Consider the following 471,195-nt stretch of genomic DNA (forward strand, 5'->3'; position numbering starts at 1 on the left):
AAAGAAACATGGCCAGAGCAGAAAGACTTGCAGGCTCTGTGTTTATTTAACTTTAGTAAGTCTTACAAGAAGCTCTTCAACAAGCTTCATGTATTTAGAGAGCTTGTTGCAAACAAAAGTACAATAATCTGTTTTCTAAGTCTCCAGGGAATAGAAACAAAACAAACAAAAAGCAGCTCTCTTTATAATGAGAAGTTTCAGTTTGAATTTTTTAACAGTGAGACTTACAAAGCACTTGGAAGATTTCTTCTTTGACACAGTTTTGTGCTAATGGCCTGACCTCAGCTGGATCAATACCTTTGATGCAGGAATCAGTGCATCCTGCCGAAAGCAAATCCTCATAAATTTCATGCACCAAAGGACTGGAAGTGGGATCTCATTGGGAATCTCAGCAGCAGTGAGCTCCAGACTGGCTCTGTCTCAAGTCTGGCAGTACCACTGAGTTTCAGCACAAAATCTCAGTGTGGGTTACTCTGGGCTTTGCTTGTGTCATCAGTCTCTCCCCCTCTTGCTGCCTGAACTGTTCAAAGAAAGTTGTTTGCATGGAAGTGAGAATGGCAACGCATTTTTTAATTTCCATAGGGTGGCAGAAAAATAAAAAGCTTATTGATGAATGCTGAGATCTTTATTAAACATAAGAAATCAATGGCTTGGATATCACATTTATTTAAACGCCATTGTCTCTTGGTTTGTGGGCAGAACACTCTGGGGAGTCAAAACCCACTCATTGTACAGCTTAGAGTGATCTTCATTAGATATGCTACTTAGGCTTTCATTGCAGTTTAATGTGCTGAAGGATATGGCAGTTGTCCATGATAGATTGCTTTGTTTCTCCTGTAGTACCATTGCCCAGGTGGAGGGACTGAATGTGGTTCCTCTGGCAGTGAGGAATCATTTGAATTCAGTGATTTCTAAACCTGTGGATCCTCTGCATTCCTGTCAGATCTGAGCCTCTTGCACTGACTCAGATGAGGCTGCAGAGCCAGAGGAAGACAGAAGGGCAGGTGGTGTTGGTGGTCTTTAAAAGAACTGGAAAACTGATTGGTGTCAAATTCCACATAAGGAGAATTTAGGAGCAGCCTTTCATTTATGAGCTTGGAAATCTGCTGCTGACTCCCAACAGGCATGAGGAGAACAGCAACTGCTTTTTCATTTTTGTTTTGCCAACTCAGAGACTCCATCACTGGTCACAAGAGCCCTGATCATGAAATTTAGTAACCTTTGACTTTTTAAGTACTGTTCATAGTCATTAAAAACTAAAATGCTGAATATCATTTAAAGGCAAATTGAGGGAGAAATAAGTAAATGCTGGGATCTAATATTTTAGATTTATAGTAGCCATAGATTGTAAACATATACTTTAAAGACAGAAAGAGCCTTTGTAAATTTGACTTTGCATAAAACAAGGCAAGTGTTATACAGTCATACCTTCAGGTGAGTGAGACTGTGGGGTTTTCAGATTTCGGGGGATAGAGAATCTGCCATATCCTGAGGTGAACTCTCCAGCATTAAAAATATGCAGCTTATCTGTAGTCAGAACTTGTCCAGCTCGAGCTACCAGCCTGTGAAGTGTTATGTACTTGTATGTTAAACTAAAAAGCCCTCTGCCCTTATGTATAATATTTCCCCAAATTTCTACTTGGAGCTCTTTCCCCTCACTGCTTTTACATTTCATTACTGCTCTGCTGCAAGAGTTCCAAGTTTTCCAGTGAAAGTCTTGTGGGGTTCCAGGGGACAATGCTCACCTAGGCCAGGCTATTTGCAGTGCAACACAGGGTAAGGGGAAATGCATGCACAACTCCCATCAACCCTGAATGACACAACTCCCATCAACCCTGAATGACAGGTTTAACAATTCCTCCTCTCCCTCCTCCCCCCAGCCCCAGAGTATGGATTATATCCATGTCTCTTCACCAGGGGCCTATATCCTAGCTGTTTACTGTTCTCTGATATTAACACTTGAAGTTTTAATGAGCACAAGCAAAGGAGGATGCTTAGAAACAATACATAAAGTACAACAAATACAGGATAAGCAGTCTGAGATTAGATTTTAATGCCATCTTAATGACAACACCGGGATCTACTCATTGCTCTGCATAACTATTTCATTAACACAGATGCCAGAATACTGCAAAGAATATGAACTACTGGGTTTTCCACTTTGGGAAGTGGGATTTTGGAAGCAATCAGGACAAAGGGAAAGGAAGGGGCAACAGAAAGCAAGGTGTCAGGACATATCTCAGTAACATATTCAATCTGCTCAAACAGCTTGAAGGCATGGTCAAAGTGCCCTCATTTGCATTAGTTTCACAGAATTTCTCTTGTTCCCAACAGACTAGAGAATTATAATGGCAATATTGCCACTGTTTTTTAAAGATTTTTGGTTTTACTCACCTTTTAGCTCCATTCACTCCCAGCTATGACAGGTTACCTGACTCTACCCTTTCAGACTTGCTTATTTTCTCAGACTGCATGATTGTCTGCAACATTTCTTGAGATAATTCTGTGCAACTATAAATACAAAAAAAATATTACAGTTGTCCCTGGATGAGTTTTTAAAAGCTGTATACCATTGTATCTGTATTATTAACAGATACAATCAGGCTTCACAAATTATGTTTGTGGGTTTTGGAGAGAGGATTAGTTAAACAAAATGTGTGAATCCTGACTAGCTAAAACCAAAGGTGAAAGCTTTGAACTGCTGTGCAGTCCCCAAGAAGCTGAAGTCAGCTTGCCTTTAAGAAATCACCAACCAAGATGCAGAAGGGAAAGGTAGTCAAAATTGGAAATGGAACCTCAAGCCCTGTGCAATGTAGAAGAAAAACAGCAACATGGAATCTGAAGGGCTTGACATGGGACATGAGAAGTTTGTCCCTCCTAGCAACTGTGTAAGATGATACTCTGGAAGGAATTTGTGTGTTAGACTCAATTCTCTAAAAATACCACAGTTACTAGAATTTAATTCTCACACATCTCCAAAACCAGGGGGATAACCTTGTCTTTACTTGGGCCCCACTGCTCATACTGCCTTTAACCTTATGTTCTATACCATGCAACGTTTAGGAAGGCCCAGTGCCTGCACTTATTTTTGTGAATGCATCATTTTTGTGAATGCAAGCTACCCCTGCACTTATTTTATTGAATGGGGTGATAGAAATGGGGAAGTAGCAGAAATAGTGGGGAAATAAGACCTGTATGAGTGTGGAGAATGCATCAATGACAGGAGCAAGAGTGAGACCACAGTCATTCAACACCTTCAATGTTGCCACCTTGATACAGCCTTTGCCTGAGTTGGCATCAGCTTCAGGAGCCACTTCACACACTGTCCTAAATCTCCTCTGAAAAAAACCCTGAATGGCAAAAGCCTTGAAGTTCATTCTCCTGCTCTTTCATCTCCAGTTCTCCATGCTGCCACAGAAAGAACCAACTGAGCAAGGCACTGCAGTCCCTTTTCTCCTTTCTTTCCCATGTCACATGTCTTAGAAATCATCAGCTGCAGGAAAATCAAATGACCTGGTGTGATGCAATTGTGTGCCTGTGACTGCCATGCACTCATTTATCTGTGTGTGATAGCCCACTGATAAAATGAATATGGTTACCATGACACCGAAAAGTCACAGCTGGTTTGAAAAATTCACAGAGGTCAGGGGCAGAGCGATGTAAAAATCACTTTGTGTTAAGCATATCTGGAGTTGTCCTTCTGTCACCCCGAAAAATTTCAGCATTGATTCAGATCTCCTTGTGCTGATCTTTGCTATAAGGAGAAGAAGATGACAGGACACTGAACAAGAGAATTAATGGCCTGTGTATCAATCTCTCTGCCTTTCTCCCTTTTTCTCTGAATGCTGTAAGAACATGCTCAGCTCTCACCAGACCTGACTCAGCCCTTCCTTCCAGGAAAGACACAAAACTGCATCTTTCTTTGTGTTGGCCAAAGGAGACCTAGGAAACAAAGGAGACAGAGGGCAAAGGAAAGGATTTATAAGGGAATGAGAGGTTTTTGATGATGAGAAAATAATGAAACATAAATGTCAGAGGGAGTAGCCACAGAGAAAACACCCACGAAGAGCAAAGTTAAAGAGAGGTGGGAGGAAAACGTTGATGATAAGGGGGAAGAGAGAGCAAAATGAAGCAGAAAGGAGTCTCAGCAAATTTCCATAATGTAACACTGATGAAGCCCTTCATGATTATGACAGGGATTCTCAGAATGTTCCCTTGCAGGAAGTTTGCATACTCATTCTTTAATAGCTCTGAACACTTTCCCAGACTCAGTGAAAGTGGAAACTTTTTCTGCCAGTGCTGGGTGCTCTAAATCTGGGCTAACCCTGTGCATCACCAAGCTCCAAGGAGCTGTGTCTCTGAGGTCTGCTCTGGATGGGCTGGCACATCAAACCCATGTCCATGCTGCCTCCAGAGAGTGTGAGAGCCCTGCCTGTACTGTGCAGAGCCAGCTGATGCTGCTCTTCAGGAGGAATACACTATGTCCTGCCAAAGGAAGGGAGACATTGTCTGCACAATATCTTGTGGGACATGGATAAAGGTTGTTGAGGTGATTCAACCTGTGTGTTTCATGCAAAACACATTTCATTTTCAGGGAAAATGATGAGATTCTGGGCTACCTGAAGCAAAACCAAATTCACAAGTCAGTATGACCTTAAAAGCTTCCAGAAATCTCAGCTTGCACTTACTTCCAGTCCAGACTCAAGCCCCAATCCAGTGTGCAAACAAAGAGTACAGATTATTGCTATTTACATACCACTTGTTTACCTGACTCTACCCTTTCAGACTTGCTTATTTTCTCAGACTGCATGATTGTCTGCAACATTTCTTGAGATAATTCTGTGCAACTATAAATACAAAAAAATATTACAGTTGTCCCTGGATGAGTTTTTAAAAGGTGTATACCATTGTTCAGTGCTTGTTAGGGGAAAAAAAAAAAAAGACTGCCAGAGAAATCACCTTACAGCAGAGAGGAAGCTTTTGAGCTCCACAGAATGATTTCACTAGTCCTTTCTGTCTGAAACACATTTTGCTTGTGCGGATGATTTGCACAGGATAAATCCATCACAGTCACTTCAAGAAGACTGACACCAGTGGTTTAGTCTTTCCAAATCCTACGAAGTGATGAGAAATAGTCTCTGATCCCTTCAGGGCCTCTGCTGCAGACTTCAGGGGGAGGACTCTCCAGTGGATTCCCCTCAAAATTGCATGAGCAGTAGTTGTAGCCCCAGTCCAGGTTCACCAGCTCCCCAAAGGCTGCTGGAAGAGACCGTAGATGGTTGTTTCCCAACCAAAGTGTGTGCAGATTCCTTAGAAGGCAGACATCCTCAGGAAGGCTCTCCAGTGAGTTAAAGAGCAATAGCAACGTTTCCAGTTTCTCCAGATGCCGAATGCTGGAGGGGATGGTATCTATTTTGTTGTCACTCACGTCCAGAAAGGTGAGGCTCCTCAGCTGGCAGAGGGTTTCAGGCAACTCAGTGAGGCTGTTGTTGGCAAGGTGGAGGCTCTGCAGCCTTTGGAGTGCCCCCATCTCTGCAGGCAGCGAGCTCAGGCTGTTGTTGCTCAGAGTGAGCCTCTCCAAGCGGCTCAAAGTGCCAATTTCAGCAGGGATTTTCTTCAAGTTGTTGGAGTCCACATAGAGGCAGGTGAGGTTCCTCAGATGGCCGATCTCCTGGGGAAGCAGCTCCATCCTGTACCTCAGGCAGCTCTCTCGTTCCGGGCTCATCTCCAGCACCTGCAGCTGCTCCAAGCCAAAGACCTGTGTGGGAACTGACAGCAGCTCTCTGCCAGAGATCTTGAGTTTCTTTTTCCCTTCATATTTTGGATCGTGCTCTGTGAGGTACCTCCAGAGTGGATCAGGACCTGGACATGCACATCTGGGAGAGGTGACTGCATCCATATCCCACCAGAACAGTGGCTGGTTGCACAGAGACTGTCAGTCACAATTACCTGCATGCTCCACAGGAAACCTCTGAGGTTTTTGGTGGATCAAGGTTCTCTCTCAGCTTTGTGCTCTGCTGGGCACGTTACCAACACACAGAGTGTTTGAGTTGCTTGGATACATCCCACTGAGTAAACATTTGGTATTCTCACAAGATCAGGTGTTTTCCCTCCTGCTCTGTAGAGCACACAAACCCAGCTCCTGGGCTGTGATGTGGCCTCTCACAGCTGCAACCAGTGAGCAGTGGTCAGACAGGGAAAACTGCCTCTGCTTTTCAGCAGGTGTGTTCAAATCTCTGCTTGTGTGTAGCTCTCTCCTTCTGGAAGCATCAAGGGTGCCTTTGCCTGAAGAATTCATATTGCCTGGATTGCAATGGAAGCAGCAAGGCAGAGTAGGTAAGGCACATGGTAAATGGGACAAGAATGTGGTAAATGGGACAAGGAGAAGACAGAGTAACAGTTGGTGGCCTGGGAACTGGGAGCCATGAACATATCTTATCCTCAGGTCAGTTTGTGCCTTTGACATTCAGCAAATACAATAAAGGATCAGTTTTGAAATCTGGAGGTCCTCCTCCCTCCTGCTAAGTGTGTAAACCCCTACACCATGGAGATACCATTTTTTCTTGTGTTGCACTTGCTCTGGCATATTTAAAAGCAAATTTTTATTCCTTGCTGTCAAAGGTTTTGTAGATGTGTAAAATGCCAGGTTTATCCCAAGCCACTCAGCACAGCATGTGATGTTGTGAGCAAGGCATTCTTCTGGAAGGAGAAAATTGTGGGTTTGAAGCCTCAGGCTGAGAAAACCAACCTCTTTTATTTCATCCTCTAATCCTTAAGCCTTTCACCTAAAAAACTGCTTAAGACAGCCATTTCAAATGCTTCTTAAGGAGAGAGATCTCCTTGAGATGGAGACCCACAGGCCATTAGAGGTAGAAGACAATGTGTTAGAGGTGTAGTCTAAGCAGGTCTACTAGGTGAGGTCTTGTGAAGGTCAGGTCTTGAACATCAGCTTTGCTTTCCCAGCCTCCTCAATTCTGATTATCTCGGGCCAGGATGTTCCTGAATTTGCTGGAACCTGTGTTCCAGCACCAGGGGAGTGTGTGGCTGCACAGCTGAGTGAATGGTAGTAGCTGTCTGTTCAGACAATGCTGGCAACAGGATTTGGGGATTCTTGTTCAGCTCTCTCTCTTACTTTCTAGATTCTAATGCTTTTTAATTGGTTTTCACCCTGAAATACACATTTTAAGGCCTGGCATATACCAGCTATCACGCTTGACTTGGATTCAGAGTACAAATACCATAATAATTTTGAAATCAAGCAATGGATTTCTTCAAGATAAATTTCTAGCATCTGTAAGAGAAAACTGTATCACTTTGCCTGTGAGGCTGCTTAGCCATGTTAGGCTCCTGGGGTAGAATCACAGAATTCTTTGGGTTGGAAGGGACCTTAAATACAATCTAGTTCCAACCCTTTTGCCATGGGTAGGGATGCCATCCACTAGACCAGGTTGCTCAGGTTCCCATCCAGCCTGGCCTTGAAACTTTCCAGAGATGGATTTTACATGAAAAAAATTCAGCAGAACTTGAGAGAGTCTAATAATTTTTCATAAGCATGAATGGGTACAATAACTTAGAAATATCTGTATATCAGACACAAATGCAGCAGCCAAGGAAAAGTGAGACTTTCACTTGCAGAAGGCTGTTTTCCAACAGACCTCACAAATAACTGTAAAAATAAGATGAACTCCCATCAAAAAGGTGCTGAAGAAGTTTTTGCACTGACAATAATCTCAGACTTGGGTGAAAACCATCCCCCACATTGCTAAGGGGAAAAATGTGTCTCTAAGAACACATTGTCAAATACATCTGTCCTGTGAAATAAACCAAATTGCTGTATGTGCTGCCTTCTGTTTGAACATGCTTTTCTCTTCAAATCCAAACCCAAGTCTTTCAGACAGCATGTCATGCAGAGACAAAGGTATTGTCAGAAAGAAGTTTCTGAGGGTTTTGGCATTATTCTCTTGCTGCATTTTTTCAAACGTGGAGTTTGACCCCATGCTTTCCTTTATAAAGGTGGCAGGTTCTTCTCTTCTCCTTGCAGGACATCCATCTTCCTGATGCTGATAAGAATGTAGGGAGTATGATTAATGTTCCTAATTGTCCCCTTATGCTTTCTACATGAAACTCATGTCACAAAATGTAAAGTACCAAGAAAGAGCCTGCATTTTCAACACATAATCCCCTAGAGACCCAACAGGATGGTCTCATTCTCAGTTCAGACAAACTTCAACAATGTTGCCAGCATTAATATTGTGAAGCCAAGCCCTGCAAGGTAGTCAGACGTTAACTCTTACAACAAAAACCTGCTTTGCAAAGCAACTACCAAAAAGCAGTCTCCTCTTCATCACATCTTCGTGCTTTTCTAAGCAGTTGTTCCCATTTCACAAGTCAGACGACAAGGATCTACCATATATGTGACTTCCAGGTTTAAACCAAATCAATGAAATTAAACAGGCTTTTTCTTGGGTCAACTTCACCATTTACAAAGGTATTGAAAGAAAAATCCAAACCCTGGTGGAACCATATTGCCCTAAAGGCCTCAGCTACCCAATTTGGTTCATAGGAGGCAACTGGGTGGCTGATGAAGAGATTCTTCCTCAGCAGTTCTGCAGAAGCAGCAGCAAGAAGGACTCCTGGTGGTTTCTGGTGGATGCTCACCCCTGCATGGGGCTGCAGACTGGGGCAGGAGCCTGCCTTCAACTCCAGACTGGCTTCATCCTTATGTTGCTCTTCCTGCCATGCCATGGAGAAGCCACCTTAACCCTCCTCAGCATGGGGCTCCAGCTCACAGAGGCTGAAAGTAGATTTATTTTCAGTCTGTCTTGTAACTGTTGAGTTAGTACAGTAATTTTAAGGAAGTTTTCATTGCCCAAGGACAGTCCAAGTTCCTATCATAACCTTGCCCCTCTCCCTGTGAGTAGCCTGGCTGCTGGTCACGGAGCAGCTGACCTGCCATCACCTGTGACATGAATATCCCCACACCAGCTCAGGGGGAATGTAAGTTACTGAGGGTGGAAGATAAAGACAGCTCCTAAAAGATCTCTTTTCCATGGAGATGTAGTTAATGTAGGTAACTCCATTCTCATCCCACGGCCACTGGAGCTGACGGGGCTGGCTAGCCGCTCCCGGAGTGACCGGTGGAGACTACAAATCCCACCACTCCCAGGTCCTCTGCGAGAACCCCTGGGTAGTGGCTCCGTCTGCGGCGTGGTGACGCAGGCGAGAGCAGGACAGCGAAGGAAGGAAGGAGTGGACACGCGTGTGGATGCCAAGGCGCTTTATTGACCCAGGCAGGGCCAGTAACGGTGTCAGGGAAAAACCATTAGGGAGGCACTGATAAAGGGGAAGGGTGTAACGGAAGGAGACACCAGGGACCAATGAACGAAGCCCAGGGGAGGAGCGAGGGACACAACTGAACCAATAGGAATGGCCCAGGGGAGGGAAAAGGCTCAGGGGACAAATCATATGTTAGGTAAGGGAAGATTGATGTAGAAATTTCTCGAAAGGAAAGGGGGTTGGTTACATTGAGGGACAGGTAACTGGTGGAAGGAATGAACCATTACGAGGGAGAACATGGGAGGAACTGAGGGTCAAACCAAATTCTTAACTTATAAAAAATAACCAACTTTACAATAAACCCATATAAAACACACGATGCTACAGGTAACACAGCTCTGAGTGCTGCAGTTCTTTAGGATAAGCTGAATGGATCTCCAGGTTCTACAGCTCTCATTGGAGCCACCAAAATGCAGGTCAAACCACAGCTTGACTTAAAGTCAAGGAGCTGGACTTTGATGATCCTTGTGGGTCCCTTCCAACTATGGATATTCTATAGTTCTATGTTCTGTGACTCTGAATCTCACCGTGAGAGACTGAGCATGGCATTGAGGGACCCAAACACAGACATTTTTCATTATTTGATGTGCTCTCCCCTGGGGTCACCCACTGAAGCTTTGGAAAGGCTCCCCTAGGTCCCACATCATACCTGCCAGTCCCTGTCAGTGTCTCTGGCCCCATGTATTGTGCATGGTGACACCCAGCCATTCCTAGGCACCAGTCCTACAGAAGCTGTCAAATGCAATCTTTAACAGGGCAGAGCTTGGCCAGTTTCCACATTAAAGGGCTGAATAAACAGAAGACTCTATTTTTGGGGGCTTTTTTTAAATATAATTTTTAAACTTTTTTTTTTTAATAGTTGCTCAGAATGTAAAATCTGTGTTCATCTCCTAACCAGTTCTGTGGCCAGAGCACAGAGTTTGGGCCTAGCTGACACAGTGTTTTTCTTGTCTCTATGGAAAGAAAAAAAAGCCCACAGGCATTTAATACAGCTTCCAAAAAGCAGCTAATTCAAAACTGTTTAGAAATTGTTAAATAATTTAACACAAAAAAATATTTTCCCCAATGATCCTGTTGCTTTGTTCTGTCTCTGTAATTTGTTTATTTGACAGGCAAAAATTGAATGAAATAATGGTTTGTTTGCTATAATTACTGTAATTTACAAATGATTTAAAAATAGGAAAAAAAAAAAGAGCAACTGACAGTGGTGCCATAAATCCCATGTGTTCCTTTTAAAAATCTGAATAATATATTGTCTTGCTCTCTAATGCAATTTTAGCAGTATATTGCCACAGGGCCAAAACAAAATCCAACCGAAAAATCAGTCTATTCCCAGGTTTAAACCTCAGACTCAGTGAACAGAATGGTGATTTACCACACACTTGGTTGCAGACACAGGAACACTGAGATGCCAAAGCCACAACTTTCCCTTACTCAGGGTTGCTTAGGAGAGAGCCACCAGCACTGTCCCTGTCCTACCTGCCACCTCCTGGCTGTGTGTTCACCTGGCACAGTTCTGGACAGACAATGCACACACTGTCACCTGCTCAGGCATAGAGGCACCTGCATTTTCTGGAGAGAAGCTTCTGACCATGCCCAGGGCTGTACTTGTAGGTTTACTGGATTCCCAGATGGCAGATCTACTTTGGAAAGTAATCTCAGGCCACCTTTACAAAGACTGAAAATACACACAAACAGACTGAAGCAAAAACTGTGGTAGTTTTTGAAATCCTCCAAATACATCCTCATTTCTTACCTCTTATTGCAGGTGTCCTTTTAGGCACATTCTTGTAGGGCTTGCTTCTCTAAGAGGTGGCAGCTACAGAAACCTCCCTTTGATGACTAAAATCTGGGTGAGTACAAACATGGGTCTTGATCAGGGTCTGAAGCTCATGTACTCTGCTCACTAACGACAGATTCTGCCTGGTAAATGTCATTTAACTGGCTGGAGAGAAAACAAGGTTTAAGAAAAAGCAGGGAAATGGCACCCACTGAATTCAGGGCACAGAGACAGTCTGGGGTGTCTCTGGGAACAGACTGAGCAGATAGCCATATGCTAGGGAATATGCTGAAGCAAAGGGAATTAGGCTGTGTCCCCTTTTACGGGTGGAAAATGCTCAGAGATGTAGTCTGTGTCTAGCTCATGCAGATTTTTCAATTGCTATTAAAGATGCAAGTGTTTCCCTTGTGTTCCAAATACAGACTCTTGGAAGTGGCTCCCACAGATGTTCAAATTAAACAGGTTATCAAAAAAACCCTTTCATCTCCTTCAACTGGATGCCACTGCATTGTCTCACCTACTGTGGATTGCACTAGATGACCCTTAGAGTTCCCTTCCAAGCCAAATTATGCTATGATTCTATGACCTCACAGGAGTTAAAGACCCTGAAATTTGTTTAACAGAACATCATTATGTAGGTTCCCTTCTCATGGTGCATTAGAATATACTGAATTCTATGACATGCATGGCACATCAGACACACATGATGAGAGCCTGTAGAAACGAAGGGGTCACCATCATGACAGGAATTAAATGTCACATTTGCATGGCACAATTAACATGTTTGACCTCCATAACACTTGTTCATTACCACCACATTTACCCAAAACAATGTCTCTTCCCATGTTAGGAGGTGCTCTCAAATAGGGACCCTTTTCTGCCTCACCACTGGAGGGAGGAAATCTCAGCCTGGACTAAGAAGAAGGCTTCTGTCAAACATGTGATCAGTATGTTTGCTTAATACTAAAATCCAGCAAGCTAACCCAAGATGCAGTACAGTAACAGATATACCATTGAGAGTTACTTAAAAGTGGTAAGCTTTTACTTCATGGTATTTTCACTTTAATTGGTCTTTCCACAGCAAGAAACACAGTAAAATCAAATCAAAGAGTTTATTTGCATAGGAAATAGCAAAAATAGCACCATTAAGAGCTACACAGTAAAGACTTTGTTTAACCCTGGCATTTGTACTTGTTATTTAATTTCATTTTTCAGTAAAGCAGAGGCAAATTTTATCTGCTACTGGGTGAGAAAAGACTCCAAGACTGGCAAAAGCTTATCTCAGCGCTTTAGCCTCAGGGTATGATTCTGGGCTGGTTATCAACAGCTGTGGCTTCTGCTTTGGCTGGCCAGTTTGGAAGCACCATGCCATATGGAGAATGTGTTAGCAGGGCAAGGTGCCTGTTTTCTGTCTCCAGAAGAGCAGACCAGATTCCCAAACACATTCAGCACTTAGTGCCTGTGTCAGGTCCATTACTCCCATCTCTCACTACAAACTGCTTTGTGCAGAAGAGGTTTGAAAACGCAGCTGCTTTGCTGGCTGGCACATATCTGAGGCCTGATCACTTCTCAGATCTGCACTTGGTGGGTGGGCATGGCTTGGTCAGAGGGTTAAGCTCACCTATTGTGAAGGTCTTTTCAGACTCCATCCCCTTTTTACTTTGTCTTTGCACTCTCAGGTTGATTTTGGCAATTAGCTGATAGGGAGAAATGGCCACTGTCTGGCTTGTTGCTTTCACCATCAAACACAATTTCCCCCATGTTTATGAACATTTCTTTGCTCTGATCCTTTCATCAAAGATCAGCATCCTCCTAGACCAGGCAGCCAGCACTATGCACCAGCCCTCTAAGTAACAAAACTTGCCAAGTTATTGTTATAATGGATCAACCAAAACAGTGAATTGGGTCACAGTTGGCTTCCTGAGTTTTTAATACCAGGGGGATTTCTATGCTGCTCTGGCTGATTTTTGGGTGAAGCAGTGGTAGGGAGCTGTGCATGTGCTGACATTGCACAGGGGATTTGGCATCCTTGACCTGACAGAGGATAACCTTGTAAATGCATCTCCCTGACAGAGGTAAGTAAGCTCCACTTCTTGGAAAAAAACTCTCCAGTACAGAGAGGTTGAGATCTTCTGTGCATCCCTTCAGGCCTTTACTATGAAATCCCACATGACTCCATGAAAAAGTAGCTCGTATAGCATATTGATTCATTTATCAGCAGAAGAATATTAAATTTAACAGGGAACTTCTGGAAAGCACACACTAGCTGTTCAAAATTGTCCACTGGGAGTTGGATATACTGGAGACACCTTTTCCAGCTTTGGTATGACTTTATCTTCCTCCCTGCCATGTGGATGGCAAATAGCACCAACAATCCTGTGCCTATGTGTCACAGTTAATGCTCTAGGCTGCAGGATTTCATTTGAGCTGAAAGGGTGAGGGATAAAGCTTTGGAAAAAATTAATCAGATAACAGATAAAAAATTTGGCATTGGAATGGTTTTGCATAAACAGTCAGACAACACATTGCTATTATACGCTTTTCAAAAGAGGAAAAAACCCACTTATTTTTAGCAATTTAATATGCCCTGATGTTAGAGAAAACAAACAAAAAAATAAGTTCACATATCACATCAAAGATAATAATAATAATAATAATTATAATTCATAAAAATAATCTGACCGACCGGCAGCATTTGTTGGCTTTAGAAGGCCTCCCGCGAAAGAAACGCAGCTGAAGACATTGGAGAGCTCTTGGCAGGTGTGAGGAATTCAAGTTTTCAAAACAAGTCTGGGGGTGCTCTCTGCACACTATGGCCCTTTGACATTGGAGGGCCGGGCAGCCAGGCTTGCATAGTAAGCGCACTGAGAGGGGTCACACTGTCCATTGGCTCCCGGGGGCCCCTGGGGACCTGCCAGACCTGGCACACCAGCTTCACCTTGAGGGCCAGGAGGTCCTGGCATCCCATCTTTGGCATAACCAGGCTCCCCTGGGAGGCCTGAAAGAGAAACAAAATGCTCTGGTGAGTGGCACCAGAGTGACACGCCCAGCGTGCAGTACTCAGCAGTGGAACATCACAGGAGATGGCTTTGCTGCCAAACTGGGATGCAGACAGCAGCTTCCATAGGTTTGGATTTGGCTAGGATGTATCTCAAGGATACAACCAGAGTGTCTCCTCTGAAATAAAGATTTCCACTCCCTATGGCAACCTTGGGATGCTCAGCTCCAATATGGCTGCTCTTCTACCTCCATGCTGAAGTTATGGAGATGCGCAAGACAACTAACGACATACAGTTCTCACAGAGAGGAGGTGAGAATGGGAAAGTGGAGGCAAGAGCCAGCCTGATTTGATAATTCACTGGTGCAGAGCATAGTGGGCACATTGTTATTTGAAGGCAATGCAAGGCCAGTCTGCCAGATGCAGACAATGGGGTCATGAGGGCTTCCCATAGTTCCTTTCCCAAGAAAGCAGTGAAGGCAAAAGTTATCAATGGTGCCTAATTTCAGACTGCAGACAAACTGTATTTGCTGCTGCTTTGTCAGTAATAGTAAAGCAGAAGCTGTATCCCCAAGGCACAGGTGTTCAATATGACCTTTCATAATATCTGAAGCTGCCTGAACCTCTGGGTTCAGCTTGGTCACAGGAAGACTCTGCCAAGGACAGAGAAAACACTTCACAGTGCATTTAATAATTAAAGCTTCACTTTGGATTTGACCCAAAGGTCAGTTAACTTAGCTGTGACTGAGATAGTTCATGGTACTCATTCATCAGGCTGAGGAAATAAAAGTGGCCAGATGTGATGTTAATGATACAGTTCTTCCCTTTGCGCCACATCCTACAGAAATCGTGTCTGTTGTTTTTATGTCATCCTGATAATCTCTCCAGTATAGCAGAGACCTATGTCCTGGCAGTGGTTCTAAGTGATGTGTTTTGTGAGGTGTTCTGAATAACACACCTGGAATTCCTGGGGGACCCATTTCCCCTCGCTGACCAATGCCAGTGTCTCCTTTCTCCCCCTTTGCTCCTCTTTCTCCTGTAGAGAGGGAAAGAAAAAATATGAACTGATGAGCATGGTTTACAGAACTAAGCACTAGTATAGGTCTTCCATCCACATTGAAGCCAATATATTTGATAAAAACAGTTCCTAATTATGGCCAATCCTCTGAAAGAGGACATTAAGTGGGAATGAAGACTTGCCCTACTCTAATTCTGGCCAGAGGTGCAACACACCAGCAATTGCTGGTCATATTCAACACCTCTGGTTCAACAGAGGTAGCTTCCAACACCTGCATTTTGAGGACAATTTATAAACTGCTAAAAGGAAAGGTTTAATTTATAAATTACTAAAAAGAAAGACCAAAGTCCAGTGGACACATACTTTTATTGGACTGCTCCAACACACCATGTTTCACTTACCTTTGGGACCAATTGGTCCAGGTGGCCCTTCAGACCCAGTCTGCCCAGGCCGGCCAGGCTCCCCAGGAGGGCCAGTTCTTCCTGGGAGTCCTTCCTTCCCAGGGGGACCAGGAGGTCCTGGTCTGCCATGGGATGCTTTTACCTGTGCAGGCTGTATCTGAGCCAGGATGTAGGGTAACTTTACTGTGAAGAGAGGGAAATGGGTTAGACTAGAAGGACTATGCTCCAAGAAATGGAGAGGCAGAACCAGGGGCCCAGTAAAGTCCCAAGTACTGTCACAGATCAATTTTCCAGGGCCACCTCTTTTCTGTCCCCCCATAATCCATGATTGTGACTCCCTGATCCTCTCTAAATTGTTTAAATCTCATTTCTTGGTAGCTTTGAATTTCTCCTAAATTCCATACTTTATGATAAACCTTTCTCTCATCCTCTGCTCCTTGTCCTCCAAGTGTCTGAAATGTCTCTTCCCTTTAGTTGTGCAGATGGTGGATCCCTGTTAAACTGGGACCACTGCTGCTCTGAAAAGGAGAGTCTTTTCCTACTGCTTCTGTGATGCCGAGATGCTACATGGCTGGTCTGTAGGGAGAAAGCTTTTCTTGTTCCCAGCTGTTCCAGACAGGCACACACTGCCTGCCACCTCAGTGCTAAGACCCTGAACAATCATGCTGGTTTTGGCTGGGGTGGAGTTGATTTTCTTCATGGTGGCTGGTATGGGGCTCTGTTTTGGATTTGTGTTGATAATACAGAGATCTTTTTGTTATTGCTGAGCAGGGCCCACACAGAGCCAAGGCCTTTTCTGCTTTTTGTATGGCCATGCTGGGGAGGAAATTTGGGGTGTTGGGAAGAGACACAGCCAGAACAGGTGACCCAAACTGACCAGAGGGATATTCCAGACCATGTGACATCATGCTCAGTGTACTAAGTGAGGGAAGGAAGCAGGGACATTTGCAGTGATGGTGTTTTTGTTCCCAAGTAACCATTACCTGTGATGGGGCCCTGCTCTCCTGGAGATGGCAGAACACCTGCCTGCCCATGGGAAGGAGGGAGTTAATTTTTGCTTCTGGGTGCAGCTTTTGCTGTACCTATTAAACTGTCTTTATCTTAACCAATGAGTTTTCCAGCTTATACTCTTCTGATTCTCTCCCTGATCCTGCTGGTGGGGGAGAGAGTGAGCAGTGTGTGGGCCTTGGCTGCTGGCTGGGGTTACACCATGACAGCAACCTTGAGAGCTCATAAAACACTCAGCATCACATAAACATTCTACAGAACAGAGGGAGAAGAGTGTTCTATCTTCTTTTCATTGATCTTAAATGCTTTCAGACTGGTGTGGATATTGAGGACTGAGTGTGTAAATAAAATCTGTGAAATGATCACCCTGTTTACCTGTGATCTTTACTACAGAACAAAATGCCTGCAGCTGTGTGTCAGCTGCATCAAGAGCTGTATGAGGACTACAGCTCTGCATCTCACTGTCAATAGGGTCAGTAGTGGTCTGCAATTCTCATACTTTGAGAGAAACAGCAGTCCATATCTCCTCCAGCCCCTCTTCCTATACTGATGAGTATCATAAGTCATAGGCAAAAATCATGAACATTTCTTCTCCAGCTGGCCCCTCAAAAGAAAGTTTATGATCTACTCTGATTACTTTCTGTGCTATTGCTGGGAAAATCAAAGCCTGGGGAACTGTAAAACACATATCATATCACACATCTTCCAAGCAGGCTTGCTGCAATTCTATCTTCCTTAAGCAGGAGAGGTTCAGGTACCAGCACAGCTCTGGAAAGCATATTTCATACTCTCAGATCCATCTTCTGGCTTCCTGGTACTGATTACTTACCATCTAGCTGCTTGGATAATTCCTCTTGGATAAGTCTCCTCAAAGTCTCTAGAGATGGGGGCTCTCCCTAAAAAGTCAGAATCACAGTGATGAGACTAGATAACCACAGTAAAGGGATCAGATAGTTATAGGACAAGGGGGAACAGTTTTAAACTAAAAGAGGAAAGATTTTGATTAGATGTTAGAAAGAAATTCTCTTCTGTGAGGGTGGCAGGGCACTGGAATGGGTTGCCCTGAGAACCTGCAGATGCCCCATCCCTGGAAGTGTTAAAGCAAGCTGGGTGGGCTTTGGAGCAACCTCACCTAGTCAGTGGCATCCCTGCCTATGCTGGGTGGGCAGTTGGAAGTAGATGATCTTTAAGGTCCCTTCAACCCAAAACACTCTGTGGTTCTGTGATGTGCAAACTCAGACCTTCACAAAGGGCTCAGCAGGTGCCATGTCATCACCCACAGCACACACAGGGACGCATGGTCTGCCTAAAAGAGGAATATAAAGGGACTCAAAACAATCACAGAATCAACTGGGCTGGAAAAGACCTCTGACATCATGAAGTCCTTGACTGAACACCACCATGTCAAGTAAACCATGGCACTGACACATCCAGTCTTTTCTTAAATGTCTCCAGGGACAGTGACTCCACCACTTCCGAGGGCAGCCCATTCCAGTATCTAATTATCCTTTCTGTGAAGAAATTCTTTGTAGTGTCCAAAATAAACCTCCCTGACACATTTTGAGATTATGTCCTCTTGTCCTACCACTAGCTGTGTGGGAGAAGAGACCAAACCCCATGTGGATAGATCCTCCACCTAGGCAGTTATAGAGCTTCCTATAAAATCTCCCCTGAGCCTCCCTTTCTCCAAGCTGAACGACACCAGCACCATCAGTCTTCACAGGAGTTGGGCTCCAAATTTTTCACCATCTCTGCTCCCTTTTCTGGAACTACTCCAAAATCTCAATGTCCTTCCTGGATTTAGGGGCCCAGAACTTGACACAGAATATAATGTGGCCTCCCCAGTGCCCAGCACAGAGGGACAATCACCACCCTTGTCCTGCTGGCCACACTAGTGCAGACACAGAAGACCAGGAGGCCACCCTGCTCCTTGCCCACCTGGACGTATGCCAACTCACATTTGCCTGATGTTGGTAAGCAACCACAGGGACTTTTCCACTGGGCCCCTTTCCAGCTACTCTGCTCCCAGCCTGGAGCACTGTAGGTCCTTGTTGGGACTCTGAACAGGACAGGGCACAGAGGACACTGCTAGTGACCAAATGCCAACTCGTTGCAGCTCCATTCCCAGCCATTGTCTGGACACAGCCATCCTGACAGTTAAGACAGCCAAGATTGCCCCTGCCCATGCTCTGGGCTGACGGCTTTTCCAGGACTGTGCTGTGGGAGAGGGAGTCAAAAGCTTTTCTCAAGCCCAAGGACGCTCCATCGACCGCTTTTCCCTCAGCCCTGAGGAGGGTCACTTGCTCCTCAAAGGACATCATGTTTCACAGGCAGGACCTGCCTTTCCTAAACCCACAGTGGCTGGGCCTGATCCCTCAGCTGCCCTCTCTGGGCCCTGTAGTCCCCCTCACGATGATCTGCGCCAGAACCCTGCTGGGCCCTGAGGTCAGGCTGACAGGCCTGCAGTTCCCTGCATCCTCCCTGCAGCCCTTATGAGCATGGGTGTCACACAGCCACTTCCAGCCATGTGGGGGACATCGTTACTGTCCAGGACTGACATTAAAGGATGGAGAGCAGCTTAGTAAGCCCTTCTGCCTGATCCCTGAGCACCCTTGGGGGACTCCCAGCCAGCTCCACTGACTTGTCAGTGTCTCAGTGGCTCTGCAGATCACTAATGATTTCCTCTAGGACTGCAGGGGGTCTGCTCTGCTCCTGGTCACTGTCTGGCAGCTCAGGGGACTGCTTGTTCTCTGGAGAATGGATCGCCTGTTGAAGACTGAGGCAAAGAAGACCTTCAGTAGCTCAGCCTTTTCCTCACCCTTCATAACCATATGCCCACCGCATATTCAATAAAGAATGAAGATTTTCCCTGGCTCACCTCCTTTGTTGCTAATCTTTGTAAATGAACACTTTTTAATTGTTTTTTACAGTAGTGGCGAGGTGAAGTGCTAATGATTGTTGCCTTCCTGATTTGTCTTTCTACATGAGGTGGGAGCTAAGGGGTGGGACACCTGGTGGGCTGGGTGGGAAAAGCAGATTGGCAGAGCAAAGGGCATCTTTGGGGATGTTTAGGAGAGGAACACACAAGGTGGGAAAAGGGAGAGCAGCAGGTCATTGGGAGAGGAAGTAGTATAGGAAAAGTCAAGGGGCAAAGGCCTAAAGAAGGCCTTTGTGACCAAGGACGCCATGTCTCTCCATGACAAGGGGTGGCCGTGCCCACCAGGCCTTTGTGACCTGCAGTTGCATCGTGCCCAGAGGCCATTGTGACACAGGCCCATGCCATGACCTGGAGGGCTCTTGTAGGGCCAAAGCCCTCGTGTTGTCACTCTCAGGAGAGAAGCTCTCTGAGGAGGCAGCAGTTCTCTCACGAGGTAGCAGCTCCTTAGAAGGAAGCAGCGCTCCTGGGTGATCTTGGCCAGTGTTGATCATAGCACTGCCAAGATGTCCAAAAGACACGACATGAACCCAAGCAGCCAGTCCCGTGAGCGGCAGCGGCTGCTGTCCAAGCGACAACAGGTGAGGGACGGGAATGGAGGGAAAGGCTGCAGTGGGACCTGGGGGAGGGCTGGGAGCAGAGAGCGGCAGGCAGGATGGGCTCCAGGCCTTGCTCTGGGGAGGAGCCGGTGCCAGGATGGCCTGGGTGAGGGAATGGCCCAGAGACAGCGAGTGCAGCTGGGAACCCAGCCGGGCCTGGCAGCCATGGTCAGTATCTGCCCTGCGGCCAAGGCCAGGCTTGCTGGAATGAGGCAGGACAGCGTGCCCATACAGCCACCTCGATCAGACGCCTTCCCCTGCTTCCCACAGGTGCCCCAGAGGCCGCCGCGGGAAGCAGCAGAGGTCACATTAGTGACTGTCACGCCCCTCCACCGTGACAGACTCATCCCTAGACAGGACATTTCATGGAGACCCACAGGACATGGAATACAGGAGGACAGCCTGGAGGGTGGGCACTCACGGCCCCTCAGTGGCACAGTCACACGGCCAGCAAGGTTGTCCGTGACAGACTTGCCGCCTCTCCATGGCCCTCCATTGATGGTGACACCTCCATGGCAGCTCAGCCCTCAGCTGTCAAGAGCAGCCTCGGCACGGATCAAGCTGCCCCCTCTGCCAGCAGCCCCAGCAGCCTCTGGGTCTTCTCCCAGAGGCAGAGCACAGTCTGCAGGCCACGTAGCCAGCAGCCACCGAGACCTAGTGCCACCTTCTCCATGGGGCACTAGGGCTGCTTACGGGGCCCAGGAAACACCTTCCCTGGACAGCTCAGCTGAAAGGCTCTGGCGAGGGTCAGCAGCAAGGCAGGGCCATCGCCTGCCACCCCTGCGATGGGCAGGTGGCACGCTGCTCCAAGCAGGGACCCAGCCTGCCTGGAAGCACATGGAGCACAGCGAGAAAGAGGGGCTCACTGAGGTGCAGGAAGAGCACGGTGGCAACACCAACGGAGAGCCATTTACAGGCTTTGCCCCGTGCCTGTTTGGAGAAAGGTTCACCAAGTCCCCCTGCACTCAGAAGCAGTCAAGTCTCTGCCAAGAGGAAGATGCAGGGACCCAGGTGATGCACAGAGCTCCCGGCTTCAACAAAGACTCTAATGCAGACAGTGAAAATTCCTCTGTGCTCCTGTCTCCTGCCTGGTTGCCAGAGCAGCAGTCTGTCTCTGACAACTCACAGGGCTGGGAAACTCCTCCAAAAGAGCCAGAGGACAAGTGGCAGGAAGAAGAACTCCCAGAAAGAAAGGCTTCTGGAGACAGGGACAGTAACTCACAGGGTGCATCGCTTCCCCCTCTCAATAAGGAAGAGTCAGAGGCAGCAACTTCTGACCTGGACAAAGATCCCTCAGACAAGGGGCACAGCAAGCTCTTCCCTATGTCAGAAGCTGAGGAAACCTCATGCTTCTCAGCTTCTCCCTCATCTGGAAGCTCCTGTGAGGAGAGGGGAACTCGTCAGCTGCCAGAGCGAACAACACATGGCAAGCTGATATGCACGGGGCCGGAAGAGGATTCTGATCATCTCCTGAAAATTGAGGCAGAGGAGCTGGAGAAGTTGGAGGACGAGGTCCTTGCTTCCCTGGATGCAGAAAGCCCCTGGGTCCAGCACAGCCTTTGCAGCTGGTCCAAAGACTGTAAAGGAGAGACTGAAAACTACGCACAGCTCGTGCCTCCTGACCTGTTTGAAGAGCTGTGGTCTCTCTTCAACAACGGGGATGCATCATCCAGGGACACTCAGCTAGACCAGCTGCTGGCAAAGTGGGAGGAAGAAGAGCTCCCTGACAGACAGAGTGCAGGAGAGGGGGACAGTGAGCCAGAGAGCGAGTTGTCCCTCCCACTGCAAGAGGAGGGAGCAGAGCCAGCAGCTTCTCCCCTGGACAGGGATCCCTGTGAGGAGGGGCACAGTGAGCCTTTCCCCATGGCACTGCCAGAAGACTCAGAGATGTCTGCAGTTTGTGCCTCACCTGCTGATACCGTGGAGGAGGTCAATGCTGCAGGCATGGAGGCTGGCTGTGCCCAGGCCACCTCTCCCCAGGAAAAGCCCTGTGGGGCTGGTGTGCTGCCTGGGGTTTCCCCAGTGCTTTCCCAGCCCCTGGTACACCAGGTCCCTGCTTCCACTGCTGGCATAGCCACAGTCCCGCAGCCCCTGGCCCCACGGCCATGGCGCTCCATGGCCAAGACGGCCTGGCGGGCTCTGCGCCGCCTCTTCTCCCTCAGTTGCCTCAGGGGACAGCCGGAGGAGTGAGCCCAGGACCACCACCGGGATGCTCACCAAAGATGACTGCTCACCCTCAGGCGACAAGTTGCCAAAGGTAGGTCCTGCTACCCGCCCTAATCCCTAACCCCCAAGCCAGCAGCAATGCAGCAGAAAGATTGAAGTGATCTGGTTGAGGAAGGATGAAAGCCCTGGCCTGTAGAATCCCACAGAAGCTGACTCCAGGCCCAGTCTGCATTGAGGGCTGCATCCCTCAGGCTGCATTAGGAGCTGAGAAACGCTCCTTGGGCCTCAGCATTGAAGGCAAAGGAAGGCAAGCCTGTCTTCCTTTCACATTAAAAATAGGAAAATGCCTCCCTGGATACCCCCAGTATGGAATGGAGAATGATACCCCGCAAGATGGAATGGAATGGATATCCCCAGGATGGATTGGTGTTGACCCAGAACACCAGCACCTCCAAAAAACCACTTGGACCTCAAGCACAGAGTAGCCCAGTATGAGGAAGGACTGACAGGACTCTGCTGGAGCCAAGTGGCTTGGATTGTCTTCTGTTCAAACTCTCCTTCACTCCAAGTTTTCCCCTTCTTTTTGTCTCACCCTCCTCTTTCCCATCCCTCTCTATCTCTGTATGCCACATTCATAGTTAAATAAAATCCCCATTGTTCACTTAGGTAGATGGTCTCCTTGGCACTTAATTCAGGCAGAGGCATCTCTCACTAATCGCATCTTAACCGTGGCACACATCTGCACACAGCACTCGAAGTGTGGCCTCCCCAGTGCCCAGCACAGAGGCACAATCACCTCCCTGGTCCTGTTGGCCACAGTAGCGGTGATACAGAATGCCAGGAGACCACTGTGCTTCGTGCCCACCTTTGCAAGCAGTGGCGGACGGTCAGCCTCTGTTGGCCAGCACCTCGAGGGCCTTTCCTGCTGGGCAGCTTTGCAGCCACTCTGCCCCCTGCCTGGAGCACTTTAGGGGCTTGTGGGAACATGAGGGCAGCACCCAGACCTCATTCTTCTTGACCCTTATTCTGCTGGCCTCACACCATCAATCCTGCTTGTCCCCTGCAGTGCCTTCCTACGCTCCAACACATCGACACTGCCACCCACCTTGGAGTCCTCACAAATTTACTACTGAGGGTACCCTCAATGTCCTTGTCCACATCTGCAGGACACTGGACAGGACTGGGCCCAGGGGACACCACTGGTGACTGGATGCCAACTCAATGCTGCACCATTCCCCACCACTCTCTAGACTCAGCCATCCTGCCCAAGCCCTGGGCTGACAGCTTTTTCAGGACCTTGCTGTGGGAGATGGAGTCAAGGGCTTTGCTCAAGTCCAGAGAGACTCCATGCACCACTTTACGCTCAGCTCCGAGGCGGGTAACTTGGTCTTCAAAGGACATCACGTGGCTCAGGCAAGACCTGGCTTTCCTAAGCTCACTCTGGCTGGGCCTGATCCCTTGGCTGTCCTCTATGGGCCGTGTGATGTCCCTCATGATGATCAGCACTATAATCATGCTGGGCCTCAAGGTAAGGCTGACACACCTGCAGTTCCCAGCATCCGCCCTGTGGACCTTTTTGGGCATATGAGGCCCATTGCCACCTCCAGCCATGTGGGACCTCCCCAACAGTCCAGGACTGATAATAATGGATATAGAGCAGTTTAGTGAGCTCTTTTGCCTGATCCCTGAGCATTCTGGGGTGACTCCCAGCCAGCTCCACTGACTTGTCAGTGTCTCAGTGGCTCTGCAGATCACTAATGATTTCCTCTAGGACTGCAGGGGGTCTGCTCTGCTCCTGGTCACTGTCTGGCAGCTCAGGGGACTGCTTGTTCTCTGGAGAATGGATCTGCCTGTTGAAGACTGAGGCAAAGAAGACCTTCAGTAGCTCAGCCTTTTCCTCACCCTTCATAACCATATGCCCACTGCATATCCAATAAAGAAAGAGGATTTTCCTTGACCCTCCTTTGTTGTTAATCTTTGTAAATGAACACTTTTTAATTGTTTTTTACAGTAGTGGCGAGGTGAAGTGCTAATGATTGTTGCCTTCCTGATTTGTCTTTCTACATGAGGTGGGAGCTAAGGGGTGGGACACCTGGTGGGCTGGGTGGGAAAAGCAGATTGGCAGAGCAAAGGGCATCTTTGGGGATGTTTAGGAGAGGAACACACAAGGTGGGAAAAGGGAGAGCAGCAGGTCATTGGGAGAGGAAGTAGTATAGGAAAAGTCAAGGGGCAAAGGCCTAAAGAAGGCCTTTGTGACCAAGGACGCCATGTCTCTCCATGACAAGGGGTGGCCGTGCCCACCAGGCCTTTGTGACCTGCAGTTGCATCGTGCCCAGAGGCCATTGTGACACAGGCCCATGCCATGACCTGGAGGGCTCTTGTAGGGCCAAACCCCTTGTGTTGTCACTCTCAGGAGAGAAGCTCTCTGAGGAGGTAGCAGTTCTCTCACGAGGTAGCAGCTCCTTAGAAGGAAGCAGCTCTCCCGGGTGATCTTGGCCAGTGTTCATCAGAGCACTGCCAAGATGTCCAAGAGACATGACATGAACCCACGCAGCCAGTCCCGTGAGCGGCAGCCACTGCTGTCCAAGCGACAACAGGTGAGGGACGGGAATGGAGGGAAAAGCTGCAGTGGGACCTGGGGGAGGGCTGGGAGCAGAGAGCGGCAGGCAGGACGGGCTCCAGGCCTTGCTCTGGGGAGGAGCCGGTGCCAGGATGGCCTGGGTGAGGGAATGGCCCAGAGACAGCGAGTGCAGCTGGGAACCCAGCCTGGGCCTGGCTGCCATGGTCAGCACCTGCCTTGGGGCCAGTGCTGGGCTCACCAACATGAGGGGGGACAGTGTGCCCACAAAGCCGCCTCCATCTCATGCCTTCCCCTGCTTCCCACAGGTGCCCCAGAGGCCGCCGCAGGCAACGGCGGAGGTCACATGGGTGACTGTCACATCCCTCCACGGGAACAAACTGCTCCCTAGACAGGACACCCAATGGAGACCAAGAAGACTTGGATCTCAGGAGGAGAGCCTGGAGGGAGGGCACTCACTGCCCCTCAGTGGCACAGTCACATGGCCAGCAAGGTTGTCCGTGTCAGACTTGCCGCCTCTCCATGGCCCTCCATTGATGGTGACACCTCCATGGCAGCTCAGCCCTCAGCTGTCAAGAGCAGCCTCGGCACGGATCAAGCTGCCCCCTCTGCCAGCAGCCCCAGCAGCCTCTGGGTCTTCTCCCAGAGGCAGAGCACAGTCTGCAGGCCACGTAGCCAGCAGCCACCGAGACCTAGTGCCACCTTCTCCATGGGGCACTAGGGCTGCTTATGGGGCCAGGGAAACACCTTCCCTGGACAGCTCAGCTGAAAGGCTCTGGCGAGGGTCAGCAGCACGGCAGGGCCATCGCCTGCCACCCCTGCGATGGGCAGGTGGCACGCTGCTCCAAGCAGGGACCCAGCCTGCCTGGAAGCACATGGAGCACAGCGAGACAGAGGAGCTCACTGAGGTGCAGGAAGAGCACGGTGGCAACACCAACGGAGAGCCATTTACAGGCTTTGCCCCGTGCCTGTTTGGAGAAAGGTTCACCAAGTCCCCCTGCACTCAGAAGCAGTCAAGTCTCTGCCAAGAGGAAGATGCAGGGACCCAGGTGATGCACAGAGCTCCCGGCTTCAACAAAGACTCTAATGCAGACAGTGAAAATTCCTCTGTGCTCCTGTCTCCTGCCTGGTTGCCAGAGCAGCAGTCTGTCTCTGACAACTCACAGGGCTGGGAAACTCCTCCAAAAGAGCCAGAGGACAAGTGGCAGGAAGAAGAACTCCCAGAAAGAAAGGCTTCTGGAGACAGGGACAGTAACTCACAGGGTGCATCGCTTCCCCCTCTCAATAAGGAAGAGTCAGAGGCAGCAACTTCTGACCTGGACAAAGATCCCTCAGACAAGGGGCACAGCAAGCTTTTCCCCATGTCAGAGGCTAAGGAAACCTCACGCTTCTCAGCTTCTCCCTCATCTGGAAGCTCCTGTGAGGAGAGGGGAACTCGTCAGCTGCCAGAGCGAACAACACATGGCAAGCTGATATGCACGGGGCCAGAAGAGGATTCTGATCATCTCCTGAAAATTGAGGCAGAGGAGCTGGAGAAGTTGGAGGACGAGGTCCTTGCTTCCCTGGATGCAGAAAGCCCCTGGGTCCAGCACAGCCTTTGCAGCTGGTCCAAAGACTGTAAAGGAGAGACTGAAAACTACGCACAGCTCGTGCCTCCTGACCTGTTTGAAGAGCTGTGGTCTCTCTTCAACAACGAGGATGCATCATCCAGGGACACTCAGCTAGACCAGCTGCTGGCAAAGTGGGAGGAAGAAGAGCTCCCTGACAGACAGAGTGCAGGAGAGGGGGACAGTGAGCCAGAGAGCGAGTTGTCCCTCCCACTGCAAGAGGAGGGAGCAGAGCCAGCAGCTTCTCCCCTGGACAGGGATCCCTGTGAGGAGGGGCACAGTGAGCCTTTCCCCATGGCACTGCCAGAAGACTCAGAGATGTCTGCAGTTTGTGCCTCACCTGCTGATACCGTGGAGGAGGTCAATGCTGCAGGCATGGAGGCTGGCTGTGCCCAGGCCACCTCTCCCCAGGAAAAGCCCTGTGGGGCTGGTGTGCTGCCTGGGGTTTCCCCAGTGCTTTCCCAGCCCCTGGTACACCAGGTCCCTGCTTCCACTGCTGGCATAGCCACAGTCCCGCAGCCCCTGGCCCCACGGCCATGGCGCTCCATGGCCAAGATGGCCTGGCGGGCTCTGCGCCGCCTTTTCTCCCTCAGTTGCCTCAGGGGGCAGCCGGAGGAGTGAGCCCTGTGTCAGCACCAGGCAGATTCCCAAAGATGACTGCTCACCCTTAGGCGACAAGTTGTCAAAGGTATGTCCTGCTGCCAAACCTAATGCCTGAACTCCAAGCCAGCAGCAAGGCAGCCGGGTCAAGGAGAGCCGGTTGAAGAAAGATGAAAGCCCTGGCCTGTAGAATCCACAGAAGCTGACTCCAGGCCCAGTCTGCATTGAGGACTGCATCCCTCAGGCTGCATTAGGAGCTGAGAAATACTCCTTGGGCCTCAGCATTGAAGGCAAAGGAAGGCAAGCCCATCCTCCTTTCACATTATAAATAGGAAAATGCCTCCCTGGATACCTCCAATATGGAATGGAGAAAGGTGTTGACCCCGGAACACCAACACCTCTAAGAAAACAACTGGGAGCCCCAGAACAGAGTAGCCCAGCATGAGGGAGGACTGACAGGACACTGCTGGATCCAAGTGTCTCAGACTGTCTTCTGCTTCATCTCTCCCTTACCCTCTGTTTTCCCCTTCATTCCATCTCCCCCCTCTCCTTTTTCCTATCCCTCTGTATTTCTCTACCCCACATTAATTTTTAAATAAATCCCCATTGTTAACTTTGGTAGATGGTCTTATTGGCACCTTAATTGGAGGATCGGCATGTCTCCCCAATGGTGTCCTAACAGGGTCACACATCTGCACACCGCACTCGAGCTGTGGCCTCTCCTGTGCCCAGCACAGAGGGACAATCACCACCCTGGTCCTGCTGGCCACACAATGCTGACAGAGAAGGCCAGGAGACCACTGGCCTCCTTGCCCAACTGGACACAAGCTGGCTCACATTTGGCCACTGTCAGCCCCAGAGCCTTTCCTGCAGGCAGCCTTCCAGCTGCTCTGCCCCCAGCCTGGGACACTGCAGGGCCTTGTGGGGACATAAGGGCAGAACCCAGGCCTGGCTCTTCTTGAACCTCATTCCACTGGCCTTACACCATCCATCCAGCCTGTCTACATCCCCCTAACAGAGCTTTCCTACCCTTCAGATACTCCATCCACCTTGGAGTCATCACAAATTTACTACTGAGGGCACCCTTGATGCCCTTGCCCACATCAGCAGGACAAACACTGAACAGGACAGGACACAGGGGACACCCCTAGTGATGGGATGTCAACTCATTGCAGCTCCATTCCCCACCACTCTCTGGTCACAGCCATCCTGACAGTTCCTAAGCCAGCCAAGAGTGCCCCTGCCCAAGCCCTGGGCTGACAGCCTTTCCAGGAATGTGCTGTGGGGACAGAGTCAAATGGCATTCTCAGTTTCCAGCCTTCTGGCAAACCATGGGTCAATGGTTTAAGCAGGGAGCCTGGTCTGAGGGCACCAGTTGCAGCACTGTTCCCATCACCATCTTTAAGAAAATCTCCTTCCTATGCACTCATAGGAGAAGTTGTACAAGTTACATGAGGAATCATCTCTCCCCTACCAGATCACAGTGGAGATACTATGTTCTATTCCATCATGGCATGTTTCCTTGCAAAGAGTGCATGTGTCCCAAAGGTTCTAATGCTGGCTATCTGGACTTCCTGGAAACACTCATATTGGATGTATCCCCTGCCAACAGGCCTTATCTCAGGAAACAGAAGCCAGTTTATGCATATGATACCTATTCTTCCAAACCAGTAGAAGGTTTTGTCTGCTTTCAGGCTGTTGAAGGGAGACAGGGCAAGTGGCTGTCTGGCCTTGGCCCCCTACCCAGCTCCCAAGGCACAGTATCTTTCATCCTTTCTCTTAATTCTTTTGTGCTGCTGCTGTTGTACAGCTGTAATAGCTGTAAAAACTCAAAGTAATGTGAACTACAACTCTGGATGATGCAACTAAAAAAATTATGAAAGCATTTTTTATAGGTGGAAGAATTTTTTAGATTGTAAATAATAATAAAAAACAGGTTTTAGGGTTGCCAGGCTCTTGCCTTTGTAAGAACTCAAAAGAAAATTGCAGCTATGCTTAAACAATAAACCATTTTCAAGCAGAAAGATCAAGTATTTTTTTTTAGAAATCAGAAAGTGAGATGTTCCACTCAAAATATACTTTTCATTTTTTTGGCTAGAATAATTTTTTGCATTTCTGTCAGTTTTGAAAGTACTTCTGGTCAACCTAAAGACTGCATTCTTTTGTGCATCAACTGCTTGCAAAAGTGTTGCTTTTCCCTCGCCCTTACTCTTTTAACATAAAAGGATGCAGTTTGTGTTCTCTATGTTTATGAAAACCTAGTGAGCTCTTCTGAATCAGAAGTTATTCTTCATTAAAAAATGGTATCTTATTAAATAACTAAGTGACATTTCAATTTTAATCAATAGCATTGCTGATAAATACAGAATTGGTCCATTTACCGCCTCCTTCCTGACACAAATTTTGCATGAGAAAAAGATGTGTCACTGGTGACAAAAGAAACAATTTTATCATTAAGTACTAAGCATTTTTGATGGCTCTTAGTGTATATCCCACTAAGTAAACATAATTGCGGAGCATACTTTAAAGGCTTAAAAATTATCTTTTCAAGTTTTAACCCCATTAGTTAAATTAAGTTTCCATAATCATCACTTGATTTCAAACACAAAGAAATGCTTTGTCTAAAATTTAGTCAGTTTTTACATCAGAGATTATTCTCTGTTTATTCTCCTCAGAGATGATCTCCAATTCGTTCTCAGGATAGGAACAGTGGCTTCACTGCTGTTGGTAGTTTTTCTCATTCTGCAACATAAACCACCCTCAGGCATTCTCAGTAGTGAGACTGTTTCCCAGCAGGGGGAGGAAAAAAAAAAGAGGGAGAATATTAAACAAAAATAGTATTTCATGAATTCTGATGAGCTGACTACAGGACTTCCAGGAATAGAGCAGTGACCTTTCCATGGCTCAGCATTTTTTCTCTCGTAACAACCAGCAGCAGAAGAAGGTATTGGTCCTCTGTATGAACTGCTACACATTATTGCCCTCATAGAAAGAATCTTTTTTTACACTCCAGTGCCACGGCCAACATCACAGGACCGGATTTAGGCATTTAGGGGTAAAAGGTGTCAGCAACTGGCCACACTGACTATGAGTCTGGATTATTTAACTCCCCTGAAGTGCAAGTCAACACCCACATAAGCCTTTCCTAACTTCCATCCATGGAAGCGTCTGAGGCTGGGCTGGACACAGCTTGGAGCAACCTGGTCTAGTGGAAAATGTCCCCATCCATGGCAGGGGGGGTGGAACTGATGGTCTTCAAGGTTTCTTCTAACCCAAACCACTCTATGATTCCATGATTCCCTGATCCCTTACACAGCTCCCCTTTATGGGTATTAAGAGCTGAAAGCACTGCCTCCCCATTAAAACATGCTCCTGCTCCAGTTTCTGTCATCCTCAATGTACTCTGATGAAGCTGTGGCTGTTTTTAAGGGGGGCCCGGCTGAAGGGATTTAGAGAGTCCAGCCACCTTCAGTTACACCGGCACTCCCCTGGCACGAAGCCAGTGGCATGTGCCGACCGTGGGTGGGGCGAGAGGAAACAGTCACCGATATTGAAGCAACCACGCCGCAGGAGTGAAGAAAAGAGACGGCCCTCCTCTGCTGGGTGAATTAACTTGGTTTAATCCAGGGTAGGGGAAGTGCAGGGTGGCCACCCAAAGGTGGCGAGCGGAGGAGGAGCCCCGAGCCCCTCCGGGGACCGGGTTTTACAGGGAAGGGGTGGGTACACAAGAAACCAATCATAGAACGAAAATTTGCATACATTGAAGACTGATGGGTGGTGTGGATCAATGGGGATAGGTCAGGGGAGGAGCCCAGGCCTACCAGCCAATCACTCAACACCCTAGCTGGAAGATTCTGGAACTTGGGGCGGGGTGCCGGTGATTGGCAGAAGGCCTGGGGAGGGGATACAAGGACAAATAAGGGATAATGAGGGAAAATGAGGAGGGGAAAACCGTGATTGACATAACTGGGGGTTTGAGCCAGACCAACTTGCCAAGCTAGGAGAGGGGAGAACGGAACAAACCAAACACAAACCACAACACTCTGAGGCACTTTTCTGATCCCTGTGGCAGCAAAAGTACTGTACGAAGCTTTTTTCTGGCAACCTTACCCTTGGTCCTGGAAATCCTGGCTGCCCTGGAGGACCAGGAGGTCCAACTTGCCCAGTGTCTCCTGGAGGTCCGTGGGGACCCATCAGTCCTGGATGGCCCTTGTGGCCAGGTATCCCAGGATCACCTGGAGGACCCTTTTCTCCTCGAAGGCCTTTTTCACCTTTGATGCCAGGTTCTCCCTAAGTGAAGAGAAGGACATTACCACCACAAAATAAGAAGCAAACTTCTGATTTCCAAACACAGAGAAACACTCACAGCTGAGCTGGCAAAGTTGCTGAGTGCAACATCTGGTGCACTACAAATGAATCACAAATTGCTCTGATGGAGAATGATTAAAGAGACCTGGAAGACTGAGAAGCACTGGCTTCACTTTTGAATGACCTCTGCCCCCAGGCCCCAACTCAGAATACCTCTCTTTATTTCATCATAATGAAATAACTGGTAATGTTCTCCAACTTACCCTCTCTCCTTTGGAGCCAATTGCACCCTGTTTCCCTGGTGTGCCCTGCAAGAAAATAAAGGTAAGCATAAAAGAACCATCCATAATAAGAGTAAATAATGAAACATATGCCTTTGTAATGATTCCTGTGACCCCAGGAAAATTTATTTCCATGACAACCCCACAGTTTCCTGAGAGCTTTCTCTTTTGCTCTCAGTTATTAACAATTAAAGGAAAAATAAACCAAAACAAAACCCAAAAACCAAACAAACAAAAAACCCCAAACAAACAAAAAAACCAACAAAAACCCCCACCCCAACCACATGACAAGCAGGTTGAGGAGGGTGATTTTCTCCCTTCACTCCCCTTTGGTGAGACCCCACCTGGGATGCTGTGTCCAGCTGTGGTGCCAGAATATAAACAAGGCCATGAACCTGTTAGAGCAAGTTCAAATGAGACCACAAAGATGCCCAAAGGGCTGGAGCACCTCTCCTGTGCATTCAGGGTGAGAGAGCTGGGGTTGCTCAGCCTGAATGAGAGAAGGTTCTGCAGGAGCCTTCGAGTCCCTTTCAGTACTAAAAAGGGGTTTATAAGAAAAACAAACTTTTTTGTCAGGGACTGTAGTGATAGGACAAGAGGTAAATGGCTGCACAATCAGAAAGAGTGATATTTGATAAAAATTTTTCACTGTGAGGGTGGTGAGGCACTGGAACAGGTTGTCCAGAGAAGTTGTGAACGTCCCATCTCTAGAGTGGTTCAAAATCAGTTGAATGGGGTTCTGAGCAACCTGGTCTAGTGGAAGGTGTCTCTGCCCCTGGCAGGGTGGGTGGAAATAGATGATATTTAAGATCCCTTCCAACCCAAACCGTGCTATGAAAAAACCCCAATTTCTTGCAACCCCGGTAATACCCTTGATGATTTTTTCCCTGTGACACCAGTCTTATATTGAAACAACTGTGAATTTAACTTACCTCTTTTCCAGGAGGACCTTTCTCTCCTGGTTCTCCCTAAGACACACAGAAAGTGAATTTAGCATCACACTGGAGGAGCTGGAAGAATGGCTCTACTTAATACCCATAAGTGTTGCTTTGTGTTAACAACACAGCAGCAGATTTGCATGATTTATCCTTATCCTACTGCTACTGGCCATTCCTGGACAGACACATCCTGCTATTTGGAAAGCATTTTTTAGTGAATTTGCATCCCATGTAAACATAAATAACAGGTAGTAATTTCTAACAAACCAGCTGAGGGCAGATGTTTCACTGGAAGTGTGTTCCTGCTTTCAATACATTTTGTTCCTTTTTCTTACCAACAATTCCCAAAGCTTCACACACTTTATATGGTCTTGTTTAACTTAAGGAGCACCAGCATTATACCCATAAGTGTCTGAAGATGTAAGTGAAGTAAATTTTGTCAGTAGAAGTACCATCTTGTATTACACCAGCTGGAAAAACACATACAGAGGTTTAAGGAATTTTAAGCTTAAGTGCTCACCTGTCTTTCAGAACTATATTCAGTAATCTTAATTTGAATAAGTACCCTTGTGGAATTATTTATACATATCTATTTAAATATTTTTTTGCATTTATAATGTCATATTTAGACAATATAGTTTCCATTTTAGTATTTCAGTGGAAAAAAATCATTGCAGTCCTAAACTGGTAAAGCAAAATGAACATTAAACTAGTTGTTGCTGAAATTCTGGCCACTTTTCCATATCATGTACAGAAAAAATAATCTTTCTAAGTCTGTTTGCAGCCAACACACATTATCATATCTATAACATGGTATTTTCCCCTGAAAACATAATATCTTCACCTGTATCAGCATCCATACACGTCTCTATGAGGAATGGAACTAATCAGAGATGTGTGATCCAAATTAGGCTGCATTAAACTCACTTGAGTTTTCCTTAGGCTCACTTCAGTTTAAATGGCCACCACATTTGCTGCTTAAAATTAATTGTCCAGAGAAGTATTTCTTTCTTCTCTTTGCATCCAAAAGCTCCTTTTCAAGTTTTAAAATTAAATATTAAAAAATACAGAAGGAAAAAAAGAACCATCCTGGGGAAGATTCAGCTCTGCTAGAGACATACAAAATATTTTAAATTATACATTTTTGTCACAACAAATTTAGAAATAAAAAAATTACCTAGCGTTCACTTTTTCCATCCCTCTAGGGGAATTTAACATCTTTTGCTCACCTTGCAAAGAGACTGAATTCTGAGGCTGTGATAATGTCATGAGTATAGGTTTATTATTTATTATTTTAGATCACTTTGGCAGATATATGAATGTTTTAATTGCAATGTACCTCTGTTGCTGGCAACAAAGGAATTTCCCTCAGAATAGCAAATATCAGATATACCTGTATTATTATCAGCACTCACAATTTCCCTATTTAGCCCATCTAAGGTTTATGCAGAGGTGTAGTCTGAGAACTTAAATACCCCATACCTGTATTAAGAAGCCTATTGAAGCAGTCTGATCAATGCACACATTATCAGGGTTGACTGGCAGGTAGCAGCTCCATACATGAGATTATGGTTGCTCATCCATATGAAAAATGCTATTTTTGCAGTTCAGTTTCCTTTGGAAGTAAAATTATATGGTTTCTGGATTTGCTAGATATCCTCCTTATGCTTTTTTTTAAACCTAACTGAAGATGACCATGTCCCATCTTCCTGTCTAACCTTTAAAATCAGATAAAGAGAGGATCTAATCCATCCCCAGACATACTCACAGGTGGTCCTCGGGGTCCTATAAAGCCAGGGAGTCCTGGGCTGCCTGTTTCTCCTTTATTTCCTTTGGGACCCTTAGGACAGAAATGAGACAGACACTAGCAGACCTTTCCCCAACACCTCTTTCCCAGAGCATTCATGTACAGATACACTGGAACTGGGAAATTTCATTTTAGCAGCAGGACTCCCAAAACTGACAAGGAAGAAAAAAGTATTTTAAAAAAGCAGGTTGCAGGTATTGTGGTTGCCTTATCAATAAGCTATGCAGGGTCCCTGGGAGAAGATGAAAAGGGACAATTATGGCAGGGGCAGGAGGTGTGCTCCAGGGCTGTTGTGGTGTCACATGGTTTATAAGGGGGTGTTGAGAACTGTGATGGGGGATGACAGGGAAACATTGCAGGTGGTCATACTGCTCAAATCCAAGAATACAACCAACGGACAGCTACAGGGCTTCTCCTTTGCCTTTATTTCCAGGTTCAATTTCTGTCTCTTTCACTTATCTCTTGTGATATTCTGTCAAACTGTCCCTTTTTCCTTGCAGATCAGGGCAGTTGAAGTGACAGTTCATGATACAGAACTGTTTTATGCACACTTCTGATGTGGTTTTAACTCTTAGTTTAACCTTTACTTTCAGAACTTTGTCCCCTAATTTTGGTTCAGAACACAGCCCTTTTTCTTCTTAGAGTAAAACTCATGCAAAGTGAGCACCAATGAGCCTGTCAGGCACAAAGCACATGGATTTGGGGTGTGTAACTTGCCCTGAAGATTTCAGGGGCTGGATTGTGTTGTTGTGTGTGGGCTTAAGCATGAGCAAGTGTGAACTGTGATGGGCACTGTCAAACAGCAAATGTAAAAGGAAAAGGCTCCTGGCAGGTTTTACCTTGTGATTTCAAGTCAGCAATGGTGAAAGTAGAAAAAAAAAATCCTTATTGCCATGATAACCTTCCTCACCTTCCTTTTTTTCAAAATAGAAATATAAAATATTGGCTTGTCACACCACACTGTGAAGGAAATTAGTGCATTTCAAAATAAATGGATTTATGTACAGCACAAGGAGACACTTCCCATAATAACCTTTATGAAAAGGAGAGGATTCATTTTAATGACAGAGAATGATAATGATGAGATGACTGTCTGTTCTGCTGACCAACACTGTCTCATCATTTCCCCTTCCTCATCCATCTGACTTTATCCTTTTTCAATCTCTATGTTATTTTTGGACTCTAAATCCTCTGGAGCAAAGGCTGCTGTGGTGCTGTTTGTGCAGGAAGCTGCCTGTGAGTCCCTGGGTCACATCCTATAGGTACTGTATAACACTATGATGATTAAAATAATAATCCCCACTTGGCATTCACAAGGCATCCCAAAGCCACAGTGACCTGATAAAGACATAGAAAGTAAAAAAGCAGTGATAGGAATTGGGAACAGGGGTAGGTGTAACAAAAAGAAGAAAATAAGGAAAAGGAAAGAGCAAGGATCCACAGGGCAAGAAGCAATGGCAGCAGTCTCAGGAAGGTAAGAAGAGCTTATGTCAAGGACAAAAAGCCTGTGGCATTTGTTTTTTGATGCAGAAGGGCTCTCAGACTGCAGCACCCTGTCCCACCTTCCCACACAGAAAGGTGATGTCCAGTTCTGGTCCCTCAGTTTAGGAAGGATGTTGAGATGCTTGAGCACTTCCAGAGAAGGGTGACAAGGCTGGTGAGGGGCTTGGAACACAAATCCTGTTGAGGAATGACTGAGGGAGCTACGGGTGCTTAGCCTGGAGAAAAGGAGACTCAGAGGTGATTTTATCACCCTCTACAACTTCCTGAAAGGTGGTTCTAGTCTGAAACCAATTTCCTGAAAGGGGGTTGGTCTTTCTCCAGGCAGCAACTGACAGAAGAGAGGACACAGTCTCAAGCTGCTCCAAGGGAAATATAGGTTAAATATTAGGAAAAATTATTTTATGGAAGGAGTGATAAAGTACTGGAATTGTCTGCCCAGGGAGGGGTTGGAGTCACCATCCCTGGATGTGTAGACTGGATGTAGCACTCAGTGCCTTGGTTTAGTTGAGGTGTCAGAGCATGGGTTGGAGTCAATGATCTTGTAGATCTCTTCCAACCTGGTGATTCTGTGATTCTGTGGTGTTTGCTTCTCTGAGACATCCCTGCAGATGCTTGATCAGGGCACAAGTCTGTGGCGAGGCTGGGGTGGCTTTATGACTTTGCAAGGGTCACAAAGAATGAAGTCCTGCTGCAGCTTTTCACATTCCTCCTGCTCTGCCTTTGTTTTGCTGTTAATCCCACAGTCCAGCAAGCTGTACTGTCTCCATGGGCAAAGAGAGGGAAGAGCTCTGCATTGTGATAGATGCTACTGGGCACAAAGGAATGTTTGCATAGATTTGCTGAATTCTGGACAATTTTCAGCAGCAGAACAGAGGAAAAAAACAAAAAAAAAAAAACAACCAAACCACTGTCCTTCTTACAGCTTCTCATTTCCAAGCTGTTCTTCCTCACAGGATGGCCTCAGGGGAGTTTCATTATGCTTCCTGATCCTGGTTTACTGCCCGCTGTCTGCTCTTCCCTCAAGTGCCTGTGAGGATTTTTCTGCTGCCACTATTCCTCAATGGCAGCCTGCCAACTCCCTGAGGCCCTCTCCTTCCTTGTGACAACTCTCTGCTGGCTGCATGCTCTCTGCTTGGCAAAATTAAATCTACTGGTGAAGATGAGGCATGCCAATCTTTTTTCCATGCTAGGCAATCAATCATTTCCATTTGCTGTGAACACTTAACTTTCACTGGGAAAAGTGATGACCCAGCTAGCATCTCAATTTCAGGAATGTAGCCAAACACCCTTCAAAATTGTGGCCAGCTACTGATTTTCAGATCAGCCATCTTCAAACATAGAAACCTCAGGGATGGTAACCAGTTACACTAATCCACTCTACCTACACTTCATCAATCACCTCTCCTGGCTGCAGCAGTCTCCCTTTGTGTTACTTACTGGGATACCAGCTGGGCCAGGTTCTCCTGCAGAGCCAGGCACTCCATTTTTGCCCTGTGTCAAAAGAAAAAAGGTTAGTGATGTAATGCATGCTAAAACTAGAAATATTCAGCTATGCCTACGCCAGCAGGGATTTCTTTAGCATTGTTCAGTCTCCTCTCCTGACAGACTGTGAAGTATCTTATTTCCAACTGACCTCACAGCTTCTGCATCCCTGATTGCATGGCTGATCTCAGGAAAAAAATCAATACATGGACCCAAATCCACAGGCCTGAGGAGGACCAAACCAGCACTTCTCCTTTCCTGCACCCTTGTCCTTACCATATGCAGCATCCTTCTGGGTAGATGGAGCCACCTCCTCTGGCTGCTCCAGGTCACCACTGTTCAGATAAGACTCTTTTAAATCATCTCAGGCTTCCCCTTTTTTGGGGAATGGAGAGAAACACTTGTTCAAACATTTGATGGATACCTGACACCAGACAACTCAGAATGAGCGAAATGATCCTTTAAAAGGACCTGTTTCTCATTGTTCCTTGAGAAAGCAGCTGAGCTAATCATCCACAAACTTTGGTGAGATGAAGTTTTACACTCCTCTCAACTCAACACTCAGAGTCTTTCCCTTTACTGGAGTTGACCATAAAGACCAGCCCTTGTATTGTCAATATTCAAAATTATGCCTCACACTCCTTTTTGGATAATTAACAAAGAAAAGGAAGAACAAGAGAAACTGACACATTGCCCTCCAACATACAAGTATGAAAAGAAGAATGTGGCCTGAAGTTATGATAATTTCCATCTTCAAATATTTTTACTCACTGCTAGTGTTGTGCAGGGGCATGACATGATAGTGAGTGATGCCAGCAGCACAGGAGTAATGAGATCAATTATGAGGTAGACACAGGAGGTCTCCTTATGTTCTTGCAGTCTAATCTAAACCCCAACCCCCCCAGCTTGGAGGGACCTGCTGCTCCAACTCCTGGCATTTCTGAGTCAGCATTTTCCCCTCCTGATCATGCTGTGGAATCTGTTTCACTACCAGGTCTTCCAAGAAGGAAAGGAACTCACTCATTGCAACACACTTAAGATGTGCCTTGGTTCAGCAACAGAGATATCAAATCTGAATTGATAAGGATTAATTTCTAAGACAGAATTTTACACCCCGTGAAATTAATAAAAGTAATTTCTGAGCCATCCCAAATGAGACTTTTTGAAATGTCAACTAGCTTTCTGTTTCTCCACTGAAGCTGTAATAAAATAGTACAGGTGAATAGTATCACAACTGGACCCCACAAAACTCAGCCTGGGCACCCACAGTGAGTGTCTACCTTTGAAAACTGAGACCATGTGAGAAGTGAGTGGGATTCCAGAGGCAGGACTGAAATATGAGTATTTCTGACTCTGCATCCTGACAGAATCCATTGAATGGTTCTTCCCACTGAGTCAGCTACCATCAGTCCTTTGCACTCTTATAAGTCTTCATCAGTTTCTAGCAATATTATTCTTATTTGTCTTTCTGAAAGGCAAAGTGTTTCAATCAAAGATTGTCTGAATCCTCCTAAACTCTCTTCTTTCAAGCCAGAGTTCTGGACTGCAGAACATTCCTACCACACACAACATCCCATCCCTGGAAGTTTTCAAGGTCAGGCTGGATGGGGGTCTGAGCAAGCTGGTTTAGTGGGTGGCATCCCTTTCCAGGGCAAGGGGTTAGAACTACATTATCTTTAATGTTCCCTCCAATCCAAACCATTCTATGAACTATTATGGACCTCTAGAAATGGCTTGTCAGGAGAGAGAACTCACCGGCTGCCCTCGGAGTCCTCGAGGCCCCTGTGGTCCTATGGGACCAGGATCACCCTGAAAGGAAGAAAAGTATTCAGGTGATTGAGAAAGAGCTGACATGGAGGCAAGTAACAAACATTTTAAAATGTTCCTGATAAATTACACTGTTCACATATTAGGGAAAACAGGGTTAAAGGAATCTTACTGCCCCCTTTCAGTTATTTATGAGGAAGATCAACCCTTTGGATTTTAAACACCTACCACTAAATGCAACCTGATTACAAGCAGAAGCCATTTCTATCAGGTTATGATCAGATTATCTTAAAGATGCATTTCTTAGGGACAGAGATTATCTGAAATTTCTCAAGAATTGAGAATTTCTCAGGAATTGAGCCTATTCTCTTTCCAGGAAGGCTTCAGAGCTGCCTGCACCTCCTCTGAGTGGTTCCTTTTGGTCTGCCCTACATTTTGCTTTGTAGGGTACCATTTTCAGCACACCAGCTTCCAGTGACACAAAGGGGTGCAAATGAGAAGCCACTTCTCCAGGTCCCATGGCAGTGGCCCATCAGCGGCTCGGAACATTGCTCGGCAGCTGCTGCAGGATCCCACGTCAGCTGCTCCCTCCCAGGACTCTGTTATATGACTGCACTTGACACTAATCATGCTAGAGGGACTGTTTGTACCATCTTTCTTTTCCTCTGAGCAGCAGCAACTTATTCCATAGGTATTTCCCAGACTTCAGTGGAGCGACACAGTCAGTCAGGTGCAGCTGTGGCAGAGGAGGCGTGATTGAGCCTGGCCTGGTGGGACCTGCAGAGCAGAGCTCTGCTCAGAGATGGGTGCCAGAAGACAGGTCCATGGCTACCAAGCACAGCCTGGGTTTCACACAATGCTGCTTTCTCTGCTTATCCAAAGATATAGCTGACATTTTAGTGCCAGCAGCTGAGCAGTGACAAAGGCCCTCTAATTCTTTGTTTCCCCTAATGATCTTCGCACAAATCATACCCTGCAGTAATTCACCCTTTATTGGAGTTTCTGCAGCTGTTTCAGGTCAGGGTCACTGTGAATTAAAATTTTCATTTGTCAGGGAGAAGGAGATTCATTTCTGCTCAAAATGGTGCACTTACATCCTTCCCTGGTGGCCCCTCACGACCAGCAGGACCCATCACACCTGGCTCCCCCTGCAATTCAGCAAAAAGGGAAGAGATCAGCTCAAGGTCAAATTCAGACCAGTATCACCACTGTAAGTGGTATGGGGTTTCTGCAATGTGTGACTGAGCTCAGTGAAAATTTTTTTAAAGCCAGCAAGAGCCTCGTTCATCTTATATGACACGCAGCTTATAAAAATATCTCAGAAACATCTCCTGTAAGTGATGCACAAGGCAGTGCTCTGCTTTCCAGCAAATTATTTGCTACTGCTACTGCAGGCACTGAAAATCACCAACACATTCATGATACAGAAGTTATCATAATGAGGAAGAGATGAGGATCTCCAGCACTGGATTTTTCACACCAGCTTCTGAAAGCAGAGAATTTTATTTCCCTGTAAAAAAAGGCAGGATTAGGTGGAAGAATATTCAGTTTTGTATTCTCCCTTTTACACCAAGGAGCTCCAAACAGAGTGGAGAACAAATTTTCATGCAGGACTTGAGGTTTGGGTTTTATGACCCACAGGAAACTAAGCCAAAGGGACATTTCTGTTCACTTTTCTGTAAGTTTTGTACTTGAACTTATTTTACACTTCTTCAGCATTTGTGGAGGAGAGCTAGTGCTTGTCCAACAAGTGCAGTAGGGGTCCTCACTTTGCCAGCATTTTTACCACAAGGATGTGGCATGGAGGCATCCTTGAGACTTATTCACAAAGGAGTATCTGAAAGGGAGCATCAGAGGATTCAGCTCTACCAGCTGCCTCACCTTCCCTGGAATCAAAAGTTCAGCAGAGGGAATGAAGACAGCTGCTGTCATTTCTGTGCCATAGATGTGGCCCATAGTTGAAAACACTGTCATCAGCCACATGAAACACTGTCATCATTTTTATCTACTGCCTCAGAAAATGCAATTTCAATTCCCACAATCTTTCTCCAAAGGATTGTGCATGAGGTACCTGCTACTTACCCGGGGACCTGGGGGACCTGTATCTCCTCTCTGTCCTTTGAAACCCTACACAAGGGAATGAAATCAATAATTATCCATCACCCTGATGCAGGAAAGACTAAGAAAACTCTAGGTTGAATGTTCATTTAATAACCTTTCCAGTTTTGCCAAAAGTTACTAGGGACTGGTCAGCATGGAGCAGCTGTGTCCCAGGGAGCAATTAGGCAGGGCCACATCACAGGAAAAGTTTTCCATGGCTTCTTAAGCTGTAAAACCAAGGCTGTGCTCTGTGTATCCCTGGTGTGTCCAGCCCATACATTATTTAACCCTAAACTTTACTGTCCCCACCCTTTCAGAGGACCTGTAACAGAACACAAGGGCTACAGCTGTGACTTCTGGTGGAGGGGTGTCATGAGGTCACATGCTTTAATTTCTAGATAAGGGATTTACTCTTCTCCAATGTGAATGAATCAGAAATGTCTGTGTTCTATTGTTGTTGCTTATCTACATATTTTATTTAGTCACAATGCCAGGACTGGTTATATGTTTCCATCTGTAAAGAACCTCATGTGCCCAAGAAATGCCCCCTGACTGCAGTACAGGGGGCTGAGTGGGTGGAACCCTTCAGAGCAGCACCCACCGGCAATCCTCTGGCACCCTCCCGGCCTGGGAGCCCTTGTTCTCCAGGCTTTCCCTGTGGGAAACAATAATGCTCGTGTTAGAGAGAGCCCCAGGTCCATCCCACTGCTGCTGGAAACCTCCCACTCCCCTCCCTTAGACAGAACATCACTGAGAACTGTGAGTGCCCAGGGCTTGTCCGGCAGAGTCTGAGTTTGCAGGGAGAGCAGGAGCAGCAGGGACAGACCTTCCCAAACACACCTTGAGCTGCACTGTCACCTGCACTCTGAGCTACTGAGGCACCTCACACCTCGGGACTGGTGCATGGTTGCAGTGTCAGAGCTGCACCAATACCTAATCAGCACATGCAAAATCAGCATCTGCACACAGAAATGGGATGGTTGGTGCAAACACAAACTACCTGCAGCTTCTGTGACAAGCACTCCTCTACTTAGCAGTTGTCCTAATGCCTGGGAACTTGGCTGTTCCCAGAACCACCAAGTCCCATTTGGCAAGTCACAGAAAGAGGCTGGCAATGCATGATACTTGATGCACATTCTTCATGTAGCACACACAGTTGCAAGAAATTACATCCACTGCCAAATTTACTAACATTGCCTTTTAGTTGACAACTTCGTGGTTCAGCTTTTTTCCCTCAGCAAATGCAAGTAATAGACTAAGTAGAGAAATCAAATATAAACTCTAATTCTGGGCAACAGAACTGTCTCAGAGCAATCCAGCAAACAGCTTCTTTAAAGACTCCTCCTCTAAACTTTTTATGCCCCATAAACTTCTATCAAAAGGATGGATCACTAGGCTTAATGTTACAAGACAACCTTCTTTCTCTGCAGTGTTTAAGACAGCTGTAAAAGTGGAGTCACTAAGTTTTAGTGTATTTATGGTAGTTGTAAAAGTAAAAGAACACAGTTTCTTTTCAAGATTGCTCATGTGTCATGCCTATAAATCGCTCAAGACAATACAGTTCTTCTGGTGTTAAAAACAGATGTGCAAACAGGCTCCTTGTTCCCCCTAAGGAGTCCATAGATAGGCAGCTTCAAAAACAACAACTGGATGCAGCTTCTGATTGACTGAGCAAAACAGTTTTAAATTACATTACCGGCTCCCCCAGAGATCCTGGTTTGCCATCTTTGCCATCATTCCCAGCAATGCCCTGTTAAATGAAATGCAAAACAGAGTAAAATTGACAAGGATGATTGGTGGGGGTTTTGTCAGAGTGAGAAGTCTGCTCATCATGACATACTTATGTTTGCCTAAATCTCCAAAATCCTCCGTACTTCTATAGCTCAGTCATAAACGTCTCCCTGCTACACCCTGTAATGGCATAACCTCACCCCCCTTTCCAATATGGCAATATTTCCCTTTCCAACAAGATGAGCAGGCCAACAATCTTAAATCAGGATTCTAAAACCATAAATCATTATAATGCCATTATCTTCAGGTAGGCTACTTTACAGTAGAATTTTCTCTGCCTGTATCCTTATGACAGATTAAAAAAATCCCAAAATGTTGTACTGCTACATTTTCCAGAAGAGAGAAGTTTATGCCCAAAGTGCACTTGAACCTGAGTCAGTGCAAAGGAATAATTTTTACTGGATTCAGATAAAGTCAATGTCCCAGTCCCTGAATCCCTGTGCCCTTACACTGGAGTTATAGCTTGATTTCTGTGCTCTGTATAAGAGTATTTCTTCCAATGAGAAGACAGGCAATGAACAGTCCTGATTCACATTGTTATTAACACTTTGCTTTAAAGTGATCAAATGCAGATTCCAGAACAAAACAAAAACTGTCTTGGAACAAGGACATTGCATCAGCATGACAGACACTGCTACAGACCATGCATGGCTCTCAAAGCACCTCAGAAGTGTCACTTCTTTGTTTTACATACCTATGTGTGCATGAATAATTTAATGTACTGAATTAGAAGGAGCTTAATCACACTCACTGGAAGTCCAGGCAGCCCTGGTGGGCCCTGTGGACCTGGGGGACCATCTTTGCCCTGGAAAGAAAGAACAAACACTGAGGGTCAGGCAAGTTCCTCAGAGGCTTCTATCAGATGAAGATTTATCACATGTAGAGTCTGATGGGACAACTGTGAGAAGGTGGTCTTGTAGCCCATGTCACACAGTCTATGAGGTTTTCCTGAACTCCTTCTAGTTTAGAATGGATGGCTCTCTTTAAACATAAAAAAAAATCACTATTATCATTGAGTTCTTACAAACTGAGAAACCTCCAAAAAAATTAGGGTTTTTTTTTTCTGAGGCTTAATTATATTTAATATTTCATCGTTAAGTTTCTGGATGAGGTGCCCTGCCACGAAGCAGACGTGTATTTTATACCTTTTAAATGAATAGTTACCAGAAGTGCCTTGCTGACCTTCCCAAAAAATCCCCTTACTCCACAGGATTGGACAATATCACTCCAGGTCTTTCACAGTGTCACAACCTTATCATCAATTTGAAATGGAATTTCAGCCAGCCTGTTCATTTCATCTGACCTCTCTGAGAATGCTCTCTATTTCATAACAGCCATCAGAAGGACCATCACTGTTTACTTATGATGAAGATCAGGTTGTGAAATGGCTCTGCAAAAGGCACTTTGTCCCTTAGGAAACCTTGCTCTAGAAATCCATAATGGAATTACACAGTTTTAAACTGTTCCAACTCAATAGGGAGTATTCTTTAGGGAAGGTTCATCTTCAACTTTTCAAACTGAAATTAGCATCAATCAGATTATCTGTCTTTCCCAGGGGTTTCTGATGCATTGCCATAAAGTAGCATCTGAAAACCCTTAAAATGAAACAGCAATGCCAAAATTCTTCATGGGCTTCTCGAAAGTTATACCTGGTATTTTTGGTGGTGCCAGGAAATAGTGCCAGGCGCCAGCATGTCAGCAGTCTGCCTTTGACATCCTTTAACAGGTTGCTGGTTATATTTTGATAATCCCCACACAGAGTTCAGGTATTAGCTTTAGGTCATGAAGCATCCTAACAGATTTAGAAATCCTGTTCTGGAGGCTAAGAGACGTTAATAGCAAGGACAGGAAGACAAGAGGTACAAAAACCTCCACAGAGGTCCCAAGGGCTGGACTATCCTCTGGCTAACTGGGAATTTCATTTGGTGAGTAAAAAAAGTGCTATAACAGTAACCTGTGGTTATTTGTGGAGGTTCTACTTGCAGGCTGAATATTCTGGAGACCTTCCAAAGGATATTACATGGATGCCAGCTCAGCTTTACTTCACAGACCTAAACCCAAGTGAAGCCAGCAGTGAAGCACAGAGCTTAGAACTTACCATGTCTCCTGGGTTTCCTGCTGGTCCTATTGGTCCAGGTGCCCCATCTGATCCCTAAACAAAATAAAGCAGAAACAATGTGAATGATTAATGCATTTTATATGTTTGTCAACACATAGCTGGCAACTCTGGAGCTTTCTTTAATCACTCAGCTTAACATTCATTCCATTTCTTCATCCATCACTGAAAAGCAGTGCCAACCTCTGCACTCAATCAGCCTCCAAAGCCAGAAATAGTCAGATATTTGAGTTTGGTCTTGGCTTTTCCTCCTGAAAACAGGGGACAAATAGGAAAAAGCCAGTCATGACAAAAATAACTCTGAAGAACAGCAATTATGGGAGAACAGAAATTATGAAGCACACACTGTGGCAGGCAAACTCCAGGAGCCACAAGTCAATGCAGACAGAGGGAAAAGTCAGCAAAAGCTGAAGAACAAAACTGTATAGGGGACATGACATTTTGCTCTGTTTTGACAGGCTCAGTTTTACTTTTCCTTTCGCTGTGAGTCTGTTCAGGAGGTCTCATAGGACAATTTAAAGTGTTTTAATCCCACTGGTTCAGCTCTGTAGTTGTAGCAGTATTAGGTTAATAGAGACACAGCAAATGTGTCTGTTATTAACTTCTCCTAAAATAATGCTCATGGGAGCTCAAATCACCCACAAAGCAAGTTCATGTGCTGTCACAGCAGCAAAGCACCCAGCATCCTTTAGGCACTGATACCATATGAATATAGAATTTTAATCTAATCCCCCTTTCTGGTATGTCCTGTCATTTAGTCAGTGCAATGTGAATTCAGGTTGTGCTGATCCCCAGAAGGGATGAAGGTGGCACACCCTCAGCAAAGCAGAGCCAAACTGCACTGTAAGCAGCAATATGAGCTGTGATGACTCTGGGCAATGAAAGGTGGTTTGGAGAGAAAAGTCCTTGACTCAGAAAAAATCCCCAAACTTGAAGGGAGTAAAGCAGGAGAGCCAGCAGGAGAGCCAAGTGATCTCAGCCCTATCCTGCACTATCACCCATTTTTAAATACAAAGAAGCATAATTTTATTCATGGAGAGAGCAGAATCTAAGAATGAGGACTGTATGGGGAGGGACATGTAAAAGGCCTTTTAATTCAAAAGTAACTCACACAATATGAAAACTGGAGAAAATCCAGTCTCATACCACTGTGCAAAATTGAGAACTAAAATGCTCTCAGATCTGCTAGTTCTAGACTAACAACTTACCCCACATACAGGAAAGCACCTATACATGCACTAAATAGTCCCTATGGAAGAGTTTTAATCATCATCTTTGTGTTGTATAAAGAGAGCAACTGAAGCTTAGCAACAATTTACAGAATGAGTTGAAGCAATCAGTGGAAAGTGGCCAATGTATTAAATAGCAATTACCATGAGTGGGGAACTCTATCACACTCAGGGGATCATGAGAAACCCACTGGAAAATGCAAATTCACTGCACAGACAGATGGGAATGGTCCTTTCCACCCCATGGAGCTTGCAACACCCTTTATCAGCAAGAAACTACAGGAACATCTTTGCAACAGAGGAACTTACAGGTGGACCAGGGTTTCCAGGAGCCCCTGAGAAGCCAGGCATTCCAGGGTGGCCCTGTGGAATGAAATCAGAGACTTTCCTTATGCATTAGTCACATATCTACTTTTATAAAAGTTAACTGGTGATTATTATGAAGTAACACCAAATGTCAATTCACAGAGAGCTGGTTATAATAGAATAAAGGCTTTTTAAAGTGAAACCTTGGTTTTCAAAGCATGCATTTCCAAAAATAACATAGTTAAATTTCAGGTGTACTTCTTCCCATGCACATTTTAGTCTGTGCTAATGGCAGATGAGAGCAGATATTGTGGAACTGCACAAGACAGGAGGTCAGTTGGGAAACCAAGCCTGTTTAAAATGTCCTAAAAATGTCATTGAAGAGGTGCTGATTTGCACCTTGAACCAGTGACTCAGCTCTTGGCAAAATTAACTACGAAAGTTTACTCTAATTTAAACCATTCTCATCTTTCCTGTGGCCTCTCAGTCCCTCCTAAAAGAGGTCCTCCTTACATTCACCATCTAAGACAAAGAGAGACACCGGCTTTTCCACTCCATAGACACCTGAACTCCTGGAAATCATCTAGGGATTATCCAAGGAAATGAGTAAGGGTTAGGTAATGTAGAGAATGTAATGTATTCAGTCCAGAGGTGAGGAAACAGATGGTACTGGGAGGTTTTTATTGGAGATGAGGATGGAATCTGTAGAGCTATGGTTCACTCTTTGACAGAGCCCATTTGTGGTTTGTCAGTGATGAAGAGCTCCCATCTTCCTCCTGTGCCTCTGAGAACGATGCTCTTGTACAGGCATCACAGGAGTTACTGAGGAAGGACCAATCACAGTGACAGCACTGCTGGAAAGCACACTCTGTTTTTACCTGTTCACCTTTTTCTCCTACTTCCCCAGTCATGCCACGGTCTCCTTTAGCACCCTGGTAATAAAAAAAAGAGCCAATGAAAGTCAATGAGATTCAGTGTTGTGACAGCTTTTTGACCTCTCTCATAAAGCACTTGGACATTCAAGAATAAAACTCAAGAATCAGGACTGAGCCCTCCTTGCCCTCCTCTTAAATTCTTCTCCAGACTTTCACTACCACTGCTGGAGCCAGGAATATATGTGGAAAATGGCCTCTGAGCAGAGCCAGCATAGCTGGTTTTTAATGTTTTATTATCATAAGCATAAAGAGGAATTACACATCCTTAAAGACCAGGCAGGTTATTAGGCACTTCACTAAATCACATCTTGATAAAGAATCATCTGGCCCAACAAAGGTGCCCACACCCTTCAGGGACAACAGCAATAAAACCAGCATTTCTAAGATGCAGCCAGAAAATTCATGCTCAGAAAGTGCTCCCCTCTTTCTCTTTCTATTCTAGAGACACAGGCAGAGACAGAAAGCTCAAATGTGCATGTGTGCATTACCAGTGCTTGGTACATGAGACAAGACGCTGAAAATTACTGAGGTAAAGGTGAGCAAGGTGTGAACAATGCAGAGAGCAATAATGAATTGCTGGCCATGGAAATAATACACTGGTTTGCTACCTGAGAGCTAGGAGACAAAGGGGAGAAAGTTGCAATTTATTAATAAAAGAGCTCAAATTCATATGGCCAGAAGGAATGAAGCTGTTCATGAGCAAAGATCTGCAGTTCTACTGCTCTTCTTTCAGAGCGGGACCTAATAGCTTGGTAAGGACAATATACCACAGAGTCAAAAGTGCAGAGCAATTTGGGTCTTCCACTGCAAGGATCCTCCTAAGACATGCAGAAAAGAGTCACAAAGACTGACCTTGTGATTGCTCCTTCTCAGAGGTCTTCAAATACTTTTTTTTTTTAATAACTGTTTTTATTGAATTCAAGTTAGACTACTTATCAGTTACTTGATTTTAGTTTATGCACATGTATAGTTTGAAATTTATCCTGTTATTTCACCTGTCAATCCATTTTTCTGCCTAAATCTCTGCTTCCTTAAGAAATATAGGAAAGCAGCAGACGTGGTATGTCTCAGATTGCTTGGCATTTCTGCCAGTTATTGGCTTTATGGGTTACTAATTCTCTTGTAAATTTTATCCTGGAACATACTTTCATTTTGATCAACTCTGTGTTTACTTTCGAGATTGTGCTGCTCTCCCCACCACACTTTTAATTGCAAGATATGAAATTATTTCATGAAACTCTATTAGCTTGTCCTGCATTCTAACAAGTGCAAATACAAAGATGTTAAAATAGCAGGAGCTATTTTAGACAGTAAGTCAGTAGTGAAAGGATGCCTGGAGGAAACTGTGGCCGATCATTAAATCACCTTACCTCTCCCTCATTGATTTGTTTTGATTTATTTCACATTAGGCAGTTGTAAAGGTTTTAACTGTGGCCAGGCACTGGCATTGTGAGCAGACTGGAGGCAGCCCTCTTTATGAGAAATGCTTGAGATGTGACATTATTGAAATACTTCAAACAATGGAAGTTTTATGGTCACCTATGTCCTAGACCATGAAGTAGCACCATATAGCTAAAAGAAGTTTTTCTTGTATATTTCAGGAAATACTTGGAGTTGTTGGGTAAGACCACCAGGGCAGATGGTGTGTTTGGAGCCTAGCAGCCCATTGCAGCCTTAATTTAAGTGATTCCAGGACATCAGATTCAAAAAGGAGAGGTACAGGCATGGTGGCTACTGCTGAGGCTTTAATTTCTTTCTCACCTAATTTGAGTTGAAACTTACTCTCAAGTCTATCCATCAATGTAATGAAATTCAACACCAAGAATCAGGCCCTTTAGATGTGTCTGCCTGTCTGTGTGTGAATAAAAGGATGGCAGAAGACACTGCTAAAGTGAAACAATCCCTCGTGCCATGGGCAGGGACACCTTTCACTAAACCAAGCTGTTCAAAACTCCATCCAACTTAGCCTTTAACACTTCCAGAGATGGGGCATTCACAACTTCTTTGGGTAACCTGCTCCCAAAATAGTTAGTGTGACTAATTAGTCACAAATAAGCTTTCATCAGACAAGGGAAGAAAACCAACCAACCTTTGGGCCATCGAGCCCAGGTGGGCCTGGAGGACCTCTGGGACCAGCAATCCCCTGCAATGCACAAGAGGTACAGGTAAACACTAGTTTAGTTCATTGAATCCACAGGCCTCTAAAAAGGATTCACCAGGTTGTTGATGAAAAAAAAATTAATCATCTTACAGAGAAACCATTAACCATAGTAACAGAAAAACAAGGTCCCAGCAGATGCAGGCATGGTGACTCCCTCAGCTCTCTTACCGGTTTCCCATCCTGGCCATCTCTCCCTGGTGGTCCTCGGAGACCTCTATCCCCTTTGAAACCTGGGATGCCTGGCAGTCCTGGTGGGCCAGGAGGGCACTCACTGCACACATCCTGGGAGAGAACATGGGAAAACACATCAGCAATAGGCTGCAGGCACTTAGCAGACCCTGTGGACACCCACTATGAATGCAGCACTGTGGTGCTGGTATAATTCTTAAACCTTTGCTGTTTTACCTTAGGATTGGGGTGAATCTGGCTTAAAGAACCAATGAGGGCAATGTGAAGCAGAGTGAGGGTCAGCAGCTGAGCTCACACCTGCTCCCATGGGAAGTTTCCTATCAGTTCTAGGACCTGATTGGTCACCCAGGATCAGGAAACCAAGGAAAAGCTCTTCCTGATGGGGAGGTCAGGGAGACTAGAAAGACTATCAAGAAAAACATTGATTTGAATCTACAAGACCACTAGAAGTCTTTGTCTGCTGCAGGCTGAAAGATCTGTGTTACTGCTTAGAGGGCAGGTTTCTAGGGAAAAATCAGGTGCAACACAATGTCAGAAAGGGTTTCTGCAGGAGAAATTATTCAGCAGCCACCTTGGCTAAGGACAACTCATCCAAGGAAGTTTGTGAAGACCAAGTGAATGTCACAGTGTCCTGGCCAAATTTTATCAGGGAGAATCACTACCTCCCTCCTTCCAAACATCTTTGAAGCATGGTCTCAGCAGTCTTTACATTCCAGCTATCCTCAGGAAATTGAATCCATCTATGAAATTTCAATTTCAAAGGCAGACCCCCTTCTGTAAAGGGGGAATCCTGCCCATAAGAGCATAATACAAAACACATCATCAGGTGGAGAGTCAGGAGCCCCTGCTACAACACCCAGCTCTGTCAATAATCTGCTGCAAAACTGTGGGGTAAATTGTCCTTCTGAGTCTCAGTGCCTACATCCACATTTATCTACTTACAGTGTAAGTGCTTGAGAAACACCCATAACAGCAGAGCCCCAATTTCATCTGAGATTTCAAGGTGCTGCTTTCTGTACCAAGCATGGAGTGAAAAAATACCAAGCAGAAAAAATGCACAAATGTGTTCAACCATAATAGAAGCAAAGGAAGGAACATCAAAGTGACATCCTTTACCCAAGACTGAGTCTCTTGCTCTTGTCCAGATCAGAAGTCCCAAGCAACACTTTACAGTGAAACCTCCAGAACAATACTGGGGTCCACAAAACAAAGACAGCTCTTCAAAGAAGAGTAATTTCACAGCAGCAATCTTAAAAGGGCCCTTTGGTTAATGTTGTTGGTAAGAGAAGGTAATTTTTTAGTTTATTTCAATCAATAAGAAAAGATTTCTTGCCAGGTTTAAGACAGCTTAAAAAACTCACAACTCAACCCATGTAAATCTATAGAGATTTTTCAGTCAGCACCTATCAAAGACTGACTAATTTATCACAAAATTCTCTACATGGAGAGTAAAGGCAAACAGATTATCACTTTTGAATCACAAGTACTTCTGGGGTTAATTACCTGCATCCTTTTAGATTCACAATGCAAACTAAATTTGCATCCACAACATCACTGTTGAAGGTGTATGTGAAAAAATCCAGCATTTTATTAAAATGGTTTCCATTTTCTGGTTTAGATAATGTAAATTGATAATGCTTATCTCTCCTTGGAATGCATGCTTCAGAAAGAGCTGAGAAAGTCTTGGAGATGTTATAGAGAACTTTTTAGGTCATTTCACTGCTGGGGAAGGGATTTTCATCTCTACTGTGAGCTCGTGTCCCAATGCCAGTGCAAGCAGGAGACTTATGTCTTGAGCCTTGAAAGAGTGTTTAAAGACACCTTTTGCACTTGCAGTTCAGACACTTTCCCATCACAGAGTGTTAGGTCTGAATCAAACAGAGACATAAACTCCCACCCTCATTAAAGGCTGATTACCTTTACCAGGAGATTTATGTCCTCTGGAGTAAGCAGGGGTGGGGAACCCTGTGGAATGAGAAATTCATTACTTCAGGCAATTTTAAGAGGCATCAAGACATAAGAATTTTTCCTGAACATGTTCTTGGATTTTCAGTGGTTTTCCTTATCCTGTCTAGGATTCACTGGGCTGAACTTGTACTTCCCACCCTACCCTACCAATGCTTTTCATTGGAACCTGAGATGAGTTCTTGCTGGTACTGTACAGTGGTGCTAAGGAAGTGCCTTTAAAATTTTGGCTTTTATTTACATGCAGAATATCCAGTTGTTCTCATACCATTCCAAAGCCTTCACTAAACCTTTAGTGGGTTTTAGTCTTTTTTCTACTGTTCTACTGGGAAAAACAACAGTAGAAAAGCACCCAAGTGCACTTCTGAGGTGAGGTGTACAGGTGGAAACTGAGTTAAAAGGAAGATGTAATACAGAAGTGAAGTTACATACAGGTTTTCCAGGAGGTCCTCTTTCCCCTGGATTTCCAGGTACACCCTACAGATCAAGAAAAAGAAAAAAAATGTGAAATTATTACACAATAACCCCCTGGTTGCTCTTGCACTCTGCTGACTGATCTGGACTAGCACACATTTTACTTTCTTCTGCTGAGCAGCACTACTCCTTGCATGAGACAGACAGCAAACTCCTCCAAATATCTGCAACTTGAACATCCTCTCAAACCCTTGCTAAATTCATTTGAGTCACGCAGAGACTGGAATTGCTTTAGCTTGTCTTCTGGTGATAGGAAACACCATGAACTTTACTAGTGTGAAGGATGAAACTTTAAATCTCTGAAGGCACCTGTCAACAAGCAAAATCAATTTGTCTGTTTGGTTGGTTGGTTGGTTGGTTTTTTGTTTGTTGAGGTGTAGTGGTATCAGTTTTTTTGAGATGAAGGCACAGAAGTTACCAGCATTCTCAGAATTTTATGTCCAGAAAGGCAGGATTAGGAAAAGGGACAACCTTCACCCCTCAGCATGCATCTCTAACATGTCATTTACAAGGAATTAAGTTTGCTAAAAACAAAACAAAAACCATGTCTAAAAAATTTTGTAAAATCTTTGCATAAAGTAATGCTCACTTGGGAAACCAAATACTTTGAACAAGACAGTTGGCCACGGCTCAGATGGTGACAATAATCTGTACTGTGAGGATCCTTGCAGTTTTGAGGATACTTGGTGACATTTCCCCAAAACATTTTCTGCTGAATTCCTGTATCCACCTGGTCCATCACCCTGTGTCATCACTCAAGCAAGTGCATGTTCTATTCATACTGAGCACCTTAAAGAGTATACAAAATTTACCAAATACAAAAGCTGTCCTACCTGATCATTTTTGTTTCTAAAGGAACAGTTTCTACAGACCATCTAAAAAGATCTTATTTGTGTTCAGCTTTGTTGATTCGGCAGAAGTCCCACATGGGGTTTTCTCTGGGATGGTTCCAGATTTGCCACCCGGGATGTTCATAGAGTCATAGAAAGGTTTGGGTTGGAAGGGACCTTCAAGACCATCTAAATTCAAACCCCTGTCATGGGCATGGACACTTCTACTAGACCAGGTTGCTCTGAGCCCCATCCATCTTGACCTTGAACACTTCCAGGGATGGAGCATCCAAGGCTCCTCTGGGCAACCTGTGTGCCAGTGTTTCACCAACCTCACAGTAAAGAACTTCTTCCATATATCTATTTTGAACCTACTTTCTTCCAGTTTGAAGCCATTACCCCTTTTACTGCCACTCCCCTTGTGTGGCAAGAAAAAGATTGAAAGTGGAAGATCTAATGAGAAGGGAAAAACAGAGTTGTTTTCACTAAAGATAACCTTGCAGCTGGAGGATGCTAAGAATATGCAGTGTGGAAAATTTCACATGTTGTGTTTTCTTTGGGTTGTTTTCTGTCTGTCCTGAAAAATGGAAGTTTTATAGAAGACAACAGAATGCTGTAAAAAACTTAAAAGGCATTCCTCACAGGTTGGGGCCTCCCTGCTGGGAGAAGGAGAGATAAGGAGCTTTGAGGCTACCCTGAGCAATTTTTGCCCCTGCTAAGATGGAATAAACTTAGCAATGCATATGTCTCCATTCTGCCAGAGTGGTAATGGAATAAATCTATTCTTTACACTTCAGCTCTGGATTTTGGCTGTCTTGGTTACCTATAGTTCTCACACTTGGTCCAAAGTACTTCTCCATCTTTCTTCAAGGCTCCCTTCAGGTACTTGAAGACCACAAACAGGTCATCCTGAAGCCTTCACTTTTCCAGTGAAAAAATTCTCTCAACCCAATTCTCTCCTACTCCCAATTCTCTCCACCTTTCCTTGTAAGAGAGTTGCTCTATCCCTTCAGTTGCCTTGGTGGCCCCCTCTGGACTCTCTCTAACAGTTCCACATCCTTCCTGTGCTGTGGGACCCCAGAGCTGGACACAGCACTGCAGGTGGGGTCTCACCAGAGTGGAGTAGAGAGGCACAATCCCCTCCCTTCACCTCTTGGCCACACTGGTTTTGATACAGCCCAGGACTCGATTAGCTTTTTGGGCTGCATCAACATCTGGATGCTGATCAAAGTACAAGTAGTGGCTTTCAATCAGTCTAGGCTCAGCAGGATTTTCTCTTTGAGACTATCTAGTATTTCCATATGGAAAGTTCCTTTAAAATTTGGTCAAATGCTTAGCCAGGAAGGGCACTGGGTGTTCTTTCTGCCACCTTGTCTCAGGTTATTCAGTTTTGCCAATCAGTTCCTTGCATTATTTACACCAACAACCAGATGGGGACATGGGGATCAATGACTGAAGAGCACTGTGTGTCATGATACACCACAATTGTAGCTACAGGGCAAACTTGAATTTCATCCTTGAGTCTCACTTAGTACTTAAATCCTGTATGTCTTGCTAGAGGAGAGAAAAAATGGAAAAATATATCAATTATCTTTTTCTATGTCCACATTAAATGCTTCTGGATGAGCAACAACCCTTCAGTTACCTTGAGATTCTCAGAGACAAAAATTAAACACACACTGATACGGACCTAAAGTGGAGCTGAAGTAGTACTGAAGTTCATGGATGAACTCTTGTTTCCTGAGGAACTAAACCTTCTGCAGGTGAGAACAAAGAAAAGATAATGTCTGAAGAAGACGTTTAGCTCACATTTCTCCCCAGAAGTCCTTCTGGGGAATTGAGTAAATATAAGTGACCATTTTAGTCATTTATAGCTTTCCTTCTTCCACATAATTTCAAGGTGAATCTAGAGAACTGTGTATTGTTCCCAAAGTCCCTTCCCTTTCACAGATGCTGTCAGGTCATGCTTTTGGCATCTTCTACACTGTGTTCTCAGCCACCTCTGCAAATGGGAAGAAGGATGGCTAAATAACAATTACACAGATCTTATATTCCCAGACCTACTTTGTTCAGGAAGACTCACACAGAACTTGCTCTAAAAAGTGTGATGCAAAGCAAAAACTTGAGCCATGAGAATAATCCTGGATCAGAAAGCAAGACAGAAAAGACAGTTCAGAAATGTCTTTCATGCTGACTAGTAGCACAGCTATAAATATATGCCATAGGGCTCAGTGACAGCCTTCTGCTTTGGGATTTGAAATATGAACATGGCAGTAGTGGTGTAATCTGAGTATTTAAAGATCTTTTAAAAAAAGAATATAGGAAAAGACTTCTTAGTTATGTGAAAAGACACACAAGAAGAGAGTGAATAAAATGGAAATCCTCAGAAAGGATTAAGCACAGCTATCATGCCCACATGTCATTAGAGTGCCTTGAGACAAAAAGGGATGAACCCATTTTCTTGCACACTGTATGATGTGGAGCTGGTGATGTCTCCAAAAGGGTGGAAATGAGACAGGAAAAGAGATTAAGCTCTGTGCCATGGCTGACAAACCTGAAAAAAACCCTGAATCCCCAGGAAAACTTCCCAGAAAAATTGAAAGGTACAAGATTGCAAACAGAGAATGTCCATTGAAGAATGCTTTTGTGAGCCAAACTGAACAAACCAGATGTAGCTGATGGCACTTCAGCATGGTGCATTATCAGAGAACAGGCCAATGGAAGCAGAGTCAAAAGCAGAGGAAGTATTGCTGGTCTGTAGAGGCCTGGAGTTAGAAAAGGCTGACGAAACCAGACAAGCTGCAAACATAGAATTACAAAATATCCTGGGTTGTAAGGAACCCACAAAAAATTAAGTCCAGCTCCTGGTCTTGCACAGGACAATCCCAAGAATCACATCAGGTGCCTGAGAGCATTGTCCAAATGCTCCTTGAACTCTGTCAGTCTTGGTGCTGTGACCACTTGCCTGGGGATCCTGTTCCAGTGTCTGGCCACTATCTGGATGAAGAACCTTTTCCTAATATCCAACCTAAACTTCCCCTGATGCAGCTTCATATTGCTCAGAGCAGAATGAAAATGTTAGAATGAAGACATGGAAGTTAAAACTGCATCTGACAAGCTAATAGGGAGGGAACTGGAAAAGAGAAAGCCAGAAAATTCAGAGAAAAGGAAATGAGTCTGACCAAAAAACTGCATGGCACAGAAAATAAACGCTGCTAACACGATGTGGGAAAATGCACAGACCCAAATAGCAACCAGTGCTGGAAAACTCAAAAAGTTTGAACACTTTCAGGAGATTGCAGCCAAGAGTGGCTGGCACAAAGCAGAACATCCAATGAGTGGTAGAGCACACCAGTACAGGGAAAAGATGTCAGCCATGAGGAGGTGGGATGCACAGTATCCAGAATATCAGTCTGCAAAATCTGACACACAGGAATTTAAATGGGAACTGATGGAAACTGTGTTGCTGATAATGCTAAAAAACAATATTTAGCTTAGTTGGTTGGCAAATGGTGCTAATTATGCCAAGGATGTGGGTTTGATCCCCCCATGGCCCATTCACTCCAGACTTGGATTCGATGAGCCTTGTGGGTCCCTTCCAATTCAGAATACTCTGTGATTCTGAATTAAATACCTGTGCAGTTAATAGACAAAATCCTATGATGGGGAAAATGATGCTCAGGTCAGTGGTGCATGTGAAAATACTTAAAGAAAGTCTGTAAGGAAACATAAGTGTATAGGGGAAGTGTGTCAGTCACACAGGCATATGGTGGGATAGTTCTATTACAAGACTGAAAATTATACTTGAAATGCAATATCTTAAATCAGTTATATGTCACAGCAATAAACAGACAATAGGTGGGTTAATAAGTATACCGTGGTTTGGGGTGTAAGTACCCCAAACACCAAGGCTCCTTGGAACTGTCCTTCTAACAGGATGGGAAAATCAACCTCAGAACAGCAAACTCTGCTTCTCAAATCCATTGGCAGTAATTTATGCATCCACAAAGGTTTTGCAATTATGAAAGCAAACGCAGGGGGAAGATGAACTTCTCGGTAATGCTGGAACTTAGTTACCATAAATAATTAACCTAATTAAAAAGTGATTAATTCAGTGTTTATGTTTATTCAAATTATCATAATCAAAATACAGAAAGATCCTATTAAACAGGTGCCCCCACTGTTAATAGGAGGATAAGAAAATATCTCATTCAGATTGTTTCCTAATCTAAGGACACTAAATAGGTGTGTTGAACAGAAACATTTTATCTCCCAGCAGACAGGCAGGGGAGAACAGATGATTCCCACACCAAGAAGTGTAAGAGTGGCTGGCCAGAAAGTGTCTGCTCCTTTAGGGGTATCTGGTCAAGAACCTTTTGAATTCAACAAAGGAAGAGAAGAAGAAAGTCATAAATTAGAATATCAAGGACACAAACCTGACCAAAAAAAGATGGCAGTGATAGGAAGCAAACCTGGACACTCACACTAATTGATCAAGGCATGTGGAAATATGAGGAGGCTTACTGCAGCAAGGTTACCTCATCCAGGACCTTGTCAGCTGGGAAATTAAGGGAAAAGGAGGAAATCAGAAACTAAATTTTCCAAGACACGCAGACCTAAGAAGAAGCAGATCTTGTCACTGGCAGTAACTGATGGGCCATCAAAAACCACAGACTGCACTTGCTGGGAGAGCAATCTGGACCTTGCAAGTGATTGTAAAGTGGGGGATCATGAATTGGGCGGGATGAGGGACTGATAGAGCTGGGGAGATGCATGAGGGGCTGTGCAGGGGGAGAGAGAGGAACAAACAAACAGAGGGTAGACACAAAACGGTATAAAAGGGGCTGGTAAGCCAGAGCTGGCTGAGCATTTGTTTGGCTGAGCCCTGCACATGCCCACCGTGGCTTGTCCTGTCATTTTACACCTTCTAATAAACCATTTCATAGAATCATGGCATGGCTTGGGTTGAAAGGACCTGAAATACCATCTCATTCCAAGCCCCTGCCATGGGCAGGACACTTTCCACTGGACCAGGTTGCCCCAAGCCCCACCCAACATGGCCTTGAGCACTTCCAGGGATGGGACAGCCACAGCTTCTCTGGGCATTCTGCTCCAGTGCTTCACTACATGCACAGTTAAGAATTTCCTCCATACATCAAATTTAACCAGGCAGGAGGGACCTGCTCTGCAGCAGCTGGAGGAGACAGCACTGCATATAACATCACTGAATATGTAGACATCCTTTTTTAATTCTCAGACTAGGAGATTGGCCAACTTCCCCAACAGAAGGTACTACAGGCTACACTATTTTAATGCTTGATACAGGAATACTGACAGATTAAAATGTGATTTGGATTTTTTTTTTTCGAAAAGCAAGAGAAAGTGATTTTTTTAAGTGACTGAGGTCCTTAAAGTAGGCACAATGTGTAGTAGTTCTGTTATGGAAAAAAGTAGTCACATTATTAGGGAAAAAGAACCTTAAAAAAGCACACTTTTCAGGCTTTAAGAATTGGAGCTTTGGTTAATCAGAAAAAAAAAAGCAAATTTAAAGACAAGAATATTATATATATGGAAGAAGACAACATGTCCCAAATTTGTTGCAGAAAAAGATAATTTGTAGGGATTTATGGACACAATGAACTCTAGAGGACAAAAAAAATAGCAAGGCTTTTTCTAAGAGGAACAGAACAAGGCCAAAGCAGCACAATTGTATTGTTAACCTAGGCAAGTATCTTCAAAACCTAAATTTTAATAAAAAAGACACTGTCCTGAGAACTCTTGATATTAGATTGAGTAGCCAACAGATGTTTCAAAAGGTGACTTTGGGCTATCCCAAAAAATATGACACATGCTTTTAGGGGACCAGAAAGAATCCAGAAGGTAGTTATGTAAAAAAACCTCTATTTATTCACCAGTGGGAGAGAATTCTGGCCAAAGCTATTGCAAAAACAGCATTGACTCTTCATCTCCCTAAATGCAGTTGTAAATCTGATTTACTATATCAGAGAATGCAACTGATAGCAGGCATTTACACATGCATCTGATGAGTTTGCAATTGGAAAAATAATTCAGAGAGCAACTCGATGTATGTAAATGTGATTTAAAAGAATTTTCCAGTCTCAAAAAAAAACCATGGAATACATTTGCAAAGGCCACAGCAAAGTACAAGACACTGAGGCAAGTCATTCAGGCAATTGACACTGCATGGCTTGGGAGTTGCATGGCAAATTCATATTAGCAATTCAAATTGGAGCTTTCCTATCCAATGATATCCTGTTTGAACACAGCAGAGTACAAAAATGGACATGTTTCAGAGGATACAGGAACACTGCATTGGCACACAGGAGTGCAGAAGCAGAACAAAAAGTTCCTTATGCTAGTTAAATAAAGATAGAGATCAGGGAACTGCAAATGCATGATCTTGTCAAAATAGGTTATCCCTGCTGACACACCAAGAAATGTTGGAATGTGCCCTGTACCTCCAATTATACCTCCTGAAACACAGACAGAATGGTATAACAAGTGATCAGACAATACAGAAAGGTTCTAAAAGACATATTGATTGCAATTAAAGCAGTGAGTGTAATAGAGAATATGTTTTATAAGTAGCCTGAGGAATGTCTGTGTTTGGATTAATTTTCTTCAGGGAAAAGAAAAATGTAAAGACCTCAGTGCTGCATCTCAAAGAGTTGACCAGCCAATGCTGATCTGAGCAGAGCCAGAAAGAGACTCCAAAAAGCTGCCTCAGGTACTCTTCTTACACAGTTCAGCTCTAACAAACCCATCTATCCTATCTCCTGTTCAAAACATCTTCATTTCAAATTTCAAACATCTGAGGCAAGGGCATGAGATCTAGGGACAAGCTGCAGGACACAATCAATCCCAAATCTCTGGCTGCCCAGGGACACAAGGGACCATTTCAGCTATTATGGGCTCTGGAAGAAAACCCTGGCTCAATTCTTTGTCTTGTGACAAAGTATAGAGTCAGAGAATCTTTGAATGGTTTGGGTTGGAAAGGGTCATAAAGATCATCCAGTTCCAAACTTGTGCCATAGGCAGGGACACCTTCCACTATCCCAGGCTGCTCAGAGCCCCATCCAGCCTGGCCTGGAACACTTCCAGGGATGAGGGACGCACAACCCCTCTAGGAATAAGTAGGTGGGAAGAAAACAAGACCTTCTTTCCACAATAAAGGACCTCCTTTAGGCCACCTGATGGATGTCAGTAAAGCCACACCAGGGCTGGAAAGTGCTTGCTGTGGAGCTGGTGAGAGCTGGTACTCATTTCAGACACGACAGCATCACTGAGCAGCACTGAGAAGGAGAGTTCCAGGAGGTCACTTCCCCCTCTCCACAGTGTTCCCTTAAACCCAAAGATCAAGCCCTTCCAAATCTTCAGAGGCTCCTTCAGAGGACTGGTTTCCACATCACAGAGGAAAAAAAAAATTCTCCTCCTTCTGATGCAGCACTGAAGTGGAAGCAGGCAGAGAGAGGGGCCAGCTTTCCAGCTGGGAGTCTGCCACGTTCCTCTCTGCTCCTCAGTTCCATGACTCACCACTGAGACAGTGGGAGCACAATGCACCAAGAGGTTAAAATGTCCTCAAAAATGCACAATAGCAGCAGCAAAATGAACTCACAGAGAACTTAACAGCTGTGGCCCTGTTTTAACAGAAAGGGTACTTAGTGGATTCTAAGAAGTTCCTAGACAGCCTAACCACCATCCTTTTCCAGTGTGGGATCTTTCCCCAGTGTATGCTGCCAGGTCCCTTCTCCAGTGTCATTTTAAAGTGGTTCAGTGATGCACCCCACTTTCCTTGAAGCAATCCTCCTCATTCCAACTGTTTTCCTCTTTGACATCCTGAGTTGTAAGAGCTCCACTTCTGCAAATCATGTCCCTTGGACAATCCTAGTAACACTCAGAGACCGCAGTTGATTATCAGCACAAATTTTTAAGGAAATTAGATGCAAGCACTGACCAGCTTCTTGACCACTTACACTTTAATTTTACTTACATCCTGGCCAGGAGGCCCCTGTGGTCCAGGGATCCCAGGCACACCACGGGGACCCTGAGAGGGAGAGAACAGACAAACCCAGTAGTGTGAGCAGTATTTATGAGATGCTTCTTAGCTGAAGAGAAGAAATCCTTAACCTAATAGTAATTGGTGGAAAAAATTAACCAGCACCTACTAACTATGAGAGAGTTTAAGAAAAAATATAATTACAGTTCACACTGCACTATCCTGATATCAATAATTTCTGTGCCTCAAGGGACTTCATGTGCATCACTAAAGTCAAGCTTCCCATACATTGATTGGAGAGGTATTAATGACTCTTTACAGGAGGTGGGTTTTTGAACAGAGAGAAAATATGCCTGAGCACAGGACAGTAGAGGAGAAAAGAAGGTCCATTTCTGTCACTGTCATATTTTCTGAAAAATCCCCTTGCCCAGGATTCTTCTCCTGGGAAGCTGAGAAGCCTCAGAGAAAAAGGAAAAACAATAATTATCTCATTTTGCTTCTCCTGTGTTTTGCTGCTTTGGAATGTGGTTTGGAGATTGTTTATCCAACAAACAGCTGGTTGGTTGATTGGTTTCATGTGAATTGTTTTTACTTAATGACCAATCACTGTCTGGCTGTGGCAGTACTCTGAAGACATCATGAGTTTTTCATTAGTATCTTGTTAAGCCTTCTGTATCTATCCTTTCTCTATTCTTTAGTAGAGTTTTAGTATAGCACTCTTTAATATAATATAAGTACATAAAATAATAAATTAGCCTTTTAAGAACATGGAGTTAGATTCATTATTTCCTTCCTGCCACGGGGACTCTGAAAATAGCACACATCTTCTCAGTTCCAGGCTATCACTCTGCTAGGACTGGCTGTTGTGCTGGAAATTCAGGCCAGTGTCTACTGAGACCATGGTACACAGTTGTTTGTGCCACACCTTGATTGGGTTGCGTCCTTGAATGGATTGCATCCTTGAAAAACTGAATGTTGAGGGACTAAAGTGTGTTTGGTGAATACTGAAATCTGTAAAATTTAAGTAAGAAAAATGTTCTAAAATGGTTTCTTTTAAACCTTTGAGGCCTTGGCTATAAGAAATATGCCTTGAATTATGTGCCTTAAAATAATTTTTTGAAAGAAGGGTGAAGCAAGTCACTCATTATTTCTCTTTTAGGACTACTAGACACATAAGGAAACATTTCCACCAGGCCAAGGCTTTTGATCAACTCTTTCTCACAACTCAATATAGCAGACAAGTACCTGGTAATACACAGAAGTTCTGATGGATCAGCCACCCTATGACCATTCCTTGAGCAAAACCAAAGCAATTACATCTGCCCTCATGAAATGACTGGCAAAAAAGATAATTAGTATGGTTTCCCCCTCCCCAAAGAATTTGGGTATAGCTAGAAAGACATACTGTACCAGTGACCCTTTGTCTCCTGGGGGTCCTGCAGGGCCCTACAAACAGAAAAGACACAGCAATCAAAACACTTTAAATTCTCATTTAGCAGGGTGGGTGCTGCATTAAGGCATTATTCTCTGCTCTGGACTGTGTGCTGCACTCCTGAGTGTGGATGTGTGTGCACTGTGCCCATGGACAATCCATGCTCCTGGCTGGGTCTGGAGACACAGAACCACAGCATCCACACATCCCTGGGGCTGGGACAGGACAACTGCCCCAGGCTCTGAAGACCACCACATTCAGCCACCTCTTAGACAAGGAAAAACATCCCACAGGACTTCTGTGCTCTTTAATTTAGGTCAAAGTAGGGGGAGGGCAGTGGGCATGTGCATGCTGTTTGTTTGGGGATGCAACTTAAAATGTGCAGCTGAGTAGAGGGAGCCCCTGGCAGGTACCCACTTCTACAGGAACACCACAGAAGTGCTGCAGTGCCATATCCATCATGGGTGACTCAATCTGGTATTCCAAACACACCCAAAACAAGGCTTGAATAAATTGGCCACCACTATAACTCCTCTCTCCTTCTGCTTTCTGTTTCAGGCACAGTGTCTCCACGAAGAAGACACCTTAGTGCATGTTAAAGAAATGGCTTAATGCATAATTTAATTAATGCCCACAAGGCAAGACAGGGCAAAATTGAAATCTTTCTACTTATACTGTGCATCCGTGCATTAGGCAGCTTCAGCATACGCATGTGAATTCACTCCAGTTTTCCAAGCTGTCCCCTACTCTGTTGGAAGCACACACTCTGCTAATGCTCAAGTTTATGGCTCAGTGTTATGTAAATTGTAACTCAATACTTCAGCAGATAAGATAAAAAAAAAAATCCTCATCTATATATACTTTTTGTGCAAGGAGCAAAGCTGAGAGAGGTTAAGGGCAGAGGAGGAAACAGGGTGAGGATTCCAATTAAAAAGAATTGTTGGCTCTCAGCTCTGAAGCTGAAGTATTATAAACACAATTTTGTCACATTGCTGAAAAGAGTAGAGGCTGATGTCTTTAATTCAGTATGCAATATGCACTGAAGCAACTCCACTGATTTTATTCTGTTTTTTTTCTTTTTTTTTTTACTGTGGGATTCAGTCTTTGTACAGTCTGCTAGATTCAAGGTTGTACAGAGTTTTTTTTTTTCCAATTCCAGTCTTTGCACTGGAGCTGAGGTTATGATGAATCTATACTGGAAAAAAAACCCATCATAAAAGTGGTTTGGTTGTTGTTTTGTTGGGTTTTTTTTTTTCTTTTTTTAAAGAGGCATTTAGTAAAGCAAATTAAAGAAATAAAACATATCATTTGAGAACAGTGTGGTGTGTAGGTGGCTACACATCCTGACAGTGGGCAAATAATGAAGACACTGAAAAAACCAATCTTCTGGTGTGAGACAAGAGATGTCTGCATTTGGAGTCAAGTCCTTAGTCATTTGTGTTTAGGGAGATGAGGATGCTAAACCCCCAATGAAGAACAACTTTGTCATCCTGTGTACATCAGGATGCAGACATGAACTCATCTAGCCCTGGACTGAATCTAAAAATCTGTAATCAAAGACTATCCACTAGCTAGTGATTTTCAAACAAGCCAGATACTCATTTGTTACTTTAATTTTAATTTAATTAATGGCTAAACACTGAGAAGTGCAAGAACACCACTGTTCCTTAGATAAATCATAGATAAATCTATAGATCCTTAGATAAATCAAAGGACATCCAGGAAACCTGCAGTGATTGGTAACTCTGTGAGGACCATAAAAGCCATGATACAATCACAGTGTGAAACAGGACCAACCCTGTCTGTTCTAACTCAGAATTCAGCTTAGTAAAAGCAATGATTAAGTGGGCATACACCTCAGAAAACCAGATTTTTCAACTCATTACTCAGGAATATGACTTATCCCTTCAAGGCAAGTTCCTATACTAATTGGGACATTTATATCTAGATAGACAGAGCACTAATAACCAAACATTGATGATTGGTCCAGGATCATGGCATGCATGAGGTATTGCAAAAGAATGCAAGGGCTCAGATGTCCTCTTGCAATTACAGCCAGAAATAGCATTTGCTTCCTCCTAAACATATTTCACAAGCAAATTCAGTGCATAACTGGAGGTCTCTGAGCAGGACTACTGCCAGAGCACTGCCAAATCCCCCTCATTTCTAGAGGAGTTGTAGATGACAAGTATTGGAGTGATCAAAGCCCAGCAACAGGAAAATCCAAATTTTCTGAGCAGACTCCCATATAGACCATGTGACCAACTGATAGTCAGGAGGGCAGAGCTGGATAAAGTCAAACTTTCCAAACATTTGGGGGAAATTATGGGCAGGAGGCCCCTCTTGGAACACAGCAGTTTAAGCAATCTGATTTTGTATTTTGCTATTGGAGTGTCACTATGTCACTGATGTGGGCATGTGTGCCACACTCATCCCTTCCAACAGGGTTCATACAACAGCAAGGTTGTGTCTGTGCAGGAGACCAGAACTGCTCCCTTGGCACAGATCTCCTCTCACATCCACAGCAGTGTGCCAGGATGATGCACAAAATTCAGGAGTGACAGTCCTGACAAAATTCAGGAGTGACACCAATCAATGCCAGAGCACTTTTAGCCCTCATAGCAGACATGTGACACGTGAGCCACAAATGACAGCCTCTGAACTCTTCTGGAATCTGCACCTTCAGAAGGCAAAATGTCCCACAGGCTCTCAGCACAGCTGAGCACAGGCAATGCAGGTGGCAATGCCTGATTTTTCCACCTCATTGTATGCTGCAGCAGGACCTGCTACTTACAGGGGGTCCAGCCAGGCCAATTCCTGGCACTCCTCTGTCTCCTGGCTGTCCAGGGAGGCCAGGAGCTCCCCTCTCACCCTGAAATAAAGGAAAGAGTTAAAAGCTTTGTGCACTGATGAGAAAATGTGCTGAAATGCAAGCAGGTGGTACACCAGAATGTCACATGAGTACATCTGGTCCTGATCCTGCCCACAGAGGGACAGCATGTGGCAGCATGGGGACATGGCACAGTTGCTGTCTCATCATGCCATTAAAGTGTCCTTTTCTCCCACAGGGGCCCCAGCCCCGCTCTGCAGGCTCAGAGTGCTCCCATCACATCACATCACAGAACTGAGGGCAAACACAATCTTTGTGTGTGTGTTCATTTATTTTAGTGCACTGCATCAAATTTTAGGCATTTCACAGAACCACCAAGGTTGGAAGAGACCTTCAGGACCAGCTTGTCCCGACCACCAGCCCAGCAGCACCTCAGTCACCCCAAACCAAACCCCCAAGAGCCACATCCAGAACCAGGGATTTCAGCAGGGTAGCAGGGACTTTCCTGGGCTTGGGGAAGCACCAAGCACCACAAATCACTTTTCTCTCTCTGTGCTTCTGTGGTAAAAGGCTAAGGCACAAAAATTGCTGAACATAGATCATATATCAGAGGAAGACAGGATTAGGGAAGTTTTGCTGCATCTTAATATTCTCCTGTCCTTTACCAACATAGGCCTACTCACAGAAGTGTATGAAATTACTTTGGTAAAACAGAAGTCAACACTTCAACCACTCTCTCTCAAGCACTTTACTAGAAAAGGAGAGCCTTCCCTTCTAAAACACAGATTTTCAAAGTGAATAAACATGAATAGCACAGAAAACAGCTTGACATTGTTCAATGTACACTGCAGACAGAGGGCTAAGAAAGAATTCAGCAGTAAGGCTTTAATTTAACATCTGTTTTCTAGTTATAGGGAGAAATCAATAAGATTTTTATGGATTGCATTGCAGTTGGGAGATTTGGTCTCACGTTGGCAGTAGATTTATAACAATCAATCTTATTTATGCTATTTATTATGACATTTTTTCTAGCTATATAGAAGCATGATAGAAAAATTGTTACCTGTGGATTCTGCCCACTCAAAATTAAATCTGCAATATCTCCTATTTTTCCCTTTTCTTGCTTTCTTCTTAAGCTAATCTTTTACAACAAAGAAATAATACTGCAAGGCCACTGAGGAAAAATGCATTCTGATTAGTTCAAACACTCCACACATCCCTTATCAGTTATTTTATTCAAAAAGATAATTTTAATACAAAAATTTCAATAGTATTTTCCCCACATACAATTAAGACTTTTATCATCTTCTGTTGCTATTGAATAGGATACTTAATGAGATTTCTTTTAGTGTTTTTTTTCCTGACTTTTATATTAATTCCCAGTCTATTAGTGTATGTCTGTGTGGGTGTAGGTCTGTGTTCTGAAGTGTCAAAGATATATAGAAAAGACTACAATGCATTTGTACAAAATGCATCAAAACTAAAAAAAAAAAAATCATAGCAGTTTGGTTGTTTCAAAAATATGGGACATAGATGGATTGGGTCTCATACTCCTATAATCCTGCTTTTATCATTTACAGAATCTTTTTCAACACCAGATTCTTCTTCCAGTCCACATCAGAAAGTGGTCATTTTGAAGAGGACAATTTCTGAAATGTCTGATTAAATCTTCAAGCACAAAAATCAAAGATTTTTGCTGTTTTATTACTTTCTCTCTTTTCTGTGTGCTTAAAAGGGAATAAACATTACTTTCAGCAGAAGTTAGTATCATCAACTTCTTCAACTAGCCAGTCTGTGCCTCAATACAGGAGGGGAAACTAGGACTACCTGGTTCTACTGGAAAATAATTAATGTCCTCCTTGAAGAGAGGTGAAGGGAATGAGGGCTAGGGAAAAGTTCTCTTTGAGGGCTGACAGGTGGTCCTGAGAGCAGATCACCCCTGAGCCATGCAGAGTCTCCCTGGTTGTGTGGATTAAAGGGTCTCAGTCCCAGTTTCCCTGAAAAAGTGTGCACTGAGACCTCCACCTGTGATGAATTCTTATAGTGCTGGAAGGTACTTTAAATGTGGAAAGTGAACACAGCTAATTCATAGCTGAGTATTTACATCCACAGAGATGCTGGAATAATAAAGAAAGGAATCCTCTAGAAGGTAAGAAATGCATTTTTGAGTCAGAGCTTTGCAAACTCTATTTTCCAGTGGAAAACAGACTATGTTTGCACCATGTTCTTTTCCCCAGTTCAGGTGATTAAGATGGGCAGTCCATATGAAGTCCATCCTCACCTTATGTCCAAAGGGTCCTGGCAAGCCTGGTGGTCCTCTTTCCCCCTAAAGTGACAAAAGCAAACCAAGAAAACAGTCACCATCCAGCCAAACAAGAGCCTTTGCTATAGTCAAGGCAGCAATTCTCCCATCCCTGCCCTCCTGAGCTCACACTGTCCTGGCAATCTTTTACTGACAACATGTAACCAACTTAAACAATCTGCTAATTGGGCAAGAATTAAAAGCTTTTAGGGAACTTCCATCAAGCTAATAATTTTTGTACTAGTCACAAGGACAATCGCTACTCCTTGTGGAGGTCTCTGTTTTCAATGTAAATTTCAGAAATAAATCTTCAGTTCTCTCTGACTTTTTTTTTTTTATGCACAGGTGAGATCTGGAGCATATTCCACAGGCAGGCCTTCCATGGATTACGGTAAATCCATGCTCTCCTGCAAGAGTCATGGTTGCCTGTCTCACATTGAACTAGTCAAGCACAAAGCTTGCCAGCAGGACTTACCTTTTCTCCATCTCTACCCTTCCCAGGCAAACCTGGCTCTCCAGCACGCCCTGGCTCACCAGGTGGCCCAGGTAAACCCACTTTTCCTTCTTTTCCAGGATCACCCTTTAGAAGAGAAGCCATCAGAACTCATTAAAATACTAGACAATTACCACCTCAGATCTTTCACTGGAACTGAAAGGCATGGATATTTTCCTAGCTGTCTCATCTGGATTTCTTTTGGTATCATAGGAAAACCTCGTTAATGGGAATTCTTTTCCTTCAGTAATCTCAAGGCAGTTGTAATTTCCATTAAGGAAAGTAAAAGACTTCAAAATGTTTTGGAAACCAGCTATATGTGGTGGTGTGCTCTTTCCATGGAGCACACCCCAACCTGAACTCATCAAAACTGCTTATCCCTGCTGTGACACTGAGAAATGTTGGAATGTGTCCTGATCCCAACCTGACCTTTGCTTCCCATCACCCTGCCCAAGTGACACCCAGCAGCAGCAGCAGCAGTACTGGATGCCTCTGGTTGTGATGGCTGCTCCTGACTCACAGTGGGTTCTGGGGAGGCAGATAACAACCCTACAGGTGAGGGCTGGCTTGGGCAATGTGCTCTCCTAAACACAGTGCTCGTCAGTGCCTTCACAAATTTGGGAGCAAAATTTGTAGCCAGCATGAAAATATGAGCCAACCATCTTACCCCAAGAACAGGGCACAGCCCAGGGCCTGCAGCGGGCTGCATGCCCAGATCTCCCCTTGACCATGGATGCCTCTCAAGATAACCCCTCAAATTACCACCTTATCACATCAGATGCTCAGCAAACAAAATGGGAATAAATACACTGGAAACTCTGAATCCTTAGCTAAGTGATACAAAGGATTGGTTGCACAAATATAATGCTTTAGACAAAATATTGATCAAGTTTGGGACTAACTTTGGATGCAGCAGACACCTAAATTCCTCTCTGAGAAGGAGTTCAGAACACAAAGGGATCCTTTCTGAAGCTCATGACTCAATGGAAGGGTCTCCCTGACAGTTTTGTCTGTCCCTGTCCTCAATGCAGTAAATAATCAAGTGTACCTTGCATTGAATCTTGTTAAACTACTGTGGCATTTACCAATGAACTTTATTAACTTGGTGTCTTACATCAATAAAATATACTTTTCTTCTTTCTTGTGAGTGAAGTGCATCACTCTTTCTGCAACGCTGAATGAGAGAGTCCTGGGTCCTCACATAACCCTGAGGCAGAGCTCAGTAACTTGGAAGAAGATTTTATTGAAGGAGTTGGGATTCATTCCCTTTTAAGTCCCAAATGCATGGATATAGATAATCATGTTTCTGATTAATCATTCCTAATCCAGAAAACAAAGATCAGGACAAAGATCAGCATGCTGGGCACGCAGGGATGCATGACCAAACACAAGCCCCTGACTTCAGAAAGCTCATAAAAGGGGACAAAAAGCCAGTTTTTCTTCCAGCTTTGGATTTTCTGTCATAAATAGGAGTTTCTTAAAATACCAAATGCCTGCTCTTGTCAGGTAATGAAGACCATAATTGTGTAGCAGTGACTTTACCTTATCCAGTCATATATCAGTGGTTTATTAGGTAAATTATAAAGTTGCAACTGGGTAAAAACTTTACAGAACGTGTAATAGAGGAGCTCAGACAAGAGGAATTCATGAACCCATGTGTCTTAACCATCCATGAACCTATGAAATAATTTTCCAGTTCAGAGAGTATCTGTCCCTATAACTTAAAATGCTCAAGAAAAAAAAAGCAACAAACCCATCAAAGAACCAACTCACCTTTTCCCCTCTTTCTCCTGCCTTTCCTGGGAGTCCAGGGCCTCCAGGAACACCCTGGAGAGAAAAGAACTTTTAAGTTTTTTTGTAGGCAGTATTGGATTTTAAAAAAGGGGCAGACCTGTGGGTTCAGTATAGTTTATCTCAAGGATCAGTATCAGCTCAACATTTCCCAGGACAGAAAATCTGTAATCCAGAGACTACCACAGAAGGTGTATAACAGTTCCTTAAAGGAAGAATTTCTTTTACAATATAAAAAATAGCTGAACAGAAAAAGCAGAAACTGAGCTTGTACCAGATTTGTGCATTGTATCAGTAACTATTTCTTTTGTTTTGTGAAATTCTCAGTAGTCCCTAATACGCTACCAACAACCCCCAATCACCACCTCTGTATCAGAGAAGCCAAAAGCCTCCCAACACTGGGAAATGTAGCTGTGTTCATTTCTTCCTCTATTTCAGTTTTCAATCCTTTTAACATCTTGGCAGGTCTCAAAGGACTCTGTGTCAAAATATAGATGATTTAGAGCTCTAAATTAAGTACTATAACTTCCTAACCCACCAAAACACATCTTAGAATGGTACTCCATTTTAAGATGTGAAATCATGTCTTGGCACCATTAAGATTGGATTGACCTCAGAATGGATGTGATAATTATTTTCCTTTCTGCACCAGTAAAAATTATTTCCAACTATATTGGCTTTTATAGGTAATATATTGGTATTACTGGTGTAGAAGTTTGCTTAATGGAATATGAAATTGAAAAGTTCTTAATTTTCAATATCACCTTTCCTTATGAAATTAAATCACTACATTAATACAATTAAATCAAATGTATCTTAACAATTAGTTGAAGGGCAATTTAAGTTTTCTTGGATTGCCCAGGTAATAAACTCTGGTTCTAACAGTGCTATGGTCTAAGCCCTGTGCCTGAATACATCGTATCCTGAGGTCTAAATGCTGTTTTTCACCTACTCCAGTCTGTGCCCAGTGAAACCCCAGGAAACAGAAAGAAAATTACCATAGTGGAGCTGGGAGTAGAGTTAATCCAAAGGTTTTTTTAGCAAATATGAAAAATTTTGTCATGCAAAATTAATAGTGGTGATGAACCCCCAAGTAAGGGGACACTGCATTGATTTCAAGGGTTTTTAGGCTCAAATGCCTACATGTTTCCATAACAAAAGTGGGAGTTTACGATGTTATTTTTATACCAAGAAGTCTCGTTTACAAAAGGAGAGGACAAATGAAAAAAAGACAAAGAAAACAAAACCAAAGACACAATAAACATTAATTTTTTTCTCTTGAAGAGTTGGCAGCAAAAATTGCTTTTAACAATTTGGTGAGGAATGAAGCAGCTCCCTTCCTCCCCTTGATAAAATGAATATGAGAAGACAGTTAATGGATACACCATTCCCAGGTGCCTCCAGATCTTTCAATTCAGCCATAAGAAATAAGTTTAATGAAACACAGCCTTTTGAACTTCATAGTAATCCCCATGGAAGGGAAAACTAAGCACATTAAATAAAGAAATCAGGGCACAGATGGGAAAACAAATACACTGGTGCATACTTACCACATTTCCTGGCAAGCCTCTTGGACCTGGGGGCCCTGCTGGTCCACTCAAACCCTGTTTTAAGAAACATGAAGTGTGTGTGTGTGTGTGCATATCACAACTTGTATCACCATAGGAACAAGATGTTCTAAGTGAGATTGGATTTCATGTCAGACAAGGTGTTGTACATCAAGAAGGCAAAAAATAGCACATTTGTTGGAAACTTTTTAGTGTAAAGAGTAATGAAACAATACAAAATGGATGAAGGCTCTCTTTGGGAGCTTAAAGCTACCTTCTATGAAAAGAAACCCTAAATCTAGCTCAGATACAGGAAGGAAAGTCTGGGCCAGAAACATCAGAAGAACAGAGAAAAGAATGTTGATTTCTCATAAAAAAAAATGTAGGTCAACAAAATGTGCTTTGTTGACAATTCTACCTTTCTCTGCTGTGGGGAACAAAACCTGGAAACATTCTTTTGCACTAAACAGGTGAAATAGCCTAAACCATCCAGAGTGTAAAGTTTTGAATTGCAGGTCTTCATCTGTTTGGGAGATAAAGCTTTGTAGCATGAAAAAGCCCATGTGTGTCTCCAAAATTTCATGGGAGACATATATTCATTAGAGGACATATATTTGGGGATTTATGACCCAACAGAGATGTATGTCTGGGGTTATCAGGCTATATTTAGAGGTTTCATGGAATCATAGATTTGGGCTGGAAGGGACATTAAACATCATCTGGTTCCAAACCCTCTGTCATAAACAGGGACACCTCCCTCTAGACCAGCTGGTGCTGGGCAACCTGTGCCAGTGCTTCATCCCCTTCAAAGGAAACAACTTCCTCCTAATACTTATCTAAACCTACTCTCAGTTTGAAGCCATTCCTCCTTGTCCTATCACTCCATGCCCTTGCAGAAAGTCCCTCTCCAGCTCTGTTGTATTCCTTCTTTAGGCACTGAAAGGGGCTTTGAGACCTCCTTGGAGCCTTCTCTTCTCCAGGCTGAACAATCTCAATCCTCTCAGCCTCTGCTCATAGCAGAGGTTTAAAGGTTTCCTCATTTCTGTGTTATTTACAGTCACTGGTCTGTGAGCCAATAGAAATATGGAACAGCAGCAAGCTGTGAAATGATGGCAAGAAAAGAGAAGGTGCCTGCAAATATCTGCATTTACATATCATAAACATCCTCTGAGCCACCAGGTTCACAAAAAATAAAACCAAAGAATGGGTTTTTGTGGAAGTGGGATAGTTTTTGCCATCTCTCTTTTTTTTAATTTTTTTTTATTTTTTCCTCCTCTCCAAAATACTAAGGGGTCCTTCAACCAAGAGTGAAAGACTCCTGAAAATAGGCAGTTCAGGGTTTAGGGTCAAAGCACTCCTTAGAGACACTGCCTAAGCACAAGCCCAAGAAAGAAAACCATGAACACACAGGTAGAAGAAGAAATTTCAGTGCTCTATGATGCATGATTTGAATTTCTTATTCCTTCCTTCTCCTAATCAGTCATTCCCTTTCTCAATCATTATTTCAAACAGTTCTTCAGTGTTTCTTCCTTTTTGGCTTGCAGCTTTTATTCAGCTGCAAAGGTCTTATATGTTCCTACAATAATAAAACTGAACTGGAATCCTTTGTTGTTCCTAAGCACACAGACAAGAGCAGCACTCCCTACAACAAATGCCTCAAAAAAAGGGGTTTGGGATGAGTCTTCTGGATGAGCCAGTATTAAAACAAAAAACCAGCAGAATCAACAGTGAAGCCTAAAAGCACCCACGATGAAAAGCCAATTGCTGCTGCTCCTGAGCAGTGAGCTCCCTGCTCCAGCTGCCTGCCTGAGCTGGGCTGACATTGCAGTGCAGTCACACTCACAAAAGGGTGTTTTGTTAAGCAGGGAGAGATTTGAGCAGGAAAAGATGCACAACCTTGAGCTGGGCTGAATGGGGCATTGATCTGTTTGGTGCAGATGGTCCTGTTTGCCCACAAACAGCCTCTTCCAGCTATGGATGAGGATATGCTCTGTGATCAAGCAGCCTGGGACTGCAAATCCACAAGATGTTGATGTCAGTGTCCCTTCAGGCGTGTCACTGCCAGGGGAAAATGCTGCAAGGGAAGTTACTCACAGTCTCTCCAGGGGCTCCAGCCTCTCCTCGGGCTCCTTTCTCCCCCTTTGCACCCTGTGCAGAAAGGAGAGATACCAGCTGATTAGACATGGAATGAGACCTCCTGCCAGACAAAAAGGCTTCAAGATGCCTGAATGTGTACTAGGAATTGGTTTTGCTAACCAATTCACAGAGGAGTTAATGGCTGAGGAAACAGCTCCCAGTTCTGTATGCAGTAAGAAAGAGAACTATAAAAATAAAACCCTGAGACTTCAGAAGAGTTACTGATGACTGATCAGCTCAGATACTGTTTCTCAGCACAGGATGCTGAAACCTGCAGGTATTCATCTGGGTGATACTCCTTCCTATCCTCAGGCCTACCAACTACTTCATTTCCAGTGGAACTTTGATGGTCTCCCTTCACAGAAGACTCACCTGCAATTCTAAAATATAAACATCAGTCATCTAGAAATGGTAATAAGAGATCCCCTTGCAGAGGGTTTGTCCTAATCATACATATCAGAGAGCCCTTTCTGAAGAATTTTTGCAGGACAGTCTACTCACTGAACCGTCCCCCATTTAGCAGATGTTAGTTAAAAGTTGCATGGCATTACTGTGTTTTTTGTTGGGTTTTGGGGGTTTGGTTTTGCTTGGTTTGAGGTGGTTTTTTTATGTTTTTTTTTTTTGAATGCTCAGACTGCTGCTGACATGCTCAGAAACCTGTTTAAGGTGCTGAGGCCCAAGTATGGCTGATTATATAGGCTGGGCACAGCATATATGATGGCAGAGTGAACACCTACCCATGTTGAATGGAAACACCTCAGTGTTGATTGGAAATAGTTCTTGTGTGACACTACATTTACTGAAGATGGCTGAGACCATAGAACCATTTCACATGAACCATTGCTCATTCCAGGTGAGATGAGCTAGGGTTGAATCTGACTGCTCTGCAATGTTTTGGAAATGTGATTTATCTGCAAGACCTGTGATTTGGTAGCAGCAGTACAAGATGCCCTCTTGAAGGACCATGAAGCTGGAAGAAGTCTCTCAGACAATACTGACCATGCTACAGAGATAATGTATCTCTGAGCTGATTTTCCTCCTGCTGTCCTGCAGTCCAACAGAAGTAAAAACCTCTATAGAACAAAGAAATGGGCTGCTGGTGTGTACAGGAAGGATTATTTACAGTGATACAGACCTTGAGGGCACTCCTCTCTAGTCATGTCAAAGATTTTCTTCAAGGTCCCTCTTACCTGTACTCCTGCAGGTCCTGGCACACCTTGCTCACCTGGGACCCCAGGTAATCCCTGCAAAACAGAGGGAGACGTGAAGGAGCTCCTTCCACTGAGAGAAGTATGATTTTTACAGAGGATGTCACTGCACAGGGCTCTGTCTCTTCTAGGAGCTCCATCCAGAACAAGAAAGTCCAGAATACAAATGCGGTACCCAAATGCACAATTTAGCTGGGCCACATCACTTCAAAATCCCTTCATAAATCCTGCACATAAATTACTGCCAGCCAAGCTCTGCCTAGCAAATCCCATAGTCCTCTTTTCAGCTACTAAGGCCCAGAACTACAGATTAGGTGCCTAAACTCCAGTAGTCATGTAGCTTCCTCTACAGGCAGCACAAAGATAAGCACCACTGTGGCTATTTTTGATGAGAGAAGCATCACAGCTACAGGAGCATGTCCCACCCTCTCCCTCCAAAACTGACCACTCTCATGTCCTCTCTTTGCTGTACTTACAGGTTCTCCAGTCACTCCTCGATCTCCTTTGTCCCCTTTTGGTCCAGGTTCACCCTGATATAAAACAATAAGACAAAGAGAGAAATAAAAGCTATTTCCAGGGCTGGAAATCACACTAGTTCTGTTTAGTAAGTGGGCTCTTTCAATCAGTTACCCATTTCTGACACAAAGTAGCTTCTTCAAAGGACCTTGAGGTCAATGAGTCAAAACTGAATGCCACACTAAGATATGGAGATCACTGTCTAGACTCCTTGGCTCTGTTCCGATACTAACTGAAAAAATACCCAGCTTAAAAGGAGAACATTTTGCCCACAGGTGGAAGAGTAGCTAAGACTATACCCCAAATTAAAAAATAAATCTCTAACATTTTTAAAGGCCACATGATGTGACCAACAGCAAAAGCACCAGTGCCACTGCACTACCTCTCAGTAGGACCAGAGCCCTGATGTCATCCTACAGTGATCCCAGATACAGCTCCCTATTCCATCTATAAAAGAGAAGTGTTCAGTGATCATCTGGAGCATTTCCAGAGGTGAGCACTACACAGTTATTCCTGATCTCTAGTTCTATTAACATCTCCATACATCCATGCAGCTTCCTCTCCCTCCTGCAATGACAGTACATTTTTTCATGCACCACCATCAATGCCTAATAAGATTAATTTATTCCTGTTCTTCCTCCTTACAGTAAATTGAATATGCATTCAGACAGAAGTTCATCAGCTTTGTCCTGTGGTCTAGAGCAATAATCAATAAATCCATATGTCTGCTTTTTATAAATTGAAAAGGAAAGCACACAATTATGGAACTAGCTGGAATAAAGCAGGCACTACACTACACCAATACTCACTTTCGTATATTGTTATGAACTTATGCATTCAGGCAACAGCAATCATTACTAATTCATTATTTATCATACCAAGTGTTTCAATTATGCAATCAAGGAAGAGTAAGAACATCAGTGATTTAAGCTACACACACAAGCAAGGAATTGTGATCAGCCAAAATGCAGAGCCAGACAAATCAGCTTGAATTTTATTTACATCTGCTATTTGCCAATCATTTCTGCAACACCTAGGAATTCACAGTCCATTTTCAAATGATTCTCTAACAGATAAAATAAGTGTAGCTGCATAAATATTACTTATGCTTGTATTAATTATGCATTATGAATAAATATTATAATCTGTGGCAAATAATGGGAGGAATTTTACTCTACTAACAGCATCCTATTAGATCGACTTTTAACCAGGCAGTCCCTGATGCCATCTAGTGTCCTTCAGAAAAACACCAGGATCACCTAAAGCAGCTCAAGCGAAGGGGCTAAAGCTGCAAACCTGGATGTTTGTGCTTGGAAGCTGTTTTGTGTAATGACATTTCAAATTCTGAAACTCTTTTGAGAAAGCACAATGACAAAGCACAGACATGGGTCAGTACATTTGTAGGCAGGGATGGTGTTACTGAGTGGGAATAAGGATGTACATTACTGGGAAAACAAAATTGCAAAGTGAAGAAGTAACACAAGAGATAAATGGGGAAAGTTTTTAAGATTTTCCTTTCTTCCACTTTTTCCTTGATACTTGACTTGCACAGCAGTGCAAAATCTAACAGCCACAGACATGGGCAGAAGAAGGATTTCTTCCCAGATTCATACAATGGTTTGGGAAGAAAGGGACCTTAAAATCATCTCATTCCAACCCCTCTGCTATTGGAAAGGCACTTGAAGCCCCATCCAACACGGCTTTGAATGCTTCCAGGCATGAGGCACCCACAGGTTCTCTGGAAAACCTGTACCAGTGTCTCAGTATTCTCACAGTAAAGAACTACTTCCAAATACCTAATCTAAACCCACTCTCTGACAGTTTAAAAGCCTCTAATTATCTTTGTGGCCTTCTCTGGATTTACTCCACGAGAGCCAAGATGTCCTTGTTTTGGGGGCTCCAGAGCTGGATGCAGCACTCCAGGAGGGGTCTCACCAAAGCAGAGGGATAGAATCACCTCCCTTGACCTGCTGGCCACAGCTGCAGCCCAGGACACAACTGGCTTTTGTTAACACAACCCACCAGAAAACCTGCCTGCAAGTCCTTTCCAGTTCACCAAATCCATGACTCTGCCAAGGCTGTTACCACTGCCTGCTAGTGCTGCCCACTGGCAGCTGCTCTCAATCCATTGCCACCCACTTCTTACCTCCCCCTCAGTGCACAGAAAAGACAGAGTGACAGCTGCCAGCTGCCTCCAGCCTGGCCCAGAAGAGGACTCACAGCTCCCATGACCTGCTCTCAGCAGTGTCCTCCTGTAGTCTCAATTATGCCTCAGTAATTCCTGTGCTACTTAAAGGAAAGCAAGTGCAGTGGGGGTCCAGCTGTGCCTGGACACAGTGGGAGACAGAAGGAAAAGTAAGGAGCCACCTCTTTTTTTACTGCTTTTGCCTCTTTCCAGCCATTATACCTGACCACTACTGTGGTTCTCTCATCCCATCTCCAAGAATATTTCATGATCCTACCTGACTAGCCTAAATATATAGGAAATAGTCCCCTGGTACAATAAACACCCACTCAATGGGAAGCAGTGGCAAGGATTGGTTTTTGGAGAGCACACGAGCACCTGTCAGCATCCTGCTGGTCCTGCCACCTCTGTAACATTACCCATGTCACTCTCCTAAGGCTCATCACCTCCTTCTGACACTTTAATGTGTACACCTGTACATCCAACTGTTCTTACCTTCTCCTCCCTCACACTGCTACGTGTAGAGCTGTGGCAGGTGTCACCAGAGTCATCTTGCACAAGGAGAAATGCCAGCAAATGGAACAGCTGACACACTTCAAGCCTTTTATTTCTTACTGTCTTGCAGCTCATTTACCAGAGCAATGTACTCAAAGCAAAAGGAAAAACTCTTTCTCTGAGTGTAGCACTACAAAGACCACGTAAGATGTCATTGTTCTGCATGTTTCCTTAGAGTGTGTAAATATATATCTCTATATATATATAAGTATAACCTTTGAGCAAAGGGGAAGAGCAAGCCAAAGAAATCTTATCTCTTTCTCCACTACTGCTTCACATCCTCATTTCCTTCTTCAGCCTCTGAATAACCTGGTATATATGTTCTCTTTCTAATGGCACTCCTATAGCCTACCTCTGCCATCCATGAAACCTCCTGATCCATAACAAACATTCACAGATCATGTTATGTCATTTATTTCCCACTAGGTGCTACAAATGGGAACAAAATCTTCACTTTACACTGGGATTAAGAGGCTGGGATAGCACACAGCTCTGTCCCAGCCACAGTTGGTTTGCCTGCTGATCTTACCAGCACAGCTTTGGACTTCTCATAGCTGGTTACAGTGGTGAGGATGCCCAGAACCAGACTAAATCTGGGTTCTTTACTGAAAGCATTTAAATAACACAGAAAACAGTAAGGGGTGTGTCTACCAGATACAAGAGGGGATAAGCCAGAGGCCATATTTATTAGAGATGTTACTTACAGGAATCCTGGGGTGTGGGGTGAAGAAGGCTGGCTGGAACAGAAACCAGAGTGTTAAAACCATGACAGCCTATTTTCCTTAAATGCAATAGATTACACATACTCCTGTCATTACAGATTGCACATTCCATACATTCCATAAGGAGGTTTATAAAAGAGCAACCCACTGTAACATCTGGGTGTTTGGAAAGAAGCCCACAAATATCTTAAATCTCCCAGAATATTTGAAATATGAACGTAAAGTCAAGACTATCCTCTGTGTCCTACCATGATGAAAAAACAATCAGTCTTTAAACTTTATAGCAATTTTACTGCTAGCAATCTCCAGCTCACTTTTCCACTTAGAGCCATCTTCTGTATTATTAAATTTCCTGATACCATGAATAAGTGTGTTCTCCCTCTGCTTTGTACCATGTAATGAAATCTCAATGGGAATACATAGTCACTCTGAAGGAAAAGCCAGAAAAAGAAATTATAAAGTTTTGTAGAAAGAGACAGTATCTTTTCTCAAAGCTGATAAAATTTTGAAAAAAAAATAGACCTTGACGAAATGAAGACTTGACAAAAGCACTACCTACTTTTAACAGCTGAAACGGTGCCCTGGTTCCAGCCTAGACCAGTGGGAGGGAGCATGGCCAAGACATTATGTTATTCAATACCACCTCATGCCACTGCCAGGGGTGGAGGAAAGGGCTTCTTTCTCTCACTCTGGAGAAGGGAAGGATGTTCCTTTCTGTTGGAGCAAGGAAGGCAGATGGAGCAGTGGGATAATGCTGGTCCTGACCAGAGGGAGTGTTTTGGGTGGCATGGCTGCAGTCAGGTCAAGCTCCTCTCCCTCTATTGACCACTTTTGTTATTAATATTGTTTGTTTTGCTATTGTCTGTTTTCTTATCTTACAGTTGTTTCCATAAATTGTTCTTATCCCAACCCTCAATCTTTGCCCTTTGTGCCTCCAGTTCTCCTCTCTGGGCACATGTGGGTGGAAGAGGGGAGAAGTGGAAGTGAGTGACCAGAGGCTGGTTTTGGGGTCTTGGGGGATCAGGGGTGCTAAATTGGGGACTACCATTCCTAAACCATGACAAATAGAAATAATTTCTCCCTACAAACACAGGAAGCTTGAGCAGTGGCACACATTTCCATGTCCAGCCATGTTGTATTTGTTTGTGAGCTGCCTTTTCTGCCTTTACCAACACAGATTCATCTTTGGTGTTGTGACTGGGTCATTCTTGCCTGACACATGTGGAGTCTTTCTACACAAAGCACCATGAAGTGATCTGGCCTAGACTGAGGCCCAGCTAATGGCAGAGAATAAATTAAATCACCTTCTCTATTATGGGGATTTTTGAAGGAATTTTGAATGAGTTAGAGACAGGACCTCTGAGTTTTTAAACGATGCAATTTATTTTTATCCTCTACACAGGCAGGAAGGGTGAGTTCAGCTCACATTTTCATAACATGGTTCAGAAGGTCACAAGACCTCTAGTTACAAGACCTTTTAAAGATTTATTGACCAAGAAAACACTGCCAACAAGGATATTTATGTTTTTGACCCAATCCTTAAATATTTTGTCTTATGGACTCATGTTACAGTGTAAGCTTTCTTAGCCAATCACGTTATGACACACAAACCTGCAGGACTGCATTCTAAACTTCTTGTTTACCTTTGTAGCTACTTTTATCTTTTCTATATCTTAAACTTTCCTCTTCTTAACTCAACGTGTCTCTGCTTTAAACTATAAATCCACATTCTTGCTTCTATCACCTAAGTTTGGAAGCCTCTTCCAAGGTCTCAGACCAAATCCTATGTTTAACTCTAAGCTTTGGCTTTCAGGCCCAAAGTTCTGAGAATTCCCTGCATTTCACATTCTAACACTCCACTGCTGTGTCAAGGTCTTTAGGCACTCAATTTTCACCAACCAACAGATCTTGATTCAGATTTTCTCCATAACCTGTGAATGAGGCAGCTGTATCCAGCTGTGGTGAGCAGAACTGATGAGAGGATGTGTGCCATGTCTTGGAGGATCTGTGACTGGCATAAATCCTCTAGTTGCAATGATGGTGCTCATTCCAAGCTGCTTACTCAGGTTTTCTTAGAGGGAATTCAGAGGTTTGTGTATTTACATTCAGTGGGTGCTGATTTAATCACCAGTGAACTTGTAATTATACTCAGGCTCTTCAAACTAACTTTGCATCTTGATTTTGAAAACAATAAATTTATGTATTCTTGGTCTGTTTTTGCAAAGAGGCAGAGGAAAGTACAACCTCACCAAAAAAATAAAAAGACCAAATAAACCTTGATATTGCTTCTCTGAAACAAAAGGAGATAATCTCAGAGTAAATAGGTCCCAAAGTTTCTGCAGAGAAGAAACTTGAAAATTGTTTCTGAGGAATTTATGTGGAAGAATGATACCTTGAATATTGTTATAGCACCAAATATAATCTTACTTACTGTTCCAGGTAAGCCTGGGGGTCCAGGGGATCCTGTGTCACCCTGGAGGGAGGAAAAAAAGGTAACCAATAACATAAAAAGTTTCCCAAATAAAATTCAACATTATCATTTAGAGATGCAGCATTACCAGATGAGATACAACCCAACCCCCCAGCTCAGTAACACTTCTGGACTGAATTTTTGCTGTCCTTGCTTTGTTGCATGCAGGATTCTCATTCTGTTGTCTTCATCCCTCTATGATTTTATCATCAACCTGAATTCACAGGTTGATGAATTTCTAAAGTTGTCCCATCCAGTTTAGGATATGGAGTTTAATTTGCTTTTTACATTAAAGTTGACCAAAAGTCTTGATTGAACAACATATTTTAGCTAAACTTCTTTCATTGATTAAAAAAAAAATCTGTTTTTTATCAAATATTTAAGTTGCTAAATCCAGTTCCCCCCTAATTTTGAATTAAAACTATGCTGCAGCTGGAGGATCTCCTGAGCCCTGGCATTGACCTTCCTGTGTGGGCTGTGCTCCACGAACATCTGACCCCTGACACTTGAAAGCCAAGAACTACCAACAACACTTGTTAACCTCCTGGGTAAAGGAGGTTTAGGTGCCTTATTGGTGTCAGTGGATCAGCCATGAAAGAATTCCCACCTCCACAGGTGGTCAAAGTCACTGATAAACTGAGGACTGATGGAAGAATTCACATCCTGAATGCCACTGCCCCAGTAATGAGGGCAGTTTTTCTACTATACCCCCACAAGCATCTGCAAGTTCAGTGTTTCTTCTTCACCTTCATGTTCACAAGGGTTGAATGTAAATTTTGGTGGACATTTCCTTTGTCTACTTCTCTCACTTTCACTAAAATCAATGGTGTTGTGATGGCAGAAGCCCAAACTGTTCCTTAAATTATTGTTCTATCCTCCAGAGACAGGCACAGATAACTTTTTAGATTTTAGTTCTAGGGTCATTTATATTAGCCAGTTATAAAACTGAAAAAAAGAGAAAATTTTAACCAAATTTAAAAAAAAAAGTTTTCCTTGAATTAATGAAAAATTGTCCTTTATTTCATCAGATTTCATTGCTCAATAAATTATTGTCTCCATCCCACATATAGCTATTTCTGCTATGTAAAATTAGACTTTTAGTTGAACTGTAAAGTTCAGCTAAAAGTCTTCCAAATTTTCTAGTCTTCCTCAGCCTCCTCTATCACTTGTCTCTGCCCCTTTGTCTGTTCTCCTCTCTTGTCTAAGGAAAATCAGGGTCATTTCATGACTTACTTTTTCTCCTCTTTCACCTTTCATTGCTGGGAGACCGTCTCTTCCTTTTTCTCCCTATAAGAAGGGAAAGGAAATCAAGAAACATGCACATTTTGATTTTAATGCATCAGCCTCACTAAAACATTTTACACTCTCAGTTATCTATCTTCCAAGATGTAGAGCAAGCAATTAAAAATGTAGCATTTTGAAGATGGCTTCAAAAATCAACTATATTTTGAAAACCAATGAGTATCAATTGACTTCACAGAAAGTAAAGCACCAATCCTAAAATAATTTGCTTGTAGAAGATCCTACTGCCTGATGTAGTTATAAAAAGCAGAGGGTTTTTTTCTAATTGGAAAAGAGGCAGCAAAACAGCAGTTAAGACCCAGAATGAATATTCATATTACTGGTTTTGGTTTGGGTTGGAAGGTGCCTTAAAGATCATTTAGTTTCAAACCTTTGCCATTAATATATTCTGAATTCTGTGCTTTACAAGGCATAAAATGGAGCAAACTGCATGGAAAACCTCAGTTGATTTTAGATCCTTCTTGATCACATTCAAGCATGTCATCAGTTATCAGGATTACAGACCTCACTGACATGGCTAAATTTACTGTCAGGCCCTTGACCCAAATATTTCCTGGCATGAACACATCTCCACAGTTCTGCAGCTACCCAGAGGAAGCAGTAGACACCAGGACTTGGGCAGAAGTTAAGCCATCAGAAAATAATTCAGCCATCTGAAGCCTTTTCCAGGGCTCAGTGACGAGGTGAATTAGTAATTTTTTTGTTGTTATCAAGAATTTCAAATGTCCTTAAATCAGGCAAGTAATTCTGAAAAGGAGTTCTAAAGTACAATCTGACCTCTAGAGTTCTAACCTTCTCTATTGCCTCACAAGCAGCATGGCACAACTCTTCCCATTTGGGATAGATATTGTTCATTAGCACCTCTGTGTTAATTGGGAACAGTCACTAGGCAGGGAATACCTTCTTGGGTGCTTGGTAACCTTGCTGGTTGCCAATCAGCTGCTCACCACAGCCATCACACCAAGGCACAACATCATCTAGGGACACTCAAGTCCTCCTGATGCAAAATGGCCAAAAGAAGAACAATTTGTGGCTCAGAGTCACTCACCTGGTCTCCTTTTTCTCCTTTCAGTCCAGGTAAGCCCCTAGGACCAGGAAAACCTGCTTCACCCTGAAAATAAGACAAAGTGGGTGAAATCTGAATGCTGTAAGACAGACTCTGTCTGAGTTTTCTCATGAGATTGACTGTAGATGTAGTTTGCTGAGCGATAGTAAGATTAGTTTGATTATCAAATAATTTCTTTGTTTTTTTAAAACATTACTTAAAGCAGCAATTAAGACTTCTCTGTTTTTTTGCCTGTTAACTGATGTCACAAAATTTAGGATGTAGTTCCTTCATGCTGATCTGTAGCAGGACCAAACAAGCAAATGAAAGCAGAAAAAGAAATACAATCTGAATTTTATTTTCATCATAATGATCTGGTGTAGTCTGGATATGCAAAAACTGCAGTGTATTCATCTGAACAGTACAGATGTCACCTGATGAACAGATCTAGAATTATTTGAGTGCACTATTGCACATTTGGATTTACTTCTGTTTGAACACTATCTTTGAGTTTCTGCTTTATAATATTTGTTATTGAAGTAACTATGATTTCTGTGTCATGTGGTTTCTCCTAAATATATCAAGTACTCTCAAATTTAGCTCCCAGTTGACCCAGTTTGTAATATGAAAATAACCATGTGGTTTCCCATTTATAATTCTTTTCTATCTGAATTTATAGTGCAATACCACAAAGTAGATCAGTCATGGATAAGACCAAAATTCACAAAGTCTTGTACAAATACTGAACTAAGAAAAGGTAATCCCTGCTCTAAAGAGAGTATCTTAAGTATAGAGAGAACAAAAGATTATCATGGTAGAGGTGCAATGGGTCTGTAGATAAAATCAGGTGAGGAACAAGATACTGTAGCAACTAAGGATGACTAAGAACATTCAGGTGATGTTGGGAGAATTTTAAAGAAAGTGGCACTTGTTGGCAGATGGAGTGATGCTTTCTCAGAGCTACTGTGGGATCCTGGCTGTCATGGAATAATGGAATGGTTTGGGTTGGAAGGGACCCTAAAGATCTTCTAATTCCATGGGCAGGGACACTTTCCCCTCAACCAGGCTGCTCCAATCTGGCCTTGGACACTTCCAGGAAGGGAAATGACAATGAGATCCCAGCCAGTCCAGAGATTCAGAGAGTAATCAAAGCATCTAACATTGAAGGACACAGAGGAGAATTGAGAGGGAAAATAAAAACACAGTTTAAATTCGGCCTCTGAAATGGTCTTGAAGCAAAATATCATTGAGTTTGTAAGAGTTCAAGGACAGAAAGATAATACAAAACAGCCAATGTGGATTTCTTAAAAAATAATTGTATCAAACACATCCAGTTCCCTCCTTAGAGATGAAAACTAAGCAGACAAAAGAAAACATTTTCCTGATGTATCTTGACTTTAGTAAAATATCTGGCATAGGCCAAAATGATGTTCTGATCTGTAACCACAGAAATGTAGTGTAGAATGATACCTGGAGGGTGGTGTACAACTGAATGAAGAAACAGCATTCATATACCTGCTATTAGCAAACTACTGTCAAAATTCAGAGGATATATGAAGTGAAGTCCTCTCAGGGACAGCACTATTCAGCTTATGACAGGAAAGAGAACATTTATGAAACAGAGAACATCACATTGTAGAGAGAGGGACAAGTGCCTTGGAAGGTGGTGCTAAAATTCAAAACAGGCCTGTGTGGGGACAGTGATCAGGCTGGGGTCTGGCCCCTTGTGGCACTTGGATCAAGCCTGCCTGGAAACTTTAAGCCTGGTAGCTTGTTTACCCAGCTACAGTGAAATGACATCAAGGAAAGGCACAGAAACCACTCATCCCTTGGAGCCTGATGAAAACACTCCTGGGGAATCATTTGCCCATGCTGTGGTGATTTCCCCTTACCTGGAACACCAGGTAAGGATACTTTCCTGGGAACTGAGTGATACCTATCAGGCAGATAGTAAGGACCTTTGGAATAGCAGCAGTACAGTCCAGACTCACAGGGTGGGGTAATTGTTACTGAGTGCCTTATCCCAATAAACCTCAATTTGTGCCTCATACTTGTAGCCTTATTCCATCAATCACAGAATCATTAAGGTTCGAAAAGACTTCCAAAATCAACCATAAGTCTCACCCATGCAACTGTTGCACCTTCAATCACAGAGGCAAGTAACATGCACAGATCTTGTCATTGGCAAATGGCTTTGTTATCTCATGTGGTCACTTGCTATTGTTTTGACAGGTCAAGTTTGCTGTTAAGACTGTTTTTTCTGCTCACCTGCTCACCAGGTTGGCCACGGCTCCCTGGTTCACCCTGGAAAAACAAAAGCAAATCTATAACATTTTAAGGACCCTTTGGTAAGAACACTTCCTCATTAGCAAAATGTGGTCCCTACTGGTCCCTACTGGTCCATGTTGTTCTACCTACATTCCACAAGGCTCTGAAATTGCCTTTTTGATGGCTTGGGAACACAGCCTGCAGAGGGCCAAGGTTCAGGTTAGATCTCCCCACACACTTAGGCTTCAGAGAGGAGCATCAAACAAGGGTTGGTATTTTGGAACTCTATGAAAGTCAGTGAACCCCATCTGCTCATCCCCTTATGTCTCCAACTCCAGAGGAATCTTCTTCTCCTGTCTTCAGTATAAGACCTTCCAAAATCACACCTTGGTTGACTCAGTGGATACTCAGCAGACCATGAAGTACAATCCCTTACCTTAGGGCCAGCTTTTCCAGGAAAGCCTTCCTCACCCTTTTCCCCTCGTTCTCCCTGCAGGGAACACAAGAAGTCAATTCACAAACTCCTCTGGTGTTTGTGCAGCACATCTGCAGTCAATGGTGAGGAATATTTTAACTCAGTTCCTCAGGATCACCTTGAGGGTGTAAATGGAGCCATACAAGAATATACTTCCTGGAATATTTTTCCATTCCAGTGCCATTTGCAATCACATCTGCAGCACCCTACTGGAGAATTTCTGGAAAAACACAATCACTGTTGCATTAAAGATGTCCATAGTGAATTATCTGGGGAAAAAAAACACCTCCATTCAGTTTCTTCAAACTGTATGTGGTTAGAAAGTTAGAAAGTATTTTAAAAAACCATAAAATTTTGGGACTGGGGCCTTGGTCGCTGGATCCATTGTGTAAATACTTTAAAACTGATCTTCCAGTGTGGGTGGTGTCAGCTTGGATGGCAGAGGCTGCAGTAGCTGAAATGTGACTACATAGCTGGGAAATGCAGTAAGTACTACACAGATGTATGGATAAAATCCAAACTTTATTTAATATCAGAAATATGTTATGGACTGCAAATTCCTCACCTTTATTCACCAATAAATGGGAAGTGGGGACTCTGCTAGACCTGAGATCAAGTATCAGAAGCAAGAAAACCTCTGCCTATGCAATCCAAGGCAATAGATGGTTAAGAGCTGTTTTCTTTAATATAATAGTCTTTAATATAATCATCATCCCCAAAACCTAGTTTGGCCTTTGTAGTCAAAACATGGTACATTTCTTTGTCCCTTATTTGCAGGGGCATGAGAAGTCAAGTGTCTCCTTTCTCTACATTTACTATTTCCCTTCTCCCAGTGCACAGACAATGGAGGAGACAACTCCCCTTCCAAGCCATAATTTGGAAAAGCTTTCAAATGGGGCATAAGAAGCAGGGAATAATAAAGAACCAACTTTCTGCCACACAGACCTAGAGAAGGCTCAGGGGGATGGCATCTCTTCTTTCCAGCCCTTCAGGGAGTAAAGAAAGGAACATCTTTGGAGCCTGATACACTTCTTGTTCTTCTTCTTTGTGCCTTGGATATATGCCTTGACTTGCCAGGGTCACTGGATTTCCTGATTGACTGTTTCCAATGCCCAGCTGTGTTTTTCCTGCTTCCCTTGCTTGCTCACCCCAGTGATCTGCCTGGGTAAGCAGCTTAATCCCAGTGCCTGTGGTGTCACTTGCCTTTTGACCTGGAAGCCCTGGAAGCCCACTGAGTCCATCTTTGCCAGGCAGCCCCTAAACAAGAGGAAAACATAAGCTATAAGTGCCAATTCTTTAAATTGTGACCAGCAAACTCAGCATAAATATGCTCAGCTCATCTCTCCTGCCACCCACCTAAGTTTAAGAAAAGAAAAACTCCCTCATGCATTTTGGTTTTTGATTTTTTTTCCTACTTTGTCTCAAAAGACACAAAAATTCTCAAACTACGTATTTGCTCTGCCTTTTTTTCCAGTATCCCAGTTTTAATGAACGACCACTGGATGTCAGCATTGTTACAGAGAAACTCCAGTATAGAGCTTTTATGTACTGAGACTCTTTACATTTTTTTATGTACCTTACTTAAATTTTAGTTTAATTTCTCTAAGTCCCTATTACCTGTAGCTATATATATTTTTTCCTTTTACATCTGTTTCTCCTTTTAAATCTTGGTAATTTCTTATACAGGAGATAGACACCTAAAATTAAATTATATAGCACATAGTGACAGAGTGGTTCAGGAGATAAGAAGAAGATAAGAATTAAAATTACTTCCTGTAATGCATTTAAAATGGTGAGAAAAAAGTTTTCTTCCCTTTTCCAAGTGTCAGTCAATCCACACACACTGCAGACTATAGGTGGCAATTCTGTACAAAGTATTTAATTATTCCGTTTTTATGACTTAAGAACAACAGAAATTGCTACAGTCTGCTAAATCTGAGATTTTAATAATGAGTAATTTGGCCTGATTCAGGAAATTCCAGGTTTGGAGAAACAATATTGTGTCAAATGCAAAAGGAATTTTAAAAGGTATCATATAAAGAAAATATCATGATCCAATTGCATAGGAATAGTGGGGCTGCACCTGGTAAAATTCTTATTCACTAAAGGTATCTGAGATTAATTTCTGGATTAAAAGTGACAGTATTGGAGCCCATGTTAAAACCTCGTGTGCAGAAAAGATGTGGGGAAAAAAGCAGACTTCAGAATTACACTATCTGAAGTAAAGAACAACTTTGAGGTGAGGGAAACAGTTCCTCCACACTTACAGGTGGTCCAGGTGTTCCAGTTTTACCAGAAACTCCAATTTCTCCTGGCAGTCCCTGAGAAATGAAATCAGGAGAAAAAATTAATCATTATTTCTGTTCTCTGCAGGAATCTCATTCCAGATTGCTGCTTTCACTTGAAGTACATTTTTCCCTTCCACTGCAGTCAGGTCACTGCTGTGGGGAGCCCTGGAGACCCTGAATTATCCCCAGGAAGCACCAATGTGCTTCCAAGGCTCAGCAGGGAGAAGCTGTGCCCTAAGACCAGCTGTGGCTTTGCAGTAGAGAAAATGTAAGAGAAAACCCACATTGCCAGAGGCCTTAACTCTGTTCCCTCTGAAATCCATGACCTAAAATTTTCTCCAGCTGTTTTTTCTTCTCCTTGATATAAAACAAACCCCCCAGGCTTTCTTACCGGTGGTCCAGGCTGGTCCCGGGGGTCCAGCCGTGCCTGGGGGCCCTGCAGGTCCCTGCAAGAGAGGAAACAAATCCAATTTATCAAATTCTCTGGTAGTAGCTGAAAGCCTCAGGTCCTCCCCTGTGTAACAGGGGCCCTGTAGGAAACAGGCAAAATCACTGAGTTTTATTTGCTTAACTTCTACCCAAAAAATGCAAGATGCCAAAGCGAGGGGCCATGAACACATGCTGAACATTTTCTTCTGGGAAATGTTCACTGCTGTCATTGCTACAAGGGGAGCTCCATCCCACACTCCAGTACAAGAGAAGGAGGAGTGGAAGGCCATCAGGGGTAACCCACAACACAGAGCTTGACCAGTGGGATTCCTTCAAGCATCCAAACAAAGTTAACCTCGATTCATGTTGTTTCAAAGTGAATAATTTAACTGTGCAAAAAAAAAATTGCTGAAAGCAACAAATGAATGAACAGGCTTGTGGTTTGAGCTTGCTTTTTTTGGGAGGGTGGGGTTAAAAATATGAGTCCAAGAGAAATGCTGCAATGACTCAAGTGTCTTAAAACAAAATTTGCCACCATTTTGTTGCTTGACATCAACCTTGATTAACATATTCAGTTGGAAATATCTTAACATTCTTACTCATTTCCTTGCAGCAGCTGTTTCTCTTAGGAGAAATATTCTCTTAATAGCCACCTGGTTTAAAGAGGGATCTATTTTTATGCATCAAGCAAGTTGTTAGATTTGGCTTCCTATGAGAGATTTGTTTCCAGCCTTGAGAAATCATAATATGTTGCTTGACATACAAAGATGTTTGCTACTGCCAGCTTCCCCTATAGACCAGACAGGATTTCTCTTATGCTCAGAATGAAATGTGTTCATGTATTTTTTGGATCAGGACCTGAGCAAACAGCGTGAGAAACGGGCATGTGACTGACCTGAAATTTTATCCTGGATGCCTCTTTCTGTCTTTCTAACGTGACAATCTAACTAATTTTCAGTTTTCAGCATAAGGGGAGTTCTGTTGTGATTCTACTTAAAAAAAAAAAAAACCAACAAACCACTCCACCCAAAACTTGCGTAAAGATTTGAAACTGAGCAACTGATACAAGACAGAAATTGGCCAGACAGCATTTTCCCTGTCATCATTCAATATTAAGGTATTACAAGTCACAGATCAATATTAGCATTTATTTTTAATGAAAAATGTAGATAATGAGAAGAAAATGGTGTAAAAAAGTGAGGAGAAGGATCTATTTGAGGCATGGTTTGGCAGAGATGGCAGATAAGTGATCTTACAAAATACATTCACCAACTTCAGCCAGGAGCTAGGACAGTCTCTCACCAATAGATGGGGCAAAGAGACCACTAAAGGAAACTGCAGCTGCACTTGCCTCAAGAACTTGCAACTCAGAACAGACATGGAGTTATCCTGTCAACAGCACTCTCACTTGTAGAGTGCCTCAAATGTGAATGCAGCAGAACAACCCCAAAAAGATGTGCCTTCAGATGCACTGATGCTGATGATTTAACTCCTGGGGAGTCCTGCAGTTGGATCCTGCAGTTAAAGATTCTACACCCATCAGGAGACACCTGGTCAAGACAATCCTTCATTTAAAAAGGCTTCACCATTCAAGGAAAAAACTCAACAGTCCAAAAAAGCCCAGCACAAGAGAATATACTACACACAGACACAACTGTGTGCAGCCACAGCTGGATGGAGCAAACACACACCAAGGACATGGAAATTCTGCTTGGCCCTGCTCCACCTCCACAAGGCACTGCTGGGAGCTCTACAGAAGGTATGGCCTGCAAGAGGGGGCTTCCATGAGGAATGGGGGAGCACTGGGGAAAAAAGGTAAAACTTTAGAAAAACTACAAACTGATTCAGATTGGACTACGTGTAAATTTATCTTTGCAGACTTTCCTTAACAAATCCATCAGTTCCTTCCTAATAACTCAGTTTTGTTCTCTGTCAGTAAGTGAACTGTCTCTCACCAGGAAACACATCCTTCCTAGCTCTACACCAGGGAATTTTTATCAGGAGGTGAAAAACCCCAGTCAGGACCCAGCCTCAGCCCAAGCAATCCCAGGTATGTTGTGTTACCCTGCACAGTGAATTGGCAGGGGTCGATCTGATCTAAAAGCAAAGTCTTACTCTTTGCTTTTAGATCAGATCTGTCAGCAACCAGTATAATCCCTAAAATGTGAAGTGCTACATCCTCCTCATCCCAGCTCCTTCTCCCAGTAACTCTTGGTATTCTCACTATCCAAGACAATCTCTAATTACTCTCTAAAACTTTCTATATCCTAGACCACAATAACCTTATGCAACCGTAAGTCCTGAAATTGAATCCCACTGATCTGATCTTTTTCCTAAATTGCCACTAATAATTCAATTTCATTGTCCTCCAAGAGATAATTACTCAGGATATCATACCCAAACTGGTTTACAGGCAGCCTCACCATGTATTGTACCAACAAATGCTACACTCACTAATGGGAAGCTCTTCTGATAAAATCTTCTCTGAGGTGGACACAGAAAGAAACAGTTTTATGAAATGGCCAGCATTATCCCTTGGAGATGCACAGGGTGCTGGCAGCCTGCTCCAGCTGACTGCACACAGCAGTCATTGACTGTCCTACTGGGTTTCCTGCTTTCTGCAGCCTGGCTACAGCAAGTGATGGGATAAAGTGAAATAAAATGGCAGAAATACATCATAAATACACTTTATAGAGCACTCCCTTTTGCTACAGTGCAGAGAATTTCTGTTTCATTTGTATATCAACATGTCATATTGTAGCCCTTCTCCTGATTTCTGAGTATAATTCAGAGAAGTAATATTTTTTTAAATATTAGAATTCACCAAACTGACAGAATCTATTTATGTTTTAAAAAACCAAACATGATAAAACTACAGCAGCAGGACTGCGTGTAATGTTTACCCCAAAAAATCTCACACCATCTGTTTTCTTTGCTTCCATTTTTAAGTGAATCCAGATTAAAGCACCTGATTTACACAACCACCTTTTTCAAAGATTATTTGATGAATAATACAGATGAGAGTCCCTATCCCAAATCCAGAGCACAGTGTTGTCCTGTTAAAACCTTGAACCAGAAGAAAATAATCACAGGGTGTATTTTTTTTCCAACTGGTAAACACCCTGACATGTGGTTTGTAAGTGTCAAAGCAAGAAATGATACATGAAAACTTGATTTTAGAACAGATCAACACAAACTCACTTCGGAAAACAAATGCAAAACATGGAATTTTTTAATAAAATGTTTAGACCAGAATATTTCCAAACTACTGTTCTGAAACAAAAATATTTCAAATGTTCATTAAAACCTAAAATCTAAATATTGTGTAGAGACGTGCATGTTTCAGGATAGGATATCTTTAAAAACATTGTGGAGGGTGGATTTTTTTCAGGCTTGTGTTTTATCCAGCTTCATTCCTTAGACAATGAAATGCAGTGGCAGTGCTCAGAAAGAAATCTGACACTGTTCATACTGGAGACACAGCTGTATGTGTCCTCTAGAATCCACTCTCCAGTGCTCTCCTCTTCCAGTGTGTACCTTGCTGGAAGATGGGCTGGGAAAGGCAGGGATTTTAAGATTTAGGTTGTGGACTCCCTAAGGAGGCTCTGAGAAGGAAAAGAAACTTTTGTCTGTGACTCCATCAGTAGGCAGCTGGGCCTAAATCTCTTTTCCATGAAAGAAGGGATTATTAAGTCTTAAAGGGAGGTGAACAAATGACATTCCACAATGAAAACTGAAGTCTGATGGGTTTCCCAGACACCTGAAGGCAAAGCCTAAACAGACATATTTTCTGTGTATTATTCCATGGTGTTGTCTGGGTTCTCTTACACTATGACAAAGGTATAGATAAGCCCTTAACACATATTAAAACAGTTTCTGGTCTGGGCTGTTACTGCAGTGTAGCACTTCACAAACAAGAAAGGACACACAGGAGCATTCTGTCTGCTGCCAAAATGAGAGCAAAATGAGTAACTGAGGCACTGACAGCCTTTTCCCTTCCACTCTCTCTTCCTGGCTCCAAAGACATTCCCCAAAATTTCACCTCTCAGAAAGACCTCACAGACACCTCTTGCTGTTGCCTTTCTGCTGTCTTTCCTTTATTTATATTCCTTTCCCATCAGAAATGAAGCTGTTGCAGCCAGTTTTGTGGAGCAGCCCATGTGTCTCACTATGTCCTTTGCTACTCCAGACCTCCACTTGTCCTCCACAGCATCTGAGTGGATTCCAGGATCAGCTCCTCAAATCTGCTTTTCATTTCTCACCCAGCCACTTCTGCTGTGAATTGGAATTATACAATCAGAGAATCATTGTGGTTGGAAAAGACCTCTAAGACCCTCGACTCCAACCATCAACTCAGGGCTGCCACAGCCACTGCCAAACCACATTTCTAAGTCCCACTTCTTTTAAATAGCTCTAGGGACAGTGATTTTACCATTTCCCTGAGCAGCCTGATCCAGTGCTTGACCACCCTTTCACTGAAGAAAATTTTCCTTATATCCAATCTAAAATGGAAATTATTTCTGAGATGTTTTCTGTAATGCTGCATTAGAGCACCATGTTTTTCTCTCTGCTTAAATCCTGCCTTACAAATCAATACAAAGGTAAGAGAACTTATAAAAAAAAGCTGCTGCTGATGACACTAAAAATCAAAAGCCTGAAGAGCCAACAGATGTGAGCATTTGTCTACAATATATGTCCTGTAGTCAGCATCAGTGACAGTGCCATAATTCATACACGGATCCAGTCTCAGTCACTTCATCAAGTGGCATTGGAACTGGAGTACCAACATTAAATTTAAAATAAAAGTTCTGTCAACAACAAATTCTCCAAACTGTCTTTGCAGCTCTTTAAAAGTATGGAGTAAAGTTGACTTTGTACATAGCAGTCTTTCTAGGAGAGCTTCCTGCTTCCAGTGAAAGGCAGTGTTTGTTTAATTTAATCACTTAGTGTAAGCTATGGACATGATCTCTTTTGTCTACAGAGGAAGATTTATTTCCCCATGTGTTTGCTTGGAGTTGGTTTACTGAGTCAGAGCAGCAAATGAGAAAAAACTACTAAAAAATCTCCTTTAATGTCTTTTGTTTCAGCACTATTAGCAATCTTCACAGGTGAAGACTTTTTTGATTTATTTTATTTAAGGTATAGATCTTATTAAAGATTGCTCTGAGCAATATCTTCCAATTCTAAGCAGCAGTGGAAAAGTTTAAATTCAATCTGAGCTTTGCAGCTGGGGCGCACATCCTTTTCTTAGCTTTTGCAGTATTAACTTGCATTATAAAAAGGACATTAAGGACACTGTGTGTTTCAGAGGAGATCATTTATTTCCTGAATTACTTAAGAAAAGCAGGGCTTGAGCTCACACCCTACAGACAAGTCTATACTAATTAAATCACTGCCAGCCAGGACCATAAGAGGTACAGCTTGTACTGGTCTCCCTCTCAGGTCTGACTTACACCACCAAGTTATCTAGCAGAAGGCAAGCCTCAGTAACAGCCCAGAGGTATTGCAAGGCAGAGGTATGGCATTTTTATTTACATTTCAAAGACTTTTGATGTGTTTTGCTGCCTCACAGGTGGCCAGCAAGTACTCACTCAGCTCAGGGAGCCTCAACAGTGGCTCAGTGGCCCATTTGTAGGTGCCTGTTTGAAGAGACCTTCAGGATCCACTGATGATAATAATTGGATCTTCATCAACAGGAGCAGGCACCTGCATCCCCATTCTCAACCCAAAAAGTGCTTGTATTTGGAGCCAAACCCCAGCCTGGGTAGCTCAATGATACAGCTCAGAGTGCCTGAGACAATTATTTCAGCCTAAAGTTCTTTACAGAAATGCTCATTTTTCAGTCTGCATTTGAACATCCTACTGCAATAAAAGTTGGGCCTATGATTAAGGTTCCTGAGCACTAAAATAGTACAAATAAATAACAACAGAAACACATTATTAAGTTCAGGTGTCTGTGTCCTTGCTGCCAGAAAATTGCTCAAGTCCAGACAGGAAAAAATATCCAGAATTTCTATTCCATGGCTTAATGATGTTGCAAGATGCACCATTTATAAAGATGACTGGAAAATAAATACTCATTTTTAAAGGTGCTGATCAGAAAACATGAAACAAATAAGCAGATGGACAGGTTCACCACCACAGCTGATTTGGAAGGAAAAATAAATATTTAAAAATATTTTTATATTATAATTTGGTTTGAGTTGGTGTGTGCAAAGAGAGACAGAGCTACCCTATTGCCACAAAACATCCCCAGTCTAGAAGGGAATTTGCCTCCGAGAGGCTGCTCCAGGGTCTGACAAATAATCTCTTGAATGGTCCTTGAGACTTGGACTGACTCATCTCACCTGCAGTTCATCACTGGACCATGGAATCACAGAATATCCTGAGCTGGAAGGGACCCACAAGAGCAGCCCTTAAGTCAGTTCCCTTGCATAGCTGCCTGACCTGTGGCTTCTCAGTTGGACTGAGCATGACAGCAATGATTTTCCTTGGCAAATACCAATAACTTCAGAAGATCTTTCCTGTGTCTTTCAGCAACAATGAGCTCCTATATCAACCCCTTCCTCCTGTCCATACAGGTATCAATGTGGGGAATCAGGTCAGGAAACATAAATTTAAAATTGCAGAGGAAAAGGAGACTATTTTTGTGTTCTAATCTAGTTTATGTGCAGCCAACTCAAATCAGTTGTCCCTCAGCACCATGGGGACAGCACAGGAACAGCTGACATAGGCTTCCATACATAATTTGAATGAATGTCCATGTAACTACAGTATAAGAAAACCACTTTTCTTCCTGGGCATTTTTGGGGCATAGTCTAATTAAGAAAAAAAAATTAAAAAGAAAAGAAAATGCTGATAAAATGTTTTAAAAATCTAATGCCACAAAAAGTGCTGTTAAGCTGAATAGTTTTGTCAGAAAGTGAATGTAAGCATTTTCATTAAAGAGAAACATTGAAATCTGCAGCAATATGTCTAGAACAGAGTGCCACTGCAGGAATAGGAACAATATTTTACCTTTCATGCAGTTAGCTTGGAGGAACAGTCAATTTCAGTATCCCTTGATGGGGCAAGCATTTTGTGCAGTTTTAATTAACATAAAATTTGCTAACATTATTTAGCTTGTGCAAAAAGGAATCCTATTGTCAGCAATTTTCACAGATACATTTATAAAATTGCCAACACATGCATATATATCTTTAATTTGCAGGGAACTTGAGTTAAGTAAGTGTGACATTGTTTGGATGGATACTGTCAGGTATCTTAAAAAGAATACATAGATAAAAATCTTCCTCCAAAACGAAGGAAAATAAGAAAAAACAAAACAAAACTAAACTAAAAAACCCCCAACAACCAACCAAGGTAAGAAGAATAACACAACAAAAGAAGAGTGTTGGACTCAACAATTCAAGAATTCAAATGTTCTTATATGTTGTAGGAATAGGAAGGGATTCTTGGGGTGTCTGTGAAGGGTCACAAGTTGGATTTGATGATCCTTTTGAGTTCCTTCAAACTCAGAATATTCTATGATTCTAAAATCTTTAAAATCCATTAGAAACACTGTCTTCATTCTTGCAGGCTGCTGCTGAAATACTTGCATATTAGATACTGTACCAAAAGTAAAAAGTCTTAAAATATGAAAACCAGTATCAAATGGTGTTTTGCTGGGCACAGTTCCCTGCTGGACACAAGGGATTTAACCTGCATGGGGCCTCAAGGTCCTGGATTACTTCTCTGACATTCTTCACAGAAAGGTGATCAGCTCTTTACAGAACTCCCGTCACACAAACCACTTCTAGATCATTCCTCCTGCTTTCAAGGGCATAAATTGCCAGAGCAAATAAATGAGCAATCAGAATCTGCAGTCTAGCAGTGTGATTCCTCCCCCCTCAGGGAAATCCCCAGAGCCCTCCCTTGGAGACACCACAGAGTTCACCCCACCTGGGCAGACAGAAAGGACTTCCTCAGGACTCTTGCTTAACACTGACCCATCCCCATTCCTTTCCCCACATGTCCCAACTTCCCCTGGTCTCTCCTCTGTCTGCTCCCTCATTGGTTGTGGTACCCCTGGTGGCCAGCCCCCATTTTCCCCAAAAGCCAATGCCCTTTGCCCTGCCCTTTGTACCGCCCCCGTGCCCTCCCCTACTTAAGCTTGTGCAGAGCACGTGGTCTTGTGTTTTGGCCTTGGTTTCCTTTCAGTGTGCTGAAATAAATCTCTCTAGAACTGGCCATATAAAAGGCCCTTCTGCCTCTCTTTGCTGAGCTAGCCATGATGAGTGGTGTGTGTGGATTTGACTGCTTTCCCTGAGTGCTTACCCAAGCAGCCTTTCCAGAGGAGATGCTTATTGGGGAATAAGTAGCAGCAACCACCATCTAAGCCCCACTCTGCTAGAGCAGTTGCAGTACATCACCAACAGCTGTAGCAATAGAAGCTCATCATCCTTACCCAAACTTTAGCAATTATTGAAACACAATGCTAAAGCCAAAGTCCAGTTTGTTAATTTTCTATTGAAAGGGAACAAATTAAATGCTCAGTTTTATTCTGAGTGATCAGCTCAATGTGAGGTTGCACCTTTCCTGCTTTAGGACATTCCTGTGGAAATATTTCTTACTGCAGGGGTGACCCTACAAAGTGATTCAGGTCTGCTGAATTTGTCTCCAAAGTTAGCAAAAAACTGTGTCAGAGGTGTCAGTGTTATTAGGGCCAAACAGGCTGATCCATGGTGGAGCTGAATCCTCTTGGCAATTCTAAACATAAACCACTCTGTGTGGCCCTCATGATGCTATGGTGCTATTTGGAGCTCCAAGTTGCCAAAAGCTTTAAAAAGAAGGTGTTAAGGGGTCATTAACTTAAGACATCCCCCTTCCTCACTAAACACAAATCAGTGATTTTCCTCTGGCATGATGCTGCTTTAAGCACAAGCAATGGGGAAATCCCATACAACACAGCTGTGCTGCTTCCAAGATGCTGAAAAACTCTGGAAGGTAAATGAAATTGCTGTCAGACAAACAGACATCTCTCAATCTCAACAAGATAAATTATTTGCATCTTAAAAAGAGAAACATGAACTTCAAATACAGTATAAAGAGGAAGATCACACATGCTGCATTGTGTAGTTCCATGTCCTCTGTTGCCACCAAATCTGGTTTTACACATATTATAGGAAAAGGAAGAAATCATCACTTACCTGAGGGCCAATCAGACCATTGATTCCTGGGAATCCTGGTTCTCCCTTTTTACCCTGCATGTTCAACAGAGGAGCACATATTAGAGAGCAGACCAAAGACTGCTATTGATTTTCCAAAGTCTTTCACCACCAACCTGGTAAATCAATGTAATGTGGGTACACAAAACACAAAAACTAGAAACGAAGACAACAGACACCATTTGGAAATGAAGCCCCGGTTGTCTTTAACAATCCTGTATCTCCCAAATGGTGACAATGGCTGTAAAGTTGAGAGCTGTTCTCACACACATTGTGGCGTCTCCTACACTCTGCAATCCCATCTGGCTTCCCCCTACAGAGGGGTAAGGAAGTCATGATGCTGAGATGCAGCCAAGGGGGGTGTTAAGTGTAAACATGGGCTGAGAGGTAAAGCAGTGTCCCTCTGGTCCCTTGCACTACTTCTTGCATTAAGAAATAAAATAATTGAGAACTCTGGTGCATGGTTGAATAGAAAAGATCCACAATCTCTAAGCTGGGAAACAGGAATCCATGAGGCATTTCTAGGTAAAGGTGGCATTAGCAGCAAAGGGCAGAGCTCATGGACTCCTCTGCAAGTAAAAAATATCCCTTCAAAGGAACCAGAGAACTCCACTGGTGCAAGGCAAGAAGAAGCAAAGAGCTGGAGTACAGCCTGAGACAAGGTCACCTGTATGGATGCTGGGCCTCTGTGTCCCCACGGGTTTGATCTCAAATAATTCAAAAGGAAAAAAATCCAACATGAGAAAAATGAGGAAGAAAGGATGGAGTAAGCACTGGAGTTAAGGCAGAGATTGGATTTGTTTCTCAACCCAACAACTGACTTGCTATGTTACTTTAGGTAAGTCACATATTTTATAAAAACTATCTCTTCTTCCCTCATATGTAACTGACACTGAATCATAAATATTTCTAAGGCTGTTATTAATATAGTGGGAGGGTACAAGAGGAGTCATGTAAATATCTGAGAGACAGACTTTTTCCTCCTTCCTTTCTACTTCTCATCCAGACTGATTTTCGTTTTAGAAGGAAAATATAGTTTAAAAAGTTAAATGTCCCTGATAATGTGAAGGGTCAAATATAAAATTTTCCCTTTATTTTTCTTCATTGAAAGATGTGCAGAAACAGCATCTATTAACAGCATTTTTGCTGACTTAAAGAAAAATCTAAACCATCAAAAACAAAACAAGTTTTCATTATGTTTTCCTCAGCTGTGAGTGAGGTTTATTATCTGATGTGTCAGAATTGGTTACTTTAATTCTTTTTCTCATTAAAAAATCCCCAGCAACTCTCCACCCTAAAACAATGAAAATCAGCATTCATATACAGAAGAATTTAAGAAGAATATTAAAGGAGTGATTATAGGGTCCTCAGGTATCAGAAGAAATTTGTAATAATTTGCAGGACTCAAAATCAATAAAAACTTGAATTATATACTCCAGCACACCCACTATTCATAAATGTTCCTTCTATTTTTCCAACATCCATCATTTGTTTCCTTGTCAAAGCCAGCAAGATCTCATTTTTAATGTGAAGGACTCATGTCACCACATGATTTAACATATGTTTTCTAGTTAAAGAGGTTCATTTTGCCCACTGCCAAGGTGACCATGCAAATGGCACTGTTAAAATACTCATTTAAATAAATATGTAAGCTTATGAATAAAGCATACAGGATGTGGTGGGGGGGGCCAGACACAGGAGATGAGCCGCCTCCAGCTTCCTATCCATGTGGGAGCTCCATGCCAAGGTGGCTACTTCCAGATTTATAACACTGAGTCCAGAACAGAGAACTACAGAATCATGGAATTACAGAATGGGTCAGGTTGGAAGGCACCACAGCAGGTCATCTGGTGCAACCTCCCTGCTCAGGCAGGACCATCCCAGAGCACAGGCACAGGATTGTGTCCAGACAGTGCTGCAATATCTCCAGTGAGGGAGACTCCAATGCTCAGCCAGTTCACAGTAAAGAAGTTCTTCCTCAGTCAGGTGGAACTTCCTGGGCATCAGTTCCTGCCCGTTCCTCTTGTCCCATTGCTGGGCACCCGAGCAGAGCCTGGTCCCTGCTCTGACCCCTCCCTGCAGACACTGACAGACAGGGATGAGGTCCCCCCTCAGTCATCACCTCTCCAGGCTGAACAGGCCCAGCTGTCAGTTTTCCTCAGAAGAGAGATGCTGCAGTCTTCTCTGAGGCTTGGTCCCAGGAACAGAGGTGGATTTGGCACCAGGCACATAGGAAGCATCCTTAATTGTGTCCATCAAAACAGCACAGTGTTACTGAGGCCTTTATGTCCCACCAACCAACTGCTCTGTCTCCAGAAGAGATGCAAGAGGAGCTTTCTATTCTTTCTTTGGGTATAATGTTGAGAAGCTTCAGGTCTTTTTAAAACATTGAGAAATCTCTTAGAGCAACATATAATTAGAGAGACTGAGAGAGACTTCCTATTGTGAAGGGGACTTGTGGGCCACTCTGAGGTTAGCTGAAATCAGCTACAACAGATTTGCTCCAAAGCATTATAGTCTGTCTGTAAAGGACAGAAATACTTGCTGGGAGAAATTACACCTATGAGAGCAAAACTCAGTGAAATGTCACACTGCCTAATAATATGACAGAGAAACCCAGAAATTATGCTCTGTTACCTACAGTAGGAATCAGGTAAGATTGTCTATCTTTTGACATTATGAAATATATCCTATTTGCCTTTATCAGCAATTTGAACAAAAGCACAGTTAAAAATGTATGTTTTATTGGAAACTTGTGTATTTACCTCACTGACAATTACAGTTTCACTCTGGATTTAGTCTATGGCATCAATTCCTTCTCCTTTTTTTTTTTGTTAACTTGCTTACAGTTTGATCAGCATAACTGAGCTTTGCCAGGGCAGGCAAAGTCATCTGAACATTTCAAATACTCACAAATAAATGTGAACAGAACCATCCATCAAAACGATATCTTCTATACAGAAGACAGGAAATCAAGGAAAATGTCATTTCCACTCTGCTGGAGGGGAAATTCTGAAAGGTACCTCAGCCCAAGACTGTCTCCCATCTTGCTGTCCAATAGCCAGAACACACATATGTTTTCTTAGCATGTTTTTCTCTGAGGTTTGGCCCAGGAACACAGGTGGATTTGGTACAAAGTACGCAGAAAACATCTTTAGTTGTGAATGAATATGACTGCAAGCATAAATGCCAATTTTGTTTCCCCTGTAACCTGAATGGGATACTAGGATTACCAATTTTATCTGGTCTCTTTACCTCTGCAATACTAGAGAAACCAGAAGAAATCCAGCAATGTTAATCAATGTTTGAGCTCCCTGAAGGCTCCAGCCTTTTGCAGTCTCCATATGCATTACATAACACAGGTAAATTTTGAAGTGAGAGCATCTCCATAGCTTGAGGATAAAAATACCACCAGGGTTGGCCAGATCATGAGTGATTATTGGAGCAGTTATGGCAAAGTAAAGGGTTACAAGGACTTCTGGACATTGAGAGAGACTGCACCTTGAGGCTGGCTCCTTCCAAAAAGCCTACTTAATTTTCTAGGCAAACTTGTTCTCCTCTCTCCTGGATTATTTATCCATTTCACCTTGGAATTAACAGTCATCTCTCTCCATTCCTTGGATTCTGGGAGCCTAAGGTGGTTCAAATCCAGGGCAGTTCATACACAGAGAAGTAAGAGTTGAAATAGTGTTGACTTCCAAATTCAAATTGTGACTGGCCTGAACAGGAAAACTAGCAACAATCCACTCAGGTGAAAGATGGATCAAGAATGGAAAGTCAAATATCTGTATTTGTTCCACCATCAAAAACAGGAAGAACTCAGCAGGCCTCCACAGATTTGTTAACTGTTTATCTCCCAGGACAGCTGAGAGGGACAAACCTTTCCTGCATTGACAAGTGATGTGAACACTGCTCCTCTGGGTGGAGAGTGCACCCTGAGCCCAGGAGTTCCCAGTTTAAACTTTGATTATTATTTAATTATTATTAATATTACTTGTTATTATTACTTATCTCCCTGACTTACGTATATTGAGTCTTTAACATGGAGAAGTATATTCATTAAATGTTACTATATTACAAACATATTTTCCATTAATTTTCATAAGTTTATTCTTATTACCCCATGAGACTCCTGTATTATTTTTGTTTTGTACTGATTGTACTTTGAACTTGGACAGATTTTATCAGTGTAATTTTATAAAACTAAGCTGCAGTCCAGCATATCACACTCAAAATGGTCTAAACAGCTCCTACCTCATGACTGCTGCAGGACAAATGTTTTCTCTTGGCCTCTTTCTGAAATTTCAATCACTTGAATGAAATTGTAGCATTTAAAAAAGAGGCAAATTCTTGAAATCCAAATTACTGAGTACACTTAAGAGGAACCCTATGTTTAGTCTGTACTGGACACAGATCTGCATGTTTTCCAGGAGCATGTCATAAGCCTGCACCTTTTGTACCTATCAAGAAAAAAATTTGGTTTTATTTCAAACAGATATTTCAGTAGATCAGGTATCAAAGACTTAAGAGCAGAACCAAAGGACTTCAATTTTCTTCAATTTGACAGAAGAAAAAGAAGGACAGGAAGAGGGAAGAAAACCACAAAACCACCCTAAAAGTGAAAGCAGACTCTCAGAGTTCTTCTTTTTCAGGCAGTTTTAATAAAATCAGGACAGTATTGTCTGTCACTCAAAAGTCTTGCAGGTCACATGAGAATAGCAGAGCATTTTTCTTCACACAGTGTGCTCCTGATGTAAGGGTATCATTGTCAAAATGCAGACATCAGCTGCCAGGCACTTTTGACTAATAAAATGAACAACCCAGTTGCTTGGTTCAGGTTGGAATTGTTACCTCCTGCCCCCAGATGGGATCTGTGTAGGTCCACCAAGCCAAGTACTTTGATTCATCTCATGAATTCAGTCATTGAATAATGGCCTTTAATTAAAAAAATGTATCTATTCATCTAAGATGCTTGGTGACTAATAAAGACCCTTAGGAGAAGTCTAACTAGCTAGACACAACAGAGTCTAGGGAAAAATTCAAAGACAGAACAGATCAAATGACATCTGTAATCAAATGATCATTAACAGGAGCATTTTCTGGTCTGTTGCAAATCCTGATGGATCACTGTCCTTTACCCAGCTAATATGCTCTGTTAATCTTATTCAAGAAACCATGTTTCACAGCAGGCTTTAAAACCAGGATAATTCCTAACTCACCAACTTAGGGGCAAAGCACTGCAGAGTTATTTGCTAAAGTGATATTTTCTAATGTTTAGGAAATTACAAGAAAGCAAGTAAATGCCCTTTTCCACTGAGGCATTGACTAAAGGCTGCTTGCACTATCTTTAGGAAGATTCCTAAAGTTCATGCTTACAGGCTAAATTTAACAGCACACAATGCAATGGATGGTCTGTAGAAAACCTCTTAGCAAAGTATATATCTTTTTCCCTGTATTGTTGTTTGCTCATCCCCCTCCTATGCTCACAGGTTCTCACACAGGCTGACAACAGCCCTGGTGCTGACTCAAAACACTGCAGGCAAACCCCATGATCTCCTTTAAGGAGTGAAGTTATCATCAAGTCTCTGTGGCTACTTAAAGAAGTGACCCATTAAACAGCAGTACTGAGACCCAAGTGACTGCCTCCAAAAATGCTAAGCAGGTATCTCACTTCCACTCTTATTTGTCAACTCCCTTGAGGGCAAAGAGGCCCTGAAGAGAGACCTTGACAAATGGACTGGACAATCACCAGCTGTATGGTGGGCAGTCACCAATTGTGTGGTGATTGGTGTGAATCCATAGTTCCAGATCCTGCACCTGGGATGGGGCAACCCTGGATGTACAGACAGACTGGGGAATGAGGCTGGAAAGCAGCTGTGAGACAGGATCTGGGGGTCCTGGTCAGTGCGAAGTTGGAGTCAGCAGCGCTCTGGCAGCCAGGAGGGTCAACCCTGTCCTGGGGGCGTCAGGCACAGCATCACCAGCTGGGCAAGGGAAGGGATTGTCCTGCTTTGCTCTGCACTGGGACAGCCTCACCTTGAGTCCTGGGGGCAGTTTTGGGTGCCACAATATAAGAAACACATAAAGATATTAGAGAGTGTCTAGAGGAGGGCAACGAGAATTGCCTTATGAGTAGTGACTGAGGACACTTGGTCTGTTCAGCCTGGAGAAGAGGAGACTGAGGAGAGACCTCCTTGCACTTACAGCTTCTTTTTGAGGGGAAGAGGAGGGGCAGGTACAGATCTCTTCTCTCTGGTCACCAGTGACAGGACTTCAGGTAACTGCATGAAGCTGCATTGGGGGAGATTTAGGCTGGATATCAGGAAAAGGTTTTTCACACAGAATCTGGCTCCCCAGGGCAGTGATTACAGCACCAAGCCTGCCAGAGTTCAAGAAGCATTTCAACAATACTCTCAGGAAAATGGTGGGATTCTTGGGGATCCTTTGTGCAGGGCTGGGATTTGGACTCCATGATCCTGATCGGTGCCTTCCAACTCAGGATATTCTGATTCTGTGTTGTCTCATGAGATGTTCTTCACATGAACAGGCTCAAGCAAGGAAAAGCAGGTTCAAAGTATGATTGTAATAATATCAGGTCCACTATGAAATTGACCTTTAAGCAGTAGTTAAATATGTGAAGAAGTAATTCCATGTCAAAAAAAAAAATCCATGAGTTTTTCATGCATAGGAAAACTAAGCTCTTGGCAGAGAATGGTACACCAGCTACTATTTTTGGGGACCCTCTTTTTGAGTACAGACGAAACAGAACAGAAAATAATAAGTATTGCAAGAATCTTTACACTCATTTGACTTCTAGGACAACAGAACTTCTCTGAAATTTCAGACTGACCACATTAGTAGTGGTTCTGCGCACTCAGAGTCATTTCAAGCAACCCCTTAGCAGTAAAGAGCAGATAAAAGTACAGGAGAGCAGATAAAAGTACAGGAGAGCACATGGCAAGAAAGAACCTGCACTGCATTCAACCTGTCAACTCCAAGAGGTACTGAAAGTTGCTGGACAATGATAAGGAATATGGGAAAGGAACTGGGCCTCAGGATTCTTATATAAGTAGACAAGGATACGTAAGGTGGGTGAAAGTAGCAAACCTTATTGAACAAAGCTGTCCGGAGCCTCCAGAGACTCAGATTAAATAAAAGAAGCAACTCACCCTTTGACCTGGCAAACCAGGGACTCCAGGCTTGCCTTCCAGACCAGGCTCTCCCTTTAAAATTGAGAAGATTTAGAAAGTGAACAGAATAAGAAAAAACTAGTGAACTATATATGATTTCCTAGCTGTTTTGTGCTACCATTACTGCATGGCTACCTAGACAACTCTTACCTGATGATTATGTTGTCCTGTGAGCAGAAGAGAATGAGTAAACAAGATAAAGTGACAATGCCCTGATTAAATACAGAGCACACAACTATATTTAAATTACATAATTCAAACTAGATTTACCTAAGCAACACACCTTCACAATGCCATCAATTTTACAAAAGCCAATCAACAGTGAAACACAACAAGCAATTCAAAAGAGAGGAAACACAGAGTGTTTACAAATGAGGCAGCAGTGACAGTCTGAACTGAGACATCCTGCAGAGCTGGGTCATAAAATATAACTAGAATAGGCTGCAATTTAAGTCAGAAGTAAGAATGTTGGCATGTACAAACTGTTGTAAAATTGTGTTGAAATATAAACACACATACTCAATTCTTAGTTTTCATCCAGAAAGTATTTCAGCCATGACCTTGTGGCATAACACCAACCCTTTTGACAGCAACTACTCCCTGACCTTCATGACATGACAGCTCACAAATTATCAGTCAGTGCCTCTCTGAGACGTGCTGAATGCCCATACAGCTCTTCAGGACATTAGAAATAGAAAAATGATCAGGTTCTGCATGACAACAGCCTTAAGGCAAAGTCTGCCCATGTCCTGGTTGTCACTACCCTGTGGTCAGACAGGCCATCCACAGCATGACACCTCCTCTCAGCAATGAAGAAAACTGGAGGCTGTGGGCACTATTTAAATATTTTAGAGTCTGAATAATGTATAAGATTTTCATATGCCTCACTCCAGCCTGAGTTTCAGCTTCTGAAATTGCAAGTAGTGAGAGAAACAACTTACTGGAGGTCCAGGAAGTCCAGGGTGGCCTTGTGGTCCTCGTGGCCCAGGCTTTCCCTACAGGAATGTTTGAGGTTTTTTTAAAAGAAGTATTAAAGTATCTTTATGAAAATGTGCATGGGCACATTAGACACATTGTCTGTCTTTACAGGACCTATACCACCACTTCCCCCACAAGTCCTGAAGAACCAGTGCAGAGACCAGCTGTTTTTCTCCTTAATCTCTGGCTACTCAAATTATCAGCACTCTTTAGGCTGCAGACAGACTGATCCACCCACACTCAACAGGCACTTATCCATATCTGGTTCTCTGTTTTTCAAAGGTAGTGACTCTACTGAAGAGGCTGGGATATCCTGGATATTCCACTAAAACACTCTGGGTTGGGGTTTGGTAGTGGAGAAGAACAGTTTTTGCATAAGCAACTCCCACCAGCATTTCCCCCAAGCCTACAGAGCTCTGAAGGGCTTTAAAGTATCATTTACATGATGCATACAATTGTATTAAGTAACAGCTAAATGAAAATTACAGGTCCACCAACAAAAAAATCAAAATTTAAATATATATATATTTTATACATTGGACTAACAGACTGACACAATGGGTATTTCCCCCTATTTGAGTGCCCAGGTTCAGAGACAAACTAGGCAAAAAATCAAATACAGTTTAACATTAATGTTAATACATCCCTGTCCTTAGATAAATGCATAGCTGACTCTACAATTCATACTTCTCATTGATATAAGATTCATATCTGAAAATGATATTGCCCTTTTTCCTTTCTTCATTATTTTCTCCACTGTAAATAGGAAAATTTATTTCTCAATGTCCTGATAATGCTTCCATCCACCTTTCCTTTAAAGTACTATTTTACAGCAAAATCTAACCTAACAGGCAACAGAATTACATTAAAATTTCCTTGCAATGAAAGAAGAGATATTGAGTCTCTCTTACTTCCTCTCCTTTTAGGCCTTCAACATGCACCTGCAATAGAAATGCAGAGTCATAAATGATGGAAAGAGTAAATACAAGGCAGAAGGTGCCAGAGGTATCATGGGCCCCCACAGGGTATTTTTCTGCCCTTGCTGTTCCTTCAAGTTGCATGATAACTCCTACAGCTCCTCAAATCCTGTTGCAGGCTGGGAGATGCTTTCTATTTAAAGAGCTTAGACTAACCAAGGTTTTCTCTCACCTGTGAAGTGATTTGGGTGGCTGTATAAACAGTAAGAACTTAATTAATTTTCTCATTATATAAATAAGTTAGTAAATTCCCCAGATCTTGTTTTATTCTGAATCACAAAGATCTACTGAGTGCAGAAGAAATCACATAACAAGCAGACTGGCTTGGAATATGCCCCATCAGTTAAACTCATTTTCAGATGTTATACACATCTTTCAAAATTTCTTGGTAATTGCTGTCCCATCATTAATATCACATTTGAACAGGACAGCAAAATGTTCTTACCCAAATAGGCTGGTTTTTTTCATGGTTTTCTAATTCCTTTACTTTCTACCACATTCTGAGTAAGGGAATTGCCTGCTGACTTTCCCAGGATTACCAGGAAGCCTTTTTTTTTCTTTTTTTTAAGTTAAAGGGATACTCCCTAACTGCTTCTTTACCAGCCCATACTGAACTCAGTTCTAGACCTCTCCTCTGCATACTTAGTGGTAAATCTTTCTCCATTCACTCAGAGATAATCTCTTCATACAGACAATACCAGTCTCTGGATATCCTTACATCCCTGCCAGAGATGTCTCTGGCATCAGTGAAGGCAGAGGGATCCACAAAGGATGTTAATCTAGTTCTACAATAAAGATAAACCCCGTTCTTCTTTTTTCTGTTTCATTTTTTCATGAGTGTTTTCCTGATTTCAGCACATCAAGTCCTAGCTGTCTTAATGTCCCACCAGGACTTTTCCAAATACAAGCTAAGGAAAGATCATTCCCTCTCATCAGAAACTGCCTTTTTCTTCTCCTGCCCCAACTCTTACACTTAGTCCATATCAAAGACACTCAGCTACTCAATACTGAAAGTTCATTTGCTTTTGTAACTGGACCAGACTCTATGTACCAAAGGCCAGTTGGAATCAACAACTGTCAGAAACCACACAGTTTTGTCAGAGTATTGCTCTGTCTGATGCACTTGAGGCAATGCTTTCTTTCATTGCCTCAAGCCCTGGTCTTCACACTTCACAATCTCCCAGAATCGTGGCAGAGCATATCCTCATTGGAACCTGTCACATGCCTTCTTCAAAAATCTTCGCTTTTAAAAACTTCTTAAAAAAAAAAAGTATTTAAGAACATCTCAGTGAGATCCTCCCAACCTGCATTTCTACTTCTTATGCAGTAATGCTACAAAGTCTGGGAAAGCTAAAAAAAAAATTCTTACTGAAGTGCCAGGCAATCCTGGAAGTCCTGGTTCACCCTGCAGGGAAACAAGAAAGAAATGAAAAAACATACATAGAACACAACATGGCACAATACACAACAGTGCAAAATAAAAGCAACATCCTGAGCATATTTTCTAATGGTTATTGTACATTCTTATTTTCAATAACCATCTCATAATTAATAGATCTGGACATATGATCGCAATTAACTCTGTTTTCTCTGCTCTGCAGATGAACACATGCAGGAACTGGTTGTGGACTGTGTTACTGTGATGTTTTACATACATTTTAATGACATTCACTTACTTTAAATGAACGATGCATTGGATGCACAATAGCATTAGATTTGTGCTTCAAAAAATCTTGTGTTTGCTCTGTACACTTACCACACAAACAAACTGTTTGATGCTTAGATCCCTAAGACCCCCAAGGAGATGGATATTAAGGAGGTCAAAACACTTTTATTTGTTAGTAACTAAAATAACTGCAGAAAAAGTGAGAAATGGTACCATTTCCCTCTAGTCATTTTCTAGAGCAATTCACGCCATAGTGGTTGTGGGACACTGGGATGCTACACCCTCTTCCCATGATTTATTGCCATCTAGGCTATCAATTTGTTCCAGTTCATTTTTCTCCAGCAATGTCCACCATTTATTATGCTTCAAGATTGTGCATACAGAAAGTTTATCCTTTAATTTAGGCACAGACTGGTGTTACATTTATCACATAGCTTCCCTCCACACTCTATTTATTCATTACTCATGTAGGTCTCTGAATGACCCAGCATATATTTCATATATTTTCTCTTAAGTTCAATTACTCTTTGTTATTTATTCAGAGCATCATAGAGTGGTTTGGGTTGGAATGAATCTTAAAGATAGAATCTTTAAGATACTGAAACATTAAGGTTGAAAATATTTCCAAGGCCATTGAGCTTGACCTTTGACTGAACACCACCATGGCAGCAAGACCAGAGCACTGGGTGCCACATCCAGTTGTTCACAGAACACTTCCAGAGATGCTGACTCCACCACCTCCCTGGGCAGAACCTTGCAATGCCTGACAAACCTTTCAGTCAACAAATTCTTCCTGCTGTCCAACATGAATGTTCCTTGGCATAGCTTGAGGCAGTTTTCTCTTGTCCTGTCACTGGTTTTCTGGGAATAGAGACCAATCCCAACCTGGCTACAGCCACTTGCCAGGGAGTTGTAATGAGCAGTAAGGTCCCCCCTGAGTCTTCTTTTCCTCAGAATACACCCAGCTCCCACAGCAATTCTTCATAGGATTTATCCTTTAGACCCTTCATCAATTGCACTGCCCTTCTCTGGCAACGGTCTTGGCACCTCAACCCCTTTCTTTTCATGAGGTGCCCAGAACTGAATGAAGATTTCTACCCAGTGCCCAGCACAGAGGGACAGTCACTGCCTTGGTCCTGCTGGCCACAGAAGGCCAGAAGGCCGCTGGCCTCTTTGCCCACCTGGGCACATGCCAGCTCATGGTCAGCCTCTGTCAGCCAGCATCTCCAGGGCCTTTCCCACTGGGCAGATTTCCAGCCACTCTGCCCCAGCCTGGGGCACTGCAGGGGCTTGCTGCGACACAAAGGGAGGACCCAGGCCTGGCTCTTCTTGAACCTCATCTTGCTGGCCTCACACCATCCATCCAGCTTGTGAACATCCCCTCAACAGAGCCTTCCAAACCTCCAGTACATTGACATTCCCACTCAACTTGGTATTGTCACAAATTTACTACTGAAAGTATTCTTAGTGCCTTTGTTCACATCAGAAGTACAGACACTGAACAGGACTGGGCCCAGGGGACACCACTAGTGACCAAAAACCACCCGAATGTGGCACCATTCACAGCCACTCTCTGGGCCCAGCCATCCAAACAGTTCTTAACCCAAGCAAAGAGTGCCCCTGCCCAAGCCCTGGGCTGATGGCTTTTCCAGGACTCTGCTGTGGGAGATGGAGTCAAAGGCTTTGCTCAAGCCCAGAGAGACTCCATGCACAGCTTTTCCCTCAGGCCTGAGATAGGTCAGTTGCTCCTCAAAGGCCATCACGTTGCTCAGGCAGGACCTGCCTTTCCCAAACCCACACTGGCTGGGCCTGATCCCTCAGTCATCCTCTCTGGGCCCTGTGATCCCCCTCACAATGATCTGCTCCAGAACCTTGCCTTGGCTGGCAGCACTGGAGTTCCCCTCAAGGTCCCTGCAGTCCTTCTTAGGCATGGGTGTCACACTGGCACCTCCAGCCATGTGGGACCTCCCGACTGGCCAGGACTGACAATAAAGGATGGAGAGTGGCTTAGCGAGCTCTTCTGCCAACTCCATCAGCAAACATGGGTGACTCTGAGCCAATCCCATTGACTTGTCAGTGTCTCAGTGGCTCTTTAGGTCACTAATGACTTCCGACAGGATTACAGGGGCTCTCATCTCCTCCTCAACCCTGTCTGCTGGCTCAGGGAGCTGCTTGTCCTCTGAAGAATTGACCTGCCCGTAGAAGACTGAGGCATATTCCCACCCCACACCCAATAAAGAATGGAGATTTTCCTTGGCCCTATTTTGTTGTTAATTTTTGTAAACAAACACTTTTAATTGTCTTTTACAGTAGTGGCCAGATGAAATGCTAACAGAGCTTTTGCTTTCCTTATTATCTTTTGACATGAGGTGGAGGCCAAAGGGTGGAACATATGGTGGGCTGGGTGGGAAAAGCAGGGCACAGGGCTTCTTTGGGGATGTTTAAGAGAGAGAAACAAGCAAGTTAAGAGAGCAGTAAGTTAAGAGAGCAGCAGATCATTGGGGGAGGAAAAAGCATAGCCAAAGTAGAAGGGTAAAGGGCTAAACAAAACCTTTGTGACAAGGGGTGTCTACATGTCAACACCTCTTTCTACAATGGGTGTCCCCAGGACTCTTGGACAGGGGCATGTCCATGGAAATTACCAGGCCCCTGAGAAAAGGGGTGGACATACCCACCAGGCCTTGGTGACCCCCGGTTGTATTGTGCCCAGAGAGCTCTTGTAGGGCCAAACCCCTTGTGTTGGCACTCTCAGGAGAGCAGCTCTCGCAGGAGGCGGCAGCTCCTCAGGAGGAAGCTGCTCTCCCGGGTGATCCTGGCCAGTGTTCCTCAGAGCACTGCCAAGATGTCCAAGAGAAAGGAAGCGAATGCCCACTGCCAGTCCCGTGAGGGGCAGCCACTGCTGTCCAAGCGGTGACAGGTGAGGGACGGGAATGGAGGGAAAGGCTGCAGTGCGACCTGGGGTAGGGCTGGGGCAGAGAGCGGCAGCCAGACCTGGCTCCAGGCCTTGCTCTGGGGAGGAGCCGGTGCCAGGATGGCCTGGGTGAGGGAATGGCCCAGAGACAGCGAGCGCAGCTGGGAACCCAGCCCGGTCTGGCTGCCGTGGTCAGCACCTGCCTTGAGACAAGGGCCATGAAAGCATATGGAGGGACAGAGTGTCCACACAGCTGCCTCCATCAGATAGCTCCTCCTGCTTCCCACAGGTGACTCACAGGAAGCCACAAGCAGCTCTGCAGGTCACCTGGACAAACATTGCGTCCCTCCACGGGGACAAACTGCTCCCCAGACCAGTCACCTCAGGGAGCCTCCCAGGACATGAAATACAGGAGGGCAGTCTGGAGGGAGAGCACTCAGTGCCCCTCAGCAGCACAGTCACACGGCCACCAAGATTGTCCGTGTCAGACTTGCCGCCTCTCCATGGCCCTCCATTGATGGTGACACCTCCATGGCAGCTCAGCCCTCAGCTGCCAAGAGCAGCCTCGGCACGGATCAAGCTGCCCCCTCTGCCAGCAGCCCCAGCAGCCTCTGGGTCTTCTCCCAGAGGCAGAGCACAGTCTGCAGGCCACGTAGCCAGCAGCCACCGAGACCTAGTGCCACCTTCTCCATGGGGCACTAGGGCTGCTTATGGGGCCAGGGAAACACCTTCCCTGGACAGCTCAGCTGAAAGGCTCTGGCAAGGGTCAGCAGCAAGGCAGGGCCATCGCCTGCCACCCCTGCGATGGGCAGGTGGCACGCTGCTCCAAGCAGGGACCCAGCCTGCCTGGAAGCACATGGAGCACAGCAAGACAGAGGGGCTCACTGAGCTGCAGGAAAAGCACAGTGGCAAAACCTATGGGTACCCATTTAGAGGCCATGCCCCGTGTCTGTGTGAAGACAGGTACATCATGTCGACCCGGACCCAGAAGCGGTCAAGTGTCTGCCAAGAGGCAAATGCAGAGACCCAGGTGATGCCCAGTGCTCTTGGCTTGACCAAAGACGCCACAGAAGAGACAGGAAACTCCTCTGAGCTCCTGTCTCCTGCCCAGTTGGCAGAGCACCCGTCTGTCTCTGACAACTTGCAGCCCTGGGACAGTTTTCCCAGAGAGGAAAGAGCCAGAGGAAAAGTGGCAGGAGGAAGAACTCCCAGAAACAGAGGCTGCAGGAGACAGGGACAGCAATCCTGAGAGCACATCCCTTGCCCTCTTGAAAGAGGGAGAGGCAGGAGCTTCTGACCTGGATAAAGATCCCTGGGATGAGGGGCACAACAAGCTTTTGCCATCACCAGTGCCTGAGGAATGCTCAGACTTCTCAGCTTCTCCCTCATCTGGAAGCCCCTGTGAGGACAGGGAAACTCATCCGCTGCCTGAGCAAACTGCACGTGGCAAGCTGATGTGCACAGGGCCTGAGGATGCTTCAAAGCATCTTCTGAATATCAAGGCAGAGGAGCTGGAAAAGTTGGAGGAAGACATCCTCTCCTCCCTGGATGCAGAAAGCCCCTGGGTCCAGCACAGCCTTTGCAGCTGGACCAAAGACTGTACAGGAGAGACCGAAAAGTATGCACAGCTCGTGCCTCCCGACCTGTTTGAAGAGCTGTGGTCTCTCTTTAACAACGAGGATGCGCCGTCCAGGGACACTCGGCCAGACCAGCTGCTGGCAAAGTGGGAGGAAGAAGAGCTCCCTGACAGACAGAGTGCAGGAGAGGGGGACAGTGAGCCAGAGAGCGAGTTGTCCCTCCCACTGCAAGAGGAGGGAGCAGAGCCAGCAGCTTCTCCCCTGGACAGCGATCCCTGTGAGGAGGGGCACAGTGAGCCTCTTCCTACGGCACTGCCCAAGGACACAAATATGTCTGCGGTTTGTGTCGCGACTGCCGATCCTGCAGACGAGGCCGAGGCAGCAGGCATGGAGACTGGCTGTGCCCAGGCCGCCCCTCCCCAGGAAAAGCCCTGCGGGGATGAGCCGCCAGCAGGAGCTTGCCCGGCGCCTGCCCAGCCCCTCACACTCTTTGTTCCTGCTTGCCCCGCTGGCAGCGCAGCTGTCCCGCAGCCCCCGGCCCCACGGCCATGGCGCTCCATGGCCAAGAGGGCCCGGCGGGCTCTGCGCCGCCTTTTCTCCTTCAGCTGCCTCAGGGGGCAGCCAGAGGAGTGAGCCCGGGGCCAGCAGCAGGCGGATTCCCAGTGATGACTGCTCACCCTTAGGCAACCACTTGCCAAAGGTAGGTCCTGCTGCCAGCCCCAGCCCAGCATCCGCAAGAAAATAGCAAGGCAGCCGGGTCAGGGAGAGCCAGCTGAGAAAGATGGCAGCGGTGCCTGGTACAACCCAGATAGAAGTTGACTTTAGGCCCAATCTGCATTGGGGTGGTGCATCTCCAACCTTCTCCCAAGGCTGCATTCAGAGCTTAGAAATGCTCCTTGGGCCTCAGCATTGCAGGCAAAGGAAGGCATCCTCCTTTCACATGGCAAATAGGAAAATACCTCCCTGGATACCCACAAGGACTGGAGAAAGGTGTGAACCCTCCACAAGAACCAGAGAGACCCCAAGCACTGACAAGCACATGGTAAGGAAAGACTGAGGTGACATCGCTGGAACCAAGCATCTCGGACTGTCTTCTGCTTCATCTTTCTCCCAACCCTCCTTGCCCCCACTTCCCTTCTCACCCTCCTCTATTCCTTTCTATCTCTCTTCCTCCCATTTATTGTTAAATAAAATCCCTGCTGTGGACTTTGGTTGATAGATGGTCTCATTGGCTCCTTAATTTGGGCAGAGGGATCTCTCACTAATCTCCATCTCAACAGGGCCACAAATCTGCACACAGCATTTGAGGTATGGCCTCCCCAGTGCCCAGCACAGGGGGACAATCACCACCCTGGTCCTGCTGGCCACACCAGTGCTGAGACAGAAGGCCTGGAGACCACTGGCCTTCTTGCCCATTTAGGCACTTGCTGGCTTAAGTCCAGCTGCTGTCAACCAGCATTCCCAGAGTGTTTCCCACTGGGAGCTTTCCAGCCACTCTGCCACAGCCTGGGGCACTGCAGGACTTTGTTGTGGCCAAAGTTTACAACCTTGAACTTTGCTTTCTTGAACCTGATACCATTGGCCTTGGCCCATCAATCCAAAATATCTGGTTCCACCCCTGTGCCTCAAGCAGACATGCCACCCAGTAGATCAGTTTGCCCAGGGCCCCATCCAAACAGGCTTATTCCAAAAAGAGCTGATGTTATGTGAGAAGTAGTAAAGAGATACACACCAGCCACTCTGAAAATATCAGACCAAGGAGACAAACATCTTCTGGAAGTACCAGTTGCAGCTGGTTCAGAAATATGAATGAAGTGATCAAGACTGATCACTACTGCAGGAAGAAAATAGCGGGAACTGCTTCCAGTCTCTGCATTCTTGGATAAGGGTCACTGACTTAATCCAGAGGAGAAAAAGAGAAAGAAATCCAGAACTGGCCATGCCTTTCCACTTCTGCTGAAGAGCTGGGTCGGAAATACCAAAACCACAGCATCATCTCTGACAGAGAGGGAAACATTAGGCTGCCCTGAATATTTAACAACTCTGAAAAATAACAAGGTCAAAATTGCTGCTGAGAGAAGTGAATAATTATTTTGCAGGTAGGAGGCTCAGAGGCATTTTGTTGTCACTTTCTGAGTCATTTCCACATCTCCTGGGTGAGAAAAACAGTTTCTACACAAACATATTGACATTTCTACCCACATTTCTTAGATGAGGAAAATTCCTGACCCACACTACACTCTATTTCCTTCTATTCTCATTATCAGCATTAAACTAAGAGCAGAGGAGTCATAAACAGATATATTTTAACACTCACACCCATTTCAGACTGAAGCCATGTCAGAAAAGTGAAACATTTAAATATATATAAACTTCTGTTATATACAAACAAGATAAATATTAGTCCAACAGCCCTGATATTTCCAGCACTGAGGGCCCAAGGAAGAATTAACAAATGTGTTTCTAAATCCACTTTGTGCACCCCATCCCAACTTACCTTGTCTCCTTTGGTCCCACTAGCACCAGGAGGGCCAGGGCTGCCAGGAGGGCCCTATAAAGAGGTAAAATTGAGAGAAAAGTCTTTCTTTGTAAAGTGCAGGAGAAACAAGGCTGCAGATATTGGCAGCACAGTGATGTCCTATTGCACTGGGCAGGAACTAACAGAACATATGAGCCTGCTTTGACTCTGCAGCACAAAGAGGAAAGAGAATAACAATGGAGATGCCACAGCAGCCATAATAACACCAATCCAATTTCAGCTGGTTCAGAAGAATTGCAGTTCAGTGAGTATATCAGCATCAAACACAAAATTTAGTATAAAATTCAGGCATGAAGATTTACCCCCTTCTAAGTGTCTAGACATGAAAAACGAAGAAATGCTTCAGAAAACCCGATTTCTGTAACAGGGTTTCACTTGGACAAATTGTTCCTTTGAAGTACTAGACAAAAAGGATCCATTTTGACATCCCTCTGCATTTTCCTACTTCATCTACATTTGCTGCAAGTATAAACCAGTTCTTTATCCATCTGTAACACTGGAAAACATTTCCATCTTGCAAGGATAGTGATAAACACTAACTAGACACACACTCCTTGGTACAAGGCAAACTGCACCTGAGGAACAGAGCAGGATGCAGATGCTGCACCCTGGAGGTATCAGGCTCAAGGGTGGCAGTGATTAGCTGCATGGTTTTTGGCAAATCCCTTCTGTCCTCTGCTTCTTATTTTGTGCTTTGCTATTTAGCCCAGAAGGTCCTTGGAAGAAAAGGATGCTTCTCATTAGGTGTCATTCCCTGGGTAATGAAAACAGTCTTGTGGAATCTACAGATAGTGGTTTTAGACAAAGCAGTGTGTGTCTGATCAGCAGAAATGTACTGATCTTCTAGGCCATTTTCTGTTTTCTTTTTGTTTTAAAAATGTAAATAGTCCTAAGCCTTTTTTTTTATTGAAAACAAACCCAATATATTAAATCCAGTTCTTTTCCTTTCTTGTTGTGGGCTTAAAAAACCGAGTTTCTCTGAGTGCTTTCTTATGTATTTAATGAAAATTAAGACAAACATTCGGACTATCACGTTTAAAGGACTGGCATTTCCTGTGAGTGTAAGTTGCATTCTAGTTTAATTCTAAAAGCAAATAAACAAAAAAAGAAAAGTGTACCAAAGATCCTCAGAATAGGGACACGATTGGGTACTATCATGATTCAGCAACCACCCAGGATAAGTCTCAGTTTTAGGGTCAACTTCCACTCTTTCCAAAGAAACACTTCCAGTTTTTGAGTATTTGCCACATACCTGTTTCCCCTCCACACCTGGCTTTCCCGGGAATCCATCCAGGCCTCTGTCTCCCTGGAAAAAGAAGAGAAAGAACCATTCTAATTTAAATCTGTGCTGTTTAGGTCATTGCCCTGAAGGTGATGCCCATACTATCTGCTCCAAGAGTAATGAATAAGGAGAGAAATTCCAGCCAGTCCCATAGAGAAAATAGCTGAAATTCCTGCATCTGTACCATGAAAAGTTGCTGCAACCAGAAGCAGGTTTGTGCTAGCTTTCCATGTTGGCATCCTTCCTCTGCCTGCTGAGGTGGGTTTGTGTAAACTGGACAATGTGCTCCAGCAGAATGTCAGCCCAGAACAGCTCTTACAAAACTAATAAAGCAATCCAGCAATAGGTTGGTTTTACCCAGTAATGAAAAATCTTTCATTTTTCACCTTTCCTTTCTGTAACCTGGGGGAACAATTAATTTGTTCCTATATGTCTCCAGAGCTGGACAGTCCACAAAGGCCATATGCAATGGATTTCACCACTTTATTGTTTGAAGATATCAGTTTTTCCTCCTGAACCTAAAGCTGATTTTTTTTGCTGTAGTTCCAGACTAGTAAGTCTTTCCCTAACCCCCCACAGAGGAAACTGTTTCCTTCATCTTTGCAATGACCTGTTATGTATTTGAAGATTTACAAAACTCCCCTTTCAACTTTCTCTAGACTAAACAACCATAATACTTTCAACTTTTCTTCATGGGCATGTTTGTCAGTTCTCTGATCATTTTTATTGCTCCCCTTTGTGCAGTGTCCAATTTTTGCACCTCTTCATTGTAGCTAGGTGCATGAAACTCAATACACCTGAGGCTAACTTTGATCAGGAATATATTTTCATGTTTAATAGACTATTTTTCTGTTTAAATCACAGGACAATGTTTACTTTACACCAAACCCCCTTCCACAAGACAGCTCCTTGATCAGTTGCTCCCAATCCATAACTGCAATTTGTTGTCCTATGTGTATGAGACATCCTGCAGCTGTCCCTTCTCAATGCCATCTTCTGCTTTGGGGAATTGTGTTTACAGGATAATTTTGAATTCTGACCCTGATCTGTACTGTTCTTCCATATTCAAGTTCAACATCATATTTTATAAACAAAGTTCTTGATAGAGATAACTGGATCAATTACATACGTCTGCTGAACTTCAATTTTCTCCTACTGATTGTGGCCTTTGACCATTCAATCTCTTTAGTTTAAAAACTCCTAGAAACAGGGACTTGTACTCTCTAAAGTCCTTAAACCTCTGAAAAATGAAACACAGATTTTGTTTGGATCCTTCACACACAGCTGAATATAAACTATCAAACACACACACAGTGCCAATGTGAACATAAATGTGCATGTAAAAACAAATTCTACAAGCACAAGCAGTGACAGAAAACTAATAGTTTTATGCTGTTTTTTAGTGTTTTTCTGTATCTTAAATTCTGTTAGATCACTGTTATTACCTGCAAAACCACACTTAGGCCATTTGATTTAATTCGCTTCTTCTGTAAACTACATTGGTTTGCCCAGTCAGAAATGGATTTGCTAATCACTATTTATTTCTCCTCCTTAGAAAGTCAATCAATCTTCCAACATAAACGTTATTTCAAATTATGTATTCAAGGAATGAAATTAAAGATACCTGTATCCTCCAGAAAGCCGCTGAAAACCACTGTCAGACACCCAGATCCACTTGCTTTGGAGGTATAGTTTCCACATTAATGCTTTCCTTAGTACTGCCTGAACTACAAATATCCTGAATTTAAGACTTTCAGCAAGCAACAGCTTGGTATATTGCTGACAAAATGTGCAGTGTGTTCCCAGGAGAATTTTTAACATCAATACACTGCAGCAATGAGTACTTCACACACGCTGCTTTAGCTGCCAAAACAGAAAAGTGTCGATGCTCTTACTGCTACCAATGGGGGCTGGAAAAGGCAAATGTATTATTTATACAAGCAAATACAAAAAAAGCTATTTGAAAACACTCCAAACAATTGTGTTTTCTGCTGTTTCTTCAGAAAAATCTGTCATTATAAGTATTTTTTTATTATTTTCCCATTCTTTAAATAAGGCTACTCAGTGAAAGGCACTTTTCTCCCAATAGAAAGAGCAAACACATTAAAGTTTCATTCTCAAATTTTCACTTTAAGATTCCATTTCTTTCTTCTGTGTTCTACTGTTTTTTCTTCTTTTAACCAGTAGAACAAAATGGTGAAGATTCACAAGCAACTAGGGGAAATAACAATTCTGCCAAAACTTCAGTGCTGCTCTCTGACCTCTACCACTTAGAAAATTTAATGATTTGTTGGAAAAATGATTGTCCTGGAGTCTGTAGGGCCCTGGAAAGGCTGGAGGAGAAAAAAACCCACTGCAGAGGAATCTAGCAGCAGCAGACCAGTCCTGCTGCCTTCTTACACAATCCCTTCTCAATAAAACAGACAAGGTTTTGCAGGATGGACACAGGATTATCCAGCAAAAGCAATGCCCTTTGTCACACTGAACTGCTGGATGTGCCTAAATTAGAATGCCAAGCATCACATACAGATATGGCTCCTGTTAGCAGGGCAGTGCATCAGAATTACCTGTCTGGAGTCTGTCCTGGGTTCTACAATGGGCTCATTGACTGCAGAAAGGGCATGGGATAACCCTCATGTGGTGCAGTGCTTTTCCTAAAGTGCAGGTGCAACCTGTACTACTGGATTTGGGAACCTCACTCAACAATAAAACCTCAACATTTACATGTGAGGTCCCAGGATATGTGAGTAATGCAGCAAGATGGATGGGATACTTAGGGCTTTTTGGTAGTAAGGGAGAAGACTTGATAAAACAATATTCAGTGCATCAAGTAGTTTTCCCTCTGATATTATGACACCTTTTCTCTTCAGGCACAAAGAAGCACAGGTTGCGTAGGTGTCAGTATTGAGGTTACAGACTGAAGAGCAGACAAGAAAATATTTGGCCCACTGAATTTACACCCACTGTTTTCACAGTAGTACTGACTGGTAAAAGTTAAAGCACTGGCAGTGGGTGCACTGAGACCATCATTAAAACCTGGGAAAAAATTGAAGCACAATTGTTGTAGCAGAGATTTGGCTGCTTCAGGGAAGAAAAAAAAAAAAAAGGATGGGGGAGCACCTCTAATTGTGCAGATCCTTCTAATGAAACAAAACCTAATTCATTTATTAATTTCTTCCCCACTCTGATCTTCCTCTGCTTAGTCAGTTGCCTGCCCACACACAGCTCCAGCTTCCTCTCCCATCACAGTGATGTCAGAAAGATGGATTTTCTTCCAGGAGCCAAATATTCCAGCAGATTAGACAATGTTGCCTCTGGAAAAGCAGCAGAGGCACTGGCTAGACACAGGACACCTATGCAGTTCTGCAAAGGGCTGAAGGAAAAGCATGACAGAGATAAAGTACAGTCCAGCCATTTGCTCTAGCTGCAATAATGAGGATAGGTAATACAAAATATGATCACTTTATCATAAACAGCAGAAAGGATGTTGGTAAAGAGAAACACAATATCTCACACTAAGGGCCTACTGATAATTTTTCCCAGTAGGCAAAATTTGGTGTTAATTGCTGGGTTTCTCTCCAGAAGAAGATGGAGACTGAGAAATGGGAACAGAGCTATGCCAGCAAGATGATGACTCCCTCCTTTACACAAACACAGGCAAAGCTGCCAGACCCTCCCTGAGATAAGCCTGTGTCAGGACTGGCTTGAGTCATAAGCAAGACAGAACATTTTTGAGGGGCCCTGAGCACTGCCAGACAGGTCTACAGCAGAAGTGGGTGCACATCTGAGGTCTCTCTCAACACAATGAGCAAACTGAAATAACAAAGGCTTTGTGCCTGCCCAGCTCTCCTTTTAAATGCCTCTTCCAGGTATAATGAGCATTTGGTCTTTTCCTTGAGCCACAAAAATGGTTCAAATCCCAGAGTGACCTGTACTCTGTGAAACAGCTGTTCACAGTCAGGAGAGAACATGGAACTGGGAAGCAATTCCCTTTGGTTGAAGCCTTTGACATAATACAAATTACCTGGTACTTACTACTAGTGAGTTTATGGGGATGGGAGAAAAAAGAAACATAGGAAGTTCAATGATGTGTAAAACTGGAATGAGATGGGAAAATTCTAGATGCTGACATGGTCAGTGGCAGTCAGTGACCATACTCAACTCTCAGGTTGTGCACACAATGTGAAGATCCCTTCAGATCTCCACACTGGCAACCTCCACTCCTCTCCTCCTCACTCTCCTCCATCCCTAGCTACACACACACACTAAGTCCCTAAATGTGTTCTTAGTAGACAGCATAGATCCCAAAGACCCTCCTGCCCACCCATGGGAGGTAGGGAGCACTTGGAAGTGCAGTGCATGAGGAAACCCCATCCCTCTCTAGAGCTGCTGGCCTGGTAGTCCTCCTCAGCTAATGGGCAAAGGAAAAGCCTGGATTTTCCTACCATGCAGCAGAAATACCTTGTCTCCTCGTGTTCCCTTTTCTCCTCTTTCTCCTTGTAGACCCTAAAAATAAAAACAAACAAAGATTATAAAGCTAAATCCAAGTAGAGGCATAGTTACATCCTCTAATTAGTCACCATACCAGTGTGCACATCTGCACAATCAATTCAAGTGAACCTCAAGGACATTTTCTGTGTTGCCAGTCCTCAGAGTTGGCCACAGGCATGATCTAAGCAGACTCACAGAGCAGGGACTGCTTGTGAGCCCAAGAACATCTGTAATATTATATTGCCTGCAGACACACGACCCTCCTGCCAACAGCAGAGTGGAGGGACAGGGAACACACCACAGCTGCAGATGGTCTGGAAAACAACCAATGCTCTGCATTTTTCAAGTTTCTTGTAAACAATGAGAACTTTGGTAAAGGACAATACTAATGAGAAAACCTATCGCATAAACAAGCAAGTGGGTTTGGATGTGGTAGCCAGACAGACAGCAGGTAGCTTTGAGAACTGGCAAAGGTTAGATGCACTCTGTCCTGGGGGCCCAGCACATTTTTGTGCTGTGAATGCAATGCCAGTATTCCTCAGGACTGCATAATTCATCTCCTCCCAGCTACACCAGAAACATTGCTGGAGCTCAGTTTGGTGTGGCACTAGCACAGACAATTGACTCAATGGGCAGAAAAAGATTTCACCTTTCCTTAGCTCAGCAAATACCTTGTATTTTATCTTTATTGTAGAAACTGAGCAATCAGCTAATAGCTATAGAGAGACAAATATGCTCAGACAGTAGTGACCTCTCTAAAACTGCCAAAGCCTATAGTGCTTCTTGCTGTAATAATTTAATACTTCAGTTTACTTTATATTATAGTGGAGTCTTACCTTCAAGCTAATGAGAGCTCCATGTTTGGGTATATTTGGCCCTCGGGTTGATTTAGATAATCATCTAAATGGGCAGGGCTATTTTATACTAGAGCAGGTTGCTCACAGCCCAGTCCAAGCTGGCCTTGAATGTTTCCAAGAATGGGGCATCCACCATCTCACCAGGCAACCTGTTCCAGAGTCTCACCATCCTCGTAGCAAAAACCTGCTGCCTTGTATCCAATCTAAATCTCACCCCTTTTACTTTATAATCATTATCCCTTCTCCTATCAAAACAGGTCTTATTAAAAAGTTTAGCATCTTTTATATATTGAAAGGCCACATTAAGGTCTCCTCAGAGTCTTCTCCAGACTGAGAAACCTCAACTCTCAGCCTTATCTCACAGGAGAGGTGCTACAGCCTTCCTACCACTTCCATGGCCCTGTTCTGGACCTGCTCTCAGAGGTCCACAAATCTTTCCTGTGCTGGGACCCCAGTGATGGATGCAGCACTGCAGGTGAGGTCTCAGCAGAGCAGAGCAGAGGAGCAGAATCATTTCCCTCACCTGCTGCCCATGGTGCCTTTGGACTCTGAGTGCACACTGCCAGCTTATGTCCAGCTTTTCATCCACCAGCACCACAAGTACTACTTGGCAGGGCACCTCACAATCCTTTCATCCTCCAGCCTGTGGGAGATGACCCCCATCTGGGTCAGCAAATCTCAGAAAATCCAATCAGCCTTTCCAACATCAGCTTAAAGGCTGCTTACCAAGCTGGGACTACAAGAAAGAGCTTTGAAAATATGACTGGAAACTTGCTGAGAGGAGGTATTTTTTCTTGGTGTTCTGTTGAAGTTTTAAAGCACCATATAAATGGTGCATCATCACAGACCAAAGCAATTGCATTACAGTGGGAGCATCACAAAATCACCAGCTGTTATCTCAGTAATCAAGTCATTTCCGCTGACATCTCTCTACTGGCTACAGGTCTGTTCTCATTTAAAGAAGACAGAGAAACTCAGTGAAGTCAAGACAATTTTACCACTTGGACTTAGTGCAGATAAGTGGTCAGACAGACTATAGACTGCTTAATAATAAAAAATATGTATGGGCAGAACACACTAAAAAAGTAAAGAAAGTTTCTAGAGCATTAGAAATTGAACAAGAGCCGTGACTTACCGGTGCTCCTACGTAGCCTTTAATGCCTGGAGGACCCTGTTTTCCCTCAGATCCCTGGCAAGAAATTGAGATACAGTAAACCACCAGAAACTCTTTCATATAAAAGACCAAGAATAAAATTAGTTTGTCAGAAATGCAAGTTGGTCTTCCAGACTCACATTGAGGCTTCTTGGCTCTCTCAGTGCTAATACAGGAGTCATGTCTTTCCAGCTACTTACCCAAACTGACACTCCAGTATTTTCTTCTGTCCCCTCAGACATTAGCAAGTTTTATCCTTCTGCTTTCAGACTTTAACTACAAACTGTCCCATACAGGTTTCTCTAGAGGTTATTTCAGAAGGTTTAGCAATGTCAGCTGTTGCACCCAATACCTGTTGGGGACTCCTGAACATAGCATTAATGGAACAAAGCAAAGGTATACATTGCTGCAAAGTGACCACAGTCTTCAAAATATTATGTTTTGAAGAGTAAATGCAAAGAAACAGATCAGAACTAAATTTTCCAATGTTTTATGTTTACTGATAAGAAAAAATGCAAGAGGATCAGGTACATTTCATCAGTCTTTCAGCTGGTTGTGCACTGACTCACCCTGGAGAAGGTACACTGTAATGGAGAGTACTCACAGTTTGCCTTTATTTGTCTTACAATGCCTGAAAATTATCTGGATCCCCAGCTGAACAGGCTCAGCCCTCAGAACTGTGCCATGGAGACAGCCTGGGCCTGGTAAGCTGACCTAGAGAATTGGTTTGGCATCTTATATCACCTATTTGACTGATTATTTTCTTACTTACATCACTTCCCCTTCCCACCACTCTCATCTGTCTAACTCCTGTCTAACACTAACTGGGTGGCTGTAATGGATAAGGCTTCAAACAGATAGAGATATTATTACTAAATAATTTTATAATAATGACTAGATTTTGTATTAATAAAAGTTTTACATTAGATAATAAAATTAAAAATGCAAGACATGTATGCAATTAATTAGCAGCAGAAGTGAGGCTTTTTTTTCCCCAGTGCAGGTTAACAAGAATAGGGTTCAAGCACAAGCAAAGATGGCTCTGGGATCAGACCTCTGCAAGGTCAGGAAGCCTTGCAAGTCCTCTTATAGCAAGCATGCACCTAAATCTCTCCTTCAGCCTGCAGAGAAATACTGCTACCAAAGTCTAGGCAAAACCCCAAGAGAAACAGTCCTGCTCCAACTCATCCAAATTGCAGAAGTCTAACTCAGTCCTGTTACATAAAACGTGGTTGTAACACTCAGCAGAAGTTACAGAGAAACTGGGTTTGTCTGGATGAGATGTGCTGAACCCACTCAAGGCCTGTGCTGAGATCATGTCTGGTAAACCAGAGAAGCGTGAGACCTTCGACAGGTCGAGCAAGCAAGAAGGAAATTTGTCAAAATGAAACTCTTACCTAATACTTTTTATTTCAAAGGATTGATTTTTTTTTTCCCCTCTCCCTCTGCTTTTTCTATTAAGTGCAGATAACTGTCAGTTCAGATGGGAATGCTATAGCTATGTCTGTGCCACAGCAATGACAACCACAAAAAACCTCTTTATCCTTTTATTAGAGATACAGTGGGGAAAAATGAAGGAAAAGGTTGAATATTTGCGGCAGGATATTGCAGGCTAAAGGGTCTGATCTCAAAAATCCAAACTTTATTTCTCTGCCATAACATTGTACAGTGAACAATCTGAGATCTGACCCTTTTTCTCTGGACCCACTTATTCCATTTAAATTAACCTGTGAGGTCCCACATATTTATGTGGGAGTTTTCCCCACTGACCAGTGAATATTTCTTGCCATCTCAGATTACCATGACATCTGTAACCAGAAGCTCCAACACCTCAGCACAAGGCTGACTTTGATAACTCTTCTTTGTGTCCAGCTTGTAGCCAGCAAGATCATCCATCATTCTTGGGGAACAAAGAAATTTACCCTCCAAGTTTGATGAAAAAGAAAAAACTCACTCCAAACCCTACAGGTTTATGCTGAAGACACTGAGCTAGGAACAATCTCCCCCAGAGACATCACTGAGAAGCAAAACCAGTAAAACCAGGGATGATGTACCAAGGTCATTTCATTCCTGTAACCTGTACATGAACCCTGATGGGCTCAACGACCATTTCTGTAACTCTTTGGACTGAAATTCCATTACCAGAAGTCTGGAGGACTCTTATCTGTGCTACTGGAAGCTTCACACAATTAATGAGGTCTGTAAAAAGTACAAGACAATGTCTTAAAAGAAAGTGCTGGCAATTCCCACTGAAGCAAAAGGCTCCTCAGCCAAGGAGATAAACAAGGGGCTGAATTTCCTGGGGCACAGGTATCATTGCTGAACACACACTGGGCTTGTCTGGCTCAATGCTAATGAAGATGGATTGAGACAGGAAGGATCACAACCCAACCAACCAGACAAACTGCAACATTGCTCTCCACGGAGCCTGGGGTAGAGCCCAGAGCTGCTATATTGATGCCAAAAATAAGTGATCTGCCAAAAAACCTCTAAATAATCATTACACCAGTAATTGGAGATGTGACCTCTCTAATTGCCAACTCCACCCATCCTTATACACCTTGTTCCACATTGATGAGGTGCTCAGGCTTTACACTGAGGAGTAATGTGGATTCCTGTTTTAGATTTTAAAGCCCTGTCAGCAACTCAGGGTTATTTCTTAAAATAGCTCAGGCCAGAATCCAGCTCAAGGACACTGCTCACAGCCAATGCTTCATTGAGGTAAATGAAAGTCACTGTGAAAACACACAATAATTTTATATTTAGGCACTGTGAGAGGCTGGGGTTGGCCAAGCTCATGTCTTCCCTGGGAGCACCTGGCACTGTCCAGTCAGATGTCTTTAGGTCCAGCCCCACCAGCACCTGTCCTGCCCAGCCCATAGATCTGAACTCCTTCTATTCTGCATTGCCTCATTAATTGGCAGAACTGCATGTTCCTGAAGAACCTGGTGGGAAATATGGAGCAGGATCAAGTCCACTTTGAGGAAAATGTAAGTACCTCAGTTTAGCTTGGTTTGTAAAAGCTTTGCAAAGCAAATGTGAGGAAATTCATACCACATAGAGCATCATATAGCCTGCTGCTCTGTAACTCCACTACATGAGACATGGAGGACAGAGAGAAAATATGTATTTATTTACTTGATAGGAGAGATGCAGATAAAAAGCATTTGTGAGTGATAAATTCAGTTCATTTCATCCAAGATCCAAATCCTATTAAGTGCAAAATATTCAGTGTGCTGCCATTCGGCTCAGCCCAGCCCTGCTTTGCACGTGTCATTTATCCCCTGCTGAAGCCAATGTGGTTTCCACAGAGAACCCTGGGATGGCTGCCAAGTATTTCTGCTAATCTACAAACTCCTCATGAGTTCTGATACTCTCCTGATGGGACTTTGCAAAATCTATGCAAAATTACCTTTTGGTGACAGGGCTCTGCATAGCTGAGGAACACAGAGGACCTGTGTATGACCTGCTTCATCAAGTCCTCTCAGACAGAGCCAAGGGACAGTCAAGGCTACACCTAGAAAGGTGCTGAGGTACCAAACTCCTGTTTGAGGGTAATGGCATCAGTGAACTCAGTGTGAGATTTAAGTGACTAGAAATGGCTCTTTCAGAAAGATGAGATATTCAAAGGTCTTGGCTTCTACAGGAACAGAACTGAGTGAAGTTAATTTAGGCAGTCAAATAGTTGTCCTCGCAGCACCTTTTACAAGATGAACTGAACTTGCTGTGCATGGTACCCCCAAAAACACACTTGTCACCATCTACTTTTTGTGTTATAACAGCAAGGCTGAAACCACTTGAGGGTATTTATCCCCTCAATAACCAGGGAACAAGGCAAGGAGAGCTGAGACTTTGAAAGAAGGTTAGAGAATTGCTGCATCAAAATTTGCATTTCTGATGCCCAGCTAAGTCCCACCAGATCTGCATTCAGAAGCACCTTGTTTGAAGCAAACCCAGTGATATAAGCACTGGCTTAAGTTCTGTATCACTCAGGCACTGCTCACTGGTGCAAAACAGAAGCTCCCAAACTAGGCAGAAACATTAAGGATAGGATCTCTACATGTTCTATTTTTCAAGTCATAGAGTAGGAGTAATAATTCTCATCAGCATCTTAGTGAGAGTTGGAAAAGCTATAGAAGATACGACACAAGGTTTATGTGCCCCAAAACATGTTTTGTTCACCTTCTCCAGCTACACTGTTGATTGAAAAAAAGTTATTTCTTCTTCTTACACTCTTTGCATAATTGCTGATACCTTAGCAGGCCCCTTATGAAAATGGGCATTTTGAGTTTCTAAATTCACTAGTAAGAATATCAAATGTCATCAACAATGAGTAATTCAAGCCATCTAAACATAAAAAATCAGTTAAAGAAATATGCCTGTCCATGCAAAGAAGAAAGGAAAGCTTACCTTTGGACCTGGTGGCCCAGGCAGTCCAAAGGCCCCTGGATGTCCTCGTTCACCCTGCAAGTAACAGAAATATCACTGGTAAACACAAATCTTTTCTATAGAAAGGCTAAGATAGCTCAAAATAGTCAGTGCATGCAGTTAGAAATATTGACAGTCCTGAGTGCCATTATACAGAGAGCTGAAAGTTTACAATGTGTTTTCCTCAGAAAAATGAAAGCAGAAATAAAATGAAAACTGAAGCAGCTCTTTATCTACTCTCAAAACACAATCAAGTAGTAAAAAATGGATTCCCTAAGTTGTGAGCAGCTTGCACTGATTAAAGTGTGCAAAGATGGATTCCTTGGAGTCAGCAAAATGCATTTGTTCTTGATTTGTCACCTTGCAGTGTATAAACAAATCTTATAAGGAATTCTGTAAGTACAACACTGTTCAATCCCATGCCATGTGTGATGTGATGAAGTTGCATCAGTTCTGGAAGCAATATTGAAAAATTGTCACAGTTTTTCCAAAGTAGGGCAATCGTGGAACAAAGAAAAAACAGGATGTAAGGAAAAGTGTTTTTTTTGCTGTGTGTGTCTCCTTTTGTGTATACCTGCCTTCCAGAGAATCCTTTCCCAAGTTCCTTCAATTGCCACCAAGTGACTGCCATAAAGTGAATGACATGGTGAAGGTTCAACATTAGGTTGAAGACATTTCTAAGGGATGGTGATCAAGCAAGAGAAAAGATGTAAGGCTCTAAAACACACTTCTATGAGATACTGGAAAACATATTTATGGTTTTGTGTTTCAGCTGTGGTCCTCTCACAGGCAGTCTGTGGTACACTGCATCCTTCCTAGAACTAACCTTGCCCTCCTCCTCTTCTCTTAGTATTTATCAGTGCACAGAAGGACCCGAGGTATTTTCTTCTGTGACCAAGACTCCAGTTTCTCCTGCTGTGGAAAGCAGCATGGTCCCTTGCACCTTTGCTGACTCTGCTAGCCAAGGACTCCTTGCCAGCCATAAAAGAAGTGGCCAGGCTCTGCAGCTGCAGCTCTTTACCAGCAGGTCCCAAACCACAGGCTGCTCCCTCTCCCTCCTTAATGAATGACAACAGAGCTGCCCTGGAGCTTCCAGCCATGGTTTATCCATAGGACACCTGCCTTGGCTGCAGACATGTGAGGGAGAGTTTTGGGACTATTAACCTCCTGCCATTTATTTCTGCTGCTCCTAAAATGACCACACAAATCCCCCAGACGGGTTCCACTCCATGCAGGCTGATGCCCACTGCCTGCCTCACACTGAAAAGCAGGATTACATGGGAGGAACAAAAAGGCTTACAGCTTCTCCTTTTGCTCCATCCCTCCCAGGGGGGCCAGGTGAGCCCAGGGAACCCTGTAACAACAACAGAGTTATCATCAGCACAGCATTAACACCACTGCAAGTGCAGTGACACGAGCAGCACATCTAGAGAAGAATAAGAAATGAGGAGAAACATTTCAACACAAACATTCATTATTTACAGTTCCTGGAGGAGCTGCTGCTGACATTAACACACTAGGGATGATTGATGAGCTGCTAATGAGGAACTAGGCACTCTAGTCCACTTAACTCATTTAAGAATAAATTAATATAAAAGCTCTGGAGCTAATTAGACACATAACAACTGAGTCATCTTAATATTATCATATCATCTTATCTTAGCTTCTTTCTTCACCATTCCATTGTCTCAAAAATTGCATTATTATTTTTTTTTCCTCCTTGATTATACAGCATTCATCCCAAAGTTCAGAAGCCTCTAGGCAAAGCTATAATATACATAAGTAGTAAGCCTAAAAGCAAATGGAAAAGAAGCCTTGTTATACTCAAGCAGTCCTCAGGAATGACCCTGGCCACTGGGAAGAGAGTCCCAGAGCTGTGAATATGCAGAGGTGTAGAAAACAAAGAAACAGAATGCCAAATAACACCTAAATTCAAAATTTTACCATTTAAAAATCTTCCTATGCACCAGGATGAATGGAACTAAATATGCTGAGATTGGCAGCTCCCCAGCTAACAGGAACAGCAGCAAATGTGGAGAAAAAGCAAGTTTTCTGCCTGCAACTGGCAATTTAAAGAACAAATGGAGAGTGGAACAAACAACAGACAAGTTCAACACACAGTGAGGAACTGGCTTAGTGTTTTCACTTCTCGCACTGCAGCAGTTTTGTCTTAGGTGTGTTATAAAAAAAAAAGCTCAAGTGAGAAACAGACATGGGCACTGCAGGCTGTGATTGTACAGGGCTGGTTTGTTGTATGTTACTTGGAGAGGCATTTTGCCTGATCTGGAACATTTGCTGTTTTATAAGAGGTGGAAAAAGTTTAATTTCCTAAAATTCCTCCTGCAAATGAGAATTTGATTAAGGGATTTCCAACAAATGTGTCCAAAGTCAATACTAGTCAACAGAATTATTTCAGTACTGGATTTAATTTTTGGTTTTTTTAAAATGATGACACAGTAAGCGGCTAAAGGCCACCACAGTCCAGAAGTTATTTATGTTCAGTGCAAGTAAAGTCATAGTAATCTTTGGCCTTCTGTGTCTCATATTGAAGAGACTCTAGTGTTCCTGTGTGTATTAGCACTGAGCTCCTGTTCTATTACATTTAAGTATTTTGGAGTTTTACAAAGTTTAGTCAAAGCTCATGCCTTTGAGCTCTCCACACATTTGTCAAATGTGGCTGATCATCATCATAAAATTTAAAACTTAAAAACGTTTGGCTGCACTTTGATGAAAAACAGTACAACATTACAATATCCTGTTCTGAGCACCTTCCTTACACAAAATGAGACACAATATAATACAGAAGTAAAACAAAAGACTTAGAGTAGGGTCGGTTTTCATTAGACTTCCACAGCAGCTTATAAACTCTTAAACTTTTCAAAGTTTAATTAATAAAGACTTTGACTTACTTTTTCTCCTTTGTCCCCTTTCAGTCCAGGGAAGCCAGGAAAGCCTTCTTCACCCTACAACAGCAATGGAAGAAATACCCCATATCAAATGCCATATCATTCTGTGCTATATCTGTGTACTTTAGACAGTGCAGTTGTCATCTCTTGAGAACTGAGTCCAGCTTCTCACCCTCACTGTAACAATGCTCAGTCACCTGTCACTTGCCCATATTTGAACAGGTTCACTTTCAGTTTTCTATTCCAGTGCATTCCTTCCCTTCCTTTTTGCAATTACCATCCAGAACCAAAAGTTTTCTAAGAAAAAGATTAGAGACCTACCCTTGTTAAAAAAATAGGATTCGAAGCATTTCTTCCTTGAGAAACCCTCCTGTTGCCATATTCCAAGGCACAAGAACTTGAAGTTTGGCATGGACAACTTACTACAATGCCAAGTTCCCAATGCCATGGATTTTTTTTTTTTAATTGAAATAAATGGCATGGAAATTGACATGAAAAATTTTGGAAAAATTCAAATGTAGGATTTTTTTTCTTTCTATCTACTCTCATTAGGACAAAAGACTGGGAGCTTTTTCCCCATCTGCTTTTGTAAAAACTCACTAGCACAGAAGAATCCTTTTGCAAGAGCATTAAATTGGCTAAGAAGTTGATGCATATATTTATTTCCAAGTTGTCTGCATACACATAAGGACTACCTAAATATGTAGATAAATTCAAGCCAAATTCTACCACTAGCAATCTTATTTCTGACTTTTTTTCCATAAGTCTAGTCTAGCAGACTTAGATGGATGTACTCCTAGGGCAAGGTTCCCTATTTTGACAGTAGATAGTGTTAAAATCCAGCCTTATTTACATATAGGTGTATTTGGCACTTAAAGGTAAACAAAAGATAGTATCTGAAAAGTATCTGTCCTGTATATGCAAATTAAAGTCTTCATAATCACATTTCTTGCTAACTGAGCCTTCACAAAGCACTCCAGAATTTGCAATGCAGCTGGTGGTAAAAATCAGCTCTGCTCTATTGGAATGGCTCTCTAATGAGATAGAAAACCCATCAAATAGAAAACATGATTTTTGAGGAAATAATTTGCTCTGAGAGGTCAATATAACTTGAAGGAACTGTTGTTGCATGGCAAAGTGTGTCACACAGGTAGGAGAACAATTTGTGTCTTTCCTATGCAAAGTAAAAGGAGTTTGCATAAGGTCCACTTAATTAGCTTCTTCTCTTGCCTTTTTTTTTTTCCTGCCATGAAATAGCAAATGCTTGGCAAAGCTGAACAAATTAATCCTAGGAGCAGTCAATAAGTTTGAAGCATGGTGTTCACAGAAATATTAATGCAGGACAGGGGAGTATCCACCAGTTTTTCCTGTTTTTCTCCAAGGAGAAAATTGCACAGAACCCGGACCCTAGAGACAGGTTTAATGTCCCCTGGGGAAGCACCACTGGAAATGCTGCAGAGTGAGAAGAGCTCCTGCTTCTGTCCCTTCTGCTGACCTCCAGTAGAATCATTAAAGGTGGAAAAAACCTCCCAGGTTGAGTCCAGCCATTTACCCAGCATGACCAAGTCCACCACCAAACCACATCTGCATGTTTTTTCAACACTTCCAGGGACAGTGGTTCCTTAACTTCCCTGGGAAACCTGTTCCATTTGCTTGACCATTAAAAATTGCAAGCATTGTGTAAATATGGAAAAGAAAGAGCAGCGGCAGGGAGCACAGAGTAGTGGAAAAACTGCCAGGCAGACACTCTGCAAATGCTTTGGGATGAAACACATTGGGACAACAGGTAGGCTCTGGCAGTTGGCATTGAGCCCTGGGGAACAAAAGTCCATCACATTCTTTGCACAAAAGCCAAACCTGGTTGTGCCACTGAGAGGGGTTAAAATAGTCCTGTGTTCCCAGACTGGCTGCGCTCCCAGTTTCAACACAATGGGAATCAGGTGGTGACATGTAAACCACACGTAGCTGTTTATGCCATGCAATCCTATTGTCACCCATCTATTTTATGAATATCTGAAATTCAAAGGCCGTCCTTTTCTGGAGAAGCACCAGAACCACAATAGGAAGGTAATAAGGACTTGGGAATGAGAAGCACCCGGAAAAGAAGAGGCTACTGATAAAGAGAGGAACTGACTACAGCTTCTAAGGCATCTTCCCTTAGGTTTAGCCTGTATTTTCTGGAGTAGTTTTACACTTTAGATGGGGTGGCCTTCTGCTTTTCTGGTCAATAGTTTTGTGAAGAAAAACTTGAATGTGCAGGTAGTGGTACTTGTGGTATTTTGCAGTAACAAGTATGGCATTTGCAGTAACAAACAAGCTTGGCTTGTTCTTAAAATTGAAATACTTATGAGAATGAGTTCTTAAAAAATGAAATACTGCAAGCTCTGAGGATACAGCACTAGAAAAGTCACTCTAAAAACTCCACCCTTCATTCCTCAAAGAACTGATAACAATTCTGCAAGATAGAAAATTAAGAAGGCTTTCTGGGCCATACTGAAAACAAAAAGTTTAACCAGAATTCAGTAAAAAGGATAGAATTTTGAATTTCTTTGTATTTGCTTTTGAATGGAAGCATTCAGAGCCTCACAATGGATACAAAGCAAGGGGTAGCCACTGCTTCTCTTCTTCCAGAGACTCTCAGAACAGGGCTTACATGGGCACATGGTTTGTCCAGACTCAATGGACTGAAAGAAATGCTACATGATGAGGAACTTCAAAGCACAGGCAACTCTCAGCTGCTGCAGACAGAGTATTGGGTGATGAAGAATAAAAATACTCCTCTCAGTTTCAGCAAAAAAAAAAAAAAAAAAATAGGTGATCTGGGTAAGGACAGACATGCTCTGGTTCCATTGAGAGGTTCCTTTGTTAGTTTGAGTATATTAGCAGAATTATTCCATTTGTATATTTGAGGAAGGATGTCTGCCTGCTACACCACCATCCTGTGGATTTAGCAGACCATGCCAGCTCCAGGTTAGTGATCCCTTCACACTTACCATATGCACATGTACCTTGTTGTGGGTCATGCAAAAATTCACCTCACTTGGGTTACAGCGAGCCCCACTAGCCCACAGTTTATGGAATACCACATGTTTATGGTCAGTGACCAAATTATATCCACATTTGCCATGGTGTAACCCCAGCCAGCAGCCAAGCCCCAAACAGCTGCTCACTCACTCCCCCACCAGAGGGATCAGGGAGAGAATCAGAAGGGTAAAAGCTGGAAAACTTTTGGGTGGAGATAAAGACAATTTAATAGGGGAAAGCGAAAGCCAAGCACACAACCAAATCAAAACAAGGGGAAATTTCCCTGCTTCCCATGGGCAGGCAGGAGTTCTGCCATCTCCAGGAGAGCAGGGCCCCATCACAGCTGATGGTTTACTTGGGAAGACAGACACCATCACTGCAAATGTCCCCCCTTTCTCCTTCCTCCCCTCATTTTGTATGCTGAGCTTGATGTCACGTGGTCTGGAATATCCCTCTGGTCAGTTTGGGTCACCTGTTCTGGCTGTGTTTCTTCCCAACATCCCAAATTTCCTCCCCAGCATGGCCATACAAAAAGCAGAAAAGGCCTTGGCTCTGTGTGGGCCCTACTCAGCAATAACAAAAAGATCTCTGTATTATCAACACAAATCCAAAACAGAGCCCCATACCAGCCACCATGAAGAAAATTAACTCTACCACAGTCAAAAAGCTGTAAAAGATCCCATGTAGATCCTGCTATGTCTGAGTAGAGATAATGATGAAATTACAGAAAAATAACCTTAATTGCTAGATGATTTATTTCATCAGAGTGGGAGAAACTAGTGCAGAGTTTGCCATATCCAACCTCATATTTTTTTTTTCTGAAGAGACCTAAAACAGAGAAGGAAGGAATCTACAGGTATAAGGAGAAATGTAGGGATAGAACAATTTAGTATTACCTGATCCTAGAGAGACATAAAGCACATAAAGGAAAAATTCCTCAGTGATGTTTTTAAGCAATCCACTCAAATTTAAATGGTTTTCTTTCCTCCATTTGCAGCTCCTCAAGCAGCTGCCAAGTTTACAAATATTTCTTCTAACTGGAGAACAGCTGTGGCCTATAATCACATATTTTATTTGCAACTCTAGGTTGAGGCCTATGTTAATGAAAATAGAGCAAGCTAAACAAAAAAATAAAATGGGGAAAAGTTAGTCCAAAACACATGATTAGATTCTCATTTGCAGTCAAATTCAAATAAATCACTGGTCTCTTCCTTCAGCACACAGACCAGACAACAGAAGACAGATCATTCTAAGGTCAATTCCATACATTCTATTTATCTTCCAAACTGGTCTACATCTTACTTTTACATTAAAAAAGTGTCACTTTTCTAATGCTGGTATGAAATTAAAATTTCTAACCCTGTCACAAAATGTCAATGGAAGACCTGCAAAACATCTGCCAAGCAGAACCCCACACATGACACACTCAGCATGTTGGCAGCTGCACAAACTGGGGGGTCTAGAGCCAAAGTAGGAGAAAAAATATCAAGATTTGAAGATAAACAAAACAACTGGGCAAGATGAAATGGAAACAGAAGTAAAATTGAACTGTGGAATGGTGGCACTTCACCATTAACACCCCCCCTCTCTCCTTTGTTAATTAACTTCACAGCATCCCTGTGAAATGAGAAGGGGGTTACAGCAACTGCAATATTGCTGTCACCTCATGAGGGTGATCAGTCAGAGGTGCAACACTGGAGAGGACAGACAAAGGTCCAAGAGTCTGGGGCAAAGACAGAAACTCACTCGATTCCCTGTGACCCAGGTTAGTGCCTTAACCATAAATCTGTTATTTCTCCTGGCTCTTTGGCCTGCATCTACCTTGGCAGCTTGATGTTCATGAAGAATAAATGAGGAGATGATGGGTAGCTGTCCTACTGCTGATCCATGATTACACACTGAATTGTGAGCAGTGTTTGATGAGTCACATGAAGTGGGAGGACAGAAGAGATGTTGAGGGAGGTCTTCAGGTTCAAATGTCTTAGAACACTTCCAAGAGACCTCACAGTCTGGAAGAATGCAATATCTTTCTTTCCAGGGTTTCTCCATTCAAGGGAATCAACCAAGGACATAATAAATATTTTATTGAAATGTACTATAAATTTAGAGGTGGAGTGGTTTTGAGGGTTTTTTCTTAGAGAGGCAGGGCAAAGACCAGGGCTTCATTAAAAGCCAGGGATGATCTTCAGATCAACTGAGAGGCAGAGCTGCAGTGGATATATGTCACCTAGCTCAATTTTCAAAAGCTGCTGACCAGACAAGCAGCACAAATTGACTGCCATTCTCCAGTCCCCAGGTGCAGGATTGTATTTGCTGAATAACCCTAAAGCCCTGTTAATATCTTGGCAAATTTGACACCAAAGCTGGCCTGATCTTCTGCTTCCACATAAAATAAGACATTCATCTCAACTTGGACTTTGCTGAAGTGAAGAAGGAAGAAATTAAAGAAATCTTCTCTTCTGGGTCTTCATATTATATTCTGATTTAATAAACAGAATGGTAATGTGGACATGATACACAGGGGTCAGAGGAAGTCATAGGTTCTGCAGGACTATCAGGAAATCCAGCCCAGTGCAAACAACTGTCTAAATGATAACTATTTGTGGGTTTTATATTTCAAATGCATGAAGTATTTTATTTAATCCATTACATAGAATTCAATTGTCCCCAAAAGGTACTTTCCCAGGAGATATTTATTTACAAAAGCTCTCTAACCCCTTGAATCATTAATGTCATAACCCCCCCCACCCCTGAGACCAGAAGGGTTCTTCTGACCCTCCATTTTAGGACCATGGTTCTTCTGGAGAGAGCAGATGCCCCATTTTTCAGAGATTCCAACAGATATCTTTCTCTCAAGAAACCTAATGCTCCAGATTTTCATAAAAATAGACAAAGCAACAGCTGGGTTGTAGCTAATTTGACACATGGTCACCTATAAGCTTGGAACTGCAGGAGAAAAGATTCATCACAGCTCATTCATGTGGCACATGAGTCATTGTGTCAGTGTAGAGTTCAGAATAACACAGAAACATCCTAAAGACTTCAAAGTTGCCACTGGTGCCTGGAATCCTGTCCATCAGCTTCATATTATCTGCTTCCCTACCATGACACTGCTTCACTCCCTAAACAGGTGATTGCTGAGAGACTGGGGTGGTCAAACACCCCTGACAGCTCCTGAACTTCTGCTTCATCTCCAACCCAGGCTGAGCCAAGTGGTGAATATCACTAAGAAAAGCATCTCTGCAGCAGAGAGCACAGGGATGTACAAGAGGGAGCTCTTCTGTTTGAAATACTCCCATTCAACAATTGCTGAAATGTTCAAATTAAGAGACAGTCAAGATTTGGCAGAGCTATTTATGATTGAACATAATGAATAGGAGGTAAAATATAATTGGAAACAATCAGTACTATAATCCCACTGCACAGAGGAATAACCTGACAAATATACTGGGCTACAATGAGTTGGGTTTGCAGATGTAGGACTAATAGATCCCAAAAGTTCCTTTTTTCTTGTTTGCATGGTTGGGGCAAGAGGGTCTTCAATTAAAGACACATTTCCTAGAAACTTTAAAATATGAAAAACATAACTCTGCTCCAGAAACTTCTTTGCCTTGAAGCACAAGTTGATGCTCCTTACCAGCACCTGACATTACTCAAGACCAGACAAACAGCTTGCCAAGTACCAGAGGGAAGTGTTCACTGAAACAGAAAAATATTCCAGTCATGTATCATGGCATTGATAAATTAAAGTCCTTTCATCTATAAAAAGTAGACAGAAAATGGTTCTGGTCTTGTGGAGGATTTGACACATACTGGTTTATACTTTTTCTTGCAAGAATAATCTATAAAATCCATTTGCTCTGCTTCTGGGAAGTTTCTGATGCTTCGGATCTCCACGTATCCCTTAACAATTTCAGTATCTCCAAGAAGAGCTCATTAGGGCAGAGGAGTAATGTGTCAGAGCACTCCAAACTCTGGTGTTGATCTGCTCTTATCCATCTTCTGCTACTGATATTCCACATTCACCCCTTAGTCTATCTTCTGGTGCCTCCCTGAAATATGTACAAAGCTTTTCCTCAGGATTAACTGCATCATCTAGTCCATGATTCCTCTCCTCCTTGAAGAGTCCCTTCCTTTAAATCTCTCCCTGCTGAGTAAATTTGCTAAATCACTGATCATTCTTCTCACTGCTCTTTAGGAGCAACATCTCTCCACACCTCTCTTTAAATGTCACACCCAAACTGAAGAGAACCTTTGCCTGAAGTCTTATCACCACCTACTTATAACTTGCAGTGATGCACTGCTGTTCACTGCCAAACACACCTGAGGCTGCTCAGTCAAGTCTTTGCCAAAGCTATAAATCTCTTTGATCCAGTCAGACACAGGGTTTGGAACTAGATGATCTTTAAAGTCTCTTCCAACCCAAACTATTTTTTTTTTCCATTTTATGCTATTTCTTTATGAAGTGGTGCTGCTCCCTAGGTCTTTTTCATCTCAGAGGTTATGACAAAGGTCATGATCCTTCTTCCCATTTTACTTGGACACTGAGGTACAGGAAGGGGAAAAGCTCTGGTCAAGATCTTTTTGGAGCCAGTGACAAGGACAGAAAAAAACCCAGTCTGCAGAGACTCAAACCTACTCCCAACACCAAATGTATCAGATATCCTTGAAATAACAACCACTAAGGGTCCACACACTGCTTCAGCAGGAAAGCAAACTCTTGTCATGAAAAATCCTCCCATTTTCCTCATCTGGCACTTAGCACTATGAGTACATTTATTACTCAGCAGAATCTGAGACCCAAAACACCATCTTCATGTCAATGCCAGACAGAGAAGGGCTTGTGGGCTTTGGGAGACACAAAATCTCAAGGTAGTGCTTAAGAAAAAGGGTGAGAGATCCAGAACAGGAAATTAAAGGTGTCCAGAGTTGTACTTGGGCAAGTGAGGAACAGCATAAAATCCAGTGCTGCCCTGTCTCAGCTGCCCTTACCTGCCCCTTCAGGGAACCCAGGACCAAGGCTCCTGCACCTTCTCAGCCATCACAAAACCAGAGACAGCCCAGCAAGAGCTTTGGTCAGTGGAAAGGGGAAAACCCATCTGCTTAACTAGAGAGATTAACCAGCAGGGAGAAGGGCAGGGAATGCTTAGGGTACCTTTGATATACCAGTGATAACAACTTGCTTTGTGTGATTCAGCTCTCTGTGATTCATTGGGCTTAGAGCTGCACTTCAGAGGGTGTGCTCCAGACTGCTGGGAAAGCTGTTTTATTTCCCACCTAACAGGCAGATAATCCATACCTATCCACTACAATATCACTCTCAGGAGCATCCTCCACTCCAACAAGATTTATCAATTACAGAATCAAGACAATCTGGTTTTTCCCCACCCCCCCCATCCCAGTTTATTTTCAGAAGAAACATGGAGCTGGCAAATCTCTCTCACATGCTTCCTTTCCTCACTGCCAGTGGATCTTGGCAGAGAAATCCCCCAAAGAAACAAGTGTTGGAGACTTTGCAAACTTCTGGCTGCCAGTAGATGTCATTGCATACCAGCAATGTACCTGCCAGCCAGGGGGTAATGCTGAAAGGGAATGCATGTTTTCTAAGTTTATGTAAGGGGAAAAAAAAAGGAACAAAGTTACTAGCACTCTTACACTGCTGAGAATTAAGCTGTCACAATCACAATAAGTATGAGAGCTGACTTTGAGTTGTTTATTGCAATCTGCAGCTGTTATTCTGGGTCACAGAAACCCACAGAATTTATATAAAACCCTCTAATTATGGTTAAAAAGAACTCCATCAAACCATGGTTATTTAGCTCTGCAGAATGTGCTTTAACTACAGTTAAGGGGACACAAAAATACTCAGCATGCAAACCAAAATTGGCCATATACACAATAGGATTCAGAACATACTGAGGAAGGCAGATAGTAACTTTAGTAGAACTCATCTTTTAATATGAGGATTCTGAGAAGAAATCACAGATATGAAAAACTCCAGTGAACTGCATGACAGCCTTATGAAGCAGATGAGGTATTATTATACAGATGTTTAAGTGCTGGACAGAGAGGTTAAGTGCTCTTAACCAGCACTCAGTAGCTAAGAATAGTTCCTGAGCCAAAGAACTGTTTCAGCACCAAAAAAAAAAAAACAAACCAAAAAAAGCCCCAAAACATATATGTAAAAAATCCCTGCAGATTGTGCTTTCACTTTGCCTTACCAGGTCAGTTTTACTTGTGCTTTCACTTTGCCTTATCAGGTCAGTTTTATTCTGCAATAAAATAAGAAGACCTGAGCACTAAGAACATGAGAACTCAGCCCTGAGGAGGCAACATTTCCATAGCTGCTGTCTCCAGGGAACATCAGTGACAGAGCACTGGGGTTTTGTTTTGTCTTCAAATTTCAACTCAATATTATCTCTAAACTTGAAGATGTTTTCCCATTTTGTTACTGTCAAGAAGTGCTCACTGAAGGAGCCAGCATGGATGCTGATGTACCAAGGTTCCTGTAGCCTGCTTCTGCCTTAGCCTCTCTGGGGAAACCCTTCAGCTCTCCAGAACTGGGTAAACTGGGTGGCATTGGTGAGTTTGGGGACTTGGTGACACTACCTGAACACCACAGCAGCCCAGGCAAGGTCTGTAACCTCACTGGAGCATCTTCCCTGCACTGGGCTCACCGTTTCAGCAATGAAAAGGACACACATTTCTCTTGAAGTGCTAATCAGCTTTATTTGGAAGTTGCAGGAATAAGGACTATTTCTTGGTTCATGTAGGCTTAGGTCCCACATCATTTAACAGCTCAGACAACACATCCTGCTATTAGAAGTTCAAGCTAGTTGCTTCCCCTCCTTTGTACTGAAGCTGTTTTCAAGCTTTCACCTCTGGCCCTTGGATCTAAATTATCATTGCCAGCCTGAGCCTTACCTGCCAGAGTGAGCTTCACCTGCCAGTAAATCACACACACCATCCTGCTGGTCCTGAAATGCATCCCTTAAAAATACACAGATGAAAGCTCTCATTCTCCATTGAACCAGCCTGCAGCACTTTTTGCAGGCAGAATTGCACTCATTTTCTTGTGTCCCAGGTTGCTGGATGCTGGCCAGCCCTGATCTAAAGGCACAGTGCTCGTGCTAATTTGGTAAGTCCTGCTGACAGCACAGCACAGGGGTAAAAAAGCAACAGGGTTTTCAGGTCAGGCCTTTGGTATATTCAGCTGCCTCTGAGCAGACAGAGCACAGGGCTGTGTGTGGAGACACTGTATCTAACAGAGCAGATTTCCACAGCTTTTCCAGAAGCCCTAAAAATGGCAGTAACTCCAATTTAGAAGAGAAGGGAAGGGGAAGCAAAGCCTCTGTTAGAAGGATTTAGTGGACAAGATATACAGACCTGGAGGGAAAGAGGCTCTTCAGCTTAATTTTGGGGGAACAAAAACTAGCTGCTCTGCTCAAGGTCATTAGAGCCAAGCTCCAAGTCTGGATGTGCCCCAGTCTAGCCCAGAGCCTGAACTATCTGCCTGCTTTTCTTTTCTATGCTTGGCCTTGCAGTCACTGCATCTCTAATAAGCCAAGCCACTTCAGAGATTTTATTCTCCTTAGAAATACTATAATAGTCCTTCTGCGTTTTTATCAGAGTCATTAGCATGAAAAAAAAATTGCTAGGAGAATATAGACTTCATCTACTAAAGTTGTTTCTCATAGTCATTGCTGCCTGTGTGATTATTATCATGAAGGAAAGCAGATAAAGCATAAAAGGAAAGCCTGGATACTCTTAGAAACTCATTAGTGAGGGAAGTCCCAGTGCAAAACATAATGAAACCTTCATCCACCACCTCTGCAAAAGATGGGTGCTCATGCTTAGGGTTTTTTCCCCTGATTAATTGGTTTCCTGTGGAAAAAATCATGGTAGTGATCACTTGATCTACTTGTTTCATGACACCTTTTTCATGCTTTCTGCTCTTCTTCAACAGGTGTGAATAGTGTTGGTCCAAGCCCTGAACAAACTATGGAAATTTCTGTCCCCTTCTGGGCAACAAAGGTGTTAGGAATATTCAAGAGTTATACAAAAGTCTAAGAATAGCTATCAGCAGTCAGGACAAAGGTGCAGTGAGCTCCTGCCCATCTGCCTCAGTTCTCCTCAGGAGAGACTTCTCAAACCTTCTGTCCTGTCACCAATTACATTTTGCAGAGCTCCACTGACATCCTGAAGCAGAGAATGTCTTTGTACTCACTAGAGGTTTACAGATCTCTCTCTCTAATTAACTCATATGCACTGTTTCAAACAACATTTTAACCTCCAGAACAGTCTTCAAAGAGGTGTTTCAATACCTTCTGGATGAAAAGCAACTTCATTTTGTTCATTTTAAACTTGCTATCAGGTAGCTTGGTTTGCCTTCCCTTCAGTTTTACAACAGAAGAAAGGGTGAAAAATAATTTCCCACTAATATCTCCATACCACTCAAAGTTTGACAGATTTTTGTCTTATTCCCCCTAAAGTCATCACATTTCCAAGCACCTTCCTGCCTGCAGAACCTTTTCACTGCTCTTGGCCTTTGGGATGCTGGAAGGGTGTCTCAATGCCACTGCATAATGCTCAGTCCTTTGCAAGACAAAGGCAGAGGTTTCTGAGAGCCTCCCCGTTACATTTTGCATGGAGGCATTAGAAGGGCTGGCTCATGATGTGGATGGCTGTGCCCCAGGAATGCACACCTCATGCTCTACAGAACCTCCCTTGTCAGACATGAATTCTCTGACTTTGATCAAGCTACTGAAACCCCCTTTTGCGTGAATGGTCGTCAGAAATGCTCTCCAGCTGCTGCTGCTGCCCTCACTCCTCTCCTGCCCCTGCTCCTCTTGAATCAATAGGGATTTGAGATGTGAGTTATAACCCGTCCAGAATCAGCCCATCTGGTTTAGCAGATAGCCACTTGAATAACCTCCAGAATAAAGCTAAAGCATTCCCTTTCATGGTGATGAGTTTACAGAATTGGATATTTACCCACATATAATCATCAGTTCAACAACAGAAGCATTTGCAAAAGTGAATTAACACACAGTAAAGGGACACAGATTTATGAGCAGAAATATGACAGACTACATCTCATGTGAAAGGGATTAAGAACTCCAAGGGCTGAAAGATACCAGTCAATAATGGAAATTTAAGATCCAATACAGAGCAGAAATAGGTGAATCCCACCTGTCCAGGAAATCCACTTGAGAGTGGTTTATGAGGGCACCTGTAGATGCATTATGGTATTTTCTTTTTTTTAATATCTGTGCACAATAACTTGGCTGCATATGCATGTTTCTGTATCCAAAAAAAAAAAAAAAAAAACAAAAAACAAACATCTTCCATCATTCTGAGCTACTTAGGCCTGGCAGAACATGCCAGGCTGCTGCTTGAACCATGAGTTTCCTGGGTATAAAAGTTACACAAGTCCTCATGTCAACATGAATTAGGTTTTCAGCCACAGCTGCTATTATCTCGGGGTTTGCCACTAATGATGTGCTTGACATGTTATATATGCTAATACAAGCATCCTTTTGGCTTTAACTTGGTGATATAACCAAGGTGATGACCTGGAGAAGGAAGGCCAGTACCTCTCCTGTCCTTCTGAAAAAGCACAGTATTTTCCCTCTGACAAATGCCTCAGACCTCACATAAATGCCATACAAACAGCACTTGGCAACAGCATGGTCTGACAGGTGTTTGGCACTGGCACAGCTGGAGAGCAAGACTGTAATAAGGGGGTGATTTTAATCTTGTCATCTTGGTCTTTGCAAAGGTGAGACCACTTTGTTCCACCAACATTTAGGATGTGAGCCTCATCCTTTTAAAGGATCCCACAGTACATGCATGGCAACAACCACACAGACTGCAGCTGTTAGCAAAGTCCAGCATCTCTGATCCAGCTTTCCAGCACTGGCTCATAGCCACATAAATCAAGGAAACAAACCTGTCACAGCCAAAGTGAGAAAGAAACAAGAATTCCTGTTCGTGCAGCCATTGTGGAGCATCAGGCAAACAAAGGAAACACCTGAATCCTCTCCTTCCAGGTGTTCTCTCTGGGAAGGTTTTCATTTCATAGGTTATTCTACTTTGATGGTAACTGGCATTGCAGGCACTTGCAGCCCTGCTCCCTGTGGTTCTGGCTATTTCTTGGGCACTGGAACAGACTGTGCAGGGACGTGGTCAAGGCACCAAGCCTGTCAGAGCTCAAGAAGCATCTGGATTGTGCTCTTGTTACACAGTTTAGTTTAAGTAGTCCTGGATGGAGCAGGGAGTTGAATTAGATGATCCATATGGATTCCTTCCAACCTGAGATAGTCTATGATTTTATGATTCTATATCCTGAGGCTCTCTTTTTAATCGAGCCAGCAACATACAGCTGATAAATCTTTGCCCTGCGTCAGGAACAGCACTGACACTGAGCCACTGGGTGCACATGGGCCACAAACACCCTGGGTCCCATAAACCCTCCCTTAACAGACGAGAACAAGCTGCCTCAGCTGGCAGAGGTACCAAATAAACACAACAAGCTGACCATAAACTCAGCATCCTCCAAGCCTACACATTTCTTTGGGCACTTAATGCTGTTTGGCTACTCCAGCTGAAGAAACTCTGCACCTACTGTGACATCTCTCTACTTTTCCCCCTCCAGACCTGCAAACCTATTTGTCTATGCATGAAAATAATACAGATGGAATTATATTTTCTGACATTTTTCTGCAGAGTTTCAAAACATAAGAAAACAAGAACTTGTTTCAACTACAGCACAACTAATACCATAAACATTGTGTTTCCCACCACACTGCTGGCTCTCACCACCTGACAAACACGAGCTGGTTTCCAAAGGCTGAATCCTGAGTCTCAAAGGCTAAATAGTGTCTGTCAGTGGGAGGACTGCAGGAAAATGAATGCAGAGATGTGGTTTTTATGGCCCCCATGTTTCTAGCCTGGCTCAATAAAATTTCCTGCCATGAGAAACTGGCATTTCGATTGTAATTTCACATGATGAATTACCACTATATACAATCAATATATCATAACCATAGAAAGAGCAAATGAGAAGCTGCAATGGGCATAAATGCCATGTTCTCTCTAGTGCAGCATTCTCTCTTTCCAATCACAATCCAATATTTGGAATTCTCTGAGCAATTGAGTAGCCACAGATTCCCTGAAAAACATCTCAACAGATTCTTAATCTCACTTTCAATATGAACCTTGATTTCTTTCTTAATATGTTCGTCTCCTATCCTGTCAATATTTTTCCATTGTTCCTTGCAACTTGAAATTTCATTTTGATCATAAGGAAAACACCCTCAACCAGGTGTGACACAGAGCTACAGACAGAAAGAGCTAATTCTCTTCTGAAGTCTAGGCATCAGACTTTTTCTTTTTGATGCAGAATAGAAAGTTTGTACCCAAAATTGCATTGAAATCACCATCATTTTAAAATGCAAATCAATCCAGTCCTGCTACACGTTTCCCACTGTTGATCACCAATGAAAGAGTTTATCAAGATAGATAACACAGAAATTTTCAGTGGTTATTCCATATCCTCAGTTTTAACCTCCAAGTCTTATTACTCTGTCCTGCCTAATATTTGAAGTAAAAAAATATTTAGCTTTTTCATTCAGTTTATTAATGAAAAGATCCAATTGGAAGAAAGACTATGACAGACTTCTCATAAGCCACATTTAATCCTGCTGAAAAATTCAATAAACTCAAAATTATGCTTTGTTTCTGTTTTTCATCCTTCCAGCCAATTTCTTTTGTGCATTATCCTCCACGAACTCACTGCTGCTTATTCAAAGGGAAGATTATGATTTCAATTTGATCAGATTTTCCATGCTCAATGCACAAAGAAACTCAAAGAACACAAAGGGGAGAAAGCCATGAACACTCAAAAGCTTGTCTGCAGAAGGAGGCATAAAGGTTCCCTACAAAGATCCAACTGTGTCACATCTTTTGTATCCTATGCACTCCAAAAGCAACCTCTGAACTACAGCAGGCAACAGCAAGCAACTCATTTGTTGGACCAGTGAAGGATTAGATCTTACCTTTTCTCCTTTCTCTCCTATGCCATAGGCTTTGCCCTAGAAATGAAGAAAAAAAAAAAGAGAGGAAAATGTAAATTTGAGAACAAGGGTATCAAACAACACTACAGATACATATTTCATAGTTTCCTTGTTATGCATCCAAGATCTATCGCTCTTTATATATAGACATACAAGTCACTTCAAAACTACTATAGGGAAAGCAATTTTCTTTAGGCATAATAATTCAGTGACAAATTAAACTAAAAACTTATCCCAAATTCTCCTACTGCAGCCAGAAAAACATCTTATTTTTTATTCATGGAAGAGCATGATGTTACATTTCCAAAAGCAAAGTTGCCAACAACACTTACTGGAATGAATTTTGCATGGGGTTAAAGATTTTTTTGCCTAAAATCTCAGCCTGGCATTTGCATTAATTACAGCTGTGGGAGGCTGTATCTTGGTCATCTGAATGTAAAAAGTCAAGAGAGATTTGCATCTTCTTTGTGTTCAGTTGTCTCATATTGTCCCCCAGCAGACGTGCAGCTGTGGTAAGTGCATCCAAGCTACATATTTAATTAGAAGGTCAATATTAAGTCAGTTATCAGCTGTACCCAGGGATGAAACTTCCATCTGCCCCTCTCCAAGAGAGGCCAGTGAGTGCCAGAGAGATCAGGTTCCTCCTGGGATTCAGGTCCAGCAGAGGGAACAGCTTTGACCAGGGCACTCAACATTGTGAGCACCTTCTCACCATGAAGGAGAAAACAGCTACTCACATTTTCACCTCCTTTAGCAAGATCATTGGGCAATTCTTACTTACTGACTCTCCTTTTTCTCCTCGGAGTCCAGGAAGCCCTGGGATGCCTCTTTCTCCCTTGAAACAGAAAATGTGTTAATATCACATAGTTAATTCATTCCTTTCTTAGAAATAGAAGGAAAGTGATGCAACAAGGGTTTGACTGAAATAATGGACACTTTTGGTTTCACCAGTCTCTACAGCCAAGATTTCAGCTCCTGCCCTAAAGACTGGGTGTACCTAATTGCCTGTCTTGAAAACATTCTAGTTTTCAGATTGATTTTCTCTTTTATTTTTCGTATGAAAATACTGGTAGAAGCCTTTGGAGTGCACTGGCAGGGCAGAGAGTTTTCTCCTGGGAAGTACTTCAAATGCCCTTATTTTTTATTAAGAGAGGAAATATTTGCAAAGGTGTTTTGCAGAAGACCTTGAGGGTACATGCCAAAAATGTGCAAATAATAACCTGAAAATATTGTTAAGATTTTAGAGCTGCTTTTTTTTTTGTAATCCAAACCCCTTGTTTTCAGTCACACTAAATTTTCAGAATCAGCTAACCTTTCTTTTCCCTCCCACAAGTGTGCAGCACACACAGTCATTATTCCTGCTTGTTCCAATGGGAGAGAGGGAAAGTAACATAGAAAAGAGACAATTGGAAAGATACAAGTTATGATGGTTGGAAAAGTTATAACTGGAGAAAGACATACATAGGGAGGAAAAGAGAAAAATGGTCAATCAAAAACCAAGCAAAACTTTCTCTTCACTTTTCTCCTAAAAAGGACAGGAGTAAAGGGGATAAAGAATCAAAGAAGATCCAAAATTTCATAAATATTTATCAGATACAGAACTTAAAATGGTGCCAGACCCAGCGAGTGCAGAAAAAATACTTGTAAATCATTTTCACACAATGCTCTGCAGTCTCAACTACAGGAAGGAGACCAGTGGAGGATATATCCACTACTTGGACTAGTTTAAGGCTATGTGCTGTGCTGCCACCAGTTCCTTCAATCCCTCTAGCACCGGGAGCTGCTGGGGAGTAGAGGGCTCTGCCCACACACTCTGCCCAGATTCTCACCCAAAATGTACAAACCAGAAACGTGCTGTGCTGAGCACCCCATCTCTCACTTACAAATGCAATGTGCTCACCTATTTGTGCACTGTAACTTCAGTACAGACTTAAAATCAAGCTGGAAAATCTCAGACATGGAGCAGGACCCTCCAGTACCAGAACATCAATAAGTCTGATGGCCCCTGCTCTCCTCAAATCTCCCCACATGGACGACAGCAGCATTTAATTTTGTATCTCTATTGAATTTATCCTGATCTATGCCCCCTCAAAAAAAAGTGCTTAGCAGAACCAGGAACTGAAAACATTTGCTAGGATCATATTTTCTTTTCCCCAGGTAAAGAAATGCTTTTGAAAGCACAGGAAATATGAAAGTTTCTTTCTTTAACCTTTCTGCTTTGTGTTTTGCTGAAAGAAAGAAAACTCACAGAGCAAGTACCATACGTACAAAAACTATGTCATGGTCAATTAAGAAGGATGTGGAAAAATTCACAAAAATTTTTATGTGACCATCTCTTTTAAGTCACTTTCTAATTTGGAGGAAAAGATACATTCTGCTAGAGCTTGTCTAATAAACTGGACTTCACAAACTTCACAATGGAAGGTAAGACTTGTAATTCCTTTGTGGGTAAAAACACATCTCACAGAGCAAGGATTTTGTCTACACTTGGATCAATAGCAGTGCTGGAAGAGAGAAGCAGCCTGTTGATCTTCAGCCCAGTGCCCCAACCAGCCATCCTGGCTGCCTGCAAACAACACAGCCTGCAGAGGAACTGTGGAAGGAAAATAAATCAGACTGGGCTGTCATTAGCATCTAAAATTTATCAATAGGACCCAGCCTCAGACATATTAGCCAGTTCTGCCACAGCTATTTCCTGCCTAGCTATTTCCCAATACAATTCTTTACCATATCTCATTCCAAAACACATCAGCTGTGTCTCCATGCATTACCCTCACTTTGGCAGTGTGGGTCATTGAGGCAGAGATGTTTATCTCCCAGAAATATTTTCCACTTTTTTTGATAACTGCAAGCTCTCCTGTTTCTCCCAGCCTTTGGAAGCTTAGAGAAGATCAAGATCACATTATCCTCATCTTTCTCTAATACCAGGTGGTAATGTTGGCAAGCTGCAAATAAGCACTGAACTCCTTGCCAAGGGCAGGATTTTAGCCCAGGTAGCTCAGTAATGTTGCAAGGAGAGAGGAGGAGAGCTAAAATTCATTCTTGAACATAGAGCAAGAACTGTGACAAGCTGGTCCTTGGCAATAGCAATGTAAGAACTGCTGTCAAGAGTGGTATTTGTTACTGAATCTCAACATCTTTGCAAGATGGGAGATAAACATACAACTTGCCTTATTTAGCAGATAGAGAAGCTAAATAATTTGTCTCAAATCATCATATTTATAGTAAATTGTTGTCAGATCCTATATTTAAATGGCATCATCCCCAGGTCCTTGAGACTGTGATACAGTCCTGCCTTGTCTGTGTACAGGTCCCAAACCACTACAGCCAGGGAAAAGTGACTCCCATCTGCAGGAGTGGGGCAGTCCTTCTGGGGTCTGTTCCAGAAAACCTCTGATGCTGTGCTTGTAGACACACCACTCTGTATCCCACCAGTGTGTCCTGCACCCCAGTACTGACCCATGGGACACACTGAGGCACCCTCAGCAGCACACAGACCTTGGCAAGGCAGGGGAAGACAAAGGGATCTTGCTGCAGGGCCCTTTTATCATTATCACCATTGTCTTTTCTGCAACCTCCTCACAACAGGCATGGCTTTGCTGTTCCTTAAAATAGCCCATCACTATTTAAGCTGTCATGGATTAAAATAGAAAGCTCCTATATATACATATACATGGAGGCATAAGGAACTTTTGTCTGCACAGGCACATTTGAGCAGTAATGAGCCCATGTTCTTTCATTCCAGCCTCCAAAAGGCATATTCCTATCTTCAAAACTTCTCTCTGCAGACAGCAGACCAAGCTTTGCCAAAAGACAGCACATCTCTGAAGATGTTTGACCCTCCAAAACCCAGAGATTATTCCTTTCATAATAACTGAGTGACTTTTGATGGGATGCAACCCAGTTATTCACCCAACAGGTATAAATTCCATTTGCAGAAGCAATTCAGATGGAAATAGTTTTGAATATAACTTTCCCCCCAAACATCTTTTCACAGATAGTAAAACTGGGAACCACCAACACCACCAACTTTAACCTCTCCAGCCATGTTCTGACTCTCTGATTTCTTCCTGTACAAGTGCTCCCTCTAAGTCTATTGTCTCATGGCTCTCTCTGTAACTAGGCACAGAAGGAAAATGTGTTTATGCTGAATGCACACACGTGTATATCAGAGAGGCCTGCAGAACAGGCAGGGTAATACAAAGGCTGCACAGTGAAACTTGAAGCAGACATCACAACCACTCTCCTACCCTTTTATCCGGGAAGAAGAGTACTGAGGGAAGTGGCCTATATTTAACATCATGACTCAGGCAGTCTTGCTAAGGATAAAAGATTGAGACTGATCCTTTACCCCTAGTCTCAAGAAACTTTCTGAAGTGTGACTGGAAGGCTGCTACCTCAACATGCATGTGTATTACTGCTGAGAAAGGCACAGCAGGGCAGCAGCACCTCTGTTTCCAGGTGACCTGCCATGGAAGCTGTGCCTGACCTAGTTAATAACAGTAACTTGAAAAATGACAGTTTAGAAGATGCAAGAAAGGATTTTGCAACACATTTACTCTAAGAATCACGTAAAGCAGCAAAAGAGAAGCCTAAATGCAAGCGTAAATTAAAGATAAAAGATCACAAATAACTTCTGCAGTCCCAGGCTCATCCAAAACTGTCTGAACTTAATCATATACTAAATTGACTCTCATTTCTCACAATCTTCAAATCCTCAATTTACTCTGAAATTGTTTCACTGTTGCTGTTTTTATTAACCAAATGAACTAGCACAAATTACTGACCTTTTGACCTTTGGGACCTTCAAAGCCAAGTGGACCCCTCTCCCCCTAAGATAAAAAAGACACCATTAATCAAACTTATCTTCTCATTTTATATTCAAGCATGGGGCTTGATCCTAGGAGGACAGGAGGACTACAAAAATATTTTCAGGTTTAAGCAGAGAAGATAATAAAGCTGACATGCCCTCAGGAGCAATGACAATGAAGTTGGTTCCTCAGAGGTCCCGGTCAGAGCCAGAGAAAGCAAGAACATTGCTTTTAAAAGCCATGAGATTTTTTTCAGTGTGGCTACATTTACCTTCATAATCTATTTCATTTGAAGAAGGATACACATAACTGAGCTGGATAAGAATAATCACTTTATTTCAGTGTTGTTACCAGGACTACCAGCATGACCAGAATCACTGAATTAGGTAAAGAGAAAGCACCAGGGGAAACTTCCTTTACCTCTATAGACGTCCCAAATGAAACACACTCCTCTCAGGACTCACCTTTTGTCCAGGAGGACAAGAGCAGTTGAAAATCTTGAGATGTCCAACTTGCTCACTGCCAACAGTGGGTCTCACTTCCAGGGGAGGTGCTTCTGTCAGGACCGTGACCTGGCACTGCACCCAGACACCCAAGGTTAGGACAAAGCCTTTAATGCTGCAAAGTTTCCCCTTCCACCCACTTTAGACAAATCCCACAGGCACCACTGTGTAACACACAGCCAAATGTGTCCTCTTGAGGAATGAAATCCCACAAAAGCCATTCATCCAAGCAATAGGGGAAAATGAGGCAAAATGAACAATGAACCTCTTTAACCAAGACTGAGGGGAGAGGAGTGATAGGAGGGTGGAAGTTTCTAGTGAGAGTTGGGCACAGGAAAATAAACTGCAACTGGCACTGGTTTTATCTGTTTCCAAATAAAACCGGTGGGAAACATGTTGAATATTTCATGCTGCATTTCTGTTGTTCTATCATCACTTTGGGGCTTTGTTTCCCCTGACAGTTTGACAGGAAAAGAGAACTTGGAAACTTCAAATTCCTCATACTCATCCTTCTGCAGTTGCCCTCCTCTGGAGCTGCTACACTGCCAATTACACAGTGAGGTTTCAATCACCCTTATTAAACAAAAATTATAATCCCACACTGCCACATATTCCCTGGTTTATGTAATAGATTTCAGTGAAGAGTGTTCATGTGAGAATGAATAAATGACAAAAAGGAGCTTACTGGTCCAGAGGGAATGTCGCAGCAGGTCTCCAGCTCAGCGTGCCGGGAGTCGCAGTAAATCACCATCCTCTGGAGATCAAACTGGGAGACAAAGGGAGGCAGCACTCTCAGACACAGTGAATTATTAAAGACCCTGTGTCCTTTTGCTTGGACACAAACAGGGCAGGCAAACACAAACAAAAACCAGATGGTGCAAACTTCAGAGCGGTTCTATGGATCCTGTAGTCAATTTCTATCTCTCCCTATCAATAATAGACCAATACCTCAGCATGCTACAGGAGCTGAGATAATAGGACCCTGAAAATGCCTATTCAAATTCTGGTCCAGGTTTTCATGCAAATCCCAATGTTCTGGCCAAACTTCTGTCTGAGAAGACATATCCTGGCCATGTCTATCCTTCCTAGAATTTCATCTAGACACAAAGTCTATTTTCCTCCTGTTGTGCCTTGCATCTTCTGACCATTTATTCCTGTGTGAGAAATGCTATGAGCACATTTGATATGCACATTCCATCCATTTTGCACAGCCAAGAAAGATTATACAAGTCTGAAATACCAAACTATCACACATAAATTATACCAGGGTAACACTGCTGCTGGACAATCAGCCTGTGTGTCTTTACTTCGGTTCATTTGTACTAAGGGTCATTTAATATCTGAGGAATGGAGAATATATCACAAGTCTTTTCAGTTAACAAGTTTTCTTTTTTCCTCCATCTCTTTTTATCACCTGTGGAAACATTCATAATGCCAAGATCACATGAAGACTTTTCTGTGTAGGTCAGTACCCAGTTTGATGATATTTGTGTTCAATTTTGTCTTTGCTTCTAACTGTAGCACATTCTGTGACTAGACAAAAATATGAAATAAATTTCTCATTTTTAATCCTTATTTTGGAGATATAGTATCACATAAGAATACAGTAATTCCTGTGCATCATAAGGTGCCAATCTGTCTTAGCTATGTAACACTGGTAACATTTCAACAATGCTGCCTCAGGAAAAGGGTCAATTACAACATAACCCCCCTCATTCACAGGCTGCAAACCCAAAGCTGAACGTTCACCCAGCTCTAACCAGCGTGTGCATGTAGTATATGGTAGAGATAATTCATGCTATAGAAGTAGATATATATGTGTATAAAATATTGGAAAGATCCAAAGGTATGTTTCTGACCACTCTGGCTGGGAACAGAGTTCTATTCTTATTTTAACCAGTTCCCGGACAGTGGTAAGATAGTATCAGGTCTGTTGCCGTATGAATGGAATGGTCCCTGGCTGTTATGGGGAATTTCCTCTGGCTCCGACATTCAGGAGATAGCATCTGGACTTCCCCAGAATGGAATGTCTCGAGGAGCTCACAAGACATACACCTGGACATTACTTCATCATGGTACTCAGAAACCAGTACATGTGAATGCATCTTCTGCCTGGACACTCAGACATTTGTCTGCATCTCTGAGCTCGCCTTTGTCTGTTTCTACATCTGTATGGATTCAATATATACATGAGAAGGAACACAAAGAAATATGTGGTCATCCCTGCCCCAGGCAGAATAAACTGTATATAAGCTGGCCACTGGAAGCACTCGGGGTGTACCTCTGGGGAAACGCTGTCTCTCTGTCAGCTGGAATCCTAGGTCACCCAGCGCTGTTCCCAGGACTGACGCTGTCTTGGCTGTGGTAATTTTTCCTTGTTTTCAAACTTTCTATTTTTGTTATTGATCTAATAAATCTTTGTTAAATTTTTCATAAATTTGGCTACCGATTTGATCATTTATAACACGCAGTACTTACATCAATGGGGACGCTGTCATACAAGCGTTTGCCAATCACAGTCTTTCCTTGAATGTCAATGTTCTCCCTGTCCTCAATGGGCAGCACCTGCACCAGCTTGCAGTCTATGTACAGGGAGACAGCCTTGGCCTGGATGCTGAGGGCGATTTTGTGCCAGCCGCGGTCGAAGAGGTCGCTGACGCGCGCGTTCCGGAACACCACCCTGACGGCGTCCCTGGTGAGCCCCACGGCGTTGTACTCCAGAGCCTTGTTCTCCCCGTCCAGCCTGATCGACACCTGCAAGCAAACAGAGGGGGTCTGCTGAGCAGCAAAGCCTCCTCCTTCCTCCTGACTGCTTTCCATCAGCTCCCACAGCCCCAAGCCAGGGGTGGCACAGCTGCGGTGAGACAGCGAAGAGCAGAGGATGGAATTTTGTGGGGGATATGGAAAGGGAGCCTACACTTGTGCTGGTAAATAAGATGGGGCTCCACAGTCTTCGGGGCAGACCCATGACTAAAGGAATGTTGACGAAGTGACAAAACTATCTTTTGTCCCCTTAAAAAGGAAATAAGCTTAGAAGTTTCTCTCCCCGATTAAGTGAAAAGGTATCTCATAAGACCCAGGGGACTTCACCTCAAATTTAAGGATAGCTAATTGGACAAGAGCCAAAAAGTCCCACCTGGGCAATTTACTAGAAAAAGAAGAGAACAAAGAAACAAATTGCTTTTGTGAGGTGTTTTACCAGGGTTAGGAGGGCCTCTTGCACCTAAATCAGTTTTTCTCTGTAAAGAGTTTGTTATTTTGCCTTTTATTAAAATCTTTTTGTTTCCAGCACTGCCACAAAAGCCATCCTGCTGATTTTATGCCTTCTAAGGTAGCTGAGCTATCTTGGCTGTGAAATAGATCTCCAAGAGCTTATGAGACCTGGCTTGAAGAGTCTCCTATTTCAGACACCAGCTAAAGCCTCCTCCTGTGAGTACAACCCCTGGCATGGTTTCAGCCCAGGCCACCTTGCTGCCATGGCTGGGTGGTGGTGCAGATCATGGGCATCTCCCCAAAGGCATCTCCCAAAGCTGAACCTGGTTTGGATCCCTCTACCCCATGTTCTCCTCCACTGCTTCCAAGCAGGCTCTTTACTCCCATTACATGTCCCCAGTTGTCCCATGGGATATGGAAAAATATCTCATATGAAACTAGTCTGCTGAGCTATGGCACTGCTCACACTTTTATTTCAGGTGCTTTGAACAGAAGATACAGCCCATGCTCTGTACTGCAAGCTACAGAGCAGGCAAAAATAGGTTTTTGAAGTCATGCAACTTGGACTTAATTTACAAATTGGTGTCTTCTTTTACCAAAGTCAGGCAGTTACCAGCAGGCAGCAGGGAGTGGAGCGGGCAGAGCCAGGAATCGTGTGCCCACGAACTGCAGGGTCACCTTGGCACTGAGCTGTGAGTGATGTGAGCAGCCCAGGGTAGGCTGACTCCACATCTGACCCAACTTCTCCATGCAGCTGAGCTCTGTGCTGGCTGGGAATGCCAGTTTGGATCAATGTTGGCCCAGGAGTGTCTGCATCTGTGAGTTGTGCAGGGCTGCAAGGAAGCGGCCAAACCACGACCAACTCCACATGAAACGAGGCTCATGGGGCTCTAAGGCACTTCTGGCACCATAATTTAAGGCACTTTTGAAATTATTACTGGAAATATTGAGTGTTTTTCTCTCTTCACACCTAAGCAGTTAAAGTTTTTAACTTCCTGCAAGAAATGCCAAGTGATAATTCTCACTCTGCAGCACCTAGGAATGTATGTGGCACAGTAAATCACATTTTATTTCATGAAGCTTCAGCTGATAATAACATTCATATACACATTTTACCACTGTCTCAAACCCAGTTATCTACTTCTTCAAACTGCACCTATTCTTCACTGATAGTTCCCAAAATCCTTTTAAACACCCGTCCCAAGGCAGCAATACTGAATTCCAGAACTATGTGAGTCATGCTGACAGCCCACTTTAGAGTCCTGGGTAATGCCATCACCACTATATTTAGTGCAGAGCAGAAAAATGTACAGCCCATCCAAATCACTCCCTCCTCAAGCACCCTCAAAAACCTAAACTCTACCAAGCTGCTAAAAACTTGTTGTGTAGGGACAGACAGTCCTTTAATACATGATTATAATATTTTTTTCTGAGGACCTGAGAGTACTTGACAGAAAGTTATTAGATCAAATTGTGCAGCAGCCAGGACTCGGGGTTTTGGAACTATAACAGCTGTCACACTCACACCCAGAGCAGAAGCCCATAATGCATTTACAAGTCACCTAGAAGGCTGTGCAAAACCTGACATAACTCACTGCTCCGTAGTACATCCCTGTGACAACCTTTTTCCAAAAGGGCAAAATATTTTCCCTAAGCAGAACTATCTGAACAAAACAACTGAAAACTCAACAGTAGTTTCAAGAGCAAGGATGGTATTTTTTGTCCCCCTTTCCAACTAACACATTTATCTGCATCCTAATAACAACCAAGGCATATACAAACATTTATTTGGGGTTTGAATGAAAGGTAAAATATTTGCAGCAAAATCCACTGAAAAAGTAACAGGATTTTTACCAGTTCACAAGAAAAAGGAGTGGGAGGTTAAGGCAAGAAAACTAGCTCATGGCAAAAAAAAAAAAACAAAAAAGACTGTTCCTGCTGGCTGTAAAAGAGCCTCTTACCTGTGGTATGCCATACTTGTCAATAATCTGCCAGATATACCAGTCTTCCTTCCTGGAAGCCTTCCGGAATTTGAAGGTAGTTACAAAGGCATATTCATCAGGCAGGCCTTGTGGAAATACATCCCTGGCATGAGGAGGGGAAAGAGAGCAATGTATCAGGCTTAGCAGTGAAGAGCAGAACTTCTAAAACTCTCTCCATGTCCCAGCAATGCTTTCTATAAGTATCATTATAGTTCCTTAAAAATCTGCTTTATTTGGAAGCCTGAAGAGAGATGAACATGAGCTTGTGCCCTCCAGGTTCTGTCTTTATGGAGCCCTTTCATCATTCCAATAGTGAAGCTCTCAAATTGGCTAAAATATAATGGAAATCTGCAGTTGACTATCCATCATGTTAAAAAGGTTGTTTTTCACTTCATGCTTCTGTTCATGAAACCTGTAAATAACTCTGTTCTGTTCCAGATGCACTGGAGACCTGTGACTTCTGAGAATGGCCAGGAACACCCAAAACCCCTAAATGTACCAAATTATAGCAACAAATATTATAATGTCTGCCCAAAACAGGCACTACAGCTCATGTCTTTGTTCCTTAGCTGGCAGCCCCAGATAACAGAAGTTTCTCAAATCAAACATTGCAAACATATCAGGCAGAGATTTACTCAGTGTGACACCACAACCCCTGCACGTAAGCAAACACATCAAGTAAGCAAAAATCCAACACTGTTTTTCTCTACCCCATCATAAAACCTGTCATAACATGGGAATGCAGAAGGGATAACTAATCCAGTATCACCATTTTTTTATTACTAACCGTTACTGAATGCCTAAGAACAAGACTGAACACAAGAAAACATCTCTCTCATACCTCTGATCTTTGGAATCCAGGTGTATAATTCAGAGACAAATGCAATTTCTATATCAATAGCTTTTTATGGATTTATCTGATATAGACTTCTGCATCCTTCCCTTGAACTCAGGTAAATTTATTCACAACATCCTTTTGACAAGGAATCACCCACTGCTGCCCATTGCATAATGAGCCTCCTTCTCTTTGTTTAGGACCTAACTCAGTTCTTATCAGGGAAAAGACAATGAACCTATTCTTTTTCTATCTTTTATGCCATCCATGATTTTTCTAACTTTGCTTGTAATGCCTCTAAGCCATCTCTTTTCCCACCTGAAGAGTCACAGTTAACATTGTTCTTCATGCCCAAGCCAGCCTGCTCCTATGATCATTCTCAAATAAACCTTTACAAATATCAGGACATCTGAGCAGTCAGGCGTAAGCACTCAATACAAAACAAAACATAATGGCAGCAATTAATGAAGAGCAAACTATGAAACGTGGTCCTAATGAATAGTTAACATAATCCATCACTATGCAAAAACTGGCACAGTCCAAGGCACATAAAACTAGAAGCCTTTAATTGTATTAAAAGCAAAAAGTCCTCTAAATTTCCAGAATACTGTTTTGCAGTTGCAGCAAATGTTGAGATCCAGTCTTTCCTAATGCCAAAACACTCGATCATATTTTATTCTGTGCTTTGAATCTCCCATCTTTTCAGCCAAGTTATAAATTCAGAACACTCTGGTTTCATCCACTAATGTGACTTTTGCTGTATAAAGTGCCCCTGCAGGATATGCACCAGTATAAGTTGGTTTTCCCTCTTGGGAGACAAGAGACTCTGAATTCTTCCAACACAAAAGAAAACTGAACCAGGCTCCCACTAGCTCCCTTAAGAAGTCCTTCCTTTAGGAAAGCAGACAAGGCTGTCTCACTTCTTGGTACTGGTTTTTTAACCAGGGAGGTCCCAGTTGCCTGGAAGTTAGCAAGTCTACAAGAAGGGCCAGAAGGAGCACCTTGAAGTGAACAGAAGTAGGATCTGGAAGGAGGGTTGCCTTAAACTAGATATTAGGAAAAAATTCCTTACTGTAAAGCTGGTCAAGCACTGGAACCGTCTACTCAGGGAAGTGGTGGATTTGCCACCCCTGGAAACGTTCATAGAAAAGTGTGGATGTGGTATTTGGGGACATGGTTTAGTGCTGAACATGGAAGTGTAGCATAACAGTTGGACTCAGTGATCTTATAGGGCTTTTCCAGACTTAATTTTATGGTTCTGGACAGCTCTGAGCTGGGAACAGGAATATCATTATGCATGCTTAATTTCAAAAAGGGTTTTCAGATGTTTAATACCCAGAGAAATAACTGGGAGTTAGGTACCTAAACATCCCAGTGAGTCTGGCCATACCTCATCACACAAGGCTGACAAACAGCCCATCAGGTAGATTTAAACTGACAGAAAGCCATAATGACCCATTACCTGCCATCCTCAACTGATTTTTAAAGCTGCCGAGGAACCAGCTGCAAGTTCCCAACAGAGAAAGGTTTCATGCCAAAAGCAAATCTTAAGACACTCTCATTGCTTTGAAAATGTGATAAAAGCTGTTTCTGAAGTCATTGGTTCCTGTATCTTTTACAGAGCTGCATTGCTACATAAATAACAAAAAACTTTGTTTATCAAGTTTTAACTTATTTCCTCACTTGAAAATGATCTGCATCTAGAAGTTCAGCTTTACTTGGGGATCCAAGAGCAGGAGCATTCTGCTGTCCCCAGAAATGTTTTATGTTCTTCTTTCACACAAGGCTGAATTGAGCTGATGATCGATATTGTGGAACTTTGCTGGATGCCTGGTACCTACAGGGAGCATTCTGCCAGCTCCTTGGTCTACAATTCTGACAACAGGATAGATTGCAAAAAAGGCCCATATACAACTCCAAGACAAAAGAATCCCCCAGTGCTGCAGGTTAGTCCAAGAGTCAATTAACTCAACTACAAGGTCAGGCAAATCACAACTTTACAAGAAAAAAAAAATCAGTAAGAAGGCAGAAAGTTTTTTTAACCATTGCTGGTTTTTTCAATATACAGCAACCTTCTCACATGCTTTAATTTGCAATAAGAGCTTTCATCTGTGACAATAAGAATGAGATCCTACATCTAGAATAATACTATGGAAAAATTATATTATCAGTTCTCATTTCAGACAGTCAATGCAACAACATTTAATAAGGTTTTTGCATTTGGTGAGGAAGAGTGTAGTTAATGTACTTGAGCAATTTGACCAATTTTACAACAGCTAAGCCTGTTAACATGAAATGTAACCCATAAGATCAGCAAAACCAAGTTGGAGAAAGCCAGTTCATTTAAACATGCTTCACATCACCAGAGGCTATTAGTATGAAAGGAAGAGAAAAAAAAATACCAAGAAAAAAGAGAAGGAAAAGGAAAAGGAAAAGGAAAAGGAAAAGGAAAAGGAAAAGGAAAAGGAAAAGGAAAAGGAAAAGGAAAAGGAAAAGGAAAAGGAAAAGGAAAAGGAAAAGGAAAAGGAAAAGGAGAAGGCTATAGAAGGATGTGTCTCATACATCCTTGGCAGACATCTTTTTGACTTCTACTTAGAAATCTCAGTGATGGAATAGATACATCCTCTCTAGGTAATTTCTTCCTGTTTTTCTCTGTCCTACATGCTGTAAAAAAAAAGGAATCTGTCCTAAATCTCACTTGCTATCGTTTCATTTTCCCAAAACAACTTTTTCCCATAAGAAGCCATGTGAACAACTTGTTCTCCTCTGCATGCTGCAGTATTTTCTTTTTCTTAGCTCTCCCTACAGTCCTTTACTCACTACAAGACCAAAAAAGCCTTCAGTCATTCCACCTCCACCATGCTTTATCTCTTTACCCTGTTAGAAACAGGAGACAGTGAGGGACCTCTTGAGATCATCTCATCTAAAGAAGGTTTTTCTTGTGTTTAGATTTCATTGATTGAAATTGTTCCCATTCTTTCTTGTCCTGTCAATGAATATGACTAAGAAGATTCTGGCTGTGTCTCCTTTCCTTCCTCCCCATCAGATATTTATACACATGGGGATCCTCCCTCACTGAGTCTTCCCTTCTCTAAGCTGAACAAGGTTTTTTGTCTCTGCTCTTTTTAATATGCAATATTCGTTTGGGAAAAGTAAGAAAAAATGAAGCTTTTCAACAGGTTCCATGTTCAGTATGGGAGTTTTTGGTGGCTTTTTGTACAATTTCTTCTCTTGAAAGAGGACAAATGGTGAGACCAGGGCAGGAGCTCATGGAGAAACCTAAGGTAGCTGACTGAAGTCAAAGCTGACATCAGGAGACACAGAAAAACACACCAAGGTATCATGCCCTAAACAACACAAGACTCTGCATATATTGGTACAACACTGTGCCAATATAAAGAGCAAATAGATCATAACCAGAAGCTTGGCCAAGCATCAGGTAATTGTGTGAGGTGGTGGTCAAGTCAGGCAGAACCAGACCAGGCAAGAGAAACCTGAGGATGGACATGGCCAGCAGGAAAGCCCTGGAGTCACAGCTAGGAGATGCAGATCAAAAGGGTGAGCCAAAATCTTGGCATTAGGCAAGACACCAGTAATGAGAAACAAGTCTGAGCATCCAAAAGCAGAAGTCTGCAGCACAGTTTTGGCCAGAACATCCACTGAGAAGCCATGAACAAGCAGTAGGACAGCCTCAGTTACATGAGGAGTGGGAAAAAACACCAGCCAGATTCTGGGGCCAGTCTTCAGACAGCTTCAGAGCCCTGTGAGGCCCTCAGTGGTCAGGTTCTTGACTGAGGCCAAGCTCTGTCTGCTGGGTTTGTTTGCTCACAGACGATGCCTCACCACAAAGAGGAAGTAAGTTCATAGTTGTAGGTTACAGATCAGAAGATGAGTAGGCACATTTCCCAGACAGCTAATCTGGCACTTTGTAAAAGTCCTATTGCTTGTATAAAAGAATACAAATCCTTTAAGCAGATAATAAAGTGAATTACATATATTACTCAGTCAATGATTTTGTATCTAATTATGAGATGTTGCTATCAGTTGCTAAACATTGCTGGAGGTTATCTGTGAGCCACGACAGATGTTTTTGTTTGGTTTATTATTCCAGTTATCGGTTTTGAGCAGCTTTACAAGATTTCATTTTCTGTGAGCAATGACCCCATATGCAGCATCTCAGAGTCCTGGCATACAAATGCTGAAATGAACCAAATATGCAAACACCTTCCATGGTGTTATACCCATTTTGGTTCATTCCCAAACCACAGGAGTGTGAAAGTTACAATACATAAGGCTGAAAATATGAAAATCCTCCTCAAGTTCCATGTTTCAGAATAATTCAAAAGGAATTTTATTCACTTCTATCTACAAATTAGGGATGTTTTACTTCTAATTTTCCTGGGTGATAAAATATTCTGCTTATTTTAAGGGCAAAAGCAAAAACAAATGGGTGCAATCTGAGCAGATGGAAAGCCATCATAGCTGGTTGGTCTGGCTTCACTCCCTCAGTCTTTCTGAGAAAACAACAACAGAAACAGCAAACACCAAAAAAGTTCTTCAACCCTCACTTTGAAAAAGGAATTCAAATGGACAACTCTCTGTAATCTGTGCTTTCTGCAGTGGTTAATTAGATTCATCCTTAAAAGCATGCCCTTCTTCCCTGCTGGTTTTTGATGCCAAGTAGCCACTGCCTTTCAGCCTACCATGACCCTTTACCAAGCTTTGATTTCCCAGAGGTTCCCACAGAGAATGATCCCTTCAGTTGTTGGCTGCTTCTTAATTTTACCCCTCTACACTGCAGTTCTTGGATTTCTCACCATCACACTTGCTTCACAGATCTTCAAACTGTCATTCACTCCATTTCTACCTGTAGCATTGTGTGTTTTATATGGGTTTATTGTAAAGTTGGTTATTTTTTATAAGTTAAGAATTTGGTTTGACCCTCAGTTCCCCCCATGTTCTCCCTCATAATGGTTCATTCCTTCCACCAGTTACCTGTCAATCAATGTAACCAACCCCCTTTCATTTCTAGAAATTTCTACGTCAATAATCCCTTACCTAAGATATGATTTGTCCCCTGAGCCTTTTCCCTCCCCTGGGCCATTCCCATTGGTTCAGTTGTGTCCCTCGCTCCTCCCCTGAGCTTCGTTCATTGGTCCCTCGTGTCTCCTTCCGTTACACCCTTCCCCTTTATCAGTGCCTCCCTAATGGTTTTTCCCTGACACCGTTACTGGCCCTGCCTGGGTCAATGAAGTGCCTTGGCGTCCACACACGTGTCCACTCCTTCCTTCCTTCACTGTCCTGCTCTCGCCTGCGTCACCACGCCGCAGATGGAGCCACTACCCAGGGGTTCTCGCAGAGGACCTGGGAGTGGTGGGATTTGTAGTCTCCACCGGTCACTCCGGGAGCGGCTAGCCAGCCCCGTCAGCTCCAGTGGCCACGGGACGAGACTGCATCTACCAACTGAGTTATGGAAAATAAGGCTGGACACAACAGCAGTGGAGACTGAGCTGTGTGATATGAAGATTATCAGCCATACTTGACAGTTCCTGTTTATACTCCAAGAATTGCTCAATTTTTCATAGTATCACCCAGAACCCAGAGATCACAGTCAGACAAATGAAATAGGTTTCTTACCATCCAGGTGGAATAGGTTTATGGTTTATTTCCATCCACACTCAGACCAGTTATATAAATACACCAAACCTAAGATGTTTTTAGCTGGCTGTGTTGAATCAGATCACTGATCATGACTCTGTTTACCCTTAGACTTGATACCATTTATGGACTCTAGAGAAAACAGTTTTCCTCTCAGTAAATATTTTTTTTTAATTTGTATTAACATGGAGAAAGAAGGGGAGGAAAAAGAGCACATCCTTTTGGTTCCAGGATGAAAAAAAAAATTGTGAAATCAAGTAAATGTAATTCATAGGACAATCTCAAAAAGCTGAGAAAAAGAGCTAAAAACAAAATAAAAAATACCAGCCCTCATCCATAAGAAAGAAAAGAAGTATTATTGATTTTTTAAGCTGAAGTTCAAACCAGCACTGAGAAATTTACTGCAAAAATGTTAATGATGACAATTCAATCCATGGCTCATAGTTACACAGTGAAATTACGCACTCACTCTTTTCAAGGCTAATGCTAGCAGGGCTCAAGTGACAACCCAAAGAACCAACCATTTGGGATAAATTGTGACACAACTGGCAGCCTTAGGTCCTAAAAGCACTCCGAGGACTGACTCTGTATTGACACAGGATTAAAAACTACTCATTCTTCTACAAGGCCAGAATCCGTATTTGCTAACTGGTCACAGCATCTAGCAGCAAGTGGTCTCTTGTGTTTAGCACATTTCTATCTCAATGGGAGTGAAATATTCAATATTCCCTTCAGAAGCTATTTAGGTCGCCCTAAGTTCTTTGGTGAATATCTTGATACTGCTCCTCAGAATCACTGAGCTACACCAAACACAACTCATGTTCTGCCAGGATGGAGCCTGCAGTGACGGCTGCGACTCCTGACCACGCTGTGCATATTCTGTGCCAGCTGAACTGAAACAGCTGCTCCAAGCAGAAATGTATCTGTAGGTACCAGATAACTACTACTAAGTTAACCTAGAGAAACCAAATAATGTAAGGCAGAGGTTCAGATGGAAATAAAGTAAAAACCCAGAGTACTCACTCAGTTTTCTGAACAACAGGAAAGCTTCCAAGCCGTACATAAGCACTCTGAATCCCATCTTCTTTCATTCCAAAAATCTGCTTCACACTGAATGAATCCATCAGGTCAAATCCTATGTGTTAGAGAAATAGAAATAAAAGACATTAATCAATCCTATGTGTTACAGAAATAGAAATTAAAGACATTAATCAGGTAGTGGGACATGCCTCCAGTTGTACTTACATGGATCTCTTAGCCTACAAACAGCACTTCAGAAATGAGCCTTGTTCTTGTTGGGAAAAGCCAAACAAAATTCTGATATGATCTAATCCTCTCAACCCAAAAACTCAAAACCAAGCTTAAATTCAATCTGTCGCAAGCTTGAACAGAGTTTTCCAGAAATAAGTAGCTAATTTTTGCATTGCCACAACATCCTGAAGATGCTGCATAATTCATTAACTCCCATGCAGAAAAATGCAGAGGTGCAGACTGAAACATTTATTCATAGAATAAGAGAAAACACAGAATGTTTTGGGTGGGAAGGGACCTTGAAAGATCATCTTGTTCCAACCCCTCTGCTATGGGCAGGTGTGGGAGCTTGTCCTGGAGAGGATGGGCCGAGAGCTGACCACACTGCAGACAGTCAGTGTTCGATGTCCCAGTACCAACACCAACTCTTGGGAGACGTCACAATGGATAACATCATGAAGAACAAAGGATTCTGGGACTGACTGGGAGTGGCCATGCAGATCAATAGCCTGTGACTGGCCAGAAGGCTTCCAGAACATTCTGTGAGACTCTATATATCTGTCAACCCCACTTCGGGGTCTTCTGAAGCAGAATGTTTCAGAAAATTCTGAAATCTTATGTTTTGTTTTGCACCCTCGTTTGTGCCCCTTTGATTTATTTATTTAATAAATATCTTCAGTTTTGGCACTTCAGTGGCACCTGTCTCTCCTCTGTTGCTGCACCACGCGCCCACACCACTGTGGTGCTCCTGAGACCGGAGCGTTTCCCTGCACACCCCGTGGATCCCCAGGGGTGTTGTTCTGACCCATCCCTGGCTGCTCCACTGCTGGCCAGGTCAGAGATCACCAACAGGCAGGGACACCTTGCCCTAGATCAGGTTTCTGAAAGCTCCATCCAGCCTGGTCTTGAACACTTCCAGGAATGGGGCATCCATAGCTTCTCTGGGCAACTTGGCCTAGTGTCTCCCCACCCTCATTGTAAAAATTTAATTCTTTATCTCCAATCTAAATCTACCCTCTTTAAGTTTTAAAATGTTGCCCCTTGTCCCATCACTATGGACCTTGATAAAAGGTCTCTTTCTTTCTTGCAGGACCTTTTCATATATTGAAAGGCCATGAGAAAGTTCCCCTGGAGCCTTCACTTCTTCAGGCTGAACATCCCAACTTTCTCCAGTTTTTTTCACAGCAGAGGTGTTCCAGCCCTCTCATCTTTTTCATGGACCTCAACTGTGTATCTGCTCCAATGGTCCGAGCCTTAACTGAAAACTCCTTGTCCAAGAAACTTAACCACAAATGTTTTTCATATAATTTTAGTACAACTTAGTCCAATCAAATTATCATTATCATGAGCTATTAATCTTGGTGGAAGACAGTTGCCTAAAGCTTATGATTTTGTTCTAACAAGGTATTTTTAGCTCGATCTTAAGCTAAAGATTTAGCTTAATCTTAAGCTTAAAGCTTAACCCAAAAGTGAGTTTATGCAGCTCCAGCATCAACATGGTCCCAGGCACAAGAAACACGATTTTTTGACATGAACTCCCAGGTGCTAAACCCTGAGAGGGACAGTGGGGGTACAATGGTGCCACAAATGCATCCAGTTCTGGAGATGCAGAACTGTGTGGATGCAAACATCCTGCTTTAGCTCCAAACTGGCTCCACAGGGTGCAAATCCAAACTATCAGCCACTGCCAGAACCAAACACACTATGGAGTTAGAGGCAAAGGCGCTGTAAAAGGCAGGTTATGAGCAACTGAGCAGAGAATATATGTTTTAATTTTATTCAGGCTATTCCAACATTATCTCCCCCTCACACATGCACAATTGCACACATTAACTCCTGGTTTTGTAATTCCAGCACACAAACCTGGTGACATAAGTGTAGCTTATTTGGATAAATTGCCTTTAAACTATGGCAGTTCTTTCAACTTTGTTCAGTTAGCGAGCTCTTGAAACTTTTCTAGGATAGATAAACATTTTTATGTGATGAAATTGGGCCTGAAGATTCTTGGGTTTCTTAGTTGTCCTCCTCAACCTTTCTGGCTGAAAAGCACTGCAGAGCTTGAAAACAGCTTCAACAGGAAAAGGCACCAACCTAATGATATTTTTCTTCCTAATGATATTATCTTACTATTCTTATTATTCACATTTATATGAATAAATAGGTGCAAAAACCTGTCTGGGCCAGTACCTAGGCAAATCAAAGTAGCAAAAAGCAAATAAAATATAAAGCTTCCATCATTTTCTGTTTGTTTTTCTGAAGAAATTGCTTCTTCTGAGGACATATAATCTTAATTGTTTGCAAAGATAGAAATGGCTGTCTGGTGCCAAGTTGTGCCCTTTAGTATTACAGTAACTTTCCTTGCTGTCAACAGCTTTTCCTTTTTGTCCACTCTATTTTCAGCTATTACTGGGCACTTGGGAGGGCAAATAAAGCAGTTAAAGTGCTCCAGGGCCTCATGTCTGCACCTCATAATCACCTCTGCAGCAACTCCAGTGATACACCCCTCTGATAGACTGCAATCAGCCAGGATTGCAGCTGTAAATCAGGGAAAACAGGCCCCACCAGAACATGAGAGCTCCCTCCTGGCTGTCACAAACCACACCATGACTTGTCCATACACTCATTCCCCCACTCAGTACATATCCCTCATCCACACTGCCACAGGAGCTGAGGGAAATAATTGAGAGCTGCTGGCAGGGAGAGACCACTCTGACTGGGCAAGGAAATTGTTGACCATTCACAGGAGAGGAGCTGTGGATGGAGAAGGCTGAAATGCTGCCCAGGTGACATCCTAATGTCCACTCACCAGAGGCCCCAAGCTGTGAAATCCTGCTCATTTCACAGGTCTTGTAAAGCTCCCTTGCTAAAAATGCACAAGTGCAAGATACAGTGACAAGAAGCTCCTGCCAAGTTTTCCCATCATTAGCTCAGACCCAAAGCTGCTCTTGATCTCTCTGGCAACTCAAATGAACATTCACATCATGAGCAGCTCTGAAGCTGTGCACACTGGTATGCTTTTCCAGTGGAAACAAGCATCAGATTCACTCAATCTCTTCCTCTATTTTTCCTGAATTTCCTATCAAAATCCACTTTTAAAAGCCCAAATAATACCATGAAACATAAACCCGGCTATCAAAACTACTTTGCAAACAGAATTTGGTGTAATGAAAATAAGTCATGCTCTTACAACATAATTCCATTTACATTTAGGATTGGAAAAATCACGAAAGTAAATCATAATAGTGTTCTTTTCTTTTATTCAGACTATGGATTGGCAAATTAAAAATTGATTTCTCTATTTTTAATTAATTGATGAACAAGGATGGCTCTTTGAAAAATTAAATGTAGATCCAGGGAAAAGTTAAGTCCTTAGGTGTGTCAGAGGCCACACTCAAAAGCAAAGGGTTTTTAACTTTAATCACACTATTAATTTATTCTGTGCCGAATTTAAATATTGGCCAGTTGGTGAGATAACCTCCACTCTTGGATACTCTATTTACAACCAAAGCCCTTAAAGGTAAGGGACACTTTGGTTGCTGAAAGATTTCAATAGAATTACAGAAAATTTGTCATCAGGCCATACACTAAAAAATTAAGAACTCTGCCAAGAATGAGATGTATCTCAACTAATTTTAGCTGTCTGAAAAGGAGACATATGATGGATGGAGGTTTCCTTAGTTTCCTTGTGAGTCAGCAGAGAAATTTAAAAGTAATTAAGACAACTCATCTTGAAGACAGGCTGAATCCCCACCTGAAGTGCCTCCATTTTTCAGCAAAAGGGAGCTCAGACAGGATTTTTTACTGAAGTTGTCTCACATGCATTCTGCCTACAGGGAATGATATCCTCTTTGTACAGGGAGTAAAGCAGAGGTAAAGAGGACAGAAACTAACAAATCCCACATAACTTATATTCACATGGCTTTATTTGCCATCAGAATTGCATAAAGGTTGCAGATTTTTAAATTCAGCTTGATTAACCAGCTATGATTTTCAAAATCTCTTCTGAAGAACAAAGAAAGAAGCAAACCTAAAATATTATTATTTGAGCTGAGAAAGTACTCAAAGCAGATTACCCAAGTGGAACATACAAAGAAACACACATACCTTGGCAAACCTCCAAATGAATTTATGAATTAAGAGAACCTCTAAGATTGTTTCAGCTGAAGGACAAGCAAATATATTATTATCATCACTATTACAGCTACTAGCAGTATTACTACTGTTAGTACTAATATTACTACCATTATTACTGCCATTTTGTTTACTTTGTGTGCCTGGAAGCCCTTTGCATGGATTATGTTCCCTGGACTTTAGGAAAGGAATTGGGATTGTGAGGGAGACAGTATGGAAGTTTTATTTTTGACTTTTTTAGCCTTGAATTACAATATAAATGTAAAAAGTAAGCAATGCTGTGATCATTTCTGCAACACCTGACCAGAACATTTCACCTGGCAGTGTTTGCTCACTAACAGTGCAGTAAAAGTTGCTCAGTGAGATTTTTCCCCAAAGAGTTAAATGTGTCACACAGCATTTCTGTGCTGGAGTTACAGCAGAAATTGTCTGTTCTTTGGTTTTCCCACCACCAAGGAGGCACCACATTGTCAGTAGCATATGGAAAATGAAATGCCACATGTAACTTCCCAGTTCGCTCTGCAAGTGGATGGGAAAGAACAGACCTGCCTAAATTAGCAAGTGCAAAGATGCTGTTACCTCTTGCACATGCCCAAGCACAGGGTGAAAGGGTAGGGTTTTCCTGTTCTCAGCTGCTTTGATTTAAAAGGTGGCTTTTTGTATAGTAGAGCAGGTGTGGTTTCCCAAATGGCTCATAAACTGCTTAATCAGTAATGCCATAAACATGGCATTTAATAAATGCTCTTTGATCTTAAGCCTCTTAATTCATTAGAGCTTCTAAAACAATATGTGGCCACTGAAACCCTCTAACATGATTACATCTCCTGAAAGCCAGCAGACCCTAGTCCATCTTAAAATTAAAACAGTGAGCTGAAAGAGAAACTCAGATTTGTAACAGCATACTTGGCCTGAAAAGTAATTTCTTATGCACTGCTCTGCTGATCAAATCAGCTGAATGTCTCACTGCCTGAGAGTTATAACCCCTTACAGGAAGCAGCCTGTTTTCCAGAATCAGAAAACACACCCAGATCTTTCTGTTTCAGGGAGAAGATGGCAAAACTTGGCACTGGACAATTCATACATCATCTAACTGCAACATGCAGCCAGGTTCTCTTTAACAGGACAAATGTCCACAGTGTACCCAACACCTCAAAGCATGGCCAAAGGGTGATCCAACAGCTCTGTACTGAGTCTGTGATCCTACAATGTTTTTTCAAGATTTTTATTTGAAGGGGCTATGGTTGGTTGCCCTGAGTATGGGCTGTATTTCTGCTTGGCTCCATGAAGGATCTGATATGGGCAGCATGGTAAAAGCTGTTGTGCAGGTTGAGATTTTCTTGAGTCTCCTGTCTTCGTGGCAAAAACCCCACAAAAAACAGAAGAAGAGAGCAAAAAATATAAGTTTTATTAGCCAGAAAACACAGAAGTGAGCACCTTTGGAAAGGCTTCTCAGAGCAGGACAGAGTCATTGACTTCTTGTTTTGCCCAAAGCAGCTTTCTGAAAAAAAGTCTCTTGCTTTGTGTCCCCAAGGATCCCAAGATAACACTCACAGGGGGAACAACTGGGCTACTTCTAATTGTGAAAGTTTTTGGGGAGACAAGAGCCTGGAGAGGAATGTGGAAAGTGAGAAAGGGAGCAGGAAAGGCACTGGACATCACAGCCTCGAGTGTGGTGTCTGGAATGTATTTACTACGGTGGATTGCCAGCTATGAGCACTAATATCAAACAAAGCAGCTTTTACAGGAAATGCTCCATCCTCTGCTCTTGCTCAAACTCCCAGCTGAATTGTCAACCTTGTCAATGCATTGATGAAGTGTCACCAATGGCCACGATCAGGGGAGTTGTCATCACCTGCTGCTTCACTGACACTTCAGAAAACAGCAATCTGTACAGCCTGTGATAAAGTAGCTCATGCTGCTTTTACTGGAGGATGGTCAATGGCACTGAGCTTTATTCAGCGTGTGAATTCCTATGAAAAACAGTAACACCTGGGAGGCTTTCAGCACATACATGAACTTGTCAGACATCTTTTCACTCTTGAAAGTTAATTTTCACAGATTTCCTGTGCCCACGGGGAAGAGCCTGTATGCTCTCAGTGTTCAACTCGTCCAGTGTGGTCTGCAAGGTTATTGCCACTGTAAGGAGCCCTCGTTTCTGTTATCTTAATTAATTTCTGTGCTAATATATACTGTAAAAAAGGAGGGAAAATATGCTTTCATGCCATAAAATAAGGTTTAATGAGATGGGTCTAGCAATCAGTTATGTCAAGGCAGAGTGTAGAGGAGGTTTTTTTTTCCTCTTGTATCTAAACATTTGGCATCCTTGTCTTCCACAGTGCTCTATGCTGAAAGCAGCTATTTCTGGACAGCCAAGATGTGGTTCAGCTCAGAGCTGGAGTAGAAGAGTACAAATCCCAAAGGAGAGATTATTTACTTTATTCAGAATGTGTTGCTGTTATTGTTATAGTAGCCATTATCTGCTACAGCATTTTTGCTGTTCCTGACATTTCTTCCTCCACAGGAAAAGAAACCCTGTCAAGAGCTGACTGAGTACCACATTTTAAGATCTCACTGAAGTGTCCATCTCAAAGGATCTTTGACCACATCTAATCTAAGCCTACTTTCTTCCTGTTTGAAGCCATTTACACCTGTCTGATCACCACATGCATTTTTAAAATGTCTCTCCCCAGCTTTCCTCTCAGCCCCCTTTAAGTATTAAAGGTTGCAAGAATGTCTCCCTGTCCCTGGCCCTTCTCCTGGCTGAGCATCCCCAGATCTCTCAGCCTGTCTTCACAGAAGAGTTCTTCCAGCCCTCTGAGCATCTTTGTGGCCTCCTCTGGACTCTCTCCAACAGTTGCATGTCCTTCTTATGTTGGGTACCCCAGAGCTGGATGCAGCACTCCAGATGGGGTCTCACGAGGACAGAATCAAGGAGCAGAACCCCCTCCCTCACCCTGCTGCCCACAGGGCTTTGGATGCAGCCCAGGACACTTCAGGCTTTTTGGGCTGCAAGTGCTCATGGCTGAAACATGTCGAGCTTCTCATCCACCAGCACCCCCAAGTACTTCTCCTCAAGGGCTGCAATCAATACATTCTCTGCCTGGATTTGGTCTTGAGATTGCTCTGATTCACTTGTATTTGGCTTTGCTGAACTTCATGAGGTTCAGCCCCACCTCTCCAGCATCTCCTGGTCCCTCTGGATGCCATCCCTTCCTTCCAGTGTGTGGCTGCACTCACAGCTTGGTGTGCTCAGCAAACAAAGCTGAGGGTGACTCAATCCCATTGTCCATGTCCCTGAAAAAATGGCAAATGGTGTCAGCCCCAACACCAACTCCAAGGAACACCACTCACCACTGGTTTCCACTTGGACATCAAGCCATTGACCATGCCACTTTGAATGCCAGCCCATCCAATTCCACCTGCCCAATCCATGTCTCTCCAATTTAGAGACAAGCCTGTCATGCAGCACAGTATCAAAGGCATTGCACCAGAGCAGGTGCATGAGTCTTGCAGCTCACACTGCTCAGACCTGTGCCATTGCAAATGTTTGTAAAATTTTTTTTTCCAACTGTCTCTGGCTGTCAGAAGAAATTATTTCCAAAGGCTTACAAAGGATAAGAGTTCTGTCTTCTTGCCCTGTTTATTTCACTGTATTACACCTCTCCAGAAAAGATGGAAAAAGAAGCAGTTAATTTAAGCACTGGTGATTCATACCACATTCAGCTCTCCCAGAAGTTTGATTCATCATCATCAGTCAGCAGGGGTTCCCTGACTTACCCCCAAAACATTAAGGACTGCACCTCTGGAGGACCAGATCAGAGATTTATTGGCTGCCCACAAGCCCTGCATGAAGCACTGCATTGATGACGAAATGGGTTGAACAGGTCATTAAAAAAATTAGTTAGCTAAATTTTACAAGAAGCTTGCAAGGGAATTTTGGAACTATAAACTTTCCAGAGTCTATAGATTAAGGGTCTCAAGAGTGCTTTAAAGAGGTTCTTGCTATTAACCTTTTTCTCCACTGATGTTCCAGCTGGGATTCAAGCAGCACTTCTTGCTGACCCAACTTTCTTCTCACCAGATCCCCATATTCCAGCAGGGAGAGCAGCTAAGAGCTTAAGCTAATGATGAGGTTTTGCTGAAGCAGATGGAACAGGTCTTACCCCAGCATGAAAGAGATATCTTCCAGCAAGCCTAGTACCTTCTAGGTCATACTCAATAAGGCTTAAAACACATTTCAGATGGTCTCAGTTTTATAAAATTTATATATCAGATTTACCCCTGGTACATGATGCCACCACCCAGGCTGTTGGATTACTGATCCTGGTTTGCTTACTCTCCTTCCCAGCACTGGAAGACACAATTTCTACTTTTCCTTGGCCCCAGGAAAGGAACAAGCCACAAGAGTCCCATGCAGACCACAAAAAGGAGTTTGATCTCAGCTCGAGCAGCAATCACATTTGGGGTTATGAGAAGCAGAAACCTTATTTGAGGTGTACAATGGAGTTATACTTCAAAAAGGAACAATCTTCCAGAGGCAGTGAGGCAGGTGAACAGGCAGTCACTGAACTGAAATATGGGGTCACTCTTTCAAAAACATCAGTCTAAAGTTTCAGCCAAAACAGAGGGGAAAAATACAACACTTGGTATCTTTACACAAGGAAAAAAAGATAACACTTCAGGAAAGATAAAACAAATATAAACCAGTAAGAAAATTATGCCAAAGATAGGAGAGCGAATTAAAAAAAAAGAAGCAAGTAAGTAGATACACAGTCCTAGCCACCCCACCTTGTGTAAAGGCTGTTGTAATCTAACCCCCAGCCTGCTGTAAAAACAGGAAATAAATTCATGTATAATGTATACAGCAGCTGCCTCTGAGGCAGCACCTTTCAACACCTGATCCCATGTTAATAACACAACACTTTATGTGGTGCACTGTTCTGTTTATCTGCATCTGTCCCCTGCTTCTCTCTTACCCTTCTGCCTCTTCAGTTTTCAAACAGTTGCAAGTGGCATATTGAACAACACTGAAAGCTGGTTTTGACACTGAACTCTTTGGCTCATTACTGAAGGCTTTTGTTGTGTTGAAGTCATCTCCATTTTCTCAATAATGGACACTCGGCTTGGTGCCACAGGCCCTCTTTCAGCTCCTTCCTGCTCCAGTGATTTACAAGATTAAACAGGAGTTCATTACTCCTTTGATGTCCTTTGTGTGCCAGATAGGCTTGTACCAGCTGAATTACCTGAGACTATTTGTATTAGGTTCTGGTTTTAATTAGTTCCTCAATTTTGAAAGCCTCTTTTGAGTTCCTCAGGTGTCAAGGTGCTCTGTGTTCCTCCAGAAAACCATAAAATTGCACATCTGGAAAGTCATCCCTTGGGATAGCAGTGGGGAAGGCAGGACCTCAGTACAAGCAATTACTTTTTAATTTTAGTATTACTTTTAAGGTAAGAAAATACATTTAAGGAAAAGCATCTTACTAAGACCTGCTGGATTCTCCCTGTAATGCTGCCTGGGCTGTAGGAAAACTCAACCAATAAGCTGTTCATGAAAAAAAAATATTTCTATTCATTTTAGGTGTGATGAACAAGGAGTAACACGAAAGCAGGTAGGGACTACTCTTTAGGAGACTGTCATGGTTGCTAATGCCTGGTGACCAGTACAAAACAGATTAGACCTACCTCAAAACCTGTCCACTGCTGTCATCAGAGAGAATTCTCATCAGACAGACTAATTTAACACCAAGAATTAGAAGTTTTTTGTTCAGATTCTATATATTCCTTCTTTTTCTTCTATATAATAATATATTATCTTCTATATAATAAATAGATAAATATTATATAATATAATAAATAGAATAATATATATCTTCTATATAATAAATATATTCCTTCTAGATATTCCTTCTTCCCCTCATGTGTCCACAATAAACAGAAGGCTTGCACTGATCAAAAATCCATGGGATGGTTTCTGAAGGAGAACTAATATAAAATATTTGGACTGAAAAATATCTAAAAGTATATCACAGTTAGACAAGCTATTAGTCTTTTTATAGCCAAAGGATTAGTTGCTTCTTGGGCTACGAACAGTCAAAATTGAATTTATTTCCTTTTCATCAATCTCAAATGCACTGGAATAAGAAAACTACCTAGATTGTTTAACTTCTAGGAGAAAGCAAATCCTACCAATCAAAGAATCACTTTCATGTGCATTATTAACTCTTGCTAAACCTTCTTTGTGAATGCAGATGTCAGAATTTGTTACTGCTGGGACTCAGACTAGAGGAAGGCTTTCACAGGGACTGCTCTGCTGTTGCCAGTTTACTTCCCGCAGAAGCACATTTTAAAGTAAATTCAGCTTTCCATCTCCATGTTTTCTGACATTTTTGAGAAGCTCAGCCAGGCTACCTGCTCCAGGACAGACCTGATACTGTCAGGTTATTCACTGTGTCAGGAATCCATTGAGACCCATGGCCTTGTGTAACAGCTGACATCTCTGACCATATTAAGAAAAAAAATATCAATTTAAAACATGCTTTTTTTCTAATTCAAAGAAATCACCCCAGCTCTGTTGGTGTCACCCTAGTTGTGCATACTTTAGAGGATGCTCCAGTATTTCCAGGCTCCTAATCCAATGCACAATTTGGTGACTCCCTACTCCCTGTTGGGGTGACTGTGCATTTTCACTCACCAATTCTTCAGTTTCCTGTAGAAGGGAAATTCTTTGGCTGACCACAAATCCCAGAAAAACCAAGGTTCCCATGTTGGATAACTGGTGCGTCTGGACACTGGGCATGCACAGTTTACAGCCAGCCCACAGGCCTGCAGTGGCCATGCTTAGAAACCACAAATGATTTAATGGTAATTATTGGCCTGCTTGACCTGTTTTTTAGACTTACTGGATATTAAAATGCCTTTGAACACAAGTGAACCATTTGTCAACCTCTGAAAAACTTCAGAGACCTTTTAAGTGCAGTGATCTAGGCTATAGTGTTAAGATTAACTATTTCACAGTAGAATGGTAGAATCACAGCATTATTAAAGTTGAAAAGATCCCTAAGATCAAGCCCAACCATTGACCTAAGACTGCCAGGTTCATCACCAAGCCATGTCCCCAAGTGCCCCAACATCTAAATGTCTTTAGAATCCTTCCAGGGATGATGACTCCACCAGTTCCCTGGTCAGCCTGATCCAATGCTTGATCATCCTATCAGTGAAGATATTTTCCCTACTATCCAAACAAAACTTCCCCTGGCACAACTTGAGGCCATTTCCTCTGGTCTCTTATTACCTGGAGTGAGAGATTGAGCCCCCCAGCTCACTACACCCTCCTCTCAGGGAGCTGCAGAGAGCAATAAGGTCCCTCCTGAGCCTCCATCTCTCCAGGCCAAACACCCCCAGTTCCCTCAGCTGCTCTTCATAAGACTTGTACAGAGACTCCTAAAAAATGAGCCAACAGGATCTCAGTAAGGTCACCTGCACTCCTCATCTACCAGCCCAGAGGACAAAATCCACCTCACAGCATAAGTCCAGCCATTTTCTCCAGCTCACAGGAGACTCACGTAACTCCTGTGATTACAGGTCAGCTGTTCCTTTCCCTGTTTGCCTCTCAGGACTTACACTCACTATTGCCAGATGTCTGCATGTCAGGAACTCAGTTTCAAATTCAGCTCAGTCCAGTTTCACATTTTCTGGGGGACTTCTAGAGAAAATGTGGGGAGAGGAAAAAATAAGAAGCCCTGAGCCCTGTCCTATTAGCACTGCCTAGTGATGGGTCACAGTAAAACACGAGAGCAGAGTGACTAAAGTTTCATCCTTCTGCCCCATCTCTCACAAATGTCCCAGCTGCTTCCAGTCCTGCCTGTGTGTGCATAACCCCAGGGATGGAGAGGAGAGTGGTGGGGCCTGCACCAGCAGCCTGCTCCACCAGCACTGCACACGGGCAGTCTCTGCTGGTGACCGCTGTGTCTCTGCATCCTCTGTCCCAAGGCGGTGATCCCTCACAAATCTCTTCAGCTATTCATGGACTATTCACTGGCACCTTGGGGGCTTCCCAAGGAGACTGCCAAGTGCAAAGGGAGGGCGCAATGCCTGTCACACAGGCACCACAAATACACTTTTTTCCCCAGGAGGACATCGGTCAAATGCGCTCGTCCTGCAGGTCCAGCAGCCTGGACACTCCAGTTTTCTCATACTACCACGTGCTTTAGTGGGCAAATATAAATAGTCCCAGGGATATTGTAATTAGCTAGAGAGTCACTGGCATCTCTGGAATGTGAGCCCTGTGCTGCAAACCACAGGAGCTGGAGACACACTGACAGCTAAGCACAGCCACTGCAGTCTGTAATTGTAGGGGATCAGTTTTACAACCAGTGCCTTCCTTGTAAAATGCCCAAACACCCTTTAGAGAGTCACAGAAAAACACACAGGTCATAAATGTTTTGGAATTTTGGTCATTTTCACATGTAGGTTTTGGAGACAGGGAAGAGTTGGAGGCTGAGGTCAGTCTGTGGTACAACACATAATGCAGTTTCTGCTGCTGTTCACACACACAGCCCCTGTGGCTACCTAGGAGCTAAACTCAGGGCTTTCATGTTCCTCCCTTGCCCCATTAACACCGTCCAGTGTGGGATGTTTGATGCCATGTGGTGGTTGGAATTGTCCTCCCCAAGGGTTTATTTTTCTTAGCACTCTGAGAAAATCACTTCAGGCCTTTCTTTACTTCCATGGCAGAGTCCCCTGAAAGCAACAGCCAGTGTCTGTTGAGGAGTATTATCTCCTCTGGTAATGTTCAGGACTAGAGCTCAGCTCACTCTTAATTCTAGAGATCATCCAGATTTCTGCAACCAAATCCCATATCCAGCAGGTCTAGTCTAAAATACAAATAATTCAACTGTGAAGTCTTAAAACTTCAAGAAGTATAATTCATTTTAAATAACATTCATGTGTAGCTTTGATGCAATATTATGGCTCCTAAAAATACGCAAAGGTCACATCTGCAGGATGCAAAATATTATCATTGTGTTTTCCTGCTTGGTCAAAATCCTTTCTTTAATGCTGATGGAATGAAAATGACAATTCAGCATAATAAGAGGTATTGAATACAATAAAGGTGTGGAGGGGGGTGTTACTGAGTATTTTAGGGCAGATGAGTTAAACCCTCTTTTGTCTTTATTTCTCTTTAAAAAACCTATTCAAAATATAGTGCCCACAAGAATGTTGTAAGGACTTTGTTTAAACGATTATTAAGCATTAGTTTAAAATATCAGACTTCCTGGATGATAAAATGATATTCTAAGTAAATTCCTTCCTTTCTTTCAAAATTCCCTGCTGATTTCTAATGCATTCAGCAACATATTCAGTGTTATATTCTGAATTCACATGTTATGTACTGCTAAACAGATGCTACTTCACTTCACTGACAAAATTCTCTCAGTAGCAGAGTAAAGCTGCCTATATATTCTTGCTCATGCAACCCCATTTCACTGTAGCAGCCCTTCCTGAATGCTACAGCTGGAGATTTCTTATTTAAATGCTTTGAGACCAGAGGGTCAGAGAGTACAAACCTCTGCTCTGAAGGACTCAGGACTATCCATCACTGATTGCTTGTCTCCATCAGTGCTACTTCACCTCTTGTCCCAGTGCTTCATATCTCTGACAGCTTCAGCCTTCTTCTGATGTCTTGGATGTATGTCTTAAACAGCTGATAGTCATTTCCTATTGCTGCCTTTGTCCTTCAGCCTGAGTGGCTCCCTCCTCTCCCTCCTGCTGTTCTCCTGATTTATTAACAGAGAGCAACATTATCTCCCCTTTCCTCCTGCGCACTGCAAGATTAACCAAACCCAGGATTTTAATTGCCTCTCTCTGGCTCCTGAACACACTAAGAGCTCCTCAAGGCTGAATCCATCTTTCCTGAACTAAGGGAGGACGTCTGAGCAAACTTTTCTAGATGAGCAGTAACCAAAAGCCCTGTCCAGTCTCAGGAATTCTTCCCTTCTCTACCTTGTCCAGTAACAACCTTTGCATTTTCCCCAGCTCTACAGGACTGTGATGTACAAACAGCTGCTAAGACCCCATCAGTTCACACAGGAGGAGTTTATAGTCCTGATATTGATCCATACCTACCAAAACAGGCCTTTTAAATTGACCTTTTTAAGTTGGAAAAAAATCCTTGGGTTTTGGAGCCATTGATCCTGATCCATAGAGTGGAAACTCCTAGGGGAGATTAGACCTAAAACTGGACCCTGAAGGACTTCATCACTGCACACACTGACTCATTATTCACTTTCCTAGAAAGTTCATGATTGTCTCCCTGCCAGGCAGTTTTTGGCTCATTTTACATTTATTTATCTCTACCCTTTTCCACTTTAGCAGTGCCTTTCAATGCAGTACTCAACAAAAGCAGATAGATGAGATTTACTTAGTCCAGTTTGCCTAAAGAAAAGGAATCATCTGTCTTTTATATGAAAATACTAGTCTAGAGCTTTGGCTCTCCTCCAGATCACAATGGGGTTTTTTGATGCAGTTATTTGATTCTGCATGGAGCCACTTTCACTACCTCACTCCTATTCTCAGCCTCTGACTTAACAAAATGCCATGAATCTTCCACCTCAGCCACACCATTGTTTCCCTTTATCTCACAGAGTTCTTCCTTTTACAGCTCATTTTATGTTTTAGCTTCTATTTTTACTTCTGCTGATACAGAGTGACTCAATTCATCCACTTAAACGCAAACACAGAACTAAATGTAGCAGGTCATGATATAACTTGTATGCAGGTGTAGGGTAGGCAAGAATGGGCTGGAATTGGTGATGCCTTGTGTGAAACAATTGTCTGTGCCTTCTGCTGCTGCAGTTCACCCAATAAAAATATGAGAAAAAAAAATTTATAAATTATCAGAAAGATTTTGTCACTCAGTTCTGAGGTCTTGTCCCTCTCTGAGAGAGGAAAAGAATCTAAGAAGATTTTAAATATGTTTTCCCTATCCCCAAAATGAGATTTACTGCAACTTTTACTCCATGAGACTGAACTTTGTGTCCATCTATAAACAAATTTGTGCAAGATATAACTCTGAAATTCAGTGTTAGGAGCCTGTTGGGCAAGGATCAGTTCTGCTTCCTAGAAGAGCTCAAGGCACAGGTGTTAACTTGAAATCCTTGTACACATGAGGAGCTGGGTGGCAGAGTCTCGGGACTCTCACTGCTCAGAGTGACCCCAAGTTATGTTAGAAAGTCTCTTTTCCCAGCCCAGCGGTCGAAGAAGGAGTCAGAGCTCTTCAGTTCTCGTTCTCAAGGTTGTTTATTGTTCCTTATCTATAAAATTCTTTCTCTGGCCTGCCGGGGTCTGCTCAGCAGGTCAGACAGAGGCACTCTGGCTGCCTTTGGGGTGGTGTTACCTTTTATACCAAAAACTACTCGTACATTATTTACCATAACTTCCCAATACCTATCACCTATGGTAGACAGTGAGCTTCTACCCTAAACCAATCTAAAAGTGCCAACATCACAGCAGAAGATGGAGGCCAGGAAGAAGAAGGAGAAAGGCTGGACATGCCCAGATTCCTCCATCTTGCCCCTTGAACCCTCATTCTAAAAACCCCAAAAAATCTATTTTTCCACCCCATGACAAACTGATTATTATTCTACTTAGACTTTCGTGGCTTGCAGATCCTCATATAGGGTTGGTAACTTTTTCCATGGGTCATAATCGAAGTCACAGGTGTCTTGGGCTCTGTGCCAGGGTCTCTGAGCACCCTGGCAGGGGTCCTGGCAGTCCAGGACAGCCAGAGGGATGTCCTGAATTCCAGCAGCAGAGGAACAGCCTCCCCCTGAGTGCTGTCACCCACAGGCATCCCAGAGCTGAGCCTCCCTCCCAAGTGTGAGGGAGCAGAACTCAGGCTGTGCCTCAAAGCTGAGGGACAGTCCCCTTTGGGGTAGAACAAAAAAGCCTTTCAGAACAACACATCCTTTTGGAGTGGGAGCACAGCACAGTGGGCCAACTGAAATTTTCCAGTTTAGCTGGAAGAAGGTAATGTCTTTCTGTTGGAATCAGACCCAGGAGCCCAGAGTCTTCAGAAAAATGCTATGGAGTAAGTAAGGAGCACATAAGGAGTGGAACAGCACTTTGATTTATATGATCCATCTCCAGCAGCAAACAATCCTTAGCAGACCCAGACTATCTGTTCCATTTTTTTCCAAGGAAGAGGCACACATTTTCCTGATCATCAGTAACAAGATGAGAAATAGATAATTTTCCCACCATGTTGGAGCAGTCAGGAGCCTTCTACAGTCCTCTGTACTGGTGGTGAGGGACTGAAGTTGTCATCACTTTTAATTAAATGCTGTAACTAATCTGTTGTTAAGACACTGAATGCAATGGTAAACATTTACAGTAAACAGATATCCCTTAGGTAAAATAAATGACAGCCCTGAATGATCAGCCTGACCAGATGTTGCAAAAAATTAATTTCTGCTTATGGAATTCCCTGATATGGTGGGGAAAAAACAATCACTGTGATACTGACCAAACTGGAAGAGTGCCCAGAGGATCTGTGAAGTGTGCATCTTTATGGAAACTGAAAACTCAATTATACAAGGTCCTGAGACCTCTGATATGATTTTAAAATGGGCCAAATTTTAAAGAGATCCTATTTTGAGTGGAGTTTGAACTAGATGATTTCCATAGGATCCTTCCAACCTGAAGTAACATAGAGATCTAAGACCAAAGTGATCAGAATGTGATTCTTTTATGTTCTGAACATAAAAGAACATCTCAACATTCTGAATATTGACTTCTTTCCTAGGAGAGAAGATGAACTTGAAGATTATAGGAAAAAATACCTCCAAAATATTACAGAAGAGCCTAAGAGTCTATATATACATATATATATATACATATATATATATATATATATACACACATATGTAAAGATTACTGCATATATGCATGTACACCTCACTCTACCCAAAACTTTGGTGCCAGATCTGAACTGGGATTCCTGTCCTGTACATTGCTCAAGAAAAGATATGCTTTAGAAGTCAAGTAAAGCATAGAGTCCACTAGGTAGCACTTGAATCAAAATTCAGATGAATATGAACTGGAAATAGGAATCCACTTGTAGCTCCATTCTTCTGGAAAGAATCACATAGAAGGTGATCATCTGAGAAGGGGCACAATCCTCCTACTCATTCTGAGCAGCAGCTTCCACTGCAGATGGGTTCATTCAGACTGAGTTGCTCCAACGTTCACCAGCCCAGAGACAAAAGGACTTTCAGGTTAATGCAAGACCCAGCAACAGACAGCATTTCAATATAGGTGTTTGGGGATAATCTCCTTGGGTCTAATGGTCACAAAAGATGTTACCACCCAACATTATCACCGGCTCAGATGTAATCAGAATGCAGCCAAAATAAGCTGCCCACAGACAGCACAGTTGGAGCTGGTATTTTGTGCAGGCAGTGAAAATCCCCCAATGAAAAAATTCTGAATGAGTAGCAAAGCTTTCAAACACTGAGCATTTCTACCCATAATCAAGCTGCAGAAGAACCTTCAGCCTCCCACTGCAGTGACTTATGTCCTTAGGTCAGTCACAATTATTCCCAATGCAACCTTGATGGGCATCTTTTCTCTGCCAGCAGCTCAAGCAGTCTTGGGAGGCTAGAAAAGAGGCACAGCCCATACAAATATCTAACATTAAGTCCTTCAGCTGGCTGAAAATATATATCAGAGCTCACAGAAAAGCAGAGCTATCACCAGACTCCACTTCCCCTTGATCTCTCACCAGTGCTTCAGAAAATCTTTTATTTATATAAATGCACACATAAACCTTTCTCCACTGGTAACTACCACTGTGCTTGAATTTCCACAACAATCACAGATCAAATAAATGGACATTAAAACTCACTAAATGTGCAGTGGTGAGAAAAAAGTGATCTCCCAGACTTATTGCACTCCACTGAGCTCCACTGGCTTTTTAATTTGATGCCATATCAAAAGAAAGTTTGTGACAAATTTGGTGTTGGCTGTCAACAGATAACTCATTTGGAGCCTCACAGTTTCTAATATACTTTTCACCACTGAACACGTGTTGGAATGAGAAAATTCCATCTAGGAAAGGTGTAATGAATCAGAGCATCACACAAGAAATGTACAGTTGTGCTATTTCAGTTCCCAGAGGGACAGCAGAACGTGTTTCTGTTTACCTGGGATCTCATCAGTGCCCCCATTGGTGTGTTTGAATCGGTCTCCTTCCACGTGGACATTTGGACACAGGACATCTGAAAAGCAAAAGAACCAGGACAAAATTATCCCAAGGAAACACATCATTGTGGAAGCTGCAGAACTAACAAAGGCTGATCTGATCTTCTGGATTTTTTTCAGAACTTGCACGTGGCACCTCAGCAATAATCCCATCTCATCTGCACATCCTAAATACCCTTGTAGCCTAATTTCATGATGGACAAGAAACCCAGCACACTATGTCTGGTTTTCAGCCACTTTTTTCTGCCTGACCAGATAGGAAGACAGAATAGATGAACTGAACCTTTCCATCAGCTGGGACAACACTCTGGGTTTGTGTCTTTCTGTCTGTAAATCTGTATGAAAATCACTAAAAATCTTAAGAAAATACAGAATGTGCTTCCACTCCCAGCTTGGCTGGAAGGGAAGTTCTGAAAGGCCAGCTGACATTGGGGTGCTGCCCAAACTTTTCAGAAAGAACAGCTCCTACTCTGGAAAACCTCCCTTATTTTTTCAAGCAGAAATTGGAGTTAAATGACTAAAACTTTGCAGAGTATTCACCCCTACACACAGGTTTTAAAAAGTCAGGAAAATACCCAGCCTTTGTCAGCCATTTCTCATGCTCCCAAATAGTGTCAACACAATTGCAGATAAATGCTTCTACACAGAGAACTGTCTATGTATCCACTCCTTTTCTGCCAAATCTTTGAAATAACTTTTATTTATGCTTTCTTTTCCCAGATCAATAGGTTATTGCACACCTGTAAACAATGGGGGCAGGTAGCTCAAGGGATCATTTTAATGAGAAGAACTGGTGGAGATATCAGGTCTGTACATGTTCAATGTTATAATTATAACAAGAACAAAACAGCAACAATAGTAACAACAACAATAACAATAATTAATTTATGTCATTTTATGTATAACACTGGACTTATTACAGGCTCATAGAGATGATGTGAGGCCTGGAGCACCTCTCCTGTGAAAACAGGTGGAGAGAGCTTAGGTTTTTCAGCCTGGAGAAGGGAAAGTTCCAGGACGATTTTAGGAAGGATAGGACCTTCCACTAATTAAAAGGGGCTTTCAAAAAGTGTGGAAGGGACCTTTCACATGGGCAGATAGTGATAGGGACAATCTTTTATTACCTCTTAAAGAACTGTAGCCTCACTTTTGCCTGTATTTTACAAACGTCCTGTGCTCCTTTTGACTCCTCCCCTCCTGCCTGTATCTAAGGAATGAGCACAAACAACTGGCAAGGGAAAGAGGTTTATTGCAATGCTCACTTTCCAGCCACAGAGTAATTCACAGAGGCTCAAACTAGGTTGGTACTTTCCCATCCCAGTTATCAACACAGCTCTGTATGTCCAAAGGAGCAGAGTGCTGGACTGACAGCACATCCATCAGTCCCAAGGAGCCACCAGGTCTCCTTGCCACACCCAGGGCTGCATTGTTGGGAAGGCAAGACAAAGCTGCCCTCCTTCTGTTGGAGCCTTTCAATGAAACCCCAGACACAGGTGAACATTTTAGTGTCAGAGAGCATTTAAGCCCATTTTTTCTGCTACTGCCAGGCAAAACTCTGAGCAAACACTTGTGATGCCCAGAGGATTTGTAGTAATGAGCACCCACTGAAAACGGCAGAGACAGTAAAAAATCTGCACTGCAGCTAAGGCTCTGCTAATTTGTAAATCTTTACAGATTTACAGAAGAGAAAGTATAGCTGACTGATCTGAGCTTACAGTCTCTGCTCCTTGTTGCATCCTCTGCTTGCAGTTGCCTTTAAATATGTATTGTTTAAAACTTCTTTCTTGTCTGCTGCCTTATATAATATTCTGTAAATCATTTGCTTTATCCAAAACTTTTATCAGCAACGATTTTGCATTTATATCCAGGGGGTTCATGGAAATTTTTAATAGGACCAGAAGTGCTAAATATTCATTTACAGTTGCACCAGGAATGATGACTTTCCACTGACACCTGCTACATGAGATCAGTCAGCTTTTAATCCATTGTAGAGTGCTACTTTTTAATGCAAATGCAATTCAATACATAGTAACCATGCCTAAGAAAAAATGTACTTTATTAAAGAACAAATGTATTTTATCAAGGTAGTTACCATATCAACCAAACTGTAACTCTGCAGAAGAAAATTAGTTTTGTTAGTAATGACCTCTTTCTCATAAAATTATAATTCTTGAATAGGGATACATAATTATTCCTTCCCTGTAATACTTTATTCACTGGCTTCAATATCAAACATTCCTTTTTTGTGAGTGAGATCAGGAAAATTGCTCTATACCTATACATATGGACCATTTTTCAATTTCTAATAGCCTTACATTATCAACATTTCAAAGGCCCATAATTGGAGCAACTAGGAAGTTCAGTGTATGTAAATTTGCAGATGACACCAAACTGAGTGGTGCTGTGGACACACCTGAAGGATGGGACCATCCAGAGGGACCTGGACAAGCTCCAGAAGTGGCTCATGGAAATCTCATCAGGTTTAACAAGACCAGGTGCTGGTGCTGTGTTGTATTTGCAGGGACCCTTGTGGCAGGCAGAAATGATCAATCTGACTCCATGTTCTCAGAAGGCTAATTTATTACTTTATGATACTATATTATGTTAAAGAATGCTAAACAAAACTATACTAAACAATACAGAAAGGATACTTCCTCAATGCTAAAAAGCTAATAATGAAAACTTGTGACTCTCTCCAGAGTCCCAACACAGCCTGGCCCTGATTGGCCAAAGAGTGAAAACTCCTCACACCAGCATCCAATGAAACAATCACCTGTGGGTAAACAATCTCCAAACACATTCCACATAAGCAAAACAGAGGAGAAGCAAATGAGATAAGAATTGTTTTCCTTTTTCTCTGAGGCTTCTCAGCTTCCCAGGAGACAAATCCTGGGCAAAGGGATTTTTTCAGAGAACGTGAATGCCACAGTGCTGCACTTGGGCTGGGGCAATCCCTGGTATCCATCCAGGCTGGGGAGGGGAGGGACTGAGAGCAGCCCTGCCCAGGGGGACCTGGGGGTGCAGGTGGGTGAGAGGCTGGGCAGGAGCTGCCCATGGGCACTGGCAGCCCAGGAACCCCCCATGTCCTTGGTTTGTAAGGGCTTCTTGTTGAAGGAAGCATTTCTGAGTAATTTAACTGCAGATCCCCCCTTTTCTGTAAACAAATATGAGATGTGTTTGATGAGGAGGGACTTAAGCCTTAGAACCTTCCCTATGAAAAAAAAATCCCAAAGCTCTCAAATATTTTAAAAGCAAGAGACAATATGTCCTACAGAGCACATGTTCTGCAAAGAGACATGTCAGAAGAATGTGTTGGCTCAGGAACATTCACTAGCACTAAAATAACATTAAATAACCTAGTGCAATTAAAATGTAACAGTCAGGCTGCAAGTTTGGAAAAGTGATCTGATTGTTTGAGTTTCTTTGCCTCCAAGCCATTTCAAAAGAAATTCAAGGAAATTGGATAGAAAACAAAGGGGAAAAGAAAAGGGAAGGAAGGAAGTGGCGGAAGGAAGGAAGTGGCGGAAGGAAGGAAGTGGCGGAAGGAAGTGGCGGAAGGAAGTGGCGGAAGGAAGTGGCGGAAGGAAGGAAGGAAGGAAGGAAGGAAGTGGCGGAAGGAAGGAAGGAAGGAAGGAAGGAAGGAAGGAAGGAAGGAAGGAAGGAAGGAAGGAAGGAAGGAAGGAAGGAAGGAAGGAAGGAAGGAAGGAAGGAAGGAAGGAAGGAAGGAAGGAAGGAAGGAAGGAAGGAAGGAAGGAAGGAAGGAACACAAATCCCCATTGCCAGCTTTCCATCCTGTGTCCATAGGACTCTGCTGAAACAGTTTCTTACTTTTCATTTTAATTCTTTCAAGGATAAGCAAGCCCTCAGCTGCCAAGGGCTCCTCTGGGGACTGGTGTATAATGAATGCTGAACATGTGTAGCTGTCAAGTTCCACAAGAATAAAGTAGAGAGGTGAGAATGGAAACACAAGAAGGTTAAAGCAAACATTATTTATTATCATGTTTTGTTTTTTTTTTTTTCCTTTCCAGACTGAGAATTTCAGGATTCCAGAATCTCGGCAGCACTCAGTGCATCGGCAGAGATTCAGACACTGAATCTCCATCATTATTCCATTCCCACAAGAGAAATTCTCTAGTTTCTCTCAAAAGGTGTGATACTCCCAATCCAAATATTTGAATTGTCTCATCCCCTGACGCTGAAGTTTAGCCCCTTGTAATCCTGCCCATGAATAAGGCAATGCAGGGCAAATGCAGGCTTCCCTAAAAGTTGTCTCCCAAAACTTTACAGGCAGAAAACTTTACAGGCAGAAAAACTTTACAGGCAGACAGCCTGGTAAGAAAGAGGAATTTGTGTTGAGTGGGTGGGTTTCATATTCTTATGTAGATAGTATTGCAGTTTTTTTCTACGTTGAAATAATTTTCCCATTGAAGATTGCACTTGAAGGGAAAGGGGCCTGGTGAGAAAATTTTTTCCTAAAGTCAAGAATATTTCATGAAAGTAGCTTCTCAGAGGAGCTTTCCCAGAGCCCATTAGCTCTGTTCTTTAATTACTCAGGCAGTTCTCTGTGCAGCAGCTCCTCCAGCACATTTAATTCCCTGCAGTCAGTTGATGACTCCTATATATAGTACTACCTCTATTTGTTCTTTTCTTTTCTTTTACAGAACATCACACATAGACCATTTTATAGCTTCCAAATTTAAGGGTTTTTTTCCCCTCACTCTTTTAAAAATGCGTCTTTTGAAAGAGTGCCTCCACTCTCTGCCCATACTACTGAATATTTTTTGGCAAATGTTTGTTGTCAGATATTCTTTCCCTGCAAATAACGCAATCCATAAAGTGCTACCCACCATAGAAACAAATTTATAAGGAAAAACGTGGCATTTTTTTCAGCTACAGAGCCAGGCAGCCCTGACAGTGCAATGATACTGCAATAGTGTCTGTACTAACATTATAATTTGCAGCAAGGTGTAGGTACAACAGAGCATCACAGCAATTATATGATTACACCTTGCAGTTTAATGCCTTGTGCAACTCTCTTTCCTTTCTGAAGTCACACTGAATCTTCACACCATGGGGTTTGAAGTCCATCAGTGCCAGGAAAATCACTTGTTTGGGGCTGCTGAAGCCAAGGTTGATTCTGTCTTTTTTCCTTCAATGCCTACATTGATGCTGGATGAGGTTTCCATATTTGCTCTCACACAAAGGCTCTCTGTCACTACAGTGATAGAGCATCCTGGAATGCTTTGGGCTGGAAGGGACTTTAAATCCTCTGTCTCCAACCCCTCTGCCATGGGCAAGGACACCTTTCACTAGACCAAGTTTCATAGGGCCCCATCCAACCTGGCCTTGAACATTTCCAGGGATCCAGCATCCAGAGCTTTTCTAGCTAACATGTTCCAGTACCTCCCCACCCTCACAGTGAAGAATTTCTTCATGATATCTAATATAAACCTGCCCTCTTCCAATTTAAAACCATTACCTTTTTTTCTATCACTACAAACCCCTCCCAAAAATCCCTCTCCAGCTCTCTTGAAGAGCTCATGAATGCTGATGGTGAAGTGAAAAGGGAATAGTAAACCCTCCCCACAGCACAGCTTTCAGGTGGAGAAAACACAGCCACAGCCCACCCTACTCCACATAAATCTGTCACAGTTTTCCACTAAAACATTGTTCTGAAAATGCACCAATGCCCAGCTGAACTGCTCCCCAGGCTCCCCTGTCTGCTGAGAAAGTCTCAAGTGACTTCAGTGGGACTCTGGGGAACTGTGTCCACAGGGCTCCTTCCCCGTTTCCAGCACAGTAGCCAGAAAAAGTGAATTTCTGTGTGACCATCCATTCAGTGCTGGCACTGCTCAGCAGATGGTGTGTTCCATACAGAGGTAGCAAAATCACTGCAGGGTATTATGCCCCAGAGAGCTCCCATGCAACACTCATTTAAGGTCCTAGGCAAGAGGACAGTCTTCTTTGATAAGCTCTTTCTATAGAATGGAGAAGCAGAGCTTTTTCAAAGAGCAATTCAGAGCAGAAACACAATTTAGGTGCCCTGATGTAGCCCTGAAAAAGCCACTTTCTTCCCATTGTTTCTAGGGGAAATCTAGGAACACACAGTTCCCAAATTAGACATCTGTCAAAGGCACCAGAGTTACATCCATCCAATTAAAACAAGCATGGTTGGGTGCATTCCTGGGCACTGAGGCCAAGGCATGTTCAAGCCCATATCTCTGCTAGCAAATGGTCTTAGCCTCCAAAACAAGAGGGCTGCTGACCAGGAACACTCCCTGGCACGTTGGAAATACCCATCTGGAGCCCAGAAATGTTCCAGTGGAGTGTCAGCTTGCCTGGGGAGAAAAGTGCCAGACCCCAGGGCAGAGGATTGCATTCCACTGCCCTGGAATGCTTCTGGCCACATTTACTGTTACTAGTTCAAATATAGCCCATAAATGTAATCCTTTGCTAAGAGTTCTCTGATACAGATCAAAAGCAATGATGCTGAATTGATTTTATAGTCACAGGCCACCAATCCTGAAATGCATTCAGTGCAAATGGGAAAGTGGGGAGGGGGCTGCATGCACAGCAAAGCAATACTGGATCCTGTTTAAATAGGGAAGCAATGCAAGGAGTTCTGGCATTTGCAAAGTATTTGAAGTCCTTTTGAAGGTGAAAAAGTAAATTAAAAAAAAAAAGGTTAAATTCCTCTCCTAAAGTTTTCTTCCTGTCCTGTCTCACTTACACTGGAGCTTCATATCAGAGAGATGTGAAAAATACTGTTTTCCCCACAATGTGGCAGGCTGCACTGTGCATTTATACCATCTTCTCACCCTGGATCCAAGCATCTCTCTCTCCTCCTTTTGTTACTATCAATTGCCTTTTTTTTTTTCCTTTCTCTCTCTCCTATGCTCTGGATCTTGATTCCAAAAGAGAAAATGCTACTGGAGGTGCTCCCACCCCACCAGCACACAAGAAGTGACAACTGCACACCTCCACCAGCACAGGGAATCCTTTACAGCCCATCAGCCCCATCTCTAGGCTGACCCCATAATTCAACCATAAAGTCAGCTTCAGATCCTCTTTAAAATCTTCTAGAGAAGTTCCTGAATCTTGGTGAGGACTCATCTTTCCAAAGGATACCTGCACCGCAGGATGCTCAGAGAACCTCTCCCTCTCCAATGCACACACACAAATGCTAGAAACTCCTGGTATGACTGGCAGCAGAAGTATATTGTCAAGAGGACTGCTGCAATTAGCACCATTTAAGTGAGCAGCATACAGAATTAATTTGCACATGCTCCCACAGGGAATAAGTGGCACTCTGGGAGCTATGAAAATAGCATCAGGCCTTGGCACTTCCAAGCTAATTTGCTTGTGTCTGCCCCTAAACAAACACAGAGACTGTGTGCCAAGGAGCTTGTCAGCAAACAGCACAAGGTTTTGAGGAAAGCAATTAGCAGCTGCTCTCCATCCAGGCCAGGAGCTGATTGCTGCTCTGGGACACGAGTCCACCTCCTTCTCTCAATCTGGGAAAGAGGTGAAGCTTCACCATGCTGAGTGTCCTTGATTGGAGTGAGCCACAGGGCTTCTCCTGAGTGGCCTTGGCAGATGAATTGCCATGAGCATGTCTTCATGCTAATGACCCACCAAATATTTAACAGGATGACAGTTAAATTTTGGTGGAGCTGAAGTGGAGCACACCCTCCAGGAGCCAGCAGCCACAGCAGCAAGCCCTGCCCCAGTGGCTGCTCTGTTGGCACAGATGGAACGTGTCACTCCTGATGCAGCTGCTGGGCTCTTTGGCACAATTTTAGGTGTTTGCTGCCTGTACCTCAGAGGCTGGAGAGAACAGGGTGCTGCAAGGCTAAAAGGGTTTCCCGCTTGGCCTTGTGTCCCAGATGAAGACCAAAGATCAGAGGTACTGCTCACCTGGATGAGACAAAGCCACCCCACCTGCCAAAGTGATGATCCCAAGAGTGCAGAAAGAAGAGATCAGCACAAAGGGCCTCTCTAGGGGTGCAGGTGGGAATGAGCAGTCTGTGGATGGACCAGAAAGCACTCCAGGTAGATTGTCTCACCTGCCTACCATCTCACAGCCAAGCATAAAAAAATCCATCATTCTCGCTCCCCTTCTCACTCATTAAGGTTTAGAAAATAAAAGTTTTTATATTCTTGGATTTTGCACCATTTGACATGGATCAATTCCAATACCCACCTGTGTAATGAACAATAAGATTTCTGTGGTGTGTAAGAAAACCCAAGGTAAAACATCTGTGCTTTACACTCCTTTAAAAACTTAAAAAGATCAGTACCACACATGCAAATACTGGTTGTAGAAACAGGAGAAGCCTTTCACAAACTCAAGCAGGTCTCTCATGTTTTTCTCCTGTGCTGAGCAATATGGAAGCAAAATTCTGCCAGCAGCAAATTTCACAGCAGGGAGCTGGTAGCAGCAATAGCAAAAAATGCAAAATCTCTTACAGCAATGACTGATTTCAGGATGGACTCAAACATTGTAAAATGCTATCAACATATTAGAGGTGGGGGTTTTTATTTGGTTTTTAAATAGCAATTCTGTGTTAGTCCTGTAATTGAAACGACTGGGATGATTAAAAATAAACTCAGTGTGAAGCTCCGGTAGGTTGGTTCTCACTGAATAGGAACAATACAGAATTTCTGCTATAAAACCCCATCAATCTCACTTGCATTGGGCATTCACCAAAGGCACATTCCCCAGATGAGCCCAATGGAGCAGTGCAGCTACAGATCTGCTGAAGCCATCAGTTCCCACTGCTGGCTGGAGGGACAAGACAGTCTGTCCATTATCCTCCCATGTGCCACAACACGGAGACAAGAGCGTGGACTCTCCTCATCTGAGCACTGCCAGAAAGCTGAGATGCCAAGTCACAGTTTATAATTGATTTAAAAAAAAAAAAGCAAATCCTGGGCAGACCACAAATGTTATTTTATTTGTTAAATTTCTGTAAAAGCAATTACTTGTCCAGAATAATAATGAGAAATCCAGGTAAGGCATTCTGTTCCCTCACAGGAGTTCCAAAAGTGAATTAATTAGAAGCAACTTGTTTCAAAGCTCATGGCTTTTCAGCTGATCAATAAATATACACTAGCTGTTCTCAAATAACTTCCAAGAGAGAAATATAGCTCAAGGATGAGTTTAAGAGGGCTCTGACTGCCATTACTCTTCTGGTGTAATTACACAACTGCAAATTGAACAGTATCTTCTTCCATGTGGGTATTTCTGGGGACTACTCTAACTGTGGCTTTGGGACTCTGACCAGCTGCAGTATAAATATATCATAAGAGGAAAGCAAAGAAATTTCTGTATAAATAGAAGACATGACTCTGGCTAAGAGTTTGATTTTGTTTTGTAAAGAATTGTAGCATCGCCTTTGCAAAATGGAGAGGGTTCAAGAAAAGTAAGTGACTTTAGTTTCCTCTTAGAAGAAACCAGGTTAAAATCTGGCCTGAAGGATTATATGGATGCACCTCAGCAAACTCAGAATTTTTTCTGGTTGCTGTCCACATCTTGCTGAATTTGGCCTTTCCTGGGCCAGGGCATGAAACTGGCCACACAGAGGCATAAGGTAGTGGCAGGCATGCCAAGATCAGCCAGAGAAAGCAGTGGGACACCTCTGTGGTGGTACAGATCTTCAGATGAGATCCTTTAAGAGGAAGACATCCATCTGATAATCTTCATGGGGTTAAAACTTGGGGTCACCAATGGAAACAGGCTGAGGATGATTGATCATGTGGGAAAAAGGACTTGTCCAAGCTCAGATGCCACCTCAAGCTTCTGGGTCTCAGAGCTCCCTTCCTGCCTTCCAGGATGCTACAGAGTCCAGCAGGAAAAAGAAATTACTCAAAATGAGTGAAGGATGGCAGGAGCAGGCCCAGTGTTCACTTCTTTAATTCCAAAGGGTTTAAACAGACCATTGGTATCTGCAAAGGTCTTAACAGATTCAGAGACCTTTAGGAGCCTATCTGGGCTTTTCAGCTTTAAGACACACCTGAAAATAGCCAGGTTGAAAGCACTGGGTTCACTTCTGACTTAAATTTTGAAAGATAACTTCAGTTCTGTGTTGATTTTATCCAAACAGCTTGATTCACCTGCCAGTTCCAAACATTCCACCAGGCCCAAACTTTCTAAGGAGGTTTGCATAAGATCTGGGTGCTTCCTTCCCATGGGCACTTCATCAATCTCTCCTCAGAGGCCTAAGAGCAGCCAAAAGAAAAGCAACTTAACCAGAAGTGGTTTTGAGGGCATCTGCCCCTTCCACACTCTGCTAAACAAAGGATGTGATGAGTGGAGCCTGGAAAATAAGGATTTGTGAGCAATAAATAAAAGCAGGAACAACCTGGGCTGTGTTACTCAAGCCAGGTGCGCATAGTTCAAAGGCTGATTTCCCCTTTCTTTCCCCCAACAGAGTTTTCCCTGCTCAAAAATATCAACCACTCATTTTTAAGGAAGTCTAAGAGGATATTTTAGACAAGACAGTTGTGCAAGAATGGAAAAGGGAAAGAACCAACCCAAGCACAAAAAAGAAAGGAGTCGAGAGGGAGAAAGCACATGGGTAACAATCAGCATCTATGGCCCTGCCACCTCTGAGTACTAATATCTTCAATCCCCACTAAAATCTTATCTGTGCCAGGAAAAAACCCATTTATCAAGCCCTCTGCATTAATACAGGGCTGCCACACTGTGTAATACACCTGTGCTGTTGTTATTCACGTACCTGGAATCAAATTGTGCTGATGTTGTGCCAGTCTGCCAGCAGCACAGCCCAAGCCTCACCACAGGCATGGCAGGATGAGTTAATGCTGTAAAACTTTCAGCTGCACAGCCACAAAAGGTACATCCCAGTGTGAGAGAATATGTGTTTCCAGAGGACCTGCAAAGTCAGCCCAGTGGTACCTGTCCCCATTGTCCCTCTCCAGGGAGCTGAGCACACTGACTCTCCAAAGGGGAACATGGTTTGCATTGATTTTTTAAAACATATTAAGTAATTGATATTTTGAACCAAAACCAGAAGTTCTCCACTTCAAAAAAAAAAAAAAAAAACAAAAAAAAAACAACCCAAGTTTAAAATAAAGCATTTTAATAGCTTCAGGGATTTTTTTTCCCAATCCTTCTCCCATGATCAAAAACTCATCTAAATTGGTTTTGCCCAGAAGTTTTGATCTTGATGAATTAGTGTTTTCCCTATGACAGGCATTTAATTAAGAGATCCCAAATCAGTTCTGAGAGGTTTCTTTTCCTAAGAAACACAGTGTCTGCTGGCCCATGCACCTAGGGGTACATGGTGTGGGAGGGGGATAATTTTACCTGCTGTCAGCTAGGAATGAGAGATTTGGAATTGACATTTCAATCTGAAATGAAATGAAATGTTGCAGGCAGAAGTACAATGTATTAGCTCAAGAGCTCCTGATGAGTCCTGAAGGACAACATTCAGCATGGTGCTCATTGTGCATGCTCCTCTCCAGCCTGAGAAGGAAAGGGGTTTCAGAAAAAATCTTGTGGCCTCAGAAAAGGAGATTTGCTGTATTGTATCAGATGCCTCAGCAGCAGTTCAGCAAGCTTTCTGTAGTAAAACTGATCTTCACAAGGTGTTTTTGCAAGGTCACTAAACATTTTAAAGCACATCCAACAGGCTTGGGTTTTTTAATTTTTTTTTTATTTACACATCCCTAAATTTTTCCACAGATCTCTGAAACCTGCCTTTCAAATTTAGGCCAGAGACCAATTCATTTCTTTCCTCTTGGACTTTTTTTCCCCTCTAAGTGATGTTTTTCAGAGGATATACTGGGAATTGCTGCATCAGGTGGAGCTGCACAGATGGGAAGTGGAATTTCACACTCAGTTCTGCATCCTCAGTCTGCATCACTTGCTGTGGGAATCCACAAGCACAGCTACTGTGGGGTTTCACCTTTGTTCAGTGCTAAAGTGGAGATGCTCTCATTGCACCAAAGAGATACACAGGCACTGAGAACCAGCCAGACTCTACTTCTTTAATGTTTTTTTTAACCCTGTCCTATAGAAGAACTGAATCACAGAATCATTAATATTATTAAAGAACTCCAAGATCATTGACTCCAGCATTTTAACCACCACCTCCATTAAACCATATCACAGAGGCCACTCATCTTTTTTAAATTTCCAGGGATGGTGACTCCACCCCTTCCCTGGGAAGTCTGTTCCAATTCTTAAACAGTCAGTGGATGATGTTTTCCTAATATCCAACCTTTTTTCTCAGGTAATCCTCCCCCTTTCTGCATTGGCAAAAATGCAGATTATAACCTCTATAGCTGAGGCCTCAAAAAGTAATTCTTGGAGCTCTTTATCAGTTATTTCCCAGACTTTATAAGTGAGTGTGTTGGGCACAAAGCAAAATAAAAGCAGGGCCAGAGCTTGGCTGGGACATCCATGTGTCTCTGCACACAAAGAGAGACCAGCCAGGAGGGCTCACAAACACCCAGTAAAGGACAGGACAACCAGCTTTGGTTTTTTATCAGGGACAACTGGAGAAAATCAACCCTGCAGGGTCATTTCCAGGTGCCCATAAGATCCAGAGGCAATGGAGAAGGTCTGGGTGCATGCCACAGAGGAGTTAGACATCTGTGCAACTGCTGAGCAATCAGAGCTGTTATTTCACCTGGATCACAGATTCTGTCCCTCAAGAAAGATGGAAAAATGACATTTCAGCTTTACTTCCTGAGGAAGTTGCCTATTCAGCAAGGTGTGACTTGCAGTTATATGTTATCCATGCAGAGTGAGAACTGGTAGAGGAGCTAATGTTATCATAGGAACTGGGATCCTAAGGAAGCTCCCAGCTGCTTTTGCAGGTGGGATTCCTCCCCTCTTAAAAAGAAACTTGAGCCTCAAGTGAACGTGGTGAAGGCTTGTGCAAGTTTACCTGACCTGGCTCGCTGAGGTACTGACTGTGGGAGTGGATATTATAGGTGCTGACCTGAAGAAGAAATTGTTTCTAGGTGAGGATCATGGGAGAAAGAGTTTGTGTTTGCAGAACTGTGTCAGGGCAGATGCTGGGCTGGGACTTTCTGTGTGAAGGAAGGAACAGTGAAGTCTGCTGCAAGAAAATGGCTAGACACATTAAAGCTTTTCATTAGCACTTTCTGATAAGATTATAAATATTCTGTATAATTACCATTAGCTAGAGTGTCCAAAAGCCTGAAGTGGCAAGACTGCAAGTTCATTATAAAAATTATGCAGAACACACATGAGAGGGGAAAGCAGAAGATGGAAAAACAGAGCTGAGTAAGTTAATCCATTTTTTAAAAGAACCTTTTAATAACTCTAAAAAACGCTGCACAAGCCCCACTGTGGACCAGTTGGCCCCTTGCCACCTTCCTCTCCAGGGCAGTGGAAATGGGATCCATCAGCTCAGCAAATCCTGACGGTGAACAAAGGCCCCACTGCCAAGATCTGCTGGCACCGGTGCCATTCCCACGCATCGCCCCCATCCCCTCCAGGGAGCAGGGCTGCCTTGGACACCACCAGCCCCAGTGTCCCTGCCTGGCACCAGCACCCCAAGCTTTGTCCTTTTCCCCTCCCCGTTTCCCCCGGGGTCTTTGGGAGGCCTGGGCTGCCGGAGCCATCCAGGGGGGTCCCCTGCACACTGAGCCGACCTCATTGTGCTCTGCCCCAGTGAGCACAACTAATAACCACGGTTTGCCTGCTTTAATTGAGGCTCTGAATAACTGGGAGCAAGGACCCACCCCTCCAACAAAGGCAGAGCTCCCCTGACCACAGAGCCCAGCTGCCACTCACGCTGCTCTGCCTGGGATGCCACAAAAGCTGAGCTGTTCTGCATGGAAAGCAGCTACCACAAAACCCAGCCATGAGCAAATAGGGGGCCAGCATGAATTCCAGGAAAGTCCCCGTGGCAGAGAGCATGTCCAGCCCTCTGTGCCCCACGCTTGCTGAGCACCAGAAGCTTGGTGAAAATATTTTGCCCTGCAACAGGTTTTTCTAAGAGGCTGTGGAAGCCCAGAGGAATGACATACATGCTGGCGATGAAAATTACCATGAAGGGTGTTTTTCAGCTCAGAATACAAAACAGATTGGCTTTTCTGCAGGCACTGGTAAGAAAAATACTAATTAGTACAAAGTACGGTGATAGGCCAACTCTCTTGCTTAGTTGCTCATTCATTAAAGTGAAATTAATCTGGTTTTAGATCAATGTAAATGAGTGAGGAATGTAGCTGGGTGTTTTGTTTTGTGTACACCCATTTGCTGCTGTTGTTGATCACAAAGAAACAAAGCTAAAAGCACAGCACAGGACACCTCAAAGTCAGCTCTATCCCTAATGACCAAGACCTGCTATCAAACAAATGTGTCCTGTTACAGCTGCGAGCCCCCAAAACTCAGTATGAGGATGTGAAGCCATTCAGGTGAACAGAGATAAATCTGGATAAATCACACAGAAGTAAAAGCAGAAAACAGGAAAGGCAGCTGCCTCAAGTTCCCCATGTGGGGGGCTCAAGGACAGCCTTGGCTTGGTAAGCAGAGAAAAACCTTCACCTAATAGAAGAAATCTGGAGAGGAACTCTCTACAGGGGCAGGTAATGACAAGGCCAATGGGAAAAGGCTTCAAACTAAAAAGAGTAGATTTAGATTAGATATAAAGATTAGGAAGAAATCCTTTATAATAAAGGTGATGAGGCTTTAGTACAGACTGCCCAGAAAACCTGTGGCTGCCCCATCCCTGGAAGTGTTCAAGGCTGTGTGGGATGGGGCTTCGAGCAACTTGATCAAGTCAAAGGTGTCTCTAGCCCTGGCAGGGGGTTAGAACTAGATGATCTTATAATTTCCCTTCCAACCCAAACAATTCAGTGATTCTCTGACTCTGTGATTACATTCTTGGCTTTGGCTATGAGGTCAGACCTTTATTGCACTGAGCTCGTCATCCCAGCAACATCTCAGATGAGATTTCACAGGTCACTGTACCAAATCCCAAATTCACTGAGGAGAAAAACCAGTATGAAGAATGTGATTTGCCTAAGAACTACTTACAAACCTGATAGCTGTGCCACTACACAAAAACTGGCAACAGCATTTATGACTAGCTGAGGAAACTCCCACCCACCCCAAAATAGTGTAGTATGGACCAATGCTTCCCCATTCAAACATCCTGTCTGCTTCACAATGCTCAGCACTTCCATATCTCTATACAAACCAAACTCATTCTTTGGCCAGGAGGGCAGGAAGGCAGAGCCAAACTATTCTCCCTACTCCCATCCACCCAAAATTGGGATGCCACATTCCCACTGCCCATTAGGGAAAGGCTCCTGGCCTGGGACTCTGCTATTCCCTGAACCATGTCAGGTCATTGTTCAGAAAGAGCTCATTAGCACAGAGTGAACCCATCCCACCAAGTGTCCCATGGGCTGTGGTGGGACAGTGCCAGGGCCCAGGACTTTTACTGGCAGTGGTGTGGCTTGCAAGGGCCTGTGCTGACACAGGACATCCCTCTGGGTGGCATTTCTCCTGGCTGCACTGTGTGTGCACGTGAAGCATCAGGCTCTCCATCACTGCTGCTCAGCACAAGCATCCACAGAGGTAGATGGAGTGTTCAAAGGGGTTCCTTCCATCCCAGAGCTCACATGGAGATATCCAGAACCAGCAGATATTTGGCTGAGTTGCTCAAGTTTTGATTACAGAGTTGCTGGAGCATGTCCAGAGAAGTGCAGTGAAGCTGGGAAAGGGTCTGGAGCACGAGTCTGACAAAAAACAGCTGAGGGAGCTGGGGGTGTTCAGCCTGGAGAAAAGGAGGCTCAGGAAGATCTTTTCACTTTCTACAAATCCCTGAAAGGACGCTGTGGCCAGGTGGGGGTGGGCCTCTTCTCCCAAGTAACAAGCAAAGAGGACAAGAGGAAATGGGCTCAAGTTGCACCAGAGATTGGATATTTAGAACAATTTCTTCACTGAAGGGGTGGTCAAGCATTGGAACAGGCTGCCGAGGGAAATGGTGGAATCATCATCCCTGGAAGCACACAAAAAATGTGTAGATGTGGCACTGAGGGACAAGGCTTGGTGGTGGCTGTGGCAGTGATAGGTTAAGAGTTGAACTCAATGATCTCAGGAGGTCTTTTTTCACTTTGATAATTTTGTGATTCCATGATAACAAAGGAGACAAGAATGTACCAGTGGTCACTTGTAACACTGGTAGTTTCAGCTTCACAGATGTTGCCTTAAGCTGCCTTAAGCTCATAGTGGTGGCTGTTGTGGCCAGAATGATTTCCAGGTGACAGTGACTCCATCTTACAGAGGCCCACACAGGTGCATTTCTTTGGGAAGGACATACTTTTATACAGTGTTACAGAAAGAGAGAATTTTCACATGATATAAGAAGTAAGACAAGGAAACCCTGAGCCCTTTTAATAGTTAGACTTGATCCATCTTGGATCTGTTTCTTCCCAGCCATTCACAAGCCATCACATCATTAGCTTCTCAAAGAACTGACTGTCTCCATAATGATCCAAGGGCAGCTTCTCTTGAATTGCTCCCCACTGCCTCTCTGGGAAGCAGATGGGCTGGGGAGAGTGACACAGACCTGGTGCTCCTGCTGAGAAATTGAAAACTTGTTCCCTGCAGTGATCACCACCATCAGTGTCTGACCCCTTTCCCTGGAAAGTGTTGGATATGTGGTGTTGTTTTCTGTGCCCATAACTGACTCAGGATTAGTTACTGAGAAACAGCTTGGCAGCCTTCCAGGCCACCACACAAGAAAATCACTCTATTGCCTTATGGCCAGACAAAGTCTACAGTTTGTCTCTAATCACCTCCATTAGAGCACAGTTTGCCTTCTAATCAAAGGCCACATTTGCCATTTGATTTTTCTTCCCATCTTCCACCCATGCCAGGACCAAGATGCTGCAAACATTCCTATATATGTAGACACTTAGAGATTAAAATATCCTTCCTCCAAGGTCTGAAAGCTAAGTCTAATAGAGAGGTTCTGGTGGATTTTCTGCTAGGAGAAAGCACAAGGAAAATATATTGGTGATCTCTCAACAAATCTTGTTTTCCATCTGTCTGCCAGACTCACAAATTTTACATCTACAGAAAACTACAACCAGCGTCAAGGCCTCTTGCACACAACATCAGACATCTCATATTCCACAGCAATATCTGCTCTTTTGGAAAATAATCTTTCCTTTCTCAGAAGAAAATGCTGTTAAAGCTAGCAGTTTGAGGCTGAGATGAACAAGATTTCATCTCTTAAAAAGGCATCAGCCTGCATTTTAAAGAAGCCAGAGCACACTATTCCAGCCCCATAGGTGATCTTTTTTCAAGCATTAACTATGCTCAGTTAGAAAAAATGAATCTTACATGTCCCTTAAGAAGCAGCTTCTAGTTGCCACTTTTGTCTTGCTGATGGGATTCAGACAATCAGTGCAACAAATTTTAACACTCATGATGTGCCCTCTATTTCCATGTTTCCATACTTTCCAAAGGCAATATGAGTACTGATGGTCGAATCTCATCATATATTCTTCCACAGTTGGTTTGGGAGTTTTGATCATTACCAATGTCAGAATTTAATATGACATAAATTTTCTTAGTGCAGGGTTGTGTACAAGCCCAAATAAAAGAGTAATTTAAAGATAAGATTCAGTGTCACGGTTCTCTTGACATCTTGCACAAATACTGAGCAAGCCCAAGCTTCCATCACACATCTGCCCAGACAAAAATAAAGCTGCACATGTACATCCAATTCATTATTTGCATTAACCTCTTTATATATGTAGATAGGACATCAACCTGTGGGAGCAAGTCCAGAGGAAGCCACCAAGTTGATTAGAGGGATGAAACATCTCTCCTATGCAGAAAGGTGGAGAGAATTTGGATTCTTCAGAAGGTAAAGAGAAGGCTTTGGGGTGACCTGACTGCAGCCTTTCAACACCTGAGAGATGGAGAAAGACTTTTTACAAGAACCTGGAGGGACAGAACAAGGGGGAATGGCTTCAAACAAAAGACAGTAGGTTTAGGTTTGATGTAAGAAATATTTTTTTTTTTTTAATAAAGGTGGTGAAGCCCTGAGACGAGCTGACCAGAGAGGTTTTGGATGCCCCATCCCTCTCAGAGTTCAAGGCTGGGCTGGATGGAGCTCCAAGAACCTGATCCAGTGAAAGGTATCATTGTCCATGGCAGGAAGTTGGAAATAGATGATCTTTAATGTCCCTCCCAATCATTCTATATTTCTAGAATAAAATTCTAAATTTAATTGATATTGAGTTAATATTGCCATGGTGTACCTTACTAGAACCACACCTGAGCTGGCCCATTTTAACCCAGAGAGGATCCACCTCCCACAGCTGGAATCCATCACTTTATTTCCCACCTTCATTAAAAAGAGCTGCCATAACAGAATGAATGAATCCAGCAGGGGAGGTTAAATGCTGCTTGGCAGACTCACAGGGCAGTAAGCACTATGCTGTTTTCCTTGGTGAAAGTCAACATTAAACAATTCTTCATGCTATCACCCTAGCAGAGCTCCTCCTCACCTACAAACCCAGAAGTGTAGGGAGAATCAAACTTAGCATCCAGCCTGGAATTCCAGATGAAAGTGAAATGAAAAGCTCAGCCCAAGAGCAGGAAAACACACAGGCAATATTTTCTCTATACTGGCTTCAGCTGCTTTTTCATGGGTCCCACCAACCCTAGGAAAATCATCAACATGTCAAAATAAAAAAAAAAAAAAAACCAGCCCAAACCACCAAAAACCCAACAAAACTACATAAATTACTATATAAGTATAGATTCATTGCAGATCTATGTCCTTACTCTCCACTTTCCCATTCAAAACTATATAATTAAACATGTACTGATTTAATGAAAACTCAGTCTGTACTATTCTGAAATTAGGACATTTACCTCTCCCCATGGGAGCACAGATCCACCCAGTATGAATAGCATGTTTATCCACCCCTGTGGTTTCCATTCCCTAGATTTTATTTCCGTTAACTGAGAGAAAATCACTTCATTCACTTCCAATTATATATATGGATGTGTGTGCATACACATCCATAAAAAAAAAAAAAGTGGATGCTATAAAAATAACTGAGTCCAGAAGAGAAGAAAGTAAAAGATGCCTGTACTCCAAAAGAGGCTTATTCAAAGGATAGATTGTGTGACGCTTGAGTCCATGGGAGTTGTGGAGTCCCTCATCAGTGACCATTCTTCACCAGAAATCCACAATAAGTTGAGCAGCCAGCCCCTTCCACTTAGACTTGATCAACTCTGCTCAGTTTGAACCCACATCCAGCTGCAGGAGAAAAGTCACAAACCCCTGGGACAAAGCAGATGAAGCAGAGAGGGCCCTTGGTGCCTTCAGTCCCCTGTGTTCTGGTGATAGCAGGTTACTTGGGAGCTTATTCCATAATGAAGGGTGGTGGGGGAGGAGAAAACACAGACAAAACAACCTCTGTGGCTATGAACTTACTGACATCAATTTACTTCCTCCCCTTGGCATTTGTCCCTCTCACTCCACCACAGAGTTACGGGTAGAAAACACTTTTCCTGAAAAGCTGTTCCTCTCCTGTGCATTTTGTGGTGAAGGGGAGACAATTATTGAGCAGAAAAAAGGAAAGAACAGAAGATGAAAGGGTCAGCCTCGCACAATTACAGCCTCAGCCTGGCCCCACGCTGGAGGTGCCTGTCAGGGAGCAGTGAACACACATGAGCAGAAACATCATCCAGAGCCTTGCAGGGCCAGGCCAGGTCCGTCCTGAGAGCTGGGCTGTGCTGAGCACAGGAAAAAGGTGGAGGGACAACCCCAACCCTCTCCCCACAGGTAAAACCTCTGCATACAGCCAGCAGTGAGGAACCATCTGCTAAGAGTTGTTTCACATACCTTCCCTGCTGGAAGGACAAGAGGTTTTTTAGGACTAAGAGTTGGATCTCTGTGACTCAATGTGCATCTCCATTATACTTGAGTGCATCAAACCTCTCATGGAAAATCTTCAGAGTGCCCCACAAGGAAGGGATTTGCACCACGTGTAAATCCGTTCAGCCAAGGTTTATTTCTGAGGTCTTTTAGTGCCCTGCTGTGTAAGCTTAAGAAAACCTTTGGATTCACTAAAAATAACTCAGAATGTATGCAAATAGCTGTACAAAGTAGTGACAAGTCAGTCTAATACTTTCTCAGGTGTTTGGTTAATTAAACATTTATTATCTGGCACACTAGTAGTTTGTGGAAAATAATTAGCAGTGATATATTACTTAGCATAAATATGGAGGAGGGAAACTACTCTATGCTCAAAATAGAAATCAAATCAATGCTTTAGTTATAAGACAAACTAAGGAACATAAAAAAAAAAAAAAGAAACAGCCTTTTCTAGGATCTGAACAAAGAAGAATTTTCTTGACCCTGTGAGAGTGAGAGATATTTTTCAACATTTCAGTAGCACCTAACATTTTATGGTCAAGGCATGCGCCCACAGAAATCAAAGTAAAAAGCTGAGAGACTTTCTGTATTACAGGCCCCCTAGAACAAATAAAAATATCGACCTCCAAAGCCAAATTACTTATAATCAACTCAAAAATAGTTTGCAGAGGTGAATGTGGTGGGAGGGTGTAGCAACCCATCCACTAATTCCATTTATTTACAGTTCCTATTCTGTTTTCTTGTGCTGTCAGCAGGCACACAGGACAGTATTTTTAACTAAATAATAGTATGCAAAAGGATTTACGATGAAAAAAAGCATCCCACCCACTGGGATAAACTCCTAATTATAGATGATAAAAATCCTTGATTCTGAGCCAGTCATACATTAAAGAGATTCCTGTGTACCATCTTACACTGTGTGAAGCCACAGTGTCTTACAGCTTGTAAAGCTGTGAGCACGTAAATACTCAGCTGGTGATAAATAAATTATAAATATAATATTAGCCTAGGAAATTAATTCTTCAGGACGTTATTAAGGTCACTACAAGAACAGTTTATCAGGCAGGTAAATTAGACAGGCATCTGCTTCTATGCTTGCTAACAGAAATCACAACAGTCAGTGTAAATGATGTTGAATTTTGAAAGATTTGCAGCTCTGTAAATGTTACACTTGTCCTTAAACAACTTTGTCAAAAATCAACGTGCATGATTCACTATTCCAGCACAGAGCTCTGATAGCTTGGAGGAATAGTTAGCAGATACATCCCTGAATAAACTAACACAGTAAATTTTCCAGTACGTTTTATTTTGTGAGTATTATACACTCACAGTTCAAATAAGACTCATATCCTATTCATCACAAGCAAGGATAATGATGATTTCCTTCTATTTTAATACTCTCTTGCCCTTTTCACTAGAGCCATGAGCTCCAATAGATCCAGAGGTGTAGAAGAGGGATTATTTCTCTGCAGTGGGAGTGGTGGTTGAACATTGTCAATAAGCTTGACTAGGGAAGGAACATTATGGTCAACATCTGCCCTCTTGCAAAACTCCTGGGGCTGGACACTGCCAAAATATTTAGGGAAATATGGTGTCAGGAACTGAAAAAAAAAGGACATCCAGTTTCCTAGTCCAGACACCAAAGTGACCTTTCCAAAGTGCCTAATCAGTGTGCTGCACCAGAGAGCACTGAGACTGGGTTTCAGGAATCTGTGACTCAAAGACTGCTCTGGATCATTTTGGTCCCTGAGGGATTGTTAGTCCTGAGCACATCCCTTCTCTAACATGATCCTTATATGTTTTATGTTTATATACAAATCAAAATATTTGAGACAAGGCATGCTGTATTCCATCAGACAAGCCCTGCTTGACAATAACAAAAACATCTCTACATTTTCAATGCTGTGTTCAGTAGAAATATAAAACATATCTCCATACCAGCCACTGTGAAAAAAATTAATTCCATCCCAGCCAAAACCAGCACTCTACAGCTTGGTAGAGTTTTTGGTGCCATTTACATGGGCACTTCTGCAAAAGACACTCAGAGTGAATTCAATGGAAATTTGAATAAATCATAGAATCATAGAATGGTTTGGTTTGGAAGAGACCTAAATGATCATTCAGCTCCAAACCTCTCATGGGGAGGGACACCTTCTGCTACACCAAAGTCCTGGTTCATTGGAACTTGTTCCAGTGCCTCACCACCCTCAAAGTATTTCTTCCTACTATCCAATCTAGATTCAATCTCTTTTCTGTTTGTTTCTATCAGATAATAATCAGATAAGAAAGATTGTTTAATTACCTTAACCCATACTCAGAACTCCACTGGCTCAAAGTCAGCTTTTAAATGCCATTCATAGCAGGATGAATTTATCACAGCAGTTCTTCCACTGGGTTTGTTCACCAGGTCCTCCAAGTGAATTTTCAGCTTGTCTCTATGGGAAGACAACCAGGATGCACCAGCAACATGGGTTTGGTTTACATTCAAGCTGGTCTGAGCTGGCATCCTTCCCATTTTTGTTCCAGTAAAGCACAGTCTGGTTTAGGGTCTGACTTTGTTACAGTGAGAACTGGAAAGATCATTAAGCACGCGTGGATTCACGCTTCAATTAACAACAACAACAACAAAGCTATTAGCAACAAAGGTATCTTTCAATAATAGCAATTTAAAAAGCTGTCTCTGTTACTCTTAATTGTATTGCAGTCATTATTTGTTTTTTAAAGTATTATCTTGCTATAAATGAGTCAACAGACTGCAGCAGGCAATATCACAGCACAGTTAACTTCAAGGACCAATTTATCACAAGATTTAGGCAGAAGCCAAAGATGAGGGAGAGGGAACCATTCTTCTCACAGGAGTAGAACCTTAGGGATTAAATAAATTATGTTTGACCCTAAACATATGCTAATACTTGGTAACAGCTCTCTAAACTGACATTGTCTCCTTCAACTGCACAAACCCTGCAGCATCAGGGAGCTGGGTGAGAATTGCAGCACATCCACCTCAGCTTGCAACACTGGCCTGAATATCCATCAGTAATATAAATTCCAGCAGTCTGAATTTCCTTTACAGTCACAAGGAAACAAACGTTATTGTATTCCCAGAACGTGGCAGGGAAAGGTTCAACTCTTTTGCTGTTGGCTGTCAAAGTGAAGAATCCAATGAGAAAGTTACATGAGCTCTCTCAAAAGTGAGTGAAAAGAAAGAGGCACTCAGAGGTTGAATCATGTCACGTGTCTCAACAGTCATCCTCAAAGAGGATGAAACATTCTCTTGAGATGTCCACTCCTTTCCACTGACTATCAAAAGAGCATGGACAAATAATTTTCAGGCTACTGCAGTATGATGATATGAATCCTACCGAAGATACCTGAATATAAAGATACAAAAATGTTTAATTCTATTTATGGCTTTCAGTTGTGATCCAACCTCAATCTTCAGCTCAGGAACACCCTTTGATCCAACCTATTAGAGTAATTTGCCAGAAAGCTTTAGCACTAGTGACTAAAATTCTGCTGCACCATCCCACCTGTGTCTTGTTAGTGTTGCAGCCTCTGACAGAGGTGTTACATCTCCAGTGCCAAATCAGAGAGATTTTTACAGTAGATGTAGAACTAATATATAGATAATATGCTATCCATACTAATACATCCTATCCATCTTGCTGTAAAACCCTGGAGGAACAAAGCACAGTGATTCCTATGGCAGTGTAGCTGAATGAAGTCCCCCCCAGAGGTGGTGGATTGGGTTGATTGTGTATGGTCTGCAGTAAAAATGTCCTGTATTTCATCTTCTCTAGAGCTTTAACATGTTATAGCTTTATCTACCTCACTGTAAGAAAATACTGGTGCTTCAGGCTGAAAGGACACAGGTTTATTTTTCAGAGTTTATACATATAGAAACAAACATATGCCCTATGCACATAGGCAAACATATATGCATATATATGTGCGTTTTATATATAAATCCCTTTGTTTCCTAGAGTACAGATGAAGTTATAGCCAAACTGACTAATCCACAAGGAAATTAATGGAGTTTAGGAATCTGATGTCCCATGACCCTGCTGTTCAACAGACAAGGGCAGCAAGTGACAAAAAATCACCTTATCCAATTGAGCTACCTCACTTGAAAGGTACCTTCCTTACTTCTGGCTAGGGTTAGCAGCAGTACTCACAGTTCCCAAAGTATACAGCATGCCAAAAAGCATTTTATGCAGAACTTAGAACTATTCTTCAGCCTTTTAAAGTACATGAATACAGCAGAGCTTGCAACAATTTCTTAATTGCATTTTAAAGAACTTAATTAGCACTTTATCAAAAAAAGCAGTTCTCCAAGGTGTCAGAGCACTCCCACTGCTTTTGTTTTGCATCATAAACAAGCTAACTGATTTGAAAAGGAATTTGGTATTTGGCTATAACTTGTAGGGAACTTGATGGGATTGAATCACTAACCCTACAATTTACTAACAAAAATAGCCCACCGGTTAAACCACACTGCAGCTCTACCACTGAGCAAGAAATATTCTCAACAGACTGGCACATTAGAATTCAATTCTGTTTGTTGGCTTGGTTTATTTACAGAAAAAAGAAAAAAAAAATGAAATTCAGCAGCATTTACAAACTTCCACAGAAAAGATGCACCACTTCATATTGCCAAAGGATAGGAAAGGAAATCATTCTGTCATGTGGGTTTGAGCTCTAGTAATAACATGAATCTCTCTGTTGCAAGGTTTCAAGGTTTACAGGTATCACAGATCTGTTCAACCAATGTCTGGTCCCTGGAGGTGTTCAAGGCCAGGCTGGATGGAGTCCTGAGCAACCTGGTCTAGTGGGAGGTGTCCTTGTCCATGACAAGGGGATGGGAATGAGATGATCCCTTCCGACCCAGGCCATTCTGTGATTTTATTACCTACCTCAGCTTCAGAATAAGCCATTAAACCTTAAATGCCCAGCTTTGCTTTGATCACAGAAATAAATAATACAGGCTTCTAAACTCAGCTCAGCTGAACACAAAACTGGAAGCAATGGTTTCATCCCAGATCTTAAAAATAGGTGGTCCTGCCCATTTTGTTCCAGGTGTTAATGTGACAGTTTATCTAGCTCTGAACATGGTTTTGTGTTATAATTTGTCTCATAGTTCTGTTCTGCCTGTGAAATTGTTTCCAAAATAATTTCAATTATGAGGTGATGCACTTGATTCAACACCTTGAAAAGTCACAAATTTTCTGGTTAATCTATTTGAAGAGAAAGCTGAGTTTTTGTGCCAAACCTTTTCCCAGGTGACACAGGCAGCCCATTACCAGCAAACATTTCATCCTTCTATGAAACCCAGGACCTGCCATGGTACCTCCAAACTATCTCATTAGGCTGAATCACAGGATCTGCAGCTCCCATTGCACTTACTCCTCACAAGACTTTGAGGCTGGAATTTATGGAGCCAGGAGCAAAAGAAAAAACTCACCAGCCCTGAGAGCCCAAGCTCACCAATGCTATAATGGGTTTACAGAAATATTCATTTTATAAGAAGCTGGGGATTTCAGGAAACCCACTGGGATTTAGAAATATAAAATCCTATGACTTCATTACATTGCATGCTGTGATACAGATTCAACCTTTTCTATAATTTTCCATAAATTCTACCAGGTCCATCAGGAGAACTGGGAATAAATCTCCATGTCACCACCCCAGACTTTCCCTATCCTAAAAAGAACTGCATCCCCAAATCGAGGGAGAGCAGAGGAAATCTTTAATTTGCAGGTGCACCTAACCCCAGCAGGCAATGGTCTATTCCATTTATCTGTTGTGCTGGGAGTTACCATTAGATTTTGACGTGAATAGTCACATAAAGCATTCAAATTAACCCCAAAGCAGGCTTAGAACACTAAGACTTTAAATTACTGGTGTCCTTTCAGTGTGAGGTCAGTTTAAGGGTTGTAAACAAAGGAGGAAGAAAGGCCTGACTGTACAAATCTGCTGAAATTTAAAGGATTTAAGACTTGTGAAGGCCACATGCCAAGGGTTTTCTCCTCCTTGCTTTGTTTTTCTTGGACAGAAAAGCCTGTAACTAAACCTAAAGCCTCAGAGGTTTATAAGTGCCTTGCCCTTGTTTCCTGCTGAGCATCTGGCATCTTCAGAGGTTCTTTCTGCTGAGAATTCCTCACAGTCCCACCAGGAGAGACAGTGCTGCCCCAAGGATAAGCTGTGTCTTTTACCCCATCATTTGGGCTGCCCTGGAGCAGACAGGAAGCCTCCTCCTGACTGCAGCTGGAGAAGTATTGGGCTCCACAGCTGAATATTGAAAGTGCTGAGCACCCACAGCTCCTGCAAAACCAATGTGGGCTGCAGACAGGGTCGAAAAACAAGATACTTCCAGCACATAAGAATATGTTCCAGCCTTTTGCCTGTTCCTATTTCTGTATTTCTCCTTCACTTCTACATTATTTAGAAATGGCTTCCATAGTCACCACATTCTCCCTCTCCCACCCTTTTTTTTCCTCCAAGCAGCACACTACCTTTTCACAGGGCTGTGAGACCCATGCTTTTCCTGATTGTCTCAATATTTCTTTCCAAATCTGGGACTTACTTTAATCTGAGTCTTTGTCTTTACAATTATTTTTACTGTACATCAAACAGTGTTCAGAGATCTTTCTTGTCTGAAATGCAAGAAAACCTATTACAATTTAGGGGAGATGTTATCATCCAACAGATTTTGTGATTTCAGACAAGATGTTGTTGGCAGTCCAGAGATTCACTGTTTTACATAAAGTGATTGCCTGTGGTTTATAATGCTACTATTTGTCTGTAACTGCTAGAGAAAGAAGATAGAGATAAGAAAGGCAAGTGCAAAAGGTTTAATTGATCTCATTTTATTATATTCCTTTCTTCAGAGTCCCATATTAATATTCCAAGTGGTCTGTATGAAGTTTCAGGTATGGAACAGACTCCTTTTCTCACAAACTGCATCAAAGAAAAGAAGTAAAACCATTTTCTGTCACAGACTTATTTCTAAAACTCTGAATTTTGGATGACTTTTGGATTCATATCTTTTCTCCCTCAGCAAAAAGAAGAAATCAGGCCACAGATGCTGAAATGCCCTCATCACCTGAAGGCCATGTCTAAGACATTGCTTTTTCCAACGTACAAGGGAGTGCAAATAAATCAATAAATCACTCTCTGAAACTCTAACAGAGCTAACATCCATTCTGGAGGAGAAAAGCTACCCAAGTGCACAGAAATATCAAAGTGCTGCCTGGAGGCACTGACAGACAGGCTGTGTCTAAGTGAAGGCGGTGGCAGCTTGCTCATCCCTCCTACCAACAGCCCCCAGCAAGATGCTCCCAGCCAGACACAGCCTGTGTGAGGAGGAGAGCTCTGCCATCCCTCCCTGAACCAACAGGAGCTGAGGCAGCAGTAAAACAGCAACAATTGTGTGTACTGGAAAGCCTGGCTAAGGAAAATGGGACAGGATCCTGAAGAGATCCATCTGCAGTGGGATATTTCTCTTAGGCAAGATGTTTTCTCAAGGCAAGCAAGTTGTGCTGAAGCCTAGAAGTGGAGTTTGAATGGGAAAAACCCACCCAGAAATCCACTTTATGCACAGCATAAACCAGAGCACAGCAGCTCAGGTCTGCATTGGGAGCACATGAAGGATTTTTCTCAATTTTCTGAAGTCCTTAACTAAAGTTCATCAAGCTGATATGAGATAGCACTGCACCAAAGGACACAATCCAGGCCTTCTGCTCCTATTAGCTGCTCTCACCTTGTGCCAGTTCCTCCCCTGGGACAGCATGGTGAAATAAATCTGAGTAAAAACTAATCGGAAAGGAAACAAAAATATTCATTGGCTTCCTGCTGTAGTTCATGGTGAGGCCACATAAATGCATGTGTTGGCAGATGGGAGAAGGAAGTTAGGAAGAATAAAATTTTCTTTTCTAGAAGTGGGGCTGGTCATAAAACAGCACTGTTGTAAATCTCAGAATAAACCTATTCATTTCAGACTACCAAGCAAAATAAGAATTTATTTTGAATCATGTAACTGTTTAGGCTGGAAAAAACCCTTAAGAACATTTAAGAAAAACCCTAAAGAACCCTTGAGAGTCCAACCATTAACCCAGCACTGCCAGGTCCATCACTAAACCATGTCCCCAGGTGTTGCACCTACACATCTTTTAAATACCTCCAGAGATGGTGACTCCACCACTTCCCTGGAGAGCCTCTTCCACTGCTTGACAATCCTTTCAGTGAAGGAATTTTTCTTAACATCCAATCTAAACCTCCCCTGGTGAAATTTGAGGCCGTTTCCTCTTGTCCTCTTGCTTGTTACCAGGAAGAAGAGACAAATCCCCACTGGCTGTGATGCCTTGGAATGGCTACCTAGAACAGAGGCTAGACAGAGTTAGAAAATGAAGTAGATATTTATCAAAGGCCCTCAGTGGATACACCTTGGGCAGTGCAAAAGCCTCACAGAGACTCCACCCAAGATGGACAATGGTCACAAGGTTTTCAGACTGATATAAGTTTGATCTATAAGCATATCAGGGGTTAATTGTCCAGTTACAGCTTCAGGTAATGAAGTCTTATTCCCCCAGTTTGCTTCCTCCCAATTCACTTTTGTTTATGCTTTTTGGGGTCTGAGGCTGAGGCTGTCCTTGGCTGTCAGGCCAGGAGGGATTGTTTTGTCTGACCAAAATGTGAAGAGAGCTTACTACACTAATGCAGTACAGGATCTGAAAAATTTTAAAGCTAGAAACTTTAAAAGAAGTTAAAATTTTAAAGCTAGAAACTCTAAAAAAGAAACAGCTTGCTGTTCTTCTGTGAATATATCATCCTTTCAGGGAGTTGTAGAGAACAATAAGATTCCAACTCAGCTGCTTTCCTCCAGGCTAAACTTCCAGCTCCTTCAGCCCCCACTCAAAGGACTCATGATAAAGACCCTTCACCAGCTTTGATGCCCTTCTTTGGACATGCAACATTTAAATTATGTGGAGATTACACAGTGCCAGAACAGAGCTGTAGTTAGGATCTGGGAAAACAATCACTGCATGATCTGTGGAGAAAGTGAGGGGCAACCAGCAGCCACAGATCATCCACAGAGTTCAAAGCTGCCTGCCAGACACCAGCTCTGGAACCATTTCTCTCTGAGCTGGTGATGACTGGACCGAGTGGAAAATTAGATCTGAGAGTTTCAGACATTTCATTTGAAGATAAAAGGTTCTGTAAGAGAAAAAGAATATCTGAATATCTCTGCTGTGCTTCCAGGAGCCAAAAGATACCACACAGTCCCTCAACTAAATGGCAGAAGATCACCACTAAACAAACATTTTGTCTCCTGACATCCAGGAAAAGTCTCTTTTTTCCCTTTAGTTTCAAGTAAAGGAGAAATCAGTTGGAAATTCTGTCACAGACCTTTCATGCCTTCACAGAAAGCTGCAATTAGCCAGCAAACGTGGTGATGAAAGGTTGAGTGATCCCGTGGTCTGTACCATGAGTGATTGCTGGAAGATGGAGATGTTACAGAGCTTGAGAAAGGCACCAGGACAGCTGTGGGAGTGCAGCATCAAGAAGCAGCAGGACACATCAGAGGTGACATCATCTGGGTCACTGCCCAGATGCAGCTTTTTAAAAAGCAGCAGTTGTCTGCTGAGCTTTTAGCAGACTTCCAAAGCCACTAGATTTTCAAGTGATGGTCAAATTCTTAGTATCTGCACTTAATCTGGACATCTTCTTAAGCAGCAAAATGTGGAATATATCCTTAGGTATTGATATGTTCCAATATTTCAGTACTTTTGTGAGATTTGACTGTACTGATAAGTCTGTTAGGAAGTGTCAATCAAAATATGGCAATTCAGATGCCTACCCTTTGTCATGGTCTCTGTGCATGAGGTATTTTTAGCACTAAAGGCCAAAAAGAAACAGCTTGCTGTTCTTCTGTGAATATATCATGAACCTGGGCAAAGACAACCTCAAAAAAGGACATTTCTGAAGCTTTCAGACTATCCTTTTGATGGATGTTCAAGGTGTTGCTTTGAAGGCTGGAAGCCCTTCATCATCAGTAACAGAATAGGGGTAGCATATGTCTTATATTTTATGCACTTCATACACTACCCAAAGTCAACAAAGACGTGTAAAAATAGAAATATAAATGTTTTGAATCATCTGGACATGCGACTGCTTTTGATATCTTATCACAGACCTCACTAAATCAACAGAAATCAATGACAAACCATTGGTACCAACTCATTATTAGAAGGATTCAGCCTCATCTCCTTCTGTTTGAAAGTATCTGAGATTCATGTGATGACAGTCCTTTGGTCTAGTATATTTTTAAATATTCCATAGCTGCCTGTTGTTACCCCTATAACATATAAGCAGGAACTGTATTTAGGAAACATGCAGCATCTCTGGAATTTTTAGCAGAATGTATCTCTCCTGCTTTCCTGTGAAAGCATCACCCATTCTTGCCAGCCAACTATAGTCCAGAATGTAATGGAGATGTGTGGCAAAAATATCTCCCCCTGCCACAATGTCCTACTAAGCAGACATGGGGTTTCTTGGTTTTTTTTTTTGATTATGCTATGCTTACTGCCACAAGATCACATGAGAGCTAAATGCTATTAATGCCCTCAATGACATCTTCTTAGCAATAAATTCAGTCAAATATAGCAAGGTGGAAAGACAGAGTCTAGGCCAGATGTCCAGGGAGACCTGAGACAAGCAAATCTGAACAGCTGCTGGCATGAAATCCAGCATTTGCAACACTTCACAACCCTTCACATTTCAGTAGCAGTACCAGGGCTGGAGGACTCATCAGTGGTCAGTACAAAAAAATCTTCCTCCCATTTCCACCCTTTGATTCGTGTGTCTCCCTGGAGCTTACACAGGATTATGTCTATTAAAACCAGAGCCTGGCTGTGGCAATATATGCTTTTGTCTCAGGATGTGCACAAAATAAACAGCAGCTTGGCATGAGCCCTGCTCACATTTTCCACCCACCCCGTGGTTTTTATGTTCATGTCTTATGCAGAGCTGTCATTAAAACCACTCAAAGTTAACTGCAACAGCTATTAAAAGTTTGATCTTCTAAGCATGTAGAAGGCCCAGCCATCACAGTGAACTGCTTTCCTGTCCCTACTGCATTAGCATGGAATTTAAAAGTGGTACATGCACAAGAAATCACTTGGTCCTGTTCTCCATCTCCATTCTCTCATCCCCCAAAACATTTCTACCTCACACATGCAGGTAACAAAAAAAGTAACTGATCTCTAATAGAATATTTCTGCTGGAGGTGCTCTCATTACCTCATCCTCTGTTTCAGCAAGATTTTCATGGTTTTTTAGACCTGATCTAAACATCATGCCTCTTAAAAGCTTTCTGCATGCAAAGCAATAAACTAAATAAGTATAATAACACCGATTCTGCTAAAGAGCACCTTTTCTGTTTTAAATGCAGGAGGAAAAAAATCAGGGAAGACTCTGGGATTGTGTATTTAAGGGCAAAAGTTACAATGCAGGAGAAATTGCAGTCAGAGGTGAGAAGTGAGAAGTGGGACCATGAGAGAGGAGTAGCCCCAGTACAGAAGGAGGCTCAGGGGGGGCCCCAGGTGCCAGAGCAGATTCCCCTGCAGCCCCATCACAGCCCATGGAGAGGCAGCTGTGCCCCTGCAGCCCAGGGGGGGCCATGGGGAGCAGAGATCCCCCTGCAGCCCCTGCAGGAGCCCACACAGGAGCAGGGCGATGCCTGAAGGAGGCGGTGACCCAGCCCATGCTGGAGAAAACTCCTGGCAGGACCTGTGGACACATGGAGGGAGCAGCTGAGGAAGAGTGTGAGGAGTCCTCCCCCCAGGAGGAAGGAGCAGCAGAGATGTGCTGAACTGAGCACAGCCCCCATTTCTCACTGAGCTCACCAGTGCAGGTGGAAGCAAACACCTTGGGGAGTGACTGTCATCCAGGATGAAGGATGGTCCTTTGCAATCCAAGGAGAAGGGTTATGCTGGCCTGTGTGGACACAGGATGGTCTCAGAAAGCCATAGATAGATGGTTTTTCTCTGACAGGCAGGTAAAAGATTTCTTTGAGCAGGCAACAAATGATGTCCCAGGTACGAAGCAGAGTAAACACTTGCTTTGGAAAAGGAAAGTAACAGAATTGCAAAAGAAAATCACATTTTTGGTGTTCAGCGGCTGCAACAGGAGGTTGTTTGAGTTGGTCAAGTGTGCCAGTTGGAAGGGTTTACCATTTTCTACTAGAGCCCAGATGTGTGTATGATTACATAAGATTTTCACAGAAAAAAAACAAGCTCCTTCAGTCTGCATAGCTTACAGTTATTATTCCCCATGACTTCCATTTGTATTGGGATTACATCCTCCATTACCCATTTATGTTTAGGCTAAAAAAGCAGAACCATCTTGATATTGCTGGGTAATGTCAACTAGACTCTGCCTGCTTGCACTTGTCACTCTTTAAGAATTCTACATAAACCCAGAGCTTTTTTTCTTACAAAGGGAGGTTCCAGAAAGCAATAACAGATCTTCACAACATCAGCTACAAGGCCTGTTCACAGTAATCAGAACAAACACTGCAAAAAGCACCAAAACCAGGCAGCTTTCATGGAGTCACTAAGAACAAGAGAGGGAATTATCAGTGGTGGAAGATCAGGCTGTGTGATTGCTGCTCCTATTTAATTGCTGGGAGATAGCAGCCACAATGCCATTCCCATCCTCTTCACCAAGGAGCTGGAAAATAAAGGTCATTTATGCAGTACAAATACCCCACACTTTTCTCCATTAAAAGTCATTCAAAACATCACCAATGCTTATGCTGTTGGCAGCCAGAGCACTAGAGAACACCATTTGTCAGTAGAGTTGAGATGCTGAGAGGCAGAAAAGCATAAACATCCCCTTGCTTCCTTAAGGATCATCCCCAGCAGCGCCCAGAGCATTCTCTCCAAAGTACAGTGCTAGAAAATAGAGGGGAAAAAGGTCCTATGCAAAGTAAACCAAAATCTGGATATAAATAAGATGCCGCTATTCATATTCAGTAGTCCAAATTATTATAAAGTATTTGAACTATATCAGAGCAAAAAGTTAATTCATGATTTACTCTGGAAGCTGACCTATAGTTAGTACTGTCTTGCCAGAAAAACCCATCACATCTCCTCTAGTAAAACCATAGAATCACAACATCAGAGAATACTTTGGGTTGGAAGGGCCCTTAAAGATCACCTAATTCCAAATCCCTGCCATAAGCAGTACTCCACTAGATCAGGCTGCTCAAAGCTACAGCCAACCTGGCCTTGAACAGTGATCTCTTACTGAGTGGAACTGGGTAGAACACATGAAAATAAAGAAGTATAAGCATGAAAGAAAACAATCATACCTTTTCATATCTACATGAAATTAGCATATCTAATACTCATATCCATGAACTGAACCTATTCTAATTCTGCAGAAAGGAAAGCTCTACTTACTCTCACAGAGACGCCTCCTCAGCTTCCCCCGAATTTTATCGATGGCGTTGTAATCAGAGACATGAAACACGTGAGCAGACTTGGGCTCTGAAGCAATCTCATCAAGTTCCTCTTTTAAGGCTTCTCCAACACCCACAGCAAAAATCCTAATCCCAGCCTGATGGGCTGCAGTGGCTGGATCCAAGACAAAATCCTGGCTCCTTCCATCAGTCAAAAGGATGGCCACTTTTTTAACAGTTCGATCACTAAGTCTCCCACCAGCTTCTTTGGAAAAACTGTAGGTGGTGATGTACCTGAGAGCATCTCCAGTGTTGGTGTTACCCCCATAATACTGAATCTGTCGTGCAGCCTCTTTGATCTCCTCGCGGGTTTTGTACTTGCCCAGGTCGAACTCCGTGGTCGGCCGATCGCTGTACCGCACCACCCCCACTCGGGTCTTGTCTGGGCCAATCTCAAAGGTTTCCACCAAATTGGACACCCACTGACGAACTTTCTCAAAATCTTCTTTCCCAACGCTGGAGGAGGCGTCCAAGAGGAAGACAAGGTCGTAGTGAACACTCTTGCAACCTGCAGGAGAGGCAGAAACCATTGTTAAGGGGAGATGAATGCAGAGGACCAGACATACCAAACTTCCCTCGACACAGCTCCCTAGTGAGCAGTTTGGAGGAGGCAGCAAACCCTCTCCCTATCTAGCAGAGGAAGAGCAGATTCCCAGCCCTTCTTCCTTGTGATTCACCTCAGCAGTTTCAGGAAATCTACAGAGCAGCACAGACTTGGCTTTGAAATGCAAACCCTTTCCATTCCTCTGCTTCTAACTCCTTCTGCTCAATCCTTCAGCTACACCCCTGCATGAAGATATTTTTCTCTGACTTCATTGCAGTGCTTTTGCTCAGGCAGTGCTCTGAAATGACCTGGACAGATCAAAAGCCCTGTCCTGACCTTGCCTATGCCAATCCTGACCCTGAGTAATGAAACTTTCATTTCCCCTCTTGCATTAATGTTATGATTCATTTATGCTTAGCTAGAAGCAGTACTTTTGCCCAGCATGATATGTTGATGTAGCAGGTCTGTAACAAGATTATTTCAAATTTGAGGATTTCTGCCACTGTCTATTGACTAAAGGATGACTTACTGAATTTTAGAATGTGTCCCTCAATAACAAAGGGCAGCCTGCCTTGTAAGGGAAAAGTTCACTTAGCCCCACAACCATCCCTTTGCCTCCAGCCATGATATTTGCAATGTGAGGCCTGTATAATCCAAACCAAAAAGCTATTTTAATTGCAACTTGCTTGCCCTGTATCAATCCAGACTGGTTGCATATTTGTCAGACACTTGCCAAAAAAAAAGCAGATCTCTCAGGAGATGTTTCTTAGCTGTTTCTGGATACATGCAAGTTGGGAAACAGCAGGTCCATAAAAGTGCCACTGATGCCCAAGAGTTATCAATATAATGCCCCAACTGGACAAAATGTGTATAGAGATGCTTCTATTTATTTAAACCAGTTTTATAGACCACAGAGTTTTAAGACTGAAAGCTGCTCCACAAAGTCAGTTTGGTCACAGCTGCCAACCATTGCTTCTCCAGAAGTTCTTGTCTCACCTTGTCTCAAAAAGTGCAACTGCATGTTTGACCAGTGGTAAAGTTACACATTTCCTACTGAATTCTAGCATTTGAACCTACAGGAAGGTCACAGATTCTTCTCCCACACTCAGATTTTGACACAAATTAGCTCTGGATCTTTTTGCTCATCCCAAGGTTGTCACCCTGCCTGGAATGGAAGATTTCCACAACAGCCCACGGCTCTGGAAAGGAAGGAGTGAATAGCTCAGCTGCACAGAGAGGATTTGCCTTCAGAAAAGAGTAAAAGTGTTATAAAAGAGTAGGTCAGTGCTCAAGGCATTACATGATGACCATGAGAGTGATTGGATGTACACCTGGAGTGTGGCAGGTGGTGAGAAAGGAGCATCACCTGCTGCTGTGTTGACTTCTGTAGCAGAGCACATCCCAGCACATCCCAGCTGCTGCAGGACATGTAGGAACAACCTCTGCACATGGGACTGGGATCACATTGGGACCAGCCCATCCACAGGGGATCAACTTGTTGTTGTGGTTTAACCCCAGCTGGCAACTGAGCACCACACAGCCCCTCACTCACTGCCCTCAGCAGGACTGGGGGGAAGAGAATTGGAAAGGTGAAAGATGGAAAACTCATGGGTTGAGAGAAGAAAGTTGAAATGAAATAAATAAAATAAAATAAAAATTAAGTTGTAATGAAAAGCAAAATAACAAAGATATATAAATAAAACCCAAGAAAGAGGAGTGATGCGAATGAAAACAGTTGCTCACCACTGACTGAGTCACAGTCTCCAAGCAGGAGTCTCCAGCCAAGTGTCCCCCCAGAGTTTTATTTCTGAGCATGATATGGTTTGGGATATCCCTTTGGTCAGTTGGGGGCAGCTGTCCCAACTTTGTCCCCTCCCAATTTCTTGTGCTCTCCAGCCTCCTGGCTGGTGGGGGAAGGAATGAAAAAGGCTTTGGCTCAGTGTGAGCTCTGCTCAGCAGTAACAAAAACATCCCTGTGTCATCAACACTGTTTCCAGCACAAATCCAAAGCACAGTCCCTGAGCAGTTACTGTGGGGAAAATTAACTGTGTCCCAGCCAAAACCTGCATGTGGGACTGTGTTCTGTGATGGCACTTTGTGAGTGAGGGAGTGCTTGTCTCTAACTCCAGAGCAAGAAAAGTCTGTCTGGGAAAACTCTCTCAAAGGCAATCTGAGACTGCAGATGATGGTTTATACCATTTTATGTTATGGCATGCAAGTTACAGCTGTGAATATCAGCTGGGCTCTCAATTGTGGTTCTGCTTGATTTTTGGAGAATATAAAAGGTAAAAAAATTAACAGTAAAAGGTAAGAAAGAAGCTTACACTTCCCACCTTGCCTCCTTCCTAAATTCATTATTATATTAATCTATTGTGGCTGAAAGAATGTTAATTAGGTGAGACTAAGTAGAGATCAATACCCACAAGACCTTCCTGTTACTTATTTTAATGACTCTCAGCAGGTGAGACAAGAGCAATTTCAAAACAAACAGAACAGACAGAATGAATCCTGTCTGTGTTCAAGGGCAATGAGCCTTAAAACAAGGGGGAGTTAAGGTTTAAAAAGTGATGCCTATTCAAGGCAGTATTGCAGGGAGGCAAAACATGGTATTTCAGGATCATTTTTTTTTGCATTGGTGATTCTTTGCTTACAAACCTGGTGGCAGTGAGATGAAGTGCTGCAGAAATGCTTTTAGTAAATATTAATCTACATTTTCAGCACTTTAATGTCCACTGCTAGACAAAATTGACTGTTTTCCAAGATTGCCATAACAGTACTTTTTACTGGCAGAAACAATTCCATTCGTGTTAAGGGAATACGGGAGATAGCTCATAGAATGCAAAATTTCAGTTTTGTAATTGCAGAAATGCTCTCTGGGAGCATGATTCAAAGAGTTGTGCTCATCTACTCAGACACTGAACCAACTGTTTTGCAATATTTCCTTTAAAAATAGTTCACAAACAAGCCATAAGCCCAAAATTATTTAAAGTAAGCACAGAATGAACATATAAATGGCTTCACTATATTCTGCCTGTGACAGGTCCAGAAGCAGAAAAAAAAGTGAGATTTCACTTTGTTTGGTTACTAGGTATTTATTTCTGGTAAACTTCACCCAAAAAAACTATAGAGAGATCACATAAGAAAGCAGTAAAGCAGCTATTCCTTAAACTGAAAAAGGTCTAAAAAAGCCTTTCCTTTCTTCTAAATTATCCAAGCCCACAGAATAGCAGCTTTCCTAGAAAAAGAGACAGAAAATCTTCATCTCAAAATGCCTTTGGACTCTTATAAAAAAATTGTGTGGGTCTACAACCATTTTTAATTTGAGGTATGGCATCACTGATGTCAGATACATCTTGCTGCTACACAAAAACCAACGTGTCTTTATCAAGGATCCCTGTAAGAATAGTCCCTGAGCTACACCATCCTCTAATGCACTCAGTAGCATTTAGGAGAGAGTGTTCATGAGCCCAGGCCAAAAGCTGTGCCAGAGACCATGCTAATAACCAGACAGGAGAGAAACATAGAATCCTAGAGTCATTTAGGTTGGAAAAGACCTTTAAGATCATGAAGTTCAACCATTAGCCTGGCATTGTTAAGTCCATCCATGTCCCTAAGCACCACATCATCGTATCCCTCAAGTGTCTGGAATCAGAGGAGGATACGAACCGTGCCCTGGCCCTGTTTAGCTCACAGGAAAGTCCCAGCCAGGCAGATGATTCACCAGGTCTCATCTGACACTCACAGGAGGCAATGGAAGAAGTGATCACCTCCATGCCATGTGGGATAGATGGAGCACATCCAGAGCAAGCTGTGGTGAGCTGCTCCTCTTGCTGTGGGCAGCTGAGCTAAACTTTCTATGCCTGCAGCAGAACCAAAGACCCCAGGTAAATCACAGCCTTAACCCCTGAGCTTTCTCCATCCCTAAGACCTGTTTTACGTATTTCCAGCAGTAAATATCTTGGGTTGTTTATAGATTTCCTCCTAGAACTGATGGTTCCCACCATGGGAGAGCCCACCAGCTCGGGGGCGTGAGGCAGCGAGCGGAGCGCGTACCTGCTCTCTGTGTCGCGGCTCTCTCCCCGCTGAGCGCCAACGTGACAAGAACCAGGAGCTGGGGCACACGGCACCTTCCCACCATGGACGTATCCATATCTCCTCTCTCACATCAGCTCCTTTTTTCTCCAGGGTGCGAAGCTTGCTGGAAATCCAACCCGCAGCCTAGAAAGGGAAATAAAGAGCAAGTGTTATCTCACAGCAGCGCCAAGGGCAGTAATGATGCAAGGCATGAGAGCAACGTTCTGGAGAGTCGCCTCCTCTGCCTGTCATTTTACTTGAATAGACATAAACTGCTCAGACAAAGAGGCAGGAGTTCACCTACTTTTCAAAAGCCATACTCGTTCACTGGCTCTATTCACTGTGAAGCAGCTGAATGGAAACAGGAGAGAGATTACCAGATTATTATACTTTAATTGAGCCCACTGCCAACTACACAATCAGCGCACTGGAGTGGAAACCATTCCTGACCTGGCCCTCCCACGCATTCATCATTAGGAGATACACAACACAGAGCCCAGATACAAACCACTACAAATCACACACACAACCCGTTGCCACTTCACCCATCACTGCTTTCAGTTCTGGAGCCCCAAAACTGACAAATGCTAAAAATACACCACTGTTTTCATGCATGTATTTGTTGCCATTAGTCCTTCTCTGCAGGAGTAAACTCAGCAGTTTCAAAACATCTTTCCCTTTTTAGCTTAAAGATGTACAAAAGCTCAGGGTTATCTTCAATATAAGGGCTTTGGTTTGGGTTGACTTTGAGTGAAGTCACTGAAGTCAGAAAGTATTGTAAGAAGCCAGGCAAAGTGGCTGAGCTGTTAAAAGTTAAGTTGTGCTTTCTAACACTAGATCAACACTTTAAAAAAAAATCTGTTATTGGTCTTGTTTTATTATTTTTTATTATATCATAAAGTCATTGCAGTTTGATCTACTGTTTGCAGACCCAGAAGGTAGCAACCAGCTTCCACTCTGCAGCTCTCACTGCCTGAGGCATTATTTTCAAAAACTTTTCCCCATCTCCTCATTCTTTCTTTTCCTCTTTAAGGATTCTAATGATTTCTTTGTCCATTTTCTTGGGGAAGTTGTGCCTTCTCAGTCTTTTAACATGCACGTCTGCTTCTCACTGTTGATAGCTGGGTAGAAGTCATGAAGGGGACACTGTCTGATGTAGTTCATTGCTGCAGAGTCAATTATGCCTTCTAGGGTATTTCTTTTCAAAGCAATAAGGTTCTGTGGGAATCACAGACAGGAAGAATGGTGGCGTCAGCATTTGTTCAAAACCCGTTTTGATCAGTCAGATGTTGGGCCTATCTCTACCATGTATCTCAGCATGTTGCGCTGGTTTAGGAAATTAAAAAGGGGAAAAAACTTTATGAAGTTGTCAAGATGTTGCTATAAATCTTTATCCCCACAAAAAATACAGGCTCTTTCCAAAAGATAAAAAACCAGGTTATTTTCAGAAGTCTGTATCCTATGCAGACAAGGAGAAAAGCAATACATATAATAAACCATTCACTGTAAATAAAATTTGGAAGTATCTGCTAGCGGTGGAATATAAATACAAGAAAGATTAAAAAAAAAATCACATTTATTCATGTACCAACCCTAAATACAAAGGACACAATCAGGTGCTGTAGTTTGCACCTCAGCCAGACGATGTCCCTACCAGACAGTGAGGTGTTCAGGTTTGAGCCAGCTGGAAAAGGCTGCAGGGTAAAAAAGGCATGAAAATATCACTGTGCCCTACAGGAGTTAGAATTTCCTTCTAAATAAGAACGTTATTGAAATACCAATCAGGCAGCCGCCTGCAGAGGGATCAGGACAGGCATGACTTAAAATATCTGTGGGAGCCTTCAGCCCAAGGTTTCTGCTCCCCTGGATTTTTTTAGGAAACATTGTTTTTGGGTACAAGCGATGGGACAGCAGGTTTGTGGCAGCAGCAAGAGCTGGGAAACCAGATCTGCCAAGAGACATCCTGCACTTCCAGCGCCGAGCTCAAAATGTCCTTGCTCCGTATCTGGGCTTGCACGGCTGTGAAGTTTTATAAATACATTCTTAAAAACAGTCTTGGCCAGCTGCTAACCCACAACAGGCCAGGATAAAAGGAGCAGAGCACCAGCTGGTGTCAGTCAGCAGAACAACCCGGGCTCTGTGAGCAGCAGATGCAGCTCGGTGGATGGGGCTCACTGGGTGCGTGTGGGATTCCACCCCAGCAGAAGAACTTCCTCCATGGCCAGGCCTGAGGGCTCTGTCTCTAAGGGCTCATTCATCTCCCCTCCTTGCCAAAACACTCCAAGGACTCATTTCTGCATTTTGAGTGCTGCAAGGTGTCTCAGAGCAGCCATTTAGGCTAAAAATAGTGGGGAAGAAAAAGCCACAAATCAAATCAGAACATCTGCTTAAAATCTATAATCATAACTTGTGGTGGCTTTAATACACATTTATGGTTCAATATTATTCTTGCATTCAGGCCAAAATATATAATTTTATCCACTTTTATAGCACAAAGAATTGAACCAAGTCTCTTAACTTGCAACTACTTTATGTACAAATATACCAGTGACAGAAAATTGCCCCTTTCACATAAACAGGACCCATGTCATGGCAATGAAGTCTTCAGAGGTGTTATAAGAAAGGTTGGAAATAAAATATTTTTAGCTATGGGTTTTCCACACTTGTTTCTTTCCCACCTCAGTCAGTCACTTTGAGAGTGTGCCCAGTTTGAAATTGCAGCAGCTGATCACTATTTATTTCCCTTTCCAGGAGAAAAGGTCAAAAAGGAGCCAAAATTGAGACAGTTTAGTTTTCAGAGTGATCCAAGACTGAGAATTTCTCTATGTTTAACCCTATTTCCAAATGGCCAACATGGATTTTTTTTTAATTACTTTTATTTTTAGTTCAGCCTATCATGTGGGAATAATTTTGCTCAAAGAGGCCTAAGTCAACGTACATCATTTAAAAATATCTCCCATTTTCTTTTTATTTCACAAACATCACTGGGATTCCCTTGTGATGCATTAAGGGATATTGCAAAAACAACTGACAAATCCTATCACGTACAAGTTTATTACTGAACTGTGGACTCTGTGTCTGTCTTTTTAATAGTTTAATGGGAAAAAATGGAGTGAATACTTCTGGCTACATGCAAACATGATGTGGGAATGGCATCCTGGCTGGGAAGTTGGTGAATGTTAGAGTGAGCTCTCTACACTCGAAATACAAGCACAGCATAAAGCTATTCATACCATCTCACAGCTGAACAAACAATAGGCAAAAGATAGGTACGAGTTCCATATAACTTTCAGCTTCAGGATGGCTTTTTGGGGGGGTTAGTGTAGAGTTTTAGGTCAGTTGGAATCCATGGTAAGGTCTCTCTAGTTTTGAACAATAAGTAAATACTCTTTGTGGAATGCAGGGCAAAAAACATCAATTAAAAAAAAAAAAAAAGAGCCAAAGGGGAACTTGGATTTCTCATCTCAACACTGCAATTCAGGAGACAAGGATGAAAAATGTTTTTGTGCGAAATGAGAAGCAAAATTGTTTGTTTAGGAGTGGCATCTCAAAAAAAATAAAAGAAAAGACACAGAGTGGGGCAGACACAGGGAATGTGGCAGAGAAGAAAACTTCGTGGCACTTCTAGGAGAAGCAATTTGCAATGGCTCTGGATATACCCTATCTCAGCCTCTCCAGATACTGCTCTTCTGTCCTGGTTTGAGAGATGTTTTGCCACAAACAGCAAAACTCACGTGAGTTAGAGATGGAAAAACACAGAACACTTTCTCTGATCTCCTTCATTCTTCAGAGCAGTGATTCAGCCACAAATATTCATAAAACAAAACAAAATAAAGCTGGAGTCACAGTAAGATGAGCATTTCAGGAGTGTGATTTAATAAAACTTTTTCTACCTCATGTGAGCAAAAGTTCAAAGACCCTACAGGGACAGAACAAAGACCACTGAATCAAAGTTAAATGTTAAAAGTATGCCCAGTTATGTACTTTAGACTCCTCATTAAAATATTCGAGCTCTTGCTTGCATATTACTAAATTACACCATTGAATTGTTTGTCTTACTGTTAAATTCAAGGGGGGCTGATTCTATTATTGTGCTTGATTTCATCCATTCGTCTGCTGCCACTGAACATCACCATATGCCATATAAATGTTGTAACTATGCTGGCATTCATAATGTGATTTTAAATGTCTTTGGTATGCTCCTCTGAAGAAGAGGTTAGCTGGGGGTGAAAAAGACAGTGTCCAATTATACAGCTTTTCACACAGACACAAAAAAGAAAAACAAATATAAAACCCAGCACACTAATACATCTGACATCTTAGTAGAGTCAGCTTGTTGATTGTGCTTCTTCCAACTACTGAACTAAGCAATTTAATTATCTAAATTATTGCTGATATGAGCAGGAAGCCAACTGTATAAAAGAGAGATGGGACTTTCTTCCCTGCTGATCATCCCATGGGTCGTATATCTTTGTTCAATGATTTTTAAAGAAATTATCCGATGGCATTTCTGGAAGATCTGCATCTTCCCAGGCCTGATCCAAAGCCAACTGCAGTTAATGAAAAGAGGAACATTGATTTCAGTGGACATTGTTTAAAAACCCATGTGAATAATAGAGCAGAAAATTCTCTGCTAACACCAGAGCTATTCCTAAGGTACTTTGGTCAACTACAGCTGAGCCCAAGTCTGCTGAAATCAAGGAGGAGAGTGTCAGCAGACCCACAGTATGCTGGATGAAGCCATTCATGCACCCTGCTAGCAAAAAACTCTTCAACATCTGCTCTAAGTGCTGGTGAGGCTGCAGGTGGTGGGACATTTCTTCTCTTCATTTGCAATGATAGAATCACAGAATTGTTTGGGTTGGAAGGGAACTTCAGGATTATCTCATTCCAATCCCTGCCATGTCCAGAGACACCTTCCACTAGACCAGGATGCTCAGGGATCCATCCAGCCTGGCCTTGAACACCTCCAGGGATGGGGCAGCCACAGCTTCTCTGGGCTACATCTCATTTTAAGAGCAACTTCCATCCCAATCCCTAAAAAACTGATCAGATCCAGAGTGATGGTTAACATGAATGTGAGCCAAGGCAGTTTTTCAGCTTCATGGGAGATGAAATAGGGCAGTGGGAAGGATCAGCAGACCATTCCATCCCATCGATTTGTTTGCCTTTGCTGAACTCTATTACTGCCCTGAAGCACTTGGTGCTGGAACTGCCCAGGCCCATGAATGATTAATATTGCTGCAATTGGAAGTGTTTGATTGTGCGAGAAATAAAGTACATACTGATAATTTAGGAGGGGAAAAATAATACATGGCTGTTCCCTAAGTGATAGGTACCTGTCCAGGAGACACAACAAAACAGGAGTTGAGTGGAAAAAATCCTAAAAGGGAGCATAGCCAAGAGTCCTAGAGGGCCATGAAGCACACTCCAAGGATTAACTCAACATTGGCATTTCCTAATTTGCAGCCTGCGAAATGTTCCTTTAACCTTTGTGGTGCTGCACGTGCACACACACAAGGAACCCTGAGGCAAGGTCAGAATTAGAATACAGCTACTCTTGACTCCTTAACCTATGCTTGGATCAGGCATTCCACAAGTTGACCCCTCATAAATGCATTTACCACAGACGCTTTAAAACAAGCCCTTACTGGTTGTCTGCCAAATCCCTGCTATTCTAAAACATCCTCACTGCTAGAAGAGGACTTTGCAGGGTATTTTTGCCTGCTGCAGCCACGCAGTGCCTGCAGGCTGAAACCTTGAGGCAATATCCCAAGTATAACTTTTCAGAGTTTTGCCCAGAGGAAGTAACTCCGGATTTAAGTTGTACTCTTGCCTATCAAGCTTAGAAATCTGTCTACTGATTGTCCAAGAAACACCCAAGGTAATCTACAATCAAAATCTGTGACAGACTCTCTCTTTGGCTTTGGCATCATTGACCAGACTGTCAGGAAAATCTCCACTGCACCCTATGAATTAATGTGTTTATGGACCAGCCAAGTCCATAAAGGGTGACCCCTTCTCACTTCAGCTAACAAGGAGTTTGAATTTAAATAGAAATTCTAAATCTAAAAGGCTGGTTCTGTAAAAAACACAGATGCTCAAGCATCCTGGTAAGCCTTACTGAAATAGTTATCAAGGAAAAGACCCATGGGAAGTGTCTCAGAGACTGAAGGGATTAGAAGAGCTGATAAGAAGAGGCCGATAAGGGGAAGCTTTGCACATCTGATCTGGGAAAACAGTGCCTGAAAACAGAGTTTGCCCAAGAGCCAGGCACCAGCACCTGTAGCACTTGTACTGACAGTTTCTCTCACCATGTTTATTTACTCATTGGCAAAGGCAGGAAGAATGTCTTGAACTTGAAACTGAAGCATTGGACCAATACTTCAAGATGCTTTAAAGAAAATAAAGCAAAGTAGCTTCTCAGGGCTGCATTTTATTTGAATTTTTTTCAAATAAATTTTTCCCCTTAATTGTTACTTACTTTCCTCTGCAAAGCTGTAGCCTCTTTAGCATGGACCAGGGAGCTAGCAACAGAAAAGGATACTCAGAAGTTGATTGACTTGTCATAATCTCATTTTTACTATCCTCTTCTAGCCCCAAAAGATTCTCAAGTATATAATTCAAGTCACATAGATTGCAAGTCAATTACAAAACATGTCGGTCGATTTTCTGCCTCTGCAGTGGCTCATCTTTTGGGATGCAAATTTACTTGAATCTTCCGGATATTAACACAATATTATTAGATACATAAAAATTTAGGAATGCTCTTGGAAGAACACACTCCAAACTACATTACCAAGTAGCAGGTGCACAGCTCAACCACCCTAATAATGATTGTATTGCACAAGGCTAAGTTAGAAAACTTTGCCCATACTTTTTTGTCTTCTTTTAAACCTAGCACAATGCTGAAATGTCTCTCATGTTGTTGCTGAAGCAGGGTTTTCAGCACACAGACCTCCTGGAAAGGGAAAATCCTGAAGGTAATACAAAGCACACTGGCTGTTTGGGGTAGTAAATAACATAATTTCCAGAGCTTCATACATTTAAATTAACCTCCACATCTGTCTGTAGGGTGTCCAGATTAAAGAGGAGTGATACAAGCAAGACAAAGACCAAAATGATGTCCAGAAAAGTTATGGTAGGACCAGTTTGTGATGGAGTGGAAAATCCTGAGATTTTTCCTCAGTACTGCATGTTCAAACTCTTCTTAGTACAGTATGTATGGAGCATGTTGATTTTGTACAGGGTCACAGAACACCAGTCCTTTGGCCTAAGCCCTGTAAACCTGTACTGGCAAAGTCCTACAAATCCCATTTCCTCTCAAGCAGAGGCCAAACTGTTCCAACCTACATTAGCTACTAGGAAGAAGCCTTTAACACTGAGCCCCTGAAGGCTATTCAATATGAGAGTACTCCACTCTTACAGGGCCAATTTCCTGCTTTTTATATCCTCATGGAAGTTCTTACAGCTCTTGGAATGAAATTTAATATTTTCTTTTATAGTGCAGTCGAGGATTATGTCAGTAAAAAGACCCATATGTAATGGCTTTATATAGTTAGCAAGCAGAGCTGGAGCAAGGAATCAGGATGGGGTAACAGCCTAAATCTATTTGGAAAATAGACAACATACTTTCTAACAAAGAGGAGCCTGGTGAACGCATTTCCCAGAACTCTTAACTGGGGCAAGGAAGAATTGCTCTGCATTCCTTGCTCTCTGCCTTATGATAATGGCCTGGATAACCAGAATCCCTACAAACTCCAGAAATGAGCTCATGCCCATTGTCTGTCACTCTCAGGGTTATTAACAGGGCCATGCTAATTGGATGTGTACCACACGCTCACCTACCACTTCCCAACATTCCTGCTGAACTATCCAAATTACAGAAAATTTCCCAAATACAGGAATGTGAATGCCTTCTTCTTGACCACGTGGCTGAGTTCCGCTTCCATGTGTTCCAAAAAGATGATGAACATCTAATGTAATGAAAGTTTGTTCAGAAACAACAAGTGCATTTGATTAAGAGATTTAGTACTGCAGAGTCTTTCCATGGTCTAATTTGCATGGTCTTGACCATTGTAATGAAACCCAGAACTCTACTGTGAACACCAACACACCAGCAAAAGTGAAGGATCTGTAAATAAAGGCCATGAAAATAAGAGGTATCTGTCATTACTTGTGGAGATACAGATAGCAGGTTTGCATCTTCAGCCCTGAACCTTTCCCTCTCCATCCAGCACTCTCAGATTTTGTATCCACTGCCTGAAACTCACCCAAGCTGAGAATCTCCATGCTCTCCTTCACTGAGGACAAGTACAGCCCTTTCTATTTTAAAACACTGGAGTGAAAATGGACAATTGAACAGATATAGCAGCTTGCAAGAAACCCCTTCTCTCCAGGTATTCTAGAAACAGGCCAGTCTTTACCTCCTTGTTGCAGCAGGGCCCCAGGGTAGAAAGCAATTCACAGCTGACATTGCAATGAAGCATTTTGTGAACTGACCCCAAAAAAAGGTGGTACTGGAACTGATGTAGGATTGCCACTTAATTTTTCATAATTGTATAATTCAAATCATTTAAGGCAGGGGCAAATCTTGGAAGCCCTAACAGCAGAACCCTAAGGTTAGACACCTTACCAGCTTAGGTGTCTGCAGAGTGGGGAGGTTGAGTGGAGAATTTAAGACTGAAAATCTTGGCAGTAACTGACTCCTTTGTAACAATCTCTTTTTGGCTCTGACCTGAAGAGTTTCTCCCTCTTATGAAAGGAGCAGGGCTAAGAGGAGGCAGGAAGAATCATCTCCTCTGACCACAAAGTTCTGCATTGTGAATGTCTTCACCATCAATACAGATTGCTATAAAATGAGAGAAATAAGAAGCATGGCCTCAGTGCAGGACAGTTTTGAGTGAAGACAAGTTGGATCTTTGATGTCTCAGCCATCTCTACCCACCACTGTGGCCACCATCAGCATGGGACAGGCAGGTATGGGGAAAACAGGGCAGTCAAGCAGAAGCAGAATTTATCAAGTGTCAGAGATCCTAAGTCCAAGACTGAGATAAAAACCAGGCTTTACCCCTCTCAATTTCTGAATATGACACTCAGTAAATCACTGACTGTGAATTCTTCCATGATTTCACCGTGATCCCAGCAGAAGGAGACCTGCAGGAAAATTCTGCCTTGTCCCTTTTATTATCATTTCTGCGTCCAGGGCTGTGAGTAAGATGGAAAACTAAATAAGATGGGATGGATGAATGGATAAATAAGATGAATGGATTGGGAGCAGTCCTGCCAAAAGGGAATTGAGGGTGTTGGTGGATAAAAAGATGGACATTAGACGGCAATGTGCACTTGCAGCCCTATTCAACCATATCCTGGTCTGTATCAAAGCAGAGTGGCCAGCAGGCCAAGGAAGGTGATTCTGCTCCTCTGCTCCACTCTCATGAGACCCCACTTACAGCAAGACTGGAAGGACATTGACCTGTAAGAGCGAGTCCATAGGAGGCCACAAAGAGGATTAGAGGGATGGAGAACCTCTCCTGTGAGAAAAGGCTGAGATAATTGGAATTGTTCAGCCTGGAAAAGAGAAGGCTCTAGGAAGATATTATAGCACCTAAAGAGCTGAAGGGGGGCTTTTGTCAAGGATAATGTAGTGACAGAACAAGGGATAATGGCTTTAAGCTGAGAGAGGGCAGGTTTAGATTGGATATGAGGGAGAAATTCTTTACTTTGAAAGTGGTGAGGCACTGGTACAGGTTATGCAGAGAAGCTGTGGATATCCTATCTCTGGGAGTGTTCAAGGCCAGGCTGGAGGGGCTTGGAGCAACCTGGGATAGTGGAAGGTGTCCCTGCCCATGGTAAGGAGGTCAGGGCTAGGTGAGCTTGAAGGTCCCCTCCAACCCAAACCATTTTATGATTCTGTGAAAACAGAAGATGATCTGAAGACACTGAAGAGAAGTACAGCAAATAAGGGTCTGACAACAGTAAATTTAACAGGAAAAGATGTAGCTGGAGAAAACATGTAAGTCATCCCTAGTTTCTTAAAGGAAGGGCTCTCTTCACCACTGTCACTCACACTGAAAGGATAAGATACAAAAACTTGTGCTCTACAGCCCACACACAGCTCTTATGTCAGGCAGCTGACAGAGGCAAGAGGGAGCTTATCACTTAGGAGCTGATAAGAGATTTGCAGCTATCCCTGAAGCACAGCTGAGTCTGCCTGTTTGTGCTTATGGCCAGGGGTGTGACAGCATCACATCAATAACTCTGATGCTGGCTGGAAGGGTTTTGGGCCATTTCAGATCTCACCCTGTCCCATCCTCTCCACTCTGCTTCCTTTCTTGACATTCTTCTCACAAGTTTCAAAAACAGCAGTGGGAGAAAAGAAAGCAAAAAGGTAAAGGATGACAACAGAAAAAAAAGGAATTTTCAGATCACATGAATGAAACATTATAATTCCTAACATTATAATTTCTTCATATCTAAAATTTTCACAATTAACTGTAGAAGAAAGTGCCTCATACTGTCTCAAAAATTCCTGAAATTCCAAAAAATTACTTAATTTCCTTTTTCCCTACCTCTTCATATGCCATATCTTGAATTTTTATCTTAAAAGAAGAGAGAGCTATTGCATAGATAATATAGGTATCAAAGATTTTATTTGATAATTGGGGAGAAGATATTTTGAAATGGATAAGGACATAGAGTGTTTTCAGGAAAATAATAACAAAACAAAAATTCTAAAATTTGGTGGAGGAGAAAGGACATGGAAAAGTTGTAGAAATGGAAAAGAGATACCTACTTAGCCAGCAGTGCTAGAACTTAAAACAAATTAATTTTGTGCATTCCTGTACCATAAAGCTTAGTTTCAAATGGTCTCACACTATACTCTTTTTCTTAGGACATAGCAGAGCTCTGGCTGGGATTTATCTCAATTAAGTTTGGGCTGTAGGTATCTAACTAACATTTTATGTGGTTTTATACTAAGCTCCTTTCAAGTTCATGGAGAGAAAAAAAAAAAAAAAAAGAAAAAATCCATACCCAGATTGATTTTATCTCTTTCTCATGAGGAAAAGTAAAATAAATTAAGTACTCACAAGAAGTGATTATTTTCCCCAGACACAATGAAAGAAGCTTAGACAAAGAGCAAAGCTTTAGATATTGGTGTTCCAACAGATACCAATATTTCAGCAAATGTCTGTCTGGTCAAGGTGACATAAGAAATTCAGCCAAAAGCATCAACAGCTAAAGATGGCAAAGGTAATGATAGGAAACTTTATCAAGTTCAGATGCAGAGGAGGAATAGACTTTGCCTAATGGGGAACAGAAGATGCACAACTTGACTTCTAAACAGAAACCCCCCTTCCTGAATGATTGTCCAAGAAAATTATCCAAGAAAAGCAGTTTTGGGAAGAAGAACCAAAATGGAGCTAGGAAAAGCAATGTCTTTTTGAACTTTAGTAGTGGTTTCCACAGGGAGAGCTTAAGAAGATTCTGTGCAGAGTTTAGTCTTGTTTCAAGTGAATTATAACAGATATGGGAACCAAAACTACAGGGCACTTCTGGATTGCCTAAAATTGTTAAACTTCACTCTGAGTTTTCTCTGTCCATGAATGGGACTGGATACAACTAGCCCTGAGGCTCAACTGACCCAAATGCCAGCAGTGATGCTCTGCTCTCATTGACTGCAGGGAGGCTGAGGAGCCCTCACCAGAAAATAAAGTGTTCAAAAAGACCCTGAGCACTTTGGCTTTTCTACATCTGTTTTGGCATTAAACTTCCTGCTCCACTCAGGAGCAAGAAAGCACTTTGCTTTCTTTTCCTTTTGATGCCAAGGAAAATACCAAAGTACTAATACATTGCCATGGGCAGACATGCACATGAATTGACATCATATTCAGATAAGCAAATATTTTCAACACAATTGCTGTCTGAAGAGTAACTGTTTTAATCTATCTGTTGCCAAATAAACAACAAAAGAAATAAAAAAGATGAGATTGTGCTTGTTTTGCTGTTTTGTCTTTGTTAGCAAGACTGACAGCCTGTTCTTTAAGAGATAAAACAGGTGTTATAACTTGTTTTCCACAGATACATATGAGATCTAACTTGATGTGTGAAAGTTTGTCATATTCATGTCAATGTATTCAGAGACCAACATTTATTTATAGATTAGTACAGATGAAAGAGACAATAATGTGCAGTCTCACCTCCCAGCCAACATAAATCCAAAATGACTCCTAACAATCCCAGTATATCATCTCTACCTTGTTCAAAGTTGCAGTACTTTTCCTGATCTATAGAACTATTGGTTTTGATTTGAGACAGAACATTCCCTCACTAGGACTAGAAAGCTGCTTGTGTGCTCAACTACCATCACTTGATGCACTTGATCTCTAAAATGAATGCATTCCTCTTCTGTTTGCAGTGTCATGTTTTAATCTGACACCCTTCCCTGACTTCTGGGGCCCAGAACAAGTTGCTTGACTGATGGTTAATCATGAAATAATTTTAATTTTTTCTGTACTAAGGTAAATGTGAAAGGCCATAATGCTATTAGCTGTTTCTTGGCCTAAAAATAATCCCAAACAGAGAAATAAGTAAGAAACTAAATGACAGATTAACTGAGCTTCATCAACAATGTTTCGCTTGCACAATAAAGAGAAAAATAAAATAAAAATTTTCAAGCTCCTTGCCTTCTTCTGCTTTGAACAGAAACTGAAAACACAGCTGGTCCTTAACAGTGCCTGGTTAAATGGAGAAAAACTAAATACAAGATTATATTATTATATTATATTATTATCTTCAAACTGAGAAAAACTTTTGTACAACTACACAGCAAGTACATCAAGAAATTCTGCACAAAACCTTGCTGGTAGCCATAGCAACTGCATTCACTGCACTTTTACTGGGAAACACTTTTTAAAGCTAGGTAAGAAAGTGCATTTTTCAGCTGCTATCTTGTATCCAACTTCCAGGCTTTTTGATGCACTCCTGCTCCCCATTCAGCTTCCACACCCCCTCTTCCACTTGGCATGCACGGCATGTGGGTTGCTGGGGTTACTCCCAAATTCAGGGAAGGAATTTTCTTTCAAAAATTCAGCAGGCTTAAATCTAAACTGCTGAACTGTGGCTTTCATTTCCAGTGAAGTTCCATGCCAGCACAAATACTTACATCTCTCAGGCAAATCAGACATCCCAGAGAATTACACTGTGAGCAATAACTGCTATATACCCCAAAATACTACAACAGGGATGGGAAAGAAAATAATCTATAAGACCTCTAATTTGCTAGGCCTGGATAGATAAATTTTTACAGAGGCATGCAATGAGAGGACAAGGGGGTATGGCTTTAAGCTGAAGGAGGGTAGATTTAGATCAGACATTAGGAAGAAATTGTTCCCTGGGAGGGTGGTGAGGCCCTGGCTCAGGCTGCCCAGAGGAGCTGTGGCTGTCCCATCCCTGGAAGTGTTCCAGCTTGGATGGGGCTTTGACAATCTGATCTAGTGGAAGGTGTCCCTGCCTAGGGTAGGGGATTGCAAACAGAGGACCTTGAAGGTCTCTTCCAACCCAAACCACTCTGGTATTCTATGGTTTGCTGCATGGAAATTCTGGTCTTGCTGCATTTACTCACCAGCAAGTGCTGTAAAGCTACAGTAAAGCTACAAAACTTCAACATTACATGGGGTATGAAAGCTTTGGAGAGCCACTGTACTTAATGCATCTCACATAAATGATGTCTTTCCACAGCACAGCCTTCTGTGTAGGACTGGCCCCATACAGTTCAACAGACAGGTTTGACATTTATCTGTTGAAAGGGATTTCCCCACCTTTGAAATGTCTGTGTGAGACAGATGAGAGCACTGCTGGGTCCCTGTATTACAACCAACCCTCTGAGCAGAAGACTGGTGTGGGTTTAACTTTTCTCTTTGGTGCTCCCATCCACATGAACCATAGTTTTGACTCTCAAGTCTGAGAGAGAGCAGCTCTATCTCCTCACATTCGGCCTCCCCTTTGAGAAGGCAGAATTTTATTTCCCTCTGAGGTGTATGAAACAAAAGATTGAGAGCATAATGCAGGTCTTCAGTCTTTATATTGAACTTCCACATCTGAAGTCTTTGGAAAAATGTTTATTGCAGCAAATTGAAAAGCATATCCTGCCTCACACCCCCAAGTCTTCTCACTGACAATAGGTTGCTTCTTGGTGTTCCACACCACTGTGTTAGTTTGATGTATTGATTCATTTATTCACATGAAGCAGCTTGTCTACTTTGCCTGTAACTATACTATTTATGAAAAGTTCATCATGGAAAACAAAACAATGTGCACAAATAAATCCTTCATAGACCATTAGATTTTTTCCATAAGATTTGCTTTGGGATGCTATTTGTAAAAACCAGTCTATTACTTTTCTAAAGTATTCAGTTATATCCACAGGAATGCCACTGGATAAGCATAAGACCACAGTTTTCCCTGGTTTTGTGTATTTCATGAGTAAAGTCCTTGTAAGGTTCAAACTATTAAAAGACACAAATAATATTAAAATCTATAATAAAATTTTCAGCATTAAAACTTTTGATGTTCACCATAGGCCAGAATAGATTTGCAATTCAGGGCAACAGAAACACTATGTCACACATTGCTGTGATGTTATCACCGATGTTATTCAACTTTCCAATATATTAAAACATTATGATACCTGGAAAATATTCACAAGTTGTCATCTTGTTCCTAATAACAACCTAGGGGCAAAAGGATTTTTTCCCCACATACCAATGTGCAAGAGTGTCAGCTTTATGATTCCTGCCTATGAATTACACCAGGAGGACTGAGTTTCACTGGCAACAATTCAAACCCAGGAAAGTCAGGACAATGAAGTGACTTCAAAGGAACATGAGTTATTGGAAAGATCATGCAAGAGCAGGCTAAGTACTCAACCTTAACATGCTTCAGTTTCATCAGATTCCAAATTGCAGGAACCAATTATTTTTTTGTCGTGGCAAAGCTCTCATATCTCAGAGCCTGGCTCCATCCTGATATGCAGCTGCAACTCTATTAGTGTAAATCAGAAAGAAAAAATGATAACAAAACCAACAACTAAAAAAAAAAATATAAATAAAAGCAAACCCAAACCCTAAGGGACATACACAAGTGCAAAGTAGGAATAAAGCCACACAGACCCTGGTGCTGAGGCTGACCCACCTTTCAGCAGAGGACAAGCTCTTAAAATAAATGTTACCAAAGCACTGAAATCCATTCAACAGTTACTCTAGCATTGTTCTACTTAATGAGAGACTTCTCTTCAGCCACAAGTTATAAATAGGAGCATCGCCTCTGCATAGTGTGAATCTCACAGCAAAGGGAACATTTCCAGGGGAAATTCAGAGATTTAATCTAGGAATGGATTATATCATCCTGTTTCTGATTTTAGGAAAAGAATGAGAGGAGGGAAAATGACTTTTTTTTTCCTCTATATGTCTCTGAGGCACTTTCAGACCTACCTTATTCCTGATCTCTGTCCTGCAGCAGAGGATTGCCTTTGGGAATGCTTCTCCTGCAGGCTCCAGCCCTGCAAGTAAACAGGCAGGGACGGGCAGGATGTGGGCAGAACTTGGGAACTTCTCTACCCCTCCCAGGGACCAAAGTAGCCTCAGAGCCACCACAAATGCAGAAGAGAGGGATGGTAAGGAAGGGCTACCCCTCCCATGATTGCTGCCCTCAGCTCCTGCCTGCCCTGGGGGAACACATGGGCACAGCTTAACACCCTTTCCTGGGCTGGCAGAGCCTCCAGAGCCTGTCCTGGTGCCAGGGTCAGCACTCGTGGGCTGGGGTTCACTGGTGTTTGAAGATACTCATTTAATTCAGATGCTGCCTGGCACTCACAGGTCAGTGAGTGAGTTCTAGTCTGTGATTTCAAGTATTTCCTGATGAAATTGCCTAGCAAGGATATGGCCAGAAATGTTCCAGCTCACCTGGTTTGCCACAGAGAGCAGTCTGAGGGCATTTTTTTCCCCCACAATATTGTCATATACAATTTTTTTAAAAAAATTAAGTCATAATTTTAAATTTACAGGTTTTGACAATATTGAAAGCATGCAAAAGATATGCATTTTAAAAGTTATGAATTTTAAAAATTATGCATTTTTAATAGTTCAGGTATTTCATCTGAATGCACCACATGAGTGGAAGCCAACACAGACAATATTTTTCTTTAATATCACACCTGAGATATGTGATTTAGTCTTTACTGGCTCTGCTGATTTAGTAGCACAGCTCACAAAAGGATCAATGTTCAGGCAATCCCACTGGCCTCTCAGCACACCTCTTAGCAGATTAAAGTACTCCATAATTTTTTATTGGAAAGACAGAATCTGTCCCTAAATACAGACAACACAATAAGAACATCAATAAATTGGGAGTCCTTTTCCACTTAAGTCTGTAAAACTTCAAAGACACTGATGAAACCTTAAATCACAGAAAATAATTGCTAGTGACAGAATTCTTCTTAGGCTTCATGGATTTGTTCCCAGAAAGCATTAAGCCCATGGGAAAGATTAATTTTTTTTTTCCACTAGTTCCCATTCTGCTTGTAGATTGTTTAAAACAAATTCAAAAGAATTGATTTCTACTGTCTAAGAAAGCATCAGTGTGAATAAGGTCAGAGGCCTTTCCCCAAATTCAGGTGATAAAATGAAGGACCTTAGCAAGAGAATTTTTGAGCCTTAAATATAGAGTTGAATATAAAGTAGTGGGCAGCGGGATCAGTGCCTGCATTCTCCAGGGTTTTCAGAATTAATTCCATTATAATTTATGAATTATTTTATTTCAGAATTTATTTCATTGTAATTTAAAAATTATCTTATTTCAGAATTTATTTCCTTTATTGCACTATTCTGAGATGAGCTCAGCTGGCCAGAGCCTGCTGCTGACAGCACCAAGGTTGTGGGTTCCATTCCTGTACGGGCCATTCACTGAAGAGCTGGACTTGCTGATCCTTGTGGGTCCCTTCCAGCTCAGGTATTCTGTGACCACTGATGGAAGATGTGGGTTTTTACTCTCCTCCAGGTATCAGACTAATTTTTTTTTCATTTAATAAGAAATGGATATCATATTTCTTCTATCTCCTAGAAAATAATGGCACAAGCATTTGAAAATTTGCCCCTGATATCTAACCCTTTCCAAGCTCCTTCTGCAATTTTTAGCTTTTGACTCCCATTCTTTTCACTTTCTGTGATTTTGTGTTCCAGCGGATGAAATTCAGAGTGTTTTGTGATATAAGTTTGACTTCTCCAAGAAGGCCACAAGCTTGTCTTTTTTGATAAATCATAAGATAAAAAGTACCATCTCCTGTAAAAGAAAATATTTCACAAGTCCTAGCAGGTGTGAAAATTCTGCTTAGATGTGAATTAGGTGGTTTAGAAGAAAATTAACCCAATAACCATTCAAATTCTTGGGAAGAAGATTCTGCTCTTGACTGCAGGCAACAGACTTGAAGCAGCAGCAATCCCAGAAACATGAAATGCTGATCACTGACCCTCTTTAAAACCCTGCAGAACAGCAGGGACCTGGTGTAAAACCTACAAGACCCTCTCAGCCACTTGTCCACTGCTCAGGACCCTGGGTGCTGCTCTTGCCATTGTCTCATCTCCCAAGCGATGTGAGAAGCTATCAAGGTGGAGATTTTCATGAAAAAAAGAGATTTAGGCAATGAATAAAAAATGAAGGCAGGTGGTGAGACAAATAGGGTTATAACCAGACTCTTCACCTGTCACCTTTAAAATGGTATTTTTTTAGATAGGAATGGGGACTTGGGTGGATTTCTGATGAAGAAGCTGTGGATGGCCCATTCCTGGAAGTGTACAAGGACAGGCTGGATGGGGTTTGGAGCAATCTGGATAAATGGAATGTGTCCCTGGCCATGGCAGGAGGTGGGAACAAGATGATCTTTGAGGTTCCCTCCAACCCAAACCATTCTGTGATTTATATGATTTATTTTGTATAAAATTACGGTGACAGAGTTAGAATTAAGCTCAGTTCAGCTGTCCAAGCCTTGCATGAAAAGTCTGGCCTTCCTGTCCCACATCATCTCAGCTGGGACAGGAGCAAAGGGTGCCCTGATTGCCAGACTTGATCCTCGTGTGGAAAGATTTACCTTGTAATAAACAGGATTTCACTAATCCCATGGGCATACAGCATTAAGGGTCCCAGGGGCTAACAGCCTCCTCAAATCTCCCCTTCTTCCTGATGGTATTGAAGGAGAAAAACTCTCCTTTGAGCTTTGCAGCCATCCAATTCAGCATCATGTCACAGAACAGAGAAGGGATTTGCATTTATCATGTGATCTGAACAGGGCAAACAAGTTAGCCAAACAAGAAGAGCTAGTAATGAGGCAGAAAAGCTGTTTGCACAATGGCACAGATCCTCCCACCTAGGCATGAATCAAGAGTGTTCATAACACTGCTATTTAATTGAAAGACTCCATAGATAAAGGCCAATTTTTAATTGAGACACTCGAGTAGATAAAGGCCAAGTTGTTGCAGGCAGCATTGGACTGACAAAAGAAAAAATCCATGGTCTGTGGAGCTTCTTAATGACAACTGAGAATTAATAAACCTTGTCCTATTTGTAACAGGAATAAGTGAAATGATCATTTACACAAGTGTCTGTTTCACAGGAAATTGTTGCCTGCCATGTTCCAGCAGTTATATGGGTTTCAATGCAGGAGAAACACTGGCTTTGTGTCAGAATTGTCCTAAAGTTGCACTAAATCAACCCAAAGGCTGGTATTCCCCAAAACCAGGGTAATCCCTTCTCTTCCATGGGTCCTGCATGAGAGAAAGAGGTTTTTAAAAATAATGTGCAGTCCAACAGCCTCATGCTGCCTCTGTCACCTTTACACATGCCTGACACTGAGCTATGTGACATCACTGTCACATCACATATATCCTGAAAGATCCTAAAAACCTGATACCTGGGATAAAATAGTCACATCACCCCTCTGCAGCTATTCCATACCCTCCTGCTCACCCAAACTGCTTTTTTAATCAATGCAAAACTTTTCAATTTATTGACTGATATTGGGTCAGCAGCCATGGGCACTCCCAGTGCTGTGGGGAACCAGTCCTGCCAAGGCTCTGCTGTGCCTGACTGAAATTATGGGGCTTCATCTGACCAATACAGAGATTTACAGTGTAGTTGTCTAAATCTGAGTAAACCACCTGCCAGCCCTCTATAATCCATAAAGACAAACAGACACTTCTAGGGAGTAATTTATTTCAAACAGATCAGATGAATTGCCCCGGAAAAACTTCGTATTTTTTCCACCATTTTTAAGGCAGCAAGGGATGTCTGGCTGAAAGTGAGAATCAACAAAAGACACCTAAAACAAGGTGAGATGACCCAGCATGACATCTTGGGCAGGAAAAGCCCATCTCCACACACACAGCATCTCTGCTTGAGGCAGGTGGGTTAAATGCCACACAAAACAGCAGCACAGCCTTTTGTCCCATGTCATATGCATCCACGTCATGGGCCATTGCAATTATTTAAGGGAATTGAGCCCATGACATGATGCATCTGCAGCTCATTAATGAAGAGAAATACAAAGGAATCAAGTTAAGGGGAAAACAGACACTGGTTAAACCAGAATTATTCCTGCTTATTCTTGGAGGGATTTTTCTTGATCTGCTTTGTTTGGAGTTTGTGGGGGTTTTTTGTTTGTTTGTTTGTTTTGTTGTTGTTGCCTTTGGTTGTTTTTTTTTTTCCTTCTGAATCCTGAAGATCTACAAAACTGCCAGCAACTCTTTCCAGAGGGACAGACTTCCCACAACTCCCCAAAACTCAGTGCACCCTCTGTGGCTTCCTTGGCTGGGCAGGACCTGCCTTAGCAGGTTATTGCCTTCAAAAAATCTGTCTGGGAGAGACACAGGGAACAGAACCACTGACATGGAAATGAGGAGAAATTGAAGCAAGAGTAAATAGGTTTAGTTGTTTATCATCCCAGTGGCATCTGGTATAAGGGTACTTGATGCTTTATCTGTTTTCCTACATGTTATCAGTCTTAGCTCAGAAAACTGCCAAAGGAAACCAACAACTCTTTGACTTCCCTGTGTCACCACATCCAAAATTAGCAACTTAATTTTGTAGCCCACTCATAACTGCCACAGCCTGCCTGGGGTCATGGCCCATAGTCTGGGAACAGCTGCTAAGGGAAGTGAAAAGGATGCTAAGTGAAGAAAATATGGCAGTAGAAATATCTACTGAAAAGGAGAAAAAAAAATCAAAGGCAGCAATAAAAATAAATAAAGGCAGAACAGCAAATTTGAAAGAAGAAAAAAAGTAGTGAAATATATACAAATAGCTTGGGTACAAACTGATCAGAAAATTACTCAGTAAAAAAACCCAGGGGATGGCAAAGAAGATAATATAAGCCTGGTTGTAAACCATTTTAATTTCAGGAATCAATCATAAAAGTACTTATCCATATAATTAAGAAAAGCCTCCAGAAAGCATAAAAACCATTCTCAGAAACACTCTAGACATGGTACCATAACTAAACAGCAAAGCAGGACAAGGGAAATGGCCTTGGAACAACTCAAGGTGGTTTATGAAACATCAGACTTGAACAAGGATTGTCAACCCATCTGTTAGGAATGAGCAGCTCACTCCTGCCCCAGCCTCCCAGAACAGATTTATTATCTATGTTACAGCATTGTCCTTTACAAAAGGAATGGGTTTTTTCTTCTTCTTGCTGCAGGAACATGCCGTCACTGTCCATTGCAGAGCCACACCACCAGCTCCCATGTTCAGAGTGAGCATCCTCTGCAGCAGATCAGGGAAATGAGGCAGATCTGATCTCACACAGGAGCAGAGGAATTCCAGAAGGGCTACAGAAGGGCTGTGCCTTGCTGCCTCTTGGCCAGTGCTGAATTAATTTCCCAGTCAGAATTTAATACCACTGTGCCTGACCACCCTGTCTAGACCTAGTCAGTGGGGTTTGCTGCAGATTTTCTGGTATATTTTGCAAATATAAGCACTGAAAAACATTTTTTATCAAGCATTACAAAGGACTGAAAACCATGTGCTCCTTTCCTTGAAGATTCAATAAGGTATTTAAGTTAATGTGAAGAAAACCAGTCCTGCCACTGAAATGGATAAAGGTTTTCAGGAATACCCAGCACAAGAGGTGCTGTAAAACAGGTACCAGCTGTTGTTTCATTACTAAGAACTGCGTTGGCAATCAAGACAATCCACACAGATTATTTGTAGCCTTTATCTGCTGGTGAAATTGGAATCAGTGAAGTTCTGTCATACAAGAGGTAATTAGTTTTACACTTAGCATGGAGCCAACAGAAATCCCCCAGTACCTCGAAACTTTACAGCTCAAAGAAAATCTCTGCAATCAATATGCAAATATCATGTGGTAATCAATGTTAACCAGGTTGCTCTGGAAGGAAATACCTGGGTGCTGACAATTGGCAAATACTTCAACATGGTTAAGCACTGAAAAAATTGCACTTGGGCAATAAATAGTCAAACCACAAACAAGTGTTGGCTAGGGTAAGAACAAAGACCATCAGTCCAAAAATATTTTAATCTGTCAATGGTTTAAACTTGCCCTCAAATGGAAAGTGAAATAAGGCAGTTTTGACATCTCTTATTAAAGTCACTTAAGAATCAATATTCAGGACATAACAATAATCAAATCAAGTTGCTTAAACCAAACTCAAGGGATGCTTCTGTTCTGCAAAGAATCAAAGATTAATTTCTAAGGAACTGAATCAATGCAAAGTAAATAAGATTCTGATGAGCTGGAGAAGGATAACTTACATCTACTGCATAGTAGATGAGCTCTGTGATAACAGCACTCCCTGAGCACAGGAAATCTACACCACTGCATAATCAGGACTGACAGCACTTGCAAAACATGACCCATAACTCAGTTTCATTCATTCCTAATGAATAATCAAGGCTAACACAGCTTGGAGAAGCTTTGTGGCATGTGATCAGATCAGGTCCAGGTTTGGCACTTTTTGGCCAGCCCCACACACCCTGGAGAGGGATTTGTGACTCCTCAGTGGGCTCCCAGGAAAGGCTGTTTGCTTTTTTCTGTAGAGCAAGAGGTTGCAAGTGAGTGCCAGAGCTCACAGGTACCTGCCCAGTCTTTCCTGCTGAATTTCCTCCCTACCGGGAAAGAAATGGGAAGTTTTGAGAGAGAATTCATTCTGCCTTACAGAAAGAAGCCTTGTAAATCTAACAACCTTGTTAATGTACACAAAGATAGCAGGTATTTGCCATGAAAACCTCAATGCAATAAAGAATAGCAACTCAGCCCACTTTGATCTCCTAAACAACCATTTTTTGTTTAGGTTGCAGCTAGCAGCACAAGGAATCAAAAGATATTTCACTAATTGCATCACTTGATTTGTGAAGTTAATTGTCCACCAAACCACATACCTGTTGCATATCAACAATGGTTCTTAGAGAGAGGAGTGGTTTCTTTTTTTTCTCACTCCAGATTAAATCTCTAAGCTATAACATAAGTCCCTGGTAGGTGATGTACCCACCTACTGACAGTTTTCTCAGGGCAATAATAGTGTGTGCATGCTTTTTCTTTCCTAGGTGAAGTAGGAGCTATGCAATTGACCTTTTACTGATACTGAAAAAAAATATTATCAGCCCACTCCCACCCTTGTATTCAGACTAGAAAGGAATAAGCAACTTGTCCCACTAAGCAACTTGTCCCACAAGCAGAGCTATCCCTCCTGTTTCGTGGCTCACATTCACATGATAAATTTTTTCAGCCTAGTTGGTGGAGCTGGACATCAGGAGTAAAGCAGGGAGAAGAAATCAGGGCATGCTCCCCTACCCCAGTTCCTCTGCTGTGATTGCCAGCCCAGGGTTTGCAATTGCTGATCAGGACCCCCATGGCAATCTGCACCAACAAGGGCAAAGGAGATCACATAAAGGAACAGTCCTGAGACAGAAAACAAGAGCTGCAGGGGTCTTGGTGCTCCATTATTATCTCTTAATCCAAGACTTCTGAGGAGGCTGGTTTCTTCTCTCAGGTAACAGGGACAGGAAGGAAGAAATTGCCTCAATTGCACCAGGGGAGGTTTAGATTGGAGATTATGAAGGATTTCTTCACTGAAAGAGTTGTCAAGCATTGGAAGAGGCTGCCCAGAGAAGCTGTGGAGTCACCATCCCTGCAAGCATTTAAAATGCATGTGGTACTGGGGACAGGGTTTAGTGGTAGACATGACAGTGATGGGTTAATGGCTGGACTTGATGGTCTTAGGGGTTGTGGTGGTTTGACAAGAAATGTGTTTTTTGGGATGTTGTGTTTTTGGCCAATGGATATTCAGACTTTAATATTGGCATTTAACTTGGCCATTGGGACATGGACACGCTTCTGAGAACACGGGGTTAAAAGCAGAGCTCTCTCTTGGGAGGGTTCTCTTGGGTTTCCGGCGGGAAAGAGTTCGGGTCTCTCCCCTGGCCCAGCTGCTGGCTGGGCAGGGGGAGGGGAAAGCCATGTGGCCGGGAGAGGTAGGCCTGAGCCCGGGGGTGGAAGGGTGGAAGAGAGAGAGAGAGAGAGAGAGACACCGGGAGCCATGAGGCAGCCTCCCCTGAGAGACACAGAGAGAGAGAGAGAGAAAGAGCCGCTGCCTGGGACTGTAACCTTGAAGCTTGATAAACATGGGCCTGTGCCGGCAGCACGGCTGGGACGGAGAAGAGGGGGGGGTTCAGCCGGCCGCTTGTGAAAAAATGTGGGGGGGACAGGTGTCCCAAAAGAGAGATTGTGGGGACAGGTGTCCCAAAAGAGAGACTGTGCCTTTTTTTAGATCGGGACAGAGCATCCTTAAAAGACAACCCTAGAAGCAGCTCTGGTCCGTGTTCAGTGGTGAGAGCACTGGACATGAAAAAAAAGAAGTCACGATGGCAGATGTTCTCCAGGCAGTGCCACGAGTGACACAGAAACACACGAAGCTTCGACTGTGTTTCCAGAGGAAGCCCATGGCACAAGAAAGACTCCTCTCCTCTTGATGAACTGAAGATTGATTGTCTAAAAAGTAGTGCTAGACCGAGAGTTAGTGATTTGAAGAACCAAATGTATTGTGTTAGAAATTTAGTGGGAAGAAGAAGAAATGCACTTGTGAAGTTTTCATTTTCCCTGTATGTGTGTGTTCCTTTTTATCTGTAGTTGTAGAGTAGTTAATAAAGTTCTGGTTCTTTTTCCCTAAGTAAGAGCCTGCTTTGCTTATTCCTAATCACATCTCACAGCAGAAACCAGAGAGAAGGTATCTTCATGGAAGCACTGGCATTGTGCCAGTGTCCAACCGTGACAGGGGTCCTTTCCAAACTAAACAGTTCTATTATTCTCTGATTCTATACTTTTCAGAAAATCAACTCCAGCTAGTTTCTCTTCACCACTCAAATTCTAGAAATCACGCCAATTCTTTGAGAACATAATATTCAATTAAAAATAAATCAGGATGCTTTGAACTTATATAAACCTTCTGATTTGTCTGGGTTATTTTTAGGAACTTAAGGTTACAATTAATATAAAATCTCCTTTTAATATTGTCTCTTATTCACAGCTGGAAGAACTGACTGCTCACAGAATCAGTGACTTGCCAGAGGCTGTCAGTGTAACATCCTCAGTCTATGCTTCCTGACCACACATCAGTGGTCTGCAAGTTTAAAGTAAAAATCCTTGACTTCACCTGTAATTTACTGACCCCTGATGACATTTATTAGTCAAGAACATTAGGACTAAGATCTCCTCTCCACTGAAAAAACCCCAAAACCTAGCAGTATATTTTAAACAAAATTTGAAATCAAGAACTGTAAAATAAATGTTATGATTATTGACATAAGAGATTTCATACTTGCTTGCAAGGGAGAATGCAAGTCTAAGTGTACCTTGAAAAGATAATTTCAAGATTTAAGTCCTGCAAGTCTCCCAAAAGCACAACAGGAGATCCTTGCAGAAGTTTCTCTCTGCAGAAGACATTTCTCTGCTTGGCTCCACTCACAGAGCTGGGACAGCCACCTCAGCCAACCTTTGCTCCTGCCAGCTTCAGAAGCCTGATGTGATTTCCACTGAAGGGGATCACTAAACTTCCAGCAGCAACTGGAAGAAGCTTCTAGGAAAACACCAAATCAAATGAAGCATATGATGAAGAAAATTGCTAGAATGCATTTGTGTCCCAAAAGGACCAATTTCCAATATGCCCATTTTCCTGCTGTACCTACATATGCTACAAGAATTAAAAAAAAACCATTCCCAGTTCCTCAGTTACAGTTCAGTGATTTCTGTAGATGATCTCTCCCCCTTTCCTCACTCCCCAAATTTGAGTTCTCAAGTCCAAAACATCTTTTTAACAGTGGGTAGTGCCTAATACAAAGTGACCAGCACCCAGTCACCACCCAACATTCCTGTTTTGAGACTCACTCAGCCATGGAAAGACCTGCAGGAATCAGCCTTCTCTAAAGAGGCAGTTTTAAAGACAAAAATGCACCACTGAATTTCATTGCAATGGAAAAGAGGGTTGGGAAGCCTGGAAGGAGATATTTCAGTGTCATAGGAGACAATACATAATAAAGTTCATGTAAGAATGACTGGGGAATTTGGCATTGCCTGAAGAGCTGAAATAGCCCAGTACCACCTGTATCATCCAGGTGTGGCGGTACAGACAAAATGTTAATATAATGTAAGTTTTTCCTTAAAGGTTTTGCTCCTCATTGTGAGAAATGGGAAGAATTCAAAAATGGTCTTTAAACAGGAGGAATTGTTATCACCCAGCAGCGATTAATCAAACCAAGTATTAGAAAAAGCATTACAGACAGTATGACAAATTGAAATGTCCTTTGAAGCCAAGATAATTATGGAACAAATCTCAGGAATATATTTGAGCAAGAAAGTTATCACATGCTGGAAACAAAAGGGTTCTTTTAGTCCTACTATTTTCAGTATCATAATCTCCAGAATCAAAAGCTAGCTCTGGCATGTAGCAAAGATGTTTGCCTTAAAACTGTATGAAAAGCAAGAAGAGGTAAGAAAATACTTATGTGTATGTACAAGTGCTATAGACATGCTCAGCCACTCATTGTCTGGGTCTCTGAGCTCATAAAAGCCTTCTCACAGACCAAAAAAATTAACTAATCCTTCCACCTCATTCTTCCTCCGTTGGATCCCCACTGGGGAGGTTTCCTTCCACTGTAGTACCATGAGTCAGGGTAACATGAGTCAGAGAGATGCTTCCCCTGCAATGAGTCCTCCATCAGATGTGCTGTTCCAACCCAAAGGCTCATTCATGGCACAGGTCTCACTCACATTCAAGAGACAATCACTCAAAACAGAGAGAATATTATTTTCTGTTGAAACAAACAAGATTTGGCCCCAAACTGATCCCAGGAGAGAGAGGCACTGTCATCTGCTGGTTTAAAAGTCAAAAGACTTGGTTTCCTCCCTTTGCTCCACAGTGTGCTGAGAACTGCCTGTCTGCAAGCTACTTGGAGTAATTCTCCACAAAACCAGATGGCATTCATCATCTGGTGGGCTGCCCATTCCTAAGCTCAGAATTGGACTCTTCTCCATTTCACCAAGGAGGCCAAAACATCCAACACTGCCTCTTGCGAGAAGCAATAGAGCACAATGCACTCACTGAGGATGCACAGTGAATCTACAACACATACTCAGGAGTTTCTGTTGCAATAATATTCCATAAACACTTCATTGACATAAAATCTAACTTCATGTATTTGATATGGCTAACTGGAAGTTACTCAGAACCCTGCCCCAGCTGTCCAAACATTAGTATTTGTATATTCAGAATAGCAACATCTTAATGGAAAATACATATGATAGTTGGTAGGATTGAAAGCTTAGTTAAAACTACTAAATGCCTATTATTTAAGAAAAAAAAATAAGAAGTCATATAGCTTTTGAAGTGGCATAAACCTTGCAATTTTCTGCCTGACCTATTTGTCAACACTTCTCCCTATTATTTTATCAATTAGTATCTATACAAACTCCTCCAAAACAGATGTCTAAACAGTCATTCATCAAAGAGAAAAGGGAAATTCAGGCATGCACCTAAAGTAATTTTGGTTGCTAATTGAGCACATTGAGTAACACAGATACATTTTGCAGGTGCATCTTGCCAAGAATGATCCCACAAGTGTCCACACTGCACAGATGGGCTGTGTTATTTTAAGGTTTTAATCAAAATACATGCAAACAGGCGCAGCACCATGTGCATGCTAATGCTGTGAAGTGTCAGCAGTCACTACACTCTTTTAAGAACTCCAGCTATGTAAAAACTCAAAGAGAAGGAACTGATGAATTAGGCACTTTAGAGGAAGACTTAGAGGGTACAGCTAGAAGGTGAGCCACAGCACATTTCTAATAAATGTGGAGAAAACACCTTGTTAGCACAGCAATGTATTCCCACATACTGAGAAACTGCACCAACACAAAGACAGAACACAAAAAGGTGTAAGGTCATCAAACTCCCAAGGTATTTATGTTAGGAGAACCAACCATGAAAACAGTGATTACAGTGTAATCTTGACATCTGTCAAGCTCCTGTCAATGGCTTTCCTCAATGAAGGCATTACACATCCCTCAGCCACTGCTTTATCACCTGCAGTGAAGTTTTCTGCATCTGCTAGTCCCAATTTGAGGGCTCACCAGACCTGATTCGGGTGACCAACTCACCTAGCACACTCTGGTCTGAAAACTTTGTTAACTAAATGAGAAATAAATAAATCCAGCATAAGAATAATGGAACACAGTTCCTGCTATATTTCCTTTGTAAAAGACAGACTCTGCCCCTGCATGTTTGCGTGGTTAAAAAAAAAAAAAAAAAAAAAAAAAAAAAAAAGAAAAAAAAGTAGCCCTCTGAATTTGGTACTCCTCCCTGCTGAGGAGGGAAAAAATGAAAATAAAACGACATAGCAGAGTTTGAGTTCATTTGCAGTGCCCCGGGAGCCAGGTTTGCAAACCCAGCGATGTCCTCTTACCTGCACAGACACCGCACCACCCCAAGTGGCACCTGGAGCCCGGCTCCTGACCCGGGCGCGCCCTGCGGAGCTGTCAGCCTGGCGGGGATGGGCGGGCAGGGCAGCAGCGCACGGACAGACACACGGACACGCACAGACACACTCCCCCGGGCCCCCCTGCGCACACACGCACTCACAGGGACATGTCAGTGATGGGGACGGGCAAAACGCTGCATCCTCTGTGCGTGAGGAAGAGAAGAGAAAGAGAAGAGAAAGGGATGAGAAAGGGATGAGAAAGGGATGAGAAAGGGAAGAGAGGCAGCGGGGGCTGGCGGCAGCAGCGGGCGCGGAGCCGGGCCGGGCCGGGCCGGCGGCGATGCCGGAGAGGGGCCGGGCAGGGCGAGCGCGGGTTTAAGGAGCGAGGGGAGGGGAAGCGGGGGCGGGCAGGGCTGCGGGCCCCGCTGCGGGCCGGGGGCGGGGGGAGCCGGGGATGGGGCTGGGACTGACCGGCCCGGGGGTGTGGGCTGGGGGACACGGGGCTGGGAGCTGTGAGCGACGAGGGACAGGTTCGAGGGAAGAGCACTGGGAGTCCCGGCCCGAGGGGTACAGAAATGTGCTCCCCGAAGGGCAGAGAATCGGGGGAGACGAGTCCCCGCTGTGTCGGGAGCAAACGCCCTTTCTGTTTTAGCAAACAGGTGGTTTCTGCTTTTACCTCCTCCCTGAGCTCACTGTCTAAATAAGAAGCCCTCGGCTGGGTTATTTTTTGCTTGAATTTCGGCTCTGACTTGTGAGCTGGAGCCGCTCTTCCTTCACCCCTCCTCCCGACACGGCCCCGTCCCCTCTGTGCCGCTGCCTGCAGCTCCTGCCCCGGCACAGCCTTCACAGCTCCCATCGGGGCGGGTGTCCCCCAGACGGGACTGATGTCTGCCCCAAACCAAAGCTATCAAAGCATGCCCAAAGGACATACAAAGCATTTCATCATGCCCAAAGGACATACAAAGCATAAAAAAAATGCCTGTGCATTTTTTTTTTAGCATGGCTGTAAGCATCTTTTCTCAGGTTGCTCAGAAAAGTGCTGGGTGCCCCATCCTGGAAGTGCTCAAGACCAGGTTGGACAGGGCTTGGAGCCACCTGGGATAGTGGAAGGTGTCCCTGCCCATGGCAGGGGGGCTAGAACTGAATATCTTTAAGGTGCCTTCCAACCCAAACCATTCTGATTCTATCATAAGCACAGTTGCACCTAGAGCAGATCAGTGGGTCAGGATCTAGACCAGGTTATGAAGATGTTCCTGTCTCTGCTGTAATTTCCCAGAGCAGGCCTGAGGCCTTTGATGTCAGCAGGTTTGTGGCTGCTCAGATCCATGAAAACCCACACAGCTTTGGTGACAGGTGGCAGGTTTGATGGGGTTTTTCTGTCTGTCTACTACGTGATAGCAACAATTACAGAAAGTCGTTTCTCTTGTCTTACAGCTCACCCTCAAGCTGCAGGAGCACTGCAGATACCTGCCCACAAAGTTTTCTGCTTTGCAAAGAGAAATCATTGACTGAATTCAGCTTGCTAAACTTCAGAATTTGCTTGGAACATGCATTCAACATTATACATATATTTTAAGTTGAAATGTGCTTAAATGGAGCAGATTTCTACCCAGTCAGGTGGTTGGAAAGGCAGCTCTCCAGTGTCTTCTCTAACCCCTCTTGCCAGTGACATGTTCACTCAGCCCAGTCTCATCCCTGCTACTGCTGATGAGACAAAGTGTAATTTTATTATCTTTTGTATGTTAAGACCAACTCATGACCTTCCTTTGCATTTTTTAAGAGACCTGTTAATCTCTCTGTTCCTCCACTCCTTGGACAGAACACATTATTCAACTTCTATGTGGATATCAAAAGAACATCACCTTTGCTTTTCCCTTTCAGGTTTCCTTCAGGGATCTCTACCTCAATACAAGTTAGAGCCTGAGCCACCAAAGCACTTTGCTGTATTTACTGAACTGAGACTTGAGGTTTGTGTTCATTGTGTGGATGTTTAAAATTTCTTGACAGGTTTGCATTTTAGGCACAGGTGATTAGACAATCTGTTCAGAGGCATGAAAGAAAACATCCATGAGTGCAGGAAGGTAAGAGGTTTGTTGAGGACTCACAGCCTTGCTGACCTGTGCCCAGATTTTGGAGTGGTTGCATGGTTTATTCACATCTCTGCCATCAGAATCAGCTAAAATCATTGGTCTATGAAAAACAAATGAAGTATTTAATGCTGCATATGCATCTATAAATGTGAGAAGGAATCCTCTGTCTCCAACTGACCCCATTCCAGCCCTCACAAATGGCATCAGAAGGGTGGGCAGGCACTGGAACAGGCTGCCTGAGGACGTGGTGGAATCACCATTCCTGGAAGTGCTCACAAAACCTGTAGGTGTGGTGCATATGGACATGGTTTGGTGCATCTGGCAATGCTGAGTTAATGGTTTCACTCAGTTTTAGAGGTATTTTTCAACCCTAATGTTTCTATAGAAAGATAAAGGAGGGCAGGGGGTTGCTCAGCTCCAAAGTGAAGCAGCAAAGCAAAACTTTTCCCGTAACAGAGTGCTGTTTTTTATACTGGCTTTCTGCATCGCTTCTTCTTCAGGCTGCTTCACTATCCAACCCAGTATTTTATCAAATATTATCTTTACCTGATGTACAAATGTTAAGCCTATGCGGTGCTGATGGTTTTCTCCCTGAAGCTTCACCTTCCCAATAATATTTTTTCTCAAACAAGCATCTTCTCACTGTCACATTAGCTTCATCTGTTGTAAGAGATTAAATCAAGTGGTGTATGGCAGATGGGTGTTGTGTACAATGAAGAAAGCCTAATATCCTCCCTCAGTCTGTAGCAGTGGCCTGGTTTGTATTTAGATCTTGCAGTGGTTAGTATTTCATTTACTGCGCATAATAATCATCTCTCAACATTCTTACAGCAAGCTCAGTTGTTACTTCTCTTTAGAATGTACCAAGGTGATTAACAGAATCATTTCTCTTTGCAGATACTTTGTCTCCAATGATCTGGAAGAAGCATAAACATGTAGTGGCAATTCAAGCTGCTGTCTCATTAGGATTTCTGCTGGAAACTGAAATCAGCAGCTCAGAGGATTACGACAAATATTGATGCACAGATACATAACTCCATTTCCCCACATTTTTCAGTTCTTTCTGTTCTGATTGTGAGCCTTTGATTTCCATTTTCAGCCTGGGGTTAGGAATATAAAAGCTGGATGTACTGCATGGAGAAGAAGGTCTGTGTAGCCTGATATCTCATCCCCAGGAACAGATGCCTCAGCAGGTGTATAGGAAAACAGTAATCATTCCACAATGCTTCCTGAGAAGGGGGTCTCAGTCTGTGATTGTTGCACAGGGATTTCCTCACAAAGTCATGGTGTGTGACTTGAACTGCTCACAGTCCTTTATTCTTTGGTAAATTTACCAGATAAATGTTACTTACAAACGTTTTGTGGCAACATATCCTGCAGTAGTTCACTGCCAGGAATTATGCAGTCTGCAAATCACAGTGCCTTTGCTTCCTGTAACACCCAGTTCGATCACAGATATAACTGGCATTCCCTTCTGTCCAGTTAATGGTGTCTCAGGGCTCTGACAGGTTTCTTAGACAAATTCCCTGAAAATTCTGATGCTGTCAAGGCTCAGATCAGTAGCTGTGTGCTGGCAACTCATAAATTCTTAAGAAACAAGGATTTGCATCACTGGGGAATACTCTTATGCCTTTTTTATCTTTATATACATTCTCTTGTGCACATTGTGTGTTGTAGTCCCTAAAGGCTTACATTTCAAGGCATGAAGCAGATCCAAATGGTCTCTCTCAAGAAAAAGTCTACCTAGCAAAGAAATGTTCTCTTCCCTGCAGCGTAGAATTTTCTATGCCAAAACCCATTGAGAGCAATGAAAGGAAAAGACTAAATTCTGCAGAAGAATATATTTTATGTTATTGTGCTGCATGCCACACTTTAGTTTCTGTAGGTTTTATAGGACTCATGTATCATGACAGTATTCTGTTTTGGTCTTGTTCTTATCTTACTTTCTTGTTGTTAGTGAATTATAGGATTTGTAATTTCTAAATCCTGACATTGGATGAACATGGCATACAACTTTTCATCCAATGTTGCAAATTACAAAGTCATGAATTATGGAATCCTCATAGTGAAGAAAAGACTCATAAAGTTAATTTAAAAACAAATAAAATTTCTTCTAATCCTACAGTAAGTTTTGAAATAACATCTTCAAGAGTGAAGAGAAATGGCAACAAAAATGGAAAAATCTACCATGATCATGAGAAAAGCTTTCAGTATTTCCTTCCTACTCTTCAGAAAAACCAACTGATTCTTGAGCCACATATAGTTTGTGCCCAGCTATACCCAAACCCCATTTAATATAAAATGGTTGTAAGAACAATGATAACTCACACAAATAATCCTTATAAGTATTTCTTGTTTCTTGACTTATCTAAGGGTAGTCTCATAACTCTCCATCTCTCTAAAGCACAGTGTTTATGTTTATCCATCTCTCAGTCACCAACTTCTGATTATTTTTTCACATTTTATAATTTAAAAAAATATTTTTTAATAAAAATCACATTTAATAAAATATTAATCTTTGATTTTATAAGTTAATATGTAAACCACATAAAAACTGTAGTATTTCATAAGATCCCATCATCATCAACATTTGCTCAGGACAGAACTCAGTGCTGAACATCACCAATCCTTTGTTGTCTGCATTTCACCTTTAAACATGAGCAGAATTACTTTTTTCTCCCTCTTCTTGAGAATGTAATGCAGACTAAGTGAAAAGATACAGACTATACACTGTCTCTCTAGGTAATTTTACTTTTACATATATTGTCTATTTCTTTAGACCTAATATTGCATTGAAATCAAAGAGTTATTCTTTAATTAGAGACAAGCAGAACAGGTACAAGAATTAAAGAATCATAGAATAATGGAATCATAAGTTGGAAAAGCTCTTTAAGATGAAGTCCAACCATTAACCCAGCACTGCCGAGTTCACCACTAAACCACGTCCTCAAGTGCCACATCTACATGGCCTTAAGTGTCTCCAGGGATGTGACTCCAGCACTTCCCTGGCCAGTGTATTCCAATGCTTGTCACCCTTACCCTTGGTAAGTTTTCCAAATATTCCATCTAAATATCCCCCGGTACAACTTGATGCCATTTCCTCTGGTTCTGACAGTTTTGCCTGGGAAAAGAGAACCAGAAGAGGAAGAAGAAAAATATGTTTATTATTCTACAGTTAATGTGCCAATAAACATATTAAAAATTATATTTTTAAGGAGACAGTTAAGCAGTTTGATGACCCTGTGTCCTGGCCTTGAAGGTCAGACTGGATGGGGTTCTGAGCAGCCTGTCTGGTGGGAGATGTCCCTGTCCATGGCAGAATGCTGGATTGGATGATCATTGAGGTCCCTCACCATCCAAGCCATTCTAGGATTCCATGACCACAATTCTTGACATCACTCATGACCTTGCTACAGTACCTACAAGAGCAGAAATTTATTCTGATGGCTCAGTCAGCACTGTGACCCTTGTTTGTGCTGGAAGACCCTTTTCAAGCAGTTGGTCTGAAATGTTTCTTTCTCCAGCTGGGACTCTGATATGTCCTGCAACAGCTCCACACCAGTGAAATGTCTTCGTGTTCTGGGCATCCCTGCCTAATTCCAGAGCCACACTGGAGATCTTGCAACGGAGCTCACCCACAGCAGGACAGCAGTAAATCAGATATGGGAGCCTGTGCATGTCAGACACAAAGGAGACACATAAGAGTGAGTGCTGGGGATGTAAAACCTTTCACTGGGAACAGTTTAGATGAGGGGATAACTCAAAATACAAAGAAACTGGGCAGCCCATGCAAGTGATTATTGGAATTAGATACCAGGCTATTACATCACACCACAACAAGTGATAATCATCCATTTAATTTTTGCACTCCATAAAATGTTTCAGCTGATATTTTGTTAAATGGTTGGAGGCTGGTGCTGTTTATCCTCTCCACCAGTTTCCCATTCTTACACCACCCTTCTCTATCATTCTCTGTGAAGCCATTTTAAAAGCCCAGAAATATTTCTGAAACATTTTTCTCCATATACTTTCAATGCAAAATGATATTTTCAATGCAGAAATAACTTTCCACTGGGAATAATTTTGCATGTTGATAGCTCCTGGGTCTGTAAGTTATATTTTACATCCTGTTGAGAGGAAAAAAAAATCACATTTTATCCAAAGATAAAGTCAAATTTCTTCTCCTATGACTTCCAGAAAATAAAGTTCTGTAGATTTTTTATATACAGAAGACAAAAATAATGACCCAGGCTGAATATGGCTTATTCATGGCCTCAAGCCAAGATAAAAATAGAAGGAAAATTTTAAGGATTAAATTTGAGAGATGAAGAAGAAATTCGTAAACAGGAAAACTTATTTTAAATGGCAACTGACTGGTATTTTTTCTAGGTTTGAAATATTCCAATTAGTCTGGGAAGAAAGGTTAAAGGACATCAAGCTGGTGACGCGGTGAAAGGGAAATAATATATGAATTTATTACATGGATATCCATAACTCATGCACAGTATATTTACTAAGCAGAGCCTATTTTTTTCCTGTCCATTGGACTTCAAAATACAGAGAAAAGTCAGTGTCAGTGTTGATGGTAACATTTGCACCCAGCTGCTATGAACTTACAGATTGAGCAACATGGTCAAAAAACCCTATGACTATGAAATACATTTTTCAATTGAAAATATTGATGTATTTTTTTTGGTTCCTTTAAAGAAATACTAACACATTTGATGACATAATCTGAGAAAAGTATTGAGAAAAAAAAAAAAAGACATTTTGAAAGAAAAGAGGCAGAAAAACAGTCAAGGTTTGTCCTATCAGAAAGGAGGGATGAGTTGAGGTGAAAGCAGGGAGAAGAGCAATTCTGAAGATTTTTCTGTCCATATCAATGTACACAGCTGAGTGATCAACAGTTTGGTCTTCAGAACAATGTAAAATATGAACAGATGGAAAATTTTGGAGGAGAAAGAACAGAGTTCTGAAGGAGCACTTAAAGAAGGTTGAATTTCACAGAGTGAACACCTTAGGGCAGGATGGTAGGGTGCCTTGGCAGAGTGGCAAGCCAGAAGAATGATTTTACTGGTTGGTTTTGGAGACTGTGGGATACTCTATGTGATTCAGAAATTGGAAGAATATAAGAAGAGCTCTACAGAGTTAGACCAGTGTTGCACGTAGTCCCTAGTCCTGACTTCATTAATAGCTAATAGAACACTCCTAAAGAAAAACAGAATGAACCTACAGTAAAACTTTCCAGAATAATCTCCCTTGCTCCAGTAATTTTTATTTTTGTTCATTCCTAGATGAGAGGATGGTACTTAACAACCTTCAGTAGATTTCTTCCCCATGAAATTCACAATTCCTTTTTGAATTGAGACAAGCTGATCCTGCAGCAAGTTTCAAAGCTTTGACACATTGTGCAAAAAAACAACTTCTTCTACATATTTGGCACTTATTCATTTTAGTTGATGACCCTTAATACCCTTATTAGGCTAGAATGCAATCCTTCCTTGTTCTGACTCTCCATATCATCCATGAATTAATTAAGCCTTTATCACAATCCTCTTCAATCTCTGTTTCCTGCAGGACAATAGCACACTATTTTCTTGACCTTCATGTGAAAAGTTCCTCAAAATTCTGATTATCCCTGCCAGTCTTCTCTGTGCCTTTGCAAATTTCAGTTTATTCATCTTAAGGTTGGGAATTGTTTGGGAAGCAACAAAGGCAGGAGTTAGGATTTGCTCCTGCCACGATCTAAACATCTGGTGACTTAGTTCTTACTGCTTTGGTCTCAGTTCTTTCCTCATAATTGCAACATGCTCCTGTCTTTGCTACTGAGGATTTCATGGACTTTCCTACTGTAATCCCAACATCTTCTAACAACTGGGTCAAAATTTATCATTCTGTGTATGCATCTTATACTTATTGGTAAGGAATTTCATCTGCAGTTTTGTTTCCTCCTTTAGTGTCCTAAGGCTTTCTGTCTCTATGTACAGTTGGTTGATCTCTCTTCTAACATTAATTATTTACTACTGATGCCTAAAGAGGCTGCCTAGAACAGAGGCCAGGCAGTGTTAAAGGAATAAAGCAGGGATTTATTAAAAAGGCCTTTAAAGGACACACCTTGGGCAGTGCAAGAGCCTGTCCATGGTTCCACCCAAGATGGACTCAGGGTCACAAGTTTTCCCACTTTTATAAGTTTTGGTCCATTTACACATTGGGGTTAATTGTCTAATTACAGCTTCAGATTAATGAAGTCCTATCCTCCCAGTTTGCTCTCCTCAATTCTCTGTTGTTTATATTTTTTTGGGCCTGAAGCTGCAATGATGTCCTTGGTTCTGGGCCTGGAAAAGGATTGTTTTGTCTGACTAAGCTGTGAGGAGAACTTGCTAGCACTTTATATGAAGTTCAGAGTTATACACTAATGCAGTACAGAATCTGGAAAATATGAAAGCTAAAACTTAAGGCATCACTAGTGTTAGATAATTTTGCCTTGCTGTTATTCACTTTGTTTTCTAGGACAAGATCTGCTTGTACCCAACCCAGTGAGACTCCATAGGTGACTTCTGACCATGTGAAGCTCTGCACTGAGCATTGTAGGAAGCTCAAAGTAAGGTAGAAGGCTGCCACTTGCATTGGAGGGGGAACCTGAAAAACTGGCATAATTTTCCAGGAAAGTGGAATATATTAAAAAGACAATGTGCTTGTAAGGTTCCTGATGTCATTTGTTTTTCTGGGAAACCTTTGCATCTTCCCAATATAGAACTTTTCCCTGAAGTGCAGATGAAAAAGCAGAGGTGCTGTTCAAAGTAAAATACAAGTTCAGCAGGTAAATGATGAGATCTTGCTCCTTTGGCTGGTGTGATAAGCTGCACTCCCTCAGGGAGGTACCACTGAATCACAGAATTGCAAAGACCCTCAGGAGCATTGACCCAGCACTGCCAACTCCACCACTAAACCCCGTCCCTAAGTGACACATCCACAAGTCTTTTAAGTACCTCCATGGATGGTGACTCAACACCTTCCCTGAGCAGCTTGTTCCAAAGCTTAAGAACACTTGCTGGGAAGAGATTTCTCCTAATATCCAATCTAAACCTCCCCTGGCACAACATGAGGCCATTTCCTCTCAAACTCTTGCTTATTACTTGGGAGAAGAGACTGACCCCCACCTGTCTACATCCTCCTTTCAGGTATTGTAAAGGTAATGAGGTTCCCCCTGGGCCTCCTTTCCCAGGCTAAACAGCTCCACTTCCCTCAGCAGCTCCTCATCAGACTGATGAGGAGCAAAGTCTGATGCCTCACTGGAGCCCAGGTGAAAGGTGTAGTGAGATGAGATGTGGTGAGAATATTTCCTACATTGGTAAAGCCCTTGGGTCATTATCCATTGCTGCTTTTTCTTGCAGGAAGTGATGAAGCTGTAATGAGAAGTCTAAGAGCAAACATGAGAGACTTCAGAATCTTGGCCCAAAACAACACCCAGTGTTCCAAATGAAATTTCACAGGCTTTAATTGCAATGGAATAATTGACCTTCCTGCCCATTAGTATTTTCCAGAATGAGATTTTTCCTTTTCTGCTGTAGAATTCTGCTGCCTGTTGCTGGAAATCTACATCTGGGAGTTACCTGCAGTAAATCAGATATAACATGGACCCAGAAGAGCATGGAAAAGGAAGGCAGTTTTGTTAGGGACATGCACATCCCCACTGACGGTCACTACAAAAGAAAAGGTACAGTAAGAAAAGCCCAAGAAATTATGGAGGAGGATTAATAGCCAGACTATAGGAAAAAGAAGACAGCAGTGATTTTCTGGATTAGACACCAGTGTTTTGAATCACAGATAGGTGTATGAGGAGATTCATTCAATTGTCCTATGAAACAAAGATATAGAAATAATAAAATAAGGAAAGAAACCCAGCAGCATCAACATAAGGTGAAAAGCCTCACTACAAGAATTTCCTGTGGAAATTTCCCTTTCTCACTCAGTATTTTTAATGTGAAAATTTTAATTTTGAGGATTTTTGATAAATTTTATGTTGGGGCAAAACTTTGTTATGCAATTTGATCTTCTTTCTAGATTCTTCATGAAATTTGTACCCAGTTCTCTAAGCTAGCTCATGCACAGAATAACTGTCTGACCTTCAGGTTTTCCCAGTATACCCAGTCATGGCATGCCTGAAGGAAGGGACTGCACCTGGGGACTACCTGGGCAAGGCCAGACTCTTTTCTAGTAGCAACAAATGTGGAAAGCACCAGACACAACAATCAATCATGATCAGCAAGTGCAGGTAAGAAATGGGAAGGCACATTTGACCTTTTCCACATCTTTGCCCTCCCAAATGTCAGAGCAGTTAAAGAATTGCTCTTGTTTCATCAGACAGGGCATTAATCTCTGCCTGGTCTTTCCAGCTTGTTGTGTTCCTTTTAATGATATAACAGTTTTGTGGGTCTGGTGAAAAGCCCCATCACATTCTTCATGGGTTTTTTATAATTGTTTTCACTAGTGATGAAAGGAAATATGACAACGGAGCCAAAAACTGATTCAGTAATTTTGGTGAATTGTTCAGTACAGCTTCAAAGAATGGCTCCTCTGTAGGATCTAACTGATGGCATCAAAGGGGGCCTGAGACCTTCTCCTTCTTCTGTCAATGCTGGGAGCTCTTCTCCCAAATTGAAAATCCCATTTAGGTGTTACAGCTTGTGATGACTGTAAGAGGTCTCACCTTCCCCACACACCAAGCAAAATCTGGATAATGATGACTGCCCTCAGAAATTAATATTTTCTTAATATTTAGCTTTAAACTATTACTCATAAACCTATCACAACATGCCCCATTAAAATGTTTGTCCTAAAGAGCATTATTGAGTTGTTCCTCAGTATTCTTATTTCATATCCTCAAAAGCTTTTGCCAGCCTTGCTGCTTTTTTCACACTTCTCTAATTAGTCTATTTAAGTCTATTTTAGTAGGTGCACATAGTCATCCATTCATAAATAGACATAAAAAAATAGAAATAACTTATTCTCAACTTTTTTTCCCCCCTGGTGTTAGCTACACATTTACTAAAATTCACTCTCTTCCATCATTGAAGTCTTTAATGAAGACATATCAGTAACTGTGGATTCAGCATCTCCACTCAAACTGACTAATACTTTTGGGAGTGATTTTCCAATCTGTCATCCACCTGTCATCTTTTGCTCATTGTGTATATCTGAAAATGTCACATCAGGCCTTACCAAAAACCAATATAAGTCAGAAAGCACCATTATGTCACTTCCCCTGTTTCTGCTCATCCATTACTTCTTAAAGAAGGTGAATAAATTGTTTTAATGGGATGTCACAGACTTCTGGATCCCAAAATTTATCAGTCTGAGAACCTGATCAAGCTCCATGAGTGAGAATTATACCAGGCTTTTAAAAGAGGACATAATCTATCAGATTTAAAAGCATTAGCCAATCTCTCTCTCTCGTAGGATTAAAACACTTTTCCATTCCCACAGCATCCCACAGTGATTGCCTATGAGGTTAATGGGACCATCTTTATCAAAGATGACAACCATCAGACAGAAAATACCCCCCTGGAGGACCTATGGGTTTGTTTTTTCCTGAGGTGCAGATAGGATGTGAAAGAGAGCCTTCAAAATACTTTTTAGAGTACATTTTTCAATCTGCTTTCATGGGTTTGTTCACATTCCAAATAAAAATTCCTCGAGAGTTACTTGGAATACAGGCAGATATGTTTAATCCCTTCACCTCTTCACCTGGAGAGAGCATTACACTAAAAAAAAAAAAAAAAAAAAAAGACAAGTCTGGGTTGCACTGACAACAGGCACGTGGCAGAACAGCTGCTTTCATTTGCAAACTCAAAGTTGTTTATCCACAACTCCTAAACTTCAGCTTTTTACAACGCTCAGGGCTGTGTCCTGCTTTGGGCTCTGAATTACAAGAATAAAGTGGCTGAGCTGGGCATTATTCAGAGAGCTGGATGAATGCTCAGAAGTCAGGAAGACATAACCTAAGAAAACAGATTGAAAGGAATGGATTGTTTAGCCTAGCAAAGAGGAAATTGAGGGTGGACATGGCAGAAGTCCTGAAATATGTAGGAGTTGCTGAAAGGAGAATGGCAGTAGATTTTCCTGCATACCCATCTGGGTTAGGTCAACAAGCAGTGGGTTTCAGCTGTCTTTAGGGAGATAAACTGTCAGAGTAAAACCAGAAAGAAATAGTAATGAAATATTTATTCTTGAAAGTATAGGTTGAGGAGGGGTACGGGTTAGAATTTGAAAAAGCACTGCTAGAGCAGATTTGTATGGAGCAGAAACATGGAGTAGGTGGGAGTCTCTGAAAGTCCATTCAACCCTGTTTTCTGTGATCCACCCCACAGCTGTGGCTCCCTGGTTATAGCTTCATCCCTTTATTGACTGCAGTGGCAAACATCAAATTGTTTGTCAGCTTAGTTATTGCAGAGACAGCAGTGATGGCACCAGTGAGCTGGTTCTGGATGGGCTTCCAGGTACATCCTTTTGGATACTTGAACTCAGGGCCCTTTTTCTCCAGTTCACTTCAATAGTTGGGAAGAATTGGTAGCTATCTACTTTTCCATGCAGTGAGACTGAAAGATTTCAGGGCACATTTGTGTTTGAAGCAACCTGAGTCCAACAGCTTCCAGTTTTTGAAGGTTTGCTTTCTTTACTGTTGAGCACACTCACTTCAACTTAACTCAACTCATGTATTAAATGCTCAAGAACTATAAGATCATCTCACTTGACCATTCTTATTTAATCTTTCCTTCGCCTGCTGAGACAAATCAAATCTGTTTGTTGAGCTACACTCAGCCTTTTCCCTTTGGTTCTAGGGAAGGAGAACAGCACTTATATTTTAGCATGACCTAGAAAGAATTCATCCAGAATAAAATTGTGAAGAACATGAACTTGGTCTGTTCAGCCTCCAAAAGAGGAGACTGAGGGGAGACCCCATTGTAGTTACAACTTCCTCATGGAGGGAAGAGGAGGAGCAGACACTGATCTCTGCTCTCTGGTGACAGTGACAGGACCCGAGGGAATGGCCTGAAGTGGTGTCAGGGAAGGTTTAGGTTGGATATTTGGAAAAAGCTCTTCCCCCAGAGCATGGTTGGGCACTGGAACAGGCTCCCCAGAGAAGGGGTCACAGCCCAGAGCCTGACAGAGCTCCAGGAGTGTTTGGACAGTGCTCTCAGACTCATGGTGGGAATGGTGCCGTGCAGGGCCAGGAGTTGGACTCGATGATCCTGCAGATCCCTTTCTACTCAGCAGATCCCATGGTTCTGTGATTAGCAGTACCAGTCCTTAAAAAGGAGAGCTGAACCAGGAATGGAGTTTTAGTGGCTTTTCTTTAGGGGATTGTGAATCTTTTCATGTCAGCAATTTGCTTTGCTTTGTCATATTTGTCTTCCTTGAGCTCCACAGGGTTGTTTTCATTAACGAATCCAGAGTGGAAAGAGAGCTGCTGTATTAATCAATAGCTGAAGGAAATAAATCTCTGCTCTTTCCTGAAAATGTGCTGCTGCATGACGTGCTTTCCTTGAGAAAGTTTTATTCCTGACAGAAGCCAGCCATCTGCTGGAGTGCTGCTGCAATAACCTTTTCTAGGGCTGCAGGACACAGCCACTTGCTGATTTTGAAAAACTAAAAACCCCATTTTTTTTCTTCAGATTTCATGAAAAATAAGCAGCTTGGTTAAAAAATGAGAAGCTATGAAGAAATACCTTAAAAATAGACAATTAGGGAGATGCTAAATGCTGATGGAGGTGAAAACATCTATGATGAGGAAATGGAGCACAAAATGTTCAGCACAGATAGAGCATCTATCTGCATGCTGAAAACCTGAACAATGATACCAGAGGGATGAACAGATCTTCGAAGGAGAAGGACCCAATCATCCTGGAATGGAGCCCACCAAGAGGAGCCAGCCATGGACATTCTGCCCACAGAAAGCCCAGACACCTAAACAGCTTGTTTGCATAATGGGATGCAGGATTTAACATGGGAAGAGCATTTTAAGATTTTGTAAAATTTAGGATGTAAGACCTTTAAGAAGATTCTGTAAATGTGCAAACTTACTTATAGGATGATTAGGGGAAGAATTGAAAGTGGGGAAAGGGAGGTACTAAGTTGAACTGGGGAGAAAAAAGCCAGGAAATAAAGGAGAAAGGAGCTGGATATGTGTTACCATGTTACTGGTGAGTGGATAGTGCTAGATCACTACAATCTGTCCTACATCATCAGGAAATCCTATTTCCAGCCATCCTCTCTATTCCAAATTCAAGTCTCAGTCCCAGTGAGCTTCCAGGTGACTGGGATGAGAGATCTGGGTGCCAGCACCTGGAGAACACTGAGGTTCAGAGGCTGCTTATTGAGCAGGAGGGAGGTCACAGACCAGATGCTGGTGAGATCCACAGTGACAATGTGTGTTTCAATAGGAGCCTTCAGTTCTGGTCAGCTAGAGGGGAGGAGAGGATTGAGTCGTCTTTCTTCATGTTTCTGTGAGTGCTGGGTGTGTTTGTGGGGATGTTGACTGAAAAAAAAAATTCTCTTTTTGCATTGATTTGTGTGTCTGGGCATGTGTGGAGCCTGTCATGTCTGTGTGTCTGTGTCTCTAACTAAGACCAGCAGGGAAATTATCAAAATAAAAATCACCCAAACAACTTCACTGCATCTACTCAGTTTGCAAAAGTGACTGGAGGAGGAGGGAGGCAGGTGGAATAAACTGTTCCCACGTTTAGCCTGGAAAATAGGACTGTGTTATATCCTTGTCCTGATGGAATCTGTAGCTCCTGGTCCCATGCCTGTCTTTGCTACTTGCCACCACAGCCAGATGGAGAAGGGATCATGTCATCTCACCCCTGAACACTTTGCCCTTTGCCCTCACTCTGAGTTGATTTTTTAGTAACGGTGCAGGAAGTCATATCTTGGAAGCAAAAGGCTGAATATACTGCTTCAAGTATATTATATTGTATATAGATTCAAACATCCTGAGAGCATTAGCACATGGCAAAGCTGATTAACATCTTTCCCTGGGCAGAGAGGTGTATCCCCTAGCTAATGGGGCTGAAATAATAATGACTTGCTTAATAGCCTCTGGCAGTAACCTGCTGCAGCACTGCTTAGAAATGACAGCTTGATGATAGGACAAACTGGTTGATTTGCCAAGTGAATTACCTCTGGAAGTGCACCCAGACCTCAAACTGTGATTTTTAACTTAACACCAAAGTTTGTTTCCCACCCACACAACACTGGCTTGCTTACATTTTCATTACCTACCACTGACAGGTCTCTAAAATGAAAAAAAACATGAGCAGAGGAAACATGATGATGGAAAAGCATTAATTGAATTAGAGGCATGAAAATGCATGCTCACTATCAAGAGGAAAAACAAAAAAATCCTCCACACTCTTCCACACAAGGTGCAGTGGTGGACTTGGCAGGTCTGGGTTGATGTTTTGTTGGATTATCTTCAAGGTCTTTTCCTACCTAAATGGTTTTGTGATCCTGTGATTCTCTGACTACACCATGGATTTTCTCTGGAATTTGAGTATAGGGAAGAGTGTCAGGACTTCTCTCTGTGCATCCAGTACAATTGCTGTGGCCACTAGGACTTTTCAAAGATGGAAAAAGACACTCACAGCTAAAAAGTGGCATCTGGGAAGGCAGTAAATCCACAGCATGATCCCTTACCATCCATGTGGGCATCCTGGAACATGATGCTCTGGAGTGTACTGGATGTACCAGTTGCTATGAGTAGAAAAGCTGCCCATTTTTTAAAAGGTTGCAGAGTTCACAGGTTGGGCCAGTTGCTGCCAGGGTGGAGTTCTAACTGTCTGTTGTTGTAATCACCAGTTGTTTTGGTTAACTAGTTTTGGTTAACTACCTGTCCTGGATGGTTGGGGAATCCCCCTTTTGTGAGTGACACCCTGCTGCTTCCTGGAGGATGGCACCCGGATGGTGAAGAGGAGGAGACCTCGGAGTTAGCATGCAAATGACCTCAGAGCCAGCATGCAACAGGAGAAACCCCTCACCAAACCTAGACAAAATCCCTAAAACAATGAGTCAACACGAAATTGATGGATCAAAATGATGTTCAGACATGAGGAACAGAATCCAGTATCTGCTAAGACCCTTTTTACCCCTCACCCTAACCTCAAAGATGTTGGCTAGACAGAGGACCTCGAATGTCTAAACCAAAAAAGGGGGAATGTCCTGATGCTTTCCTGAGGTTGGAGGCCCCAGCTCTGCCTGGACAAAGCTGCACTTTTCCTTCTTTTTTTCTTCTGTGCTACTCCTGGAAACAGCGGCTGGCATGAGTGCGGACCCGTTGGTTTTTACCACCTGAGCTGATTTTTAATAAAGGCATTAAAAAGGAGAAGGCTCTCCTGCCCATATTTATTTCACCAGTGAGCCCAAGAGCTGCCCCATGGAGAGCCCCAAGGGGATCAGCTGTCCCAGGAAAGGGCCCAGCCCGGAGGAGGGAGGAGTGTCCCAGAGGGGCTGAGAGGGACTGACTGCAGCCCCGTCCCCACCCCTGTGCCCCATGGGGCAGGGGAGTTGGGAGTGAAGGGGAGAGGGGGGACTGGGAAAGTCCCTTGGGTGCAAAGAAGGTGTTGTTTGAATATTTGTGTCTTTCTTTCACTGTCAGAATCTATTTTAATGTTTTGGGTTTTTTTTCTCTTTCAAATCTATGTTGCCCTTGACAGTAATTGATAAAGGATTTTACTTTCCTTACCTCAATGGACAAAGTGGAAATACAAATATAAGGCGAAAAGCTCCTCCCAAACTTTAATTTTGCAGCAGATTAACAGCAGGAACACCACACTTCCTTCTCCACTAAGTAATTAATCATCAGCAACTACTTTTCAGTAATTTGTCCCCCATATTCTCATGTTAAGTCTGCACCTACATCTTAAAATATGGAGCCTGGATAAAGCAGCCACAAGCCAGATAAGTCAGCCAAGTCTCCTGAAGCTGGCATTGTGGAGAGGATGTAGCTCACACAACCCCAGTGAATTTCACCTAGGACATTCTGGGGTTTGCTCTTCAGGTGTTTTTAATGCCTCCATTCTGAGCTGAGGTGACTGTCCCATGCACTTGACTCATCTCTAGCATAAGGTGCAGTACTTTCAGAGTGAATCCCTGTCCAGGTGTCCATCAGGAGCTGGAGACGTGTGTAAGAGGCTACCTCAGAAATTCACTCAAGTCTGCTGATTGATTCCCATCAACTACAAAGCCACACAAAAATCTTGGTCACACCAAGGCCTCTTGTACTCTTTGCTCATCTCAACTTTATTGGACTTCTTGGATCTTTTTTTGCTGTGAAAACATGTCTGATGCTTGCATGCTGTTTTCTGTTCCTTACTGGTCCAGGAACACATAGAGGGCCTTTCCTAGCTCCTGTCCCTCTTTTCACCAAGAATTAGCAGGAAAAGAGATATAAGGAGTAAAAAGGCACTGTGTGTTTTGCACCTTTTACAGCTCATTCGGGTTTGCTTCTGGGTTTAGCTGGGGGCTCCAAACATCCTTTATTTTAACTGAGCTAATTCCAACTTCCACTGTTACAATAAATTTCAAGAGATGGAAGTGTCAGCAAGCTGCCTGGGTGGAAGACAATGTATTCAAGGAGCATAGTTAGAAGTATTCCCTGCTAATGATTTTTGAGCACTGCTCCTTTTATTGACGTTCCTGCTGCAATTGCCTGAAAGCATGTCACCCCCAGGGCCTCGGTGAATATTCAGAGGAAGCCATTATGTTTAAAATCGTGTCTCTACACACTGAAAATTAAGGCAACCTGTTGGCACAAACATCCTGAGAGCATTAGCACATGGATCTCAAAGGCAAACTCAGTGCCAGCTCGTTCCTGAAGTTGTAAGGCTGTTTTCCAAGGGTTTAGTGTGCCCCGGTTAACAGGAGCAATCAGAGCCCTGTTTGTTGTCTTCCAGCCCCAGCCTGATAACTAGAAATCTCAATTTACTATAGCAGGTTTTTCCCTTTGCTGAGCTCTTCTGGAAAGAGCCCTTTGGCTGCTCAAACTCAAACTCAAAGCCAGGCAGTACCAGCAGGATCACAGACTCCAGAGTGGGATCCTGCTCCCTCTGATTCACCCCAGAGAAGGGCATGGACAGAATCTGGTGCAGTCTTTCATTCATTATTAGTGGGCCTGACTCAGGCTCCTCCAGACTGGCATAAACTGAAAGATGGAGACTTTGGGATTTTTAAAACTTCTAGTTTTTACAATTTGAAGAGACAGGGGAAAGTTCACAGCAAGCACTAATATCAGTCTGAATGAAAACTGTCTCTGGAGCTCTTCTTGCGTTTGTGTTTCTGGTTCCTCCCTTTTCTCTTCCTCTCATCTGTCATGACTGTGTTGTCATTTCCTGTAATTCTCCACAAAATCTGTATGGCAATCCCTGAAAATGTAAAGGCAATGACAAAGAAAATCTAATGATCAGTAATAATAAAGTTTTGGTGTTTGTTTTTTTTTTTTTTCAAAAAAAGTGTGCTGTTTCAGGTCTTCACCTCTAAAAGCTTTCCTGAATCTTGTTTTCTTTTCACCCAGGACTGAATTATCCTGTTGTGACTGAAAGGAGAAAGAACTGCAAGCAAATACCCAGGCAGTGTCTTCAGGGGCATTTCTACACATCCAAGACATTTGGCTATTTCATAGTGCGCCCACCTGGTAAAGTCCTGACTGGGATCCGGTTATCTCTGGGCTGTCCTCTTCACACTTCCAGTGAGGGACCATGTCTGCCTCTAGAAGTCAAAGAATTATTCAAGAATTTACCTTTTTTTCCTCATCCCAGCAAGTGTTATCATGCTGTTCTATGAACCTCTAAGACTCTGTAGGGGTGGAAGGTGCTGCTTATGAAATATGTGCTATTCCTAAATTCGGTGATTGTGACATTGGTCTGTAACTTTTGCCCATGACTGATTTGGAAGGGATCTCACTATGCCACTTGTCTGTGTTTGTTGTGTCTGCCCATTACCTCTTTATTTTACATTGAGGCTAAAAAGTCTCTGGAGTGGAGACCATCTTTGTGTCCTGCTTTTTCACAGCCTAGGGGAAAGTGATAGAAACTGGTTTTGCATTACAAAAATGAAATCACCCACTGGGTTCCTGAGTTGCAAAAATATTGGAAGCAAAAGCAAAGGAATATGCAATCAAAAAGGTTTTCTTTCGGAAAAACCTACTGAACAAAGACATGGATATGAATCCCTAAAGCACATTTATTTCTTTATTAAATTTATTTGCATAAGAATGGTTCCCCTCATTACTAAGTTGCTACATTTTTTTTTCCTTTATACTCAATGTTTGAGAACATCTTTATGGATCAATGAAATCTCAGCTCCACTGATTGCATCATCCACTGTTCAAACACTGGTTTGAAGTTCCTGAGTCATTTTCTGATGTCAGTCTGAAGCAACTGAATTGAGTCAAATGACTGATATTCCATGTACAGCATTTAACTGGGAGCAAAGCCTAGTTCCCCTTCCACGATGGCATGGCCAGAGTTAAGTTTAAAATAAATGGCTTCTTTTGCCCTAATCTTGCCGTTTCAGTGGGATTCTTCTGAAACTGCTTTTGCCATCAGAATGTTATTTTATGTGTGCACAGCACTGCTGTTTCATTTCTCACTTTGCACACTAGCAAGCATTAGGTAACATTGAATCCCACCTATTTTACCAGAGAAGGGCAGTACTTTGGGAGCATCCTGCTCTCAAGTTTGTATAGGTACCAGAGTTCCCCTGGTGCTCCCACACTGATCCAGTTTGATGTTATGGAAAACATGACTTTTTCACCACAATTCACACTGGATTTAAGACCACAGTCAAGCAGAAGAATGAAGAGATCCAGGACAGAGCGTGGAGCAGCCAACACTGGACAGGCATTTCTAAAGCAAAGCCACCATAATTCTTCAGTCTCAGAAGTCTGAGGGTGGAGCCCAGGTATTTTAAGTATTTGTGTTGTGTCACTGTGACCCATGGCACTTGGATACAGTGGTTTGCTGCCTTTAGAGTATAATTTAGATACACTCCAGCATGACAGAAGCCAAGTCAGTGACCAGAATAAGCGTGTGCTTCCCTGTCCTTGTCTCCTTCATGCTGAATCAAACACCCCTGAAACAACTCACTAAATCAAGCCTGATGCAGATCCTGGTTGAATACTCATCTTTTGGCGGAATTTTCAGTGTTAAATTTACTGTTCCAGATCACTGTGCTGCTGTTTGAGAAGCAGTGCCAGCATAAGAGGCTGGTGGGGAGGTCTAAGCAGTGCAAAGAGCCGGGGCAGAATGCATTTATATTGAACAGCAGCAGGAGTTAAAATGCTGAACCCAATTCCTACATGAATTTCTCAAGATTCAGCTTCTGCTAAATTATTTATATCTTTTTTTCCTCCTTCTTCCTAAAGAACCTTTTACTAACTACATCTCAAACTTCTTGCCTGTCTCATGGAAGGTAAGTTCCCCAGAATTCAGATTAGTCCTCTGACACTTTTCTAGTAAGTGAAGATGCTCTTTGAAGCAGAGGACACAGAACATGAAATTCCATGTAAAGCTGGATACTGAATCCTGGAGACACCACCTCCTCAATGATCATCCTGTGCTGGAGATGGAAAAGTATTCAATCCCTTGTCCCAATCAGAAGTCTTCTACCTGTGCATCCAACAACAGTTTGTCATTGCAGCCATAGGAGAAAGTTGGGACCTGTAAATTCTTTTCAGTCTCATTAGTTCACATTTTTTAAATATCACCTAATCATTTGTTCCTTAAAAAATTGTTTTAAAGCATTTACTTGCATTAAAAGAGCTCAGTAAAAGAGTAGAGGAATAGAAAGTCATCCTGACACCTTCTCACAGACAATTGGAGGAGTTGTTCACCCTGGTTGAGCTGTCACTGTATTTCCACGGCAGGAAACTCAACCAGGTGGCCTCAAACACCCATTTAAGGAACCTTCTTCCATCACAGCTTAACAAAAGGCAGCAGCTTCTAGGGTGAGCCAGGCCAAGCCTAACTCAGCTGTGCTCTCCTGCCATCCCTCTTCTACTGAAAACTGCAAATCTCAGTAGCATTTTCTTTGGATATCCCATTAATGGTCTCTGGAGCACTTTCTGGCTGGGAGCTTGTTAGATGCCAACAAAACACATGGTATTTGCAGTTTCATATTCACAATTCAGTGGCTGCAGTGAGTCAGGGATTCAGTTGAGCTTATTAGTTAAATTATTATTTCTCCTCACTACCCAAACATCACAAGGAGGACATATCTCTCACATTTTTATTTTTTTCCTGGCTTAACATCTCATTTTAAGTCCAAGTTATGTGTTCAACTACTACAAAAATCCTTATTCACCTTGAATTATCTGGCCTGCATAGTCATGAGCCCTCATTCCCCAGGTATTCTCAGCATAGAAAATTGGCAGATAAAGGTGGTGGCAAGTCACAGGGTGACTGATTTGTATAAATACAGCTACTGCTGCTGTGACAAGCCAGGGCAGAGTTTCAATCCTGGCAATGTCTGAGTTCTCTTCAGCAAGAAACACTCAAGAACAAATTCCAAAAGAATTTGGGCTTGGGTTTTCTCTTACTAAGAGAACAATCAGGAAACAAACAATCCACAAAAGTTTCATGTTTTCTGATATTGTTGAGATGCAGAAGAATACTTAAATATTTTTCAAGCCCTCATCTGCTCTGTCTTTGGCTGTCTTCATCATGTACATAGCAGAAAGAATTAGAGGCAAATAAAAGCTCACTTCTTTTCTACACCAAAAGATCTTCATTCTTCTTATCTCTCACCAACACCAGCATGTTTTAAGGCTGAGTTCTGCTGGTTCTTCCCACCTTCTGTTTTTAGACATCCATGTATTTTTACCAACTCTTGAAGTTTTATGGCAAGTCTCACCATTGGGTTTTTTTAAGTCCCAGGTTCTAAGATCATTTGACCACCTTTAGCAAAAACAAATCGAGCAATCAAAGATATGGATGATCATTGAACATCCTAATTCTTGCTGTAAAAATAATATATAAAACAATTTTTATTGCATCCTAATCTTATTAATAATATTTACACCATGCTAGAATCTCCACCAAATTGTCATAATACCCGTCTGAAATCCCATGAAATAGGTTTTTCTCCCTAAAAAATTCTAAGGGGGACTACATTGAGACTGCATGTACTTGGTTTAGTCCATATTTCATATAAACCCAAAATTCAATCTTTAAAAGATGACTATGATCTTAAAAAGTGACCAAAGGTGAAAAGGTAAAAAAGACAATGCAAAAAATATAGTGGTGAGGTGTTCCTTTATTTACCAAGAAACTGTGAAACAACAAACAGAAGTCTGAAGAAACCAAAGGACAGCAGCATCAGATGCTGCCTTCTGAAGAATTCAATGAATATCTTGGCATGAGCTGTAGGACAAGGAAGAAGAATCAGTGCAAAGTGCATTTATTGTACCTTTTATGCACTACATGGCTTAGTTAGTAGCCCTGCAAGTGGACAACTGAAAAGATAGACCATATAATATAAGAAAAATTAGATTGAAGGACATTACAGATCATCCAGTCCTTGTGTGTGAATGAAGGATTAATTCATCTGAAAACATCCTTGGCAGGTGTTTGCCTAATGCATTATTAAAAATTTCAGTGACAGAGATTCCCATCTTGGTAAACAATATTCTTCAGTGTTTGTTGTCCTTAGAAGTTTTTCTCCTTTTCTGACTTGAATGTCTCTTGCTAAACTTACACTAATTATTTTTTGTTATGCCAACAGTACATATGAAGAACATCAATCTTCTCTTTCTGAAACAAACTCACCACAGCTGTGAATGCAAGGGGAGTATTCTAAGGAGCAAAAAGCCCCAGACACAGTATTTTCTAGGTTTCTGCTTTCCTCTTGATCCCTCCACCGAGTCCACATCCAGATTTTTTCTGCATGGTCCATGTGTCTTGAAAAGTTATACTCTGTGCTGGGCTCAGGATATCTGAGGCCCTTATAGTGTTGAGCAGAGTAGAAGGTGATTTTCACTGAGCCATTTGTTCAGGCATCTCAGAAATGACAGAGTTGTTCACCAGTATCACCTTATTTTTATTTGGTGGATTACTAATGGCTCCATGCCCCCTTCTGAGGACTTCTATCTAAGCACTCAGTCTAAAACATCTTCCTGGGTATCTGTGCTGTGACATTCAGTCATCATCCACCTGGATGATGTCTCCCAAGGCCATCCTTCGAATCGACTGCCTCCTCACAAGAGAGGCTTCATCCATTTCCCTTTGCTTTGCTCCTCGTTCCTTCTGCTTTTTGGACACATTTTCAATGAGCTTGCTGGCGTCGCTGAGGGTTTTCTGTGTCCTCTGACCTGCAGTTTTCTTTGTGCCTTCTCCCACACTTGGATCTATGGCCTTTAAGGGTTTGGCTTTCCCGGTGTCTTCCTGCTGCTCTTTTGTGTGTCTCAATCTGAATCGGCGCCGAGAAGCGTTTTGGCAGGGCTCAGGGATGCTCTCAGGGCTGTGGGGCTCTCCATGCATGTCAGACACCTGCAGAGTGGGAATTAATGGTTTACACAGTGTCTTGGGAGTCTCCTCAGCATCTGCCTGCTTAGTCAACTTAGGGGGCGTCTCTGAAGGCAGAATAATTTGGATTTCTCCAAGGGGTTTGCTGCTTTTAGGGGGTAGGGGATCATCTTTGTTCTCCAGAGCAGCCTTGTCATTCAGCTTTATCTTCTGGAGGTTTCCCAGCTCCCCCTGAGCCAGATTCTTGACCCGTTTCACATGGAGTTCATTCTGCATGGAGTTGATCACCATCAGCTTCTGGGCAGCCATTTGGGCTTCTCTCTGGAGGCTCATAATCTTTTGGAGCTGGGCTTCTTTTACTTCCACAGGGATCTCCAGAGGGGCCAACTTCACTGGTCTCTTCAGGGTCACGTTCTCTGTGCTACACAACTCATTTGCACGATGCAGGCTGGGAGACAAAGCTCCCTCCTTTTTCACCTTTTCTGGACACAATTTTTTCTCTCCCTGGCATAGCTTCTCTGAAATCCTTGGAGGTGGAGGCTGGAAACCAAGGTTCCTATGATCACTTCCTGGCTTCCCTCCTGCCAGGAGGAGAACTGGATTTTTCTCAGGCTGCAGGTTCACAATTGTGACTTCACTGACAGTGCAGTTATTCTTGGGCTTTTCTTCAGCCATTGGGGCACTCTGAAAGAAAACAAATAGATGTGGAGATCACTCTCCTACATTGTGTTAATCCCCAGTTAGGTTTTTATGCAATGTTTAGAAGTTTGAAAAGAGTGTGAAATTTGGTGTCTCTTGAAGTGTACTCCTGTTAACCTTAAATCCTCATCACTGTGCTCCTTAAACTGCCTTGCCCCAGGGTAATCCAAAATAAAGGGCAAATTTAGTCTCCATATCTAGAGAATAAGTTAACCTGGCAGCTGAGGGAGGAATCAGGGCTTGTCTCCTCCATGTCTGTCAAACATTTCCATCCCTCTTGCTACTCTGTCCCAGATATTGACTCCTTTCTAAGCAGCGAGCAGGCCCAGACTGTACACTGCACTCACTAATTTAAAGGAAATTTAGGTCCTCTACAAAGCATGGAAAATACCAAAGGATAAGTGTTAGTCTGGGGACACTGCTAGCTGAGGTTCAGACATGGGTCTGTCTCTTTTCTTCTGACATTCTGTGATCTGGACTTTTGCATATACCATGTACTTTATGTATATGGTATATAGATAAACTATTTATATATGTATATACATGTACTACATGTATATGCATGTACTTTAAAGGGTAGAGAAAGTTCTTTAATTTCCACCAAAATTCTGTCTACTTTCACAAGATACTTTTCCATAAAGAAGAGACCAACAAACTGATAATTACTTTACTCGTGTCAATGGAAAATACCCTGAAATTAAACAAGATGTCGTTCAGAATACTGTGGATATTGTTAAATTTCAAAACCAGTGTGTCTGGGGTATTAACTAAAGACACTGCTAAATGGCAGATGTAGCAAACCAGGAGTTATTTACTTGCCCTTGTTCAGAGAAATTTTATGGTATGGCTGGGAAATAATATAAGAATCAATAACCAGTGATCATGATTGTCAATAATATAAGAATCTCATGGTACACAAACATCTCTTTGCTGTTCAACTTTCTAGTTCTGCATGGGCAGTGACTGGCTCATGGGCAGCATCAGGAGATGGGGTCTGCTCTTGCTTCTGTCCAAACAAGGAAGTCCTCTTCCCTAAGGTAAGTTTTTCATTCCCACTCTGGTCTTTGCACACACTGTAGGCTTTATGGGAGAGACAAAAACAATATTCTTGGCTATATCTCAGTATCTCAGATTTCTAGCCCTTATTATCACAAAGATATGTTATTAAATTATAGTATTAACCTGGTTTTCCTCTGGCAAATAAAGAACATGAGCTCCTTTCATCTCATCTAATTAAGTCTGTTTTGCTAATTCCTGTTCACTGTTATTGGTGGGATTTTTTTTTTTTTTAAGTGCCCAAGCTTAGTATCATTGTAAATAAAAATGATACTCATCCTGCCCTTTCAGTTTCTTTCTTCTCGGGTCGGCTGTCTGTTCTCTGCCCCGAGATGCATGGGATGGTTCTGCGGCAGCCTGCACTCTGAAGAATGAGTCTGGACTCTTCACTTTTTCTGTCTTCAGGTTGTTTATTATTTCTTATCTACAAAATTTTCTTTCTGCCCAGCTGAGGTCCGCTCAGCAAGGCAGCCACAAGCACTCCGACTGCCCCCGAGGCAGTGTCGTCTTTTTATACTACAAACTATGTATATCATATTTACTTTTAATTCCCAATACCTATCACCTATGTTAGACAGTGCATTTCTACTCTAAACCAATCGCAAAGTGCCAACATCACTGCAGAAAATGGAGAACAAGAAAAAGAAAGAAGGACTAGGCACGCCCTGATTCCTCCATCTTGTCCCCATAACCCCTATACCAAAAATACTAAAATCTACATTTTCACCCGTGAACACCTTGTTATTACACCATTCAAACCTGTGTGGCTTTCACATCCCCATGCCAAGCTGGCAATTCGCTGGAAGGATCAAAATCAAGCCACCAGGTGTTCTGGGCAGCATGCCAGGGTCTCTGAGCCCCCCGACGGGGTTCTCGGCAACTCTGGACATCCAGAGGGATGTGCTGAGTTCCCACACTTTCTGTTTATATTAATATAATATAATAATATAATATATTCTGTTTATAATAATATAAAGTATTAATAATATTAATACTTAAGGCTGCCCATGGCTCTGTAAATGTGAAGTGAAATAAAATAAACATAAATAAGCCCTTGTACTGAAATGTAGGCATATAAAGCAATGGGGCATGAGAATGAAAGCTCTAATGCAAATGGAGTTATGGGAGTGGAAAGGAAGAAAAGCAAATAATGTAGTATCAATGCATTATCATTTTGGAAAAGACCTTAGTTAAAAAGTAAAAAACTTTAGTAAAAGACTTTTACTTGCCTTTAAAATTCTAGTACTTGTCCAAAACCCGGCCACCTAGCCAAGCCTATAGAACAACCTGCCTAGACAATGTATCTTTCTACCCAGGACCATTTTTTGTTCTCATGCTGGTTTCAGACAATAGTGACCAAGTGATTGGTTCATTCTCTGCTGCACTCTTCTGAGGACAATTCAGACATGTTAAGAAGGCTTGGAGAAATCTTAGACACTACCTAAATCTGATTGGAATCCTAATGTTAATGCACTTAAACCCCATCCAAGGCTAATGTGCAAGATAAGCCGCATCCTCTGTTCCCATGCACACATTACTCAGTACCTTCCAGAAATATTAATCTGCTATGTATATACTCCCACTTAAAATTTAATTAAATAATTGGCCCAATCTTGTGTAGGTAATTGCTCTGTGTCCAAAATTCCCTTTGCAGTCAATGAGAGACCCATGTAAAGAATGACTGCTTCAGGTCCTCTGGATCAAAATATTATGATAGTGATATTATCAAAGGGACCACCATCCTTTATTTAGAAACCACAACCTTCATGTAATTTAAACACTTTCCTTCCTGGTCTCATCTTGCTGATCCTTCTGATATAAACTGCGCAGTAATGGGATAGCAGAAATAGAAGTGTCACAGTACATTACCTCTATTTAACTAAATTTACAATATGCCCAGTGGCAAATTGGCATGGAGTGGTTTCAGATCCAGGAAACTTGGTGTCCCCTTTAAACAGGAATATGATGTCCCTCTAAAGCCATCTTAGTACCCAGACTTAGGTCTCTAGAGACAGGTGCTTCTACTACTTGTAACTCTTTTTTATTTCAGGAGCTGCTCATTGCAGGACAATAAATATTTGTTTATCATAGGCTAAAAGTGAGATTTGGAAGAGTCTTACAGAAATCTTGTACATCAGCTTAATGACTGGATGAAGAGAAGAGATTCAGCTGAGGTTCCTTTCCAGTGTTGGTCCTCACCTGTGATGTTCTACATCTGATGAAATCAGACAGACACAAAGCAGCCTCAGGCACCCTGAGGTGTCCTATTGGCAGGCGCCTGGCTAAAACGGGGAACCAAAGGGAGCCAAGCACATGGCATGAGTTTAGATAACCTGACAACCAGCTGGACTTCAGCCAGGAAGTCAATCTGTCAGCAGGGAAAAGAAGCAGGTTGTTGTGCTGTCACAAAGCTCTGCAGGGCTTCAGATCCAAACCACTATTTTATGCACGTCACTTCCCCATATGGCTCCAAAATACTTCACCATTGTTCAGACCTGTCATGGATATACCTGCCAGGAGGTGATATTTGGTTGGTAGTATGCATGTTTATAGACACATCATGATTGAAGGGAATCCTTTAAAAATCTGAAAGTGTTCAAGGTCAGGTTGGATGGAGCTTTGAGAAATCTGGTCTAGCAAAATTGTCCTTACTCATGGCAGGGGGGTTGGAATAATCTTATCTTGAAGGTCACTTGCAACCCAAACCATTCTATGAATCTATGTTTTATGATCTTTGCTTCCTTTAAAAATCCCCGTTTTCTTAGTCACCCTCACGAGGTTTCCTCTCCTTGCTCAATGAAACCAAATTTGTAGTGCATTTCATAAGAGATTAAAAAAAAGAAAGCAAGCACGTGCACAGACACACACACAGAACCACCACTCTAAATCCCAAACTCTTCCTACATAACAAAAAGCTTTAATCTCATTGCTATAGGATAATCTGTAGTGATAAGCAGATGTTACACAACTCTGATGCTTTTCCTTCCCATCATCACATATATCAACTGATTGCTGCAGTTCAAAGGGGAGGACAGAAATACCTAAGAAAAGAAGTTCACAGATCAAATCCTCCAGCTTATCTGGCTGAAAGCTTCTCCCAGAGTGGATTTTATTTTAGTTCAGTTCCAAAATAAACACCAAGCCTTCAGTGTGCTTTAATTCTCCATGTGATGCCTGAAGCTCTGCCACTGAAAACCCCTCTGGCATGTGGAGATCCATTACACATGCTGTCATTCATGAGGGGAGAGAAACAATTTAGTATAAACATCTAGGGATGAATGGCTTTGCTTCCACTGCAGATTGTGTATGTACAGTAAATAGCTTGGGTCATCATGAATGAACAATGAGGAAAACAGAGCCAGCACCTGAATAATTCCCAGAAAAGCCTTAAATATGCAGCCTTGCACTTTGTCAGATGGCATCATTATCACACCTGCAATGTCAGGGACTTAAATCATCATTTGCTGTGCTTGAAAAAATTAAGAATGTTATATTGTCTGTGAGCCAGTGAGTCTGAGGAGGTCAGAGGGTCCATTGGGCTGAGAAAGATAAAACATAACCATGCTCATAATCATCAGTACTGAGCACAGTGCTAACATCACACCTGGCTGTCTTGGATCCCAAAACAAACAGGTACCAAGGTGGACTGACTACAGGGACTTCATACAAATAAATTCTTGCTGTGTTTCCTCAGTACAGGATCCAGAGATAGAGTCTCATTCTGCCACAACTCCCTTTGCACCACTGGTATCTTAAAACAGCAGTGGCAGCAAGAGTTCCAAAACAGAGCAAAGAAAAGACATTTGAGTGCTCTGAAAACCAGCTCATTATCAGGGAACTGGTTTCAAATCCCTTTTCCACCACAAGCTGCTCATGATATGGAAGGGAAGATGTTTTTTCCCTCTGTGACTGTGTTTTTCATCTGTAAATGTGTACTGACTCCCTCCTCTGAACCATAGGGCACTAGAGAGTGTAAGCTACTCAGCAACAGGGGAAATGAAATTGCATTAGTTTCCAAAACAGGTTCAATTCCAGTAATTTTCAGAAAACAAGTGCTCTATAAAAGGTGGTACCTGTTGAATAATCAAAGCCTGAAAAAATATTTATGATTACTTGAAAATTATGTCAAGTACAAATTTTGCTTGTAGAGGAGTTGTTCTTACATTTTGGGTTTCATTTTCCAGGGGAGTGAAGGTGAAAACATTGTGAAACATGTTGTGAAAACATTTCAAAATTCATAATTCATAGTTCATAAAATTTGGCTGATCTTAAGAGTAATTACCCAATTTTATGCAATGTGGCACACTCTTATTCCTAATATTATTATTACTTTAATAGCTCCTCCCTGAATTCATGAGGAGACCAGTTTGAGTTCTAGGAAACCACAGCAGATTATCCCTTGCAGGCACACTCAATTTCCAAACCATGGAGTCTCCAGATTTCCCATATGCCTGAGCAACCTCAGTCTTGGGAAGCTTCTTATTGGGATTTGCAATATTGCAGGAAAGAAAGGGAGGTGCAGAACTCCAGTCCTAATGACAAGTAAGTAATGTAAGTAACGAAGTTTTCCAAATTCCACCTCTAAACAGGGACATTGTTCCTTATTTAGATCATGACAAAAATTTATAGAAAATAAGTAACTAATATTAGACTTCTAAATCCACATTTATGATATAAATAAATGACCTGTTTTTCAACAATAGCACTGGATTTGACTCCCTAAATTCAGCCAACTTATTTAAGGATCTAGACTGTAACTCAAAATTCCAGCTTCAGCCTCAAAAGTCTTAGTGCCACTTGTTGGGATAAGGACATTGATTTCCCAAGTTCTGAGCACCTCTGAATCCCTGCCCTCTCAACAAGACTGTGAGAAGTAAGGGCCTGTACTTGCAGCTGGACCACTGCTGACCAGGGGTGTGTGTCTGACATCACAGCACAAGGCTAAACTTTCTCACTGCTGTGGGGCAAGAGAGGCAGAGATGAAAAATGCAGTATTTCCTGCTAACTACCAGCTCCTGCTTATGTTAGATGCCCACAAAGATCACAGCACAAGCAGAACCTGCAGACAAAGAGATTGAGCTCTTCCCTTGCTGGTTTTTTCTTAATTTAGGGCTTGGCACTGTAAAATCCAGAGTGATGGAGCTATCTACCATGGTGGGAGCTCATGTCTAGGAATTAATGTGGTGCCCTGCCCTGTCCCACTGATAACAGAGGCCAGCACCTTGGAGTCAGGGAGAGCAGCTCAGCCATCACTCAATCTGCCTGTTCTCTGGGTGCCACTCATCCATTACACTCAGAAATACCCAGGGAGACAAGCACCTTTTCTCAGCTCTGCCAGGCAATATTTCATTCAGAACAGAAGAATGAGCATCCCTGTCTTCTGAAAAGGAGGTGTCAGCAGTGCCATTATTTTTCTTAAAATACATGGACTAGAAAATTCACTTCTTCAGAGACCCTCAAGCCCACATATCCCATCTCTCCACAGAACTGGGGGTTCATTTCTCCTGCCAGAATTGTTCCCTTTTTTATTTTTCTTTGGCCAATTAGGCCAGAAGTGAAAAAGTGACCTGACTGCATGGTCTGCTGGTAAGGGCAGCTTTGGATGCACCCTTTGTAAAGGACAATTTAATACAATTGGCTTCACTGCCAAAATCTTCTAGAATGTCCAGTTACAAGGCTAAAAGCTCCTCTCTCACTTTCTTACCCCTTGCTGCAACACGTTTTTTATCTCCACATCTCTAACAGAAGGACTTGAGGTGTTTCCAGCCCAGGATTGTCTCATGTTTTTGCTAGGACTTGCTCCCAATGGGTTGTTTCAGGTTTGGTTTCATCAGCACTGTGGATTCCCTATAGTAGGAAGGGATTTGGGGGGGGCATTTGGGAGCAATTTGAAGGCTGTGAACAATGGACAGGAGCCAGCTCTGCCCTCTCCAGCTGTTAGGATCCATTCTGAGGTGGGCGCCCCTCCACAGTGCTGGGTAGTGACCAGCTCACAGTCTCTGAAAACAGCCACCTCAGACAGCCCCTCAGACTGAGGGGTGGTGCATCTTCCAGAGATCCTGTCCCACTTCTGTGACTGTGTGGCTCCAGTGGCTAAAAGTAAAGGAGAGAAGCTCAGACCAGGGAGCCAGCAGTGCTCTGGAGCCTGCAAAGGAGACTCCAGCTCTTTAATGGCTGGGACAGGCCATTAAACCCTTTGTGATAATTTCCTTATCCACATTCTATGGCTATTACTCACTTCAGACTCTCACTCCTTAAATACATTTTTCACAAGTTCCTATTAAACTGTGGGTAGCATATAGTGTTATACCAGTGTTGATGTTAAAGCAGAATTACCTGCTAGTCCTGCTAATCCACTGATGCTTTGACAGCAGGGATCTTACAAATAGAGATTCTTCATGAAAAAATGATTAAATATGACCTGAAAGGCCACTGCTTTCCAATTCCCTGAAAACTCAGTTTCCTTGTTGAATGCTGTAGCATTTAAGACCAGAAGAATCAACGACAGCCCATCCTCTGATCCACTAATGACATGGATGTTGAAGGATTTTGATGTCACTTTTTTTATCCTCAAGCCTATTATCCATCTCTTCTGCCTTTCTCTCTTCAAACAGAGGCTGCTTTAGAGGGATTGCAGTGGGTGGGCAGGGAATGTAGGAACTGTTCTACTTTTTGTATGGACTTAGTCCACAGCAGAGACAAGTCACTGAATATCTCTGAGCCTCACAATCAAGGGATGTCCTTTAGATATTTTGTAGGAATTGGGAGTCTGTTAAATCTGCTGCACTGCTCGAGGAAATTGCTATAAATTCTTTCAACCTAAATTTACCTTTGGCTTCAGCAGGACAGGGTTTGGTGTATTCCACTCTGCCCAGTGGTCCTAAAGTGCTGCAGTGTTGTTCAGTTCCTGTGCTCTGATCTGGGAAGGGCCACATTTCAATGACATGTGGATCCCTGCACCATTTGGAGACTGCTGTAGGACGTTCCAGATGGTAGGCAGAATCCATTAATCTATGTCATGAGAATTTAATTCATATGAAGGTAATAAATTGTTTATGTATCAAATAGGCAGAACTAATACATAAGCATTCAGGGCTGAATCACACCAGGATACAGGCACACGCAGCTCACAGTGAACTCAGCCTTTTGGCTGTTACAACAAGAATCAATTGAACAGAATTATTAAGTGCAGATACTCTGTATTTGGGTAGAATATGCCAACACAATAGCTGCTGCACTGTTAAAACAACCCACCCCTCCCCACAGTAATTTTAACTCAATCTTAAGAAGCCAGCAGTGATTGAAGAGAGAAAAAACCATAATAATAGAGAGAGCATCGAACAGCCTGGGCTTGCTGCTGCATTTGCATTGACGTCAGAGCAAACAAGATTAAATGAAGGCAAGCACAGCTACAGAAATGTGACCTTAAACACAGCCTCAGAGTTGCAGATACTGCCAAAATCTTAGCTGTAACTCCACCTGGCTGGCTGATGTAGGCACAGAGATAAAGTCTGTGAGATCCCAGCAGCAGCTGGCACGGGGAGAGCTCTGCTCACCACAGAACTCGGGGCACGGTGCCACAGAGAGGAGCCAGGGTGGGGCAGAAAGGCTCTGCTGACACTGTCCTTCACAAGGAGCCATTGAGGCTGGCAGGATGCACAGCAGCCTCTCACTGCTGGGGGTGCTTCAGTCCAGGCCAGGATTAGGGCAAAGATGGAAAAAGGCTTGATCTCATTTTCCCTGTCACTCGTTCTCTTTCCCTCTGCCCACTGTAACCTTGACACTTTTGAGATCCAGTCTTGGAAAGCCAAAGCCACAGAGAGAAGCAGGCCACTGGGAACAATGGTTAATGGCACCTTCAAAAAGCTGAGAACAATTGCAACTAGAAGTTTGTTACCATAGGAGCAAAGCCCATTCAAGTCTACTCAATCCAAAAAAAAAGCACGATTATGTGGTGACACTGCCAAAATCTGAACCACTGTTCACTGAACAAAACCACAAAAAAATTATCCACAACCAATTAAAAAACCTCTCTGGTAAGAGAACATCCCTTCAAAACTCCTGAGCAGGGAGATCCCAACCTCCCCAGACACTATGGTTTAGAGTAAATGAAGGTATTTCCTTTGATTTAAAGGATGAGATTACCTGCTATGCATCACTTAAACCTCTCAAAACCAGGCTGACTTGGGGTCTGACTGCCTTAGCATTATTTCACTTTACATTAGCCACAAAAGAGATTCCATTTTGGATCTGTGGGGTAAAACACCTCTCTAAAGATTCAAATGGAATCAACCAGAACAGCAATTTCAGGCTGTTTCCCCACTTTGGAGAAGATAATCCAAACACAAAGATTAATCTTTTTTATGTCTCTGTATTGATGAATTGTTCTGGAGTTGTTCAAGCACACAGGGAGCTTTGGCAGACAAGTTATGTTGTAGGACCTTCCCCAATCAATTTGTCTCAGCTGAAGAAAACTGGAGATAGTTTATCTGTGAGCTACTGAGAATTAAATTCTTATTGTGTTTGCTCCTTAAGGTATCTACAGACAGCTGGACAATTTTGTGTCACCTGCAGCTTAGACTCCATAATAAAACCAGGTAGGTTCCCTGGTGGGGGTAGTGATGTAATAATTAAACTTAGCCTAATACAGCCTAAACTTAGCCTGCATTACACTCAGGGCTCCATCCAGATGCTCCTGTTATGGGCTAAGCAGAGTGCAATGAGCAGCTAAAAACCTTTTCAAAATTTTATCCCTGTGGTGTACAGAGTTCATGGGGGATTACTGCCTCTCTGGTCTTGTTCCAGGCACAACATTCAGAGAGTATTTTGGGGAAATGCAGGAGCTTTTGAGAGCCTCTTGGATCATATTTCAGGACCTTGCATCACTTTCTGATCCCAGCCTGAAGAAAAGGAGAGAGTTGTGTTATGTTGTTTGGTTTTTTTGTTTACCCATGCAGCTTTGTGGGTACAAATACCTCTGCAGAGATATTTGGCTTGGATAGTGGTGGGTTTGTAAAATCCAATAAATGTCTAATCTAATCAAAATTCACCAAGCAATTGTTCCTCATCCTTAGGAGCCCAGGGATCTAAGCTGAATTATGCTACCGAGCTTATTACTGAAGGTCACTGAAGACTCAATGGATCCTTCACTGCATTTCTTCTGTCCTCTCTTTGATGTGTCAAAGAGTTGTTGTTGCAAGAATTGCAACTGGTCCTGTTTTAGGACCAAAAATCTTAGAATATCCCATGCAGAATTTGCTGAGCCTGCCCACATGGATCACTGGTGCTGTCCTGGAGACACTTAATGTACCATTGAAAGGCATAGAGCAGCAGTTTTCATTTCTTCTGAATCATGAGGTGTGAGATCTTGGCACTTGTGACTTGTGCTTTTAAGCCTTTTCTAGTTCATCAGCCAAGAGTTGCTTTTTTAATTCAACACTTAGCAGCTGACTTTACTTAATTTGGAAACACAAACAGACCCTTTGCTTCACTCTTTAACACTTGGCCAAAAGACAATCAACTTTAAGACAAAAGCTGCTTTCAACTCCAGCACTGGCTTCCCCCTCTGTCTCCTGACTCACAAGGAACCATGTTATTGGAATAAGGAGCAGGTTATCCACCAAGCCTGGGAGCATCTGAATTTTTATCTGTTGGTGATGTTCCAATGACCTTGCCATGAACAGGACACCTTTACTTGCAGATGCCCCCATTAGTCCAAGTGTCATGTGGAAGGAAGCTCTATTAATTTAATTGTGGAATTTCTGAATTCAACTAGCCAGCTCCATAGGAATTTTGGTGACTGTACTCATCTCCCACTATTTTATTTCTTTTTCTCCTTCTTATTACCATTGCTTTGCACTCAGGAGTCAGGATGTAAAGGAAAACAGCTTTTTTCATGGAAGTCAAACACATCTCACTGCAGAAGACAAACAAATCCTGGAAAAATATCAGCTTTCCAGCACAATGCCAGGACTAAGGCAGCTGTGTGCTTCTCCGGGTAAGCTGCTGTCCCTCAAAGGCACAAGGACCTTCTCTGCTATGTGAGCTGGTCACAGAGACAATTTCAGCTCTCCTGGAGAGTACAATGTAAAGTTAGAGCTTTTCCAGTATGGTCCAGAACACCAATCCAGGTAATTATATTATCTATAGGTTTGAAGACCCTCCTAAAAATTTGGGGTTGTTCTGCCCTTGTGCTCAGAAATTAATCTCTCAGCAGAAATCTTTCTGTTCACTTTGGTGGGTTTTAGAAGTAAATCAGCAAGGATATCTTCAGTATTATCCAAAGTCAGGTGTCTGTGCTGTAACACAGAGCTGCACCCTGGGAAATCCTTCCAGATCCCAGCAGGCCTTGATTCTGCTCTCTTTTGTAATCAGTGATGGTACTGCCCTTGATTTCAACAGGGGCAGAATCAAGACAGGGATTGTTTCAAATCCAGCAGGACAATTCAACAAGTTGTATGTAGTCTTCACCCCATTTTATGTGTGGCTAAGGAAAACAGTTACCTCCCACAAATATTCCTCTTGGGCATTCCATATGTTCCTCAGCTGATGATCCAGTAAAGCTCACTCACTACATATGTGCAAACAGCCCATTCTTAAATGTGTAGAAAAGTGAATATGAAGCCAGTTCCTGTTCAAAATTCCATGCGAGGCCTCAAATTCAAGTGTTAGTTGAGTCTTGCTTCCTTCTGATTTTCTGAAAAAACACAGGGTTTTCCTCATCAGTAGAACTGTGCACTCATTAGTTTCCTTAGGATGAACATCTTTGGTCTGTTAAGAATATCTCTGTCTATACCAACAGTTTTATTTTCAGCTTCAAAATTCACCCAAACCAGCAGTGTCTCTCAAAGACTCAGATGCTTTCTCTTAGCACTGTTTAGCACCACATCTTGTTCCTTGCTTATGGACCTTGAGTCTCAGGTCTGCGGCTCTCCTTGCTTTGTCTTACCACAACTTCTGTTCCTGATCCCTGCAATTTACTTGAGAAGGAGGTAATTTCTCCCTATACGACTTGGAATGCTTTTGGGATTTGTTTTCTCTGATGAGAGGCACGGTGGGCACCACCTTAGCCATCAGGGTGGTGTGTCTTGGCACACCCACACATCTTTTGTGTGCCTCTATTGCTTATTCTAATTCAGCAGCCTACTGCCTTATCTAGTCAGAGTGCTTTGAAAGGCAAATTCTATCAGAGCATAATGGGAAGGAAGTTAAAGCTATTAAGAGCCAGATTCTTAGTGGGTCAGGGGGCAGAAGGGGAGCTCTCTAATCATCTCCAGATACATTTTCTTCCCTTTCTCATAGGCTTGAATAATAACTAAATATCAGCTCTCAATAGCTTTAGATTCTATTAGCACATTCAATCAGTAACTTAGAAAAGGAGACAAAAGCACAAATACATAGATCACACAATCATAAAATCACAGAATGGTTTGATGGGGAAGGGATCTTTCCATCCCCTGCCATGGGCAGGGACACTTTCCTCTAGGGCAGCTGTCAAGGCCCCATGTGAACAGGCATGGCAGGAGGAGTGGCTTTCCACTCCCCATCCCTGGGAACATCTTCAGGAGAAAGGGCTCCTCTGTCCTTCCTGGTAATTGTGTTTCTGGTAAAAAAGAATAGAGGCATGGAGAAGCCCAGAGTGAATCAGGAAGGGACAGAATTCCTGTGAAAAGGAAGCCTCACTTAAACAATATTGGTTTCCTGACATCGTCTTCTGATCAAGTAACAGAGAGTCCTCCTCCTGCTCTCTGTCTCTTTCATGGTCCTGCACTGCATCCCCTGGCTGAGCTCCTCACCTGAGAAACTCTACACCATAGTGACAGGGAGGCATTTTGCCATGGCTACTGTCATTAATTACCTTGATCATTTCCATCCTTAAACTTCAGGTCTGAATTATTACTCATTTCCCATCCTGCCCAGCCCACTACCCTGTCTAGACATCTCATTTGGCAGCTAGACCATATGAGTGCTGCTGCCTTGATTAAATAGTTGGTACAATGTGTATCTTATCACCCTCAGATAAGTCCCTGGTCAGGGTTGTTTTTAAGCATTTCCTTCCCAGCAACAGTTGAATGAAGGGTGAAGGTATTCAAGGGAAGGTTTTCAACATCATTCAAGGTGATCTTCAGCCATTTTAGAGCAATGAACAACACCTTGTGTAGTGGAGGTGTGTATAAACCGTATATTAAATGCAGGGATTTTAGTTCCTCTTGTCTAAACCAGACCAATGTTGAGCTTAAGCCACATCTCTTACTTGTTTTAAATAATTAAAAATCAAGCCCTCTTGGTGCCTTGCAGGACATTTGGTCCACACCATCATGAGAGATTAAAAAAGGAAAAAAAGAAGGAATTAGCAGATACCAGCTCGTAATCTCCAAATGCTCAGAGTCAGGAGCATAAGTAGACTTAACATCTCCTGATATAGTTCCCATATTGCAAGCAGACTAAATAAATATCTCTGTGGTCTTAAGGCTGACATCAAACCATCATCTCATAAAAAAAGATGCTGACTGAAAAGTGGGGGGAAGCTGTTCTTGTCTAATGGTCTTACTTCTGTCAGTTTGTGAGAAAACATTCCCAGAACACCACTGTCATTGGCTGTGTTGTGATAGCAGCACCACTACCAATCCACTTTGGATGACCCAAGGATTCAGATGTGCAGGTTTCATCTCACAGCACAGTCCTGAAGAGTTTCTTTATGCTCATGAGCTGTGGAAGGTTTGTGTAGTTCAGGCAGAGAACATGCCCTACACCCTCTGTCTCACACAAATTCCCCCTCAGCATTGTACCTCAGGCATGACTGAAGCCAGCTCTTTCCCCATTACTCCAATAAGCACCTGAAATGCTTTCCTCATTTGGAAAACCACCCAACAGGACCCAAGTTTACAAAGTCCCTATGTGTAATCACCTTTTTGTAGGATTTTCTTCCTTATCTGCATTTTCACGTTGCAGAAATAAGACCAATATTCACACCTGTGTCCCATCAATTTATTTGTTCAATTCACTGATCTTGGAGATCTCCTTAAGGAAATCAGGCAAATCAGGCCTAAACTTTTCCTGAATCCTTTCCCTGGCAGTGAAACCTGATGGTGATTATTATTAGCAGCTTGGCTTTAGAGTTGTCTATGTGTTGGGATAAGCTGGTGTATTTTAGTAGCAATTTTCTAATCTGTCAGAAGTTGCTGGACATCTCAAGACAAATACATTATGAAAAGCAAAAAGCATGCTTTACTTACAGAAAAATCCTAAGAAATGTAGTAAGAAAGGATACAGAACAGTCATAAATACATCTTTAAGATACATAGAGTTTAATAGCGCTCTCCTCAATTCTGCACCCATCCTAGAGACCTGAACAGGAAGATTAGACATTCATAGATTCATAGAATGGCTTGGAAAGGGCCTTAAAGATCATCTTCTTCCAATCCCCTGCCATGGGTAAAGACACTTTCCACCAGACCAGGTTGCTCAGAGCCTCATCCAGCCTAAACTTGAACATTGCCAGGGATAAGGGGAGTCCACAACCTGTGATCAACCTGTTCCTGCATCTCACCACCTTCACAGTAAAGAATTTCTCCTAATATCTAATCATCCTGACATCCAGGCTAGCTCTACCCTCCTTCAGCTTTGTTGGGATTCAATGAAGTTGAGGGGAAGTACCTTCCTTTCACAGCTACAGCCCTCTAAAGATTGCACCAATTGGTCCTTCAGGGAAAGATGCCAAAGGCTGAAAGATTATATTTCATAGTGGGAGACAGTCTGGGCAGATGAAGAAATCTGTAGAGCCTAAACATCCAGTTTCCAGCTGTGTGAAATTGTCACACTGTTCATAATAACCAGAAGGATTGAGATTGCAAATTTATCTGGCATTTTTTTTTGCCAGCATAATTTTCAATTTTTACATGCTCCAAAGATCACAGGTTCCTGTTCACAGCCCCTGTTAAATATCCTGAAATACATCTCTTCTAGAAAACTGTTCTGTTTTAGCCATTCTTTTAACTAGATGCTTCCAGGAGGAGGGATTTTCAGCCCATTTTTGCTGTACAGTTCATTGTTCCTAATCTCTCTGTTGCCATTGCTATAGCAATCAAGTGCCTGTGATATGCCCCAACTAGAAAATGTCTTTTTTATTTCATTAGCTCCCAAGTTGAATCCTATTACTTATTAATAACCTCATTCCACCCCTGCTCTGCATTGATCCCTCTTATCAGCACTGGCTCCTGCTGCCTTCTCAGCTTTCTTAGTGGAATGTTTTCAAAGGTAAAAATTTCCAGCCATCTCTCCAAGCAAGACTCCTGTGCAATCAATAAGAAGCTCATCACTTCCACACTCACCAGCCGCCCCGGCAGCTCCTGCTTTGCTCGTTGTTTTATCATTCCCAAAAGGGTCTCCTCCTCTCTCCTCCTCCTCTTCCTCCTGATGAGGTGGGTTTACTCAGCAGAGCTCAACCTGCTAGAGCAGGGAAGGAAGGGACCAGGTGCCTTGTTTGCTCAGGAGGACTGAAAGGCTTAGAAACCTTACAGAGAGATAAGTGGGGGATTAGGGTCAGCATTACTGCAGAAACCTAGGGACTGAACAGAGTCCAATGCCAAAAAAAGCACACCTGAATGTGTTGTATTCTACCCATTTCTTTAAAGAGAGGACTATTCTTACTTTTGGTACCCATCTTTAAAGAATCCCCCTCCTCAATCTATCCTTCTCCCATCAAGCACTTTTTTGATTCTGCTTGCTTCTCTTCCATGCCCTGCTTGTCCTTTATCAAGTCTTTGCTCTCTTTTTACAGGAAAATATGATCCCAAAATCCTCACAGCTTGCACACCCTGCAATTAAGGTGTTGATTCCTGACATAATGCATTTGAAGCATATGTGTTTCAATATCTAAATAGAAACTGTCTGATTTTCTGCAGAACCAGTAATGGGGTTCCTGGGTATGTTTGGGTTCTGAAATCCCAGTCATTTATGTTATATCCTAATTTCAGTGCATAATGGGGGGCCTAAGTCTGGGAAATCTGATAGCCTACAGTGAGGAATGTTGAGAGAAAGGTGCTTTAAGCCTTATCAAACCTTACTCACTCACTCACATTATGAACATTCAGTGCTTGGAGTAGAAGAACTTTTCTAAGCTCATGCTGAAAGTGCAGCAAGTTTTAACAGCCCTAATTCCATTGACAGCACCCCCAGCTCTGTGCCAAAAGGGAGCAAGGCAATGTGAGTGAGCAATGAAAGCCATGAGATCACCCAGCCTATGACACCTGGGAGATTACAATAATGCAGGCTAAATTAGTTAACAGAGATACACAGTGCATTTTAAATTCATTGTATGTGTTCATTGGGTAAGGGTCTCACTTGGAGGTGGACAGACTAAACTCCAGAGGAGTGGTTTTCACATTATAATGACCTAAGTTCATCTAAGGACACATTTTTTGCTGATTTATCCAACTTGCCTAAACCTTATGGTACATTGCCCAACACTAGTCTAGTGTCTAATTCAAGGCCTCTGTTCATGTTATCTCTTCACTTGTTTCAAAACCCTTCTGCAAGACCTTGCTCTTTGCCACTTATCAGACTCTGTATAGTATTTACTGTTCTCTATGATTCACCCTGCAAAATCTTTCCTAAATTATTCTTCCTTCACCCCCAGCAGTCCTTACAAAGCACCAGTTGAAGTCATGATGTGAATCCCTGCTGTTACTTGATAGCAGTGCTGCAGCAAGGGAGACACCTGAGTTTAGGCTGGTCCTTCCAAGTTAAACCAGCCACACTTTGCTGTATTTTTGGCTGTGTTTATTTGGTGCTGCTTAACTGCCCTTCAGTGTCACATATGCCCAGCTCTTCTGCATTGTCCTCTTCCCATGTCCTGCCACCTCCAGGCTTTGCTCTCCTATAGCATAGTCCCATTTCAAGGTCATCAGAATTACATGGATCTCCTGACAGCACCCAGATGCTTTGGTCTGTGCTGCCTCACACCTATGAGTGTTTTAAAAAGAAAAGCCTGATCTTCAGAATTTTTTAAATAGTTTTTTCCACTGATCCTCATTTGGAGAAGATGCAGATGTTTCCCATTTGGCCTCCATGTATCCACTGACAGATGCTCAGTTCTTATTTCCAGCCTCTCCTCAGATGCACTGATGAATGTCATGTTTGCAGCAGTCTTGTTTCCACTGTTTTTCTAAACCATGCTATTGTGGCAAGCAAACCTATTCACAATTGCTGTCAGCTAGTGGGTCCAGCCTTACAGTGGTTCCTGAGCCTATTTATTTTTGTTTCTGTCTTGAACAGCTACAGGAGCTGGGCTTTTATCCACACCAGCAGAAATAGATAAATTCAGTAACAAACATCCAGCAAGGAAACATGAGAACTTCAGAACCATTCTGGAATTTAATCAGGCTGAATATACACTAATAAATTAAATATGCTTGGATACATTTTTTTTCAAACTGAAGCCAGCTATTCAAAGTGCACCCTGCCAGGCCTGGATGGCTGATCACAGTGGGACTGTACCTGGAGAGAATTCAGTTATGCAGCCAAGGACAATGTCTGTTGTCACTAACACCACTGGGGACACCAGTGCCCTCTCTCTTCTGGTTTGAAGAGTCCATGATCTTAATCTGAGGAGACTTTATTGGTTTTGTAGGGGAGTGTTTAACAAGGAGATAAATAAATATCCAATGATTTCCCTATTTATTCTGAAAGGTCCATCATATTCCCTGCAAATAAATAGAGGATATATCATTCTTCCTGCTATGGTATCCACCTTCCTCATCCACCACTGGTTGGGAAGATTACTTTGCCATAGATATGGAGGCCAGTAGAACTGCAAGAATCTCTGAGTAGCAGCAGATGAGCCTTGACTTTTAGCAATTACCACAGTAAACCACATCACTCCAACAAATGTGGGACAGCACAGGCAGGATCATATTCCATAATATTCCTCAAATTACAACTCTGAAGAGTAACTTGCTTAAGTACATGTTCCTTCTGCCTGCACATCAGTCTGGGAAATTCAGGGTGAATGATACTTTTGTTCTCAGACATTTTAATCCAGGAATGAAAAATTCACAGCTGTACCAAATTCTAAAGTCCATTTTCAGGCAGTTCACACACCCTAAAACAAAGGGCAAAAACAGTTTCAGAGCCTGAATGTCCAGCTGTTGGCTGATGCAGGATCAGTGCATGCAACCCCCAACCTTCCTGTGGTCAAGCTGGCCACCAGGACTTCATGAAAGCTCCTGGGTCCCATCATGCTGGGCACAGTCTAAATACCACTGAACAGTCAACCACTGTCTAAACACCACTGAACTTTTACAACCCAAACAGAAAATGCAGCCTGGGAGAGGATGTGGAGGCAGCAGAGGGGAGATGATCCACACCAGTCTCAACAGGAGGTTAATTGCAGCCATTTGGGTAGCCCAGCCTTCCAGCCCCCTGGCTGGTGTGGGCTGTGTGTTTCTAACCCTTTGGACTCTGCTCCTTTCTTATCACAAAAGTATTTTTCTTTGCTTTTTTTTTCTTTGCTGCTTTTTTTTTTTTTTATTATTCTTTTATCCTGATTGAGCTGGATGGCACATGATAACCTTGGAAAATGCAATCCTGAGCCAGCCCTGTCTCCAACAAGGAGCTGTTGCTCCTGAAGGCTCTCAGGGCTTTGCTCTCCCAGGAGGACCAGAACGACTTCCCCAGCTATGTTTTAACAGATCCTTCCAGACAGTGATGTTTAATGCCTGTAAAGATTCAGCAGTCCCAGTGTCACTTTAAAAAAGCAACAAAACTGGGATATATGAGTTTTACAGAAATAAAAATCAGATCAAATGCTGCATTTTGCTGTTAACATTATGATTTGAGCTAAGCACAGCACTATGGAAACTAGCTGTTTAAGAAAATATGTTCTTTGCTAGAGGAGTTTTTACTTACTTTGCCAGGGTCCGTTCAACAGATAACAGTCCATAAGACAAGCTCTTCAACCCCTGTGAAAATGGGCTATTGATTTATATTTCCATTTAAAATTATGTACTTTTTCATCCCTGATGTGTTTTTCTGTTTTTGTCCAGAGTTCACTAACTCACACTGAACAGATGAGAGATATGTGCTTACACTTTGGCAGAGAATTGCTGAGATGGGGAGTTTTCAATAGCAAAAAGAAAGATGGAAACGCCTAAGCAGTTATTTTAATCAATTGTTCTTTCTAATGAGAGCAGCTCAGGGGGTGAAGTAAGCAATTCAACATTATGTATTAATGTTTAAAATCCTCCTAAATCAAAGCTTGGAACAGACTCTCTGGACTGGGAGTGAAACAAAAATAATTAAGATATGCCAATACATTTTCACCAAAACCTTTTGGGAACCTCAGCTGTTGTAGATTACCATGAATGTGTAGATTAACATGGATGTGTAAATTAAATTTATCTCTTTATTTTTTTAAACACAGGCTTAAAAGCATTGTGGAAATAGCAGTCATCATCTCTGGGTCAGTGCAGAGGGTTACTGAAGGATTTACCTTTTTACATGGGCACATAGTGATGGACAAGGGGGGAGGTTTAGATTAGGTATATGCTGGGTTGGGTCCTAAAAACAGGAGAGTTTTAGATTAAACATGTGCTGGTTTGGGTCCAGCCCAAGGTATTATGAAGAAATTCTTTCCTGTGAGGGTGATGAGGCTCTGGCACAGGTTGCCCAGGGAAGCTGAGGCTGCCCCATCCCTGGAAGTGTCCAAGGCCAGGAGCAGCCTGGGATAGTGGAAGGTTATATAATAACCCATGGCAGAAGGGCTGGAATGAGATGAACTTTAGGATCCTTTCCAACCCAAACCTGATCCTTTGGTTATGTGATTCTTGCTGACTCCTCTGAGCTGCTTCAGAACATCAGCAGTAAAACACTCCCTCAAGAGATAACCACACACTCCCTCTCTTGCTGATGCTTGTGTGGACACACACAGAGCAACAAGAGCTCAGGTATATTTCAGGTTCTCAAGCCAGTGCTCTGTCCTGGTTTTTCAGCTGCCTTTGAAAACTAAATTGACTCAGGCACAAGTGGGTGAAAGATTACATTGGGAAAAAAAAATTTTTGCAAGACAAGTTATAAAGCAAAAAAAAAAAACCAACACTTTTTCAAAAGAAACATTATAAACAATCTTGTTCTAAAGTATATGTGAGGAATTGCAAAAGACAAATTGCACTGAAAACTGAAATACAATGGAGATGGGGGTAATCAGCTTATGGGCTGCTTTTATACAATAGAGAAAACCATGCAATAATTTTCAGAGGCACCTTCAGATCTCACTGCCTTAGAACAACATCCTTATGTAAGCAGAGGCTCTTCAGAGCACACCTCTTCTGTTTTCTGCCTTCATTTGCACCTTTATAGACATCAGTGACAAATCCAGTCAGTCCTCTATTCTCATGAAAATGAGAAATAATTTCAGCTGCATCTGCAACACACTGCATGTTAAATTACAGATTTGTTACTGTCTGCACAAAAGAAGTCTAGGTGACCTCTTGCACCTATATACAATAATTATGTTAACAATTATGATATAGACACAAAGTCTCTTTTCAAGTCAGTTTTTTATGTGGGTTTGACTTCATGAACTCCTTGCACAAGGAAGGGGCACTTATTCTCCTCCTTTTTAAAAAATTTTGCTCCTGCCAAAATGTTGCTGCAGACAGAATTTGAGAACCTTGAAATCAGGTGTGAAGAGGAAAAGCAGAGGGCACTCTCCTTTGCTAAAGTTCACACTTTTATGGTAAATAATAAATTAGACAGGAAGGTGGCCAGAAATACCAACAGTGTCTGCACAGGTGAAGTTTTGCTGGCTAAGACTTCATACAATATATCCCTATTGCCCAGAACACATAGATCAGATTTAATCTCCCATTCAGTCTCTCTCCAGAACACTGCTTAACTCAAACATCTCCAGTGTGAGGCCCAGGGAACTGGAAAAGGAAGAACTAGAAAGAAAGAACCAGAATGCTCACTGGTATTTTTATAGATTGATGATGGACTTCTGAGCTGTCACACTCAGGTCTTGCTATGGGAAAGGAGGGAGCATACCTCCCAGGAACATGAATCCATTGTTAATCCAGTCAAAAATTTTATCATTTAAACCAAAACAAAACTCTTTGTTTTAATATTTGTGCTCATTCTTTCAATCCCTGTCTATCTCCTGTGGTTGACCCTTTCATCCTTACTCAGGAGGAGTGGGAGGTGGGTTGTGACATGTTGCCAGTACCCTGAGATGTCTGTCACAGACAGTATAATATCTGTGGTGGGGCTTCCTTCACCTTCTCCTTTGGGAGGTGTGGGATATTAATACTGATACTTTGCTCTTCCTCAGTTTTGGGTCTGCTGAGGTTTATTTATATAAGTTTTCTTAACACTTTTCTTTTCTAATTATGCTCATTATACAGCTTTTCTCTTTTTACTATCTCCAAAACTAGCCTTTACCTGAGCAACATAGGGCTGCATTTCTGCAGTGACCACTGACTGATCTTTAATATTTGTGCTTACAGTGTGGGATCTCTGTTATCATCCCATGCCTGTAATCTTTCACACCATGTTTTATTTCAAACTTACAGGCTGTTCAATTTGCACTGTAACTCTTTTTTATCACTGTCAGCTGAAGCTGATCTAAAACAGACATGCACCATAATTACCTGACTGGTAGACAATTACAATTGTTAAAAAACAAGGTTAAAATCCACTCAGCCTGAGCAAGACAAACTAGCCATCAGTCTGGACTGACTTTACTTTTGATAGTAAAGTGCAAAGCCTCTGCTTTAACTTGTATCAGCAGAAATCAGAATTACCAGGCTGCAAAGTCTTCCTGCTCTACATATGTCAAGACCTGTCACAGGAAACTCCAGAAGAAGACATTTCTTGGGATGCTGCCACTTGTAGGCTCCAGCCATCTGATAAGCCCTGGCAGTTCCCATCAGCTCATCTGTGGCACCAGAGCATCCCTGAATTCACACCAGGTGGCTGCTCCTTGGCTGCTCTCTTGCTGCTTAGCTCCAGAGCCAGGAGGAGCAGGAGCATTTTAAAATCTCCCCAATTTCCAAGTGTGTGTCTGCAGCCTTTAATCACCACAAAAGACCCTCTCTAACCTAATGGATTAATCAGAAGGTTGGTTTGCCAGAATTTTACCCCACTATGCCATGCTTTCTTTTGCTTTTAGTATTGATTTCAGCTTCCTGTGTAAGCACCTGTCTCTCATTGCAATACAATTCTGTGGTTGCATTTTGATATGTCAGTAAATCATAGAATAAAAAAATCATGGCATGGGTTGGGTTGGAAAGGGACCTCAAAGATCCTCTTGTTCCAGCCCTCTGCCATGGGCAGGGACACCTTCCACTATCCCAGTTGCTCCAAGCCCCACCCAATCTGGCCTTGAACACTTCAGGGACATCCACAGCTTCTCTGGGCACCCTGTTCCAGTGCCTCACCACCCTCACAGTGAAGAATTTCTTCCTTATCTCTAATCTGAACCTGCCTTCTTTCAGTTTAAACCATTCCCCCCTTTCCTGTCACTACATGCCCTTGCAAATTATGCCTTTCTTGTATTACAAACCTAATAAAAGAACACTTCACCTCATAATCCTCTTAACTAACTCTTCCTTCTGTGTGTTTCTGTCTCACTACAGTACTCCAGTCTTTGTGTGGGTGCAGGCTGCCATGAAGCAGACACTGACTTTTCAGCAGTTTCTTTCATTTCTATTCATAAATTTGAAAGTGTTACAGAGAGCAGCTCCCAAAGTCTTTGACCAAGAAACTTCTCACTGAACTGAAAGGTTAAACATCATGTACTTTGGCTCACTATCTGCATATGAATTCACAGAATCACAGAATCAAAGAATAAGCTGAGTTGGAAGGGACCCACTAGGATCATCAAGTCCAGACCTGCACAGGACAATCCCCAAGAGTCACATCATGTGCCCAGGAGCATTGTCCAAACACTTCTTGCACTCCAAAAATTAAATTTGGTTTCTTGGGCCTATTAAGTTCTTGGTAGTTTTCTTCTGTTTTTATAAGAGGAAAGTCGAGGTATAAAAAAAATCCTTAATTGAGACTTCCCGTGCCACAGATCAGACCACACAAACAAATAAGCAAATAATAAATCAAACCAAGCTTGTGATTTGGAAGTTTCCCCTGAACTTTTTGATGAGTGTATCCAGAATTACAGAATCACAGGAGCTCTAGAGACCATCAGATCCAACCTCCTTGCTCCAGGCAGGGTCAGCTGGAGCAGGCTGCTCAGGGCTGCATCCACATCCCTGCACTGTGACTCACAGCACAGCTCAGAGCTCCAGGACCCTGGGCAGGCTGCTGGGCAGTTTGGCCATGGAAATCCTTCCAAAAATCCTCCCATTCCTTGCATGCTTGATGGCAGTGTCATATTTAGTTTTATACATTCTTGTGTGGATACCTGCAGAATGTAGGAGAGCCAAGAGCTTTATGAATCCTCGTGTGCCTTCACTCATCCTTTGGTTGGGGCATGACCTTGCTGTTCCCTCTGCACAAGGACTGAGTGAGAGCCTGCTGAACCCAGAGCCTTGTGACAAAATGTCACTGATCCTCCTGTGCTGGGACTTCTGACCTGATACTGCACTTTGGTGCATAGCTCTGGATAACTTCCTCCCTACTCTAAAAGAATGCTGTGCTCTGCAGTCAAAATGCCTGCAGGACCCTCTGATGGCTGGTACAGTGTTTGTGATGCACTCAGGAGATGGGCTGCTGTCCCCAGGCTCTCATTCTCCTACAGTGCTGCTTTAACTGCTGTGGTGATGGCTCATTTTGGAGATGACAGTTTCCCCTTCAGTGGGGTCACTGAACCACACCCCATTCTGTGTTTTGAGAAAGTAAAAGGATGTAAAAATTTGGCCTTCTTCTGTTTGCCATATTACTGTGTTGGCTTTTGAAAATATTGCTTGCTGTTAATTATCCTTAATACTAATATTAAGATATCACACTCAAGCTAAGTAATTAGAGGAAGGAGAGTATCTATGTTGTTATTAACTAAACCAGATAACAAGCACAAGCAGATGCTCACTTGTTCCAGCTTTCTCCTGTTTTCTGCTATTTACCTGTCCAAGTGCTGCTTGGTGGCCTCCAAAGCACACTGGACTGAAGCTGAACCCTCGTCCTTTCCATCTGAGTGCCTTATCAATGCTCACACTGAGAGCACTCACAGGCACCCATCCTCCTCCAAATTTCCCACAGAGAAAGAAGATTCTGGGATTGTATGAGCTGACACAAAAAAACATCCCACTCCAAAGTCATTCTTGATGAGTGTGCAAACAGCAGTTAAATCACTGTGGGGATCCTTGGAGATTTATAACATGCCCTGTGTTTGACATCCAGATATTGTGCTCTTTCTTAGTACTGTCTCAAACACATCTTCTGTGCTGGCTCTTATCTGCTTGAGCTGTTTTCCTTATCTTTTGTGGAGGGTTGGACACCTACGAGATGCATCCATATCTGATCTTTGGTCAGATCTCAAACCACAGCTGCTCATCAACAGGCACAAACAAACTTCTCCGTGTTCTGGAGGTGAAAAGTGCATTTATTCTTATTAATTTTACTCTGGTCCTCAAAACCAAACATCCACCTTCTTCATCAATATTTTTCTACTCCACTAGAATGGATGGATTAACCTCCAGGTAAGCAGGGCACAGCTTCTCTGTGTCCATCTCAAAAGACCTGAGAAATCCCTATTGCAACATTCCTGGCAGTCTCAACACCTCCAGCAGGGCTGCTTTATGTTTCTAGAGCTTTACCTTTATGTGATTGTGTTTCTCACATGTTTTCTCCCTTGCCTGAGTCTAGCTTAAACTGGGTTTTGCTTATTTTTTCTCATCCAATTTACATTCTTGGCCAGACAACTTTTTTCCATCCCCTGTGCTTCCTTCAGCCTGAGCCTCTGCATTCATTCCTCAATACTTGTTGTTTTTCACATTGTTTAGACAAAGTGTCCAAGGTCTGATCCCTTACCAGCTCCATTCTGTTATCAGGACAACAGTAGACCAACAATTGATCCAGCTGTAGTTGAATATAAAGAGCTCTTGGCATCTCCATCATTTTTCCCTCTTGGCCTTGCCCTCTGCTTTTCTAATTCCAGCCAAATCTCTTCTGTCTCAGGAGATGCATAAAACTCCCTCCACAAACTTCTGCACTTTATATACAAAGAAATACACTCTATCCATCTTTGAAATTGAAATTACAGATGAAAATCACTATCCATTCCCATTGGACTAATACAGGATTGATTGTTCCACACAGAATATTATCTAATCTGACCAAAAAGAACACAAATGACAGGTGGCTTAAAGCTTTTCCTGGGAGACTGTGACATATCCTGATCAGTGTCTTTGTAAGGAGTTAGTGCTGATAATCAAATTCATGTTATCAGTTTTAAATTCAACCTGTTACTCTGAGTTGTTTTCTGTTTTACAATCTTAGTCAATTCATCATTATTATTGTTGCTGTTTACATAATGAAATAAGGAGAAGAAATTCTTGGCTCCAGTAGAATGTTTGCTGGTTTATATGTGTCTAATCAAAGTCTCTCTTGATCTGAAGAGTTTGTAATCTCCGTAGGATTTAAGATGAGGCTGCTGCAATGAGGACTCATAGTACAAGGACAGCAAATTCATATATGAACCAGGCTCAAAACCAGGCAAATTATCTTCCTGAAACCTGATGTGTATTGATTGATTATGAAAATATTTACAATATTTAAAAAAAATAATTCTATCCTTTTCCAGGGCCAAAACTGCTATCCTTTTGTGTTTACACCTAGACAGTCTCTGTCTCAAGAAGCCCATAGTGTAAATAATGGGATAAACAAAGATACAGAGATATCCCAGCCTCAAGTACAACTTTCCTCAGTATTACCCTTGAGTCTTTATGAAACAAATGAATCAGCCTTCAAATATCTTGATGAGGAATTCAATCTGGTGTCTAACAGAGTGATCCACATTGAAGCAAAACAATTGGGCAACTGTGGATTTTTAGAACTAGATGATCCTTGAGGTCCCCTCCAACCCAAACCCTTTTGTGGTTCTATGATTTCCAGTTATAACAATGTCTGATTAGAGAGAGTGATGCAAGGTCACTGTTTCTGTCTTTCTTGCATAAAGAGTGTCCATTCCCTGAAAACTCACCCTACACATATGCAATTTTATCAGCCTAAGCTCTTAGCTGGGCTGTCCCTGGATTTCAGTCCCATGGTAAGTGGGTGAAGGGCTTGACTCTTCCCCATCTTCCCAAAATGCTCCTGAGAAAACAATGGCATTGTTTTTCTGGGTATCCTTCTCCACCCCAAAATCTTCCTCAGATTCCTCAAGTTCTCATTTTGTCTGCTTAAATAGGTCCATCAAGTACTTGGAGCCTGTAAAATTACCTTTTCGCTGCCTATGGCTGCATAGATCTGCAGTGACAAAAGCAACTGCTTTCAGCACAAAACCACTATTTACTTATTCCTTTAAGGTACAAAGCATTCAGAACAAAGTATGACAACCACAGTCAGGCTAAGTGCAAGGGTATTAAGTTCACATTCATAAATTCACATCCTTTCATCCTTTAGAGGTAGAAATCCCACTCTGTCACCACACCTTTGTCTCCCTGACTTTCTGTGAGACAGGGAAACTGTCAGCTTTTTATGAACTCACATTAGCCTTACTTACCCAAGCTCCTCCCTGCTTTTCAAGCACTGTTAAAATCTTAGACCTCCTTTTATTTTTATGTCATTTTCAGCTTTGGAGGAGTAACACTTTCCAGGTGAATGGAGCCATCTAGGCTGGGGAGAATTTCTCCCTGTAATTCATGACCAGCTGCTGCTATGTAAAAGTCCCTAACTATGTACCTGAGCTGCTTCATCTGTGTGATGGATTTATCTTTCTTACTTGGTACAGTGCCTTTTATCCTTCAACCAGACTTGAGAAAAGGGAAAAAGGAAAAAAAAAACCAAACAAAAAAAACCCCATCTTCAATCAGATTATCAACTTGATTGAAATTAATGGTGCAGAGAAAGAAGAGCAGGTCACCATAGGTTAAATAATATTTGAGTAAGCGCAGTGCCTTCAAGCCAGGGGGGACTGATGAGCTGTGCTTCAGGGTGCTTCAGTAACTACCAAAAGGAATCACTGCATGATAAGAGATTGTCTTTCAGATCTTGTGGAGGAAAAGCAGCAGAAGAGAAAAAAACAGCAAACAGTGCTGTCATGGGAAGAAAGGTGAATCCAGATGAGTCAGCCTAACTTTGATTCTTGGAAAGAAAATAGACCAAATAATGAAACAGTTGATACATAGGTACCTCAAGGAAAGTGATAAAGAAACATCCAACATTGATTTGTCAAAAACAGATTGCTTCCACCTAGCCAAAGACAGGACAATGTTATTTAGTAAGGGGAAGCACAAATCTTTGACATTTCTCACAAATGTGCTCCACCATCATTGTTAAAGCTGTAAATTCTCCAGCTTCTCCCACTGCAGAAATGTAACTACATGACTTTCAGCAACTTCCTCTGGGTAGGCTGTAACTTTTTCATTTAGTTTAAATTTTAATGATTTTTTTTTTTTTTCGTTCTTTAACATTTGTAGCCTAATTTCCCAGGTTATTGCATCCCTGAGTTAATGTAATGGTGATTAAAGTACCGGTGCTGCTTCCTTGAGATGTACCTGTTTACCCAGTCTGTGGTGCCAAGGGAATGTTACAGCCTCAGCATTAAAAATAACTCTGAAACAGATGCATTTCTTGGAAGGAGAACATTTCCTTGTGCACAGGGAAAAAGCATGCACATATTCCTGGACAGAAAAACATCCAGAGGCAGCTCAAACCACACTTATCTCATGTGTGGACAATGGAGCTGAGCTCTGGGTACCCTGTGGAGAACCAACCAATATAGTGACAGAGCAAATGGGGCAATTTCTCATTGTCCATGGGGTTGTGCATATTTTTAGCACTCTTTACCTGTGGTCTGTAAACCAGATTGCTTTTTCGAGGCAGGGGAATCAAGGGCATCTCAAAGAGATGCAGATTTCAGTAAAGGCATGTCCTGAAGGCACCTGCATCAGCTAAATTAAGTGTAATCTCAGAAATCTAACTTGCACAGTAGCAGAAACACCTCCACAGGGCTCTATGGCTCCTTAGTCAACACAGTCGGGGGCTCTTGGCAAGAGATTCAGCTCACCCTACAGCAGACACCAGGGTTCAGCTCAGTTGTACCCAGAGACACAAAACAGAACCTAATGAAAATCCTGCCCGCAGGGACTGGTGTCCAGAGGTGAGGTGATATTCCCTGGGCACCTTCAGCAGTGCTGGATGCTTTCCTCAGGTACTCAATCCCTGCCATACCTCTGGAGTGGCTAAATTAAGACACCCTGCTGACAGGCAGACAGCTGTCTGTGGGCACAAAAAGGTAGAACTTCATCTGGGCTGAATTCCACCTTTGTTCACAGCTTCACTTTTGAATAAAATCAGGCACTTGCTGTTAATGCCAGCCTGGTGAGTCCCCTTAGGGAACTGTTGTGGAGCAGCCAGAGCATCTACACAGAAACAGATTCCACAGAGCCTGAATTCTGTACCCAAACCCTGTGACACTGCTGCAAACAAGGTACATGGCACTCAGGGACTTCTGATACACCATCATTTACCTAGGGCCCCTGGGGGAATTGCTCACTGAACCTGACAGGGTGGAGGCTCCAGCAAGAGATCTGTGTCTGGTGCTCAGCACTGCTCTGTGGGAATGAGTTTGACAATTTGGAGGGAGCCAGGAGCAGCAGGAGAGATTCAGGTGCTGAAAAATATGGATGATGAAGAAAGAATGAAATAGTTTGGTCTGTGGCTTTGTGTTAATCATTTTCAAGTGCCTAAAAGGTTGATATTGAGATAATTCTGATTCACTGTTCTCAGTGTCCATGGAGGGACAGAGAACCTGAATGGTTTTTAGCACAGCTAACAGTAAAGGGAAAACAGGCAACAATTTTTTTGACGTGAAGGACAGTGGACTTCTTTCACAACCTGCCCCAGAAGGCAGTAGATTAAAAGCTGAGAAGCATCTAAGATGTTATGAAAAATTCTGGTAGTAGTGACCAGATTTTAATTTTTCTGTTGAGTGGAAATAATTTTTCTCTAGAGGGAATTCTTCTCCATCCCTTCTCATTCTACTTATTTTATAAATGCATTTCAAGCCTAGTCTCTAATAATTTAATTTTGTTGAGTTAGACAGATGAGAACACAGAACTGAACAGGGAAATAGGGGTGCTCCTGTGTTTCATTTAAATTAAGAAAATCTTGTTTCCAGTTTAATGGTCTTTCATACAGACTCTATTATCCTTACCACAATTTAGTGAACTCTTGACAGCAGCTATAAACACCTCTAGTGAAGTTGTCTTACACATGGTAAGAGATCAAGGAAATGGATGGGCAGGAAAAAGAAGAGAAATAGACAGTGAAGCCTGTCAAAAAAAGAAGGAATTGGTGGAAGGAGAAGTGATATGGAGATGCAGAGTAAACAATGCAACACAAAAGATGGTAAAAAGAAGAAATTCCCTGTGGCAAAAGAAAGCAGAGAGAAAGGGAAGAAAACTGTATAGCAAGAAGGTCAGGGATGTTGCACTAGCACAATTCAGTGTATTTCCCTTGACAGGGAGGGAAACAGGAAGTTAGCACGATTTTTCCATTCAAAATAGGAATAATGTACCTGCACAGCCACTGCTTTATTGGGCAAGACAATGTCTGCAAGTGAAATGTTGTCACTGGTGCAAATGAGAGAGGAATGAGAGTGCAAATGAGGAGAGTGGGAGAGAGCATGGAAGGTTTAACCATCTGTCCTGGTTTAGGGCAAATTTGGGAGAAAACCTCCAAAAGGGGGTCCCTCCCGAAAGCAAACCCACACAGCCCCTGCCCCAAGCCAGTTTGGGTAGGATTCCTCGGAGAGAAGTGGAAAGAACCTGTTTATTTAACAGGCACAGCACCTCCAGCACACAGAATGAACAATTCCAGATGACAACACTCTTTCACCACTCTGAAAAATTCAGAAGGTCTCTCTGGGGGTGGTCGCTCTGTTCTCAGTCCCTCTGGTGTTGGGGCAGCTGCTGCAGCCACAAGGTGCAAACTCTCGGTGTTCCCAGGTCCCAGTCCGGAGCAGGCTCGAGTGGTTCCAAGAATGGGAAAGAAAAACAGTCCAGGGAAAATTTGCACTGCCTAGCTAAACTAACTAATGAGCAGGAGCAAAAAGCAAGAGCAAAGCAGGAGCAAGAGCAAAGCAAAAGCTGCCCTATGTACTGCCCCATCTGTGTCCCGCCAGCTGTGGGGGAGCGGCTGATAACTGATAACAAAACAAAACAAAACAAAACATTCACTCTTCAGAGCCAGTCTTGAAGGCACAGAACATAATATCCAGCATAAACAGAACACACCAATGGGGATACAAGCATCATAACGTCACCCTAGGACACCATCACATGGGGAAAGGAAGACAGAGGGGTGCCAGGAAGGCAGTGCAGGTGCCTGAGCTTGCTCCAAGGCCCTCGTGGGTCTCACTGAAGCACAGGACACCTGACTGCCCACAGTGTATGGTCCAGCACAAACCTGACACCAAACTCACACATTTGTGGCAAGAAAAGGTGTTTTTTTCCTCCTGTAACTGGTGAGGACACTCATTTCTGTCAGGCAGAAATTATTCATCTCAGCTCAGTGGCTTATATTCCAGCAAGCACTGCCTCTCTCCAGGGCAGGCATGATTGCAGGGTGCACCATTCCCATATGCTTTCCAGAAACATATCCATTTTTCCAGGAAATTATGATGCCTGAAAACACAGCCTGTACTGCTGCAGAGCGCAGCAGCAGCCAAAAGTCAGATTGAAAAGGTGACTGGATGAGAATGGTACCAGCACTGGGCTGTTATCTTCTGTATATTGAGATGTCATCAACAGGTCAGGTTTGCAACTCCCTCACACAGGCTACATCAAAAAATAAGGGGAAAAAAGAAAAAAAAAAAAAAGAAATAGAAAAAGGAGACACTATGACAAAGAAATCTCTAACTTGCCATTCAGAGATGAAGCCGTTGGTAGGGAGATGGAAGGTTGTGGTCACTCTGCTCTGCAAAAGTGTTGAGAAGAGAAGTATCAGTTCATGAAAAGTCTAACTCTATTAGAAACCATGCAGAAACACAAATTTTTTTCATTCTCAAACATTATCCTGCTGTGTGTGTATCCTGATCTCCCACTCATGGCAGTATTTCTGTATCAGGCATATGGATAGTACCAGATCATTCTCAATGACTCAGTATTTACGTGCAAAATGTCATGAACATCTGAGAGTGTTTTACACCTGGAATGCTATATTTGGCAGCACTGAGTGACTCAATTTTGCCAGCAATGTTAGCAACAGTGAAAAAATAATGGCAATTTTAATTACATTTTATAGATATTTTACAGCAAGAATTTTTATTTTGTCAAATAAAGACATCTGGAGTCTAAATATTTTACCTTCTCTGCTCCCACTGCTTTAACATGGCAGGGAAGGGATTCTATACATTGCTGTTCCCATATGTATTTGCTTTGCTATTCACAGAGACATCAGAAGTGTAACTCCAGTCAGAAACAACAGCAGCTCTGTACAGCACTCACAGGATCTGCAGATGGCAGGTGATGCTGCAGAGGTTTTTTTTGGGTGAGGCTAAGCTGTGCACAGGACAGGGAGGACTCCTCAACTGCATATGATCATTTTTACCTTCCACAGCCTCCAGTAACAAGGTACAACAAGAACAAGGCAAAAAAAAAAAAGGAAGCTATGATTTTGGGCTTTATTTAAACCATGATCTTTATGAAAGAAGAGCTCACAATTTTTCTCTCCATTGCTAAATATACTGAGTGCTATAAAAAAAAAAAGTCATTCCATGTGCTGGAGACTATCCATAAGGGACATTACTTTAAATGCTTTCTCTATTGTTGCAGCAAAGAAGCCATTAGATCCCACTGCAGAGCAGGGAGGGACACCACCTCCTCTCCTGAATTTATGATCTGGGAACTAATGCTCTGTCTAATAGAAATGGTTAGTGACTAATGAAGAAATAGAGAATGCAGACAAGCTTGGCTATTCATTGGGAAGTTCATCAATATGCATTTTCCCATAATGCTCAAAGATATTTCCCATAAGAAGGCAGGAATCAGGCTGTAAGATATGAAAGCATAAAGCAGATATCCCTACTCCATTTACCCTGAGTACTCACCATCACAAAATATCCCTGGACACTCCAGAAACCATAACTTATACTTTAAAGTCTGAACCTGGAATAAATATTTCATTATGCTCCTAAAAGTTCTAGCTTCAGTGAAACTGTACTTCAAAATCTGGGATACCAGATTTCACATGGGAAAAAAACCTTGCCTTTGGAGATGTGGATATATAGGTTCATTTGCTTTTTAGCCATGGATGTGGGAAGAAGTAGGTCTGCTTATACAGAATACTCCTTTGCAGCTTGTTATGAAATGGGAGACAGCTGATTTTAGCAATGTTCAACAAACTGTGCTAAAGGACTAAATAAATAAATTTTAAAAATACACTGTTCCCTTCATTCAATTAACTGAAATTGGGGGAAGAGACACACATGAATAGCAGAGCGACTAATTTACTCCCATTTGGCTGAGTCAAAGCCTCAGCAACATCCTGTGTGTCATTTACCTGGCTTGCTGTTGCTAGAAAGCCTTTGGCTAAACCCAAATTTTAGCTGAAAGGTTTCTAAAGCACATCAGGCCACGTAATGAACAGAATTTGAGTTGAGCAGGGATAAGTTAAAGTCTTTAATTTGTTCATCTTTCCCCCAGTTTAACTTTTCCTTTAGCAAAAACAGGTCAACCAAACCAGGAATAGGTGAACTAGGAGTCACATATCTAAAACCAAAAAACAACAACAACAACAACAAAAAAAAATAGTATAGAGCCTTAATTACCTGCCTGTACACTCAATTTCACCGTGTCCAGCTGCAGCATGGTTGCCCAGATAGTTTCCCAGCTTTGGAGACTATCCACCATCACACAGCTGAATCCAAATTTCCATCTGGAGGTTTTCACACACACACACACACACAGACAATGCAAAGGCCCCTTCTCCAGACTGAGCGTGAGGTGAAGGTCTTTATCTGTCAGAGGCTTTAGTTAACAGGTCACCAATTTCCTTTGCAACAACAACAAAAAAAGAATCTTCTGTTTGGATCTCATAGAAAGGGCGCTGAAGACCAACAAACCATCCCAGATTTGCAGGGCTAAACTGAACGTGGCCTTGGCAAAGACTTGAACACTGCCCATCCCTGTTTACCTGCTGCCATGATGTCCATCACAATTTTGACAGCCCTTTCCCAGTCAAAGCTGTGCTGAGTTTGGAGCTACCAGGATCAAGGAATACTTCCAACAGGCAATTTGGACCTGGCCACCCTGCTCACCCACAGAAGGAAAGCTCAGCCACTCACCAGAAAGGCAGAAATAGCCCTTGCCTAGTTCTACTTGCCGACAGAAATGGAGCTAAAGAGGATGACTGGTCTGACCAGATAGTTAGGGCAGTATGGCTTTTTTCCTCAGTCTGGTCAATGATAAACTAAAACTCTGTCTCTACTCCCATAGGAAGCTGTCAGGAGGCCTCTGGTGTTCCATGTTCCAAGCTTTGGTGTCTCAGCTTTGGTGTCTCAGCCAGCAGATCTTCCCCCACCATCCACTTCTCTTTCCAAGCCTTCTATCAGGGGAAGCATTAGCATTGCAGTGCCACACTCAGAATCAAAAATGAGGGCTCAGGGAGTGGAAAGAAGGAGGAAAATACTCTGATGTGACTGGACTGGATGTGAAACTGGTAAAGCAAAACCTAATCAATCTTCTGAAAGGTGTAGTTGAGGGTAGAGGTGGGGTTAGTGCCAGAGAAGAATAAATCTGTGTAATTTCTCATGCCTTGGCAAAATTCTCTCCAAAAGTGCTTGGGGGCTCCTTGCACAGACCCTGAGTGGTGCCAAGCAGGCAAAGACTGCTGTGGGGTTCAGGCTGCTCTGGGCTGTGTTTCTCCCAGCCATTCTCCAGAGGAAGGTTTCAAAGTCAAAGCAACCAGAGCATTGAAAAGTGCCATTAGTGCAGAAATATTCCTGGGTTTGTGAGCTGCTGCTCTGCACCTTCTAGAGACCCTTCCACTGCACACAGAGAAGCAGAGGGAACTTGGAGATGAACTTTGTGTGAAACCCCACACTCCAGACATTACAGCTGCTCAAAGGATCTGCTGCTGCTTTTAAATCTATTCAATAACCAGGGTAGCAGGGGAATCCATGAAAAAAGGAGGATTTTTATATATACAGATGAACTCTTCACTGCATGTGTCCTTAGCTCAAGTACCCCAGGTACATCAATATTTATCACTGGACATGCAATCCTGGGGCTCAATGAGCCCCTGAGCAGGATAAACCTGCAAGGCAGGAGCTTGTGCTGGATGCAGAAACTCTGTCAAAAGACCAGATCAGCCAAAAATGATGGAAATGCAATCAGCCTTGCTAAGATCCTCCCTGCTCTTCCACCACATTTACACTGGGCACAGTCTTGATTCAAGCCCATTATTTTCAAGCATCATTAAGAGTACAGTGAAGAGTGATAAATTATTATTTTAATGGGAATATAATGGCATAAAGACACTTTTGAAGTAATTAGATTCTCAGCCTTCAGAGTTTGGAGTGTCTTTTTCCCATCAAGCTCATGCAATGCTGACATTAGTGAGGCTTGGGATGTACCAAGGGGGATGGAGTACTGCCTGAAGAGATACTGGCAGAGAAGGGAGCAGCTCCCACAGAGGGAGGATTTTTGCTTGGTCACTGCATGAAAGGAATGGGATTGGCAGGAAGGGAGAGAAGGAGACAAAGTTTTGGTTATAGCGTTGGTTAAATGTGACTGACAGGCCCTAAAATTGCTCCTTGTTATTTGCACAGTTCCCTTTCCCTTTCCTGACACAAAAATCATGGGAATGGGTTTCTGAAGTGAGGTGCCCATGGCTTTAAACCCCATTTCCTGCCTAAAACAGAGATGCTTATGACATCCTGCTGAGCACAGGCTAGTTATAGGGACCTATGCTCTTGTGTGCCTCAGTTTACTAAAAGCAGTGGATGGGACCCTCTAAAATCTTTGCACATACAACTCAAACCCATTAAATCTAGAGGATTCCTGCACATGGAATGCTCTTCACACTCTCCAGCATCCAGAAATCGCAAGAACAACCTTGGGTTCTCCCAAAAGCCACAAAGGAAGGTGTGAGCACAGGGGAGAGTTACCCAATAAAACCCAGGCAAGCTGCTCACTCCAGTACCCCTCAGGCCCTGGAGAAAGGTGGTGCCTGGGTAGGCAGAAGCCAGGCTGCTTTGGGGTCAGCATGCACAAATATGATAAATAACCTGATGACCATGAGGCTCCAAGTTCAGGGTGCTGGTGTCACCAAGTGCTCCTGCTGAAGAACCTCTGCTTTTCCATGTTAAACAGGATTAGAGCATCAATCAGGTCAGGGATGGGAAAACATAAAACTCATTTCAGTAAATGGCTCCAGAGCAGATACCTTGTACAAAGATAGGAGATGTTCAGGTAGAAGGTGCTGTTATAGAAAAACAAAGTATTATTAAAAAGTCTAATTGTTAAGCTGTGGGGATTCAGGGCATCAAATTGAGTTCCTCCTGTCTCAGTCCAAATTATTGTAAACAGACCTCTGGATTTGACCAAGAATGTCTTCTGAGTTTTTAATCTTCTAAAAAATCAACTGCTTTTCTTGTTACACAGTGATTTATACAAGGATTATCTCCTCTCATTAGTCTCTCATGATGATTAAAGACTAAAGTAATGACCACTAACTCTGGGATTAAAGCTTAAATGTCACTGCCTGAAACCAAAGACAGCAAAAGGTGGCTGCAGGAACACTGGTGTGTCACTCTAATGAAGATGAGGGAGCAGCAGCCAGACAGTGATTAGGACATGATATGGGGAGAGTTCTGGGTGGAGACCAGAAGGGACCATGTGCCAATTAATTTAAAATTAGATTGAATTAGGCTTGAGCTGCAATCTCTTTTCTGTAAGTACAGCAACTGGTGGGCTGAGGAGAAACAGCTGACATTGCATTAGGACCAGAATTTTTCTAATGCAGAGTCCCTCAAGAACAGCTAATGCAGTTCACTTTTGATGAGATGTTTAATCAGAAGCAAAACCATTTGTGAGCCTAAATAAAGAGGTTTCCCCACTGTGTAGGCATAGTATGGCTACTTTGCACCCTTGCAGCCTTACAGATTGTATGAGCAATGAACTGCAAAACAATTCAACCTTCTTAAAAGCCTAGAAAGATGTTTGCCCAGGTGTCCCTCTGTCCTCAACAGAAAGAGAAGGGATTCAGAGTTTAGGATGAGCTTAATTGCCCTTTGAAGGTCTCTGTACCTTGCCACTGACTTCTCTCTTGGAAGTTCACTTAGGGTTTTAAATGGTTCTTGAACTTAATGGAAAAATGTCATGGTTGCTGCTTTCATAGAGATTCCACCTCTGATGCTAAAGGGAACCTCACAAAATTTAAAACTGTAACCATTTAATTCTTGGTAGTCACCTTTTAAGCTCTTGAAAGCAAAAGGAGATGGAGTTGGTGATGCTATGGTGGTCTGTGGAGAAGTAACAGGAGAGAGGTGTTTGCCACATAGCACTGGGTACTGCAAAAGAACCATCACATGTCCACAGTGCCCAGAGCCTGTCCAGGGCCCTACCAAATCCTTAGGGGTCAGCTCTGCCAGATTCCATGAGCTGAAGTCAGTCCCTGAACCATCTAGCTCAGTGTTACAGCAGCACCTGCAATGCCACCTCCTAGAAACCCTCTGGGACAGTCTGAGTTTTGCAAAACCTGGCACAGAGGGGTCCTGGTCCATAACTGAGGTTTTCACTTGCTGCAGTGGTGCAGAGATCTCCCAGGAATGTGGAAGTTTGCAGGCAGCCCCAACATGGGAAGAGACGAGAATCTTGACTCCATGTTTCAGAAAGCTGATTTATTATTTTATGATATATATATATATAATATTAAAACTATACTAAAAGAATAGAGGAAAGGATTTCATCAGAAGGCTAGCTAGAAAGAAAGGAATGATAATAAAATCTTGTGACTGACCAGAGAGTCTTGGACAGCTGGACTGTGATTGGCCATTAATTAGAAACAACCACATGAGACCAATCACAGATCCACCTGTTGCATTCCACAGCAGCAGATAATCAATGTTTACATTTTGTTTCTGAGGCCTCTCAGCTTCTCAGGAGAAAAAGTCCTAAGGAAAGGATTTTTCATAAAATGTGTCTGTGACACAGGGCTGCTTTGGAAAACATGATGTGGCAGAGAGTTTAACACATCTGTTGTCCTGAAGTACATGGGTAGATGCAAGGTCCATGGTGCAGAGGTTCTCCTCTTAAATAACACTTTCACCAGTGGGTACCACAATCTTTGCTGTGGATTTCACTCTCACCTTCCCACACAGAGAGGACCTTCCCAGTCTTGCTGCTTGGCCCTGCACTGGAGATGTTTCTTCATAAGGGAACCAAGGGGTTGGGATACAGTTTTTCTCTGGAAAAACCATCTTTTTCTGGACACATGCCCTTTGACCTATTTAATAAATACAACACAGCCCTGTGAGCTGGTACATTCAAAGTATTGCTTCCTCAGAGGGATCTGTATTAGCCAGAGCTATAACAACGTCTCTAGCAATGAAGGATGACAAATTAATTGTATTAACATTTTCAAAATGTCTGGAAGTGCCTGTTCAAGTAAATTAATATTTAGTATGATCTAGAAGAAGAGACAAATGTCAACACAGGCCAGGGCATTTTAGAGTCCCCCTCCTTCTTCACTGGCACTCATGATCTGCATTTGAGTGGTGAACACCCAGCTGGATTTGCTGGTGATGCTGAACACTGGAGATTTTCCTTTTGTATGGAATGGAATGGTTCCAATGACAGGGATAGGGAGAGGAAGATGTTAAAGGGAAACAGGATTTGATTTTTGTTGGGGTTGATTGTGGCTGATGGTTGGTTGGTTGGTTGGTTGGTTGGTTGGTTGGTTGGTTGGTTGATTGGTTTGTTGGGGGCATTTAATGCAGGAAACCAAAGTGAAACTTTGAGGGGAATGCAGCAGACAAGTTCAAGACAGTTGAATTTTGTATGGAAGGTACTGTGAGAGTTGGGGCTGGAAGAACTGGGAGGGGAACAAAAAACTGGAGACAAACATGTTCAACAGTGCAGGGAGAAGCGGCCAGAACAGGGATGAGCAAGAGCTGTGGGTACACACACAGCAAAGCAAACAGGTCTTTCTCTTTGCTCAGCTGTAACTCCCTGCACAGCCCTTGGCGGGAGGAGGACACATGATCAGCCTTCCATTTCACCTCTGCACACATCATTTGCAACATGACAGAAATGAATATTCCCCTATGGCTGGGGAAGTGAGTTTTTGATTGCTGGAGGGTGTTACATGAGTGCAAAGCTGGTTGCTGTGAGCTGTGTGTGTGTTTATTTTGTGGCTGACACACTTTCCCCAGGCAAGGCAAAGGAGAGGTGACTGGGTGAGATGTAGGACACAGAGCACAGCAGACATTTTCAAACCAGACCAATGCTGCCATACTTTGCTGACTGCTTGCACCCAGGACAGAGTGCCAGCTGCCCCTCAAGGGCACAGCACCCTCCTTTCCCTCCCACAGAAGAGCCTGGCTCCTGTAACTTGGTACTTCCCAGGAATCTTCCACCTGCCCAGGTGGCTGGAACATACACAGAAAAGAGGTTTTATGGAGAGTTGCTAAATCAGGGTGGGTGGTCAGAAGATTTGTATTCCCTGCTAGGAAATCTTTTCAGTGACTCCATAAAACAATTTGCAGAGCCATAGGGAATGACCCTCTCCCAGGGCTCTGCTCTCCAGGGTGGCATCAAAGGGTTTGGTGCATCAGATACTTCTTGTGGCCTAGAGCAGAACCTGTGGTGTCCAACAGGAAAAACATTTTGGGTAATTATATTATTTTGTATATAATTATGGTATTTTGTTTCATACTCTGGGAGCATCGAAGAGATTGAAACAGATCCCAGACACACTGTGCCCATGGAAAGGCTTCTCCATAGAGCATGAACTTATTCTGAATGTGAGGGCCCAGCTTCACCCTCCTGCTCTGCAGCACTTCTAGAGTTTTCTGAACCTGGTATTTCTGACTGGGGAAATCCTTCAATTTTTTTATTTTCTCCCCATCTCCCTGCCTCTGTGCATAGGGTGTCCCTCCCAGGGCTCAGCAGGGAGAGAGCTCTGACTAGCACTCAGCCTTTTGGGCTGCCAAAGGGCCTTTCAGCAGGGCAAAGAAAATGCATTTATGCAGATTTATATGGCATTAAGGACAGCTTTAGCTGCCTTTGCCATCTAGATCAGAAAGAGTGGAGAACCTTTGCAATGGAGAAGTGGTTTGGCAGCAGTTCAGGTCTGTGGGGATATGTAGAGGAAAGGGGAGGAACCAGACCAAGACTCTTCACCAAAAGGTAAAACTCTGAACCAATAACGTTCCCTCCCTCCTCCCAGTCAACACTTCCCTCCCCAAAGACATCACCTGACATTTTTCAGCTTCTTTTTCAACGTCTCAAATCAATTCCTAACTTCTGCTTGACCCTTAACAGGAATCTCAGAGGTTTTCAGACACAAGGCAGAGAGGTGGCTTTGGATAAAGACCTGATTCACAACAGCTCCTGCTGAACAGGCAAGTGGGCAGCAGTTAATGTTCTTTTCCAGTGAGCAACTGCACTGTGCTTTTGCTTCTGCCAAAAGGCTGCACTCTCCACTATTTGGAGATTTATAGCAGGGCTCAGATAAATGGAGATGAGTGCTTTTATTGTCTGTATGAAACCATGCAAATGCAGAGTGCAGGCTACAAGGTGATGGAAAAAGGCTTCATTTAACAAGGCAGAAGAGCCAGGAAGTAAACAAAATGTTTCAGGAAGTACATAAAATGTTGGCACTTTCCCTTGTAGATATGGTAATAGAGGGAAAGGACAATTTCCACCTGTGAATGAGGTTTCCAGAACTGACAGTAAAAGACCCCAGAGAAATGTAGTTGCAGAAGTTGCAGAAGTGAGTTTAATGAGCAGAAAAAAAACAGGAAGACTTTAAATAAAAAAACAGTGGGAAACCCCTGGAGCCCCTTTGACTGTGGTTAAAAGTCTCTGTTGAAGTTAGGTACCAAGGCTCATACCAAAAAAAGAGAAAAAAAAAAAAAAGAGAAACTCAAAACAGTCAGACTGAGGAATCAGACAATCCAATTAAATAAAGGTATTTCTGCCAATTCCCTGCATTACAGATCAAGAGATGGCAGATATTACCCAGGCTTTTTGAAAGATAAGATGGAACTCGCCCATGCAGGAAGGCCTGGGAACTGAAAATACTAATAAGCTCTGGCTTTTATCCAACACAAAATAAGTACCCCCAGGAACCACTGGAGGAATAAGGTCAATGAGGTGACTGATGCTTCCTTTGAAAATCAAGAGCACATTGTTTTGTAGCTGTAGACTGAGAACCCAAAAACAGGATTGCATTTTGAAGCAAGACTATGGAGGGAAAAGAACCTGAAGGTTTGTTTCTGGAAGCAAGATTCATTCAAGTCACCCAGTGACTTCAGCAGGACTGGTCATGTGAATAATCAGTACTCACATGCATGGGGGTAAACCCCTGGCTGGATAAAAAGCAGGTTAAAATTGCATTCCTTAGGGTGAAGAAATTGAGGTTAATTTAAATTAATCTAAAACAATTCTGTATCCAGTTATGGGGCAAAGATACATCTCTACTGGCAATTTCCCAAAAGTGTCATCAGCAGGGTAGTAGTTTAAGAGATTCATATATATTATCTTTAGACATAAATAAAGTGTTTAAGGATGGGATCACACCCTCCAGAGGCAAAAGCCAATAAGTAAATTGTCAGCTGAGTAAACACTCTAATGATTAACTCCTATTAATGGAGTTAGTTGTGAAGCTATTTGCAAAAATGCCCAGGATCCCTGAGTCTGGCACTTTTAAAGGTAACCCTTGGAGCCAAACACCAAACTGCTTCGCAAAGTAGGAAGATTTGGCTATAGAAAATAAAACTAAACTCAGGTATAATCCATATTTCCTCCTTAAAGCAGGATTGGGTGCACATAAGCTATTCCCACTTAGTATTTGTTCACACTGTTCCCATCTTTCCCAGTTTCTTATTATCCTTACTGTTACAAAACATTTTCATCATCCAAATTTTTCTGTGATTTAAGTCCTCTACCTCTTGCCCTATATAGCCTGGGAAGGGGAGTAGTATAATTCTGTTACTTTCTGCAGCAAGAGTAATTTCTGTTTTCAGACACTTTTCCTCAAAGATGAGAAAACCCAACCCAATTCCTTGGGTTTTGGGGGATTTTTTTGGGTAGTTGTTTTTTGGGTTTTTTTGTTTTTTTTTTTTTTTTTGCCACTGTTTCCAAAGGAAAAACATAACTTAGAGGAGTCTGGTCATTTCTATTATAAAATTTTTTTCAATATATATTTTTTTTTCAAAATCAGTGGTAAATGAAGAGCAGAAGGAATGGACTGGTCATCATCTTTGTGGCTTTATTCCCTTCCCCTCTCTAAGACGACTCCATGGGATTTGGCTCCTCTCTCATTTCCTGTCCTGCTGTCCTTCTGTGCTCACACACCAGTGCAACCACAGCTGTGGCCCATGGACTCACACCTGGGGAACCTCCAGCACTGCAGAGCTGCTGCTCCCCACATTTGCTGCCATTGGATCCCTCCTTGCTCAACCCTTAAAGCAAATTTCATCAATAATTTGGGCTTGGCTCAGCACTTGCCTCCTGGGCACCATCTGAGCTCCAGTGTTCCACCCCTTAGCAGCACAAAGCAGACAGGTGTTACTGGAGCACAGTCAAACCCTGTTCAACCATTTGCCATGAAGTGCTGACAGAATGAGACTGCTCACCACAAATGGCATTTTTCACAAGCATTTTTAAATGTTCAAAGCAAAAGGTGTTACATTGTTAAATGTAACAAACATAATGTTCGGCAATAAAGAAATTCAAGTTACTTCAGATTTTCCTTTATTCTGTTTCACCTATTTTGTCATTTTTTTCCCTCTCCTTTCTGCATGTTTCTAGCAGGAGATTTTAATCCACGGAGGTGAAAATCTGAAAATCTTCAGCTGAAAAAAAAAAAAGAGATTTCAATAAAACTAGAATCCTTTAAATTTCTGAAAAGGTAACAATGGTTTTGAAATATTACAAAGCTTCACAGCTAGTAGTCGTTATTTTATAAGCTAAGCATGTCTCTGAGCAAATTTACAACCACATTTACCTGTGTGATTTGCTGCTATGATGAGTTTAATAAAAAAATGAGTTTAATAAAAAAAAAACAGCCAAAGCAATGGAAATTCTAGTAAGAAAATACATAAGACCCTGTGTAGCCTTGCTGAAGTACTAATATTTTTAATTACCTTCACCTAGGCTGACTTGATTCATCATGATTAGCTCAGAAACAGGGCATGGTGTCATCAGTGATCCTTCAGGAGCAAGAGAACAAACAACACTGAATTTTTACAGACTCTGAGGACCAGGACCAATGTTTGCTTCAGTGTTGAGACTCTCAGGGCAGCCACACCATCCCTTGTGCTGCACCATGCACACAGTGACAGACTGTCCCATGACACTGGTGTGCAGAAGGTGTTTGGTCTCACAGCCCTGGGGTGGGACAGGGTGGCTCACCCAGACACCAGATGTTGAACAAAGCCCATCCCCCGTGCCTGGGGACAGGTTCTCACATCTGTTCTTGGATTTCTTCTCGGTGCAGCAATACTTAAACACCACAAATCATAGAGTGATAAAATCCTAGATTGCAAGGGACCTTAAAGGTCATCTTGTTCCAAGCCCCTTGCCATGGACAGGGACACCTTCCACTAGACCAGGGTGCTCAGAGCCCATCCAGCCTGATCTCAGAATGAGAACAAAGGTTCATTGGGCTAGAGAGTGTATGGGCACACGAGAAAAGATGGGAGTGCACCCCAAACAGGCAACAGGAACAATTAACCTCCATGTTTCATTACAGGGAAACATCCAACCCAGAGCAGCACAGGGATCTTGGAACTACTGCCACCATGAGCCTGGCCTTCTATGAGCATTCCATTTCCATCTCAGACCCAAAAACTGTCTGTCAGAGTTCATTTCCCCACCTCTCTGGGCTGCAGTTCCTAAGGGATTTGATCCTGCCCAGAGCAAAGAGCAGTGGGTCTCCAGGATGTCACAGACTTTTCTTTGATGAGATGTAGGCAGTTACAAGTGGGAACAGAGCCTGAGCACCATCAGACTGTTGTTGATTCCACTTTCTTTGTTGGGTCTGTGCTCACCAACCTGGCACTGTGGAGCAGAGACTTCTGACTAATTTGAGGAAGCATCATCAGGCACAATTTATCACCTTGGGGCGAGCATGGGTACAGCCAGCCTCCACAGTAGGGGTGTGCAGAGGAGGCACTGACATCAGGGAATTCATTTTCTCATATGAATTATTGGTATAAAGAGACTCCTACACTGCCAAGGACCTGAGATGAGAACCACAAGCACGATGACAGCTTCTCTGTTATTCCCCAAGGGTGCCATGTCTGCATGCCCAGCACTGACACTGCTGCTTCTGCAATGAAAGCACAACCCGAGACTGGCATTTGCCAGCAGCTGTCTTATATGGATATGCTTGGCTTGATCACTTGCACAGTCAGCCTAAGAATAGCTTCCTCTCTAACATCTGATTTCTCTTAAAGGATAAAAATAAAACAATCAGAGCCTGGATATAAAAGAGCAAACCGCTGAACACTGCACTGCATGCATCTATGTTTAATGAAGGAAAATTTCACTTTACAAGGGGCATGAGTTATTTGTGTCAACCATATCTGGCCTCAAGATCAGTATCTAAGCTGCCACTTCTTCTGCTCTGACAGCTAAATGACTTTTCATATTACAGAGCACTTCAGCGCTCCGATCATCCCAGGCAGTTCAGCATCCATCACGACCCCAGTGGGCTTGCAGCCTGTGACAAGCTCTCCTAGCCAGTGCACAGGAAGGATGCAGGGACCATCTTAGCCAGGATCATGTTGAAACAGCTTTTTGGAGGCAGGCACAGGTCTCAGGTCTCAGGGCACGTTTGTGCCACGTGCTTGACCTCAGTGGCCAACAACAGACCTTGGCTGGTGTTAGCTGTAGCTTGAGAGTCCTGGGGCCACAGCAGGCAGCCTGAGAAAGCTCCTTTGTTTAGACATACAAAGGTCATGATGTATCTGTTCAAGAGCACTGTGGATAGCCCAGTTTAGGCTTTCCAGTCCAAGTGCCAAGGTCCACTGGCACTTGACACAATTACTCACAACACTTAGCCCACATGAATTGAATGTAGGCTATAAATAGCACTTGGTCCCTCTCTTCTCCCCTCCCTATTTGCAATCTGAATTCTATAAGTACTTCTCCCATATTGAACCCTCGCAGGACATCTGCAGTACATCATACCACTTATAAAATAGATTTTGTTTTTCTCTTCAGAAACAAACAAACTAAAAAACTAAAAAAACAAACCAGTGGGAAATCAAATGTGATCACCATTTTTCCAAGGATAGTAAGGCTGGAGGATTCACAAAACAAGGAGGAAATGCTGAAATCAACATAAATTTTTATTGTTTGAGGTTTTTTTATGCCACAAGCAACAGACCTGTCTCTGCTGTGCCAGACCACCTGTCACCTTAGTAAGATATGTTTCCTGCTTCAAAAATAGAATACAGCCTGCTGAAGTCAGACACGAATTAGCATGTATGCTGAACAACATGATTAAAGTCAAACCTTCTACCAACTGCTGGGGGCTTTAGTGCAAAAATCTGAGCGTTCAGAGCAGGAGATATCAGTGCCAGGCTCCTGACAAAACCTGGTCCTGCCACTTTCTTCCTGGCAGCAGTGACACCAGGAAGGGCTGAGAGCCCTGAAGGACAGTCAGCAGAGCAGGTCAGCAGCCCTGCCTCAGTTCAGGCTGTAATGCTACAAGACAAGCTTGTGAATATATTGAATATACATGAAACTTATATTATAGGAGGGGGAATGTGATACTTGGAGATCTGATGATCAGAACCTGTCGTTGGCAGGATGAGGTCCTATCACCTCTGACACCTTGCAACCAAGCCACTTTTTGCCCCACCAAAGCACAAGAAAGCTTCTAATCAAAGCTTCTTATCTTACCAGCTCCTGGTCCTGAATCTCCTACACATTAGCCACCAAAAAAAAATAGAAATAAGCAAGACCTTCAAAGGTGGAAGAGGGGAATTGTTGTCATCTCCACTTGATTCCTGAGACACTGGACACCAATAAGAAATTTGACAGATGTCACATGAATTGTTTGTGTCAAAACTGGGACCTTGCTGAGCTCCTCCTGAGTGCCAGCCTGATCTCCTCAGCAAGGGTCTGGTTGTACCCCTTGAAATGAGTTTAGCTTGATTTTGGCTGGCAATTCTCTCCTGTTCTTCTCTTTCCCTCCTTTTAATTATATTTGATTTTTCTTCAGAAGAGAATTCTTTTCCACGGTCATATTTTTATGGGAACTTTAATGAGTCACTTGGCATGACATTAATCACTGAAGTTTTAAAGTGTCTTCAAATTGTATTTTCCTTCCTCTTGAATACCAGCCACACATTTTTGTTTACAGTGAAATGTTAGAAAAAAAAATCTTTCAGCCTATTTTCCTCAGTACTAATTGGGGGTTTATTATTGCTTCATTTGCTTACAATTGAATCAAACAAAACCCTCCATCCCTTTTTCATGGTGCTGCTAATTGTATTGAGTGGGTTATAATGATATTACTGTACGTACACAAATGAACATTTCTTAAATAAATAAATGAACATTAAAAGTATGTCTCCAAGGACAGATATTAACTAGTTGTCTGCATACTTTACTGAAAACCTTTTATATTTTCTCTCAAATAAATGTGCACAGCTCATTTCTGTATTCAGCTTAACACAGAAATCAGCCAAAAAAAAGGTATTACTGCTGTAAAGGTCCAAGAATGGCATTTTCCAGACAACCAAGGAAGATGGAATGACTATTTGCAATGGAATTCTATTGGGATTTTGGCACTTAATTTCCACAGATCACAGAAAACAGCACTGCAACTGACTTTACAACTGGCTGATCTGAACAGCCACAGACTTTACCTTATCAGTTCAACACTTCTCATTAGTTGTGAACTCAGGATTTATTTTGCAAAATTGCTATTTCAAACAGCCAGGGTTGCCAAAAGCTATTTATGGTATCTGGTGATGATTTGTGGAGCATGTTTTACAAGGTTCTTATCAATGTAGCTCCAAAACAGCATCTTGCTGCTTCATCTACATCAAGATGAATCATTGATGCTGATCTCTCAGACTCCTCTGTAGGGTATTGGAGGGGGACAGGGATGTGTGGGGAGGGTACATATTTCTTTTGATCTGTAAAATTTTTTGTTCAGCTGATGTGTTTTTAGAGACAATAATTTCTGCATATTCATGGTCTCATTTAATCCCTACCTAACTGTAACATTCTTACCTAGACTATATTACTGACATATTTAAAGCAGGAATATGATAAAGATCTCACCTCTTTATGGGTGAAAAATTGTGCCCATAGACATCTTTCCATTTGGTGCAGCACTTCTTGGAGAAAACCTATTTTTTATCTGTAAGTGCACTGCAGCTATTTCATGGACAATCAGTGCCACAGTCTGCCCTCATCTCTTCTCCTTTAAACTCCCAAGAATGCCAGGAACAGCAAGAAGAATACTTGAATTATACAAGAGTACACATTTAACAGAAGAAAAATTGGGATTATCCATCCTGGAGAAGAAAAGGTTTAGGGGAGATCTTATGGTATCCTAGCAGTGCCTAAAGGGGCCACAAGAGAGATTGAGAGGGATTTTTTATAAGGATAAGAGGGACTGGCTTTAAACAGAAAGATGGTAGATTTAGATTGGATATTAAGAAGTAATTCTTTATCCAGAGAGTGAATTCTTTATCCAGAGGCACTGGAACAGGTTTCACAGAGAAGATCTGGATGGCCCATCCCTGGAATTGTTCCAGGACAAGGTTGGATGGGACTTTGAGCAGCCTGGGATAGTGGAAAGTGTCCCTGCCCATGGCAGGGGGGTTGGAAGGAGAAGTTGTTGAAAGTCCATTCCAACACAAATCATTCTGTTTCTATGATTCTATGAAACCTGACACCTGAAGAAAAAAAATCATGAACAGGTAGGAGAAAATTAATTGGTAGTATGTATTTTCTGTTTTTCATTGTACAAGGATTAAAACCACCACTTGAAGTGGTGAAGCAATAGACTTAAAGCAAACCAGTGAAGGTACTTTTTCAGAAAGCTCATAACCAAATGACCAACTTATTGCCACAGGACAGAGCTCTACCTAAAATTGGGAAAATGTCCATGTGGGGTTTACAGATGTCTACAGGGGATAGATGAAGCTGCTGAGTACAGTGATCTGGATGAAGTCAGTCAGGTTATTGACTGCTACACACGAGGAGGGAAAGACTCCCTTGGCACTTGTTATGTTTGAAATATCCTTTCTCTGAACTTCCCTGGGGCCATGAACCAGGCAGCCCTTTGCTGTGGTGGTTCTTATGTGTGCTGTCATGTAGTCTTTATCTTTAAACACAATAGATGAAGGGCACTCTCTTGAAGCTTATTTAAATGCAGAGGTTTTAGGTCAGTAGCTATTTAATCCAGTCCTCCTGAGAGATTAAGTGTTGGGTTGGTTGAGTTTTTTTTTTTCTTTCTCTTTGAAAGATGTTGCATATTTGCAAAAATGCACCTTGAATATAAATGAAAAATATCATGTTAAATAAATTGCAAGAGGATTTGCTTCATTGAGCTTGTTGGTATTTTACTATGGAATTACTACTGGAGCAAATCTATCGGTGACACTTCATATTTCACTGGAACAGCAATCTAAATAAGATGCAATACAGTACGTTGAATTTTTATGTACTTACCTGTAGTTGGATAATAAAGCATGAATTATGACATGAGTGTACTTCTGTACTGTAGTTAATAGTCTATCATCTCAATTTTAATAACATGCTCCATAGAAAGATGCAGCCTGAGTGTTTTTAAAATGAAAGTATATTTAACCTAATGTTCATATATTAATCCCCTAAAAGCTTGTCACTAACTTATTACTAGCCTTCTTTCCTTGGGTACATATATAAATTATTGTTTAGTTATTGAAAGGGCTGCTCATCACAAGTGCAGTGCTGCAGGCGCTAAAGTTTCTTTTATACCTGCACAAAAACATTTATTTTAAAGCAATTATGTCCATTTACATTTCACAGCAGTGCAGAGAAGAAACATATTTGTGCTACATAAATAAATACATAAATATGAATAAAGACTGACATATGCTTTGGTTGTGGTTTTGTCCTATCTAACCACAGGCAACCAAATCATAGAATCATAGAATGGTTTGCGTTAAAAAAGAACCCTCAATATCATCTAATTCCAGCTTCCAATGGGGGCAAGAACAGCACCAACTTCACCAGGTGGCTCAAAGCCCCATCCAACTTGGAATTGAACTGAATTGCCCAGAGAAAGGGCCTTGTTGTCTCTATTGATTAAGAAGTGAAGACAGGAAAACAGGAGGAGCAGGTTTGAAACCTCTACACCCCCAAGGCTTTGCTTCTACCTGGATGCAGAATTTCCCCAAACCTGCCCTGGAAGGGACAGATAGATAGAACACCAGGCCTTACCTGAAGCAGCCGATGTCATCTTGAAAATTGCTCCAGGATCTGGGTGTTGCAGTCTCTGCTTCTGTTCACCAAAATGTTGTGTTTATTCCCAAGCATGAAGAATGAGTTGTATTAGTGATGCAGAAATGTCACAGAGGTATTTTTACTTTATACTGCTCCTGCCTACTCTGGTGGTAATAAATTCACCCAGCAGACAAAAACTGCACAGAAAGCTTTTTCACACTTTCCTTCAAATGAAGTGGAGCTGGAGCTGCACAAAGCCAAGGCACAGAGCTGGTGACACAGGTGCTGCTGGCAGGAGGTCCCAGGCACCAGCTGAGCAATTTTTGTCTTACTCTTTTGAAGAAAAGATGCTGCCTTGTTTGTTTTCACCTCCCTTCGCTAAGACTAAACTGTTTCATTTCCTAAGGCACCAAGACTCCCTGGCTCCTACTGACTTCAGCTGGAGCAACATCTGTGTCTCCCTTCTGGGGCTACAGAGTCACTTCACCAAGGTAGAAAACTAACTGCAGGCACATGAAGACAAAGAATCTTCCCTTAATCTCTTTTCCACCGAAAATATCAGGCCATAACTCCTTAGTGATCCTTCCTTGCTGTAACTGACACCAAGTTAACCTGGACATTAATCACATTAATATTTGTTCCCTTGGGTACACATCTCTAGGACAGGGCATTGATCATTCACTAAACCCTCTGGCCTGGCCAGAGGACCCCAGCACAATGGCCTGGTCACAGGCATTTGGTGTGACATGGATTTAATCACAGTGCACACACACGTCTTGCCGACGGGTCGTGCTTACACCGCTGCTGCTCCCAGGAATGGCACGGAGAAGGAGGGAAAGCACACCTGTGTCTGCTGGTCTGCAGGCAGAGCTGGGGCTCCCATCCTCTCCAGAGCACCAGGACATTCCCCCTTTTTTGGTTTGACATTCAAGGTCTGTGACAGTGGTCACAGGGGTTTTTAGGATGAGGGAAGAGACGGAGATCTGACTCTATATTTTAGAAGGCTTGATTTATTATTTTATGATATATATATATTACATTATAACTATACTAAAAGAATAGAGGGAAAAGTTTCATCTCAGAAGGTTAGCTAAGCTAAGAATAGAAAGGAATGAAAACAAAGGTCTGTGGCTCGGACATAGAGTCTAAGCTAACTGGGCTGAGATTGGTCATTAATTGTAAACATCTAAGATGGGCCAATCACAGATGCACTTGTTGCATTCCCCAGCAGCAGATGACCACTGTTTACATTTTGTTCTTAGAGCTTCTCAGGAAGAAAAATCCTAAAAAAAAGATTTTTCATGAGAAGATGGCTGCAAGAAAGTTCCTCTTCCTAGCTGATGTCTTTAGGTTAGGGTGAGACATAAAAAGGGTCTCAGCAGACACTGGATTCTGTTCCTCACACCTAGGCATCACTTCAATCTCTTAATTCCATGATGGCTCATTGTTTTAGGGGTTTTTGCTGCTAAATTTAGTGAGGGGTTTCCTCAATTGCATGCCAACCCCGATGTCCCCTCCTCCTCACAGTCCCGGGTGCCACCTTCCGGGAAGCAGCAGGGGAATACTCGGCAAAGGGGGATTTCTAACCATCAAGAACAGGTGATTAAGGGAAAACTATTAGCAACAGGGGATTACAACATGAAATTATTAACAACAAATAGTAAGAACTCCAACTTGGCAGCATTGCTTTAACTTGTGAACTCTGCAACCTTTTAAAAAACACGGACAACTTTTCTACTCACAACATTGATTTCCCTTGGAATGACTGTTTATACAGATATCAGGATCTGCTTGGAGACACTGTGGGTGGCTGGCACTGTGGGGAGCCAGCACTGCTGACCAGCTCCTTTTTCCTGTTGTTTGTAACTCTCAGCAGGAATCCCTGACCTTGTGAGCTCCAGGTGGCAGACACCTGCACACAGACATAGCTCCTCTCAAGTTCTTTGATCATACAGCAAATCCAGAATTGTTCCTCCCATGCTGCACTGCCAAGAGAGTGTGAGGTTCAATGTGATCTCATCAAGTCCTCTGCTAAATACTGCTCCCAGAAAAAATCACCACCTCCCCAAGAGCAAGCTGAAGATGCCGTTAGTGTAATCAAAGCTGCAGCCAGCAGCTCTCTGTGGCTCTGGCCCTTGTCACACTAAGCCACACAAAGCAGACAGATTAGGTGCTGTGTTTAAATACAAGGAGATAAATATGAATAAAGAAAATCATTAGTAGCCAAGGCAACTAATTGTGATGGAACTTTTTGTTCGTAACAAATACCGAAATAAGCTAAAGAAGTGAAGAGACCAAAAAAAAAAAAAAAACCCAACCAACCACCCAGCCACAAAGTACACTATTTAGTAAAAGCACTCCTTAATAGTACTCTGCCCCATCCCAGCTGCAGAATCTGGTACTTGCCCTTGTTGAACTTCATGTGTTTGGTGATTGCCTATCTCTCTGATTTGTCAAGGTTTCTCTATTAAACAGGAAAAAATTGCCCAAAAATTCTGGTTTTCATTTCTCTCGGAGGTCACCTATCTCATCCTTTTTCCTTCCTCTCGACAGATTGAAAACTCTGCTGCTGCCCAAGAAAGGGATCTGATATGAAATAGCAGGTGAGAAATGTGAATGCTTGAAGCAGCTTCATTTTTTTCACCTGCCTTAAAATGTCTGCTGCCAGACCCAGACACAATCACAGCTGAGAGTACAAGGCTTCCTCAAGAAAAAATAACACAGGGAACTATCACCTGCTTGCAAATATCTGAAAAGGGCTGTTTTCCAGTGGGGAAAAGGGGTAGGAACAGTTTAAAAGAAGACTGCTCCATCAATGATTATTGCCCTAAGACTTGGTTCTATCAGACCCCAACCCCAGCTTTCACTGACCTCTGCCTGCCTTCCCACATAATAATTCCTATTATTCCTGCACTCCTGCTCTGAACACGTATTCCTTCAAATTTGGTGTGGAGAGCTGTACACAGTGCATTCAGACAGTGTTTCACCACTGTTTTAAATCATAGGGTTTGCATCTGGCTATGGTGAATTAATTCCCTCTTCTGACTAATATGTCTTATTGTGTGTTTGCCTTTCCATGGCCACATCAAATTGTTGCCTTGCAGCCCAGCTTTACTAGTCAGAGCCTCTTCCCCCTCAACAGGCACTCTTACTGTCTAATTCTTTGCTTTCTTGCTCCTTCCTCTCCCTTTTTCTCCTTAAAATCCATACTGTAGCTAAAAATGCAGCTCCAAAGGTGAACCTGAAGCAAACCAGCCTCGCTAATAGCAAGTGCATTTCTATATTTAGCAGCAAACATTTCAGTTGTGCTGCTGCAGAGCCTTTTTTGAAGAGCTGCACCTTCAAAGAGGTTTTCACAGAGCCACTGAGCCAGAAAGTATTGAAGGGGTGTTGTCTACAACTCAGCATTGTCAAGCTTTTAATTCTTAAGCTTATAGCTGGAGGCAGAGCGCAGGGACATTTGCATGGTTATATCGGTTTCTTTTCTTCCTAGAAATTGAAAAGAAGGAACACAGGGTGAAAAATTAATGCCAGAGCTAAAAAAAAAACCAAAACCAGTACTTGCCTGTAATATCTCTCTCTCTTTCCTATATATATATTTTAAATAAGCACCCATACACATTTCATGTCCATTGCCAGGACTGGTAGCTTTTAACACCCTTTTGAGTCTTTTTTTCCCCAAATAGATGTGAATATCTATTTCCATCCTACCTATAGCAATATAACCACATCCAATGGCATTCTGCTTACTTTAAACTGCCCCTGACTCTTCTGCTGGTGAGACCAGACTTTATATTCACTCCTGACTGATCCCACTGAAAGTGCCACATAAGCCCAGCCAAACCCTCTCAGGAGAGGCTGTAGATGTTGGAAGATGTCTCCTTGACATATGCAGTGTACAAACAGGGTTTTAAACCCTGTCCTTCACAATTTATTGATTCTAATATGGTTTATTGATTTTTATCAGCATCCATGGGGTGTTCTTTGTGAGGATACCTTGTCTGATGTGAGTCCATGAAATTTTGGGCTCACTATTCTGCAGATACGAACAGTTCTAAACCAATGTTAAAAACATTAGATGGCCTCAGCACACTCCACATTGAATAAGATGGAGGAGGAAAGTGGAAATTAAAAATATTGTTAATTCTGGAGAAATTCATAGTGCAGAAGGTTTTAATTCTCAGGTGGTTTTAATGTAAATAAACATTTGTTTGCTGCCAATTTACCTAGCAGTTGTATGTGTCAGACACAAAGAGCATAAATTGACTATCTAAACCCTCTGAAACCTAAATAGTTTTATATTTACTAGTTAACAGCTAGTTAAAGAGAAAAAAGAAATTATATTTTCAAATAAACAGTCTCTGAGGTTTCTCATAAAGATAGGCATTTGCTTTTTAAGTATCACATATATTTTCTTTTTTCTAATTTTATTCCCCTATTTAGTATTTGCATCATTTTACTTCCCTTTCAAATGTCACCCCAAATGTGGGTGGATTTGAGCAGAATGCAGATAATTTTACATCTCCCATATCCCAGTGAAGAACCATCTTTGACCAAGTGGCCATCAATGTCAATGAGACCTTTGCCTGGGTAAGGATTTCACTGACATCCCAGATTTGTTTCACAGATGGCAAGGCACTCCACAGACTTTGCAGGCAAGCAGCAGTGCCTCTACAAAGCCAGGATTATTGGCTCAAACACCCCTTGCTCAAGGAAATGAGTGTTTCCCTGGGTCTAAGAGCTTTGAGAAGATTTCAGGGTTTTCTGAGCCATTTTAGCTTTTGCCATGGTTAAGGTGAGGAATATACCACTCATGATTGTTGAGAGGTCTTCCAGCAGGAGAAGGGTGTATTTGAGGGTCCTATGCCAGCAAACCAGCTCAGATATGTCAATATTCTGACCCATTTCCAGTTGCTTGTCACAGGTGATGGATCATTCCCGTTGCAATGGAGAGTGGGCCATGCCAGCAGAGTGATTTGCAGGGTGCCTGCTTTAGAGAAGTCCTGCTAGAACCCAGCTGCTTTTCATTTTCCTGTCCTGTTTTCACATATAAGTCAAAGGGTAGAGAAGGCAGGAGGAAATTTCCCTGTTGTCATATGCATCATTTGTGGCTCTTTCATCTTAAAACCTACACTTGACCCCTAAAACAAAGATACTCTTAAGCTTGATGAGCCAATGCTCTAAGCTGACCTGTGTTGTTCTGCAAAGATAGGAATTTGCTGGTATTTACAAATGCAGAAACATCTGCAGAAGTGGGTGGAAGGGAAGTGCTTTGGGTGCACAGATAATTATTGGGATTGTTACATGATAGATGAGGTTATTTTCTCAGTTCTGTGTACAAGTTCATAATGAGTCCAATCCCCTGAAGTGATGTGGCATCCAGTTGCTGCAAGTAAAATGAAAGACTGCTGCTGCCTGACTGTCAGACAGAAGATTCAATGGCCTTCTCACTCCATAGAGGGAAACAATAACTTTTTATACAATACTAATTTCTTTTTCCCTGCCCTGTAAAAGATAAGGATCATAACCAGCAAATTTCTCTTTACAAGATAAAGTAGGTGCTGGATAGGATTTAGGTGCCTGCACCACAGCCTCGTGATTCCAGTGTGTTCCTCTTCAAATCATTTCATAAACACTTCAATTACAAAGAGTGTTTCTTTTTCTTTATTTCAACACCTTTTTTTTTTTTTTGATGACAAATCTCATATATTTTAGAAAGTATTTTGAAAAGAATATAAAATATTTCAATTGATTTGGTACTCAATGGAAGGACACACTTCCACTGAGTGTGTCCATTGATATACAGTGTTCTTCAAATCCATTACAAATGAAGAGGGAAAAGTGAGAATTTTCTCCCTACCACAGATCAACATTTTGAGTTCATTGTCCTTGATTTTGTTAAAATGCTTTTTATCTCCTGTTACCTTACTTTTATGCTTGGAATGAGGCATTATTCCTGAAATTCAAGCAGGTAAAGTTATTGAGTGTGCCCAGTGGGAATGGAAAGCATAATAGGAAACTATAAAAGTAGAAAATCTGTTTATATGAGTTATGTCACAGCTCCCCCCATATCTTCCACCCCTTCTGGAGGACAGCACCAGCTCCAGATTATATCACACTGCTGAATGTACTTGAACCCACTCATGGTTATAGGGTGCTTTTTCTCCTCCATCTTGAGTTACTGATGTGTTGTGCTGGCATATTTCTGGCATATTCTATGTCTATGATTCCTTGGAATTTAAGAGGAGGATTGAGTCCTAGCATGTTGATAAAAATGTCCACCAGTTTCACAGAAAATTCAATTAAATTGACATCTGTTGCACCAAGTTTCACAATCAACTCCAGCTCCTCTAGAGTAGTTCCAGGTCAATAGTGCTGCTAGAAATTGCTTTAGAACACCAAAAAAACCCTGTTTCAGCAGAACTCCCACATGTTCTTGACTTAGAACCCATGCCCTCTCTTGCCACTTTTCCATTTAGTTACATAATGTTGATGAGGAGCCAGTTCCATGTCATAATGTTCTGGTTTAACCCCAGCTGGCAACTCAGCCCCTCACAGCTGCTCCCTCACTCCTCCACAGTGAGATGGAGGAGAGAATTGGGAGGGTAAAAGTGAGAAAACTCGTGGGCTGAGGTAAATACAGTTTAATAGGTAAAGGCCTCATGTACAAGCAAAGCAAAATAAGTAATTAATTCACCATTTCCCATGGGCAGGCAGGTGTTCAGCCATCCCCAGGAAAGCCAGGCTCCATCACAGGGACTGGGGAAGACAAATGTGGTCATTCTGAGCATCCCTCCTTCCCATTACCTTTGTCTTACTGAATACAGATTGCTGAGTGGTGGCTACCAATGTCTACCATGGGACTTGGAAATATTATCCATGCATTTTTTCACAGATATTACTGCAGTTCTTTGTCAAGGTTGTCCACAGTTATACCAGTCTTCAGCCTCTGGGAAGTATTTTCAGCATGCCTTGTAAATCAAAAGCATTTTCCAGTTATTTCCAGAGAGAAATCTTTCAGATTTGAAAACCCTTTGTAAGGTTCTTTCCATAAAAAAGATACACAACATCAATGTTTTATCCAATAGAATGGATCAGGGATCCTGGTGAAATTTTGGCTTAGCCAGGGTGTAATTTTCACTGAATCTTGGCTGTTTCACCTCTGTGAACAATGCAGAGAAACCCAAGGAGATAACTCATCTGTGGCTGTGGTTCAGATCTGCCTTCACACAAGGTAACAGATAAAAAGAGCAGGCTTATGTCACTTTCAGCCTTCTCTCTTATCTCTTTAAGATCCAGAAGAACAAGAGCTTCATGCTTTCTCCCATTGGTTGTAAATAATCCCCTGAAATTCAGCAGATCAGAGATATATTTGAAGGCTAAAGTCACTACACATTCAGGTAGAATGTCCTTGAATGTGCAGTTCCCAGATTATTTTGCATTAAGACTCCACCAGGACATCCATAAGTTGAAAATTGCTCCCCCCACTTGGGAAATGTGTGCTCAGGTTTAACTAAAGGCCACATATAAGAATTTTAGTTAGGTACACTGCTAAAATTTAAATTCCTGTCCTGCTTATATTCAGATATGAATAAATCATATATTTCTTAGAAAATAAATCCTACATGGGAGCACAATCTTCCCCCTTAAATCTATGAGCATCCTTTTAGATCAGAGGAAAATCTGCTACAGAAAAGTTTGCTTGAGCCTGCATGGCTCAAAATCTCTTACTTGGTATGCACCTCATGCACAGAATTTCCTTCTGCTGAGAAGTACACAGAAGCATAGGCTGTATCTGGTTTTAAATTGTTTGATAGCACTTGCATTGTTCAAAAAAAAGACTTTATGACATGTCCTTTTGCTCTGGTGATGATTTGTTGATCTCTCGTGTTTCATTGAGCTATTATTTGTGAAGTGTTTTGTGATGCATTGCATGAAAGCTGCAATCTAAGCAATTTTATGGGCTGAAGTGACAATTCAGGAATCAACAGGCTAGGATTAATGATGCTAATTATTCAAAACAATTGTTTCTTTCTTTAAGTACTTTGTTTAGAGGGAGGGGTAAATTGAAATAAGCGAGTGGATGTTGTGTGTAAGAGGTGTAAGCATTTCTGCTGATGGAAGATAAAAGAGGAAATCGAAGAAAATGAGAAATAGCTCCAAATAATATCTATTGGAATACAACTCCTATATGTCATGTAAATTACTCAATAAAATAGAACTGTGCAAGCTACAGAGCAAAACTAATAACACATCCAATAATCCATTTGCCAAATATGTAAAAAAGTGTTAAAATTGCATCCTTTATCACCTTCACCACTGACTCCAATCTGCAGCAGGTTTGCTGAAGTGGACTGTGCTACCCTAAGATTTCCAGATGGAGGAACTTGTCTGCTGAACCCAGCTCTGCTCAGAGCAATCTGTTGACAAAGCCCAGTGAAGAAAACATAGTTACTGGATGAAAAATATCCAAGAGGTCTCCTGTCTCTGGGACATGGACAGAATCTCTAGGACCAATATTACATTGTAATCCATAATTCTGGATAATCATTGTGTTTCCTCCTTCACAGCAACATGGTACATCCATGTTCAATAAAATCCAGAAATGCCATCATCAAGTGCCACAAATATAAGGTGAAATGCGGTTTATTTTTCTGCTTCTGTTTTGCTTTGGGGTAAAGGATGCTCCAGCCCTAATGTGCTGTTTTTTATCCTTGGTGGTAGGATTCCATTTCTATCAAATCACTTATTCCTTGAGATTATGGTTTTTAAAATTTTATTAATGATGGATTTAGTAGGTTGCTACCTAAAAGTGCAGGTTCTCTTATTTCCTACAAAAGAGTGCACAGCTAGCTACAGAAACCTAACAGAGCAAATGACTTCCAGTTACCACATGAGAAACTATTTACAAGATTAGGACTAAAGTAGGCAGCCACCAAGCAGCAGAGGAACCTCTTTTTACTGATCTACATGCTTTTCTCCCTGTGATTTCCCCAAACAATTTAGGTACTCACCAGCTTTATAACAGAGGAGCTCATGCACATTTCAGTACAGAAAGAAAGTGCACAAGAGAAAACTTTTTCACTGTGAGGGCAGTCAGAAAGGAAACAGGGACAGGCTGTCTGAATATGTTATGCAGTGTCCATCCCCAGAGGTACTCAGAACCAAATCAGACGCAGTTCTGGGCACCCTGCTCCACTTCAGCAGAGGAGTTGGAGGAGATCTCAAGAGGTCCTTCTTCATTTCAGCCATTCTGTAATTCTATGAAATATCACTTGAAGGATCTCAGTCTGCAGTGACCTGATATGAGTGGTGGGCTGTGGGGTGCCCAGGGTTCCACAGATCAGAGATTTATGTTACTGGATATTGTGATTTAACCTCAGTGGGCAGCTGAGCCCCACACAAACACAATCAGTGCTCTGCTCCATGCAATGGGGGAAAGAATTGGAATGGTAAAAGTGCAAGGACTGGTGGGTTGAGATAAATTCAAGCAAATACAACATACCCCAGAAGAATAATCCATATTTTTTAAACTTTTAGATAACCTGTATTTTGGATTCCAATGTCTGGCACTTTAATAGTAATCACCAGGGGACTTACCTTTTTTTCCTTCTTTTCATCCTGGAATGAGTTTTACATGTATTTTTTTCTTTACATGAGAAAACAAGGATAGATCCCACACTGAACTACAATCTACTTTCTTGTTCAAACTCCCCATTCCCCTGCAGTGGAGTTTTATCTGTGATGATCTTATTTTAGGCAGATAAATCTACTCTATATCAGGCTATAGGACATTAATATTTCAGAATCAAGTGCAAGTCCCCATTCCTGCTTGTGTTTACTTCACCTCACCAAGGTCCTCTGCAGAAGGAAATGTTTGCACAGAGATCCCAGCTGCACTGGCTGGTGTGTCATGTCCTGTACTGCCACCAGGATTAGTAGGTGGAGAAAACATGAAGCACTTTCTCTGTCAGACTGTAACTTTAGAAAGCCAAAAGCTGTGTAAGTGAAGTGCCTTCTCCTTGTGGTTTTATTTATTTCCTCTGTTAACCAGATTTGGGGAGACAGCTTGGGGAGGAAAGCACAAACTTTCTGTATTAGCCTACTTCACTCATACTTTTTCTCTCTCTTGCTTGTTCCCCAGGCAGTGCCTGATACCAAGAGATTTTTCTTTACTGGTAACTGCAACTAAGAACATAAACTTGCAAGAAATGTCAATCTTCTTTACATAAAGAAATGCCTTCAGCAAAGCTGTGTATGTTTCTATACAGTGGGACTTCCAGTTTCACCTGTTTACCCCCTGCTTCCCAAGCATGCATAAGAGTCTGTATTTCTGTGCTGTCATGAGAATGATTTCTTCACATTGTTCATTGGTGACTAAATCCTAGACAAAACTGAACAACTTGTGGAGATGACAAATCCAGTGAGAACACAAAGTGAAGCCCCTGTTTCCTTTCTGTAGGCTTCACATAGGAAAAGAAGATGCTGCTCCATAAAGTAATGAATCCAAAGCATGACCTCTGTGTCTATGATGTTCCCAGAAAGAAAATAAGAGTTGAGCTGAGGGACACACAAAGGTCTGACACCGGTGGTTAATTGCCTGCCCTGCTTTCCCCAGCAGCTGTGGGCTCTGCTTGGATAGCATTGCTGCCTTTTGGAAACCAGGGTAAGTCATAGCTTGTGGGTACAGGGCCATGGACCAAAGCATGACCTGGTTACTAATAAAATCAGGTAATTATTCCCTGATGCTTAGTGTGTATTCATTATAATGTGTATCTAATGCAAATTATCCCAATGATTTTAATTGTGTTCTCTCCTCCCTACGCACACTTAGCTCCCATTGACAGGGAGATGAGAACAGGCCCCCTCCTCTTTCACTCATTAGCAAGTGTTACAAGGATTATTCTGGTGGGGAAGGTTTCTGGTGCTCTGCAATGATGTGTCTGACTCATCCCCTATTGTAGCAAGTAGGGAAGGTTATTTTTGCAGTGTTAATATGGAAAAGCGTGTAGAAAATGTAATACTTCAAAGAGGTGCCTTCTGTGGGAAGTCATTGCTAATTAGGTGGTACGTGGGTGTCATCTGGGTCTCAGTAAACTATAGGTCATGCCAATATTTGAATTCTCTGAAGATTTTAGCATAATTAGGTGGAAATAATTAGCATTTCACCTTTCATTGGAAACTTGTGATTAACTGTTTACTAATCTTTTTAATGATTTTCAAATTTTAATTCATTTTCAAGAATTGCTAAGTTCCTTGCTGCTTTCAAAGCTGTTGGCCTAATGACAACCCGAGGGCATGTGGAAATCTTATTGGCTATCACAAAGGGTCTCCATCACTCTGATCCAGACAATTACTGTCATCATCTCTTTATGCTGAAATATCTTATGCTGAAATATCTTTATCCACCTGAGATCTGAACCATATTGTGCTAAGTTCTACATCTCAATACAGAAAGACAGGTGCCCTGTCTAACACTAGCAAAAATTGGAAAGGAGATCAGGAGTTTTAACTGTTTTGCAGAGAGTCACTTCCATGATAAAGCAGATTCAGGACTAGAGAACTGAAGGTATCAGACTGACAACACTGTTCCTCCCAGCCAGAAATGCAAAGACTATTTTAGTCTCTTCCCAGTGGGTTTTAGGGAGATTAATCCCAGGATGCCACGTGGCTTCTTTTGATGGAGATAGGCAGTCCACACAGACATGGGTAGTACAGCAGGAGATGGGTATGTGAGCAAACTGAACCAGATAACTTAGGTACTAATTACACCACAGTCATAACTCAATCCCCCTGGGGCTCTGGACTCATCTCATGCTAAACTCCTTGATGCTATTCAATCAAATGCTCTTTTAGCTATGTGCTCAGAGCCACAGTCCCACTTTTGATTGATACAAGTTTTACACATATTATGAGGCTTCTCAGTTCTTCCTATTGTTGGGTTGTGTGCAAGATGAACCAACCCCAGCAGAGCTGTCCTCTGAGGCTGCCACTCCCTCACAGAGTATCCAGTAGTAACCCTGTGCTTGTGTTATGGACATTGCTGTCTTGTGATCAGCCATGAAATGCAATTTTGGAATCAAAATTCCCCGAATTTTGCAGATTTATGCTTCCTGTGAGAGGAGTACAGAATCACAAAGTAGTTTTTTTGCCCTGCACCCAAATGGACAGAAGTTTAGCCTCCATGGACATCTGCCAAACCATGCAAGGGGTCCATCCATGATCCAGACAAGAGTCCAGGACTCACTGCTCTCTTTGATGGACCCTTGAATATCAATTCCATTAGAGCCACGGGACAAAGCCTCCTCACATTTAAAATGAGTTTTTATAACATAGATGAGAGTATCCTGATATATCCCAGGGTAAGGATCTGGAGCTCCTGAAGCTCCAAGGCATGGCTATTTTGCTGGGATTCATGCATTGTGAACCAATCTTATAGTCCTATTGCTTCCTAAAGCGACAGAGAGTTTTATTTTCTGATTTGATGTGTAAAGCTGACAGGCACACAGCAGGACCACCTGTCCCAAAGTAGGATGGGAATGTCATTCTGCAAGAACATGGTACTGCCCTGATCATGCTCTACCTACCATGGCTTTCCTATTCTCATCTGCAGCACAGAGAGTAAACCATCCTCAGGTGTCACATTTCTGTGAGAAACACAGCCTGGTTCCCAACAGCCTTTGATGAAGTGGCTCTAAGTAGGACAGAGCAAAGCCTCAGTATTTTTGATTCTTCACTGATGACTTCACTGCCTTTTGGGCTGACTGTGGGATGCCCTCTTTGGGGCACTCCAAGGCACTTTGCTGTGTGCTGTTTCAGCTGGTGCCAGCCAGCAGGACCAGACAAGCCCTGAGTGGCAGTGGGGGACCTGCAGCCATCTCCTGTTGGAGGCTCTCTGGAAGCACCAAGGACCATATGTTGTTGCTGGCAGGTGCAATCAGCAAGACTGGAGGCAGAATCTGGCAGTGCCCTGCCCTCCCTGCAGCACCACAGAATCTGGAGGAGTTGCCAGCCATTGACAGGCAGGAGGTTCGGCCCAGAGCCATCTGTCCACACTCACTTTCTGCTCCTGCTGTTGCTGCTGCCCAGCAAGCTCCCACAGGCCTGTGCTTGACCTCACAAAAAAAGCTGGTGCTGGGAGGGAAATGTGAAAAGAAGCTTGGAACCTTCAGTTTTCAAAAAGAGGTATGGATGTAGGAGAAAATTAAGGAGAAGAGGAAGAACAGCCTGACCACCTACCTTGCTGGAACAGAGATATGTGTCACCATATGTGCAGGCTGCAGGGCCTCAGGGGTGCTGTGCTTGGAAGAGAGGCGACATCGTCATCCAAAAAATTAATAATAGTGGTGCAGATAAAGATTGTGGTATAATTACTCATGTTAAAAGCTCAGCAGAGAGGCAAGTACTGAAAGTGACATGACAGGTTCTGCTGGCCTTCATGGTTTAGACATGATTTTGCCTAAAACACATCATTAGACTTCCCAGCAATGTGCATAAACACATGTGCACACTAGGGGCTGGGATAATGCTGAGGGAAGTTTGCAGGATATGCTGGGGGAGCAGCAGGCAGTTCCCATACACTAAATTTCCCTTTAAAATAAATGCATGGAGGCAAGGACCTGTCCCAGAAGCCTCAAACCCTGACTTTCATATCAGCTTGGCAAAGCAACTCCAAATAGTCAGATTTGAGAGAGGAGGAGTTTCAAAGGGATGAGGAAAAGTGAAAGATCAAAATTTACATGTGCTTCATGATAACATGACAAAGCAAATCAGCCCCAAACGCCAGAGAAGGAGCCGGTGACTGGAACCATTCCCAGAGGTGGTTGCAGCCCAGGCCAGCTCCATGGACCCATCTTATTTCTCTCTGCTCAATGTTTCTGTGTGTTTGTGAGGAGCCATATGGGAGCAGGAAGGGGACAGTGGGCTCAAACTGGCTGTAATTGTTGCCCAGGGACACTAGATGGAGAAACGCCTTTAGGGATAGAGGAGGTGAGGGGCTGTGTCACCATTCTTACAGGAAAAAAACACAGGGAGAAAAGTGCCCTCCACTCACCATTATTGATGCTGTTGGCTTTAAGTTTTGCTTAAAAGCTTTCTGTTTTCGGATCCCATTACAGCTCCATGCAGGCCATTAGTTAATTAAGTTATTCCACCAGAGTCTGTCAAAGCTTGGATCTGTTATTACTGCCAGCTCTCCCAGGTTTCCCCTCACCTCTCTCCCCTTCACCCCTCAACACTGTCAGATTGCAAAATAGAATAAAAAGCAAGATCCTGAGTAGATTAAAGAAGTTATTTTATCCTTGATGAGGCTGAGCCAACACATCTTCCCTGTGCTAAGTATATCAGATCACTATTTCCACACAACAGTGCAACACACAGTTTTCAAAAAACTTACAAAAAACATCATTATAAGCCCTTGCCTATCTTTTGTCCCCCACAAACATACTTCTGCCTCCCCATGACACACCTCCTAGGAGTAGGAGTTTACTCACAACAAGAAAAACCCTCAATATGGAGCAACCAAGCCATCTGTGCATTGTAGCAAGAAGGCACTGACATCCTCCAAGATATACAGAGGAAGAAACAAATTGGCAAAGCCAAGAATTTACTACCCCCACCTCTGTTTGCCCCACTTGATGTGCCAACGCCAATTGTTTTAGCTGGGAAACAATCTCCTATGGAACCCATAAATTCAGAGCTTGAGCTCTGGGGTGTCTCATAGTGTCTGAGCTGATAGAGCTCAGAGTAACTCCAAAAGTGGAAATGATGGACCTGTTGAACAGAGATTTTTAGCATAGTGTCCTGCTGGTGTGGATCCCAAGACCTTTATCATATCTGTGTTCTGCGCTGTGCTCTGTCACTGCACCAGCCTGGCTCTACACTTGATTTCTGTCCATCACACTGCCCAGCCCTGAATCTGTGTCTGATGGCCCTAATGAGCTACTTGTTGATGCTCTACACTGATTGTCCCAGTGACAGCCTGTTAATTAAAATCAAAGCGTGCAAGAGAATTCTGTTTATAAGTAGAATTCTGTTTATGAATAGGTATCTATATGTAAAACATGCAGATGGCACTGGGGGCCTCTGAAGACTCTCTGGATGCAGCCCTCAAAAGAAGGGACACAAAGTGCTCTGGTGCACTCGTTGCTGTGTGGAGAAGTGTGATGGGCTGGAGTTTCAAGGCCTGAATAAAGAAATCAGGACTGTTTATTATCATGTGATGCACTCAAACAATTGTTTCTGTGGAGAGTCATATGCAGAGGGTTCTGAATATCAAGTCAGTCTCAGAACAAGACCAAGTTACTTTGATCAAGCAGCAGCTGTTACTCCAGAGAAGAGTCAATGCAATGATAAATCTTGTACTTGACTCAATACAGGATTTGTACAGGCAAAATTTGACTCCTAGTGTCACTGGCTTGAGGGTCATCACAACATCTTCCCAACTCTGGAATAATCCATACAGTTACTCACCTTTCCCCTGCCAGCTGCAGATTTTACTGCTGATAAAACCATGCTGCTGTACTTTCCACATGCAGCAGGCTGTTTGCTCGTCAGCAGAAAGGGCATGGTACAGTCATGGACAGGTGATCCAGGTCTCATTTTACCCAGTGAAAAAGCAGAAGCCAAAGGCTGCTCAGCAAAGGGAAAAAGCAAACTGCTTTTGACAAGAGACAACATTCTGTATTTAGACTTCTTATCAGAACATGTAACAGTTTGGGAATTTGCTTCTTACATTTTCTAAGAGTGTATTTTTAGCCTCACTGACTAAGTTAGCTATCCTTTTTCCTTTCTTAATGTCTTCATGGCAAGCCATAGACAGCAAGGATGCAGGATAATCCAGAATTTTCCCCTTATCAGATGCAAGTCAAGGACTTCTTCATCAAACACCATCCAAGGTGTGGAGGTTTTATCAGTTAACTGGCCTTAGAAATTCATGAAACTAATAACTTGTGGCTGTAGAGCAGTTCTTCCCAAGGCAGAAAAATTACTCTGTGTGGGTGTGTTTGAGCAGGAGAAAGATGGGAATGTCAAGAGGCTAAGCAACAATTTTCTTGCTTTTCCTAGAGCCAAGAAGTCTTTTATTATCAAATATTAGGACTATGTCAAGTAGACTGAATTACAGACAGGTAAATGAAGAAGGTCTGAACTTAACTGAAAACATAGAGGAGGGAAGGAGATGAAAGTTGAACGTGGCAACAGGGACTTCAGCTGCATTAAAACTCAGTTCAGGATCCCATAGGGACCTAAAATTCCTCAAGAGTTGATCATGAAGTCAAGAGCAGCCATTGCTCCAGTCATAAATGATTAACTGAGATTGTGATACCTTGTGTTTAAAGAATTAGCAAAAAACAAACCAGTTTGGAAGTAATCCTTAAATAAAGCTCTTGCAGTGCTTGAGAACAGGCTCTTCTTATGTGAAACTACTGAGACTTATCATCATCTTTCTTGTAGGAAAAAGGGGGCAAAATGCAGAAGGTCATGTAGTCTTTCTTCTTGCCCTAAGACACCATATGGTCTGCCTAAAATAACATCAGACAGACTTGCAAGAGGAAAAAGCCTGAAAAGCAAATACTAAACCTCTGAAACCTGTAGGCTTAAAATTAAGCACTGCATTCACTCCACAGAGACCACATCTTAGAGCTGCCAGAGCTGGGTGGTATTCAGTGCCTGGACATAGCAAAGGCACTGTAACTTGTGATTGCAAGCAGAAGTTACACAGCACCTTTTGTGTGGCTGCCAGCTGAAATGGCAATGGTAAAAGCCTAGGAACCAGCCAGGACTGCCTCATCAAGGCATTTGTCCTTCAGCACTGGAAGAAAACATGTCTAGAAGGAGGCAGCTGGATGGAATTGAGCCCAAAGGACTGGACTTGTGGCAAGAGAAAGTAGAAGAACACCCAAGTTCTCCCACTCCAAAGAGACAGCAGCTTGTTCCCAGCAGTTTGGGAGCTATTTGGGACCATGGAGTATCCAAGCTGAATATTTTGTTTTTCTGTTTATTTGGCCCCATTTGCACTGCTTTGAGTGCAATCAGCCTCATGGCCCTGGGACAGCAATGAAGCTGCAGATGGGGTGAGACCCACCCACATGGCCACAGCAATGGTCACAGCAGGCTGGGCACATTCTGGGGAGTGGTTCCCTGAGGTCCTATATGAGAGTGGGCACAGACCCCGTGGATCATTTCTTCTGCCCCTCCACAGAAAGGCCAAGTGTATTTCTGCTCCTATAAGGTGGTGGTATGACTCATTCATCAGTGGATCAAAATGACAGACATGGCTGAGTAGGAAAAGACACAAGTTCCGTTTCTCACTCTGCCAGGAAAACAGTTCAGCCTCTTTTGCCTCTATTACTGTTTCCAGGTTTTTTCAGCTCCAAAAGTTGCTCTTCTGGAGCAGGATCTGTTTTTCAAGGCAGTGCCACTGCTGCAATCTGCTGCTCACCAGCTCTGAGCGTGTCCCCTTTCCTCCCTGAGGGCAACCACATCTCTCTCCCAGGACTTCCCCACCTTCCCCACCATCACCTTCCTGATGCCACCCTTCAACTGTGCTGGTACAGCACAGGGGGAGTTGTGGTGATGTTTGCAGGGGTCCCAGGACGAGGGAAGAGATGAGAATCTTGACTCCATGTTTCAGAAGGCTGATTTATTATTTCATGATATATATTATATTAAAAGAAAATGATATACTAAAACTATACTAAAAGAATAGAAGAAAGGATTTCATCAGAAGGCTAGCAAAGAAAGAAATGAATAATAAAATCTTGTGACTGCTCACAGCCTCGACACAGGAGGCTGTCATTGGTCATCAAGTAAAAACAATTCACACGCTGGGTAAACAATTCTCCAAATCACATTCCAAAGCAGCAAAACATGGAGAAGCTGAAGCTTCCCAGCTTCTCAGGAGAAAGATCCTGGCAAAAGGATTTTTCAGAAAATATGTCTGTGACAGGGAATGATGAAGCTGGGCTGTGCCAAAGCATCTCCTCCCCTTTCCTTTTGTTGTTACTTGGTCTTTGGCACATTTTCCCAGTGAAACCCCAGAAACAGCTGGGGCCATGGGGCACTGGTGGCCCAAATGGTCAGGTCCAGGAGGGGCAGAAGGAAGAGAGGTGGTTGGGGGGTTCTGCTGCATGGATGTAACCACACTCCCACTGTGTCTGCAGGGCCTGGTCCCAGGGCCAGGCTGCAATCTAATCTGGGACTTCTACTGATTAGTAACATGGAGTGATGGGCTGTGACAGATATTAAGCCCATGAGCACATTGATGCTCAGCATGCAAAGCCTCTCTCTGTGAGATGGGTTTTCTCAGGCCACTGTGAAAAGCCTGACTGATCTGAGAGTGCTCTGATGTCACCCCAGCCAGCCTGACCCCAAATGCTCGGAACAAGCACCAAGAGCCCTGTTTTGCATTGCCTGTAACATCCCAAAACAGTGTCTGACTTCTCAATTAGTCCGAGAGAGGACTGCAAACTTGAAATCCAAACTGATGGACTGTGAAATCCATATCACATTGTCACCCACAGCACACTTTCCCTGCTCTGCACTGAGCTAAAAATAGACTTTCATTATTAGCAAGCAGACAAAGGCAGCCTGGAAGATGTTCCATGCTGACACTACTCCTGGCTTATGGATTTTTTGTTTTCACCTTGGTATAAGAGTGAAGATGGGGACAAGCAGGGAGGGGCTGATCAACAGCAACAGTGCTGAAATCACTTCTTCCCCTAACCAAGATTATTTCTGGGCTTTGTTTGGGGTTTTGTTTGTGGTTTATTGTTTTGGTTTTTGTTTTTTTAACATCCTCTGCCCTGGAACCAAGAGGCTCAGAATACATTACCCAGTACTACAGAATGCATTACACCCACCTCCTCTCATAGGTCATCTCTTTAAGCTCCTGGAATATGACTATCAACTCCCAAATAATGCAGTCATTAAGCCCCTAATATTTTCTTTCTCCAAGTTTTTTTTTTTTTTTTTTTTTAAATAAGGAAGTTGATTTTTGCTTTAACCATTTCAATGTCTTACAGGAGCTATTAACTTGGAAAAAATGGAAGGGACTTGAATTTTCAGGGAGGAGGCAAACCCTGACATGTCTGTCTCTATCAGAGATTCCATCTTTGTGAGGAAAGAACCTGTATGTGCCTTTCTAAAAAAACCAAATCCACTGCAAAAGGGTCTGATCACAAACACTGGTGAGACACAGAATCTGTGACCCAGAGGCATAAACCTAAAGATTTGTGTTCTTTAACCACCATACATAGACACCCTTAGTGCACCTTTTTTCCAAGGTCCTTCCTTCTTTCAGAAAAACAAGGAATTTTCATTAGTAGCTGAAATGAGGAAGATGATTTGCTTTTCCTGCTCATTCATATTTTGAGTCTAAATACCAGCTCTGCCCTTCCCATGCCCCAGTCCCCTCTGACATGCAGCAGCTCAATTTCTGCTTGGTTCCCTGGCATTTTCAACAAGGTCAATTAAACAAGACATTGGCTGTCCATTATTTGTATAGTAGGAGTTTATGCCTGGACTAACAAAATGAAACAGCTTGGCAGAAGCTGCAGGAGGGTTTAGTTTTGGTTCACAGCAGGCTGAAGTTCTGAGATAACTGGTCGTGTTCATTTGCTCTGCAAGCTGCCCTTTTGTGTCTCAGCTTTCTTTGAAAATGAAGCAAACCCCCAAATGTCCATAACCCTTGCATGCTGTGCCTGTGAAGAAAATCTCACTCACAAGGCTGTGTGTGAGGGTGTTGTTCCACTAATTTTTCTTTCCCAGAGCAGAGAAGTTAGCATCTTCCTGATGCCCTTTTGAGCCCTGCTGGCCTTTTCTTCCCCATGGCAGTTTTCAACTCCACAGCTTCTGCTGAGCTGCTAAAATGGTTTGCAAGGCTTTGCTGGAAATTGGTTCTTTGGGCAATGGGAACAGAGGAATATGTTGAAGTCAGATCACTGTACTTTGTCTACCTGTATAAAATAATCAAGGTTTTAAAAGTTTTGGGTTCAGTGATTCAGTTTAATTTATGTCCTATAGTGGTAGCATTGTAAAGGGACAGGACACTGCAGCTTGGGAGCATGGACATGTAATTTTGACACTGAAGAAGCAGGGAAGAAAATGTTAGGCATTAGTAGAGCTACAGCCCTGAACAGGCTTGGAACATCAGCTTTGAGAGAAGTAACCTGTGCAGTCATTTTTAGGAAGTCCTGCCTGAGTGGGTAATGACTGTATAATCAAGAAAATTCTGATTCTTCCTGCCACAGAGATGTGGGGGCCACACATCTGTGGGTGACACCTTCTGTGGGGTGCCTCAGTGAGCAGTGCAGGGAAATGCAGCTAAGAATTGATTATACACTTATTCAAATGTTTCCCCACAAAATCTAAATTCAAGGACATAACAAACTCAGCAGTATACCATTGAAACCTGCACTTCATTTTTGCTTTTTTTTGTCATTTATTATTTGTGGTTTTTCTATGCTACTATTCCTGAATTTCCACAGGTGATGAAAACAAGTTTCCTAGTTTCTGAAGGTGTACAAAGCCATGACCAACCATAATAACTCTCATTTGTCTAACTCCTTTTAAGAAAAACTAAAGTCTAATTAAAGTTCATGTCATACAAAGACACTTGGAAACTCTATAGTGCACATTTGCTGTGTAATGAAATGAATATCAGGACAATCAGGAATATTAGCAGAATAACAGATGCTCCTGAGTCATAATAACAACTATAAAAAAGGGAAGATACTGGATGTTTTAAATCTATCAAGTGCTTTTGCTTTGTGTATTGACACAGATAATGAGTTCTACAGAAAGAAAGCTGCACTTGAAAGCCTTTAACACTAAAAGCTTAATTTAGTGTACAATGAATAATACAGGGAGCCCATTCATGGGTCGATCAGAACGGGATGAGAGAGCACCAAAGGAGCAGACAGATCATGTTAATAGGAAGCTTGAAACTTATTTAAAAATCTATACTGTAGTTAAAATTAGAACACAAATTGGAGCTTGGCATTCTGTTGCTCAGGAAATTGGTAATGGGATCCTAAAGCCTTGCACTTCTCTCTGTCTGGGCCTGGTTGGAGGAGGACAAAGGCGATGACAGCCACAATGTCGTTTACCACAGGGAGTCATTAAAGAAACTACTGACATAAAGAAATCAGCCTTTTCCAGCTCTTCACACTGTGGTGTGTGCTGTATTCCTCTATTAGTCCAAGTGTAGAAAAATATGGGTCAAAATATAGAAGCAGATGTTATTATCTTCATGGCTCTTTCAAGGATTGATGATAATTTTGACTTTTTCTTCAGGGGTGAATTCACAAATGCCATTCAGCCTTCTGTGGCCAGTGGTTTCATCTGGATCAGATACACCATTGAGTCTTCTGGGTTAAAGAGTTTTTGGCCAAGCACGATGGGGCCCAGTGTCTTTACCAATCAGAGATAAAGGTCAATGGGCAGGGTTCGTCTCTTTCCCAGAGGTAAATTATTCTTATCCCAAAGTCCATCCTTACAGTCAGGCAACATTTATCAGGACAGATCCTGAAAGCTAACATGAGAGAAGGAGAATAAAACTGATTTTTTTGGAGGGATGATGCCTTTGAGTTAGGGCAGAGCCACCATCAGGGGCAAACATCTCACTTCACTATTACATTTTTCATAATCTTGTACTGACACTCTGTGGCTCTTTCCAAGCCACCCCTTTCACTATATCTGAATCACAAGGAGTAGAAGCAGAAAGCAGGAAAAAGGTCTTTTAAAACCCAATATTTAGGAAAAAAATGCAGCGCACAGCTGTCTGAGTCACTGCAAAGGGACCAGAGCAGCTGGGTGACTTCCCCCTATAATCCAACACCCAGGAGAATGGTCCCACAGGGAGACCTCTGGAGAAGCAGACCAGCAGGTGGATTTACATCCTGGAGGAAAAGGTGCCTGGAGATTCCAGGAAACGCCCCTGGAGTTAATTTTGTAAATAAACCACAGTAAAGACATTACCAGTAATTCTTAGGATAATTGTTTCCCACAGTCACAGGAACAATGGAGAGTCGTTAAATCACTTTTTGTTATTTAAAAACATATAAAAAGTATTTTAAAAAATTTAAAATCTGTGTTCTGAGCAGTGCCTTACTCAAACATAATGATTTTAAAATATATAGGTTTAACTGGAGGAATAATCACAATTTTTTTGCCACTGTTTGATTGCATATTTTTTTTTTCCTATTAAAGTCTGACTTCCCTGGCTGACAATTTAATTATTAGGGTAATGTGATGGATAAAGGGCCTTGCTCTGTAGTGCCTCCCACTTGCTAAACATTTGCTTGCAATCACAGCTGCAAAAAATGCCACAGTTCCTCAAAGCAAAGATAATAATTTCCTTGCTGTCAGTGTCCCTAACACTTAACATATGAACTTTTAAAGAAAAAAGACCTTTTTTCTTTAAAAAAGAAGTCAGAGCTATATGGAGCTGCTACTGAAGGTACCAGCCTTGAGCTGCTCTTGAGTGGCCACACATAAAACCAACTTCTACTGCATGGGGATTATTTGAGGGGTTCAAGAAAAGCAAAAGCACTTCAAGAATTTTGATCAAAGGTCTACAGTGCCTACAAGTAGCATCTGTTCCCAATCAATTTTTTTAGACTGTTTGATCTTAAAAAAAAAAATTAAAATAATAAAGTCAGTAGATGTGAGGCTCCAGAATAACCACATAATCAATAGAGACAAAACTGCACAATCAATAGAGGCAGCAGCTGACTAGAAATGAAAAATCTTGAGCAGTAGGACAACAAACTTTACTGCAGATGTGGTATCACATGCTGTCATAAAAATTGCAAAACTTTGCAGAATGATCTTCTGATGCTGGGAGAGAAACTGAAAAATTAATTTCTGTGTCAATTAAAAAAAAAAAAAAAAAAAAGCTTGGTGGGTCTAGAAAAAACACCCAAAACAAACACCTTTGCTGCTTGTATTGCCAGTGCAACATGTGTGTTGCTGGTTATCCCATCTAAGAAAGGTAGAGAAGAATCTGAATTACTAAAGAAAAAGTCAAGAGAGGTGATCAAAGGTAGACAACAGCTCTGACCCATGACAGTCTTTAGCCTTGAAAAAAAGAGATTTGACTCAGCGTGGAGTCATTACACAAGAACTAGTGAGTACCAGATGAGATGGTCAGTCAGAAGATTTACACAAAGTGCTTGCTCACACAGTGCATAATTAAATCATGAAATTCATCACAATAAGATGCTCTGGAAGTTATAAATAGGTTCAAGAAGCAATTAGGCACTGTGTGGAAGAAAGGACTATCAGGGCCTGTTAAACTCAAAGCAGCATGGGAAAACCTCAAGCTCGAATCTGCCTGAAGGTGGAGGAAAATGCCACAGAAATAGGGCACTATCAGCCTATTCCTGCTTTATTTTGCTATTCTTTCATTAGGCATCTTCCATGACCATGGGTAGGTGCAGGTAATTGGGCTGAAAGGGTAATCTGAGGCAGAAGATTCTTCTTAACTCCAGTCCTGGAACCTCAAACACATCTGCACATGAGGTGTTACAAGAAGAATGTCCCATTTCAGTCCTCTTCAGTGGGATGAGCAAGAAAAGAATATGTTTACAGTGGGGACAGCAGGTTCTGGGAGAACAGGAAGGAAAGAAGGTTTTTATTTGGTGTCAAACATGTGCATTTCCCAGGAAGTTCAGATGTGGTGAAGGTTTGCTGCTGTCTCCCTGTGAGTATGAGGGAGAGTAGTGGAAGGAGATGCATCTTCTGTGGACGGTGAATACCTGGAGGAGAGCTTGTAGTGTCAATAAGGAGTATCAAGTGCCCAAATATTTACTGTGAGAACATGGTGTGTTCAAACTATCTGTAACATCCTTGAAATTAATCAGGAACATATCGAACAGTAAAGGAAATTGTAAAGAGACAAAGTGTTTTGGATTTGGTTCTGTCTAGTAGAGAGGAACTGGAAAGGAATCTGAAAAGGGGAGGTGAAAGGTGAAAGGGCTGTAAGTCACTATTCTAAGGAAAAAAATGAAAGTCAGAGAAAAAAGAGAAAAAAGGACTTCCAAAAAAAAAGATAAATTAAAAATAGCACATTTCACCAAGCCCAGGGAACTCATCCAAAGGGTCTCTTGGGAAGGTAATTTAAGGGATAAAGGAGGGCAGAAGAGCTGGCAGTTACAGTAAGAGAGTGTATTAAAGGCACAATAGCAGCCTATCTTGATACAGGGGAAGGACAGAGAGCACAGTGAGAAACCATTACAACTGCATCAGGAGTACTTTAAGGGCCCCAAAATAAACTAAGAAAAAGAAATAATGACACAAAAGGGAAAAAAGTCTATCATTAAGGACAAGAGATAAAAACCTCAGTGAGGGTTTGGGATTAAATGGGTTGCGGGTAGAAAGGATCATAAAGAGTAACACAAAAAAATCTTAAAAATACACTGAAAGTAGGAAAAACCACAGGAAATTACTGGTCCATTACTTTACAGGGAATGAGAATAAATAGTACATGATCCAAAGAAGACTGAAGAATTCAATGCTTTGCTGCAGACTATGTTAAAAAAATTATGAACAGCTACTTAAGCCAATTAATTTTAAAAAGATGATAAGAGGACAAAGCTCAAACAGAAAATTAGTAGGTCAAAGACCATGTAGATAAAATAGAGCTATTGAAATTCATAAGGTGTCATGTCATTCAAAGGATTTTCAAGGAGTTCACCAAAATAATCCGTGAACCATTTGCAATTACCCCTGAAGACTTGAGGAAGACACAAGAGAGGCCAGAGTACTGAAAGAGAGAAAGGAGAGAACCTAAAGGAGAACCCAAAACCATGAGGGTGACCCAGTCTGCCTCACCTTTATCCTTAGGCTGCCTCTGGAAGGAATCACTGAACCATCCACAGGCACTTTGGTAAAAAACAGTTGAGAGGAAACTGCCATGAGGGATTTGAAAATAATATCTCATGTCAGATCAGCCAGATTTCCTCCTTGACAAGGCAGCACAAGTGTGGGGTGAGAAGGCAGTGGTAGATTTGTTCTCAGCTGACTTCACTGAGGCTTTCTTACAGGCTCATGTAACATCCTACAAGCAGTTGAGAGGGAGATGGGACAGAGAAAATTTCTAAAATGTTTTTTCATCATTGTGAACATATTTACCCACACTCCAGGTGCTATTTTTTCTGCCCTGAGAATGTCAAATATTCAAAGTTTGTTTAGTCTGTCTGTCTTAGCTGCTTTGAGGACAGACAGCAGGACATGAAGGTGTCATGCATTAGCTGCTTCACAAAACCTGGCCTTTTCCCACTGATAAATGTAAGGCAGCTGAAGTTGCCTCACCCTTCTATTAAAAAAGAGATATTTATCATCTTTTGCCTTGGATGAGAACATATAACTTCTTTCTTTCCAATGACAGATCAGAAAATGCAAAAAACCACCCAACCTCCCTTGTGTGTTTAGGAACTGGCTATTGCCCTGGTGAAATTAATGAGTTGAGTCCAGTCATTAAACCTTTCTCTTTGATGAACCCTGTGCACAAGGGTGAAGTTGAGATTACAGGCATGTCTTGGATGCAGGTAAATGCAGCATTTCAACTGTAAATTGCAGCTTGCTATCAAACTCAGAGAGCATTACAAGGGCTCCTCTGGGGGTCTTTCATGCATGTGGCTCATTCAATACTACCTGTAATACTTTGGACGGTATTATAGAAAAGACACATAAAATTTGCTGATAAAGCCTAGCTGAGAGGTCTTGAAGGGACCCCAGAGGGCAGGATGACAAACAAAAATGGTCTTGGCATATTGAAGAATTGCTCTGATATAAACAAAATCAATAAATAGGTGTTCTGCTTAGGAAGGAGAATTCCAATGTAAAATAAGAAATAACTGGCACAGCAGCAATGCTGCAGAAAAGAAGTCAGGGTGAGAGCTGAGCACTAAATAGGACCCAACAATGTGCTGCTGTAGCAGAAAAGGCACATCTCATTCCTGACTGAATTGACATATGGAAGGCACAGGAGGTAATTAGGATTATTTTCCTTTATGTTGGTGGTGAGACCTCAGCTGGAGTGTTGTATCTAGGATTGGGCATCCCACTAAGATGTAGAAAGATTGGAGAGAGTCCAGAGGAAAATAGCAAGGAAAGCAAGTTTATAAATGGCCTGTGGGAAAACTGGTTTTCTTTTGTTTAGGAAATCATGATGTGAGTAATCAATGATAAAGAGATTTTAATCTATACCAAAGGTCTCCCAGCCCATATAAGGTTATGGAAGAGGCCTATCAAGGAAGACAAATTTGCAGGGTAAATGTTTCACATTAGACTGATAGATTGTGCTAATGAAGGGCAGCAGAAATCCCTCAGAAAATTTGGACAGTTCCTCCTACAGAGCTTTTAAAGAACAGGTTAGACAAATACATATCACTAATGACATAAAGATGTGATTAATCCTGACCTTTTTAGGAATAAATATCCTTCCAGCCCCCCTTCCCTGGGTGAAGAAAGGTCATTTCTTTCTCCCTTATGTCCAAAAACTCTGTTTCTGCACTTGGGAAGGAAGAAATGGAGAAATCAAAATGGAGAAACCAGGAAGACATCACCTGGCTGAACACAGTGAAAGCAGCTGTAACACATCCAAGGGATGGCTGAAGGCTGGACTCAGAGGGAACAGAGCTTCTCTGCAGCTCTGAATCAAGCAGTGGAGATCCAAGATATTAAAATCCAATTTGTCAGCATCTTCTGGCTTGCTCTGGACAGCTGAGCCCAGGGAAGACAGACCCCTCCTCACTCAGTATGCTTTGGATACTCCTCTAATCTTTTGAACACTGTATTGTATGTGGCCTTGAGAAATGGGTAATTTCTGCACCACACTCATCATTTATTCCTTGAATTCAAGTCTTGTCACCTTTTCCCTACCCTGTGGCTCAAAGAATTAGTAAAAATTGGAGCAGAGAAGGAAGTTTTCACACACAAAATTGTCAGAAAACAACACAAAACAAAAACCAACATTCAAGAGATATTATCTGAAAATGTCATCTTTACTCTGTAAGTAAAGAATTCATTATTTCTGAATGCCTACTAAACATTTTTTTAAGATTTTACCAACTCAACTGCTGCTCCTGTCAGATTCTTTCATTTCACATCCATCTCTCCCCAAATTATCTACTTAAGGAGCAAGTAAAACCCATTTCCTGCAGGTTTCATCTTGTCAGCAGAATGGCCTGATTTAAATCATGTGCATGAATGGCTACTGCAGTACTTTAAAGCTGTCCCAGCTACTTCCTCCCAAGAACAAACCAGAGGAAATGTTACCATATTATCTCTTTTCTAAAAAATGAGAGGGGGCTTTGGACTTGCCCTGCCTCCTCTTGTATCTTACCCCAGGCAAAGAATAGAATATGACAGAATAAAATTTATTTTTAAATGCTTTCCTTCCGTGAAAAACCAATCTTTCATTCTGGAGTATACTTAGAAAACTAAATGTCACAAAATAAAAGTATTCCTTGAAAAGACAGTTCCAAACAAATAAGCTTTGCTGAAATCAGCTTCCCTCAGACTTCTCAGATTTTGGGGCATGCTGGCTCACCCCTTGATAGAGTCAAACTTTAGGAAAAGATAAAACCAACTGTAGCATCTGATGTAGCTGCTCTCCTAGCAGCACATACTGTCTTTTGTTAACCTTGCATGGAAGAGAGGGGGAGTTTGATTTAGAGACTAATCTGGGGCTCCTGCCTTACACAAGTGCTTTGCATTGCCCTTACTGAATTAATTAACATTTGCTTTTACAGCTTCATGCCCTTTGCCATCACCTTGGTTGTTCAGCTGGAGCGCAAGATTGATCCCTGGATCCCCAGGACTCCTGCAGCTGAGGCTGGAGGTGTCCAGCAGTGGGGGAGTGCAACAGATCAGAAGATGGAAGATCTAATCTGGATGGTTGGACTTGATGATCTTGGACCTCTTTTCCAACCTTGCTGATCTATGATTCTATGATTGTTGCATTGGAACACCCATGGACGTGCCCAGGGGGTGCTCAAAAGGGATCATGTCTGCATGGACAATGAGGATTGGTGTATTATCCACTGCTCTAGGACCATTCAGGTTTAGCCCTGGGATGACCAGAGCTTTCATGGTCAACTCTTCTATAGTTCTGAAGAAAATGAAAATTATTTAATAGCAAGCTAACAAAAAACCAAACCAAACCAATTAACCTTGTTGGACCCTTCTGATTCAGGAGATTCCATGAACTAACTGAGATGAACATAGCAGACTTGCAAGCTACACTTGAGTGAAACAAAAGGCTTGGCCAGGGTAATGAGCTCTTCAGAAAACAAAACACAGTTCAAAACAGTGGCTGGCAAGAGTTGCAATCAACGTGAAGGAAATAGTTGCATTTCCCAGCCAACAAATCCCTTCAGTAAACACTGGCAAGAGCACAGTTTACTCAGAGCAACTGGATTCCAAAGAAACACTTGCTCAGGAGGAGTTGGGAATGTCAAATAAATCAGAGAGGAGCTGATTCACTTCTTATACATCACACCAGTGCAAAAACACTGCAGAAATTTGGAAAGCATTTCTAAACCAGAGATGAGAATATTAGGTGCATGAGAAAACTGAAATCAGATGTTCTGAAACAGAAAGAATCAAGTCTTAAATAATTAGCTCAGGACTTCATTTTCCTTCAAAGCAGGTTTTATATTAATAAATTAGGTTTAGCTGGAATTTAATACTATTAACTCATTGCCATGACAGTGTTTTGCAGTAGGATCCTTATTCTGCAAGGTTAACACGAGCAAAAAACCAAATAAGGCTAAAGCTTAACCTTCCTGAAGCAGCTGGACATCCCAGGGGAGGTAAGACTCACAAACATCCACAGCACAGAGCCAGCACAGCCCTGCCAGGCTGCAGATCTGAGCCAGCTCAGGCAGGTCTGGCTTCAGTGGTTTGCAGCCACAGCAGAGTTAATCCATGTCCTGGGTAATCCCCTCACATGTAATTAAGAATTGACCATATTCTGGAACTGCCTGAGAAAGGTCCACAACACCCTGCTCATAGCAAGCCTAATTCTGAAAATTCAACCACAGGGACATGAGAGTCCTCACTGCAAGGTGTTTCACTGGGGCCCAGAACATGAAAAGAGAAAAGAGGGGCAGCCACTATGCAAAGCCAGAAAATTCTTATTTGGGTGGGGTTAAACTGAGTAGCAGATAGGTCTGTAGAGTACTTTTAATTTGCTTTTATTCCTGTGTTCTGCATGAGGAATAACAAGTGTGACCATCAATGCTGTGTGCACTCTGCATGGCACTATCTAAAAGATAAATATGTATATATCTCTCAAACAGCTGTGAAACTTCAATAGGACATGATGAAGAAACTGCAATTAAAATTTAATATGGAATAAACCAGGTCAATAAGAGTGTGATTTTTTTGCTGCTGCATTTACCGTTCGATGGATTAAATTCTTACAGAAGAAATATTACAGTACTTATCCAATACTGGCTTAATTATATAGAGTCTTATATTCCCTGATCCTATATTTTGGACATCAATGCCTTTACTGAGCAAAGAATCACAGAAGATTCGGAGTTGGAAGGGCCCCACAATGATCACTGATCCTGACTCTTAAGTCAGCAGAATGGGTGAGTGGCCTAGACAGGGACTGAACCCACAACCCTTGGTGTTATTACCACCATATTCAAAGATAAAGAGTTCCAGAAATGAACAATGTTTTCTGGCATATCAACTTTCTGGACAGTCAGTTTGAGGTCTTGTAAAAAGGTTGTGAGTTTCCCCAGTGTATTGAGTCTGCGCACACCTGACAACAAATCAGGATTTCCCACTCCAGACATGGTTTCAACCGATAAAAATGAAGCACCAAAATTATTAGAATTTTAGAAATAATCAGGACCTAAAACAAACAGGCTTTAAAATCAGAAAGAGGAAAAACAAAATGCCTGGCAAACAAAGCTGAACTCAAGTATCATCTTTTTTCCAAGTGTGTGTCTGTGTGAAAGTTTCTTTTTGGACATGGGAAGCTTTTTTCTTGCTCTGATCTGATTCTCAGCACTTAGGAAAGCTGCCAGCAGCTGAGGAGCAGCCATGTTTCACATGCTTACCTTGAACTTCATTTGATAGTGCCCAAACCACTGTGTTTTTTGATTGGATTAGGAGGAGTGCACTGCAGCACTGCATCATTACCAGGATTTAGTTGACCTCTGGGAAAATGTGCTTCTGACGTCCCCATCAATCTGGCCCCGTGTTTTGTGGCTCAGGCAGGAGAGATGCTGAGGGAAGCTCCAACACAGCAGCCCAAGCCAAGCCTCTGTGCAGGATCTGTCCCCTGAGTGCAGAGAGCCCAGGCACTGACCTGCTTGCGTGACTTCTGCAGCCACTTGACTTTGCACAAGGTGAGAGCCCCAGCACGGGAGCGGGAGCTGAACCGGGAATAACGCGGCCAGGCAATGTGCTGAGAGGCACAGAAGGAGGATGGAGGAGGGAGAGGAGGCTGTTGGACTGTGAAGCTATTTGTCAAACATGTGAGAGAAGCCTTTTTTCTTTTTTTGTACATTTTTCCTCTTAGATTCTCAAACAGCCTCTATTTATCAACGTATGAAGGAGATTGATTATAAAAGAAATATCCAGTCCACAAGAAGATGAGGCTGAAGCCACTGCAGGCACTCAAAACATGCAAGGACACCTTGGGTTTCCACAGCCTACAGCTTTGATCTCACAATCCAGGACACCAGAAAGAGGTTCCAATCCCTGCCCCTTCCATGTAACCATGGAAGCTTTGGAGTTCTGCTTGAGAGAAACCCTGGATTACAATGGAGAGACAATCACAGAATGGTTTGGGTTGGAAGGGACCTTAAAGATCTCATTCCAACCCCCTGCCATGGGCAGGGACACCTTCCACTAGACCAGGTTGCTCCAAGTCCCATCCAAGCCTGGCCCTGAACACTTCCAAGAATGGAGTATCCACAGTTTCTCTGGGCAATCTGTGCCAGTGCCTCGCCACCCTCACAGAGAGTTAAAGAATCACTGGAAAAGCTGCTGTCCTTTTCCCATGGGTGTGCCTGTGCTGAATTCCCTCTCTGAATGTGGGCAAGGGGGTCATCTTAGCATTGGTGCTAAATCAAACCTTTGTCTATCAAGGATTTTGGTTGTGGCAGGAAAGGATTTTGGGCTGGATCTGCAGGTGGGTTTGGTTTGGTATTCTTTGTGCTTTTCAGTTTGATGCATTTGAGTAAGTGAGACAGGCAGGACAGCTTTGTTTCTATAACAATTTCATGGTTTGTCTTTAATATAGAAACAAATGGTTGTTATGGAATAGACTCACAATAGTGCAAGCAAACTTTGAAATTATTTTGTGAAACCCTCAGTTTACATAATTGACGTGCTATTTATGTATGTCATGAAAATACTTTACTTTTTAAACACTTTTTAAAAAGTTTGGCAGCAAACTTATGTTTTGGTCTGAGTTCACCACATGCCCCATTGATTGAGGAGGGATTGAGGAGTGAACTGAGCATTTGTCTGAGTCTATGTCTCAATGGCAGAAGGATTCTTGGGACAGACCTTTAGTTGGGATTGGTTTGGGTTCCTCTTTCAAGAGAACTTTCTTTTTTTCTTGCTGTGATCTTATTCTTTGCACTTGCTTTGCTGTCACAAGATTTTTGATTATTTAGGACAATTCCCAGGTTTCACAGGGAAGTGTGGCTCAGTGTGGCTGCAGTAAGGGAGCACAGATAGGGTAAAGGATTGTTTCAGTTTCTCATTTTCTGAGTGGTGCAGTGCCATGGGAAGGCCAGAGCTGTTCCTTTCTCTCCAGACCAAGACTTCAACTGTGTCACCCTCAGGACCTCCATAGGATGCACAACTCCAAAGAGCTCTAATGCAAATTTTCACAGGACTCCCAGTCACAGGATAGCTCAGGGCTCATACAGCCAACTTTGATCTGAAATTGGCTACAAACCAGAGCTTTTGCAGCTATTTTCATCGTCAGACAAAGAAGAAACATAGAGGAATTACCCCAACCCTTGTAATATTTATTTTGAAAATACACATAGTCAAATATTCCTTGAAGGTTACCCATAAAGGGTTAATTTATATCTTATCTTTTAATAAGCATTCTGAAATTAGCTTTTAAAAAGCCCAGCAGCCCAATATGTTGCCCACTCCATAGTTTTTCATAATTAAAAAGTGCTTCTTATCCAGGTGCTTGTGTCTGTAAGATGCTTATAGAAACAATTAATTATTTACTAAACCTTTAGCTGTTTATAATTAAAAATTCATAAGAAAGTGTGGCCATAAACAGACTAAGCTAGCAAATGCTTCAGTAGATGAAGAAAAAAGGACACTAAAAGCCTTTTACCTCAGGCAGTCTAAATGCCTTTTCAGCCACCAGGTCGTGGTGCAGAGCAGAAAAGTTCCTTTGTCCTACACCAGTGATGCTGCTTGACATGGAAGAGGGACACATGCCATATCTTTGACAGCACATTCTTAAGTGCATTAGATAAATTTGCATGCAGCAGTCAGCTCTGGATAATGTTTAAAGCTATTTCCAAAGCTTGTAACACAGCCATAATCCTGATACTGTCGTGTGCAAGAACTTTCTCTTGCAAAGCAACTTCCCATACTGACAGAGCACTCCCAGGTATCCTCATTTTTGCAGAGGGTGAAGTTGTTTCACTCTTCCCCCAGGACACCACTTAATCAACTGATTTTTGTAGCCCTCAGCATTACCACAGTGGGCTCTGGGTGATTTTGTTGGGTATCATGTATTCAAAGTCAACAAAAAGTAGCAAATGCATAAAATCACTGTGTTTTTTCTCTGAGAAAAGTATTCCTTTTATCCTAAAATGTGGGTTTTCCATCAACTCTTCTCTATCATAACGCAGAAGTAGCAAGCTACTGCTAAAGCTTTGCTGACTGCCTTTATCATCAAATCTGACTTTTTGTCACTGGCATTGTCTGAAAAAAGCATCCACACCACATGGGGCAGCCCTAAATGAATACAACAGTGGAAGGCTGATGAAAGCTTTGTAAGGCTGTTATGAGAAACAGAAAACAAAAATGTAGGAGGTATGTGCAAAGGCCTTTATTTAAAAAATAAAGGCAATCTTCTGAAAAATACTATTTTTCTACCTTGATCACCCGGCAAGAGGGATACAAATTCCAGTATGAACTCAGTTAATGACTTTTATAGGAAAAGTGCAGGTTTCTTTGTCTCATGTTCTTCAAAAGCTGCCAAATTAAAGCTGACCAGACAACAAACATCCAGCATCTCTCAGTTGCACCCAGGATAAAAAGAGGAAAGAAAGGCATAGGAATCTGACAGATATTGAAGTACTGGTAGTATGTACAAATAATCTTGATGTATCATCAGTCTTGACCATCATAAAATCATAGAATCATTAGGGTTGGGAAAGATCATCAAGTCCAACCCTTCACAAAACACCAGCACACCAACTAAACAACATTAAATGCCATGTCCAGCTGTTTCTTGAACACTTCTAGGAATGGTGACTCCACCATCACCCTGTTCCAATGTTTAACCCTTTCAGTGAAAAAAAAATCTTCCTGATATTGATCCTGAACCTCCTGCAAGGCACAGCTTGAGGCCATTTCCTCTGGTGCTGTCTGTCACTGCCTGCCTGGGTAAGAGATGGACCCCACCTTGCTACAAACTCCCTGCAGGGAGCTGTAGAGAGAGTAGGGTCCCCCTGAACCTCCTTTTCTCCAGGCTAAACACCCCCAGCTGCCTCAGTTCCTCCTCACAGGACTCTCCAGACCCTTCCCCAGCTCCATTGTCCTTCTCTGGGACTTGCTCCAGCACCTCCAGACCTTTCTTGCAGTGAGGGGGCCAGAACTGGACACAGCACTTGAGGTGTGGCCTCCCCTGTGCCAGCCCTGGTCCTGCTGGCCACACTGGTCCTGGCCACTGCCCTGGTCCTGCTGGCCACACTGCTGCTGACACAGAAGGCCAGGAGGCCACTGACCTCCTTGCCCACCTGTCAGAACCCAGGACACTCCTCTGGCTGCCCTGGAGGACTTGAGACCCTGGCAGGGGCTCAGAGGCCTTGGCACAGGAGTCAAAGACACCTGTGCCTTCAATTTTAACCCATGGAAACAATTGCCAACTTTGTGTGAGGAGTTCCAAGCCACAAGGGTTTGAATAGAATGTTAGTGAATTTATCATAGGGTGAAAATGTAGAATTTTGGGGGTTTTAGAATGGGGGTTCAAGAGGCAGGATGGAGGAATCTGGGCGTGTCCTGTCTTCTCTTCTTCTTCTTGTCCTCCATCTTCTGCTGTGATGGTGGCACTTTTGGATTGGTTTAGAGTAGAGACAGACTGTCTGATGTAGGTGATAGGTATTGGAAAATTATTGTAAATAAAGTAAATGTAGTTTTTAGTATAAAATGATAACACTGCCCTGAGGGCGGTCAGTGAGCCTCAACCCAACCTGCTGGACAGACCTTGGTGGGTCCGAAAGAGAAAATAAACAACCTTGAGAACCAGAGCCGAGGAATCCTGACTTCTTCTTCGAGCACAGAGCTGGGAAAAAAGACTTTTTAATACCTTGGGAGCCATTCCAACAACTCAGAAGGCGAGACCCACCTGGGCACAGGCTGCATCACGTTCAGCTGCCATCGCCCAGCACCCCCAGGGCCTTTTCTCAGCTGTGCCATCTGATAGATGCATTCTGTACCAATCTCTCCCTGACTCATGCTCCCAAAGAGCTGCCTTTTACAGCAGTAGTGATTTTACATCTGATTCTCCTCAAAATGTTATTCAATGGCTGCATGTTGATGTGAGTTTTACATGACCTTATTTAGGTGAGTAGCCTAAATGTGCAAACTTCCTTATTTGTTCTGCCCTTTAGTTCATCTTTTGCAAAGGTATTCACAGTTCTCCAGGCAATGTACCAAGGCACTGGGAGGTACAACTGGCACATGAAACTGATATTTAAAGCAGTATCACTCGGACTAACTTGTATCCTGCTATTTTGTTTCTTTTTTAAGCCCATATTCTTCATTTGTGAAAAAGAGTCCCCTAAACAGAAGTTGCTGATATTCCTGCAGGTGGCTTGAAAGTCTCTATGAATTATGTTCTCTCTCTCTTTTTCTTAGAAATTCTTCTTTAAGAATGAAAGTCACATTCTGTGACAGAAGGCAGCCCTTCCCACAGATATTTTTATTTTCTATGGATGAGTAAATTTGTGATTCAACCAAATTGTGCCCCAGGTGTAAATGAAGAAACTTGGCTCAAGAAAACTCTGTACTCATGTGGCTACATCTTCTTGAGTGTTAAAGGTCTGCTTCAAATGAAGGCTTTTCACCTTCTCTGGAGATGCCCTTCTCAGTGCTTTGTGTGGTTATTTGGGACAGAGCCATTTCATTTACTTCTGTTGACACTGCTCTGCTTTGCATAGCTGAATTAAGACTTAATGAGCAAGAGAAAATGGGAATTTCTCCATAATAAAGTAGTTTGGGCAATCACCTGGGATGCTGGACACTTTCTCCTAATTCCTGCTCCAATGAATAATTATTTATGTTAAAGTAGAATGGCTTCAATATGTGTAAATGAGAGAGTCACATCTTCATTACTGAGAGGCTGAAGTAGCTCCTGGTGAAGGTTGTAAAGAAAATGCAAGTGAGGCACATTCACAGCAGTTTGCCAGGAATCTGCAATAATCTGCCAGCTGTAGTTTGGCTGGATCTTCCTTTTATGCTTTTGTTTTGGACTTCAGTCCAAGAACTGTAACAACTACAGCAGGAGGACAACAGCCCAACTCTGTGCAAATCTTTAATAGCAGAAGTTTTTCTTTTTTAATGAATACTCACTCCATGCTTTACTCCTTCTCGTTTTCTTTGCTTTTAATGATATTGTTTTATTATGTATTTTGAAACAGTATTGTACAAGGACAGAATTGAGATTTTTTTTTCCATTTCTGCATATATGACTGTAACTTCCTTTGATAGGAAAGCCACTCCTAATTTATTTTCACTATTCTTCCTTTCAAGGGCTTCTCAGACACCTCTCCTGATTCAAAGTTTACCCTCCCTATCCTCCTATGCCTTCTGTTCCACAGCCCTTGATTAGTGCGCCATAAAGTTTTATTCTCCTTTCTCTTTGTGAAAACTGTAATCTTGACTCACACTTCACACTGTCCCAGCTCCTGGCCACATCCTTGCTAACAGTTTTAAATCAGTCTGGTCATTAATGATGACTAGTTCAACATAATAGATCACAACTCTCCTTAGATCTCTCTTTGGACACCCTGCCTTCTTTGAAGTTGGAAAATATTATTCCTTCTATTTTTGTTCCTGCATAAAATGCTTTAATATTGTGAACAGGCAGCACTGCTTTCCCAGGCAGCCAGCTTAGGCTCCACAGCTTCACCAGAACAAGCTGCACATCCTTCTTCTCTCTGCATTTCTTCTGCTATGACTCTGTGAAACCTTTTTTCAAATGATGAGCTATACTTTGCCCTGTTTCTTTTCAGACTCCCTTCTCATCTGACTCCAAAGCCCTCAGGACTGTCCAAGTACTTTCCAAAAGCTCTCTGTACCAACCTCATTCCCTCTCCTGCCATTTCTGCTCCTCCCTTTCACTGGGAATGACAATAAAACCAAATGGAAACTCACAGCTCTGTTGGTTTTTGAGAGTCAAATGTTTGCAGAAGAGCAGATGAGGCTCTCTCTGCAATCTGGTTCCCCATTCAAATTCAGGACTGTCTCTCTTTCCATGGCACTGAGCCGGCCTGCAGATGCTGCTGTTTATTCCTTATCTCCTTTGTGACTTTGGCACTCAGATTCCATGTTCTAGCAGTTTTGTGCCCCTTATTCAAGCAGCATTCTCACCTATATGAGCTAAAAATGATATTTCTTTCATGTACCTGAAAAACACTTGGCTTCCCCTGGCCCCAGTTTAAAAAAAACCTAATGCTAAAAGTTCTTCTTGAAATGTTAAAATTTTCAAGACTTTTTTTCATGTTCTTTTAACTTTGTTTAAGCTTGGGGTTTTGTTTGTTTGTTTGGGTTTTGGTTTTTGTTTGTTTGTTTTTGTTTGGTTTGTTTTTTAATTTTACTTCTGGACATGTTTATCATTCCCTTTAATACTTTTTATGTCTCTGAAGATGAAAAAGAATTCAGCCATTTTTTTTCAAAGTTCACCAGAAAAATACAGAAAAAAATCAGAAGATACAAACCCTAATTGTTTTTATTTTCCCTTATATTTTTATGCCATTTGACTACTTCAAGAAATGTATTTTTTACTTTTTTTTTCTATATCTCAAAGAGCAAAATACATAGACTGGACTACAGCCCCACAGTCCATGCTCTGCACACTAATCTTTCACTGTGGCCAGGTAAAGATTGGTAGGAATGATGGATGAGAGCAGCAATCTCTGTATGGAGACACAGAGTCCCCACTAAAACAGGACCTTGTCATGCATTCATTTTCTCCCCAGATGGAAACAATTTGGTCAACATTGATCCACTCTAGATTTGAACAGGTTCTTCTAGAAAAAAAAGGTGATGGAGCTTACAGGACATCCTCTCAGCTGTCTATCTTGGAAAAAATATTTGACTAGTTAGTTCCCTTTTTGAGCCAGCTGTTTGCTGAATTCCCTGTGGATCTGGCTGAGGAAGGTGGATTTAAGGACAGGCTGGAGCAACCCAAACGCCCCACACACAAATACATGGGGCTGTGCTTGTCTTCTTTCCACAGCCCTTGTCTCATGACATCTGCCAAAGAGAAAACCTTTCCTCAAGCATATCCTGATATGGTGAATGGACCAACATGGCTTTGTTTTTAGAGTGATTCCTTGCTCTTCTCATGTACAGAGCATAGGATTGAGTCAATACCAGGTACTTTGGTATTTCCTGCTGGTGTGGATACCTTACTCTGTGCATACATGTTGATTTTCCAGTGTTATCAGTGGACAGTGTAAACCCAGAGGATTTTGCATGATTATGCTGTAGGTCAGAAATCAGACATTGGAAAAAAACCCTTTTGTTTTCTTCTTTCTAAATCAGAGTTTTCCTCACTCTCTGTCCTAAGGGGAAAGAAGTATCCTGCACAGGGCTGACAGCTTGAAGTGACTGATGTGCAAATTATATGTCAGATGTTGTACTGTACTCAGTATTTTATTTATTTTTATACATGTTTTCATGTTCACATTCCCCATCCCAATACATGAGCATGTACCCATGACAATAAAACACCCAGAGTGCTACAAAAGCAAGCATTGAAAAATGACCAAACATCAGAAGTAAAGGTTTCTATGCAACCATAATTTCATACAAAATCACACAAATTAGTTGAAGTTGGAAGGTGAGAGGAACCTCTGGAGATCATCTAGTCCAATCAATCTGCTCAGAGTGGGGACAGGTAAAGCAGGTCACTCAAGGACAAGTCTAGTTGGGGGTTGAATATCTCCAGGGACAGAGACTTGACCACCTCTTTGTGCAAACTGTTTCTGTAGTCAACCACCTTCACAGTATAGAGTTTCATTCTTCTTTCCAGCTTCATTGGTTTTCCTCCCATCTCTATCTAGTTGTTCCTAAATTCTTGAATTCTGGTGGTTTTAGCAATTTTTGTCCATACCAATCTACTTACTTATTAGTGGTTTTTCCAGCATTCACAGCCACCATGCAGTTATTACATCAATATCATTAATGACACCATCAACATTGCCTGTCAAATATGCAGACTGTGGAGCAGATTAATAATGCTATTTTTGTTGAAAAAAAATTTAAGTTACCTTAATTCACTAAAAATTAATTTAAAATTGGATGCTCATTGCCCAAAGCAAGCTAGCATGAATTTCAATGTATTCTCATCTGCTTCAGACTGGCAGAGTGTAAGACAGTTCCTGAATATTATAATAAATCTGCTGGTGCCTCCCATTGTTTGCATTGTGGTTATTCTTTGTGTCCCAGCAGTGTCTGAAGGATCCAGTGACACCCCACATTAATATGCATGTTGAGCACTTACTACAGCATTAAAATATCTGAGTGTTGGTTTTTTTGTTAGATCTGAGCTGAATTATTGAAAACCTTTTGCATCAGCTCTGGCAATTCCTCCAGCACACACCTTTCTTCAGAAACAACACACAGCCAGCAGATGTCCAGGTGCACGTGTCCCTTATCTCAGAAAAGTTTTCTCTGTCTACTAAAACCTCACCTCCACAGTTGTGTTCAAGATGCTACTGCTGGAGTTTTCCTCCTGCTCTGTGACAAATATGTCACCTCCTTCCCTCCCTTCCCAGTAAGACGGACCTTGGAAGGATCTCTTCAGATTTCAGGTCCACAAAGCTCCTGCAGTAGGACACACACATCACCTAATCTGTTCTGGAATCTGTTCTGGAAATGGATCACCCTTCCTTTTCAAGCAAGTTACTTCTCCTTTCCATACAACCCACATTCATCTCCAGTATATCCAATTCCGAGAACATTTTTCAATGTGTGTATCAGTTCCTACTCTTTCTTGCTTCATTAGAGAAGTTTGACACTATCAATTTAATCACTACTGAAATCCAGAAGAAGGAAATAGACTTTCTTTTATCAAGAAGGCAATCATCAGGGGTTGGCATGCCTTAGGTGCAGATAAAGCCACTTGGCATTCATATTTTACACTGGCATCCTTGTCTAATTATTCTTTCCTTTGAATTTTAGAGTGTGATTAATCAGGTAAAGAGTTATTCTTCCATTAGCACTTTCATATTCCATTCATCAAAGCACCAAAATACAAACCCATGTAACATGTTGAAAATTTCCAGGAATAAAAGAAAGCAAATATTTCAAGATCAAGAGACTGATGCTTAGCTGATACTGAGAGCATACATGAGTGAAAGAAAAGATGAATAAATGTATGAATAAATGACTATGGTAAGATGTTTAGGTAAAGTGGTGAGAGAAATTACTTAACATTAAACTCATCAATTCTCTGCCTAACCAGCTCCTGCTATACAGGGTGACCAATTACAGTTATTTTCCAATTCTTAATAGATGATTAATTACATTTTAGTCTGGCTATGAAGTTATTATACCATTATAGACTCCTCTGGTATAACACAGTCATGCCATTTAACTGGCAAATGCAGCCTCAGGCTACAATTTCTAGTTGGGTTAGGTTTGGTAGACCTAAAATGTTACTGAAAAATAAGGTCATAGAGCAAATAAAACACTGAACTGTGGAAGACAGCATAACACTTCTCATTCTGATAGTTCTATTCCAGAAATTCCATGGCATGACAAATGATTTGAATAGGTGTGTCATATAAAGACTTACACATTACCCTTATAGATTTCATTATTTGAAATTACTCTTTTTATGAAACTTCCAGACCTGGTGGAGCAAAGAGTCCCATCAAGCATTACTGGGGCCAGATGGGAGGTGCTGCAGTTAGTCATTCACAAAATATATTAAGAACAAAAACACAACAGCTCTAATTATTATAAATGGATCATTAAATCCCTTTCAATTGCAATGTGAAATACAATCTCTGAATAGCAAGCATCTCCTGGAAAAAAGAATCACTTATCTGAAGCTAAAAAGAAAAGATCCATTCTGATATGAATGTGAGAATGTGATAGAAGGTGAAGTACATTTTCCCAGTGAATGCCAGTATTATTAAGACATTAATAGCTGTTAATGGGGGGAGGTCTGGGATGAGAGAAGTAATATTTATAGAAAAGTTTATCTGCAAAAATGAAAGACAGCCATGGATTGTCATATTTCAGAGGTAGATTTTACAGCAATAAAACTCTTGCAGGCAAGGATGAGCAAGGTGACCTTAGGGAAATTTCCAGTTATTTTCTGAAAGTCACTGCTTGGAGAGGAGGACTCCTCTTCCACACTCTCAAGGGAGCTGGTGGAGGCTCCTTCTGCAGCACACTTGAGAAGACATGACTGTGTATGTAAACAGCGGCCCTTTCAAACAACAAAGGAAAAACAGCACAAAAGGAAAACGAGCCCAAAGGGAGGAACTGAAGATTCAGAAAGCAGAAATAATTCCCCAAATGCTATAATAAACCTTTTATTTCAGCTATTCAGCTCCAAACTTCAAGCACTAGACTGAGACACATTACACAGGGGAAAGGCAGAGAATGTCTAGTGGAAGTGACAGCACATGCCAGATCTCCTGCTTTAGTGCAATTTATTCAACATTCCCACACTTAATGTGGACTGAGGAAGCAGTTATACAATGGTTCACATGAACTAATAGGGCCCTATTTCCCATAGGCCCTGCTGGTGAGCAAAAACCTTAACAACTTTAACAAATATAACACCATATTCCACATGGGACTCTGTTAATAACACCAACCATTGTCATTGCACCCAGTTAGTTCTCTGCAAGCTCTTCAAACCCTATAGCAATCTCTATTTCTACAATTATTGTGCTAATTTACATTTAAAAACTTTAGGAAATACACTACACTGTTGATGCCCAGTTTTCTCATAAGAAAACTACTGGGTAACTTGACACAATCCTAATCTCAAATCCAGATTGCTTTCTTCATTACTCACCTTTTATTCATCCTTCATTCACCCTTTCCTTTGAAATTTATTTAAGAACTTGGGGTTAGATCTTGCTCCTCTTATTCTTTTCTTCTTTATTGCAACTCTTCAGACACTTCATTCAAGACAAAGCAGGTGGCAAAAACACAGGACAAATGTGAGTGCAAGGCATGAAATCTCTGCTTCTCATTGTAAGAGCTTATAAAGAATGTAGGAAATTCAGCCATTCAAATCACTGCCAGGTATGCACAGGAGAGGAATAAAATTGCAAGGACTGGAAGAAATAGTGGGGAGATTTTGACATTTTCTGTCTGATTTCTGGAGAAAACAAGGCTAAAGTCATTGTGCTGTGTAAGTGAATACAAACACAAATCTGTGTCTCAATTGCCTGACTGTCTAGAAAGCCTTTGAATGAGACCCTACCTACTGATCATTGAAAACTGGCCTCACACTTACTAAAAATTAAGGAATACACTTCCCCTTCCTAATCCACTGGAAACTAGTCTTTATTGTTCATCTGCTCATGAAAAAAAAGTTAATTTGAAAAGTAATAAAGTTCCAGTGCCATCACATTGATGCGAGTGAGGTGGTGCTGGAAGATACACGGAAACCCCATTTAAGTAGAGAATGCTGTGCTTCAGCTAAGTTTAAATTTGCTCCTGATTGTCTTTGAGCAATGAATTCATACCTCAATGCCATGAAGGACATCAGAAAAAGTCAGGCTGCCAATTACTTCCAAGTGAATAATTTATTCAACAAATTTAGATACTTCCCTTTCATGAAGTGTTCCCTATGAATACAGAAGAACTCCATTTTAATTCTTTATGTAAAAAATTCTGCTGCATAATTTCTGCAAATAGTTTCTGATGTGAAAAATCAGGACACTCTTTCAACAGTCCAGTAATCACAGTGACCACATTTATCTCATGATCACCAGGTAACATTCCTCCTGTCTTTGTTGTATCCTTTGCTTGTTTTATTCCAAGATTGCAAAAAGCATCAATCTTCTCTTGTTTAACTTCATGCATGACTTAATACAATGGAGCTGAGCACTCTACATCTCACTGTAATATGAATAATAATTCAGGGTATGATCTCTTTTGTCAACACACATCAATCTCAGCTATTATACAGCTCCTCTAAGACAGGCAGCAAAGCACCTCATGGTATCCTAATAACATCCATTAGACACAGGAATTCTAAAATACCCACTTATTGCTGTGGAGGAAAGGGCCATGTATAAAATGATTACTTCAGGCATCCATTGTAATGCTTAACAAGAGCAGAATGTTTTCAACCATCTAAGTTAAGTCAGTGCAGGTCAACAGAGAGGATTAAACACCTCATAAGGGGAGTTCAGAGTCAGCTACAGCACTCATGTCCCTCCAGTGATGGTTTTGGGGCATTGCATGGCTGTTGGTGAATCATTCCCAACTGGGATGAGTTTTCAGAACCATTCATTACTCATTAAAAATACTCCCCCTTCCTCTCTGTAAGGTAAGAGAAGGTAAGAGAGATGAGGTGGGGGAAACAAAGAAATTGAAAAACCATCACAGGAAACCTCATAGTGAGCCAGAATAAAGGTGGAAATCCAATAGGAATTTTCACTTTCCTGCATGCATTCCTGTATATTTCACTGTGTTGGAAGGAAGGCTGGGTCAGGGATAATATTTGCAGATGGACTAGATGATCATTGTAGGTCCCTCACTTATGAGTAAAACAGTCTATTCTATTCTATTCTATTCTATTCTATTCTATTCTATTCTATTCTATTCTATTCTATTCTATTCTATTTTAATCTGTAAAGGCTCACACGTTATGGGAGGGGATAAAATGTGGTTTTGAAAGCAAACTCTAAGTAGCCAGTAAGAATTATAGAGCAGGACTCCACAGGAACATCCTCTGAACCATTCGCAGTGTCAGCCATGACTCGAAGCAAAGTCCCAATGCCAAGCTGAAAGAAGCTGTGGGAAGAAGGGTAGGGTTTTGTTAGGATCTGTAGGAAATTCTGGACAGAATGGAGCAAGCCCAACACCAAAACAGAATCAACCTGCAAGTACCATAGGGAAGTCCTCATCAGGAGATGGGACAAAGCAACAGACACAAAAAAGATGCAACTGGAGGTCATGAACCTTCAGTTTGAAATGCAACTGAAGACACAAAACCTCCCTTTCCTCAACAAGACACATCCCAGAAATTAAAAAAAAAAAATAGGTAGTAAGCAACAAACAAATCCAGATCCACCTAAGACCAGGCAGAAAAACTGACATTCAGACCCGAGTTAAATATGTTTGTGGTGCTTTGCAAATGCCAAAGTGCCTCTTAAGTGTCAATATTGAGTTAAAAGACACTTAGGAGACAAATGTGATCCTGTAACAAGGTGGTGATGTGCTTATTCCCCGAATGGTCTGCCAAAGCGAACACAAAAAGGGATGATCACAGCAGAAGTGAATTCAGCACTTTCTTTCTGCAGTAAATGTGTTCAACTCAGGTCCCACAGGTAGTTAGCAGTATTAATACTTCTGAAACTCCAGTAGTGCCTCTGGAAAGATATAAAAAATGACTCCTAAAGCACACTCCTTGGGCTTCCCATTGCATAAATATGGGGACCCATAATACATGTCCAAGGCCTGGAACTTCCTTCAAGATATTCCCAAATCAGGTCCTATCTCCAGCTCTCACAAAAAGTAGAGTGGTAAAATAAAATTATTTCTTGCCAGACAGAACACGTATAATTCTGTTTTCACCAGAAAATACCAGATGAAGGCTCCAAAAAAGAGCAATTTAGGTTTTGTAATTTGCTTTTCAACATGGAATATACCTCCCCTTTCCTCATTTCCTGCAGAAAGAGTCATTTTGCTAGTTGGTCCTGGCAGCTCCAGTCAGAACCACCTACATTGCTCTGCTCTATCCCACATAATTTTCATGAGCCATCAACAAAGTGCTGCTCCTCACTTTGTATTGGCAGAGAAGTGCTAATTACAGCCAGGCAGCCCAAACCTTCTGCTGCCAGGGTGGGGAGAAGAGCACACAGAGGTTTGGGGATTGCCTCAGAGAAGAGGGGGCAAATGTACTTCTGTCTTCCCTAGAGGAGGATTATTTGCAGTCAGCTCCAGCCCCTAAGGATGTCTTTCCTGCACTCCCTGCTTGTGGTCCTGCCAAGAGCTACACACACACAGAGGTAATGGCTGCAGGAGGCAGATCAGAGAGCCTGAAGGCATGGCTGTCCCTGTGCAGGAGCACATTGTGGCTATCCTGTCCCTCCTTGATGAAAAGCAAGTTTGGGAACGATCTGAGCCAACCTCAGCCCTCCCTCTTCCAAGCTTCCCATCCGTTCTCCCCTCAAGCTCTGCACTCAGCTTGGAGGCCACCCAAGGACAGGCAGATTGCATGAGTATGAAACCCAGCTCAAACTGATCTAAAGAGTTTGTTTCCCCAGGTGAACAAGAGCTCTACCACCAGCTAATGCTCTATTAGAGGCATTCACTACATGAAATGTTGTTATCACTTTGCATATAATAAATATTCAAGGCACATGCCTCTAAGGCACTAGGTTAAGGTGCTTAACATTTGAGCACACATCACTGAAAAAGCAGGTTGGTACTTTGGTACTAACTCATCTCTATTTTTAGTCTTAACACAGCTATAACATCCCCAGAAGCCTGACCATCCTGCTGTGATTAAATATCATACTTGTACAGTGAACTGCTGCCTAGATTTTAGAGCAGGTACATTTATTTTAAACCTCTGATCAACCTAGTGCACCCTTATTTTCATTCTAGGCTATTTAAATAGCAGTGCCATTCTGCTTCTTTTTCATATATAACCATGCAAAGAAAATGCTAATGGTGATTTACATTTTTATTGGAATTAGTGGAAAGACTTACATAGAATTAATTGGGAGTTTTCATTCCTGTCACATCATTGGAAGTTGTTGGACAATGAGGAAAAGTAAGTTTGAAGTCTTAAAATATAGTGAGAGGGCAAAGATAAGTCTTCTAAAGATTTAAGATCTGAAATAGCCAGACACATCAGCATTTCATTTGAGAGTTTACATTTGGAAACATGTTGTAAATCACATGTTAAGCATCATAACATACAGGACATCTCCACACACTCATGCCCCACCATGTTCTTGCTCCTCTCCAACCTCCACTAGGAAATCAAAAGTCTCCTATCAGCCCTGATCTCTTACATGCTGTGGGGTGCTTCAAGAAAGCTTGAAGCTTTGCTGTGACTCAGTTACTTTGAGAATAAAATTAATTTGCCCAAACACAACCTCCTGAGTCACTTTGGGTGCTGCTCCAGAATAGAGCAGCTCCTCAGCCAGTCAGATTTGGTACAACACAATTCCTGCCTGCAGCTACAGTCTGTTCATGCTCTCACCTCCCAGTGATTTAACCAAACCTGAATTCCAGCAAAGACAAAATGCAATGGATTAAGAGGATGCACAGAGTCAGCTACCACAGTTCCAAGGATTTGCAATAATCCATTATGCAGTCTGACCCTTTCCATCTCCCTAAAAACAATGGAGTGGTCCAGCCCAAATGACTCCATCTCCTCAGCTTCTGCACCAAATCTGGCCTCAACCACTCTCCAAAGTGGCACAAATCCTACAGGGAGGCAGGCTGTGAGAAAAATCTGTATGAGGCTGTGAGATTCATGGCTATCACCTCAGAGATTGTCTATGCAGTAAACTGGAGCTGGTGTTGCTTTCTGCCACCAACAGACTGAAAACTGAGCACACAGCTGGGGTGTATTACTGCAGTTTGTGACAGCCAAAAGCTTCTCCTTTTCCCTTCCATCTAGTCCTCCTGTGTGTGCCAGCCAACTTTTATGTCTCATCCATCGAGAAAGAAGTCAGAACCACGCACATGGCTCTGAGTGGGTACAACAATTTGCTTTGTACAACTGGCATGATTGCAGGTGAGATGTCTGAACACAGACTCCCTTTATGGATCAGTTATTACTGCTGGTTGCCCCAGGCACTGTCGAACCACAAGTATCTCCACCCAGCAGTGTTCCCAGGTGTCCAAGAAGGGCAATGGCATGTTGGTTTGTATCAGCACCAGTGGGACCAGCAGGACCAGTGATCACCCCTGGACTTTGAACTGGTGAGGCCACATCTTAAATCCTGAGTTCACTTCTGAGCCCCTCAGTTCAGGAAAGACTTGGAGGTGCTGGAGCCTGTCCAAAGAAGGGCAACAGCATTGGGAAGGATCCAGAGAGAATCTGAGAGTGCTGAGAGTGCTTAGCTTGGAGAAAGGGACACTCATGGGGGTTGTTAATGCTCTACAACCCCCTGAAATGAGGCTGTAGCCAGGTGGGTGTTGGCCTCTTCTCCCAAGTAACAAGTGATGGCCCAAGAGGAGTTGAGATCAAGTTGTAATAGGGGAGCTATTGATTGGATATCAGGAAAAATTTAATCCCTGCAAGTGTTGCCAAGCACTGGAAGAGGCTGCCCAGGGAGGTGGTTGAGTGGCCATCCCTGGAGCTATTTAGAAGGTATGTAAATGTGGCACTTATGGACATGGTTTAGTTGCTGGTTTGGTATTGCTGGGTTAGCAGCTGGACTTGATGTTCCTAAAGGTCTTTTCCAACCTAAGATTCTATGACTCTAGCTAGGTATTAATGAACACTGGACAAAGCTTTAGGAATACTTTAAGGACCAGACATACTTTTTTACAGTACTTCTACCTAATTTCTCTTTGCTCTAAACACTTAAAACACAATTCAGCCCCAGTGCTGGATGGAGGATGGCTTGTGTGATGGGAGTCCTCTGATTTTCTCATTCTGTTGCAGATGTTCAGGTCAAATATATAAGCCAGAATGCTAGGGGTATTTGGGAGGCCAAAAAAATCAAAAAAGGTAGCAAAACCCTCTGATTTTTCAGTTGCAAGATACCAATCACAGTAAAATACTGGCCCAGTAATACTGGCTTGGCAGAAGCTCTTCCCCTTGTGTGTCTGCATTATAAGCAAATGGTTGGTAATGATTTGTGTGCATGCAACACTTCTAAGTAATTAAAACAAACCTCTGTCTGCTGCAGAATGCAAATGTGCCAACAAACTAACCCAACCAAGCCAACTTTAGCCAGGCTCAGTAAATTCAATGCAGTGAATATTCCCTTGTAATGGCCAACTGCTAGGAAGCCAGCTGGACATGCACTTCTTTAAGGACAAGTAACTCTGGCTGAGATAGCCCTGTGTGTTACCTGCTGTAGTGTGAGTGCTTGAAACATGGGGCATGAGTTTTATATTGATTCTATCCATCAATTATTTCTTGTGAGGAAAATGGAAATAGTAACATGAGTGGACGTAGCAACAGTACTTTGTACATCTCTATTCAATTCCTTCATCTCTAAAATGACAAGATCACCAATTTTTCTTCACTAGAAGGAAGATTGATATAGGTGAGACATCCCTTGTGATGAAGTTTTGATTTTTAACCTTCTTGGTTAAAATCCACTCTTCAATGCGGGATTGTATCACTTCAGCTGAGACTACACAGAGTTTGTGACAAGGTGAGGGCAACTGTAGAAGCCAATGGTAGAAGTTTTATTTGCTGGCTTCTGACACCTGACACAAGAGACAAGCACTGCTATGAGCATCTGCCTTGGGAGAGGGCAACAGCTGATATCAGTATTCCAGCCTGGAGATATCAGTAGTTCTTCCATTGTAATGGTTTGCATAAGGTCAGTGTGGGAGGCAGGAATTTACAGGTGAAGCGTGTGACCTCTAGAGGAAGTGAAAAGACAAAGGGCAGGCAGGTGTGCACTTGTGTGACAGATATTTTCAAAGTAACTTTGAACTGACTTTTGGTCACAGCTAAGAAAAGAATTCTCCCAAACAAGTCCCTGCAGAAATTAAATAGAATTCTTTCATCTGCATGAAATGGCAGGAACAGTACAACATTTAATGATCTTTGTTAAGAATCACTGCTCCTTTACATAAGAAAGAAACATTTTCCAATTTTTTTGGTATTTGCTATTGATCTTGCCCCTTGTCTTTTTGCCCAGTTTGGCATGAATTTGAAATTGTTCATTCATGTGTCTCACAAGCTTTGATGTCTGTGTGGTTTGGAGGAAATTGCAAATCACTGTTGTAAGTGCACTTTCTGTAGTGCAGTAATTGCCTCTAATAGGGTAGGGGTGAAGGGCCTCAAGCCACCCCACCAGGTGGATGCCAGTGCCAGCAGGAGATTCCCAGAGACTGCAGAGGTCAACAGAAGGTCCCCTGAAGAGCAGCACAAAGGAATTCCAGCCCCTCCATCCAGTGAGCTGGCACAGGGAATACGAGAGGGGTTGGAGCTGTGCACAGCCTGGAGATCCCAGGGCTGGGATCTTACTGGCACCACAGGGACATGGTGGGATGGCTCCTGTGACAATGGAGTGTTAGGATGGAAGGATACAGGCTCTTTAGGAGGAAAAGGCAGGGGAGATGAGGAGGCAGTGTTGCCCTCTATGCCAATGACCTGCTGGGGACATGGACTTCACCTGGGGATGGATGAGGAGTTAACTGAGAGCCTACAGGTCAGGAGTAAAGGGAAGGCAGGGACAGGTGGCATTGTAGTGGGATCTGCCACAGACCACCCAAATAAGATCAAGTAGATGTAGGAGAAGCCTCATGTTCACAAGCCCTGGTCCTCATGGGGGACTTGAAAAACTCTGGTATCTGTTGGAGGGACAACACAGCAGGGCAAAAGAAGTGCAGGAGGTTCCTGGAGTGCATTGGAGGGGCTGGTGGGGAACCTGAAGCTCAAGGGCAGCCTTGACTGCAGTGACCATGAAATTGTGGAGTTCAAGACCCTTAGGGCAGCATGGAGGGTGAACAAGCTCACTGCCATGGACCTCTGGGGAGAAAACTTTCACCTCTTCAGGAATTTGCTTAGTAGAGTACCAGGAAATAATACCCTGGGAGGGAAGAGGAGCCCAAGAGTGCTCGTGAGCACTTAAGGATCACCTTGTCCAAACTTGGGAGAAACACATCCTGATGAAGAAGTCGGGCAAAAATGTCAGGACATAAGGATGGATCAACAAGGTACTCCTGAACAAACTTAAACACAAACAGGGAGGCTGCAGAGGGTGGAAGTGAATACAGGTAATCTGGGAAGAGTATTGGGAAACTTTCCAAGCAGCCAGGGATTAGGTTGGAAACAGTAATGCCCTCACAGAAATAATTCTGGCCAGAGATGTTCAGGGCTATAAGAATCATAGAATCATTGTAGAATGGTTTGGATTGGAAAGGACCTTACAAACCATCCAGTTCCAACCATCCTGCCATGGGCAGGGACACCTTCCACTAGACCAGGTTGCTCAAAGCCCCATCCTGCCTGGCCTTGAGCACTTCCAGGGATAAGGCATCCTCATCTTATTGGGCATCATTTTTCTGTGTCTCACCATGCTCACAGTAGGAATTTTTTCCTAATGTCCAATCTAAACCTATTCTCTTTCAATTTAAATCCATCACCCTTTGTTTCACCCCTATATGCCCATGTCAGAAGTCCCTTTGCATGCCTCTTGCAGGCAGCCTTCAAGTATCCCAGAGAAGTTGGAACTAGATGATCCTTAAGGTCTCTTCCAATGCAACCCATAATTCTATGAATGCACCAGAGGACAAATTGCAGAATTTTGAAGAATTCAACACCCAGATTAAGATAAGAAACAAGTGTGGGTTTATAGTAAATGTGGTAGAGGACAGGTAGTTGGTACAAAATTTAATTTCTTAATATATATATATAAGCCTTCATTTCTCCTCAGACCAAATTCATTGAAAATTAGGTAGCAACAGCTTTGTAACTTTAAGAAACATTGACAGAAAATTAGTAAAGAATTATTTTATAAACTTAGATAAAGTGTTCACCTTTCAACTCTTCCAACACACATCTTCAACAGGACTTCTCTGAGGCACACACTGTCATTATCAATTCAGTTTTATTGCCAAAGAAATCACTTGCAAATGTAATTTATATGTTGAATAAATATCAAGGTTATTATAAAACTACAGAAATTAGGTTAAACCACTGCCCTCGTTCTTCTCTCTGTAGAAGAATTTCTCACATCTCCCTCTATATCTCCCATTTATTCACACATTTTCCTTTAGATATGGCAAGATTGATTTCAACTAACTACAGCCATTGAAAATGTAGGCCTAGAAGATTGCCTTTTATGTTCTTGCTATTTTCAACAAAGAAGGACTTAGGAAAAGATAATTCTCTTTACAAGATAACTCACAGAATCACAGAATCACAGAATCACAGAATGGTTGGGGTTGAAAAAGACCTCAGAGATCACCTAGACCAACCCCCTTGTTAAGCAGGTTCCCCTTGAGCAGGTTTCACAGGATAAATACCCTGGTTTTATATGCTGCTGTTTTGGTGGAATGAATTGCCCTTTGAAAGTGCTGATTCCTCTGCCTTGTCTACAGGGTGAACATAAAAGACTCTCTTAAGCCATATATCTACCTCCTAAATGGGTAAATTAATTCCAGTCTCTGCCTTTCTCTCTATCCAGGTCCCAGTTCTATGTGCTGCTTGGCTTTTTCCGTCTTCCCTCCACCAATTATCTATCCACTCAGGAACTGATCTCCTGGGTAATCAGTTCCAGCCCTCAATCATCACAGGAAATCATGTCATATCACACTAGTCATGCATTTATCAAACTCCCTCTTAAAATTAGTTATGTAATCTGTACCTGCTACTCCAAGAGAACAGCTGATCTGCATTAATCTCCTTCCTCCAAGGCTGCTGCTAATTCCCTGCCTAACCATATTTACGATCAATTTATACTCCATTTGTCCTTTGGCTTCTATCTCTTCCTGGAATTTACCTGCTTGTAGATATTTATAAGCAATAATTACATCCCTTCCTAGCTTTCATTTTGCTAGTCGGAAGAAGGGATACTTTTAGACTTTTTTTAACGTAGTATCTCTATTCTTTCATCCTAGTAACCATATTCTAAATTTAACAACCCTCTTGAATAATTCTTGTGAGACATATAAATTGTATTCCAGGTCAGTTGCAATGGCACGAAAATTTCCCTCAGGATATGGAGAAATCCCACCTAAAACACCCCAGTGTGTTTTCCCCTGGCAGCCTGGCTCTGGTGGGTCACAATCCTTGTGAGTCAATTAAAGGTGTGAATCTTCCCTCCCTTTTGTTTTCTGCTGAGAAGAATTGGTTTTACAGCAGACCTTTAAAACTTCTAAACCTTTCTCCAGATTTCATCCTATGGCAGTTTTTCTAATCTTCATGAGAAGAAAATCCTTTTGTATTTTAGTCCAATACTTCTCTACCTTGATAATGAACCCTAGCTGTCTTGTCATCACCTCTGCTGATGTGATCTTATATTTTTTTTATCTTTGGTGAAAACAACAGATGCAATGAGCTGTAAGAATTAGTTTTGAATAGCTACAGAAATAATCTTCTTAATGTAATGATTCTCTTTTAATTATAAAGTATAAACTATAAATTTTAATTATAAATTATAAAGTTCTCAAATTCCACTGCAATAGTTCCCTAGACCTATTAGTTCCTTTGAAAATCTTTACTTCCCCTTCATAGTTTTGTATCCAGACTTCTCAAATGTCTCCCTGTGGTTCTCTTCTGGAAAGAATCTGGCCTTTGAGACTACCAGACCATGATCTACTTACTAGATAAATTCATAGAAATGTTTTTTGCAATATTTTAAGTTAACTATGAACTGAATTTTTAGGAGAAAACCTTAATGTGGAGCCTATTGCTACTTAGAAAAGGCATCTGGATTTTTTTATGTGCTATACTACAGAAAAAAAGTTCATATATATGACATAGGAGCTCTGACCTTCCCAGTGTGTGACAGAGCTCAATTCATTGAGTTGAGCAGATGTTTTTTGTTGACATTTTTTTTCTGTTCTGGTGACTGGAATAAGAGAGAATAAATAAATTTTTTGCTAGTCTTCGAAAACAAAATTGGATATGTATCTTTCACAGCCAAATAATAAGTTTGCTAACCTAGATCCAAAATCTTGCCCTCACACTTCACTCAGTTTCTCCAAAAGACTTTCTGAGCAAAAAGAACTACTTCACTATTCATACTCTTATTATTGCCTCCTTTTATCATCAATCAGTTGTCTCTAAAGTCCACTCATTTTTAATATCTCTTGAACAATTTAAATCTCCACATTTTCTTATTAATTTTAAATTATAAGGATTGAGACAATCCATTCATGTCTTTTCTACAGAAGAGCTTGTTTGCTTTCCTTTGCATTTGGGGCAGAGGCTGCTGAGTTCTTCCCCTCCAAACTAAATCATACAGGTAATCTACTTTTGGTAACAGCTTTATTCTAGCATTGTCCCAGCTGGCCTACAGAAAATAAAGTATCACAGAATCACAGGATAACTTGATTTGGGAAGGACCTCTGGAGGTCCCTAATCCAACCTCCTACTCAAAGGTGGTTAAGCTAGACCAGGCTGTTCGTGTCAAGTTTTGAATGACTTCAAGCATCTTTTACCTATCATGGCCATGTCCTGTGAGATGTCCTATTCAGTGGATCTCAAATAAAAGCATAGTAATTAGCTAAACAAACAAAGAATCAAAAGAAAAACCAAAATCCAAGGAAAAAAACACATTTGTAGAAATCTAGAGGATGCTGGGACAGAGAAGGTTCAGTCTAGCTGTCTATTTGCATATGAGGACTACAAATGTACTTATCACGCACATCACATTTATATGTACATAAAAATTACAAAAGGGAGATAATTGAGTGGTAACATGAGGGAGAAAAAAATTTGAATCACCTCTACTCTGCACCTAAAACAGATTTTGCAAAGTTAATTGAGTTAAAGCAGATATGCCGCAGAAAACCATTCCTAAATATGCATGCACCAGAATCATGAATCTCTCTCTCCCTTGTGCTGCATTAAGTATGGGATTTTTTATGATCTATCATTTTTTTAAGTCTTCATTTTACCTTTCATAAACATTACAAAATGTGTCTCATCAGAAAGCATTGCTTTTTATGGCAGCATTTCAAGCTCAGTAACTGAGGAGACTTTATTCTGCATCTGAACATGATTTCCATTTTTCTTTTAATGAACTATTTTTATAGTGCAAGTGCATAAACAAATAAGAAAGTGAGTGGGCAAGGATGCTTAAGGTGCTTTCATAGGAACAAAATTAATTAATATCCAGATTTCAAGAGAAGCAATTTGAAACCTGTGTAAATATTTTATTTGCAGACATTAAGAAGAAGCTATAGGGAAATTAGCAGGACCTTGATTCTGGAAAGGTAGTTTGGAGTCTATTACATCAGTTTGAAATCAAGCCTTCCATCAAATATTTCTTCCATGCAGCTGTTGAGGGGAAGTTCATCAAAGCAGGAAGAGAAACATGGCTATAGGATTCAAATCCAAAGATGAGGTTCAGTAAAGAGTTTTGGCTGATTCTTGGGAATTTTTAGAACCACAGAGTCTCTGAGTGATAGAGCTGGGACTTGAGTCTTACCCTTGCTTTAGACAGTCATAAAATCACCCAGTTTTACAATAACAGCAACCATAAAAAAAAAACCAAAAACAACCAAACCACCAAAACACTGAAACCCAGCTACAAAAAACTGCAAAAAAAGCTACAAAATCTGTCAGTTTAAAGCTGATGATCCCACATGCCCCTGTTCAGGATGCAGCAAGGGTGCCTTTCAAGCAAGTGTCTTGTCTTCCTCATGTGAGCAGACAGAAAGGAGGGCATCCACAGCTTCTCCCATCATTGTGGGAGAAATGACTGAGGCTGAGTCCTCCTGTGGCTCACAAAGCCTGCTGGGGCTTTCTCTGCATATCCCAAGAGGAGTGTTTGTTAACACATTTTTCTCCTTCAGCACCTAAAGAAGGGCTACAAATATGGTGAAGGGCCTTGAGGAGAAGCCTCATGAGGAATGGCTGAGGTCAGTGGGTCTGTTTAGCCTGGGGAAAAGGAGACTGAGGGGGGACCTTGTAGCAGTCAAGAGCTCTCTAGCAAAGAAAAGAGGAGGAGCAGCACCAATCACTTCCCTCTGGTAACCACAGACAGGAATCCAAGGAGGCCAATCCTGCCAATGAAGGTTTAGGTTGGATATTAGGGAAAGGTTCTTCCCCCAGAGGGTGGTTGGGCACTGGAACAGGCTCCCCAGGGCAGTGCTCACAAGCACCAAGCCTGACAGAGCTCAAGTGTTTGGAAAACACTCTCAGGAACATGATGAGAATGTTGGGGACTTTCCTGTGCAGGACTTGGATGATCCTTGTGGCTCCCTTCCAACTCAGAATATTCTATAACTCTCTAGTTCTATAATTTCTATAATTTCCCAAGAAACTAGTTTGAAAAGGAGACATTTTTTCCTTGTTAGCATCTGATTAAAATGTAATAAATTCCTCTCCCTTAGTAGGAAGGGTTCCTTTGAATAACTTCGAGTCCCATTTCTTTCATTATTCTTTGGTGAAGGAGCCTCATTTTTACTCAGAAGAGCAATTTTAACTGTTGTGGTCCTTAGCTTTTCTCTCCAAGCTTTGCTCATCATCCAGAACAGTCATTTCACTAAATTATCAGTTTCTGTTATACATAAGCTACTTCTACTTGGCATCAGAATAACTTTTTTTTCAGTAACTAAAAATTTTAACTGATCAAATGAAAACACTAAGACAATTATTTGAAAAGAATAACCAAAGATGCCAATAAAATCTGGGCTATAGCAATCAAATCATGATGTAAGTTGACTCCCAAGATATGACTGCATTAGTTTATATAGGAAGAAAATATTTTCAATATTAATTACTGGTGCCTTTTTAACAAACTTGGCAGTAAATCCAGGTTTTAACAATAACTAACTGCACAGTCATTAATTCTGGAACTTAAGCCAAATGTAGTCTTCCATACTGAGAACATCTGTGATTGCGTCCTTTGGAATTTGTTCCCTGTGCATCTTATATAAGTGCATCAGAAATATTCCAACTCTCATCCCTTTGTTTTATTTACAGGACATGAGAAAGCAGGCTTGGAAACCTATCAACTGAAGCTGAGAGGGAACAGTGAAGAGGAAAAAATAAATTTTAAAAATAGTTCTGATTAACTTGTTTCACTGAAAAAAAGGAATAGAAAAATAAAGAATAATCTTTGTAGTCTTCATTTGTACGTGAATAAAACAGAAGACGCAAACATTCAGAGAAAAAAGCTGCTAACAAGGATTTGCTAATTGTTGGATACTGAGGTTTATTGGAGTAATGAGAGTCTCCAAATTCTCTGCTCCTTGCAGTTGAAAGAGCCACTTCCCAAAATAGTGCTTCTTCCCAAAGCTACCCAAATCCTCTTCCACTTCCAAGAAACCACCCCCAGCTCACAGCTTCCTTGAACACAGCCCAGATCCTTGGTTATGTATGTCAGTACATACTGATTTATTTGGATATTTTCCTTCTGAAAAAGAAGAGCAACCTCTGCTTTCATGCTGGCTTACCTTGCCCTCATCACGCCTGGCTTAATGGTGAAGCAAAGGAATATTTTTAGCTACTGAGGAAATGAACAGTGAAAGAATATGCAGGATTTCCACACTATTCCTTCCTGAGTTAATGCCTAAGTGCTTCTCAGGAGCCTGCATAGATCAAGGTTTTCTACTTACACTTCTGCTTTTATATCTTGTATTTACTACAGTATATATAGTTATTGCCACCAAAAAAAAGTACAAGACATCAACTTCAAACGTCCCCCTTAAATGGTGCTGAGTGTGTACTTTACTTGCAGAAACCACAAAGTGGAACAAATAAAAAGAGCTGTTGTAAGACTTGCTAAAGAGGTTCAGGTACTTGCCATAATCATTTTGCAGATGGAGATAAGCCTGAAAGAACATTAAAGTTTCACAGCAGAGATGTGATGTGGAGTTGAGCATGTCAAAAAGGTTAAAAACATTTTGGGGTTTTTTGCTTATGTTTTTTGTGAGTAGGTTGTGAGATATATAAATCATTCATATTCTATTAAAATAGAGCCCTGATTCACTTCTGGAGTATTTCAACAGATTACCATACCAAAGCACATTTTCTGTCCAGCTTCCAGTCTTCAGCTATGTGTCTTCTGTACTCTGTATCATCCCCTTCAATACAATCTCTGCATCATTTTTGATACCTCAGCACTTCACAACTCTCATTTTCTGGCACTATAATCTCTTCCTTCTTTTCAAGGCAACTGTCAAAACATAATTCTTACCTTCTGAAATCCTTTTCCTATTTTTTTTTGTTGTAGAATTTCTGCACAAACTGCTTTTGGTTAAAAAAAAATTGCGAAAGCACTACATAAATGCAGTTCTTTTGATAATTGAATAAATTTAAATTTCTTCAAACAAGCATATGTTTGGTATCCCACATTATTGCCATTACAAAATTATTTTATCAAAAGCATCTGTGCAATTTATCGATTAAATTAAATGACTAAAAGATAATGAAAATTAACAAAACTCAATTACATAATTATGTAGGTCTTAAGAAAATTATAATTTCAAATAATAAACCCCCCCATATTTAGATAGATTTTGATTGGAATTAATAACTTTGAGAAGGTACCATTTAAAACAAATTCAGAGCATGATGTTGGGAATTGAGGAACCTGGTTCCAGTTCTGGTATTCTGTGAAAGTGTAGTTGGGGAAAATTTGAATCTGGTCAGGCTAATCTTTACTTTATTTTAAACCTACCATAAGTGAGAGACACCCATACGAGGTTTTTTTGATGTTGGGTTTTGTGTCTTCAAGCACACTCACTGGTAAAGATTATGCATCTCTGTGGTGTCAGGTATTGCAATAATGAAAAATGCTGGTATTGTCCAAGGGCATAATATGAATGCAGAGAGAAATCCAACCACATAAAATCTCTGTCATTATTTATACTGAACACCGAAGTTATTTCTATCTTGGGTCAGGCCTGCCTTTTTAAATATTTCACTGCGTACTTTTGACTAAGTAAAATATTCATGAATGTATTTCAGAATAATTGAATCTAATTTAGATTGTAACTTAGAGCTCTTCTATTCAACAGGTCTCCCTCTTCTCCTGCTTAGTTGTGAATTAAAGAACTGTTTCCCAATCTGAAAATGTTCCTGAATGTTAAACAGATTGCACTGAAGAAATTCTGCTCATTATTTTCCTATGAATGTGTCTCAGGCATCTGAGCAGGTTGCAAAGAACCAGAGCACGTGAGCTCACACATGTGATGAATAGTGATGATTTGAAAGGAACAGTTTGCAAACAGTGCACAGATTGAAAAGTTTTCATCAACGGTATTTAGCAAAAGGTTATAAATAACACAAATTTTCATGAAAGTCAGGAAACACATCTGAATTAAAATGGGATTTAAACACATGAAGCTTTCAGCTGGAATCTCATCTTTAAATGGTTGTAGCTTTAATATTGTGAGATCTCTGTGCTCTTTGTGGTGACTAAATATTATCATTTCATGCCAAAGGGTTAATTTCATTTTGTGTATAATACAGGGGAAGTGAGAGTGATTGTACAATGCAGGATATCCCAACATCTGGAATCAAACACCTCCTTTTCTAATGGAAAGCATATGGACCTCCTAAATGCCAACAGAACGAAAAAAGAGCGAAAGGCAGCGTGCATTACAGGTTTGTGTAGCCTGGATTTTCATAGAATCTTAGAATCATAGAGCCATTAAGGATGGAAAAGATCTCCAGCATCATCAAGCCCAAACCATGGCCCTAAGTTACACGTGCAGTCATTTTCAGGGTGAACTTCACACCTCTTCTATGAGCAGCTCATTCCAATGCTTGGTAACCTTCTCAATGAAAAAATTCTTCCTGATGTCCAACCTGAACCTCCCCTGGCACAGCCTGAGGACATTTCCTCTTGTCCTGTCACTGGTTGTCTGGAAGAAGAAGCCAAACTCCAAATGGCTACAACCTCCTGTCAGGGAGTACTAGAGGGTGATAAGGCTGAGTCTGCAAGCAGTGTCAGGAGCCAGCCATGATAACACTGCAACAGGCAGCAACTCTGGGCACACACAAGTCCCCTTTCCTTTTAGGGATTTCTTGAAACAGACCACTGAAGTTGAAAAACAGATGAGTGAAGGCAAACAGCAGCCTGAGATATCACAGGACATAAGTGGTGGTATCTCTTTCATGTTAAATTTTGTTGTGCTCTCCCAGGCCCAATGCTGAGGAGGCAGGATCAGGCCAATGAGCCAACTCCAGCATCGCAGACATCCAGGAAGCAATTAGGCACTGTGAAAAAGCTGCAACAAACAGCTGGTTTCAGCAGTTTTCCAACTTGACTTTCATTTCAAGGTGAAAGCAACGAGCTGGGCTCTGTCAGACCTGACTTCAGTTTAGTTTCACCGCCATGTGGGGACCGATGTTCCAACAGTAATGCTAGCAGTAAAACTGGTAGAACATTCAAGGCCTTCTAACATTGTCATAGTTTGTATCTGGAGCCCAAATTAATTCTTACCAAAAAGCTAATAAAAAAATACTCTGACTTTTTATTAGTCTTGGATAATATCAAAACAGACTGTAAATGTATACTATCAGTTGGGCAGACCTCAGATGGACGCACTTGACCCATTTAACCAAACAAGGTTTGGTACAGGCTCCAAAAGAGGTAAAGCCTGACCTACAACCAGGCTAATAACTCCAAGAAACACACAAAAGAACAGAGAGACCCAGAGAGCACTGATGTATATGAGCTTGGAACACTGATCCTGAGGTTAACTCATGAACAGCAGGTGCACCCCTCATTTATCAAGGAACAAAGATGGCTGTGAGTACAAGGAGTCTCATGGATAACTTTCCATTAGACCCAGTTTGCGTACAGCCCAAGCATTTTATTCCATAAATATGACAGCCTTCACAAAAGGCAGCAAACCAGCTCAAGAAATCTCAAGATTTTAATCAATGGATGGAATTTGCCTAAGGCAACAGGAGTCAGTGTCAAAGCTGGCATAAAAGCACATCTGTGGAAAAAATGTTTAGAACTTCTTTCAATAGAAATTTGCCATAGAAATTGTCAGAGAACTCAACAGGAACTTTGAATGGATTACCTCCTCTTCAGACTGGGACACAAATGGTACAACAACATTGCCATAAGGTTGCCTTAATTCATTCCACAGACTTTGTTGTGGTTGTTTCTCTGCACATGTGAGTATGTTTATTTGCCTCATATTTTTTATATTGTTGGCCTTGTGTTCTTGAGGCTTCAAATCATTATTTATGAGACATTTTTCAATTTAAAATTAAAACTTACAGAGCAAATTAAACACTGGATGAATACCTCCTGCTTCAGAAGGACCTTCAATAGATACATACGTATGTGTGCATTTCCAGGTGGTGGGAATTAACCTGGCCTCTGCTAAACTGGTTAATTTAAAATGCATAAAACATTCCAGAACCTCAGGAGAGAGCAATGTAATGAATGTGGTGTTATATGCTCAGTTTCATTCTTAATCAATATTTATTTGCTCTCTCTACCCTGACTTCTCTGACTAAAAAAACTTATAAAAATCTTTTTCCATTTCAAAGATGAATCTGAACCAATCTCCCACCTCAAATGAGAATCTCTTTCCTGCATCTACTTTCAAAGGTTTTTATGTCAGTGTCCTTCATTGCATAGAGGAAAGCAAGTGAAATGTCTGTTGGAGATATTCAAGTAAAATCAATTTAGCTCACACAGAGTGGCTGCAATAAAATAAATATTTGTTTGTGGTGTCAAAGAATCCATGAGGAATTGTGTGTCTAATTTTCTCACCATGCGTGTATCTGACCTTCTCCCTCTGAATTTGCACACTTCATACCACAATCATTTATTGTATGCATGAAAGCTTCTGATCTTTAACACCTGTCACATGCCTGGTCCTGTTTTCTCCTCTCCTCACCTGCTTGAGGCCCAATAACCTCCACCTCTACCTTTATACGTTTCTCATCCTTCAGGCTGAGAAGGTTGATATGACTGCAATCAGATTTTACAACTGGAGAAACTGCTTCATGTTCTGTCTGTGCATTTATGATGATTCCCATATTCCTAGAACAGTATGGCAAGGACTCTTATTTTTTCACATCATTGCCACAGATTTTAAGGTCCATAATTAAGCTCCTTCTGTGATAGTTTTGCATCAAGAGAAGAGCAGTTCTTATATGCCTGTCCCACATGGGTCATGGTATTTGGGGACTGAACCTCCAATTACTTTCTCCACCAAGATTTGCACAAGGCCTGATGTCTGCCAGCCTTGACTTTCATGCCCAAATGCCATCTATGGGTTTGGGCTTCATGCTTCCCCTGGGCTGAGTCCAGGCTTCAGACACATCAAGCTGGTAAAAATCACTAAGAAAAGAAGTTTAAGTGAGACCAAGACCACCTAAATCAGACCAGTGCCTTTACAGACATGTTGAGAGGATATCTCTTGTTTCTGAGCCAATGGCTGGGGATGACCTTAATACCCAGATTTTCCCTCTTCTCGAGTACACCAGGAACTTCCTAAACTGAGAAACTCAGAGCATAAGTCATGCTTCAAACAGGACACACGTTCAAAGAGATATGAGATTTTCCAAGCAGCAATTAAATAACCCTTTCAGTCCATAAGGAGAGACTTCCCTTATACTCTGCTTATATTACACTCCTCTCTTTTTACTGCTTATAGTTTCAGGATTGCAAAAAATATCTCTCTTATTCTGGAAAAGACTTCCATGGCAGAGTGAAATCTCAGACAGAAAACAATTTTCAGACATGTCTCCATTCAATGTTTTGTAGCATTCAGAAAAAAGTGGAACATTAACGTTTGTCACCATTATCAGAGCATTTATAGATTGGCCTTTCTGATAAGGCTGCCTAATGGTTACAGCCACCTTGTAATGAAGGTGTCAGCTGTTCCACTATGCAGGGCAGCCATAAACCCCTTTGAAGGCCTCTTGCTGGATGAGGAAGGACAGTTTGACAGACCTTCACTCCAGGTAAGCTCAGGTTTATAAAAGGAGAGGTCACCCAGAGTCCTCCAAAGAATGAAATGAAATTAAAGCTCTGGGATGCTGTCACTCTGAATTAACCAAATTGTCTCAAGCAAAATCACACCATGATGTGTATCATGGAGGGGAAAACAGAGACATTTCGACATAGAAATAAACTGCAGAACTTTTCCTTGTTTCATAGGTTTTGGTTTCAAGTTTTCCATCTTCTGTCCATTTTTAGAAGCTTAACAGAAAAAAGCTTCACAAAAAAGGGCATAATTCTCTCTCTAAAAGGTAAGGGGTTTTCCACTCTTAAAATATTAAATAGTTAACTGATGACTTAAAAAAAAGACTAATTTCTCCTATAGTAGCTGTTGTACAGCAATCCCTGGAAAAAGTTTGAAGTGCACCAAGAAAAAAAAATTAAAGAAAGGAAACTGAAAATACATACAATGAAAAAAATCAAATTACTTCTCTTATAGGAAAACTCTCCTTTACTCCTCTCACAGGCACAGCAATGCTTCAAAGAGAAGTCTATTGTATAATGAGTCACTTGCCAGCATCAGCAATCTCTCTCAAAGCAGGAAAAAAAAAAGTCAATCCTCTCTGGGATTTTCGGTCAAGAAACTTCTACTTTTCTTTTTAATGATTCCTAGGATTTCTTTGAAAATAAAGGAATGAAAGGGGGAAAAAAGTAAAAGAGGAGACAGGCAAACTCTTGTCTGATCCTCAGGGGTAGACTATCAGACTCAGCTCAGCCTGATACCTCCCTGCCAAGCCTTGGAGAGGATGCTGGCACCAACCTGTTTGCTTCTGGGTGCCTTCCCAAGCACATTCTGCCAGTTTTTCCCTTGAATTGGATTGCTTCCAAAGCCAGGTGAGATGGAGCCTGGAGACTGTCAGACACCTGTGAGCTGGAGCCCTTCTTCATGGGTTTTCTTTCTAGCTACTAAGGCTGGTTACATTCAGCTGCATTAACTCCTCTGTCTTGTTTGTTTTTTGATTATATCCAGAGTTCTTGGGTAATGTTCTACAATTTCAAGAAGGTGGGAAAAAGGAAAATTCTTTTCTCCCATCTAGGGCTCACAAATCTTCAGACAATATTTAAAATCCCAAGAATGCCAATTTTGACTGAATTTCTCACATGGTATTTGAAGGTCACAGCAATACCTTTCTCTACCCACGGTGTCTCCAAGCACCCCAAGAAAGAACAATCACCTCAGGTATTCAGGTATTCACACTGGAAGGATTATATAGGAGCCAAAGTCCTCAGAGGAACTGAAACTGCTGCTCCCTTCATTGCAAATCTGCATCTGCAGGAGATATTTTAAAAACATCCTTCCTGATCAGAGCTGCTCTTGCAAGTTGGTGTAATCCAAACTGGTGTTCCCAAACTAGAGTACAGGAACCTCACCCAGATCTTGTCTGTGTGCATCACCATCACTTTACAAGTGGAGAGGAGAGGCCCAACAGGTCTCTGAGTGAGAGATAACTCCCTCATTTCCTCTCCTTGCTTCAGGTGCACCAAACCTGCACTGCCCCACTACCCTCTACCACCATGGAATCAGTTTCTACAACCTGCTCTGACATTTTTTCCCCCAGGAAGATATCACTGATCATATTCCTCAACAGGAATTTCACTGCTGCTCAAACTAGTCCCAGGTGTTATTTTTATGACATAGAAGTAGTGTGGTAGAGGAAGAACAAAAAATTCTGAGCCATTGATAAGACAATTTTCACTTCCAAAGATGAAGCCTAGTGAGCAAACTGCAGTCACCAACAGGACAGCCTTTCCTCCAGATTTCTGAAAAGAGATGAGTATGACATATTGGAGTCTGCAGCTCCCTTCACAGCACTGTAAAACAAGCAATTTATTCTCTAACATCCTCTAACTTTAATTCCTTTAATAACTAAATTGCCAACAAAATTAAGTATGACAAGTCCATTTCCAATCCCTTTAATGATCCTCCTGTTTTGCCATCCACAGTTGCCTGCCTTTATCACTTTCTCTCTTGAGCCTTGGCTCTGACACCTACAAGCCTCAAAGGCTTTATTTATGTTAATTATCAAGGAAGTTTCCTTCTAAGTGAATAGCTGGATTATCTAATTCTCGTTTTAATGGCAGAGTCAGCTTTATACACTGTGATTTACTGTAAAAAAATATGATCCAAGAGAAAACTGGTCTTCTGAAGTGCATGAGCTGACAGCAGTGCCTCTCTGAGCTGGGTTTTTCAGTGCTGGCTGATGTCACACACTTGAAGCAGGTACTGCAGCTTTGCAGCCACCCATTAACTTTCTCCATTTTTCTCTGCAGTCCCAGCTCTCTTTGTGGCATTACTCATTTTTTATCTGCAGGGAGTAACTTAAGGATGCAGCTTGCCCCAGGGACATGATGCAAAATGCAGCTGATGTAGTTGTGTTTAGAACAAAGAAGAAAGAGAAAGGAGCTTGAAAAAGTCACTTTAAATTTTATTGAGGGGCATGTTACAGATTTAGCCAAGCTTGCCCCCCCCATGGCCCTGGGTGTTTCCTACATGATATTTGCATGTACTTCAGAGTACCTGCTGGAGGTAGAGGGAGGATCTGAAGAGTCAAAGGGGAGGCTCAGAGGTAGGTTAAAAGATGAAGGCACATATTAAAGGTCTCCACAAAGACTCTACATGCACAAATCCAGACACTGTAATTAAGCCAGCATGCAGTTACTCATCCATTAGTCACTCACTGGCTTCTCCAAATACATCATGGCTGAAAGTCTCTCCATTCCCCTTGAAAAGGAAACTATGCACTACTGATGTATGTTCAAGGTTTTTCTGCTGCCTTCTACAACTCAGCCATACCAAACAACTCAGCCCTATTTCTTAGGCAGGCCAGTGAAGGTAGAGGTCCTTATTTGTTTGGACCCATTTTTAAGACACGAGACCCATTGACTCTCTGTTGTATGTACAGCCCTGACATTTCCTTCTCATCCCTCCATGTCCCCCACACAGCCAGCTGGCCCTGAACAGCCCACTGAGTCATCTGTGGAAACATCAATTAACACCAACACCTGGAAGTTTTTAAAATGTTAAGAGCATTTTGAAGGTTGATGTACATGATAGCTTGTGTGCTCACCTTCCTCAACTTCCACCTCAGGACCAAAAACATCTTGATGGATTTTCAGCATTAGGACATGGTAGTCAGATTCTCTGGTAATGAACATTGGTCAGGTGTCCAGTACATTCATTCAGCTCTGCTTTCCTTTTCCAATGACACTTCCACAGACAGTGTCATTGCTTGTTTCCCTTGCTCCACTTGTATTCCAACAGATAAATCTGGAAATTTCCCTGAGGGAGGTGTCATTGGTGCACAGGAACAATGGGGGCCACAGTAAGTGCTTACCAGAAAATGGACACTGCAAGAATGCAGGATGTCTCCAGGAAATTCCAGCAGACATCTGCAATGCCTGTTTGGAATGGGTAGAAAAGTTAAAATATCAGAGATATGGTCTCACTGAACATTTCTTTCTTAACTAACATAGAACATTGACTTCATTCATAGCACCACCAAGCAACAGCAGAGATTCCAGCTTCTCCTAGTGGTACATCTCAGCACAAGCTGTGCTTTTCTGAGCCTCTCACAGAGAGGTCATTGCCAGTGGACAGAAAATGGGCATTAGTGATTCTGAACATTTTACCAGCCTCTCACAGAAGTGCTGCATAAGTCAAATAGTGACCTGTTTAGCTGTGCTGTGCCCCTGCATGAGAACAGCACCAACAAACCGGAACATCAGTGCTTGGAATAACAGAATAACTTTTTAATGATTTATGATTCGAGCTAGGAAACTAGCTAGCCAGATGGATCTGCAACTGAGCAAACCAAGGCTGACCTGAGGCTACAGAACCTGTGTCAGCACACTGCAGAGGTTTTGCTGGAGATTGTACTATTTCATTGCCGCAAAATCATCTGGTAAATTCTTAAGATTTTTTTTAAACTATTATCACTTAATCCAGACATACTCTGTTCACTTTCTTATCTGGTGCTGATATATCAGCTTTTGGAGTTCAAGACTTCTAATAACTTGCTGCAAGATATTAAGATTTATTAAGTTTTTTTTTGCTTTTGAGAACAGCAGGCAACAATTGCAATACTATGAGAGAGAGGTAGTAGACTAAAAATAATAATCATAGAATCCCAGAGTCACAGAATACATTGGAAAAAAACTTTATGAAGATTTAGTCCAACCATTATCCCAGCTCTGCCAATCCCACCACTAAATCATGCCCTTGAGATCCACACCTACACATCTTTTAAATACCTCCAGGAATGGTGACTGGGCAGCTGCTTCCAGTGGTTGACAACCCTTTCAAGGAAGGAGTTTTTCCTAATATCTAAATCTCTCCTGGCACAACTTGAGGCCAAGTCCTCTTTCCTTGAATGCGTGGGCTAAAGGGCTCATATCCTTCCTCACTTGTGTGTTCCCTGATAAATATAATTTTTTTATTTCTTATTGCAGCCTTGATGAATTTTATTTCAGCATTACTCTATTTACTTTTACTCTGCTTATAAATGTTACCATTTCGTGTCTAAGTAATGAAAATTTCAGATGAAAAAGTGTCACATGGCAAATCCAATACAACTGTCTGACTTTCTGGCCAAAGACCTTGCTTTACTCACAAATCCCATTCTACTTTACTGAATCTAAATGAAGACCCTTTAAATTACTATTCCCAAGCATTGGGTATTATAAGACCAGGCTTTTAGGTAAACAGATTCACTGGAAAACTTGCAATCATTTTTCTGGCAGATTCAGGGTGTGGAATCCCAGATATTCCTGTCTGGCAAACACTGGACCATGGTGGGTGCTCACATCTTCTTTGCTAGACACAGGCTAAGCTGTTTGGTTTCTGGTGGATTGCCACACATCACCAAAATTTTAAGAACTTCAGCACTTTCTCTTACTTCAGATATCCAATTTTCATCATGTAAACCTCTCCTACCATAAAGTCCTCACCAAGCAGAATTTTCTCCTCACTGCTTTCCATTCCCTAATGTCCATCTAGGCTGTCCTTATCAAGGTCAACTTTAATTAGTGACTGAAGATTGAGTACTTTCATTAATCATCTAAAAAAGGGAGCAAACATCATATTAATGCAGAGGATTGTTGATACTAGGTTGGAAGAGGTCACACCCAAGGGAGAGGAGAATTAATGCTAAGGAGAACAAAGAAATCATTTGTCTTCATGAAAAATATCCTTTTTTAACTCTTCTCCAGCCTTTTCTATCTACTTCATTTCTTATGCCTATCTACTTTATTTCTTAGGTTTATTTTCTAAATCAAAAAGTCTTGTTAGGCATAGGTCATGATTTACTTTTTATCCTGTAATACAATATTTATAATCCTAAACTCTAATCTGGATCCATTATGAGTTTTTTTGAGAACAGTGAAGCCACTGGCGTGGTACTTCATGTAACCAAGTAACCTCCCCTGAAGGAAGGTTAAAATGCAAATTAGTCTCATTTTACCCCATTTTTTATGCAGGTGCAAGGACAGACCAGGCCCATATGGAAAAATGGATTCAAACCATAATCGCAAGACAAGTTGAAAGCAAAGCTTTTAGGGTCCATCTTGGTTTCCCTTATAGAGAACTGTGGTGGTTTGACAGGAAATGTGTTTTTTGGGATGTTGTGTTTTTGGCCAATGGATATTCAGGCTTTAATATTGGCATTTAACCTGGCCATTGGGACATGGACACGCCTCTGAGAACACGGGGTTAAAAGCAGAGCTCTCCCCTGGGAGGGTTCTCTTGGGTTTCCAGCGGGAAAGAGTTCGGGTCTCTCCCCCGGCCCAGCTGCTGGCTGGGCAGGGGGAGGGGAAAGCCATGTGGCCGGGAGAGGTAGGCCTGAGCCCGGGGGTGGAAGGGTGGAAGAGAGAGAGAGAGAGACACCGGGAGCCATCGGGCAGCCCCCCCTGAGAGACACAGAGAGAGAGAGAGGAGAGAGAGAGAGCCGCTGCCTGGGACTGTAACCTTGAAACTGGATAAACATGGGCCTGCGCCGGCAGCACGGCTGGGACGGAGAAGAAGGGAGGGGTTCAGCCGGCCGCTTGTAGGAGCTTTTAACCCCTTTTTGGAGAATGAGAACTTTACAGAACATTGACCTTTCCTAGAAGATAGAGTGGAAGATGAGGAAGGAAATGGGCCAGTGTGAGAGAGGTCTGGGCGAGTGAGAGATAGTAGAAGAGTAGAGAAGAATCCTAGTGGGAAGAGATGATGGAGTAGCTTTTGCTGGACTCTTTTTGTATAGCCATGGACAGACCCATGTTCCTTGTGATACAGAGACTGCATTCTAGGGGGAGGCAATGGCCACAGAACCAAGAGGGTTCAGTGTTGGTGCCCCTCGGCCCCAGGGGGTGAAAAAATATGGGGGGGCCAGGTGTCCCAAAGGAGAGATTGTGGGGACAGGTGTCCCAAAGGAGAGACTGTGCCTTTTTTGGATCGGGACAGAGCATCCTTAAAAGACAACCCTAGAAGCAGTTCTGGTCCGTGTTCAGTGGTGAGAGCACTGGACATGGAAAGGAAGAAGTCACGACGGCAGATGTACTCCGGGCGGTGCCACGAGTGACACAGAAACACACGAGGCTTCAGCTGTGTTTCCAGGGGAAGCCCATGGTACAAGAAGGACTCCTCTCCTCTTGATGAACTGAGGATTGATTGTCTAAAAGGTGCTGCTGGACCGAGAGTTGGTGATTTTAGGAACAAATGTATTGTGTTGGAAATTTGGTGGGGGGAGGAGGAAATGCATTTGTGAGGTTTTCATTTTTCATTTTCCTTGTGTGTGTGTTCCTTTTTATCTGTAGTTGTAGAGTAGTTAATAAAATTCTGGTTCTTTTTTCCCTAAGTAGGAGCCTGCTTTGCTTATTCCTGGTCACATCTCACAGCAGAACCAGGGAGAAAGTATCTTCATGGGGGCACTGGCATTGTGCCAGTGTCTAACCATGACAAGAACTCATTAATAATATTTTAAACCAGATGTAACATTTTATCACATCTGTTTGTAGCTTTTCAAAAAGACCTTGCAGAGAAGAAGATACAAACTGGATAACAAAGAAGAATTGAGTCTAACATATTTCACATATCACCTGCAAATACAACGAGTGTCCCCCTGGAATGAAAAACTGCATGGAAAATACTGCTGCTGCTACGTTTATTCCTGCCTGTATTGCAATTTCAGCACCCAATTTCTGTGCAGACGATCATAACTATTTATATTGTATCAAGGCAAAGAGAAGCAAATAAATTACCTCTTCAGGGTTTTTTTAATGGTCTGCTTTGTACAGTTTCTCTTCAATTATGTTTTCCAGGTCTCAGTTGTGAGTCAATGGGTAAACACAAAGGTATCATATCAGGGTACAAGTGAGACAAAGGGGAAGCATTACCAGATAACTAATTGCTTGGTGAGTAGGAAATTCACTGTAAATGTGTATGAAGCTGCAATTTATTGCTGTAGCCAAGCTGATATTATGAAGATGCATCTTTTTCATACATTCCTTTGAGAGAAATTTATAAAAGACTGGTTTCCAAAAGACAAGAGAAAAGAAAGCCATGAGATCCTTGACACGTTGTGACTCATGGTTTTTATTTTGCAGCCAGGCCTTCCTTTTCCTTCTACCCTCCCCACAGCACAGCACATGCATTTCAAAGGGTTCTCAGGGACCTGAGAGGAACAGATATGATAACAACTACTAAATTTTAGCTTTATATTAATAAGATTGGAGATACGCAAGTTTGCCATTTGTCCATTCAAAAGACTCCTTTTCATGTTACAAGTAGACTATCTGTGTATTGCACTGCTCATTATTTCACAGATCCATCAAACAACCACAACAACCTTATGACTGATGCCGTACCACTTTTTCTCCCTGTCCATCCCTGCTTGGTGTAGTTAGAATTTCTTTCTGGAAGCAACATCCCTAAGCATTTCAGAGGAGACCCAGCATTTCCATGGCATCTTCAGAGATCTTCCCTTTCATGGTTAGCTTAGACTTCCCAGCAGCTCCTCCTGGGAATATTTCCATGTATCTTACTTCAGTAAAAGCTCTTGTGTAACCTGATAGTTTGAAAGACCTTTTCACTGATCACAGGTTCTCCTTGTTTATCCAATTTTCTGCTCAATACAATGGCTGGAGTGTGCTCTATCAGACTCACTGTAGTGAGGTGCCTAAAGATTTGTTGGGCCCTGCAGCACTCCCAGCTGGAGGGAAGTTTGGTTTGGAATGAAAGACAATTAGTGAAGAGAGTTCCACCCAGCTTTACCATAGGTGATCGGGTAAAGAAAACAAAAATGCCATTGCAAAATTGTTACTTATTTTTGTTTTACTTTTTCATCACTTAAAACTCATGGAGGGAATGTAGATCCTCATAATATTTACACAAAAATTAATTGGTAATTAATTAACAACCCCCAGCAGAGTGGCTCATGAGTTGTCTCGGAGAGGAACTGGGCAGACAGAATCTGTTCCATCACAAACTACTTAGACAGCAATACAGCTGAAAACCCTGAGATGCAGCAACCCTGAGGTTTTTTTCAGAATAATATCCCAAAAATCTATTGAGAGGACTTTCTTTCAATGCACAATTCCTAAACAAACACACTCCTTTTTTCCACACCATTCTTCTCAACTGTGAGAAGTTTGGAATAAGCATTTCCATATTTCCGTTTTGTTTTTTTTTTTTTTCCTTCCTGTTTGTGTTGGTTATTTTATTCCCATATGTCTTTGAAATGTCTTGGAACCTATGGTTATTCAATATATACTTTTGGCTGATGCCAGAAATGACACATCAGAGCATTCTGGAGGAAGTCCATGGCCGTGTGGTATCCTAATATCGACCTGAAAATGTGAAGGCCAAGTCTCATATGTGGCTCCAGAGGCATAAAGGAACATTGTAATGCTCCTCCTGCCTTTTGTAATAGCTTTTATAAGGTATAATACATTTAGGATTTGTAGCTAAAGGAGGCCTAGACATGATGTTTCAGTATTATTTTGAGCCAGATCCACAGAACCATCCTGCCAAAGTGGTTAAGCTTTTGCTGGAGTGAAAAGCAGAAAGGAATGTATATCACAAGCTCACATGGGACAAGATGAACGTCTAATATCAAGCTTGAAAGATTCATCTCAGGCTTCACATGATTTATGGGGAATTTTAATAGACACTATTATGGCCTTTTATTAGATACTTTTACTCGTAGAAACTTTGAAAACCCCTGTGCTTGAAGATGATAGTTTTCCAAATTGCTTGGTTTTGAGAATTTTCAGATACAACCAAGTCCTTAAAGCAAAAGCTAGTACTGTGAGAACTTTTAATTTGACACTATTGTCACTGCAGTTTAAAATTATAAACTCAGTGCAAATTAAAATAACATCCTCTATTTGCTAACTTGCACAGGATAAAAACCAAACAGGTTCCAGCATGAGTCTTCAGAGATTCTATTTTTTTCTGGATACTAAAAATCTTTATTCCTATTTACTTTTTTTATTTTTACTGGCAAGATTAAATACAAGTTTTGATGAGCAACTTGGCAGTACAGAGACCAAACACTTTTTGCTTTCCTGCCATAAAATAAGTTTGTGGTTCATTTCATGTTTGCTGTGTTTAGAAAGCACAACCTGTCAACTGAGGCACAGCCTTGGTGCAACCAGATCTCCAGAACAGGCACCTGCGCATACCATAGTCCAGATGGCAATAAATGGGTGTCAGTATTTCCTATTCTATCATTCTCACCTGTTTCAAACCCTAATGAAGGACTGATTTACACAAAAGTAGGAGAATATTACACCCAGTTACTGCTCTCATTGTCTTGTGTCTCTTGTCCTTTGGAAATCTTTGGATGCTCTAATGACAGAAGAAAATTACTTAGAATCAAGATATGCCAAAATGATAGAGAAGCAGAGTCCAGATACACAAATTATCTTTTTATTTTTAATTAGATCATGAATTGTTGTAAATCTTAAACAGAATTCCTATGTGGAATCATAAAATCACAGAATGGTTCAGGTTAAAAGGGACCTTAAAATTCATCTCATTCCAACCCCCTGCCATGGGCAGGGACACCTTTCCCTATCCCAGGCTGCTCCAAGCCCCATCCAACCTGGCCTTGAACACTTCCAGGGATGGAGCAGCCACAGCTTCTCTGGGCAGCCTGTGCCAGGGCCTCCCCACCCTCACAGGGAAGAATTTTGTCCTAATATCCAATCTAAACCTGCTCTCAGTTTGAACCCATTCCCCTTTGTCCTGTCACTCCATGCCCTTGTCAAAAGTCCCTCTCCACCCTTCAGGGGGGTCTCACCAGGGCAGAGCAGGGGGCAGAATTCCCTCCCTCACCTGCTGCCCATGGAGCTTTGGATGATGCCCAGGACATGGCTTGGATTTCTGGGCTGCAATAGCATGGCTTACTTTGCTGACTATGACCTCAGTCTTGAAAGTGATACATTTGGAGCATTTAAAAGAACTTTCTGGGTTCTTTACCCTCTCACATAACCACTTCTAGACCTTTAAGTGACAGGACATGGAACATCTTGTTTTAATTTTCCCATTTTTTGGCATCCTAATGGTCCTCTTCTACACTTTCTTCACTCAAGAGGGGATGTATTCAACAGAAAAGTTCTGGTGTGTAGAAATCACTTAGGTGTAGTTCCCAGTATTTAGGAAAATAGGCAAATTATAAAAGCATAATTGTCCTTTCTAGGCTGAAAAATTGAGAATGAAGAAGTTTGTGAACACCTGGTAAAATTCATAGTTGTGGCTGGTTTGGGGAGTTACAGTACTTTAATTACAATATTGGAATGAATGTTGTGCCTAATATTTCAAATATTCCTCTTCTCCAGCTGAGTTCTAATCTTTCTCACCTGTAATAATGGGTAGGAATTGAACATGTTCATGGATAATGAGATCTTTGATCATGCAGACAAACATTATAAACTAAAGTCTGTAGTTGGACAACGAAGCTAGGCTGAGACTCATAATTTAAGTACAGAAAGATTGGAATAACAATTGCAGAGGATTCTAAAGCCCTTAGAGCAAAATCACAGTGACCTGGAAACTGTACTATCTTCTTCTAACAGAGATAAATCCAGGGAGGTCCATAGGTGTGTACTCCACTACAGGTCAGGACACCTGAATATAATGGTTCCTTTGGATGTTTTTATCTTGGAGTCTGTGAGCCTGCAGTTGATCCTGTTCCTCATGATAAGGTATAAATGCAGAGGTTTAGCTCCTTGTGCACTACAGTGCATGATTCAATCAGAAATGCCACTTATGCTGCATGCAGCTGTGGTACTGGAAAAGGAGAAAACTCAGCATGTGAGATTAGAAGTATGGTAAAAGAAAGAGGAGATGTTCTCCACTACCAGGAAAATCAATAATTGGAATTTACTCTGAATCCTTCATTGGTTACTACATAACCTAAATCACTTTTTAAGAGCATAAATGTGAATGGGGAAAAATTAGTTTAGGACTCCTCTGGAAAGTGTTATTTTGTTCTGTTCTCCTGCCTTGGTAAATGGATCTGATTCCATTTTGCACTTGTATATTTGAAATCCTTTCTATCCTGAAGGATGAAGGCAATCTGAATTACTACTTAACAGAATTGCTACAAAAGTGGCATGAATTTCTCTTCCAGTGAGTATGGGAGACTGAAAAAATGAGCTGCCACTTATAGGAAGGATGTTACTTTATTTGAAATATAACTGATTAAAATTGGTTAAACTGTGATTTTATTACTTCTTTGTAGCAACCCTCTGAAGTGCTAAAATTCCTTTTCTCATCCAGTCTGATGAATCTATTGGAAGAGGAACTCCTAGGACAGAGACTCATACAGTTAATAACACTGATGTATCATGTTTGGAGGAACTTCTCATTTGTGCTCTTCTCCAGGCATTTCCAGACAGTTCTTACCAACATGGTCCCATAAAGGACACAAAAATTCAAATTGAAGGAAGTGTCACCTTCACCCCAGGTATTCAATCTCTCCAAAGAAAAATAATTCTATTATAACAATGCCAAGGAGGTTTCCACAATCAGACTGAATTCCCTTGAGGAAGGAGAACTAAATCTTTTCCCTAACAATTGCTTTGAAACCACCATGGCTGGAACATCCCTAAACAATGTACACTGCTCTCCTTTCCAACAGTGAAAACAAGATGAGCACCAAGCAACATCTAGCACATTGTGCACTGTGCCTGACCATTTTAAGGTCATGTAGAGATAGTGACTCATTAGAAGCTCACCTATTAGTCCTCTTTAGCTCTGTTTTTCAGCAAGTGCAAAGTCATTTACAGTGAGGAAAAAAAAATCTCATTAGTGACAACCACAGCAGGACAAGTGACCTATCCTTAGCCTTTTGTCCTTGTAAGCATAGGTGCCACAAAGAGCTTCCAACTGTTTTCAAAATATTTGTGAACAAGTAACTGTTCCAGAGTCTATTTTTGAAATCTTTGGCTCCTATGAAAAAAATTAGCTACATCCTGATTTCAGTGCCTTTGTAGCTGAGGCTAATGGTGTGTTATGAAATGAAGGTTATTGTCAGTTTTGGGGAACTTCCAGATTACAATCTCTCCAGTCAGTAAGGGTTATCAACAAGTTCCTTTCCAAACAGCATATCTTATGCTCTTTTGTTTCTGAATAGTTATAAAAGGCAGGAAGGAATTTTGTAGAATAAGAAAGATATCTCTATAAAATATTACTGGATAGCTGATGCGCAAATTATTAATATAAAAATTACAGTAATAGACATGTAAATCGTTTCAACTAGGATATGAATGATTGTCAGAAAGTAGGACAACATTACAGAAAACTTCCCATCATCAAAAAGAAGCTATTATAGGTAAAACAATATAGAATATTGTTTGGAATTACATTAAATTATACTGAAATCTTTAGATCACTTTCCTTTTACATTAAATTTATTTCTTACACATTCCAATAGGTAATTTTTGAAAGTACAGCTTTTCAGAAAAGAAGGTATTGCAAACTGAACAGTACTAAAATTTAAAAGGCGCAATATGTGCAGATATTTCATTTTAACTGGTGGCAGCTGTTTCACAAAGTGAAAGGCTGATCAAGCCTGTAATGGAAATAAAACAGTCATGTAATGCACCTCAGTACCATGGCAGGGAGAGGAGCAAAGCAAGAGACTCTGAGTAGGATGAGCCTCAAGTGGTCCCTGCTGTAAACAAAGATTTAACTAAGCTGTATGAAATGGGGAGCTACTCACTCCTCTCACCAAAGCAAGAATTAAGTGAACCAAAAATGTGCTTGAGTTTACAGAATTTATCAGGGTCCCCATTGTGCCAGCCTGCATCTAATCAGTCTATTTTTTTAGGACACTAACCTGCAGTTTCTGCTTTATTCATGACTTGTTTCGGGGATCAGGAAGGACCTGGCATGAGCAAACCATAGGAAACCTGTTCCTTCCACAACGAGGCAGTGCCTGAAGGGCACCATGTAACCTTCCTTTTTCCATTTTCTCTGACTCCAATGTGCAAAACAAAGTTAGCAAAGCTCCAGGTCAGAACCCATTCTGAATCTTCCCTACACAACATACAGTACAGATTAAACCTAAAAGTTTAGGTAGGGACCAGAACTGAAGACACTTGTAGCTTTTGTGTGCACCTGGATTCTGTTTCGTTCAAGCCCTAATTGAAACATTAATCACAGTTCATTGAATGTCTTTGAACTGATATTTGTCAAACATTCCAGTTCCCTGAATTTTCCACGTGTCATTGTTTAAAAATTTAAATTTCTTTTTCAACTGGTTGCCACAAAGAAAGATAAATGATTAGCCCTGGAGAAGGATCCCATGGTACACTGCATGCTGGGACTTTCAAGGCAAGTTTCTGCTCCAGGGATCATGGCAGACACAGTGAGCTGTAGTTATTGATGGCACGTCTCTGCCTCCCCTTATGTGTTCCCTCTACAGAGTTATCGACAGATACTTGGCATTCTCCATCCCCCAACCTCCTTGTTCTGTGCCAACAGAAAGGGCTTTCCACCCCCATAAAGATGATTGTCATGCTTGGCACCTGCTCCACACTGCCATGAACCAACCAGATTTACTCATTTTGAAATCTAATTAAATCTCTTACTGCCTTATTGGATGAATCATTTCATTTTTTAGTGACTTGTCCTAAGTTTCTTGCAGATCCTTCTAATCCAGAGAGAAAAATAAACCAACAAACAAAAAAGCATAGAAACCAAAGTACTGGCACTGAAGTTTTGGGCTCAATTTGAGCAAGTGTCTTGTAGTCTGACCTTGGGAACATTTTAAGAAGTCTGCCATTCCCTCAACCTTGTTCCTTGATCCAACAGTGAAGGTGATCCCAAATCCCTTTTCCATGACATTGAAGGTATGACTTAAAATCTGTCAAATTCATACAAATGTTCAATTTCACTTTTCATGCCTTGGGATTTGGCCCAAAGGCATTCTGGAACAACTAGATGAAGACCAACCAAGAAAAAAATCCTAAAGATGTAACATAGTTCCAGTATAATTCCCACTGAAGTCTCGCATCTGTTGAAGTTTTATTTTGTTGGTCTTTTGGTTTTGTTTTTTGGTTTTTTTTAGGTTTATTGGGGTTTTTTATATCCTGAGTTAGAAGGCACCCCACAAGATTCATCAGCTCCTTGCCCTGCACAGCACCATGCCCAAGAATCCCACCATGCACCTGAGAGCACTGAGCTCTGTCAGGATTGGTGCACTGACCAATCCTGGGGAACCTGTTCCAGTGCCTATCCACCCTCTTGGTGAAAAATATCTTCCTAATAACCAACCTAAACCTTCCTTGATGCTGCTTCTTGGCATTCCTTCATGTCCTGTCACAGGTCCCCAGAGAGAAGATGTCAGTGCTGCCCCTCTGCTTCCCTCGTGAGGAGGTTGCACCCACAATGAGGTCCCCCCTCAGACTTCTCTTTTCCAGGCTGAACAGCCCAAGAGATCTCAAGTGCTCCTCATTTGGCTTCTTTACCCTTCACCACAGTGCTGCTATGAGAAAAACATTGAATCAGACACCTGGGAACAGCCCACCTTGGAAGAGGCCACCTTTCCTTGTAATTTTCACATAGATGAGTTTTTGGAAATTGCCAACCATTTTGCCTTAGTTTTTCTTAGTTAACCATGTGCACAAAAAACCTATAGGCAGACTAATTCCATATCATCCAGAATTATTATGGAATTTGCATTTTCTACTTGTACTGAGTACTGGACTGATACCTCACTCCTCAAGACCAGGCCCTTTTCCTGTGAGGAGAAGCAAAATATCTGAAGTAAGTATTTCACTGACCTCCAAGGGGAATTTTCCAGAGGTACATTGCTTGCACTCTTCATGTCTGTGTGCATAAACTTGCAGATATGTTATAGCAAATCTGGGAGAAATTCTGCTTTCTTAGATGTTTAAGTACCTTGGATATTGAAGTTAGGCCTGTAAGAAAGCTTGTGACTTATGACTTAACCTTACTTAAATGCTGCTAGGTGTTGTTCTTTTGCTAAGTTGTTAAGTTCAACATAAGTTATAAGTTAAGTGCTGCTAAGTGTTGTACTTTTGTTAAGCACTGTTTGACTCTGAAGTCATAAGTTAAGAGTTATTAATTTGTTATAAGTTAGGTATAAGTTAAGTGCTGTTTCTTTGTTGAATTGTTAGGCTTAAGTTTAGCTAAAGTACTATTAAGTTTGGGTGCTGTAAAGCTTTTAGGATTTTATTTGGTTTTGTTGTTGCTTGTTTTTCCTTATTGTGCCTTAAGTGTCCTGTAAGTTGTTGAGTGAATCTTGTCAATGAACTTTGTTGTGCTCTCACTTAATATTAAATCTGGTTTTGCTCATACCCTTGCCAATGATTTTTTTAAGTGATCTCAAACGCTTGGTTGTAATACTCCCATTCCATACAGACCTCCATGGGTTTCCTGTGACCTCTCACCTCAAATCTTAACTACAAATACTTTCCAGCACCACTCTAAATTTCCCTATTTTTCACTTTTTTCTTTTTTCAATACCAGGTGTCTTCCCTTAAAGCAGTAAAGCATTATGGAGTAACATTTGTATAAAAGCCAAAAGTTTCTTTAAAGTTATGCCAAATTTTTGCGTTTTTTAGGATGGGGGTATTTTATGCCCAGAAGCTCATTATTTGAGGATGGATGTAGTTTAAAAGAGGTAAAGAGAGCCAGGCACACAGCAAATTTTAGCCTACTTTTGAGAGTAGACACCAGTACTGAATGCCAAGTTTTTGGACTAAATATGAACAGGATGAGACTTTTTAACCCAGCAAATTTCAATGAGGTATATTTCCTACCAAAGAATAAATACTTGCTGCACCTAATTGTCACTATAGGACACGAAAGAACACAAGCTCACACCACTGTTCTCAATGTGAAGAAAAAAGGGAAGTTTATTTTCTGACTCTAACATTTATAGTTTTCCAAAAGTGACAGAGGATTGGAGGGTGACAGTGACACCTCTCCAATGACACTGGTCAAACTAACAGTCTATCAATTCTCTCCTCCTCCATAAAGGAATGCAAAGCAATGAGTTATTTACAGAAAGTGTGTGAAAAAGTTCACTACAAGAATGTCAACATCAGAAGGCTTAGAAAATCTAAAAAACCATGGTGACACCTAATAGCTAAGTTAGTAATCATCTACTTTATCAAATTTTGAAGACTTTGGCTGAGCAGAGCATATTCAAATCATTTCATAGTAAGTAGTAGAACAAAAAGGAGTTTTTAGGTGTGGGTGGAAGTTTGGCCATTTGTATAGAGGGCTTATATTTGGTAGGGCTCATAGGCAAAAACCTGACAGAACTAGAAGAATTGGCAGAGGGAGAGTGGTCATGGGGGTGAGAAAGAGTTGGAGTCCAGCAAGGGGGGACTCGTAGGGAGGCAAAAAGTTCTGCAGAGCTTTGAAGAGTATGACAAGAAGGTTTGACATGCTGGACTGCTGATTCTGGAGGTGACAGCCATCCTCTGGTGAGCAGGGCTGTGTTGTAATTTCTCTTCATTTTCAGCAACAGTTGTCACAGTTCATCCCTACCACTGCAGTGCTATAAAAAGTTAAATATTGTTATTTAAACACAGAGGGAGGGAGGGAGGGAAGTCAGACAGGTTTAGAAATCCACTGTTATAAAACCAGAAGAAACAGTGCTGGAGAGAGAGCCTAGAGGGGAGATTGTTCCTACTGTACAAAAGGCTCCACCTGTGTCATCCCATCCCACCTGAATTCTTTCTCCTCAGCTGAAACAGAGCCATTATAGGGCTATATATAACCCCAGTGCCTGCATAAAAGGTTCATTTTGGTAATGCTGCACCATCATCCTCAGAGCTGTTTAACAGCACAGGGTATCAGTCAAATATAACACAGGAAAGGAGATGATTTGAGGATAATGCATGAAATAGATAATACAATTGCAAAGCTGTTGGGACTTAATTATGGGATGCAAGCAACCACTGCATCTGCACCACAGCCACCTGGGAACACAGTGAAATGAATTACTTTCCATGTGCACATCATATTGATGACTCTTTTCTATTGACACTCTTGATACTGGCAGCAAATTAGATTTTTCCCATTCCAGTACATGCTAACTGAAAGGTAATTTCAAGTCTGTGCATATTCACAGACTAAACTAAAATCTGGCAGCTTTGAACAAAAGGAAGGAGAGAAGAACAAAGCTTCTGGCTTTTTTTTAGATGCTGCTGGCTTCCTTGTGCAACAGACTGTTAAATCCTATTAGTAAAGTTTCCCCAGGAGTAGCTACAATAATTGAGGAATGTGGCACTCTTGATTGCTGCGATGCTTAAATATCCTAACATTTTGTTTGAGGACAATATTTTAACATTTTTGGATAAAATCAGTGGGAAGACAAACTGTACCACCCTTGGGGCCTCTGAAGCCACCGAGTCAGACCAAACCCTTGGATGCTTTTGTGGTCACAGAGCCTGATCAGACATCAGAGATGTCAACGGAAAATGTCACCTGACAGGCTTTCAACAAAGCTTCTCCACATTTCAGTTCTCTTGCTGTTTAACCTACTGGGAGACGGAAAGTCCCTGGCAGAGGAGCAAAGAAAATCTCTCCTCACTGGTGATTGCTTTTGTAAAATTGACATATGCCTGTGTTTTTTCCTTTAAGTTAAAAAATTAATCACAGAAGGAAACTTTTTATTCAGATCTTAACTTGTTTCAACCGACCTGAGCTCTTCTGTTTTAATTAAAAAAAAAACTTCAACATTTTTTTTAAATAGTGGTTTGGCTTTAGACAAAAGGAAAAAAAGAATCATCACTTCATCTCCAGGAAAAAAAGAAAAAAAAAAGGAAAACAGAACAAAAGTGATCCATTAAAAAAAAAATATTTCATACTGAAAAATTCAGTTCTTTTTCAGCACCAGAAAAATATAGCTCTAAACCAGGTTTTCATATGTGTTAAAGCTGAAGTCAACTCTCTGTTTATGAATTTCATTTCTCTAAGAAGGGAGATATTCATCAGGATTAAATAAGAGATGATACATAAAAATCGCTGTAGGCATAAAAACCCACTTCAGCATCATAGTGACATTAGCAACTACTCACTGAACTGGGGATATTGAAGCAGCTCTTAATTTTCCTGAACCTAAAAATTTTCATTGTATAAAAATGAACACAAAATAAAGGCAACAAGAAATTGAGCATTATTATTTTCCAATAGCTATTCATTCAAAAAAGCATAACATCTAATGGCATTGTGTTGCAAGAGCTGAACTAAATTGCTTAAAAAGATGTAGTGGTGCTTAGCAAGTCAAGTGTTTTTTGGTGGTCTATCATTTTGTACTAGTTTAGCTCAACCTTGCTAAATTTAGACAGCTGCCAAGACTCAGTTTGGCAGTGATATTACTGTGTTTGAAAAGTTCTTCCTTTACCTTAGGCCTTTAACTAAGTAACTATAACTCACTGATCATTTCTACCAATGTGGCAAGCTTAAAGATCAAGTATTTTCCAGTAATGCATATGAAGGGGGAAAAAATCAAATACTGATTAGTTGCAAATATAAAATAAAGAGTAGTCAGGCAAGGGCATAAGGAAGGAGAGAGAGAGCTGCTGTTCTGATCTATTAGAAGGAACCTATATAATTTACCTAAACTGTATTTCATGGAAATAGAGAATGGTTTGGACTGGAAGGAACCTTTAAAGATCATCTCATTCCAGTTACCCTGGCATGGGCAGGGACATTTCTCATTAAATCAAGAGGCTCAGAGCCCCATTCAATCTGGCTTTGACCACCTGCAGAGACAGGACATCCACAACTTCTCTGGGCAACCTGTGTCAGGGCCTCATCCACCTGATGGTAACAAAGTCTATCAAATATCACCTCTTTCAATATGTGTAAAATATCATAGAACAAACCCTATGGTATAATCTGAGTTAGAAGTGACCCACAATAATCATCAAGTCCAACTTCTGGCACCTCACAGGACACTCCAGGAATCCCAACATGTGCTGAGAGTTTTGTCCAAATGTTCTTTGAGCTCTGTCAGGCTTGGGGCTGTGACCATTCCCTGGAGAGCCTGATCAGGGCCCAACCACCCTCTGGGTGAAGAGCCTTTCTCTAATATCCAACCTAAACCTGCACTGACAGCACTGCAGGCCAATGAGTGTTTCCCCTCTGCAAAGTTAAACTCACCTTCTGTAGTGTATAGTTATAATCAAAATAACTTTTTGCAGACATTGTTTTCCTATGCATGCTTTCATAAATGTGTTTTTCAGTCTATGTTTTCAACTTTTCAGCATTTTTTCAGACACTTTTCCATACTTCATAGACACTATTAGTGTGTCTGAACCTCAGTGCACATTTTGGTTTTCTTCACAAAGTATATTACTGTTAGCCGTAATTAGTAAATTTTGTTTAGTCTTCCAGAAGATCCATCTACCTGGATATCTATACCCAAAATATACCAACACCTCTGAAGGCAAGCATGTTCAGGAAAGACCCATCAGAAGGCAAGTGAATATGTAATATCTCCATTATATATTATTTTTATGAATGATAGAAATTGCTCAAGGGGCAAGGTTTGAACTTGAGCAGAATCCCAAGCACAAAATGAGTTCCTAAGGAAATGTTTTCCTCCTAAGACAAAGAAGATCAAGACCTCAATCAATGAAAGCAATTTGGAATACTACAGCCTTGCTGTGGGTTTTTATCACAGCTGGGAGAGCTGAACAAGTGTGCTGAAACAGAGTGAATCTCTTCAAGGTGAATAAATATATGCACAGTCATAGAAGGACACCTTCCTTTCCTACAGTGTTACTGTGTAAATTATGTATTCCATCAGTACATATATCCTCAAATTTTACTGTAATAGCTGTCAGGGTTTGAGGTTTCTCAAGCTATCCAGAAAAAGATTTCCAAAGAGATCTGCAAAAATAGAAACGGTAATGAATCCTTCACCCCATATCGGATCAAGAGATGTCAGAGGTGTTCTCCTCACCTGAGAGTGTAGGCTGGGTCCCAATGAGACATTATTAGCCAGGGCAAGGGACAACTGAATCCCTCTGAATGTTGTGACAGTCCCTTTGTTTAAACAGGTATCATTCAAATGTGTCTTTGTAAAGTCTTCAGCATAGCCTGGAGATGTTGCTCATTTTTTTTTTGTGTAAGCCTCAGTTAAGTTTTGATACTAGAAGACTGTGATAGTGAGAAAGAAAAATATCTGCATTTTAACCTGACAGCCCTCTGCCTTATTACAACCCTCAGGAATTTCTGATCATTGCAACAGATCATATTCTGGTAGTTTTTTAACACTGATAAATGCTGATCAAAGACATGCTTCAGACAGTGAATGTCTAGTAAACAAAGGCAGACTTGAAATGTTCTCTAGAGCTCACAGGTTAGGACTTTTTATTTTAGAAGTACTATATGCTTCATTGCAGCCCTTCAATAAGATACACACACAAATAAATCAGGCAAATCAATCCCTAATGTGCTGGAATTATGCCAGCAATTAATCTGTTTAACTACTGGGGCTGAAAGAACGGTTGGGAAAATACAACCCTTTTCACCTGAAATAGCAGTGTTGTATCTTAAGTTCACAAGGCTCTAAGGGCTCTGTAAATATTATTTTGTACTATAGTCATGACAGCTGTAATTCTAGTCTCCATACGTGACCTCTTCCATGACATGGGATGATTCATTGTGCTTAAGTCCTCTTGATACTTTTGATCTGCAAAAAAAGAAAAAGCAAAGGGAGACAAGAGAAGAAGAGGCAACTGTGACTGTTAAACCTGGAGAAGAGAAGACTTCCTATTAATGTGTATAAATACCTGAAGGAAGGGTGCTAAAAGCAATTTAGCCAGGCCCAGTGTCAGACACAGGGACCATGGGCACAAATTGAAACAGAGGAAGTTCTCTCTGAACATTAGAATACGTGGTTCTTACTGTGACGGTGACCAAGCACTGGCACAAGATGCCCAGGCAGGCTGTGGAGTCTCCACCCTTGGAGATATCCAAAAGTTGATTGGACATTTGGCTTCTGGGCAACGCAATCCTGGGGCACCTGTTTGAGCTGTGGAGCTTGACCACATGATAGTCAAAGGCCCCTTCCAACATCAATGATTCTGTGAGAAAAGAGAGAATGGAAAAAAAAAGAGAGGGGGAGGGAGGGAAGGAGGGAGGAGAAGGAGAGAAGGAGGAGAAGGAGAAGGAGAAGGAGAAGGAGAAGGAGAAGGAGAAGGAGAAGGAGAAGGAGAAGGAGAAGGAGAAGGAGAAGGAGAAGGAGAAGGAGAAGGAGAAGGAGAAGGAGAAGGAGAAGGAGAAGGAGAAGGAGAAGGGCTGGTTTGTTAGGACACAATCAAGGACAAATGTTCAGTTGGTCTAAACCAATCAGAAGAACTTGTCTAATAGTACCTATTTATTTTCTCTTCAGCAAACACATTCCCTGTCACATCATGTGGGAGCTCCCACACAGTTCCACATTTCTCCTATTCTGATCAAGGATTTATCTCTCTTTGCTTATACAAGGCACTGACTGTCTTCAAGATACTAAGCAACCAAAGAGAACACAAATGATTAAATGGATCTGCTGAAGTAAAAAAAGAAATATTACATTTAGGAGCATGTGACCCTCCATTTCCTAGCAGTTAGAACACACGAACTACTAAAAACTCAGGCTAGTGCCTAGACCAGCTGATCTCTGTTCCCCATGTTCTCTCAGAAATTAGAGTGTATATCCTGCAAACTAGACATTCCTCACCTACCATTTAAAACCCTATTACTTTATTCTGATTTATACTTGATCAATAAAATAAAAAGTACATTAACAATGAAAAAACGCATACATGTCTATTAATTTCCTATTAACCCATAGCTGGTAGAAGGTACACCATACTGCAGCCTATTCCTAATGAAAAAATCATTAGGAATACAAGAGAAATATAGCAGAACACCTGATCATTAAACCATGATAATTACAAACTATTAATGCCATAATGACCCATCTTCCTTGGCATTAAAGAGTGATATGTTCATTCATCTATCCAAAGATATTATATTTAGAAGCTATGAAGGGTCAAGTGTTTCATATACATAGAAGCATTATTGGTTTGGGTGGATTTTTGGAATGTGAACTATGAAGTTAAAATATTTTCAATCTGTTTGTTCATATTCATTGCCTCCAACCTTCTTAATAGAGATGTTTGGCCAAGCATTGTTCTATTTATTTTCAAAAGTATTTTAGAACACAGAGAAAATTCCAATGAGCTAGAGTAAAATTCTTATGACCCAATATTTTAAAAGAAAAATGTGAGTAACAGTAATTGCAGCACTAAATTTTTGTCTGACATCTAGCCTTGGGGAGAAAAAAATGGCCTGAACAATATGTGAGTTGATTAATCAGGAATTTACATGGCAATATGTAAATCAGAGTTCCATCATAAAATCATAGTATAATCTGCGTTAGAAGGGACCCACGAGGGTCATCAAGTCCAGCCCCTGGGCCTGCACAGCACAGCCCCAAGAGTCACACCATGTGCCTGAGAGAGTTGTCCAAACTCTTCTTGAATTCTGCCAGGCTGGTGCTGTGACCACTGCCCTGGGGAGCCTGTTCAGTGCTCTACCCCTCTCTGGGGGAAGAACCTTATTCTAAGTGTGATAATAGATATTTTAAAATAATATAGTGTATTTTTTGTCCTAAGACAGCAGGCTTGGAGGAAAGACATTAATGTCAAAACAGTAGAAATCACTATGGTATTTGACTTTACACCAGAAACAACTTGTACAAGAACCAGGAGGATATGAAACGAATATGTAGATGTTGAACTTTTTACAACCCCGTTGACTGATAGTTTTTGACATGAAATTGCAAACAGAATGTATATTTAGTTGGGTTTCTAAGCAGAAAATACTGAAATGAGAGGTTACTGAGACACACAAAAATTGTGCTTTTATCAACTGTCAAGCTTCTTATGAAAGAACAAAGAATAATGCATTGGCCCCTTTCCTCTTAGAAATTAGTGACTTTTGAAAAAATCATGACTTTTGAGTGTAACATATTCAGAAATGATAATAGGACTGTTGGATACACAAATTTGAGGATTTCTGAGTGCATGAACAGAAAATACACAGGCTCTTGATTTGATAAAGTATCACAGCTGTAGGATTGCTCCTTCTAATTCAGGTCTCTACTCATCTGTTTCAGGGTGGTTACCAAAATTTTAGAAAGGTCACATGGGTAACTGCCCACCAGTTATCACATACAGATCTGAAAAGTGATTTAAAGATTCCTCTATCTTTCAGGTAATCACACAGAAAGATCCAACCTAGACTAAAAAGCTCAGACAAGAAATATGTCATGAACTGTCAACAGGTGAGGTACTTAACCATCACAACAACCTATGTACAGCTATGATGGATTTTCTATCCCTGGAAATTTTAAATAAATATTGAATGTTTTTTCTGAAAGCTCCATCAGAATTCAAGGAGAGTTAATGGTCTTGAAAAAGGAATCACTTAAAGCATGTCCTATGGCTTGATTTCTGCATTTTACTCTGGATAATTATTGTAGTTTCTTCTGGCTTTAAAAGCTGATACAGTAGGGAAAGAGCAAGATATTCCAGAGTTTCAACTAGGGTTTGAGGGCTAGAATTTAGCATTTTCCTATTTACTTGAGTGGATGACTTGGGTGTCCATGATGAGACAGTGACTCGTGAATTCTGTCATGGTTACTGGTTCCAGTGTGCTTAGATAGGGAGATCTATCACTGCTCAAGCTTATTTTACATTAGAAACCTGATGCTGAATTTTTTTGAAGGCTGGAAAGTAGAATCCTTACTTTCACAGAGAATCTTGACTACAACATGAAGCCATGGTCCTTCAGCTTCTCTTTGGAAGTTCTGAAAATGGTTGAGGGAAAGCTTAACCATCTGTTCGAGCTTTCTCTGTTACAGATATTGACGTTTGCTAAAGGCAGCTCTGCTTTTCCAAAACAGCTCCCTGCTGTCCAGTCATTACTGCTCCAAGCCAACTAAACCTTCTGAAACCTGCTTGTTTAACTCATCCTTACCATATAATCTGGATCTCTTTCCCAGGTAGCCACTTCTGGTTTCCACAAATATCCTCAGAGACCATGAGGAAAAAGTAATTGTATATTCTCTGCTACAAATATCCAGCTGTTTATCCAAACTCATTTCACACAGCTTCTACCTGCTTATCTTTACCATTGGAATGGCAAGGTCTTGGCTGTAAAGACAAATTAATCAATCAACCAATGCAGGATACGTTATTGTGAGGACCCTGATTTAATTCATAGACTTATAACATTGTTTAAGTTGGAGGGGATGTTAAAGATCATTTCATTCCAAGCCCTCTAACATGGGCAAGGACACCTCCCACTAAACCAGGTTGCTTTAAGCCTCATCCAGCCTGGCCTTGAACTCTTTCAGGGATGGAGTATCCACAGCTTCTGTGGGCAACCTATGCCAGTGTCTCACCACTCTCACAGGGAAGAATTTCTTCCTTATATCCAATCTAAGTCTATCCTCTTTCAGTTTAAAGCCACTCCCTCTTGTCCTATCATTACATTCCCTTGCCAAAAGTCTCTCCAGAAATCTTGTAGGCACCCTTTAAGTGCTGGCAGGCTCCAAAAAGGTCTCCCTGGAACCTTGTTTTCTCCAGACTGAACAACCCCAGCTCTCTCAGCCTGTCTTTGCAGGAGAAGTTCTCCAGCCCTCTGATAATCTTATGGCCTCCTCTGGACTCACTCCAGTAGTTCAATGTCATTCCTATGCTGAGGACCCAGGTGGAATCTCACCAGGACAGATTTTTGGGGGAGAATCAGTTCCCACAACCTGCTGGTCACCCTTCTTTTACTGCAGCCCAGGATTAAGTTGGTTTTTCAGGCTGCAAGTGCACATGGTTGTTTTGTTGTATTGCCAAGAGTCAGTAACTTAACAAAGTTCATGGAACTCACACTGTGAGAAATAATGCAGATCACATTAACATATCTTTTTTCCCTTAAATATTCATTTAAATAAAATTAATCCACTCTAAAGCCTAATTTTGACTCCGTCAGAGATCTTTTATTATGTTATTATGATCACATATAGCAGCATGAAACCAGTGATGTAAATCTATACATAACACATGTTAGTTAATGGCTTTCTAAGTGCATTGAAAACTCAGTCTGCTTCCAGAGGTTTATAGTGCCTCAACATTTACATCTATATCAAAGCATCCTTCCCACAAACAGTTTCATGATGACCAGTTTAGTCAAACTTTGCTGTACATCTCATCTACAGTGCTTAATGTATTCTAAAAAGCCAAGAATATGACAAACAGGAATTATTAAATATCACCAGCCTAGATGCAAAAAGAGCTTTACAGAGATTACTAAAACTACAAGAGTAATAAAGCCAAACCTCTCAACTCATGGGAAAATAATAATCCCTTTTATAACATTTCTGATATTTAGGGTTATTGGGGCTGGAGTTACTTTGTCTTAGTTATTGATTTCCAAGCCTTTGTGATTACTGCTCTTTAAACATTGCAGAGTCATACTGTGCTTTGCTGCAGACTCTAAACCAACAAGCAGCTGAAAGGCCACTGGAGTCCCAAAACCACAGCATTCCATGTGAGGTCTTTTTTCCATCTTCAACTGACACATGAAACTTCTGTTTGGCCCCCCTTTCTTTAGCAAAAGAAAAATTACATCCCACCTACCTTCCTCCTTCTCTCCCTCCCTCCAGCTTGCTATTCAGTGGTTAACAGCAGTCTTTGTAGACAATTATTTCTTCCTTTATTAATCAGTAGAAGCAGAGTGACTCACTCCACCAACAAACATGAAAGTCCTGCTAGGTCATCTGCCCTTCCCTCCACTGGAGCAAAAGGTATAAGCCCATGCTCAATTGGCCCAGTTCTTGATGCTCAAATCTCTCTCTCTCTCCTCTTTTTTTCAGACTAATAGGCAAGTTATCATAGAATTTTCTCCTTAACTGTTGATTTAGAAGCTCTCATTTTCACATCTAGAAATAGATAAATGAGCATTTCAGGGAATCATGATTTCAAGTAGATGAAAACCACCCTGGTGAAAGACCCTTCTGTATTGCAAGGGTAGTCTCAAAGACAGTTTTGGTCTGTCTTTTTAGCACAATGGGAGTCAGGCTCAGAAATCTAAAACTGTCATGACATCCATTAGGACCTGGTACTCACAAAGCCAGAGGCCCCAGCCTGGTGTGCACTGGGACCATGATGCCCATTTGGAGCAGGGAGCTGCACCAACATCCCACACACACAGAGACATGGAGAACATGACACAGAGAACAAAAGCTGCAGAATAGCATACAACACTTTTTCTTGTACAGAAAGCAAGAGTTTGCCATCTCCAAGGCCAGAATGCATGAAATTCCAGCTGTGCTGCACTCTTCATGTCAATTCTTCCCATCACCCTTCAAACTAGAGAAAAAGGAGATTTTTGTTTGTTCTCCTCCAAGAGCTATTCTCTTGATTAAGCAGCTCCTTCACCTCCCCTGAATGAGGCTGCCCTTGGACAGCAGGTAAGGGGAGGCTGATTTTACATGAAGCCTGTGACAGGGAGATCCTTGACCACAAAGGGGCATAGGAAGAGCATAATAATGATTATGATATTATCAGTGGTCATTACACATATAGAAGAGAGGAAACTGTGGTATATCTAATGTGGTAGAAAGAAAACTGAAGCCATTACAGATATCTTAATTTCTGCTCAGTATTTAGCAGAAGTCTTACCACGCTTCAGCCTCTCAGTCGGGAGAAATTACAATGCCCTATGAATAATAGATGAAGTGCTATTTTGATGATGTAAATTAGTATTAATGCAGAAGATTATTTTAATAGTGTGCATAAATGGAATTTTCAGTGCTGAAAGGAACCCTAATTAAATCTGATTCTTTCAACCATTCGCTGCTACGCCACTCAGCATTTTGGCAGGGGGGAGGCTGTTTGTTTTCTCTAACACTTATTTCTGTCTCCTCTTTAAATCACTTATTGTTATATTTAGTCACTACAATCAAAAAGTAAAATAAAACCCTAATGATGAAGTCAAACAAGAAGCCTTTAATAATGCAGAGCACGCCGTACCAGAAGGAAAACACGCCAGTACCTAGGGAGAGTCATACTGGGGACAGGCATGCTTTAATGCTAGGAAGCTGCAGAAACCAATTTCCATTCCTCTTGCTTGTTTGTAACAAAACTTTGGAATTTCATCAGCACAGAACAGCCAAGAGCTGTTCCTGCTGAAAGCCCAAGGGATTTTTCTGCCCTGACCTTCACTTTGCCCATTGCACACAACATATACAATGTGTACTGCTCAGTGATATACATTCACCATTACCACATAATTGGAACACTGCATTAGGTCTGGCTTGGGAAAAACAGGCAGTCAAATCACATCTTTCAAAGGTTTTTTGTCCCACAGGAATTTCCCATTCAGCAGGCATCTACCCAAAGCCCTGCTCACATAAGAGTGACTTCCCTATTTGGACAGACCTTCTGCAAGCTCAAGTGCTTCTAAATAATATTTTCTAATCCTTGTGCAGGAAAAGAATTATATCAATGAGATTACTGTACAACCTGTCACGTGCTATGCTAGTCTTTTGGGCAATATTTATGACCATGTATTGTGCTATAAAACATAATGAACAATGACAAAATATCAAAGGCATATTCATCTGAAGAATCATTATTTATATGTTTTATGACAGGGCTGTTCCATAATTTATTGTAAAGCTGCTTGGTGTTGTAAATACATTGTGCAATAGTTTCTAATATATGTTCACAATACGTTATTGCAGCACTGAGATTAAGATCAGGTGTTTATTACTGAGGCATTTTTAATCTGGTATAAATCATAAAGGAGAAGCCAGTAGTGACTCACCAGCTTGGTAGAAATTTGACTTAATGAAATACTTACATGAGAACAATAGCTGTTGTCAAACTGGAAGGCCATTGACAACAGACTGCAGAGCTTCTGCATTCAGGACACCATATGAGGCTTATTTCAAGTTCATTACATTTGCTTTTGTTCTGGTGATGTTGATGCAGATAAAAATGTCTGTTTACAGATAAAAATGGTTTTTTTAATCACTCCTCTGGATAAATAAAGCCATGAGGAGTTCAAGTTTTTGTTGTTCTCCTGCGGCCTTCAATGACATCTCTCTCAGGTAGGGAGAGAGGTTATCACCCCTGTATGTCCAGGCTTTCCTCCTCCATAGGTGCCACTGGCTCCTCAAACCTGTCAGCAGAGCAGATAGCATCAGTGCACCTCAACCAGGTTCTGAAGAACTGAGAGAACTACATAGAGGACATGGAAAAAAGCAGAGGGGAAAAACCCACTGTGATCAAGGCACAGGTATTTGTGCTGTACGTGTCTATCCTCCAGTCAAGTCCTACCTATTTCTCCTCCTGAATCACATTTTTCTACTAAAGAGAACATAATTTTGAAGTGTGCAGTCACCACTTCTGACTCCTCCAGATCCATCCCACCTTTTCAAGGATGCTCACAAAATTTGCCCCCCAACCTCTTGATGGCCAGCTCAGCTTGCTCTGGGAAGGCAGCACTGCTCACTTGCCACAGCACAGGTTTTTGGGGATTCCCCCCCACCATCCCCTTGATGGCATCTGACCATAGAACTAGACTAGGAAAATAAACAAATTAATTGAACAAGTGACACCTGGGTCGGACTTGGTGTAAACACAGCATAAAGTGTATTGCAGAAAAAAGGTTCCCTGAGCAAACCAGTTAAATCCACAAACCCCAGTGGGTTTAGGGAAATGTCAGTTCAGGTCCATCACCAATAAATCTGTTTCAACACTAATATCTGTGGTCACATTTCATTTTCTTCTATGACTTGTATTGTGTGACTGGGTTGTGCTTCCTCTGTGCTGTCCTTCAAGGGCCAAAACCAGGGTGAAATTTTTCAGTAAGATCTGCACCTTGCACAAAAATGGGAGGTTAAAATAATATGTGGCTAATAATTAACTCATCTAATCATAATTTGAAATTCCTCATAACACTATATTAAAAAAGACAGTGCAGTCATAGACCTAAAGGTTTATCATTGCCATCAGTGTCATAAAATTGCCCTCAGAGAAGCAATGATGAGAACTCCAGCATTGCAGATTCTCAGCCAACTTTCAGGGTTTGTAATGTGTCACTGCTACTTGTGTGCAGTCATTAAGGAGGTCATCTGACAAGACAGACTTCAATAATTTCATCATGGAAATTTAAGCTTCACTCAGATGTGTTGACCTGAAAGAGGCACTTAATCAAAAGGGATCTTTGCTCAGAAAGAGAAAGCTGAGGTTTTTCCACTAATGACTGGAAAAATATGGTTGTAGTGGCTGTGCATTTAATTGCACATCTGTTTGCAAGGTTATGATTTCCATTCCAGTTCACTGACATTTATTTTCAAGACACTTCCAATCAGATTAGAAATTCTGCATGTAAGTCTAGCAGCCACAAAACCAGGAAAGAGGTATGTTGTAGCTGAAGATAAAAAGTGACATCTTGAAATGCTCCTTAACATTTTCCAAATACTCTGAGCGCATCATCTTAGGAAAGTTTGCTTCTTCTCTGGCTTTCTTTTGAAATGTAGAGAATGTTTTTTTTTGAAGCTAGGCTAATTTTGAGTTTCATTTCTAAAGCAGTTACTCATGAACTAAATTGTGTCTGTTTTACTTTCACCTTGAATTTCACAATTAGGGTCTTTACATTTGGGTGTCCACTCAAAAATCAAAGCCAAAAAACCAGACACATATGGAGGACTACTGAGTCCTTTTTACTGCTCACCTGTCTCATCCAAGCAGTGGCAAATTTTTGGAAGAAAATTTGGCAAACTTGTCAGTGTTTTTTATTGCAGGATTGTGTGGAGAAGGTGGGCAGCTGTAATGCACACTATTAAAAGATAATTTTGAAAATGGAAGTAATGAAATCTGACAAGGATGAAATTTTCTGTCCTTAGGACAGCCTGTGGTACCAAAGGAGTGCTGTTAACCTTAGCAGGGAATTAGAGGCCCTGGAAAGGTAACTCTTTCCAGTGCTGTATCCTCATCACTCAGGCAAGAGAAAACCACCAGATGCTGCTATTGAAACAAGCTGAGGAATGAGCATTTTCATGTCTTCCATTTACCTTGTGAATAGGAAGAAAATGTTTCCTTCCAGTTTCTTTTGTTAGAGTTTTAACTAAAATTTCCATGGACATCATTCAAGTAAGTTCTGGGCTGTGTTGACAGCAGCTGCTGACTTGTCCAAGAGGAAGACAGCAAGCATGAGCCTTCCAACTTTTTCCAATTTCTCCTCAAATTTTCCTCTTACAGCTTCAATTTACATTGCTGTCATACTCCTAGAAATCTGAATACCATGCATAAAAGTCACAATATATATTTATAGTTTTCAGACAATAAGTTGCAAGGTGACCCTCTTCTACCAAGTCAACATCTTCATTACATTTCTTTTTGGAGAAGATTTCTGGGGGAAGGTTCCAGCTTCATGTTATATTCATAAACAAGAGTAGGACCAGCACCAGCCTCAGATCTGGGGGTAAAGCAGTTCTTCCACATTGGCTCGCCTCCTGGCTGAAGAACCTTCCTCTCAACACATTTTGATCTTCCAAAGAGCTCAGAATGATGCCAACTGCTTCCTTTTACTCATCACTCAAAGTGGCAGGGCAGAGGGCACAGATATCCAGTTTTTCCTCCCCTGACACCTGAATTGGAAATGCTTATTGTGTTTTTCTAGATCTCTTTCTTTGGCCTCCTTAGTGGACCTTCTGTCAAAAGAATGCTGAACAAGCCTCTGGAAAATCAAAAGGCAGGTATCCCGAAGTAGGCACACTGATGGATACTTCAGAAATTACTTGTCCTTAGCTGCCTGCATTTCTAAAATTCAAATAATGATTGTTACTTACCTTGAGGGCATACTGGGAAGATTAATTCATTAACTGTGTTCAGAAAGCAGAACCGTATCTTTTGGCTCCTAATTTAAATTCAGTAGCCAATGTTAAGTTCCTAAATCAATATGTAGAGATGTGAACAAAAAAGATTTGTCTTTCAAAGGAGTTTGTGTCCATTCATCTCTCAGCAAGAACTCTCCTACTCTCTCTACTTTTAATTGACTCAGTTGAGAATTGGGAACCAAACCTCTGACCATTATGATCTAAATTTGTGTTTTTCAGAGGAAAAATTCAGCCTAAATAATGTGGCTATTATACTCTCAACAGCAGCAGCTATCCATGATTAAAGTGTTATTCTCATTAACTTTATTATAAGCCTCTGCAATCAGAAGATGCTTCACTAATGGGAACTTTCTGAGACTGCCTCTACTCTGATTAAATGTCTTTTGTGCATATTTGCAAGTGCAAACATACATACATATTTATAAACATTTCAAATGTCCATGCCATGCTCTTACCACTGCAGAACCATGGAGTATTTTTATCTCTCATTAAAACAGACAGTATGTTGTCTTTTCCTTTCTTTTATTTCCTCCCTATTTAATGGATCATCTGACCACAGTATTTTCATATTATAGGAGGACTGGAGAGGATGTGGACCTACAGGTCAAATGCAGCTTTCCCCACTCCTCTTATCTTCTCATTTCTGTTTGCATGTCAGCTTCATTCCTTTCAACTTCCTCTGAAATGCCTGATGCATTGGGGTGATGGCATTGGTTTGAGCATGAGGACTAAATTGTTAAATATAAGATAATTACCATTCTTTAGGGTTTCTACCAGTTGTCTAGAGAGGTGATGAAAGAACTCCTTCCTTCTTAGAGTATAATTTGTCCCTTGGGATGTTTAGAAGAAGACTTTGCCTCTCTCTGAATCACTCCAGATTGCTGCAGACAGACATTGGTGATAAGTGATCTCAGAACCACAGAATCAATTAGGTTGGAAAAGATCTCTAAGATCAACAAGTCCAAACTTTGACTGAACCCCACCATGTCACTCGACCATGGCACTGAGTGCCACATCCAGTGATAGAAACTCCACCACCTCTCTGAGCAGCCTTTGACAACCCTTTCTGTGAAGAAATTCCTCCTGATGTCCAGCCCGAACCTCCCCAGGCCCAGCCTGAGGCCATTTCCTCTGGTCCTGTCACTGGTTCCCTGAGAGGAGACTGAGCCCAGCTCCTGTCAGGGAAGTGTAGAGAGCAATAAGGTCTCCCCTGAGCCTCCTTTTCTCCAGGCTGAGCCTCCCCAGCTCCCTCAGCTTCTCCTCATCAGACTTGTGCTCCAGCCCCTTCCCCAGCTCTGTTCCTTTCTCTGGACATGTTCCAGCACCTCAGTGTCCTTCCTGAATTGATGGGCCCAAAACTGGACACAGGATTGAAGGTGTGGCCTCCCCAGTGCCCAGCACAGAGGGACAGTCATTGCCCTGGTCCTGCTGGCCACACTGGTGCTGACACAGAAGGCCAGGAGGCCACTGACCTTCTTGCCCACCTGGGCACATGCTGGCTCATGTTCACAATGCCCCATGCATCAGAGTGGTAGAGAGTGCTGGAATGGGGTTTTTGCTTTTATCCATATAATTTTTCCATATATTTTTGCACTCCCTGCCCCCTATAACTACTGTAGGATGTCATGGCAAAGCCTTTGGTCTTCTTCGCATGCCATACTATAGCACAGGCAATTGATTTTTTATTATAAGTCTTATCACAGACTGTTGTAAATGCTTTATTGGCCTGTGAAGGCACATGGAATAAATTTTTATAGACTTTTCTGTGCTACACATTTACTATACACTTGTTAATAATTGTAAGGAAATGAACTTGTTGAACCAACTAATCCAGTCCAGCATTTGCATGCTCACTTTGATGTGAGCAGTTCTTTAATCAGCCAAACACTTCCAATGGATTTTTCAACTCTCCTGCAATTGATTTGTGTGCAAATACAACAATCTGGACAAGTCCAAGTGGTAGCCACTTGTTGAAGTGGTGAACTTGCAGTACAGTCTGCACTTAGCTAAGCCACTTGAGTCCAGCTGTGGAAACAATCCCATTTCAGGGAGCATTTAAACACACAGAATAATTGCTTGAGATGACTGGGATTATGATGGATTTGCAAGGATTTCCAAGACAAACAGGACACTGGGATAATGCAGTCAGGGCCTCCCATGTTTACAGCTAATGGAGCACCAAGGAACTGTGTGACCAAAACTTCTCTCAGATACATCAGAATGTAGGGAGCTCACTAAGCAACCAGGCAGAGATTTACTAGGTGGAAAAGGAAAAGCACTACCTTAGAAAGCATTCTACACTCCTGGCTGTGGTATAACTCTAGCTGACCATCTGAGTTGATGAATTTACAGTACAGATGGATCTGGCCCCACCCCATGGTCACTTCCAGCTGTGTTGGGGTTTTTTAGACTCATTCTGAAAGAAGATCTTTCAATTTCTATGGGTTCCATAATGCTAAAGCAGCTTGGAGGATGGTCTTATTTTTTCCCACTGTGTGATACCATGGCGAGTCTCTTAGTTTCTTTCAGCTCTATTTTTCTACACTATGAAATAGCACAAAACTCTACCCACCACCAAGCTGTGGTAAAATCAAAGCAGTTTGTAAGAGTAAAAGTCAGGTTTGTTTCTAAATACTCCCACACTTCATATATTGTGGAGGGGAAATGGAAATTATTATACCAGGCATTTTTCTTGGTTTCTGCTAAGATTTTTACACTGGTTTTAACCCTTTAAGGTACTAGGTTAATATTTGGGCAATGTCTGTCGAGTGGGAGGTTTGAATCCATAGCATTATTAGAATGAGCTGTAGCTCACTTTACCAGGAAACAGGAATTATTAATGAGCAGACAGGGCACAAGCCAGACTAACCTTTTCATACTCCTTTACTGCCAAAATGTTGCTCTTGGTAGCATCTTTCTCGTGCTCCTCTTTATTTCCTCTTGGATGGTCAACAGCAGAAGCCCAGAGTGCAAGTCAGGTGATAAGAAGATTTCTCAGCAGGGTCTGAAGTCAAAAAAGATCCAGAATCACTGGAGCCAAAGCTGCAAAGATCTGCCAAATCTGTGCTTAGCCTAGCTCTCCTACAGGAAATTATTACCTGCCCTTACACCCTGCTTTCCATCTGGCTTCCCTTTAGTTCCCTAAGAAAAAAAAAAATCAAAATTCTTCATTTATAAGGGTATAAGCGAGATGTTGATGGCACTTTGAGAATTATTCTGTATTAAGTAGTCCACACACCCCTCAACAAAGTAGCTGAGAGAAAAGATCTTGAAAGGCTTTGTATTAAATAAGTGAAGACAAGAGGAACACATTACACTAGACACTGATAAACAAACGAAGGCCATATCTGAACATATGTCTATAATCACTGTCAAATGATTAAAGAATGGCAATTTTTTCACTTTGGAAGAATGGATAAATAAGTGATGTTTAAAGCTTTAAACAGTAAGACCTGTGGTCTCACCTTTTATTGATTCAGGGGCTATTTATCTCCATGTATATTTCCTTGCAACTAAAAATGGTTCCTATTATATTCTATTCCTTTCAGAAAAAAAAAAAAAATCAAACATATCCTGCCTGGGAGGAAAGCCAAAATGTTGAAAAGATATGATGAATGAGTGGAGACATTAGCTGAAGCAGGAACACTGAACAAAAAATGCCAGGCATTGGCACGATACTGTTTTTATTGTCACTAGAGAATCTGAAGAATCTGCCACTGGTTAAAAGATCCTTTTTTTTTTTTTTAATTTAATACTTAATTCTGTATAACTGGATGCTGGCTATTTTTAATTAAATGTCTATCGCTGTCACACCAGTCCCCAGACAAATAGGCTGGAAACCACAAAAGATACAGGGGATGTTGTTGGTTGTTTCCTGAGATGCACAAGGGAGTTGCTCCATACTGGCTCCCAAAACAGGAAGCCAACATTTTCTTCTTCCCCATGCCAGCTGAAATCCTCAGTCAAGAAAGGAATGGAAACCTTTTCCTCACTGGACAATTTTCCTGGGTCACTGTTCCAGATTGCAAGGCAAGACATATTCTATTACCATCTGTATGGCAGTTGTCTTTTGTCAAGTGGGCAGTTTTTCCTTATCTCTTCCATAATCACTCCTCTCTCAGGGGAGACATCTGCTGATAACAGGCCTTTGAATGTCACTGCATGACTGATAAGGACTACAGCATCCCATTGTGAGATGCTCTGCCCAGAGGGAGGAGCCAAGCATTCCTACCTGGATATAATCTGGAGATTCTGGAACACCAGCTCGGCTTCTCCACTGGATTTCCCAGAGGAACAGCAGCTGACTCTCCTTCCACTGGATCTTCAGCGGAAGACTGCACCCTGTTCTACAGGATCCCTGCTCCAATAGAACCACACCTGACACTCCAGAAGAACTTCAGCCACATTTCCAATTGGACTGCTACCAACTCCCCATAGGGTGTCAGGTTGGGTTCTGACTCTGTCAGTGTTGTTCTAATGTACTGCATTGTTTATTTTATCCTTTTATTTTCTTCCCTATTAAAGAATTGTTATTTCCCGCTCCCATATTTTTTTGCCTGAGAGCCCCTTAATTTAAAATTTATGGTAATTTGGGGGGCGGGGGGAGAGGAGTTTACATTCTCCATTTCAGGGGAGGCTCCTGCCTTCCTTAGCAGACTCCTGTCTCTCCAAGCCAAGACAGTCACAAATCCCTTAGTCATTCAAAATTTGGCTCCAAAGCACAGCAACGTTTTTTGGTGATGTTTCCATAGAACTTCAGGGATTTTTTCAGTTCTGAAAACATTGTGTAATACCCCACCATGTCCTGGACATTCAGAGATGGTGTAGGTCCTGGGGGAGACTCACAACCCAATAGATACCAGGTGAGATGTGCCACAAAGTCTAAGATGGAGCTGAGTACTGAAGTTTAAGCAGTGGGCATTAAGTGAATTATGAGCAGAGTTTTGTCGCGATCCCTTCACGCTGCCCATTCCAAATCAAAAGCAGCTGCTTCCATCATATAGCAGTAAACAAAATTTGCTCTCTCCTGCTCACAGCAACCTTGATACAAATCTGTTGCCAGGAGAAGATGTGCAGCTGTGATGGTACAGTGCTACAGCAGGAAAATCAGTCTCCCAATAAATCCATTAAGATGCTCATAGATCCTGGATCTGACACACATGTGGCCACTTTGATGCCCAGCCAGGGTCAGCTGGACTCTCCCTGTACATCACTCCCTGGTATTAATAGCAAATATTTCCCATAAGAGCTGCCTGCCTGGAGCAGAGAATAAATTCCTGGCCACCTTTAATCTCAGAACTTCAGGTCTGAGCTTGGGTGATACCTGTTAATATCAAGGCTTCTGGAAGAACTCAGGTGGATCTGGAAGCACATAAATGTCTCAAGCTTGCTGGGTGCTCTTTCAGCAGCCTCTGTATCTCCTTGTCAACTACAACTGTACCTGGGTAGCCTGGGTACTTTTCCTTGCTCTGCCTTCCATCCCCACTCCTCTAAGGAGTCACTCATTGCTATAATTTCATTTATCCACTCTTTATGCAAATTAGAGATGTGTTTTGCAGAAGGGTGAATTTTCCCCCTTTTTTGAGGAGTGCTTTAACAGCACTGTGTTTAAACAGGTTTCCATAGGATGTCCCCCCAAAAAAGTGTGAGAAAGAAAAGCTAGTGAGACTAACTACAGGGTTTTTAAAGCATGCATCTCTGCTCAGAATGAAACAGATTATAGATTATAGCTAAAAACAGAGCTCTTCCTGAGCTTGTGCAGAGCTCAGGGCAGATCTGACTCATCTACAGCTCCTTCAAAAGATGTGGCAGCAGATCTATCTACTCAAAGTGTCCTATTCAATTAAAAGGGGATAAATCCCAGCATCAAGCAGATAAATTAATTTTCTATTGGTCTATATTTTGTTTCTATCAGCACTGTATCTGAAAAAAAACACCAGCAGCAGAACTTCTCTGAAGATCTAAACCAGTTATGGACAGAGCTCAACAAAAGCCAGAAAGAAAAAAAATGGAGAGGTTTTAAGACATGTGTCTCCTTTGGAAGCCCAGGAGCTGCTCCTGCATACCTGTGCAGGGTTATTAATAAGACCAAGATGTCCAGAGCCATTTTGGCCGATGCCTGAGCTGCAGAATCACCACCTGTCAGCTCTGTGACCAATGTGGCCCCTATAGCAGACTCAGCTCAGGCACACTTAGCTCACTGTCTGGGATGCATTTAGGCTCTTTGTTTTCTTTATGAGATGAGGATTTGCCAGCCCTAGTACTTCTATATACTGACAGCTTAACTGCTGATGTCAGATTTTGCTAAGAAATGAGCTAATTTATGATTGCATGAAATGTTTGTCAAAAAGACAAAACACTTGGATCTGTTGGCAGTATATAAAACTATAAATACTAGAGAACATAGTGACAGGAACCAACATTTATTAAAATTATGGCCTGTAATGTTTTCAATAACCTCTTTCATTTGATTATTATTATTATTATTTCACATTGGGAGGTTTCTAAAACTGTATGATCCAGGCAGGCAGATGCCTGCTATACAGGTGGGCAGCAAGTTCCAGCATGAAGGACTCAGAAAAGGGAACAAGTAGAGTTGGGAGAGAAGTCTGTGATCACACCTAGTCAGACTTCTCCACAGGAAAGTTCCACCACTCCTTCTGATGGAAGTGCTGCTCCTTTGCAGTGACTTTCTGATGTCTTTACTGCAGATTCTTGGATAGTAATCACATTTGAGTAACACTAGGAAAGTGAAGAGTAGGCTGATTTACTTCCTCCTGACCTTCTGAAGCCACTCTGCAGAACTGAGCCCTTCTGGGGTTTTGCCAAGGGTCACATATGCATTTGCCAGCCCAGGACAATTCCTGATCCATGAAGTCATAAGGGATCTTAGTGCACTGAACAAGGTAGGGACTCTTTATAACAAGCTGTTCTTGCTCACTGCCACCCTCCTCCTGCTTGTTTTGGATCCCAGATCTCTCCAAGAAACAGGATTCTCGTCCTCTGTGCTCTGTCCTTGCTATTTATGTCACTGATCAGGACTCTGATGGGCCCCTCCTCAGACTGCTACACAAGAGGGGCCTTGCTGTAGTGAATATCAGACCTAAAGGCCCTTAAATAAAGAGCAGAAAATGAATTAGAGGTCCAGAGAAGGCAAGTAATTTACTTGAGAGAAAATTATGGCTGAACTGGTGACAGATCTTAGGTGTCCCAACATAAAACTTAGTTCCATGTCCACTAATCCTGCCACTTAGTCTTTTTCTCCTTGACCTCACTGTCTACCATATTCATTCCTATATTCTTATATTCCCTTTCTACCTGGGCCTTTCTCTAGGGAAATTTCTAGGGAAATTTCCTGGACTTCATGCTCTTCTACCTTATTCTCTGCTTCTCTTAAGTGTTTTCCTGCTACTGGCCCTCAGTGAAAATAATATTTTGGATTTAATTTCCTCATGTTTTCATTAGAGTTTGCATGTCTCAAGCTGCTCTTGACCATTCTTGTCCAGAGTACAACCAAGGAAGGAACCACCACTGTGAGACTGGCAAAATTCCAGACAGACAGCATAGCAGTCACTCCACTGTCAATACCTGAGCCTTTCCACAGTATTTGCTCCAATTCTCTGTTTATCTTGATTTCAAATAGATTGTCCAATCATTCCTTTGAGGGGCTATAGCCTATTGCTCAGCACTAGACCATTGTCATCTCTTACAATTCTCTTTCCATGAAATATGCAACTCCAGCCAGGCTCCTCTCAAATCCCATTCATGGCAATGTCATGAAGATATTTTAATTACTGAGATTGTTATGAACTTGTGTATTGAAAAATGCTAACCTCTTCTGTTAATCTCTATATTAGCAAAAGCTTAGACAATTATTTCTTTTACACTAAAATTTTGAGGTGTAAAAGTGTCTGGGGAAAGCCTGCGTGGAAGATATATGTTTATTTTTTACATTTTTAATTGTTTGGCTCAATTCAGTTGCCCAAAAAGTGTGCAGTAGATTTAAGATGCCACTGATATCCAGGATTGCTGCACAGGTATGCCCCAGGCAGGATGGGTTAGGAACTCTGAAGTGGTCCTACATATCTTTCATCAGGCATGGTGGCCCCTTTCCTTCTGAGCCTAAAACAGGAGTGTAGCAGGGCACAATTTCAAGCTTAGCTTATCACATTTCCCAGGCTGTTATCTCCTGCATAGCTGGCAGGGAACAAACTGAATTCACTGAGACTCCTCTGCCCCTTGGATCCCCAGCTGCCCTTAACTTCTACTGCAGAAGAGGAGCAACAACTCAGCATCTTAAAACATCTTCTTTAATCCCTACAGCCAGCTGGGGTAGAGATCTGAGCAAGAAAAACCTGTCCTGACAGAATGTTTTCTAGGCTTGTCAGGAGAAATTCTGGCCATCACAGACCCTTTTCTGGCTTGTAGGGAGAAATTAGTAAGATAAATGGCCAGTGTAATGATGTGGTCCCTTAATCTTGAAAGCATGAGCAGTCAGGTATAGAAATTGCATTAGCATGAAACAGAGAGAGCTGCAGCAGTTAACCTCTTCCAGTCCATAGAGGGTCTCAGCAATCCTAAATATGTTCTCCTGTTGGGAATATTGTCATGAAAGGGCACTCTGAAGGCATCACAGAGTTTATAAGGGTTCCCAGAAACAGTCAGACCAGTCAGGTCCTCAGGGGTGTGTCAGTCACTCATGTTTTCAAAAGTATTCATGATGCTGAACATTTCTCAAGAGGTCTGAGTGTCTCTCTACACAAGGTGCTTTACCAGCAAACTTTCACTTTTCCTGAGGCTTTCACCTTAATACAGCAACAACCTTAGTCGTTCCATCTTACAGCACTGGGGAAATGGGGTTTTGCTGCCAACAGGAGAGCCAAAACTGAGCAATTCTGCTGGAGTAATGCAAATGCAATCATAAGGAAAGATATTGCCTAACAAGCAAAGAAAATTAATAGGTGTTTTTAATTACATGATAGATTTGTCATGATGTATCAGATTAGCCCTAGCTAAGGGCTGAAATTCCACCCTGTTGCTCATTCCTGCTCTGCCACTGCTGCCTTTGGCCCTTTCCAGAACTTGTTTTCCCCCAGCACCCCCAGACTGGCAGAGGTGGAACCACTGGATCATCTGTGTCTGACACAGGGCAGCCCTGAACTCTCCTCACAGAGACCCCCCTCAGCCCCAGAGCCAGAACCTGGGCTTGTGCAGCTGGTACACATGAAAAGAAAAACCTTAAAACAGAGCTAAGGCATTTCAAGTTTAAGGAGAACTCTGGTTGAGCTTAAAAATCAATTATAATAATATGATAGTAGCAGAACAAATTGAAGGAAAATTATGTAACTAAAGGAAATTTACATTTTGTGGCTCTTACAGGATACTGATACCTTCCTTGTTTAAATACAGGACTGTAGGGTAGGTTCAACTTCATCTCTTCAAACTGTGGTCTCTCAGAGATGAACTCCAGAAGTGCCTTGTTGAGTAGAAAAGGCAGTGGCAGAGCTCTGATCATCTTCAGTGGGTGAAGGTCAGGAAAAATCCATGAGAACTTTAGGCAAACACAAATAAGTGTAAGTTTTCTTCTTAACTGGGAAATGATCCTGCTGCCCTCCACTAACCCCACCCCAGTACCAGAGTATGGCAATGAGGGAAGGTAGGCAACCACTGCACAGCAAGTCCTTCTCCTTATGTGGACAAGGACCGTTTGAACCAAGCCACAGGGATCAGTCATAACCTCTCAGCTTGTTCCTCAGAGCAGCTGTGAGTCAGACCCTTAATTTGGTTTGCCCAATGTTTGGTTCCTGCTGTGTTGCTGGGGCTCAGCTGAGTCGGGTGCATGGCAAGTAGCTGAAGTAGTTCTCAAGTGGAGAAAAAGCAAGTTTAAAACACAGCAGAGTGAAGAACACACTTTTGACAGTCGATCTGTGGTCCTCCTTGTGCCTGGAAGCCCTGTTTGATGAGAGGTAATAGATTGGCAGAACACACTTTAATATCACAGTTAGACAAGCTGGGCGTCATCAAGAAAGATTCCAGATGCTGAAAGCAGAAGGAAGGAAAATGTAGCAATGAAGTAAATAGCCCAGCAATGTCTCCTTCCTCCCTCAGTCCTGACAACAAGGAAATTAGCTTTGAAGGCTTTCAATGCCACAATATGACTGAAACTCAAAAAAAACAACTCTCCTCTGAAATTTATCACAGTGCTTGCAAATTCCCCACCCTGGATAGGGCAGGCTTCATCTGCCTGCTCTTTTATCTGTCTCCCGTGCAACTGTGGATATAAATTCTGCTTAAAAAAAATAATAAGTGTTTTAGAACTTGTACTTCAGCCAAGATTCAATGTACTTTTCAACGTCAGCAAATTGGAAAATCTCAGTGCAAGTTGAAAGTTGAAATAAATGAGCTCTGAGATCTTTGCTTCAGTGGGAGGATTTGTTTTGTCTTTTCTTTTTCTTGGCTGCTTATATTTTTTTTCCTGAGATTTCTTGCTTCTTTCTTTACCATGTCATAAGCAAAAAAAACCAATACAACATTTGATGGTGTGGTCTGTTAAGGAAGATGGAGAAGAGGGCAAACTGACTGGCCAGGTAAAGGCCTCACAGATAGGCACTTTCTAGTGAAAAAAGTGGGAAAGATCCAGCTGCCTCTGAAGGTACCAGCTCCAAAGACTCATTTCTAGACACAGGAGCCTGGACTGGTTGCAGAGACTGCATTGTGAAGAGAAGGCATTAAATTGCAGCCCACAGGAAAAACAAATTACTCCCCCCACCCTCTGCACTGACCCTCTGTCTCCAGCCAAGACCTCCCAAAGGTTCATTCAGCCACTGTGAGATTCAGAATGGCAAATTCCATTTTGGTGGGTGGTTTAATAGTAGAAACCTTACACTTGGGGAAAGGCTCAGGGTGTCAACACAGGGAAAGGATTTTTCTGAAAAGGATCAATAAAAGCCACACATGAAAGCCAAGAACACACATACTAGGAGATGGGAAATGCCAGAGGCAGATTAATGCCTCTCATCTTCAGGATCTAAGTGTCTAAGTGCAATACTGACACAACCATCCTCCTTAAGATAGGAGCCACCTTTCAAAGAGGCTGCTGGAAGTACAAGGCTCAGCCTGGAATGCAGATGTGGAACCTCATGTATGAAACCTCTGGGAATGCAAGCCAAGGTGGATCCCAATGATTTTATTTCTCTGTGAGCCATTTTTTCTCAGTATGATCTTGTCCCATACTGTTCCCCTCTTATGAAAGGTGAAGAGCCCTGACTGGGGCAGCAGCCAGGTTTATGGAGTTAACCCCAGGCTGAGCAATGCCAAAATCTTATCAACTGTTCCAGCAATAAGAGGATGTTATTTTGAAACTGTGGGGGGAAACACACATGGAAAAACAAGCAATGGTAATGAATTTCAAAAAGTAATTTAGTGCTACTTATACTAGGGGAGCACAATCACTCAGACCGATGAACAGTCTAATTAAGAGTAATTTATGAATAATAATTCTATCTAAATAGCCTGTGTGCATTTGTGTGCGTACTTGTGCAAATAGTGAATCTGCCTTGGCTCTTGGTAATCCCATGAGTGCTTTGGCAAGGGGGCTAATGAACCATGAAGTACAGAGATCCAGTTGTCTGACAATGCTCCATAATAAGAACAGGAAACAAAGTGTAAAAAAAGGGATGGGATATGAATGCATTAAATGTTGCTTGTTTTTCTGCAACATATGAAACGTGTGAGCCTCCAATGATTGGAATTGTAGGTGGCAGCACCGGAGGTGTTTCAGATGCATTCTTTGATCAGTCGTGCTCCTGAAGCAGAGGAGATTTTGTCTTGCCTTAGTTTTAAGGATCACACACCAAATTCGTTGTCGCAAGATTATTAAAAATATTTTTATCTGTCATAGCAAAAGTTATGAATTCCCTGAGAGGAGAAATACAGAAAAACAAACCCCTCCTATGATCTGTTGTAAAGCAGTGGTTGCAGACCCAGCATCAAGTTTTTATATATTTTTGTCCCTGGCTCTTATCTCTTAAGCAAGTGTTTCTAAGGAGTATTAGATTTATAGTGGTGATAATGTGTAGAGCAATGCTTCTTGGAAAATTGCAGAAGGAAACAAAGGAAGAAAACATAGTGAGTTTCATTTTTTTTTCTTTGCAAGGAACACTCATTAAGAACTTTGCTGAGAGATTACAATGGTTTGGCTGGTGTATCTTTTTTTTTTTCCCCACTCAGATATAATATGTGCTCATATGAGAACATAAATAGCAGTAGAAATGAAGAGTTGCACATTTTTTACCGACTCTGGAGGAACCACTACTGCAGTGCTGAGTGCAGTTTTCTCATCTGCATTCTAGGATAACTAGAACAGGGGCTGACAGATATGACATGGAGAAACACCACAGGAGAACATCTAGGGTGGGCTTGGAAGTCAGGAGAGGCTTCTGTGGAGGTTACATGAAGACTCTTCTCACCTTCTTTTACCTCTGCTTCATATCAATATCTCCCACTTTCTTTCTCTATAGTAACTTGGGAACATCCACTTCCACTTTCTTCCACACAAGTAACTTGCACTCTCTGGCTGCTCCTGACCTTCTGTCCTTCAGTCATTTATCTTCTTGTGACTACGTGATTTGTTTATTTCCTTCCCAAAAAGATTTTCAGCCCAGCTTCTTACAAAATAGTCTCTGCTAACACACTCACAGCCACACTCAAGTTTCAGTGCAACATCCAGTAAGAATTCCTGTGTCCCTTCACTCCTCCTACAGCTGTCCGCCCTTTCTTCACTTCCCACCTTCAGAGCCATCAGATTACTTTTGCCAAGCTTGCTCAGCTGTACAGGGGTAAAAGAACATGGAAATAGGAAGAATATCTTACCTGACCATCACAGAGACATTCAGCCTCTCCCTTCCAGTGGGATGGGGGAGGGAATGGGAAGGGTGAAAGTAAGAAAATTCGTGGGTTGAGATAAAGACAGCTTGACAGACAAACACAAAAAAAATGTGTGCACAAGCAGAGCAAAATAAAGAATTTGTTCTCTAAGACCCATCAACAGGCAGATTTTTGAATTTCTGAATCACATAATATTCTGAGTTGGAAGGGGACACACAAGGATCCACAAGGATCATCCAATCCAACTCAATAGGGATCAAACCCACAACCTTGATGTTATGAGCAGCTGGCTCTGGCCAACTGAGCTCATCTCAGCCAGCTCTAGAAGAGCACAGCTTCATCTCACATCATGGTGACTCAGGAAGACAAATGTCATAACTCCAAACAACCCTTCCTTGCTCCTTCTTCTTTCCAGCTTTATATGCTGAGCATGATGCCCTACGGTATGGAATATTCCTTTGGACAATTCTTAAAATCATGGAATCATTCAGGTTGGGAAAGATCTTCAAGGTCATCAAGTCCAAACACCACCTCATCAACCAGAGCAGAGAATTGAGTGCTACATCCAGTCTTTCTTTACACACCTCCAGGGACAGTGACTTCACCGCCTCCCTGGGCAACCCATTCCAATGTTTGACCACCCTTCCAGTGAAAAACATTTTTCCTTTCAAATCTGAATCTCTTCTGGTGCAGTTTGAGGCCATCTCCTCATTCTCTCACTTGCTGCCTAGTAAAGAGCCCACCCTTGCCCCTTCCAGGTGGTTGTAGATAGTGAGAGTTGGGTTAATCTGTCCTGGAAGTTCCATATCTTGTACATCACTGTGTAACCTATACTCTTGTCATCACAAATCAAAAATGTGACACCAAACCAGATACTGTGGAGAAAACTAACTCCAAAACAGCACAGAGCAGAATAATGAGGTTTCAGCCTATCTTCCCAATTAAGTGTCACAGATGTTACATGGGTATGGAAGAGGAAGAAGCTTTGAGGGAGGTAAACAGGAAAAAAAAAGTGCAGTAAAAATGCAGAACCCACATAGACTTTGATCACCGAAGTCTCTACAATTTTCATTGAGACCAAGAGGAACCAGGTTCTTTACTTGTAACTTAATGCTTGAGAATCACTATGCTAAAGAAGAATCTACTAGCCTTTGTTTTCTTCAAAGATGTAATTAGGTAGCTTCTAAAGACCTTTTTTGGCGTTGTTTTCAATTATTTTGCCTGGGTTTACCTTTGTTTTTTTCAGTATCTAAGACTCAGGCAGCTCCATAAAGAGATACAGACAAATACAATAATAAATCTGACTTCTCTTCACTTAGTCCTCTATCTAGAGAGTTACTTTCTTGAATAAAATGAATCAAAACTTTTTTGGAAAACTGATTGGCTCTACCAAGTAATCATAATATGAGTAACTCAGATTTATTTCAAGCCACATTCTTCTTTACAGCTGCAGTAGAAGATGAGGAACAAGGAAAGGCAATATATAGATCTACCTGCTCACAGGCAGTAGCTCATGGTACTCAGCAGGAGCATCCAAAAATAGCCCACAGAATGGGGAAGATATAAATATATAGATATACAGATGCATAGATACATCTAAAGCTTCAGAAAAAAAAATATTCTGTTATTTCAAATAATGCATCTGGGAAGGGGGAAAAAAAGGATACACCTACATGATTTCTGTCTGGATTCAGACTTCTCAAAAGTAGAGAACAGATGAGTTCTGAAGTGTGCATTTTTAAGAGAAGTGAGAAATAGAAGTGGCATGATGAGATGATGTTATAGAAAGAGGCTTCAGTGGCTGGGTACCAGCTTGGAATTGTGTTGGATGAAGTGAGAGACAGCTCATTCCACACTGACCCCAAAACAGAACACACACAGGGAATGCTCAGTGTTAGCAGTGCCCTGGTGCTCTGCTTTCCCTAAAGGTTGGCTGGCATTAGTGGGATGATAAAGCAGTTTATAGAATGAAAATTCTTCTGGGGAAATATTGATCAAAAGCATCTGCTGTTCTCATTGCTTATTGCTGAAAATAGCTGCCTGCTTTGTAATCAAGCGAAGGAATTTGGTGGATACAGGATTGCATAAGGTCTACAAAAGGCATATTAAATGGGGGATAGGTACTCAGTATGATCTCCAAAAGAACCTAAAAAGAGAATTGTAAAGTATTAGGCACCCATCCTTCTTTGGTCCTTTTACAAGTGCTGTGTGGCAACCTTACTCATGTCTGCATGCAGAAATCCCTTAAAAAAAAAAAACCCAAGCTTTAATCACAATCTTTTAAATGACATTTGAACCTTGGATTTCAAGTTTGAAGCATGCAAATGAGTCATGAGCAGAATTTTCCCTTCATTTCTCAGCTCCCCTACAAACCTTCCCTTTCCCCATCTCAACATCTTCAGTGAGACACAGGCTGTACTTGCAGAGCAGAAAAAGGCACCTTTCATTTTCTGGAGGAAAGCAAGGAAAAGTGAGCCATGGAGGCAGGACAGGACGTGTTCACTGATCTTACACATTTTGACTGATCTCTTTGTCCCTTGTGTTTCTGCCTCAGCCTTCTCTCTTTGTCCTCAACTTCCACTGAAATCAACAGAAAGTCTTATAAGAGACTTTATAAAACTGTTATAAAACACCCTGTTATTTGCAAACAGCAAGCTTGGAACATTTAAACATTTTCCCTTAAATGTATGTTCTGATTGTGGAAAAAGCGGGGTCCTTAGGAAATTTCAGCAAAATTGCTTCTGCTGTTTGAAGGAATAACACAAAGGGAAGAAGCAGATATTAAGTATTTTAAAATAAATCTAGGGAAGTAAATCTTCCACTGTTTTCATGGCAATTCTCTAGCCAATTATTTCACTGTTTTCATGGCAATTCTCTAGCACCCTCATACTCACCTCCAAGCTTCACTTCCCAGCAGTGTCCTGTCCACTCTCCTTGTTCCTGGTGAGCTGCAGTTTCAGCAGAGTATTTTTCACAAAGTCTTTTGGTCCTTCTAGAACTTTCAGTCTAGCAAGGACACTCCACCCCAAGTTTTGAGCCAAATTTTTCCTGAGGTTGCTTCTTTTGGCTGGTAGGAACAATTATGGGACTGAAAATAGGTTGGCATCCAGGCAGCCAAGAGAAGCAGAAGGGCCCAGAACCCAGATAAGAGTGGAAATGTGATGAGGTGCCAGAGGACTGAAAGGAAGGAGAAGGGAAAAGCACTGGGATGAGCAAAGGATGTATTTCAGGCAGTGCCACAGTCCCCACAACAGCAAATACAATTCCCTGAGCCATAGATTGCCCTGGGATCCTGCAGCTTGCTGTCATAGTCCCACTGAAAATGGGACAGAAGGGAAAACATGCAGCCCACCCACCACATCATCACCAGCCCCTGCAGAACCCTCCCAGGAGGATGCAGGCTGGTTCTCTGCCATCCCACACAGCCAAAGGTGAATCTCTCTCTTCTCCTGTGAGACAGAGGGTAGGCTACTGCAAGAAATATGCCCTGAGGGCTTCTGGCAAATTACAAATGAAGTTTTCAGATTGACAAGCCTGTAAGAGACAGAGACACAATCTTGTGCTGGGAGAGAATGGCAATAAAAAGCAATCGTGCTTTTATACTGCTGAGCAGAGGCAGTAGGCATTTAAAAAAATGCTCAGCCAGCAAACTGAAACAGAAACAGCAAAACAACATTTTTTGTCAAATTTCAAACCACCTCAAGGAGTAAATTAACTAACTAACCAGTCCTGAGCTCCTCATCCCATCAGAAAAGGCAGTGTTGCCATATTTATTGTTTCACTAAGCTTCAAATGCTGGAATAGGGACCCTTAAAAGAAACCAGAGAACTTCAAGATGTGGTGGTTGTGAGTGTATTAGTTGTGTAGATGGGGAGTTTTTTGCCTGAGCTATTTTTAAAGACCATCAGAATTACTTATATATAGTTAGCACTGCTAGAAAAATTCTCTGTCCAGTATATTTCAGACATCAAGTCTAAAAAGGAAACTGAGCACCATGGAGAAAGTAATGAGTGCTATTTTGTACTCCACTCTGTATTTAAATCCAATATTTGATCCCACTTAGTTCAGTGACCAGTAAGAATAAAGATTTCTTAGTTACACTTTGAAATCTCAAGACCTGAGATGGATAAGTTATGACTGCACTCACCATGGAGAAGGGTAAAAAGAAGCCCTGAGGAACCACATTGCCAATGCCAGAATTGAGAATAAAGATTGATGTCCAAGTGTTCTGCCTGTGGGTGAAGCTCAGTAACTCTGCCTTCAATAAGCCAGAACTGGTGAACTCTTATTATCCCAAGAAGCACATGCTTGACCAAGTGCAGGTTTTGTGAAAGAGCATTATGTTAAGAACTAATATCACCAAGCAGTCAGAGCTACTGCAGGAAGAGCAAGTGTGTACCAAAGTCTTCCTCTCACCTTCTTTTGTGATCTGAATGAAGGTTTCTCCTTCCTTCCTTCAATCACATCAACTTAACATTCCTGCTTTTCTTACTTATGGATCATTACTATGACTACCAGCATAGAAAGAGATCTGGGGTATTTTTTAGTCAACACACAAAATTTAGTTCCTCAATTATTATGTTGATTTGGGCTAGGATAGAGTTAATTTTCTTCATAGTAGCTCATGTGGTGAAAATAGTGTCAATATTTATGATGAAAAAGATGTCAATAACACAGAGATATTTTAGCCAGGATAGTGGACAACAGCTGACCAAAGGAGTGTCCCACACCATTTGGCTTCATGCTCAGCAAGCAGCAGCAGACAAAAGAAGAATCTTAGAGCCATGGAATCACAGAATATGCTGAGCTGGAAGGAACACATCAGGATCATCAAGTCCAACTTCTGGCCCCATACAGGATAGCCCAGGGGTCACACCATGTGCCTGAGAGCATTGTCCAAACACTTCTCAAATTCTGTCAGGCTTGGGACTGGCACTTCTCTGGGGAGCTTGTTTCAGCGCCCAACCCTCTGGGTGAAAATTTTCCTGCCATCCAACATAAACTCCCCTGCCTCAGCTTCATGCTGGTCCCTCCAGTCTTGTCACTGGTCAAGAGGGTGAGGTAATCTGTCCCTGCCCCTCCACTTCCCCTTGGGAGGATGTTGAAGACCATAATGAGGACTCCCCTCAGCCTCCTCTTCTCCAGGCTGAACAGAGCAAGGAACCCCAACCAGTCCTCATATGGCTTCTCTTCCAGACCCTCCACCATCCTCATTGCTCTACTTTGGACACTTTCTAACAGTTTAATGTCTTTTTTATATTGTGGTGACCAAAATTGCACACAGGACTCAAGGTGAGGCCACACCAGTGCAGATGAAGGAAGTGAATTTGGCCATCAGGTTAAAATTTATAGGGGTTAGGGGATACTGACTAGCAGTCAGCATGCCCACACAGCCATCTTTCATGGTCATGTCAGTATAAATTCAGACAAAAAAATTTAAAAATGGTGTCACAATTTCTACCCATTTTCCTCATTCTAATTTAGAGAAACTGCTGCGGTGCTGGGGTGATGAGTTTGCCCGGCTCACGTTCAGCCCCGATCAGCGGCGAAGGGGCGCTTGAGGAGCCCGGAGCTCCTATCGCGCCTATGGGTCCCGAAGAGATCCACGATACGAGAGCGGAGGAGGGCGGCAAACGCAGGGAGGCGCAGGCAAGGAAAGGAGGACTCAGCCTTCAGGAAGGGTTGGCAGGTTTATTGGAGGAAGGTCGAAGGGGGAGAAAAAGCAGGGTGGAGGGAGAAGGACTGAGCACCGAACTGAGGGCAAGTGACAGCTTATAAGGGAAGGGGGAGGGCCAGGGAGGGGCAACACGACAGCAAATGAGGGTATGAAAAAACTGATACATAGTTTGATGAACGTATGAGGCTAACAAATCAGCAAAAAACTGGGGAGGGGTCCCTGCCCTTGCCCAATCACTTGACACCCTGGGGAGAAGGTTCTAGAAGAAAAGGCAGGGCTGCCAAGTGATGGACAAAGGCCAGGGGTGGGGACAACAAGACACATCTGATGGATAGGGGAGGGGAAACATGATAGACAAATAACGATAAGAAATTGGGGATTTCCAGGGAAAGAGGGGGAAACTATTCAGGATGAACCAGACCAAATCAAACAACGTTACATCACACACCACCACATCTCCCCCTTTCGCAAACAACAAAAAAAAAGGAAAGGGGGGACGGGGGGTCTAACTTATTATAAGTATCTGAGTTTATGTTCTCAAGGTTCGAATTCGCTGTCCTCATAGGACAGTTCTTGGTCTACAGGCTCCATACTGTCTCCTTCGTCAGGGTCCTCCCAAGAGTTTTCTTCTGGTGAGTTAGGGGGTGCTTGGAGTCGGAGGACTTCCGGAGAGGAGAGGGCTCGGTTAATAAAGTTTTTCAGTACTTTCCATAGTATTGAGGCAGCGAGCAACACAAATATAAGTGAAAAACATAAATAAACGATTGGCTTCAGGATGGCCACTACCCAGTTTGAAAACCCCCACCCGCGGAACATGTCCCCCAGCCAGTCGGTAGTTTGCGCTTTAATATTTTCAAGATGATTTTGCATGCGCTCAATGGAGACTCTCGCGTCTTCAGCCCTGGATGAGAGGTTGAGGCAGCAGAGACCTTCAAACTCCTCGCACTTGTGCTGGTGTAACAGGAGGAGGAAATCGATGGCGGCTCTGTTTTGGAGCGTGGCTTGCCTCGTGACTTTCTCATCATAAAGGAGGTCCGTTAGGGCGGCTGACGTAAGATTGGCCTGTTTTACAACCCAACACTCTAGGCGGCCCAATTCGCCTAGTGACTTAGCGATCGCTACCCAAGGGAGTAAAACTGTGAGGGCAGTCGCTTTTGTACGGTCCCAATGTTCAATCACAGAGTCGCAGCCTTCATCTAAATTCTTTAAATCTCTTTTGATACGTTTTGAATCGAAGGTCGAATTGAGGCTTGCGCTTTTATTTTGCCAATCAATAATATGGGTCAGGTTGGGTGTAAACAGGGACAGCCGGCCTAATGCACATGGTCCCCCGATAGGATTAGATGGGATTCCCGCCCAAGCTCGGTTTCCGCAAATTAAGAACAAACCATGGGGAAGGGTCACTGCTTTGTCATTCGGGGAGGTGGCTAGAGGGATTTTTTCAATGCGTTTGCACCATTGGTTCGGGAGATAGGAGGCATTGGAGGGGTTCAACAGGGTCAGAGTGCGTGAATACCGGAGTGAGGCAGAGGGGGGGTGTTGGGAACCCGGGGCTTCTCTAAAATATAGAGGATTACCGGGGCTGGGGATATATCGAAAAATGAGGCAAACTGGGGCAAGTGCAGAGCCGAGCAAATGGAGCTCTGGAGGGTTCACCTCAAGAGTAGGTTGTAAGCGGAGGTGGTCTCTCCAGGCGTTCCAAAAAGCAGTGGGGGATTTCGGGGTAGTTCTGAAGGAGTAAATATAATTGAAAGGGGAGGGAAGCTGGGAAGGGGGGAGCGGGATCCCCACGAGGCAAGACGCCATCGGGTCTTCTGCTGCCGCCGTGTTCAGGCAAAGGTGATCTTGCCCCAGGGCTTCCGCGAGGGTCCGCCAAACATTAGGTTTCGGCTGGGGGAGAGTCCATGCAGAGCAGCTGGTGGTGAGCGTGGCCCAAAGGAGGTAGGTGGCAACTAGGTGTGTCTGGGGCCGTGCCATACCTGAAAAACTAAAAAGAGGCAGTATCAGGGAAGGAGAACTGGGTTTTAAGAAACGTGAACTAAATATTCGAATGGTTCTGGCTCATCACTGAATAAAAAACAGATAGGCGGAAGAAGGGGGTCAAGGGGCTTTCTTCGGCGCCTCCAACTGGCGACACGGACTTGTTGCTCTTTCGCCCGGTGTTTCGCTTCCCTGGGCACAAAAGGCCGAACCCACTTTGAGGGCACCCACTTGGGACCAGAAGGAGTGAGGACGCAAGCGTACCCTCTCCCCCAGGTCACCAAGTCAAAGGGTCCTTGGGTCTGCCAAGTCTCCGGGTCCTTGATGAGGACCGGAGGCTTGGCTGTAGGTTGCAGCGCGTTGTGGCTCCCGAAGTGTCTAACCATGGGCGGGTTCAGGCTCTCAAAGGAACAGTTCAGAAAATTCAAAGTGAACATCGCCTTTGAGAGTCTGATGTGAGGGGGCTCTACCTTTGTGGTGGATTTCTGGTGTTCTAAAGTTTTCTTAAGGCTTTGGTGAGCCCTCTCTACCATGGCTTGGCCTGTCGGGGAATAGGGGATGCCTGTTCGATGTTCTATTCCCCATTGCTGCAGGAACTGGCGCAGTTCCCTGGACTTGTACGCAGGCCCATTATCAGTTTTGAGCAGCCTAGGGATGCCCAGAACAGCAAATGCCTGAAGTAGGTGTTTTTCGACATCTGCTGCTCTTTCCCCCGTGTGGGCGGAGGCGAATACCGCGCCGGAGAAAGTGTCTATCGAGACATGAACAAAGCTCAACCGGCCAAAGGAGGGAACATGAGTGACATCTGTTTGCCACACTTCACAGCTCGAAAGTCCTCTAGGATTTGCCCCCAGGCCCAATGATGGAAGCTGGTGGGACTGGCACTGGGGACATGTCGCCACGATAGCTTTGGCCTGTTCGCGCGTCAGATTGAACTGGCGAACAAGGCCAGGCGCGTTTTGGTGGAACAGCTGGTGGCTTAGTTTGGCCTGACCGAAGCGATCAGGGAGCGGGGCCACCTGAACAGGAGCGGCAAGGGCATCAGCGCGCCTGTTGCCCTCCGCAATGAACCCCGGCAAGTCGGTGTGCGACCTTACGTGCATTACGTAGAAGGGCTGCTCTCGGTGGGAGACTAAATTTACAATTTTGGAGAGTAGCTCGAAAAGACGAACATTCGAGACGTCCTGGAGGATTGCTCCCTCCGCTCTGGACACTACACCGGCTACATATGCCGAATCAGTTACCAAATTGAATGGCTCAGAGAACCTCTCAAAAGCCCGGACGACTGCATCTAACTCAGCCACTTGTGGCGATCCTTCCACCACAGTGATGTCTGCCTCCCACCGCTGAGTTTGAGGATCCCGCCAAGTCATCACTGACTTGTGGGATGCTCCAGATGCGTCAGTGAAAACGGTCAGGGCATCGAGGGGTCTCTTGCTCTGCACTGACTTGATGGTGAAAACAAATTCTTGATTAAACAATTTGTGGGCCGGCCGATCTATCGTAATCTGGCCCGTGTAGCTGTCCAAAGCTAGTTGTAAAAGTTCGTTCGTCTGAAGGACGTTCTCAAACATTGTTAATTTGAGGTGGCCCGTGCCAAATTTAATGGGAAGATGAATGCACGTCAAGTCCTCACCTGCCAGCTCCCTGATCCGTGATCTCGCTTTCCGGATCAGGTCAGCCACCAGCTCCAGTGGCGATGTCATTCTCTTGGACCTGTGGTGGCTCAGGAATACCCACTCTATGATCAAGAGAGGGTCCTTCGCCCCGCGGTCCTTGCTCTTCCCGATGACTCCGTCCCACTGGAAGAGCATGCCGTGAAGGTGTGGCAGTTTTCCCAAAACAATAAAACGGAATGGCAGGCCCGGTTGGTACCGGTGGGCCTGCCTGGCCGAGATTAAACTCTGAATTTTCTCCAGAGCGGTTTTGGCCTCCGGGGTGAGGGTCCTGGGAGAACTCAGCTCCTCTCCCCCCTTCAACAAATTGAAGAGAGGGGTTAGGTCTTCCGTGGGAATACCCAACCAAGGTCTCACCCAATTTAAAGAACTACACAGTTGGTGGGCATCTGCTAGGCTTCGGATATTGCTTTTTATTGCCAATTTTTGCGGAACAATGGTCCGCTTGGTAATTTCAAGGCCAAGGTACCGCCAGGGTGGCATCCTTTGAATCTTTTCCTGCGCCAGCTCAAACCCTGCAGCAACCAACGCAGTGGTTGTCAGGTCAAGCGCATGAGCCAACAGGTCGTCGTCTGGCGCACAAATCAAAATGTCATCCATATAATGATGGATGACGGCTGACTCCACAGCTGCACGGACAGGGGTCAGCAGGGAAGCGACGTACCATTGGCAGATCACCGGGCTGCACTTCAAGCCTTGTGGCAATACTGTCCAATGGTAGCGCTTGCCTGGGGCTTCACGGTTGATGGATGGAACCGTGAAGGCGAAGCGCGGCGCATCATCAGGGTGTAGAGGAATTTGGAAAAAACAATCTTTTATGTCAACAACTGCCAAATTCCAATCTTTAGGGAGCATCGCAGGGGACGGCATCCCTGGTTGGAGGGGTCCCATATCTTTAATAACTGCATTAATTTGACGGAGGTCATGCAGGAGTCGCCATTTGTCTTTGTTGGGCTTTTTGATGACAAAGATGGGAGAGTTCCAAGGCGACATGGACTCTACTAAATGCCCTTTCTGTAGTTGTTCCTGCACGAGCTCGTTGAGCGCCGCTAATTTTTGTTTGTTTAGCGGCCACTGCGCCACCTGTACTGGTTCATCCGAAAGCCAATCCAGCTTCCAGGTGGGGCGCTCAGCAGTGGTCGCTGCCCGAAAAACCTGGGGAGCCACTGGTAGGTCAATTCGGGCTCCCCACTGGGCCAAGAGATCCCTCCCCCACAGGGGTTCCGTATAATCTAAAACAAACGGACGAACCGAAGCCAATTGTCCGTCGGGCCCCGTAATTTGTACGATGCTCTTCGATTGTTTTGCCAATTGAAGGCCTCCTACACCTCTGATGTGGCCAGGGACGCTTTGCAATTCCCAACGCGACGGCCAATCCCGAGAGGGAATGACCGTGACGTCTGCCCCTGTGTCCAGCAAGCCGCGTAGTGCGACTTGCTCTCCCCCCTTTTTTAATTTACAAATAAGTTTGGGCTTTTCATGCCCAAGAGTTTGAGCCCAGGCTACTGTGGGTATGTCTGGAGCCTGGGTTGCCGATTGAAATTCCGGAGGTGATAAATCGGAAACAGCATACGGTGGTGACACGACAAAGAATTGGGCCATTATTTGCCCCTTCGGTAGGAAGAGCGGGGGGTGGACACAATGCAGCATGAGTGAGATTTGTTCCGAGCCAGCGGGAAGCAGGCTCGGGACAATACTCACTTCTGGTGGGGTCGCCTTTGTGTCGCCTAGGACGAGGAGACTGTGGCTTTGACGTTCCCAGTTTGTTAGACCCTCCGGGAGGACAGCAACGTGGTGGAAACCGGCGGAACGGAGATGTAATGGTTCCGCAAGCTGCAACCTACGGGAGGAAACACAGGATGAAAGAGCATGAGTATTAGTAGGTGGTGTTTGTGTCAGTCCGGCATGAAGGTCAAGTCCAGTTGGAGGCATTATCTCACTGTTCTCCCTCTTCTCCCGCCAGGACGGATGGTGTGAACAGGCCTCCGCATTTGTGTCCTGGCGCAGGGGGCCGCTGCGCTGTTTAATTAGTTTTTTTGAACAGTTTGCCCGTGGGTCCCCTGCACGGACTTTTTAAACTCATAAAATTGTTGTTTGAGGGGACATGCGGGCATCCAGTGCCCCAGCTTCCCACACAGATGGCACGGTGTGGCTGGAGGCTTGGGCACCGGGGCTGATGTTGGTGGCAGCGGCTGCGCAGTAGTGGGACAGACGTCGGTGGTAAATGGGGGCTCCTCGACGGCGGCGGCGGCAGGACGAAAAGGTGTCTTCAGGCGGGAGGCTGCGGCAGGTGGTGGTCCGGTACCTGATGGAACTAATACCTTTTTCCCACACACCAAAAGCATGTCCCGCAGGGTGGGAGCTGGCTCCAGAGGGAGGCTGTTGATTGCATCTTTGCAAGCCGAGTTGGCATTGAGGAATTCCATCTCTTTTAACAGCTCGGCTTGCAAGTGTTCTCCTTCAACCTGATAGTTAATGGACTTTCGGAGCCGCTCCACAAACTCGAGGAATGGTTCCTCGGCACCCTGCAGGACTTTGGCATATGGGACCTGGGGTGTGGCCGCTCGCAACCCCAAGAAAGCTTTCTCAGCCGCCCGGGCAGTTTGCTGCAGAACCTCTACGGGTATGGCTCTGACTTGGGCTGCTCCGTCACTCCAGTTCCCCGTCCCAAGCATATGGTCAATGGAAATGACATCCCCGTCTACACTCGTCCGGGAGTTCGGGGAATCCCATAGGGACGGGAGCACCTTCAAGGCTTCCTTTCTCCACGCTGCCTCCCAGAGCACTTGCTCGGTGGAATTGAGGAGGCAGCGGAAGACTCGGCGGAGGTCGGCAGGTGTAATGACCGACTCCGCCAGGACGGCCTGAAGGAGTCCCCGAAAATATTCGGAGTCCCTCCCGAACTCTTTCTGTGCTTTGCACAGCTCCTTCATGGACGAGTGAGAGAAGGGGACCCATTGAGCCAGGGTTGTCCCATCTCCCGCGGGATGAAAAACGACCGGGGCTGCTGATGGGACTGCAGACAGCTCCGGTCCCCGGCTCGGGACCCCCCCCCCCGCCAGCCCCCAGAGCGTGGGAACCGGAAGGGAGGGCGTGGGAACCGGGAGCGGGGGAGGGAGGGTCCCGGCGTGGGAACTGGAGGGAGGGTTCTGCAGCAAAGTTCCTCCCCTTGTGGGAGGGGCCACATGACGTCGTTGCGGAGGCGGGGGGTGGTGGGAGAGGAGGGGAAGGGGGAGGAGTTGCAGGGGGTGAAGGCGGGGGAGGAGGGGGAGGAGTTTCGGGAGCAGGGGGCGGAGGAGGAGGGGGAGGAGAAGGGGGAGGGGGAAGGGGAGGGGACGTGGGAGGAACCCGCGAGGGGGGAAGGGGAGGGATTTGGGGGGGGGCTCGGGAAGGAGTGGGGGAACTCTGGGAAGGAGAAGGGGGTTTTTTAGGATTGAACACGCGGTCCCCTCCATTTTGGGATGATTTGACGCCATCTTGGCGAGAGGACCGCGGAGAACTGAAACGAACCTTGGGTTTAACAACTGGGGTCGAGGGGGTGCGGAAAGAGGGAGCAGGAACAGTCTCCTCCGGAGGTTGGCCAGACCTTCGGAGGCTCGGGGACCGGGTCGCCCGCGAGGAACTTAGGGACGGGTGTCTCCCTGGCGCGGGGCTGTCGCGGGCTGCTCCCCGCAGGGACTCGGTTCGGGAAGGAGGGCGCAAGGAACGAAGGGCAGGTGCATGGGGACGGGGAGAACTGGGGTATAACTGGGGGTCCGCTGGCTGAGTCCGGGAAGAGGGTTTAACAGCGAGGGCAGAAATCAAAAGGGATATTAAACAAAAATGGCTCTGAAAGGATTTGCCGCCAGCTTGGATCTCTCTCTGAAGGCGGGATTGGACTCGCCTCAGGAATTTGGGATCCCGGACTGACTCGGCATTTAAATCGGGGTAGGTATGGGTCAGCCAGCGGACTAAACTTTTAACTTCCCTTTTATTAAACTTATAATTCCCACCCCCCAGGGTACCCACAACTTGGTAAAAAACCCCTTTCTGAGTGGCCGACAGTTTAGCACCCATATTTGCAGATGGAATACGCAGGGGTCAGCCACTCGCTCTACCGCTAGCAACAGGAAAATCAAAAGGAATCTAAAATAAAACTAAACGGGGTCCCCACTGACCCTGACCTCCCCCTCCCACTGGCCGAGGAGAGGACCGGGATGCCTATGCCAGGTTTTCCGTGAGGTCAGGTGGTGGGCTGTACAACACAGCCAAGAGACTCACCCGTCAGGGGGACGAACCAAGGCTGCTGCTAGCGGGAGCTGCCTGCGCCGAAGGCGGCCTCTTTAGGGTGCGCTGAGAGGGTGTCGCCTTCTTCTCTCCGGAGCACCGCACCTCCCGAAACGAGGGCGTGCTACACGGAGAGCGGTGAGTCGCCCAAAGGATTAGAGCAATCCAACCCGCGCGTCGCGGGACTCCTGCTCCGAGATGCAGTCCTCCGAACAGTGTTCAGGATCTGCAGACTGCCTCAGATGCAGGGGTCTTCACGCCACGCGTTGGGCGCCAAACTGCTGCGGTGCTGGGGTGATGAGTTTGCCCGGCTCACGTTCAGCCCCGATCAGCGGCGAAGGGGCGCTTGAGGAGCCCGGAGCTCCTATCGCGCCTATGGGTCCCGAAGAGATCCACGATACGAGAGCGGAGGAGGGCGGCAAACGCAGGGAGGCGCAGGCAAGGAAAGGAGGACTCAGCCTTCAGGAAGGGTTGGCAGGTTTATTGGAGGAAGGTCGAAGGGGGAGAAAAAGCAGGGTGGAGGGAGAAGGACTGAGCACCGAACTGAGGGCAAGTGACAGCTTATAAGGGAAGGGGGAGGGCCAGGGAGGGGCAACACGACAGCAAATGAGGGTATGAAAAAACTGATACATAGTTTGATGAACGTATGAGGCTAACAAATCAGCAAAAAACTGGGGAGGGGTCCCTGCCCTTGCCCAATCACTTGACACCCTGGGGAGAAGGTTCTAGAAGAAAAGGCAGGGCTGCCAAGTGATGGACAAAGGCCAGGGGTGGGGACAACAAGACACATCTGATGGATAGGGGAGGGGAAACATGATAGACAAATAACGATAAGAAATTGGGGATTTCCAGGGAAAGAGGGGGAAACTATTCAGGATGAACCAGACCAAATCAAACAACGTTACATCACACACCACCACAAGAAACTATTTTTGTCAGGACACAGAAGCTACCATCACTAATATGCAAGATCCCCAGGGTATCTTTTAGAGAAGAGTGACTGCAATCATCTGTATTTGGCATCCCTGGAGGCATAGAGTCCCACAAAAGTCAATTCCCAGCTCTCACTCTGTGTGATCATATTACTCATTAGAAGTTAACCAAAAAGGCAAGCCATGGGCCTAATGAGCCATGAATACTGTTCCAAGTTGTGTGGGAAGAACAGCCATGGGCAGATACTTCTCCTTTTGTTTACAAACTTCTTCCAGCTTATGTGCATTTTGCCTTATTAAAAAAAAAAAAAAAAAAAAAAGAAAGAAAACAAAAAAAAGCTCAAAAAAAAACAAAACCAAAAAATCCCCAAAAAAGAAAACAAAACATCAGCAAATTTGGTTTACTTTGTATGCATAGGGATGAGGAAAGCACTAGGACTCAGACATCTACCCTACTAGCAGTGCTGCTCACAAAGAAATTACTCTTTTCTCACAAGATTATGAGCTTGGCTTTTAATAACAGCTTTTATGAAGTGCTGGCCCCTCTTCCCACAGGAAAGGACCTCCATTCATGTAAACTTTCCTTCACAACAGCATGTGCTAGGAGTATTTGATTTCATCTCTTTTGCCTTTTCAGTTGAAGGCTGAGGATGTCAAGTCTTTGCTGTTGATTCTGTCAGCTGGGACTTGCTCTAAGTCAACTAATATGTGACTCACAACTGTGTGACAAAACTTCTCAGGAACACCAGTGCTGCCCTTCCAGCCTGCTTTGTTCAAGCAGATAGGCCTTTCTTGAAGACATTGGGAAGATGTGTTTTCTTCCTGTGCCTCCATGTACCCTAATTTAGACCAGACAAGGACTTGATCATGGCATTCTGCATCCAGTCTTTACAATTTGGTCACCTGGTTACCCCCTGCCTGAAGCACATTTTGTAACCAAGGAAGACACAGCTTCTCAACCCAAGTACAGGAAATACTCAAGAAGTGACTGCATATTAGCTCTGCTGAAGCTTTTGATTAGGTAATTCATGATCTTAGCAAAAAGACCCATCAGTGTGTTCTTGTCAAAGAGCTGCCAGTCCAAATCCTTGCTTTCATAGTCCTCTTGTATTATGCAGGCCTTGAAAGCTTTCTGTCATATCACAGCATTAGAATTCACAAGATCTTTCTAGATTTAAAAAATGTATTAGTACTAATCTCCCTCTTTCCCTTCCAGTCTCTCTCTTTCCCCTCACCTGTGCAGTTAGCCAGATGGTAACTAAGGCAACCTGGATTTGTAGTGGGATGTGCAGACCATAAAGTCTTTTATAACTCTCTAACTCATAATATTTCTGTAAGAATCTGTACATAAACAAACCAGAAGGATTAGTGCCATTCATGAATAATACAGCTATTCTCCATGAAACCTTTACTGGGTTAAATGGAATATCCAAATCTTCATCCAGATACAGACTTCACATCTCCCATCTCCAGAGACAGCTTTACTTCAGGTTTGATATTTTCACCTCATTCTGCCTTTAAACAATGAGTTAATCTCCAGCTAATTTATTTCCAAAATTCTATTTTATCATTGTCAAGCAAATATCTTTGGAGGAATCAATTCTGCTTGCTATAAAAATTACACCACATAAAACCTGGGATTTCATTCCATTGTTACCTATTATTAGACAAGACTTTCTGCAAGGGGTGGTTTGAAGTCTGATGTCTTGCACAGCACTAACACTAGAAGACAGAGGTGGGATCTGCAGGAGGTAGGGAAGTCATCCTTGCAGGGATTCATACAGTGGTGGATAATTTGAATAAATTGGCCTCACAAGCAGAAAAGTCATTCTCATGTCCTGAAGCAGTGGAGTATAAACACCCCAGGAATGCCACAAGGGCTGTGCCCAAAGCAAAGGAAGACAAATTCATGTCAGGAGTGCACTTGAGGCAAAAAAAAAATATTCATTCTGTTCTTCTCCTCCTCAATGCAGCTTTTTTGAGACCTGTTTCAATACATCTTATGGGCTACAACCAGAAGAGCTGAAACAAAGCACGTGGTTTCCATTATGCATCTGGACAGCATCAGCCTAGAACTAGAAACACTTGTCTTTTTTTTCAGATTGCAAAATGAAAAGACTCAAAAGAGGCAGAGAGCAGCTGGGAAAGGTTATTCAAGGTTGTCCAGCTTTGGAGAAGGAGGTTGTTTATGCAAAGCTAATCCAGTGTCGACCTGAAGTCAAGGCAGTCACTGAACTCAGCTCAGCAGAGTCTGCAGGTGACTGCACTCAGTAATGTGAGGGGCCCTAAATTCCTGCAGGGTCTCACACAGTCCAAGGATTCCTGGGTGCAGCAAAACTCAAATTCAACCCAAATCTCCAGAGCAGCCTCAGTCATTCTTCATCTGTCTGCTCCTGCCTCATGTTGCTCTCCCCCTGCTTTACAGTCACAAGGTCTTTATAGCCAAATACATTTGGTGTTGCCTTGTAGGGCTAAACATTGTTTCCTGTATAGACATTACAGATTTTGCATTTCCTTGCCCTGGAGAAAACTCCTTTGAGAGCTGAAAGATGTGTGCAGTGCCAGGGCATGTCTGTGTAGACAGACTTAGCCACAATTTATCTATCTGCTGCCCTTCCAGGCTGTTCCCAGGGTCACTGCTACCACAGGAGCTTGTAGAGCACCAAGGGTCATAGACTCAGAACCATAGAATGATTTGGGTTGGAAGGGACCTTAAGGATGACCTCATTCCAACTCCCTACCAGGGGCAGGAACACTTTCAACTAGATGAGGCTGCCTAGACAGACCCTCATCCAGCCTGGTCTTGCTTCTCAGTTATCAGAAATTCTCTACCAGGCACTGTATCATCCACCTGCTGACAGCAAGAGTCAGTGCAGGTCACCACCAGCACACTGAGCCTGTCTTCCAGATGTTTGACCACTGGACTAACAAAAGTGTGCCTGTGGATACCTGAATGATTCCCATTAATGAATGGGAACACCACTTTGCAGACAACACTGAAACAAAACCCCTGAAGCCTCCTGTTTTTTATGAATGAGACAATATCCTTTCCATTCAAAAAACCCTTGGCTGAATTTTGTTTGGAGACACCAGAGCTGGACCGAGCTCTGAACTCCATCGATGTCAGCAATGGTTTGATAACGAAGTCTGCAGCTGTGATGCTCTGTGAACCAGGGAAATAAAACTCCTGGGATCAGGCACAGAAATGAAGCTGAGGAGTTGCTTGAGAAGCAGAGCAGTCAGTAGTGTAATGACTTGAAAGCCTGGGGATCGTGCAAGCAACGATGTCTGTGCTACACACAAGGAATTCAATCCCTTCTCCCAAATAAGGGCCCTTGACAGACTGTACACTACATTATGGACAGAGAGATATTGTGCATCTGATGCTTTCTCTTTCATTGAAGCCCAGGATTATGAATGGTAAGTCATTTAGCCCACTTTAGATAAGCATCACTTTCAAATTGGATTATAATTTGCAGAGGCACAACATGTTCAGGGCAAAACCATGTCAGACACCAAGATAAGTACACCAGGAGGCTCTGCTGCATGGCAGCTTTGCAGGCAAAGAACCAGGGTACTGGGAACATTGCAGTAGCAGACAAACTGACAAAAGAGGCCCTTTTAAATTCAGCTTGAGACAAAGGTGAACTGTTAGACCTCCCAAGGCAATTGCCACAGAGAACTGGGGAAAGCTGTGCAACATGCAGCTCTTCATGGTTGCTCATGCTGCTTTAGCACACATATACATTATTAATGCTGCTATTTTTAAGTTTTATTTTCCCTTGCGCTGTGTGGAAAGCTGTGCCATTCTCCACCGTGCCAGTGACTGTCCTTTGAACATATTTTCATTTCCCATTTTCCCACATGAAGCATTTGCCTATGTCCAGGAGAACAAATAAAGTGAAGAGCTGCCAGCTCTGACTCAGAGGGGTGGGGGATGCCACAGGCAGCTTCCCACAGGAAGCAAAGGTGAACATTTCTCTCTGCAGGCGGTCTTGGGCATTCCTCACCAGCTTCACAGAAATTCTGGAATATTAATGAAAGAAATGCAGGTCTCCCTCCTGCCCCTGCTCCTCTCAGAGACGTCGATGAATGAGTCAGAGATGAGCTGCTACTGCTGCTGCGTCACCACGGTAATCACTGGGGAGAATCCCCCGGCACAGGGAGAAGCTTAAGCCATGGAGTTTCTCCTCACCAGAGTGCTGAGGCAGGCCAGGGTGACATTCAGCACTGGGCTCAGAAGCAATTCCCTGCCAGGATTAAGCTGCTTTGAAGAAGAGGTCTCCCCTTCCCCTGCAGGCCCTTCCTTGCCAAGCTTTGCATCCACAGCCTGATAAGAAAGGAGAGTTTTGACTGTGGCATTTAAGCCTCTGATGCCATTGAAAAGGAAGGGTGAAGGTGCACAGACTCACAACCCTGGTTCAGTTTTATGTCCAGCCAGATGTACAAACACAGGAAGATATTGGGAGATTTGGATTCAGTTATTGGCTCTGCCACAGCTTTGATTGACTTGGTTAAACCAATGGCATTCATTTCTTCTTAGAGTGAGAATCACAGAATCATTAAAATTTAAAAAGACCTTGTCAACTAAACCATGGCACTAAGTACCACATTCAATCATTTCTTGAACACCTGCAGGGTTGGTGACTTCACTGCCCTGGGAAGCCCATTCCAATGCTTGACAACTCTTTCCATAAAGAAATTCTTCCTGATGTCCAAAATGAAGCTCTCCTGGTGCAGCTTAAGGCCATGTTCTCTTGTCCTGTCACTAATTTTCTGGAAGAAGAAGCCAACACCACATGGCTACAACCTCATTTCAGATGGTTGTAGAGAGTGATAAGGCCTCTCCTGAGTCTCCTTTTCTCCAGGCTATGGAATGTGTTTACAGGGATCTGCATGACTCCCATTAATGGATGAGAGCACCATTATGCAGAAAATACTGAACAAAAACCCCTGTAATAGAGAAGCCTCCTGTTTTTATGAATGTGACAATATCCTTTCTATACAAAAAGCCCCCTGGCTGAATGCTGTTTGCAGAGACACCAGAGCTGGGTAGAGCTTTGAACTCTGAGATGTCGATGTCAGCAATGATTTGATGACAAAGACTGCAGCTGTGATGCTCTGTGAACCAGGGAAACAAAACTCTTGGGATCAGGCACAGAAACAAAGCTGTAGGAGATATTTCCCTGTATCCTTGCAAGCACTTTTTAACTATTGTTTAATCACCAACATACTGAAAACCACTGATCAGGTGTCACCTAAACCTAGGTGCCTTGGGAACATAAGTTTCCTCAAGAGACACGATCCAAAAAACCTCGTATTTGTCCATCAGCTTCAGCTGGTGAGCCATCCACAGAGCCAGGCCAAAGCAAGGCTATGGAATGGGTGCCTGAAACCAGATTTGTCCTGCTCACCTTATCAGTAGGTTTGAAGTCTGGTTATGGTATTATCTTTTTGAAAGTCTTATGGCACAGGAACACTGGTGAATGTTTAGGGCTTTTTGCAGATACGAAGGGGAGGAGAAAAAGAACATCATTGGCATCATCTGCATCTTTATAAACTCCGTGGAACAGGAGACTCCTGCTTCTGGTAGTCTGTTGTCTTGCATTCCTAAGAGGAAGTGCTCAAGGGCTCATTATCTGAATTTTTTATTATTATTAATATTTGAGCCAGAATTCTTCTCCTTGACCAGAGTCCTATTTCACTTTGGCACCTTCACTTGTCTATTGAATTTTTCAAGGATTCTCCATTTCTCTATTGATTTATGAGATGAGAGGGAGTGACAAGCCTGACTAATCACTGTGTATCTCAGCCTGTGACATCAAACTTTCAGAAAGGTCAAGGAGGCCGTGAGAGTCATGGTCCCCTAAGAATGATTCTGACACGGAGACTGAATTTATATTAGCCAACCCCACTTACAGCAGCTTGAATTCCTGCCTGTTTTGGTTTCTGGCCTTCTGGTCCACCAGCAAGCACAGAGTCCAGAAGCACAGATCCACTGTACTCAGTGTTTCTTCATATTGTTCCTGAATGAAAATACCTCCTGTTTCAGCTCATTGCCTAAAGTCAGTTTCTTCTACAGGGTCATCAGATTCCTGAAGTTTCCTGGGCCATCATAAGCAGAAAAGAAGGCACAAAAGGGTTTGCTGAGCCCAGTCTCCCACTCACTGCGAGGGAAATGCTAATCCTTAGCCTTAGGGTAGTGTGAGGGTTCATTAGCTCATGTTTACATAGTGCTAGGCATTAATTATTAAGTCAAGCTGCCATTGAAGGGAACAAAAGGCCTTGGCTTTCTGAATAATTGGGCAAGCATTTCTTGGAAGACTCCCACTGCCTCTTTGACAGATGCACAGTGTGACATGGCACGTGGGAAACTGCAACTGTGTTTTCCTTTAAGTCACATAACTAATTAAACTCATGAGATAGCTCAGGCTTCCCTGAGTAGTCTGGTGTTTTGGAAAGAATAGTGCAAAGCTTTGTGAACAGCTGAAACTCTGAATGTGAGGTTTGACTGATGAAGAGTAGAATAACATCACTAGGAAGCAAATAGTGAGTATTTTTCTTCCAGCATTTTTTTTGCGTGTCAAAAAGAGGAGACACAAAGAAATCAACATTTCCCTTTCATGAAAAAAACCCTACACAAAGTTAGGACTCCACTGAAGAATTTACTAAGCAATAGAAAAACCCAGCCCATTTCCAATAGAAAGTCAGTACCTTCACTCTGCAGCTCAGGAGAACATGGCTGCAGGTTTCAATTTGCTTCACAGATCCCTGGTAACTTCACTGGTGGATGGAACCTTCTCATGACCAAAAACACCTCATTAGTCTAAAATTTTCTGAGTACTCCCTAAGTAACAGAAACAACTGGGACTGTACCCTACCAGTAGCTACCATTACTGCCCAGTTCTGGGTTAATTTCCTTTACACTGAGAGCAACCAGTGTCAGGGGTCAGAAAAGATCCTGACCTGGTTGTTCTAAGCACGCACCATGCCTCAGCACAGGAGGTGACTCAGAATCCTGTAAAGGGCAGTGTTTTACAAAACAGGAGCATATTTCAACTTGGAAACACAAGGAGCTGCCAAGTAATTGCCTATATGGGCATTGTTTCTGCTCTGAAAATTTTAAGTGATCTTCAGAGACATATTCCACATCTTTGTGAACATGGCTATGGTCACAATTTTAATCACAAACTCTACTGCTTTGATGCAATTGCTTACAGCCCCAGCACCACCTATCCCACCAGGTGATCTATCTTCACACATCCCCCCTCCACCCTCTTCAACCACATTTTAAGGGCAACTCCACAGCAAAGCTCCAAAGTGACACCCTCAGAAACCCCTGCATGGATAAGCCACAGCCATCAAAGGGGGTGGGTATTCATCACCATCAAAGATGCTGCTGCTCAGTCAGTGCCATTTCTTTTACTCTTGCCAGGGCAGTTCTAGTGCTCAGGAGAATGTGGGAAATGTCTTTACTATGATTACTCCTTGTTGCTTTTACCACTAGCACTACTGGTTATGCTATATCACCTGTAGTAGTGGTAGTATTGGCAGTATTGGCAGTAGTAGTAACAATAGTAAAAGGAGCATTAACAGTAGTAAAAGAAGCATTATTTTTAGTAGGCAGAGCCATGACTTCAGCTTTTATCTGAAAAAAAAAAATCTCTTTAGGGATCTCAGTTGCATTGCACTGGCAAAAGTTCAGTCTGGGATGGGGGGCTTGCTGGTGATGCATCTCTGCTGGAAACTACTGTGGCATCCCTGGCTCATTTCTCACAGGTACCAGGACACTATCAAACAGCAAGAGCACTAAGTCAGAGCTAACCCAGCTACATCAGAGATGGAAAAACAAGATGCACTCCAACGAGTAAGGGAGGAGCACCAGGAGACCCTCATTTGAAGCGTGTAGGCTCTGCTCAGATTTACTGTCACCAGTTAACTGGTTCTGTAAGGCAACCACTTATGTGTAACTGATAGGTAGTAAAAAGAATTATTTGATGATTATCCCATTGCCTTTCCATTACTGGCCTGACCTGATAAGAAGCAGCTCCCCTATCCATCACAGCTGTGACTGTTCTGACTGAACTCATTTTTCAGACCACTATCAGTCAACCTCAGCTATTTTTACTCCTAGATTTATGGGGCAAATTCATCCCCCAAATTCAATTTTCTTTGATGAAAGCTTTTCAGAATTTTTCTTTTCATCCTTTCTCCATTGTCTGTGAGTTATGCTTTACCTTCTCTGTCCGGGGTGTAAGTCCCAGAAGGTTATCTGCACCTGCAGGGATATTGCATTCCCTTACTATATTTCTTTTTAACTACTGAACTTATTATTTTCAGAAATAATATTTTTCATTCAAATGTCACTGTAAGCTGCAGGAAGCCCTAAAACAAGGTAGCATCTATGTTTGTGTATGTAGGTGGGTTTTCCTCCTCCCCAGTAGACCTTGGACCAGCTGGTGATCTGTGAATTTCTGCAGAATTGAGGACATCAGTCAATTACATCCTGGAGGGTGCTCCCATTCACTTGCATTGCTGCTTCAATTATCCATTAATACTTGCAGCAGGCTTGGATACTCATATCTATGTTAGGCACTTTGCATCAGTTTAAATAGCAAGTGAAAAAATAACTTGCACAGAAAGGAAGGGAGTGCTTAGGGAAAATAAATTAAATTCCCCAATAACTCAAACCTACTCAGTCAGAAAGGTCCCATCCTCCCCACCCCTGGCAGCCCTGTGCAGGGATGTTGCTGCAAGCCCATTTACCAGAGCTGAGTTTTTCTCTTTGTGGAAAATTTATCCACCTACTAGTGCAAAAGCTGAATATTTATCTTGCAGAAGGGAAATAAACAAGGTAAAAATGCACAAGTCTGGGTGATGCACATGATACTCCTTGGACAGCCTGTATTGCACTTAAACTAGACCAAATCCCGTCTGGGTAAAAAATAATTTTGAGCCAGAAAACCCAGCCCTACCCATAAAATACTCACTGAGGGAGCAAAATCCAACATAGTCCAGAATTCTACACACCCAGACACCCAACATTTGGGTTTGGCTACGAGGTCTTGGTTTGAACTCCCCTGTGTTTACGGTGCTGCTTGAATTATTAACCTAAAGTGCTTTAATGATTTTGAGTGTTGCATTTTAATCCTCAGGCAGATCAACCTCAGCTGCTTCAGCAGTTTGACAAGCATTGAAGGTGAAACACCTCTCTAGACCTCTGCACTATATAATAAAGTGGGGAAACTGAGGAAGGATCTTATCCAGTGCTGCCAACCCTGGTATTCAATGGTTTGGGGCCTGTCCCAACTCCAGGGAACAAGCTGCTGAATATCCTCTGCTATTTGCATGGGTACAGGTGACTTGAAACAGGGACAGATCAGGAGGCCTTAGTCCCTGTAGAGACCTACAAAAATCATGTCAGACCTAGAATTTGTGACTGGGAAGTTCCCTGTCACCAAGGAATGCCTCTGTCCATGGAATCTGCAGCTGGGGTGGATGGAGACCCTCAGCTCAGCAGTACTGGGGTATGTGAGCATTGCCTGCACCCCAGGAGATCTGGCTCTGGCTTTTGTCTCCAGGACCAAAGGATCAGAGTTCCATGTGGTTTCAGGGGAAGCCTGTAAGGTAGAGATTTATCCCCTCAGTTGTAAATTTTAAACTGCTTTATTTAATCTAGCCTTTTTTTCCACAAAGGAGTAGCTTTTGTCATGATTTTAAACACCACAACTGCTTTTAAAGGAGCAAATCTCAAAAAATCCTGCAGAGAAATATTTCTCTACAGTGGCCAGATACTTCCTACTTCCATAGCAGATCTAAATTCTTTATGAAACTCATTCTCCAGCCCCGAGTGGTGGCAGAAGGCAGCAGTAGAGCCCCACCCCAAGCAGTCACTCATGACATTGTGTCATTATAACCGGCTGCTGTGCTGAAACACATTAATCCCCCCAAATCCTCCCTGCCCAATAAGATGTGGCCACAAGATAGACTCGATTTAAAACATTTTCAAAGGTTACATATGTTATGCTGATTCCCCTCCTCCACATGGCAGCAATTTGGTGGGAAAAGCAGCGGCTTTGAAAGCAGCTGGTGGCTGTGGGATGTGGGGAGAAGAGCAGGAACTGTTTTGCTAGAGGGCACAGGTGAGTGTTAATTGATACCACATAAAGATAAAGGCTTTTCAGTGATGGATCCAGCCCTTGCACAAAGGGCCCTCTCCCCTTCCCCCCTCTCCTTCCATCCCAGCAGGGCAGAGTGTTGTTCTTCTATTATTTCTAGAGTCCCACATTGTTGTTATTAGATTTCTAAAGTCCATACCTCTTTGGCATATTCTCATGGCTGCAGCTCTTCACTGACTCCTTCTTCTGCATGCTGTTCTTTCTCAGGTCAGGGCTCCTCCAAGGCTCTCCCTGACTGGCTAACCCACCCCCTTTTATCTCAGTCATCTTCATTGGTCACAGCTGCAGCCCATCAAGGGCAACTGGGACCTCCAGGGCAAAGCCTCTATACAGATATTTAAATACATTTCCTCTACTATATTTCCCCCTTTTCTTTTACACAAGTTAACAGTTGTACAGATATTAAATTACAACACTCACATTTCTCCATGACTCACAGGCCATGTACAACCCACATATTCTCTCATAACTCACAGGCCATGTACAACTCACATAGCTCCTTGCTCAAAGGCCATACTCTTTCACAGCTCCTTGACCCAAAGGCTGTTCTGTTGCAGCTCTTGGCTGCCACGGCTCTCGGCTGTCTTATCTTCTGTTAACTATCACATCGGGGTCACCAATTGTTGTTCTTCTATTATTTCTAGAGTCCTACATTGTTGTTATTAGATTTCTAAAGTCCATACCTCTTGGGTCTATTCTCATGGCTGCAGCTCTTCACTGACTCCTTCCACATGCTGTTCTTTCTCAGGTCAGGGCTCCTCCAAGGCTCTCCCTGACTGGCTAACCCGCCCCCTTTTATCTCAGTCATCTTCATTGGTCACAGCTGCAGCCCAATTAAGGACATCACAGCTGCAGCCCATCAAGGGCAACCGGGACCTCTGGGACAAAGCCTCTATACAGATATTTAAATACATTTCCTCTACTATAGCAGAGCAAGGCTGGGTTGTCACCAAAGAGCTCCCTGAGTAGAGCCCACCCAGCTGCACTGGCAGTGAGCTGTTCCCCACCCAGAAATGGGATGCTCTGGGTCTGGTACATCCCTCCCTTGTCCCACTGCCACTCCCACTCATCACTAGTTGGAACCCAAGACATTCCTCTGGCTGCCCTGGAGAGCTCGAGACCCTAACAGGGGGCTCAGAGATCTTGGAATGTAGTCAAAAACACCTGTGATTTTGATTTTGACCCATGGAAAAAATTACCAACCTTATATGAGGATCTGCAAGCCACAAAATTTTAAGTAGAACGATAGTGAATTTATCACAGAGTGAAAATGTGGAATTTTGGGGTTTTTAGAATGGGGGTTCAGGAGGCAAGATGGAGGAATCTGGGCGTGTTCAGGCTTTTTCCTTCTTCTTCTTAGCCTTCATCTTCTGGGTGATGTTGGCACTTTTAGATTGGTTTAGAGTAGAAGCTTACTGTCTACCATAGGTGATAGGTATTGGGAAATTATTGTAAATAATGTACATGTAGTTTTTAGTATAAAAAGATAACATTGCCCCAGGGGCAGCCAGAGTGCCTCTGTCTGACCTACTGGACAGACCTCTGCAGGCCAGAGAAAGAATTTTATAGATAAGAAACAATAAACAACCTTGAGAATGAGAACAGAAGAATCCTGACTCCTCTTTTGACAGCTGGGCTGGGAAAAGAGATTTTCTAATGCGTCCTGGGGTCACTCTGACCAACAGAAATCTGGAGAATCACCTGTGAGCTGAGTCCCACCCTCCCTGCCCTGTGTGAGGACACAGACATGGAGCCAGCTCATAACCTCTCCAGTGCTCCATTTCCCTGGGGAATGCTGCTCAAGGGAATTGTTCTCTGTGCCATCACATTTGGTTCACTCCAGGGACAGTTTTCTGCACATCTCCTGATGACCATGGGAAATGGTTTCTCTATTCTCTGTGCTGTGGACCTTTGCTAGGACTAATCCTCTGCACTGCACTGATCTGTTTCTCACTGAATTGGCTTTGACTGATTAAGGATGTAACTGTTTCTCACACTATCCTCAACCTTCTTAGCCTTGGCACCAAGAAACGTACAGAGACACTCAGGGAAAGAGCTGAAAGTCTCATAGCATAGGCATCCATAATCAGGCCTGATATATCCAACTACTTTTGTTTTAGTGGTAACAGAATCTGCTCCAGAACTGCCTTATGGAAAAGCAGGACTGTCTCTGTGGCAGGTGCTGCACTCACTGACATTTTTTCTCAGGCAAATTGAAATAAATGAGCTGCAGCCTCCCTAAACCCAGACCATTCATGGGCTGCTCCTCCTCCTTGGTCTCTGGGCCAAGCTACTCTTCTCAGGAGAGGACCATGTTCTTCTCAGGACACTGTATAAGTGGAATGAGTCTCTTCCTGCTGTATCAGCTATTTTCCATGTGTTACCTTAGAGCCCTTGAAGACTCAGTGGTCCCAACACAAAGCTCCTGGGTCTGCTGCACATCAAAGACCTTCTGGCTTACTGGTGGCCATGAGAAGATTCTCCTTTCTCCCTGTAAGATGCTGCCAGACCCTGTGGCAGGTGAGGGGGGCTACATTCCCATTTTTCTTGGGATTTTCCATTAATTGAATACTGTTAGATCATCTCAGTATCTTCATTTTAAGGCCTGGCATGACAAAAGGATGGGAACTCTTGGTATTAGGCCATTATCTCTAAATCTCTTCATTTCAAGCTGCACTAAGGTAAGAACAAATAGTAGTAATACCAGCCATAGTGTGCAGTGCAGGAATAGATAATGCAGTTCACAGAGACATTTCTATAAATATGCTACTTTCTAGTCTAGCAGGTTTCAAAGTTTCTTTCACACTCTGTGATTCAGCTAATAAGCTGAAAGATGCTTCTCAGGCTTCTTATTCAAGGACTTGCACAACCCATTCACCATCTGGCTGCCTCACAAAAGGCAACCCATGCATAGATCCCTTTGCTCTTTCATAATTTAAACTTCCAGATCCTTCAGATCCAACAATTTCTTAATCAAGAAGAGTGTTGCAGCATCCCATCCCCACACCATGGCCTGGCCCCACTAGCATTTGACAGACTAATGTCTTCTGGATATAGCCTGGTGTGACTTCTGTTTGCCCAGATGGACAACACAGTTTTTTAATGAATATTCCTCTGGTCAGGGGATAAATTATTAACTCACTGTAAAAGAAAATTATCTCCCCCTCACAACAGCTATAGTCAAATGCCAGAGTGAAGCCTCATCATTCCTCTCTACACCCCACAGGGCCATGTAAATTGATGACCACATTTTATCCAGCTAAACAAATGTTACTGATGTGTGTGGCCTACGGTTGCATTCTGATCAAGATTGCAGTGAGCTATTAGGGAATTTGTGATTAAATGATCCATGAATTCTAGTTTTGAAGGAAATCAGCAGAACCATTCCAGTCCCATTCTATATACCTCCCAACCACATGGTAGCCCAGCTAGGCACATTCTTTCTGGCAAATATGAGAATGCCATCAGAAAATACTGTGTCTGAAGAGAAACTCTGACCAGGACTCTCACTGGACAGACATTGAACATTGAGTGCAGGTAGCCCATCACTGTCTCTGTGAGCATTACTCCTTTTGGCATATAATTTGCAAATGGATAGCTTATATCTTACCTCTTTCAAATACACCTCTTTCAAAGTGTATTTATTCTCTAAAATCTTGGACATTATTGTCTATGTGCATTTGCAAAAGCTCATTTCTCTAAGTCTATAAGATTGTGCATCATGATGCTAAAGGACTTTGCTCAGGGCCATGTCCCTTCAGATTTTGAATACCTCCAAGGATGGAGATTCCACAGACTCATGGGGTGACCTGTTCCAGAGTCTTGCTCCCTCAACCTCCCTTCTTCCAAGAGAAATGTTTTATCTTACATTTAAATGGAATTGCCTCTATTTCAGTTTCTGTCATTTCCATTTGTCCTGTCACTAGACACCACTGAGGACATCTTGGACACTGCAAGATGCCTCCATCTTTTTTACTTCATCTCATCAATATTATACACATGGGCAAGATTCCCCTGAACCTTCTCTTCTCAAGGATGAATGTGTCTCAGTTTCTGCTCATATGTCAGGTGCTCCAACACCTGACCCATCACTGGGGCCCTTTACTGGACTCACTCCAGCATTTCCATGTCTCTGCTCTGCTGGGGAGCCCAGCACTGACTCAGCACTCCTGGGGTTCCCACCAGTGCTGGAAGGAGGTGAAGAACCACCTCCCTTGATCTGCGGGCAGCACTGGAGGCTGTTGGCCTTTCCTTTTTGCTGTAAGGGCACTTTCCCAGCTCCTGAGCAACTTGTGCACCAGGACCTCTGTGGTTTTTTTTCTGCAAAGCGTCTTTCCAGCCACTTGCTCCTGGTGCCTGAAGTTATTCCTCCCCAAGGGGTAGGACTTGGTGTTCCCTTTGTTGAAATTCATAAAGCCCATTTCTTCAGCCTGCTGAGGTCACTCTAAAAGGTAGCAGAACCCTCTGTTCACTCAAATTTAACTCACAATTTTGTGCACATAATGTAGGATACCTGTATATCTCAAGCAGGACTTCTCAGTTCTACTCTTGGAGCCAGAAGAGTGAAAATTAGATATCGCACAATGTAACTTCAGGGGTCTAAATTCCTTATTAGTTGTGGTTCTGAGAACTGCTCTCCCTGTCATATCTCATTATCCTCCACTGCTCACTGGAAAGACCATATTTAAATATCAAAGCCCTGGTGAATACATTTTATTTCAGCCTCTGTGTGTGTTAATATTATTAATATTGAAATTCTAAGATTTCAGCAGAGATGGCAAAGGTGTCTCTGTGCCTCACACTCTCTGCACAGCCCTCCACTCACACGTCATTGCTTCTGCAAATATGAAAGCTCCATCCCAGTCTTCCACATGCCACAAAAGTATACCAACAATGAACTTTGAAAACAAGCCAGCTTGCAGCTCATGTCTTTTAAAAAAACCCTCTGTTTGGTTTGTAATTGTCTAATTGGCTTGGCTCACTGAATGAGATTAATCCCTGAAAGGAGGTAGTGAGATTCTGCTTCTCCCTTTACAGCTGGAGGACAGCATGAGGGCAGATGAACACTTTGTGAATCTAGGACACATTTCTCTCCCTCCTCTGCCCTTTGCAGGAGCTCCTCTGGAAGGACTTCATTAGGAATTCTCACTCCTGGCAGCTTCAAGCCATCTGTTGCTACAGAAGAAAGTGTTTGCTGCAAGCATTTCTTTTCCTAAATAGTTACAGAACAGTTGGTGCTGTCTGGTGTTTGGGGTACTCCTGGAGGGTGGTCAGTGCTCAAACACGACCTGTCTAGCCAGATACTTCCAGTCCTTTTTGCTAAAACACACCCAGCCTCCAGATTTGGATGGATCACAGTGAATGTCAACTGAATCTACAAATGCCTTTCCTGAAATCAGAACAAACTTGGGCTCTTTCTAAATTTCTTTTCAACAACTAAAGTGGTCCCAACCAAATTATCTGCAGAACTCAGACATTGCCAGTGACATGAATCACTGCCTATTTCAAAAGCTGTGGTTTTCTTTTGCACTAGAGATGAAGACACAGCTCCTTTATCATGAGATGGAGCTGTGCCAAGTGGGTTTCAGTCTCACTTTTCTGATGGGTCATTCTGCAGACCAAGAATTTGTTTTGCCCTCCCTGAGCTTTAGACCCATGGGGATCCTTTAGTGATGGGTTAAAAGGCTTTGTAGGACCTCAGAGCCCAGCTAGTGCCTCCCTCTCTGGAAAAGTGAGCTCAGATTATACTTAAACTACTCACTATAATCAATGTCATAATTTGTTTTAGGAACCCCTCACAAAAGAAAATATTCTCAGCCTGTGTCAGCCTTTAGGTGGAAACACAGGGAAAAGTGGGAGCACTCCAACCAGCCTCTTCCAGGAGTAACTAAGGAAGGAAACAAGCTCAGAGATCAGAGTCACTGCTCAAAGAACAAAGCAGTGGCTGTTCCATGAGGGCCTGATGGGAATACAGCAATGAAAACATGAAAGTAATAAATTAAGTACAGTAAGTACAAAGGGAATGCACCAGACTTCTTGGGATCCATAGTAGGACAGACTTTGACTTGTAGAATTCAGAAAATCAGCTATTTTTCCTCTTGGTAGCCAGTTCAGAGTTACTAAAAAAGGTGGCCTATCACTGTAGGTGAACTTGTAAGGGCTGATCCAAGGATGTTACTGTGAGGACAGAGCTACAGATGGCTTCACATTGTGCTGTGGGGATTTTCATTCATTCATTTGCCCCCACATTAACAGCAGGGACAGTGTTACTGAAGCCTTGGCCACTTGAAATCTTGGCCCAGCTTGAAAGTTGGAAAAAGTATTCATGGGTTTGACCCACTTAAAGAATAACCTTCACATTTCACACCTGCAACAAGTTTAAAAGAGATCTCAATTTCCTTCCCAAGTCACAGGCAAAATCCTCTTCTTATCATCTTCCCCACTGAAGGATCCTAAGCTTTTGTGAATGCTGCTGGGGCAAACCTGCCCCTCAGAGAACAAAAGCTATCATTAGAGAGAAGAGTGGTCTTAGCTGGAAGGAACTGGCCTGGGATTGAGAACAGTTTAGTGAATGTTTCCCAGCTGTATGATAGGGATACATCTTTCAGAAATGTCATGTGATTTGTGATTTTGTAAAGTTATTATTCCAATATACTTCTTTTAATGTCCATTTTGTTTATTTCCTCACCTAGATTATAAGAAGGAAATATTTTTCTATCTAAAGGCTTAGGACTTCAATGCATACCACTACTACCACCACCACCACCAGATCACTATATATATTTTCACTGTTCTTAGAGAAAACAGTCCAATGCCTGTTATAACTCTGATCCTCTGGTTTGTTGATTCTATTCTAAATCCTCCCCTGAATCAGTGAGTCTGTATAAATCAGCTTTCACCATGTCCTGTTCCAGGCACAAGGCTGGACTGATGATCTCCTAAGGTCCCTTCCAAAGTGAATTATCATATGATCCTGTTATTTTGCTCAACTGGCTAATGATGCTTGGGTGACACATTTTATCTGAAGAGGTGACACATTTCTGGTTGTTGTGGTATCAAAGGCCTCCAATTACTGAAGCAAACAGTAAATACAGAGCTCAATCAGGTACATTCTGATGTGTCAGCCAAGGGCAACGTTAAATCTGAGGAGAAGGGAGCAGTGGAGAAATTTGGCTTTCCTATTCATTATAAACAAAATCTGTGAAACAATGATCTGCAAAAGGATGCAACAAAAGTAGTATCATTTAATTTTCCTTTCCTATAGACTAGGCAAAATAAACAGTGTGAAAGGAAAAAGGAAGCTTCTTGAAGTGCCCATGACAGAGATCCATAAAATAATGGAACAATTTAGAGTGGAAATGGAACTTGATCATCTAACCTCTGAATAAAGCAGAGCCAACTTCAAAATTAGATCAAGCTGCTGAAGAGCTTTTCCAGTCAGACTTTGATTATTTCAAGGTTAGCACTGGGGCAACCTGTTCCAGGACTTGGCCATTCTCCTTGTGATGCCTTTTTCCCTGGATTTCACTTTCTGCTGTTCTTGTCTGTTGCTGCTCATCCTTTTGCTGCACAGCTCCAGCTGGAGTCTGGCTCCATCCAACCACCCATTCCACGTGGGAATGGTTCCATCTTTTTAGTGCTGGTACAACTCTACAGAAAATCAATTGAATTGCCCTGGGCTAAAACAAAGGGACAAACCTACCTTTTCCTTCTGTGGATTCATAGGGTGTTGGAATTGTCTCCTCCTCTGTGCAATAATTCTACAGTGTCCCCATGTCATTTGCAGCTTGCTTTTCTCCACGCATGGATCTCAGCATTGCCTTTCATGATGCAGAGAGAAAGAACTGTTAAATACCTCATATCCCAGCATCTACTCTTGGTACCTCACTGGGATATTGCCATGGAAACAGGGGAAGTTTGAAATAAAAGCGAATACACTCACTTTTCTTATTTTTCAGTAGGGACTTCAAAATTTACTGCAGTATAAAAAAAGCCGTGTGCCATCTGCTTTTTGAAAATTGAATGCAAATATTTCTTTTCTTTCTTCTAGAGCAATAAATCACTGCCATGGTCTATCCCCTCAGAAGTATCCCTAGAGGTGGTGATGAGTTTTTTAATAACTTCCTGTCCAGAAGTTAAGGTGACAAGGAACATCCTTGTCCTTCAGCCAGGGATGGAACAGATAAAGAACAGACTGAACCCAAATGGAAGGCAACATGTACTGGAGACAAGCAGAACTGTGAAACCAGCTGCTGGAACAGAATTTAGGTTCTGTAAGGCACACAACCTCCTAGCTATTTCTGGGGAAAGGTGATTTTTTTACGTATGATAGGACTATGTAGGAGAGCCTTCACAAACACATCAGTATGATTTTCCCCTCTGTGGTCATTTGTTCTGTGGATCAATTGAAACAAACACCACTGAACTGGAGGGCTGAGTCCTCTGCTTGCAGCAGCATGAGGCTCTCAGCTCTTGTGATTGTGATTTATTCACACTGCCTTCTAATAAGGGTCACCAGAGTTTGGTTCTTGATACAGTCAATGGAGATAAGGAGCTGTAACATCTAACTCAGCTGGCTGGAGAACATGATGAGTCTGTGTAAGGCACAATTTCTTCCTGCTGAGATCTGTACAGGATCTCAGATTCCCTTTGTGTTAGTGCCACAGCAGAGACCTGAGTCCATGTTAGGGGGTGGCCAGAAGGAAGGTCATCTCTTTTCACATTCTTGGTCTCTCTCCTTGTATTGAGATTTCTGCTGAAGAAAACTTTTGCCATAATTTTGCATATTGGTTTTATGACCCAGACACTTGCCTGTCAACAACCTGTCTGTCTGAGGTGAGGTTTTGCTCTTTGCACTGGAATCACAAGGAAACAACAGACAGAACAAGAGGACACAGTCTCAAGCTGCGCCAAGGGAGATACAGGCTAGAATTAAGGAGGAAGTTTTTCACAGAAAGAGTGGTCAAATGCCGGAATCACCTACCCAGGGAGGTGGTGGAGTCACCATCCCACAATGTGTTTAAAAAAAGACTGGATGTGGCACGTGGTGCCATGATCTAGTTGAGGTGTTAGAACATGGGTTGGACTCGATGATCTTAAAGGTCTCTTCCAACCTAGAAATTCTGTGATTCTGTGAAATTTCCTGTCACTGGGGATAATCCTGACACACTACTGAACATCTGACAGCTTTCCAGGGGAGAGAAAAGATGTGGCAATGCTGACAAATGCAGTTGTTTCTCTGCCCCTAATCTCAGCAGCCCTTTCCCCAATCAGTGGTTAAAGATATGAAGTTATATAAGCGGTTAAAGATATAAAGCTTATATCTCCTTATGAATTTCCACGGGCTCAGGTTGGCCAGGAGAGGCTGACTTACAACTTTTCTTTAGGGTCACCACGTCCTCTGCAAGCAGAGGGAGCAGCACAGCCTCCTAGGTCTTGCACTCTGCACATAACTCTGCTTCACAGGCAGCTCACGAGGCTGCAGCCTTTGCAGGGCCATCCATCTCCTGCCTGACTTTGCCTCTCCCAGAGCTGTTTCAGGGAAAAGGAAGCAGTTGCAACCAGACTGTGTCTTCTGTTGCTGTTTCTCTGGTAATCAGACAGCTACACCAATAATCATGTCCTTACAACCCTGGCTCCTGCTTATCACAGGCTTGTCTGGGAAGGAAAGGCTGCTGCGCCCTGCTCACTCAGCCATCCATCACCTGGATGTCCTCAATGATTAATGCCTCCCTACCTGAGCCTGCACAGCTCTCCCTGCAAGGCACTGTAGCTGCTGCATGTGCAATGCTTTGGGCCCACTGGAATATGGGGATGAATGATCATTACTGGGTAAGTGCAGGGTGCTATGAAAATGTCCATAAATGACTAAGATTTAATCAAGATTTATTTAAAGTGTGCTTAGATTATGCTTTGTTTAAGCTTCCTCCTCATTCACAGACACCAGGTCAAATCTTCCACTGTGTCCATTTGGAGAGACAGATCCATTGTGTCTGGAGAAGTGTTGTTGATACTAAGAGGCTATATTTGAGTCACTGCTATTATATCTGTGGGGTAAGTCTTGATTGCAGGTGTCTGCTTTGTGTTACACTGATTCAAACACAGAATCACAGTCTTGCTCAGGCTGGGAGGTACTTCAGGAGGTCTCTAGCCCAGACTCCTGTTTAAAATTGGGGGCAACACTAAAGTCAGACCAAGTTGTTTACAGCTGATCCCACATGGGTGCTGTGGTGGTTTAAGCTTGGCTAAGGGACAAACTCCACTCAGCTGCTCTTCCACTTCTCAACATGACACAATGGGGGGAAAAAAACAAAGCCAAAACCAAGGTCCAGAAATATTTTGGGCTGAGATGAAGACAGGGAGATCACTTACCTGTTACTGTCATGGGAAAAGTAGACTCAAACCAAGGTAACTAATTTATTGCAAATTAAAGTAAATTTGGATTATGAGAAACAAATTGAAACATCACCTTCCTCCCATACATTTCCCAGTTCTGCCTTCACCTCTTCATTCCCAGCTCCTGAGGAGAGGAATGGGAATGGGGCTGAGGTCAGTCTTTCACAACCCCTTTTAGTCGCCCTTCACTCCTCACATCTCCCTGCTAGGACCCTGCTGGATTGGCTAAACTGTCTTTGGGTTTTCAACCTGTGTAAGGATGGACCCTGTGAAAAGGTCTTTGAAAGAATATAATTTCTTATACACCAGTTTCCTACAGAGAATTAGCTGGAGTAGAGCAGGCCATGTAGCTCCCCAGTAAATCTGAGGTAGAATAAATTTCCCTATGTATTTGTCCAGAAACACACACACCACCAGAACTGACTGGAAACTCCACATAGGATGGCCATGGCCTGAGGAGAGGCTGAGTCCTGGTTTTACAGCTCAGCTGCTACTCAACAGCTCAGCAGGACCCTGACCTCATGGTGGATGTGAGCCCTTGTGCTGTTTCTCTGGCTGGGGGACATCTGGAGGGAGCTCAGGAACATCTCCAGACCATCACTTCCTTCAGCTGTTCCCCTAAAGGCCAAGATAAGCAAAATATGATGTTTTTGGGTTTTTTTGTGGTTTTTTTTTTTTTTTTTTTACAGCAAGATGACTGAATCCTTCTCTACAACTCATTCAGCCCTGGACCATGTCAGGTTATCTAATGAAGCACGGGGAAGAAATGGCAAATTTGAAAATTCATCTTCTAAAAGAAACTACATGGTCACTCAATTGAGAGACCCTTGCTCCCACTATCACCATGGGATGGATTTAAATGATCAAAGGCAGGCCAAAATCATATTGAAATTATCAGGTGCAATCAATTGTGTTTGGGGTGCCACTGCCCAAGGGGCCTCCCAGAGCTCCCTCTTTCACTTAAACAGCACCTGGTCACCTCTTGTTCCTCTTGTTAGCAGATCTGCCAGACTTGATTGACTTGTTTGCATTAGGACTCCTGACAAGACCAAGTCTGGCAAAGCCCTTTTGGCCTGCAGGCTGTTGCAAGGAGGTAGAGAATATCCAGAGGACAGCAAACACTTTGTGATTTGTGTTCTAGATTCCTCCCTCTCTCTCTCCATCCCTCTCCCTTGGGGGGAGCAGACACTAATCATTGCCTGTAGCTCTGGGTGATTAATTTAAATGATTTAGCACCTGGGGATTAACCTTCACACAGAGATCGATGTTTTGGCTGTTTCCTACATTATTACCCTTACAGCAATTACCTCCCACAGATACTTGCTCTTGTGCTAATGAGCCAGAAGCTATTAGCATCCACATTCTCTATCTGCATGTTTTATAGTTGCAGGAGGGTTCTTCCTTGGTGACCACAACTTCTGGACAGGTAAATTTACAATATGAGCCGAAAAGACTTTTCTGAAGACATTTATGGAAGGAAAAAATAGGGAAAATTGTATTAGCATTATGAAGAGAAGTATGTCGTGAGCATGAAATCAGAGCCAAGGAGAAGAGAATCAGTCTCTGTTAACTGCTGCCCTATCTCCCTTTTCTTTTTTACCACACCTGTATTCAGCTGAGTCCCATCTCAATGGTGTTGGCTTTTACACTTCCACCCATGTGTTTGTCCCATAGCACCCCACAGGCTCTTGCACCAAAATATGGATTATTTTAACTCCTTAGTCCAAATATTCCTCTTTTTTACAGTAATATAAATTCAACGAGTTGCCATCAGAATAATTGTGAAATGCAGAGCCTGTACCATGTTAGTCAGAGCCCATGCACAGCACAGAGACAGACTAACAGACAAGTACAAACTGGGATCATTTCTACTGTGCAGTGTTTCACAATGGCAACATGAATCTAGAATTGAGGGACATTGTCTTCCTGCTTCACCTCTGCTCCTTGTCTGCTTTTATCTCTTGGTAAAATTATTTTACTGTCTCAGCAGCTTCCTTTTTATACATGGAATTTCTTACATTTTATGAAGTAGAAATAACAAAATAAAAGCACATCAATAGTTGTGCTTACTAAATATGACCCATCAAGAGGCATAACTCAAAGTTTGAGATCAAAGTCACTCAGGTTGTGAGTTGGACTTCTCCCCTCTCATTTCTGTGTAGAACACAGCAAAACTCTGTCCTAAAACTCCACAGATGTCAGCATCTTGCAGTTTTCCTCTGCATCCAATTCAAAATGCAGCTGATAACACTCACCAGACACTACAACAGTGAAACAGATAAAAGCTGTTGCTCCCAATCTACTGGGCAGCACAGGGCACCAGAGGATGGAGTAAACTCTTCTTCCATGAAAATCAGCTGCTGGCTTTTGTGGAGAGAAGGACCATGACATACCATGCGTTCTCCTTTCATTCAAACCTAAGTTTGAATATTCCTGCTGTTGGTTGCTCCTTTTGGAAATACCAAGTTCATTCATATGACCTGAATTTCCAGAGTGAAATTGGGGTCTATTGTGACACAAGACCATTATTGTAGGAGGTATGTAGGAGCAAAATTGATATTAAACTAGAAGGTTTTGTCCTGCCTCTCAACCTTGACTAGAAGGGAAAGATTAACTTGGTATAGACTGGGGTGGTATAGGTTGGTAGTTTCTATCTTTAGCATTTCCACCTTCTCAGAAACTAAGTGATACATTCCTACCTTAGCCAGACCTGGGAGAAATAACCCTAGACCTAAGTCAGGACAGGTCATCTGAATCCATGACAAGTGTTAAAACCAAGAGTTTTCATCAACAGCCACTATGAAAGTGGCACAGTGCATTGGCTTCATCTACAAGGACATTTTCTCCTTTTCTTCAACAGTCAGCATTTCCCAGCAGTAAAATGCTGGAGGCCAGGATAGTCTGAATATAAAGTCATGAGATGGTTGGGTTTGAAGGCACTCTAAAGATCATCTCATTCCAGCCCCCCCTGACATGGGCACGGACACCTTCCACTATCCCAGGGTGCTCCAAGCCCCATCCAGCCTGGCCTTGAACACTTCCAGGGATGGGACATCCAAACCCTCTCTGGGCAACCTGTTATGAACCAGTCTAAACCCAGAAGAGCAAAGAAAGCTAAGCCTCTGTGAATAAAATAGATCAGACCCAGAAATGTTTGAAATATACCCAAAAAAATGTGATTAAAACCAAATAAAGTTAGATGTTGGTGCCAAAAATTGATATATTTGATTTAATAGTAAAAGAGGCAAAGAGAAAGAAAGAGAAAAGAAATAAAGAAAGAAATATGGACAGAAGTGTGCATAGGGGGTGGGGGGGGAAGGAGAGAGTGACAGGGGTTAGGTGGAAGCATGTCACCCATCAGAGGATCCCAGCAACCTCTCGTTGCTCTCCTCCATCTGGTCTTCTTGGTGGTGAGGATCTCCTGTCACCACTGCTGCACCACACTCTGAAGTTTACAGTCCCATGGATTAATATTCATTTTGGGCAGGTAGGAACACCTCTGTTAAGGGGCCTGGGTTTGACACTGTCCCTTGCAACGCTGAGGATCTGTTTCACCATCTGCAGTGCTCTGGTGCAGGGTGTGGGGACCCATTTGGAGGGGCCTTTGATGGGCCATGAGAGCCCCTCTGCTGTGGATGAGCTTTTCTTGGGGGGAAGGGACCCCTGCAGCTGAGCTGGTCTGCACAGCAGAGGATGAGAGGTCTCTGGGCCTCTGGCCAGAGCCTTTTCCTCCACACACCCCAAACCTCTTCCCCACCCTGTGGTGGAGGGTCTGTGCAGCTGATAGCTGATAGCTGATAGCCCCAGGGCTGTGGGCTCCACCCCGAGGTGCTAAGACTGAGCTCTGTGAATGCATCCCTCTTCCCCAGCCCTGAGTTGTTGCTTTATCTTATCTCCATCAACCAGCAGCTCTGTCAGAAGGTCTGTTCAGGGTGTGGGGGTCTTCTCTGCAGCTTTTGTAATACAGTTGTGCTACAATAGGTAAAGGCCCTTCATGAAGATGTTCAAGCCATAAATTTTAACATTCAGTCTCTGACACAACCTCTGCTAGGGCCTCACCACCCTCATGGTAAAAAGTTTCTTCCTGATATCAATTTAAATCTCTTTCAGTTTAAAGCCATTCCTTCTTGTCTCATCACCCCCTTGCTCCTCTCCAGCTCTCCTGGTAGCCCCTTTAGTTCTGGAAGAGGCACTAAAGTCTCCTGGGAGCCTTTTCTTCTCCAGCTGAACCATCCCAAGTCCTCAACCTGAATTCACAGCAGAGGTGCTCCAGCCCTTTGATCATCTTTGTGTCTTCCTCTGGACTCACTCCAGCAGGTCCATGTCCTTCTTATGCTGGGGCCTCCAGAGCTGGACACAGTGCTCTAGGTGGGGTCCAGGAGAGCAGAGGACAGGGGCAGAATCATGTCCCAGCAGCAAAATCGTCGTTTATATCTCTTTCAGTGGCTGAATTCAGACTGACACACTAATTTCAGGTCTTCCAGAGCTTTTGTTTTCTGCCTTTTAATCAAAGAACAGGTTTTTTCCCAGCCCTGAAGATCGTAGAAATATGTTTGTTTGTTTGTTTGTTGGGTTTTTTTAATTCCTTATTGTTTTTAATATTAGAAATAATAACTTTATTACTTTATTAGAAATGTAAAGTTATTGTTTTTAATATTAGAAATAAAAATATTTTCTTCTCTCAGGTTCTAAAGGCTTTAGTTTCTGTTCAATTGGATATTGGTTTGTCCTGGGAGAGTGAGAGAGCACAACAGGGAAGAGCTCATTTATCTCTTCTGTACTGCTCATTATTTGGTATACTTCCAGCACAATTCCCTCATTTGTTCTATCTGAAAAGTCACTGTTTTTACAATGGACAAGCTGAACTAAAGATATTGCCTTAGGTGAGAAAGATGCAGAGATTTGGTCACAGCATGATTACAGACACAAACCTGTTTTCAGTGACTGAAATGTGTGGTTTGCTGACAACCAAGCAAAATATGTACTGAGCAGGCTCTTGCATTTTTCTGCAGGATGCTTAATTCCTTTCCTCCTCTGAGACAGGACCCATGCACATGGCAGCAGCCAAACCCTAAAAAATCAGACTTTTCTTCAAATTTATAATGATATCTATAGCCTATAGATGAAAGATTGAAGATTTTTTCCTTCATTTTTACTCCCATCCCCTGAAGTCTGACATTCCTGTGGTTGTTAAGCTCAACATGCAAAAGTTTTCTTCAAATTCTCCTGCACTACCTGGAGCTCTTTAAAATGTTGTCTTCTAGTCTATATTATCGACTGCTTAATTAATTACTCTGAAAGGTTTTTGGAAAAGGAGCAAATGGGGTTCAACACCACTTCAGCTTTTCTGTGCATGATAAAATATGCTTTCAAATACCACACCAAAAAGAAAGAAATAGTTGATCTTAGCTGCTAATAGAGATGTTCATAGAAATCATAGAATCATTTGGTTTGAAAAGGACTTTAAAGGTCACCTAGTTCCAACCCCCTGCCATGGGCAGGGATGCCACTCTCTGGACCAGGTTGCTCAGAGCCCCATCCAACCTGACCTTGAACATTTCCAGGGATGGGGCACCCACAGCCTCTCTGGGCAGCCTGTGCCACTCACTACTCTCCCAGGAAAGAATGTTACCTGATGCAGCCCAAAACACATGTGAGATTGCCCTGGTATCCTTTTCTCTGTGGTTACTGCTGGTTTCCTCCTTTCTGTGCCATAAGTACTCCCGTCCCCACCAGAAGATGAAGATGTCACATGCATATTTTTTATTGTTTTAATGTAGGCCAAGCACTAAATAAAGATGTGTTGAACACTGACAGTGTACCAAGACACAGGACTTCTTGGCTCTTCACCCATTTGTAAGTGAGATTCATAATAGAAAGAGCAGATAAAGGCTATGACAGCAGCCTCATCTCACTGTTGCTGTAATGTCTCATTAGAGTTGGTGGGGAGGCCCTGGCACAGGTTGCCCAGAGGAGCTGTGGCTGCCCTGTCCCTGGAAGTGTCCAAGGCCAGGTTGGATGAGTTTTGGAGCAGCCTGATCAAGTGGAAGGTGTCCCTGCCCATGGCAGGGGACTGGAATGAGATGATCTTTAAGATCCCTTCCAATCCAAACAACTCCATGATTATATTGTAACACATAGCTGGTCTGTGTTTAATCACTGCCTGTTGTGGTAAATTTGCTGCAACCAGCATTTTATTCTAATGGTTAACTATTCTCACTGTTCATGTAGATGTTTCCTTTATTAAGGCTGCTGGAAGGAAATATAAAACCTCTCACTCTGTCACTGTACAGCTGGGATCAGCTTCTGGCCACAGAATCACCATGAAGGAAAAAAGAGAGGATTCTTCCCATTAGTGAGATGTTTTTTAAATGTGAAATATTAACTCTGGCAACTTTTACAATCCTTGCATTAGTAGGAGGGTGTGGTGAAGCTTGTGTAGGAGTCGTTGTGGTGGTGCCTGCTCCCCCAGACCACATTATAATCTGAGAAAAGCCCATTAGGCCCCAGTATTGATGAACAGCACCAGGGATGAGCCCCTCTTGAGTTTATCAGGAACACTGTGCATTCCCAGGAAATTGTGCTGTCTAATGAGCCCATGCTTTTCCCTTTTTTCTTAATGAACAGCCTCGGAAACAGTTTTTTGCTTGAATAACAACCCAAGTGGAATGATATTTGTGTTCTGAGACTTTCAAAGAAAGCCACTGACCTGAATTGCAGCCAGGATGAAACATTGTTGTGACCAAAGCCCAAAACTTGTTGGGCCAATAAACAGCAGCCCAAAGTGAGACCCTTTGAGCTCTCCTGGAGCACAGAGGGCTGTGACCAGCAGCTCCCTCTGAGTGGACACGTCTCAGAAACAGAGACCTCTCAAGTTTCCTGTACTTGGGGGACTACAGAGCAATGAGAGATCCTGGCCTGACACCCCAGTTCCTCAGCCCTTCACCTGCTGAGAACATACAAAGGCATCTGAAGTGAGGATTTTGCTCCCTTCATGGGGAATTTTTCACAGGTACCTTGTACAGGCTCCTCATGTCTGTCTGCATGCAAGTGTGCATATGCCATAGCAAATGTGGGAGAAATGCTGCTCTCCTGGATTCTTAGACACTTTGGATTTGTAGGTGAGGCCTGTAAGTAAGTTACTGTTGTGGCACAGTAAATCCTACGTGAATCCTTTGCTGAGTTGTTTAACTTAAAGTGTTAAGGTGCTGTTAAGTTTCATTTAAGTACCGTTAAGCTTAAATACTGTTAGGTGCTGTTGGGCCTTCAGGCATATTCCTTTTTACCCTTACCCTTTCTGTCTTTTTGTGTCATCCCCACCCCACCTCCACATGGATAGTTTTGTGTCTATTTTGGTTTGCATTGATTAACTCTGGATTTCTTTCTTTGCTTTCCCTTGGTATGCCTTAACCATCTAGCAAGTGGTGGAGTGAATCTTGCCAAAGAACTTTGTCATGCTGTCATTTTATATCAATCCTGTATTTACTGATAGCTTTGATGGTGATTCTTTAAGTGATCTTAAAACATTTGTTCACAACAAAATCACATAATTTAGGACAAAGTGAGGGCCTGTCCCTGGCTTCCCTTGTGACTTACCTGGATGGCAACAACAGCACAAGCTGCCCAATGCTCCATCCCAAACAAGGAGTCATGCTTGTGCCTCAAGGCAGTATCTGCCTGCTAAAATTAGCACTGAGACCCACTTCCCCTCTTTTATTAGGCAGCACAGGATTAATCATTTAGTGAGCAGAACACTGATCTCCTCAAGTCAGGAGAAGTCACGCTTTTCAGTTTGATATCCTAAGATCCTGCCTTTAGCTCCACAAAGTTAAGATGGGGGGAGTCTCAACAGTTGGCTCCAGCCCACCATGCACTGACTCTGCCCTTATGCCTCCTCTAAGCAGTTTGGTTTTGCTTATTCTGAACTGC

At 42.6% G+C, this 471,195-nt stretch overlaps 3 protein-coding genes across 3 annotated transcripts; all 3 read right to left on the reverse strand.

Annotated features, from left to right (window-relative positions):
• Positions 1-5,098: 5,098 nt before the first annotated feature.
• On the reverse strand, positions 5,099-5,899 carry LOC118701916 (leucine-rich repeat-containing protein 30-like). Its single transcript, XM_036406893.1, has one exon. It carries the CDS (start codon positions 5,897-5,899, stop codon positions 5,099-5,101), a length of 801 nt encoding a protein of 266 aa, XP_036262786.1.
• A 6,310-nt stretch (positions 5,900-12,209) lies between these two features.
• Positions 12,210-249,386, reverse strand: COL22A1 (collagen type XXII alpha 1 chain). The gene is given in 66 exon segments (XM_036379115.2): positions 12,210-14,114; positions 15,073-15,150; positions 15,534-15,716; positions 17,371-17,437; positions 31,137-31,316; positions 31,598-31,642; positions 32,548-32,583; positions 34,322-34,393; positions 37,301-37,354; positions 39,101-39,154; positions 40,207-40,260; positions 41,195-41,239; positions 41,814-41,867; positions 42,909-42,962; positions 43,755-43,808; positions 45,102-45,155; positions 46,658-46,711; positions 47,533-47,586; positions 49,679-49,732; positions 49,919-50,032; positions 51,857-51,904; positions 52,337-52,381; positions 61,220-61,273; positions 62,636-62,671; positions 65,452-65,529; positions 67,769-67,813; positions 68,265-68,369; positions 70,056-70,109; positions 71,624-71,677; positions 73,715-73,768; positions 74,947-75,000; positions 75,441-75,494; positions 78,925-78,957; positions 81,374-81,415; positions 82,646-82,699; positions 83,763-83,825; positions 86,028-86,063; positions 86,464-86,517; positions 87,706-87,759; positions 88,770-88,823; positions 89,182-89,193; positions 89,195-89,236; positions 98,408-98,461; positions 105,595-105,648; positions 106,557-106,610; positions 107,505-107,534; positions 108,940-108,975; positions 116,222-116,275; positions 117,516-117,569; positions 122,007-122,051; positions 124,029-124,082; positions 128,457-128,510; positions 129,775-129,828; positions 131,384-131,437; positions 146,464-146,499; positions 147,263-147,316; positions 151,269-151,313; positions 151,757-151,870; positions 152,481-152,561; positions 154,274-154,549; positions 156,970-157,093; positions 164,507-164,618; positions 183,067-183,141; positions 216,503-217,069; positions 221,159-221,323; positions 249,200-249,386. Coding segments are annotated over 65 exon segments (4,851 nt in total). The 5' UTR covers positions 221,256-221,323; positions 249,200-249,386; the 3' UTR covers positions 12,210-13,926.
• Positions 249,387-433,811: 184,425 nt separating this feature from the next.
• LOC118684017 (uncharacterized) lies at positions 433,812-441,962 on the reverse strand. Its single transcript, XM_036378672.2, has 2 exons — positions 441,756-441,962; positions 433,812-435,826 (listed from the first exon to the last, which is right to left on the reverse strand). The coding sequence occupies exon 2, from the start codon at positions 435,814-435,816 to the stop codon at positions 434,377-434,379; it is 1,440 nt and encodes a 479-aa protein (XP_036234565.1). The 5' UTR covers positions 435,817-435,826; positions 441,756-441,962; the 3' UTR covers positions 433,812-434,376.
• Between the last annotated feature and the right edge of the window lie 29,233 nt (positions 441,963-471,195).

This window comes from Molothrus ater, chromosome 1, assembly GCF_012460135.2.
Source record: "Molothrus ater isolate BHLD 08-10-18 breed brown headed cowbird chromosome 1, BPBGC_Mater_1.1, whole genome shotgun sequence".
Classification (NCBI taxonomy): domain Eukaryota; kingdom Metazoa; phylum Chordata; class Aves; order Passeriformes; family Icteridae; genus Molothrus; species Molothrus ater.

Bases quoted from the DNA above. Each gene is read 5' to 3' on its own strand.
- LOC118701916 (XM_036406893.1), bottom strand. From the start codon at position 5,899: ATGGATGCAGTCACCTCTCCCAGATGTGCATGTCCAGGTCCTGATCCA.
- LOC118684017 (XM_036378672.2), bottom strand. From the start codon at position 435,816: ATGGCACGGCCCCAGACACACCTAGTTGCCACCTACCTCCTTTGGGCC.